Below are 511,026 nucleotides of genomic sequence, written 5' to 3' on the forward strand. Positions count from 1 at the left end.
CGTTGCTGCTTTGCCAAACGTTGGCGCCTTCACAGTTGACCGGCGCTTCGGTTTTGTTGGAGTCCCCGATGTCCTGGACCCTGGTTGCTGAAGCCTGATGAATTTTTCGGTGCATTCGCGGGAGCTGGTGAGGTTCGGACCCCCGCAAACTATGCACGTTGGGTTGCATTCGTGGGGGCCATCCCCTCAGTACCAGCGCCCACGTTTTGGAAACAAAGGCTGCATGTTTCGGTGACTGGGTTGGGACAGATATCCATCCACCTGGTGCCCCAGTGCGCCACAGCGGTAGCACGCTGGCACTGTCTTCTTGTACTCCGTGACGGGAGTCAGTTCTGCGTTATAGTGGACGAAACGCGGAACGTTCCTTCCCGCGAAAGTCAACACAGCTACGTTGGAGTTCCCCAGCTTGCGCGCATAGACTAGTTCACCACCACGCCACTGCACACTATGTTTCAAGGGCGTACTGGTTTCGAGGTTGTGTACAGAAATCACGCCGCGACACACATCACCTGTGAGCTTGAGGTGACCGCGAAGCGGCAGCAGTCCTTTGCTGGTGTTGATTTGAAAGTCCGACAGCAGTTTCTGAACCACCTCGTTATTCTGCGTGCCACAGATGATGATGTTTTGCTCCCAATTGGGAGAAATGGTGATGTCATTTATGTGCTGCCTTTCGATGAGTTGGGAAATAGCAGCGCCGAGCTCACCTTGTTGAAACGCTGTCTTGAGGGCTACTGTGATGCGTGGCTTGAGCACGATCACGTAGTCGCCAGGATTTATCCTGACCGTTGGTTTCGGCGTCCACTTGGAGACTGGTGAAGTCTTTTGTGGTGCTTTAGGCGATGGAGCACGAGCGTCTCCAGTGGTTGGACTGTTGAGAGGAGTTTTCAGTGCAGACGCTCCTTCCGCGTTTCTTCGGTGGCGACGCCGTCGCTCGACGAGTTGAAAAATGTCGGCTTGCTCTGCCGAAATGGTGGATAGGCCATCGTCTGATTGATTTGTCGGGATATATGACCAGGACAGAGTCGTAGGGTCATAGCCACGTTGTTCATGCAGCGCCATGTTGAGGAGTTGACCAAGGAGCGTGTCAGGAGCTGGGGAGCTGGGGACGAGTGAAGTCGGCTGCGGACTACGTGCCGGCCATCCGCCAATTGTCGGCAGTCAGCCAAGGTTGCTTGGGGCGTCTCTTCCTTCATCTAACCACCACCACCGTTCTCAAGCTAGCACCTTAGTTGAGCGTTCGGGAGGTAACATTCACCGTGCTTTGTCTCCGCAAATCGTGCAGCTTCGTGTAAACAACGCAGTACGTGAACCGGTGCTTCGTAACGATTTCGTCAACGTCGTGGTGACTGCGCTTGCTTGATCGACAGACAATGTAGTAAACCGGTGCCCCGTTGCGATTTCGTCAACGAATCGCGTTGACTGCTTGATCGACAGACGTCGCAGGCTGCAATGCGCTGCCTTATGAGCAGTCGTCTCAATTATTTGTAGTTGTACTCTGCCTTGTCGGTCGCTATCCCATATGTAATAGCCATTTGTAATAACTATCCCATATGTAATATATTAGACGGCGTGATAATATTGAGCTATGCTGGTGGGATTTGAGAGGAATTTCGCAGAGGCTTTTCATGTAGATAAGCACAAAAGTGGTGAATTTTTTGGCACCTGTTATAGCATCCTGAAAAGTTGTGTAACTTGCTCCGAGTCATCCTCTCATTGCGCTAATATGCTGGCATGGCGAAATTAAATTGTGTTTCAGGTTGGCCGTTTGAGATGGAGAGAGTAACACAGGTGTAATTGTAATGACCCCAAATGTTTAGGTTGAAACATGCATATGCCCGCTTTTGTGGAACTGAACTGCAATTAGTTCTTTTCGAAAAAAAATAATTGCTTCAAGCGCGTTAAGAGGTATTGCACAAACACCTTGGGTCTCCGTAGCACACGGACAAGGCGGTGAGGCCGGATTTATGAATGTCAGTTTGATAAATTCGTATTTGTTTTTACCGCGTGCTTTTTCGCAATGCCGTATACGACGGTGAAGCCAAACGTGTAAATGCCAATGTTTTTTGTGTGTGCTCCTCCGCAGCGCGCGTGCATGACGGTGAAGCACATCTTGTAAATGCCAGTTCGGTCAATTAGTGCTTGTCTTTACCGAGTGCTTCTCCGCAGCACGCTTGCATGGTAGTGAAGCTTAACCTATTTCTGCATTGCATTGTTTGCTTTATTTGCAGGCACGGATATGAGTGTTTGAAGTTCAAATCAGCACGTAGTTTCCTCTACGTTTATTCAACGACTTAATTTTAAGACCGTATTTGTCATTAACTTGCCACCCAAATGCTTAGCTTCGTATTATGAAAGAACATGTCATCATTTGGTGCTTTCTACCCACTGCTGTACCAGAGAATGAAAATGTCAGCTGTTTCTCATGCTAATACATACTGGATGACAGAAAGGCCATGGGATGAATTTTTAAGCAACTATTCAGTCGAGCTGACATCCCCAAAGCCCAGAGACGGATCATGCTTTTGCGCCACTGCAGACTAGCAAACTAACACATACCCAAATTTACCAACATACTCAAAGCTACATTCCGCAGTATACTGAGACGAGCGCCCGTGGAGCTTAGCGGTGCGAACACTGACACATATGTACGAGTATTCTTCATGTCCCTGTGAGGTGAACGCAAAACGGGGTATGCACTGCCCCTTGATCCGCGAGGTGGTGAAAGCATCGCTGGGCAGCGAGGCCATTTTGGCGGCCATTCATAAGCGCAGTACTGGGCTAGGCTACGTTCTGTGTGCGGTCTGTCTTCCCTATGTCCGAGCGTCATAAGATAAGTGTCAAAGATCTCTACTGTGCAAGCTGTCCTCTTTAGGTCACACACAGCGGTGTTTTGTGCGTGGTGCGTATTTATTACGTGGAAAGTTTTGACAAGTTTATTGGCGTTTGTGGAGGGATGGTACGTGCCGTGGATGCACGCCAGCCAGCAGCAACAGGTGTGAACTGTGCCGTATTTGGTTGTAACAGCCACGCGAAAAAGAAGCCAAGGGATAAGCATGCTTCCTCGGCATGTTTTTTTTTAACCGAAAGGGTTGCTGAATCATGCCAGAAGACCGCAGAGGTAACAGCTTGACGGAAAATGTAGTGGTTTCACCGCATGAACCGCTGAGACATCCTGTCTTCCCCTGACCATGTTTACCAGATTCACAGGGGCTTGCACGACAAATGAAACGTGATTAGAAATGAACGGAAAGTCAGCTTACCTTTCTAACAATAGTGATCGACTGTACGGCAGGACTTTCACGCCTGCACTAAACAGCTGCGATCACTCGGCTACAAAGCTCTGAAGAACGCTTCAGCAACGTAACTGTCCCTTCTAATCTTGCTTTAAGCGAACATATGCAAGCTTGTTTGGACAACTCCCTTTGCTAACATCTGTGGCGTTCCCTCCTGGCCCTTTAGCGCAAAAGCCTGCAAGAGACACTAGCAAGCTTTTGCTTATCAAGTTTTGTTTACTTGCAGCTTGAATCTGATTCTTCAATATAACCTACTCGGTAAACCTCTCGAAGTTAAGTGCTGTACCAAATTAAGAATATAGCATCTAAGTAAATTTACCAAAACTGAAACCAAGAAGCAAATGAAACAGCTACTGGAATATAGCCTTTCAATATCAAAATGGTCAGTTGGACATGCCGGTACATTATTCTGGTGCACTACAGTGCAGTTTTATGTATGGAAACATGTCTTACAGTCGCAATCATGCTTGTATAGTGTCTGAGTGGTTTACCCAGCCGCTGTCTTTTGCAAAGATACGCGGAGTGTGGCGCTCCAGTGATAGCGAAGACAATCATATGGCAAGATGCGTAAATTCCAAGGTGCCAGAGTTCCGAAAGCTCCAGTGTTTTAGTAATGCAAAATAATAATAATGATAAATGTAAAACGAATACATGAAAGAAACTTACTAGACTGCTCAGTAAGGTTGAGAGCTGAGCTAGTTTGTGACTGATAATTACACCGTATAGTGAAGTAGCGCACTTTTTACATGGGCAAAGGGAACAAAAATGCCGTGCCTTTTTTGTAACCTTAGTCTACGCCAAATGTACGCTATTTCTCGATGTGGTATAAAATAATAATTACACTGCTCAGCCTCATCATTGTGCAAATTATTCACGAAAATAATTTTGTATAGGATAAAAGGCACACACTTGACTTCAAATGGATGTTGAAACTGTTTTAAATCTTGTAAGAGTTAGGGCTACATTATCATTCAATAGGTTGCACTACTAATTAAGCCACATACTATACATCAAGGCCGCTACAAGCAATTACATCCTCCTTCTTGACACTGATTTCTTCTTCAACTTGTCAATAATGGCTGGCGACTGCAGGGCACTCAAAGGGTCAGGCTCCATTAAATGCGCCGTCGGGCGAGAGAGATCAAACACATAGAGTGATCAAGATCTGCTCCGCCACACTACCAGCACGTAGTTCTCATTGTATTCCCTTGAATGGCTATACTTTCCAAAGGAAGGCAGACAAACAAAGAGTGTTTGAGAACAATTGGCGTGAACTCGAACAAAGTAGTTGTCTCTTGAGGAGTTACGCTACAGCTGCACAAACAAGGATCTCGCAGATGTTGAGTGGAGAGCGGGAGCTCTATACTCACTGCAGCTGAGCTGAAGTGACTCTCCTCGCAAGATGCCTTACACAATGTTGAAGCGCTACAAGTCACGACTTACTTGATTTGTGGCACATAACTCAGCTAGGACAATCAGTGGTGTTAGAGAAAAGAAAATTTGGCGATGGGCACTGTCAAGCACCCCCGGTGAACATGGATCACATCGGAAAACAAACACATGACGCTTGTCCCCAATCGGAGGTTCAGCGACTACTGTTACAAGCAAATCAGTCATTCCAGGACCAGCAGCAGTCACCCATACATTATATTATAGACTGCTGCACTCAACCTCCATAAAAATTTTCATTCTGTATGTTCAGGTAGCAAACTTATTTTAGCAACTTCACCATTGTCTACCTAGCACATATTCTCCAGAGTATCACCTGACAGTCACGCAATGAATATGAAGCAGCACACTGTAGTAATCGCCTTGCATACAGACTAAAGCATCTTGAAAATATTTGACTTTGCCTTCACAGATTTCCCCCAACTAAGCCGTAATAGTAAGCGCTAATAGTGACTACATTCCATTCATGCAGCCGAGTTTCTTCAGCTGACTTAGCGAGGGAGCTTTAATGGACCTCTTACAAAGAAGTGTTAGCAACTTTCCATAATCATTATCATCATCATCATCATCATCATCATCAGCAGCAGCAGCAGCAGCAGTCTGACTACGTCCACTGCAGGACAAAGGCCTCTCCCGTGTTCCGCCAGTTCACTCGGTCCTGTGCTTGCTGCTGCCAAATTATACCCGCAAACTTCTTAATCTCACTTGCCCACCTAACCTTCTGTCTCCCCCTAACCCGCTTGCCTTCTCTGGGAATCCATTCAGTTACCCTTAGTGACCAGCCGTTATCCTGTCTACGTGCTACATGCCCGGCCCATGTCCATTTCATCTTCTTGATGTCAACTATTATATTCTTAACCCGCGTTCGTTCCCTAATCCACTCTGCTCTCTTCTTGTCTTTTAAAGTTACACCTACCATTTTTCTTTCCATTGCTCGCTGCGTCGTCCTCAATTTAAGCTGAACCCTCCTTGTAAATCTCCAGGTTACTGCTCCGTAGCTAAGTACCGGCAAGATACAGCTGTTATATACCTTCCTTTTGAGGGATAGTGGCAATCTACCTGTCATAATTTGAGAAGGCTTGCAAAATGTGCTCTATCCCATTCTTACTTTTCTAGTTACTTCAATCTCGTGGTTCGGCTTCGCGGTTGTTACCAGTCCCAAGTAGACGTAGTCTTTTAGAACTTCAAATGCACTATTACCTATCTCGAAGTTCTGTTCTCTTGCGAGGTTGTTGTATGTTACTTTCGTTTTCAGCAGATTTTTTTTAAGACCCACCTTTCTGCTCTCCTTGTCTAATTCCATAACCATGAGTTGCAATTCGTCCCCTGAGTTACTCAGCAATGCAATGTTATCAGCGAAGCGCCGGTTACTAAGGCACTCTCCATTAACTCTTATCCCTAACTGTTCCCATTTTAGGCCTCTGAAAACCTCCTGTAAGCACGCGGTAAATAGCATTGGGGAGATTGTATCCCCCTGCCTTACACCCTTCTTTATTGGTATTCTGTTGCTTTCTTTATGAAGCGCACTATGGTAGAAGTCGATCTCCTGTATATTTCTTCCAGGATGTTTATATATGCTTCATCGACGCCTTGATTCCGCAGTGTCTGCATGACTGCTGATATTTCTACTGAATCAAACGCCTTCTCGTAACCAATGAAGGCTATGTATAGTGGTTGGCTATATTCTGAGCATTTCTCTATTACCTGATTTATAGTATGAATGTGGTCAATTGATGAGTAGCCTGTTCGAAATCCTGCTTGTTCCTTTGGTTGATTGAATTTTAACGTTTTTTTTTACTCTGTTAGCAATTACCTTTGTAAATAGCTTGTATACTACAGAGAGCAAGCTCATCGGCCTGTAATTCCTCAAGCCCTTGTCATCTCCTTTCTTATGTATTTAGATGATCTTAGCATTCTTCCAAGACTCTGGTATTCTTCCCGTCAGGAGACACCTCGTAAACAGGGTGGTTAGTTTTTTCTAGCACAATCTGTCCTCCATCTTTCAGCAGATCTAATGTTATCTGATCCTGACCAGCAGCTTTACCTTTTTGCATGCTCTCCGAAGCTTTTCTGACTTCTTCTATCATTACTAATGAGGTGTCATCTGGGTTACTGCTAGTTCTTATAGTATTAAGGTCATGGTTGTCCCGGCTACTGTACACATCTCTGTAAAACTCCTCCGCTATTTTAACCATCCTATACATATTGGTAGTCATTTTGCCTTCTTTGTTCCTTAGGGCGTACATCCGATTTTCGCCTATCTCAAGTTTCCTCTTCACTGCTTTGACACTTCCTCAGTTTTTCAGAGCGTTTTCAATTTTCTCCATGTTATACCTTCTTACATCGGAAACTTTACGTCTATTAGTCAACTTCGAAAGTTCTGCCGGTTATATTTTGTCTGTTTTACTTGATACTTTCATGATTTGACGCTTCTTAATGAGATTCTTCGTTTCCTCGGAAAGCTTGCCAGTGTCCTGTTTAACTGCCCTGCCTCCAACTTCCACTGCACACTCCGTAATGATTACTCATCAGATTACCATTTATTGTATCTACGCTAAGGTTGGTTTCCTCACTAAGAGCCGAGTACCTGTTCTGAACCGAAATTCTGAATTCCTGTACTTTCCCTCTCAGGGCTAGCTCATTGATTGACTTCTTGCGCATCAGTTTCTGTCGTTCCTTCTTCAAGTCTAGGTGAATTCGAGACCGTACCATTCTATGGTCATTGCATCCTACCTTGCCAACCACTTCCACATCCTGCACGATGCCTGGGTGTTCAGTCATTATAAAGTCTATTTCGTTCTGATTTTCGCCATTAGGGCTCCTCCATGTCCACTTACGGTTTCCTCGTTTTCGGTAGAAGGTATTCAATATCCGTAAATTATTGCGTTCTGCGAATTCCACGAGTAGCTCTCCTTTGGCATTTCTATTAACGATGCCATAATCTCCTACTGTCTTCTCTCCAGCCTGCTTCTTCCTTACTTTTGCATTAAAGTCTCCCATCAGTATAGTATATTGTGTTTTTACCTTACTCATTGGCAATTCCACGTCTTCATAGAAGCTTTCTACCAATGCGCCATCATGGCTGGATGTAGGCGCGTAAGCCTGTGCCACTTTCATCTTGTATCTCCTATTCAGTTTAATTACGATACCTACTACCCTTTCACTAATGCTATAGTATTCTTCTAGGTTGCCAGCTATGTTTCTATGAATTAGGAACCCCACTCCCTGTTCTCTTCTGTCAGCCAAGCCCCGATAGCAAAGGACGTGCTGATTCTGTAGCACCGTATAGGCCTAATTTGCACTCCTAGCCTCACTGAGCCCTATTATATCCCATTTAACACCCTCTAGCTCTCCGAATAGTACAGCTAGACTTCCCTCACTAGATAAGCTTCTAGCGTTAAACGTTGCCAAGTTCAGCTTCCAATAGCGGCCTGTGCGGATCCAGAGATTCTTAGCACACTCTGCTGCGTTGCAGATCCGACCCCCGCCGTGGTCAGTTGCTTCGCAGCTGCTGGTGACTGAGGGCCGAGAGTTAATTGACCAGAGAAGGATTGCCCACCCTGATGCAATATCTGGTCACTACCTCTCACATGCATACGTCAATTAGCAACTTTTATGCCTTAATAAATGTTTGTGCGACAATTATCAAGTTAAATTGAATATGCTTCACTACAATGTATAATAACGCTAGCACCATTAGTTGAGATACATTTTTGGCATCAGTGATCGCTTCAAAACACCCACCAGAAGTTGAAGAAATCAGCACAAAAGCATGGTTGAGCACCATGTTACAGTAAATGCTCCTTAATTCGAACTGAAAGTGTACTATAAAATTGTTAGAACTAATGAGCAGGCGCTAGAATGAACAGATATTGCGTCACACGGTGCAGCGAAAATCCAGAGATTTATTTGGATTTATATGTGGGGTTTAACGTCCCGAAACCGCCATATGATTATGAGAGACGTTGTAGTGGAGGACTACGAAAACTGAGACCACCTGGAGTTCTTTATCGTCAACCAAATCTGAGCGCACGGGCCTACAACATTTTCGTCTCCATCAAAAATGCAGCCACCACAGCCGAAATGAAAATCCAGATAGGGCACTTCTGTACTCATTCCCGCTAATTAGATGGCAGTGCACATTTGTGGCAGGTCATGGCTAAAGGTAAATATTGCTGGAATGGGCTGTTCTACCCATACAACAGTAGCAGCAGACAGACTGAATTTACAACCATAATATCATACGTTGAAACCAATTACTACACTTGTTTTACACAGATTAAAGTACGGAGTAATTTGGATGATCATCTCAGGCCGATTTCTGCAAATGTGGAGGAATGCGAAAGCTCCCAGCTTGAATTAACCGTTGTTGATATCGACGTGTTCAAATTATTTGGAGTTTTCCCCCATTGAAATACATAAAGCTGTGCAAAGGGTGTTCGTTGTAGTTAAAAGAGCCCTGCAACTTTCTTTGAGCATTGTCAGAAAACGCTGTGGATTTGTAATAAAGGCTCCCGAGAACCTGTGAACCAAATATTAAAGCACAGCACACGGTCTGCAATTCACAATAAATTGCCAAAGTCTGCTAAAAGTGCTTTCTTTTCTCTCGTCAAATCAAGGAGTGAGCTCAAAAATGACTCGTAGAAGGCCATTTGTCAGCCATTGGCTGATTTGAACATGGCACAAACAGTCGTTACAGGTATGAACGTGGGAGGCCATAACTTTTCCACGAATGCAAGCAAGACCACACTGAAAAAGTTGAGTATTCGAAGAAGAAAAAAAAAAGTGCTCAAGGTCACGAGGCACACGTGGCGTATTTTCTTTGCCCCTGCCATTCCTCCCTGCTTAGCTTCCAGCGCTTTCGTCGGGATAAGAGAAGAGAGAATGCGATTGCAGCGTGCGACTAATCTTTGTAACTCCGCTCGTACTCGACAAATTCTTAAAATTTTTGCGGCGTTTAATTTCTGACGCAATACGCTATTTTAGTGAATCCACTCTACGGTTTGTTGAAAAGTGTTACAGGCCGTCTTTAGCGTTTAAATGAATGTGCGTTTACTGTACTATGTGCCAGGCCATACTTCAGTGACATAGATACCATGCTGGGAGAACTGAAATGATGTGGGTGATGCGGCATCAGGCACAGTCCTCTGCCAAACATTGTTTACAGGTACTGGACGGGCATCTGTTTCACAATATCCCTTAAAAATATTTGAAAGTTTTTGTATTTCTTGCAATGCCTAAATTGAAAGACCACTGGCGTAAGCAGCCAGCACCACCTGTAAAGCAGCCCAAGAATACAGCAAGAGAAGTGAATGATGATAGCCTTCACCATAGACCCTGCAAATTCGTCTGTGATTGATGTCTGCAATACTCGCAGAGCAGGTGAATTGTAACATTGGTTTTGAGCAGCCACTAAATAATTGTACTGGTAAGGAGTTCACGAGGTGTCATGACCCGATTGAGGCACTTGTGCTTACTTTGAAACCATATTTAAATGTGTTTGAGATTACATTAACCAGTAATAAATTGTTTGAGATACCTATGTGTAATTTTAGAAGCTAAAAGTTCAGTTTTATTATTTTTAAATAAACAACCAAAGCAAAATTTCAAATTGTAATTTTATTGGCATTTCAGGAGCAACATGGCCAGATGACTAAAGTATGTGCCACTTCTGGATTAAAATTGAATGTTCAAGAATGGTTGTGAAATGTAAAAGGAAGGTATTGACATTCTTTTTGCACCATCAACTGTCGGAAATCTGCAAGGTGCAAAGGTGAACACACTGTTATGTAAACAGGGCCATGTGCATGCACTGATGCAAGTTTGTTTGGCTGTGGTCTCGCTTGCATACTAGGTGGGACAGTGTCCGCACACTCTTCATAAATCGACCATTTGCAGAAATTCGCAAGGCGGCTTTTTTGCAAGGTTGTTTTTCATTGAAAAGGAAAAAAAAACTTTCGTGCTCAGACTGCTTTTCTTGCTCACGTGTGCAACAAGATGACTTATTCCCCCAACAATTACTAAATGGTTGTCCCACTCACGGCTGGGCTAGACTGCACCTGCGCGCTCACTTTTTACGGCCTTCGCATTGGGTGTAGTACCAACACCCACTAAATTTCAAGGCTGAAGAGCTGCCGAAGTGACGTCAGAGGGTGGAGGCCCAGTTACGCCGTGAAATCTTTCTGAGCATGCTCAGTAAGACCTTTCTCCCACATCTTTCATTCGGCCCAATCTAGCCACAGCAGCTGCGACAGCGGGACCGTTGGTTCTCCTAAAACGTGAACGAAACACTGGATTTCCACCGCATTCGCGGCTAACTGCCCCCCCCCCTCTGACGTCACTGCGGCAGCCCTTCGGCCTTAAAATTTAGTCGGTGTTGATAGTACATGCCTCTCGCCGCTGCTTTGAGGGGGGTGATGCGACCCTGACCTTCCTCCGCCACTCCGTGAAGCGCGCGCAACGCCAGCACATGAGTTCGGGCACGCTTCTCCACTCACCGCGTGCTGAAAAACAAGTTGCTTTATCGTTGAAGACGCCCAAATGGTTTATGGCATTGCTCATACCTGGTGATGCTCGGCTTGACCATATACACCTTCGTAGAGAGCACTTTGCTGGCAGTGTCAAAAGCCCCGAAGTGCGAGCATGATCGTAGCCTCTTTGTGACAGAAAGCGTCATATCACGCACCCCTTACAAGTTGAATTGAATTGTTCATCTGGGTATGGTGAACTCTTTTTTCTGTCACATTCTATTTGATGCAAAAGAAACACGGCCCCTTTCCCTCCTTTCTGTGCATCAGTTGCCATTTTCTTAACACATGCGTGGTGCTTGCTTCCGCGATAATATTGCGACGTCTTTTTCTCTTATTTCAGAAATCGCTGCATCTTCTCGCATTTTGAACGACGGTGCGATACCTGGGATCGCAATCGTCTTACCATAGTTTGGTATCGACTCGCCCGAAGAGCGTCGCTGTTTATTGTTTGCGTGCAAACACTTACTCCTTCTTGTTCAGTGAAAGCGTCTTGTAAAGTTGAAACATCCAGATCTATTTCGTTGGTCGCCACTTTTTTCTTCCTTGATGTGATGTTTGTTGGTGAGGTTCGTCGCGCCGCAGAGCGTGTGACGCGTTGCGGATGGAGGAGACGGTATCTGACGTTAACAAACCACACTACAATTGTATTTGACAGCATACACACACGAAATACATAAAGCGGCAGCGTACACTACTAGTCAATTGTCTCACGTGGCGGTGCTTGGGGACCAGGAGGCTGTGGGCTGGTTGAGTCCCTGTGATGACGTAATCGTCGTCGGGTAGATGTCCGGTGTGGCAACGACGTAGCAGCAGCAGGGGTTAAGGGCCGAGTGAACGAACCGTCGCTCGGTAGCCGGTAGCCAGACAGGGCTCGTCCGCGCCAGGCCAGGACCTTGCGACGCTCGTCTCGACGGCGGTGGACAATCTGGAACCTCGCGCGTAGGTGCGGGTTCTCCGAGAGCAGCAGGCCGCGTCCCAGGTCTTGCCAGGCGAGGACCGTGAGGCGCTCGCTGTCCCGAAGACAGGCGCCCTGTGTATGCGAACCTCGCGCGTAGATGCGGGTTCTCCAACAACCTGCCGCCCGTTCTGCCGGCGTTCCAAAAAAAAACTGTCTCGCCTGCGCGCGCCCTTCTTAATCTTCTCTGCAGCCCGAGCTCCTTCGTTTTTCTCGCCTTCCAGCGATCGGCCACTCCGTCGTCTGCTCTCGCTTTCCCTGCTTCGTCACATTACCCCCCCACTTAAGAAGGTTCTTCGCTGATACTTAAGAAGGTTCTTCGCACTTGATATTTGACGTTGTAGCGAAGCTGGTGAAGCAGGATCTTTGCGAGACTTCTAGGAACTTGAAATCAAGTAGGAAGGATAGTCCTCGAAAAGAGTAAGCGCGGAGTCAGGAACAAGTTTTCTGATGTGGAACGCAGGTACATAGTTTTCGTCGCGCAAGTGTCTGCTGCATACGACTGTCGATGCAGACTTGTCGTTGACGATGAGGTATTCTCTCTGAATATTTTTGTCACTTGGTGCACAGCTCAGTATTATTTGTAAATCGGTGAGAAAAAACACCGGATGTTTTCACCGAACGGGACTTACAATACGGAACCATGGCGATTGAACGGCCGTGACGGAAGACAGAAATACACCATCACACAGCTAATATATATATATATATATATATATATATATATATGTGTATATATATATATATATATATATATATATATATATATATATATATATATATATATATATATATATATATATATATATATATATATATATATATATATATATATATATATATATATATATATATATATATACATGTGCGTAATGCACGTACTGAAGATTGTGCGACTGCCTTCTCGACTCGAGAATTCGCAAAGCACCGAACGAAATGCAGCCGTGGTGGGTAAACCCTAGAATAAAGCAAGCCACACCAGATATAAAAGGAAAGTGACAACAACCTGCTTTTAGCGCTAAGCCACAAGTTAATTTGTACAGATGTTTTTAGAAAAAAGGCTGCTGATATATACTTGTCGAAAAGTTGTAATGTTGTCAGTTTCTATTTCTGAACATGTTCTAACTACGAACTAGAAGGATAGCGCAGAACTGATTTGCACCAGGGTTTTAGTTGCGGGGCAAGCGGCGTGCGAGCGTAAGCAGCTGCGTACTTCGCATCATGAACGTGGCTTACACTACAAAGGAATGCAAAGGGCTTGGGGTCTCCAGAACGAATATTTTCGGGTGGTGTTAACGCCTTGACTATGCGCACCACCACTCTCTGTGCGTGCCGTCCGAAGGGGTAATTCTACAGCAATTAAGGATCCTTTCTTTTTTACTTTCTTTCTCCTTATACGCAGTTTTTTAACCATTCGTTATACAACAAACGTACGTGTTTAAAAGAGTTGTCAGGCTTCAGACAGCTGCTTTTCGCCCTAAAAAGTACTCAAAATGTATTTGGAAAAATAAAGAAAATAATAGTAAATTTCCAGCAAAGGGAAGGCGCGTTCGTCATATTGTGAGCGGTCTCTCCTAATTTCGACGTTGTTGTCCAACGAGACCAAAGGCCAAAGGTATTTAGTGCTCTCCGCTTGCATAACAGGCGCAGCATTGTTCTTCTATCTCTCTGATTATTGCCAGGGCTGTATGCTTCCTGAATTATGCCTCTCAATTGCCGATTCTTCCGCATTTTACTGAGTTTCAGCTTGTATTATCCACGAGCACATACGTACCTGCGTTATGTGGAAAGCCGTCTGGTAAGATAAGTTTTTTGAGTAGATGATCCTCTCTCTATCCCTTATTTCTTTTATAATCCACCTCCCCCTCTTCGTCGAGAACCCCCATTATACTGTTTCACATCGACAAACTGCCTTGTGCCATGAGCGTGGCGCAGAAGATGCAAGGTCAGGGGCGCTGCGCCCCTACCGCCAACGGGTGGCGAAACATACTCAAAACTCTCCCATTGTGTTCGCGATGAATGAGAATACCAGAAAGAAAGAAGCGCGTGCAGGTGCAGTCTAGCCCCGCCATGTCCTACCTCGAACGAACTCTCAGATTGCATGGTGGGTGAGGCACCTGTCGTTCGTAAAGAGAGTGGGGTAAGGCAACACAATGAGAGAGAAAAACAGTCTGAGAACGAGATGTTTTGGCGGGAAAACAGCTTTGTAGGAAAGCTAGATTAGAGATTTGTGCAAATGGTCAATTTGGTTATCAGTGCTATATAAAAACATCACGCGGAAGCCGTGATGGTCATTTCTGTGAATACTTTCTAAGGAAAGGAGTTTTTACAGTCAAATTAATAATTTTGGATACAAAAAAGCACAAAGTTGCTAACAGGCACTATCTGTTTACAGAAATTGTACAGAGAGTGCACATTGCGCGCAACTGCTGCAAAAAAATACTATCCCCAAACAAGCTTCTCTCAGAAAATGCCGGAAATCCCGGCAAAGTACGCTCTTACACTGGTTCGCCTCAGTTATGGGATGGCGTGGCACAGCATAAATATTCATAATGTTACGTTTGAAAGAAACCGGTAGAGGTTGAAAGGGGCCGTTTATTAGGTCGTGAGGGGCAGCTCAGAAGCAGCCGACTGGTTAGAGATCCTCCTGATCCTCTTCTTCCTTTCTCGCTCCGGGTGACAAGTGCGTTCACCGTATACGCTTCGTTGTCTTCATGCATGTGCGCAACATTCCTCTCCACACCTATGCCGCTAGCATCCATATGAAGCTCTATCGGAGCAGAAGGACTGAAGTGCTGAAGGACGGGTCGTGACGTCAGCAAAAACTTTAGTTGACGGAATGAAGAATCGCACTCCGGAGTCCACTCAAAAAAATTATCCTTTCGTAAAAGGCATGTGAGAGGATGCGCAAGGTCGGCAAACTTCGGAATAAAGCGGTGGAAGTACGAACAAAGCCCCAGGAAACTACGAAGCTCCTTGACGGAGCACGGCGCATTGAATGCCTCAACTGCTGCTGTCTTCTAGGGGTCAGGGCAGATGCCATCCTTGTCAACGAGATGCCCGAGCACAAGCGTCTGGTGGTCTCCGAAGTGGCATTTCTTTGAGTTTAAAACTAGGCCAGCGTTTCGGATGCAGTTCAAAACAGTATCTAGACGAGAGTTGTGTTCACTGAACGTGCGGCCAAAGATGACGACGTCGTCGAGGTAGCACATGCAGATGTTCCACTTCAAGCCACGCAGAATGATGTCCGTAAAGCTCTCGAACGATGCCGGTGCATTGCATAGTCCAAATGGCATTACGTTGAATTCAAAGAGTGCATCAGAGGTTACAAAGGCAGTCTTTTTCTTGTCCTCTGGGTGCATTGGAATTTGCCAATAACCGGATCGTAAGTCTACGGAGGAAAAATAAGAGGCCGAATGTAAGCAGTCTCTTGCGTCCTCTATACGGGGCAGCGGGTATACGTCCTTTTTAGTTACGGCATTCAATCGGCGATAGTCGACGCAAAATTTCTAAGATCCGTCTTTTTTATTAAAAAGAATTACCGGTGCTGCCCACGGACAGGCTGGCTTTTGTACCAATCCCTTTTGCATCATTTCCTGCACTTGGTCGTTGATAATTTGTCTTTCTGACGGGGAAACACGATATGGTTTTTGGCGATTCGGACTTGTAGCGCCCGTGTTGATGGTATGGCGCATTCGAGACAGAGGAATAGAGATTACCTTGGCCTTCTGCGCAAAGTCAAATACCGAAACGTGCTTCAACAGCACATTCATTAATGTTCAGCGCTCCCTTGAGCTAAGCGACTTATTTATCGTTGCCATAAGCAGGCCGTGCAAATTGTGACAGCCAGTTCCGTCACTTTCTTCCAGCACGTCTGTGAGCTCGACCACTGATAAGGTCGCGTGTTCTTTGCTGACTGAAGCTAATTTCAAACCATTGGGTAGGGTCACGGGCTCAGAGGAACAGTTTACAGTCCATGCGCCAGTTTGTTCGCCATCGATAGACCCCACACAATGGGGAACCAACACATTCTTCTTCACGCAGTTTATTGGTTCTAAGCTCGCATCGAAGCTGTCAGAATCCACGCCGCGACAAACAACAGGAACACGTATAGTAGACAACGCAGGTGTGAACGTATCGCCACAGACACACAGCGTAGTTTGGTCGTCCACTGGAGTTTCCAGAAGTTCTGACGGCATCTGGCCACTCACAAAGACTTTCCCCGTGCGACAGTCTACAGTGGCACCCCATTCTCACAAGAAGTCCATGCCGAGAATGACGTCATGTGTCGACCGAGGAATAATCGCAAACTCTGTCGTTATCATAAGGCCTCCCAAAAATACTTCAGCACTACACACACCGATAGGATGCAACGGCTCTCCATGCACTCCACAGAACGTCAAAGTTTCTTCCCAGGTAAAAACAACTTTCCGCCCTAACACGTCTTTAAAGGAAGCACTCATCACGGAAATTGTTGCATCTGTGTCCACCAAGGTCATCTCAGGCACATAATCAACCAAAACACGCACTTTGTTTTTAAACATACACACAGGAGGTATTTCTGTCAGTAGCACGTTTCCAGCGACCTCACCCCCATTGGCCGCGCTGGCTAGTTTTCCGGTGGTGAAGAGGGTGCTTTGCGACGCAGCGGTAAAAAATAACGATAAGCACGAGGTCGCGGTGGGGGCATTAAACGCCTGGCAAATGCCGGGGAGTGGTTGCGGAAGTTGCTGGGCCAATAGTTACCATCAGGTGGTATGTGGGCCGGCAGCCGGACACCATGAGACTGTTCGAAGGGTCGTGAAAAGTCGGATGGTTGGTGATACCGAGGAGTCACCCGACGGTTGCAAAACTGCGATATGTGGCCTGGTACACCGCAGGAATAGCACACCGGCTGCGGTCAAAACGTTGGTCGCTTGTCGATTAACCGAGCGTCATCATTTGTTCTTGTGCAATGAATATACTGGTCTAGTACGTCGTAACGAGACGTCGGGTATCGAGGAGGCCTGCGCTGAGAGCGTCAGTCATACCGCGAGGCAAGAAATCTGGTTGTCATCCTTGACTGTGGGGCTGGGCTGTTCTCCACAGTTGCCACGCTCATCGTCGGTTGCCATGGGGTCAAAGGAGCCACATCCATAGCCTCACGTGGCTGACACAACTCGGGATGGTCAGCTGTCGAACACGACATTTCTCGGTGGGACAGTTCCTCGCGAAGAATCTGTCGAATGGTATAAAAGAGGTCGAGGCCAGGATTCGTGTCCACACTGGCAACAGTTGTAACGTTAGCCAGTCGACCAAACTTGGGCGCAATTCGACGCACCTTGAGCGTTTCAAACGTTCGACAATGCTGAATGACGTCGGACACAGAACTGAGGCTTTCTTTTCCAATTAGAAAATTATACACGTCCTCCGCAATCCCTTTGAGCAGATGACCAACTTTGTCTTCTTTTGACATAGTAGCACAGACCACCTTGCACAGCCTTAACACTTCTTCTATGTAAGTGCTGCATGTCTCACCTGGTAGCTGTGCCCGTTGCGACAGTGTTTGCTCCAGCCCGCTTTTTTCTAGCAACCGAGTCGCCGAAACACGCCCTGAGCTCTCCAACAAAAATGTCCCACGTCGTGAGTGCATCCTCGTGGTTCTCGTACCATACCAGTGCGGTGTCGGTCAGGGAGAACACTATGTTGGCTAGCATAGCGGCTGCATCCCAACCGTTGTACTTGCCCACACGTTTGTACTTGGTGAGCCAGGCGTCAACATCTTCATCGGCTTTTCCTCCGAAGGGTGGTGGAACTCGGTAGTACGGAAGCGGACCAGACGGGGCTGTCCTGGGAACGCCTGCTTCTTCGGGCATGTCGAAGCCACTCACGGCAGATGGTGGGAGACCGGCAAGTCGACAGCTTCGTGTGGCAGTGATCCTTCCGTAGTGGAAGCGCTTACCCAGCTCATCCATCACTCTGTTACGTTTGAAAGAGACCGGTATAGGTTGAAAGGGGCCGTTTATTAGGCCGTGAAGGGCAGCTCAGAAGCGGCCGACTGGTTAGATAGCCTCCTGATCCTTTTCTTCCTTTCTCGCTCGGGGCGACAAGTGCGTTCACTGTATACGCTTCGTTGTCTTCGTGCATGTGCGCAACAATATATAACTGTGTACGCACATAGCTGCTTTTGCATAGATATTATCGAAGCTTTTTGAAAATACATTTTTGGTTACAGTGCGAAAACGACGAAGACGGAAGACAGAAGGGACACAAACGAGCACTGTAGGCGTCCCTTCTTGTAGGCGTCCCCCAGCACTCGTTTGTGCCATTTCTGTCTTTCATGTTTGTCGTTTTCGCACTGTAATTAAAATGCATCCGTAGCAACTAGCTGAACTTTTATTAATATCGCAATATATATTTTAAACAAAATTTCCCCAAAAAATAAATAAATGAAACGTTCTTGTACCCGTTTCCACCAAAATTCTCTTTTAGACGGGAGTACATACGGCTCCATTGAAAGCAAATAAGGTTGTGATGGGGGCGAGCAACTTGAATTTGGAAGTAAAAATCAATCTCTAGCTTTAGGCCCGATATGGAAGTAGGCAACATATGGGCCAGCTTATGCTAGAAAGGCATCATTAGTCAGCAAGCAGTCTCTGGCAAGCGGCTAGTTGAGCGCTTTCTGCTACGCATTGAACATTGCAGCCCCGTGTGGATGCAAAAATCGTCCTCCCGGAAGCATTGACTGCAACGACGTGTTGTAGCCACAGGTTGACAAAAACTTTCGAGCTCATTGAGATTCACTGCTTGACCTGAGTCTGAGTGAGACAACTCATGAGTCCGTTGGTGTAAAACGAGCTTTTTGTTTATGGTGTCAATGTTCTCTACCGCTAATATCTCTTATATTCGGAGCTTTGCGGTATTACTTGTGGTCTTGCCCGTTTACATACAAGTTAACAGTGATTTAATTGCGTGGCTGACGACATAAATTTTTACCAAGAGCTTCTAGTGAAACAGTTTGCGGTGGAAGGTCATGATACCTTTCCTCTAACTCATGTCTCTGCTCAATAAAGATTAAGGTGATGCATCAATTCAAGTGCGTAACTTGGAGTTCTAAACAGACATCATGTCGAAGTTCACTCGATAGAACCATAGGCTGGTGACAAGTGGTGCAGCTCATTCATAGCATATTCGACTGGTGGCACCGGTGGCGTTTTCTGTGCACTCATGTGGTGCCGTACGTTTCTCTGGGCACCAGGCGTGTGGGGCCACATGTTCGGCTGGGCCGGCCATGACACAATAGTGCACGCCACTGCGGAGATCGATGGTGGAGTGTAGTGCATCAGACTGTGTGCGCTGGTAGACGACGTGGTGACATTCCATTTCAGGCGTAATTTACAGTTGGTGCGTCTAACTGTAAATTAAACTGTGAACTGTAAAGAACACGGCTGGACGGGACAGAAAAAACATGCGTGAGCGTACATCGTCCAATCTTACTCGCACAAGGCTATATTTGCTGCCCGAATTTCAAGGCGACGAAGAAACCACCGTAACTCTCGTAGAGTTGGTACAAAACTGATGCAGCACAACCGCCTGGAGAACAGACGCGCACCCACCAGACATGCAGCGCCTCGCAAGTGTCTCTCATTGTATGGTTTTCCGTCGCTCGATCTTTTATTTTTAGTACAAACAGGATGCTGGAAATTGTCATCTGCTGAATAGCATCTTTCGCAGACGGTGCTGCTGCCGTGGCATCGAGTCTTGTGGCTCACGTGTTCGTCTGACCCGTTGCGGGGCGTGAAACTCTGGTGGTGTTTAACGTAACTTCCCTTCCACTGTGACGGTGCCAGTGCACCTCAGCCCTCAAACGACTCACTCGGACTTATACTCGCCTAAATATTACTCAGACAGTCTGGTTGGATTAGTTGACTTTTGAGTCAGTTTGTCAACTTACAATTCTAGCCAGTGTCAAGTTTCACAATCCAACCTTCACTCATACCGCTGCCTTCCTCCCAAACACAGCCTTCCTCCGAAAAAAGGATTCGCCTTCAGACACAAGACTCAGAGCGATCTGTTTTCTGCAAACAACGTGCGTCACTCTCTTTCACGACCGTAAAAGAGCAGCTGCAAAATCAGTCGGTACCACTCGTTAGGACCTTAATTTATATATAATTTAGTTCATGTTTATTACTCTGTTAACTAGGCCTATAAAAATGTCATATCTCGTAAAGACGTAAAGAACCATTTAAAGGCTATCCTTGTGAACTCTCTAAGCAGGTCGAATGCACTGGGTATATTATATGAAGATGTAGAGCACATCACATGCCCGTTCTCAAGAAACGTGGCACTGCGCCTGTAACCAAAGATACCTGGATGCATGCAAAAAGCAACAGCTACAATTGTTGTAGAGGGAACAGACTATATAAGCCAAGACACGTATTTTGTCTGGCCTGGTTGTGTTTGTCAAAGCCATTCCCATGCTTTTGGTAGCTTGTTTGAAAAAAAAACTAAGTAGAGGTTCTTGTTTCCACTTGTCTATGAAACATTGCCTCCTCTTGCGACCGGGGTTTGTAGGCACCAGAGATCTGGGATGAAGATGTCGAGGCTGGAGGAAGTTAACTTATTAGAGAGGGTTTATTTACACTATGTACAGGGCGAGCTCTCATATTTCATACATGGCGAGCTCTGGAATCTGGCGCTCCTCTACATGGTGCTCTACATGGCTTTCCTTCGAATGAGTTGGGTGGCTCATTATAAAGGATATGTTCTCCCCAGATCCTAAGATCAGGGAACGCGTGCAGATGGTACCGTCTAATCACAGATCACACACAACTGATGGGGGTGACGAGCATGCACGGCCACCGTGAACGTCCAATATTGGGGCGTGATCACTGCACTTCGAGTTGGCACCAGTGGGGCTCTTCCTCGTCGTGTGTGGGCCGCTGGTCGAGGGGTCCCAAGCTCATGACAGCATACATAAGAGTCCGCCGAACTGCTAACTCAATTAGCGGGGTTATTCGCGGCGGCCGCCGTGGTCTCTTCCAAGAAAGATGCTGCATTTGTTGTCATCTCTCGAATGGCTTACGGCATCATGGCGACACGGTGCCTCCGGAGGGAAAATACCTGGCGGGCATAGGCGTCCGGCCGTTCGGCTACTCGTTTGAGGATCAAAAGAGCGCCGCTCCCTTGTCAGCTCAGGCAGCAGTCGCAACACTCCTCATTAAACAATCTTTCTTTACACTCGGTAAAAATGCTTATGTAAGAGAGTTTTGTGTGCTCTAGTAACATCTTTTCCACACCGATGGTGGCACCAGCTTCTCCAGTGGTAGGTTTTATGATCAATATTGCAGTAAAAGAGTATATACACTGTGATCACACCGGTATTGAGGGTAATATTGAAATTTGGCTGTTATATACTCAGTGACAACATACTTGATGTTGGAGCACAGGCTATGCTAAGAAAAAAAGGGGAAGGCATTCTTGCAAAGTGAGCAATAATATCATTTTGCGTATTACTTCGTGCGGCTGCTTTAGTATCATAATAATTAAAGAAGAATCTATTTCAGCAAAGCAAATGAGAAAATGATCAGTAAACTTGGTACTATTTTTGGAATGGTAGCAGGCATGCACTTTGGTTCTGTAGCTTCCACAGTGCTTTCAAGAAGAAAAGTTGTCACTTAGTACATATGTGTTACACAGTAACTACAGACAGCTCCCAGAGAGCATAATGCTGCGCCTTCAGAAATGCTCTAAATTTTTTAAAAGCATTGTTGAGCTTGGAGACACAAGAGCACATTAACCCTTTGTGTGACTGCGGAACACTTATGTCCCACTTTTCCGTCTGCAGAAAAAAATTTTCTCCCACGTCACCTGTTGCAATTACCGCAATGGTAAATCACTCATATGTTACCTAAGTCTTAGTAATCTTGAGAAAAAAAATTACCACGCTTTCGAAGGGTAAACGTAGCATTACAGTGGTATTAGATTTCGGTCATTTTTTTACAATAGCTTCTGAATTTTCCTGTTCCTGCAGACATAAGAGCACACTAACCCTTTGTGCAACTGCATGCGGAACACATACGTCAGAGTTTTCTGTCTGCAGGAAACCTATCAGTAAAAATGTTGGATGAGTTCCTCTTGTTCTAGTTTATGAGAGAGGTGATGTTAGCTTCTGGCCATTGTAAGTTTTTGTAATGTTGCGTAATAACTTGACTGATATATGCAGCGGAACGATTTCCTATGAAACTCTCCCGCTCATTCCTCAGTGCGACTGTGGGTATTGATGCTTCAAAATATATACTTGATATCGTATACCTCTTCAAAAGTAGGCATATGTTCAGGGACATCTGTACTCGACAATTTTAACACCATAAGCAAGGACAGCCAAATGGACAAAAAAGAATGGTTGATGTATGCGGTGAAGTAAGCTTTAAAGCTTGAGAAGTTATACTCTTTGCCACCTGCTTCGGGCCTTTTAATCCCGAAATCCTTGTTGACACAATTGCGAGATGGTGCCTTCATGAGACAGTGTTTTTCCACGTTTTTAAAACACTCTCACGAGTCAGTGGGACAGTTGTTACACTGGCCTGATTTTGATGAAGCTTTCTATAAAAAGATCAACGTCTTTCTGGAAGGCAGACGGTACTACTCTCGGGCAGAATAGACGACAAAGATAATTTCCTTGTAGTTTATATCAATATACCACAACCAGTTTTTATATGACTGTGTCAGAACTATAGGAGAACATATGTAAAGTTAATTGACAGGATGTAAGAATAAACTTGTTGGTTGCGATACATCAGGAAAACATGTGGCACACAAAAAAGACAATAAGAAATACGACTGGACGATGCGTGGTCCCGCGCATCGTCCTGATGTCTTTCTTAGTCCACGTCTTTGTGATGCGCCACAGGTTTTCACAATGAAAAGGTTAATTAATTTTTTATTTTTTTTGCGAGTGCAAAATTGCTTTTAAACTGGTTTTTTATCACTTCTAGAAATGAATCTGTCTCCAATCGCTTTATTTCTGTCGTCTTGAATTTTAAATATACTGTCTTGGGGAGTGAAAGTGATGCCTTAATATATGTAAGCTGGCACCAACCTTTTGGGCATTAGCGCTGTTTTTTTGCAGGCTCTTTATATAAAATATGAAAAGAAAGCGATGCGCTCGGGATTCACAATGCTTATGTTCCGCAAGGCCTTCAAGAAATGAGGCCAAAGGACGACCTGTGGAATTTGTGCACTCAATCAGCCTGTCTTCAGAGCAAATTTCGCCTTTTCTGAAGATGAAAGTGTGATAAATTGAAGCAGCAAACAGGTCCAAGACATGATTTGTGCAAGTCACCTTTAGAGGAGCTGCATATAACAAAACAAGAATAAAAAGTGTATCCCCAGTTATAAATTTATTACAATCATTTAAAACTTGGTGAATCGGTGGCACTGAAGCCAAGGAATGCTTGTCAAACTGTGAAAATACCAAAAGAATCATATGATCTTAGCATACGCATGACCACAGCATCTTTTCTTTGCCCCAAGAAAGCACGTGGTAGGCTAAGCTTACTTAGGAGCTGACTTATGAGGACGCGGACGCTCAACGTAAAAATTTTTCTTGCTTAAAACAAGTCACTCTAATAAACATTGCTAGATAAATTTTCTTTGTATGCCCCTCTAAACAAGTGCAAGCATGAAATTTTAATTTGACTACATCACTGAAGTGCCTAAATATAAATCGTTTATTGAAATTATACTCTCAATGCCAAAAATTGTAAGAAGGGAGTGGTTAATACATATGCGTTATACAATGTTATGCAAGACAGCTTGAAAAGATTAATGGTTTAATGATTTAAGCTGTTGACAACTGACCGGAAAGGTGGTTCTATAGGTGAGGTGCTGTAAACTCGCAAAGGATTATGAGATGCACGCGGTCTGCATTGGCTTCCAGTTCAATTGCTCTCCGTTCATCTGCTGCGTCACTCTTTGGGTATCGCTGTGTTCTCTTTTTTTTATGGCAACTCAACGTGTATGCTGGGAATTTCTAGAGCACGAATTTCTAGAGCCGCACCTACAACTGACCACCTAAGGAAAGCATGTCAAACGTCCGACGCAAAATAGGACGTTACGCAGGCGCATAACCAAACTTGAGAGGGAGACAGAAGAACATGCTTTTCAGGTATGCCGCACACAATGGGAAGAGACGTGCAATGGCCTAGAGAGACAGATGCGTGGTGCGAATGCTTGTTGCCTCTTCCGGCACCTTCTGAATCCGGAGCAGACCAAGAGCGCGCAGGTGCACAAGATTCGCAGGCTCGTACGTGACTTTGGGGGCATGCCAGATGACTTTTTTGAGGCCGTTTGGGAGTGCTATTTTAGAACAGGTGAAAGAACACAGCACGCAATGTACGATGTAGACAACGAGAAGCTAGACGCGGAGTTTAGCGAAGCCGAAATTAGGGCAGTCTTAAGTAAGCAACCTCAACACCAGGTATGCTCCCGGCCCGGATCGGGTGACCAACAAGACTCTATGCAACCTGGACGATGAGTCAATTACGCGACGGACGGAATACGCTAATGACTACTGGTGAGAGGGCTCCCTCCCCGATGCATGGAAAAAGGTCCGCGTGGTCATGATTCCCAAACTGGGCAAACAAGTGACGATCGATAACCTAAGGTCAATCTCACTCACGTCCTGCATGGGCGAAGTCATTAAACATGCTGTCCTGACTCGCGTTACTGATTACCTCGAAGATGCTGACATCTCCCCCCCCCCCCCATGATGCTCGGATATCGCGGCAACCTCTCCGTGGAGGACATGATGCTGCAGCTGAAACATCAGACCGTAGACAGCACTTCTAGTTCCACCAAGGCGATTCTCGGCCTTGATCTGAAAAAAAGCTTTTGAGAGCGTAGAGCATGCGGCGATTCTCGAGCGTGTCCGATCGCCGAGATTAGCCAAAGATTTTATAACTATATACGCGACTTCCTCACTGGCAGGCGTGCGAGCGTCGTCGTCGGCAACGCGGAATCACCGGAATTCGAAACGGGTCCTGGGGTACGCCGCAGGGCTCCGTCGTGTCACCCTTGTTGTTTAAACTCGTCCTACTTGGGCTACCCGACAAACTAGCTACAATAGAGGGTCTGCATCACAGCCTTTACGCGAACGACATCACCCTCTGGGTCCCCGGGAGAGGATGTGACGGCCACGTGGAGCGAACGCTGCAGATGGGCGTAGAGATGGTGCAGGAATTCTCGAGAGGTACGGGCCTCGAACGTACGGTGGCCGAGCTATCGCTATACAGACGAACGAGAAAGGGCCGCAAAACCGTCCTTCCCTGCGGAGGGAGATCAGAAATCAGAGTAATAATGGCGGACGGCGTTCCCGTACCGAGCGTAGAGAACATAAGGATATTGGGACTGTCCTTATGTTCTCTACACTGCAGGCCAACGATCACAACGGTGAGACAGTACGAAGACTTAAACGTTCGGTAGACAACACGATTAGACTCTTACGCCGCATAACGAACAGACGCAGCGGTATGCGGGAAAGCTGTGCGATCCGCCTCGTACAGGCGTATGCGATCAGTCGCATAACGTTCGTCGCCACTTATCTTGCGTGAAGGAAGTCTTGCAGCCTTAGGAAGGCTGCAAGACGTTTTTAACGTGCCGGCTCCTGGTAACCGTAAAGATCTACAAACGTTCTTGGGTATGGTGAATTTCGTCTGCTGATTTATTCAAAACATATTGTAACGGGGAGTATTTAATGAGTGAACGCCGGGTGGGCTGACACTGCACACAGTATGCAAGGATGCAGGACATGAGGGCAGTTCCGACACAGCCCCACAACAACATCGTCGTCTTCATTCCGTCTGCATCGTTTCTGCACCTGTGCCTGAGGTACCTTTCTATACCCGTGACATTACCCCGGGCGGCAAAGCACCGTCCCGGTGGCTGCTGTTGTTAGACTGACGGGTCACCGTGGTAGGGCTTCAGGCGAGACACATGCACAATGCCACTTCTGAATGTAACAGTGGGGTTCGCAGTAGGAGAAATTTCATAGGTGGCAGGTGTGACTTGGCGCAGAACTCGGTAAGGCCCAACGTATTGCAATAAAAGTTTCTCGCACAGGCCGACACGACAGGATGTCAGCCACAGTAGCACGAGAGAGCCCGGAGAAAAATCGACATCCCTATGTCGGCTGTCGTAGAGGGACGTCTGTGTTCTCTGGGACGATGAGAACCTGGTGAGGGCTACTGTACGTGCGATCATAGCACGGGAGATGACATTTTGTGCGTACGAAGTTGTGGACGGAAGGTCATGCGCAAGCGGGGTACCGAAAGGAAGTAAGAGATCACGACCAAAGAGAAGATAAAATGGTGAGTATCCAGCAGTTTTATGACGGGACGAGTTGTAGGTGAAGGTTACGGATGGAAGGGCAGTATTCCAATCGGTCTGGTTGTCAGAAACATACATAGCAAGCATGTCTATCAGTGTGCGGTTGAGGCGCTCAGTAAGTCCGTTGATCTGAGGATGGTAAGAAGTCGTAAAGTTGTGCCGCGTAGCACAAGATCTAAGGAGGTCGTCAACCACACGAGACAGGAATCAGCGGCCACGGTCCGTGAGTAGGTGAGAAGGAGCGCCATGCTGAAGGATGATGTCATAAGTAGAAAATCTGCGACGTCAGTTGCGTAGCTAGTCGGTAGCGCTCGAGTAATTGCATACTGAGTGGCATATTCTGTAGCCACTGCTATCCATTTGTTTACCGTTGCCGATGTTGGGAAGGGCCCTAAGAAATCCAAACCCACACGATAAAACGGCTCGGCTGGGACTTCAATAGGTTGAAGGTGGCCGGCAGAGAAAGACGTAGGCTTCTTCCGACGCTGGCACAGGTCACACGCTGGAACGTAGCGATGAACGGAACGATAAAGGCCCTTCCAGAATACCCGTCGGCGGACGTGATCATAGGTTCTGGAGACACCTAAATGTCCGGCAGTTGGGGCGTTGTGAAGTTCTTGCAAGATGTCCTTGCGCAGATGACGTTGGACGACGAGCAAAAGTTCCGCGCCATCGGGCTGTAAGTTGCGGTGGTACAAAACGTTGCCTTGAAAAAAAAAATAGGCTCAATGAAGGGTCTTTATGGCCGGATTGAAGACGGTCAATCATCGATAGCAGCGATGGATCTCGGCGTTGTTCGTCGACTATTTGCAGAAAATCTGTAATGGCTAGGATGTTGGCATCAGCTTCTAACTCAAAGGAGGCAGGTGGATCAACACGGTGTCGAGATAAGCAGTCGGCATCGCTTTGAAGCTTGCCAGACTTATACACTACAGAGAACGTGTACTCCTGCAATCGCAATGCTCATCGCCCGAGTATTCCTGTAGGATCCTTAAGGGTTGACAGCCAGCAGAGCGCAAGGTGGTCTGTGATGACTGCGAACGTGCGTCCATATAGGTACGGACAAAATTTCGCGATAGCCCAGATGAGAGCCAGACACTCTCACTCAGTAATTGAATAGTTCTTTTCTGACTGAGAAAGTAGGCGGCTGGCGTACGCTATGACACGGTTTGTGCCGTTCTGCATTTGTGCAAGTATTATCCTATGCCATGGCCACTTGCGTCGGTGCGTAGCTCCGTTCGAGCGGCTGAGTCAAAATGAGCCAACACAGGTGGAGATGTGAGCACAGAAATCAACGTGAAGGAATGTTCTTGGCCTTCACGCCATGAAAAAGCCACGTTCTTTTTGAGGAGATCCGTGAGGGGCTGAGCGATTTCCGCGAAGTTGCTGACAAAGCGGAAGAAATACGAACAGAGTCCCAAAAAGCTGCGGATTTCATGCGTGCACGTGGGACTGGAAACTCGCGCACCGCCCGAACTTCATCAGGGTTGGGTCATTCACCAGCAGCGTCAACAAGGTGGCCAAGTAGCTTTATCTGACGGTGCCCAAAGGTGCACTTAGACGCGTTAATCTGGAGGCAAGCACAGCGGAAAACTTCAAGGATGGCCGACAGACGTGGAAGATGGCTTTCGAAGGGTTGGCCAGAAAACTATGACATCGTCTAGATAGCACAGGCACGTCGACCATTTAAAACCGTGAAGGAGGGAGTCCATCATGCGTTCAAAAGTTGCTAGCACATTGCACAACCCAAAAGGCGTGACTTTAAATTGATAAAGCCCGTCAGGTGTTATGAATGCCGTCTTCTCGTGGTCGCGGTCATCGACTGAAATTTGCCAATATCCAGATCGTAGGTCCCGGGAAGAGAAATACTTGGCACCATGAAGGCAGTCAAGTGTATCATCGATTCGAGGTACAGGACAGACATCCTTCTTGGTTATTCGATTGAGATGGCGATAGTCAACACAGAACCACCAGGTGTTGTCCTTCTTTTTAACAAGCACATCAGGTGAAGCCCAAGGACTGGTTGAAGGCTCTATGACGTCTTTGTCGAGCATTTGCTCTACCTCCTTCTGGATAATTTGGCACTCTGAATGAGATACACGGTAAGGACGCTTATGAAGGGGACTGGCATCACCAGTGTCGATACGGTGGGCAACGATTCTCGTGCGGCTCAACGAATGGTCGTCGATATCAAAAATGTCGAGGTAAAAAATAGAAGACCACGCAGCGCTTCAACTTGGGACGGCGACCGGTCGTTTGATATTTTGTCTAGGAAAGCTCTATTCTGCGCGGTTGTGACAGGTTCGGCTATGGTCTTGATGTCAGAATGTGAGAGATGAAATTGTACATTGCTCCAGAGTGGAGAGTTCTGCTAAAGCAATACCTTGAGCAATGACCTAGGTCGACCCGGAGAAGTTGAGGGCAGGGAGAAGCGTCTTGTTGTCGCTAATCTTCACTATAGTATGAGGAAGTATGATGTTCCGGGAAAGGGTCAGGAATGAGTGGGGCTGTCAAGTAGTCGTCATCATGAACAGGTGGAAACGGTGGCATAGAAAGGTACACAGAGGCCTGAGGCTGTAATCGTAGACACTCCACGGACCGTAGCCGTGTGCGAGCTGCAGGAGGGACATCACAGTACAAAGGCAACTCTAGCTGTAAAGTGCCGGTTGGACAATCAATGAGGGCTGAATGCGCGGTCAAAAAGTCAATGCCGAAAATCACGTCGTGTGGGCAAGCGTCTAGAACAGGGGAGAGGACTGAAGTGTGAAGGCCGGAAACAGTGACGCGGGCAGTGCACATACCAAGAACTGATGTTCGGCTGCCGTCGGCTACTCGCACAGTCGAAGACATGGCAGGGGTAAGAACTTTTTTCAGGTGGGATAGAAGACGTGAACTCATAACGGGTATGTGGGTACCAGTGTCTATTAGAGCTGTAACGTTCAGGCCATCGATAATAACACCAAGTAAGTTTCGTCTGGAATTAGCAGTCGGTAGAGGTTTTGCGGTCCGAGTTGTCAATGCAGCGCCACCTCCAGGAGCTGCATCTGTCAGTTTCCCGAGAACTGCCCAGAATACGCCGGTGACGGGAGCGACGGCGTTGATAGGAGCGGGGCTGGTGACCCTGAGGCGACGGCGAGTGGCTGGACCGGGTTCCCTGGGCGACGAAGTCGGCGTAGGATGGTTCGGAGCGTTGCGTAGAATGGCTAGGTGGCAGGTCCTGAAGATGGTCATCGGAAAACGAGGTGGTGAATACTGCCCACGATTCTGTCGGTGGTCGTCTAGAAAACGTTGCCGGAAAGGCCATCTGTTGCGGCAGTGGCGGGAAATGTGGCCAACGCGATGGCAAGAGAAGGATATGGGTCGATCATCTTGTGTGCGCCACTCAGATGGATTTTGGTAGCGTGATGAGAACTGCGGAACCGACGCGGCAGCAGCAACAAGTGGGGCGGCGTGGTAGTGAGTGTTAGGATTTATGGGCTGCGCTGTGTGGCTGGAGTTTTGGGGAACTAAAACGCCCATGTTCGCAAACAACAGCCTGAATAAGAGATATTGGGGCCGAGTTGTCAGACACAGAGGGTTGATAAGCGGAAGGAGCCATGGCTTCCATCTCCTGGCGGACAATTCTTGTGATGTTTGGAGGATTCACGAATGGACGTGGTGCCACAGGATCTTCGCAGGAAGAAGTTGCAGTGGTGTTCGGGAGTCGAGAAAAGCGTTGCTGGATTCTCCTGCTTTTGGCTTGTCCGAACCGCCGACATTCACTGACAATTGAGTCAATGGTGGTACAGTTCTTGCATATCAGAATGTTGAAGGCATTGTCGGCTATGCCTTTCAACACATTGCTGGCCTTGTCTAGTTCGGTTATGTCTTTGTCGGCCTCCCGACACAAGGCGAGCACGTCTTGGATATGGGTGACGTACGACTCGGTGGAAGATTGAACTCGTGACGCGAGTTCCTGCCTGGCTGCCATTTGTCGAGCGACTGACCGGCCGAACAAGTCACGGAGCTTATGCTTGCACACGTCCCAACTCGTCAGGTCTTCCTCGTGCGTCTCGTACTAAGCGCGTGCAGTACCTTGCAGGTAAAAGATGATGTTGGCCAGCATAAGCGTCTCATCCCACTTGTATTGCTTGCTGACGTGCTCGTATAAGGTGAGCGACTCGTCAACGTCAGTTGTGTTGGTGCCACAAAATGTACCTGGATCGAGAAAATGGAAAGGGATCACAGGTGACGGAGCAGGCATAGACTGAACGGACGGCGCATTGCCTTCAGGAATCGTGGCTCGACGAAGCTGACGTCCGCTACGGAGATCCAAAGTCATATTTTTACCCAGCACCTCCACCAAAAATATGCAACGGGGAGTATTTAATAAGTGAACGCCGGGTGGGCTAACACTGCACACAGTATGCAAGGATGCAGGACAAGAGAGCAGTTCAAACACAGGCCTACAACAACATCGTCGTCTTCATTCCGTCTGCGTCGTTTCTGCACCCGTGCCTGAGGTACCTTTCTGTACCCGTGACAATATCAACACTCACAGCTTCACTCCGAGACCTCTTGAAGAAAACACTGCATGACTTTTGGAAGACCAATATTAGACCAGCTTTGAAGCCTTGTGTGATGCACAAGGAAAGGCTCCAGTATTGGCCTACTACCAGAAAGTAGACACCAGTCAAAGAGGAGTTGGTACAGTTATTATGGAAGATGGGCACCCGCTAGCTTACTCGTTCTGTTCGCTAACAGAGACACAGCAGAGATACGCTCAAATTGAGAAAGAGATACTTGCAATTCTCCATGGCTGTAAAAAGTTCCAGAATACCTCATTGGACAACTATATGTCATTGTGGAATCTGATCACAAGCCGCTCGAAATGATTTTCAAAAAGCCACTTTCTCAGTGCCCTCCCCGCCTACAGCGTATCCATTTGACCTTGCAGAAGTACCACATAACGGTGAAGTAGACACTGAGAAAACGGCTCTTCATTGCTGATGTGCTATCGAATTTTCCAAGTAAAATGCAACTTGATGAAGAGTGTGCTCATTTTCATGTTAACGCTATTGCGTGCTTTCAAACTTCAGACAGACGCCTGGATCAAGTTTTGAAAAAGATGGACCGTGATCCAAGCATGCTACAACTTCGCCAGTATGCAAGCACAGAGTGGCTGTTCGACAAGAATGGTCGAAGCATAAATAGCGATATAAAGCCAAGCATAAATAGCGATATTGAGGAAGCAGCCCTACGCTGTCAAACCTGCCAAAAATACAAACCCAGAAATGCAAGACTTCCGCTGTTAAGTCACGAAGCTCCCACTCTACCTTGGGAGTCTGTAGGAGCTGATATTTGCCATCGTGACGGCGCCGAGTACTTGGTTGTTGTGAATTTATATTCATTCTTTATTTTTTGAAATCAGACACGTGCAGGGGCCATCACAAAACAAGGTTTTGCAGCATTGAACGACATCTTTGCAACAAACGGTTTGCCTAGACGAATGTGTGCGGACAACAGGTCTCCATTCAGCAGTCAACAATTCAAGGACTATACATCGGAAAGACTAGTCTGAAACACGTCTGTTCTAGTTCACATTACCCTCGCTCGAATAAAATAGCAGAGCGAGCAGTACACGAAGCCAAGAAGTTACTTAAACGGTGTCATTTCGGCACTGCTAAACTTTGTACTACTTTGCTTGAGTTGAGAAACTCTCCTCGTGACGTCTCCTCTAAAATCTCCAGTGCAGAGGCTCATGGGCTGTCCGACAAGAACGCGCCTTCCGGTACCAACCAGTGTGGGAATCGAGAGCGCCTACCTGGCGCCTCGTTCCCCAGCTGTCGCGTGCGCGCCGACGGCGTAGCCCAGGCGCGCATAAGCACCGGCATCCGCCAAGATGGCTGCCAGGGCGCCTCTTGGTCTGGGAAAGTCAACTGTCGGCTCTTTCCCACGCTGGCATGTCCGGGCACGCTACGCGGGCCTACGTCCCAACGCAGCGCCATTTCCCTTTGGGCCGCGCGTGACATCTTCCTCTCCTATGAGCTATGTTGCGCCCGACGATTCGGTCGTCGCGTCAGATGCTCTCAGGCCTCCACGAGCGGTTGACGCGCTGCTAAGCAGGCGGCTTTTCCTTCGTGCGTTCGACTTCGGCCCTTGTGCGGGAGTCGTCACGCCCTAGGTAAGCGTACTTGCTCGGTCTTGCGGAGTACCCTATACGGCCTGCAAGCTCGTGAGTGTCGCACTGTGCCACATTTTGGGCTAATAAACTCGTTGTTCTTGTTTTCCCGCCTCGTGCGTGGTTTCTGCGCCATGTCGGAGAAAACGATGAACCCGGCCACAGCATCGTCGCACGCAGCGGCAGTGGAGGACGTCGCATCCTTACACGGTTGCGCTTAGTACGTAAGCCTAGTGCAAACCTATCTCCACACCAGTCACTTACAGCCATAAACAGTGCAGCCCTAAAGTGTGCAATAACGTCGTCAAGACATCAGGCGGAAACAACAAAAGTTCTACAACAGAGGCATGCGTCCCGTTCCAGAGCTGTGCACTGGCTTAACCACAGCAATGTACAACACGCACTCAGGAATGTGGTCCCCTGTCACGGTCATACAATGAGCTGAGACCCCCTCGAGCGTACATGGCTGCAACTGAGGACGGGCGACAGCTTCAGCATGCATGAAAGCACCCCAGGCCGACTCCTGTACACCACTGCTGTCAGTTCGAAACAACGGTACCTCCGTCCCATTCGAGTCTACAGAACTGCGCCGGTGCCAACGAAAGCGTCAACCACCACGACGATACCCAGAAACAGAATTTTGACACTTCTCCTCTGTTAAAAAAAAAGAGAAAATGAATGTTATTTGACATTGTGCACAATCATGAACACGCGCTTAGCCGGCTGGCAGCCGACTTCTTCATACCACGTCCTTCTTTGATGCACAATGCCTAGGCGCAGCCACAGTGGTACACCTCGCATTGGGCACTCATGGTTGCACTCTTCCACGATTGCCCTCTTTTTCACACATTTACTCATTGAGGAAGTACCCTGGGCGATCTTTTCAAATGAATCTGCTGTTACCTTTCGGATATAATCTAATGATTCGTACCATTCCAATTTATTCCCTCCTTCGTCTACCATATATTGTCATGGTAGATGAACACTGTGGGTGCATGGCGGCGCGATATCTAGTGCGCAGTGTTGAAAACACCGGAGAGTCGACCTCGAGTGCGACAACAGAGGTGTACAGGTAAGACTGATGTACACGCCATCTGCCGACATAGGACAAGCCTCGAGTAAATGGAGCTAGCTCCTAAAATGAGATACAAGTATGTCGTTAAAGCTGTTCGCGGCAAGATTGGGCTATAGGTGGCTGCACCATTCCGGCGAAAGTGTGGGTAGGTGGTCGGCGGCGCGTAAACAAATACGCGCAGCAGTTCTTCATTGCGTGCAGTCTGAACGAATTGTCGGCGGATAAAATGCTTTGACTATTATTTACTGTTAATATCTACGCTATTCGCTACTGAATCGGTGCACGACGCCTATGCAACGTCAACAATACACGCGAGTGAAACGCATTCTGCCTTTCATAGGGATGCTCGCCCTGGGTGACTCCTTTCACGCTTCCGCACTAAATCATGACTTTGTTGTATTGTTTGTATATGGTTAGCTTGTGCTCCACCTGCTACGCACTGCTGTAGCGTGACTGAACTACTTGTTTACATTTTGTCATTGCTATCACCAAAACTGTGACGCATCGGTACATAAACTGTACTTAGAACAGAGTTACCGAGCGCAACAGTGTGCTGAGATTTAAGAACGCTTTAAAGAGCCCAGACGCTGAAAATTATTTCTGACGACATGCCTTATATATAATGTCATATCATTTCACTGAAAAAAGTTTTTGCATCGTCTTTAGTGTTTCTGTGGCATTGTTAGTGACCGACTTAAGGCAGTGGTAATTTTTTGTCTGAAAAAAGAGACATGCTTGTCCCATTAACCAGGCCATGTGCATACACGTGGTAAACGCAGTGTAGCGCAAAGCGCCATCAGCCACTTAAGCTTTCCTGACTAGACTGATCGACTGCCCCACATTTCATGGTGAAGAGAATGAGAGAAAAAATCATATGCATATAAGGTGCAAACGGTTGTACTGAACTTAAGGCACATATATGCGGTCTTTCTACGATCTTTCTTCCTCTCTTTTTTGTAGTATGCAGCTGACAAAGATGTAAAGAAGTAGTTCAGTCTCGCTACCGCGATGCGTAACAGGCGGAACACAAGCTAACCACGTATAAACAACACAGCAAAGGCGTGATTTAGTGCGAAGGTGTGAAGAGAGTCACCAGGGCAAGCATCCCTATGAAAGGCCGAATGCCCTTTACTAGCGGGTAATAACGTTGCATAGGCGTCGTGCACCGATTCAGTAGGTAAGAGCGCAGATATTAAAGGGTTTTAGAATACCGTTTGCAAGCGCTGCAGTCGTTGCGGGCGTAGCGGGCACCATGTAAGTTTTAAAATAGCGTTTGCCTTGCTGCAAACCGCAACGCACGATTGCAGCGACACCATAGCCTCGAAATCAGCGCTTGCGGGCCACATGCGGGCCGCCATCACCACACGGAATTTTAGATTTTCTGCGTGTGGTCCGCGAACGCGAATGCCAACTCGCGTTTCGACGCATGCGCAGTGGCACGGACCGCACCACAAGGGCTCGCGGTGCGCTATTGCAGAACTCTCTCTTAACATTAAACTGTAGTTAACGCATTTTATCCGCTGACAATCGGGTCAGACCGCACTCAACGAAGAACCGCTGCGTGTATTTGTATACGCATCACCGACCGCCTATCCACACCTTAGCGGGACAATGCGGCCGCCTAAAGCCCAATCTTGCCGCGAATAGCGAAACCCTAGGAAGTGCCGCAATCGGCTATTCCTTGAAGTGAACACCATAAAGAAAACGGCCAAAACAAACGTCCCAGTTCCTTCGTTGAGGGTAGAACAATTGACAAACATTAAGAATGTTATCCCCACATATATCGCGAATAGATTTGTCGACGAAATGGAGACTTCACAATTTTTATGCAGTCATTTTATTATTTACAATGTAGCATTATCCTTGCATGGCTTCAAAGTTCATCTCTAATAGTTTCATGCTGCCAACAAGGGCGAATAAGAGCTATCGCTTTTATACTCGCTATTTCCAGGAAGGTGAGTGGTCCACATTCTGAAACAAACACACACACATGGCCACGAAACGTAAAAGACTGAACACTGCTTTTGTATACTGCATAGTCATTACTCTCTAAAAGTGAGCAAGCGTATGGGCCGTACTTGTGTACCGGCTTTAATCATACCAGTAAGCAGAGCCAAAAAAAAAAGTTTGCAATCTTTTGTTAAAAATGCGCAAAAACCAAGATTTTATGCTCATCGTCAGCGGTGCTCCACCACATTAAGAACATATTTGTCTATGATTGATGTCGTGTATAATAGCAACATAAAAGGGTGCATATATAATGAAGACGATTGTAGAATTGTGGTTGAAAATGTTCCTGGCTTGCGCTGTTTTCTACGATAACTGCAGTAATATTGTTTGCTTTATTGGCACAACCTGTAGGCTGCATTATACGGCTGATTCATTTACGGCCTTCCAAAAATACTAATTAAAAGCAAAAAAAAACAAGAAGAAGGTACATCATTGAAATAGTGACTGGCCACTACTCACAGGTTTACTAAAGCTGTACTCAAACGTGCATTCGCCACCGCATAGATATTCTGCACTCGTCATGGGTAGGCAACAGCGTGCACTTACGATAGCACCGCCGGAATAATCTATATTGTGCAAATCGCATTTATGTTTACTGTTTACCACCACTTTTATTGCACTCGACTTGCTTGTTCATCGAAATAGTTTGCTATTAGATGGCAAAACCTCTCACACATCACGCTTAGAAGAGGAATTCCCTATATGGACTCAGCTATGTAAAGAAAGGCTTTTTCTATCCACATTTTTTGACGTTATCCAGCCAACGTAGTCAACTCGCTATGCTCAGCACTCGGCAGTGACTTACTTGTTCATAGCACGCCCGATTGATGAAAGTTCTCACCCATCTTAACTTTAGGCAGGTTAAACGCAAAAGACATGAGTGGCAAACAGACTGAGACATACAAACCGCTAATGTCTAAGTTCCTTCCCCATCCACATATTTTGTGCTTCACCTACCCTAATATAATACCGAACCAACTACCGAAGCTCTACTTCAGTAGGTATCTTTATTTCTTAGTAGCGACTGTCATTTGCGGAGCTGAATCAATTTAAAACGAACGGTGAAAGCTTTTTTCCAAGCATCACTTGCAAATTTAGTGAGAGAGATGGAAACTAATAGTCCCTCATTTGGCTTGCAGGCTAATTACTATTGACTAATATATCTGGACACATAGTTTTGGTGAAGCCAAATACAGCAATGGACGAGCAAGACAGAAGCGTCGGAGTGAATGGAGGCTTAGGGTGGTGAGAAACTAGTTGAGCGGAAATTGTCGCTAGAGCCAAAACTTCGCTGAGAAGACTTGCCTTCGTCAATGCGACCACGTGTCCTTTTCTTTCAAGACGATGGCTCGAGACTTAGTTCGTGTTCAATGGTTTCTCACCGCTTGAAGGAATGACTATGTTACGTTGCTTCTATATCATGATATAAAATCCCTCTCTTGAAGCGATTGTTGCGTACGTTATACTACTGCATTTTTTAATAATCCCCGAGCAATGGTCTTCTTAAATTTTTGCGTTGCGTGACAAGATCACAAGCTACAGCAACTACGCCCGCATTTTAGCACTGACGTGTAAAAGGAGCAAGGGGCACGCGCATGCCATGTCCCCTGCTGCTGTTAGTGCTCAGCAACGTGAAGGCTTGTTGTAGCCCATGCGGAACAGCACTCAGCCTATAGTTACACGTCGCGAAAACAGGATTTTGCTTTTATTCTCAGAAGGCTAGGGCTGTGTTTTCGACATTGCGCAACGATAGTATACGAGATGCACGGACGAAGAACACATATTTTGATGACGTGCGTGGTTGTCGTATGACGTATATTTAAAAAAAAAGAAACGTGTACAAAGGATCGTTCTCACTAAAGGTTACTCGTACTTTCTAGCTCCAATACTACCTTTTCCCATAGACCTAAAATTGCCCTGAGATAGCAAGTTATGTGTCAGTCTGAATAAATTGGTCAGTGTTCTATGATTTGAGTTCATTAATGCCACAAACTCCACTAAACAAAATTTATCGTGGTAGGACCATAAGTTGTTGCATTGTCTTGTTATCTTCGTTAAAATAGGTTGAATAAATCACGATTCAGTGAAGTGGTTCTCACTGTCATCTTCCTTAAGAAAAAAAACTTCAACTACACTGAATAAAACAGTAGTTCTATATTGGCTGCGTTCATTTACAATCCAAAAAATTGTTTGCTTTCAGGCAATAAAATACTTCTAATGGGCTGAGTGAAGTACAAGTGCTAAAACGAAAGGCTCCATGTACCTACACACTATCCTAAAACATTCATTGCTTCATTGTTTTGAGTGTAGAAACTGTTTTCCTTGCGGAAAATTTGTATCACCAACAACCCAAGCTTTCCATCTTGCTGTCTACTAGGACGTTTTTTTTCTTAATCCCAGGTGGGTCCCGAACAAGCTTCAGATATTTAAAATACATGTGCAGCGTACAGATTACACTCTGGCGCTTGAATGTATATATATATATATATATATATATATATATATATATATATATATATATATATATATATATATATTGGGACAAAAACATCCCAAAAGAATTTAAATAAGAAGAAAAAGACATTGCAGGTTTGTAGATGTCCCCACATCACATCCACCCCCTTCATGAGCTGTTCCTGAAAACCCAGGAATAGGCTATGCAGCGAGAAAAAAAAAAGTCACGTCGACGCAAATGTGACGTGTGCCCTCGACGTGACGGAAATGAGATGCAGCGAAATAACATCGTTTGAGGCAAGTGGCTTCAGTAAAGCTGTACATTTTCACCTCCCAGCCTCACTTCAGATCAATTTATTGACTTCTATTTTCGCTGCCAGTGCAACAGTCTCGAAATATGCATGCGGTAAAAAGTTCGCTGGACGTACTTGGAAGATTTCCAGCATTTAAGTATAGCAAACAGGTTGCAACAAGGAAGGTGAGGAATCCTTCAAGTGCAATATGAAACGTCTTGCGAAACAATCGAGAAAAAAAATTGAGCATATTCACGAAGTATGTAGGCAGAGACGACCAGTTAACGGTCACAATCGACTTCATCAAAAGTAGAGCTCGGCAGTAGCGCACATGGCTCTTGTCTGTCGTGCTCAGTAAAATAGAGGTGTTGTACGTCGAGAAAGGTTCAGACGCAGCTTGGCAAAATATGCTTTATCAGGCAGGTCTGGCTAATGGCGAGCGGCGTGCGCGAGCTACTACTACAGCCACCGATCATCCTCGTCTTTTTCATTACCAGCAGAGCATCCGTTATTCAGATTCATTACAATTACTCCCCGCGAAATGAGCCATCCTGGCGACCTATGGACAAGTAAACATGGGAGGGTCGTAGCAGGGCTTAAGTCTCGAGACGTGGACAATTCGCTGGCCACGACGACGTTGGTCAGAAGATGGTTCTAGTGGCTCAATGAGGAAATTCACTGGTGACGTTTTTTGTAGCACACGATATGAACCGTGATACTTGGGGACCAACTTGGTAGAAAGGCCAGGTGTAGCAGAAGGGACATGCAGCCAGACGAGTGAACGTGGATCGTAGGAAGTAGTGTTATTTGATGCATCGTGGTGGTTTTTTTTTTGGCGTCCTTGGTCTTGGGTTGTGAATGATCTTGCCAGTTGGCGGCATTCTTCAGCGTATGTAGTGGCTTGAGACAAAGTCGTGGACTCTGAGGAGTCAGGTTTGTACGAAAGAATGGTGTCCATAGTGCAAGAAGGTTCGCGTCCGTAAAGGAGGAAAAAAGGAGAGAACCCAGTAGTGCTTTGAATAGCGGTAATATAGGCGAACGTGATAAACGGGAGCACTCGGTCCCAATTGGAGTGGTCTGACGAGATATACATAGACAGAATGTCACCAAGGGTGTGGTTGACGCGTTCTGTCATTACATTGGTCTGGGGATGATAGGCGCTTGTACTGCGGTGAACGACGTGGCACTCACGCACCAATGCTGTGATGACGTCTGTCAAGAATACGCGACCACGATCGCTCAGTAACTCCCGAGGTGCTCCATGACGTAATACGATGTTGTGAAGAACGAAAGTCGCAACGTCTTTTGCTGTAGACGCGGGAAGGGATGAAGTTTCGGCATACCGCGTGAGATGGTCGACGACAACTATGATCCAGCGGTTACCGTCAGCAGTGTTGGGAAGGGGATCATAGATATCAATACCGGCGCGGTCGAATGGTCGGGATGGGCATGTCTAGGGTAGCAAGGTACCACTGGCGTGATAAGGGGGAGTTTTTCGTCTCTGGCACGTCGAGCAGGCCCGAACGTATTGTATAAAACGGTACATGCCACGCCAGTAATATCGGAGACGTATGTGAGAATAAGTCTTCAGGAAACCTGCGTGGCCAAATTGGGGGTCGTCATAAAACGTGGAACAAATATCGGATCGCAGATGACATGGAATCACGAGTAGCCACTGACGTCCACCGGGTGCGCAGTTGCGTCGGTACAGCACGTCGCCGCGAGTGGCGAAGTGCTCGACTTGCCGACGCAACGTGCGAAAAGGGGGGGAAGCCATCCGCCCAGTTATGATGTCTAGAATCGAAGCAACCCGAGGGTCCTTGCGTTGCTCAGATGGCATGTCAACGATGGTGACGGCAGTGGCATCACAGGTTAGACTTTCGCAGCAGTCCGGGTCAGGGGGTAGAGGCGAACGGGATAAGGCGTCTGCGTCCGAATGTTTCCGACCGGAGCGATAGACCACGCGAATATTGTATTCTTGGAGGCGTAATGCCCATCGGGCGAGGCGACCGCTTGGATCCTTCAGTGAAGACAACCAGCAGAGGGCGTGGTGGTCAGTCACGACGTCAAACGGGCGCCCGTACACGTAAGGTCAAAATTTCTCTATCACCCAAATAATGGCGAGGCATTCCTTTTCAGTGACGGAATAGTTGATTTCGGCTTTGCTAAGAGTTCGGCTTGTGTAGGCAACCACGTACTCTGTAAGCCGTCTTTCTTCTGTGCAAGAATAGCGTCTAGCCCGACACCACTGGCGTCGGTGTGGATCTTTGTGGGTTCCGATGGGTCGTAGTGTCTAAGAATAGGCGGCGACGTGAGGAGGTGGCGCAGTTCATTGAAAGAGTCGTCACAGGTGGCAGACCAGGCTGAAAGGTCTCTAGAGCCAGCGAGAAGCTTGGTAAAAGGAGCGATGATCGTCGCGAAATTGTGGACGAAGCGCCTGAAGTAAGAGCAAAGGCCTATGAAGCTTCGGAGCTCTTTTATGGCGGTCGGTTTGGGAAACGCTGAAACGTCTGTAAGTTTAGCAGGGTCAGGAAGAATGCCGTCTTTTGAAACCACGTGGCCAAGGATCGTAAGCTTTCGAGCGGCGAAATGGCACTTCTTCAGATTGAGTTGCAGCCCCGCGGCAGAAATACACGCGAGGACTTTCTCGAGGTGGGTTAAATGAGTTGCGAAATCAGTTGAAAAGACGACGATGTCATCTAAATAACAAAGGCAAACGTTCCATTTGAGGCCTCGAAGGATAGAGTCCATCATCCGCTCGAAAGTAGCTGGCGCATTGCAAAGGCCGAAGGGCATGACTGTGAATTCGTAAAGCCCGTCGGGCGTGATGAAAGCAGTTTTTTCGCGATCGGCCTCTGCCACGGGTACCTGCCAGTATCCAGAGCGCAGATCTAAAGCAGAGAAAAATTCGGCTCCCTGTAGGCAGTCCAAGGCATCGTCAATGCGTGGCAGTGGATAGACATCCTTGCGCGTGATTCGGTTGAGACGTCGGTAGTCCACGCAAAACCTGATGGATCCGTCCTTCTTCTTCACCAACACAACTGGAGAGGCCCAGGGACTGCTTGATGATTCGATTATGCCACGTGTCAGCATGTCGTCAACCTGTTCATTGATGGCACGGCGTTCAGTAGTTGACAAACGATATGGACGCCGCTGTAATGGCGTCTCTCGACCGGTATCGATACGGTGAACAACAGATGACGCTCGACCAAAGGAAGGCTGATTGTGGTCAAACGAGGCTCGAAAACTCTGTAGGAGCTTGATCAGCTGTTCCTGCTGCCCAGGCGTGAGGTTGCAATCAATGCATTTGCGGAATACATCCATAGGTTCATTAGCGTCAGTTGCGGGTGTAATGGCACAAGTCGGTAAAAATGGCTTGTCTGGATAGATCGGGTCTTCGAAAATACAATTTAAGGTCTTGAGGCTTCCCAGACACTCGCCGCGTAGCAGGATGTACGGACAAGCAGAAACGTTGCACGCATAAAATACCGCCGAACCATTGGAAAAGTTGATGACGGCAAACGATAAGACGATGGTTCGGTGTTGCACACTAGCTATAGTTCGTTGGAACAGGAGTGTCGAGTTAGTGGCAGCAGGAGAAAACACAGGAACTAGGACGGCGGACAACGGCACGATGCGGACGTCAGCTGCGGCAAACACTTTCGAGGGACTGTGGTGGTCGATATCAAGGCACGGATTCGTCAACGTGAGTTCAGCCCGAGCGCAGTCGACGAGGGCCTGGTGGGTAGAAAGAAAATCCCATCCTAGTATGACGTCGTAAGATGAACGTGGAAGAACAAAGTTGACGGCGTACCAAACATCTTGAATAAGAACGCGTGCTGTGCTCTGAGCTGTCGGCGCGATGAAATGAGAGGTGGCTGTACGCAGAGAAAGATTCGTAAGTGGCGTTGTAACTTTTCTCAAATCGCGACACAGTTTTTCACTAATTACAGAAACAACGGCGCCTGTGTCGACAAGTGCACGTACAGCAACACCTTCTACTAGCACATCAATTTCGTTGGTCGGACAAAGAGGAGGTCTTAAAAAGTTCGACGACGACGCACTTCTTGCCTCCGGAACTGCGGCTGTCAGTTTTCCTCTCGAGCGGGGCTCGTGCGCCGAAGCATCGGGGAAACAGATCGGCGACGGGATGATAATGACCGGCGAGAATTGACAGGGCGTCGTGGGGACAATGAGTCGGTGATAGGAGAAGATGGTCGCTGGGGATTCTGGGTAGCCTGGTGATTTGCAGAATTTCCATGGTCTGGAGGCTAGAAGTTGCGACGGGGACAGTAGCATGCTATATGTCCCACGAAAGCGCATGCGAAACCGATGGATCGATTATCCAGGGTGCGCCATGGGTTAACGACAGAAGGTGCAGGGGGCGAAATGGGATGGGGTGCCGTGTATGTAGGCAGCGTCGCAGGGTAGGAGGACCCGGTGCCCCGGTATGCACCAGAGACAGGTGGGGCTGGGGGTCTAGCAACGACGGCAGCGTAGGTCAGCGGCGTAGGGACAGATGGCGATGGAGGCAGTGCCTGCGTGACCTGTGTCTCAATGACCTGGCGTAGACGTGGGTCTAACGACGTCACTGGCGCGGATGCTTTGGCCACAAGAGAAAGCTAACGCGCAACTTCTTCACGAATGAATTGTTTGATGTGGGGCAGTAAGACGGTGTGATCAGCAGCGACGTCGTGCACGAGGGCGGAAACTTCAGCCGTATCTTCAGCGGCCCTGCGCGTCGAGACACGCTGCTTACGCAACTCGTCGTACTCCTGACAGAGATGGACAACATCGGTGACTGTCTGTGGATTCCTAGCAACGAGCATCTGGAAGGTATCGTCGTCAACTCCTTTGATTATGTGCTTCATTTTGTCGCGTTTGGTTAGAAATTCATCGACGCGCTTGCAAAGAGACAAGACATCTTCAATGTAACTTGTAAAGGTCTCGTCCTTGCGCTGGACTCGACTACGGAGACGCTGTTACGCGCGAAGCCGGCGCATGGCGGGACGACCGAAGACCGTGGCGATGGTGGTCTTGAAGGCGGACCAGTTGGTGATTTCGCCTTCGTGGTTCTTGAACCAGAGGCTGTCCACACCAGGGAGGTAAAAGCGCACGTTTGTGAGCTGGTCGCAGGCGTTCCGCTTGTTGTAAGCGCTTACGATTTCGTACTCGATGAGCCAGTCCTCGACGTCTTGTTCGTCGTTGCCGCGAAAAATTGGTGGGTGGCGTTGCCGAGGCACGCCAGTACAGTAGTAGACTGTCGTTGGTAAGGCAGCTTGAGAAGGGCCAGGAGCAGTCATGGTGAACGGTGAGGGTAGCGTCTGATTGCGAAGTTCCAGGTTGATGGGAACCCCGGCTCCTCCACCACTTAAAATAGAGGTGTTGTACGTCGAGAAAGGTTCAGGCGCAGCTTGGCAAAATATGCTTTATCAGGCAGGTCTGGCTAATGGCGAGCGGGGTGCGCGAGCTACTACTACAGCCACCGATCATCCTCGTCTTGTTCATTACCAGCAGAGCGTCCGTTGTTCAGATTCATTACACAATATATATATATATATATATATATATATATATATATATATATATATATATATATATATATATATATATATATATATATATATATATATATTGGGACAAAAACATTTCAAACGAATTTAAATAAGAAGAAAAAAGACATTGCAGGTTTGTAGATGTCCCCACATCACATCCACCACCTTCATGAGCTGTTCCTGAAAACCCAGGAATAGGCTATGCAGCGAGAAAAAAAAAATTCACGTCGACGCAAATGTGACGTGTGCCCTCGACGTGACGGAAATGAGATGCAGCGAAACTACGTCGTTTGAGGCAAGTGGCTTCAGTAAAGCTATACCTTTTCACCTCCCAGCCTCATTTCAGATCAATTTATTGACTTCTATTTTCGCTGCCAGTGCAACAGTCTCGAAATATGCATGCGGTAAAAAGTTCGCCGGACGTACTTGGAAGATTTCCAGCATTTAAGTATAGCAAACAGGTTGCAACAAGGAAGGTGAGGAATCCTTCAAGTGCAATATGAAACGTCTTGCGAAACAATCGAGAAAAAAAATTGAGCATATTCACGAAGTATGTAGGCAGAGACGACCAGTTAACGGTCACAATCGACTTCATCAAAAGTAGAGCTCGGCAGTAGCGCACATGGCTCTTGTCTGTCGTGCTCAGTACCGGAAGCCAGCGCTGGGCAGCTTCACAGTGAGCGACTCCGACCCACGCTTGGGTGCGTGGTGCCGGCCATGCTCTAGTCATTGCGGGAAGACCATTCGAAGCAAGAACAAGGACCGCTGGAGTTGCTGGTTGCTTACGAAGTGCAGCACAGGGCCTAGTGTGTACTGTGAACAGAAGAGTTGATAAGAGAAACCGATTTAAGGAACGTGCATGAGTTCCCTAGTTTGCATATAATTGCCAGCACTGACATTAGCGCCGCGTTGTGAGACAAGAAATAACATATAAAAATTTTAAGAAGTCCCTCGTTGTTTCATAAGGCCACCATATAATTAAAAACATTTTTACAATTTCGCAGCAAAGCATCAGGGCCAACATCTGCACTGAAATTAAAACAGAATCTATAGTTGGTATTCTTCCATACGGGATATTGTTATAAAATATTACAATCATAGCTCAAACACACGTCGCATTCACACACGCTCACACGTGCACAATCAGGCACCAGACACGTACAGCACTCACTTTACACTGTTTATTATTGCGATAGCAAATATATAGACCCTTTCGGCTAGATTTTGCCGCCGGTGTCGGCGTCACCGTCCCTTACCATATATGCGTACGTATCTCTATATACAAAAACGCAAGAAAGAAAAATTACACAGAGAAAGACTCCGGCGCGCGGAGTGGAACGTCTGATCTCTGAATTGTGAGCGCGAGGTGATAGCCTCAGAGCCACGAAGGAGCCCCTCCTTCAACGCCGAAAGGGCAAGCTATTTATATCAACCACTTACCCCTGGCAATAGCCACCTAGGGAGAACTATCGTGTTTTCAGCCTTACCAGCGAGATGGCGCATTAAACGCACGTCGCCAGATATAAAGACGCTGTGGTGGCGCGCTCTTATCGCACACGCTACTTAATATCAGTAGATTTATTCAGAGTAAGCCAAGGAGCTTTGAGGGGAATGATCTTTTTCGGATGAAGAGATCAAGTGATGTACGCGATCTTTAGCGTTCTCAGAATAATATTGCCAACGCTTTCTCGATGGATGTCGTATATCTTTATTATTCTTTGACGTATGGCAAGCTTCTGGCTTCAGTGAAATCCTGCATCGAAGAAAATGGGAACGTTCCTTTCATGAATGTCGCCGGCGCCACGGTTGACAATTTTTTATCGGTTTTAAAATCTTATCTCAAGTGTACTTTCTATCATGTTCGACTAAAAGCCCTTCCTTCAACTGCAGGGAGTCTGCATTGGTTCTTGTGTCACACCGGTTCTCAGCGATAGTTTTTGGCTGGAGTAGACTGAGACTTGAACAATGTTAAATAAAGGGGGGGGGGGGGGGGTTAAGGTATTTAGATATGTCGATTATTTTTAATTCTTTTAAACAAGCAGAAATATCTTCATTCCCTGAATCTATTTTATCTGGTTTTTACAAACTAGGAGGAGGGCTTTCCTTCACTGTTGAAGTACTGCAAGAAGCTTGTCTGCAATTTTAAGCCTACAGCATTTTCGCCGCCATCGAAAATGCAGCCGCCGCAGAGTAGTATTTTTTTAAAATGAGCAACCAATTAGAGCAACAACATTTTCTTTTATGTGCTATTGTTTTTATGTTAACATTGGGCTTAGGTAATAGGCTACTCCGCCTGGTAGTGGTAGTTGCAGGTTGCCTAGTTTGCTTGTTTGTCTCGAGGTGCCTCCAAGCAACTTTATGTCACCTCCTAATCGGTTTGGGCGTCAGCGGGTACACTTTTCTAGCTAAACTTTAGGGCTAAGTTATTCATAAGGTAAGTAACCATGCGATTGGCAAATATTCGAGATGTGGTGTGTGCAAAAAACAAAAACAAAACGGAACCGCTGAACGTTATATGCGGTGATACAGATCAGTAGGAAACCGAATTGTCCTATCCCAACTTCTGATTCTCTGGCCAAGGTCATCGAGAGACAGAGATAATACTGTTTATTGACCGGAAATTGATCTGAGACAGCGTACATTCGTCTAGTTGTTATTATTCCGGGAGCGTGAAAAGGGACAAGAAACGCGTTAGATGAGTGTCGCGGAAAGTTACATAAAAGTAAAGAAAGGATAAAATGTACACTGTCATTCTTTATGAAACAGAACACGTGATCGCGTGACCTGCTGCTCTCTATACAACGGCTGCCTACAGTATCTTGGAGCGCTTGTCCAGCGGCCATAACTCGTTGTTTTGTTTGCCAATAGATGACGCCGAAATCCAACGTCTTTTCTTTTGCTGTCGGTTGATGATGGTCCTGTAGGCAGCCGCCGTGGAGCGCAGGCTACGCAATGATGTGTTACTTTTCATAAATGACGACGGTGTACGGCCTGTAATAATTATCATAGGCTATGAATGGACTATCTGAGGATTTATGCTGACTATAAAGAAGTATTAAAGATAAAAAAAGCGCTCATAGGAACAACGCATGCTTTCTTGATGCTGTCAGTCATAGGGAGTTCAGATGAAGCCGTTGGGTGAATTAGTGAAAGCGCACCCAACCAAGCTCGCAGAACAAGTCTAACACCGACGAGACAAGTGCGGGCTTGCGCTCTTGTTTCATTGGTTGAGGTGCAGCCTGATAGGCACAAGTATGCCGGCAATGCTTGAGCTTGAATGTTCTCCCGCGCGCAAACATCTGATATTTGAAAGTACACATATGTTGATCCGCATGTAGCCTACGAATATTGCTTGCATACAATCAAAGCAGAGGTGATTATGAGGTGACACCAGCTAATTTCCTGCGAGAAGTAGAATAGCGAGAACAAAAATTTTCATGTGTCATTTCAGGGTGACGTTACGTCTTGTTTATCAGGTTAGTGAACGATCTATGGTGTGTTACAGCAGATATTGCTGGTGCGGTAACGATGATCGTTTCCCTGCCACCTGTGCTAGCAATGTACTTGCAAAATGCGGCGCATTTCTTAACCAAAGACACATTCAGAGTATGTATGTATGTATGTATGTATGTATGTATGTATGTATGTATGTATGTATGTATGTATGTATGTATGTATGTATGTATGTATGTATGTATGTATGTATGTATGTATGTATGTATGTATGTATGTATGTATGTATGTATGTATGTATGTATGTATTTATGTATGTATGTATGTATGTATGTATGTATGTATGTATGTATGTATGTATGTATGTATGTATGTATGTATGTATGTATGTATGTATGTATGTATGTATGTGCATCTATCTATCTATCTATCTATCTATCTATCTATCTATCTATGCCAGATTGTGCCCATACCTGAAAGAGGTAGCTCTTTCGGCGGAAGGATACCAGCACGTGCATGCGGCACTGAGATTCACTGGTGGTCTCGACGCGCAGCTCGAGGCGTGGACGCAACCACGACTCACTCTGCACGGCCACCCGCCCATAGGGCTGGTACTCCACAACGTTGTACCACGTGTCCACTTCACCTGCAAATCGCGCCACAATCACCACTATTATAGGTTTGCCCCTCGTGGGGCAATCACGACATTCTAAACTGCCGTGCTCGTCTATGGAGTACGACAGTTAAAATTCAATATCATCTGGCACGCTCCAATGCCGTCAGGGGACCGATAATCAAGAGGACGCCTCGCGCTTCCGGGAGCCGCACGTGCGCTGATGTGTGTAGCTCCATGCGCGGCAAGCCCTTTGTTAGTAGTGCGATAGGTGTGGCATAAATAATAATAATAATAATAATAATAATAATAATAATAATAATAATAATAATAATAATAATAGAGTTTCTATAGGCTCCAAAACCACATTAGATTATGGGTATAGTGACTGGTAGCCACTACATAATGAGGGAGACCGCAGTGGAGGCCACCGGAAGTTAAGACCAGCTGGGGTACTTTTAACCTGCAACTTTAAAGGAACCCCACACCAATTTGGGAAACTCGAGATGCTTGTGTTGTTTGAGAGCCCTGCTTGCGGGGCCACCTCTGACCGACGGACGAGCGTTGCTGCCTATAGGATATTTTGATTTCATTTTAAAGAAAGAGCGCGTGCTCGCTGGAGTACTCAGGTGCAGTAAACATTTTCTGTGGTGTGACGTAGCGGGGACCCCCTCGAGACGTCAAGCAAGGGCGCGCACAATACCCTGACCGGCACCCAGCGAGGAGTATTGTTCGTGACCCCTGCGGCTCTATTGTCGGGCAAAGTGTGTTCGGCTGCGTGCACCAAGAATGCTTTTCTTTTTAAATGCGAAGCATTTCTTTGCGCACTCCAAGCTCTTTTGGCATCTATCTATCTATCTATCTATCTATCTATCTATCTATCTATCTATCTATCTATCTATCTATCTATCTATCTATCTATCTATCTATCTATCTATCTATCTATCTATCTATCTATCTATCTATCTATCTATCTATCTATCTATCTATCTATCTATCTATCTATCTATCTATCTATCTATCTATCTATCTATCTATCTATCTATCTATCTATCTGTCTGTCTATCTATCTATCTATCTATCTATCTATCTATCTATCTATCTATCTATCTATCTATCTATCTATCTATCTATCTATCTATCTATCTATCTATCTATCTATCTACTGACGTCTGGGTGCTCTCGTGAGAAAACCCTTAACTTGGCGTGAACCATGATTAGTATGGAAGTGTAAGATGGAGTAAAATCCAGGTTCTTTGCGATGTTGTGGAAACCAACTCTCACCACTCGGCGCCCGAGACGCACCACCCGAGGTGTTATAGCAACGCGGGCGACGAAACGTGCTGCCGCTATTCCAATAGCGGCGATTGAGTTGCTGGTCACTTAAAGAAGCAGAACGGCTGGATAAGTTCTAGTACGCCGAGAAAAACGTATACTTACTGACTGCACAAAAGTTACATAAAAACGGACATCAAAGTTACAAAAAAAAAAGAAAACACTTTGGAAACGAACCGTCTTCTGTAGGGCGACCCTATAGGACTCGACAGAACCGATGGTGTCCAGCACCTCAAGCCCGGCTCAGAACATTTGGCGGAGCTTCGGGGCCTCTTCTCATCCACTCACTGCTCCGCCCTTACACAACTCTCGGTGAATCGTCGCCTGGTTGTCCACTGAGAGGAAAGTACTTGGTCGATTAAAAACCCCGCCACGAGGACGCCACTTTCGTGCACGTGCGGGCTCATGCCCTCTCCCCAAATAAAACAACAACCAAAATGAAAATAAAAACACAACTAGCTAATGTCATTAGAGGCATGAGCCAGCTCCGCGGTGCGCCATTATCTAAACAGAACTACACGTACTGAGTATTACGGCCATAGGACGACTTCCCTGTAACATGTCAATTTCTTGACGACGAGGCAATAATCCGTTTGTCCCCTGTGCGCTGTAAGAGGAACCAGTCGCTGACCGCACGTGGCTTCACTTACGAGCTCATTTGCAAAGATTAACGCGGGAGCAGTCGAAGACATGCCGCTGTGACCATACGCACCAAATCATCATCAGGAGCCCGATTGCTGCGACGCTGCCACGCTTTCACGTGTCGCCAGCCCGCCCACTTCCGAGAGCTACCGGAGCTAAGCCGAACCCGCGTAAAAGGTTGCCAGTGACGTCCGAGTTTTCGCGACGCACGCTGTCTCGAAACGGCGTGCGTGACCACAGCATGCGGCTGGGCCGCAGCTCCACCGATGTAAGGCGGTAATGCGCTGCGCTGGGTCTCGGGAGAGGCCCATTGAAAGCTCCGTGAGACAATTAGAGGGTCTTTACAATGAAGTTTCTAATCCCACCCTTTTTGTTGCCCACGTGGGGTCGGTTCCTTTTTCCGGAGTTAACAGGAACTTGAAACGCTGAGTAGTCTCCGGTGCTGGTGAACTACGCGGGGTGAAAATTATGGTGCCGGATTCTCGTCGGCGTTCACGGCAAATCTGGTCGGGCACGCTTCGACCGAGTGCAACTAAAGCATTGCTACCTGCCAATTGGTGACATGCCTTCCCAAACTTACAACTCACAATAAATAAAAGCAAATGAAAATTGCCACGAAGCCAATTCTTACCGCGGTCCTACAGATGCTTTGACAAATATGACACCCTGTACAAGGCTTGTATAGTGTCACAATCCTGTCGCGTACGTCGTCGAGCACTTCCCGCAAAACAGCGGCACATACCCACAGGCGCGTGTCACTGCTTGGCGGGTATGTGGTTATTGACACTTAGTATTAGCTCAGAAACGACGATAACACACATTGGCAATTTTATCGCGTGAGTGTTAAAAAGCTCAGTGGTATAGCATAGAACGCGTTACTCGAAGGTCGCAGGATAGGTTCCTGCCCACAGAAAGTTATCTTTTCAGCCACTTTTCTTTCTTCACAATTACATTAGAAATTAGTCTAATGACTTCCCCTATAGCTTCCTTGGTATTATTGTCTATTAGATCTCACTAATATTGTGTGAAAACAGGGAAAAACGAGCCCGTAAGTATACACTTCTTTCCATTATTCAATAACGAGGGTCTCGTACAGGCAGACTTGGTGTCTTCAGGTTGTATACGAGAGACTATTGGTCGGCTGCCAGCTCGTAATAGGTTGACGTGCTACATGACGCCAAACAGGCTCATAAAAAGTGTGCCACACTCGCCACCATGGTTACTGGTGGCGCTTACTTACACTACCACGTTTAAATTCACATATATACCCAATAAAGTGGCTGGTAGGATAGCCATCGCGGTAGCTCAGTGGTAGAGCATCGAACGCGTTCTTTGAAAGACGCAGGTTAGGTTTTTGCCCACGGCAAGTCATCTTTTCACCCACTTTTCTTCCATCACATTTACATTTCAATTTGGTCTAATAACTTCCCCGATACTTTCCTTGGCATATGCCTGGTTAACCTCCCTGCCTTCTCTCTTGTTGTTCTGGTCCATTCTCTGTTAGATCAGATTAATATTGTGTTGAAACACGGAAAAACGAGCAATTAAATATACACTTCTCTCCACACACACACACACACACACACCCACACATATATATATATATATATATATATATATATATATATATATATATATATATATATATATATATATATATATATATATATATATATATATATATATATATATATATATATATATATATATATATATATATATATATATATATATATATATATATATATATATATATATATATATATATATTGAAGAAGAAAACGCATCGTTGGCAAACAACATCGCCACCGCTTGGGTACTGGGTGCTTGGCTTCGCTCGCTCGGCTCGTGCTGATCATCGCCGGCATCTGCTCGACCGTTGCTCTTGCTCGATCGTGTTTCATCGTAGGACTACCGTCGCAACAGTCGCCAATAAACCCTTTTTTCAATTGGCGGAGGGTGCTGACATTCCCCGTCGCCTGAACCTGGGTGCTGCCATTCGCCGTCGCCTCAACCTGGAGCTGCGCAACCGAACGCTACCTACCATCATGGCTACCAACAACGCGCAACCTGGCTCTTCCACTCCATCCCCCAGCAACCCCGGCGTTCTTCGTTTGCGAGAGCCCAAAGTCTTTAGCAGAGCTGATGAGACTGACGTGGAAGACTGGTTCGCTAACTACGAACTGGTGAGCGCAAACAACAAGTGGGATGACGCGGACAAATTGACTAACGTCATCTTTTACCTCACTGACGTGGCCGAAATGTGGTATAACAACCACAAAAACGACATTATGACGTGGTCCATCTTCAAAATGTTGTTTGCTGACGTTTTTGGCCGACCCGCTGTCCGCAAGTCCAGAGCCGAACAACGCTTGCGGACTCGCGCACAAAAACCAACGGAATCTTTCACAAGCTACATTGAAGACATCATTGGACTTTGCAACCGACTGAACACCACCATGCCCGAGTCGGAGAAGATTCAACACATCCTCAAAGGGATAAATGACGGTGCATATCAGCTGCTCCTCGCCCGTAATCCTGCCACCGTTGCGGAACTTGTTACTTTGTGTCAAAGCTTCGACGAGTTGAGCAAGCAGCGCGCCCTGACTCGGCCATTTTCCTCACACGCCGATTCGCTTTCCAGTCTCACTTCCGTTCGCGACCACGCACCAACCCTGCAAGAGATTAAAGACTTCGTGCGTGAAGAAGTAGCTCGGCAACTGTCGTTGATTCCCTTCACGCAGCAGCCGCCGTCCTCTCGTCTGCCCTCACCACTCCGCGACGTTATTGCCGAAGAGGTAGCTCAGGCTGTTCCCGTCGCTGCCCACCAGCAGCCTGTGGCCGTGACTGTTCCCCATGCGCCGGCTATGCAGCCCGTGGCCGCGCCTCTTACTTATGCCCAGGTGGTACGCAGCAGACCCCGCCAGCAGCTTTTGCCACCCATGCCTGCAGTCGCTCCCCACTCTACCCCTCTTTCGACACCTTGGGCTGCACCGCGAGTCAGCAATTCCTGGCGCACTGCTGACAATCGACCGATCTGCTACGCCTGCGGTACTCCAGGACACGTGGCACGATATTGTTGTCGTCGTTTCCAATCGCAACACAACGCTACTTGGCCGTTACCGTATGACCCGCCGCCCACGCACCTACCTGCTCCCTATCCTTCACCGCAGTATGGCTACACTAATCTTCCCGGGTCTCAGTCACCCCAGCGCCCAGCTCCGACTCACTCTTCCCTCTCGCCGTCTCCTCGCAGGCGATCTCTGTCCCCAATGCGTCCCCGACCCGCTTCCTCCAACCGGGAAAACTGAACGCCGCTGTTCCAGAGGCAAGAACTGCGCCGTCATCGAAATTCCCAAGTCCTCGCACTTCACCTGCTAACGTCGTCGCCATATCTGTCGATGGTGTTTCTACCTTTGCCCTCATCGACACAGGTGCTGCCGTTTCTGTTATAACCGCCCAGCTCTGCCGCTCCCTACGCAAAGTGACCACGCTGCTCTCTGGACTATCGCTTCGTACGGCTAGCGCACAGCCAGTCAGACCTCTCGGCACCTGTACAGCCCGCATTTTCATCCAAGGCTCTATGTACGTTGTCGAGTTCATCGTCCTTTCGGTGTGCTCGCATGACGTTATCCTCGGGTGGGACTTCCTGTCACAACATCATGCCGTCATCGACTGTGCACGCGCTGAAGTTCAATTTTCGCACCTGTGTGACGAACCTTTGCACGAAACTCTTGAGCGGTCTCCAAAACTCGTCGTACGTGAAGACACTGAAATTCCGCCAGCCTCTCTTGCCGTTGTCCCTGTTTGCTGCGATGACCATAACGATGCTACAGTAATGTTTACACCTTCCGACATTTTCATGAGCCGCAGAGCCGTTTCCTTGCCTTTCGCTACACTCGACGTCACTGCGGGCCGAAGCAATATTTTCGTCCACAACCCCCTTTCTGCACCGCTTACGCTACTTGCCGGCGAATGTCTCGGTCGAGTGGAGTACCTCGATTCCTCTTTATTCCTTAACATGCCAGACGAATCGTGCAGTAGCGCCTCGACCGAACTTCATGCCCTTTCCCCACTGGATTGCTCATCGAGTGACACCTTCTCGAGTTCCATCGCCGACACCTTAAGTGCCCATGAACGCGCCGAGCTTCTTAATCTTCTCCAGCACTTCGCGAATTCATTCGACGTTTCTCAGCCGCAATTGGGTCGGACTTCCGCAGTGCACCACTACATTGACACCGGTTCGCACCAGCCATTGTGTCAAAAACCGTACCGTGTCTCTGCTGCAGAACGTCACGTCATCAACGACCAGGTCGAAGAGATGCTACGCCATCGCGTTATACAACCATCGCACAGTCCTTGGGCATCTCCTGTCGTTCTAGTTCGAAAGAAGGATGGATCGATTCGATTTTGCGTCGACTACCGGCGATTAAACAAGGTGACGCGGAAAGACGTCTATCCATTACCGCGCATCGACGACGCCCTTGACAGCCTCCAAGGAGCCGAATTCTTCTCCTCCTTAGACTTACGATCTGGATACTGGCAGGTTCCTATGGCAGAAGCTGATCGCCAGAAAACTGCGTTCATTACACCAGATGGCCTGTACGAATTTAACGTAATGCCATTTGGGCTTTGTAATGCTCCTGCCACGTTTGAACGACTCATGGACAACACACTGCGTGGACTGAAGTGGTCTGTGTGTCTATGCTACCTCGACGACATTGTCGTTTTCTCTCCCGATTTTCCTACACATCTGCGTCGGCTCCAACTGGTGCTGACGTGTTTAACCAACGCTGGGCTCCAACTGAACCTTAAAAAGTGCCGCTTCGCCGCGCGAGAGCTGTCCATCTTAGGGCACATCGTCTCCAAGGATGGTGTTCGACCCGACCCTGCAAAACGGCGAGCAGTCGCTGAGTTCCCGAAACCTACTACACTGAAAGAATTACGCAGTTTTGTCGGACTATGCTCGTACTTCCGGCGCTTCGTGCGAAATTTTGCGTCGATCATGTCACCACTGACCAACCTCCTACGCGGTGATGCAGACCTTTCATCCTGGTCTTCTGACTGCGACGTCGCGTTTGCCACGCTCCGTAGTCTGCTAACATCTCCTCCAATTCTTCGGCATTTCGACCCAACAGCTGCAACGGAAGTTCACACAGACGCTAGTGGGGTTGGTCTAGGCGCCGTCCTCGCCCAACGCAAGCCGGGCTACTCCGAATACGTCGTCGCTTATGCGAGTCGCACACTCACTAAAGCTGAGGCCAATTACAGCGTCACTGCAAAAAAGTGCTTGGCGCTAGTGTGGGCGCTTCGCAAGTTCCGCCCTTATTTGTACGGTCGCCCATTCGACCTGGTAACGGACCACCATGCACTTTGTTGGCTCGCCACATTGAAAGATCCTTCTGGCCGCCTAGCTCGGTGGGCACTGCAAATCCAGGAGTACGACATTCGTGTCATCTATCGCAGCGGACGCAAGCATTCTGACGCCGACGCCCTGTCGCGTTCGCCTTTACCTCTCGACTCGGCCTGCGAAACCACTGGTACCAACTCCGTCGCATCTCTCGACCTCGACTCCTTTACCAGTGAACAACACAAGGACCCGTGGATCGCTTCCCTTTTTAAGTGTCTCTCTGGATCGTCAACCACTGCGGTACCACGATCTCTCCGACGTCAAGCTGCTCATTTCGCCATTCGTGATCGGCTGCTACACCGACGCAACTACGCCCCCGAAGGTCGTAAGTGGCTCTTGGTTGTCCCGCGCAGCTTGCGATCACAAATCTGCGCCTCCTTTCACGACGATCCCCAATGTGGTCATGCCGGAGTTTTCAAAACTTACGAACGCATTCGCCATCGCTTCTACTGGCGCGGAATGTATAATTTCGTTCGAAAATTCGTTATGGGCTGCCCTGACTGTCAACGCCGCAAATCACCGCCTTTCCACTCGTCCGGTGCGCTTCAACCGCTTCCGTGCCCTGCCAAACCTTTCGATCGGATCGGAATTGATCTCTATGGCCCTCTACCGACAACATCAGATGAAAATCGGTGGATCATAGTCGCTGTGGACCATTTAACACGCTACGCTGAGACCGCCGCCCTTCCAAGTGCCACTGCGCGGGACGTAGCATCCTTCATTCTTCATCGCTTCATACTACGACATGGTGCACCTCGAGAGCTACTAAGCGACCGAGGTCGAGCCTTCCTATCAGAAGTCGTCACGTCTCTGCTTTCTGAATGCCATGTTGTTCATCGCAAGACCACTGCATACCACCCGCAAACTAACGGGCTCACGGAAAGATTTAACCGCACCCTTGGCGATATGCTCGCCATGTATGTGACATCCGATCATACTAACCGGGATCGCATTCTTCCATTCATCACGTTCGCATATAACACCGCGGCACAGTCTACCACTGGATTTTCACCTGTCTTTCTTCTTTATGGACGCGAACCATCCCACACCATCGACACTCTCCTTCCATACCATCCTGACGCATCCGAATGCCCATCTGTGTCCGAAGCTGCCCGTAATGCGGAAGAGTGCCGTGAACTCGCACGCACCTTTACGTCACAAGAACAACAGCGCCAGAAAGAAAACAACGCCGACTCTTCACGAAGCCCCAGCTATTCCCCGGGATCACTTGTATGGCTGGCTGTTCCTTACCAAACCGCCGGCATATCCTCAAAACTCGTTCCAAAGTACGAGGGCCCATACCGCGTTTTGGAGCAAACCTCGCCGGTGAATTTTCTCATCGAGCCACTTTCCCCATCTGACGACATGCGCCGGCGTGGACGTGACATCGTCCACATCGCCCGCTTTAAGCCATATCACAGCCCTCTGCCTCCAGACTCTTAGGTCGCCAGGATGGCTCTTTTTCGGCGGGGGCAAATTGTGAAGAAGAACACGCATCGTTGGCAAACAACATCGCCACCGCTTGGGTACTGGGTGCTTGGCTTCGCTGATCATCGTGCTGATCATCGTGCTGATCATCGCCGGCATCTGCTCGACCGTTGCTCTTGCTCGATCGTGTTTCATCGTAGGACCACCGTCGCAACAGTCGCCAATAAACCCTTTTTCAATATATATATTATAGTTAGAGGACGGATTGTGATGTGGCCGTTTTTTTGTCTCTGTACCGTTAGCCCCGTTTAACTTTGTGATGGGGTCACCCCACCGCGGCGGTCTAGTGGCTCAGGAACTCGGTCGATGACTCTCAGGTCACGGGATGAAATCCTGGCTGTGGTGGCTGCATTTTCGATGGCTGTGAAAATTATGTAAGCCCGTGTGCTCAGCTTTTGGTGCACGTTAAAGAACCCTAGGTGGTCGAACTTTCCGGAGCCTTCCACTAAAGCGTCTCTCATAATCTTATGGTGATTTCGGTACGTTAAACTCCACATAACGATCAATCGAATTTGTTATGGTCACGCATGTCTTCATGTCTCACTAGTGCAGTGTTCATTTAGTATATTACAGGCGTAACTGGAGCCAGTATACGTGGGATATTTGTGTTCTAGAAGAGCAAAAAGTTCACGTTATATTGACCTTTTTCTTTCATGGATGTTTCTAAATATAGGCCCTTGATAAGGTATGGCAGTAACAGCGTTCGTGAACCTTCTGTATATCAGGACAAGCTGCTGCTGACGCACTATTGAACTAACCATCTACCCTATCATTCGGCGTATTCATACTATCTAAAACAACAATAATAATAGTACCCATCTCACCTATTAGGGGAAGCTCGTAGGTGGCGCGATAACGCTTTCCGATGGACATCTGCTTGCCGTCGGCTTCGACGACCGAGCTCACGAATGGCAGCCACTGCAGTATTGTGGAGAGAAAACCAAATATATCGAGTCTCCCTAAATAGACGTTGAAGCACAATTAAAATGAAAACGAATCTATTGGCACGCGGCTACGCAATCGCACAACTGGTAAAGTATGGCATGAAAGCGGCAGCTAAGAGTTATAACTACCGTAATGGTCTGTATGGAATCTATGCGGCGCAATAACAAAGGGTAGCAAATCCTACCTTGTGTTCAACATTCGGCTGCCTTGCATGGTTTGTCAGCGTTCGTGAACGTTTCTCCGATCTGTGTGCGCTACACAAGGTATCCTTCGTGCAGCGCATGTGTGAAACCTTAGCAATGATTATGCTACTGTCTTTTAGAGAGCAGCTTTCCGGTGCCAGTTCCTGAATTAGGTGTCGTTTCTGGTTGGCCCTCACTGCAGGCACCTGTCTGCCATGCGTCGATTACTGCTGGCATTGCGTAGGCCGGCTCTATGAATTACTCTGGAATGATCACCTCCGAAACATGATGTATAACGTAAAAATACCAAAATAAAAAAGAAAAGTGTGGTTTAAAAATAAGAGTAAACTTTTGTGATTTCGAATTGGGCGACCGAAGCATAAAATAAAGAAATAAAAAAAGGATGGCCAAAATAAAAACATTCATAAAAACGATCATTAGAAAAATAGGAAAGCAACGTAAATATGAAGAGGAGCCTGTAGCTGTGCACGGCTCTCTCGAAGTCTTCGCCTACGTATATCGCCACAAGAAAACGCATACAGCTGCGCCAACATTTCGAGTTGAGGAGTATTGTAGTCATCGGCAGTAGTATTCTTCCACGGAAATGCAACTTGCTGTGCATTTTACAGTAATGCAACATTGTTTAGTCATGTACAGAGACATCGAGGGTAAAAATATTCTGTCGTTTCATTGTGCAGGCGATTAGTCCTAGGTATAGCCATCATGAGCTGATAAATACAATATTCAATAATCACGCTTTCTCACAATGCAGGAACGTCCTTTCCAACGCGGGCACTCATACTCGCAGTGCCTCTGTCACCAAAAGTAAAGTGCAGCCACTTAAGACAGACTTCTCCACAGCAAGGGTATTATAGTGAAAAAGCCAGCTTCTGAAAATGTTTGTTAGATGCGTAGCATTTGCGCACTGACTTGACAAGAAAGTCGTCCGTCCGTCTTTCTGTCACGTAATACGAACATCGCCATAGAAAAAAAAACTAAAGTGAATTAAGAGAAAAGTTTAAGTCAACTGTAACGTTGGACTTCAGTGTACTATTTGGCACGAGCATGGTATAAAATTTGTATTGTTTACTTACTGTGTCTATGTTTATTGTTTGTGGTACCTTTTTCGTTTTTGTTGCTGTCTTCCTCCTTTGTTTGTTTCTTTCTTTCAGTCTCTTCTTTTCTTTCGTTCCTTCTTTCTTTCTTTTTTGATTCTTTGTTTTCTCCTTCTTTATTGTTTGCTTCCACTCTTTTCCTCTTTGTTTCTTTCTTAATTTTCCTTCTTTATTTTTCTTTCTTGCTTGCTTTTTTCGTTTCCTTTTTGTTTCTCAATTTTTCCTTTCTTTCTTTTAACATGTGGATATTGACTGCATGTTCGCAAAGTTAATTGCGGCATATCTGACGAGTTTGTCGGGGTATAAACGTTATGACCCGTCTGTCATTTGGCCCTGTTTCAATCCGGGATGCTTCACCCAATAGTACGAAAAGTTTACCTTGCTCTAGCCGACTGTGTGGGTCCGGCTGCTTTTTAGGGCTGTAATGACTGTCTGTATACAAAGAGTCTGCCAAGAAAGCGGCAACTCAAATGCACGATTCGGAACAGTAACACAAAGAAGCATACGGACGGTGACAGATCAAGACGGGACGAAGCGCTACCTAACAGGTAGTTTTTTTTTATGCACGAGATTGCACATATAAGTACGCACGATACTGCACGAAGAAAAAAGGGAGTGGCGGAAAGAGGAGGGGGCACGTTGCCTTCTGTATGCCTCTCTCTCCCCACCACTTTGTTTTTTGTTCCTTCGCACGGTGGTGTGCGTGCATATATGTGTGCAATCCCGTCGATTAAACACCGACTTGTTAGGTAGTGCTTCGTCCCCGTCTCGATCTGTAGTCGTCCGTGTGCCTCTTTGCACTACTGCTATGAATCATGCGCTACTAACTATACCATCAGGTTGTCCTTTTGAGCCTCCATTCATTCATTCATTCATTCATTCATTCATTCAATCATTCGACTTGATCGGCTATATAAATATTGCTTCAAACGATATGTTCGAGGTATTTGAGTATGGTTTAAAGTGGGTTAAACTGCATTAATATGTTGGAAGCGTGCTGGAGTAGACTGGTGTTTCAAACACTTGCCTTCTGGACGTGCGGGCCTAGCTTCAAACTATCCAGCAAACACCAAACGACTTCGAAGTCGTTGCACAGCACTTCTTCTTCGCCTGCCGATTTTCATTTTGAAAAATCTGTGAAGAATGAAACCACACAAAAAGTTCGCGACAGTGAATGTTAACAGTACGTATAATATCGAACCATAAATGTATACATTTATGGTTCGATATCATACGTACTGTTAACATTCACTGATCAAACCATAAATGTATACATTTATGGTTTGATATCATACGTACTGTTAACATTCACTGCCGCGAACTTTTTGTGTGGTTTCATTATTCGCAGTTTTTCAAACTGGAAATCGGCAGGCGAAAGAGAAGTGCTGTGCAAGGACTTCGAGTGTCGTTCGGTGTTTGCTGCATAGTTTGAAGCTAGGTCCGCACGTCCGGAAGGCAAGTGCTTGAAACACCAGTCTACTCGAGCACGCTTCTAACATAATAATGCAGTTTAACCCACTTATAACCATACTCAAATACCTCAAACATTTCATTTTATACCCAATAGTTGTTATATAGGGCTACACGAAAAAAGCGAAACAGGTGGATGTAGGCTGTTGAGAGGAAACTTTATGATCGGAGGGGATACGCAAGCAGACATCAGTGACAAGGTTGACAAAGTAACCAATGTTTAGGACATGCCTAAAATTCAGATGCTTTCACGGGAGCGCCACAAGCCCCATTAAGCCAATGTGTGACAATGTTCTTGTTCTTGTTCACCTTTTGTCCATGGCGCACACCCACTATGGAGGATTGGCCAGGAATCGAGTGGTTTAAAAGTTATTGTTCAGATTTAGAATAATGGAAATATAATAGAAAAATTACCGATGACCTAGGAAAGTGTGGTGCTTGATCTAATGCATACAATGATTTAAATAAAGAAACGATTTTTTTCTTAGAATAGAGCAACAATCTGGTTCTTATACGTATATAACTTTGTTGACACGTTAGGATAATGAAACAGAATAATTAGTCAGGCTATTAGTTTCATCAATATAGTACCAAATGGCCGCGCATACAGTCGCATTAAAGAACCTAGAGATGGAAGCTCCAAAAGACAGAATGACAGGCACAGATAGGTCCACACCAATACCACGTAAAGGTATTTCTAAAAGGGTTTTTTGGTATGTGTTAAACCACCTGCGAGTCCAAAAGAAATTATCTATTGTTTCAAGTTCTTCACAAAACGCGCACAGTGGCGAAGGTGCCTGAGCAGACCTGTGTTTATAGAAGTTTAAATTTGGTACCCGGCAACGCAGCCCTGTGACAGCTACTTGTTGTTTACGAGTGCGGCAAAGGTATCTTCGCCAGTTATATAATAAATGGCGATATTCAGTAGAGTTTCTTAGTGCTGTACCTCTAAAGACTTCCATGAGCGTACGTCTGCGTAATCGAGCAGCAGTCACATAGGCGGATGATGAACAGTGCTGTAGAATCGGTTCGCTAATTGATGACTCAGCTAAGGAATCGGCTATTTCATTTAGAAATAAGCCTTTATATCCAGGCACTCCAACTAATCAGACTTTTATAAATGCGCAGGCAGTAGTCTACGTGACGCCTTTGTTACTTGATTACCAGCACCAATAGAAAGTGCCGTCAGAAGCTTGGGACGCTGGAAGTGTTGTTGTTGTTGTTGTTGCCCCTTCGCACTGGCACATACCCACTATGGGGGATTGGCCATGAAATCTAGAAGTATCCTATATGAGATATATTAAAAGGTTTATCCTTAATGAAAAAACTAATGATGTAATAGAAAATAATAATTAACTAAAAAGGAATATTAAACTAAACAAATAATTGAAGATTGAATCAAGAAGAGAAAAGGTGAGGTAATACTACAGTGGAAGACAGAAATTTTGAGTAGACCAGACAATCGAGCTTATCTCACCCGGTCACAATCAAATGAATATGCAAATTTCATTCAAAATTAGACAAGTGTCTTCAGAAATATATTTAAGCAGGCATTATTATGACATGCGCTTTGATTCTCGAATGAAATTGCATACAGCATCGAATACGCTCCTGTGGCAATGTCCCAAGCTAAAGGCACCGAAACTTAGAACATTATCTGCAGTTAAATTTAAACCTACTGCTTGAAACGGAACAATTAAAAGTCTTTTCCTAATTAATGAATAGTTTTTACATGTTATAAAGAAATGCTCTATTGTTTCCGTTTCTTCACAGAATGGACACAGGGGGGATATCGCCAGACCAGCTCTGTGCAAGTAAAAGTTTAATGGAGGGACACGACATCGAAGTGTTTCAAGTCTCAACTTCTTCCTCAAATCGCACACTTTAACCGAAGCGCCGCCGTTCCGGCACTGTAGTGGACATCAAGAATGTCCTTGCCGCAATGCCACAACGCTGTGCCAGGAAGTATACCAAAATTCTAAGGTCCACCAGGTTTTTTTTGAAGGTGGAGGGGTTGTTCGTGCCATTCAGCAGCTTGAATTCACTGTTTTCTTCTTTCTTTCTGAAGATTTCGTGTTCTGTCACCTTTCAGCGCATACCCAACAGCCAGAATTCATTGTTATAGCCGATAATGCGGCATGCAGTCATTCCTGTGAGCCGGTTTTTTCGTCATAGAAAACATCCGTATGTTGACTGTGCAGTGGCATTGTTATAAACAATATAATGTTAAAAGTTGTATTGTTATAAGTGGGTTCGACTGCATATGCGAACCATATGAATGTGTTCTACCCGCAGTGCAAAGCAAATGTAAATATAAAACCTTTTTCACGAAGGTTTCATTTACACTTGTTGCAGTGGAAAGAAATCCATCGCTGTGACGCGACGGAAAGTTGGCATGTAGGAACGTACACATCATAGAAAATTCAAGTTTTGCGCAAATTTCATGCCATACAAAAGTTTGGTTGGTCGTGGGATGCGCTTTCCCGACTCGAACGAGCTGTAGAAGGAAGGCAAAAGACGCCATGTCGTCGATGCCCAAAACAACGTTCTGGAAAAGACGCACAATACAGGTCTAAGCTAACATATCACTCAGATAACTTGGGAGAGAGCTTCGGAGCGTGTGTGTGTGTGTGTGTGTGTGTGTGTGTGTGTGTGTGTGTGTGTGTGTGTGTGTGTGTGTGTGTGTGTGTGTGTGTGTGTGTGTGTGTGTGTGTGTGTGTGTGTGTGTGTGTGTGTGTTTAAGGGAATACATCGCACGCAGGCATTTGTGGGAATTCATCAAATCCAGGATACCGATGGCAATATTCGAACTTCCTATAATATAATAATTGCGGGGGTTTCACGATACAAAACCAAGATATGGTTATGAAGGACGTCGTGCTGGAGGGCTCTGGAAAATTTGACCATGCGCTTTGCATTGATATACGCCTAAATGTAAGCACATAGGTCTCAAGAATTTCACCTCCATCGAAATGTCGTGGCCACCAAGATTCAATCCCACGTCCTTGGAGTCACAATTTGAGCGCGATAACCGCTAGACCATCGCGGTGGATAATGTTATAACTTTCAGGAACTAAAGAATAAAACAATAACGTATTTCTATCCCCACTCTGCGGACAGTATATTGCTACCTCGGGCGCTCGGAACCTTCTTACGGTATACATGCGCGAGAAATACAAATACATGATTGAATATTCAATAAAAATACAAATTACCTTGTTAAGTAGATGCTCTGCCGCACACGCTGCCACTGACGAATGGCAGCTAGTGAATTCTTAAGGAGTGTTTTATCCAATTTTCAAGTACTAGCTCTTGCCCACCATGGTGGCCCAGTGGCTAAGGTACTCGGCTGCTGACCCGCATGTCGCAGGATCGAATCCCGGCTGCGGTGGCTGAATTTCCGATGGATGCGGAAATGTTGTAGGTCCATGTGCACGTTAATAATAGGATTTCGGTGCACGTTAAAGAACCCCAGGTGGTCGAAATTTCCGGAACCCTTCACTACGTCGTCTCTTATAATCATATGGTGGTTTTAGGACGTTCAACCACACACATCAAATAATGAAGCACTAGCTTCGAGATGTTCACCTCCAAATTTCGCGACTATTTACACTAGTGTTTGAGCTGCTTGTGTTCAACAATGCACAAAACGGCATGTTAAAAAAAGGTCAACTAGCCCAGCGGTGCATTTTAAGCTCAATAATAGTAGTTGTAGGGATTTAACGTCCCGAAACCACGATATGATTGTGAGGCATGCCGTAGTAGAAGGCTCCGGAAGTTTCGACCGTCTGGGGTTCCTTAACGTGCACCTACATATTTTAAGAGCATTTGAGGCCTCAAACATTTTTGCCACCATCAAAAATGCGGCCGCCGAGGCTGCGATTTGATCCCGCGACTTTCGGGCTAGCAGCCGAGCACCATAACCGCTAGACCACTGTGGCGGGTCCACACAGCTCGTTTGATGGCAATTATCTCAAAAGTACGTGCCCCCATCAGATTTCGTTTGTAGTGTATATGTGCCGTTTAAGCTTTATATTTGAGCTGTCAAGTAATTGACGAAAAGAGTCGTTGAGGAAATTGTAGTTATGTTGTTAATTACTTTTACTAGTTATTTTATGTCTATAATGCCTATAGGCTGCAGTAATAAAGCTAAAAAATACAATCCAGCTTCTGTCACAGCCGATATTAGTAAAAATTATAATTGTATAAATAAATAAAATCTTTACACCTCATTCAGCTTCTGTGGACATTTCCTAACCACGCGAAAACGTTTACGTGGTGTTGCTAACGAAAGCAGGGCCGTCTTAGCGTCATTCATATGCATGATCAGCACAATTCCACCTATGCTGACAAAAAAGTTTTCCAGTGTAAAAGAACTCGGATAAAGTATTCTTAATTTGATGGCATCTCCAACTTATTATAAGGACCATCAAAGTTATGCGCCTGATAATATGGGCGAGGAACTCTCAGAGCTAAGACGATGATATACTTGCAGTAACAATAGCTATTTTTTAGATGCTAAGCAGCCTATGCGGGAGTTCAATCCGGTGTAGGGCGTGACCACCGTTGCTGCGCACGCACGTTCTCCTATACCTACTCTCCTACACTCCCTCTCTCTCTCCACCCATGGCATCTGCACCCCTACAGTCCGTGCGCATCCCCCTCTTCTGTTTTTTCTCGAATGCTCCCCCTCTCTCTCTCCTCCAGGAAAAGCTGCGTTAGTAGTTGTAACCTCTCCCTGTAACCTCTCGGCAGCCAAAAGGGAAGGACGTGTTTTCGCGCGCTCCTCAGCTGTTGTTTTGTGACTCGAGCTCCGTGCTGGACGTGCGTACACCACCGAGGAATGCGGTCGCTTCACCGGTGCTTCACGCGAGTACGCTGGCCGTACTCGTGTGCATCGCAAGCACCGACGTGTCCATGGTTCATTGCGTGAGCCCTGTGCCTGTTCCCTGGACTTGGAACTTCGGCCACTGCCTTCTAGCCCACATGGAATGGTTGGTGAGTGATTCTATATTATTGTAGCACTTTCTAGTGCTCGACTAGCGAGTGCAGTGTCGTAACGACTAGCGCAGTTCAATCCTACCGCATGTGAGGACTGTGGTCTTGAACGCGCGCGGACTTTCTTTCTTTTCAGGCTTCGTTTTCAATGCAGGAACGCGAGTGATCCTTGTTTGTTTTTTCGGGAACGCGAGCATCCTTTTAGGAACGAGCTTGACTTTTATTTTCAGGCTGTTTGACATTCGCTAGCCGCTAGCTACTTTTAACCTGCGCGCCTGTTTCTTGTGTTTATAGTGAGGTAGCGTGCGCACTGCTAAGGTTTCTTTACTTTTAGCGCGTCTGTTATCGCGCTACTTATAGCACAAGTAGTGCCGGCATTTGATTACTTATCGTGAGTGTTCTCTGCGCCTATCGTTATCTTTCTTTTCAAAAACGAGTGCGATCTTTCCTTTCTGCCTGCACCCCCCCCCTTTTTTTTTCAGATGTTGCTTTGATGTCCGGTAGGTGCTAGTTTGTTAATGAAACCTGCGAGATGGTTTTTCGTGCTTACCTGTCGTAATGTAGAGTGTTCACTATAAGGCACGGATATATTTGGCACGGGTATGCTGGTAAGCATGGCAAATGCACAAAGGCTACGCGTGATGGCGTTTACGATCAGGCATGCTAGTGCCTGATCAGCACTAGCAGCTTGGTGGAGCAGCCCCATTGGGTCTGCTCCACCAAGCTGATGCTACGACTCAACCAGGCTTCAGCGTCCTCAGTCCTGCTGTACGCCTTCTCACTGGTGGCCTTGACGCCTGCCAGGAGACTCGACCTGGAGGGACATCACAGGAGGGCACTGAGGGCCATCCTGGGGCTCCCCAGGTACTTCCTTGTGGCAGCGGCTCTGGCCGAGGCTGGAGAGTGGTCCCTGTGCATCCCTGCAGATGCTGCAGACAAAGACAGCCCTGCAGAGGCTGGCCAACCATCGCCGTGCCGGTTCATGGGGAGTCTCCTGACATCCAAGCACCGGGCCCTTGCGGCAGCCGGGACGTTCGTCTCCTCCCACTGGCTGTGCTCTCACGTGGGCATAGCTGTCAACGAGGAGGCGGACACGCGGGCCAAGGCAGCACACCAGCCGGGAACCCCCATCATCCAGGCCATGGCGGCCAGAGACTACACGCAGGCTCGTATCAAGAAGCTCCTCGCCTCGGTCCACCCAGACCAGAGGGTGGCCAATGGGCGGAGACCTAGGCGTATTCCCGAGGCAGGCCTTACCAGGAGAGAACGAGACGGCCTGCGGCAGCTGCGGCCCAGATGCGTGTGGACCGCGGCCCGCCGCTAGCTCAAGGGACGCTGCGCCTCCCCAGCCTGCAGCCGCTGCGGCGACCCCGAGACCCTCGAGCACCTCCTCTGTGCCTGTCCTGCTTTGGCACTGGAACGCTCGAGGGTCACCGCGGCCTACTGGAGACATGGCCTTCCTGGCGCCACCCTGGAGCACCTGCTCTTCCCATCTCGTCCCCATCTACCAACGCTCCGGAGCCTGGTAAAGTTCCTGGACGAGACGGAAATCGCGGCCTACCGCTGAGAACGGGACCCTTTCCACTCCTACCCTTGCGGCCGGGCTGCTGTTCGTGCTGAAGACGACTGTGCCACTGCTCACTTAATCTTTTTCTCGTCTTTCCACTTTCTCCCAATACCCTTCCCCGCAGGCACTGCACCATGCTCCTTACTGAACTGCAGAAATTAGGTGCTTTTCTCCTCTCCTAACCACAACCAATCTCACACTCTCTCAGCAATGATGTGACGGTGTCGGGAAACTAGATTCTGCAGACGCACGATGAACCCACCTGCTACCGCGTGGCGTGCTCCAACAAGAGTTCGGCAACAGTAACAGCCACAAAAACTACTATGAATTCATGGTGTCCTACACTTGGAAGAACTTGGTGGTCCACTTGGAAGTTACACGTAATGAACGGAGCTTTAAGTCGGCCCGTCGCTCCTTCGCATGCTACTCATAGTTACCTTTAGTGGGAGATGGTGTTTTTTTTTTGCTAATAACGAGCTACCGCTTTGGGTTGCGGCATTATAGTGCAGTTGTACCCCTTTATAAGATGCGTGCTCTGGGCAGTAGTTCCTGTCTTTTATATAAGATGTCTCTTATAAGCAGGGTACCGTAAATGTATTTTCCCTATCGACTCTTATTTTACTCTCGGCTCACTGGTGTTTCTGATACAGAGGTCCAACTGTATACAAAAACCAAGTGTCATATGAATCGGTTCATTTAGCGTACAAAAATTCCACACGCAAAATAGCGCCGGTAGCTTGCGCGTTTATATGCGCTGTTTTCCAACAACTGCTGCTCCCTCAATCGTATGCTTGTCAGCGATCAGCCATTTATGATATGGCAATCTGATTTTTCATTCAATTCACTTGTCATTTCATGTTGCAATAATTTGCTGCTGCTTGGATGTGCAGGCATGACCTCCCGTTCCGGTGCCGGTGCCGAAACGTGTGCCATTAGGCACGATGTCGACCTTCGTAGGCGTAGCTGCCATAACCCGTACACAAAGAAAAAAAATATGAAAGGAGGAAATATAGTAGGTCAGGCAGAAGCATACTAAGCTTCGCTTGCTCACATTTTCTCGTTACAAAAAGGGTCCTGATTTATATTTTAAAGACGATATTCTTGGGATACTTGAACACGGAAATATCTATCTATCTATCTATCTATCTATCTATCTATCTATCTATCTATCTATCTATCTATCTATCTATCTATCTATCTATCTATCTATCTATCTATCTATCTATCTATCTATCTATCTATCTATCTATCTATCTATCTATCTATCTATCTATATATTACTCAATTCAGCCACCCGGTCACAGTTTAAGCACTTGCTGAACGCCCAGCCATCTTGTACTGGTGGCTGCGTTCACACCTGCAAACATTGTTAATCGAAAAGCAAATATTACGCCTATCTCAGGCACAACATCAATGCGTAATTATTAGGCGGTGTGTTCATTAAACTAGAAAATACATAGACATGTGATTCTCAATACCGTAGTCTTTCTTACATTTTGCTGAAAAATTGATGCCACGCACGAAAAAAGACGGCCGACAGAATACTATCGTCTTTCGACGACGTTTGAAGCGAAGTACGCAAATACGCAGCCAATTTTTTGTTTATAACAGAGACATTTTATGTGAGCTTATTTAGTACTGGCTTGCCTTGCTCATGTACTCGGAAGAGGCGACAAAGCGGAAGGCATCGGCCCCGCTGGCCTTCAGCGTGATGGATTGAGAAGCGACCCAACGGTCTTGGTCCACCTCGTTTTGGAACAGCACTGTGAAGCCCGCCACGCACGCCGCAAGCAAAGACACCCAGCCTTTGGCCTGCGTTGATGCACAGAAAAAAAATGCAAAGTAGGAAAAACATCTGGTACATTGTGTTTTTAGGAAAAGGGACCTAGCAGTTCTGTGTTGCTAGTTAACTGCAGAATTGACGGGACTGCTTAGCTTCTCTCAGCTTTGTTTACCTGCGTGTACAACTCGCCTAATGGTTGATGCATGTCAGATCTGTATAGTAGCGCACGCCCGAGCGTAAGCTAACCTTTCATGATTACGGGTGTCATACCGTCACTATTTATTCCGATCGGACATTATTAAAATCTAATGTCTTAGTCGTGATTGGCACCTTTGCGCATACTGCAGAAGGAGGTCAATCAACGTTGAGCAATGAAATCCCCCCGGGCGCGATAAACAGAACACCACGTGACATCAATTTAACGTGCGCAAAAAACGAATGAAATGATAAGAAGATTGCCTCCCGCGTAGAACCCAGTTTTTTTTCTCCACAGAAAGACACATTTATTCGAATAAGACGAGGAAACATCAAGCTTTTTCTTTTGAACTTGGTGGTACACAGGTCAACGCCCCGTGGTAAGAGGGACGCTCATAGCATCCATTCATGCATGCGCAAATAAGTTTGCGTCGACTTTCGTTACCTCGACAGCGCCCCCTCACCCTTTTTTTTTTGACAGTCGGTGTTTGTGTTGTCATGTTCGCTTGAGTTCGTATCCTTACCTTCATTCATGATTCATCTCCACCAACAAGGTCACACTGTCTGTCATAAACTTTAAGTTTTTATGTAATATGCTAAGACATGTTGCCGGGCTAGTTGGTTGGGGTTCATCATTTATAAGGGTATAGCGCACCACGACAAGGACACAAAAAGAGAGATGCACACACACACAGAGCTAACTTGCAACTATTGTTTTATTTGCGATCACACAAACTGTACAATAAAGAACACGGTTTTATTGTTCTTTAACGCATAATTTCAGCAATCAGATAAAACATGCTCCGTTTACGAGTATAAGAATCAGAAAGTGGGGAGACCTAATGACTTTCACATATATGGCGACAAGCATTTTCAAAATAGTTACCGACCCTCATAATTTCCCGCGTATACGTATCACATAAAACAATGGAGCTTGTCGTTTCGTCTAACATCTTTTTTTTAAAACTTGAAACTGATTCCATAAATGCTCTCTGTGTGAAAGGACACTCTTGTGTTTCATAACTTGCATATTTTCTTCTCGACGAGGTGATTCTTATGAATTTAAAGTTGCATTCTAAAGAAAAAGTGGACTGAAGGAATTTGGCACATTATGTCAAATTTCTTTTTTTTTTAAAGCCAGAAGGCTTTGGTTTATGTTGTCGAGTTCTTACCTGGCTGCAAGTAATTGGCTTGATTTGGAGACCATTCTCTGCTTGTATCTGGTGATTAAATTGATTACTCTAGTTCTGTTATCTCGGGTGTATCACAAGGGCGCATCCTCAAGCACTCATAGAGCATTTACAGGCGGCACGAAACCATGCATTGTTCCTAAACTACCACCAGGTCGCTAATGTTACAGCAATCAAAGCGACCCTTCTAATTGACTTCTACATCGCAATAAAGCTCTTAGACAATGTTTCATGTGAGTTCCTCTAACGCCACTAATACCTTAACGTAATGTTTTCGTCATGAAAGAACTTATCACGCCTTTTGAAATACTGCAGCAAACATGTTTTCAGTAAGTCCAGAGCATTCTTTCTTTTAATCATTTCTGTAGTGAATGTTATTTGTAATGTATGTTTCGTATTGACCTTGTTTTTATTGTACCTAATACCATGGCACCTACGCACCTTTTCAATGCCATAAGGCACCCCGCCATGGTGGTCTAGTGGATAAGGTACTCGGCTGCTGACCCGCAGGTCACGGGATCGAACCCGGCTGCGGCAGCTGCATTTCTGATGGAGGCGGAAATGCTGTAGGCCCGTGTGCTCAGATTTGGGTGCACGTTAATGAACCCCAGGTGGTCGAAATTTCCGGAGCGCTCCACTACGGCATCTCTCATAATCATGTGGTGGTTTCGGGACGTTAAACCTCACATATCAATCAATCAATGTCCTAAAGCCTTAGTGCATCTAAATAAGTAAATAAAAAACGAATGAATAAATAAACAATAAAAACTATATTCGCACAAAGCTCAGAATACGTTAACTCAAAACTAAAGAAAGCGAAGACCACAGTTAGACAAGGTTAGGCCCCATTAAACGCATGCAGTGATTCAATAGATAGAAAAGTACGACTTCAATAATTCCATACTTCTTTTGTTTTCGCAAGCTTCCGTAATGCACACTTTGAATGACCTACTTAGCCGAAGTACATCGGAAGTTTAATTGGGCACAGAAAACTTGTGCCCTTCTGAACACACCTTGTACACGTCACGCCGCTTTCGCCTGCAATCAAAGCAGCTTAATGTCAGAAGCCACTAAGAAAGAGCCACGTCACGAGCTGCGCGCCACAAGATGCGTAATTCTGAGCGTGCATCTACTCCATTTGTGCAGTGGCAAGTTAACGGCATGGCGGGCAAAGTGATCGCAAGGTCGGAATGTATTTACATCTTAAAGTACGGCCAACAAGCACGTGGTCTGGCGCAACGATGCACTTACCATTGCGCTGACCGAAGCACCGCCGAGAGTCTTCTGGCCAGCAATGTTTGGCTCCCGTTACCATGCTGACCGCAAAAACATGGTCTTCGGGCAGAGCAGGGACAAGTGGTCAAATGCACGCCGAACGAATGGTGTCGCGCTGATGCACTCTACGAGGTGCGTCTGTTATCGACCAGCTGCAGACCAATGCTGCTCCCGGTAATTTTTCACCCTGACGTGCACAGAAACAGGTGATTCTTTTTACAGGCCACTCTAATATGCAATAAAACGTCACTTCAAGCCATATTATTGGTATCACAACGTCTCTTCTTCAAATATTGCGCGACAAACGCACATCTAAAAATTATGATCGAAGAAAGAAGAAACTACAGCAAAAACGAACTAATTTGAGCTATCACTCTCAATTGGGAAAAAATCAGGCTATATATCTTGACGACATGTTGACAGCATTGCCAAAACGCGCCAAGTCTGTCAACGGGATCATGGTGCAAATTCTCACAGAAACCATTAGCACAGTCGTCCCGTGAAGAGCTTTTCACCGGGCTTTCACACTGAGCTGTCTATAGACTTTACATATAGTGCCAAGAGCTTGTCATTTGCTGTCACACAAGCTCTCATTTATGCGCTCGTGGTAGCTTAAAGGTTGCAAGTTTCGTCATGTGCATTTTTGTTCGCAATGTAACCGCAGCTCAAGGCCTCCGTGTATTAAGTCGAAACGCGGCTAAACCCATTCCTTATTAAGTACCACCAGCACCACTACGCACACGTTACGATACCGCTATCACCGGCAGATGGGCGACGACTGATAGTTCGTCTATCAAAATGTAGTAAACGAGTTCTGTGCTATACAACTTGCGGACCACAGCAGAATGCTCATCTCAATAGCTTCCACTATGTTTGAATTTTGTGACATTGCGCGGGCACTGCTCGAATAAAAAACCAAGCTACTGAAAGTCATATACACACTGGACGAAACCGTAATGGTGATTGATTGATTGATTGATTGATATGTGGGGTTTAACGTCCCAGAACCATCATATGATTATGAGAGACGCCGTAGTGGAGGGCTCCAGAAATTTGGACCACCTGGGGTTGTTTAACGTGCACCCAAATCTGAGCACACAGGCCTACAACATTCCCGCCTCCATCGGAGGTGCAGGAAACCATAATGGTAAAAATGTGATGATATATAGCATCCACGCAGTTCTGAAGTAGGCTTGCTGCTTACGCACGCAATTGCGCTGCTAAACAGTGCATCTTGTGCTGAGTAAACAACGCTCGCTATTACACAATTATGGATGGTGACCACGCCTTCCTGAAGGCGTCGTTATTGCTCGCGCACACCTTTTCCGCTCCTCTTGAATCACTCATTTGCGGCGTTTCGTTCTTGAAGTGCTCCGAGGGCCATCCAAAATAACTGGGCTGCGGCCAAATATAGTAACCAAAATAACAGTGTGTGATGAATTGAACAATACATATGGGTCTCAGTTGATCAACTAGACGGGTGCACCGAACCTGTTCAAAACTGCCACCTACCCCGGCCACCACGCGGTCAACGTCACTGCAACGTTGCCTGTGGCCTACACCCACAGCACCCGCAACGCAATTTACCTAAGATTGATTAGCAAAAATAATGCTGTTTATAACGGTTATCTCACCCTCTCTAACAAACAAAACAAGGAAAAACAAAGGAAAGGAAAAGTTATCTCGTTGCGCATTGCTCCTGCACCAACCGACCTGCTCCTCCACTGACCTTGCTCGGAGGGGGCCGCTCAGTTCATGCTATTTCGCGCCGTAGTCGGCAGTGACGCCTTGTTGTTGATTGTGTGTGTTCACTTTGTTTTTCGTAATGAAGACCAGTGGAGTTCGTGGGCCTTTTTTCATTTATTCATAGCCAGACAGTTGTCGGAATTAGTTGAAACCAAGCCCTCTTGCTTCGGCGACACCTAGCATCGTATCGATCTCGAAGCCAGTGCATTTGTATATCCAAGTGAAATGAATAAGTCCCCTTTTTGAAATTTCAGAGAGCACAACCCCGCAAATAGTCAGTTGCTATAGCCACCACATGCCCGACTTTTTATGGCGGTGAAGTGAAAGTCCGAAAGAGCTCTGCCCAACTTTTCGCTAACTTAGTAAAAGAGTGAGAGTGGGGTCCTTGTTTTATTTACATAGTGGGGTTTCCAAATGGCAAGCGCCACCACCGTGCTCTTGGAGTGAACGAATACAGCAGACGAGGTCGGTACAAACCAAACAACATGCATTTATTTAACAACTTTGCAATGACGATATCGTCCGCCGAATCGATACATCAATCGTTGTCATTACGCTAGAAAATCCTTACACAATAATACCAAACACTACATGACAAACACAATAACACGACAAAGACACAATAACATGACAAACACAATAACACACCCATGGTGGCGTATCCAACGCTTGACTTACCACGAGGGCCCCGACGCGCAACCCGCGGCGCCACGCACCGGGAACCCACGCTAGAGACAACCGTTCGCGGAACCGCCATGCACTCGCTCAACGCTCACCCGCCACCAAGGCTTGCCTTCCGCTAGGGGTCACTGCCGGCGCTAACACTCTACCAACCATGATGATGATAGTAGTGATCAACGCTAACACAACGCCAATTGCCACTCGGTGGTTGTAACCCAAAATGCGGCTTTAGGGCAAGACAAGTGCGCCATGCAGCACAAACAACTTTACAGGAGTTGTCAGCACCCCCCCTTACCCTTAACCTTAATTCAAACCATATTCTGAAAAACAAAGAAATCAGCTACACAATCTCTAACAAAATCATCACATGTCCCTTCATAATATTCGTGCACCACGACACCACCGCCGGTCGACACTGCTGCCCTGTCCGGCTCGACTTCACCTCAGTACCGGTCCGCAACAGCAACGTTGCCGTCGGTGCGACGAATTGTCACTAGCGCCGACACGTCTTCCGGTTGCGACCACCACTCACGAGGGCGCCGGACTGAAGGCAGTTGAGCAGGTCCTAGGCATCTCCATCGCCCGACATCACGACCGCATTCCTGGATAGTGGCGCTGACAATGAGCAGAAGACAGCCAGCCGTGGATTACGTAACTTCCGCTGCGTACATTACAAAACACTCGACAGAAACAATGAAGCAGGGGCTAAAGAAGGGAGCTTCGGGCTTTTCGCCCACGTGGTACGATGGTCAGTACTGTTAGCTAATACATCGGTGGCGGCCGAGACGCCCAGCTCAAAAATAAAAGAAAGGTCACTTTTCCTAATTCATGCATCGCAAGATAAAAAAAAGTGAGAGAAGCAGAGTGCGACACCTCGTGCCACGATCCACCGAGTTGTGCCACGTGCGACAGGCGGCTGCACAGAGCCTTAGGCCTAATGAGTCGCTCGAAAACGACCGGCATCCGCCCAGCACCCATCCTAGGCACAGAAGAGGCAGCCGCAAGGAGACATCCACTGTGTGCGGTGGCCCTATTAGTCGCCGCACACAGCAGCTTACCGAGTGATCGGAAACCACCGTCCCGGATGGTGTTACGACGCCTCGGCGTCGAGCCGCAATACTAGACAGCAACGACGCCAGGCTCCCTGAGCCCAAAAGAAATATAAGACGCTATTTACAGAAAATTGGACCACCCACGAGGCTTCCGTACTCACTCGCTTCAGGCCTGGCCTACAATTCACGTGCTCTGAGCCTTGCTTATCCCAGGATGCAGACCGCATGGCTGTCGTCCCAACTGAACAACGTTCTTGAAAAAACGAACAAAAAACGTTGCGAAAAAAAAAATAAAACCTCGAGTGCCGACAAGTTTAAACGCACCACCAATACCGAGCTCTTTGCTCTCAACAAATCACACCGCTGACGCTAGCAAAGAAGTCTCCCCTAGGCCTACTCTTCCCCAGCTCTAACAAAAGCTCGCACCAAACCGCGAAAACTGTCGTCCGATGCTCCAAGAGCCCCACGTTGGGCAGCCAGTGTGGAGTCTCGAAATGACGAGCGAGCCCCACAACGCTCTTGAGTGAAAGAACCCAGCCGACGCGGTCGATATAAACCAAACAACAGCATACTTTTGTTAAACTACTTTGAAACGACGATATCATCCGCTGAATCGATACATAAATCGTTATTAACACGCTAGGACATCCTCACACAATATTACCTTACACTTTATGACAAACACAATAACACAACAAACACACAATAACATGACAAACCCAATAACACACCCAAGGCGGCGTCGCCAACGCTTCACTTACCACGAGGGCCTCTGACGCGAAGCCCGCGGTGCCATGCACCGGGTACCCACGCTAGAGATAACCGTTTGCGGCAACCGCCACGCACCCGCTCAACTCTCGCCCGCCGCCAAGGCTTGCCTTCCGCCAGGGGTCGCCGCCTGCTATAACCCTCGACCAACCATGATGATGATAGTGGTAATCAACGCTAACACAACGCCACTTACCACCCAGTGGTTGTAACTGAAAATGCAGCTTTGGAGCAAGACATGTGCGCCACGCAGCGCGAACAACTTTACAGGGGTTGTCAGCACCCTCACATCTTCCCAACCTTAAATCAAACCATACTCTGAAAAACAAAGAAATCAGCTACACAAGCTCTAATAAAAGATCACAACACATGTCCCTTCGTAATGTCCGTGCACCACGACACCACCGCCGGTCGACACTGCTGCCCTGTCCGGCTCGACTTCACCTCAGTACCGGTCCGCAACAGCAACGTTGCCGTCGGTGTGACGAATTGTCACTAGCGCCGACACGTCTTCCGGTTGCGACCACCACTCACGAGGGCGCCGGACTGAAGGCAGTTGCGCAGGTCCCAGGCATCTCCATCACCCGACCTCACGACCGCATTCCTGGCCCGCGGTACTACGCAACGGGGACCCACTCTAGAGACAACCGTTCGTAGCAGAAGAGACTCGCTCAACTCTCGCCCGCCACCAAGGCTCGCCTTCCGCCAGGGGTCACCGCCGGTGCTACCACTTTGCCAACCATGATGATGACGGTGGTGATCAACGCTAACACAACCTGACCTACCACCCGGTGGTTGTAACCCGAAATGCCGCTTTAGGGCAAGACAAGTGCGTTACGCAGCGCAAACAACTTCACAAGGTGTGTTAGCTCCCCCCGCAACTTGTTCTTTCTTTATATATTGTATACTTTTCTGGCATGTGAATTACGCCTTTACTCTATCTCTGAAAGCTTATCGGATAGGAAGCACATGATATTATGAAAGCTTAGGCATAAGAATCTTTGTGCTTAGCTCAATTTCATCAGCAATATTGCTTCTACTGCTACTTGTCTCACTCCTATACAAAAAAGAAGAATGCATAATTACTGGAGCCTTTCTTGGTGATGACTACATTCCTGGTGTAATGGTGAGAAACAAAAAAAGCCTAATTGCAATTGGGGGTAAATATTAGCCATCCATAAAAGCCACAACTACACCTGAGATCTCAGGTATAGTTGTGGCTTCAATAGATGGAAGCACATAGCTATGTGCTTCGCACTTCTGTCGCGTAACGTAGGCGTAATTACGTGTCTCAGAAGTCTAAAAAGTATATATCAGACCAAGGCTCGATAGAATACACACCTGGGTGATTCCACGAGAGATCGACACGGGTCCAAAAGTTGATATTTTAGATTTCATTGTGTATTTTATATATCATGCACCTCTCACCAGGTAGCCCGAAAGTCAACTTGGTTTTATGATTAACGGCATAGCTTACGAGAAAAAAAAACAAACTTCATCAACGCGGAGGCACCAATTTCGTCACCTGTCATTTTCGAAAATTGATGATGCTATAAAAAAACAAATATTTTTGATTCAAGGAAGATATTTTTTACATGAAATGCATGTCTAATGAAGAATGAATTCATACGGTTTCAAGTTTGTAGACCTTAAGAAAATAGCTTTTAAAAATGTCTAATTTTGGGACAGTTTAAAATAAGGTACGTATTCCCCATTATTTTCTCCGAAAGTAATGCAAGCAGCATTTTCAAACTTGACACGTTTTAAGGATATAGTGTGTTCATCAGGTACATAAATTATTTCTGCCGTAGGGCAAATGTAAATTTTTATATACTGCCTCAAAAATCTCATATTGGCGAAAATGTACTCCACTGAAATTTGAATAATAAAAAACCCCATCTTCGATTTTTCTTGAAATCTCGTAAATAGACAACCGAAGGCCATCATACAGTAATAAAGAAAAACATGTTGCATTATTTTGTTTTTAGCAACAATATTCGTGGTACAAATCAGAGCTTTTCGAGAATGCGCTGATAAGTTGAGAAATCTAGAAATCGGAACGGAAAAGCGGCAATAAGCTTCAAACGGGAGTAAACGTGACCGCATTTGGTGAAGAAGGCAGTTTTAGCAGATAGGAGTAACTATTTTGAACACGGTATTCTACAGTATCTGAATTCACTCTTATACGTAGAGACTGAGAATTCTAATATGTGGTGCCTCTCCATTACTGACACACAGACGGAGCTGCTGTGACGGCCATGTGTTTGCAACACGTTGGGTAAGAGAATTGAATGTTGAAAGAGTTCATAAACAATTCATAAGATATTTTTACCATTTGGGGCACGAAGACTGCCGCATTAGACTAAAGAACACGCAAATAAAAACATTGAAGTAACAAATAATAAAGGATTAGCTTATTCCAGAGGTCGTATAAGTGGGGCATATGAAATAATTAAAAGTTTTTACGGGGAGTTCTACGATGCGTACGATTTTCTGCCGGATGATAACATGGTGTACGTTTTCTTCTGATGTAGTTCCGCTTCTGGCATGTCCGTTTGTTTTTTGGATTTTCTTCCGTGCTTCTGCGCCAGTATACGACACAGCTACTTGCAGCGTCACATACTGCAATGACTTTCTGGATGGTGGATTGTTTAGCCTTGGGTTCATCTTCTCGGCGTGAAAGTAGCTTTGCGCAATGGTCTCCAAACTGAAGAAGGCCTTTTAGCAATGTCAATGCGATTAAGTGTCGCCAACAGTGGCTCGTCTACCACAATTGATTGATTGATATGTAGAGTTTAACGTCCCAAAACCACCATATGAATATGAGAGACGCCGTAGTAGTGGGCTCTGAAAATATCGACTACCCAGGGTTCATTAACGTGCACCTAAATCTGAGAACACGGGCCTACAACATTTCCGGCTGCATCGGAAAAGCAACCATCGCCCCCACGATTAGATCCTACGACCTGTGGGGCAGCAGCCGAGTAGTTAAGCCACTAGACCACTGCGGTGGGGTCATCTACCATAATAACAGAAACACAGGGAAAGGAATATTGTCACGGGGTCGTGACGTGGCCGAAGACAGGAAACTTCGTGTTGGGATTTAACTGCTTATTTGGGCGAACCTGTGCCCGGTAAAGGGAAAGTCTAATTACAGCAGCAGTCTTGCACAGATAGCAGTCTCGGACTGATAGCGGCGAACGCGGCGTCGGCCTTCGATCAACAACTGACAAGCGGTGAAGTGCGTCGGCATTTATACCCTTGCCGTTGAATGTTCTAGCGTTATCGCTGGCGGTGGCGTAGGTTCCAGAACAATCTGTACCGTTCGCACAGTGGGCGTGATCTTATCGAAATGATCTACTACAGTCCGGAACCTTCTCGAAACCTGCAGGCGCGGCTTGCGTCGAGAATCGTGTGGTGTTTAAGAACGATAACAAAAACTTGGGAAATGGAACGTGGCATTGCCCCCCTCTGAAAGAAAGGCATCGTCCCGATGCTTTAACTAAAGATGAAGGTACAATATTAATGCAAGAAAGTACAATGAATAAATTACAATACAACAATAATACAAAAAAATCTGTTTCAGTTTGTTAACGTGCATGAAACGGCTTGAGGCGCGTGACATGGACGACTTCAGGTCACGATCGGCGTCGTTGAGAGTTCGTGATGCCGTCGGGGACAACCTCGTAATCAAGTGGGCCGAGACGTCGAACCACCTTGTACGGTCCGAAGTACCGTCGCAGAAGCTTTTCACTTAGTCCACGTCGGCGTATCGGCGTCCACACCCAAACACGTTCACCGGGCTGGTATTCCACGAAGCGTCGTCGAAGGTTGTAACGGTGGCTGTCGGTCGTCTGTTGATTCTTGATACGGAGACGCGCAAGTTGTCGGGCTTCTTCGGCGCGTTGAAGGTACTCGCTCACATCGAGGTTTTCTTCGTCGGTGACGTTGGGTAACATGGCATCGAGCGTCGTTACCGGGCTCCTTCCGTAGACCAATTTGTATGGAGATATCTGCGTTGTATCCTGCCCCGCCGTGTTGTATGCGAAGGTCACATACGGAAGAATGGCGTCCCACGTCTTGTGTTCGACATCGACGTACATTGACAGCATGTCGGCGATCCTCTTGTTAAGCCGCTTGGTGAGGCCTTTGGTCTGTGGGTGGTACGCTGTCGTCCGGTGGTGGTTTGTTTGGCTGTATGCCAAGATCGCTTGAGTTAAGTCGGCAGTGAATGCCGTTCCTCTGTCGGTGATAAGGACCTCAGGGGCGCCGTGACGTAGGACGATATTTTCGACGAAGAACTTAGCTACCTCGGATGCACTGCCTTTTGGCAGGGCTTTTGTCTCGGCGTAGCGGGTGAAGTAGTCGGTAGCTACCACGATCCACTTGTTTCCGAAAGCCGACGTCGGGAACGACCCCAGTAGGTCCATACCAATCTGCTGGAAAGGTCGGCTAGGTGGATCAATTGGCTGCAGAAGTCCCGCTGGCCTTGTCGGCGGCGTCTTGCGTCGCTGACAGTCCCGGCATGTCCTCACATAACGAGTGACGTCGGTGGTAAGACGTGGCCAGTAGTACCTTTCTTGTACCCTCGCGAGCGTGCGAGAAACACCGAGGTGCCCTGCCGTCGGATCGTCGTGCAGGGCCTGCAGGAGTTCTGGTCGCAGAGCTGAAGGCACCACAAGGAGGTACTTAGCTCGAAGCGGTGAAAAGTTTTTCTTTTGTAGAAGACCGTTTCGTTGAAAGAACGACGCAAGTGCGCGCTTAAATACCTTCGGGACTTCGGCGGTCCTGCCTTCGAGGTATTCTATTAGGGCTTTAAGTTCGGGGTCGGCGCGCTGTCGTTCAGCGAAGTCGTCGGTAGTTATTGTTCCCAAGAAGTAGTCGTCATCCGGGTCGTCGGGTAGTGGTTGGTCGACAGGCGCACGAGAGAGACAGTCAGCGTCGGAGTGTTTTTTGCCGGACTTGTAAATGACAGTAATGTCATATTCTTGAAGTCTCAGGCTCCATCGTGCGAGGCGACCTGAAGGGTCCTTCAAGGTGGCTAGCCAACACAAGGCGTGGTGGTCGCTCACAACTTTGAAGGGCCTGCCTTAGAGGTAGGGGCGAAATTTCGACTTAGCCCAGATGATGGCGAGGCACTCCTTTTCTGTTGTGGAATAATTTGCTTCTGCTTTGGATAGCGATCGGCTGGCGTAACTAATAACCCTTTCAAGTCCGTCAGCCCTCTGCACAAGAACGGCGCCAAGACCTACGCTGCTTGCGTCAGTATGCATTTCTGTCTCGGCGAATTCGTCGAAATGGGCAAGTAACGGAGGCGTCTGGAGGCGATGTTTAAGCTCCTGGAAAGCGTGTTCCTGTGGCGTTTCCCACTTGAATTCTACGTCGGCCTTGGTAAGGTTAGTGAGAGGATCGGCTATTCGGGCGAAGTTTTTCACGAACCGCCTATAATAGGCGCACAGGCCCAGAAATCGGCGCAGGGCCTTCTTGTCAGTGGGCGGCGGGAAGTCGGAGATGGCGGCTGTTTTCCGTGGATCGGGACGAACTCCAGACTTGCTGATAACGGGCCCCAGAAACAAGAGCTCCTCATACGCAAATCTGCACTTTTGTGGTTTCAGTGTGAGTCCGGACGTCTTGATGGCTTGAAGTACAGCTTCAAGGCGCCGAAGATGCTCGTCGAAACTCTACGAAAACACGACGACGTCGTCCAAGTACACAAGGCAAGTCTGCCACTTCAATCCTGCCAGTACTGTATTCATAACGCGTTGAAAAGTTGCAGGCGCTGAGCAAAGGCCGAAGGGCATCACCTTAAACTCGAAGAGGCCGTCCGCTGTTATAAACGCCGTCTTCTCTCGGTCTCTTTCGTCGACTTCGATTTGCCTATAGCCAGTCTTTAGGTCCATTGACGAGAAGTACTTGGCGTTATGAAGCCGATCAAGTGCGTCGTCTATTCGTGGGACAGGATACACGTCCTTTCTTGTGATTTTGTTCAGGCGGCGATAATCGACGCAGAAACGTAGGGTCCCATCCTTTTTCTTCACTAACACCACGGGGGATGCCCATGGACTCGTGGACGGCTGGATAATGTCATCTCTCGCAGCATTTCATCAACTTGTCTCTTCATGGCCTCACGTTCTCGCGTTGAAACCCTGTACGGACTCTGACGGAGTGGTCTGGCATTTTCTTCGGTTATGATGCGATGTTTCGTGATCGGGGTCTGCCGAATTTTCGATGACGACGAAAAGCAGTCTTCGTATTGCAGGAGCAGGGCCTTGAGCTGTTCTTGCTTATCGTTCGGAAGTCTGGGATTGACGTCGAAAGCTATGGGAGGGGCTTGGTTCCTCTGAGCAGGTTCCGCAGAATCGGCAAGGGCGAAAGCACTGGTGGCTTCGACAATTTCTTCGATGTATGCGACCGTTGTTCCTTTGTTCACATGTTTGTACTCATTGCTGAAATTCGTGAGCATAACCGTTGCTTTGCGTCCCCGCAGCTCTGCAATTCCTCTTGCGACGCAAATATTTCGGGTGACCAACAGATGCTGACTGCCTTCAACGACGCCTTCCAAGTCAGGTAATTTAGGAGCGCCAACTGAAATAATGACGCTTGAGCGAGGTGGAATGGTGACTTGTTCTTCCAGCACATTCAAGGCATGGTGTCCTGACGGCGTGCGCGGCGGTAGTGCTTCTTCTGTGGATAACGTTATCGACCTTGTTTTTAGGTTGATGACAGCACCATGGAGGCATAAGAAGTCCATGCCAAGGATGACATCTCTCGAGCAACGCTGCAGAACTACGAAGTCTGTAGGATAAATACGGCCGTTAATGATGACTCTCGCTGTGCGGATTCCTGCAGGCGTTACGAGATGACCTCCGGCTGTGCGGATTTCAGGGCCTTTCCAAGCTGTCTTAACTTTCTTTAACTTTGCGGCAAACGACCCACTGATGACAGAATAGTCGGCTCCAGTATCGACGAGAGCAGTCACACTGTGGCCGTCGATAAGAACGTCGAGGTCGCTAGTTCGCCGTCTCGCATTACAGTGAGGGCGTGGCGTCGGGTCACGGCTGCGTCGGCTTGTTCCGCTGCTTCCATGTTGCATCGTCCGGCCACCTTCGGTAAGTGAGCTTTTGCCTTCAGTGCTTTGCCTGGTTGGTGTTGTGTTCAAAAAGCTCCGTCGCGGCGGCGTCGTCGTCGGAGGATCTTCGGTAGTTCGTCGCACAGCAACCGCACCTCCATCGGTTGCTGCCCTTAGTTTCCCGGATACGGGCTAGGAGACCGGCCCCGCATTGGGCCAGAGTACTGCCGGAGGTGCGGTGACATGCGGCGGCTGGGCGACGGCGAACGGGAAGGACTTCGTGGTGTCCATTGAGTTCCTGCCAGGTAGTCGGCGATGTCACGTGGCTGATCTCCTGGCTGCGGACGCGGTGCATTGACGGCGAAGCCACGCAGTCCCATCTGTCGGTACTGGCAACGGCGGTATGTGTGCCCGGCCTCGCCGCAGTGGTAGCAGAGCGGTCGGTTGTCAGGTGCACGCCAAACGTCCGTTTTCCTCGGTGCACTGTGCTGGCCCGCTGGGGAACGGTAGGACGTCGGTGGGGGTGGTGGCGGCGGTGGCGTCTGGCGACGGAAGTGCGACGGGGCGGCGTTTTGGCGTGGACGGGGAGGAGCGTTGTGGCGCACTGCAGCGGCGTAGCTCATAGTTTCTGGCTCGGGCGGCGATGTTTGGGGAATTCGAAGCGATTGCCGGACTTCTTCTCGCACAATGTCGGCGATCGAATCCACTTGAGGCTGCGCCGAAGGCAACAGTTTGCGCAGCTCTTCCCGCACGATCGCTCGGATCGTTTCACGCAGGTCGTCGGAGTCACTGGCTTGAGCAGCAGCGCATTCTGGAGTCAGGCGACGATTATACTGTCTGGTGCGCATGTCCAGTGTTTTTTCAATGGTGGTCGCCTCGGATACAAATTCTTGGACGGTGTTCGGTGGATTCCTCATTAGTCCCGCGAAGAGCTCCTGTTTGACCCCTCGCATGAGGAAACGAACTTTCTTTTCCTCAGGCATGTCTGGGTCAGCGTGACGGAATAGGCGGGTCATCTCCTCTGTGAAAATTCCAACCTTTTCATTTGGTAGCTGAACCCGGGTCTCGAGTAGAGCAGCGGCCCTCTCTTTGCGAGCGACGCTCGCGAACGTTTGCAGAAATGCGCCGCAGAAGACATCCCACGTTCGGAGCGTGGACTCCCGATTCTCTAGCCAGGTCCTTGCGGTGTCTTCCAGGTAGAAGTACACACGACGGAGCTTTTCTTCGTTGTCCCAGTGGTTGAGGGCGGCCACACGGTTGTATGTTTCTAGTCAGGTTTCCGGGTCTTCAAACGATGAGCCATGGAACGTTGGTGGTTCCCTGGGTTGATGAATGACGATCGCGGGCTGGGACGCTCCGGTTGTCATTGTCGCTGCAGTCGAGGTGATGATCTTGGTCTTCCGCGCCTTGTCTTGTAGAAGGCCGTACTCCGGTGGGAGACCTTGCTGTCGGCGGCTTGTTCGCTGCTCTTGGTTGGCGTCGGTGTTTTCTCCGCGACGGGGGTTGGGTTCACGGCTTGACGGGGGCGTCCGGTACATGAACGAAGCAGCACCTCCACCAGATGTCACGGGGTCGTGACGTGGCCGAAGACAGGAAACTTCGTGTTGGGATTTCACTATTTATTTGGCTGAACCTGTGCCCGGTAAAGGGAAAGTCTAATTACACCAGCAGTCTTGCACAGATAGCAGTCTCGGACTGATAGCGGTGAACGCGGCGTCGGCCTTCGATCAACAACTGACAAGCGGCGAAGCGCGTCGGCATTTATACCCTTGCCGTCGAATGTTCTAGCGTTATCGCTGGCGGTGGCGTAGGTTCCAGAACAATCTGTACCGTTCGCACAGTGGGCGTGATCTTATCGAAATGATCTACTACAGTCCGGAACCTTCTCGAAACCTGCAGGCGCGGTTTGCGCCGAGAATCGTGTGGTGTTTCAGAACGATAACAAAAACTTGGGAAATGGAACGTGGCAATATTTAGAACTGTGTTTTCACGTTTTTGTCAAAAAAGAAGTGATCGGGTTACTTGTGTGAGGAGAAAATCTGCACCAGGAATTTCATCATAACCTGCGTGACGATAGTGACCAAAAACTCCTATCTGGACTACTGATGTCTGTCAAAAGTACCACTGTGACACTGGTATATAAGATAATGTAATTTCTTATTGGGGAATGGAAGATAATATAGTTTCTTATTGGGGAATCGAATGGTGTGATCAAAACAAATGCGTGGCCACGGTCTCTTAAAAAATGGCTCGCTCGCTATCACCGTGCTATAGCTTTTTTTCTCGTTGCGCCTCTGCATTTCTTTTTTCTTTCGATGGACCGTATCACAATCATAATTTTTGCGAGTTATTTTCCCCTAAAAGAACAAATAACAAAATAAATACCCTTATGGTAACCAGCGCTAGTTGTTGTCATCTCTATTCATCCATGATTTGGGTACACGTTAAAGAACCCCAGGTGGTCAAAATTTCCGGAGTCCTCCACTACGGCGTCTCTCATAATCATATGGTGGTTTTGGGACGTTAAACCCCACAAATCAATCAATCTGTTTATCCATTCATTTGTTTTCTCAAACAAACGTTCTCGTAAAAGAATCATAAGTCACAAAAAGCGAGATCAAGAAGCTGTGTTACCCACGTATTTGTTTCCAGCGAAAGCAGACTACAGTTGTGCTTTTTCGACGATTGCCGAGGTGCGTGAGAGGTGAAGACGTATCAACTATTTTTTAATTTTAATTAATTTATTTAGATATACTGCAGACAATCATTTAGGTGCAGGCAGTAGGGGCATAAAAACGTCAAGTGTTTCGTAACAGCCAAAAAATGTATCTATGTGCTAACAGGGGTCACACCTGTGAAACAGCCACAAAATTTATAACACACTTAAACACCATATTCACCAAGTAGATAACGCTCCACACTATAAAGCAAAACTACCCGAAAAAGGAGTAACGGAGCCCACTAGGCACGCGTGATGAACGGATAGACCGCTGAGGAGCCACCACAGAGGGAAGCATGCGGCGCGAAACTACTTACTCTCCACAAGAGACGTACCGCCCGGGCATTGCAGGCAGCGCGAAAAGCGTTGCCAAGGTGACCATCCTTCTTCTCCACAAAACACATGTCCTTCTCCTCCTCTGCTGGCTCAGTCTTTTCCCGTTTTTGCCGGCGGTGGTTGCGTAGCGTCGCGCTCGGGGTGCTCGACCACGGCCGCCTGGATTCGACGATCTAAGAATTACGATATGGTGCTTGTGTGTACGCCTGGACGAGCGTGGGCTGCTGCTTTAGCGTTTCGCCGCACTCATGAAGTCTGGAGCAGGCCTCGACAGGTCACCACGTCACACTGTATATCTCTGGCTTCAAGGTAGTCACGACAACACACGACAGCAACAGTTGAGAAGGCCAATATAGCGGCCAAGAACAACAGGCCTATCGGATATATACTTCAGTCCGACTCAGGGCAGAAAACCGCCCTAGATTCTAAGGCAGGTAGGTCATGATTCTTTATTCTACTCTACTTGTCGCGTGTGCGATACGGATCGCGCTTGCCGGCAACGGGCTCGGTTGTGTTGTATATCGCACGCACGAAATGCATCGCGAAGGTTAGCTTCGGCGTCTGCAGTTCGCCTGTGTTTTGCGACGCAATTGGCCGCCATTGCCGTTGCATGTCCTAAACGCGATGGCTTGCGCAAGATGCAGTGGCTGCACAACATCTGCCGAAAAACTTCGTTCTGATAAAGAACAGTGTACTTTGCGAGATAAGGCGCCTGTCATTTGCTCGTATAAAAGCATCACCGAATGCTGCATTTGAAATATTGTCTCGGCCTCCTCATCAACATACGGGTTTTTTTTAGATGCGCAGCTCCTAGCGCCATGGGTCGTATGTCCCGTGTCGTCGTACACTCTAAGGCAAAATTACCCGAAAAAGGAGTAACGGATCCCAATAGGCGCGCGCGATTTACGGATATACCGTTGAAGAGCAACCACAGAGAAAAGCGTGGAGAGCGAAACCAAGAGATGAACTGCCCGGGGATTACAGGCAGCGCGAAAAGGGTTGCTGAGGTGACCAGCCTTTCTTCTCTTCCTCTGCTGGCTCAGTCTTTCCCCGTATTTTGCCGGCGACGGTTCGCGTTGCGTCGCGTTCGGAGTGCTCGACCACGGCCGCCTGGATTCCACGATCTAAGAACTACGACGTGGTGCTTGTGTGTACGCTTGGATGAGCGTGGGCTGCTGCTTTTGTGTTCCGCTGCACCCATGAAGTCAGGAGCAAGTCTCAACACGTCACCACGCCACGCTGTATATCTCTGGCTTCAAGATAGTCACGACCAACACACGACAGCAATCATTGAGAAGGCCAATATGGCGGCCGAAAAGACAACAGACCTATCGGATATATACTTCAGTCGACACAGGGCAGAAAACAGTGCTGGATTCTAAGGCAAGTAGGTCATCATTCCTTATTCTACTCTACTTGTCGTGTGTGCGATACGGATCGCGCTTGCCGGCAACGGGCTCGGTCGTATTGTATATCGCACGCACAAAATGCATCACGAAGGTCAGCTTCGGTGTCTGCAGTTCGCCCGCGCTTTGCGACCGCCTGGAAATTGACCGCCATTGCTGTCGGCCTCCCGTACGCTCGCTCATCGAGTGCTCGCCTGTCTTCGCCGCCGCGATGAGCTCCGGGCTGACGATATTGGGGTGAGACCTCGTCGCTGTGTTGGTAGTCGTCGAAAACAAGTTGCGGGTTCTCATAAAGAGCTTGGTTGTAGTATGTCGCGCGCTGTAAGTGCACCAGCACGGGCTGGCGGGGCTTTCGCTAGTGTCGGAACTCACTGAACGTTGGTCGCCATTACAGTTGGCTTTCTCATCAGTCGGTCACAAGCAGCTCGTCACCATCCAATGGCTGCGGCGGCGGACTCGCGTTTGCGTGCTGCACTCGCTTGAGTTTGTGGAAAAGGGCCGCATTACCGTCGATTTCTTCGGCGCTAGCTCCAAACCAGCTCGGCACTGTTCGTGGGGGTGGCCAAGCGTACGCTCGCTCTCTCCTGTTCGAAGTTCGCTGGCAGCAGACACTCCGCGTGCAGCGCCATGTTTCGACTCGCGTTCGCTTGCTCGAGCTGAACGACATCGCTAGCTTAGGACTCGCCGACTTGTTAGCGGCACGGTGGTTTGCGGAGTTGTGACTGCGGCTGCCGCTCCTAAGCTGTTGCGCTACGGGGATCGAAATGAGTCTTTGACGATGTGTGACATCACGGTGAAATTATTAGCATGTCATATCTCACATATCTTTTCATTTCACCTTGCACGTATTTCTCATATGCATTTGTATTCATCCTCTGTCACGTGTGGCTCACTATTTTACATACTCATTGTGCACCCGTGGGCACACACCGTGCTGAAGACTGTGCGCTGGCGTCTGCGATGCCCGTCATCCATCTCTTTCGTCAGAGCAGCTTCAGAAGGACTGTGCGAGGTGTGAAGGTAAACTTATGTATGTGTTATATTTTAACGCTTGTTTTTATATTAACGTGCACGTACTTGTCATATGCATGCATCGTCATCTTCTGTGACGTGTGCCTAACTATTTTTGCTATATTATTATACGTGCTACCGTGGGAACACAACAGGGAGAAGGCTGCGTGCGCTGGCGTCTGCAATGCCTGTCATCTATCGCTTCCGTCAGAGGAGCTCCCCAAGGAGTAAACTAGATTTGACAACGAGACTGGACTTAAACACTTCACCATGAATTCACTTGAAAGAATGGGGAAACTTCATGTGTATGTAGAAAAATAAAAGATTTCAATGTCTCAATTTTGTCTGTCATGTTTGCCGTGACTGTGAAAGCAGTTACACATAGTTGGCTAACTACTTTTTCTCGTGTTCTTTTATGCGCAATTTGTTCCTCACTGCGCACAAAAACAGGCGAAAAAAGTATTAGGCCTGGCGGAAAATAAACAAAAAATTAATGTTTGAACTGGGGACAAAAAGTTCAACCGATAGGAGTATTTGAGTGGATCAACCGTTCGTCCGGCAAGGTGCAACTGCGAGGAATAAGGGTTGCCCGGTAAGGTGTAAACGTGGGGATTAACAGTTGCCCTATAAGGTGTAAATATGAGGACAGAATGTTAGTCCTTTGAGTTGAATTGTGGAAATAACGGTTAATCACTAAGGTGTATATGTGAAGACTAAATGTTAGTCCCTTGAGCTCGTCTGTGGGGACTAACTGTTAGACCCGGCACCGTAAGTCCTTAAAGAGAAGAATGGTTGTGGCAGCCCCATTAGTTCCAAAAAGACGAACCACACACGCTTTTAACACCCTTTCGCTATAGAGTGTAAGGACTAACAAAGTTTCTCATACATTCATTCATCTGACCACTATCACCAAACTCCGTTTTATGCCACCGCCTGAAGTGTGAAAGACGGCAGGTAGTCTGCGTTATTTGTAAGCATTTACTTTTAAAAGATAGCTGCTTCATCCACAAGATTTTTGCGAGGAACGTTTGCCTACGCCTCTGAAGTGTTACAAAGTATACTTTTATGGTTTATTCTTGGTGCTGAGATGCCCCTGTTTAACTTAATTTATACTAAAGACAGGGTTGTTGTTACCAACAAAGCAGTGGACTACTCGAAGCTTAGCTTTATGGAGTCAGCTGATGCAGCAAACTTTTCTTTGAGTGGCTGAGGTGCCTAAGTAACATCGTAATTTATGCCTGCTAGAGTATTATTGAATGTCTTCAATTTTTACTCGTGGTTTGGTTCACCGAACGCACAGTTTCAGTTTTTACGCTTGCCTGTGTCGGCTCAAAATAAAGGTGTCTGTTCAAAATTTATATTTGCTACGCTTTCAATGGCACAACAAGATACCATTTTGAGGCGCGCTGTAGTGTGGGTACAGGAATAATTATGACCTCTTGGGGTTCTCTAATGGTATACATGTATATCTTGGTTCACGGGTGTTCTTTGTATTTAACCCCCATCGAAGTGCGGCCGCCGTGGTCTAGAATCTAACCCGTGCCTTCAAGCATAACAGCGCGACACCGCGCGTTCTCTGCTACCGCGGTGCTTCACTTGATCAACGTTCCATGCATACATGCCGCAGACAGGAGGTACATACAATGTCACAAAACAAAAACGAAGCGGCCACCACTTTCTCTATTTTTGTTTGTTTTGTTTTACTACAGATCTTGGCTGCGGGGTATCGTCGCAGCACAGACCTGACGTAGGCATGTCAGCATGCACTAGGTTAACAAAAAACCCAGATCGCAACCAGGAAATAAGTGTGAGGAAGTTGCGATCACAGCACAGCACTGTCCCATTGATGTCATATATGAAACACACAGTCTGCTAGGTTTCTCTCCATTTCTCAGTGCTTCGTATATGAGAGTAGCTTTCAGACAAAGTTGTTTTTATAAACCGGAATGCAGTATTACCCACGTAATGGCTTTTCGAGCTGTTCGTTCCACAATGGAGTACAACAGCGGTGGACGCACATGCTCTCACGTGGTACACTGCGGCTGGTCGCCTGGGCTCAAGCTGCTTAGTTGCGTCGCGACTCTCCCCCAGGTGACCTTATTCGGCGCGACACCTACCAGCACAGGTCTCCCATATTTTCTACTAATTTTGTTAACCATCTAAAAGTTTTCCCTGTTTCTTCGCTAAACGGGTGGCAACAACTCCTGTGTTTATACTCGGCGAACAGGATGACTCTCACCTTGCTAGATCAGACTGACCCTTGCTAGACTAGATGGCCGGGCTAAAAATTGAGAAAATGAGGCGAATTATTGCGCTCACACAGTGGCCATAAGGCAGCGAAAGTGATGAGACACCTTTCGACAACAAACTAACGTATATAATCGGCTCTCTAAGTAAATAGTTTGAATAAACATCTTTTATAATATATGTAAAACCAGAGTTCACGAAGTATTGTGATTTAACCTATCTTTACCAACATTGTCTCCCTCTCGGATGGCCTGTTTGCATCCCGCCTGGCCAAACTTTTTTTACTGCCAAAAGCTTAGTTTCTATCCTTCTTCCTTTTTGTACTCGTTCCCTCGCCAATCCGGGTTTTTAGAAGCCATGCCGAAAAAAACCGGCAAACGCATTCCTAAAGCGAAGCAGGGCAAGGACGGAGGTGAAGACAGTGTATGCCGGTTCATAATGTTGGTAATTTCTTTTTCCGACCGGCGAATTAAGGCGAGTATAGACAGTTGCTAAAAATATTCAATTTAATGTTCAATTTCCCTGGCTTCGTCTAAAAGTTTTTATTCAGACTAACCGCCAGCCTGTTGGCCTAACCCCACAGTTGGTCCTTAGGAAAAAGTGAGCAAGCAAGCAAACTCTATGACCTTGCACCACCTACACACAACATCGTTATCGTCATCAACATGTTTATGTTTTAAAGACGCCATGCCACCACGTGCTCCGGCGTATCAACGATGTCGTTGGCGCCCTTTCCAAGGGAAACAAACAGCTTTCGTCACGTCGCTTCTCCTCACGTGCTGCGAAGAAATCAGTGCGCCAACTTCAATAAGACTTCGAAAAATAGAACCCTCATTTCGAAGAAATGTCCGAGGTCTAAAGTGGAGACATTTGGTAGATTTCGTGCCTGACGTTTGTCTCGGCCACGATGTCAGCTGTTTGTCAACCACTCGCCGATCGGTGCTCCATGCACGCACTTCTCTGTCTCCCAATCTTTTACTCTTCTCTCAAACTTTACTTCTATCTTGGTCTCTTTTCACTCCTGCTTACTTTTTTGTGAATATCTGCTGGGATGTCACACTCTGATGCAAACAGTTGCGGGCCTCACTTTTCATTTTTTTTATTGCAAATACTACCCCCCTCCATGTCTTTCAGCCACCACGCAGCTAGGACCTCACTTCCTCTTTTGTTCAAGCCTGGCTTTATTTTTTTTTTTGCAATAATGCGCTAACTTTTAAGACCACGCTTGCATGTGGTTGTATGACTGAAAGACAGCAAAAGCCCAGCAAAAATAAAAGGTTGTTCATTATGCCTATCAATATGTCTAAAAGCAACAGAATAGCTCTGTGGTAGTGATTTGTATCGGGAAAAAAAGACATATATACAACTCTGGGCCGCATTGATGAGTTTGTCTCGGCTGCAAGAACCAGCAGTTTCTAGAGTCGCTCTCAGTGCATGCTCAATGAGCTCGTTCAGCAACAGTGGCAGCTGAGTTGTTCTGACTGGTTGCTTTGCTTATCTCACAAAGAACGCTGTCTAAAGCGTGGCTGGCTTGTTCGATCTTATTCATCTCGAGCTTCGCTTTTCGTTCATTCACTTTCATTCAACCCTGTGCCAACAGATCTTCAAGAGACCATGAGTCACATGGATCTCGTATTCACTCTCTTTCAGCCTCGCTTGCATACCAGTAGATTTCTTACTGGAAACTCTTCCATCCGTGTTGTCGAGAAAAAGGAAAGGTGCCCACTTGAAAGCTATGCCCATAATCAGTCCTCCAAAAGAGAAACAAGCCCACTATTACACAAAACTTCAGAACGATGGCCGGATGTAACCATTGGCTTGGCACTCTGCCCGGGAAGGCTCAAACTGGTTAATGTTTGTTGTCGTTGGCGTCGTTAAGGCTAAAAAAACTCGGCAGTTCCCACGCACCTGGGAATCAACGTTATGCGAAGCATGCGGAAGGAAGGTGACCATGTTGGAACTTTTTTTTGAGCGATAAGTGAAGAAATGACGCTAAATAAATGTCGAAATGTTGCGCGCATATGCATATGTTGAAAAGTTGCACATGTTTAGATAAACAGCTCTTTGCACTTGCGCAACGATGCCAACAGGAACACGCGTATTAGCAACACCGGAAGCTGATAAGAAGCGCTGATGCTCGCGAAGATGCTGGCCCTGGACACTGCTACATATATCCACTTCAGCGCATGACATTTAACCACAATTGACACTAACCCGACGTGACGGCTGTATCAAAGGAGTACATATGTCTAATGTTTATAAAATTGGTTAAAGAGCACTGCAACCACTATTGACGTTTCACGAAGGTTAGCGTCTATTTGAGAAGTAGTTTCTAGACCTGGCGTAGCTCTGTGGTAGAATGCTTCATTGCTACGCAGAATGCTTTGTCCTATTCCAGTTGGAACCCTAACATTTATTCTATCTTTTCGTTGAGTCGATGCTACCAATATTGGGTATTGCTTAAAGTTCACGCATTAAAATTGCTCATGTGTGTTCTCGTCGTTCTTGGGTAGATACTAAGTGTCATTCACCTGTAGCACATTGGCGCATACTGGCAAAACATACCCGCCTGCGGGTATGTGCCAATGTCTGGCGGGAAGATTTTGACAACGTACGCGAGAGGGTTGTGACATTTCATTTCATGACCAGAGCGTCATATGCGTAAACCATCTTACAACCCCATGCTAGTTTAGGTTCGCGCCAAGTTAAGGGATGACCACAATTGCACAAAAAACTTGAGTGACTACATAGATAGATAGATAGATAGATAGATAGATAGATAGATAGATAGATAGATAGATAGATAGATAGATAGATAGATAGATAGATAGATAGATAGATAGATAGATAGATAGATAGATAGATAGATAGATAGATAGATAGATAGATAGATAGATAGATAGATAGATAGATAGACACGCACAGTCGCCAAAGTTTGCTAAGAAACGCTTCGCAGTTAAAACGTCGTCCTGGGCAGGCTATCTTCATGTGGTTTTGTGATATGTTCGTCACGTAGTAAATGGCTTTTCCTGTAATTATCATAAATAAACGTCCAGTTTTCTTCAGTATCTTCAAGCTGCCTCGACATCATCTTTCCTAATCTCTTGTTCTAGAACGACTGCACACAACACTTCAACAACTTCTGGAACCACTGATATATATCTACAGAGTTGAATGCGTTTTTGTAATGTGTCATAAAGAGGATTCTTTTTTGTGTTTAGCAATTCTATTTATTTTTTGATTGCTCGCATGTCAATTATCCCTGCGTAAACAATATGGAGACTTCTATTCGAATATTTTGTACAATATGGGGCAATATGAAACGGACGTCAGTAAGCTCGAGGGACAAGGAGTGCACTCGCTGAGAAGAGCGTGGTGAACGACCACCGCATCAAATTGGCCAAGTTCGGCATCATAGACTTAGAGCCCAATTCAAAAACGGGCTTTTGTGAAATCTTGGCCCATCTAGAAGACAGCCGCTAGCTTGACCGGTCTACAAATGCACTACCCATGGAGTCTGCCTGAACGTAATTCTACACAACGTAAAGAATAGACGTTACTGAAAGAAAATCTCTACGAAGAATGCAAGTGAGGCGCGAAGCGTCAAATTTTTTCGTGTGAAGAAATAAAAGCTTATTTATTTATTTTTTGTCGCTACTTTCTGTTTCAACTATACCCCATTAACACCGCTGTCACATGAAACATATGGCTAACAGTTTCTGGCAGCTACACGGCAGATATGGCCACTGTTACCACGCTTATCACATAAGTGTTTTCGGCTGACGGGGGCGACACCTCTTCGAGCTGAAGTGGGGTCCGGGCAGACAAGCATGCCATGGAAAAAAAAAAAACTCAGGGGGGATGGCATGGACCCGATTTGCCACCCCCTAGCTAGAGTGTACTAGATGCACTGTACCCTGGCTCCCCTGCTCTTATAAACGGCTAATTCCACGAGAGATCGACAGAAATCCCAAAATTGTTATTTTAAATTTGATTGAGTATGTCACAATTTATGCATATAGCACCCAGTAGCCTGAAAAGGAACTCTCTTTTCTTTTAAGGTGCCTAATTTACGAGCCAAAAAATATCGAACATATTAAACAAGGAGACATTAAGCTCATCACCAGTCGTTGTCCAAGGTTCATAATGATGTAACACTTGTAATGAGTACGCGAGTGAAATAAGTTTTTGATTTGAAAAGTGCGTGAGTGCTTCGGTGTGAGGAAGACGACGACGACGCTGACTGAATGGGCGGACGCGAGCATGTTTCGTGTATTCAGCGAGAAAGTTGAGGTGCAGACGGAGTGCGTGATGTGACGTCAGGAAATGTGACCAATGAGAGGCTCCCAGGCTGTTTGAGAAGCAGCCAAAGAGAGAAAAAAAGAGGTGGCCGAGACGTGGCGAAGGATAGCAGGCTACAACGGCTCAGGGGTGGTGGCTGTGTTCCCGTGGCAAAGCCGCTGTGCGCGACGACCTGGACGTGTTCTTGAGCGTCAACCACCGTCCGGCGTTGGCCTCGTTGCTCATCGCTTAGCGTTGGCCAGGCATTTTGTTCGGCGTTGCCACGTCCAAGCGTCGGAGGAGGAACGCTGACAGGGGGCTGACCTCGGGTCCACGTCGCTACATCAAGCTTCGCTGGATGCACGTGTGCGTCGACAGAACGGTGACCGTCATTCGTCATTTCGTCTGAACGCTCACATTTATCCGTAAGTCCTTAGCCTTACTAGTTTTAGCTCCGTGACAGTTTCTGGTTTTGTTTATTATCTTTCTGCCTTTCCTCCTTTTATTCAAGTATACCGAGTGTATCGAATATATGCACAACAAAGCGATAATGAACCTGATTTAAAACTTGTAGACCGAAGAAAACTATTTTTTAAAAATGTCTACATATGGTTGATTTTTTTATGCTTGCTACAAAATAGTCGCTACAAAGTTAATAAAACCTATAAACTTTGTTTTTAAAACAAGTTTTACTTCTTTCTTTCTGCAACGGCAGCTGCGTTTTTGGTTATACAACTCCTTAGCCAGAAAAGATGTTCTTGAGAACGCTCATACAAATGCTCGCAAATATTTTCGGTAATTATACAGGCTACAGTGAACGAAAAATGCTTAGTCATAAAATAATGTGTCCGTGGCTAAGCCTAAATCAATTGCTTAGCGCACTATCACAATAGTGCTTTTTTGTGTGGGTAGTTCACGCATGTACACCAGCGTCGCCGAGGCACACGCCAGAAGTTTTGGTGGCACAAACAGCTACATCTTCTCTTTCTGAACCTTTCCACTTCAACTTCGGAGAGCAAGCGGCAGGATGCAGTTCCCGCCCCCACGGCGCTGCAGTTCAACTTTGCGCCAAGCAATTGATGGTCGCCTGTCTCAGCTAGGCTCGATGTAGCCGTTGAGCAGCATTTTGGCAAGACTACAACTACTTGATTTAGACACGGTAAGTACACTGTCGGGCATAGATTTGTGTGTGGTGTCTTTGCGGGTCCTTGGTAAAAATAATACCTTGCGTAAGCGTGGTGTTAGGTGAGCATTTGTCGATTAAAAAGCCCTTTTGTCACCCGGTAACTTCTTCTTTTTCGATGTAGTAGAAACAAAATTTGGAACTTTAGAAATTTAGAATTACTTTGCGCAGTGATAAGCACCTTAGAGGGCCGCCCCTCAAAAGAAGCTGAAACGGAGCCATTGCTGTAAGGTATCAGCCACGTTAAAAATCCCACTGAAACGACACTTTTCTCTGTTCAGCTGGTGTAAGCTCGCGCATTTCTTTTTAAGTTTTGATATTCATAGATGTATATCAGTGGGATAAGTCTATGTCTATCAGTCTACTCGGGATCATTAAAAAATGCAAATTTTATGAAAATAGGATAACTTCCCTATCGGAAAGAAACGAATGGTGGGCATGGTGGAAACCACCACCCACCATTATAGTGGATTAATGTAGTGGGTGAATGGTGGCAAACACCCACCATGGCGCATGGTGGGTATGGTGGGTGCTGCAGTGCCGGCAACACTTGAGCGCAAAATGACGTCAAAATCACCGTGACGAGCTGCCACAAAAAATAAAAAAGAATTCTATAAAAACGGTATAAAAAAGACCCGTCCCGTAAAAAAAAAAAAAAAAAACAAGGCGCCACGGAGGATCGAACGTGCAACCTGCGGATTCCCATTCGAAGACGCTAACCACTGCGCCACACCATTTTTTTTTCTTTATTTAACCACTGCGCCACACCAACATGACTGTGGTTGCGTGTTAAATACTTAGTTGGCGTACAAACTTAAGGTTCAACTTAAGTTATGTTGGTCGTGTACACAACATAGACAAGATCTACACCTGCTACTAAAAATTGCACATTTATTAAACACAAGCAACTGCGCCCTGTAACGATTGCCCCTATGTTATTGGCACTAGTGCTATTTTTTTTTACAATTCACAACTTAAAGGAAAAAAAAAACCAAGTGGACTGGGGAGCAGCAACAGTTTACCGGCGGGGTCTGCCAAGTTTAATATCCGTTTCGCGCTCGTTCTAAAGGGCGACATCTGCTCACGCTTTATGACGCTTCTAGGCTCATTTCATAGATACGCCCGCCTAATTTATTTGATTGAGTATTGGGATGCTTTTCGCGCAATGTAGAGGGCGGTCGCGCCAGCGCAATGCTGTTGCTCTTTCGCTAAAGCAACAACTACATAACGGCTTGGCCAAAACGAATGCAGTGTACCGGAAACATTACGCTATCATAATGGTTCACCAAGCACACGAATTGCCACGTCTGAGTTCTCGTACAAAAGCTAGAGAGAGAGAGAATAAACTTTATTGGGTTCCAGCATGCGGGATTCTAGAGAAGTGCCGGCGAGTGCGACCGGCGGCTGTCGGTGAGAAGACACTAAATTACGTTCTCTGGGAGTGCTTTAATCGCGTCGCATCGATGTTTGTTGCTTCTTGAGCGAACAGCATACACAATAAAAAATGCTTCATTTAGGTTAATTGATGCCATATGGCTGCGCCGTATTGTCGTACTTAATCGTCGTAATCGTGTATTCTGAAACCCGGAAGCACGGATAACACAATTAGTCAGTAGGCCTAACCTTTGGTGGAAATCATGATGGTAGAACATGTAGTGTACAGATCCCAGCTTGGTACACTATATAATTTGCCCGCCATTATAAGCCCACCCATCATCTGCTTACTGCTTCCCAGCATTATCGTGATGGTGGGCAGAGCTTCTCAGCTTGGTACACCATGTGGCCCACCATAACAAGCAGCACCCATCATCTGCTTAGTGCTTCCCAGCATTATCGCAATGGTGGGAAGAGTTTATCAGCTTGGTACACCATGTAGCCCACCATAATAAGCACCACCCACCATATGCTTAGGGCTTCCCAGCATTATCGCAATGGTGGGCAGAGTGTCCCATTATTGCCCACTATCTAGCCTCTGCTTTCCACCATCATTTCCACTTTACCCATCATCTGTACACCATACCACCCAGTATGTCCCGGCATAACCACCATATTTTCCACTACGTCCCACCATAGCCATCATAATTTCCACCATGCCCACTATTATTTCCACCATGCCCACTATTCTTTCCACTACGCCCACCATGTTTTCCAGTATCCACCATGGCAATTTTTCCAATAGGGTTCAGTGAATTGTCACAAGAAGAATTGTCACTATCACACACTAGTCACAAGCATTCAAATTTTAAGCTAGTGCATCGCTGAATTTCTCAGACGATTCGGGTTTGTGAGCAGAAAACGAACCGTGATCAAATTTGTCGCGTACCTTTACCAATTCTATGATTTCGCTTATTGCATGATGGATGTACAATGAATGGGCACTTTAGGCGCTTCAAGTAAATATTCAACTAGATCTTTGAAAACTGCTGGAGATGTTGCTCAGCCGGCGTATTTGAAGTTTACTCCATTCCAGAGCGGTGGGGGCACAGATCAAGTTCTCCCTTTATTCGCTAGTTGCATCTGCACTTTTATCTTGACTGTTTTTGCCATTGTGTTTTTTTTCAGTGTTCTCACCAAAATGACGCAAGGCACACATACCTGTGTTAGCACATGTCATGCCCACACAGTTCTTATAATGAATATTCGTTAGCGGTCGCATTTTGTTGTTTCGCTGTGCCAGTAGATCTACTATTTCAATTATGCATTATTATAGAATACTACCGGACATTTTTCCGCTTCCTCAGGGACCGCCGAACTCTAGTTGCAAGAAAGTTGAAGCACACGTTTTTCCAATCGCTCAGAAAAAGTGAAGTCCTCTGAAGGAGTGTTTACCTGTTGCCAGGATTTTTTTTCTGGTGGATCGCAAGACAGCAGCAGTAGGTCGCTTTACAGGTACCCTATCTTTGCGGCGTCATGACAAGTACACTGCATGAGGCTCGTGAATGATCAAGGAACTGCATCACTCCTCAATGCCCATACACTATGGTTGATTTCAGCAGTACTATCTTTGATATGCTTATATATGTTCAGTATGTCGCTCTCTTGAAAGTGACCACCATCCACCTTGCTGGTCTTTCTCAATCTTTTCCATATATCTTAGATCTTTCCCAATTCTGCTGTAACAGCGAGTTGGACGGTGAAGAGAAGTGGCGTTTCTCGGGGCTTTTCTTGTACCCGATGGTGCGCCGGGGCACAAAACATCGTTATGGTGTCCGAAAGGTCTGAGCCACGGTGCACGGGATAGCAGCAACAGTATAAATAACTTCAGGAGATCGACCCACCTGTTCGGTGAGTCTACTCGTGGTCAATGCTTAGATCGTGCCGTGATGTCAATGATCGTAGAGGTTCTTGTGTCGTATATCTGAGTGTATTCGTGACTGTAGGCGTCGAATTGGCTTCAGAAGACCGTGGTAGCATGTCACGTGTACAGAAAGTGACGAGACGTAAACAGAAAAAAAATTGCCACGTATTTGCATGTAATCTGCAAATGTCGTCGAAAGACGATAGTCTTGCGTGTGGAGAGAGTGAAAAAAGATTGGTTTGATGTTCTGCGCAAGAAAGTTGATAAATGGTATTCCGGAGGCGCTGCGTTATAGTGCCTCGAGCGTGCAGCGGAGGCGAACGAGCACATCAAGTCACGTCACACGTGAAACATGAGCGCCATCTGGCAGTTTCTTTTGGAAAACAAAGCGCGTGGCCGTGCGCGCTCGTCTCAGATGTGATAAGCTGTAGAACGCGAGGCGACGGGTAGGTGCCACCACCATCTCGTCTTAGCAAAGCTTTGGAAACGCTCCCCGTTCTGTGGAAGCGTTGCGTGGTAAGCGCAGCTGATAAGTGCTACGGCAAGTCAAATTACTTATGTATGCGTTTTCTAGTAAGTGATGCATACGCAGAATATATGCGTGTTGTTATGGTGCCCCAGACATGCGTAATAATTGCTTTTTAGGTGGCAATTGCACAAGCATGAACACTCCACCTTGTACAAAATTGGTGGTCGCTGCCGATGAGGTCGGCCGTTTCAAGTACCCGATGCCGGTAAGAGTGGACAAAAAGACAAATGTACGGACAGACGAACAGACAGACAGACAGACAGACAGACAGACAGACAGACAGACAGACAGACAGACAGACAGACAGACCAAAATTTTTGCGTCGGAGGTCCCCAAGAAAGACTATCGTCTTTAAAAAAAGTGCCACCGAACACCGACGGTTACTTGGCGAAAAGTTATAGACTGTTGCGCCCATCCCTCCCTTCCACTCTGTAGGAGCAATTCACGCCCGCCTCGAAAGAAGTTCGGAAACTAAAAACGTATCTATAAACATTGGCCAAACGAGACGACAGTAGTGGATCAATGGACATCTGGTGTCACAAACGTGCCAATGCCCCCCGACCTCCCCCCTAAACAAAGGACCCAATGCAGGCCTTCGCAAGTGCCTAATAACGCGCGGCGGGCAATTTCTGATACCCCTAGTTTTGATTTAGACAATCTCCACTGCAGGGGCTGTTCAGGCTCAGAAAAAAGTGATTACTGGAAATTTCTTGAGAGCTCACTGATGCTTTCTTTGGGGCTGGCGTGGACGAGCAGCTTTAAGCCACTATAGCATTGCTAATTTCCTTTCCATTTTGTACAAATAATACTCGTTAATCGAGCATATTAATTACAATCCTCTTCGGGCTTGAAGTTTTATGGGGAATATAAGTTTGATATATAAAAGAAATTTTATTTTGAGTTCCTGTAACAAACAAAGTTGATTAAAGTTTATGAGTGTGTAGTAGCAGCAGAGGTACCGCCGGTTACATTTTTTTTCAGGAAAGGTAACATACCGCATTACCTTATTTTTCTAGGCAACGTAGGATGGTAACGCGCTCCATTCTTGTTGCAGTCACGTATTTAGTTACGTTTTTAAACACAATAGTCTTTCCTGGAGACCTTTGACGCAAAAATTTTCGTCTGTCTCTTTGCCCACTCCGAACAGTACCGGGTACTGTGAACGACATCAGCTGATACCGTAAACGGCCGACCCCATCCGCAGCACCCACCACTGTTTCTCAAGATTCAGCGTTCACGCTTGTGCGATTGTCAATTAAAAAGATATTATTGCGCATATCTGAGGCACCGTAACAACACGTTTATATTCTGGTGTGCGTCTTTTACTAGAAAAGGCATACACAAGTAATTCTAGAGACCATAACATTTATCACGCTGCGCTGACTATGCAACGATTGCATGGAACGGGGAGTGTTTCTAACGCTTTGCTCAGACGAGATGGTGGTGGCACCTACCATCGCCTTGCGTTCTACGCCTTATCGACTCTGATATGGACGCGCACACCCGTCTCAGAGCCACGTGGTTTGTTTTCTAAGAAAACGGCCAGATAGCGCTCATTTCTCACTTGTGACGTGACATGATGTGCTCGTTCACTTCCGCTGCACGCTCGAGACACTCTCACGCTGCGCCTCCAGAATGTCATTCACCAATTCCTTGCGCAGAAGATCAAAAAAATGTTTTGTTCACTCTCTCCACACGTAATACTATCGTCTTTGAACGACATTTGCAGATTAACAAGCAGCTATGGGGACAATTTTTTTTTCGGTAGCAGATACAACACTTTTGAAAAGCAATGGCAAATATTACCTAGTTTTTCTGATATTGGCTTCTACTGGACAAACGACGTCAAAAGGCATGTAGCTTATCAGCCGATTTCGAATGTCTGGTTCTTGCTAGAGTTCGCTGTCATAACAAGTAACGGTTGGAACTCGCTAATGTAGCCTAACGTCTGGTCGCATTCCCATAATTTGTTTAGGCTGACAAAATGATCGAATGACATCACATGACAAAGCCAGCCAAACCAGACTACTGCGACAAGCCAAACGAAAACTTGTTGTGACATATCCTCACTGGTCCTTTTAAGCACCTGAGGTCACCTACGTCATAAGTGCGAGCATAGTGTCACAGCAGGGATTTGTACCCCGAATTTACACTGTGTACTGATTTAACGGCTTCAGTAGTGGGGCTCCGGTTCGGCCCTTATGACGAAGCTTTTTGCAAAGACCTATGCGATAAAATCGAACCAGGTACTTAATACACCGTCCTTATTTGTTTGCGCAGGCTTGCAGTTCAAAGGCTTACGATGGGAAACATTTTTGGAAAATTGGAGCCACTTTCACAACTTTCTTCGTGGAAAGGGTGCATGCCCAAAGTTTTCATGATCGCAACGCAGCAGAACACTTCCGCCTCCCGTGCTCAGAAGACGTCCCCACAGCCACGCTTAACAATCAAAAATGCCGTATTAAGGAGCACCTCGACATCTGCAACGAGCTACTGTTTCACATCAGCCAAGAGCTTCGGGAGAAACGCGGAGGCTGGTTGTCGTTGGTGAGCTTTGACACGACCGGCGCCCGAGTGGCACCTCCTGCCAATGTGAACTTGTGCCCAACAGAAAGCTGCCTTTGTTGTCTCAACAGAACACACGTCTGCGTCACGAACCTCCGGCTCCTGGGTGAATGGCTGACGTCACACAGCGAAATCATCGTGGAAGAACTTCCAGAGAAAAGCCAACAGAAAATGGTTTTAGTGCGGTTCCCTTCAGTACATACCCCGCAGACCCACCTAGTGACATTGCTTCCAAGTTGTTTCTTTCTGGAGGAGCTGACCTTATACTACTCTCCGAACACAAACGCCGTCGCGAAAGCCTTGTCGGAATTTCTAAGAGCTACGACGTGCCTTAGGTCTCTAGTTTTGAACGCGGGTCACGGTAGCCAGCCCCAGAAGAAGCTCACGGACACACTGGCCGCGAACTCGACACTGAAGACGTTCGAGCTTTGGGTGAACTGGTATCTGCAGTTCCACCCATTGCCCTCAGAAATTACGTGATAAGTGACTGAATGCTAACAAATTTGCTGCTTATGGGTTACGTCAATCACCAAGAGCTCTACTTGAAGAGTGTTTTGTCCGTAACTCTACTGTCTCCACACTCCAGAATCGTAGTGCCTGCAGCGGCGAAAATACCGCATGATTCTTCACAAGAATTACAGTGGAATGTCCCGGCTTAATTGAGCTATAGCTCTCCGTAAAGTGCAGGACGTGTGCGCCAATATATCCGATGCGACACTGACAATCCGCGAGGAGTCACTGGCTGCAAACGAGATGTTGCAAGAACTCACGCTTCCTTTCTCGCTGTGGTATTCTAACAACTGTATCGCCTTTCTCGACTTCGTATGAAGACACACATATATTAGTTCGTGAACATTCTCGTACCAATACCCTAAATGAATCACATCCCGATTGCAGAGATCGAGGTATTGGCACGGCTGAACTCCTCACCCCGTGTTTTGTTGAATGTTGCACTAGTTCGACTCTCTCAAAAGTTCATGCACTTCAGGGCTTTTTTTTGAAATTTACGCTTATTGGACGTGACACTTGGAAGCTTCGCATTTTCAAACGGCTTCCTACTTTGAATCACATCACACTTCTCTAGATAGATGTACACGCAGTTTTAATGTGTGTTTTGCGAGCATCTGCAAGTCTAAATGTGCTACTACTTATTTAACGTAATTATGATGCAACGAGCAATGATTCATTTTTTCGGTTTAGATATTTTTCTTTAGTATTTTGCTTTACGAATGAACGCCTTGAATAACGATTACAATTGCACGATGACTTAATGTACAACGATGGTTTTGTCGCGATGTTTTGCTTTACATGAACATTTGTCAACGAGAAGTAGTGGTTTCAATTTACTACAATAATTTGTTTGCTTTATTCGAACGATTCATAACTCAGTGATCGATAAAAATAAAAAAAGGTATTTTCATTTGGAGGCTTCATTACTGAAAGAGGGACTTGTCAACCTTTCTCTCCCTGTTAGTCACGAATGCGAGAAGTGTGTTCGTGAGCTCACGATCAGCCAATTAGCAATAACAAAATGTTTATGCTCTCTTTTGAACAAAAGAGCGTATTTTAGTAACAGTAATACCAACATAACATCTCATTGACTGAGTACACTGAAAGAGTCTCCAATTTAAGAGCTTTGTGCACGAGGCGTGCACGATGAAACTAAAAAGATTTACGTGAGCGGAAAAATTAGCGCACGAGAAAGAATGTCTGCGAGGAGTATTTAACAAATAAGTGCCCCCACCTTATTGCGGGTACATAAGTTGACGCATCGTTCGAATTTTTCTGAAACGCGTCTTGTAAACAAACACCCTGGTGTCCGAAAAAAAAATGTCAGCTGGAAAGACTGTTTAGGATTGCGTTTAACATATACTCTGCCTCTTGCTTTTATAGTGATAGTGACGTATTTCCCACTGACAAACTCAAGTACAATTGCCGAATGCTGGGTTTTTGTCGCGTTGTCAAAACAAGTTCGAGGTCCAGAAATATGTTCGAGCGTAAGGTGCCGCAGTGGTAGTTTCATAGGTCGTGGCATACTGGTGATAGGATACATAACACCAGCTTGAAGCTAAGGTACTGCCTAACCACAAACTATGTTTATTACTCATACTACGTATGAAGAGCTCGGTGAATCTGCCGCCATAATTTTCACGTTTCCAAGCAAGTACAAACAAACGCTTCAACGCACCGCACGCAGGCCGGGCATGCAAGATGGTAGAAAGAATAAACTTTCCTTCCTCCATGCCGGGCGCACTTTGTGATTCTCGCCCGATGATTGCAGCCGACATTGACGGGTGAGAAGGAAAGTGCGTTGAGAGAAGAATACGCTACAATATAAATATACAGACCTTAAGTACAACGACCAGCTCGCGCGCTACATCTGGCACAGCAGGAGCATCACGCAGGTGGCATTTCGTTTGAATTCGCCAGGGAATGCAGACGAATTCTCGTTCTTTTTATCAGCGATGCCTGGAAACAACTAGGCACAATTTTTCATTGCGCCTATCTTATTAATAGAGGCCGCCTTATAAGAATTTCATAGCTCGGATTAGTTTTTCTCATAAATCACTTAAAATCTCCCGATATATATAACCACTTAACTGCACTAAATAAAAATTTGCGTATTTTACTTCATCTTTATGTCTTTAACCATATTAAGATGCATACGGTTGCAGAAAACGTGACTCACTCATTCTCCACATCTCAGAAGAGTACGGCAGGTAGGCTTTATATAGCGCATCTTTGTTAAGAACGTACCATCGAGTTCGGTTGAAGTTTATTTTGTATTTGTTACTATTTTCCCCTTTTTCGAAATATGAAAGCTGGGATGGGTCCATCTCATGAACTTTCGTTTTCCACTTGAATAACCGCCTTACTCCACTGAATGACAAATAGGAAAATTTAACTTCCTTTCTTAATGTACCCAGTGACATGTATATATTAAGTTAGGAAACAAGTGTGCAGGTAGTGGGCCATTATCATTTTTTATGATTTTTGACGCATCCTTTAAACATCCCGTGTTAGCCTGACGTAGTAATCTTGTTGAAGATGATGAAAAAACTTTTTTTTACTTAAAAAGTTTGAGGACTAGTTCGTCTGGTCCTCGGTCCTGGGTTCCACTGGCCTTTGAGGCTCACGGGGCTTAGTCGAGCAAGCTGCAGGTGGCCTTCCCGATCCTGGCTAGGAAGTCAGGTATCTCACTGCCTCGGTCTAAATGATGCCTCCAATTGGGAAGCATGGAAGGTTTGGGGCTGCGATTCGCGATCTACGTGATGTGGACGATGTTCGGTCATTCGCCACACCACGGACAGCTGCGCACGTATAATGTGTGATACTTGTGGTGGTTTCTTGGAAAGTGAGGGTACATGTTGGCCTGTATACTCGACGCAAACCTCGCTCCTGTTCTCTGGTAAGACGGATGAGGATGACTGTATTTTTGTCGTTATTATTTTCGGTTTTTGAGGAAGTAGCGTAGATTTTTGGAGTGGTTCTTCGGTGGTTGAGGCTGGTGCTCGGATGCTTCTTTCGCGAGAAAGCCAGTCTCCACTCTAATTAACCTGTCCCGCATGCGCAGGGCACCAATTGCATGCGGATATTGTAGTTGCTTCCCTAAAACTATCATTGGTTCCCTTGAAATCGCCCCAGCATGAAACATACGCCCAGTTCATTGAGAGTCGATAATCAGAAGCGCCGAGTCTCTTTACGGCTCTACGCAAGTGATTGCCATATAGCAGCCAGAGCCGTTTCGGCCGTGCTGACTGAAAGAAATCAAAGCGACTGAAATATCTGCCGACATCACGGCAGCGTCAGCAAGTGCCGACGTTGAGCCACACAATAAAAGCTATAACTGTCGTATCTGTTTTGTTTGGCCTTTACTACATCTCCTGGTAATACCACATTCAAGGTATATTCGCTAGCAAATCAGATAGATATAAGACTAAGGTTAAATAGTTGAGGAGGAAAACCCTACACGGAATAACATTTTATGGAACTGATCAATATTTTGTGAATGTTGTGTGCGATAGAAGACTTGCAGGCTGAGTTGCTAGACGAAGAAGGGATGCGTATTAGCGCAAACATTTAAATGACTCGACAATTTAGTTGCACGTAACAGAAGTCGTACCTGGCTGTTGAAACTTTGTTCTAGCTGCTTCTGTTTTACAGTTTAGTTTCATATTTTTCACATGTAACCGTTTCTGTCGGAGATGAATCCGCATGGTTTACGGCACAATTACACGTGAGCATAATTCAACTGTTAGGTACCTTACACAACTTAGCGTAACATCTTATACGTCCTTCGGAAATACAGTGACAGCTGCTGTGATTTTATGGTCAAGTCGCATTCTTCGGACACTCGATCCTTATCTCGATAATAAAGACTGCAGCAATCATCTGGCTGAAAACTTCAGATGCCTAATCAAACGCGAAAGCTTAGTCGGTGTCAGTCGCCTTCTATTGCTGCATATTCGGCGAGCGCCGTCACGTAGTGCAAAACGACGTGTAATGTTTTATGTAGATGCAATTCATCTTTATGCAGCGTTTTGCTTACAATACTTGCGAGATGCAATATTAAGAGCAAAAACCTTTTTTATGAAATATATAAACCCACAGTTGACAAAATATTGTTATTTAACCTATTTTTAACAACATTGTCTCCCTTTCGGATTACCTGTTTGCATCACGCCTGGCGAAATTTTTTACTGCGAAAAGCTTAGTTTCTATCCTCCTTTTTTGTGCTCGTTCCCTCACCAATCAGGGTTTTTAGAGGCCATGCAAAAAAAAAACGGCAAACGCATTCCTAAAGCGAAGCAGGGCAAGGACGAAGGTGAAGACAGTGCATGCCGGTTCATAGCGATGGTAATTCCTTTTTCCGGCAGGCAAATTAGGGCAAGTATAAACAGTTGCTTAAAAATAATCAATCGAATGTTCAATTTCTCTTGCTTCGTCTAAAAGTTTTTATTCGTACTAACCGCCGGCTTGTTGCCAAACCTCGCAGTTGGTCCTTGGGAAAAAGTGGTGAGCAAGCAAGCAAACTCTATGACCTTGCACCACCTACACACAGCATCGTTATCGTCTTCAACATCTTTAGGTTTTAAAGACGCCATGCCACCACGTGCTCCGGCGCATCAACGATGTCGTTGGCGCCCTTTCGAAGGGAAACAAACAGCTTTCGTCACGTCGCTTCTCCTCACGTGCTGCGAAGAAATCAGTGCGCCAACTTCAATAAGACTTCGAAAAATAGAACCCTCATTTCGAACATGTCTGAGAAATCTCCGAGGTGTAAAGTGGAGACATTTGGTAGATTTCGTGCCTGACGCTTGTCTCGTCCACGATGTCAGCTGTTTGTCAACCACTCGCCGATCGGTGCTCCATGCACGCACTTCTCTGTATCCCAATCTTTTACTCTTCTCTGAAATTTTCCTTCTCTGTTTGTCTCTTTTGATTCCTGCTTATTTCTTTTTGTGAATATCTGCTGGGGCGTCACACTCTGATGCAAACACTTGCGGGCGTCACTTTTCATTTTTTATTGCGAATACTACCCCCCTCCATGTCTTTCAGCTACCACGCAGCTAGGACCTCACTTCCTCTTTTGTTCGAGCCTGGCTTTATTTTATTTTTTTTCACTAATGCGCTAACTTTTAAGACCACCCTTGCATGTGGTTGTATGACTGTAAGACAGCAAAAGCCCGCAAAAATAAAAGGTCGTTCATTATGCCTATTAGTATGTCTAAAAGCAACAGAATAGCTCTGTGGTAGTGATTTGTATCTGGAAAAAAGACATATATTCAATTCTAGGCCGCGTCGTTGAGTTTGTCTCGGCTGCAAGAAACAGCGGTTTCTGGAGTCGCTCTCAGTGCATGCTCAATGAACTCGTTCATCAACAGTGGCAGCTGAGTTGTTCTCACTGGTTGCCTTGCTCGTCTCAAAAAGACCGCTAGCGAAAGCGTGGCTGGCTTGTTCGATCTTATTCATCCCCAGCTTCGCTTTTCATTCATTCACTTTCATTCACCCCTGTGCCAACAGATCTTGCAAGAGACCATGAGTCACATGGATCTCACACTCACTCTCTTTCAGCCTCGCTTGCATACCAATAGATTTCTTACTGGAAACTCTTCCATCCGTGTTGTCGAGAAAAAGGAAAGGTGCCCACTTGAGAGCTATGCCCACAATCAGTCCTCCAAAAGAGAAAGAAGCCCACTATTACACAAAACTTCGGAACGATGGCCGGATGTAAACATTGGCTTGGCACTCTGCCCGGGAAGGCTCAAACTGGTTAATGTTTGTTGTCGTTGGCATCATTAAGGCCAAAAAAATTCGGCAGTTCCCACGTACCTGGGAATCGACGTTATGCGAAGCATGTGGAGAGAAGGTGACCGTGTTGCAACTTTTTATTGAGTGATAAGTGAAGAAATGACGCTAAATAAATGTCCAAATGTGGCACGCATAGGCATATGCTGAAGAGCTGCACATGTTTGCATAAACAGCTCTTTGCACTTGCACAACGATGCCAACTGGAACATGCGTATTAGCAACACCAGAAGCTGATATTGTCACGGGCTAAGTAGATGCTTGAGGACGACGACGACGAAGTGCTGAACGTGAACGTGCTCGGACTGCAGCAGCGTTGTACGCATTAGCTCGCCAGTATATTCGCCAGTACGCATTTGCTCGCCAGTGTATACTTTATTCCCCGTAACATCATTGGTGGAAGGTGCGGGGTACCACTCGCTATACAGCCCAACGAGCTGGATCTTCGCAGCGGACGGCGCATTGCAGCTACCACGATGACTGGCCAGGCTACTCAATGTCAACAAGATCCGTCAGCCCCGCAGCCGATCGTTGTGGTGCAACCTCATGACCCAGGCCCATTCAACGGCACAAGTGGAATAGACGTCGATGACTGGCTGGTTCAATATGAGCGCGTCAGCTGCAGCAACCATTGGGATCCGATGCTTATGGTGGTGAACATCATCTTCTATTTGCATGGCACGGCAAAACTCTGGTACGAGACACATCAAGAAGAGTTGACTATGTGGGACGTCTGTAAGCAGAAATTGCGCTATCTATTTAGGAAACCCATCGGACGTCAAGTGGCCGCAAAGAAAGTGCTTGCGACTCGTGTCCAGACATCCACAGAGCCGTACATCGCGTACATCCAGGACGTGTTGGCTTTGTGCCGCAAGGTCGACAAGGACATGCTCGACGAGGACAAAGTCGGACACATCCTGAAAGGAATTGCGGATGACGCCTTTAATTTTCTCCTGTGCAAGGACTGCTCGATGGTGGAGTCGGTCATCGAAGCATGTCGTCGCTTCGAACAGGCAAAAAGTAGGCGCATAATTCACCGATTCAACCGCCTTCCCAACACGGCGGCTACGTCCTCTTGCGAAGATTTGCGCACACTACACAACCACCAGCGCCAGAAAACGTCACCAGAATAGTCCGTCGGGAACTCGAGGCTAAGGCTCCCGCTATGTCTAGCGTCAGCGCGCCAGGACACAACTTCGATGCTGTTTCAGTGATACAGGCCGTGGTTCGCCAAGAGATCGCGAATATGGGCATTTCGCCACCTCATCAAAACGCCCCTGCTACTTCCAGCTCGGCTCCAGTCGTTGCGGCTGCCACTCCGAACCGCACGTTCGTGCCACGACAAAACCAAGCTGAATAGCGCACTCATGATGATCGGCCCATATGTTTCACGTGCCATCGGATAGGACACATCGCTCGCCATCGCCGCAGCCGTTGGACCTCATCACCTCGACCGAGCTTCTATGATTGGCGGCCTCGCTCTGAATGTGCACCTTATGCCCCGTCCTACCGTGCTGATACAGGTGCAGAGCATAATCCAGAACGTCGGACCAGCCGCTCGCCATCGCCCGTGCGTCGTCAGTCCCGCTCGCCCCAACCCCGCCGTTCTCGGTCTCCCTACGACCGTCGCTCGGAAAACTAGCCGGTGCAGCCCCCGGAGGTGACGCTGCATACACGACTCGGACTGCAAATCCTCTGATTACTCCCGACCAGCGGTGCAACCTTCTTACAATTCTCGTTGATGGTTTACCTATAACTGGTCTTATTGATACCGGTGCTCAAATATCTGTGATGAGCTCAGACCTCCGCCGCCGCCTCCAAAAAGTTCTGACGCCTGCGATTGCACCTACCGTTCGTACAGTAGATGGGAGTACTCCTGGTGTGCTTGGAATGTGCACTGCGCGATTAACAATTTCTGAGCATCAAACTTCAGTTCTGTTCGCTGTACTGGAAAATTGCCCTCATGACCTCATCCTTAGACTCGACTTTCTGACTTCACACGCTGCACTCATTGACTGTTCCAAAGGTCTTCTTCAGCTCGAACTACCATCCTTTTCGGAGACCGTCTCTACCAGCCCACCTCGTCTACGCTCTGTCGATTTCCTCAGACTTCCGCCGCAAGCCGCAGTCCAAGTCCAACTCTCGCCATATTCTGCAGTACCCCATGGTGATTATGTTGCTGCCCCAATTTCTGACGTCGCCATGACACGCAATGTTGCACTCTCCAACACGGTGGTTACCGTTAAGGACAACCGAACTTCATTTCCCGTCCTCAATTTCGGCCTCTCAGCGCAAGTTATTCCTCGCGGCATGTCACTTGCGCATCTGACACCACTGGTCGACCACACAGTTTCCTCCCTAACCACCGATTTGCCACCCGATTTTTCATCAACGTCGTTCTCGTCACGTTCCTGTTCCGACCTTTTCAAGCCAATGCTATCTGACAAGATCACCTCTGAACAAGTCTCTGCTTTCTGCCGTGTGCTTGCTTCTTATCAGGACATCTTTGACTTCGGCGACCGTAATTCGGGCCAGACATCTGTGGTAACCCATCGTACAACACCGGTGACGCTCGACCCATTCGCGGACGACCCTACCGTGTGTCAGCCCCGGAGCGTGCTATTATACAGCGAGAAGTCGATAAAATGCTTGATAAGGGCATAATCGAACCCTCATCAAGTACCTGGTCCTCACCCGTTGTAATTGTTAAAAAGAAGGACAATAGCTGGAGATTCTGTGTTGATTACCGGCATCTCAACCATATTACCAAAAAAGATGTCTATCCCCTACCGCGCATAGATGATGCACTCGATTGCTTGCACGGTGCCAAATATTTCTCTTCAATAGACCTTCGCTCAGGCTACTGGTAGATCGCTGTGGACGACAAAGACAGAGAGAAGACGGCCTTCGTGACTCCTGATGGACTTTATCAGTTCAAGATGATGCCTTTTGGATTATGCAATGCCCCCACGACATTTGAGCGCATGATGGACTCTCGCCTTCGAGGCATGAAGTGGACCATCTGCCTCTGCTATCTTGACGACGTTATTGTTTTTTCGACTACTTTCGACGACCATCTTACCCGTCTGTCCACAGTGCTTGATGTTTTTCGACGTGCCAACTTGCAACTTAACTCGTCCAAATGCCGCTTTGACAACGCCAAATCTGCATACTCGGCCATCTTGTTAACGCTGCGGGCGTTCAACCAGACCTTGCGAAAGTCCGAGCAGTTTGCGACTTCCCCACACCCCGCTCAGCCAAGGACGTCTGAAGTTTTCTGGGACTGTGCTCCTATTTCCGTCGTTTTGTCGAGAAGTTTGCTGAAGTAGCCCGTCCTCTAACCTGCCTCCTCAAAACGGATGTCCTGGGGCCAACAGCAAGCAAACGCCTTCTCGTCACTCGTTGACATTCTCACTAATCCACCAGTCCTAGCACACTTCGACCCATCTGCCGCCACGGAGCTTCGTACTAACGCCAGTGGATACGGCATAGGCGCAGTGCTGGCGCAGCGGCAACAAGGCATGCACCGCGTCGTCGCCTATGCAAGCCGACTGTTGTCGCGCTCGGAACAAAATTATTCCATCACAGAACGCGAGTGCTTAGCTCCCGTCTGGGCCATTGTGAAATTCCGACCGTACCTGTATGGCCGACCATTCTCAGTTATTACGGACCACCATGCGCTTTGCTGGTTCTCCTCACTCAAGGACCCTACGGGACGCCTTGGTCGCTGGGCGCTGTGCTTGCAAGAGTACACTTTTTCCGTATTTTATAAATCCGGACAACTTCACAAGGACGCCGACTACTTGTCCCGTTACCCAGTCGATCCCGCTGACACGAAGGAGGATGAGCAAGAGGCCCTCGTTCTTTCAATTACCGGCTTCACCGACATAGCTGCTGAACAACGCCGCGACCCCTCTTTGCGTGCTATTATCAATGGTCTGCACTCTCCCCACCCTGACCACTCCTTACAACTGTTCGTTCTTCACAACGACATCTTGCACCACTAAAACACCCGCCCTGATGGTGCTGAGCTTTTACTCGTTGTTCCTGTGCATCTTTGCTCAGACGTTTTGGCCCAGCTGCATGATGCCCCCTCCGCTGGACACCTAGGGGTGTCACGCACGTATGACCGCCTTCACCGCCGATTTTTTTGGCCTGGCCTCTACCGTTCTGTGCGACAGTACGTTGCGGCATGTGACCTCTGCCAGCGCCGCAAGACACCTGCTCTGAGACCTGCTGGTACCCTCCAGGCCAATGAAGTACCAGATGAGCCATTTTTCCGAGTCGGCCTCGATCTTCTAGGACCCTTTCCCGTGTCGGCCACCGGTAATAAGTGGATTGCTATTGCTACCTACTACGCAAAGCGGTATGCCGTTACACGCGCCCTCCCCACCAGCTGCGCTACTGATGTAGCCGATTTCCTTCTTCATGACATCATTCTGCGTCATGGTGCTCCTCGTCAGTTGATCACCGACCGCAGCAGCTGTTTTCTATCTAAAGTAGTCGACGAGCTCCTGCGATCCTGCTCTACCCACCACAAGTTCACTACAGCGTACCATCCGCAAACCAACGGCCTCACGGAACGCCTCAACCGTACCCTGACGAATATGTTAGCGATGTACGTCTCCAAGGATCACAAAGATTGGGACATCCACTTACCTTTCGTTACCTTCGCATACAACAGCTCACGTCATGATACAGCTGGATTTTCCCCTCTTTACCTACTGTTTGGTTATGACCCGCCTTTGCCCATGGACACCATGCTCTAATCTGCCCCCTCATCAACTGCTTATGCTCGTGATGCCCTGGCCTGAGCTGACATCGCCCGCCAAGTCGCCCGGGATCGTTTATGTGCCTCGCAGCTTAACCAAAAGAGTCCTTACGATCGCCGGCACCGCGACGTACAGTACTCTCCAGGGTCACTCGTCTTGCTGTGGTTACCATGACGTCGTATTGGTCTCTGCGAAAAACTAATGTCCCGTTACGTTGGCCCCTATCGCGTCATACGCAAGGTCACCAGCGTGACCTATGAGATAGCTCCACTTCATACCACGTCAGTACCAGCTTCAGTCCCGACCGATATAGTGAATGTCTCACGGCTTAAGCCATACCGCTCACGCCTCGAGAATTGATCTCACCGGGACGGTGCTTCTGCCGCCAGCGGGTAATGTCATGGGCTAAGTAGATGCCTGAGGATGACGACGACGAAGTGCTGAACGTGAACGTGCTCGGACTGCAGCAGCGTTGTACGCATTAGCTCGCCAGTATATTCGCCAGTACGCATTTGCTCGCCAGTGAATACTTTATTCCCCGTAACAATATGAAGCGCTGACGATCGCGAAGATGCTGGCCCTAGACACTGCTACATAAATCCACTTCAGCGCATAGCACTTAACCACAATTGACACTAACCCGACGTGACAGCTGTATAAAAAGAGTACATATATGTAATGTTTATAAAATTGTGCAAGGAGCACTGCAACCACTATTGACGTTTCACGCAGATTAGCGTCTATTTGAGAAGTAGTTTCGAGAGCTGGCGTAGCTCTGTGGTAGAATGCTTTATTGCTACACAGAATGTTTTGTCCTATTCCAGCGGGAACCCTCACATTTATTAATGTTTCCGTTGAGTCGATGCTACCGATATTGGGTATTGCTTAACGTTCACGCGTTAAAATTGCACATGTGTGTTGTCGTCGTTCGTGGGTAGATACCAAGTGTCAATCACCTGTGGCACATACCCGCATATCAGCAGAACATACCCGCCTGTGGGTATGTGTCAATGTCTGGCGGGAAGTGTTTGACAACGTACGCGAGAGGATTGTGACATTATTCATTTCATGACCAGCGCGTCATATTTGTCAAACCGTCTTGCAACACCACGCTAGGTTTGGTTAACGCCAAGTTAAAGGGGGGACCACAATTGCACAAAAACTAAAGTGACTAGATAGATAGATAGATAGATAGATAGATAGATAGATAGATAGATAGATAGATAGATAGATAGATAGATAGATAGATAGATAGATAGATAGATAGATAGATAGATAGATAGATAGATAGATAGATAGATAGATAGATAGATAGATAGATAGATAGATAGATAGATAGATAGATAGATAGATAGATAGATAGATAGATAGATAGATAGATACGCTAGGTCACCAACGTTCACCTTGAAACGCTTCGCAGTTAAAACATTGACCTGGACAGACTATCTCCCTGTGGTTTCATGATATGTTCGTCACGTAGTAAAATGCTTTTCCTGTAATTATCATAAATAAACGTCCAGTTTCCTTCAGTATCTTCAAGCTGCCTCGACACCATCTTTCCTGATTTCTTGTTCTAGAACGACTGCACACAACACTTCAACAACTTCTAGAATCACTGATATATATCTACAGAGTTGAACACCGTTAAGTAATCTGTCATAAAGAGGATTTTTTTTTGTGTTGGGCCATTTTATCAATTATTTGTATTTTCGAATAACGATTATCCATGGTTAAACACTAACTATACATCTATTTGAATATTTTGTACATTATGCGGCAATATAAAACAGACGTCAGCACGATCGAGGGACAAGGGGTGCACTCGCTGAGAACGGCGTGGTGAACAACCACCTCATCGAATTGGCCAATTTCGGCATCGTATACTTTAAGGCCAATTCAAAAACGGGCTTTTGTGAAATCCTGGCCCATCTAGAAGACAGCCGCTCGCCTCTTGGGTCTACAAATGCACTACCGATGGAGTCTGCCTGAACGTAAATCTACTCAACATGGACAATAGACGTGACAGAAATAAAACCTCTACGAAGAATGCAAGTGAGGCATGAAACGTCGAATTTTTTCCTTGTGAAGAAATAACAGCTTTTTATTTATTTTTTGTCGCTACTTTCTGTATCAACTAAACCCCAATAACACCGCTGTCACACGAAACATATGGCTAACAGTTTCAGGCAGCTACACGGCAGATATGGTCACTGTTACCACGCTTATCACGTAAGTGTTTTCGGCTGACGGGGGCGACACCTCTTCGAGCTGAAGTGGGGTCCGGGCAGAGAAGCATGCCATAGCAAAAAAAAAAAAAAACTCAGGAGGATGGCATGGGCCCGATTTGCCACCCCTTATATAGAGTGTACTAGATGCACTGTACCCTGGCTCCCCTGCTCTTATAAACGGCTAATTCCACGAGAGACCGACACAAATCCCAAAATTGTTATTTTAAATTTGATTGAGTACGTCACATTTTATGCATATAGCACCCAGTAGCCTGAAAAGGAATTCTCTTTTCTTTTAGGGTGCTTAATTTAGGAGCCAAAAAATATCGAAAATATTAAACACGGAGACATTAAGCTCATCCCCAGTCGTTGTCCAAAGTTCATAATGATGTAACACTTGTGATAAGTGCGCGAATGAAATAAGTTTTTGATTTGAAAAGTGCGTAAGCGCTTCGGTGGGAGAAAGACGACGACGACGATGACTGCTTGGGCGGACGCGAGCGTGTTTCGTGTATTCAGCGAGAAAGATGAGGTGCAGATGGAGTGCATGATGTGACGTCAGGAAATGTGACCAATGGGAGGCTCCCAGGCTGTTTGAGAAGCAGCCAAAGAAAGAAAAAAAGAAGTGGCCGAGACGTGGCGAAGGCGAGCAGGGTACCTCGGCGCGAGGGTGGTGGCTGTGTTCCTGTGGCAAGGCCGCTGTGCGCGATGACCTGGACGTGTTCTTGTGCGTCAACCAGCGTCCGGCGTTGGCCCTGCTCCTCGTCGCCTGGCGTTGACTAGGCATTTCGTTCGGCGCTGCCACGTCCAAGCGTCGAAGCAGGAACACCACCAGGACGCTGACCTCGGGTCCCCGTCGCTACATCAAGCTTCACTGGATGCACTTGTGCGTCGACAGAACGGTGACCGTCATTCGTCATTTCGTCTGAACGCTCAGATTTATCCATCAGTCTTTAGCCTTACTAGTTTTAGCTCCGTCACAGTTTCTGGTTTTGTTTATCATTTTTTTCTTTTCCTCCTTTTATTTAAGTATAACGAGTGTATAGAATATATGCACAACAAAGAGTTAATGAACCTGGTTTAAAACTCTTACAGCGAAGAAAACCAATCTTGAAAAGTGTACATATGGTTGATTTTATTATACTTAATTGCTACAAAATAGTCGCTACAAAGGTGATAAAAACTATGAACTTCGTTTTTAAAACAAGTTTTACCAGTTTCTATCTGCGATGCCAGCTGCGTTTTCGGTTGTACAACTCCTTAGCCAGCAAAGATATTCTTGAGCACGCGTATACAAATGCTCGCAAATATTTGCGGTAATTTTACAGGCTACCGTGAACGAAAAATGCTTAGTGATAAAATTATGTGCCCGTGGCTAAGCCTAAATCATTTGCTTAGCGCACCATCACAATAGTGCTTTTTTGTGTAGGTAGTTCACGCATGTGCATGAGCGTCGCCGAGACACGCGCCAGTAGTTCGGGTGGCCAAACAGCTACAACTTCTCTTTCTGAACCTTTCCACTTCAACTTGGGAGAGAAAGCGTCAGGCTGCAGTTCCCAACACCAAGGCGCTGCAGTTCAGCTTTGCGCCAAGCAATTGATGGTCACCTGCCTCAGCTAGGCTCGATGTAGCCGTTGAGCAGCATTTAGGCAAGACTACAACTACTTGATTTAAACACGGGAAGTACACTGTCAGGCATAGATTCGTGTGTGGTGTCTTTGCGGGTCCTTGGTAAAAATAATACCTTGCGTAAGCATTGTGTTAGGGGGCATTTGTCGATTAAAAAGCCCTTTTGTCACCCGGTAATTTCTTGTTTTTCGATATAGTAGCAACAAATTTGTAAATTTAGAAATTTAGAATTTCATTGCGCAGCAATAAGCACCTAAGCGGGCCGCACCCTAAAAGAAGCTGAAACCAATCGATTGCTGTAAGGTATCAGCCACGTTTAATATCCCACAGAATCGACACTATTTCCCTGTGCAGCTGGTGTAAGCCAGCGCATTTCTTTTTAAGTATTGATATTCATAGATGTGTATCAGTGGGATAAGTCTATGTCTATCAGTATACTCGGGATCATTCAAAAATGAAATTTTATGAAAATAGGATAACATCAGTGAATTTTTACAAGAAGAATTGTCACTGTCACACACTAGTCACGAGCATTCAAATTTTAAGCAAGTGCATCGCTGAATTCCTCAAACGATTTGGGTTTATGACCAGCAAACAAACCGTGATCAAATTTGTTGCGTACCTTTACCAATTCTGTGATTTCGCTGGTTACATGATGGATGTACATTGAATGGGCACTTTAGGCACTTCAAGTAAATCTTCAACTAGATCTTTGAAAACTGCTGGACATGTTGCTCAGCCGGCGTATTTGAAGTTTACTCCATTCCAGAGTGGCGGGGGCACAGATCAAGCGCTCCCTTTATTCGCTGGTTGCATCTGCACTTTTATCTTGACAGTTTTTGCCATTGTGTTTTTTTTTCAGTGTTCTCACCAAAATGACGCAAGGCACACATACCTGTGTTAGCACATGTCATGCCCACAAAGTTCTGATAATGAATATTTGTTAGCGGCCGCACTTTGTTCTTTCCCTCTGTCAGCAGATCTATAATTTCAATTATGTATTATTATAGAATACTACCGGACATTTTTTCGCCTCCTCAGGGACCACCGAATTCTAGTTGCAAGAAATTTGAAGCACTCGTTTTTCAAATCGCTCAGAGAAAGTGAAATCCTCCGAAGGAATGTGTAGCTGTTGCCAGGATTTTTTTTTTTTTGTGTGGATCACAAGGCAGCAGCAGTAGGTCGCTTTACAGGTACCCTATCTTTGCGGCGTCATGACAAGTACAATGCATGAGGCTCGTGAATGAGCGAGGAACTGCATCACTCCTCAATGCCCAGACACGGTGGTCAATTTCAACATTACTATGTTTGAGATGCTTATATGTGTTCAGTATGTCGCTTTCTTGAAAGTGACCACCGTCCACCTTGCTTGTCTTTCTCAAACTTTCACATGGATTTTTACCAATTCTGCAGTAACAGCAAGTCGGACAGTGAACAGAAGTGGCGTTTCTCGGGGCTTTTCCTTCACCCGATGGTGCGCCCGGGCACAAAACATCGTTATGATGTCCGAAAGGTCTGAGCTACGGTGCACGGGATAGCAGCAACAGTATAAATAACCTCAGGAGATCGAAACACCTGTTCGGTGAGTCTACACTTGGTGAATGCTTAGATCGTGCCGTGATGTCAATGATTGTAGAGGTTCCTGTGTCGTATATCTGTGTGTATTCGTGATTGTAGGCGTCGAATTGGCTTCAGAAGACCGTGGAAGCATGTCACATGTACGGAAAGTGACGAGACGTAAACAGAGAAAAAGATTGGCTGCGTATTTGCATGTAATCTGCGAATGTCATCGAAAGACGATAGTCTTGCCGTAGCGCTTATCACGCTGCGCTTACCATGCAACGCTTCTACGGAACGGGGAGTGTTTCCAAAGCTTTGCTAAGACGAGATGGTGGTTCCACCTACCGTAGCGCTTATCACGCTGCGCTTACCATGCAACGCTTCTACGGAACGGGCAGTGTTTCCAAAGCTTTGCTAAGATGAAATGGTGGTGGAACCTACCCATCGCCTTGCGTTCGACAGCTTATCACCTCTGATACGGGGGCGCACGGCCACGCGCTTTGTTTTCCAAAAGAAACTGCCACAAGGTGCTCATGTCTCACGTGTGACGTTACTTGATGTGCTCGTTCGCTTCCGCTGCACGCTCGAGACACTCCGACGCTGCGTTTCCACAATACTCTTCACCAGTTGCTTCCGCAGAACATCAAAGAAATGTTTTGTTCACGCTCTCCACACGTCATACTATCGTCTTTGGACGATATTTGCAGATTAACAAGCAGATAAGGGTCAATTTTTTTTGTAGCAGATACAACACTTTTGAAAGCAATGGCAAACATTACCTATTTTTTTCTGATATTGGCTTCCACTGGATAAACGATGGCGAAAGGCATGTGGCTTAATACCTCTGATTTCGAATGTCTGGTTCTTGCCGGAGTTCGCTTTCATGACGAGTAACGGTTGGCGCTCTCTATAGTAGCCTGACTTCTGGTCGCATTTCCGTAATTTGTTTAGGCTAGCTGGCAGAATGACCGAATAACATCACATGACAAATCCAGCCAAGCCAGACAACTGTGACAAGCCAAACGAAAACTCGTCATGACATATCCTCACGGGTCCTTTTAAGCCCCTGTGGTCACCTACGTAATAAGTGTGAGCATAGTGTTACAGCAGGGATTTGTACCTCGTCTTTACACTGTGTACTGATTTAACAGCCTCAGTAGTGGGGCCCCACTTCGGCCCCTATGACGGAGCTTCTTGCAAAGGCTCATGCAGTGAAATCCAACGAGGTACTTATACACCGTCCTTTTTCGTTTACGCAGGCTCGCAGTTCGAAAGCCTACGATGGGAAACATTTTTGGAAGATTGGAGCCGCCTTTCACAACTTTCTTCGAGGAAAGGGTGCATGCCCAAAGTTTTCATGATCGCAACGCAGCAGAACACTTCCACCTCCCGTGCTCAGCAGACGTCCCCACAGCCACGCTTAACAATAAAAAATGCCTAATTAAGGAGCACCTCGACATCTGCAACCAGCTACTGTTCGACGTCGGCCAAGAGCTTCGGCCGCAACGCGGAGGCTGGTTGTCGTTGGTGAGCTTTGACACAACCGGCGCCCGAGTGGCACCTCCTGCTCATTTGAACTTGTGCCCAACAGAAAGCTGCCTTTGTAGTCTCAACAGAACACACGTCTGCGTCACGAACCTCCGGCTCCTGGGTGAATGGGTGATGTCGCACAGCGAGATCATCGTGGAAGAACTTCCAGACAAAAGCCAACAGAAAATGGTTTTAGTGCGGTTCCCTTCAGTAGATACCCCGCAGACCCACCTAGTGACATTCCTTTCAACTTGTTTCTTTCTGGAAGAGCTGACCTTATACTACTCTCCGAACACAAACGCCGTCGTGGAAGCCTTGTCGGAATTCCTGAGAGCTACGACGTGCCTTAGGTCTCTAGTTTTGCACGCGTGTCACAGTGGCCAGCCCCAGAAGAAGCTCACGGAAGCACTGGCCGCGAACTCGACACTGAAGACGTTCGAACTGTGGGTGAACTGGTATCTGCAGTTCCACCCATTGCCCTCAGAAATTACGTGATAAGTGACTGAATCCTGACAAATTTGCTGCTTATGGGTTACGTCAATCAGCAAGAGCTCCTACTTGAAGAGCGTTTTGTCCGCAAGTGTACTGTCTCTACAGTCCAGATTAGTAGTGCCTGCAACGGCGAAAATACCGCATGATTCTTCACAAGAATTACAGCGGAATGTCCCGGCTTAAACGAGCTATAGCTCTCCGTAAAGTACAGGACGTGTGCTCCAATATATCCGATGCGACACTGACACCACGCGAGGAGTCACTGGCTGCAAACGAGATGTTGCAAGAACTCACGCTTCCTTTCTCGCTGGGGTATTCTAACAACTGTATCGCCTTCCTCGACTTCGTATGAGGATACAAACATCTTGGTTCGCGGACATTCTCGTACCGATACCGTATAAATCACGTCTCGATTGCAGCCATCGAGGTGTTGGCACGGGTGAATTCCTCACCCCGTTGAATGCTGCACTAGTTCGAATCTTTCAAAAGCTCATGCACTTCAGGGCTTTTCGGAAATTTTCGCTTTTCGGAAGTGACAGTTGGAAACTTCGCGTTTTCAAACGGCTTCCTACTTTGGATCACGTCACACTTCTCTAGATAGATGTACACGCAGTTTTAATGTGTGTTTTGCGAGCATCTGCAACTCTGAATGTGCTACTACTTATTTAACGTAATTATGATGCAACGAGCAATGATTAATTTTTTCGGTTTAGATATTTTTCTTTAGTATTTTGCTTTACGAATGAACGCCTTGAATAACGATTACAATTGCACGATGACTTAATGTACAACGATGGTTTTGTCGCGATGTTTTGCTTTACATGAACATTTGTCAACGAGAAGTAGTGGTTTCAATTTACTACAATAATTTGTTTGCTTTATTCGAACGATTCATAACTGAGTGATCGATGAAAATAAAAAAAGGTATTTTCATTTGGAGGCTCCATTACTGAAAGAGGGACTTGTCAACCTTTCTCTCCCTGTTAGTCACGAATGCGAGAAGTGTGTTCGTGAGCTCACTATCAGCCAATTAGCAATAACAAAATGTTTATGCTCTCTTTTGAACAAAAGAGCGTATTTTAGTAACAGTAATACCAACATAAAATCTCATTGACTGAGTACACTGAAAGAGTCTCCCATTTAAGAGCTTTGTGCATGAGGCGTGCGCGATAAAACTAAAAAGATTTACCAGTGGGGAAAAATTAGCGCGCGAAAAAGAATGTCTGCGAGGAGTATTTAACAAATAAATGCCCCCACCTTATTGCGGGTACATAAGTTGATGCATCCTTCGAATTTTTCTGAAACGCGTGTTGTAACCACACACCCCGGTATCCGAAAATAAAAATGGCAGCTGTAAAGACTGCTTAGGATTGTGTTTAACATATACTCTGTCTCTTGCTTTTGTAGTGAGAGTGACGTATTTCCCACTGACAAACTCAGGATGAATTCCCGAAAGCTAGGTTTTTGTCGCGTTGTAAAAACAAGTTCGAGGTCCAGAAATATGTTCGAGCGTAAGGTGCCGCAGTGGTATTTTCATAGGTCGTGGCATACTGGTGATAGGATACATAACACCAGCTTGGAGCTAAGGTACTGCCTAACCACAAACTATGTTTATTACTCATACTACGTATGAAGAGCTCGGTGAATCTGCCGCCATAATTTTCACGTTTCCAAGCAAGTACAAACAAACGCTTCAACGCACCGCACGCAGGCCGGGCATGCAAGATGGTAGAAAGAATAAACTTTCCTTCCTCCATGCCGGGCGCACTTTGTGATTCTCGCCCGATGATTGCAGCCGACATTGACGGGTGAGAAGGAAAGTGCGTTGAGAGAAGAATACGCTACAATATAAATATACAGACCTTAAGTACAACGACCAGCTCGCGCGCTACATCTGGCACAGCAGGAGCATCACGCAGGTGGCATTTCGTTTGAATTCGCCAGGGAATGCAGATGAATTCTCGTTGTTTTTATCAGCGGTGCCTGGAAACAACTAGGCACAACTTTTCATTGCGCCTATCTTAATAATAGAGGCCGCCTTATAAAGATTTTAAAGCTAGGATGGGTTTTTCGAATAAATCACTTAAACTCTCCCAATTTATATAACCACCTAACTCCACTAAATAAAAAAGTTGCGTATTTTACTTCCTTTGGTTGAACTCATTTGCAAAAAGTTCAACCGCTACAAATACTGCTAATACAAACGAAAATTTTAAATTTTAGGGGCGGAAAACAGTGTGAATCTGTGAAAACGACAACAGTCGGACCACGTGTTTTTTTACGATCGCTTGCAGCTTCGTTATTATTCTACCGGGAAACTTCTTACTTATAAAGTTGAAAGTCCTTAGGGTAGACCTGACGCTATTGAAGTTTGATCAGGCTAGGTTTAATAGTTCCAGAGTTGTTGCGCAATCAAAATTAAGCCTAATCACTAAAGAGTATAAATTGATAATATCACCTCGCAAACGCATTTAAATTTTGTCCGCTTAATATAATAATAAACCGCACCTCATAGGCTACCAGGAGGCCCAATTCCATACACTCTTGGCCCCTAATTAAGGTGGTAATCAGCAAAAAGCTCATTTCAATAAAACATATTTTCAAAAGGAGCTACGAACGCCACCGAAAAATAGCTAATATCTTCTTTTAGAACACAACAGTCCAGTTTTTTTCCGTGTAAAAATAATTTTGATAGCTTAAGGTAACCGGAAGATACAGAGTTAGAAAGAATATAACGAGAACCGCTAACAAACGTGTGGCGCCCGCGTCTTCCCTCGCTCAGAGGAGGAGGGTGGCTCACTGCTCGGGAGAAAGGTACGCCCGTCAGATCAAAGTCTTGAACCACGTGTTTTTTTTTTTACAATCGCTTTTAACTTTGCTAATAACATACCGGGAAACTTCTAACTCATACAGTGCAAAGCCCTAGTTGTAGACCTGTCGCCGCTCAGGTTTCATCAGGACAGGAGTAATAGTACCGGAACTATTTCGTGACCAAATTTAAGCCTAATCACCAAAAAGATTAGTTTGGTAACATCACCTCACAAACGAATTTAAATTTTGTCCGCTTAATATATTAATAAACAGCACCCCATAGGCTAATCGGAGGCCCAACTCCGTACTCTCTAGACCCTTAATAAGGGGGTAATCAGCAGAAATCTCATTTCATTAAAACATTTTTATAAAAATAACCACAAACTTGACCTATATACCGCTGAAACCTACATTTAGAACATAAATATCCGGGTGCGGCGATGGCGTAGTGGTTAGAGCATCCGCCTCGCATGCAAGAGGTCCGTGGTTCAAATCCCGTTGTCGCGCAGTTCGCAACCGGAAAAGAAAAATCCGCGTGTTGATGGAACTGCATTGAGAGGCCTGGGGTGTGGCCTCACCGGTAACCACCACCGGGAACGCACTCCCTCACCAGAGAAGTATTGGCCACCTTGGTGCAGTATCTGGCCACTACCTCCCACATGTATACGTCAAATAACTCATGGCCCTCAGTCCCCAGCAGCTGTGAAGTAAGTGACCACGGCGGCGGTCAGTTCTGCAACGCAGCAGAGGGTGCTAAGAATCTCTGAACTACAGGCCGCCATTGGAACCTGAACTTAACAACGTTTAACGCTAGAACCTTATCTAGTGAGGGAAATCTAGCTGTACTATTCGAGGAGCTAGAGGGTGTTTAATGGGATATAATAAGGCTCAGTGAGGTTAGGAGGACAGATGAGGCCTATACTGTGCTACAGAATAGGCACGTCCTTTGTTATCGGGGCTTGGCAGACAGAAGAGAACTCGGAGTGGGGTTCCTAATTCACAGAAACATAGCTGGCAACATAGAAGAATACTATAGCATTAATGAAAGGGTGGTAGGTATTGTAATTAAACTGAATAAAAGATACGAAATGAAGATAGTACACGCTTACGCGCCTACATCCAGCCATGATGACGCTTTAGTTGAAAGCTTCTATGAAGACGTGGAATCGGCAATGAGTAAGGTAAAAACACAGTATACTATAGTGATGGGCGACTTTAATGCGAAGGTAGGGAAGCAGCAGGCTGGAGACCAGGCAGTAGGAGATTATGGCATCGGCACTAGAAACGCCAGAGAAGAGCTACTAGTAGAATTTGCAGAACGCGATAATTTGCGGATTTTGAATGCCTTCTACCGAAAACGAGAAAACCGCAAGTGGACATAAAAGAGCCCTAATGGCGAAAATAAGAACGAAATAGACTTTATAATGACTGCATACCCAGGAATCGTGCAGGATGTGGAAGTGGTTGGCAAGGTACGGTGCAGTGAAAATAGAATGGTACGGTCTCGAATTCGCCTAGACTTGAAAAAGGAACGACAGAAACTCATACGCAAGAAGCCGATCAATGAGCTAGCACTGAGAGGGAAAGTACAGGAATTCAGAGTGTCGCTGCAGAACAGGTACTCGGCTCTTAGTGAGGAAATCAACCTCAGCATAGATACAATGAACGACGAGTATCATTACGGAGTGTGCAGTGGAAGTTGGAGGCAGGGTAGTTAGACAGGACACTGGCAAGCTTTCCCAGGAAACGAAGAACCTAATTAAGAAGCGTCAAATCATGAAAGTGTCAAGTACAACAGACAAAAGAGAACTGGCAGAGCTTTCAAAGTTGATTAATAGACGTAAAGTATGCGATGTAAGAAGGTATAACATGGAGTGAATTGAACACGCTCTGAAAAACGGAGGAAGCGTCAAAGCAGTGAAGAGAAAACTTGGGATAGGCAAAAGTCGGATGTATGCACTAAGGGACAAAGAAGGCAAAATAACTACCAATATGGATAGGATAGTTAAAATAGCGGAGGAGTTTTACAGAAATCTGTACAGTAGCCGAGACAACCACGACCTTAATACTATAAGAACTAGCAGTAACCCAGATGACACCCCACCAGTAATGATAGAAGAAGTCAGAAAAGCTTTGGAGAGCATCCAAAGAGGCAAAGCTGCTGGTGAGGATCAGGTAACATCAGATCTGCTGAAAGATGGAGGACAGATTGTGTTAGAAAAACTAGCCACCCTGTTTACGAGGTGTCTCCTGACGCGAAGGGTACCAGAGTTTTGGAAGAACGCTAACATCATCTTAATACATAAGAAAGGAGATGACAAGGACTTGAAGAATTACAGGCCCATCAGCTTGCTCCCTGTAGTATACAAGCTATTTACAAAGGTAATTGCTAACAGAGTAAAGAAAACATTAGAATTCAATCAGCCAAAGGAACAAGCAGGATTTCGAACAGGCTACTCAACAATTGACCACATTCATACTATCAATCAGGTAATAGAGAAATGCTCAGAGTATAACCAACCACTATACATAGCCTTCATAGATTACGAGAAGGCGTTTGATTCAGTAGAATTATCAGCCGTCATGCAGACACTGCGGAATCAGGACGTAGATGAAGTATAAAGAAACATTCTGGAAGAAATCTGCAGGGGATCAACTGCTACCATAGTGCTTCATAAAGAAAGCAATAGAGTACCAATCAAGAAGGGTGTAAGGCAGGGGGACACAATCTCCCCAATGTTATTTACCGCGTGCTTACAGGAGGTTTTCAGAAGCGTAGAATGGGAACAGTTCGGGATAAGAGTTAATGGAGAATACCTTAGTAACCTGCGCTTCGCCGATGACATTGCATTGCTGAGTAACTCAGGGGACGAATTGCAACTCATGGTTACGGAGTTAGACAAGGAGAGCAGAAAGGTGGGTCTTAAAATTAATTTGCTGAAAACGAAAGTAACATACGACAACCTCGCAAGAGAACAGAACTTCGAGATAGGTAATAGTGCATTTGAAGTTCTAAAAGACTACGTCTACTTGGGACTGGTAATAACCGCGAAGCCGAACCACGAGATTGAAGTAACTAGAAGAATAAAAATGGGGTGGAGCACATTTGGCAAGCACTCTCAACTTATGTCAGGTGGATTGTTACTATCGCTCAAGAGGAAGGTATATAACAGCTGTATCTTGCCGGTGCTTAGCTACGGAGCAGAAACCTGGAGGCTTACAAAGAGGGTTGAGCTTAAATTGAGGACGACACAGCGAGCAATGGAAAGCAAAATGGTAGGTGTAACCTTAAGAGACAAGAAGAGAGCAGAGTGGATTAGGGGACAAACGGGGGTTAATGATATCATAGTTGAAGTAAAGAAGAGGAAATGGACATGGGCCAGGCATGTAGCGCGTAGACAGGATAACCGCTGGTCATTAAGGGTAACTAACTGGATTCCCAGAGAAAGGAAGCGGGTTAGGGGGAGACAGAAGGTTAGGTGGGCAGATGAGATTAAGAAGTTCGCGGGTATAAATTGGCAGCAGAGCACAGGACCGGGTTAACTGGCGGAACATGGGAGAGGCCTTTGTCCTGCAGTGGACGTAGTCAGGCTGATGATGATGATTATGATGATGATTTTACTTCATTTTTATGTCTTTAACCATCTTCAGATGCATTCGGGTGCAGAAAACGTGACTCATTCATGCTCCACATCTCAGAAGAGTACGGCAGGTCGGCTTTATATAGCGCATCTTTGTTGAGAACGCACCATCGAGTCCGGTTGAAGTTTATTTTGTACTTGTTACTATTTTGCCCTTTTTCGAAATACAAAAGCTGGGATGGGTCCTTCTCATGAACTCTTGTTTTCCCACTTGAATAACTGCTTTACTCCACTCAATTACGAATTGAAAATTTAACTTCTTTGTTATTGTAGCCAGTGACATGTATACATTCGGTGAGGAAACAAACGTGAAGGTAGTGGTCAATTATCATATTTTTTACAATTTTTGACGCCTTATTTTAAACATGCCATGTTAGCCTGACGTAGTACTCTTGTTGAAGATGATAAAACAACTTTTTTTTCCTTAAAAGGTTTGTGGACAAGTGGGCCGGGTCCTCAGTCCTGGGATCCACTGGCCTAGGAGGCTCACGAGGCTTCGTCGAGCAAGCTGCAGCTGGCTTTTCCAATCCTGGCTAGCAAGCCAGGTATCTCACTGCCTCGGTCGATATGATGCCTCCAAATGGAAAGCATGGAGGGTTTGGGGCTGCGATTCGCGATCTACGTGATGTGGATGACAGTCGGTCATTTTCCACACCACGGACAGCTACGCACGTGTAATGTGTGATTCTTGTGGTGGTTTCTTTGTAAGTGGGGGTGCATGTTGGCCTGTATACTCGACGCAAACCTCGCTCCTGGTCTCTGGTAAGACGGATGGGGATGACTGTATTTTTGTCGTTTTCCTTTTCGGTTTTGGAGGAAGTCACGTAGAGTTTTGGAGTGGTTCTTCGGTGGTTGAGGCTGGTGCTCGGATGCTTATTTCGCGAGAAAGCCGGTCTCCACTCTAATTAACCGGTCTCGCATGCGCAGGGCACCAATTGCATGCGGATATTGTAGTTTCTTCCCTAAAACTATCATTGGTTTTTTTGGAATCACCTCAGTATGAAACATTCACCCAGTTCATTGAGAGTCGATAATCAGAAGCGCCGAGTCTCTTTACGGTTCTACGCATGTGATCGCCATATAGCAGCCAGAGCCGTTTCGGCCGTGCTGACTGAAAGAAATCAAAGCGACTAAAATATCTGGCGACATCACGGTGGTGTTAGCAAGTGCCAACGTGGAGCCACACAATAAAAGCTATAACTGTAGTATGTGTTGTGTTTGGTCTTTACTAAATCGCGTGGTAATACCACATTGAAAGCATATTTGCTAGCAAATCAGATATAAGACTAAGGTATAATATTTGAGGAGGAAAACCCTACTCGGAATAACATATTATGGAACTGATCAATATTTTGTTAATGTCGTGTGCGATAGAAGACTTGCAGGATGAGTTGCTCGACGTGGAAGGGATGCGTATTTGCGCAAACACTGAAATGACTCGACAAATTAGTAGCACGTACCAGGAGTAACACTCGGCTGTTGAAACCTTGTTCCAGCTGCTTCTGTTTTACAGTTTTGTTTCATATTTTGTGACATGTATCCGTTTCTGTTAGAGATGAATCCGCATGGTTTATGGCAGAATTACACTTGAGCGTAATTCAACTTTTACGTATACCTTACACAACTTAGCGTATGATATTATACCTCCTTTGGAAATACCGCGACAACTGCTGTGATTCTATAGTCAAGTCACAGTCTTCGGACACTCGATCCTTATATCGACACTAGAGACTGCCGCGATCATCAGACTGAAAACTTCAGATGCCTAATCAAACACGAAAGCTGAGTCGGTGCCGGTCGCCTTCTATCACTGCATATTCGGCGAGCGCCGTCACGTAGTGCAAAGCGACGTGTAAGGTTTTATGTAGATGCAATTCATCTTTATCCAGCGTTTTGCTTATAATACTTGTGAGATGCGAGATTAAGAGCAAAAACCTTTTTTATGAAATATGTAAACCCACAGTTGACAAAATATTGTTATTTAACCTATTTTTAGGAACATTGTCTCCCTTGCGGATTACCTGTTTGCATCCCGCCTGACGAAATTTTTTTACTGCGAAAAGCTTAGTTTCTATCCTCCTTTTTTGTGCTCGTTCCCTCACCAATCAGGGTTTTTAGAGACCATGCCAAAAAAAAAAAAACGGCAAACGCATTGCTAAAGCGAAGCAGGGCAAGGACGAAGGTGAAGACAGTGCATGCCGGTTCATAGCGATGGTAATTCTTTTTTCCGGCAGGCAAATTAGGGCAAGTATAAACAGCTGCTTAAAAATAATTAATCGAATGTTCAATTTCCCTGGCGTCGTCTAAAAAATTTTCTTCAGACTAACCGCCGGCCTTTAGCCAAACCCTCCAATGGGTCCTTAAAAAAAAATTGAGCAAGCAAGCAATCTCAATGACCTTGCACCACCTACACACAGCATCGTTATCGTCATCAACATCTTTATGTTTTAAAGACGCCATGCCACCACGTGCTCCGGCGCATCAACGATGTCGTTGGTGCCCTTTCCCAGGGAAACAAACAGCTTTCGTCACGTAGCTTCTCCTCACGTGCTGCGAAGAAATCGGTGCGCCAACTTCAATAAGACTTCGAAAAATAGAACCCTTATTTTGAAGAAATGTCCGAGGTCTAAAGTGGAGACATTTGGCAGATTTCGTGTCTAACGTTTGTCTCGTCCACGATGTCAGCTCTTCGTCAACGACTCGCCGATTGGTGCTCCGTTCACGCACTTCTCTGTATCCCAATCTTTTACTCTTCTCTCAAACTTTACATCTCTGTTTGTCTCTTTTGATTCTTGCTTATTTCTTTTTTTGTGAATATCTGCTGAGGGCCTCACTTTTCATTATTTATTGAAAATACTACCCCCCCTCCATGTCTTACAGCTACCACGCCGCGAGGACCTCGCCTCGTCTATTGTTGGGGCCTGGCTTTATTTATTTATTTTTTTGCAATAATGTGCTAAGTTTTAAGACTACCCATGTGTGTGGTTGTGTGACTGTAAGAGAGCAAAAGCTCAACAAAAATAAAAGGCTGTTCATTATGCGTAGTAGTATGTCTAAAAGCAACAAAATAGCTCTGTGGTAGTGATTTGTATCTGGAAAAAAGACATATATTCAATTCTAGGCTGCATCGTTGAGTTTGTCTCGGCTGCAAGAAAAAGCGGTTTCTAGAGTCGCTCTCAGTGCATGCTCAATGAGCTCGTTCATCAACAGTCGCAGCTGAGTTGTTCTCGCTGGTTTCCTTGCTCATCTCAAAAAGACCGCTATCGAAAGCGTGGCTGGCTTGTTCGATCTTATTCATCCCCAGCTTCGCTTTTCGTTCATTCACTTTCATTCACCCCTGTGCCAACAGACCTTGCAAGAGACCATGAGTCACATGGATCTCACACTCGCTCTCTTTCAGCCTCGCTTGCATACCAATAGATTTCTTACTGGAAACTCTTCCATCCGTGTTGTCGAGAAAAAGGAAAGGTGCCCACTTGAGAGCAATGCCCATAATCAGTCCTCCAAGAGAGAAAGAAGCCCACTATTACACAAAACTTCAGAACGATAGCCGCATTTAACCATTGGCTTGGCACTCTAACCGGGAAGGCTCAAACTGGTTAATGCTTGTTGTCGTTGGCGTCATTAAGGCTAAAAAAATTCGGCAGTTCCCACGTACCTGGGAATCGACGTTATGCGAAGCATGTGGAGAGAAGGTGACCGTGTTGCAATTTTTTATTGAGCGATAAGTGTAGAATAGACGCTAAATAAATGTCCACATGTTTCACGCATAGGCATATGCTAAAGAGTTGCATATGTTCACATAAACAGCTCTTTGCACTAGCGCAACGATGCCAACTGGAACACGCGTATTAGCAACACCAGAAGCTGATATGAAGCGCTGACGCTCGCGAAGATACTGGCCCTGGACACTGCTACATAAATCCACTTCAGCGCATAGCACTTAACCACAATTGACACTAACCCGACGTGACAGCTGTATCAAAAGAGTACATATATGTAATGTTTATAGAATTGTGTGAGGAGCACTGCAACCACTATTGACGTTTCACGAAGATTAGCGTCTATTTGAGAAGTAGTTTCGAGACCTGGCGTAGCTCTGTGGTAGATTGCTTCATTGCTACACAGAATGCTATGTCCTATTCCAGCGGGAACCCTCACATTTATTAATGTTTCCGTTGAGTCGATGCTACCGATATTGGGTATTGCTTAACGTTCACGCGTTAAAATTGCACATGTGTGTTGTCGTCGTTCGTCGGTAGATACCAAGCGTCAATCACCTGTGGCACATACCCGCATATCAGCGAAACATACCCGCCTGTGGGTATGTGCCAATGTCTGGCGGGAAGTGTTTGACAACGTACGTGAGAGTATTGTGAAATTATTCATTTCATGACCAGCGCGTCTTATTCGTCAAACCGTCTTACAACACCATGCTTGTTTTGGTTCACCCCAAGTTAAAGGGAGGACCACAATTGCACAAGAACTAAAGTGACTAGATAGATAGATAGATAGATAGATAGATAGATAGATAGATAGATAGATAGATAGATAGATAGATAGATAGATAGATAGATAGATAGATAGATAGATAGATAGATAGATAGATAGATAGATAGATAGATAGATAGATAGATAGATAGATAGATAGATAGATAGATAGATAGATAGATAGATAGATAGATAGATAGATAGATAGATAGATAGATAGATAGATAGATAGATAGATAGATAGATGGATGGATGGATGGATGGATGGATGGATGGATGGATGGATGGATGGATGGATGGATGGATGGATGGATGGATGGATGGATGGATGGATGGATGGATGGATGGATGGATGGATGGATGGATGGATGGATGGATGGATAGATAGATAGATAGATAGATAGATAGATAGATAGATAGATAGATAGATAGATAGATAGATAGATAGATAGATAGATAGATAGATAGATAGATACGCTCAGTCACCGAAGTTCACCTTGAAACGCTTCGCAGTTAAAACGTTGACCTGGACAGGCTATCTCCCTGTGGTTTCATGATATGTTCGTCACGTAGTAAGCGGCTTTTCCTGTAATTATCATAAATAAACGTCAAGTTTCCTTCAGTATCTTCAAGCTGCCTCGACACCATCTTTCCTGATCTCTTGTTCTAGAACGACTGCACACAACACTTTAACAACTTCTAGAATCACTGATATATATCTACAGAGTTGAACGCCGTTAAGTAATCTGTCATAAAGAGGATTTTTTTTGTGTTGGGCCATTTTATCGATTATTTGTATTTTCGCATGACGATTATTCATGGTAAACACTAACTATACTTCTATTTGAATATTTTGTACATTATGCGGCAATATAAAACAGACGTCAGCACGATCGAGACCCAAGGGGTGAACTCGCTGAGAACGGCGTGGTGAACAACCACCGCATCAAATTGGCCAATTTCGGCATCGCATACTTTGAGGCCAATTCAAAAACGGGCTTTTTTGAAATCCTGGCCCATCTCGAAGACAGCCGCTGGCCTCTTGGGTCTACAAATGCACTACCGATGGAGTCTGCCTGAATGTAAATCTACTCAACATGGACAATAGACGTGACAGAAATAAAACCTCTACGAAGAATGCAAGTGAGGCATGAAACGTCGAATTTTTTCCTTGTGAAGAAATAAAAGCTTTTTATTTATTATTGTCGCTACTTTCTGTTTCAACTAAACCCCATTAACACCGCTGTCACACGAAACATATGGCTAACAGTTTCAGGCAGCTACACGGCAGATATGGCCACTGTTACCACGCTTATCACGTAAGTGTTTTCGGCTGACGGGGGCGACACCTCTTCGAGCTGAAGTGGGGTTCGGGCAGACAAGCTTGCCATGGCGAAAAAAAAAAAACTCAGGGGGGGATGGCATGGGCCCGATTTGCCACCCCTTAGCTAGAGTGTACTAGATGCACTGTACCCTGGCTCTCCTGCTCTTATAAACGGCTAATTCCACGAGAGATTGACACAAATCCTAAAATTGTTATTTTAAATTTGATTGAGTATGTCACATTTTATGCATATAGCCACCAGTAGCCTGAAAAGGAATTCTCTTTTCTTTTACGGTGCTTAATTTAGGAGCCAAAATATATCGAAAATATTAAACACGGAGACATTAAGCTCATCACCAGTCGTTGTCCAAGGTTCGTAATGATGTAACACTTGTGATAAGTGCGCGAGTGAAATAAGTTTTTGATTTGAAAAGTGCGTGAGTGCTTCGGTGTGAGAAAGACGACGACGACGATGACTGAATGGGCGGACGCGAGCGTGCTTCGTGTATTCAGCGAGAAAGATGAGGTACAGACGGAGTGCGTGATGTGACGTCAGCAAATGTGACCATTGAGAGGCTCCCAGGCTGTTTGAGAAGCAGCCGAAGAAAGAAAAAAAAAGAAGTGGCCGAGACGTGGCGAAGGCGAGTAGGGTACCTCGGCGCGAGGGTGGTGGCTGTGTTCCTGTGGCAAGGCTGCCGTTCGCAACGACCTGGACGTGTTCTTGTGCGTCAACCACCGTCCGGCGTTGGCCCTGCTCCTCGTCGCCTGGCGTTGACTAGGCATTTTCTTCGGCGTTGCCACGTCCAAGCGACGAAGCAGGAACGCCACCAGGGCGCTGACCTCGGGTCCCCGTCGCTACATCAAGCTTCGCTGGATGCACGTGTGCGTCGACAGAACGGTGACCGTCATTCGTCATTTCGTCTGAACGCTCAGATTTATCCGTCAGTCTTTAGCCTTACTAGTTTTAGCTCCGTGACAGTTTCTGGTTTTGTTTATCATTTTTTTCTTTTCCTCCTTTTATTTAAGTATATCGAGTGTATAGAATACATGCACAACAAAGAGGTAATGAACCTGATTTAAAACTCGTAGAGCGTAGAAAACCAATCTTAAAAAGTGTCTACATATGGGTGATTTTATTATACTTAATTGCTACAAAATAGTCACTACAAAGGTGATAAAACCTATGAACTTTGTTTTTAAAACAAGTTTTACCAGATTCTCTCTGCAATGGCAGCTGCGTTTTCGGTTGTACAACTCCTTAGCCAGCAAAGATGTTCTTGAGCACGCGCATACAAATGCTCGCAAATATTTGCGGTAATTATACAGGCTACCGTGAACGAAAAATGCTTAGTGATAAAATTATGTGTCCGTGGCTAAGCCTAAATCATTTGCTTAGCGCACCATCACAATAGTTCTTTTTTGTGTAGGTAGTTCACGCATGTGCATGAGCGTCGCCGAGACACGCGCCAGTAGTTCAGGTGGCCTAAACAGCTACATCTTCTCTTTCTGAACCTTTCCACTTGGGAGAGCAAGCGGCAGGCTGCAGTTCCAAACACCAAGGCGCTGCAGTTCAACTTTGCGCCAAGCAATTGATGGTCGCCTGCCTCAGCTAGGCTCGATGTAGCCGTTTAGCAACATTTAGGCAAGACTACAACTACTGGATTTAGACATTGGAAGTACACTGTCAGGCATAGATTCGTGTGTGGTGTCTTTGCGGGTCCTTGGTAAAAACAATACCTTGCGTAAGCATTGTGTTAGGGGAGCATTTGTCAATTGAAAAGCCCTTTTGTCACCCGGTAACATCTTGGTTTTCGATATAGTAGAAACAAAATTTGTAACTTTAGAAATTTAGAATTTCATTGCGCAGCAATAAGCACCTAAGCGGGCCGCACCCTAAAAGAAGCTGAAACCAATCGATTGCTGTAAGGTATCAACCACGTTTAATATCCCACAGAATCGACACTATTTCCCTGTACAGCTGGTGTAAGCCAGAGCATTTTTTTTAAGTATTGATATTCATAGATGTCTATCAGTGGGATAAGTCTACGTCTATCAGTATACTCGTGATCATTCAAAAATCAAAATTTTATGAAAATAGGATAACATCAGTGAATTGTCACAAGAAGAATTGTCACTGTCACACACTAGTCATGAGCATTCAAATTTTAAGCAAGTGCATCGCTGAATTCCTCAAACGATTCGTGTTTATGAGCAGCAAACGAACCGTGATCAAATTTGCTGCGTACCTTTACCAATTCTGTGATTTCGCTTGTTGCATGATGGATGTACAATGAATGGGCACTTTAGGCACTTCAAGTAAATCTTCAACTAGATCTTTGAAAACTGCTGGAGATGTTGCTCAGCCGGCGTATTTGAAGTTTACTCCACTCCAGAGTGGTGGGGGCACAGATCAAGTGCTCCCTTTATTCGCTAGTTGCATCTGAACTTTTATCTTGACTGTTTTTGACATTGTGTTTTTTTCAGTGTTCTCACCAAAATGACACAAAGCACACATACCTGTGTTAGCACATGTCATGCCCACACAGTTCTGATAATGAATATTTGTTAGCGGTCGCACTTTGTTCTTTCACTCTGCCAGTAGATCTATAATTTCAACTATGTATTATAGAATACTACCGGACATTTTTCCGCCTCCTCAGGGACCACCGAATTCTAGTTGCAAGAAATTTGAAGCACTCGTTTTTCAAATCGCTCAGAAAAAGTGAAGTCCTCCGAAGGAGTGTGTAGCTGTTGCCAGGATTTTTTTTGTTGGATCACAAGGCAGCAGCAGTAGGTCGATTTACAGGTACCCTATCTTTGCGGCGTCATGACAAGTACAATGCATGAGGCTCATGAATGAGCAACGAACTGCATCACACCTCAATGCCCATACACGATGGTCAATTTCAACATTACTATATTTGAGATGCTTATATGTGTTCAGTATGTCGCTTTCTTGAAAGTGACCACCGTCCACCTTGCTTGTCTTTCTCAAACTTTCACATTGATTTTTACATATTCTGCAGTAACAGCAAGTCGGACAGTGAAGAGAAGTGGTGTTTCTCGGGGCTTTTCCTGTACCCGATGGTGCGCCCGGGCACAAAACATCGTTATGATGTCCGAAAGGTCTGAGCTACGGTACACGGGATAGCAGCAACAGTATCAATAACCTCGGGAGGTCGACACACCTGTTCAGTGAGTCTACAAGTGGTGAATGCTTAGATCGTGCCGTGATGTCAATGATTGTAGAGGTTCCTGTGTCGTATATTTGTGTGTATTCGTGATTGTAGGTGTCGAATTGGCTTCAGAAGATTGTGGAAGCTTGTCACGTGTACAGAAAGTGACGAAACGTAAACAGAGAAAAAAATTGGCCGCGTATTTGCATGTAATCTGCAATGTCGTCAAAAGACGATAGTCTTGTCGTAGCGCTTATCACGCTGCGCTTACCGTGCAACGCTTCTACGGAACGGGGAGTGTTTCCAAAGCTTTGCTAAGACTAAGGCCCCTGTATTTTTCAAAGGTAGCGCAAACTCCCTTCCCCGCGCCGTTTTCTCCTCGCCCACCACTCTCAGCCGCCATGAAGGAGCGACTCACGGGTAGCGCGCCGCCGGACGGTTTCGTTTTGCTGCGCGGCGCGTTGAAGTAAGGCCCCTAGGGGCCTTACGTTGAAAAGTTAATATGAGTGCTCTTAGAGCTCAAGTTTGTACAGGAACAACAGAGCCCTACTGAAATTTGGGACATGCATGCCTGCTTCCATAATGGGACGTGTGTAAACGATTTATCCATAAAATACCACAAACGTTTAGTGGGATGAAGGTAGATTTTATTGAGTGCGCAAATAAAATGCGGAAAGCATCAAATCATCACGAACGCTGCAAAACATTCCAGTAGAGCGACGACAGGGCGAAACAATTTCGCTATCAAATCAGATAGCCTCTGATTTGATGCTTCTGATCAGAGATAGCCTCTGATTTGATGCATGAATTGTGAATACAGAGGCTAGAGGCGTGAACATTTGCCATCACAGTGCAGTTAACTCACAAAATGGGCTGCCCACTAGTTCAGGGTCGCGGTCTATTGACGTTGCTGTGTTGTCCGAGGAGGCAGCTGTAAGCAAGAATTGCGTAAGTACACAGTCTAAAGGCGCGAACATTTGTCATCACAGCGCAGTCAACTCACAAAATAAACTGCCCACTGGTTCAGCGTCCGGCGCCCTCCCCACTGACGTTTCTAGCTCATCCAAGGATACGGCTGTAAGCAAAAGTTGATGAGCAAGTACAGTGTAGGGGTGGGGATGTTTGCTGCCACAGTAAGACAGAATTGGATGCCGAATTATTCAGGTTCACAGGTCATAAAGATAAATGCAGCAACTATGCTATCTGCCAGCGATCCAAACACACTGCATTGTGATATAAACCCCTAAACATAATCGCATTCACAACACAAGAGAGGAATAGAAACTACAAAGGGGCCTCACCAGGAACCGTTTCATTCCCCCTTTTGCGGGGTGGCTTGCGCTCTTTCGGAAGAGGCCGATGCGCAAATATAGAAGGAACCGCATTTGGCTTGAGTTTCTTGATCCCAGTTTGTGCCAGAATTGCTGGCTCATACTGATCCATCGTGAAGTGTTTCTGAAAAATACCGACATCCTCTATCGCATTTTTGTAGTTTGGCTGATGTGATATTGCCGAAGCAAAATATTTTGCTTCTTACGTTAAAAATGCAAACAGCCACAAAAGCCAGATGATTTTCCTGCATTTAGTAGGTGCCTTTCTCTTTGTTAATCGAAAGTGTACAACTTCGCAAGTATGTTCGAAATTTGAACGAAACTATCTACGCATTTCAAAAATAAACAACTATACAACATTATATTTACCATACACTCTCTTATATTAGCTGTACACGCATGCACAAAATTCGGTCATGGAAGTGCGCAAAAGTGAGATAAATATGAAAGAATACAAACTGAGAACACAGTAAACCACAATAAAACAATAAACGCCGAAATTTTGCCTACAGGTAATCAAAGTTCGAGCGAAAAAAAAAAGGAAAAACGATCAAAGACGTGGTTGATCTCTGGAGAAGCATAATTGCTTCCGCTGCAAATGGTTCCATTTAGAAAGCAAATCGCGAACGCCAAACATTCAACAGTAATTATGTAGTGGCCGTATTCAAATATTCGAGCAAGCTAAAAACGATCAAGCTGTAATCGTGGTTGAAATCGTGCGAGAAAACGTCGACGGAAACTTCAAGCTGCTTTTGTTTAAAATGAACCTGAACCAAGAATAAGCTTTATCTAAAAGCCTTCCGGAGGCATGTCTACGCGAAGAAGTTCTGTAGTGAGTGCTTACCTCGCAAAGCCTCCCTCGGTGACAATCAAAGTTTTTCCTGCTAATGCGATGCAGCCATACCGCTCTCCGCTTCCATTATTTTTCCCTCGTGGAACCACAAAAAGCTTGTCGCCTTTTGCAATGCTGCTGGAGCAGCCAATGGCACAGCAGGTCGGCATTGCGCTGCATCCGAGGCCGCCTTGCTAAAGGCAACACACGTGGGAGCGAGATGCAGTGCGCTCACTCATTGCGTCGCTGCCCGGCGGAGCCGAGGGGTCAACAAGGTTCATTGGTCACATTTCGCGCCTGGTCCTATAGGGTTGCAGAAACGCGCGCCGGAGTGAGGAGAGACGTAGAGGGCGGGGAGGAAATTTTCCTCCGCTTTTTGTACAATGGTTTGCGCTACCTTTGAAAGATACAGGGGCCTTAGCTAAGACGAGATGGTGGTGCCACCTACCGTAGCGCTTATCACGCTGCGCTTACCATGCAACGCTTCTACCGAACGGGCAGTGTTTCCAAAGCTTTGCTAAGACGAAATGGTGGTGGCACCTACCCGTCGCCTTGCGTTCGACAGCTTATCACTTCTGATACGGGCGCGCACGGCCACGCGCTTTGTTTTCCAAAAGAAACTGCCACAAGGTGCTCATGTCTCACGTGTGACGTTACTTGATGTGCTCGTTCGCTTCCGCTGCACGCTCGAGACACTCCGACGCTGCGTTTCCACAATACCACTCACCAGTTTCTTGCGCAGAACATCAAAGAAATGTTTTGTTCACGCTCTCCACACGTAATACTATCGTCTTTGGACGATATTTGCAGATTAACAAGCAGATAAGGGTCAATTTTTTTGTAGCAGATACAACACTTTTAAAAGCAATGGCAAACATTACCTATTTTTTTCTGATATTGGCTTCCACTGGATAAACGATGACGAAAGGCATGTAGCTTAATACAGCTGATTTAGAATGTCTGGTTCTTGCCGGAGTTCGCTTTCATGACGAGTAACGGTTGGCGCTCCCTATAGTAGCCTGACTTCTGGTCGGATTTCCATAATTTGTTTAGGCTAGCTGGCAGAATGATCGAATGACATCACATGACAAAGCCAGCCAAGCCAGACAACTGTGACAAGCCAAACGAAAACTCGTTGTGACATATCCTCACGGGTCCATTTAAGCCCCTGTGGTCACCTACGTAATAAGTGTGAGCATAGTGTTACAGCAGGGATTTGTACCTCGTCTTTACACTGTGTACTGATTTAACAGCCTCAGTAGTAGGGCCCCACTTCGGCCCCTATTACGGAGCTTCTTGCAAAGGCTCATGCAGTGAAATCCAACGAGGTACTTATACACCGTCCTTTTTCGTTTGCGCAGGCTTGCAGTTCGAAAGCCTACGATGGGAAACATCTTTGGAAGATTGGAGCCGCCTTTCACAACTTTCTTCGCGGAAAGGGTGCATGCCCAAAGTTTTCGTGATCGCAACGTAGTGGAACGCTTCCGCCTCCCGTGCTCAGCAGACGTCCCTACAGCAACGCTGAACAACCAAGGATGCCCAATCAAGGAGCACCTCGATATCTGCAACGAGCTACTGTTCCACGTCGGCCTAGAGTTTCGGTAACAACGCGGACGCTGGTTGTCTTTGGTTTGCTTTGACACAACAGGCGCCCGAGTGGCACATCCTGCCAATGTGGACTTGTACCCAACAGACAGCTGCCTTCTTTGTCTCAACAGAACACATGTCTGCGTCACGACCCTCCTGCTCCGAGGTGAATGGGTGACGGCGCACAGCGAGATCATCGTGGAAGAACTTCCAGACAAAAGCCGACAGAAAATGCTTTTAGTGCGGTTCCCTCAGTATATACCCCACAGACCCACATAGGGACATTGCTCCCAAGTTGTTTCGTTGTTTCTTTCTGAAGGAACTGACCTTATACTATTCTCCGAACACAAACAATGTCGTGGAAGCCTTGTCGGAATTTCTGAAACTACGACGTGCCTTAGGTCACTAGTTTTGCACGCGTGTCACGGTGGCCAGCCCCAGAAGTCGCTCACGGAAGCACTGGCCGCGAACTCGACACTGAAGACGGTCGAGCTGTGGGTGAACTGGTATCTGCAGCTCCACCCATTGCCCTCAGAAATTACGTGATAAGTGACTGAATTCTAACAAATTTACTGCTTATGGCTTACGTAAGTCACCAAAAGCTCCCACTTTAAGAGTGTTTCCTCCGTAACTCTACTGTCTCCACACTCCAGATTCGTAGTGCCTGCGGCGGTGAAAATACCGCACGATTCTCGACATGAATTCCAGCGGAATGTTCCGGCTTAAACGTGCTGTAGCTCTCCGTAAAGTGCAGGACGTGTGCGCCAATATATCCGATGCGACACTGACAATCCGTGAGGAGGCACTTGCCGCGAACGAGATGTTGCAAGAGCTCACGCTTCCTTTCTCGCTGTGGCATCCGAAGAAGTGTATCGCCTTCCTCGACTACCTATGACGGTGCACACATCTTGGTTCGCGAACATTATCGTACCAATACCCTATGAGTCACGTACCGATTGCAGCCATCGAGGTGTTGGCACGGGTGAACTCCTAACCCCGTGTTTCGTTGAATGCTGCCCTAGTTCGACTCTTTCAAAAGCTCATGCACTTCAGGGCTTTTTCGAAATTTACGCTTATTGGACGTGACACTTCGAAGCTTCGCATTTTCAAACGGCTTCCTACTTTGGATCACATCCAACTTCTCTAGATAGATGTACACGCAGTTTTATTGTGTGTTTTGCGAGCATCTGCAACTCTGGATGTGCTACTACTTATTTAACGTAATTATGATGCAACGAGCAATGAATAATTTTTTTGGTTTAGATATTTTTCTTTAGTATCTTGCTTTACGAAAGAACGCTTTTAATAACGATTACAAACGCACGATGACGTAATGTACAACGAGGGTTTTGTCGCTATGTTTTTTTTACATGAACATTTGTCAATGAGAAAAAGTGGTTTCAATTTACTAGAATAATTTGTTTGCTTTATGCCAACTATTCTTAACTGTGAGATCGATGAAAATAAAAAAAGGTATTTGGGTTTGGAGGCTCCATTACTGAAGGAGGGACTTGTCCACTGTTCTCTCCCTGTTAGTCACGAATGCGGGAAGTGTGTTCGTGAGCTCACGATCAGCCAATTAGCAATAACAAAATGTCTATGCTCTCTTTTGAACAAAAGAGCGCATTTTAGTAACAGTAATACCAACATATTATCTCATTGACTGAGTACACTGAAAGAGTCTCCAATTCAAGAGCTTTGTGCACGAGGCGTGCGCGATGAAACTAAAAAGATTTACCAGTGGGGAAAAATTAGCGCGCGAGAAAGAATGTCTGCCAGGAGTATTTAACAAATAAATGCCCCCACCTTATTGCGGGTACATAAGTTGACGCATCGTTCGAATTTTTCTGAAACGCGTTTTGTAAAGAAACACCACGCTTGATATCCGAAAAGAAAAATGGCAGCTGTAAAGACTGCTTAGGATTGCGTTTAACATATACTCTGTCTCTTGCTTTTGTAGTGAGAGTGACGTAATTCCCACTGACAAACTCAGGTTGAATTCCCGAAAGCTAGGTTTTTGTCGCGTTGTCAAAACAAGTTCAAGGTCCAGAAAAATGCTGGTGCGTAAGGTGCCGCAATAGAATTTTTATAAGTCGTGGCATACTGGTGATAGGATATATAACACTAGCTGGGAGCTAAGCTATTACCTAACCACAAACTATGCTTCTTACTCATAATACTAAATGAACAGCTCGGTGAATCTGTCGCCACAATTGTCACGTCTCCAAGCAAGTACAAACAAACGCTGCGACGCACCGCACGCAGGCAGGGCACCATGGAAGAAGGAATAAACTTTCCTTCCTCCATGCCGGGCGCACATTGTGATTCTCGCCCGATAATTGCTGCCGACAATGACGGGTGAGAAGGAAAGTGCGTTGAGAGAAGATCACGCTACAATATAAATATACAGACATTAAGTACAACGACCAGCTCGCGCGCTACATCTGGCACAGCAGGAGCATCACGCAGGTGGCATTTCGTTTGAATTCGCCAGAAAATGCAGACGAATTCTCGTTCTCCTTATCAGCGGTTCCTGGAAACAACTAGGCACAATTTTTCATTGCGCCTATGTTATTAATAGAAGCCGCCTTCTAAATATTTCAATGCTCGGATGGGTTTTTCGCATAAATCACTTAAACTCTCCCAATTTATATAACCACCTAACTCCACTAAATAGAAAAATTTGCGTATTTTACTTCATTTTTATGTCTTTAACCATCTTAAGATGCATACGGTTGCAGAAAACGTGACTCATTCATTCTCCACATTTCAGAAGAGTACGGCAGGTAGGCTTTATACAGCGCATCTTTGTTAAGAACGTACCATCGAGTTCGGTTGAAGTTTATTTTGTATATGTTACTATTTTCCCCTTTTTCGAAATATGAAAGCTGGGATGGGTCCTTCTCATGAACTCTCGTTTTCCCACTTGAATAACCGCCTTACTCCACTGAATGACAAATAGGAAAATTTAACTTACTTTGTTAATGTACCCAGTGACATGTATATATTAAGGTAGGAAACAAGTGTGTAGGCCATTATCATATTTTGTTATGATTTTTGACGCATCTTTTAAAACATCCCGTGTTATCCTGACGTAGTACTCTTCTTGAAGATGATTAAAAAACTTTTTGTTCCTTCAAAAAGTTTGAGGACTAGTTGATCGGGTCCTCAGTCCTGGGTTCCACTGGCCTACGAGGCTCACGGGGCTTCGTCGAGCAAGCTGCAGCTGGCCTTCCCGTTCCTGGCTAGGAAGTGGGGTATCTCACTGCCTCGGTCTAAATGATGCCCCCAAATGGAAAGCATGGATGGTTTGGGGCAGCTATTCGCAGTCTACGTAATATGGGCGACAGTAGGTCATTCGCCACACCACGGAGAGCTGTGCACGTATAGTGTGTGATTCTTGTAATGGTTTCTTTGTAAGTGAGCGTACTTGTTGGTCTGTATAATCGACGCAAACCTCGCTCCTGTTCTCCAGTAAGACGGATGGGGATGAGTGTATTTTTGTCGTTCTCGTTTTCAGTTTTTGAAGATGTCGCGTAGACTTTTGGAGTGCTTCTACGGAGGTTGAAGCTGGTTCTCAGATGCTTATTTCGTGACAAGAAAGCCAGTCATATCCCGCATGCAATGTATTGCATGCGAATATTGTAGTTGCTTCCCTAAAACTATCATTAGTTCTCTTGGAATCACCCCAGCATGAAACATTCGCCCAGTTCATTGAGAGTCGATAATCAGAAGCGCCGAGTCTCTTTACGGCTCTACGCATGTGATCGCCACATAGCAGCCAGAGCCGTTTCGGCCGTGCTGACTGAAAGAAATCAAAGCGACTGAAATATCTACCGACATCACGGTGGCATTAGCAAGTGCCAACGTGAATCCGCACAATAAAAGCTATAGCTATTGTGTCTGTTTTCTTTAGCCTTTACTAAATCGCGTGGCAATACCACATTGAAAGCATATTTGCTAGCAAATCAGATTGTTATAAAACTAAGGTATATTAGCTTAAGATGAAAACTCCACACAGCATGATATTTTATGCAAGCGATCAATATTTGGTGAATGTTGTGTGCGATATAAGAGTCGCAGGCTAAGTTGCTCGACGTGTAAGGGATGCGTATTAGTGCAAACACTGAAATGACTCGACAAATTAGTAGCACGTAACAGAAGTCGCACTCGGCTGTTGAAACTTTATTCCAGCTGCTTCTGGTTAACAGTTTTGTTTCATATTTTGTGACATGTATCAGTTTCTTTTGGTGTGCTCACCTGTTTCGATGCATCATAAGTTCATCGGATATATTTGCTCTGCATTTTTTCAGCAGTGGAAGCAGGTATACGAGAAGTTCTTCGCAGAAATTTTTACTTGTTTAAATATAATTCTAATATATCTCCAGTTAACATGCAGAAAGTATAGCTGAACCCACACATTGGTTAAAAAAATATTAAGTACACCATACTATAATTCGAACTGCGCTCGAGCTTATTATATATTTGACTCAAATGACCTAATAATATTACATTGCGTTAAAGAGACAAGCACATTTTTCCTTAACTTGGCTGCTTAAGCCTGTCTATTGTTCCCCGCACAAATACTTTATAAAAAAGTTATTTCCTCGTTGCCTTGACGCAAAATCACCGGTGAAGTATGGCGCACCACAGGAGCTCAATCAAGCCTCAATCAATGCTTTCAAACATTTGCCAGAATTACACCATCAAATCAACAATACCATTCACAAGAGCACGTGCGTCCTGTCCAACACCAAAAAGGCATGTGAGCTTTGAGAGAAAAACAATAAGTGACGCAAGCCGCAGTACTTCCACCCCGATCGCGAGCGGCAATTAGGCCTTCGGTTCATTATTTTATATTCCGCGTGACAAGCACACGAAAATTACCCAGCTGGCTCCTTTAATACACGTGCAAGCGATCATGTGCTGTACAGCCACACCACAAAAGATGATAATAATGTACTAGAATTGCATTTCCTAACAACTACCAACCGATTAAAGCATGGGTCACTCACCTTTATCGTTCAGGAACGTGCGCTGCGCGTACTCGGCGACGAATTCGTGCGTTGCGATATAGTGTCTCACATACCCTTCAAGTGAAGAGAGGCCAACGCCACAAACGTCCCATTTCACGCGCTTGTTGACTTCTGGGGCTATTTTATGGACATCCCTGACATGCCGAAGCATGTTTTTTTCTCTTGGTGAACAACATACTGCAAATCTCGCAACAACGGCTTTCGTCATCAGTGACAGCTCGATCACAGTTGACCTGCGCCATTCCAAAGCGGAGCGAACAAGAATGGACATAGTTGCGAGGACCTGTATTTGTAGATTTTCGTGCGGCATTGTAATCCAATTACCCACGGCATGCCATCGTTGCCCCGTGATTAATGAAGATGACACTAGGCACGAAATTCATCAAGCACGGGACATACTAGGCACTCCGTGGTGACACGGGGAAAAGTCAAAACTAACTTAAGGAAAAAAGTCTTCAAGTGACGTAGCAGTGACGTCATTTATTGTTCGCGACAGAGTGCACACTCTGGCGAAAAGCATGTCTTCTGTGTGGGGTAGGATTAGGTGTGGGCCGAGGCGGTTCCGATCGGCGACGGCGTGGGGCTCGTTTTGAGTCGGTGGCGGCGACGTTGTCGGCGCACGCCGGGTAGCGAAGGGTAAAATCATCGGCGGCGGCGCCGGCACGTGAAAGCCGAAACCACAAGTTCTAAAAGCTCTTTACTGCGTCTTTTTTTTTGCCTAATTGGCTGAAATTCAGAGCGTTTAGTACTAACTGCAAAATACGACATACGAGATTACTAAAAGAGAATTGGCAAGCGTTTCGTAAATGCTTTGTTTTTGAGCATGCACACTGAAAATAGGGTAGAAAAGTGGGACGAGGGAGGGGGGGGGGGTACTTAACTCAAGTCGTGTACAGCACATTATTAATTTTTGGGGACATTTTGATCACCAATTTAGCGTTCGTCAAATTGCGATTACCGCGGCTGGGATCGAACGCGTATCAGAACACCGCGCCACCACGGTACGTATGTTGAATGTATGTTTATTGCTTCCACAAATGTGCAGCATTCTTTTTTTAGGGGCGAAACTCCTTAGTGTGTGGGTCTGCCCATCCTCTGATGGTGTATGTAGCCACCGGTGCCACATACCCGAAGGAGTGGCCCTTAACATGTCCGCTGGATGGCGGCCCTTCTCTATGATGAATACACGATGAAAAGATGTGAGATGGCTGTACTTGGGAGTGTTCAGTAGATAGACGGACGGACGTACAGATAGATGGGCGGACTGACGGACGCACAGACAGACAAAGGGATGGCCACATGAACAGACGTACAGAACAACGGACGTACGGACTGATGCATGGAGGGACGCGTGGATGGACGGATGATGCACCGACGGTCACGTGGATGGACGGACGCACGAACGGATGCATGGAAGCAAGAACGAATGGGCGGACGAAAGCACGATCGGACTGACGAACGCTTCGCCTCACCAATCATCATTCACTCCGTCGATATGCTGTTTTTTTACTGTATTTGCATATGTCTCACAAAATTCATGGCGGTAACCTGTTGGCGTATCATTTGAATGAACGAGGAACCCAGCCTTGAAGGACGCGTGAACACAACAAGATTCAACACGCAAGCTTGGACGTCAGTATTTTTAATGAAGCAACACGGTTCGAAAAGGAAACCAAGACGAACATGTGCTACAGGTGATGCAGCTAGTACAGATGAAAACACTGCGCATAAGACACACATAATAAATAACCAACACGTGCCCGTGCGCAATAAAAACAATGAAGATTTAACCTAGGGCACGATACATTCTAAATTACATTTCTCTAAAAAGATGATCAGTGTCTTTTAGTGATAATGCTGTGGGACGTACACAATCAGGACAGTGTGTTTTTCTGTGAATTTTATATACTTCAGTCAGTTCCTTATCGCATATTGTGGCATTTGATATATTCTTTGATCAGTTCCCTCTCGCGTTTAGTTCATTGCTAGGTATTGATATGTGGGGTTTAACGCCCCAAAACCACTATATGATTATGAGAGACGCCGTAGTGGAGGGCTCCGGAAATTTCGACCACCTGGATATTGCTAGGTATCGTTAAAAACTGTCAAGCAACTGCACTCTCTGCAGTCGAGCAGGCGAGTCTCCCCCTGATGATGTGATGGACATTTCAGGTTCTTTGGGCGACCCGCCTGGTTTACGTACACTCTACCACAAAACAAGGAATTACTAAAATACCTGTCCCTTTCTTCTTCCTCATACAACAAGAAAACGGTATACGGTGTACATAAGACATCTAACAAAATAATGAGCCATTAATTGTACACTTCTTTTCTCACGTTTGCGAGTAATTCGGTTAATTTATTACGTGGCCAGTTCTACCTGCTCCTTGATTTCCAGATTTGATTATCTTACAAAATCGCGACAGCATTGCATGGCGCTGTGAATTCGGCAATTTTTTAACGGTATGAGAAATCGTGTGCTACCACTCGGCTACTGTACACACTTTCACGCGTACCTGAAGTTCCATCTGTTTTTTTTTTCTAACTTCTTTTTCGTTTCAACTGAACCTTGCGTCCTTACAACGGCTGACTGAAACGCTGCAGCTTTTCAACGAAGGCTGTCCAAGTGCCGCTTAATTCCCTTCGCGATTGTAGGTATGCGTGACCCCCTAAAAATGCACGTTCTTACTATTAAGAGTCCCTCCGAAGAAACAAAAAAGTGGGGGATGCGGCGGGGGGGGGGGGGCAGTGGTTACAAAACAGTAACATTGCCAGTGTCAGGAGAAATTTTCCTACTTTTGTTTCTTAAAGTGGAGTAGCTATGGAATTGCACACATGTACTTGTCTACGGAACACGTTGTTGGGTCGGTCCGGCACAGTCGCGGAGAAAGCGGTGACCCCTTTCCTCTTCCTCCTAATACAAGAAACAGGTCGCCCGAGGGTCGGGCCTGCTGATGGCCGTCCAAATATGTGCTCCCGACACGGGAAGTGGGGCGCTATGCAGCGTGACGAGGCAAGGAGTTCGACGAAAACTACTGCAATGGTTCCCAGCCACACCACCCTGTTTGAGGAGAGCGATGTCACGGCGGATGACAACTAGCCTCGATAATTGAGCGTGGCGAGCGTCGGTCCTTTTCTTGCTCCCATTGCACGAGCGTGAAACCAATGCCCCAGCCCGTCTCACATCAAAAAAGGGACACGTTAAACTGTGGCGGCAATGCCTAGTAAAAAACGCCGACCTGCTGGCGGCCGTGGACTCTGTGGAGACATCTTCGTCTGGTTTAACGATATGTCCATCACGTGGCAAAATACCTGTCCTGTAATTATTGTGAATAAACGTCAAGTTTCCTTCAACTGAAGGAAATTTAATATCTTCAAGCTGCCTCGATCCCGTCTTTGCGAATCTCCTGTGCCAGAACGACTGTACACAACACTTTTAGAACCGCTGATATATCTTTTGAGAGTTTAATGCCATTTCGTGATCCGTCACATAGAGCGTTCTTTTTTTGTTTGGAAGCTAGTTTTTATCAATTATTCGTTTACTCGCATGACGATAATCTATGGTAAAACACTATGAACAATTCAGATTATCTTTCTGAATATCTCGTAGAACATGCTAAAAGGAGGTCGATCGGTCTATAGCTTGTGCATGAATGGTGAAGCAGATCACATCGTACGTTGATGAAGTCGATTTGTATATGCGCATGATGGGAAGTTACCGGGAGCAGAGGAAGCTGTTACGACACTGGCATGACGATAAAAGTGATGATAATTAGCGAACTACACTTAATAAAAAACCATCCAAAAGCACGAAAACAGCGGCGGAACCAGATAGAACAAGGGCTGGACTAATAACTAAATATCTATTAAAGAAAGCCCCCACACGCATGAACCATCAGCGCATGCGTAAATGGGCCATCAGAGCTTACTAGGTTGCGCATTTAACAATACAAAGTCAAGAATTAAGCATGTCAAGGTGTCGCAAACAGCGCAGTTCCACAGAGCCAGAATATCAACGCCACGAGCGCCCGTTGACTAAAAAGTGAGGGTTCGCATCGCATATGTCACGTTGCCTTTATTATTATTTACAAATTCCGTCACGTTTACCAACAAAACGTTACCGCTTCATTTCACATATTTCATAGGAAATGCTGCAATCACGAGAGCTGATCGGGTTAAATAACTGGGAGTTACACTTACCAGTAACCTCAGTTGGGAAACGCACGTTGAAAATGTGTGTTTGGGTGCACTGAAGAAATTATCCTTTATGAAAAGAAAACTGCGTAACACTCCTCCCACGTTAAAACTAAAAGCGTATAAAGCACCCGTGCGACCAAAATTGGAGTATGCTGACATTATTTGGAGCCCTTGGCAACAATATTTGATTAAGAAAATAGAAAGGGTCCAAAATTTAGCTCTGCGCTTTATATATTCCGCTTACTCCCGACAACATAGTGTAACTAATCTGCGTAATAGGGCAAGCCTACAAATACTAGAAAAGCGCAGGATAATATCCAGAATAAAATTCGTCTACCAACTTGATCACGGGGACTTTAAACTATCACGGGAACGATACCTTCAGCAGCCTTCTAAACTTTCAGCTAGGACAAACCACAACAAAACGTTTAGGCAGCCACCCAGCCACATTAATGCCCACAAGTTCGCTCTCTTTCCTCGCGCAATTTTTCATTGGAACGCATTACCTGCGGAAGTAGTGAATGCTGCCTCGACGGCTTCATTCACTCAACAGATAGAAAAGATTAATTTCACCATACAAGTGATGTATGCTGAAAATAGTGTCATTTGAGTGCAATTCATCCGGCTACTAATGTTCAAAATATTCTTAGTTGTGCGCAGTTCTGTTGAACAGCGAGAAAATATATTTGACTTTTCTGTACTTGATAGTTCTGTATTCTTTCATTTATGCCCTGTACTCCAGTGTATTACTAGTTATTGCTTGAATGTATTGTTTGTATCCCTTTCCTGCATGGGCCCGGGTAGGGCCTGCAGTATCTGTAAATAAATAAAAAATTATATTGATAGGCTTCCCAACTTTAATATTATTAACCCATTAATTCCGAGAATGAGAAATATTTTCTTCAAACTTCAAAATATTTCTTGACATTGCTCTTAGAGTCACTAGGAGCACAAGTGTTCAATAAAAACTTGAAGATATATAGTCTGCGAATTATTAATGTGATGTTGCATATGTGCAACAATGGGCAGTAGTGTATAAAATGAAGGTCAAGCCAAGTGAAAAAAAAAACTTTTTATTACTACCAATAATTTTGGCGAATTTTCAAATTGAAGAAAGCACAAAACTCAAGCATAGCTGTTTGCCGCGTACTGGTGGAAACTTACAATACAGTTACGGTCTTTGTTGAAACACAACATCACCTTACACTTGGCACACGAAATATAGGTGTACCCTCCTGGGCATGCCTTGCATCGGTTCCGTTTTGCATTACATGTGGGCCATTGCTCCTTTCTGTCTCTTCTGACATCACGGGGGACATTTAGGCACACTTTCTTGAATGGCGTGACATTCTGAATAGAAGGGCGCCCTGGTGGTCGTTTGTTGAGCAAGATCAGACTCGTTGCGAGCTCAGAGAGGAATTCTCTCAAGGGTGTAGGTGGCAATTTGTGCTGCTGAAGAATTATCTTGTGCATGAACCATGCATTAACAGCTATTTTGAGCATGTGCCAAAACAAATACATATACCAGCATTTAGACCTGATAGAAAAACGATAGAAGCACATTTTTTCAAGAAGATCCACGCCGCCCATTGATCGATTGTAGGAATTAATCATCACTGGACAATCGACAAAAATGTGCTTTTTCTCCTTGCTGTCCCACCTTTTGACTGATGTAAGCGGGTCAACACCAATACAGTTCGAAAGAAGAGTAACAGTGCGGTTGTCATGCCACTTCACTGCCATCATTGTCTTTTGGTCACACGAAGTGGCTGAAGTATCACAGATGCTCGACCTCGCTTCTTCATCGATTTTTCATCCATCAACTTGCTGCAGCTGAGTCTGTTTTCACGAACCGTACCAATATAGGAAATTCCCATTTTTGAAAGCTCCTCTACAAGCTAAGGGCCTGTGAAGAAGTTATCAGCGACGACTAGGTTGCCGTCTCACTTGGGTATAGGCTGGAACACAGCTAGAGCGCGACACCAGCTCCCAACCGAAGCTGGTAGCCACCCTGGCTGTCATAAAAACCTTTGTTGCAGCGCTGGTAGACATCGAAATCATAACACAGACCTGATTCCCCAGAACGTGCCCAAAGTTTTAGACACCATTTACTGTTTGGTTTATTAGGCATGTACTGACGAAAGTAACACCGCCCACGGAAAAGGATCAAGATTTCGTCCACTGCAGATTTTTTTTCTTAGGGCAAGACAACCATATTGCTGCGCAAGGAACATGGGCGCACTTTCCAGCATTTGTCTTCTTTTACTTTGTCATTGGTCGCTTCATTATCGAAAAAAATGCAGGTGGCTATCCTGGGCTACTAATTCATATCTATTTCCATTTTCCCAGTAACCACGAACCCTCTGCATGTTTACGAGTCCCATCCTGAAAAACATGCCCAGCACAGATGTAAGTTCTTCCACAGCGAGGTTTAGAGTGGTTCCATGTTTTTGGAAGTAGTACTTATTGCTTTCATCGACGACAGCCTTTAGCATAGATCGAGAAACTAACATGTCAAAGTATTCCAGGGCACTCAGCGGCTCTGCAGGTGGCAGCGGAAAGTTGTTCTCGAAACTACCTGCCTCGATATCGAAATCTTTCTTCACCCATGTGTACCGCCTTTTCATGTTCCGCGGTTTCCGATCTACCGGAGGCGCATCTGTCGAGGTAGCAACCTCTTCCTCAGCTTCTTCTACCTCAGTTTGAATGGCATCTCCTTCATCACTGTTGTCTCCAGACACTTCCTGGTCACTTTTTTCATCAGCGGAAAAATCGTTCTCACTAGAGTCGATAACATCCAGCAGGTTCGCATGAACAAAACGTTTCGGCCTCTCTTCTGGAACAGAATAGAATGTTGAGGTTGAAATTGCAGTATGTCCCTGAAAAATTGTTAAAACAGCAAAGTTATCAAACAAAGTTCCGCTCACACACTCCACATGAATGCGGGTCACGATATGTAAGACGCGTTTTGAGCAGAAAAGCAATGTTGCATATCTGCAAGAATGAAAATTGTGGCATTCAGTGCCCACTGTTGCATATGTGCAACACACCATGTGTAAAAAATATTTTCTCGAACAGAGCAAGCAAAAAACAAACTTTTGGATTCTAGATTTCTGTCAAGAGTGTTTTGAAGACACATTCAGTGAAAAAAGCAGCGCAGGTTGACTTGAGGGCTCATAAAAATATTTAAAATACCTTGTTGGCAGAGCTCCACAACGACATGGTTGCAAACTGCATGAATGAATGGATTTATATGGCTGTACCCTTTAGATCGGTTGGTGGCTCGCGCCACCAAGCCGTAATACTTCATGAAACAAAAACTAGATTTATTTTTTCCCTTATATAGTGAGGTTGAGGATCCATACTTTGCAGCGAAGGGTTCAATTTTCACTCGTGCCTTGACTCTAGCCACCAATCAGATAACCTCCTTCTAGTTAATTCTACCCGCTTAAAGCCTATTTCACCCTCACTGTCCCTAAAGCTCAGTGCTTTGAAAAACTCTGCGCCATCAACCTGAACTACAGGGTGAAGCCCTTTACAGAACATTATCAAGAGTTCGGCAGTTTCTTCTTCCTCTCCACACGCACTGCATACCGTGTCTACCCCTTCGTATTTGGCCCGATATGTCTTTGTCGGCAATACTCCTGTCCTGGCCTCAAACAGTAGACAACTACCCCGAGTATTATCATAGATCCTTTCCTTGGCTATTTCCTGCTTAAAAGTTCGATAGATCTCTAGTGCGGACTTCTTAATCATGCCGATTCTCCACATATCGGTCTCAGCTTCTTTCATCTTTCTTATTAACCGATAATTATTTTTGGTTTGGCCCCCTGCTGTTTTCCAAGTATTTACCAGTCAATTTTCTGGTTCGCTTCTGCCATTTTGTATCGACATTCTTCATGTACAAGCAGCTGAATACCTTCCTAGCCCAACGCTCCTCCCCCATTTCTCTCAATCGCTTCTCAAATTTTATCTTGCTGCTAGCTTCCCTGCCCTCAAATGATGTCCATCCCATATCACCTTGTACTCCCTGATTTGGTGTATTCCCATGAGCTCCTAAGGCAAGCCTACCTATTCCACGTTGCTTAATTTCTAATCTTGCTTGAACTTCTGATCTCATGCACAAGACCGCATTGCCGAACGTCAGACCAGGAACCATGACCCCTTTCCATATTCCTCTCACAACATCATACCTATTGTATTTCCACAGTGCCCTGTTTTTCATTACCGCTGCATTCCTGTTACCTTTAGTCGTCACGTATATTTCGTCTTCTCTTAGGTACTCGGCCCCATTGTTTATCCATACACCCAGATATTTGTATTTATCTGTTATCTCTAGCGTGACCTCCTGTATTCTAAGCTCACTACCTTCATTGTCATTAAAAATTATGACTGCTGATTTTTCTTTACTGAATCTGAAATCTAACCTATTTCCCTCATTACCGCAGATGTCCACCAATCTCTGCAAATCTTCCTTGTTGTCGGCCATTAGCTCTATATCATCTGCGTACATCAATGCTGATAGTGCCTGTTAATGAGTTTTCCTTGTTTTACTAAAGAGAGGTTGAAGCCCAATCCACTTCCCTTTGATATTGCCTCTAATCCTTGTAGGTAAATCATGAATAACAAGGGTGACAGAGGACACCCCTGCCTGAGCCCCCGTTTCACCTATGCAGGCTATACCTGTTTTTCCCACTTTATAACTACCTTGTTACCTTTTTAGATATCCTTTAAAAGATTAGTGACTACATCTTCCACGCCTAGTGTGTCCAGTATTCCCTACAATTCTTCTTGAACCAAGCTATCGTACGCTCCCTTGATATCAAAAATGCTTGCCACAGGGGCCTGTGTTCCTTTTCTGCTATTTCTATGCACTGCGTCAGTGAGAACAGATTGTCTTCCTGCCTCCTGTATTTCCGAAACCCATTCTGCAGTTCTCCCAGCACCCCCTCATCCTCTATCCATGCCTGCAGTCTTTCCTTTATAATCTGCATCGCCAGCCTGTAGACCACTGATGTCACTGTTATAGGACGGTGGTTGTTTATGTCAGCTTTGTCCCCCTTTCCTTCATAGATCATGCTCATCCTGCTAAGTTTCGATCCATCGGGAACTTCTCCATGGATTATTATTTTGCTCACTGCCTCTCTCAAAGCCTGCTTAGACTTCGGACCTAATGCCTTCATCAGCATAATTGGAATGCCATCTGTGCCTGTTAAGGTACTACTAAGAACCCTTTTCTCAGTCTTTTCCCACTCTTGTTGTGAAAATGGAGCCATTGCGCCACTTGATTCATCCTTGTCTATTGTGGTGCCTAAAGCACTTCTGTGTGAAAATTTTTCTGTCACCCTTATTCTTATATATTCAATAGCTTCGTCCCCTTCTAGCCTAGCACCTTGAGCTGTAGTTATAAACCTCTGCTTTAGGCTCGTCTCATTTCTTAGGGAGTTTAGATGGTTCCAAAATTTCGCAGCTGCCTTTCTATCTTTTTTTATGTACTTCTGCCAGCCACTGGGCTCCCTTTCTTCTAATCTTTTCATTGATCAGAAGGGATGCATCCCTTCTACAGCTTAGAAAAATTTCCCATTTTCTTTCAACATCATCTGTCGGTTCACCCCACTGCTTAGCATGTCTGTGTTCCCTAGAGGCTTCTTGACGTTTTGCTGTGGCACTCTTAACTTCCTCATCCCACCAACTTTTGGGTTTGTGTCTTCTTTTCCGGGGTGACTTGTCACGTGCCTTAGCAAGCTCTAGCTCAACCAGTCTAATTAGATTCGTGTATGTCCACACTGTTTTATTATCCTCAGTGATTACTTTCTCAATTTGTTTAGTGGCTATTTCAATTTGCCTTCCTGAATAAAAAATTTCCAGTAGTTGCACATCTTGTCTCCTTCCCACTTTCACTGCTCTTCCAACACTTAGCTTGATACGTTTGTGATCACTACCCAGACTTCTGGTGCCACCTTCATCTATTTGCATTCCCCTGAGCTTAGCATACATCCTATGTGACATCAGTGCGTAATCTATCGTCGACTACAGCCTTCCTACCTCCCATGTTATTACGACGAATGTGGCCGCCAGCGGCTGAAAGTGATACTGCGTGGAACGAAGAACCCTTAAAATAGCATAGTATGGAAAACTTTTACCGGTGCATTAGGATCCTTGCAATCGGCAGGGCACGGAACTGGGTGTTGTAGATATGCAACTAGGGGCAATAATGGGTTAATGTCATTTCTCAATTCGTTTTTCATGGCACCCTGATTTGAAGATTTGAAATCAGGGGCGCGCATTGCAGCGCAGACTTACGTCAGTTTCGAAATGTCCTTCTCATGTGGCGATGTCTACAAAGGTCAGAAGAACCGATCAGCTTCAATGAAAGACTGCATGAACACCGCATTCTACTCCCTACAGGTACAGGTAGAAACACCGCTGCACTGCAATGGCTCTACATCCCTGAATTCAAATCAATAAGTGTCATTGGCAAAGTAATTAAAACTAAACTCTAACGTAAAGTATTTAAAGCCTTCAAAACAAAACAAAACATGGCAAAGCGTCATGTTAAATCATCCATCAGTTTTCCTTACAGATAAAGAATTGGCGTTGCTACATAGTGATTGCACGGTAGCATCGACTCTATATAGTGTTTCATGAAATGTGCTGTTTATAACACCTTAACACCAGCAGTGTGCACTATTAGGTGTGCAATCGTCGAATGACTGAAATAGCATAATTTATGCACGCGTTGCTGAGTCGTGTGTGGCTCGGCTTTCTGCATTAAACATTGTAATTGAAGTCCAATGCTTGCTTTCTGCGGTTGTTCTCCTTTGTTGTCTTCGTGTCTTTCGTTGGATTCCTCTTCCGAATATTATGAAGCAACTCGCACAGCAAGCTGCATTAGTGATGTACTGTTTCAAACACCGCTGAGAAAAATTGGCATCTAGATTTAGTTAGTTGAATTTAGTCGATGATGGAACACGGGAGAAGTAAGGCACAGATTACTCGGTTTGATTATTAACAAGTGCATGACAAAGTGGAGGAAACACAAGACATTACGAACTTAGTGTTTTATCCGCACTAATGACACAGTGGGCTTAAACCCGGGTCCGCTGGGTGCCTGCCCAGTATTCTACCACTGAGCCACACCAGTACTTAGGACTTGTTGGCAAACTTGCCTTGGACAACATTGATGTCGGGAAAGGAATCGTGCTAATACAACTTTTAAACCGTTTTAAAACAGCGAAAGAACAACTAACCAGTCGTCGCACAATGCGAATAGCGTATACCGTGTGGGTCGTTCAATGCTACAACCCATTACAAAAGATTGTTCTTGATCAGCCATCAACTGGGGCGCATTCACACTTCGGGCATAATTCCTCATCGTCGTCAGTCACTGCATGAACAATTGGCACAAAATTCCTTGCAAGTGTTTAGCCGATACCACGCTTCTCAGAAAAATAACGAAAATATCAGAGCGAATACCAGCCTACTACCCTCAAAAGTTTGATATTAATGCCGTAGTGGGTTTCAAGTAAGTGTGCTTGCAGCAGTTACGCAATGGTCGTTTAGAAAAGGCTCTGAAAGGCCACTCTTGTACCTCTCACTGTGACGGTGGTGTGCCTTCCGCGCAAGCCTGGTGTTTTTTCTGATACAGTTAACTGTAACTGGCAGGGAAATTAATTGCGATGCGTTTACTAGAGGGCAGAATCAAGGGAGGACCGGTAATTTACTGGTGACCGTAAACTGCCAAAGAAAGCCAGCTTTATTTAAAAATTAATCGGCATGCTCAAAAAACACACCAACGGCGTGCCGATTAGCTGGCGGCGGCGGCGGCGCGCCGACGTCTCGGCGCACCCCTCTATGTAGAATGCCTGAATGGTTTTCTTTCGCCCGCCCCTCTGTAGCGGCGGGCAAGAGAAACCGTTCAGGCACCCTATAGTGTGGGGCTGGCTGCTGCGCCACGCGGCACAGGAGACGCTGCCAAAAAAATATCAAAAATGGTTTTTTTTATTCGTCGTCAAAGTTTCCCTTGCATGCCCTTTTCTTGAAGTTAGCACAATTACACCTTTTTATTGAAATATGATATTATTATAGGGTTTGGCCGTTTTATAAATCAGCATGCTATGAAAATGATGCTGAATTTTCACCCCTCTGCTATGCGCCCTTTGTGAAATAAAGGCCTGCAAACTAGGCAGAAAACTTTTTATGTTAAGTTTGATATTTTTCATAACAAAATCCACATGACGCAAACAATCGAAATATAATTGAGCGTGAGTACCAGTACGCCTATATGAAGCCAAACAAATTTGAGATACGCAGTAATAATATAATTTGTGTAATTAATTCATCGACAAATTCGAAAAAAGCAGCAGAGCGATAAGCGTGGCACTCCACATCTCCGTCATTATTGATTTACTGTGCTTCGAAGAAATTTTTTACGGCAAAACAAATGGCGGATCTCTTCTTTACACAGATCAGGCAGCAATATATAAAATTTTAAATGAAATTTAAGAGGTCGGCCAACCATGCTGTGTTCGATCTTACGTGGAATAACCCAGCTGACGCCAGCTGCGTCGAGCCGACGAATGTATAGACGAAAAATATCGGAGTCTGCAGGAATCGAACTTCATCGTTCTTCGTTGCAACCAAGTATTCTGCCGCAGAGCCACCGTCCGCGCCGGCAAAGGCGCTACATATCAGCTTCTCGCTTCTGGTGTTGATATTATCCATGTCGCTGTTGGAATCGTTACGCAACAGTAACCGTTTGACTGTTGTCTGCGTACATTTTGTACATATCTTTAGCGAGACAAAAAATGCATTACCACTACCTTTCATTAACACCGATACCTAAGGCACGTGTGACCATCCGAAGTTGTTTGGCAATCGGGGCGGTACGACACGAGGTCTATACCACACATGATCGCAACATACATCACCCTCCTGTGCGCAAGTACGTTCGATAAGAGCAACATAGCACGTACAATACCCCACAACAGACACGGGATCACATTACCGTGCCTTGAGGATTGCATAACGCCGTTCTAATTCTATCAATAATGCGTCATCCATCAGGCCAGGGACAACACGCCGAAAATATTCAAACTTTATGGCAGAATGCGGCGCGCGTACGAAGCGGGCCCACAGACCCGTTACGTCACGGCAGGAGGGTACTGCTGCACAGTCAACAAGTTCAGCTCGAATCGAAAGGGTCACCGTCCAAGTCAACAAATGTAGTGCTGGTTAATCTTGTAAAACAAGGAAGTGTGGACAAATTTTGTTTGCTACTGTGAGATCCATTCTCGGTGCGCAGTGATACCTTAGTTATAGAATGTAAACCTTTATTTACAAATTTACCTGACATTTGTAATCAGCGTGAAACAAGTTATTTAACTGCCTGCGATTTGCACCCCTGATGAGCACAGCCCCTTCTTTTCCCACAGAATCTATTCGGGTAATTTGGATCTGGGGAAGCTGTGGGGGTGGTGTGGTAAAGAAATGGTCCCGTATCTGCAAGTAATCTGCAAATGTACGCTAACATTGCACGCTAACAATGTTAGAAACAGAAAAGATGGTTTTCTTGTTCGGCACTGCACTGAGTGCAATTGTGTTCCCCTCTTCAAGGACACAGCGACGCTGTACAAGCACAGAGATGAGCGCACCCGAGTCTGTCGAGGCCGCGCAGATGGCACGCGAACAGGTGCCTTGTATTAGCAAGCCCTCCGTGGCTCTGTCCGAGAAGGAACTCAGGTTCCTCGAAGGCTTCGGTGCGCGCAGGTAGTTATATTATCTTTACTTTTCTGTTTCGTTTTCTTATAGATTTTTTTTTCTGTTTTTCAATGCGTTTGTTTTTGTGTTTTTCTGGTGTTTTTTGTTTTTGTTTTCTCTTACTCGTGTTCTGCTCTTTGTGCCTAATGGTTTTTATCACATGGTTACTGTCTCCTCTATATATTTTCGTGCTCTGTGCAATAAACTCAGTTGGAAGTTAGTGTTCGTGTTTTTCGTGTCCTTCTTGTCTCTGTGTCGTCGTTTTGTTCTCGCGCTATAACTATCATCTTGAGTGAGAAGCTAGGCTGATCCGTGCAAATTTCGATTGTTTTTTTTTTTGTTGATCGGCACGTTTTTGAAACAAAGAATGTATCAAAGCGATTCGGCATGCCTGCATATTCACTCGTGCACCATGGCGAGTAGCCGGTGCGTCCACTGATAAAGGCTCAGGAACACAATAAACACGCTTAAAACAAGCAATTACACACTTTCGCATTCTACGGCGCACGTGCGCGCTTTCAATGCAGACGCTCCTGAGATCTTCAGTACCGTGGGACTACAACGCCGCCGCTACCCGCCGAAGAATCAGCCGAGATGTGGCGCGGCCGCCTCAATTATTCCACTGTCCCTATCTAGGACACTATAACGAAGGTACGACGGAAGCGCACCTCGAATTATTCCCACGACGTGATCTGGGAACTCCTTGAGTGGTACCATGCAGTATTTGGCAGTTCCTACCAATTGGGCCTTGGCTGTTTCCAGCGTGCACGCGGCTGGCCACTCGTGAATTAAGGTTAGACGTGCGACGACTATTTTCGATTCACTTGCGTGCCGATGAAGCGTCCTCGGAGCCGTCGAAGGCACTGGTGTTGTGGCTTAGAACGTTGGCGCTGTTTGAGGTTAATTTGCGCCGCACCGGCCATAGACAGTCGTTCCAGCATGCTTGATAATAGTCTACCCTTTTCTTGGAGAGCTTCGAATAGGTCACGAGCCGAGATAGTGTCATTATGGCCAATGTAGGTACCTCCTGCACAGATCGGGTTGTCTCTTCGTTCCATTTAGTGTTACGGACCGAACTCACATTTTTCTCTCCGTGACGATAAGATGGACATCCCACTTCTGAAGTATTAGCTTCGCGGCGTCCTTGAAGAACACGAGACCTCGTAATAAAAAGAATAATTAACTCACACGTGCCACACAGGTTATTCTCAAACGCCACACAGGCCACAACTGCACGAGCATCTCTCAGTCAAGTCGACGCCTTCTTTCAACAGCTCACAAAAAGCGCACGTGCATTTATAACGTGCACAGGGTAGTAAGCGGTATACCTTTACTTACTGCAGCGAAGGTTTCGTGGAATGCCATGGATTTATCGGCCCTGTACAGCTTCTGTGTTCCGGGCATCTGCGTTGGGGCTATACGTATAGTACGCACCTTGTTTTCACATGAACGCGGATGCTTGCATACTGTGCACTGCTGTACGTGCTAAAATGTTACTTACGGGGGCTTTATTTTATGTAACTACATCGATCGAATGACTTGCAATAAAACAATTTGCGATATACTTATGAGCTTACAGTAAGCAGTTTACTGAAACAAAACGAGGTAAATTGAGAAAGGGGGCTGCTACAACGAGCGGGGGTCAGCCATGACGCAGAAGCAGACGACGTCAATGGCGTCTGCTAAGCGCAAGAGAGAGAGGAAAGTCTTTATTCACAGGATTCTGCGTGGGGTAGGTGCTGGCCTCGCAGGGCGCCGTCTATACCCTTCTAATGTTCTAGTCTGTGCAGTCCTAGAAACACTGGGCCAAGATCTCGAGCGTTGAACCTGACCCGACAGTGGATACTAGGGTTCCTGCGCCCCGTACTTGCGGGTCATGATTTCCCGTTCTCCTCTGCCTGGCCAGGGCCCCCTAGAGCCACTGGATCGCCCATTTCTGAGATTGGCAGTCCACCGAGCGGATCCACCGCTCCATCTGCACTGGCAGTTTTTGGCGGGCGATGCTGTCGTCGCTGACGTCGGCACCTGTTACTCCGCCATGAGATTCCCCAGCCCTGCCACACACATCACTGTCGGCACAATCACACGAACAGCTGCCCGGTATCGCTGCACTGTCACACCTCACTATGTGTCCTAGTGTCGCCAGTTCTTGTTCGCATATACTGCACACCGGATTTGCGATCATCTCGGGACATATGTGGCACGCCATCGCCGGGGTGAACGCACATGCAGGACAGCCACCCTATCCAAACACCCTGGTGCTTTTGAAACCTATTTCGTTTTACACGCAGTTATAAATTACAGAAACAATATTCTTAAATATACTTGGTTTAAAAAATAATTGTGCGTAGAAGATAATAAAAATTTTCACTGATCAGTAAATTAGTGATTTTTTTATATTTTTACTATATATTTACAGAACCCCGACAGCGCTACTATCGCTTCCAAATTGCTATCCCCATTGGTTTTATGGGCATGTCACTGCAACGCCGCCTAGATTTCCCGTGCCTGCCAGATGAACGCGAAACGCCGGTCATCTATGGCGGTGCTGACTACGTAGGAATAAGGGTCTTTTATTAATATGTGGAGTTTAACGTCCAAAAACCACCATTTGATTATGAGAGACGCCGTAGTGGAGGGCTCCGGAAATTTCGACCACCTGGGGTTCGTTAACGTGCACTCAAATCTGAGCACACGGGCCTACAACATTTCCGCCTCCATTGGAAATGCTGCCGCCACAGCCGGGATACGAACCCGCGACCTGCGAGTCAGCCGCCGAGAACCTTAGCCACTAGGCCACCGCGGCGGGGCGAATAAGCGTCTTTGTACTTGGCCTTTGAGATTGGCAATTTTGGCGTTTGCTACTAATTTTAAAGGATGCTTTGTATTAAAAAATTTTTGCTAAATACTGGCGCCACTTACGTATGGTTAATTTTAATTACGTTTACGCCTTTTTAAATTCTATACGTAAAAAAACGCAAAACTTATTTTTGTACGTAAAAACGTAAAATTGCTGCGCCACGCGGTGCACAAGCCACCCCAACATAAGGTCCCTAGATGAAACAAGGTAGCGTTACTCATTGTTCTCGAGCCGTCCTCCTCACTCTCTCGATTACTCCTCTTTTTCTCTGCCATCCGCGTCTGTAATTGGTGCATTACTTGCACGTGATCTTGCAAATGGCTGGTGGTGTTATTTATTATTATGCAAAAGGTTCAAAACGAGTACGCATGCGCATGTGGCTCCAGCCGGATTCTCGCCGTGACCAAAGACAAAATCGTAGCCAGAACATAAACTGAAGAGGAAGAGCGTTTCGGTGTGCGCTAAGTCGACCAAGATTGTTTCGCCATGCTCGTTCAATGCAACATCTGCGTTTTTCAGCAATGCTGCGTTGCCGTAAACAACAGAAAATGGTTTCGCTCTCTTCAACTTACCTCTTGCTTTCCGACATGAAGCGCACCATGAAGTGCAACTATGAACCATTTCACGCGAATGCTTTCGTGCAACTCCGTCAACGTATGTCGACGCGGATCTGCGAAGCGAGTTCACTTGTCGGTTTTTATTGAAACGCCAGGCGCGCGTCTAATGCGTGTCTAGTGCATGCCAGTTGGTACAAATACATGTGGGTATGCACGTATACAGAGCAGCTGTAGGTTGTAATCAACGCACCTAAAGAAACATTTCACTCTTGACCAGTTCCCGCTTGAGCCGAAACGCGCTGCTTCGAGACACCTCACCAGTAGAACTCTCAGTTTTCAGGAAGTTCCCAGCACCGCATCAGAATCACTTGGCATCACGATTGACCAAATGGGCACATTTTAAAAAAAACGCCATCGCAGTGCTGCTGGACGAGTGTTCGTACCAGTCTGGTCGTAGTTTTTTTTCTTGCGTGTGCACAAGCCGGTTGTAATCAATCGCCACAACGTCACGCCCTGTAGCCACTTACAGGATCCAGCAAGAAGCACGTTCATTGTGTCACAGCACGAACAAAACACAATCGGAGAAGTGGACTAGTTAGAACTGGACGAAATACCGCGGCCGTGGAACTAAAATGTACTACGCGAGACGCCATGGCTAGTGGTGTAAAGTATAGAACTGCACAACGTTGCCGGTTGAGTAACGCACATCCCGCTTGCTCTTGTGTTGTGCCGTTTATGTTCATAAAGGTAACTGTTTATTCTACGTCTTATTTCGTTCCATTTTGTTTCATTTACATCTATTCAACGTAGCAACAGAACCCAAACATTCGCTTTTGGATGAAAGGTTTAAACCTTCTAGGGGACGCTTCAGGCAAATAAGCGAGGAGGAAAAGGGAGGGTGTCGCTACCTTGGAAACTTGTTTCGTCTAGGGACCTTACCCCCACACAAAAACGGCTGCTGCGGCGCACGGAAATGACGTCATGCATTTTTTGGTTAGGCGCTTTGTTTGAATAGTCGGGAGTGTCTAGCGGTACGTCTAGACATAACGATAAAAGCAGTTGAAATTCCGTCCAAACAGATAAGTGAACAAAAATGTCAGTTAGGTTTAGCGTGACAACAATGCAAAACTGGCTTGTTTGCCATCTCAAACTGATCGGCAGCTGTGGCGTAGTTAGTTAAAGCAACACATCCACTGGTGAGGTCGGTTGTTTAAGTCCCATTGCAGTTATCGGTACTTTCTCTTTTTTTTTTGTTCACGCATGTAATGTTTTAACATTTGCACCTCTTCATCAGCCCGACTTGCTGCTGGTGGTGGTCCCGTCCACAGGCCCTTTAATATTGGATCTTCGATGACTCTTGCAGTATTGACTATATTTATTATGATAAAGTGTTTTGCGAATTAATGCTCTTAATCGGCGAGACGCAAAAAGACACAAAAAAACTCAAATGCAGCTGGCTGCATTGGTTTCTTCGGCACAGGTGTCAGGAATGTTGATTTCCACGGTTTATCAAAGTTTTAATGACAGAAAGGTGCACTGCAACGTAGTCTCGGGCAACTTTTTTTATGTCGCTCAGTGTACCATCACCTGACGAAGTAACCGGCAGGCCGCTTTCTTTAAAAATACTGACGTGTCACTGCAATGTTCTAGGCGATCAGCACTTGATAAACAATGCCCAAGGGCAAGTGCCGACGGCGTTAGCCCATCTAACTACAAAACAGCTCGTCTGCCTTGCTCAATAACACGCGCGGCCTGTGACAGCACGGGAGCATTCACGTAGCAACGGATGAGAACGGCCGTACGTGTTCGCACTTGACAAAACAGACGGCAATGCAGTAGCTCTGGCCTTCGTAGATCACAGGCTTCGTAAGAACATTACAATAAAGTTGTTTCCATCCACCGTATGAACACTTCGCCGACGCACTGGGGTTTCATGCCTGTGCGTCCGGTCAGTCACACGTGAACTGTGCGAAAGTATTTATTTCATCGTCGACCTTGTCCTTCGCGACAAGCAAAACTCGGCAGCAAGAACACTTTCACCTTTGACAACACCACGCTTGGCATTGCAATCTAGAAAATGCAGTACGTCCAACAACTGTAATCCGCACATCATACTGAGAAACTTTATGGCGCACACACTCAGATGAAGCTGCGGCGCGGTCGACGGCCGCGCTAGCTCCAACCACTAGGTTCAACTAAGTATCCAGCAATCACATGAAGCAGCGACGACACTCCAGTCCTCCTTGGGAGTGGCCTAGGCCATGGCCACGATTTCATCGGAGTTTTCACCACCTAACACATCGCAGGCGGCTACCATCTCGCAGTGTTTATATAGAGGCTATAAGGTTTTACTAGTGTCCGGAGCGGGCGTCTCTTACGGTCCCCGGCGCCGCTGAAAGCAGTTTGGATGAGTGGAACGGCGGCCGGGTGGTGGCGCTGGGTGTCGGTGGCGCGCTGTCAGCAGCGGCTCACGCAGCAGTCGAGGGCGCGTAAACGTATACCTTTCTTCGGTGTGGTTAGCACGTGCGTCGTTGGCGTGCTCCTTGTTTCTTCCCAGTGTGCTCAAGACACGATGTGAGGCAGCGTTTTGAACTGTTGTGTGCGCCATAATGCCATCTAAAAAGGCAAGAACGTGTTTCGTGCCGCTTTGTAAAGGCGGATACAAGTCGTCAACACAAAAGGTATCGTTGTTCCGTGCTCCAACCGACCCTGCTCGCTTGAAGGAATTGGCAAGAAATATCAAGCGGGAGGACAAAGTTTTGGATAACACCTGTGTTCTCTGTTCGCACCACTTCGATGAACGATTTATCTGGAAAAAGTTTACGCACGTATTCAATGGAGAAACTGTGCAACTTGACTGTAAACGTCCAGCGCTTACAGAGGACGCCGTCCCTACTATATTTCCTGATGCTCCTTCGTATTTCACGAAGCAGGTGCCGAAGAAAAGGAAAGCTAGAGACTTCGGTAACACCGAAGCCGCACCGGCGAAACGAAGTGCTTCCAACACCGACGTTGATGTAGTCGTTGAGATGGATGTCTGCCCGGAGGAAACGCCGCAGCCACCCAAGCTGCTTGGGGGCATCATTTTGCCGTCCCCATTGTGCAGCAAGGTTGTCTTGCCTACAGCCCTCTGTTTCGCCTGGCACACAAGCTCAGAACCCGGCGACTTGCGTGTTATGAAACACGTTACGATTTCAGCGTGTACAGAAGCCACTGCGGCGCAGGAAAACTCATTTCTTTGCACCGTGTTCTGCCGCGGCATTAAGACAGATGAACTGCCTGTAAATAACGAGTGTGACTCTGCGGAGGCACTGAAGAAGGCCGATGGACTGAAACTTGGACTGCCCAGGATGTGGCATTGAGCCAGTAGCAAGTGGCCAGTATTGAAGTTTGGTGCAGCCCACTTCGCAAAGAACTGCCTGGTGACCAGCCCCGACGGGAAACCCTGTTTGCGCTGTAAATACAGTCGGAAGCTTGTGCAGAATCACATGTACAGGCTGAAGAGGAAACGCAGCACAAGCTTCAAACAGTGGTTGGCCAGAAAGTCGCTCGAGTTGTTCCGAACGAAAAGAAAGCTGACAAAGGCACGCAGAAGCCTGGAAGATCTTAAAATAATGAACCAGAATATCGCTAGTTCAACCTTGGATGAGAGGATCGAAAGTCTGCCTCCCAAACAACGCCTTGCTGTGAAAACATGCTTTGATATGCTGCCTCCAGAAACTCAACCAGGGGCATGGTGTACGACCAACTCTGGGTTTTGGAGTGTATACTCATGCGCATAAAGAGCCCCAAGCTTTATGAGCACGTGCGGAGGCATGAGATACTGGCTCTGCCCAGCAAGTCCTGTTTAGACCGACACATGGCCGGTTTTAAGAGTTCGTTTGGCTTTAATGCCAGCGTTTTCGAGGCACTGAAGAAGAAGACTGTAGGCATGGGTGCACACAGCTGCCATGGTGGTCTTGTGTTCGACGAAATAAAACTCTCAGAGAACATCAGTGTCAGGACCTCTGGAGAACTGAGCGGCTTTGTGGACCTCGGCCCATTTACTGAAAGCAACGAGACTACAGTGAGTGACCACGGCCTTGCCATCATGTTTCAGCCTTTCCAGGGTGAGTTCTCTGTAGAGCATATGATGATAGTATAATCTTTTTAACGTTTTGATACTTTATACTTTGGAACTAAATTGTACTGCACAAGCATTTCTCTTTGCAAAATTGTTGCACTTAACAAAGCCCTTTTATTTCCTTTTCCAGGGAACTGGACCCAGATCCTAGGGGTTTTCTCTTCCAAGGGAAACGTGAAGGCGAACATTCTTTCGAAAATTCTTCTGGAGGCCACAATTCTGGCTGAGAAGTCTGGCCTTTTCGTCGACTACTGGACCAGTGATGGGGCTCCTTGGAATCGCAGTTTATGGAAACTGTTTGGGATCAAAGGTAGGCCAATTTTTATCACGACCCTTGTATTTAATCCCGTTGAGCCTGTTCAGTTGCCCTATGTAACAAAATTTTCTTACCTATGCAGCATCTATCAAAGAAATAAAGTGCAAAGTTCCCCATCCAGTGGACGCAACAAGAAGCCCGCATTTTATCTCCGACTTTCCTCATTTGGTCAAATGTGTGCGAAATGCTTTCGTGTCAAAGGGTCTCCCAATTCCAACTGGTCATGCCCATGCCGATGTAATTAAGGAAGCCTGGAAAGAGGACCAGAATTCTCTAACACTGAAAGTTATGCCACGCATTACCAAGTCTCACGTTCCGCCAAATTCTTTTGAGAAAATGCGGGTGAACTTAGATTTTCAGTTGTTCAGTGAAGAAGTCCTTAAGGAGCTTTTTTTCTATAAAGAACACTTAATTGGACAAAACATTCCGAGCAGTCCAACCTACAGAAGAGCTTGTAAAGCTCATGGAGAAGCTGATTTTTGCCATGACATCTAGAACACCATCGAAAGGCCTCGGACCAAACTCGCTGAGTGCGCAGTTTCACGACAATTTCATTGAATTCCTGGCTGAGTGGGAACATCATGCTGCTGAGCATGGTGGCGGGTTTTTGAGTCCAGGAACTGCCTGTAGGCTGCGTGTGACTTTGAAAAGCACGCTGTCACTTCTTTGCTACTTGAGTAGCTCTCTTGGTTTTAAATATCTCTTAACGGCAAATTTAAGCCAAGACAAAACAGAAAATGTGTTCGGAATTGTAAGGCAGTCTTTCGGATGCAATGACCACCCATCACCGGAGCAGTTCTTGATAATAATCAACAGTCTGTCATTCTACAGCCTAGCACGGTCCCCTAAGAATGGGAACTCTCCCGAAGAAGTTGTCACAGCACTTTTGGGACCATCTGACCTTGGTAGAGAAAAGTCAGCCCACATATCAGCAGTAATTGACGAGATTTTGGATGATGGCAACTTGGAGCGTACAGAATATGTGTTGCGAACACAAGGGCTGCTTGATCACAAAAGCTGCATTGAAAAGCACAGTGACAGCCGCCTTGTATTTTACATAGCAGGCTATGTTGTGAGAAAATCTCTCAAAAGGTCTTCATGCCTTGAATGCGCTAGCTTCTTCTCTTTGTATTTTGCCTGTGCAAGCAGAGTGCAATGATAATGCTTCTTTTACACGAGAATTTGATCATGCTGGGTTAATTTAATTTTACAAGCCGGTCGAGGAGCTCGTTGGGAATCTTGAAAACACCTTTACTGTGTTCTTCAGCAGAAATGAGCTTCATGCTGGAAGCATGATGGACTTTTTGCAGTTTTTGCATGGAGCTCAGCTGAAAGAAGTTGGGTGCAGCGAACACGGAAGGGATGTTACGAGGAACATAATTAAGTTCTATGCCCTGACCCGATTACACTTTTTTGCAAAAGCAAAGAACCTGGAGAGGAGCATTCAGAGGCAAAAACAAAAACTTCTGAAAATGAGGTGATGTCAATAAAAACGTCTGCAGTTCAGCAAAGTGACCTAGCCTTGTACACGCACCGTCGTGCATACTTTTTTGGAGTGTAAAATGTTCTGTGCTCGTGTGTATTTTTTTGTTTTTCGCACGAAAATGTGACTGTTTGTTAAATTATGTATCTATTTCTTGCTTTGCTCCCAAAGATGGGAGTGTGTATTAATTTTCAAAATGTGTGATTTTTGAAGTTTCATTTTGTAACGCTGCAATAAATGCTCATTGACAATCTTGAATTCTGTTATGTTTGGGGTTGTTGTGTGGTAGTTTTTGTATTGGAAACTTCAGCTGTATTTCATAACTCGTTGCTTCCGCTATGCTCTTAATAGTAGTAATATTTTAATTACTACTCAGGGTGGCTGTAACCACGCGTACAGGGCCGATAAAGGAAAAACTGCCCCTTTCACTTGCTGCAGTGGCTTAGTGCATGGCTAAAGCGTTGTGCTGCTGAGCACAAGGACGCGGGTTTAATTTCTGGCCGCGGCGGCCGCTTTTCTGAGGGAGTTGAAAAGGAAGAACCCCCATGTGTTCCAGATTTCGGCACACGTTAAAGATCCCCAGGTGGTCGAAATTAATCGGGAGCGCTCCACGAAGGCGCAGTTTCGGCACGTTAATCTCCGCAATCAAACTACCCCTTCCGATGAGGTTTGCGCACCCAAGCCGTGGTCGCGTAATGTGCGCTTGTCAAGCTCACAAGATCGCCATCGTGAGTGTATGTAATCGCATGTTTGATTATTTTTCGTGTGTCTGCGGAGGACTTGTAGTGAGCGGCCAAAAAATTATGCTCGCACTCGAACAGCCGCACAAAAGCGCGCAGACGCCCACGAAAGCCGCGCGCCAGCGAGCTGTGGTGCTATATACTGTGGATCATTGCAGACTATTTCGCTTCGGCGCGCTCCTTCCCGACACTAGGAAAACCGTGAGGAAAACTTTTCTAGCCTCTATAATGTTTACCTTTCGCAGCCGCAGCGCCCATGGCGCCCCCTGTATTTAAAATACTTGTAATATGTATTTAAATAACAAACTTAGTCTAATTGACTCGTTAAACACCTGCTTAGTAAAATTGTTGTAGGTTTAACGCATTACACACGAATAATTTACACGTTTACTTAGCTTTAGGTAGTAATTTTTAAAGTGACGTCACTTTTGTGCGGCGCAGAAGCCACTTCTGTGTGGAGATGGCTGCTGCTACGCGCGGCGCAGAAGACGCTGCCAAAACTTATTTGAAGACATGACCTACTACACTCCTGACCTGTTCAGATAGCGGGGTTCCTATGGGAGCGCGTGTCCCCGCTCTCGTTCAATCGCTCGCCGTAGGTGGCGCTACCTATAACCTGTTCGTCTGCTACTGTGCGGCCGGCAGGAGGGCGACGGACTGATACCATGCGTCTGCTTCTGTGACAAACTGCCTATACGTGTGATTGTTTTTTGCTGAAAAGGCTAACGTGTGCTATGTGTTACATTTTAGTAGTTAGGCTATACTGGTTGATTGACTTCTAAAGCTGTATATTTGCGTAGAAATGTCTTGCTGCATGGTTGTTTTTGCCATTCCAGCCTAAAAAAACTTCAATTTAGTATTCATAAAGCTTTTGACTAATAATGTACTCATTGGTAATAGAATATCAAACTGATTTTAGGTTGTTTAGGACGCGTCAGGTGAAACGCAGTGCCCCTGTTGAGCACTTACCTTGGACACTCGCCCTGGACAGGTGTTACACTTGTAGTCAATTGATAGAAGAGAATAATGCACATACGCCCACGGACGCATATCAAGGAGAGACACAGGAATTGAAGCTTTAACTCTTACTGTGACCTACACAACAAAAATTGTGCGTCAAATTTCGCTACGGGAGTTTGTCTGCTGGAACGGGGAGCGCTGGCCGATGCGCGTTTCTATGATTTTATATGTCCGTGCGATGAGACGATATGGTAAAGGCAGTGATGTGCCTATCGAGGGCAACACATTGCGACCCCAATAAAGTTTTTATCGTCATCATTATCATCATCTTGTCGAGCATAGTTAATAATAATAATAATAATAATAATAATAATAATAATAATAATAATAATAATAATAATAATAATAATAATAATAATAATAATAATAATAATAATAATAATAATAATAATAATAATGTTTTATTTTTCATCAATAGTTTGATGAAGGACAGCGGCAGGTAAAAGCTGCTCTTCGAAAGAGGCAGCTTGACATAGGCCCACAGACGCCTTTAGCACGACAGCACTGGCAAACAGTTAGCAATGTTATCTAAGCAACAATTACAAAAATATCAAGTTCAAATTCTAAAAATAAAAATAGCAACCATGATAACAATGTAGCAACTGCAAAGAAATCTTGAAAACTATACATGTGTATATCGTGCAATTGAGTTCGGGTACAGAGTAAGAAATCTATGCCAGCTTTCACATATTTATCAATTAACGTAGAAACTGTGTAGAACAACCTATCTGTGGAGTAGTTTGTTCTCGAAGTTTTTATTTTCCATGTTTCTTTATGTCATGTTTCGAACAAATTATTTGGCTGCAGTTTCGAGAGGTCGTACAAATAATGTCGACTTTCTTGAAATTGACGCCTGACCACCAATGCTAACTTAAAATCGTAGAGACGATGTAGGGGTGGTATTCCAGCCTGTTGAAACAATTCACTTCTGCGAGCATCATACGACCAGTAAAAAATTATTCTAATATACGTCTTTTGCATCAGGTACAGTTTTTGTAAGCGCGTGTTAGTCGTAGTCCTTCATACCAAGAAACAATAAGCAAGATGCCAACAGAACAGTCATTTATAAAGTAAGAATTTTACCTTGTATAGTAGAACAGTTTTGCCACTGTACACCGTGCCCTCTACGCGAGATAACTGACCCAGCACACTGTAAATGCGATCGTTTCAAAGCATATTGCTCGAAAATGTAACTCCAAGAATTTTTATACAATTTACTAACTCAATAATAGTATCGCCATACTTGAAATGTATGTTTTCATTAACAGACTTATTTTTAGGGCGGAATAGTACCGCCTTTGTTGTACTAGTGGTTATGTTTGATTGATAGCGCCCAAGGGCGACACCCGCAGTTGGGGCGCGTACACATGCTGAAAATGTGCCATTATACTCGTTTGTCAATGAAAAGCAGATCCCTCAAAGTGATATCAAGGTTTCTGCTAAAAGAATTTGGCGAGTGTATGCGTGTGATTCGAGCAATGTTACAGCACTTCAAAATGAAACAAAACACATTTGTCGCTTTACTTATGCGTGCCACAATATGCCAGTTAAAGCTGATGTTTCAAACAAAGTTTCTGCACTTTCGAAGAATATCCTACTTGCTGGCACACAGTGACGGCTTGTGTCTGCAATAAAGAAAAACATATGTACGCGTACAGAGCTGCGTGCATTTGGGTCATAGTTCAATAAAATGTGCTAGCAAGGTTCTGGGCGCGTACATGATACAATGGAGGCATGCAACTAAACTTTTAAAATCTTGCGAGATTTTGGCTTTTCGGCTATTCTCTTTCTCTTTCCTTCTTTGGCTGTTTTGTCCCGCACGTAGTTTGAGAAGAAAGGACGGCTAAATTTTTGCAACACTAGCCGCGCCATGGCTTCTCGGTGCTCGCTAGTAGCGCCTTTATGGCTGAAAAGAGGGTTCAAGGCCACTGCAGGTAGCACAGTTTGCACAAAAAGTGCCATCGGCCTCTTTTTGGAAATGGCCAATGGCGCAAATGCTTCCGCGGCCCTTTCTAGAGTGCTCACAAAGGAAAGAAATGAGATCGTTGGGTATGAAAGCCCTCCCCTGTCTAAATTAAATATCACAGCAGTAGCTGGTCCAGATGAGCTGGGAGCCTTGATTTTGCCGATGCAGTCGTCGCAAGTAATGCAATCCTCAGCTGCTTTCACCAGGAAGCCCGCTATAAGGCCAAGCGTGCTGGCCCTTATGCCTGGCTGTGGGGCACCTGTGGGAAGGTAGAAATGAAAAGTGTGCAAGAATTTTATCAGTATATAGATAAGCATGCATGATTAAACCGACACGTGTCCGTATACAAAATATGAGAAATATATATATATATATATATATATATATATATATATATATATATATATATATATATATATATATATATATATATATATATATATATATATATATATATATATATATATATATATATGGATGTTAATGCGCTTTCAGATAACAACTGTTGCCCCACCGCGGTGGTCTAGTGGCTAAGGTACTCGGCTGCTGACCCGCAGGTCGCGGGACCGAATCCCGGCTTCGGCGGCTGCACTTTCGATGGAGGTGAAAATGCCGTAGGCCCGCGTTCTCAGATTTGGGCGCACGTTAAAGAACCCCAGGTGGTCGAAATTTCTGGAGCCCTTCACTACGGTGTCTCTCATAATAATATGGTGGTTTTGGAACGTTAAACCCCACATATCATCAAGATAACTGTTCATTCAGCCGACGTTTGCGTCGGGAGAGCCCCGTCTTTTTCAAGGTATAATAATATTTACACATTTTCCGCGTCGATTTATAGCTTGTCACGACAGGAGGGAAGAAGTCCGGAGAATAGTATAAACAACAACATAAAAAAAACTGAGGGAGAAACGTTTAAAAATAAAAAAAAATCTAGGAGAAGAAGCAAGAGAAAGACGACGGGATTAGGAAGGGACAGCATCTCAAGAGAGTAAGGCGAACGCAAACGAGCCATGCCATCATCTGTGTGCCAGTTATGACAGCGATTCAAAACCGCCGAAAATTTCTTCCCCGATTGCGGGAAAGGGACGTCGGTTAGTCGAGTTGTGTGGGCGCCTGGTGAAAGCATGTTATATTTTTAAATGTAAGCCATAGTACCTGCTTGTACCATGGACTTATCGTTACATACATACACAGTATAACTGATTGAGAAGCATGTTTTCATCTACATCGTGCACTGACGCAAACGCTGCCTCACGCGGCTTGCATGTAACACAGTAAGCAGCGCAGAGTTTATAATATATGCATAATATCGTATAGTGGGGAATTGTTGGACGGTGTGTAATAATTTTTAAATAATGTAAATCATTCCATTACACGGAATCAACGAGATATGAAAAGCGCACCACGGCAAGTCTGCAGGGCTTCTAGATGTGGCCGCATCGTCTGGGTTATAGTAGCAGATGTCGATGCCGCGCACTCGCCTGACGACCCTTGATTCTGGTTTACTAGCGAGTGCATTTCCAGAGGTTGTCCGGCTTGCTTTACTGCTGTGGAGCACGACGCCTGCCTTGCACTGGGCGATCCAAGAGGAGACGTTGTTTGCTCTGTACTGCCGCTTGGTGATGAGTGCATCATTCCCATCACGAGGACTTTCTGCAGTGATGAAAGCGCAGCACGGGCGTCTGTCTGATCGTTGCTTCCTTGAAGCTGTCTGATGGTGGAAAAAAGTGCTTCGACAGGGTCACTGGAGAATTTGGCAGTCAACACGTATAGGAAACCTGAACGGATGAGAAATTGTGTGCACTGTACTGTGGACATTGTGGTCAGTTGGAGAGCTTCGTATGTTTCAAGAGATATGAATGCCCTCTTATGTGGTGCCGCGGCTTTCCATGCTGCGAAAAAGGGCAGAAATTCCTGCTCCAGCCATATCAACCTGAAAATAAAGCAGTTTATTGTAGAAAATATGAAACCTAGCGGGATAAATGGAATGTACCTGTCATCATCTGGGGAACTGAACGGCATCCTGTTTTGGTCCCGGCTTACTACGTGGAAGGTTGTATTTCTTATGTTGTGTATGGTGAACCATTTAAATATCATTTCCATCAGCTCGATGGTTGGCAGGCAGTCTTCAAACCCGAAAATGCCAAATCTGCGGCCGTATTGTAAGAGGTATCGTAAGGCCGATGTCACCTAGAAACCAAGGAGACGCGACATATTAAAAATGATCGGAATTATTTAGAGAGAGGTTTCTAAGCTTGGACGTTCGTATACAGCAAGTGAGACGAGTTACAAGTGGCACTGCAGTCATCAATAACGTGCACTTTTAAGTGAGTTTGTGTTAGTGAACATATATTTATAGAAGCTCTAATGATACGTAATTATTGTGTGGTAAGCAATACGCGCAGGTACATTCGTTAAGAAAGGGAAATTGTATGTTCAGATAACCATGCGCTGTTAGCAGCAGCAGTAGCAGCAGCTCATGTGCATGTTTTTATGTGACCATACTGATAAATATGTTAGCAGTTATATACGTATTGAATTACATTTTCACCATTTGCTTCCGTTTGGGTTCTACAAACAAATAAACCAGAAACTAACATGAATATTCACGTATCGTTTGCGGTGAATTACTATTAAAAGGCAGTTTTTGTACTGCTTCATTTGAACGAAAAGCTGCAAAATTTTTTCTGCTTCTGCATGAACATTCACTTGACGTAATATGATGTAAAATGAGTTGTGGCGTAATATTAGCGCATAAAAGTTTGCCCGAGCGCGCCAAAGAATTTGAGAAGTATAAACGTCACTACTGATAGAAAACTGCGAGCATGATTCTAGCTCAATTAGATGTATTTTTTTGTGTAATACAGGTTGCTACATAATTTACAGCTAACGAAAAGGCATTTCCTGCATGACCTGTGTGCGTCACGCATTGTGATGTCTACAAGGAATACAGAGAATCTGGGAGTGTGTGACACTAACGCTAAATGGGTTTACACCTTTTCTTATACATGCCTGTGGAGAGAACACTTCAACGGCCCTCTTCACGCTTAATTTCTCGAAGTTCGTCGGGTAAACGTGCTTCTGCGTAAGGTTCCGAACAAGCTTGAACGACGACTGTTTTTCTGTTATGTCCAGCAACTTTCTCAAATACGTGGGGCTGTAGTAATGCCCATTGTTGAACAGAACGCGTTTGGTGGACAACATCTGGTTGCGGAGATTTTTCAGGATGTGGCAGTGGTCAAAAGAAAGGAAGAGCCTCCGATTCATATCCATTGGATGTCTGCAACAACAACAAAAAAAAATGAATAAATAAATTGGAGAAAGGCGGCGTTTGCGGTGTGAATAATTAGTTGCATATACGGTTTTCTGTTTTTTACCAAAGTAATGTAAATGTTAGCCATTCGAAGGACGTGTGCGTTGTTAATTATTACCTTATTATAAAATTTCTCCACTCATGCCATGATCCTGCAGGTCTGTGTGTGTGTTTTATTGAGATTACCTACACCTTAAATCTTCCGAAACTTTAAGTATACTCACCCATTCATACAGTCGCATGCAGGTGCGCATACATTACGCAAACGCGTAACGTCAATTGATTTGTAAAGACGGGCTATTTACAGCGATTGTACTGTTGATAGCAATCTTGTTATGGACACGGCTTTCTTATATGGCAGCGCTGATTAAAAAAAAAGAAGGGGGGGGGGGGGCTCTGATGCTGATACAGGCTTTTTTTTTTGTGCGACCAAGTCTTTTGTTTTTTTTTTCACTCAAACACGGCATGCATGCGCGTGCATACATTGATTGATAGATATGTGGGGTTTAACGTCCCAAAACCACCATATGATTTTGAGAGACGCCGTAGTGGAGGGCTCCGGAAATTTCGACCACCTGGGGTTCTTTAACGTGCACCCAAATCTGAGAACGCGGGCCTACAACATTTCCGCCTCCATCGGAAAAGCAGCAGCCGCAGCTGGGATTCGATCCATGCATACATTGAGGGCACACTGCGAATACATATAAAAAAATATTTACACTAGGCATTGCGCACAGCTTAATGCGAGCTGAGAGCAAAAATATATACTTAGCAACTTACGGCACAACTGGCATCATACGACCATTCCCTAACATGGTGAACATCTTTTTGTTCGAAGCGTGGTTGTCAGCTACAAGTCGGACCACTTGGAATCCTGCTTCTTCGATGGACTTAATTACTTCAAGTGTTAGTTGATGCATGCAGGTGGTCTCCTTTTACTGACTGCGTGAAATAATATCCCACGGGTAGCCTGAAAAAGATAAAAATTAGCAGTATTCTGTAGCGTCGGTGTCAGCTGGGCTTAAAATCTCACTCCGTTGGAGAGAGGAGGAGAGCCAATTGCTCATCTCGAGTGCTTGTCAAATAAGTGCACAATGCTAAAGTTGACTTGCCGGGGGAAAGGGGGGGGGGAGCCCTCCTTAAAAAATAGAAGACGACTCCCCCTGCCCCTCCCCAGACTTTCAGCCCTGGTCGCGGAATAGCACATCATTGGTTAATTAAAGACAACGTTTTCTTTTTATATCTATAGGTGGGGTTAGTCTTTCAGTCACAGCGAAACGTATAGTGATAGACAAAGTGATGATTCACTTACGTGTAGTGCGTTGATAAGCCTACAAATACAAAGGCGAGAAGGTGTGTGGCCAGCTCGTTCTGAATGCCCACTTCTTTTTCTAGGCCTCCCATTTCGACTAGGCCATGGACTTTGTCTCCTTTTTTTTCGTACGTCAGTGCTTGCTTTAAAGACATTTCATCCACAATCAAAGAGCCCATTTTTTCCTAACAAAAAAAATGGGGGGGGGGGGAATTCACTGTTAACAGACATGCGTTATATATCGGCGGAGACAGTTAATTATATAAATAACCTTCTTTGTTGTTCCGTACATGACCCATAATTTAACAGAAATGATTAGGGTTTAGAGCAAACATAGCGCACTGCCGTATACTCTTAAACAATACATCTTACGTTCGAGTAATCCTTGCCACAGGTCTGGTCCCTGTTTATTCACTTTAAATCACTTTTCATTCGGCTATACTAGCATGTATTTTGATCAGTCAAACACTGCCGCGTGCGCTGCTTCCTTCGTTATTCGCGTGCATATTGTAAATAATTCTGATCGAAGTAACGTACCCGTTCGGACAAGTGTGTGCTTTCCGTGTGCAGCCTTTGCTTCATTAGCGACGAAACAACTGCTCCAGTACAGTAGCCAATGTAACGCTTCAGTGTCATGCGACTTGGAAGGGTGAGGCACCCAGACCTCCGCAACATTTCGTACCCGCAGGGTGATTTAGCTTGCCACATTATGGCCTGCCTGATGGTCACCTCTTTCCAACGGTGATTTTTCTCACGCAGGCATTGCAATTGCTCCTTCAAAAATTCAGCCTTCTTGTCGTTCTCGTCCAGCATTTCCTGATGATGAAAGGGCAGTTGAAATGCGTAAATCACGCGCAAGATAACATACTGGAAGAAAGCGGAAGTGCAGGGGAGAATGGAAGCTTGACCCGCTGAAACATCGTAGAGCAGGGAATGCCGGCGCATCCAACAATTCGACATTTACGTACTGGACTTGCCCTTGTCAAGACAAGTTTAGATGTTGTGGGAGAGTGAGCAAACGTTCACACACACGCTACTAAAGGAGGCTGTTGCTGTCCTGACAAAGAATAGTGCACCTGATTGTCGAAACCTTGCATTTGGCATCATTCCTTATTCAACAATTCATAATCGCGAGAAAAGATATGCGTTTACTCTTAAGACAATAATAGATGTTTCATGTCACCACGTGGACATTCAATTGCAGCTATGCTACATTAATGAATTGCGCAACTTCAGACTTGCGTCATGTTCAGTAACCGGCCACCGACTCACACATACGGACTAGCGGAAACTGTTCACTTACACTTTCCAAACCATTCCTTCCTTTTTGAATGCAATGCTGCTCGCTCAAGTTTATAAGGCAGACATCACATGTGCGTCAAGCGTGGCTTCCTGTACGAGCATAAACCGATCGGCCCATAGCACCAACACAACACAGCTTGCAAATTACTGTCTTTCCAGTTGTCAGTCCAATGTCCCTAATTGTTTGCGACGACAGAAATTTGAACTCGTTGTTCGCAGGATAAAGGAATAAACTCGGGGTGCGCCAATCACGCAAGGGGGTACACACCGACCTTCGTATCTTAAACACTTGCTCATGTGCGCGCTTACCCACCAACCTTCTTTTATTCCGTGTCCTTATGTCAGGCCTACACCTTCGTATGACCAGAAAGATTGCCAGCATCGGCGTACACTAAAATGTCACGTAAATTTATATGAAGAAGAAAATCTATAAACAGAGTTTCTCTCGAGCAGACATCATGACAGCGGACTTGTCATCCTTAAGGCTATAATTGTATTTCAGTCTTTCAGAAAACAAGCCTGCTTGTCGAAACGCCGCCTCGAAACAACTTTGCTAAAACTACTGATTAAGCGAGTTGGTTCATGATTATTTTCAGTGTTTGTGTGTGTGTAAACAGCGATTAAAGAATGGGAACAACCCCTGTTCACAGGTTTTTTACTGCAAGCTTCCATCCTCCCCTTTCTGACGTTTCTTACAAAAAAGTATAGGGACACTAAGTTAATAGACTGATAAATGAGTACCTGATAATTCTCTATCGTTCCTGTTCCGATCATACGACTATTAGAACAGAAAAAATTAAGACTAGGTTTAATGTTCTGAGTTTGGCGAACAATCTTCGACACGTGCACGTCGCTTTATGTTGCGTCGCTCCTTGTGTACTTGGCCGCATTGGCTGAGAACATTTCTTTGAAACTTGCTACTTCAGACCTTGCATCTACTAACACAGCAGTCTTAGACATTACCTGAGGCCGTCAAAGTATGACGTCACTGCTAGCCGATGCGCGAGAACTTAAGGGTAGCATCGCCACCTTTACAATCTCTTATAGTTTCGAGAATTCCTTCGCTCACCGGACGTCCTCTCGTAGTACGGGTGATGTTGATAGAATTGACTTACTCCTAAATTGTTATTATGTTCAGAGTCATTTAAAATTAAGTGCGAATATAAAAGGATTAATATAACATTCGTCCACTGACGTAACTGCGTACCTGCAGCGTTAGAGCGCCATTCGCCTCGGCGAGGGCTTTCATCTCGAAAAAATCTTTCTTTAGCTTCTCTAGCTGTGAATGCAAATTACTGTTCATTTCTTTCAGCCTGCTGCACTTCCGCCGCAACGTCTTAGTTGCCGCGACCAGGGAGCGCATCTTCTTCAAACCGATCGACGTTTGCGACGTCATGGAGCGCCGCACTGGCCTCTTCTGGTGTTCCCCTTGTATAACTGAACTACAGTCCTCCATGTTGTCCTGACTTGATGGAAAATGCAACCACTCGGCCTCTTGTGCAGTTTCAATTGGGTTTTCAGAACTATATACTTCCCCAGGCTCCGCTGATGCTCGCTCTTCTTGAGAAGAATCTGCGTTGGACGTTCCCCTGTTAAGCCGAAAAAATAGCGAAGCATGACAGATATATTGTCCCGCTAAACGCATAAGGGAATACTGCTAACATTATTCTTATCCGTTGTTGTGTTAGACTTCAAGTTTTACTTACAGTATTTTTACTTGTATGGGTGCCAGCGTTGTTTCCCCCTGCGTTCGTTTTAGCCGCTTTTTCCGCGGCATTGGATCTTGCCCACGTGGATCAGGAGAAGCGGGAAATAAGGAAGGCACGGCTGTGGGCTTCAACATCTTCCTTTTCGTCACTGTTCTGTAATCTTCAGCGGTAAAATGCAGGCTGCATACCTTCGACCGGTCGCTGGGCTCCCAGCGATGCTTTCCTGAACCTTCATCAAAGGTAAAGGCGTATACGCATGGCTAGCAAGATTGCAAAATAACAGTCCATAACACCTTTTTTGTAATTAATTTTTCCAAAATGTAACAAGCCAAATGGGGAGGTTAAGAAAAAGCATAGCCACGATTTTATTCTGGGGAAGTACCTGTATACCCATTTAGTGCATTTTCATATTTTCTCGCAGCCTTTGTAAATGTCTTTTTAGATGACTACATTCGTCGATTGATGTTTAGTGATGGTACGTGGTCGAGTCCAGTGGCATACTTGAAGCCCTTTATTCGAAGAGCTCATTGGCTATACAAGGTTTCATAACAAAGCTGAATTTCCTAATGGCTGCTCAGTAACGAAGCGCGACCCAATACGACAGAGCCGAAACCGAGGCGCACTTGAGCGCCTTGGTCTTGGTTTAGAGCGCAAACCTCTAACCTGTACAATGACTCCGCCGTTGACGACGATGACTTCAGTGGTTTTTGTTCTTTTGCATTCTCCAAAACGAATCTTTGTCATGCATGATGTAATCTCAGATGCAGCACGCACATAAATAGAGTATCTGTCGCTGATTATTCCAGGTTCCTCATTTATTTCGGTTTCACCGGCTGGGTCTCTTAACCCTCACAGAGCCGATGGGCTCATTGCACGAAGGACTTCAATTATGTCATTATACCCGACCGCCTGCCAGCCCTATATAGAGTGAACAGTTAATCGCCACATTTCGTTACCGGCGTAACGTTTCTAATTACCTTAAGTAAGCTTATACAGAAACGAACAAAGCTGTATGGGAAGATAGAGGTTTGAGATGAGAAATACATTTGACCAAATTCGGTCGCTAACTTCAGTGACACCCAGTGTTCAAGAGTTGTCCATCGCTAAACACACACACACACACACACACACACACACACACACACACACACACACACACACACACACACACACACAGAGACAAACTGTGGAGGCAGCACGTAAATATTTCATATCATTAATTTTTTTATGGATTTCGGCGGCATTTGTTGAGGCAGCCTTCGGGAAGGGTGCTCGAACCCCTCGCAACCCACCGCTACGCATTTTTACATAATTTACAGATTTCGTATATTTACTTTTTTCTTGTGTGCTATATTTAAATTTCTTGGCACTATTTGTGGAGCCTGCCATATTAGCCGCGGTACTTTAAAAAAGCTTTCATGTTTTTTAGCTCAGTGAATTAGCATAACACACGGAAATAAAGTTTACTAAAGCACCCTGGTGCTTCTTGCTAGCTTGCAACTCGTTCTGAATTGAAACGACTCTCAAAAACACAAGACTCACCTTTTCTTCCAATTGCCTCGATCCATTCTTCCCGTATGTCTGTGGCAGGAAACTCGTGAAAACTTACTTTACTTTGTTTGCCTTGTTCCGATTTGCAATATGGCACGCAGCAATACACCATACTTACATTTGAGGTGTCAGCTCATCTAAAAAAAAAAAACTGCACGCGGCCACTATTAGAGCTGACTACTGCAGCTATCTGCCGTCTGCAAGTTTCTGCACACGACCTACTGTGTTTCTGCGTATCTTCTGCAATTTGTGTATGCGTATCGTCTGGAACCATCGTGATTCAGTGTGAACAATGAATGCCTAACAATAGTTTTTTTATCTCGTTGGACTACGTTTTCATTCAAGAAATATTTTCATAATAAATTTTCCTTCATTTGTAGAAAAGTTCCCGTCTGCTTGCCACTGTGACCCTTTGTGTGCTTTTTTTACGGTTCTATTTCTGCTTCAAACGTCCACACGAATGCAGCCAACTCTGACGAGGAATCATATCGCTTTATTTGCCATATTTTACACATTCATACACAATTCATGCACAATAAGAACGATTTGCACTGCCACAGCGATGGCTGAAGCAGACGACAGCGAACAGGTGCTGCCTAGCGCCACGCCGCTCGTAGGTGACGGCCCTAGCGGCAGAAGGTATGAACTAGAACGTGGGCGCTGGAAGAGGTGCTCTCTGGGCAGGTCAGGAGTGTAGTAGGTCATGTTTGAAGACACCCCTACTTGAGTAGCGCCACCACCGTAGTTCCGACGGCCGACGCTTCCCAAGTGACCGCCGATAATCCGGCAGGCACAAGAATTCTAGGAGGCGTTGGTCTTTGCCTTCACGGCGGCCGCTTGTTGACAGTCAGTTCGATACTACAACGGAGGGGTGGTTACCTACGAGGAGCTCGACGATTGTTCGAAGTTGTTACACTGCCGAGTTGCATGCGTTGTGAATAATAGCCATGCACTTTACTAACGACGACGATGATGCCGATTTCGCAGTACAACCGGGAAGGTGCGTTGTTTCTATCGAATTTTTATGTCTAATTTTATTAGTAGTATTAACATCACGTTATGTAATAATTGTATTGTCACTGTTAATTCAGCTCATTAGTAATTGCTGACAAATTGGCACTTTTTGCTGCACTTTTTTTGTAATTACCCCATTCATGTCGCCACAGGAGGTCCCCCCGTCAGTTTCTATGAAACTTTGGGACCTCCTCCTGTACTATTCCAACCATGTAACCGAATGTGAAATATGTAATAAACTTGACTTCACTTGAAAAAAAATCTAAAAAACAGTACAGAACGAGCTACTTCGGGTTACGCCCGTGTGTAAACTACAACACTCTCACTGTAGGAAAAGTGACTCGCTGAAGGTGTCCCGATAGCAATAAAAAGCTTGTTCTGTTTTCTTGCAGCTCGAAACTTGCAAATTTATTTTCTGAGAATGACACTGCGAAAACTGGTAACAGTTCACTGACGTATACACCTCCGAGGCAACCATCCGTCGGCAAAAGTGCTGGTGAGTCGAATTTTGCCTTATTTCGTGTAATACTCACCACACGCCATCTGCATTGACCGCGTCATTGTATCTGCTTCTGTTCGCCTTGCAGATAAACAATCGGCCTCGTCCGGCGTCTTATCGCTACTATGTGCTGCTGCTGTACAGGCATTCAAGTAGTAAGTCGATTATGTTTTGGGTGACGTTTTGACTGACGCTGCTTTCACTGTTGCAATGTACGGTGTGTATAGACATCATCGAACGTAACTGTTAATTATGCTCGCACCAATGCACGCACATACTTAGTGAACTGGATGAAGCTAGGGCGTTTTTGAAATTCACTGGGTAATTATTTTAGATTTTGGTGTGAGTGCCGAGCGTATGGCACCATCGTTAACTACCGTGTTGATTCGATTATCAGTTATTTACGCCAGTGTAAGGACATGTTTTTATGGTACTAATAATTATTACGACCCATTCATTGCCTTGTTCGCTTATGGTGCTGTCTACGACCTTTCACTCACTTGTTCTTGCTTTCGTTTGAGGCGTATGTTACACTACAATGTATGAGGGCGTTGCCCGCTTGTTTTCGTTGTGACTGTATAACTCTGTTGGAAATAAATATATAACGCATGTCAGTCACACCCCTACAACATTTTCGTGCAGGGTAAATGCTGGAGGCTTGTGTATGCTGTGTGATGTCAGTGCACGTTAAGTAACACCAGATGGTCAAAATTTCTGGAGCCCTCCACTACCTAGATTTTCATCAACATATCATGGTTTTGACTCTTGAGACTTTAGATAATGGCTATTTGCCAGTAATAATGCAGCCGTCACAGCCGGGATTCGATCCCGCGATCTGCGGGTCAGCAGCCGAGTGCCTTAGCCACCAGACCATCGCGGCAGGGCTCTTTACTGCCTGTACATACTGCGCATTAAACTCACTGTTTTTATCAAGAAAAAAGGACAGCACTCATCTTGTGTCCTTTTTCTCTGTCTGTTTTTTATGCTGTTTACTTCTCAATTTTTGGCAGTTGGGCACAGTGGTCTGCCAAAATGCAACTGCCACAGGATGTGCAGCTGCTTCTCTGCATTGTTTACATGATTACAGACCATCAGTGAATCAATTTGCATGCCTACACTTTTATTGCAAGCTACTCTGGCTCCAACACATGGTATGATACTGTGCTTCATTATGTGTTAAACTGCATTATGCGGTCACTTTCCAAGGTCAGGGAATGAAGAATATCGGGCATGACATATACAGACTTGCGGTTGAGTACATTTTTCTGACCTCAGAATGTCTATGTAAATTTGTAATACTTTTTTCACTCTGGAAATTTTCAGTGGTGTAACAAAAATGGTAGCATTTTTGTTGCATCAGGCATCACGCCATTGTTATCTTGGCTCCAAATGTTTTTCAACCAAAGTGCACGGATGTTGAATTTTTAATCATACTTTGAGCAAAGCAGCATTAAACTTATGTGATGACTAAGCAACGACATGGTGTCCTTGGGATGTTATTCCACTGTGCTCATGGAGCCGGTGTCTTTTTTTTATAAATGCCTTTTGCTTGAACTTTGTGTGAGGAGGTCTGTTAGCTTACGTGCAGGTGATGCACGGCAGGCAAGTTTGAATGTCATCTTTACAGTGTGGTCGTATGAAGGGGAAAATACACGAGCATGTGACCTGGGCTCTGATCTTGCCGATTACTTCACCAGCAAGCAGAAGCACATATCTGCCTTTGGCATTATCTATTGACAACCAGGAAAACGATCTTGCTGTGTGATGAAACGTAGCAGATGCTTGCTAAGTGACCATGCCTGCTTATTCTACTTGCCAACAAATACTCTAGGACGTGCTCTCTTTTACTATTACTTTCCGGCACCCTCAGCAGCCACAACAGAACACAGGCTGTGTGTGTGTGCGTTCCCTTCCATGAAGGACCACGCTAGCGAAAAATATGGTTCTACAATCACCACTATGGCCATGAGTTACACTGGCTAACACTCCTAGGATCGCACTTGAAGAAATACTCAGTAAAGTTGTTGGGGAAATGGCTGCCAGCGTAGTTCAATTGGTAGAGCGTCAGATGTGTAGTTTGAAGTTGTCTGCTTGGCCCCTACCGGCTACAAAATTGCTTGTTTTTCCCTCTTTAATTTTTTGTTCATTTATGTCATTATTGCAGTACAGTTAAAAATTACAAATAATGTCCCCTACACGTTCCTTGGCTTCATTGTCTGTTGTCTTCATTAGAGTTTGTCTAACAAAGAAACATGCCCTCATTCTGTTTTTCTTTCTTCGTTCTCACATAGTACACAGTACGTTAGCTTATTCTAAAATTTTGGCATGTTCACCGAATTTGTGCATTTAAGGGTTAAAATTGTATTTCCTCTTTGAAAACTTCTCATGGCAATGTAATCGTGCTATTGGAATTTTCCAGAACTTGCATTTTCATTGCTTACTTCACATTAAGTTGCTTTCAATTTTCAGCTCTTTCGTAGCAGTGTACTAAGCAGTTTGATTGAGAGGTGCAGCATTGACTAGCATCGTAGTTGCCATGTACTGGTTGCGGGCAAAAGGACAGCACTTATTCTTTTGGTAGTAAAACGATGCTGCTTCTGCCTTTCAGCTGTCTCTGACAGGTGCTACAACTACAGGTTACATTCTCACACACCAAGCAGTGCTGTCACTTCACAACTTTTTTATGAATTGTCAAATTCTAGGCAGTTTCATATTTCATTAAACTCTTTAGATTTTGCCAACACCTTGTTAAAGGAACAAGCATGCTGCAGTGGTGGTTCAATTGAGCCATTTGTGCCATTTCGCTACAATCCCACTTATTTGAACCCTCTGTTCAGAGTCCAATATAAGTCGTGCCAACTGTGCTGAAGTTCAGTGTTGTCCTTTCATACAGCAACTAAGCATTTTTCATCCAAAATGTCTTTAGCCTAGCTAGAAGCACTATGCGAGCTTTTTAAAATTGTGTTAGAATGCCTCCCTCTCCCACTTTTGACCATTGCACTTTTTATGATTAAAACATACATATACAGACTCTAGAAAAACTAGTTGCTTAGAAAGTTGGTGCCTCTGTTACCTTAACATGTTATTTGTGGCACAATGCTTGAAACAAAGGAAAGGCCTACAAAAGAGCTTCCCTGTCTCTTTTCTTAATTCTTTCTAAATTTTCCAACCATCGAGCTGGAAATGAAATGTTCAAAAAGTTGTATATACAGAGTTTTGTTAAATGTAGAATCTGTACATGCCATGTTAGCCTTTGTTGCTAATTCCTCCCCAAAATACACTTGTTGTAATAGCTGTGAGATCAACTCATGGCATTCTATGCTGTTATCTATCTGTTCGCACTCTTTCTCGGTGTACATTGGAAGTAGCATTTCTTTTTCGCACAGGGAGGATAATCTGCACAACATAGTTGTGCACTTACTGTTGCAGTGCTGCAAGTGATGTCGAACACAGTTTGTATGCTCGAAAACTGTTCCAAATTCCTATTATTTCTGCTTCAAAATATGCTCCTAAATAGCATTTTTTCTGCCCTGAAGATCGCTCTGAAACCCAAATTGGTAGAACTGCCACTGGAATTTGCATAGGCATAGGGGACACTAGAATGTGGCGGCATACCCGTGCCTCACAACGATCGCAGAAAAAGGCTACAGTGTATGTCCTAGGGGCTGCATTCACGGCTGCACACACAACAATGCATCCTCCTTGTGTATGTTAGCCCCGCCGCTGTGGTCTAGTGGCCAAGGTACCCGGCTGCTGACCCGCAGGTTGCGGGATCGAATCCCGGCTGCGGCAGCTGCATTTCCGATGGAGGCGGAAATGTTGTAGACCCGTTTGCTCAGATTTGGGTTGACGTTAAAGAACCCCAGGTGGTCGAAATTTCCGGAGCCCTCCACTACGGCATCTCTCATAATCATATGGTGGTTTTGGGACGTTAACCCCCATATATCAATCAATCGATGGATCTTAAAAATTTTGAAGCCCATTCATGAACCAGTAAGCTCTTTTAATTGAGCCATTCAACGATTAGAAAAGTGCACCATCAAGAAACTTCTAACGCAGAAAAAATAATGTGACTTTTATGCTATAATTGGTAGCTTTGTGGCAGATAACCCCCAAAATTGAACTTAAAATGCCTTAGCATATCGTAAAGAAAAGCAGGAATGGGGACTTGAAAGACGAAAAATTTGTAAACATTGGGTGGGTGCTGGAGGCAACGTTTCTTCATCAAGGCAGCAGCTTTATTGTGTATGCTTAGTGCCCTCTCCTCCAATCCAAAATTAACGAGGAGGAGAGAGCAACTGCGAAAGGGGTGGGGGGACAGCGAGAAGCTGTTGTGGCGAATTGGGTGAGTCTGCATTGGATGTGTCGCATGTACTCAAGAACCCCTTTTGAAATGTTTATACCTGCTGGCTGCAGTGTATTAAACTTGCGAATAAGTTATGACTCTATATCTATATATTTTCGGTCTTTTGGGGACCGTAAGTGTGACTGAAGGATGTAAAGTTTCAGGTTGTCAAAGTTGTGACCTGCTACATTAAAATTCTGCGCCTCTGCTTGTAGTAATTTCTGCACAGTGGCCGCGCGATGCCAGTTTAACGTTAACTGGCTGTCCTGTTTTGCCAATGTATTGTTTGTTACAATATGAACATTTGATCATGTAGACAACATTTGAACTAGCACAGGCAAAGCTGGATTTTATGCGATGTACATAATCATTTCTGGCACTTGTCTTCTAGTTTATACAAGTGTTGTTAATTATGACAAAGTTTGGTGTCACTAAGAACACATTTGGGTGCACATCAAAGAACCTGGGGTGTTCGAAAATAATTCAGAGACACCCACTGCAGTGCGCCTCATAATCCATGTGGTTATGGCACGTGAAACCGTTGCAATTATTTCCTCTTTCATGTTTTTGAATGGACCGCTACACACCTGTTTTTGTATGTATTAGCTGTCTGGTATCGTGGTTATGATGTGTGACGGCTGAGCCAAAGATTTCAGCATCGAATTATGGCGGTCACGGTTGGCATTTCAATAGAGGTGAAATGCTAGAGAGGCCCGCCTGCTTAGGTTTAGGTCCACATTAAAGAGCCCCAGTTGGTCAAAATTACCGCTCCCTCCACTATGGCATCTCTCGTAATCATATTGTTCTTTTGGGACATAGAAGCACTACAGTATTATTACATTGCTGTTTACACATACTCATGCATTTTCTGTGCATCTTATATGCACTTTCACATTGTTCAATTAAGGTCATGTTGTGTAGTATCATTAATGTTGTCTTTAAACTTCTGTAATGGTAGTTCAGTATTGCTTTTGCCGCAATTCAAAGGCTGCTGTCATGTACATTTTAGCTGAATTAATTTGAACATGGGTATATGTTTAGTCCACTGATGAACATGTTTAGGCCAAGTTGTGTATGACACTGTATGGTTTTGTTTGTATTTTCAGTGAAGGAAAAAAGCCAAGCAACCAAGGAAAATTAGGTATTGCAGTGCTAGGAAACCATGACACAACAGATGTAAGTTGTATAAGCTCAAGTATGTGGTGCAAATGCCATTTACAATGCAATACAAACTCGCCCAATGCCCTGACCTTCAAAAGTATGTTGCCATTGTATTAAAGTGTTTGCTTCTCCACTTCTCGAGCATCGTAGATTTGATCCTGGCCGCTACAATTTCTTACAGTGGAGGCAAATCGGTAGAGGCCAGTGTGCTGTGCGACGTTAGTGTGCGTGAATGACGGCAGATGTTCGAAGCTTCCGGAGCCCTCAAATATGATGTTCCTAATTATATCACCCCACATGCTTAGGTTTACGTCCTTGTTCTGCCGCAACACTGTTTTACTGCTAATTTAGGCCTTCACTGATACAGTACAGAGCCCTTACAAAATCTTGTGTTGCAAGTTAACATTTGATAATACGAAACCCCGTGTGTTCAGAAAACATCTTGTCACCTGAAAACAAAGGCAGAATATTTCGTCTAGGAAACCTGCTTTAATTTGCTTTATGCAGTAGCATGACATGTGTTTAAAATTGACACTGCTATTCCACAGAATCAGTTTCTTTATCAAAGTTTGATAAAGGAGTCTTGCAGAGATTTGACCTTTCTGACCGATTGCTGTGCCTGAATGAGGTCCCATGCATTCTTATCTCTTTACTGTGATAAAACTGTACAATCATTATAGGAGCACTGCTGCATTCTTAGCAGCAGACAATGACCATCAGATTTATTTTTAGATTTAATTTATGCTCTATCAGATGATCATCAATAAATTATTCTGTATGCCATACATCAGTACCCCTTTCTGCGAGACTACCGAAACTTGTACGCGGCTGCCTCTCTACAATTTTCGTCTCTTGGAACAACCTGTAGATGCCTTTCAGCATCAGTTCATTATTGGACACTCATTGCTAAGTAATGGCTTTTATTTGCTCAATTAGCATTTTTTAAAAGCAGTGTGCCACCCTGCGTAGATGGAGCACAACTGCTATCTGTTATTTGATGCCTATTCCTTTGTCATTGTAGAAGTGCTGCATCTTACATACCGTCTTTTCAGGAAACTCTCTGCCACTGAAAGCTGCATGCTTTTTATCGCCTTGCTTTAGACGTGTTCAGATCGACGCTTTCAGCTTGTGCAGATTTTTTGATGGCAGCATATTTTTAAGGTATTGCGTAGGCATAAGGAGGCAGTGCTAACCAGTTTTTAATGAAGTGTTTTAAAGTAATGAAGGCTAATGAAAGCATTAACTTTATGTATAGGATGCATGGGTTGGTCTAGAAACTGAGGCTGGGTATCTAAAAGCTGCAGTGCTCCTTCAGTGGACAATCCATGCCAAACATGAAGCAGTGCTATTTGTAAATTTGACAGCTGTCACTTTTTTCTTGTGTAGGCCTATATTTGGTTCCACTTCTTTTTCTTCTTATTGATGTCCTAACATTCAGTGTTCTACAGAACATTTGGGCACTCCTTGGCAACTGCTATTGCTTTGTCGGTCTTTTTTTCTTTGATTTGAATTTCATCAGCATTTTAGTTTGAGATACGTAGGAGTTGCCACTGCCCAGCGTATTTTATTGTTGCTGCCACGCGAGACTCACTCAGCATGCTCGTCTCGATGAAGCACATTGTTGTACTGTTATTAGAGAAATGAAAAAGAGCGGACAAGCAGTTGACCTGTGAATGTCAGCCAGTTATTTTCTTGAAAACGGTATTCAGAGGCACAAGTTATGCCTCGATTACATGTGGTGGCACTGCTTTGCTGCCTAGCTTTGCAAATTCTTCATTAGGTCTTCCTTTTATGCACAAATCCTCTGGCATCAACATCTGCATTATTTTATTTGAAGATCATGCTTATGCAGCAATTGCTTCCAAGCTAATTCTTGCTCCTTTGTTCGATTTTTCATTTCAGTATAGGCTTATTTTATACAGAGAGAAGCAGCAACAGGTGGCTCTTGCTGCGATTAATGCACAGTTTGTCATTAAGGTAAGTTGAGTTAAGCTTTTCTTTTCAGCGGACTATTGCCCTGCTGTATACCTGGTTATTCGGTCTTCATAGAGTCGAGCAGGGCTCCAGTGTACTTTTTGGCTCTGGGCCGCATTTCAAGTGTGTGGTTAGTAAATTCTTATAAATTCCTATGGAGGCTCAGTAGTTGTGGCAGAATTTTTTTTTGTGTGAAAGAGTCAAAAAGAATTCATACTTGCTTGGAACTTTGTGTTCGGGAAATGGGAAAAACAAGAGGTTATTTCCTGCCATGATGTGGAATTTGTAGCTTTGTCATGAGAACTGACAGCAGACATTTGGTACTAGAAATGCATACATTGTAAAGGAAGTTCTGGCACATGCAAATAAATTTCTGAACCTGTGTTCGATAAAATAAAAAAAACATTTTATATGAAAGCGTGGCTGCTTGTTTAAAAAAAAAAAAAATGAGGATTACTATTTGCTTCGGCTTATGGATTCCAACCTATTGCCAATACACTACGACTAATATATGTGATTGCTAATGTTAATTAGAAGCGTGACTGAGCAGGAGAATTGGAGATTGGTAATGCTGGATCGAGAGCTTGAAAGTCAATATGGATGACAATAAAAAAAATGGCGACAAGTGCATTTTACCACCTGGAGGTTTGTTAGCAACGTTCCCAATGTACACAGGCTGAGGATTGGAAGTTTTATTGTCATTCGTGTTTGACTCTCGCTCTGGGTAAGATTAAGCTAATGTAGGGCAACACATGGCTAAATAAGAATTCTTAAATTTTCCATGCAAATTTAGGTAGTAAAGAATTGACATAGAAAGAATGCCTTATGTAGTTGATGTGAAATCACAACATAGCATTCTTGATCCAACTCGGCAGATACTGTTATACAACCATTTTTTTAAAATGAATCTGCTATCTCTACAAGAATGAACCAAGACATTTTTTTTTTGTTATGGTTCCAAAGTTTACCTAATGCGTTATTAGATTACAATAAAAACGTATGAGAAGTAGTGTTTAGGTAGTGAGCTGTCTTTGTGTAAGAGTGAATGACTATATATTTCTTGATGGCATGTAACCTGCCACGGTGGTCTAGTGGCTAAGGCACTCGGCTGCTGACCCGCAGGCTGCGGGATCAAATCTCAGCCGTGGTGGCCGCATTCTTGGTGGAGGTGAAAATGCTTGAGGCCCATGTGCTTATATTTAAGTGCACGTTTAATAACCCCTAGTGGTCGAAATTTCCAGAGCCCTCCTCTGCGGCTTCTCTCATAATCATATGTTGGTTTTGGGACGTTAAACCACAAGAATTTATTTTCATCATGGCATGTAATTTTCACTTCATAGCTTGCTGTTTTATCCTTTGGGAAGCTTTCATGCATTTGTTGCTTTTATGTTTTTTCGTGTGCCACACTGATTTCAAGTTTTTTTTTTCTGCTAACAGGTACAGGGTGACAACTTCTTGAGTTTTGTGGATGAGAAGCGCTTCAACTGGTCTGTGAAGTTTGACAGCGAAGCAGGATTTATCAATTTTGTGAAGCAGGTTGGATACACATTTTGCAAATGCTGGAGGAGCTGCATGATTGAATTTGGGCATACAGAACATTTAAATCCAGTTTGATGTGAGAATTGACCATTGTCCTAGAAAATCTAGCAATGTTAATTTCCTAAATATGTTCGCCCATGCTGGGGCCATGTGTCAGTGTTGATGAAAGAGGCCTTGCCACAGTTTTCTATGTAGCCATAGAGTGGATTTGCTAAAGGAGCTTATTACCTCAAAATGGACTGCCACAAAAATTTTTAGAATCCGTCTAAAGTGGAGTCACTAAGAGTTATCGCTCGCTGCGATTGCATTCTTTCTTCACTCGTCTTGACAAAAGCATTTGAAAGCTAAACACGGAGGGATTGCATGGGGGGAAAAAGTACGTCATGAGCGCCTCATGACCTTGAGCACTTTTTTTCAAACATGCAACTTTTTTGTGCGATGGCACATGCGCGGTGCCCGCAGTAACTACCGAGTACACCATGCCCAAATCAGCCAATGGCGTGATACTCGGGCCTATGGCAAAATGATTTTTCCGTATATAGAACCATTTTTCGAGAGAAGAGAAAGTGATTTCAAGCTGGCTTTGGGAATTTATTGTAAGCTGTAGGCCTCGTGCTGCACTTTAATATTAGGCTCTCATGTTCTCGTTATCCCAAACTACTGATCAGCAGCGTTTTCTGGCCATGCTTGAAAAGTGTTGCAGGGTCGCTTTAATGTTGAAGTCAATTGCCTTGAGTCAATTGCCTTGGGGGTATTCATTTGCCTTGAGGGTATTCAAAATAAAATAGTATACACAGTCTGGAAATGTAGATTTTTACTCATTTTCTTGTATTGTCTCAATTTAAAGGTGTTTTTTCTCATAAGAGTATTGCTTAATTTTCAGGGAGAAGAAGAAGAATGGCACTTAATAAAAGGAGATAATGGAAAACACACAGCATAGCCAGCTGCTCTTGTGTTTTCATTTATTCAGGGCCATTTTTATTCTTCAGTGTAAACCACCAAGCTGAAATTTCAAGTGTTCAGTAAGAAAGATATAGATTGGGGGACTTTCTGCATAGCAATTTAAGACCTTGTTAGATACGTTCACAAGCTTATACTACTATGTTCAAAGCCAGCTTGCAGAGGCTTTTTGAGGGTAGCATAAGCGACAATTCTAAAGGTTGGGGGGAAAGTGCGAGGGGATTTGAATTTATTGCAGGGGTTTTTGATGATTTAAATGAATATTTGTGTCCCAATTCACATAACCGCAGGTAATAATCATATGCGTTGCTTATTCTAGGCTGTCAATTAACATAAACATCTTTTACTACCTACAAAGCTGGAAAGTAGCATGCCTGTTTACCTGCTTTATCACTATGGTTAGCCTTCTGTCCTGAGTGAAAGTTAGCTGCGCATTTTCGATGGCGACGGAAATGATGGAGGCCTGCATGCTCAGATTTGGGTACACGTTAAAGGGGGACCATCAGATACCAACTATCTTGTTTATTGAGATATCTCAGTAAAATTTTTAAGATAGACTAATATCAAAAGCATTAGAACTGCTACAAAATTTCGTGAAGTTATGTTCACTGGTTCTCTAGTTACAACAGTATGTCAGAACAGTGCACATGGTTCTCTTATTCTAGACCTGGAGAACTTTCAAAAGATCTGAAACTGTTAAATTAATAATGATCAAGGGGTAACAGAGCTTTTTTTAAAATTTCTTACTGAAAAGTTTTAGCAGATCATCAAATTTGGTGTTGGTGATTGGGATAATATTAATGAAGTTTTGATTAGGTAATGTAAATAGCAGATGCAATATGTTGATAAAATAAACTTGTCTCTCCCTCGGAAATTGATTCACCTACATGATGAAAAAGACATGAAAATAGGATGAGTGGTTCCTTAGATATGGCTGGAACAAGCATGCTCACTAACCAAAATAGTCATTTTGAGAAAACTACATTTGAAAATTTTGGCCACATGCAAATTTAAAATAACCCTGCAGCATAACTGGAGGTGTTCTTTGGCATTCTTCCTTCGCCGCCTTTCCGTCTTCTCCAAGGATCTCTTCTTAGCCTTTTTAAAGCGCAGTGAATCTTTCTCGGCTGCTCAGTCAATGACCTGAAATTTCTGCTTCGTCGCTGGCATAGCGCCAAGTTCTCTTTGAACAGCAGCGCGTTGTTGATCCGCCACCTCTTTCTCTTCATACGTCAGAAAATGTGTTCGCAAGTGCACAGTTGACGACGCGTTCGCACTCTTAGAGGCTGATGAAAGAGGGGATGTGGAAGTCAAATTTTTGCACCGGCTGAGCAGGAGTCTCGTGTCTATGTGCCTTGATGCAACCACACTCTTGTGTAGATGAAGAAGCTGCTCTACGTGATCTGTCGGCGCGATCACCGTCTGTGCACGTGCGAGCGGAGAGCCTCGCCATGTGGACAACCTTCATAGATCGCTTCCTTGCACCAAACACTTCTTGTGTCCTCCTTTTCGTTGGATTCATCGCGAGCGAATGCAAACAACAGTACCGTAAAGACGGTTGAAAATCTTCTTGGATGACATTTGAAAATCGTTTTGTAAAAACAGTTGAAACGCGGAGAGAATGCCAAAGGCTGCAACGATAGACGAAACCGAGCGGAACACCTAGAAAACGCCAGGAACGGAAGAGCAGCAGATGACTGAGAGCCACATTATGTGCAAGAGTACTACGTCATCGCGCGCAGCAGCCCATCGCAGTTGCAGGGTCCCTCTCGTCCTTGAGCACGCGCATCGCCCAATCCTGGCGGCACATCTCTGCCGCGGGAAACTTCAAAGCTCTCGTGAGCACTCCAATCATGAGCAGCTTTCTCCTCTCCTGTCCTGCCGCTGTCGGCGCTGGTGGCAGGCAAAGAAAGTGCAAGAATTCACAAACAAAACAACACCAGAATGGCTGAGCTCCGTCAAGCAGTCCAGAAACTGCGATCGCACCAAGTTGGGGCTATTTTGAGCGCTCCCGTGTCTCTCGAAGGCTGTGGCGGCTTTAGCGGTTGCTTGTTGTAAACTTTATTTCAAACAGTTTCGCAAAGAGTTAGACATTGATATTTATAGGAAAAGTGGTTTATGACCCGTACGGCTTGAATATGTTGTTTCCCAAAAATCGATTTTTTTCGCGATTTTTTTCATTTTCAAAGGCAGTGTCCCCCCATAAAGAATTCTTCTAGCATGTCAGGGTTCCAAGATATCCTGTGGCAAAGTTTAATTGGGCAGTGCATGATTACGCATGCAAGGTGGTGAATATCGGCGCAATGTTTCTCCCAAATGTGACGGACAGCCATAGCTTGCTATCGTCAGCCGGTAGTAAAGGGTAACTACAATCATCTTTGCCTATGTCTTCGACTCGTCAAATTAAACGGCACACGCAACTGCTGCAGCCCATCAGGGAGGTAATTTGTCGCCAGTTTTACAGTGTAAGACTGTCCAGTCAGGTTTAGTGTGCACCTCTAGAGTACATTCTCAAGTGTATACAAGCACGAATGCTTGTTTCAGAATGCACTGCTAGACAGAGTACGTATAAATAGGAGATTTATTTGAACACTGAAGATCATACTTGCTGATGTCATTTTAGTTGAACATTACTTGTCCTTTTGGGCAAGTGTTCATCCAGTGTAGGTTTGTTTTTCAACTTCTAGTAAAGTTTATTTCTTACTATATATGACCATATGAAGGGGAGATGTGACTCAAGAAATGCAAGTTTTTTCTGAAATTACATATCTTTTGTTTTTATTTGCTTTTACAAGATTAGTTTCTCCTCTTTCAATGACAAAAAAAAAACTGAACATAGTAATTTAACTCGAAGTACGTTGAAATTGCTTCTAAAAAGCACTAGGTGTCTATTAAGAACTAAAAATAGCTCATTGTCTAGAGTTTGCTGGAAACTGTCACATGGCTGTGACATTGCATTTCGCCTAAGGAGTTCACTAAAGCCACATGCTCAAAGGAACCATGCTTGTCAAGCTTTTATGATGGAAAAAAATCATCTTAAAAAACATATTTTTTCTGTATAGATGAGCTTCCACCTATATCTTTGAAGTGCATTTTTCTCAAGATGCATATTTGGGCAATTTCTTGAGTTTAGACATCATGTTTTTAGTACTTTAGATAACTCAAATGCAATGAAATTTTGCCCACATATTCCTTAATATGTGAAAGGGGCAAGTGTCTCCTCGAAGACTTGATATCGGCTGTGTAATTATTAGAAACCTAAAACCTAAATAGTATGGGCTGAGGATTCTAAGAATTCTCATATCACAATTTTGCTTGTCTATTAAATTTTCTTATAAGCACTTCTTTGACACTTATTTGCATTCTACAGTTAAAGTGGAGCAATGTGAGCCATTAATGGCTCAGAACGAAGAAGGTTTAGTGAACAAAAAAAGTTCGCCAACAACGAACTGTACTTTACACGTTGTCATGGAAGAAAAGGAAAACTGTGCGACTTACTATAAAACCAATTACATATTTGAAATTAGCATGAAAGCCTGTATATACCATTAAAATATCAATCGCTTAGTCAACACATTATGCAACTTTTTTTTTCGAATTGCATCTCCTCTTAAACTGACCTTCGTGCACCTTGTCTTTCATTATGAGCATGCAAGATTGAACTAAACTGCTTTAGTTTCTTTACTGTACTTGCCTCTGAAGAGACTCTGCACATGCGCACTTTGCATTCCTCACCTTCAGACTTATTTGCGGTGTGCTGCTTTTCCAGATTGTCATAGCAAAAGCTGAAAGTCATGGCGCTGGCCTTGTCGACCTTGAAAACACCATAAGCCAGGACCTAATCCTTGGTGATGGAGAGAGTGAGGCTCTAAAAATTGGCAGTACCGCAGTAATTAAGTACACTGCTTGGGTGCTGCGTGACCACATCCTCAAAAAGGTGAGCCCAGTGCAACGTCTGTCGTTCAATAAGAGATTGCTTGAACCAATGGCAGAGTTTGAACACTGTAACTTCGCAGTGTATGTGCTATGCTAACTTCGATACCCTGGAATTCTGATTCAAAAGGGTTCTGAAGCAAACTTTCTTGAAACATTAAGAATGCTTTGAAATAAGAATTGCCTCTCAGAAATGTATTGCCAGAAGAATTAGTTAATAAGACTTAGGTTGAGCAGATCTGTCACTAGCGGAACATTTAGCTTTCCCATCTGTGCTCATCGTGCTTGTTCAAAAGGAGTTGGGCAGTGCAGGGCAGGTAAAAAGGGTGCTTCCCCCACTGCCTACAGCATTCTCTAAAATGTGTGCAATTCTTATCAAAATGGCGAAACCTGATATTTGACTACTAAAGCCTGTTTAGCTAGCTGTATAAATTTATGTGCAGTACACAGTAACAGTTGGAATGAGTGCACTGTTTCAGACATCCTGTCTGCTTCCTGACCACAAATGGCCACAAAAAGCTTTTTATGGGAATGATGTAGGCAGCGGATAGCTGCTCAGATCTTGCCTACTGCCTTTGTTTGAAAAAATTATGTTTAGAGAGAAATCAACTTTGCACCGCGCTTTTGTAGTTGTCGTGCATGCAACTACAAATTTCAAGATGTTCGCATATCATTTTTACTTCATGGAATTCATTTTCTCGTCAAGCTTGAGCTTTGGTCCAGGGCCCCTTCAAGCATGGAAAAAACTTAGCACATAATCTATTCTTAGCACTTTAAAACTCTGGACTGCCTTTTCAGTTTTGGGTAGTTCAGCATATCAATGCTTATTAATTGCTGTTCTGGCATTTTGGATGGAGGCAAAAATGCTGTAGGCCCCTGTGCTCATATTTAGGTGCACGTTAAAGAACCCCAGTGGGCCGAAATATCTGGAGCTCTCCGTTACGGCGTCTCTCGTAAGCATATTGTGGTGTTTGGACGTTAAACCCCACATATCAGTCAATAAATTGCTATTTAATGTAAGTATTATTAGATTTCTTTAGTACACCCTTTGTGGCTAGAAGTCAAACTGAGCAAGGTTTTCTGATTTCCGGGATGTAGAACTGTGCTTGGACATTAAAAAGTTCATTTATTCAAGCTTTTTAGCACTGTAGGAATTTCTGGCATGTTATCCCGAGTCATGACACAATTTCAGCTCTTCCACAAGCTTTGAAGTGACTACAGCTCGTAATTATATACCGTAGCAGGCTGAATTAATTTTTTTGTTTGAATATTTTTATTTAGGAAGTTGTAAATATTTTTCATCTTACCAAAATCTTTGCTGCAAAAAAGAGCTTTTTTTATTTGAATGAAAAACTACTTTTTATGTGGTGCAGCTGTTACTTATTACTTCATTATGCTGTGTCCAACATTATGTTTCATTACGGCTTTATTATAATGTGTCTAACAAAGAACTGTGCCTTTTGAACGATTCGTTTGCTTTCACCGCTGATATTGTGATTTAACCATTTCAGCAGTCTGTGTTTGTATATGGTTTATTGAATTTGGGCTGTAAAATATTGGTAGGTGCTACTTTATGATCTCTGTAGTATACAGTTTACTTCACAACCGGGCAATACAAGGCTTATATTTGTCAATTGTGTGAAAGTTGTTTTGATCATTTGCTTTGGTCAGCTCACTTGGCTCGCTGGCGAAATAGAAAATGGCTGTTTGACCCACTGCTTGTCGAGCTTGGAAAACATTCCCAGTGAAAAGAAAGCAGGGTATTAAATAATCTGTAGGATTATGAAAGATGACAATGAGCATAAAAAAGATGTGCAGCTTTTACAATGAGCTGCATGAATGCTTTCTCGGAGAGGAAAAGGAATGCCGAAAATGCCTAACGCTATAACCAATAATGTGGCATAGGGTATTGTAAACGGATCATTTTGTCTTAGAAAGGTGCCAAAGTAGTCAGTGCAGCTGATTCTGTGTTATAACCGATGTATTGTTAAAATTGGTCTGTAGTCATAAATGGGTAACTGTATCAATACTGTTGTACTGAAAGTTCGGCGAATTGGTACTGATTCATGGCTATTACTTGTGCAACAAATTCACGGCGTTTGTCCCTTCTCATCCGTATGCTTGTTGCGCAAGTAATAGCCATGAACACTGTTGTAATGTTGACATAGTAGAGCAACTGCTGGCATTGTGTAGCAGTCAGGCTCAAGACAGGCACGTTACATGTGAAGCATAGCTGTTTGATCAAGTTTGACATAATCACTAAAGTCTGCTAGCCGCTTATCCACTGTCACAGAGCTTCGCGTGGGGCAAAGTTCGACCAGGCTTACTTATTCAGCAGGATGTTGCTCTGAACAAATGCTATGAATACAAACATTGTCCAGGAAGCCATCCCATACCATATGAGCTGGTTTGCCAAGGTAGGGTAATGCGACTAATTTAAAAAGATAACTTGGCAAGAAAGAGGGCTTTGGAGGCCTCTTCCTTTTATATGAACATTCGGCAGCTTCTGCAATGTCAAGAATAGAATAAGACAGTGTTTCAGTATTTCGTGACACATGCATGGCCTAAGCAGCAAGTGGCTCATAAAAATATTAGTGAATTATTTAAAGCAATCACACTTGCAAACACATTTTCATGCATAAAAAAATGATTGTTAATACTTCTTTCTTGAGGGAGACTAAACAGTTGTTGAACACTCAGGGCTCCAATTAAATTTGTGCCATCACTTTGCTTGTGGCACAGGTCTAAGCTGTCACCTTCAAGCAGTGGTAGCAAGGAACTTTGCCAGAGCTGAAGGAAGCATTTAGATGCCTTTGTTCAGGGCATTGATTCTTGACATAGAAATCGTAGAAACAGTGCCACCATTATTTAGAGTTGCAGCATACCTTTATATAAATGCTGCAGATGCCAGACACACATGGCCAGTATGAGTTTGCCTTGCACTTCTTGTAACTCTGGTTAGTTTGAACCAGTCTTGTATTTGTAGCTTGTGGGACAATGTGGTTGTGTAGTTAGGTGTAGTATGTCTAAAAAAAAGGCACATGCAGAGTGCTAGTGGAGGTATGGAGAAGCACATCATTTTTATTATGGCTTATTCACAAATTCTGTTGCATTTCATTCCTACTTTGACAAAGCCTGTTTCTAAAGCCTAGGGTGATTTTTTATGATAGTTTATTCACATAAAAACCTAGTTTTTGTTATCACTAGCTATGCTTTTTCACGAAATTGTCTTGGCACAGAGCGCTTCTTATCTCTGCAAATTGCCCCGCCGCGATGGTCTAGTGGCTGAAGTACTCGGCTGCTGGCCCACAGGTCGTGGGATCAAATCCTGGCTGCGGCAGCTGCATTTTCGATGGAGGCGAAAAGGCTGCAGGCCCGTCTGCTCAGATTTGGGTGCACGTTGAAAGAACCTCAGGTGGTCGAAAATTCCAGAGCCCTCCACTATGGCATCTCTCATAATCATATAGTGACTTTGGGATGCTAACCCCACATATCAATCTCTGCACATGCGTGCGTGTGTTTGACTAAGGGGCTGAGTCGATAAGGGGCTGCGTGGGATGATATAGGAGTTTGTGTCGCATTTTGACCATTGAGCTATCAGTTGCCTTTGTCTCTTTTGTTCAAGTGCCTTTCAGTGGAACGTGCTGCACAAGTGACCACCTTGAGTTATCAGTGAACTTGCCTTTGTTTCCAGGTTCTTGACACTACTGACATTGATGAGCCACAGAAGCTCAAGCTTGGCAGGGGAAAACAAGTCAAGGTAAAATAGCTTCTTTGTTTTTCTACTTCATGGGCTATTTCTTTTTTCCGGCACAGTTTGCGTATTTCAGCTTACATCAACCTAGTGCTTTGGCAAATGTGACGAACAGGTGGCAAATTTACGAGGTACTAGTGTGTTAGTAATCATGCTGGAAATGTGAAGTATTGGCTCTACAATTTTTTATTCAATTTTTTTTCTTGCAACGTGCCATTGTCAGTGCCTAAACATTAGAAGCAAATGGTGGTGTGCACAAGAAAGTGCCCTCAAGGAGATGCCTTTAATGTTAGAAAAAAAACACTACGATAAATTTATAGAGTTACTCAGTGAAAACTCTATTCTTTGCAATTTCACTGTAAATATGTTGACTACCGTAATTACTCGAATCTAACGTGCACCTTTTTTCCGGTTAAGCGAGTTCATAAATTGCATGCGCGTTAAAATCGAGTACGAAAAAAAAAATGAATACGGTCATTCTATTGCCATCGGCATTTCCAAAATGGCCGCCCCTACGTGCGTCGGCATGGCGCGTCAGCCATTTCTGCCTACGTGTTTCCCATGTGCGGCACTTCGTACGTGTGCTGAGGAGTTCGTCATCTTGTAGTGCATTAGCATCGACGGCATGGAAGTGCAGACTCCAAAAACTCGAGTGCACCACGATGCCGCTGTTAAAAGAAAAGTCATCACGTGTGCAGAAACGGACGGCAATCAGGCCGCATCGTGGTTGTTTGGAGTTCTCGAAACGTGCGTGTGGGACTGGCAGAAACAAAAGCAGAAGATTGTCGACAGAAAAGATTCCCGCAAAGGCTTCAGTGGACCACAGCAGGGTCGGTTTCTGCAAATTGAAGAGCTGCTCGTCGAGTATGTGCTTGAGCAGCGAGCGGCGCAGCGGCCCGTGACGACAGAACTGCTCCAAGTGCGGGCTATGCAGTTAGCCTTAGAAAAAGGGCTAACGCGGAGCCAGTTCAAAGCGAGCAGGTGCTGGCTAATTAACTTTATGAAGAGGAAAGGCTTTTCCCTCCGAAGGTGAACGGGCATATGCGAAAAGTTTTGCGGAAGAGTACGATGAAAAGTTTCACAGTTTTCAGAGGTTTGTCCTAAACTTGTGGCTCAACAACGGCTACCTGCTTGGGCAAATCGGGAATGCCGATTAAACGCCTGTTTACTTCGACTTGCCTGGCACCACAACCATCGAGAAGGAGGGGGCGAAGCAAGTTTGCGTGCTGACATCGGTCCACGGTAAAACTACAGTGACGGCAATGCTCTGTTACACGTCAATGTGGGCACAAGCTTCCCCCGTACCTCATATTTAAATGGAAGACGCTCCCGAAAGGAGTCCTTTTTTCGAGTGGTATGATCGTGCGGGCCAGCGAGAAAAATGGGTGCGCGTTGCAATAGATGTTATACTTTTTTTTTTTTCATCGTGGAAATCGGGTGCGCATTACAATCGAGGGCACGGTAGAATCGAGTAAATACGGTACCACCTGAGGAACATTTTAAGCTGCATGGTTATGCTAAGACCTGTGTAATGGTTGGTATCACAGTCTGATGTCACAGATTTTGAAGTATAGCCTGTATAAGGGTCGTTGTGCTCCAATAAAAGATTTTAGAACTTGCCAGGCTTTGTCTTGGCCCTTTTAGAATACAATATTAGAATAGAAGTTGGGAGACACTGTGGATGAGCATGCCGCCAGAGATAATCTTACAATGAAAGAAGAAAGAGGGCATACCACACAAGATAATGTCAACAATTCTGTGCCACAGAGCATTGTAAATAAATACAGTAGACTCTCATTAAACGGAACTGGAAGGGACAAAGAAAATATGTTCATTTTAAGGGGAGACATTGGTATTGAATTTTTTTTAAATTTTGAGTATTTAGAGCTGAAAACTTTATGTGATATGCATTTCTCACAGCTGAAAACAAACTTTCAATTAGTTTTCAGCTGTCACTTCCAGATTTTAGAATATTACCTGTTCGATAAACTCACATTCTGCCCACTGTTTAGACAGCTTTCTCATAAAATAATTCTGCAAATTAGACATGGCAGTGTTTTGTAAAGAACAGGGAGTGCAAGGAAACCATAGTTTTATTTTTAGCTTCGTTGGTACGAGAGTTATGGCCTTAAAAAGTAGACTAATCAGAAATCTGAAACTCTTGCTTAATTATCACTAATCAAATCACTGTTCTTAATAAACTTATAATTTTTTTGGTCTTGTTGCACTCATCAATGTATAAGCTTTCAAATGCTGCAAACATTATCAAAATCCAACCTCTTGATCAAAAGATACTGTGGGCAATGGCCTTGGACGTGATAAAAAATGTTTTGAGAAAACGAGAAAAAGTTTACCAACACTATCATCACGGCGTCGCGCGGGACCCCACCGCATCGGCTGCTGCTAACGTTCAGGCACGCGCTGTGCTCTGCACGATTTTATGGGCGCGTTTTTTAAAGGTTGCTTAAATGTCTCTGGAAAAGCAATAGCATACAGTGAGCAGCAAGCACTTGGTAGTGGTGAAATAGTACGTGTAGCGACAGTCAATGCAACTTCCAAAAACGCACTGAAATATTCTTGCAGAACAGGGCGACCGCGTTGGTATTTTCAGCATCACTGACAAAAGGTTTCCTTTTGAAATGCCTGCACATGTTGCTTTGAGATTAACATTGACGTGATTGTATTTGTGCCTTTTTTTTTTTTTTCAGTTGTTACACTGGGTAGATTCAATAAACACCTTCAAGAACGAAAACAATGATTTTTATATGAATGTTTAGAAATATGGCTCATGAACACAAACAGCAACATAAATTAACACGCACAGGTAATGAGTCAAGCCGTGTAACAACTTCAGCACTTTTCTGCGCACCCATCTTCTTGCGCACCAACTAGCACTCGCGCTGCAATGCAATGTACGTCTGCTAGCTGTCATGATTTCTCGCACGAAACGACAAAAACAGTTTGAAAGACGATGTAAGATACTTCCCACAATCTTAAAACTTATTATTTATCATTCTTGCATCCAATTTTGCCATAATACGAGTTATTTGCTTGTTTGTCTACAGTAATTATCAAATGAAACTGCACACTGTGCGCTTTTTCTCTGCGCGCTGCGCGAGTGTCGTCTGCTAAGCGTTTTCACCTGCGGCCCATAGGGGCGCGTCAGTCGAGAGTTGTTTGAGACCTGCAACTGTACACCACTATTTCGGAGGCTATGCAAAGTGTTGTGTTGTTGCACTGTCCGCCACAGGTGACGCTAGCGATAGACAACATTCTAAAATGAAGGAGGGAAAGGGTGTGGCAGCTGTTTTCCTTCTCATGGGGCAGGCATCTAAATAGAGGAGGCATTGCTTTGACATACAATAGGGAACCGCGAACTGCCACACGTGATAGAAACGCACTAATGATGTGCGAGTATTTGGTTATTTGGTTTTTCTTTATTTCCGATAGCTGCGTTGTTCCTGGACCAAAAGCGTTCTTCGGCTAGGAACAGACTAAAGAAGAATACGGCTTTCAAATGAGACCAAAATGACTGCGCTATTTGGTGCGATTCTCAGGCGCCGCGTCGTCAAATATGACCGTTTTTGAGGTGATTTCGCGAGGAGAAATGGTCACGAAACTGGCTTTGAGACCGAATTACTCGACAAATACGCGTTACATGGCAATAGCATGTTAGGAACACCTTCTTCAGGCCCTATATATTTTTTAAAAAATACTTCGAAAAATTGATTTTTCGGCAATTTTTTGTCCTTCGAGACCCGTGTCTCCCCTTAACAAGAGTTCTGTTTACTGAGAGGTGACCAGGGGTGTGAAATGTGAGAACGAAACCAATCTTGTCAGAAGTACTTGTTCCATTTAAGCAACAGTTCTGTTCAACAGATTTCTGTTTACTGAGAGTCTACTGTATATGGTACTCGTTTTTGGCCTTCACCATTCACTCGCAATGCCTGTAGCAATATACACATCCTTAATATCAAAAGTTGCCTAGGCCCGTATAGACTGACTATTGATGGCATTATTTGAATAGAAGGTCGCATTGCCACTTGTGCATTGTTTTTGCCTACAAAGCCTCCTCTCATAGCAAAAAAGGCTGTTTTAATTTTGTGTGAGACATGCACGAATGCTCACTTCTGTCGCCATTCATGAAAATTTTCTGTGCTAAAAACTCTGAGAATGTGTTGCCCCAACAAGGGTCAATCCCTGCCAAGTTATTTTTTTGCTTCAGTGTTTCCCTAAAGGGAGGCACACTGCATTAACTGTGCACAATGAGCAGTGCAGACTGGAGCTTATGCCAAAGTTATTCACATAGGCATTTGGGTGGAGTCACTCAGCAGGGGCAGGAAGGACCACTAGGGAGATAAGAGATACAGAAAAAGGTGACCACATCACCACATTTTCATGTACATAAGTACTTTACTACTCGAGGTAATCAAGAGCTGTGCGATGTATGCTTCCACACTTTCCTGTTGCATCTGTCCCCTTCGACTGTAAAAAAGTTTTTTTTTTTTTTCAAACTAGGGTACTCATTCACAAATCGCAGTAGGGCTGGCCTGGCTTTAACCTCATTTATTCGAACTCGGTTATTATGAAATCCCACCTCAATTGAAATATTTCAGAGGTCCCGTATTTTGCAATGTAAGTCTGAGCGGATAATTTGAGCGGTCAGCATTAGTCCAACTAATTCGAAAACTTTGGGTGCCATGTGCTGATTCCCAATCCCGATTTTGCTGCAGATCCGTGGAACAACTGCTCTTAAGACCCACAAGGCAATGCAACGTAGCTATACTAATCAGTAGCAGCTGAGCAAAACAAAAAAAATTTTGTGGTCAACCAAAGCGTGTGCCTGAAGAAAACAAGATGTGCTACACTGCAATACAGAAGTGGCACGCAGGCAGCACATTGCACGTTTCTCGCTACGTCAGCGCATTATGATTAACCAATATTTTCTAGGATTGTAAAAAAAATGTACACTGTCATCCTTTATGAAACGGAACATGCGAACGCATGGCCTGCGCTCTGCAGCGGCTGCCTACAGCAGCATCAACCAAGAGCAAAAGGAAACACTTTCGCTTTCTGCATCATCCGTTGCCGAAAAAAATAACGAGTTATGGCCGGTGTACAAGCGCTGCTAGATTGCACTCTCTCTTTCTGCTCGGGCCTGCAGTGCGTAGTCTACTGCCAACATAGCAAACCTTGTTGACGACCATGGTGCAAGCTGCAGTAATCGCTCGATATCACTCGCCGCGCCAGCGATCAGGGAACGTAATCTAGCAGTGCTTGTCTACCGGCCATAACTCGTTATGTTGCTTGGTCATAGATGAGGCAAAAATGGAATGTGCTTTCTTCACTTATCGGTTGATGGTGCTGTAGGCAGCTGCGGCAGAGCACAGCCCACGCGTTCGCATGTTTCCTTTCATAAAAAACGACAGGGTACTTTACTGTGCTGCAGTGAAGAATGTCTTGTTTTCTGCAGGGGCGCAATTTAGTTGATCGCGACGATGTTTCCTTTACCCTCTCTCCCCCTTTTTTTGTGGCAGCAGCGAGGCCCATCGTTTCTTCATGTTAGTTTCGGCCAACTTAAGACCAGGTATTGCAGGAAAACATAACCTTTGGAGCTGCAAACTAGCTGGCACAGTAAATGGTCATCCCTATCTCTGATCACTTCGAATAATTGCAAGTTGCTTGCATCCCACTTTCGGTATGTTCTGTTAATGCAAAAACTTATTTCTCGTGGTCCCAGTGACTTTGAATTGACGAGGTTTTACTGTACTTTTTGCAAAGTGAGAAAAATAGCAAAACCTTGCTAACTGCGTGAACATGCAATGCAAGTACGGCCTAGTGGGCGAGTTGGTGCATGATAAAATGATATTGCTATAGCACAGCTCGGTTTAAGCGTGAAGATGCTATACAGTAAAGAAGGGGAAAAAACAGATGACAGTGTCACGCTGTCGTCTGTTTTTTCCCCTTCTTGACTGCACAGCATTTTTTTTTCACGCTCAAACTGAAGCAAAATCGTTTCATTATGCAACCCAAAACATCTGACCCGAGAAGCATTCACCATGAAACACAGTCATTGTTTCACCAGTGAAAACATTAGGCTAAAAAAATATGCTTCAGCTTTTCAAGTTTTATATTGAACTGGCAAGATTATTAAACATATCTGACCTACCGCTATTGTGGAACTAATGGTAACATTTGTGTAACTGTATTAACAGTGTTGTCATATTTTCTATAAATTTTTCATCATTTGCTGGGACTAAATGCGTTGCTTTGGTAGTTGGTGATTGATGAGTTAGTGCAAAGTAGCATACTTTTGTTTAAAAAAATTTCGTTTGTGTGTTTTTTTCCTCGCCACAATAGGGTTTGGAGGAGGGCCTTGTTGGATGTAGAAACAATTCTCGCCGGTTTCTGGTGGTGCCTCCTTCACAAGGTTATGGCTCCAAGGGCTTGGGGACCACTGTACCACCAAATGCTATTTTGGTGTTTGACGTATCTGTTGGACCTATTAGCAAGGTGATGACATTTTGCTTTGGACAGCAATTCATGGAGATTGTTCTATTGCTTGTAGTACACAACAAAAAGGCTTTGTATTTCCCATGGTCATGGACGATTCAATGAAATTTTACAAAGCACAGGTAGTGGTGTCAGTGGCAGCTGTTCCCTTCGTTTGCCTCGTCTATTTCGGTGCTGGCAATAAGCAGAAGCACTCGGTCAAAAAAATGTGTGAAAATGACCCTTCTCAAATTGGCACTTTTGCCTTTATTTTAGTCAGTGTGTCCAAGTTTGAATGGATAATGTTTCTGTTCTAAATCTTCCCACCAAGAAGGCAGAAATAGGAGGATTAGGTCAGTGCAAAATTATGCCTTGACGGCCATTTTTGCTCTTTTCATTTAAGTTGTCTATATATATATAAAGAAGGGTGAAATTTTAATTTACACTTGAACCTCATTCATTATAACGTTGCCAGAAATAATGTAGTGGATATAACAAAGTAATTGCGATTCCTCTTGAAATCCCCATATAGATTTGTGTATTTAAAACTGCATTTTAACTCTTTCGCTACCGCGGGAAAAGGGGCCGTTTTTACTAGGTGTAAAAAATAATTTCTTTACGGCTAGATACTAATGCCTTATTTAAATTGTTTGGTACCAAAATGTAGCTAAAAGAACGTTCTGTCCAATAACATAGTTGTTGTACATATATTTATTACATAATGAAAAAAAATTATATAGAAAAGTTTATACAGTTTTTATACATTTAACACTTTAAAAAGGGGTATAACTTAAAAAATAATGAGGTTAAAAAAAACTGAATATATATAATTTGTAGCTTGTTATGTTGCAAAAAGGTTGTTCAAGTTTCAAAAATTATTGCGGAAAACTGTTTTTCCCACAAAAAAGAAAGTTAGTGAGAGTGCGTCTCGTGCCATTCTCGAAAGCAGTCCCTCCTCGGGATGAAACAAAGATAGACCCGCATGGCTGACACAAAACTGCTGTTTTCATCTGTGTCTTTCGTTTGTCGTAGCAGAGCTTGCAATTTCGGCGTTTTTCTTGCACCTGGGGCTTGTGTTCCGACTTTTTTGGAGGTGGAGGAGGGGGAGCATGTCTTTGGTCCGTGCCCAGAATCTGGTTGATCGGCTCAATTCTAAATGCGAGCTGATCAAAGCCAGTTTTTCTTGACAGCTCATCTATTTCAGGGTGATCCCTCCGGTGTGTCTCAAAAAGAATAGAACTATTCACGATGGCAATGTCGATGCAGTGAAAGAACAGCGTCTTCCACCATCTCACGCATTTCATCAACACGTTGTAGGAAGCAATGAGTTGATCCGACTTGTCAACACCAAGCATGCCCTTGTTGTACTCTTCTATCAAGAGCGGCTTCCTAACGGGAATCTTGGTCCATCTGTCTGCCCTCTTCACTTTTCGCGTTGCTATGACGTGTTTGTTTGCTGTGTGTGCTGTGCTCATCAAGTTTACTATGCGCTTGTCTTTCCACTGCAAGTACAGCACGTCACTGCATCGCATCCAGCGAACGTCTCCTCGAGCTGCTCTTTTCTCCCATGTGGTATCTTTCAGCTGGGAGGGGAATCAGCGGCGATCTTTGCGTGTTGTTCCGCAAGACAGAGTTTTCCGCTCAAGTAGGTGTACAAACAGAGACGTGGATGTGTAAAAGTTATCGAAGTAGATGATGTATCCTTGATCTAAGTAATACTCGCAGAGGCTCGTTACAACGTGCGAGTCCCTTTGAGCTGGGTGCCTCTCTTCCCGGTGTAAACACTGAATTGGACAGTGTAGCCTGTCCTTGAGTCTGCGAGGACCCAGAGTTTGTACCCCCATTTGACCCCCTTGTCCCGCATATACTGACGGATTTCCGATCTTTCTTTCGACTTTACCATTCTCTCGTCTACACACACGTTGCGGTACGGCTGAAAAAGCTGCGAAGAGACGTCATTGATGTGCTTCAGTAGGTTTGATATCCTGTGCAGCCTGCCATCACGGACGGGGTCTATCTGCTCCGGGTCCATGACACTGAGAAAGGCAAGGAACGCAAAGAAACGGCTCCTCGGCATAATCCTCGGAGGAATGAGACCAGAAAATAATTTGGAGGTGTTCCAATACAGATGAAGGCGAGGCAACTTAACAATTCCCATGTAAATGAGCATTTCAATGCACTTCATCACTTCATCGGGACTGAAGTTCCTCCACGAGCCGTCTCTTTCCGCGTACGTCTGCCTCTCTAAAATATGCATCCACGCATATTTGTTCGTGTAGTTGCAGACCATGCTTATCACCTGCGTGGTGAAAAACAACTGGAAGAAATCGACCGCCCGGACGAAGCGCCATGCATTACTCCGGAGCGTGCCGCCGACTTCGACCCCCGGGTTTCAGAAACTGTACATGCTTGACAGATGCAGGCAAGGAATCATGTCCGTAAAACATTGAGACCCTGAAAATAAGTAAAATTGCTATGAGTACACGCTCCGCCACTTGTAACCACTGATTAGTCAACAAAGTGTGCGGCACGCATACAGGAAACACTCGCCTGTCGGACGTTGTGGTGTGACTTGACGCATCCTCATCATCGGTGCCAAAATCTGATGAGTCAACATCTTCTCTAGACTCACTGCTGTTGATTACATCCTCAAAATCGACTGTTGATTAGCTGGATTCGCGAGAAACGTGTCGTCTTTTGGGAGCGTCTATGCGCGATGACGACGCCATGATCGTTACGCGCACGCCGCAACCGGAAACTTATCGCAGCGAGAGAAAACTTCTCCGTAGCAAAAAACAAGCAAAACATCGCAGGTCCCTTTGTGTGTTTCCCACTTTCTAACCTAGATGGCGTTAGGCGTCCGTAAACTGCACAGCGGCGCGAGAATTCAGATTTGAAATGCATCGTTCAAATTGAATGATTTGAATAGGCGCAGTTGCGAAAGAGTTAACCAAGCAAGGTTATACGATTAATAGTACTTCTCATTACTAATTTTCAACATAGAGGGCTTTTCTATCAACATTGACATACCCAGCTGTCGTTTAAACTTATATTTTTGACCCTGTTAGAAGAGCAGTGGAAATTGTGCATTAGCTGAGTCTGCCTGGTGGTTCCTACAGCTTTACTTTGCACCCCATTTATTTTGTACAAGTAACATGAATAAAGAATCTAGCGATGTTGGGAGTGTTTGCATGTTGGGAGATAAGCCAAATGTTATTGTTGCAATAGTCAGGGGTGCTACAGCTGTGCCAATCGCACCAATTTGATTCAGTTTCCTATTGTGCGTCGAGCTGTGCCAAAACCATGAAATTTGCTGAAATTGCACTGCGCTGCGCCAAAATTCCAGACCAATATCAAAATTATCTCAGGCGCGCTAATTCCCGCGAGAAATGGAGGCCACATTGACCACTTGTATTTTGCGTCGACAATCAAACGAAATCAAACGAAGCGCGCAGGCCTTAATCCTAAGCCATGGTGTAATGCTGCACCGCGATGGTCTAGTGGCTAAGGTACTCGGCTGCTGACCCGCAGGTCGTGGGATCGAATCCCAGCTTCGGTGACTGTATTTTCGATAGAGGTTAAAATGCTGTAAGCCTGTGTGCTCAGATTTGGGCGCAGGTTAAAGAATACCAGGTGGTTGAAACTTCCCGAGCCCTTCACTACGATGTCTCTCATAATGAAATGGTGGTTTTGGGACATTGAGCCCCACATATCAATCAATGAGTTCACGGTGTAAGTTATGCACTCGCTAGGTGAGGATGCTCGTGCGATGCGATTGCCCAGCTAAATTATAAGATGAAGTTATGCTGCTGACTACAACGGATTTTTATAGGCGTGACTGCGGAAGTTCAGGCCAAAAAAAAAAAAGCGTTGCTATAGCGATCAACGCTTCGTGGAAATACGAATTTACTAGTCAGCAAACGAGGTTATGGCGTGCTAGGAGCGTATGCCCCATTTTCTGTGCGCGAAAAAGGTAGATGTGCTGTGAACATCGTCATTGCCAGCCACCACTTTGGCTATCATAGCAACGGCACAAAAAACATTTTTCCAGCTTGAAGTTGCGACGTGGGGGCGATAGATATCCAGTGCCGTCATCGGGCCAATGGGCGTGTGCTGTTGTTTCTTTATCTGGTCGAACACGCCTTGTCGGCGTAAGCGAGCCTAGAAGTTATGCCCTAAACAATTAAAGAAAACAAGAGGGGGGGCAGCATTCGGGAACGGGAGGGTGTAGCGGTTCGAAAATTGGCTGACCATGTTCAAAACGGTGCAAAACACTGCTAAGCCACCTTCCCCGCTGTACAGCGGTGTTTAGCAAAAAAGTGTATTATGATTTGGAAGTGGCTATTTGCACCAGTAACGGGACACTGCAGATTTTGTTCACTTACTTCTGTGTATGTGCCACATAATTGAGTGCTAGTATGATCACTGACATCTAAAAAAGTTACTGGCAATTATTTGGAGCAGCAAAGCGAATGACATTACAGCTGCCCTAAAGAAGAAACACGTAAACACCTGTGCGCCACTTGTTGCCACCCCTACTCCTTGATTTTACGAATCTCCTGAATGTCAAGGGCGCCAGTTTGGCAGAGCTACATTTGAATTTTCAGAGTCGATCAAAGGGTTCGACAGACTCGGGAAATACTCATGTGGACTTCTTTGTTTGCTTTCAGAAGACTACTCCAGAATACTTTTATTTAAATTGCAGTGCCCATATTCACTCTGCATGATTTAGGTGGTTGAATGTTTTGTACACGCCTCGCCACGGTGGTCTAGTGGCTAAGGTACTCGGCTGCTGATCCGCCGGTTGCGGGATCAAATTCCAGCTGCAGCGGCTGCATTTCCGATGAAGGCGGAAATGCTGTAGACCCGTGTACTCAGATTTGGGTTCACGTTAAAAAACCCCAGGTGGTCGAAATTTCCAGAGCCCTCCACTACGGCATCTCTCATAATCATATGGTGGTTTTGGGACGTTAAACCCCACAAATCAATCAAGCAATGTTTTGTACATGTATTTTTTTTCTAAATGTAAGCCTTTTTTATACTGCTCCAAATTGGGTCTTTCATGATTAAACAATTGTTATTTTTCCCGTAACCTGCTCCAAATTTGAATTTTAATGCTCCAAAAGTAACACTTGCTGCTCCGAAAATTGCTCCAAATTCTATTTTGGCTGTTGCACCCCTGATTAGTGGAACGAGAGATCATAACAGGGTTTTCACGAACATGCATATACTTATTACTTTTATGACAATGCCATACATTTACACTGTTTTTTGTTTAAAATGGTAGGAAAAGTTGTTCAATTTGATGGTCCGTCACAATGAATTTTTGTAACCTTGCATGTAAAAACCACGAGTACTGAACTCACCGTGGTAGCTTTCAGTGCAGCATCCATGCACTCTTTAAGTGCTTGTGCTGAGGAGTATTTGCAGTGTTGAAGCACCACAACCTTCTAAGCAAGTCTAAGCACACGAGCTTCAAGCATTTTCACCTCCATCGAAAATGTGACCTGTATTCGATCCCGGGACCTTCAAGTCGGCAGTCGAGCACGATTGTGTGAAAATGCAGTTGACGACAGATTTTTCGGACGCCCAATTTTTCGGACATGCTTGATAATTCGGACATTTACCCGGAACCAGGACATACCCTATAAGTTTAATGTATTTCGCAGCTCAAAATTTCGGACACTTGAGGACGGGCTGTTCGATATTACGAACTTTCAGCGCGCCAGTCGAGCCGACTGCCAGCATTTTTTCGTGCCGCTGCCATCCTGTTTGTTTACTTTTTTTCTCCAGTAGCCTCGAACCGGTGCTGGCCGTGCGCGTGGCCGCTAGCTCTGCTAGGGTGGCTACCTCGAACTGCTCGATCAAGGCTATTTTTGCATCAGAGTCGCTGCTGAAAAAAATTTTTTTTCTTCTCTGCTGTGATCGTTGGATTGACAGGAATGCATTGACTGATGGTTCGTCTGTGCGTGTGCCATGTGTTCAGCGTGTGTTGGCTAGCTAACTGCGCTTATTCACAATGGATTAGGGATCGTCAGCCTCGAGAGCTCCGATGAAACACGGCAAGTATGTCACCATGTCACCAAGAAGCTGCCATCGTCAAGCTTGTTGAAAGTGGCCGATCGCGGGCAGACGTTGCGAAAGGGTTCCATATTTCCAAACAGACTCTTTCGGACTACATCAAGAACAAGTGGAAGATTTTGGAGGCGGCGGAAAAGTCCACTGGATGTCGTCTGAAAAATGTCGGCCAAGGTACCTACCCTAAGCTCGAGGAGGCCCTACTCGTATGGCTGAAATCGACAGTGGCCAGCAAGGTTCCCGTCTCCGGGGGCCTCCCCAAACAGAAAGCTGAGATAATAGCGCTTCAAATAAACGTTGAAAAATTTAAGGTCAGTGACGGCTGGCTCAGAAACTTAAAGAAGCGCTCTGACCTCAGTTTGAAAAAACTGTGCGGTGAAATTGAAGCTGTTGACTTCAGGGATGTTGCAAACTACCGCTCTGAAAAGCTGCAGTCTCATTCACAGCAGTACTCGCCAGACGATACTTTCAACTGCGACAAGACCGGACTTTTTTTCAAGCTGATGCCAGAAAAGACTCTTGCCTTTTCTGGCGACCCTTGTCATGGTGTCAAACGCAGTAAGGAGCGAGTTACTGTACTGACCGGTAGCAAGATGTCGGGCACAGAAAAACTGCCGATGCTCGTCATTCGCAAGTCGAAAGCTCCAGGGTGCTTTAAAGGTGTAAAGTCCTGGCCTGTTTCGTACGAGGCCAACAAAAAGGCCTGGGTAACACAGAAGATTTTAGAAAGCTATGTGAGAAGACTAGATCGCGAAGACTAGATCGCAAATTTGATCTACAAGGCTGCAAAATTGTGTTGTTTGTCGACAACTGCGCTGCGCACGAACACATAAACAACTTGAAGGCTGTGCGTGTCGAGTTCTTACCACCGAACACAAGTGTCCTACAACTGATTGACCAGGGTGTCATACGCACTCTCAGTGAACTATCAGGCACGCTTGCTTTCGCGTGCGGTGGTGTGCCTTGACAGCGGAAAAGCATACTCTGTCGATTTGCTTGGGGCACTCAGCATGCTCGCTGATGCGTGGAAGACGATGACATCGACAACGCTGTGCAACTGTTTCTGCCACGGGGATTTGTGTTAAATGGCGGGTCGGCTGCCTTGGATGAGGACAGTGTCGTCGACTAGGTGTCTGAAAGCGAGCAGTTTATCGACGACCTTCGCACTGCGGGCGTCGGAGTCTCGTTTTCAGAGTTTGCGAGTCTGGACAGCGAGTTAGAAATTTGCACTGGCCTACTTTAAAAAAAAAAAAAAGGTGGAAAGGTAAGAAAGAGGGGTCTGGAGTGCACTCATGGGAGAACGGGGAACAAAGGGACAGTTAGAGTGAAGAAAAAGAAAGTAGGCTAAAAAAGAAAAAGAAAGGGGAGAGGGTGCGTAAGAAGCGACAGACGCCGGTTTGGCACGGGCAGTTTGGTTACCTTTGCTGGCTGTGTGCTTATCAGCTGCGATGTTTCTACACTCGATGTCTCTACACTCGCACAGCTTGCGTGAACCCTGCTGTGGCACACAGATGAGACTTGGAGGTAGTGCACACAGATAGGAAGAAAAGCAATAGGCACGCGGCAACGGGTGAAGGGGGGGGGGGGGGGAGGGGAGAGCGAGCAGAAGTGGTTGAGAGGGGTCGGCAAAGTAATAAAAAATGGAAAAGATCCAATGAGTGAGAAGGCGCCAGGTGCCGGTTAGCGGGACTGCAGCGGATGAGTGTAGGGGGTGCGTTTATTACGTGGGGGGGGGGGGAATCTAAATTTTGATGACTGAAGTTGGAGGTGCGTGTATTATGCGAGTGCATTCATTACGTGCGTAAATACAGTAAATGGCCAATAAACTTGTGGACCTTACACCTGTGCTTTTTGTTTATTCTGTGCAGTTAGTGTTTAAAACGCCTAAAAAATTTTGTAAAGCAATAAAATCAATGCCTAATAATATGTCTTGTGACCTCACACATAGTCATATATTTGAGAACTCCTGATAATTCAAACTTCTTCATAATTCAAGGAAAATTCAGAGGTTCCTTTGAGTTTGAATTAATGGGAGTGGACTGCAATTTATCAAATATATTGGGCCAGAGTCAAAAAAGTTTACTCCACCCATCTCGACCAGCCAAGTTGAAGGCAGCATTAACACTCATGTTTCCCATCGCTTGTCTTACTTGCCATGCCTTTTGTGTCATGTAGACATAGCAGTAGCATAGTTTATGTCTACAGCTTGACAGTGAATTGTACTGCATTTTTAACTGGCGCTAGATGTAAGTGCTTTTATGCCCAAAATCTCTTTGCAATTATTGATGTTCAAGCTCCTTATTGCTGTGCAGATTATGCTGTGACAGAGACCTGTATTATTTTTGTTTAATACTGTGGAGTACTTACTTTGATTTGTCAACAATCTTTTGTTCAAATGCAGTCAAAGTCCACTACGAAGGACAGCACACCACGATTGTCCACTCCTGTTTCTGTTGTAGCTGAGGATGCTGACAGGAAAGATGGAAGGAGTTATTCGCATGGGTTTGTGGCACTCTTTTTTTGTGTGGGATTATTTACAATTTGTGTTTCGATATTATGAAATATTTTCAGTTAAACTGAGAATTGCAAGATTTGTGTGTTAGAGCAGCTAAAAGAGTTTGTAAGCCTCCTGAGCACTTGGGGTAGGTAAATTTCAGTAAGCATCTGTGCATAGAATGCCGCAAGGAGTGAAAATCAATCATTCATAATCAAGCACACTATCATGTCACGTGCTATCGGCATAATTCACAATGGCATGGAAATGTGCAGTACCAACCAGCCTTGTTGTCTAGGCAACACTGAGTGCTCAACGTGCCATTGAATGAAACCTGTACGCTTCATTCATATTTTGCAGCCAGTGATAGCCATTGAAGTACTTTGTTTTACCAGATAAACCTATTGTCAGGGCCAGCAATTAAATTCCAAGGGTGTTTAGAAGAGTCTCATTTGTAAAGGTCTGCTGCATTTTCCTGCTTTTCTCTCCCACACTTAAAAAAAGAAGTTTCTGAGTTGTATTGCAGTCTAACAGGCAGGTTTAATAATGAAGGGGCAGCTGCCCCCCCCAACCCTTTTTGTTGCAGCCCCTAGAATGCTGAGGGGCTTAGTAAGCCAACTAAAAGAGATGATGGCAGGTTGAAGTTACGACAGGCGTTAATTCCTGCAACTCTTGAAAGGTTGTGGCACAGGGTCATGGGAATGAGCGTGAAGGGGAGTGAAAGGTCAAAGAAGCAAGGAAGTCCACCTTAAAGAAGTGTACTCGAACTTCCGAGCGCCAGGTCAGGGTACCACTTTCCCTTTTAGAACAATCAGTGGTTGCCTGGCAGCACTGGGAATCAAACCCTGTACCTTTCTCCCTGGAGGCCGACGCTCTACTTAAAGCAGTTTTTTGGGCTGGTTCAAACTTTGATGAATTTCCAGTACTTAAGCGAAGTGAGGGAACAAAACATGCAGACATGGAAAGAAAAAGAGACATGTTGTGGCATCTGTTGGAGCACGCTGACTGCATATAAAAGCCTATTCGTTTTGTATAATGAACTTGATTGAAGAACAGCGTTCAAATTGTCCCTGTCTGCTTCCCCTTTTTTTTTATTTCACACGAGAGGAGATGCGCGTCAAAAAAAGATGTTTTCAAAAAAATTACTGATTTTTTTATTTTTACCTGTTTTGTTAAGATTAGTACCTCTAATGTTCTGAAAAAATAGAAATAAAATGAAAATATCTGTTGAGACTCGACTGCAAACGCTTTAAAATTGCATCTAGAGCACAAGGTGGCTGTGAAAAATCCAAAATGTGCAGTCTTCGAGCACCTTGCCACCGATAATGTGCTGCTGCTCGCCATTGTCGATCGCATGCTGTGCAGAGCCAAGCCTCACACCTCACATAATGATGGTTTCCTGCATCACTGCTGTGAAAGAAATGATAAAAAACGTGGCCAGAGCGTGCTTCTTTTTAAGCGTCGCGACTGGCTTTTAGATCACATGGTACGAATCGAGGACCGCCATTGGTTGCTGCGCACCGGTGTGTGCTGTGAAGCCTGCTTGAAGGGCCCATGTCTCGTCAAGCAGTGCAGCTGAACAGCGCTTTTCTAGTGTGTCTATCACCATTATGGATGAAAAAAAAGCCGTAGCTCACGCAATAGGAACGCTTTCAACGGGGAAGCTGTTGTGGCAGTGCGCTCTGTAGGAATGGGCTACGAGCAGCTGGTCCGAATTGCAGCAATTCTTGGCTTGCAAAAGCCAATGCATCATAAGTCATTCACAGACATCAGCCAGAAAGTCTGTGATGCGGCAATTAATGCTACCTGCACCAATCATGCGAGGTGGAGGAAGCTCGCAGTGAGGAAAGTTAGCGGGGACGACATTGCCGCTATGTACGACAGTATGTGGCACAAACGCGGCCACATGAGCCACAATGGCATCAGCGCTGTTGTGTCCTTTGACATTGGACTTAGTTTGGATTTCGAAGTCCTGTTGAGCTTCTGCCTAGCTTGCAGTTGGCACAAGGCTCTGCCAGATGGAGCAGAAGTTTGGCAAGTGTTTCATGGCCCTGTCTGTGATGAAATGTCTGTGGGGAGTCAGCTCAAAACAGCCATGAAGGACAAACTTATGGTGTTGGCACATTTTAGTGGCAGGGGCCACTACAAGAAGGATTGTTTTTTTTGTGTGCGAATTTCATTGAATTTATTGACATATTTCTTAAACATTCAATTTTAACTTTAAGACTTGTTTTTCTTTATACACAATCTATGCGTTTTTTTTTTTCAATGTGCCTTCCTTTTTTTGGGTACTTCTGCTGCTAAGATCTGCATGAAATTTCGCCCAAATTTTTCCAAAGTATGAGAAATGCTATTGTTTTGTTTGTTTCAATATATTTAATATATAATCGAAAAATTCTCTGTTAGCCTTTACTATGGTAGGAGAAATATGGATTTTCCACGTTAGAATTTTTCACGGCTATTACATATTCTGTATGCACTTCTTAATTAGTTTTCTGCATTCTAAACTTTATTTGAAACGTTATCAACTATCAATAGTAAAAAATTATGGGAGTTTAGGGATAGAAAGAGGGGGGCAAAAGGCTTAAGGTTTTCACTTTGCGATGTTCCGGAACTAAAAGTATGCAACTTGCAAGACAATGAAATATATATTTGAAATCTGCCTACAAAGTTCTATACGCAGCTCTAGTTTCATTTCTCTAGGGTGAATATTAAAGAAAGTGTCTTCGAGTAGCATCTCCCCTTAAGCACTGCAAGTACATTCAAGTGCAGATGCTTTGCCACATCGCCATCTTCATTGTAACTAAAAGACCCAGACATGATACATAGAAATCGTTTATCATTTGGAACGCTTCCTTGCTGACGTGTAACATGCAGCTACCTAATCGTGACTTGAGAAACAAATAATGAATTAGTGGCTCGGGTAAACATGCAATGAAGCTGTATATTCAAGTGATGTGTATGTAAGGCATCTTGTCCATGCAACTTTTCTATAAAAGCTCCATGGGTGCCGCCATAATCTCCTCTCGAGGGTTTTAAATATGCATGGAATTAAAATAAAATGCTGTGAAGGCTGTGATGTCAGCCTTTCTGCTCCTGTGCAACAGTCCAGAAAGGGTGCTTTCTCTCCCTCTCACTGCATTGAAGATGCATGTAACTAAGCGAAATCTGTGCTCTGGTGCCAGCCAGATGTGTTGCTGCTTCCTCTTTGATGCCAAGCATTCTGCCACATGTCGTACGAAAGTTCTTGTAGCCCTCTTAACAGCTTCGCTGTAAGTAAAGCAGTCTAAAAGTTATATTGTTTCTTGAATGAATGCCGACTGAAAGCACTTAGATTCCTGAACTCTAACAGCAAGTGCACTTGTCAGAATCTTAGATGTCAAGAAAACTTTGCCAGATTGTACACGAGCTTACATTCAGCAGCAGCAAGCGGAGCCACCAAAGAACGGGTGTCTGCCAGGACGTGCCACTGGGACGCTGTTACTCTCAGATCTGAGCAGGCTATGGGCGGACTCACTTCAGCCATAGCTTTCCTGTCTGGAAAGTGGCAGTCTCATGATGCAAAAGCACATTTCTAATGTGTAAGCTGGTATAGCAGAACATTCACTCGGCAACACTTGTTCGTGCACATACTCTCAGACTACGCAAGGACAAATAAGCAGCGATGCTTGGCTGGGCCAAAAGTGGGCACAGATGAAGAAACAGTGCTTGGGCATTTTTTATTTTTACGGCGTGCATAAGAAATGCATACTACTGTGAATTAGCTTTAACAGTGTGCTTTATTGGGCTGGTTGGTGCTGCATGGTAGACGAAGAATGAAAATTGGGGGACCCTTAAGCTTCGCCTTTAAGAGTTGAATGCGATAGCGAAATACGGCCCCTAGTGCACCCTGCAACCGCTAAGTGCATACTTATTAATATGTTTTGTTACATGCACACGCATGCACACAAACACGCACGCAGTAGATTGGACCAGCGTGCACTGTTATAGCTGAATGGGCTCGTTTTCATCGTGACATGTGTCGAACAAAATGCGTTGAGGGGGCCCTGAAACACTTTTTCAAGTAACCCTGGAATAAATTCATTAGAAGAGCTTATTGGCGAGTGCGTTCAATACGTGCGTAAGTACAGTAAATGGCCAATAAACTTGTGGACCTTACACCTGTGCTTTTTGTTTATTCCATGCAGTTAGTGTTTAAAACGCCTAAAAAATTTTGTAAAGCAATAAAATCAATGCCTAATAATGTGTCTTGTGATCTCACACATAGTCATATATTTGAGAACTCCTGATAATTAAAACTTCTTGGTAATTCAAGCAAAATTCAGAGGTCCCTTTGAGTTCGAAGTAATGAGAGTCGACTTTGAATTCATTAGAAGAGCTTATTGGCTCACGAATTCAATGCCGCAAAAATTTTAAGAATCTGTCCAGTATGAGCGGAGTTGCAAAGTTTTGTTGCACGCTGTAATTGCATTCTCTCTTCTCGTCCCGAGGAAAGCGCTAGAAGTTAAGCAGGAAGAAATGGCACAGAGGAAAAAAATCAAATCATGGGCACCTCATGACCTTGAGAACTTTTTCCCCTTAAGATGCGCGACTTTTCAGTGCGATTTGGCACGTATGCGTGGACAAGTGGCGGCCTCCCGCGGCGGTCCCAGTAACGACCAAGTGCGCTATGCTCAAATCGCCCCATGGCTGACAGCGGGCCTTGCAAGAGTGGTTTTTGAGCATGTGGCGCCATTTGCAGAGAGAAGACAGCAATTTTCAGCTGACTTCCAGAATTTATTGTGAATTGCAGGCCACGTACTGCGCTATAATATATGGCTCACGTGTTCTCGATAGACTACCTATCGGCAGCGTTGTCTGACTATGCCCAATAAATGTTGCAGTGCCTCTATAAGTTTGAAGGGGGGCTTCGCGGCAGAGCCAATTCTCTTAGGTGCTTTCACAGCTTAGCACTCCTACACTGCAGTTAAACCACCTTTACAGGTGGTTAAATGCCGAATAATGTACTTTCATTCGTTCATTGCGAATACTTTGAAATTTCTAATAATTTAAATTTGAATCAAAGCGAATTCAAATACCCTACTATTCGTTTGAATATTTTAAAAATTTGAATATTCGCACAAGGCTATAAATGCACATACTTGTGATAAAGACAAACATAACTAAGGCAAACATTATTAACACCCAGTTACATCAGTGGACCCGAGATATCTAAATTCGCAGCCATGAAGCGAAATTGAGGGTACACTAACATAAAAAACATTGTGTCGTTCAATGAGGAATGCTTTCCTAATCTTGGGTTCACGCTGCTCGTTATAGCACCCCATGATCACACAATTATCAACAATTGTCCCACGACCACAATTTTCACAGTGAAAGGCCCTGCCTCTAGCCTAGTGGCTGGAGGCAGGGCCTTTCAGAAAGTAAGCGTGCTCTCTGAACCTATCATTCCTGCATCGGCCTGTTTGGCCAATGTAACACCGCTTACAGGTGTCCACAAATATAGCAGCGCCCACAGTGTTTCGCCCGTGTGTTTGAGCGATTATTTAAAAGATACTATTCACTTGCGGGTGCTATTACATCAGCCAAACAGACCGATGCATAAGTGATTGGTTGAAAGGCACGCTTACTCTCCGAGAGACTCTGTCCCCAGCAATTTGGCTGACCACTGTGAAAACTGGTGGTCAGCCAATTCATGATAATTGTGTGGTCATGGGGCACTATAGCGAGCAGCACAAGCACTATATTAGCAAAGCATTGTACATTGAACAGCACAATGTTTCTTGTGTTAGTGTACCCTCAATTTTGCTTCATGGCTAGGAATTTAGATATCTGGGGTCTACTGATGTGACAGTTTCTTGATAATGTTTGCTGTATGGCCTTTATCACGTGTATGTGCATTTCCGCTTATGTTTTGTGTTTTCCGCACAGATACCTGTGTCCTATATATAGCACTTGTTTTTGCAATGAACATTTGTTGTTAGTTAAGCGCCGCACGTGCCCTCTTCTCATCCAGTCTTTCACGCTGTTTTATTCTTAGCCTACCATACTGTAAATTAAACTTACTCAGTTGCCCATGCAAGAGGGACTGAACTTAAATGATCCTTCTCTGTGTAGCCCGTAGTAGTAACAAAGGGAAAAAAGTATTCAGACCAATTCTGTGCTAAGATATTTTTGCTTTGTGCTCCTATTCACTTTTCTGTCAATTACAGTAGAACCCCGCTGATACGTTTTTCACGGGACCATAAAAAAAAACAACGTAGGAGCCGGGAAACGTGAAAAATTGAGAAATAAGAGTAGTGGTGAACTGCACATAGTTTTATTTTAATTCTTTTATATGAAAAAATCATGCAGCGTTGCCTGGCGCATCTTCTCACGCCCGACAAGCATAAGGCGTTTTTCAAGTACCTGTAGTGCCATGTGGCTCTCGCCATCGTCACTGGTGCGCACATATCTTCGCAATAAATCCAGTGCCGCTACAGCCGATGAGAACGTTGGCTCTGGTATCCGCTCCACCTCCTCCTCAACTTCCTCGTCACTGGTGCACGGATCGACGCACTCGGCCACGATGTCGTCGGCGGATAACATCGTGGAGGTGACAACGGCGTCGTCAACAGAAGCGTAGTCACTGTACGCGATTCCACTGGTACCAAAAGTCTCCATGGCAGTATTCAGTTTGTCGCAGTCTGTGAACGCACCATCTCCAACAGCTATAACCTACGCAACGACCGACACGAAACAAAGGCAATGTAAGAAGACCGCAGCAAGCACGGGTAGCACTGGCACACATGGGCTATGGTGATGGCGATCGGGCTATACCCTTTGAATCAGGCCGCCTGCGTGACCGGTGGCGATAAGTTTAAGCCAGCGTGACATCCCAAAAAAACAAAAACAGGTCTCGGAGACCTTACTTTTACAGATGGCAAAACCAATTTTAGGGCCCCAACGCATCATAGACACAATCTTTCTTAGAGTGCAAATACGGGTCTCAAAGGTCATGCTTTTGATGGCATGAACCGAAAATACGTCATAGGTGTTGCCCCCGGCACTTTGAGCGGCCAATCCCACCGTCAAGCTGCCAAGCCAAGCTACATGAAAGACAACATGGTCGCTCAGGCCGGCGCGTCTTGGCACTTCGCAACGTATGATGCGGGAACGGTCCCACAGTTGCGACGCAGCAGCGGGGTCAATGCATTGGATCCTATGGGAGCTGTGCCGGGACCGGCCGAAAACGACGTAACAGCCAGGAAAACACAGCACATGGGAACACAACAGCGGGGTTCTACTGTACTAGGTATTTGACATAACAAAGGGAGCATTTGTGACATGGCTTCTCATTTTTCATGCCGTTGCTTTGCTATTTGGCAGCTTTTATTAACAGAATTTGAGGCTAGTGATCCTTTTGCCAGTCTTTTCTTTTCTTTCTTTAAAGCAGCAGTGTGGATGAACCGGCCCGTTCTAGAGCACCTTCTGCTCCCCTGGAATGGCCACCGCAGCAGCAGCCAGCCACAACTTCAGCCACAGCTCTAGCAGCAGTCGGCAGTGGTGAGAGCGACAAAGCACGGCTACTTTCGCGCATGGCCAAAATAGGAGCCCAAATGCTGCCCATGGCCGGACCAGTGCCAGCCCAGCCCAGCAGTGACTCTGAAGCGGAGGTGACTGACGTACCTATCTGTAACAAGTCAGTGATGCGAGGCAGTTCAGGGAAAGATAGAAGCTTCAAGAGATGAAAAATTTTGAACATCCCTAGAGCAATTGTTTTAACAAGTGGTCTTTTCTTCAAAGCAGCAACTGCATCCCTTAGTGCATTTTTGTGTATGCTTCATACACTCTCTCCCAAAACAGAATGGGAGGTGAGGGCAAGTGCTAAAATTATGATCGGTTAAGGGGGGGAGAAAGCAGGGGAAAAAATATAACACAGTATATTGAGGTAAGCTGGCGTGCGGAATCAAGCGAGTGAAAGTAAAAAGAGAGCTCATTTGTAAACAAAACTGCAGATACTATATTTGTACCTTTAAGTAGCAGAGTTGTGCATCTGTTTTCTAAATTCTGCTAGCAGCCGTGCAGTGTGGAAAAGCTGATCCATTGGCCACGCCCCAAAAAACATGGCCGCACCGCCAAAAGTAGTTGTCATCAACCTAGAATCTATCAAGTCGCCTTCATGCACTCTGTAGCTCGTTAGTTATGAATTGGCACATTTATTAGCTTTAGATTCATGTCCTCAAGAGCACCGGGTAGGCCCCATACATCCCATGCATCTTCGGTCATTATGAGGTCTGTTTTCTTGTTGAATGGAAGGGACATAATTTATGCATCATTTTCTTCCAAAGTTTCTGCTATTTAAACTGAAGCAGATGTATTAGTTTCTGTGAGTTTTTTATCACTAGGACTTAACTTTTGAGTTGATTGGCATTTATGAAAATATGAAAATTTGCAACACTGTCACAATGTTGATAGCACCCGGCGCGTCTCGCTGGAGTCCGCGGGATTGACACAAGAAGGAAACACAGTGTGACACAAACACACACTTCAATTCACACAACAAAACATATTACACACTCATAGGATAATAGTGTTGCGGTTCAACGTGAGCAGATCACCGAGACGTTAAGTCCGAGAACCGGCGGCGTGTGTTTTTTTGCAGGAGCCAAAAGCAAGAGACCTAAACAAAAGCACATCGTCTTCTTCAGTGTCTCTTTTCACGAGACTGTTGGCGCGCACATAGTCTTCGTTCTCTGTTTCGAGCGGGGAATTTGCCTCCCCTTAAAAGAGCATCACCCCGATGCCATAACTGAGCCAGTGATTCGCGCATAAAGTCACTTTGTACAAGCGACGGTGCCTCGCAGATGTATGGCTTAATGCGCACTACGTACACAAGTTGAGGTCAGTGCTGGCGACGCCTTGTTCAGTTTTGGGCTATTCGGGACGACTTCGTAGGAAACGTCACTTAGTCGTTGCAGCACTCGATAAGGTCCGAAGTATCTTCTGGGCAACTTTTCGGATAGTTCCCATCATCGTACAGGCGTCCACACCTATACCCTGACCCTGGTTTCGTTCGTTACAGGTGTATGACGTAGGCTATAGCAACCTGTGTCGTACTCTTGCTGTTGGTATATTTGCAGACAAGCGTGCTGCCTGGCTTCCTCTGCGCATTGAGTAAACGCGTCGGCACTCGTTTCATTGTCATCGCGTTCGTTTGGCAGCATCGCGTCCAACATCGTCCTTACTTCTCGTCCGTGAACAAGGCTGAATGGGGTCATCCGTGTGGTTTCTTGTTTAGCAGTATTGTATGCAAACGTTATGTAAGAGAGAATCTCGTCACAGTTTTTGTGTTCGATGTCCACATACATTGAAAGCATGTCTTCCAGAGTTTTCTTGAGTCGCTCGCTCAACCCGTTAGTTTGTGGATGGTAATCTGCTGTCGACTTACGATGAATAGTACCGCTGAGCACTAACACATGATCTAAAAGCACGGCTGTGAATGCGGTTCCGCGATCTGTTTTAACGATCGATGGCGCACAGTGTTTCAGCACAATGTTCTCTATGAAGAACAGGGCCACCTCTTCTGCTGTGCCTCTCTAGATGGCTTTTGTCTCGGCATAGCGAGTAAGGTAGTCGGTCGCCACTATAACCCTGTGGTTACCAACACTAGAGGTGGGAAGTGGGCCCGAAAGGTCCATTCCGATCTGGTCAAATGGCATTGTTGGGATCTGGACAGGGTGTAGCAAACCGGCTGGTTTCGTCGGAGGTGACTTCCGCCGTTGGCAGTCGAGGCAGGTCCGAACGTGATGCTTGACGGCAGCGGGGAGTCTAGGCCAGTAATACAGTGAAACCTCATTAAACCGCACCCACGTAAACAGTAGTTTTGTTTTAAAAGTAGTGTGGGGCACGGCGAAACGGCTGCGACCATGCCGCTAACCAAGAAGTTTGTTCTCGCTGTGCAGGTTTTCCTGTTAGCGATAGCCGGCGTACCAACTTCGTGCAACGTATGCCTTGGACCCAGTGCGACCAACGCAAGCTCAGACACACGGCAGCGATCAAGATCAACATTCACGCCAGGCATGTTGGACACCCCTCTTCAGGATCTGCGCATGTCAGTGACGTCATGCACCATGGACAGTATAGAAGCACTACCACAGAACTACTTCACCAGTGGGCACGGCGAAACGGCTGCGACCATGCCGCTAACCAAGAAGTTTGTTCTCGCTGTGCAGGTTTTCCTGTTAGCGATCGCTGGCGTACCAACTTCGTGCAACGTGTGCCTTGGACCCAGTGCGAACAACGCAAGCTCAGACACATGGCAGCAATCAAGATCAACATTCACGCCAGGCATGTTGGACACCCCTCTTCAGGATCTGCGCATGTCAGTGACGTCATGCACCATGGACAGTATAAAAGCACTACCACAGAACTACTTCACCAGTGGGCACGGGGAAACGGCTGCGACCATGCCGCTAACCAAGAAGTTTGTTCTCGCTGTGCAGGTTAGTTGTTCATTCTCTACAATTAGGAGTGGAGATGAGTTGTTTTTTTGGTTTTGCCGTGCCCAGGTGCTTGTTTAAGTATTGCCTATGACTGTTACGTAGCTCTTGGAATTTTGATTTGTGGTGACGATGTTGAAAGCAACCCGGGTCCCTCCACAGCTGATATTTTACAGAATGTACGGAAGGGACAGGCCGATATTCACGTTGAGGTTACTGAAATGAAAAATAGGTTTAGCGAGTGTGTACAGCTCATTCGGGATCTTGACTCACGTTTAAAATCACTCGAGCAATATGAAAGAATCAAAGGAAAGCTTGCCGCTAATTACAGCGCTTCAATCATCGTCATTATCCCTTCAAAATTCAGTGACCTTGCAAAGCAGAAAACTTGTTGACCTTGAAGATCGCAGTCGAAGGTCAAACGTAATCGTTTATGGCATTTTGGAAAATAGCGGGGAAAACGAGGCATCATTAAGAAAAAGTGTTGTTGGAGACATTTTTGAGAAAAAACTTGGGGTTAAATGCGAGTCTATCCCCGCAGGGGCGCCTGCGCAAGTAGGCGTTTGGTGTGTAGCGACACCACGGACCCGAGCTAACGGGGGAGTTTCGGCTCCCTCCCACGCCTAGCCGTGCGTGGCTTTGCCGTGTCCGGGGAAAAGGGGATCCTGGGGGTTGAGCTGACGCTAGGTGATTGGACCTTTAAGGCCCCCCGGAAGAGGCAACACACCCCTTTGGCCCCGGCTTCACGTAGACGGCACCCCTGGGCTGACCCACCCAAGGGAAATCGGCAGTCGCCTTTTCCTATCTCTCTCTCCCTACATCTTTGTCTTTATCTCTTACTATTTATCTGTCCTGTCTTCTACTCTCTTCCGTTTACTTCCAAACTTCCTGGCGGCTAGGGTTAACCCTGTGCAAATAGCCTACCTTGGTCTAGGCGCATTGGGTTATAGTGGCGTTGTACGGCTGTCGTCTGCAGGTTTCAGCATCCGTTAACTTGCAGCGTCCTCTCGTTGGGCTCCGTGGTGGGTGGCCGCCAACGCTACTGAACAACATACAATTAGCATGCACAAAGCATTCCCTTCACTAAGTGATCGTGCCTCCTCAAAGCGGGTACGCACCGAAGATATCAATTTTTTCATCCGGCCAAGACAAACCTTTCCTCATTTCCACATTATACACTGCGAAAAAACTAACACGCAAGCCAGAACAGTATCCCCCTTCGTAGTGGCTAGGTCCTTAACCGAAACTCTCGGTGCCGGGTACAAGGTTACCAAAATGGCCAGTGGAGATCTACTCCTTGAAATACGTGACAAAGACCAATTCGATAAACTGAACACCCTCACAACGTTTGGAGACACACCCATCAGTATTACGCCACACAGGTCCATGAACTCATCTCGCGGGGTCGTATCGGACGCAGATTTGCTTGACCTGACCGAAGCCGAACTTCTTGAAGGATGGAAGAGCCAGAACGTGACAAACGTACAGCGTATTAAGATAAGAAGAGATCAAAAGGAAATACCAACAAAACACTTAGTACTGACCTTTGCTTCGAGTGATTTGCCGGAAACAATTCAGACTGGGTATACAAAGACATCTGTGAGGCCATATGTTCCCAACCCCCGCCGTTGCTTCCAATGTCAGAGATATGGCCACGGCTCGCAAAGCTGTCGTGGCCAGAAAACTTGTGCTCTGTGTGGAGTCGTGGGCCATGCGTCCGACAACTGCGAAGCACCTGCACACTGTGTGAATTGTGGCGGTAGTCATGCCGCGTACTCACGTTCCTGTTCTTTCTGGAAAAAAGAAAAAGAGATCATAACTTTAAAAATAAAAGAAAACATTACATTTAAAGAAGCAAGAAAAAGAGTCTCGCCATTTTATGGCCCCACATATGCTGATGCGGCGCGCCAGGGGGCAGTGTCGCACCAGCCCTCGCCACTCCTTCGGCCTGCGCAGAGCGAGCCATTGGCTGTGGCGCCTGCCCCCAAGGCGGCAGTAGTTGAGTCTACTCCGCCTACTATCGAACAGAGACCAGGGACTCCAGGGTCCTCGGGTCTCAAGGCCCCACCTCGCCAGGCGAGGCCCGAGCTTCGAAAAACCAGCTCGCATGAGCGGGCATCCAGTGCCTCCGAGGAGGCAATAGATACGGCGGCACCCCTGGGGCCAAAAGAGCGGCGCGGCTCTCTGGAGCGCGCCAAGAAAACTAAAAAGCTCATAACAGGGCCTGATAATAGCCCTGCTACTTGAGCTCGACCTTTCAGTTTAAACAAGTCACTCCCCCTTAACGTACACACAGCACTACTTTACTTCCAATATGGAAACACAAATTATACATTGGAACGTCAGAGGCCTGCTTAAAAACCTCGACGACGTCTAAGAGCTTTTATACAAACACTCACCTCAAGTGCTGTGTGTACAGGAAACACATCTGAAATCCTCCAATACAAATTTTTTACGTGCTTACGTCATATACCGAAAGGACCGAGATGATGCTGTGGCGTCATCCGGTGGCGTAGCCATTATTATTAACCAAGGAGTAGCGTGTACACATTTACCACTCCAGACATCCCTTGAGGCAGTGGCTGTTCGAGCGGTACTTTTAAACAAACTCGTCATCATCTGCTCTTTGTATGTACTTCCCCACCACCGTCTTAAAAGACGTGAATTTCAGTCTTTAATAGACGAACTGCCTGAACCCTATTTGCTTCTTGGGGACCTAAATGCACATAGTGGACTGTGGGGCGATTCTCGCTCTGATGCACGAGGTCGTCTCATTGAACAATTTCTTTTCTCTTCCGGTGCCTGTTTGTTGAATAGGAAAGAGCCAACATACTATAACGTTGCCAACAAAACTTACTCGTCTATAGACCTCAGCATCGTATCACCTTCACTCCTACCCCTACTGAAATGGAAAATCATAAATAATCTATATGGAAGTGACCATTTTCCTGTAGTGTTGAGTTCACAAACAACATATGAATGTTCTCTACATGTTCCGAAATGGCTGATAAACAAAGCAGACTGGGAACAGTTCCACAACACTACACGTTTGAGTTGGACAAACATATGTAGGTTAAACATAGATGAAGCTGTGCAGTTCTTCACAGCTTTTCTAACTGACGCAGCAGCCAAGTGCATACCGCAAACATCTGAAATGCCCGGTAAACGACACGTCCCATGGTGGAACACGGAGTGTCGTAATGCGCGAAAGGAACAGAACATGGCATGGAGATTGCTGCGCAACTCGCCAACAGCGGAAAATCTTGACACCTTCAAGAAAATAGTCTCAAGGAAGGAGAACGCGTCGGCAGGCCAGAAGAGAAAGCTGGCAGAAGTTTTTGTCAGGGATCAATTCATACACACAGGAGGCAAAAGTCTGGAACATGGTCGGTAGGATAGCAGGGAAACAAGTACACACACTTCCACTCGTAAACACTCAAGGTGATACCTTGGAAGATCAGGCAAACTTCCTCGGGGCACATTTTGAACGGGTATCCAGCTCGTCCCACTATACTGACACTTTCCAAAAATACAGAACAAAAATAGAAAAGCAGAAACTCGAACACAAATCCACTAGATACGAGGCATATAACCAAGCTTTCAGTCTAGCGGAGCTCCGAACATCTCTAAACTCCTGCAGTACTTCTGCCCCAGGTTCTGATCGTGTGGTGTATGAAATGATAAAAAACCTACCAGCCGAAACACGAAAAACCCTACTTTGTTTGTACAATGCTATCTGTTTTTCTGGCACTATCCCTACCTCCTGGAAAGAGGCTATTATTATTCCCATTTTGAAAGAGGGCAAGGACCCTTCTTTAGCTTCAAGTTATAGGCCTATTGCACTTACAAGCTGCTTGTGCAAAGTATTCGAAAAAATGATGAACTGCCGACTTGTACATATCCTTGAAACAAACAATTTGCTCGACCCATTTCAGTGCGGGTTTCGAGAAAGTAGATCCACCACAGACCACCTTGTTCGTATCGAGGCACAGATCAGAGACGCCTTCGTCCATAAACAATATTTTCTCTCTGTGTTCCTCGATATCGAAAAGGCGTATGATACAACATGGCGTTTCGGAATTCTAAGAGACCTGTCCCACCTTGGTGTGCGCGGAAGAATGTTTCATATAATCGAAAGTTACCTGTCAAACCGGACATTCCGTGTCCGTCTGGGCAGTGTGCTCTCCCAAACATTTGTCCAGGAAACAGGTGTGCCACAAGGTGGCGTGCTTAGTTGCACACTTTTTATTATCAAAATGAATTCTTTGCACTTGTCCATTCCCCGCAATATGTTCTATTGTACATATGTCGACGACGTTCAGCTTGGCTTCAAGTCATGCAACTTGGCCATGTGTGAGCGGCAGGTTCAGCTGGGTTTAAATAAGGTCTCCAAATGGGCAGATGAAAACGGATTTCGACCTAACCCACAAAAAAGCACGTGTGTCTTGTTCTCTCGAAAGAGAGGCATGCACTCGGAACCTGACATTCGACTGAACGGGCAACGTCTGTCCGTCAAAGGCGAGCATAAATTCTTAGGCTTAGTCTTGGACAACAAGTTGACCTTCGTACCGTACATCAAGTATTTAAAAACAAAATGTTTAAAAGCCATGAATGTTATAATAGTGTTGTCACATACTACGTGGGGTAGTGATAGGCAATGCCTCATGAACCTCTATAGAAGCCTCATTCGTACCCGCTTAGATTATGGGGCCGTTGTCTATCAGTCTGCTACTCAAAGTGCCTTGAAGATGCTGGACCTCGTGCACCATTTGGGCATCCGCCTTTCTACGGGTGCTTTTCGCACCAGCCCCGTAGAAAGCCTTTATGTTGAGTCAAATGAGTGGTCGCTTCATCTGCAGAGAACTTACATGTCCTTTGTTTATTTCCTTAAGGTAAAAGCAGACAAGAAGCACCCCTCATACTCTACAATTAATGATTTGTCGAGCTCAACTCTGTTTCAAAACAGGCCTTCGATGAGGCAGCCCTTCTCAGTTCGCCTGAAGTGTCTAGCTGAAAAAACTGCAGTGTCACTTGAACACAGTTTAATGGCTCCTGTAGCATACCCGCCACCGTGGCAGTGGCAGACTATAGACTGCGATGTGTCTTTCCTAGAAGTGACAAAACATGCACCTATTGCCCATATCCGAACATACTTTTTGGAACTTCAACACAAATACACACGTCCTGAGTTCTTCACCGATGCCTCCAAGACTAACTCCTCTTTGTCCTACGCTGCTGTCGGCCCATCCTTTTCGGATGCTGGCCCTCTACACCCACGCACAAGTATCTTCACAGCGGAAGCTTACGCGATACTCATGGCAGCTAAACACATCAATTACAAATACAAAAAGCAGTAATTTATACAGACTCCCTCAGTGTGATAACGGCTCTGCACAGTCTTAAAAAACAAAAAACCGGTCCTTGTCTCACTTTACTCCATTTTGTGCACACTACACACTCAAACAACATGTTGTAGTGTGCTGGGTGCCAGGGCACTGTGAGATCCAAGGCAACATGAGGGCGGATCAGCTCGCTGCATCCGTCCATGAGAGCACCGCCATTACATCCATATCAATCCCGACCCTTGATCTTAAGCCGTCTCTCAAACGAAACCTCAGGGACTACTGGCAGAGCAAGTGGAATACACACACACAAAACAAACTACACGTTATCAAGCCACACCTTGGCCATTGGCCACCAGTATCAAAATCACGTCTAACAGAGGGAACACTAACAAGACTCAGGATATAGGACACACATACACGACACACACACATCTTTTGTCCGGTGGTGATCCACCATTGTGTGATAAATGTGGTGAGGCATTAACAGTTCTTCACATTTTAATTCAATGTAAACAGTTAGACACTCTAAGAAGACAACACTTTCCATTATCCTACCGACAACATATACCTCCACACCCTGCAATGTTCGTTGGCAGGGAGCCGCTTTTTAGTAATAAATCATTGTTAGCGTTTTTAAAAGAAATTCATAATTTTCATATCATATACTCGGGCATCCCGTAGCACAACCTCTCCAGAGAGGTTTTTGCTGCGGTGGCTACACAGGAAAGCACTTGCCTCACGGCCCTTGGACGCAAGGGTACTAACGTGTGAGGTACTTGTGCTATTGCCATACATGTCCACCAATGTTTTTCATTATCACCAACTTTTGTCACCTATTCACACCACACACACCTTTCACGGCATGGTCATGATTTTATTACTTGTATGTTTTTACCCGCCTTACTGCGAGGAATTTTATGGCCCTTATACAGCCGCTAATCACAATCATTGTACACATTCCTTGTCCCATGAACTGGCACTCTTTGGCCATCAAATGGCCCTTGCGCCAAAAACACCATATATCATCAAATGCGAGTCTATAGCCCGTATTCACCGCCTTGGCCGCCGCGCCGGCCGACGCCCAGTAATAGCCTATCTTCAAGATTTTAATGAAAAGCAGGCTGTCATTCAAAATACAAACTTAAAGGGACAAACATTTTCATTCAAAATGACTACAGTAATGAAACACTGCGCGTGCGCAAGCTTCTTTGGGATAGCGCCAAAGTTGACCGAGTGAATAAGAAGCGCGTATCTCTTTTGCATGATAAGTTGAAAATTGGTGACACCATCTTTGTATGGGACGATACCAGAAATGAACGTGTAGCACTTCGAAAGCAGCTGGATGCCACTCATTGACGTACAACGCGTGCAGAGGCAAAATATATAAGGATACTAAATTTTAATGCTTGGAGCCTTGTAAATAAAATTGGCGAACTTGAACTGTTGCTTCTTGAACATGATCCACACATAACAGTAATCACGGAAACCTGGTTAAATGACAACGTTTGTGATTCCGTTTTAATACCGCCAAACTATAGCATTTTTCGTTGTGATGGGCCAAGTAGGGGCGGCGGCGTAGCCATTGTTTTACGGCATCTGATGACAGGTGTTATTATGAACCAAATCGATGGTCATGAAAGTTTGTTCCTCAGAGTAAACTTCTGGGGCCATGTCTTTATCGTGTGTGCTGTGTATAGGCCTCCATCGGCTTCCCCTGAATACATTTCCAAACTGTGCGATCATATGGCTCAGTTTTCGAACAACAGGGTGATACTTGCCGGTGATTTTAATGTTCCGTGCACTGATTGGCGTGACCCCGTTTCCTTTTTCGATGTGGACATAAACCATCTTGTGGATATTATGAGTATGTGTGATCTAAAACAAACTGTTACAGAGTTCACCAGAGAAGCGGGAAGTGCCCGTTTGGTAATAGATTTATTTTTATTAGTAATGATATTTCTACATATCGTAATTACTCGAATCTAACGCACACCTTTTTTCCGGTTAAGCGAGTTCATAAATCGCATGCGCGTTAGAATCGAGTACGAACAAAAAAAATTACGGTCAATCTATTGCCATCGGCAAATCCAAAATGGCCGCCCCTACGTGCGTCGGCATGGCGCGTCGGCCATTTCAGCCTATGTGTTTCCCATGTGCGGCACTTCGTACGTGTGCTGAGGAGTTCGTCATCTAGTAGTGCACTAGCATCGACGGCGTGGAAAGGCAGACTCCAAAAACTCGAGCGCACCACGATGCCGCTTTTAAAAGAAAAATCCTCGCGTGTGCAGAAACGGACGGAAATCGGGCCGCATCGCGGTCGTTCGGAGTTCCTGAAACGTGCGTGCGGGACCGGCGGAAACAAAAGCAGAAGATCGTCGACAGCAAAGCTTCACGCAAAGGCTTCAGTGGACCACAGCAGGGTCGGTTTCCGCAAATTAAAGAGCTGCTCGGCGAGTATGTGCTTGAGCAGCGAGCGGCTCAGCGGCCCGTGATGACAGAACTGCTCCAAGTGCGGGCTATGCAATTAGTCTCAGAAAAAGGTCTAATGCGGAGCCAGTTTAAAGCGAGCAGGTGCTGGCTAACTAACTTTATGAAGAGGAAAGGCTTTTCTCTCCGAAGGGGAACATGCATATGCGAATAGTTTTGCGGTGGAGTACGATGAAAAGCTTCACAGTTTTCAGAGGTTCTTCCTAAACTTGCGGCGCAACAACGGCTACCTGCTTGGGCAACTCGGGAATTCCGATCAGACGCCTCTTTACTTCGACATGCCTGGCACCACAACCGTCGAGAAGGGGGTGAAGCAAGTTCGCGTGCGGACATCGGTCCACGGTAAAACTACAGTGACGGCAATGCTCTGTTACACGTCAGATGAGCTCAAGCTTCGCCCGTACCTCAATATTTAAATGGAAGACGCTCCCGAAAGGAGTCGTTTTTTCGAGTGGTGTGATCGTGCGGGCCAGCGAGAAAAATGGGTGTGCATTGCAATCGATGTTTTATGTTTGTTTGTTTTTTTTTCGCGGTGGAAATCGGGTGCGCGTTACAATCGAGGGCGCGGTAGAATCGAGTAAATACGGTACTCTGTGGATGTGGTTGACGGTGTGTCGGACCACAAGGCGGTGTACCTTTTCTTTCCGCTTGGTGATGCGAAGTTGCACAAAAAACAAGGAAAAAAGTTAATAAAAGATTTTGCTAAAGTTGATGACCATGCAATACTTGACTATTTGTGGGAATTTTGTGATAACATGCCGGGCTGGGTCACAACACTCTGGGATGCTCTGAAAGAAACTATTCATTATTGCATTGAAAACGTTGTCCCCTCCAAATATGTTCGCACTAACAAAAATAACCCGTGGATGACAAGAGAAATCATTCATTTACACTGTAGGCTATGGTGACTCCCGCTATTAACTGCAGCGGACGTTCACCGCGGGTTCACGCTTAGCGAGCCACAGGGCCGCTACTCTGTTTACTCGCGTGTAGGGCACCGCTCCGCGCGCGCTCAACTAATAAGGCGTTTAGCGCGGCGCGGCAAATAGACAGTGTTCTAATGCAAAAGTACACACCACTTTATTGCCTCTGGCGGCACCCCGAACAACAGTACAACGTCATCCGGGACGCGGGTAGCAAAGGCACCCGCACGCGGACGTTCACAATAAGGGGAAAACCGCGAGCACGTCACAGCTGGCAATGGCGAGCTTTGACACGCCGGTCGGGAAAAAGTCCCTCGCGGCTATGCTGCACACTCTCACGATGGCCAATGGGCCTGGTCGCGAGTGTTAGGGCAAACCTCGTACGCATAGGCCTAACGCAAGTGCGGCTCGTGGTACGACCACTTCAAGCACTAGGCACCGCTCTGGGCATAGCGTACGCTACCGAAGCCAGCACTCAAGTAAACACGCCTGCCGGGGTGCCCAAGGCCACCCCGGGCAGGCTACCGTCCGCGATTCCCAAAGGGGACGCGGACGAAGGAAAACACGTGCTTACCCGGCGCTGTCCACGGAGAAAGAGAGCGCTCCCTCGGCGCGCGTGTACCGCGTGCCGTGCCCGCACGTGGCGCCATCTATCGCCACGTGGTGTTAACAGAGCGGGAAGGCAAAAGGGTGTGGCTGTGTGGCGGAATGCCCGCGAAATGGTCGCGGGCGCGCCTCAGATCCCCACAAGGCTAAAACGAGCCAAAAAACATAAAAACCAGTTAGTGAGATATCTAAATTAAAAGTCAGCCTTGCTTCCAAACTCTCCGACGCAAAAACTAGGTATTTCACTCATTCATTACCTGAATTTTTGACAAAAAGCCCTGAAAAATTTTGGCGATATTTAGAACAAACGGATGCTATGCCTAGTCAAATAACTGTTGATGGTTCCATTGTAAATGATGCGTCGGTTGTCGCTGATCAGTTTAACAGATACTTCTGCTTCGTATTTTCTGCTCCCCAACATGAATCGCCACATGACAACCTTCTTCCAGTAATGTCTTCCTAGTTTATAACTTATGAGGGCATATTTTCTTTGCTGCTTAACCTAAAAAATAAATCTTCAGCTGGTCCTGATAATATCCCTAACACATTTTTGCGTAAATATGCCGAACCAGTTGGGCACACTTTAACAAACGTTTTTCGCCTCTCCTTCGAAAATTCCTTCATTTCTTATGACTGGCGCATGGCACGTGTAGTACCGGTGTTTAAGAAAGGGGATTGTTTAAACATTGCAAACTACAGGCCTATTTCCTTAACGTGTACGTCATGTAAGCTATTAGAACACATAGTCGCACATTGCATCACAACATTTCTTGAAGAAAACTGCCTGCTGTCGCCTATACAGCACGGATTTAGGAAAAAATTATCGACCACAACGCAGCTAGTTACAACAATTCATGAGTTTACGTCGTCGCTGGATACGGGGAATCAAATCGATACTATTTTTTTTAGATTTTAGTAAAGCCTTTGATCTTGTCACGCATAGCAAACTCATTTCTAAATTATATATCCTAGATCTACCTGTTAACCTCATTGACTGGATCCGTTTTTACCTTCACAATCGCAACCAGTATGTTAAAGTAAATGACTTTATGTCTGGTATTCTACCAGTATCATCAGGAGTTCCTCAAGGTAGTGTCTTGGGACCTATTCTCTTTCTAGTGTATATAAATGACATTGTTAAACCAATAGACACATCACAAGTCCACATAAAGCTTTTTGCAAATGACTGCATACTTTATAAAACGATTACTGCTCCGAATGACCAGAAATGCCTGCAATCCAACCTTTGTGCCATTTCTAAGTGGTGTGAAGATTGGTCAATGAAATTAAATAGCGATAAATCAGTTGTCATGCATATAACAAATAAGAAATGCCGTTTTAATTATACGTATTCTCTCAACAACTCTCTATTGACTGAGGTTAACGAATATAAATATTTGGGCGTCACAATTACAAGCCACCTAACATGGTCAGGCCACATTAATAAAACATGCTCATCTGCTTCTAAAAAACTCAGTTTTTCGAGACACAAATTAAAAACAGCACCCTCAGAAATCAAAATGTTGGCCTACAATGCTTTTATAAGACCAAAGTTCGATTATGCTAGTGTCGTTTGGGACCCACATACAAAGAAAGATGTTAAGAAGCTTGAGATGGTGCAGTGAAAGGCGGTTCGCTTTGTCTTTAATGCCTACCACAGAAATGGCTCGCCAACAACGATCATGGCCATTAATGATATCCCTACTTTACAATACCGAAGAGCTGTTGCCCGGCTGAAATTTCTACACTCACTTTATTTCCGTAAATTTAACATTTGTCCAGAAACTTGTATAAGAAATCGAATCTCAAGACAAACTCGACCTACTCACAGCTACACTCTTGAACCTTACTTCGCACGTACTAATCTTTTCATGAACTCGTTCTTTCTTCGGAAGATCAATGATTGGAACGCGTTACCTTTTGAAGCATTCTGTGATAATGAAAATCCTGACTTCGATAACTATGTATCTTTCTGTTTTTAACCGTATAACTCAAGATCTCGGACTGTCTCACGTTGTATTTGATTTGCATTCTCCGGTTGCAATTTGCAATTTCTTGCTGCCATTTAACTTTGTTCAAATGTTATCCTGCGTTCTACTGCCTTAACATGTTTTTATTGCTTGAACTTTCTTTTATTTAAGTTACATTGTGAATCACTTTTTATTATGCCCCCCTGCTTGGTCTTTTGACCTCAGTATTCTGTAAATAAAATAAAATAAAATAAAAATAAGTCAAATCCCCGACTCGGCGGCCATTGAACATAATGCATTTTGTATCCGCATAAGCCGTACCAGCTTATCGCGTACGTATCGGTTAATAAGTAGTTTTTCCGATTTTAGTTCCGCACTCGCCGCGGCATGTCGTCTCCCACTGGGCGTCCGGACAGAACAGCAAGCCCCAGAGATCGAAACAACGCCTCTCTTGTTTGTGTTGAGGATGATAGCGGCTGTGTTGGTGAGCGCCATCTCTTGGATTTTTCTGTAACAAGAAGCACTCGGCCGGCTAGGCTTCTGGTGTTGTCCACGCGATGGCGCTTTGCACATACACGCAAACACGGTGTGCGCTTGCTGTAAAACAGCTGAATGATGCTGTAAAACATCGAATGATGCTGTAAAACAGCATCATTCGAGCTGTAAAACAGCTCTACAAGAAGAATCTGCTGCGCAGATTTCTTCTCGCCATTAAATGTGGCTAATTATTTTCCATCGACCTGATGGGCGCGATTCACCTGTTCGAATACTCGTGGCGGCAGTTTGAAGCAACCACAGTTCAAAATTGCTTCGAGCGTGCTGGCTTCAGTGTGTGTGCGGGCGACGCAGATGACGCCAGTGACACCATTGACCAGACTTCGGACATTGTAGACAAAGCTTGCAAAGCTCTGCTAGCTGAAATGCTGGAGCGGCAGGGCGTTATGGAAGTCATTTCCTTCCCCGACTTCAGAGACGCAGACGGCGATGTGCAGACATCTCCGGACATCTCCGACGAAGCCATTGTTGCCTCAGTTGTCGACTAGTCGCCAAATGATAGTGATGAGGACGACATGGAAAGTGACAACACGGGTGATCCAGGTCCGACAGTGGCCGAAGCTGCGCATTGCATCAGCGTCATGCGGGTATTTGCCGAGAAGAGGGAGCTGGTGGAAAAGCTGGCTCACAGCATAAGTGAGTTTGAGGCCGCTGTCGTTGCTGCTAGGCCGCCGCGTCGTCAAATGAAGATTACAGACTTTGTCACGTGAAGTTAATAAATTACTGCACTTTTTTTGTTCTTTCATCGCACTCCCTGAAGGTTTATTTTTTTGACAGATAAGTGAGCTACCCGACGCTACTTCGGTTAAGCAGTACTACCGTTTAGTACGTACTTTTTCCGAGTTCCGGCCAACTACGGTTTAACGAGGTTTCACTTTACCTCTCTCGCACTCTGCCCAGTGTGTGCGTGTAGCCTAAATGTCCAGATATGACCTCGTTATGGAACGCTTGCAATACCTCAGAACGAAGAGTGGAAAGGATGACAAGCAGGTAGGTGGACCCGTCTGACGAGAAGTTCATTTTGTAAAGGACATTGTTTTGCAGACAGAACGACGATAGTCATCTTGCAAAGGCTTTGGGTGCATTCTGGCTTCGTCCTTCTAAATAATTATTCAAGCCAAGTAGCTCAGGATCGTCATGCTGGTGATATGCGATGGTCGAAGTGTCGAGGATTCAGAGGAATGCTGTCTCTTCATCAAAAGAAGCAGCCGACTCTTGGTGATCGAGACAGGCATTCGGCGTCTGTGTGTCGTTTTCCCGACTTATACACCATCGTTATATCCAATTCCTGTAGTCTAAGGCTCCAGCATGCCAATCGCCCAGAAAGATTTTTCAGACTTGTTAACCTACACAACTAATGGTGGTCACTGATAACCTTGAATGGGGGGCCGTACAAGTATGGCCAAAATTTTATAATTGCCCACACCACGGCGAGGCATTCCTTTTCAGTGGTCGAGTAATTTGCTTCAGTGCGTGACAGAGTTCTGCTTGCGTAAGCGATCACTCTTTTCTCGTCGTCCTGGCGCTGTACAAGCACAGCTCCGAGGCCAACATTGCTAGCGTCAGTATGGAGCACTGTAGGGGCTGTATCATCAAAATGGGCAAACACGGGGGTCGTGTGTAGGCGTTGCCGCAAGTGATTGAAAGCAGCTTCCTGTTCATCGTCCCAAATGAATGCAACGTCATCCCTCGTGAGACTAGTCAAAGGCGACGCAATGCGCGCAAAGTCTGGAATAAACCGCCGATAATATGCACAGAAACCCAGAAAACGCCTGACTGCCTTTTTATCTGATGGTGTTGTAAACTGTGCGACGGTGGCAACTTTCTCGGGATCTGGACGAACTCCTCCGTAACTGACGACATGGCCAAGAAACTGTAGTTCCTCAAAGCAGAAGCGACATTTCTCCTGCTTCAGCATCAGACCTGGGGCCCGTGTGGCCTGCAAGACCACCTGCAATCGTTCAAGGTGTTTGCCAAACGTAGAAAACACAATGACGCCGTCAAGGTATATTAGGCAGGTTCTCTATTTAAGCCCAGAGAGAACCATGAGACGCTGGAAAGTAGCAGGCGTGGAGCACAAGCCAAATGATAAAACCTTAAATTCATACAGTTCATCTGGCGCCACGAAAGCGTTTTTTTCACATTCTCTGTGGTTGACTTTATGGTGACTCCCGCTATTAACTGCAGCGGACATTCACCGCGGGTTCACGCTTAGCGAGCCACAGGGCCGCTACTCCGTTTACTCGCGTGTAGGGCACCGCTCCGCGCGCGCTCAACTAATAAGGCGTTTAGCGCGGCGCGGCAAATAGACAGTGTTCTAATGCAAAAGTACACACCACTTTATTGCCTCTGGCGGCACCCCGAACAACAGTACAACGTCCGCTCCCGGGACGCGGGTAGCAAAGGCACTCGCACGCGGACGTTCACAATAAGGGGAAAACCGCGAGCACGTCGCAGCTGGCAATGGTGAGCTTTGACACGCCGGTCGGGAAAAGGTCCCTCACGGCTATGCTGCGCACTCTCACGATGGCCACTTGGCCTGGTCGCGAGTGTTAGGGCAAACCTCGTACGCGTAGGCCTACAGCAAGTGCGGCTCGTTGTGGTACGACCACTTCAAGCACTAGGCACCGCTGTGGGCTTAGCGTACGCTACCGAAGCTAGCACTCAAGTAAACACGCCTGCCGAGGTAGGTGCCCAAGGCCACCCCAGGCAGGCTACAGTCTGGCGATTTCCAAAAGGGACGCGGACGAAGGAAAACACGTGCTTACCCGGCGCCGACCACGGAGAAGAGAGCTCAGCTCCCTCGGCGCGCACGTAACCCGTGCCGCCCGCACGTGGCGCCATCTATCGCCACGTGGTGTTAACTGAGCAGAAAAGCAAAAGGATGTGGCCGTGTGGCGGAATGCCCCGCGAAATGGTCGCAGGCGCTGAGCATAAAAGCAAAAGGATGTGGCCGTGTGGCGGAATGCCCCGCGAAATGGTCGCAGGCGCGTCTCGGATTCCCGCATCCTCCTCTCCTTAATTCACCCTATATACCGGTCTGCAAAGGCAGCCGGTGGTCGCCCATTCATGCAAAGGCGTCATGCAATGGGCAACAGGTAGCCTCAGCCTCGCTCTGCAACTGCTGCTGAAGGAAAAAAAAGAACAACACAACAATACACTTGAGAAATACAATGGCGCCGCAGGAGAGGGGTAACGGGAGTTCATGATGCTCACGCAATAGTGCGTCCACGGCTCGGAGGGGAAGCGTCACGTAATGTTTGATTTGGGTGACTGCGTGGATGCGAGAGTGCAAGGTGAAAGTTCTGGTTGAGGCCCTCATGCAAGGAAAGGGCTCACCTTCATCTCGTCGATCTTAGCGACAGGCCCGTGAGTCCGACGAACGCCGCCTCGGTGGAGGTTTGATGGGCCTTGCTGCGACAGCCGGCCCTCCTGCTGGAATCATGGTCGCCAAATTCACTGGCTGCGAAGTGTCCTGTGGCGTCGGTTGAGTCGTGCACAGCGTCTGCGACAGCTGGCCTTGTGCAGGAGCCGTGATAGAAAGCGCAGCAGAGCTTATCAGCGACGGTCGGGAGCAGGGCACAACCAGGCTGCCTAACAACCGCAGGTTTCCGAACACCTCCAGAGTACAAAGTGGTGTAGGGGTCGCAGACTTCTTAAGTTGTCGCCACACGCACGCACACACACCTCCGATGGTCGGGTCTCTCCAAACGCGCACCGCAAAGGAAGGCGCAGAGTGTCCTTTGTCTCTCTCCCCACGCTAAAGCACCAATTCACAATCCCCTCCTCCAGCGAGAAGAAAAAAAGGAAACACGAAAAAACATCAAGTAAACAAGAACGCTCAAATGACAATCAGCAGCAGTAACTGGGCGGAGCCGACTTCTTTGCAAGCACTGGCTGTAAAGAAGTTAGCTAACTGAGACTATACAGTAAAATTGAGGGCCTTCGGTTGCGGAAATAAGCCCGCCGTTCGGCGCGAAATCACTCAGGTGACCGCTTCCTCAGATCATACCGGTGCGTGGTCCGAATGCGGTCCGCGGCGCTGGGTGTGCGCCGTTGCTTGCGCCAAGAGCCACTGGGCGCTGGCGCAGGCTCGTCGGACCTCAACGTAAAGGCTTTCAGGTCTGCGATGTGGGCACGGCTGAGTTTTCCCGAAAGCGGGTCTTTCAGCAAGTACGCAAGTGGAGTCCAAGCTTTCTCCACTCGGTACGAACCTAGCCACTTTGGAGCGAGCGAAGTTGAGAAACCCTTGCTCGCATCGCTAAGAGCGTGGTTGCGCTTCAGGACGAGGTCACCTACCTTAAATGAAAGGTGGCGACGTTTTCGGTCGTACTGGGCCTTTTGCTCGGCCCAGGCCGATGCCAAACTCTGCCTCGCTCTACTGAGAACTCGACAACGCCTGTCCCGAAGTGTTGAAGCGTAAGCAGAACAGTCTGCCGGTTCTTCCTCGTCTCCGAGCTGGCATTGCATGACACTGGTCACCGGATTTGCCAACTCGCTTCCGAAATTGAGGAAGGCGGGAGAGAAACCAGTAGAGCGACTCTCGGAGGTTCGGATTGCAAACGCGAGTTCACTCAAATGGTCTGCCCAATCCTTTAGTCTTTCGGCAAAGGCCGCCAACATCAGTTTGAGCGTACGATTGGTTCCCTCCGTCAAGTTGGACTGGGGATGGTAGGGCGATGTGGTGCAGTGATCTATTCCTAGGGGACAGCACGTATCGCCAAACACCCGCGTGGTGAAATAGGACGCATTGTCCGTGACCAATCTTTTGGGAAAGCCGAACCGACAAAACACTTCCTGTAGCCTCTCTAGCACTGCTCGCGCTGTCACTTTCCGCAGCAGAAACAGCTCCACCCATTTGGAAAAATGATCAACGATTACCATCAGATGTATGAACCCCTGCTTACTTCTGGAGAACGGCCCCAGAACGGCCCCATTAGATCGCAGGTGGCTACTTGCCACGGACGCTCACTGACAATCGGTTTCATCAAGCCGGGCGGCTTGCCACCCCTTGATTTCACCGCTTGACAGACATGGCAGGAACGGCAATAGCGAAAAATGTCACGCGTCATGCCAAGCCAAGTCACAACCTTGCTCAGTTTCGCAAAAACTTTAGAGCCACTCAGGTGACCGGCCATGGGCTCGTCGTGAGAGGCTCGCAACAGTGCGCCTCTCAGACTTTTGGGCACAACCACCTTAAACGGGTTCACTGACTGCTCATCGGTGGCTGTGTATTTCAGCAGGAGTCCATCATGGTCCAGCAAGTACGTATCCGCGGGGGACCCAGCGACACACGCCGGTTCCCGTCCCCCTGCACCCGCCGCACTATCAGCAGCATCTCGGCGCTCCGTCTCCCTGAGACCGTCGCTCAACTCGCGACAAAACGGATCATCTTGCTGGGCCTTCAGTAACTCTTGTCTGCTGAAAGCGATTCCCATTCTCCCAAAGGGGAGCCTGGTATTGTTCCCCTTCAGGGCTGCAGCCATCGCCTCCGCTCGCATTGGCGTCATGGGTTCGCTTCCCTTTTGCTCCCCCTCTCGCCCGCTTCGCGGCTCACTGCTTGCCTGGCCCGTGGAAAGGGTTTGCTCGTCGGTGCACTCACTCTTTTCTCCACTCGGCGGCTCCGCCGCTGTTTCACCCGCGCCCCTCACTTGCGCAAAGGCACCGCTAGCGGTTGTCGCACCGGGATCCAGGCTCCTGGTAGACACTGGGGCACGAGATAGCGCGTCAACTACCACGTTAGTGCTCCCCTTCCGATACTGCACTGAAAAGTCATAATGCTGTATTAGGAGAGCCCAGCGCGCTAGCCTGCCTGCAGGCTCACGGAGCCGCATCAGCCAGCTAAGCGCGCTGTGATCTGTTTGCACCGCAAATTTTGTCCCATAAAGGTAGACATCAAACTTCCGCAGTGCAAACACGATGGCGAGACACTCCCTCTCGGTCACGGAATAATTCCTTTCCGCGGGTATCAACAAGCGGCTGGCAGAGGCCAGCGGCTGCAACACACCATCGTATTCCTGTAGGAGAACTGCTCCTAATCACAGATCGCTTGCGTCATTCTGGACAACAAACGGTCTGGTCAGGTCGGGGAGCTTGAGCTGCGCCGTCTCCGCAATGGCGTTATACAGAAGGAAAAATGCCTCTTGCTGCTCAGGTCCCCATCGCCACTCAGCTGACTTACCCAAGAGCTTGTTCAAGGGCGCCTGCACTCGGGCACAGGACGGAATGAACGACCGGTAAAAATCTGCCATTCCGAACAGGCGGCGCAGGCCGCGTACGTCCTTGGGCGCGGGGAAATCGAGGATTGCTCGAAGTTTCTTCCGATCTGGCTCAATGGAGCCTTCGCTCAGCGTGAAGCCAAGTAACTGAACTCTGGTTTGCGCTAGTTGGGCCTTTGCGATATTTAACGTCATCCCGGCGGCTCTCACCCTTTCGAGCACATCGGCAATGTAGGCCAAGTGCTCTTCGAAGGTTCGTGAATAAATCACGATGTCGTCGAAGTAGCACATGCAGTAAGACCACTTTGCTTCCCCGAAGACGCGGTCCATGAGTCTCTGAAAAGTCGCAGGAGCATTGCAAAGACCAAAGGGCATACGAGTGAACTCAAATAACCCTCTGTGGGACGTGAACGCAGTCTTCCACTGGTCACGCTCATTCATCCGGACCTGTAGGTAACCTTTGGAGGCATCTAATGTGGTAAAATACCGCGCAGTGCCGAGGTTTCTTACGATGGAGCTAATCGTGGGCAGCGGATAGGCATCCTTACGAGTCACTTCGTTCATACGGCGGTAGTCTACGCACAGGTGATGACTGCCATCTTTCTTATGCACCAACACAATTGGAGACGCCCAGGCGCTGGAAGAACGGCGAACAATGCCAGCTGGGAGCATCTCGTCCAGCAAGCCGTGAATTACCTGCCTCTTGGCCTGACTGACGGGCCTGGGGTTACACTTCAAAGGTAGCGCGTCGCCAGTTTCGATCGAATGGCTCACCAAATCGGTATAGCCGGGTTGATCGGTGAAGAGCTCATCGTATTCATGTAACAATGCCGACAGACGAGCCTTCTGTTCATCATTCAATTGAGTCGCACAGGCGATCAAAGGATGCAGAGCCTCTTCGTGTCGTGCTGCTCGATCCCGTTGGGGATTTTGAGCCGACAAGTGCATAGCGCAGGGGCCTGCCCCCGAAGTTTGCACGTGACACGGTTTCAACGCTTCAACTGCACAAGCAACAAAAAGCGCCGGTAGGCTGATGAACGGCTTTAGCTCGGAAAAAGGTCCGTCGCGATAGCCTCCATTCGCAATGTCCACTACGATACCGGTTTTTAGGAGAAAGTCCCGACCGAGAATCATAGAAACACTGAGCCCTGGAAGATGAACAAAACGCGCGCGTCTCATTCGGCCTCCCCATCTGACGGTCAACCTCGCGGCGCCCGCCGACTGGGCCACGCCTTTTGCGAGGGTGAATGTCGTTCGGCTGTCCCACAAGCGCACCGAGCGCTTCTGCAAGTGGGACAACACCTGTTGGCCAAACAACGAAGCCCTTGTGCCCGTGTCCAGCAACGCCGAGAATTTCCGACCGACAATGGTGACCGAAATAAATGGCGCGTGCGCACCAGAAAAACTGCTTGCCCGGTACGCAGAGGGGAGGAGCAAGGGTTCGGCCGCTTGTGCCTTCACGAACGGCCCGCGCTCCCGTTTCCCTGCCTCACAGGATTCACAAACGCGGAGCACTCCCTCGCTATGTGCCCTCGTTGACGGCAGCGGAAGCAGCGCACTCCATCGCGGTTCCTTTCCCAAGACGGAGCAGCTTCGAGCTGCAGGGGTTGGTTCGCCGCGTGATCAAAGGAACCGCTCTGACGACCGTTACCACCAGTGATGCGCTGGGTCGGATTTCGTCCCTGCTCGTGCGCGTCGAGTTGCGATGCAGCACCGGCTGCACGCCTCCCGTACGTGTAGGGATCTAAAGCTCGATCGCTTATCTCCCACGTGCGCCCACCTGTAGCGGTAGTCGCAAAGGCAGTTCCGGCGGGCTGTTGCCGCTGAAGAAGGGTCATGGCTACTCCCCACGCGCAGCGCGGTTCGAGGGCCTCGCTGGCTGGCGGTGGCGGGCGATAGGAACGCGCGGCGAGAATGTCGCCTTGGATGCGCTTTGCCTCGACAACCAATTCCTCCAGATCACGGAAGCGACTGCCGCGCAGGTACGCTGAAAAAGTCGGGTGTGCCTGCCTAATCACCCGTTCGATGCGCTCCTCGTTTGAGGCTCTGGGCTCAGCGATAGAAAAAAGGTCTTCCATCGCGCGTACGTACTCCTGAAGCGACTCATCAGGAGCTTGTGTGCGGAGCTCGAGCTCGCGCCGCATTCTACTCGTAGTCAGCGGGTAAAAATTCGCGCAGGAAGGCCGCGTGGAACTCATCGAGGGTTGCTGCTCGGTGGCTGGAAAGCCGATGCCACCTGGCCGCCGTGTCTGTCAGTGCAGCCGGGACGACGCGTCCGAGCACTTCCTGGTCACCTAGACCCATGGCTCTCTTGTCACGTGTGAGGGAGTCCAGGTAATCACTTGCACTTTGCAGATCACCATAACCGCTGTAGGTCGGAACGGCCAACATGACAGTGGGATGAGGGCGTTTCGGAACGGCCGAAAGCGTTTGGACTGTCCCCGTGAGTGTCTGAATCATTTGGGCGGCATTTTGTAGCAGCGTCTGTGCGCCCGCTTCGAAGGAAGCTGGCGGTGCATTAGCGGCGCGGGCGAGCGGTGGGGAACTGTCTCCAAGCTCGATAAGCGGCGCGGTTTCAAATGGATACCGCCCGTCGCGACATTGGGGAGCGCCTGTTGTTCACAGCTGACTCTCGGGGCAGCTTCACGTGAAATTGCTGGGCCACTTGCGGCTAGCGGTGCAGGTGCGTGCTCGAAATGAGCTTGGCTTCTAGGTTGCGTAGCAGCCAGCGGGCAAAATTTGGCAACGGCTGAGGCCGCGGTGCCGATCTGCGCCCCGGAAGCTCCACTAAGAGCCGTTTCGGAGCGCTGTGACATGGAACTGCCATGCATTCCAAAGGGAGCAGTAGTAGTCCAATTTGCCCTTGTGCACTGTTCGGGTTGGGCTATGGCCCCGGACCCAAAACACGCTACCTCACCAGTGGGAGCTGATACGTAGCGCCTCGTGTCATCCCGACTGGGGCTTGTGACAAGTGAGGGTGTGCGATTGTGATGCTCAAAGGGGGCACTGGCCCTGTTCTCGAGCAATGCGGTATCTGCTTAAAGTGTCAGCGGACAAAACTCGTGCGGTGCAGACATAACAGGGGTAAACACGGCGAGCCTGATTCGCAAAGGTGGGCTGACTCGGCTAAGACTAATCAAAGGCTTAATGAGCTTTTGATACCGCGTTGGGCGGGGTATTAGTGAGTAGCGGGGGTGACCCCGCTACTCACTGCAGCGGATGATCACCGCGGGGTTCATGCTTAGCGAGCCACAGGGCCGCGACTCCGTTTACTCGCGTGTAGCGCACCGCTTTGCGCGCGCTCAAATAATAATGCGTTTAGCGCGGTGCGGCAAACAAACAGTGTTCTAATGCAAAATACACAACACTTTATTGCCTCTGGCGGCACCCCGAACAACAGTACAACGTCCGCTCCCGGGACGCGGGTAGCAAAAGCACCCGCACGCGGATGTTCACAATAAGGGGAACAGACCTGCCAAGTCTTCCGGATTACCCGTACAATGTACGAATTTTGACCCTTTTGTACGGTTGACGCAAAAATCTTCCGGGAAGCGTGCAAAAACATAGTTATGCGGAAATTTTTAGCCGTTTTAGCAGAAAATTTACATGTCCCAACTCGATGGCTATCTCTTGGGAAATGCTTGACCAGGCTCCTGGATCAGTGGAAGCCTCTGTTGAGCTTCTTGCACGAAGTGAAGGACAAAAAGAGTCCCAGCTTTCTGGACTCATACCAGATCCCAAAGGCAGCAGCAAAGCAAGCAACAGCTCCAGCAGAAAAGCCTGATCAGTGCGAAACGAAAAGAAAGAACTTGACACAGGCTCCTTCAGTGCCAGCGAAGAAAGCCAAGGTTTCCTGCACACAGAAGACTGACCAGCACTGCCCAACACGTGAAGAACGGCTTTTTGTTTTCCTCAGCCTGGAAATCAACCGAGCATATTGTCTCTTCTTGCAGAATATTATTCCCATTTTCAAGAAAGTGAACCTCTCCTTGCAAGCACAAGCTCCCCAGATCCAGGTGCTACGGGCGCTTCTCTTGGAACTTCTTCGAGACATTTTCTCAAGATTTGTAAACCCATCGTGGCTGAAACGAAGCCCAGAGCTGCTCAACTTAGACTACCATAGCAGGGAGGCACAGAAAGGGGACGAGGACCTCATCATTGGACAGGAAACTAGGACTGTGGTAGACAAGCTAAAGCCCAGTGAGCAACAGGAGTTCTTCGAGGCAGTTCGGCACTACTTTGTGACAGTGTGCGACTACATGCGACACAAGTTTCCCCTGACAGACCCTGCTTTGCTTAATGCAGAGGTAGTTCAGCTGAAAACCCTGGACACCATGTCCTTCCGAAAGGTTCGCTTTTTTGCGGACTCTTTTCCAGCGATGCTACCTCTATAACCGGGAGAGTCGAAAATGGAAGTGGTCGACGCACTGGAGGTAGAGTTTTCCAAGTTGCAGGCTCAGGATCTTCCTCCCCATATTTTATAAGAACGAGTGGATGCCCAGTGGAGAATGGTGTCGCGGCTGAGAACTGCAGATGGAAGGTTGAAGTTCACCTGAATTGCTGAGGTGATGCTTGGAATTTTGTCAATTCCACACAGCAATGCAGAGTGTGAGCGTCTCTTCAGCCTTGTGAGGAAAACAAGAACTGAATTTCGGTCGTCCATCTCTGACGAAACTCTCGGACATGTTCTCCTTGCGAAGTGTGACCAGGCTGGACATTGCTACAACCAGACCTACACTGAAGACTTCTTGAGGAGGGCCAAGTCGGCGACCACCACCTTTGTTCAAAAATAAGACAAGCTAAAGCCCAAGGAACAACAGGAACTCTTCGAGGCAGTTCGGCACTACTTTGTGACAGTGTGCGACTACTTGCGACACAAGTTTTCCCCGACAGACCCTGCTCTGCCTAATGCAGAGGTAGTTCAGTTGAAAAGCCTGGAGAACGTGTCCTTCCGAAAGGTGCGCTTTTTTGTTCAAAAAAAAAAATGCCCCCCCCCCCCCTCGGGCAGGGTCTTCCTAATTCTGTGTCCCAGTACTTGGCAGGTCTGGGGGAAAACCGCGAGCACGTCGCAGCTGGCAATGGCGAGCTTTGACACGCCGGTCGGGAAAAGGTCCCTCGCGGCTATGCTGCGCGCTCTCACGATGGCCACTGGGCCTGGTCGCGAGTGTTAGGGCAAACCTCGTACGCATAGGCCTACGGCAAGTGCGGCTCGTTGTGGTACAACCACTTCAAGCACTAGGCACCGCTGTGGGCTTAGCGTACGCTACCGAAGCTAGCACTCAAGTAAACACGCCTGCCGAGGTGCCCAAGGCCACCCCAGGCAGGCTACAGTCCGGCGATTCCCAAAGGGGACGCGGACGAAGGAAAACATGTGCTTACCCGGCGCCGACCACGGAGGAGAGAGCTCAGCTCTCTCGGCGCGCACGTAACCCGTGGCGCCATCTATCGCCACGTGGTGTTAGCAGAGCAGAAAAGCAAAAGGGTGTGGCCGTGTGGCGGAATGCTCGCGAAATGGTCGCGGGCGCGCCTCAGATCCCCACAACTTCAATTTGCCAATATCGAAACGTGCGTTTCGAAGCCTGTCAATGGAATCATCTATGTGGGGAAGCGGGTACACGTCTTTTTTTGTTACGTTATTTAGCTTCCGATAGTCCACACAGAAATGCAGGCTACCATTCTTCTTGACTATAACAGGTGATGCCCAAGGCCTTTTCGACGATTGAATGACGTCGCCTTCAAGCATTTTTGTTACCTGCTGTTCTATCGCTTCTCGTTTTGAAGCCACACGGTACGGATTTTGATGGATTGGTCTAGCCGTGTCCTCTGTGATGATTCAGTGCTTGGTCAAGGACGTGCGGCCAACTTTCGAGGTCGAAGCAAAACAGTCGTGGAACTCGGCGAGCAGCACAAGCAGGCGTTCTCGCTGTTGCTGAGTTGAAGTAGGGCTGATGTCAAGGTTAGGTGCTAGGTCATGTGGGTCTTGTGTAGGTTTTGCTTCGAGTGCTGAAAAGCAGTCACAAACATCTGCTATCTCGTCAAAATATGCCAAAGTTGTGCCTTTTGGAAGGTGCCGTCGCTCGGAGGTGAAATTGGTCAACAGCAAGTTCGTTCGGCTGTCGGTGACATTGACTATTCCTCGTGCTACTGAAATCCCGTGAGTGAAAAGCAGCGAGGTTAGTTGGTCGGCGACTCCTTCACCGTCGAACGGTACGTCACATGCTACTGAAACGAGGATACATGATCGAGGCGGCACGACTATATTGTGGCCTTTAAGACGAAAGGATTTGTGCTCTAGTTATTAAGAATCAGGCAGACGAGCACTCGTAAAACGAAACCACGTGGTCCGGGATGTTGATTATTGCGCCATGCTTCCTGAAAAAGTCTATTCCTATAATTAAATCTTTGCAGCACTCTGGGAGAACGATGAAAGTCACGACGAAAGAATCTTCTATGCTGATTCTTGCTGTTCATTTAGTAGAGAGCAGCAATTGACAACCCGCTGTTCTTATATGTGGTACTGTCCATGTCGTGTTTACTTTTCAAAGATGGTCCGCCAGCTTGCGAATTATTTTGGAAAAATCAGCATCCGTATCGACTAAGGCTGTCACTTGCTCTCCATCAATAATTACATTGATGTCGACGCTCACCATTTCATCGTTGTTAATATTCGTCGGCGTCGAGTCGTTCTGTAGCAACAGTACTGGGGACTTTTTATCGTCTTGTGGTCGGGCTGCGACCTTACCCTGAGAGGTCGCCGCCTTTGGTTTCCCTGGTAAGGGCTGGGCGACCTTGTTCTCCGAAGTTCAGCAAAAGTATGTCGATTCGGTGACGATGTCTGAGCAGGGGATGGAGAGCGTGACCTGTGGGCGGAATCGGGCTGGCGATTAGGAAGCGACTCGTGATAGGAAGACCACATTGTTGGAGGTCCTCGAAAACCAGGGTCGTCATGGCAAACAATGTAGTCGGCGTTGGCATGGTGACTGCCGTACCCGCCAAATTCTTGCGATAATGCGCGGGAGAGACGCCACGAGGTCAAAAGAAAAAAAAAGAAAACAAACATCCAAGGCTCCCCGGGCGCGCGCTCTCCCCTCGGAAGCGTGGCTTCGCCGACGAACCTCCTCACCCCACATCGGCGGCCGAGCAAGCCCTCGAAATTTCTAGAAGGAGAGAGGCGTGGTCATGCCGAGCTGAGTCATCCGACGCGGAGGGCAGTCGAACCGTCTCGCCCTCTCCCCAGCCTTCGCTGCGTATCGCGCCGACGAAAAGACGAGAACCTTCTGGAATCTCGCGCGGAAGGTATTTAATCGAGCGACCGAGACGAGAGAGCAGGAGAAGACGGAAGTTAGCGCCAGAGCGCGTAGGGTATCCCGCCGTGTAGTCGGCGAAGGTTTTGTCCATAGGGACAAAGCAGGAGAAGACGTGAGGTTTCCTGGAAGAGAAACTTCGAAGGAGAAGACGGAAATTAGCGCCAGAGCGCGTAGGGATTCCGCCGTGTAGTCGGCGAAGGTTTTGTCCGTAGCGACAAAGCAGGAGAAGAAGAGGATTTCCACCTGAGGGGTGAAGGCTCGAGCTACAGGCAAGAGCGTGTGTCTACCGCTATCTTGCGAAGACGCGTGGCAACAGCTGCGTGTGTGAAGCCGACGTGTTTCCGGCGAAGAAGTTTGAAGCTTGGAGAGTGGCCGATTGAAGACGCGAGGTTTCCTGGAAGAGAAACTTCGGCGAGGTTTCCTGGAAGAGAAACTTCAAGGGGCTGCGGAACGACAACAACGCTGGACTTTGAGTGAGTGATTCTCGGAAGAGTATCATCCAGACTTTTGTTCCAAGAACTTTGGACTGAATAGGTTTCCTATCTCTTTAGTCTTTAAGTGTCTTGGTTGTTCGATGCATGCGACTGCATTGTAGTGCGTATTGTTGTCTGTGTCCGTTGTTTCGAGTGTGGCTGATTGTACTGTGTAGTACGTTGTTTGATTGGTGACATATTGTCCTCATCTATTGTGGAGTGTGCATTCTTGTGTATGGTTTTTGATCTGCCATTATTGAGAATATAATTGTGTTTTGTTTATCAACTCTCGGCTCTGACTTGTTCTTTGGGCCACAGCCGGCGTCTGCTGGCGCGCCAAAAAGGACCACATCTAGATTGTCCACGCTTTCGTGGTGCGGTTTGGGGGGCCGATACTTCGGCCCTTGGAATTAGCCCGGCGATCGCCTCCCTAATTAACGGGACCTGTGTGACAACATTGCAGACATGGGCCGACGTCTGAAAGCCTCCTGCAAAGGTTGCGACGAAGGTGCGGCTGTAGGTGGTTGGTAGTATGATGTAATAGGAGGGACGGGTGGTGGATGGCGGACAGCGTCGGCGTAACTCATTTGACGCTGCTCGCGACAGAGTTCAGCTGCTAAAAAAGCGTGCCCAAGTTCGTCACGAACGACTGCGGCAACGGCGGTCACTGGTGTATCCACTGGAGGAGTCCAAAGCTTCTGAATTTCTTATCGGACAATATCTCTGATCAGGTCACGTAGGGAGCCCTAATTGTCCAGAGTCACTGAGGCGGCGTTGATAGGGGTGGTAGTGGACGAGCGATCATACTGCCTCGATTTTTGGTGCAGAGCACGCTCAATGGCAGTGGCTTCTCTTATAAAATCGGCCACGGTAGTTGGGGCATTGCGCACAAGTCCGGCAAACAGTTGTTCTTTCACGCCGCGCATAAAGTAGCGCAACTTCTTTTCCTCGGACATATTGGGATCAGCCCAACGACATAGGCTCGTCACGTCTTCAGCAAACATTGTCACAGTTTCGTTAGGTTTTTGAACCTTAACTTGAGCAACTTCTGAGCCTGCTCTCGAAGGTCGACGCTAGCAAAGGTGTCAATCAGCTGCTGACGAAACTCATCCCGTGTCGATATACGGCCTTCTCGATTCTCAAGCCACGTGTGAGCGCTGTCATCGAGAGTGAAGTACATGCGGGCGAGCTTCTGTTGAGCATTCCACTGGTTGATGTCGGCAACACGTTCGTAATGCTCAAGTCAATCTTCAACATCATCTTCATGTGGGGCACCACTGAAGCGATCAGGTACAAGCAGCTGAAGAAGTGTTACCTGGGCAGGATTGGAAACGGGGCTGCCTTGTATCCCTTGGACCACCTGTGGCTGGCTTGCGGAGGCCATTGGCAGAGGTACGTAATGCCTGGTAGAATGTTCGTCCAAGGAGGTAAGCTCAGGAGAGAGGCCTAGCAACCGCCGACTGAAGCGGTGCACTGGTGTAACAGGTGGCTGCGTGTCGGGACTTGATGAACGGCTCCCAGATGGGGTGTTGAGCATCAGCAGGCTTGCAGTCCAGCACCTCCACCATTGTCGCAGTTCAACGTAAGCAGATCACAGAGACGTTGAGTCCGAGAATCAACGGCGTGTGTTTTTATGCAGGAGCCAAGAGAAAGAGACCTGAACAAAACACGTCTTCTTCAGTGTCCTTTTTCACAAGGCATTTGGCACGCACATTGTCTTCGTTCTCTGTTTCGAGCGCGGCAATATAAACAACTAGCGATCCGAACAAACTAATGGACACATTCTGTGTATTACGGCCATGTTCTACTCGCGTTCCTTGTCACAAGTCTGCACGCATCTGTACGACAAGCTGGATCGAGGATGTCTGTCTCTTAACGACGAATGCCGGTCGCGCCAACACACTATTGTCGCTCATCCCGTCCGTCCATCCTATCATTGCTGCTAGCGCGGAACGCTGTTTCGTGCATGATGCGAAGTGGTCACAAGTCGTTCCCATTGGCAAAACCACTGCATGCAGGCACTCCTGGCACGCCCCAGAACACCTTGGTTCATGCGCCGTTGGGGGGCAGACGGGCGGCTGCCAGCGCGGGCTTATTGAAGGTCATCATCGCACGTGTTGACCAGCCTCTGCAGCTCACCGCACAGCTGGACAGCTGGACGATGTAGATGGACGACAGCTCACCAAGGCTGGAACTTGGGTGACTTCCGAGGTTTGGCAGTACTGGGGCAGGATCCAGGCTGCTCGGACCATCCACCCTCTTCTCGTCTGTCGCTGCAGCTGTTCTCTAATACACGCGACCATTCACGATGGGGTGCCCGCGTGCACTGCTTCTTTTTGGTCTTCTCCTACCCTTCTTTTCTTGTTCGCATTCTGCGAAATTATTTTTGGTTCTTCTTCTTCATCTTTACCTGCTCTTGTCATTCCTGACAAACACAAAAACTGTGAAGCGCATAACTTAAATTCTACTTTAGCAGCTGTATGTATTTATGCAGAATACAACAAAGAGATCATCAACTGGTTATCTGGGAATACACAGTAAATTATGGCACCTAAGTAATAAAAAAACGTGGCTTTGAGATAATTGAGTTTAAAGTTGAAAAGCAGCCAAAAAAAGCAAACACACTTTATCACAAACACCAATAAACTATTTCATTTACTAGCTAAGAGCTTGCTAGTCTTTTCTAAAGTCGATTTTTCACTTTGGAGCCTCTCGTAATTCTTGCCTGGCTTCTATTGTGAGCTCTCATGCAGCTCTATTGACAGTGTATCATCAAGTGTAGTCAAGGTTTTGCAGCAGATTGATTGTAGTTTGGCCAATCCTAACTTATGCACAATTTTGGCTCATGTGATACAGTCGAGCCCGCTTATAATGAACCTGAGCGTGACGTGGCATCCGTTCGTTGTATCCCGAAGTTTGTTATCAATTAAACACAGCTTTAAAAAAAAGTTGCGGGTGAAAACACACTTTTTTCCGCCCAAGAAGTTCGTGAAGCACGTGTTTCTAAGAGCAGAAGCGATAAGAGTGGTCTCGAGTTATTTAAAATGGCAGGGCGCTCGTTCGCCGAGGCCCTTGGCATAAGCTGCATGAGGCACTGGCTCCAGTTTTTGTCTTTCTCGCAATCAGAGTCCTCCATATCGCTCTCGCCATGTACTTCATTCACAATGCCCCAATCAGTGCACGGTTCTGCGGTGTCTGCATCATCATTGGCCGCAATTAAACCATCGCATCGGATGTTTCACCCACTCTCCCAAGTCAGAGCCGACGACGTGCTGCCACAAATCACAGCTGCAGTGGTCCTGTTTGGAAGCCTCAGGCTTGGCACCGGGCCCGACGTCGACGAAGTCTGCCTCGCGAAAACAGTTTCGCGCGCATGTAGCCGTCACCGCCGCCCATGAAATATTCATCTCAACAGCTGAATACCAGGACGCCCGAAGTGACAAGTTGGCTGCCAGGTGGTCAACAGCTATGAGCAAGCGCTCCGCAACGCGACACCTAACGCGCGGATTACGCTAAAGCCAAGCGGTCACACTTTCAATGTTTTGTTGAGCGGCAGAAAAAAGCTTGCTAGTGCTCCCGTCCGCCATCATGACCACACACGCACACCAAGAGCGAGCAAGACGTGCACACGCGACACGCATGCCAGAACGCGTGGAACAGCTCTGGGCCTGTTCCCAGTTAGAAAACGAAACTAATTCGAGCCACCGTGGCAGGCGTCGCGGCGAGATGGAGATGGCGAAAGGGTTGTGATCAAGAGAGAACAGACTTGCGAGAGAAGGGCAAGGAGTTGTGATAAAGAGAGGGGAGGATGCGGCGGGAGGGCGACCTTGAAAACCAAAACACTCGAGAAGGAGGGAGGTTGGGTAGCTTGCTTGAAAGGTCCGCGAAACTCTCGTGTAGAAAAAGTTGGAAAGAGTGCCTGCACGCGCAGAAGTCAAAGCATGTCCACCTGGATCGGTGCGCGCGGCAGTGTTCGAAGAATCGGCGGCTGTGGTCAAAAAATCGTTTTGTTGCGCTGGCAGGTTTTCGTGACCTTGCGAACTTCTATATTTCGCGATTCGTTCCGTGCAAATTAACAGCCATTTTCGCACTTTCACACGCACGCGAAAGGCATGCTGAGTTGAGTACGAAGTGAGCGAGAATAAGTCCTAAACACGGAACGAATCTCAAATTATCAAAGTCGGTGGGGTAGCGTACGCACGTGCACTAGACGCAGACGATCCAATACAGTCTGTGACTGACGATGTTAGCAAATGGTCTGGTCACTCCAGGCCGGCGAGGCCAACAACAGTAACAGCTATAAAAAACGGGGTAGGTGGCCGACCGGTCTTCGAAAGATCGGTAGCAGTGTGAAAACACGGACCTCGTCTGGCGAGCCCCGCCGCGGGGGTCTAGTGGCTAAGGTACTCGGCTGCTGACCCGCAGGGCGCGGGTTCGAATCCCGGCTGCGGCGGCTGCATTTCCGATGGTGGCGGAAATGTTGTAGGCCCGTGTGCTCAGATTTGGGTGCACGTTAAAGAACCCCAGGTAGTCTAAATTTCCGGAGCCCTCTACTACGGCGTCTCTCATAATCATATAGTGGTTTTGGGACGTTAAACCCCACATATCAATCAATCAAATCAACCTCGTCTGGCGATGCGGGGTGGTCAGAGTAGCGGGGGGGACACAGGACGGAGGGGTGCGTAACAAAAAGTAGTTGGAGCATGGAGGAAGGAAACAGCTTTCCTTGCTCCATGGGTTGGGGACAGTGGCAACTATAGGGTCACGGAGGCAAAGGCGGCGTTTAACAATAAGAATGTATGGGCAGCTTGCCGATGCCTGATCGATGGTCAAAATTGGTTTCCCGGGAAGTCGGCAGACCGCTGACTCCGTTCGCTCTAACCGATCAGCGGCGCTCGGAGACATTTGTTGTAAGTTGGATTTTGTGCTATTGAACCAATGTATATTTTCACGGTCATGCGGATATTGTTCGTTTTAAGTGGGGCTGTTATATGTGGGCTCGACTGTACTACCATCATTAAACGCAAGAACAATGTCGCAATCCCTTAGGCTCTGAACCTAAACAGACCCTGCGACTCAATTCCCATTATTACACAAGGTTATTTTTATGTGCTTTTCAGTCTAATTTTATCACAACTAATAGTCGTGTTCATTTAGAGCATACCTGTTGTCACTATGCATGCGATTAGCCATGAAGAATACTGAAAAGGATGAGAGGTTCTACGGTGAAGAGCTTGCTGGTTCAGCCTTCAGCACCTCAGTATGTCACTAGCACATGCGAGAGGGTTGCACTAGGGTGTGTTTTCACTCACTACTTGCTTTTGAATAAACTGGATTTGAGCCACAAGAAATACAGTTTAAGAAAATATTCCCAAGCTGCAAAGAAACCAAAATGTGATTTTTTTTTCATATTTTGCCTTACTCTGTGCCCTTAATTGACAGCAAGGTATTTGTGTCAATTTGGCACCAGTTTCAAAAAACAATATCGAGTAATCGATGCTCTAGGCCTAGCAAATGGCGAAGGGCACTCCCGGAATCTTGGAGGCCATATATGTTTGTCAGTTTTTTACCCTCCGTAACTGCCGCCACTTGATGTGGCAGCAGCGGTGGCACATTCGGCTCTACATTACACCTTTGCGTTACTGAAGTGACGCTTTTATGGCCGAGTCCTAAAAGCAGGTGTTTCTTGATTCATCGTCAGTCGACACACCATACATGTCGAGTGGTGATCAGGGAGACGTTTTGTCAATCAGCGACAGGCATAAGCAAGTCGCCTGCAAAAACAGTGTAGCTTTGCTGCATAGCTATAGTTGCTAGCTGTACCTATGTGCAACCATGCTTCCGTAGAGAGCATGTACAGTAACTCTAAACAATATGAGAAAACAAAAAGTAAGGATAGGGGTAGAAGTAATTTCCCCAGCATCTAAGTGTGTCAGAAGTAAGCATTACCTTAAGATAATTTGACAGTGATACTTTTGACTAGCGTAAGTCGGCGAAATACATATGCCTCTGTCTACCCATTAACTTGAACCATCACCACCCCTTCACTTTTTTGTTGTCTTGTTTACTGATGTGCTTTCTCTTTCCTATAACTGATCCTGTTGGGCATGTCAGTTTATCTCAATAACAAGTGTTTCTGATACTCAACTGCTGACCCAAAACTCCTGGGAACGAATCCTTGCTATTGCAGCTGCATTTATATGAAGACAAAATGGTAGAGGCCGGTGTGTTTAGACTAGGTGCACGTTAAAGAACCTCAAGTTACAAAATTTCTGGTGCCGTTCACTACGTGGTATCTCGTAATAATATCATGTTTTTGGAACACAAAGCCCAACAATTACTAGTATTTTTGATTGGTGGAGATTGAAGCACACACATACCCATGCTACTGTAGGCAGTTGCTGCCTTAAGGGGGGACACGATTCTTAAAAGGCCAAAAATCACGAAAAAATCGAGTTTTTAAAGCTGACGTTTTCGGAATCTGTACCTATTTTTGCACCTGAGAAGTTTCTAGCTTCTCGTGTCATTATTTCTGGCGCAAAATCAATTTATAACATCTCTGTAAGATGAATGTGAGTGCAAATTGACGCTAAAAAACGCTTTTTCCATGCCGAACTGTTGTCGTTACACACGAGCTATCGCGTTCATCTTAGTCTCGTTTGGAAGGGTCATTCTTTATCTTCAATTTCCCGCCACCACCGGCTCACCTTGCTCATTGGTTTTTCAACAAAACGCGTCATCGAGAAGCACTAGCGCGCAATTCTATTGGCTTCTTGGAGCATGTGACAAAACCTAGGCATCCGATTGGCCAAGTGGCGTTTCCGTCGTCTGCTTAACCATCGTGACACGCACAACGAACATGCGCCATTTTGTCATGGTGCTACTGACTGCCTGCGACAGTAAAGAAGTTCCGTACTACAGTAATTTGTGAAGCGGTTGTTGCGATCGTTCGTTCACTGTGAACTTCAGAATGAGCCCCACTAGGGCTCAGGACAACAAGAATAACGAACTCGCCGCGGTCAACAGCGGTTGCCGAGTCACCAGTGTAGGCCTAACTTACGTACGAGCCCGTTAGTTGCCGACAACGTTACTGTTTTGCAGCTTCATCAGTTAGAGGATGGCAAGTAAAAAGCAGAAGTGAAGCTACAAGAGATATCAATCTTTGTAGTGACGGAACGGAAGCGCAGTCTTATCGCTAAATGTGTTGATGCTGCGGTTCCCCCTGGCCTGACGAAAGGACCTTGAACTGCGCAACGGGTTGTCAGCGTGGAGTACGCTACGCGTCGACGAACAACAGAAAGTCAATTCGTTCGCGATGAACATGCCCGCGCAATGGAGGCTACTGGCAACAGGTAGACTGCTTTTAACGACGTATTCGCAATGTTGTCGTGGTCTCCGCTCGAAAGGCCCTCGTGTAGCCTTGAAATTGATGAGCGAGGGAGCAAGTTTGGTTCGCGACATTCACGGGTAGCTCATTCTGGACAAGCCGGAAAACATCGCAACATCGCCATGTTATTTCACGGATTGCGGAAGATGCGCACACATTCGTCGCACATTGCCGTCAGTACAGTCACCGAACTGATAAGCGGCCTTGCGGCAGACGAGCACAAGGCGACAACTTGCTAAAGGACTAGAAGAAACGACACGCTCGTGTAAACAATCAGTCCTATTACATTCCTGGTGCATATTAACTGATTAAAGTACATGTGCCATGATATTTTTCACTCGGAACGGCAAAATAAAGTTTTAAACAGCATTATTATTCTCGAAGCACAGATTTTGACTGCTTTCTTTTGCTTGTTCGGTAAAAATGGACCTAGGATAACTAGAGCTGTAATTGTTATTGCACATTGTAGCTGAATGTGCACAAAAAAATTATGCTGACAGCCTATTTTAATGATTTTAGCCATTTTTTAATTTTACTATAAAAATATTTGTTTTTGGGTACAAGCATTGAACTTTATTGTGCTGTAATTCGAGAAGTACTCGTTCATTTATTGATCAGCTTGCAGCGTTGCACTCCTTAGGCTTTCTAGTATCCATATATATGTTAATAACTATTTGATTCTAAGTACATACATTTTTACGAATAAAAATGTTAGAATTCTTCATTTTCTTGATTTTCTCAAAATAGCTATTTCGTACACCCTGTATGAAAATTCCTGCAGTATATCGGAAACTATTACAGATAGCAGAATAATTTTTTTTGCAGCATGAAGCTTTAGGTTTGGAGCAGACAACATAGAAAGCAGATTTTGATTTCTCTTAATGCAAGTTTTTAAAATTAGTCTTTTGTGTGACCACACCATGGCCATCTTCAGAGCTATCAAGTGTAGTGTACTGTAAAGTGAAAAATAATGACCGAATCAAAAAAGTGCTTCCTAAGTTGTGTAGCTTGTGCTTTCTAGTGTTGATCCCTATGCTATTTGTAAATTTGGTACTGGTGGTTATTTGTCTATTGTGGTAGGAACAATCAATATTGTTATCCTAAATAAATAATTAACTAATGAACCTATAGAAAAAATAACTACATGTTTAGAGTCTGGAGAACAAACTGAGTAAGCGTGCGAACTTTTGTCACATTTGGTTCAAAAATAAATTAAACAGCCCTAAGACCCATGTCCCCTCTTAAAGAGGGGACCACTTGTCAAAGCGTTGGCTCCAATGCCACCACGTCTTCAAGCATTTTTTGTCTCTTCTATGCAGTGATGTGAAGTTCACAAGCTAAAAGCCCACTGAAAGGGATATTATTAAATTGTGCTTGATATTACTGTTGCGTGCGTGCTTGACGAGCTAACAAGCAAGAATGTCGAGGGTGCATACATGCCAACTCTGCCAATTTGCTTGGATAACTCCCAAGATTCCAACCGGGCTTGTAAGTGTTAGAAAATATAGGTAACAGATTACAGTATTCAATTATAGCCCCATAAATATAACTGAGCAGTTTTAGAAATGTAATCAATTACTTTTGTCTTACTTCCCATTAAAATTTTATTTCTGTTACACAATGACACAAGTTTATTCAAACTGCAACAAAGCACTGTGGCTTGTATGGTAGAGAGGAGACTGGTGGCTTTGGTGAAGGCTGAGAGGCTTACTGTGGAGTCTGTAGCTTCCATGGTATAGTGTTACATGTTCACTTTCAGCAGTTGTTTTTCAAAGTTGTCGTAGCTGATTTCTCCACGTTATCTCGTTAAAAAAAGTTAGGTGCTCTATCTTAAGGCATGCTGTGGAAGAAAAGCGATATCATAACGTAGGAATACCTTGCTCACCAGCTCGTAGTTGTGCAGTGCTTTGATGCTAGTGTTCACGTAGCTTTACTGCTGCTTGCGCTCATGTATGACGTTGCAGGTAAGGCATTGCAGGTAAGGCTAAGAAAAGGTGAAAAAAATAAGCTCTTTAGGGACCCTCCATATGACAGGACGGGTCACATATTTAATCTGAACGAGAACTGCCATTTAAGACCAGTTACATCTTAATGTTAGAAAAAAAAGGTGATTTATTACTGGTAATAAATTACAAGAAAAATGGGATTGAATTACCCAGTTCGTTACAGTATCGCAGAAGTAAGCGGTGATATTATAAAGTTACAAGAAATTGTAATTCATTACTAGTAAGTAATTGCTTTTAACGCATTATGTAAAACTATGGTTTTAATTGATTCTTCCTGGTGTATGGCTGAGGCCAAAAATTTCTTGAGAAACCGCACCATCATCATCATAAAAAAAAAAGTGATCGAAGTCATGAGTTATAAAATTCTCTGATCGCATGCGAAACGTTTAAGTCACTTTCGCCACAATAAACTAATGCATCAAAAACGCCAATGATCATACACTGTGGACCTACGACGGAATAATGGGGGAGTACTAGAATGTCTTGTTGATGGCACTGACTGCATCCTACATTTACTTTCTCCATGACTGAAGTGCTGCTGTTCATAGCATCTATATTTTAAACATCTTGTCAGCTTGTGCAAATATTTAAACGATTAACACAGTATTCGAATTTGCTTCGTATTGAAATTATTGAAAATTTCAAAGTACTATTCAAAATGAACGAATAAGTGTACGCTAGTTCACATGTAACCTCTTGTAAAGGTGGTTTCGCTGCATTAAATGTGTGCTGAGTTGTGAAAGCACCTAAGTGTACTGTATTTACGCGTGTAATCAACCCACCTTTTTTTTCGGAAAATTTCACGCCAATTTGGGGGAAGGGTTCATTACGCAGGAGAAAAAAGTCACGGGAGTTGCAACAGTGAAATTCGCGTGATGGTTTTGCTTTGCCCGTGAAATGCGTGACAAATCTTTTTTGTAGCCCCAAGCTCTTTTTGTTTTCTTCCGTAACGAAAGCACACGGATCAACGCGTAAATGTCGTCCAGCCACTCGGTTCCAATGCTCCAGCGCATGCTCTTGGTAACCAGCCATGTAGTTAGCGTACCGGCCAAAGGCACCCTGCATAGCACGAGTCCCAACTAAGTTCACAACGACAAACCCGACAACAAAAAAAGTCAGTTTTGCCGCAAGGGCGAAGAAATGAATGCGATAGCAATAACTTGGAATGTAATGCTGAGAACTGCTAGCAGATCGAAACGTGCAGCGCCTGTTCACGCACACATTACGCACGAAAACAATACACAGGGCGAGAGCGAACTAACGTTTACTGCTCAACATGTAACACGCTGTTCAAACGAAAACGACGCACTAATAGTAATCACAGATAAAGATGAGCGCAAACAAGTGTTCCAGTTAATACTTCGCTGTGTTTAAAAACCACGCTCTTTTCGCAAACAGGGCCTCTCCAGTGAGCAAAGTGATCATTGTGCGCCCGGCAACTAAACACAATCGCTCCAGTCAAAGCCGAAGCTTCTACCCCCCCCCCCCCCCTATTCGCGGGGCAAAGTACGCGTGACAGATAAATGTGCGTCAGGCGCATCCGGACGAGCTGGCCGCCGAGCACGGGCGGCTTTTTTTCTTTCTTGAGTTTTCATACATGTAGATACGTATACATATACGGTGAGTGACGCTGACGTCGGCGGCAAAATCCAGCCGAAAGTGTCCATGTAATTGCTATCGCAATAAAACGCAGTGTCAGATGGGAGAGCACAAACGTTGCAGCTGCACAATGCATCGTTGGCGCGGTGAGTACGGTTGCGCTTTGCATGGCCTTCGAGATGGCGAGTGCGCGTGCGCCAGTTTGAAGGCCACGCGCTTTGTTTTTGTGCTGCTGTGCTTGCGTGGCGCTATCCGCAAAGAGTGTTCTCTTGCGTTCGACAGATGGCGCTTTGTGGTAAAATGCCAGCATTGATGTACGCAGATGATATAGTGCTAATGGCCGACAACAAGGAAGATTTGCAGAGATTGATGGACATATGCGGTAATGAGGGAGATAGGCTATATTTCAGATTCAGTAAGAAAAAATCAGCAGTCATGATATTTAATGACAACGAAGGTAGTGAGCTTAGAATACAGGAGGTCATGCTAGAGATTACAGATAAATACAAATGTCTGGGCATATGGATAAGCAATGGGGCCGAGTACCTAAGGGAACAGGGAACACGAAATATACGTGACGACTAAAGATAACAGGAATGCAGCGGTGATGAAAAGCAGGGCACTGTGGAATTACAATTGGTACGATGTTATGAGAGGAATATGGAAAGGGGTTATGGTTCCTGGTCTGACGTTCGGCAATGTGGTCTTGTGCATGATTTCAGAAGTTCAAGCAAGATTAGAAATTAAGCAACTTGGAATAGGTAGGCTTGCCTTAGGAGCTCATGGGAATACACCAAATCAGAGAGTACAAGGTGATATGGGATGGACATCATTTGAGGGCAGGGAAGCTAGCAGCAAGATAGAATTTGAGAAGCGATTGAGAGAAATGGGGGAGGAGCGTTGGGCTAGGAAGGTATTCAGCTACTTGTACATGAAAAATGTCGATACAAAATGGAGGAAGCGAACCAGAAAATTGACTGGTAAATACTTAGAAAACAGCAGGGGGCCAAACCAAAAAGAATTATCGGTTAAGAAGAAGGTGAAGGAAGATGAGACCGATATGTGAAGAATTGGCACGATTAAGAAGTCCGCCCTAGAGATCTATCGAACTTTTAAGCAGGAAATTGCCAAGGAAAGGATCTATGATATTACTCGGGGTAGTTCTCAACTGTTTGAGGCCAGGACGGGAGTATTGCGAACTAAGACATATTGGGCCAAAAACAAAGGGGTAGACACGTGTCACACCGGTCCCGTTAATTAGGGAGGGGATCCCCGCGCTAATTCCAAGGGCCGAAGTGTTGGCCCCCCGAACCGCACCACGAAAGTGTGGACAATTTAGAAGTGGTCCTTTTTGGCGCGCCAGCGGACGCCGGCTGTGGCCCAAAGAACAAGTCAGAGCCGAGAGTTGATAAACAAAACAAATATTATATTCTCAAAAATGGCAGATCGAAAACAATACACAAGAATGCACACTCCACAATAGTTACATACAATACGTCACAAATCAAACAACGTACTACACAGTACAATCAGCCACACTCAAAACAACAGACACAGACAACAATACGCACTACAATGCAGTCTCATGCATTGAACGACCGAGACACTTAAAGACTAAAGAGATAGAAAACCGATCCAGTCCAAAGTTCTTGGAACCAAAGTCTAGATGATACTCTTCCGAGAATCACTCACTCAAAGTCCAGCGTTGTTGTCGTTCCGCAGCTTTCGAAGTTTCTCTTCCAGGAAACCTCACATCTTCAATAGGCCACTCTCCAAGCTTCAAACTTCTTCGCCGGAAACACGTCGGCTTCCCACACGCAGCTGTTGCCACGCGTCTTCGCTCGATAGCCGTAAACACACACTCTTGCCTGTAGCTCGAGTCGTCACCCCTCAGGTGCAAATCATCTTCTTCTCCCGCTTTGTCTCTACGGACAAAACCTTCGCCGACTACACGGCGGTATACCCTACGCGCTCTGGCGCCAACTTCCGTCTTCTCCTGATCTCTCATCTCGGCTGCTCGGTTAAATACCTTGCGCGCGACATTCCAGAAAGTTCTCGTCCTTTCGTCGGCGCGATACGCAGCGAAGGCTGGGAAGAGGGCGAGACGGTTGGAATGCCCTCCGCGGCCGATGACTCAACTCGGTATGACCACGCCTCTTTCGTTCTAGAACTTTCGCGGGCTATTTCGGCCGCCGATGTGGGGTGAGGAGGTTCGTCGGCGAAGCCACGCTTCCAAGGGGAGAGCGCGCGCCCGGGAGCCTTGGATGTTTTTTTTTTTTTTGCTTTTGCCCTCCTGACGTCTGTTCCGCGCGTTACCGCAAGAATTTGGCGGCGCGCCCATTTTTAGCGCTCGTTCTGTGACAACACGATGTGCAGTGCGTGTGGAGAGGAAGAGGAAACTGCCGAACACTTGATAATGTTCTGTAAAGGGCTTCACCCTATAGTTCAGGAGGATGTTACAGAGATTTTCAAAGCACTGGGGTTTAGGGACAGGGAGGGCAAAATAGACTTTAAGGGGGTACGCGGGTCTTAGAATGATGAAAAATGGCCAAAAACTTGATTTTGAGAAAATGCGATATTTGAAATTTTTAGACCTATAAGCACGTGTCCTGAAATTGTGAACGCTGAATTCGATTAATAAATGGATTAAAATTGATTATGAAGTCGTCACGGGAGCCGCAAAACAACCCACGGCAGGTCAAATTCGTTCAAAATTCCCGCGCGCGCCGCCGGCGAGGCAGTTGGCCGATCGCCGCCATCTTCGGCTTGTTTTGAAGCTGATTCCTTTGTGCGCATTTTGCCACCCTTCAAAGTGGGGTCGCCTAAATAGAACGGCTGCCCTTACCCCTTTTCCGGAGCCCCCTTTCGGGCCGCTGATTGGCCGGAGCGCGTGCGCACCTGGCGAGCCCCCTGTTCATTGTTTCTTATTGGCTGATGCGGCCAAAGTTGCCCGCACTTTTTTTTTTGTATATGGTTCGTCTGCCGCCTGTTCCCGTTCGTGCACGTTGTTCGTCTGCTTCCCGCACGTGCCTGCTTGTGCTACGCGACCGACGCACAGTTTCCGTTTTTTGCCGGCATGATTGGAGACGCTTGTCTAAAGAAGATGACGCGCCAAGTGTACGGCAAGAAACAGAGGCGCCCGTGGAACGCCCGCCAGAAAAAAGCAGCCAACAACGTGCAGCCGATTTCGCCAGTTGCCGCTGAAGTGGCGCATTCCGACGACAGCGCGCAGCCACGGCCGCTTGTGTCTGAAGTGGTGCACTCTCTTGTGCCTTGCAGCAGCACCTCATCGGATTGTGTCGTCGTCGGATCGTCATGTTGCACTTCCAGCAGCATCCTAGACCGCATTGACACGGCGTTTTATTCGGCAGAAAAGTTAGCCGAGTGCGCGAGAAATGCAGCGGGCTTGAAGGCATCACTCGCATCGCAGTGCGCGACAGAACGTGAGTTCGAGTTACTAGATATTGATATGGAGGATGGTGGCAAAGAAAACAAGACAGAATTTGTTATTGTTGATCTGGCGGCAATACACTCGTTATTTGGACTTGTCGCGTGCCCAGAATGCGGTGAAAGAAGCGTCACTATTTCAAAGGCCAAGAAAGAGTACGGGCTGTGTTCGAAGCTCATAGTCACGTGTGGCAGTTGTGACTTTCGCGAAGAGCGTTTTTCGTCCCCACGTATAGCCGACGAGACCGACGCCAAAATAAGGCCGTTTGAAGTTAATATGCGTGCCATGAAGCCATCAACAGTATCGGCAAGGGGGCAACGGCTCTGTCGGACTTTTTCTCCGGGATGAATATTTCGCATAGAGAGCTTTACCAAAGCCACATGAATATAATGAAAGAAGTCTGCTGTGCGACTTGCTGCCAAATGCGAAGCGGCGAGCATTGCTCACGTCAAGGAGCTCTATGTGGAGTTCGGCAACACGCCCGGAAACGTCGTAATTTATGACGGCACCTGGCTTACGCGTGGACATAGCTCGCATATATGTGTTGGCTGCATTGTTTAGATGTATAGTGGCCTCGTGATAGACCATATTGTCACGGGGTCGTGACGTGGCCGAAGACAGGGGACTTCGTGTTAGGATTTAACTGTTTATTTGGGCGAACCTGTGCCCGGTAAACTGAAAGTCCAATTACAGCAGCAGTCTCGCAGAGATAGCAGTCTCGGACTGATAGCGGCGAACGGAGCGTCAGCCTTCGATCAACAACTGACAAGCGGCGAAGCGCGTCGGCATTTATACCCTTGCCGTCGAATGTTCTAGCGCTATCGCTGGCGGCGGCGTGCGTTCCAGAACAATCTGTACCATTCGCACAGTGGGCGTGATCTTATCGAAATGATCTACTACAGTCCGGAACCCTCTAGAAAACTACAGGCGCGGTTTGCGCTGAGAATCGTGTGGTGTTTTGGGACGATAACAAAAACTTGGGAAATGGAACGTGGCATTGCCCCCCTCTGAAAAAGGCATCGTCTCGATGCTTTAACTAAAGATGAAGGTACAATAATAATGCAAGAAAGTACAATGAATAAATTACGATACAACAATAATACAAAAAAGCACTGGTTCAGTTTGTTAACGCGCATGAAACGGCTTGAGGCGCGCGACATGGACGACTTCAGGTCGCGATCGGCGTCGTTGAGAGTTCGTAATGCCGTCGGGGACAACCTCGTAATCAAGTGGGCCGAGACGTCGAACCACCCTGTACGGTCCGAAGTACCGTCGCAGAAGCTTTTCACTTAGTCCACATCGGCGTATCGGCGTCCACACCCAAACACGTTCACCGGGCTGGTATTCCACAAAGCGTCGTCGAAGGTTGTAGCGGTGGCTGTCGGTCGTCTGTTGATTCTTGATACGGAGCCGCGCAAGTTGTCGGGCTTCTTCGGCGCGATGAAGGTACTCGCTCACATCGATGTTTTCTTCGTCGGTGACGTTGGGTAACATGGCATCGAGCGTCGTTGCCGGGCTCCTTCCGTAGACCAATTTGTATGGAGATATCTGCGTCGTCTCCTGCACCGCCGTGTTGTATGCGAAGGTCACATACGGAAGAATGGCATCCCACGTCTTGTGTTCGACATCGACGTACATTGACAGCATGTCGGCGATCGTCTTGTTAAGCCGCTCGGTGAGGCCGTTGGTCTGTGGGTGGTACGCTGTCGTCCGGCGGTGGTTTGTTTGGCTGTATGCCAAGATCGCTTGAGTTAAGTCGGCAGTGAATGCCGTTCCTCTGTCGGTGATAAGGACCTCCGGGGCGCCGTGACGTAGGACGATATTTTCGACGAAGAACTTAGCTACCTCGGATGCACTGCCTTTTGGCAGGGCTTTTGTCTCGGCGTAGCGGGTGAGATAGTCGGTAGCTACCACGATCCACTTTTTTCCGAAAGCCGACGTCGGGAACGGCCCCAGTAGGTCCATACCAATCTGCTGGAAAGGTCGGCAAGGTGGATCAATTGGCTGCAGAAGTCCCGCTGGCCTTGTCGGCGGTGTCTTGCGTCGCTGACAGTCCCGGCATGTCCTCACATAACGAGTGACGTCGGTGGTAAGACGCGGCCAGTAGTACCTTTCTTGTATCCTCGCGAGCGTGCGAGAAACACCGAGGTGCCCTGCCGTCGGATCGTCGTGAAGGGCTTGCAGGAGTTCTGGTCGCAGAGCTGAAGGCACCACAAGGAGATACTTAGCCCGAAGCGGTGAAAAATTTTTCTTTTGTAGAAGACCGTTTCGTAGAAAAAACGACGCAAGTGCGCGCTTGAATACCTTCGGGACTTCGGCGGTCCTGCCTTCGAGGTATTCTATTAGGGCCTTAAGTTCCGGGTCGGCCTGCTGTCGTTCAGCGAAGTCGTCGGTACTTATCGTTCCCAAGAAGTAGTCGTCATCCGGGTCGTCGGGTAGCGGTTGGTCGACAGGCGCACGAGAGAGACAGTCGGCGTCGGAGTGTTTTTTTGCCGGACTTGTAAATGACAGTAATGTCATATTCTTGAAGTCTCAGGCTCCATCGTGCGAGGCGACCTGAAGGGTCCTTCAAAGTGGCTAGCCAACACAAGGCGTGGTGGTCGCTTACAACTTTGAAGGGCCTGCCGTAAAGGTATGGGCGAAATTTCGACGTAGCCCAGATGATGGCGAGGCACTCCTTTTCTGTTGTGGAATAATTTGCTTCTGCTTTGGATAGCGATCGGCTGGCGTAACTAATAACCCTTTCCAGTCCGTCGGCCCTCTGCACAAGAACGGCGCCAAGACCTACGCTGCTTGCGTCAGTATGTATTTCTGTCTCGGCGAATTCGTCGAAATGGGCAAGTAACGGAGGCGTCTGGAGGCGATGTTTAAGCTCCTGGAAAGCGTGTTCCTGTGGCGTTTCCCACTTGAACTCCACGTCGGCCTTCGTAAGGTTAGTGAGAGGATCGGCGATGCGGGCGAAGTTTTTCACGAACCGCCTATAATAGGCGCACAGGCCCAGAAATCGGCGCACGGCTTTCTTGTCAGTGGGCGGCGGGAATTCGGCGATGGCGGCTGTTTTCCGTGGATCAGGGCGAACTCCAGACTTGCTGATAACGTGCCCCAGAAACAAGAGCTCTTCATACGCAAATCTGCACTTTTCTGGCTTCAGTGTAAGTCCGGAAGTCTTGATGGCTTGAAGTACAGCTTCAAGGCGCCGAAGATGCTCGTCGAAACTCGAGGAAAACACGACGACGTCGTCCAAGTACACAAGGCAAGTCTGCCACTTCAATCCTGCCAGTACTGTATCCATAACGCGTTGAAAAGTTGCAGGCGCTGAGCAAAGGCCGAAGGGCATCACCTTAAACTCGAAGAGGCCGTCCGGTGTTATAAACGCCGTCTTTTCTCGGTCTCTTTCGTCGACTTCGATTTGCCAATAGCCAGTCTTGAGGTCCATTGACGAAAAGTACTTGGCGTTATGGAGCCGATCAAGTGCGTCGTCTATTCGTGGGAGAGGATACACGTCCTTTCTTGTGATTTTGTTCAGGCGGCGATAATCGACGCAGAAACGTAGAGTCCCATCCTTTTTCTTCACTAACACCACGGGGGATGCCCATGGGCTCTTGGACGGCTGGATAATGTCATCCCGCAGCATTTCATCAACTTGTCTCTTCATGGCCTCACGTTCTCGCGTCGAAACCCTGTACGGACTCTGACGGAGTGGTCTGGCATTTTCTTCGGTTATGATGCGATGCTTCGTGATTGGGGTCTGCCGAATTTTCGATGACGACGAAAAGCAATCTTCGTATTGCAGAAGCAGGGCCTTGAGCTGCTCTTGCTTATCGTTCGGAAGTCTGGGATTGACGTCGAAAGCTATGGGAGGGGCTTGGTTCCTCTGAGCAGGTTCCGCAGAATCGGCGAGGGCGAAAGCACTGGTGGCTTCGACAATTTCTTCGATGTATGCGACCGTTGTTCCTTTGTTCACATGTTTATACTCATTGCTGAAATTTGTGAGCATAACTGTTGCTTTGCCTCCCCGCAACTCTGCAATTCCTCTTGCGACGCAAATATTTCGGGTGACCAACAGATGCTGATTGCCTTCAACGACGCCTTCGAAGTCAGGTGATTCAGGAGCGCCGACTGAAATAATGACGCTTGAGCGAGGCGGAATGGTGACTTGTTCTTCCAGCATATTCAAGGCATGGTGTCCAGACGGCGTGCGCGGCGGTAGTGCTTCTTCTGTGGATAACGTTATCGACTTTGTTTTTAGGTTGATGACAGCACCATGGAGGCATAAGAAGTCCATGCCAAGGATGACATCTCTCGAGCAACGCTGTAGGACTACGAAGTCTGTTGGATAAATACGGCCGTTAATGGTGACTCTCGCTGTGCAGATTCCTGCAGGCGTTACGAGATGACCTCCGGCTGTGCGGATTTCAGGGCCTTTCCAAGCTGTCCTAACTTTCCTTAACTTCGCGGCGAACGACCCACTGATGACAGAATAGTCGGCTCCAGTATCGACGAGAGCGGTCACACTGTGGCCGTCGATAAAAACGTCGAGGTCGCTAGTTCGCCGTCTCGCATTACAGTTAGGGCGTGGCGTCGGGTCACGGCTGCGTCGGCTTGTTCCGCTGCTTGCATGTTTCGTCGTCAGGCCACCTTCGGTAAGTGAGCTTTCGCCATCAGGGCTTTGCCTGGTTGGCCTTGTGTTCGGAAAGCTCCGTCGCGGCGTCGTCGTCGTCGGAGGATCTTCGGTAGTTCGTCGCACAGCAACCGCACCTCCACCGGTTGCTGCCCTTAGTTTCCCGGATACGGGCTAGGAGACCGGCCCCGCATTGGGCCAGAGTACTGTCGGTGGTGCGGTGACGTGCGGCGGCTGGGCGACGGCGAACGCGAAGGGCTTCGTGGTGTCCACCGAGATCCTGTCAGGTAGTCGGCGATGTCACGTGGTCGTTCTCCTGGCTGTGGGCGCGGTGCATTGACGGCGAAGCCACGCAATCCCATCTGTCGGTACTGGCAACGGCGGTATGTGTGTCCGGCCTCGCCGCAGTGGTAGCAGAGCGGGCGATGGTCAGGGGTGCGCCAGACGTCAGTCTTCCTCGGTGCACTGCGCTGGGCCGCTGGCGAACGGTATGACGTCGGTGGGGGTGGTGGCGGCGGTGGCGTCTGTCGACGGAAGTGCGATGGGGCGGCGGTTTGGCGTGGACGGGGAGGAGCGTTGTGGCGCAGTGCAGCGGCGTAGCTCATAGCTTCCGGCTCGGGCAGCGGTGCGTGGGGAATTTGAAGCGATTGCCGAACTTCTTCTCGCACAATGTCGGCGATCGAATCCACTTGAGGTTGCGCCGAAGGCAACAGTTTTCGCAGCTCTTCCCGCACGATCGCTCGGATCATTTCACGCAGGTTGTCGGAGTCACTGGCTTGAGCAGCAGCGCACTCTGGAGTCAGGCAACGATTATACTGTCTGGTGCGCATGTCCAGGGTTTTTTCGATGGTGGTTGCCTCGGATACAAATTCTTGGACGGTGTTCGGTGGATTCCTCATTAGTCCCGCGAAGAGCTCCTGTTTGACTCCTCGCATGAGGAAACGAACTTTCTTCTCCTCAGGCATGTCTGGGTCAGCGTGACGAAATAGGCGGGTCATCTCCTCTGTAAAAATTCCAACCTTTTCGTTTGGTAGCTGTACCCGGGTCTCTAGTAGAGCAGCGGCCCTCTCTTTGCGAGCGACGCTCGCGAACGTTTGAAGGAATGCGCCGCAGAAAACATCCCACGTTCGGAGCGTGGACTCCCGATTTTCGAACCAGGTCCTTGCGGTGTCTTCCAAATAGAAGAACACACGACGCAGCTTTTCTTCATGGTCCCAGTGGTTGAGGGCGGCCACACGGTCTTATGTCTCCAGCCAGGACTCCGGGTCTTCGAACGATGACCCATGGAAAATTGGTGGTTCCCTGGGTTGATGCATGACCATCGTGGGCTGGGACGCTGCGGTTGTCATTGTCGCTGCAGTCGCGGTCATGGCCTTCGTCTTCCGCGCCTTGTCTGGTAGAAGCCCGTACTCCGGTGGTAGCCCTTGCTGTCGGCGGCTTGTTCGCTGCTCCTGGTTGGTGTCGGTGTCTTCTCCGCGACGTGGGCTGGGTTCACGGCTTGACGGGGGCGTCCGGTACATGAACGAAGCAGCACCTCCACCAGATGTCACGGGGTCGTGACGTGGCCGAAGACAGGGGACTTCGTGTTAGGATTTAACTGTTTATTTGGGCGAACCTGTGCCCGGTAAACTGAAAGTCCAATTACAGCAGCAGTCTCGCAGAGATAGCAGTCTCGGACTGATAGCGGCGAACGGAGCGTCAGCCTTCGATCAACAACTGACAAGCGGCGAAGCGCGTCGGCATTTATACCCTTGCCGTCGAATGTTCTAGCGCTATCGCTGGCGGCGGCGTGCGTTCCAGAACAATCTGTACCATTCGCACAGTGGGCGTGATCTTATCGAAATGATCTACTACAGTCCGGAACCCTCTAGAAAACTACAGGCGCGGTTTGCGCTGAGAATCGTGTGGTGTTTTGGGACGATAACAAAAACTTGGGAAATGGAACGTGGCAATATCGTGCTATCGAACTTTTGCCTGGCTTGCACCACAGGACCCAAGGAAGGAGAAGCAGGACATTCTGCCTGGCTCATTCAGCATGCCTCTCTGTGCCAGAAGAATGTTGATTGTAATGCTGGCCAGATGGAAGTGGAGGCAGCACTACGCTTGTTTGAGTGGTCACTTGAAAAGCACAAGCTTCGTTATACGACAATGCTGTCGGACGGCAACAGCAGGACATTCCATGCACTCACAGAAAAAGAGGTGTACGGCTCAAGGTGGCCAAAAAGGACTGCATAAATCATGTACACAAGCGTATGGGAGCTGTCTTACGTACCCTTGTAGAGAAAAAAGTAAAGCTCAAGGTGGCTCACTTGGTGGAAAGGGCAGACTTACGCAACAAAAGATAAAAAATATCACCTCATACTATGACTACGAATTGAGAAGCCACAGGAACGATGTTCCAGGTATGCAGAAGGCTGTTCTAGCAACTTTGAACCACATGTCTTCAACTGACGAGGCACCAAAACATGACCTTTGCCCTGAAGGCCCTGAATCCTGGTGCAAATTTCAGAGAGCTCTTGCGAAAAATGAGAAGCCGCCACCACATAAGGACAGCCTGCCTGATTTCGTAACCGAGGCATTGGAGCCTGTGTTTAGGCGGCTGAGCGACAATGCCCTCTGGGAAAGATGCAGCGATGGGATCACCCAGAACCCAAGTGAGAGCCTGCACGCTATGATTTGGCAGCAGGCTCCCAAAACTCAGCATGCATCCTTGCGGAGCATTGAAAGGGCAGTTGCCGAAGCCATCAGCCGCTTCAACCAAGGCGCAACCAAGAGCAACGTGGAAACTGCCGAGAAGCTGGGCTGCAGTGCTGGCAATAACTTGGTGCGTCGCAGCCTTGAGAAGTACAAGGGCAGGCTGCAAAAATCGCGAACAGAGCATCTCGACAGCAGTTCAATAAAGGAAAGACTTTCAAAGCGTCACAAGCCAGCAGGGGACTCTGCTTACAGCCCTGGTCTGCTGTAAACAGTCATGATGGCATAGTGAGAATTTTTGCAAAAATAAATATTCTTGGTTTTAGGCCTAAACATTGTGTAAATCTATTGTCTATCCAAGGACAACATTATTACATGATTTTTTTGTGTTCCTTTCACTTGCAAGACACTGGAACGACCACAAAGTAGACAAATAATTCCCATGCTGAGTCAATGACTATTTTTTAGTTCTAGAACAAGCTGTGAGCAGTATTCTGGGTGGGTACAGTGAAATTTAGCATGGCCATTTATCCTATAATATAGAGCCACAGAATGATGTCATTAATATCGCTGTAGCTTCACTTTAGCAAAAGTTAAAGTTGCTAGAAACTTCAAACGAGTTTTTCTCAGTTCGATGTTTTTGCACATTGCACTCAGCCTTACGGGGGTTTTTCCTATGTTAAACTTGAGTGAATGTGACAAAGTTGGTATAATTTTATTCGTCTTGACATGATCTAGGGGTTGATGCTATTTCTATTTCTCTAGTATCACTTCAAAAGTTACCATTGAAGATTTTAGTGAGAGAAATTTATTGTAGTATAGTGACCATAAGTGTTCGTCTGTTTTCTTGCTTATAAAATGCCTTCAAATGGATAAAAATAGCATCACCCCCTACAGCAAATCTCCAGCATTGGTATTATGCATTCACTTTTTGGATTTAGCAAGAATGAATTGCCAAGAAGTCCCGTAAGAAGTACGCAATTAAGATTCAGATCTTCATATTTTCTAAACGACTGGAAATATTAAGACTCAAATTAGAGATTTGAAATCAGCATGAAAAACTAGCTTAGGTGGTGAAGTTTGGTTAAGATTAAGCAAAAAATGAAAAAAAAAATTTTAGAATTAACTAGAAGGAAGTTATCTGATTGGTGGTAAAGTCAAGGCACGAGTGAAAATTAAACCCTTCACTGCAAAGTACGAATCCTCAACCGCCCTATTTAAAGGAAAAAATAAATAAATCTAGTTTTTGATTCAATAAGTATTATGGCTTGGTGGCGCTAGCCACCGCTCGATCTAAAGGGTACAGTCATATCCATCCATCCAGACTTTCAAATTTTGACTGACGTCGTTCGCGCTTGCACTGCTCACAATTGTTTAGCCTAGTTGCAAAACTATGTTTTGGCTTTTGTTGCGTTGTTACTTTGTGATATAATGGCTTGATTCAACGTTGTTTCGATCGTCAACAGCACTGGCTATCATTCTGAAATAAGATGAACAGAGACATTACGAAAAAGTTCTTTTTTTTTGCAAGGCCAAGGTGGGGGGGGGGGGGGGGGTTATTGCGTGAGTAAATACGTATACAGTAGACTTTCAATAATTCAAACTCTGATAATTCATACTTTCGGTTAATTCAAATAAAATTCAATTTTTTGGTTGGCCCTCTATTCTTTCAATGTATTTTAAAGCCTCTTAATTCAAACTCCATCATTCGGGTAATTTATACTGTTTGCTATTCCATACCAAAAAATATCTGCTGCTTTCCCACTACTGTTCAAAATTTGCAAGCTTATATAATCCTAACAGTCTAAAAATGAAAAATAAGCACCTCGGGTCTTCAAGGAAAAAGGCTTTGCTAGTAAACAAATGTTTAAAACAAAGCACACGCATGGTAAACCGTGATGCTTCTCAACAGGTATAGAAAGCTTTGTGGTAAATGCACATACCTATAATAAACTCAAACTCAAACCTGTAGCATAGAAGCAGTTGGCAATTCACGATTTCTTTAAAAGGTCTGATCAGCAGTAAATGGCTAACAAACTTGAGGACCTTACACCTCTACTTTTTCATTGAGTGCAGTTAAGGTTTGAAAAACACTTTAAATATTTTTAAGTGTGATAAAATTATTACCTATTCACAATTTGAGATGTCACCTCACCCAGAGTGGTCTATCTGAGAACTTCTGATAATTCAAACTTCTTGATAATTCTAACAAAATTCGGAGGTCCCTTCGAGTTTGAATTAATGAGAGTAAGTTGAATGTATTAGTGTGCATGGAACTCTTTGTAAAAGTGGTTTCGCTGCAGTGAAGGAATGCCAAGTCATGAAAGCACCTATTCAAAGAAAATTCGCACTGCCGCGAAGCCTCACTTCAAGCTTAAATGAACATATTACTCTCACATCGTTTCATCATTTTTTTAAAGTTAAAAGCCTCATCATATACCGACTTACATGCTCCAAGTATAGTAAATACACATTCTACAGGTTATCACTTGCGTTCTACCGAAAGTTAAATCCAGCCACTATTCATAGTTGTTTTCATTTCCTGTGAACCAAAGGCCTTGTTTAAGGAGAAGGGTCTCTGTGTGCAGAGACAGAAAAAGGGGAAGCGTCGAACAGGCGAGTCGCAGATTGGCATACGAAAGAGAGCAAACAATCAGTCACAGTCTTTCCTTTCCTTTTCTTCTTTTCCTTCTTCGCTCGCAGTGTTAAGAGGTCCCTCCGCGGGATTGGGCATGGTGCTGAGAGCATTTCCGAGCGCGGTATGTTCGAATTAACCGCCGCAAGTGCTTGCGCATTCGAATGGCTGGGCGTTTTTGCCCATTGGAAAATACATAGCTTTGACGGGACCTCAGCGAGAGTTTGAATTACCCGAAAGTTCGAATTAATGAGATTCGACTGAGTTCATTTTTCGTGGCACGCGTGGTTGCGTAGCGGTACATTGGGCCGCAAGGTGGTTTCCTTGTTTGTATGCTGATAGGTGTGTGCCCATAACATAACAAATTGTTATAGTTGATATAACGAAATAATGGATATAACGAAATAATTGTGGCTCCCATTCAACTTCGTTATAACGAGGATTGAGTGTATTATAAGTGTAGGTCATTAAGTGTCAAAAGAAAAGTGTAGGCAGGCCTTGGTGCATTTTGTTTTGGGTAACATAATTTGTATATGTACACAGCACACACACACACACACACACACACACACACACACACACACACACACACACACACACACACACACACACACACACACACACACACACACACACACACACACACACACACACACACACACACACACACACACACACACACACTCTCACACTCACACTCACACTCACTCTCTCTCTCTCTCTCTCTCTCTCTCTTAATGAGATCTAACAGACAATAATGCCAAAAAAGGTATAGGGGAAGTTATTAGGCTAATTGTAATGTAAATGAGAAGAAAGAAAAGTGGGTGAAAGGATAACTTGCCGTGGGCAGGATTCGAACCTGCGACCTTCGAATAACGCGTTCGATGCTCTACCACTGAGCTACCATGACAGCTATCCCCCCAACCACTTTATCGGGTATCTATGTCAATTTGAACGTGGTAGTGTCACTTTTCTTTCTTCTCATTTACATTACAATTGGCCTAATAACTTCCCCTATACCTTCCTTGGCATTATTGTCTGTTAGATCTCATTAATATTGTGTAAACACGAAAAACGAGCCCTTAAGTATACACTTGTATCCCTTATTCATTAACGAGGGTCTCGTACTGGCAGACTTGGTGCCTTTAAGTTGTATACGAGGGACTATTTGGTCAGCTGCCAGTTAGTAATAAGTTCACATTCTACGTGACGCCAAACAGGCTCATAAAGAGTGTGCCACACTCGCCGTCATGGCTACTAGTGGCGCTGACTGACACTCCCATGTTTAAATTGACATAGATACCCAATAAAGTGGCTGGGGGGATAGCTGTCGTGGTAGCTCAGTGGTAGAGCATCAAACGCGTTATTCGAAGGTCGCAGGTTCGAATCTTGCCCATGGCAAGATATCTTTTCACCCAATTTTCTTTCTTCTCATTTACATTACAATTGGCCTAATAACTTCCCCTATACCTTCCTTGGCATTATTGTCTGTTAGATCTCATTAATATTGTGTAAACACGAAGAACGAGCCCTTAAGTACACACCTGTTTTCCTTATATATATATATATACAAAACAGCCGCTAAACACGGCTGCATGAAAGAGGAGGACGAATGGGGTTTTTCCGTTGGATGCTGGTCTGACGCCATCTTGCTCGTCGGGTTCTCTGCGCTGTAAATAGCTCATTAAACAAGTTACTCGTAACATTATTGGTGGAGGTGGACGACCCCCATACCTCGATGGAGACGCGCAGCGGTCGCATCATCGGCGACCTTTCGACTGCTTCGACTGCTGGTACTTCCTCTACGCCGCCCTCATCAGTCCAAGCCACCACCTACGTCACACTACCGCGCCTCCGGGATCCCGGCACTTTCTCCGGTGATGGTACGATCGATCTCGACACTTGGCTGAAGCGGTACGAGCGCTTCAGTGCTACTCACCGATGGGATCCCACGCTCATGCTCGCCAACGTGCTTTTCTACCTGGACGGCACTCCCCGAACATGGTTTGAAAGCCACGAAGCCGACATAACGAGCTGGGATCTCTTCAAAGAAAAGATACGTGATCTGTTTGGCGATTCATCTGGTCGTCAGCTCGCTGCGAAGAAGACTCTTGCCACACGGGCCCAGTCTTCTACCGAATCGTACGTCTCTTACATCCTTGACGTCTTGGCCCTTCGTTCCAAGGCCGACCAGTCCATGTCGGAAGACGAAAAGGTTAACCACGTCTTGAAAGGCATTGCTGACGATGCTTTCAACCTTCTGGTTTTTAACAACGTCTCGAGCATCGACACAATCCTTAAAGAATGCCGACGTCTCGAACAAGCTAAAGCCCGCCGCGTAGCCCAAAGCATCGTGCGCCTTCCGAACACAGCGGCCACTTCTTCGTGTGACGACGCCTTCCACCAGGCCCCTCGATGTGACAACCTTACACGCATCATTCGTCGAGAGGTCGAGGCAGCACAACCGGTAGCCACGCCTTTACCCACGCCTGCGCCTTCCCCGACCACGATCTCTTTAATACAAGTGGTCGTTCTTCAAGAGCTGTCGAATGTCGGCCTACATCCTGTTCCTACCGTATACATTGCTGAGCCTTCTTATCGTACCCCTTCTGCACCTCGCATACAACGCAATCCATCCGAATGGCGTACTCTTGATGACAGGCCCATATGTTTTAACTGTCGACGCGTTGGTCATATCGCTCGTCACTGCCGCAGCCGCTGGGCTCCACCATCCCATTATGCACCTCAGTATCGCACCACTTTCTCCATCAACGCCGACCACATTTTCCGCTCCTACAGCACCTCTGAGCAGACCTCGCTACGACCGGTCACTGTCCCCTGTTCGTCGTCAGTCCCGGTCGCCCCCACAATGCCGTGCTGCCTCCCCGACCTATTCGCAGCATCTCCGACCGGAAAACTAGGTCGTGCAGCTTCTGGAGGTGGAGCTGCGTTGACGACCTTTGTAAGAAATCCTCGATTAACATTAACAACGAACCGGAACCTTTTGGACGTTACTGTCGACAATGTTCGTGTCAGTGCATTGATAGATACTGGTGCGCATGTGTCCATTATGAGTGCTAACCTTCGCCGCCGACTTAGAAAAGTTGTCACGCCCGCCCTCAACCGAGCTGTACGAGTCGCCGATGGAGGAACTGCCGCAATTCTTGGCATGTGCTCTGCGCGAGTGTCTATTGGGGAGAGAAGCACTGTCGTTCTTTTCGCCGTTATCGAACATTGCCCTCATGACCTCATACTCGGTATGGAATTTCTAGCCATGCACTCTGCCCTCATAGGCTGTTCAGCTGGCTCTCTCCATCTCGATTTACCCCTCTTTTCCGACCCGACCAGCCCGCCGCAAACCAGCCTCTGCTGCATTGATTTCACGCGCCTCCCTCCTAACTCTGTCACACATGTCGACTTATCCTCCACGCCGCCAGTACCTGATGGTGATTACATGGTGGCCCCGATTCCTGCAGTGATGCTTACGCATGGGGTTGCTGTGCCGCATATGATTCTGACGATTAAGAGAAACCGCACCTTCCTTCCACTGGTCAACTTTTCACTCACCACCCAAGTTCTGCCACAGGGTATTTCCCTGGCCAAAATTACTGCTCTCCAAGATGACCATGTCGAGCCCTTCAGAGCTGACGATTGCTGCAGCTCAGTCAGTGGTTCCACTCCATCACGTTCTTGGGGCGCCGACATCGAGCGAATGGTGTCATCGGACCTCACGTCTAAGCAAACTGCAGCGCTTTGCCACGTTCTTGAGGGCTATCGTAGCATTTTCGACTTTGCCAGCAACTCTTTGGGCCAAACGACCATTGTCACCCATCGCATAAATACTGGCCATGCAACCCCCATTCACCGACTCCCCTACCGTGTGTCGGCGTCGGAGCGTGCAATATTACAACATGAAGTCGACAAAATGCTTGCGAAAAACATTATCGAGCCTTCATGCAGCCCCTGGGCTTCTCCAGTCGTCCTTGTTAAAAAGAAAGATGGAACATGGCGCTTTTGTATCGATTACCGTCACCTTAACAAAATTACCAAAAAAGACGTTTATCCTTTACCTCGCATCGACGACGCCCTCGACTGCCTGTACGGTGCCACTTATTTTTCAACTATTGACCTCAGATCAGGGTACTGGCAGATAGCAGTCGACGAGATGGACCGCGAGAAGACCGCATTCATCACTCCTGATGGTCTTTATCAGTTTCAGGTGATGCCCTTTGGACTCTGCAATGCACCAGCCACGTTTGAAAGAATGATGGACTCATTGCTCCAAGGGCTGAAATGGTCCACCTGCTTGTGTTACCTTGACGATGTTATTGTCTTTTCGCCCACATTCGACTCGCATCTTGATCGTTTGTCAGTCATTCTGGACGTTTTTCGTCGAGCCGGACTCCAGCTTAACGCCTCCCAAGTGCTGCTTCGCTCGTCGTCAAATTTCCGTGCTCGGTCACCTTGTCGATGCTCAAGGCGTGCGTCTAGACCCAGAGAAAATTCGTGCAGTCACGAACTTTCCCGTTCCGAAGACCACGAAGGATGTCTGCAGTTTTGTGGGGTTGTGCTCATATTTCAGACGCTTTGTTAAGGACTTTGCGACCATTGCACGCCCACTCACAGACCTCTTGAAGAAAGACGCCTCGTTTACCTGGGGCCATGGCCAAGCGTCATCGTTTTCGCAACTTACGACATTGCTTACAACGCCACCAATCTTGGCTCACTTTGATCCATTAGCCCCAACCGAGGTTCACACGGACGCCAGTGGACACGGCATAGGAGCTGTGCTATTGCAGCAACAACGCGGACACGACCGTGTTATAGCCTACGCAAGTCGACTGCTATCTCCAGCCGAGCGAGTGCCTCGCCCTTGTATGGGCAGTCGCCAAGTTTCGCCCATACCTGTACGGGCGCTCATTCCGTGTTGTCACGGATCATCACGCGCTCTGCTGGCTAGCCTCCCTGAAGGACCTCACAGGACGTCTCGCTTGTTGGGCCCTACGCTTTCAAGAATGCACGTTCTCTGTAACACATAAAACAGGGCGATTACATCAAGATGCGGATTGTTTATCCCGCTACCCTGTTGACGAAGCAACCAATACTGACGCTATCATGGACGTTTTTTCAGTGTCACAGCTGTTGAACATTGGTGAAGAGCAACGTCAAGATGCTTCTTTACGAGTCATGATTGACAAACTGGAGTCAACGCCTCGCAACCCGTCCCTACGAATGTTTTTGGTGAAAGACGGGATCCTATGTCGCAGTAACTTTGATTTCTTCGGATCAAACTTACTTCCTGTCATTCCAGCGCACCTGCATTCCACTGTTCTGTATCAACTTTATGATGCTCCCATGACGGTCCATTTGGGCGTTTCTCGCACATACGATCGGGTACGACGTCGGTTTTTTTGGCCTGGACTTGCCCGCTCTGTTCGACGCTATGTCGCCGCTTGTGAGCCCTGTCAGCGTCGCAAAACGCCGTTTGCCCTCCCAGACGGCTACCTTCAGCCGATCGACGTTCCCAACGAGCCTTTCTTTCGAGTGGGTCTCGACCTGTTGGGCCCTTTTCCACTCTCCACAGCCGGAAATAAATGGATTGCTGTTGCCACGGACTATGCGACGCGGTACGCAATCACACGAGCACTCCCGACCAGCTGCACTACCGATGTTGCGGACTTTCTGCTGTACGACATAATATTAGTGCACGGTGCTCTCCGTCAACTTCTCACCGACCGTGGTCGCGAGTTCTTATCAGCTGTCGTTCATGAAATCCTGAGGTCTTGCCATACCAAGCAAAAATTTACTACTTCGTACCATCCCCAGTCAAATCGCCTCACGGAGCGCCTTAACAGGACCCTAACCGATATGCTTGCCAAATACGTTGCGCCAGACCACCATGATTGGGACGTTCATTTGCCGTATGTGACGTTCGCCTACAACTCATCTCGTCACAACACTGCCGGATATTCGCCCTTCTATCTACTATATGGCCGGGACCCAACTCTACCTTTAGACATGTTACTACCTGCGGCAACTGAATATGCTGGTGAAGCCATTGCCCGCGCCGACCACGCGCGCCAAGTCGCCCGTAAGCGTCTACAGGCTTCACAGGCGTGCCAACAACAGCTCTACAATTCTCACCATAGGGACGTGCACTTTTCTCCGGGTTCTCTCGTGCTCCTCTGGTCACCTACTCGGCGTGTGAGCTTGTCGGAAAAACTGTTGTCGCCCTACACTGGACCATTCCGTATCGTTCGCCAAGTGACAGACGTCACGTACGAGATTGTTCCAACCGATCCAACAAAGTCATCGTCAGCTCCAAGCGACTCCGTTCACGTGGCTCTGCTAAAGCTCTATTACCCCCCTTCGACATCATCTGCGTAAATTTAGCACCGGGACGGTGCTTCTACCGCTGGGGGTTATGATACAAAACAGCTGCTAAACACGGCTGCATGAAAGAGGAGGACGAAGTGGGTTTTTCTGTTGGATGCTGGTCTGACGCCATCTTGCTCGTCGGGTTCTCTGCGCTGTAAATAGCACATTAAACAAGTTACTCGTAAAAATATATATATATCATCATCAGCCTGACTATGTCCACTGGAGGACAAATGCCTCTCCCATGTTCCGTCAGTTAACCCTGTCCTGTGCTTGCTGCTGCCAATTTATACCCGCAAACTTCTTAATCTCACCTGCCCACCTAACCTTCTGTCTCCCCCTAACCCGCTTGCCTTCTCTGGGAATTCAGTTAGTTACCCTTAACGACCAGCGGTTATCCTGTCTACGCGCTACATGCCCGGCCCATGTCCATTTCTTCTTCTTGATTTCAGCTATGATATCCTTATCCCCCATTTGTTCCCTAATCTACTCTGCTCTCTTCTTGTCTCTTAAGGTTACACCTACCATTTTTCTTTCCATTGCTCGCTGCGTCGTCCTCAATTTAAGCTGAACCCTCTTTGTAAGTCTCCAGGTTTCTGCTGCGTAGCTAAGTACCGGCAAGATACAACTGTTATATACCTTTCTCTTCAGGGATAGTGGCAATCTACCTGTCATAATTTGAGAGTGCTTGCCAAATGTGCTCCACCCCATTCTTATTCTTCTAGTTACTTCAATCTCGTGGTTCGGCTCCGCGGTTATTACCTGCCCTAAGTAGACATTGTCTTTAACAACTTGAAGTGCACTATTACCTATCTCGAAGCGCTGCTCTTTTCCGAGGTTGTTGTACGTTACTTTCGTTTTCTGCAGATTCATTTTAAGACCTACCTTTCTGCTCTCCTTGTCTAACTCTGTAATCATGAGTTGCAATTCGTCCCCTGAGTTACTCAGCAATGAAATGTCATCGGCGAAGCGCAGGTTACTAAGGTACTCTCCATTAACTCTTATCCCTAACTGTTCCCATTCTAGGCTTCTGAAAACCTTCTGTAAGCACGCGGTAAATAGCATTGGGGAGATTGTGTCCCCCTGCCTTACACCCTTCTTGATTGGTATTCTGTTGCTTTCTTTATGAAGCACTATGGTAGCAGTTGAACCCCTGTAGATTTCTTCCAGGATGTTTATAAATACTTCATCGACGCCCTGATTCCACAGTGTCTGCATGACGGCTGATATTTCTACTGAATCAAACGCCTTCTCGTAATCTATGAAGGCTATGTATAGTGGTTGGTTATATTCTGAGCATTTCTCTATTACTTGATTGATAGTATGAATGTGGTCGATTGTTGAGTAGCCTGTTCGAAATCCTGCTTGTTCCTTTGGTTGATTGAATTCTAATGTTTTCTTTACTCTGTTAGCAATTACTTTTGTAAATAGCTTGTATACTACAGACAGCAAGCTAATCGGCCTATATTTCTACTGAATCAAACGCCTTCTCGTAATCTATGAAGGCTATGTATAGTGATTGGTTATATTCTGAGCATTTCTCTATTACCTTATTGGTAGTATGAATGTGGTCGATTGTTGAGTAGCCTGTTCGAAATCCTGCTTGTTCCTTTGGTTGATTGAATTCTAATGTTTTCTTTACTCTGTTAGCAATTACTTTTGTCAATAGCTTGTATACTACAGAGAGCAAGCTAATCGGCCTGTAATTCTTCAAGTCCTTGTCATCTCCTTTCTTATGTATTAAGGTGATGTTGGCGTTCTTCCAAGAGACTGGTACTCTTCCCGTCAGGAGACGCCTCGTAAACAGGGTGGCTAGTTTTTCTAACACAATCTGTCCTCTATCTTTCAGCAGATCTGATGTTACCTGATTCTCACCAGCAGCTTTTCCTCTTTGCATGCTCTCCAAAGCTTTTCTGACTTATTCTATCATTACTGGTGAGTTTTCATCTGGGTTACTGCTAGTTCTTATAGTATTAAAGTCGTGGTTGTCCCGGCTACTGTACCGATCTCTGTAAAACTCCTCCGCTATTTTAACTATCCTATCCATATTGGTAGTTATTTTGTCTTCTTTGTCCCTTAGTGCATACATCCGATTTTTGCCTATCCCAAGTTTCCTCTTCACTGCTTTGACGCTTCCTCCGTTTTTCAGAGCGTGTTCAATTCTCTCCATGTTATACCTTCTTACGTGAGATACCTTACGCCTATGAATCAACTTCGAAAGCTCTGCTAGTTCTATTTTGTCTGTTGTACTTGAGGCTTTCATGATTTGACGCTTCTTAATGAGATTCTTCGTTTCCTGGGAAAGCTTGCCAGCGTCCTGTCTAACTACCCTTCCTCCAAATTCCACTGCACACTCCATAATGATACTCGTCAGATTATCATTCATTGTATCTATGCTAAGGTTGGTTTCCTCACTAATAGCAGAGTACCTGTTCTGAAGCGAGACTCTGAATTCCTGTACTTTCCCTCTCGGTGCTAGCTCATTGATTGGCTTCTTGCGTATCAGTTTCTGTCGTCCCTTTCTCAAGTCTAGGCGAATTCGAGACCGTATTATTGTATGGTCACTGCATCGTACCTTGCCAACCATTTCCACATCCTGCACGATGCCTGGGTGTGCACTCATTATAAAGTCTATTTCGTTCTTATTTTCGCCATTAGGGCTTCTCCATGTCCACTTGCAGTTTCCTTGTTTTCGGTAGAAGGTATTCAAAATCCCTAAATTATTGCGTTCTGCGAATTCTACTAGTAGCTCTCCTCTGCCGTTTCTAGTACCGATGCAATAATCTCCTACTGTCTGGTCTACAGCCTGCTTCTTCCCTACCTTTGCATTAAAGTCTCCCATCAGTATTGTATACTGTGGTTTTACCTTACTCATTGTCGATTCCACGTCTTCATAGGAGCTTTCAACTGAAGCGTCATCATGGCTGGATGAAGTGCATAAGCCTGTACCACCTTCATCTTGTATCTGTTATTCAGTTTAATTATGATACCTACCACCCTTTCATTAATGCTATAGTATTCCTCTATGTTGCCAGCTATGTTTCTGTGAATCAGGAGCCCCACTCCCAGTTCTCTTCTGTCAGCCAAGCCCCGATAGCAAAGGACGTGCCCATTCTGTAGCACCGTATAGGCCTTATCTGTCCTCCTAACCTCACTGAGCCCTATTATATCCAATTTAACACCCTCTAGCTCCTCGAATAGTACAGCTAGACTTCCCTCACTAGATAAGGTTCTAGCGTTAAACGTTGCCAAGTTCAGGTTCCAATGGCGGCCGTCCGGATCCAGAGATTCTTAGCACCCTCTGCTGCGTTGCAGATCTGACCGCCGCCGTGGTCAGTTGCTTCGCAGCTGCTGGGGACTGAGGGCCGTGAGTTATTTGACGTATGCATGTGGGAGGTAGTGGGCAGATACTGCACCAGGGTGGCCAATCCTTCTCTGGTGAGGGAGTGCGTTCCCGGCGGTGGTTACCGGTGAGGCCGCACGCCAGGCCTCGTAATGCAGTTCTATCACCACGCAGGATTTTTTTTTATCCGGTTGGGAATTGCGCGGCACCGGGATTTGAACCACAGACCTTTTGCATGTGAGGCGGATGCTCTAACCACTACGCCATCGCTGCTTCTGGAGTGGGTATGCCTCACAGTTAATAGGTGACTCTAGACAATAAAAGAAAACAGGACAAGATTTTCAGTGGGTTGGAGCATTGGACGACCTAGTCGTTATGAAATTCACATTGTGCGATGCCTGGCTGTTCCTTTGATGTTCTAAAACGCTTTATTACTCATTTTAACGCGATTTCTTTCCCGATGTGAAGCCTGCCTAAGGCCAGTTTAGAAACGAGTGCCAAGCAGTGCATGAAGCACTGCAGTCATTCGGAAAGATTTACAGTGGAAACTTGGAGTATGTCAGAGATGGAACAGATGCGTACCCTTAATCGAGATGTTGTATTGACACTCGCGGACGGATTCGGTGTGTCCGACATCCCGCATCTACTCTCAGTTTGCGGTCTACTGAGCCTCCTGCTCATTCCTTGCAGACCACCGTTAAGCCTGTGCTGCAACAGAGTAGGACACTTTTGTTGTAACTGCTGGACACTGCGTTGTGAGGATTGTCAACGGTTCGAACACACGGCTCATGAATGTGTAGCGACGTATGCCAACAAACTACACCATCGCATACGACCACGTGATGACGCTTTCCAAGAACACATTATGGATGCTACAGAAATTCTTGAAGCAACTGGTGACCTTCCACGTGCTGTAGTTGCTGAACCCTGTACTGCTGACAAAGACGAGGTTGATTACTGTGCTGTAGCGGAGACATCCAAACAAGCATCGTAACAAGATTGCACGAAAAACAGCGGCGAAAAGCAGGCAGTCCCTGCATCTGGGAGGGCAGACACTCGCAAAGGAAGCCTTGGAAGCAGTGCTGATAATGCAGCACTAGATACGGAGATGACTGCTAAGGATGTGTGAGGATGCACCGACGCTTTCATAAGTAAAGGCCAAGCATTCCCAAACTCCGCGACAAGCGAGAAAACGGACTCGATTTCCTGTCATCAGTCACGCCATCGCAAGTCATCACAGCTTGCAGGAAAGTGTAGACGCTCAAGATAAAGGAGGCCGGGTACTGATGATGGTCGAATGCTGGCAAACTGCACAAAAATTATGAATATTTATGGCATGGTGGGTATTCAGCAGTGTGCTTGTAGCATTTACCCAAAGAGTGTTTGGAAAAGGTTCTGAAAGGCCGCTTTTCAAGCTTTCCCTGCGACTGTGCTCTGCTGACCTGGCATTTTTTTGTAAATGCGATTGATGACGTCACGGGCAATGCTGGGGATACAGTGAAAGACCCAGTGCAGACAAAATTGTTCTTTTTATTTTGTGGTGCACACACTGCTCATAGCGCTTCCACGTTTGGCATTGTTGATCGTGACTGCGTTCTGAACTGCGCACTTGGTGGAAAAGCTATAAACTATTGAAGGTTGTTTAGAGATCCCTTTAGAAATTAAAAAGTTTAGAAACCTTTTGCCCCACTTTCCTACAAGCACTTTAAACACTTTGTGTGCATTTTAACAAATAAAGAAACAGAAGCAGCAGAGAAGCTTATTATATATATATATATATATATATATATATATATATATATATATATATATATATATATGGTTAAGGGGGCAGGGACGTGTGTGTGCATGCATGAGTGCATGTGCGTGCGTGCATGTATGTGTTGCGTATGTACAGGTCACCGCCTCCTTAACAATATCCACGCCATGCATTTTTGTCCGACTACGTTAGACTTGAACTAGTTTTGAGACCTCATATTGTTGAAAAGGTAAAATTTACAGTGGGCATATTAGTACAGCGGCATGCTATATTCAGCTTCTTCAACTGTAAACGTTCGGCGCAGGGCTACCCAGGATTTTTTCTTCTTGAGGAGGGAGGGAGGTGCAGGAGAACGACTAACTTTGGTAATTGTGGGTCGATGTGATTACGGTGAATACGTGCAAGTATACCCTAAAAAGTTAATTACGAAAACATTTCGTGGTGTAGGGGGTTCGGATTCCCTTCTTTTCCCTTCTGTACTTATGATCTCCCGATTCTGCGTGTGTCTGACACGGTATTTTTTTTTTTTCATCTCGCAGCTTTCTGAGCGCAGCTAATTTCCAATAAATCGACTCTGTTATTCTTAATATTGTAGACGCCTGCTCAATGAAGAAAGAGTTGAGAGAAGAAATGAGAATAAGACACACCTTTTATAAATAATTTTCGATCTCTCACAAGGACTTTTATAAACCTCAAATTCAGTAGATCGGCGTGCCATACATCAAGGGTTATGACATCATGTGCAAAACATGAATGATGGGCAGGTACAAAGAAATCATCAAAAAAGCGCACTGGAGAAGCTGAAGCGCATAGCAGTTTCTGTGCGCGGCTGTTTCAGTACTATTCGACTGCAGTGCTGCTTCTATGGGCTACGCGGAAGGCATCAGGCGGCTAGGCGCGGTCACGCCACTCAACACTTCTAGTACACTCTAACAACAGCAACGACTGCATCTCCGCTTCTACCCTCTGCATCGAGAAAAGAGGACTCTCCGCGACAGCTTTTTTTTTTTCCTCTCCATGCGCGACCTTGAAAGAAGGGTCTCTACGTGCAGAGACTGAAAAGGGGGAAGCGTGGCACAAGCACGTCGCAGATCGGCGTTTGAGAAAGAGCAAACAATCTGCCACAGTCTTTTTCTTTCCTTTTCTTCTTTTCCTTCTTCGCACGCAGCATTGAGAGGTGCCGCGGCGGGATTGGGCGTGGTGCTGAGAGCATTTTCGGGGTGCAGTATGTTCGAATTACCCGTTGCAAGTGCTTGCGCGTTCGAATTACAGGGCGTTTTCGCCCATTGGAATACACATAGCTTTGACGGGACCTCAGCGTGAGTTCGAATCAACCGGAAATTTGAATCAAGTGTGTTCAAATTATTGAGGTTCGACTGTGTATTTTCTGTTGCACGCGTGGTCGCGTAGTGGTACATCGGGTCGCGAGGCAGTTTCCTTCTTTGCATGCTTATAGAAATGCACCCATCTGAGCATACATTGCCACAAACTGTTATAATCGATATAACGAAAAAATGGATATAACAAATAAATTGTGGGTCCCCTTCAACTTCGTTATAATGAGATTTGAGTGTACCATATATATTCGAATTCGAATAAAAATTATTCAACCAAAATCGCTATTCGATTTGAATTTGCTTTAAACCTGGAATTTGCAATTCGCACAAGCCTTGTTCTTGGCTATTAATCTCTTACTGTATCGCTAATGGTCTGCCTTTCTTGTCTTTGTAAAGGGGCCCTGCAACACTCCTCTAGTATGGTCAGAAAACACTGCACATCAGTAGTCAAGGCTTCTGAGAGCATGCAAGTCAAACGTTATAGCGCAATATGTGGCCTCGAATGAACGAATAATTCTCGAAGTCTGCTAGAAATTGCTCCCTCTTCTCTCTACAAATGATACTGTATATCCAAAGTCCACGGCCGTTGATTCATTTGAGCATTGTGACCTGCATAGTTACTGTGACCGCTGCTGGATGCTGCCAAATGCCTGCACGTGCTCTCATCATAATACTGAAAGTAAGTCGCGCGTTTGAAGAAAACAGGAAAAGGAAGTGCTCAAGTTCATCACAAGCACCGATGAAAGGTCGCATCTTCTTTTCCCTTGTTGTCCCCCTCCTTGCGTAGCTTTTAGTGCACTTGCTCGTACGAAAGGAGACAGAAAACACTTGTAGCATGCGGCGAATCCCCGTAACTCCATTGGTATTTGAAGGATTCTAAAAATTTTTATGGAAGTTGGTTCCTGGGGCAATAAGCTTTTTTAATGAAGAATTTGGGCGATCACTTGGAAATGTCTTGAGGGGCCCCTGTAACCATGATGTGTGGGTTTGCGGAATTGCGGATTTCTACTGAATAGGTAGTTTCACAGTGTTCCAATGCCTAGAAGTTGCATTGAAACAATCTTTTCAAGCAGGTTACAGGTTGTAAAATACTTCTATTCATTTTTTATGGGTACTTAAAAATCTAGAAAATTTTCAATTATTGAATGGAATTCAAATACTGTAATATTTGTTTGAATAATTGAAGCGCTTGAATATTTTAACAGGCCTAGGCGGGGCTCTCTACAAGAGGAAAGCTTTTTGTAGTTCCTTATATGGAAAATTGAACCAGAGTTTAAAGTAACAGCGGAAACACACAAGATGCCACATCAAGAAAAGACACAATACAAAGTGCTTGTGCGTGTCATGCCTTTTCTTTGTGGGCGAGGGAGGAGCGTCTCGAGTGCGTTTGCTGTAACCTCGAGATTATGTACCAACTTGGCGCTAATAAAGTTTTAAGTGTTACTGAAAGAGCAGCGATGACAATAATGCAAGATTCCATGCAGATGCCATGCAAGTGCCACATATACAATGAAATTATATCAATGTCTACATTATTGATGTGATTGAGGGCCCCTGTTTGAGCACCCACTGAAGTGGCCTCACCATGAGCCAAAACTTTCAGGAGGAACGGCCACTAGTGACTCAGCAGGTTCCTGTGGCAGTGCCTTTGCCACAACCCAGTTCTAGAGGAGGCTCTCCCAAGCCAATGGTAAAACCACGCACCTTCTCACAGCACTCTGTAGGAGATGCAGTGGCTCACCCTACTCTGATTCCACCTACGCTGCAGCCCACGGTCAGCTCCTATGCCCCAGGTCTGTGTAGTTTTTCTTCTTTCTTTTCATTTCAAGAGATTTCAGTGTTTCATGTATCTTTTGCTGCTCCTCACATTTGGTATTTAGCTAGAGAGCTCAGCCAACTTTCCTTGGCTTCATGCACGTATAAGTGTAACCAGAAGCAATAGTTTACTATTTTTTCTGTAGTAGCCGCTGGTGTGCTATTGTACCACTGCAGCTAATCAGAATAGGAAGGGTTCAGTTTCACTGCCTTTGAAAGAATATTCAAGATTGATCTCTGTAATGGCTGAAATATTTGTCCGTTTGCCAGTCCGCTAAATTCTCAAAACTCCATGGGATCACCATAGCTCAGAATAATCTAACTAGCTTTTCTTTTCTTTTTTTATTTGTACAAGGTTCGTAGCTCACAACCAAACACTGCCATGGGAAAGACCAGGGTGTTTAAGAAGCGAATTTCAGTTTTGAGGCAGACTTGTCTTTTGTAACCTTCAAAATGGCACTCATTGTTCTTTCTTTGCTAATGCTACCCCTCAGTGTTATATTTCTTTCATAGGGTTCTGCAACATGTATTACATACTTCATTGTTTATGTTAGTGTTCTTAGCTTTACGTGCTGTCATAGCTTTAGTACAGCAAAACTTCGTTAACCTGGATCTCACTCGACCGGAGAAAATATCAGAGATAACCAAATTCCAAAATTCTGGATTATCGAATGAACCATCAAAACAAAAGAAAAATGTACTCGGCACAGACAAACCTTTGCTTCATGAAAAATTGCATCAACTTTTTCTGCCTCATCATCAGAATCAGTGCTAGAATGACCTCCAACCCCATGTGGTGGTGGTGTGCATGCTCGCTGTCGCAAAAGCTGATGCAGGACTCCGCGAGGACAGCGAGGGCTTCGGCGGCCTCCTGCACGGTGGGATGTGTCGGCTTATCTTGAATGTCATCATCGGAACAGTGATTTTAATCCTCTTCTAGCACTTCTGATAATGTCATCTGTCAGCAAACCAGCAACGGCCACACCATCATCAGTGCGCATCAACACAGCTGGACAGCCCTGCCGCGGTGGTCTAGTGGCTAAGGTACTCGGCTGCTGACCCGCAGGTCGCGGGTTCGAACCCCGGCTGCAGGGGTTGCATTTCCGATGGAGGCGGAAATGTTGTAGGCCCGTGTGCTCAGATTTGGGTGCACGTTAAAGAACCCCAGGTGGTCGAAATTTCCGGAGCCCTCCACTACGGCGTCTCTCATAATCATATGGTGGTTTCGGGACGTTAAACCCCACATATCAATCAAACACATCTCGACAACGTAATGACGGTTTCAATGTCAAAGCGCCAACTCGCCCAACAGTCAACTCTTTTGATCTACCCGAGCTGCACACGCTATGCACGAAATCACAACGCAAAGAAATCAGCAGCGTAGGTGTGACGGGCAACTGGGGTAGCAGCGGCTGCGCAAATTGTCTCGTCGGCCGCGCATGCGGCGCCATTTGCGGCGCATTTCGCAGACACTGGATGTACCAGCAGCCCAAGTGCTTCTGCCAGGTCCACCTTGCCACTTCCTTCTTCATTCGCTATCATCATGATCATAGTATACTGCTGTTCATTCGGTTTTGGTTTCTCCAAAACTTCGTTTCTGCCGTCGATTACGGTGGCGAAGCCGGGACTGCATGCTTTGAGTAACCGGAATCGGTTACTGGAAACATGGAGCCTGATAGCCCTCTCTGGAATCGTCTGGGTTAACTGGTGCGCATCTAAATCCCTCTGAATTAACGAGCATTTGACACCATTGATATATACACAGTTTTGCTGGGACCGCGCCGCGTGTCCGAGTCAACCGAATTTTCAAGTTAACGAGATCCAGATTATGAACATGATAGTATTGAAGAGCTCGTTTTGCAGAAATTGGGATATGGAGGGGGGGGGGGGGGGGTTGGGCTGTAGCCTTTGATTGTTAGGGCAAAAGCAGTGTTAGCCGTGAGTGAAAATTCAAGGTAGATGCAAATAAATATATGAGCCTGAGGGTGTTTGCTCTTAGGCTCTCTTGGCGGTACAGTTAAGGTCTCCATTGAGAAGGCAGGCTAGTGATTGAGGAGGTGATAGTGTGTGTGTTTGTGTGAGTGCATGCAGATGTGGCTATCACATTCAACTGTTAAAGGTAAGCTTAAGGGTACCCTATTTTTTTTCCCTATGTTTGGAAAGAGACCAAACAGTCTTCCCTCTTCTTCCTTTTATCTTTACAATCAGTTTTTCAGTCTGGTATGATTTCTGCTGCTAGTGTTGTGTTGTCTGCATATCATAAATTGGTTAAGTTTGGGTTAAGTTTGTTTCAACAGTTTATACTGCAATATCTCAGATTTCAAAATAGCAGTATCTGAGTAAATGTTTGTATGATAAATTAGTGTGGCAAAAAATAATAGCCCTACCTGACTCATATTTAAACCTTAAAACCAATCGGTGTTACTAACATTAATCTCAATGAGAACTTGTCCTGTTTATGGCTTCTTCAGTTTAAATATAAGGTGTTCAGGAATATGTACCCAATTTTCCTTCATACACCCAAAGCCCGTCGCGATAAATGGAGTCAAAAGCTTTGCTGTAAGTGATAAGACAAAAATACATACGCTTTTGTACTCTTTACGTATGTCTATCAGCCATCCCATATTTGCAGTGTGGCCAGTGGTATTGAGCACTTTTCTCAAACCTGCTTGCTCAGTCACCATCTTTTTCTCTATTAATGTATGGTTTTAGCCTATTCTGTAATATACTTTGTTTAGTACTTTACTAATATGAGAGATTATGGTCACTGCTAAACATTTTAAGTATTTTTTTTCATGTCACCTTTATTTGCTATCTTTCATAGTTTTTTAAACAGTTTAGCAATGACCTTCACTAATTCTGGTCTGAATGCCTTGACAAGCGGTCCACTTGTTCTAATAGGGGTTTTCTGTGTAGCCCATGTTAATTCATCTCCTGTGACTGACATCTTATTCATACTCGGATGTCTACTCTAGGCCTTCTCTCGGCATCATTTTTCTTGAATAGATCTGTCAATTCCTTTCGTCTTTCTGTTAGTGATTACATTAGGTTTGTGTTGTAAAGTTCCTTTCATTTCTTTACATTCCAGGGTTTTCCATACCCTGCCTCGTAATAAAGTTGTGGTTCTGGGATGTTTAATTTAATTTTCCTCTGAAGTAACCAAGTGCTGGCTGTTGTACACAACAGTGCATAGAAACTGAGAAGCTGCAGCCAGCTTTATCCGTACAGTGTTGAAGATTCATACTATCTTTCTGCATACACAGACAAGCAGCTGTTATCAGTGTGTGTTGTTGTTCATGTACTTGCCTTCTGAGCCTGATAAGTGTCTTTTTTGTCGCATGTGAACCGGCTCCTTGGGCCAGCAGCCCCCACCATGCCTGCAGCCCCACACATGGCCTTGTACCAAGCGCAGAGTCAGCTTGCAGTGAGTTCATAGTGTTGCACAAATATCATGTGTTGTATTACACCATAATCACAATGACTCAAGTAATTCAGATGATTTATAATTGTTGTTAGTTCAAACAGAAAATAGGTATTTTGTTTGTCTCTGTTGATGGAGCAAAAGTACAGCATACGTTTCAAGACGACCCATTACTTGAATGTAACTTGACGAATGTAACGCAAAAAATGACTTGCAGTCATGTAGAGTTTTCAATAAAGCAGCAATGGGATGGGAAATGAGCGAAAAAATAACTGCTTTTATACAAGGAACCACAGTTCGAAAATAATCGTTTATCATTGCCATCCAAGCTTTTCTTGTGAGGTATCGTCCTGCACTTGCTCGTGAAGATACTTCCACCTTAAAGGGGCCCTGAAACACATTTTTGAGTAACCACGGAATTATTCACTGGAAAAATGTATTATCCCACAAATTCAACGCCGCAAAAATTTTAAGAATCCGCCCAGTACGAGCGGAGTTGCTAAGATTTGTCACAATCTGCAATCGCATTCTCTCTTCTCTTGTCCAGACGAAAGCGCTGGAAGCTAAGTAGGGAGGGATGGCAGGGCCACAGAAAAACTCCACATGCACCTCGTGGCCTTGAGCACTTTTTTTTTCTTCGAATGCGCCGTCTTTTCCATGTGATCGCGCGTGCACGCATGGACAAGTCGCGGCCTCTCGCGACGATCTCTGTAACGAGCGAGCGCGTCATGTTCAAGTCAGCCAATGGCTGATAGATGGGTAATTCACTCGTGATTTTTGGGCATATTTGCCATTTGTCGAGAGAAGAAAAAGCTATTTTTAGCTGGCTTTGATGATTTATTGTGAATTCCAGTCCATGTGCTGCGCTCTAATATTTGGCTCGCTTGTTGTCGGGAGCCTCTACTATCGATCGGCAGCATTTTCTGACCATGCACAAAAAGTGTTGCAGGGCCCCTTTAATGAAATCTTGCACGACTCTGGAGTAAATGCGTCTGTGACAGTGTTTTTAGTGCTGTGCCAGGCTCACTTCCTTTACACAGTTCCGAGAGCACTGTCAGCCAAATTCCATGATGGACTGAGTCTCACAGCAGCTAAACTACATAGGAAATTGATCAGCTGGCAGTGAAGTGACGCTCAGTGCTGCAAGAACTCATTTTAAATTGGGCACTCTTGAAAACCTCGCCATCATTTCATTGAGAGTTGTGTTACGCTTTCATTATCGTATTTTCTCGCATATAACCCCCACCAAAAATTGAAAAAAATCTCCTGGAAAGTGGGGGTGCAGGTTATCTGCGATTAATCCGGATACACAGGTCGGCTTCACGGCAACCTTTGGCCTCCCATGCAGTCCGCATCCCCATCGGCATCATCTGGTGCAAAGCCAATAAAAGCCAACACAGGCCATAGACAGATTCCCTCCGTAGCGTGTTTATTCCCTTTTTGCATGCTTTGTTTGATTTAATCAACAGTGCCACATTAGCGATTTGACAGCATCTTTTTTTGAGTCAGATGTGGCCAGTTTGCACCGTTGGTTAGCCTTGTCTGGTGAGGCATTATTGGTGGGTCTCGGCGGCAATCTTTCACTGTGAAAGAATAACTCAAGAATATAGATGCTGCAGAAGAAATTGGCAACAGAGCTGGTGCGAGGAGTCACAACGGCGACGAGTCCTGCATTCGCGACTCGTGGAAAAAAAAGGCCTCTATTTAAAGTGCACACAAAGAGAAAGAAGCATTTCGTGGCCCGAAGACTGGTGCGTACCCTCTTCTTGAGACGCAGCTTGTCAAATTTATTGAGGAGCGGAGGAGTCGCGGTCACACTTTGTCAATGAGATGAATATCTCACGCGAGTTTCGTGTGAGCCGTTGATGGCTCCAGCGATTCGTGGCCAGGCACGGATTTTCGATGCGGCGGCGAACGACTATGTGCCAGCGACTTCCCAACGCCTACAAGGATAAGCTGTTGAGATATGAACGTTACGTCATCGGGCTACAGAAGGAGCACAACTACTTGCTCTTCCAGGTTGAAAATGCTGATCAAAGACCCGTGTACTTCCAGATGCCCATGGACATCACTCTGTAGGAAAAAGGCTCGATATCTGTAAGCGTAGTGACAGGCAAAAACGCCAGACTACACTGCACAGTTATGTTGTGCGCTTTGGCAGACGGTACCAAACTGCACCCGTACATAATCTTCAAGCACAAAACGCTACCCAGCACTCCACTGCCACCAAGGATTGTTGTGCGAATCGAAGATAACGCATGGATGAATGGTGACTTAGTCTGTGACTGGCTTCGCACAATCTGGGAGAAGAGACTGGGCGCCATGTTAGCACAGCGATCGATGCTGGTGTTGGACTCGTTTCGAGGCCACTGCACTGACGCAGTGAAAGCACGCCTCACCCACCACCACACTGACCTCGTGATCATACCCGGTGGCATGACTTCCATGCTACAGCCACTGTACGTCTGCCTCAATGAGCCGTTCAAGGCACATGTGAAGCGACTGTATGCCGAATGAATTGCCGAGGACCGTTGCGCCCTGACACCGACTGGGCGCTTGCGGAGGTCAGACATTGCGCTGCTGTGCCAGCGGATCATGGATGCGTGGGGGACGATTCCGGCCGACATGGTGCGCAAGCGATTCAAAAAGTGCGGCATCAGCATTTGCTTGGATGGCACCGAACACGGTTGCGTCTTCGAGAGCGGTGATGAAGCCTCGGTTGGCAGCAGCTACAGCGGCGAGTCGTGCAATAATTGACGGGACAGGAATAGGCGCCGTCAACGTTGCAGCGATGGCTTCGAAATAAAGTTGTTTTGTAAAGGAGATTTTGATGTGCTGGGCAGTTCTGACTTCTCAAAACAGTTTTTTTTTAAGCTAAGCATGCGGGTTATATGCTAGATTTTTTTTTTTTCGTTTTTTCGGGGAGTTCAAAGTTAGGGGTACAGGTTATTTGCGAGGACGGGTTATGTGCGAGAAAATGCGGTATTTTAGTAAGCTTGTCTCATTAGCTTTCTCTTTAAACTGGTCATGCCCCATGCAATTCATTACTATTTGATATTTTCATTGCCCTGCAGTTAGAATGAAACCATGCATCCTGCAATCAAAATCTGTGCTTGCACAGCTAGTAATAATGCCTTACGCAAAAGCACTAGGTAGCTAAGACTACTAAACAATGCTCCTCTCCTCGGCCACTGCATTTGTAGCTCAATTGCTATTCAGAAGGATAAGTTGATGGAAATTCCATCATTAGTAGGATACGAGATATCATTGGCTATTAGTAGGTCACGGAAATTAAGTGGCACAGGGACATTGCCTAAAAAATATCAAAGGCTTACTATTATGATCTTGAGGCTTTACATGCAGGTAACCACACAATTCTTTGTGAGGCATGTTTTTAATTTTTTTTTTTTTTTAAGCGAGAAAAGGGTTTTTATACTAGTTAATGGGGTATTCCCAGTTCCTGCCAGGCCCTGGTTATCTTGCCTGAACGCAGAAGTACATGTTAGTATGTGCCTCATTCTGTACAGAGAAGCCTCAATGTGGTAGACTGAAGTAGAATTAACGATTCACTCTGTTATATCATAACTTGCTTTTTGTATATGAATAAAGCAAAAGTTTTATTGAAATTGTAATTACAGAGGTGACACATAAATGCTCTTGATTAAAATCAATGGGGCAGTAAGAAAAAAAAACTTAACCATCTCTCTGTCATAGGAATCGGTATAATGCTAAAGTAAAACGTGTCTTCATAAAAGTAGTGCTTATTGTGTAAGGATATATGCAATCTTGGATGACTTCTCTCGTTGTTTGGCAGCTGTAGCTTTTTGATGTGCCTGCACCTATGTTGATGCCTAGTGGCACATATCCATCACAATGACTAACGATCATGATCTAACCGCTATGGTAGCTGATGTTAAGATATACCTGGATGCACCGTGTCATGAGCACCGCGTAGAGATGACATCAACAAGCAAGTAAACACTGGTATCAATATGCACTTCTTTAAAGCGTTGGGAAGTGAGGGGAAAAACGGCACAATGTTCGTTCTTGAGTAATAGGGTAACCTACGCCTGTGCTCATGGATGAACTACCACACTGCGTTTCAGCAACACGGGAGGCGGAGGTCCATAGCTTGAGCATCAAACGCACGCAGGCGTTTGATGCTCAAGCTATGGACCTCGTATGTTCCATTGGCCTCTGTCTCACTGCACCAAAGTATGACATTAGCCTATTGACATTTTTGTCTTTCTGCAGCACCTATTGCAGAAGTTTTATCAGCCAGTGCTGTCATACACGATGTGGTTTGTGTCGGAAAAAGACGATTGCAAGTGGAAGCTGCTTCACTGTAACAGTGAGCCGTCACACGCTTACACGAAGTGAAAAACAGAATATGTAACTGCATCTACAGTAACTTCCCAGTGCAATGGCCAATGTTCCTCACTGGTATCGAGATGCTTTAGCTACATCCTTCAAGGTTGTGGGCAATCTCATAGGCCATGCTTTATCTTTGTTGTCGCCGCATTGTTTCATATCGGTGCTAGTAAGTGTCGTGACACATTACTTCAGTGCACTCTTCACAGACTGTGGCACCGTGCCGCTTAGGCCTGCCAACACAGAGAACTGGGCAACAGAGAGCACCATGCAAGAGAGAATGCATGAGGCATAAGGCGCGTTTGTGGAGTGTCAGACACGTGCCTCGATAACTTTGTGAGGAGAGTGCCGGGTGCTTATTGTCTTGGACCAAGAGGTCACAGGTTCAATTCCCAGCAGCGGAACTTTTCTCTCTAGTTCTTTTTTCTTTCTGATTCGTTAGTTTTCATTTTATCAACGTCATATTCGTGATGGAAATACATCACTGAAGTCTTCGTGGATCCTGGCATAAAACACTTTCATGTTAAAAAAAGTAATTTCAGTGGCTTAAAAAAATTGTTTCACTTGAGGTTTAGCAATCGCAACTTAATGTCACACCACCAAGGTCCTCATGTGATGACGGCCATTTGTAATGCATAAAGCGGACAGATACAGGCCCAGCGCACTGTGGAAGTGAAACTAGAGCGAAATGTGCTCATTCTGCTAGTGAGACTTGCAAATCAAAACATCAAGTGCTGCTTATAGTGGTGGGATGCCTTCATTATCATGTTCACCGAACTGAACCACTTGCTTTCACTGATCAGTCTGATAAATGCACTACATCCAGAACTATCCCATGCTATAAAGACAAAAGAACTTAGGTCTATAATCACATCTTTGCAGAGTCGCAATTTTAATTGTAAATAACGCAGAGGTTCAGGGGAAGATGGAAGCCTGAAGCGATAAAAAATTCTTGAACTCTGTTTCAGCCTTTAAGAAGACAAGACCGCTTGTCAAAACGTTGGCTCCAGCGACTCCACGTGTGCACGAATAAACCTCATGTGGCACCTTTGTTTATTTATATCTGAGCCTGGCGAAGCACCCGTGCATCTGGAAGTGAATCGGACAGTTTTGCCAGGCATAATTTGTAGTTTTATTCCAGTCTTGGGAATACACTCAAACCTGATTATAACAAAGTGGCATCTTACATGAAAATAAGTGTGTTATATCTGAAAATTCGTTTTAAAGGTATATTTTCAATATTATATTTATTGAAAGTCGATTTTTTTCACATACTTCATTATAACTGATATTTCGTTATATCTGGGTACATTATATCGAGGTTCGATTGTATGTAGGAAATGGGGAGGAGGAATAGAAGAAAGAGTACACAGTGTGTTGGTGGCTGCTGCATACCATTCAGATGACATAACAGTGATAGCATTTCTTTACCTTTAACCATAGTGCTCTACCAGTTTCTTTGTACGACCGCCCCAGCTAGGGAGGGGGCCGGGCTTCTGCACCTTCCGACATTTTAGAGGACTCCGGCGCGCTCTCCTCTGTGGGCATCGAGTCTGCCTGTGGTTCGGCTGACGGGGTCGCGAATGTGTCAGCGCAATTCTTGCGTACTTGATCAATGTCTGTGAGCCACGCCTTCTTTTGTCTGAACAGCCACCAGCCGAACACTCGTGGTAGACTCATTTTACCAGCTGTCCACTTGTCCCAGACTCTGTAGTTTAGAATGTAGACGGTGTTACCTAGGGCGAAATTTCAGGTAGTGTCGTCCGTGGATTTATCGTGATGGGCTGTCTGGGTCTTGGGTGCAAAACACATGCCTAGTCTTGTCTGCAACTTGTACCCCAAAAGTACTTTTGATGAAGACAACCCCTAAGGCTGTAGGGCGTTCCTACACTTGCATGAAATTCTAGACAGGGCGTTGTTACTAGCATCAATTTTACTATCAAATGAATTTTTTTATTCAACACATACACACACACAGATGGTCACATGATGCAACATATGCATGTCAAGGCTACACATGAGTGTTCATGTGTGTGTGCTGTTTCATGAGTATCTACCAACTTTCTCAAACTTTACCAAATCTACCAACTTGCCCAAAACTATTTTTTATTTTGCTCTTTCTAAATATTTGACTTCTGGAAACATTAGACACTCTCTTGCACTCTCAAAACATTCAGCTTTCAGGCAGAACAAAAATGATCAGAATTAGATGTTCCAAGGCTGAGAAAAGGTTGTCAGTAGATTGTGAGGTTATGAAAAAAAAAAACAGCGAAAGAAAACCAAGCTCTGTTGGTAAATGAATAAAGATAAAAGACTGTTACGGCTAAAATAATGATCCAGGTGGCATGAAGATTGTTCTGGTTTTGAATCGATAGTTGCAGAATCCAAAAATGGAATTGTTTTTTTTTTACACTTAGTCTCAAGAAAAAAGCCTAATTGGCAGAACCTCGTGACATTGTCATCAATATGATGTGATCAGGGGCTTTTGGGATCTTTCTGATGTTTTGCGTCTTTGACAGCTTTGATTGGCATCACAGCCAGAGAGGTTTGTGGTTTGCACTCTGCTAGACTGGTGCACCATGAAGGCTATCATGTCTCTGCTCCCTCACTCTGTTGTTGGATAGCTGTCTATGTAATTCTGGCCGCTTACACCAACAATGTTTTAGGGGACACATTCTTGACCTTGAAATGGGGGCTGGGTGGTATGTGCCCTATAATAGACAAATTTTATCAGGGGAACATTCGTGATGTTTCACACCTTGGCTGGCATCACAACATCTGTCATGTCATTCCTTGCCACACTTGGGCCCCATTTAAGAAAGTGCTCTATGTCACAAAAATTTAAAAGCTTACGGGACCTCATAGCACTCTATGACTTTAGCACTGGTTTGCTAAGATATTTTAAGTGCTTTTAAAACTGACACCAAAATCGATATGTTAAGACGTTTATTGGCGAACACTCGGCGATGTTTCACGACAGCGACAGTCAATGCAGAGACCGACTCTGCACGAGCTGCTCTTCTTCTTATGAAAAGGGTGATCCACTAGAAGGTGCTAGAGAGGACTACCCACTGTTCGAAGGCTTTGCTACAACTACCCCGGGTATGAAAAGGGAGCCGCCTGGCTACCGAACAGCTGGTTACTATGAGCGGGTCATGGTAGGCCTTGAGGCGCTCCACGTTAAGAATGTCGCGCCCTCGACGGCGCATGTCCGAAGATGGTTCGATGGGTTCAATAAAGTAGTTTATAGGGGAAGTGCGTTCGATGACACGGTAGGGGCCTTCGTATTTGGGCAATAGTTTTAAAGATAGGCCAGTTGCAGTGGTAGAGATCGAGAGCCAGACGAGCGCTCTAGGGAGGAACATGTGCGCAGTAGTGCTGGCGTCGACGCGAATGCTTTTTTGCCGCTCTTGATATTGCGCAGTAAAGGTCTTTGCAAGCTTTCGACACTCTTCAGCAACCTTGGCTGTAGCAGAAATAGGCACCCACTCGGACGAATATGGCTTGTGTGGAAGTATTGTGTCGATGGTGTGAGACGGGTGCCTTCCATATAATAAAAAGAAGGGTGAAAAGCCAGTAGTGCTCTGAGGGGCGGTATTATATGCGTAGGTGATGAAGGGTAGAATGGAATCCCAATTTGTGTGATTGGCGGCGACGTACTTGGAGAGCATGTCGCCGAGCGTACGGTTGAAGCGTTCGAAGAGGCCATTCGTCTGCGGGTGGTAAGCAGCAGTTTTGCGTTGAACAACGTTGCACTCTTTGAGAATGGCTTCAAAGACTTCAGACAGGAAGACGCGGCCTCGATCACTGAGCAGTTCCTGGGGTAGAGCATGTCGCAGAATGAATCGTTGGAGCAGGAAAGAGGCCACATCGCTCGCTGTAGTCGCGGGGAGAGTGGCCGTTTCGGCGTATCGCGTGAGGTGGTCCACAGCGACAATAGCCCAGCGGTTACCTGCCGACGTTAGTGGAAGTGGCCCATACAAATCAATGCCAACGCGCCCAAACGGCCTGGCAGGGCAAGGTAGAGGTTGCAGACCTACCGGCGACAGGTGCGTTGAAGCTTTGCGGCGCTGACAATCTACGTAGGAGCGAACGAATTTCTGCACGTAGCGCCAAAAGTACCGTTGGCGAATGTGGTGGTAAGTCTTCGATACCCCAGAGTGCGCACATTCGGATCAGAATGAAACAATTCGCATACGTCAGAGCGCAGACTGCGAGGTATGACTAGTAGCCACTGGTGGCCGTCACCGTTGTAATTACGTCAGTGGAGGAGGTCGTCGCGAACGGCGAAACGGTGGGCGTAACGACGCAACGCGTGAGTGAATGGCGTGTATGGATCAGTCAGCAAGTCTATCAGTGAGGCAATCCATTAATCCTTGCGTTTTTCAGTAGCAATGGTATGAATGCTAATCGAAGAAATGGCAAGGTGAGACGCGGAGTTGTGGGCATTGTCGTCAGGCAAGGGAGAGCAGGACAGGGCGTTGGCGTCAGCATGTTGCCTTCCGTTGCGGTACAGCACGCGGATGTCTTGCAGGCGAAGTGCCCACCGGGGGAGACGGCCTTAGGGATCTTTCAATGACGACAACCAGCATAGTGCGTGATGGTCGGTGACGACATCAAATGGGCGACTTCGTAAGGGCCCAGACGATTGCCAAACATTCTTTCTCAGTGACGGTTTAATTCGTCTCGGCTTTAGTAAGCATACGCCAAGACATATTCCGAGAACCCTGGCTTGCGCTGCGCAAGGACAGCGCCGAGGCCGACACCACTGGCATCTGTGTGTACCTCTGTAGGGGCCGTTGGGTCGTAGTGGCGGAGTATGGGAGGCGACGTCAACAAACGACGGAGTGTTGTGAAAGTGGCATCGCACTGTGATGACCACGAAGGGTGAGGCCCGTTACTTCCGAGGAGTTTCGTCTGCGGCGATATGATAGTCGCGAAGTTTCGAATGAAGCGCCTAAAGTAGGAACACAGTCCTACGAAACTGCGCAGTTCCTTGGCGGATGTCTGCTTGGGGAACTCGGTCACGGCCCGAAGCTTGGCTGAATTGGAGAGAATTTCGTCCTTGGACACGGCGTAGCCGAGTATTGTCAGCTGCCGAGCTGCAAATCGGCACTTCTTTAGGTTCAGTTGCAGACTGGCATCACTCAGACGCGTTAAAACATGCCGTAGGCGTTGAAGATGCGTCGAGAAGTCCGGAGCGAAAACGACGTCTTTGAGGTAGCTCAGGCACGTGTGCCATTTCAGGTCACGCAGAACCGTATCCATCATGCGCTCAAAAGTGGCGGGTGCATTGCACAGCCCAAACGCTATGACATTGAATTCGAACAAGCCGTCGGGGGTGACAAAAGTGGTCTTCGATCGAGCGTCCTCAGCCATAGGTACTTTCCAGTACCCTAAGCGCAAATCGAGGAATGAAAAGAATTCTGCTCCTTGCAGGCTGTCAATCGCGTCATCTACCCACGGTAGTGGGTACACGTCCTTACGAGTGATCTTGTTGAGGCGTTGGTAGTCCACACAGAACCGTACAGAACCGTTCTTCTTCGCGACGAGACCGACAGGAGATGCCCAAGGGCTGCTAGAGGGTCGAATAACATCGCGGCAAAGCATGTCGTGGACTTGCTTGTTGATCACATGGCATTCTGTGGGACATACACGACATGAACGTTGCCGTAGTGGTGGCTGTGCGCCTGTGTCGATGCGGTGCGTAATGGTGGATGTGCGGCCGAGAGAAGGTTGAGCGACATTCAAAGAAGAGCGGAATTCTTTCAACAGGCCCAAAAGCTGGGAACGCTGGCCCGGCGTAAGGTTGTCGGGAATGGAAGGGCCAAATACATCATCAGATTATGAAGCAGATGTAGAAACAGCACTAAGCATACTGGAACTTGAGCAGTGCATGTCATCGGGTTGACCCATAACTTGTGCGTCTTCGATGGGTTCCACGCTGCCGAGACATTTCCCTCGCACCAACGCAAAGCTGTACGAGCATGAGTTCAGAACAAAAATAGTGGTGCTGCCGTGAGTGACTTACACGGTCGTGAAAGGAACCAGCAAGCCTTTTCTGATGAAAACATGATGAGATGGCGAGAGGAGTGGAGCGGTGTCAGAAAGACTTGGTCAGTAGACCGACACCGCCGCGGACAAGTTTGCAGGCACTTTCGTGTCGTCTCTGAAGAGTAACTTGCTCACAGCAGATGGACTGTCGGCCGGCGTCAAAGAAGAGAATTGTGTGAGCTCTATTTCTGCTGGTGCGCAATGAATGACGGCGTCGTGGCGGGAGAGAAAATCCCATCATAGGATGACATCGTGAGAGCATGAAGGAATTATGATGAATTCGATGGCATACATCACATCCTGAATCATGAGGCGGGCTGTGCACATCGCTGTAGGGTGAATGCTTTGGGCGCTGGCTGTACGGAGGGAGAGCCCGGAAAGTGGCGTAGTCACTTTGCGCAGTAATAGGCTAAGTTTTGCGTCCATGACGGACACGGCGGCTCCAGTATCTACAAGGGCAGATGCACGGACACCATTCACAAGCACGTCTATCACGTTCGATGGGCTTTCCTGAGGGCTACCGCAGTTTGACAGCATCGCAGCCCTTGCCTCGTGGACTGTGAGTAGTTTTCCTGGTCGCCCTCGAGTAGACGTGTCCGCATCGGCGACTCTGAGCGACGTCGTGGAGATGGTGAACGGCGAGTAGACGGAGCGGGGCGAGACGACGGTGACATAGGCGGCGGTTGGTCATAAGAGTGGCTCGATTGGCTGGGAAAGTTGGAGGCGACCTGCAGTTGCTGCACACAATTGCAATAGCATGCTACGTGACCGACGCAACCACAGCAAAGCAGATGGGGCGATTGTCAGAAGTGCGTCATCGGTTCGCGGGTCTCATTCATGTCGTAGAACGCGATGGGCGAGCCGGCTGCTGATATGAGTGCATGGTGGGCAACACTCGGGGCATATGTATGACGTCGGCGTATATAGGCGACACAGTTTATTTGAAGGCCTGGGGTCTGGCGATGGTTTCGGTGTAACTTAGGGGGCCAGGAAATTGGGGCGGGGGGGGGGCAGCCTGGCGACAACTTGGGCGTAGCTGAGTGGCGCAGGTACAAGAGGCGGCTGGTGGTATTCAGGAACGACCTCCGCGATTTTCTGCTGAATGGCTCGGCCGAGGGGAGGTAGAAGTGTACTTGATGGCTGTTGAGCATGTTGCGGGGAAGCAAAAGCCAGTAAAGAGACCTGGCGGGCAACTTCCTCACGCACGAACGACTTGATTTCTACAAGCAAGGTTGTGTGGTCAGGAACTGCTGACAAGGCCGACAGATCAGCGTCACGTGGTGGCGGTCGATGGGTCATCAAGCGCTGCCGCCGCAGCTCTTCGCAACTTTGGCATAATGGAATGACTTCTGCCACAGTGCGGGGGTTCTTGGCCAGTAGCATGGTGAAGGCATCGTCGGGGATGCCTTTTAGAACACCCGTGGTTTTGTCAGCCTCTGACATGTTCGAGTCGACTTTCTTGCACAAGTCAAGGATGTCTTCGATGTAACTTGTGAAGGATTTGCCGGTATTCTGTGCTCGTTCACGTAAACGCTGGTCGGCTTGCAGCTTACGAACGGCAGGACAGCCGAACACGCCGTCGACAGTGGTTTTAAAAGCGGACCAAGTCGGGAAATCGGATGTGTGGTTGCTGTACCACATGCCGGCCTCACTCGCGAGATAGAAAAACAGGTTGCCGAGTTTACCTGCCTCGTCCCAATGATTGGGGAGGCTCACGCGTTCGTACATGGCGAGCCAGTCCTCGACGTCGGTGCCATCTGCACCTGTGAAGACAGGAGGGTCGCGGATGCGGGGCACACTGGGACATGGCGTCAGCATAAGAGAAAGCGTTTGCTGAGCGGCGCCTTGGTGCATGGTAGAAGGCACGGTATGGGATCGCAGCTCCAAGGGCATCGAATGCGGACCGAAGTTGTTTGAAGGGCACAGCACTCTCCACCAAACTGTTAAGACGTTTATTGGCGGACACTAGGCGATTATTCATAACAGCAACAGTCAATGCGGAGACCGACTCTCTGCACGAGCTGCTCTTCTTCTCATGAAAAAGACGACCCACTAGAAGGTGCTGGAGAGGACGACCCACTGTTCGAAGGCTTTGCCACAGATAATAATTATTGGTGTTATCTATAATTACTAGGCACCAACTTATGCTTTATGGCATAAAAAATCACTGACAAAAGTTTGGCTGTCAGTGCTACTTTAAAACTTGTTGCTGCAGTACACCCACATGTACAAACCTACACACACATATTCATTTGCAATGCAAGTGCCTCTGAATTTTAATGACTTTTGCTGGGAATTAATCTTATTCTTCAGAAGGTCCAGGATAGCTTTGTTTGACTAGTAGTCAAGAGTTCGACAAAAGTTCCTCTGGTCAGAATGGGTTGAAACACGGTCACTGACCAAGTCTGATGATGATCTTACGTTTCGAAACCGAATGTGGGTTTCTTGTTCACTGAGCTGGACCAGACGTCTTCGTCAATTATGGAGCCAGTAGGTGATGCAATGAGCGTGTGTAGATAACAGGCATAGTCCCTGTTGTCCTATTCATTATAGCTGGCATTGACTAGATGATTATAGATTCTAGGAGCCAGCGGGATAATGTGTTTTCTTTTGCTTGGCGATGACAGCGACACTGTCCCAGTCAGTGGCATGATTATGTTCATGCGCATGCTCAGAAATGGTATATATTATGTGACTGTTATTAGTGATGTCATGTTTCTGCTCCTTGAGGCATCGGGAGAATTTTTCTGTTCCAGTACACTTGATGGTAATCACTGCACGGTATCTTGTACATGACTCCAACCAAGCTCAAAGAGCTCAACGATAACCAACCTGTACATGTGCGGCCATACCTTATGTTGAAGGAATCAGTGAGGCTCTTTCACGCGTATTTTCAAAATATGATTTGCGCACATCCCTACCAACAAGCTCCAAAACCAGCTTGTTAATCTAAATGATAGGCTGTCTAGTGAGTCATTCTCAGGAGTCATGTGTAAGGTACCGTGCACTGATTTTCGTCAAGTGTACCTTAGCGAAACGTGAAAGTTCTCCCGACACCTCAAAACGCACGAACGTGACATCACTAATGACAATCGCACGACAAAGGCCATTACTGAGCGTGCACATGAGCATAATCACGCCATTGACTAGAACAATCAAGGCTGCTGTCATCCCCACAGGAAAAGAACACGTCATCCCGCCGGCTTCTAAAATATCTAATCACCCAGTCAGCACAAGCTACAATGAGTAGGACAACAAGGACTACGCTTGCTATCTACGCACGCTTGTTGCATCACCTACTGGCTTCATAATTGACGAAGACGTCTGGTCGATCTCGGTGAACAAGGAACCAGCATGCGGTTCCTAAACATCAGATGATCATCAGACTTGGTAGTGACAGTGTTGCATCTCTTTGTTTGATTTCAATGAATACATGGAAGGTAAAACTATTTTGTCAGAAGACAACTGTGGATGATTTTATGTTAGATGGCCATCAACCCAAAGTTGATGGCAACCTGTGTGGCCCACTCCTCAACCCTTGTTTCGATGATTGGGTCTGAGCTGATCAACATGACTTCCCAGTGCTCGAGAGAGGGAAGGGAAAGCTGTTATATTGAAGTTTGTTACATCAACGTTTAAGTGTACAGCCTTTCTTCTCTTCCTTTCTTGCTTGTGCATCGCAGAGTACACTGGCTGCCTATCCTTACCAGCAACAGGGCCTCCTCCTGCCACCAGGAGCCCACTCCTACCCTGCTGCTCCGGTGCCAACAGCCACAAGTGTAGCAGTTGACATGCAGTTACCTTTGCTGCTATCGGAGACACGCTCACAGAACACAGAAGTCCGACTGGATATTTCCAAGCTATCTGACAAGGTGGACACAATCCTTGGAAAGGTTAGACTGCAAGGACATGCTCTTTTTTGTCATATAGGAAAAAAAAAAACCTCTTTGTGTGACCTGTTGCTTGAAACTATACTTGTTACCTTTATTGAAAACCAAGTTCTAACTTGTCAGTAATCCAACAGCTTGAGTACTTGGATCATCCTAATGTAATAATTAGCAATCATGACAAAAAATGGCCTGAAAAGTAAAGTACTATGCGGTATGCTATACATCTTTTGGCCTTCACTCGTGTGGCAGACTAACATGGAAATAACTGTGCACTTCGAAAGCGCATGATGAAATGAGTGAGATCAGTTTCAGCAGACTAGTAAGAACTTTTTTTGTCGGGAGGAAGGTGTTATTTTTTAATATATAGTTGGACATATGAGAAGGGTATGTAGACAATGTACAGACAGTTGGGCTTATATACGCAAGGTGTATGAATTTATGCTTTTAAAACAATTGAAAATTGAAATGACTGCCTATTCGTTGTTGTACTTTTTTCAAATAGCCTGCCTCCTAGCTGAGATAGGCACACCTGAGGAACATTCACACAATGCCAAATGCTTATGATATCATTGATTGTGACATGACGCTGGAGTGATTCATTCAGTTATATGCCCGTCCGGAACAAAAAAAAAAAGGGGGAACAGAAAAAAAAGAAAGGCAGGCCTCATGTCCTGAACAGGACACAGTTCCTGAGCTATGGTATGGGAGAATGCATGGAAGAAATGTCAGTGGACACATGGTGAGGCGAAAGCAGAGAATGCCACTTTTCTGTTGCCAACAAATCTTTTCTTCTTATGGCTTTTCTTATAGGTTTCGCTAAGGGTCCTTTGACTCGTTCGTTACCACGCCTATTCAAATTGACATCCGGTGATCAACGCTTTTCAGTCCTTGATTTTGGCATGTTAAATTTTTTTCTCGTGCACCCAGCACTTTCTAGTAGTTAGTTCAGCCACTCAACTTTCAGAATTTTTTTGAATTCGCCGCATTGGGCAACATAGCAACTTTTTTAGACTTTTGCACGTACCAATGTGCGTGTAGTTGGGAAAACGCATTAGGTTGTGCGAACTTGACATAAGTGTGTGCCCCTCGTGATTATGCTACAGTAACATCAAGTTCTGTTATGAAAAGAAACTTTGCAAGCCAGACATCGAATTGATGTGATAGCTTCGCGATTCGACTGAGTTGAGCTGTAATAATTGTTGGAAATTTATGCCAGCTAATCAATAGAGTGTTGCTAGAAGTCAAGGAAAATTAATTCTGCAAAAAAATTTATTTCCCAAAGTCCGCTGCATATATGAAGTGTGCAAATGGCTCTCACAGCCAGTTTCCAGCCGTTTTGGTTTTGCTTGTATCAATATATCAGACACAGGCCCACATCTAGTGTCACTAGTCGCTCCTATTACGCGGTTCTCACATGTGCATGGGTGTGCATCAGCGCTGCAAAACACATGCGCTGCTTGAAACTGTCTTGCGAGCCTACCTGAATTGAGTGAGAACGAGCTGAGATGTCATGGATGACAGCACCTCAGCTTCAAGTTTTATGGCGACTATGTTTTGTGTCAGCCTGGGATATCCGTAGCCGTTCATTGGTTTGTTTTGTTTACATCTTCAAGTTATCTCCTCCGCCGCAAGTGCATATAGCTTCTGACCTTTGTGCATAATCATGTAGTTACTCAGGTTACGTGCATGGTCCACGCTTCGCTCGGTCGCAGTGTGGTGGTGCTGGCTGCAGATCTTCTCCTAACGGCAAGGATCGGCTGCTGACCCGCAGGTCCCGGGTTCGAATCCCGGCTGCGGCGGCTGCATTTCCGATGGAGGCGGAAATGTTGTAGGCCCGTCTGCTCAGATTTGGGTGCACGTTAAAGAACCCCAGGTGGTCGAAATTTCCGGAGCCCTCCACTACGGCGTCTCTCATAATCATATGGTGGTTTTGGGACGTTAAACCCCACATATCAATCCTAACGGCAAGGAGGCCCACGGAGCACATCGTGGCTCTGACTACAGAGCAGTGCGAAACATTTTAGAACTGCGCGGGATATTCTTTTTTTATTACGATATGCACAAAGATGTAAAGAAATGTGCTTGGATGCATATATTGGAACGCCAACCTATGCGGAGTAAGGTGGCTCATTGAAAACGGTGACCCTAGATGAAATAGTGAAGTTCGTTGGACATCTCATTTACAGAGGGATGATTCACGTCATGGGTATCCAACTGTATTGGAATACTTAGAGACTCTTATTGCAAGGCAACGAAAATTTACTGAGAAGAGTGTACGAGCACACTCGTGTCTCGCTAAAAACCATGCAATGCTTCATTGCATGGCATGAGCAATGAAGCAGCACCTCGGTTCTGATTTCTTTGTTTATGTGAAGAGAAACATTTTGTACAACTTCAATTATTTTTATACTGTTTCTGGGTCATTTATCTACAAAATGTATATTCTGAAATTTTTGTTTTGAATATTTTTGCATATACAGTGAAATCTCGGTATAATGAACTTCAGAGGGCCGCGGCAATTCATTCGTTATTTTGAAAAGTCGTTATATTGAAAGCCCATGAATTAACCATAAATACTTAATTTTCACCGACCAAAACGACTTACCTTTACAACTGTAGGTCCTTAAACTAATTTTTCACGAGAAAAAACAAATGCACAAGTGAATACCAAAAAATGCACATTTAGTTTAAAGAAGTCTGTTTTTTTTTTTTTTTACTCGTACTGCACAAATTTTGCATCGCGAAGGCCTCCAGCTCATCCACATTTCTGTGGTGAAATTTGGTTCATTGGTCGCAACAGCCTGCTTTTTGCCTTCCAGTGTCTGAAGAATATCCACTTTACTTTCTCGCTTAGTGAAAACTGCTTCCGCTTCTTCGTCACAAGCAGCGATGAACTCATTTGTAGTAGTACCGCAGTGCGAACGCCGACTTGCTTTACAGACAAGATAAGTAATCACCGAAAAGACATGACCACGACTGACAAACAAGGAAACAAGGCCTCCTAGAGCACTTAGAAGTGCGGCAGTTTGGGCTAGTTGGTATGACATGGCGATAGTTAAGCGCGAGAACAGTACGACGACAAAGCGCTTATCTCCTTCTTGTCTCCTTGTCGTTCTTTTCTCGCGCTATAACTATCGTCATCTCTTGGAGCACATGTAGAAGCGACAAAAAAAAAAAAAAAAAAAAAAAACGAAGGGTCGCTGCTGTAACCGCCTCTTCCGAAAAAAAAAGTGCTAAAAAAGAAAACTCCTTGTGTTTTGTTTTTTGCTCCCTCGCTGTCTCGGGTTTTTCGCACCCATGCTTCTTGCTCCGCAACTCTTACTCTGCCTCGCTGACCTTGCTCTCCCTTGTTGCCCACACCTCTGCCTTTGTAAACCTGCAGCGACGCGTTTCAATAAAAAGAAAGAAAGAAAAAAAAGCCGCCCTTTCATTTTTTTTTTTTCTTCGCACCGTCGAGAGTCTTTCGAGAAGCAAGGCGTCCGTGCGCTGTCATCTGTTTGCGTACCGCTCCAGTGGTCGCAACGAATTTCAGAACATGAGTTCGTAGTACTGAGGCATTGTTAATATAATGCACAACTAAATTAACGCTCATTATTTTGAAAAGTTCGGTATACAGAGATATATGTCCATGGTGTGGGGCCACACCAACTCTGTTTCACATCACGTGGGAGTGTACACATCACAATAAAGAACACCACGACATGAACAACACGGAGGAACAATAAGAGGCACTGCAGTCTAGCTCGTCCATTGCTTAGCAGCGTTGGCTGATCTAACGGGTAGAGATGATGGCTAGGGCCAGCGGAGCCCTGGAATAGGGCCCGACCATTTGGAATGCTCCGCGTTACGCGCAAATAAAGTTTTCTCTCTCTCTCTCTTTCGGTATTCTTAAGTACGTAGTAGTGAAATAATTTTACATTGAAACTATTAGCAGTCCGTGCGGGATTTTCTAAAAGTTCGTTAATCTGAAAAGTTCGTTAATGTTGGGTTCGTTCTTCTGAGATTTCACTGTATAGTGTTTTTTATAACACTATTTACCAGCTGGTGATGAAAGAGTTTACACTTTTCACATTTTCATTCATTCTAAAATATTTTTGTTGCTTTACTACCTATACTTTTTGAAAAAAGCATTTCATTCTGCAATGTTTGATATGCTGCAATGCGTGCTAGACTTTTTAAACTGGCAAAGATGATCTTCCTGAGACATATGAAAAACAACCATTCTCGTGTGGTAACAAAAGAGTTAAAAAGACCATTTCTCATTAGGTGGCTAAAGTATTCATTGTTTTTTGTTTATGCTGTACGCCATAGTGTGCTTAACTGCAGTACATGATCCCTTCCACTTTCGTGTGGCTTCTTTGGAAAGTGTTCGTTTATATTTTTCCTGCTGTAATTAGATCATTCTTTTTTCTTTCAACTCAACCAAACTTCGCAGCTCGATGCAGTGAAGTCCCAGCTGCCTTCAGCTCCACAGTTGGGCTCTCACATGGATAGTGATGTACTTCTTTACAACATTCAAAGGATAGTCCAGGCAAGGCTTGTACTCTTTTCTTCAGTGTACTCACTCTGACACTGCTTCCGAAAATTGTTGCATGTTTTGTGCTTACTTAAAGAGATGTTAGAGAGCATTGTGATTTGACTTATAAATTGTGTAAAGCTGCACTGTCATCGACTCTGTTGTAAAAAGTTGATTACTTGTAAGAAGTAAAAGAGACTAAATGTGTACTTTAAAAAAAAAAATTGCATCACAGCTTGAGGGCTATCACTGTAGTGTTGGAGATTTCAGTGTGATTTCTCATATACTTAGGCCATTGCGGCAAAAGAAATTCTAAAAACTTGCCATGCTCAATCATCACCTGTCTCTGAAAATAAAATGCAATTTGTCTTGTTACTGAACATACAGTCAAGCCCGACTACATCTAACTCGTTTATATCAAATTATCTCGTATATCTAACAATTTCTAAACACGGTAAATTTACATTGCGAATAATAGCAAAACTTACTGTTACATTGCCTCAAAAGTGCCCCAGCAAGTTGGCTTTTCCTTGCAGTGGTGGGGAAACTCGACTACGCGTCTAGTATTATTTGGAACCCAAACCAGGCATACTTAACAGACTGGAGGCCTTGCAAAATAAAGCACCACGTCTTATTACTAAGAACTATTCCCGCACATCTAGCATAACTGCCATTAAAGAATCTCTACAGCTGCCCTCCCTGGAAAAACGAAGAATACTAGCATTACTATGTCACTTCCACCGGCTCTATCATAGTGGGTCATTTGCTGCATCGCATATCAAATTTGCCCATCGCATTTTTCCGCGTTTAGATCACCCTTTCAAAGTCCTCCCCTTGTTTGCCCGTACTAATCTTCTTCGTCGATCCCCGTTGTTCTTGGCCATCTTTCATTGGAATCGATTACCAGAAGATATTGCCACAATTCATAATCACGATTTGTTTGTAAGCCACTTGAAGCGATTTTTATTATCAGAGCCATGAACCATGTACTATGTGCGCTTGCCTTGTATTTCTTTTCCATTTATTTTTGTTTGTTTGTTTGCTTTTCTACCGTTTTTTGTTACATGCCCGCTCTTGACTGTGTTTGCTCTTGAATTGAAATGTACTCAACACATTGTTCTCCCCCCCACCCCCTATGTAATGCCCTTCGGGGCCTTTAGGGTATCTGAATAAAAAAAAAAAAAAACTGCCGGCGCCACCCTAAAAAAAGTGGTTTAGACTTGGTTGTGCATGGGCGAACACCCCCCTGCTAGAAATGATCCTGGCCCACTCCTGGCGCGCTTAGTCAAAGGCCATCGTGCTTTTTCCGAGGCGCAGAGGCTGTAGAAGATGAGCGCCATTTTTTTTTCTTTTTTATGCTAGTGTGCCTGCTGCTGCTTGTTTTCCTCGAGTTCTCATTTAGCATGGTCCGTGCTGGCGGTGTTGCCTGTTGGTGCTCTGTGAGCTTTATTCGTGCGCTGTTGTCATGGCATGCGCAAAGAGGCAGAATTTGCCGTTCGCCGCGAAACTCGAGATCGCAAATTGGGTCGAGCGCGGTGAAAATAAGTCCGACGTCACCGCCGCCAACAAAATTCCAAGGAGCACCTTGAGTACTATCTTGAAGAACAAGGCAGACGTCGGGGCCAAGTCGGACAAAAGGCCAGGTGCCCGTGGTGCCCAACGTGTGCGCACTGATGTGTACGAAAATGCTGAAGCGGCCATTTACAAATTGTTTGTGGACGTTTGGTCGCGAAACATCCTGGTGTCCGGCCCTATTATCGAGCAGAAAGCCAAGGGCCTTGCTTTCCTGCTTGGCAGGAACAATTTCTAAGGCGGTTCAGGCTGGCTCCCACGGTTCAAAGAATGGCACGACATCGTTGGCAAAGCAGTTAGGTAAAAGCAGAGCAGCGTACCTGGACAGCATGGACAAATGGCTTGAGGTAAAAGTGGCGAGATACTGCAGCAAGATATCAAGCCCAAAATATCTTCAATGTGGATGAAACTGCTCTATTTTGGCAAATGTTGCCAAACAAGACAGTGTCGTGGCAACAAGACTTGTGGCAGCAAGGCAAACAAAGCTTGTGTGTTCATGCTGTTGGCACCTAATTTAGACGGATTGAAAAAACTTCGACCTCTGGTTATTGGAAAAAGCACGATGTGGAATCCGCCGCCATGCCCTGCCGAGCTACCTCGGGGAGCCGCAGGGTGGCGAAGTAACCACACCGACCCAGTACCTCAAACAACTCTGTTTATTTTTAGTCCGTGATGGTTAATATACCCAGATGTTAGCTAACATGATAAGGCGCGTGCGAGTGCATCTGCGCATGCCTAGGGCTATCAGATGATAACACACCTGCTGAATACAACATTCTCCCTCCCCTCAAAAACTTGAACAATCACTTAGAAAGAGTAACAATAAGTAGACACTACGTAGCACTCAATGTCGTTCATAGTCTTTTAACCACGACGGTGGTCTTCTCAGCCTCGTTGACCGCCTCAGTTCTGGAAGGTCCCTTGAAACTGAGGCTCCAAGGTTTAACGGCTGGGGTGCATCATCGGAATCGTTTGGAGAGTCACAACAGGAAGATTCTACAAGAGTAGCAGGCCGAGGGCAAGGTACTAGCCAATTTCGATTCCAGGTGCGACCATCACTTAGTTTGTGTCTTGGCCACATTGATCAGTGATTATGAACAGGCTTGAGTAACTCACAGCCCCCTTAGACTCATGATCTGGCAGCCTGATTCGTATTGGTTGACCTGTTGTTAACGGAGACTGCTTTGCAGCTTGTCGACGGTCGGTGTAGGTCTTACTTGCTTGTTGCTTTTGCTTTACCCTGCTGCGGACGGCCTCCATTGCTGCATGTGGTTCTTGAAAAAACTGTTTACCTGGCGCTGCTAGTAGATCCAGTTTAATTCTGGGATAGCGGCCGTGCAGGAGAACGGAAGGCTTCAGTCCTGTAGTGGCGTGCGGCGTGAAACGGTAAACTTCTAGATATTTGGTGATGGCTTTTTTGAAAGACTGACGTTCACGCGTGCAGACCTGAACATACTCTTTGAGCACCCGGTTAAATCTTTCCACTTGGCCGTTCGCTTGCGGGTGGTAGACTGCCGAATACGTATGGGTGATGCTGCATTCCTTGAGAAAACTGTCGAACTCGCAGGCTGTAAACTGAGGACCATGGTCACTCACAATCTCCTCTGGGTATCCTTCTGTCACAGAACGAGCGCTAAAAATGGGCGCGCGGCCAAATTGTTGCGACGAAACGCCGGAGTGGCGCCGCGAGGTCAAAAGAAAAAGAAAACAAACATCTAAAGGCTCCCCGAGGCGCGCGCTCTCCCCTCGGAAGCGTGGCTTCGCCAACGAACCTCCTCGCCCCACATCGGCGGCGGAGATAGCCCGCGAAAGTTCTAGAACGAAAGGGGCGTGGTCATACCGAGTTGAGTCATCGGCCGCGGAGGGCATTCCAACCGTCTTGCCCTCTTCCCAGCCTTCGCTGCGTATCGCGCCGACGAAATGACGGGAACCTTCTGGAATGTCGCTCGCAAGGTATTTAACCGAGCAGCCGAGATGAGAGATCAGGAGAAGACGGAAGTTAACGCCAGAGTGCGAAGGGATTCCGCCGTGTAGTCGGCGAAGGTTTTGTCCGTAGGGACGAAGCAGGAGATGAAGAGGATTTCCACCTGAGGGGTGAAGGCCCGAGCTACAGGCAAGAGCGTGCGTTTACCGCTATCGAGCGAAGACGCGCGGCAACAGCTGCGTGTGGGAAGCCGACGTGTTTCCGGCGGAGAAGTTAGAAGCTTGGAGAGTGGCCGATTGAAGACGCGAGGTTTTCTGGAAGAGAAACTTCGGCGAGGTTTCCTGGAAGAGAAACTTCAGGGGGCAGCGGAACGGCAACAACGCTGGACTTTGAGTGAGTGATTCTCGGAAGAGTATCATTCAGACTTTTGTTCCAAGGACTTTGAACTGAATAAGTTTTCTATCTCTTTAGTCTTTAAGTGTCTTGGTTGTTCAATGCATGCGACTGCATTGTAGTGTGTACTGTTGTCTGTGTCCGTTGTTCGAGTGTGGCTAATTGTACTGTGTAGTACGTTGTTTGATCGGTGGCATATTGTACTCAGCTATTGTGGAGTGAGCATATTTGTGTATTGTTTTTCTGATCTGCCATTATTGAGAATATAGTTTTGTTTGTTTATCAACTCTCTGCTCTGACTTGTTCTTTGGGCCACAGCCGGCGTCCGCTGGTGCGCCAAAAAGGACCACTTCTAAATTGTCCACGCTTTTGTGGTGCGGTTTGGGGGGCCGATACTTCGGCCCTTGGAATTAGCCCGGCGATCCCCTCCCTAATTATCGGGACCGGTGTGACAATTAATCTGGCGTCCGCGACAGGACCTTTTGGTGCACATTGTGTCCAAAGTAGTGAGAAAGAGCCTCTAGTGTTGATAGTGCTATCGGAACGATTTTGTGTGTTGTGCAGTGTTCTCGTTAACGAGTGCAGTGGAGTGTTCCGATAGACTGATTTAGGCAGATACTTTTTACACGCGGCAAGACTTTATTTGCGAGACACCATGGATCTCGAAAAGTTAGTAGCTCTTGGTGAGAAGATGGGTCTTTCTGGCGCCGAACTACGGAAGTGGGTCACCCAGAAGGAAAAAAGAAGAAAAAGAGAGAGCCAAGGAAGAAAAAGCAACTGAGTTGGAGAGAGAGAGGTTGGCAGCTGAGAGGGCCAAGGAAGAAAAAGCAGCTGAGTTGGAGCGAGAGAGGTTGGCAGCTGAGAGAGCGAAAAAAGAAAGAGAGCAGCAATTGAAATTGGAGCTGGAGAGAGAAAAGTTGGCCGCTGAGAGGGCGAGAGAAGAAAGAGAGGCAAAGGAGCGACAGCTGAAAGAAGAAAGAGAGCAGCAGTTGAAGTTGGAGCTGGAGAGAGAAAAGCTGGCTGCTGAGAGGGCGAGAGAAGAAAGAGAAGCAAGGGAGCGACAGCTGAAAGAAGAAAGAGAAGCGGAGATGGCCGAAAGGGAACGGCAGCGGCAGCACGAGATGGAACTCGAGCGGCTCCGTTTGCAACAGGGAAGTGAAACTCCAGCCCAAGCTAGAGTTGAAAGCAGCGAACGGGAAGATCATGGTTTCCGCTTGAACCCAAGCAAGCTTCTTGTAGCGTTTGATGAAAGGAAGGACGACCTTGACGCGTATCTTCACCAGTTTGAGATGATTGCGAGGAGCCAGAATTGGCCGGAACATCAATGGGCAACTGCTTTGAGTACTTACTTGAGTGGTGAAGCGCTCAGTGTGTACGGTAGGCTGACGCCGACCGATGCAGCCAACTATGCCAAGGGGAAAGCTGCTTTGCTGAAGCGATTTAGATTTACTGTATAAGGATTCCGGGACAGATTTCGGACAGGAAAGCCAGCTGATGGTGAGACGGCTACACAGTACGCCACCCGACTTAGCGATTATTTCGACAGATGGATTGAACTTTCAGGGACAGCGCAGGAGTACGATGAACTTAGAGAACTCCTAATTAGAGAACAATTTCTTACTAGTTGCCACCCAAGCCTGTCGCTGTATTTGAAAGAGAGGAAGGCTGAGTCACTTGAAGAAATGCTTGAATTGGCTGATCAATTCTTGGAAATGCAAGGTGGAACTAATTTGGCCAAGGTCAAGAAGGATTGTCCCGATGATTCGAAGAAATTGGCTCCCGAAGAAAAGAAGCGTACACCAGAGAGCATTCCGCGATGTTTTCTGTGCAACCGAGTGGGTCATTGCGCGAAAAACTGTCGAACGATCTTTACGAGCCCTACGGCAGTAAAATGTTTTAAGTGTGGTCAGACTGGGCACAAAGCAGACGCATGTCGAAACGGAGTGAGTCAAACTCACCAGTTATCCTGTGTGCAAGCGGCACCGAAATCTGATAATAATGCCGTCACCGATGGATTCGTAGAGTTGAAGAATGGGGAGAAAATTCCTATTGTGGGTGCGGTAATGTCAAAACAGCCAACCGGTGTTACGAAGGGAATGCCAACGCTGCCTGGTAAGGTTGCAGGCAAGAAGATTACGGTTCTAAGAGACACCGGTAGCTCCACGGTTATCGTGCGGAGAAATTTGGTACGGGAAAGTGAGTTGACAGGCAGAACGAAACCGGTTTGCCTAAGTGACCGTACGGTACGGATGCTTCCCGAAGCAGAGATTGAGGTGGAAACCCCGTACTTCAGCGGGAAGGTTACTGCTTTATGCATGACGACCCCCCTGTACGACCTTGTCATCGGAAACATCGACGGGGCGCTAGGACCGAATGATCCGGAATGTTTGGAAGAAGACCCTAAGATAGAGCCCTCGACAACCCAGCGACCGCGACATACAGTGGAGGAGCATCCCGTGACGGATCTCACTAGAGACCAAGGTGAAGCTGCGGCGCAAGAGACAGCGAATGAGAAGATGATCGGGTGGAACGAGTTTACGCGCCGGGCAGCTGGACGTACGTCGGCACGACCCCAACAGACCGACAGTGTAAAGGAGTAGGAGTCGGCCAGCCAGGCCAAATGTAGAGACATTAACAAGCTGGTAAATAAACAGACCGGACCCGTCGAACGTCATGACCTGTTAGCAGGGTCGGAAGTGACAACGATGGCTGAGACGCTGCCTCAGATACCGTCGTTGGAAAAGGCTCGCCGAAAAAGAACAAGGAAAAACAATAAGAGATCGAGATGAGAGATCAGGAGAAGACGGAAGTTAACGCCAGAGTGCGAAGGGATTCCGCCGTGTAGTCGGCAAAGGTTTTGTCCGTAGGGATGAAGCAGGAGATGAAGAGGATTTCCACCTGAGGGGTGAAGGCCTGAGCTACAGGCAAGAGCGTGTATTTACCGCTATCGAGCGAAGACGCGCGGCAACAGCTGCGTGTGGGAAGCCGACGTGTTTCCGGCGGAGAAGTTAGAAGCTTGGAGAGTGGCCGATTGAAGACGCGAGGTTTCCTGGAAGAGAAACTTCGGCGAGGTTTCCTGGAAGAGAAACTTCAGGGGGCAGCGGAACGGCAACAACGCTGGACTTTGAGTGAGTGATTCTCGGAAGAGTATCATTCAGACTTTTGTTCCAAGGACTTTGGACTGAATAAGTTTTCTATCTCTTTAGTCTTTAAGTGTCTTGGTTGTTCAATGCATGCGACTGCATTGTAGTGTGTACTGTTGTCTGTGTCCGTTGTTCGAGTGTGGCTAATTGTACTGTGTAGTACGTTGTTTGATCGGTGGCATATTGTACTCAGCTATTGTGGAGTGAGCATATTTGTGTATTGTTTTTCTGATCTGCCATTATTGAGAATATAGTTTTGTTTGTTTATCAACTCTCGGCTCTGACTTGTTCTTTGGGCCACAGCCGGCGTCCGCTGGCGCGCCAAAAAGGACCACCTCTAAATTGTCCACGCTTTCGTGGTGCGGTTCGGGGGGCCGATACTTCGGCCCTTGGAATTAGCCCGGCGATCGCCTCCCTAATTAACGGGACCGGTGTGACACCTTCCCTGCTAAAAATACTTCGTAGGAAGAAAATAACTGTTGTAGCAGTCACCCTCGCAGCAAAGCAAACTTCTGGCCACTTGCTGAAGTAATCAATGCCATAATCGCGAAACGACAATCTGCAGACACGTTTGCAAAAGGACCCACAATATCAATTCCTAGTTTCTGCCACGGTGTCGACGGAATGCAGCTGGTTGCAATGGTGGTGTCGCTGGTTTTGCAGTCTTGTCAACTGATTGGCATACACCACAAGATGCAATCAACTGTTCTACTTGTTTGCACATAGCAGGCCACTAGTATTGCTCTTGTAGTCGCTGTTTTGTCCTTGTTATGATTGGGTGAGACTCGTGGGCTGCGTCAAGTAGCTGTCCTACGAGAGATGAAGGTGCGACGAACTTGTCTCCATGAAGTAGGAGGTCTCCAACGACTGAGAGCTCAGTCCGCACCCTGTAGAATGGAACTGCATTGGCAGGCAACGTCTTCACTGCAGGCCATGTCGAAGTCACCCACTTCATGACCTGTTGCAGCAGCTGGTCTTGCATTGTTTCAGCGACAAATTCCCCATGGGTAACGCATGGTGAGACCACACAAATGGTCTCCCCAGCCTCTTCCTCCTCCACTTGAACTGGGAGAGGCATTCTTAAAAGAGCATTAGCAACTGTTTTCTTGTCACCCTTTTGGAATTCAATTGTGAAGTTGTATGCGAGTAGTCTTGCGTGCCACCTTGCTATTCGGAACGGACGGCGACCTACTCCCTTTGTACTTAGGAGTGTAGTCAGAGCCTGCTGGTCGGTGCGCAGAGTGAATGGACGGCCCCAAAGGTAGACTCTCCAGTGTTCGCATGCCCACAAGCATGCAAGGGCTTCCAGTTCCCCAACGGAGTACTTCTGTTCCTGTGGAGTAAGCCTGCGAGAAGCAAATGAAATCGTTACTAGCTCATCATTTCTTGTCTGTTGCAGCACTGCTCCTAGCCCGATGGATGAGGCGTCTGTGGTAACAATAATGTCACCCACAAGGTCAAAAAGCTGTAAACATCTCGTGGACAAGGTACTTTTCAGCTGCTCTAAACAAGCTTGTCTGGCAGGATTCCAAGTGAACGTGGAATTCTGGCGCAAGAGCTCACGAAGAGGCTCAACAAGCACTGCATAGTCAAGTACGAACTTTGTGTAATAGCCAATCATTCCTAAGAATGAGCGCAGGGTACTGATATCCATTGGTGCTGGTGCAGCCTTGATGGCGTCAATGCTGCTTTGTAGCGGCCTTATACCCTGGTGACTTATCATGTGCCCAAGGAATTCTATTTCTTGAACATTGAAAATGCATTTGTCATTCAGCTTCAATCCTGACTTTGCAGTCAGGTGCTTCAGGTTCTTGAAATGCTCCTCAGGTGTGCTACCAAACACAATCACGTCATCTATGTAGCACAAAGTATTTTTGCACTTCCGCAGGATAGTGACCATCATTTTCTGAAAAGCAGACAGTGCTAAGGCAAGTCCAAAGCAGACGCGTTTGAATCGGTACAATCCACTATCGGTTATGAAGGTAGTCAATTCTCTACTTTCAGGACTCAGCAGGACTTGGTGGTATGCGGCTGCTAAATCAATCTTGGAAAAATACTTTGCACCATAAAGTTTGCGCAGCAGTTCTTCCGTGTGAGGCAACGGAAATTTGTCAATGACAACCGCTTTGTTCGGTTCGCGTAGGTCGACACAAATTCTTATCTTGCCATTTTTCTTTGCCACTACTACGATTGGTGATACCCATTCTGAGGCATCCACTTTTCTATCACATCTTTCTGCTCGAGGCGCTGCAACTCTTCACGCCCCGCGTCTCGCACTGAAAATGGCAAACGGCGTAACTTAGCAGCGACAGGCGTGACCCCTTGTCTTAACTTGACCTTGTGAATGAAATTTGCTGCTAGCCCTAACTTTCCATCGAACAAGGTTGAAAATTCGGAGAAAAGCTCGGGATCAAGGCCTTGTGGCGCTTGCGTAATGTTAGTGCATTGAAGTGACATACCATTGATGTGCAGCCGCAGGGCTTCGATAGCGTCGATGCCGAGGATGTCAGTACCACCTTTGACGACGTAGAAAAGTATCTCGGCGTGCCGACCTTGGAAGAAGACTGGCGCTGTAAGACACCCCTCAGTGCCTATTCTGCGGCGAGAAAAATCGTACAGTGCCGCTGAGGTCGGCTGCACCGGAGGGCACTTCTACCTCGAATACGGGACGGCCGACAGAATTGAGACAGCGGAGCCTGTGTCTACGAGGAGACGTACTGGCACGTCCTGCACGAGGGTGTCCACATTTATTGCTGCTTTTTTCTGCCGGGCAAGAAGCAACACATTGAGGTCTTCGGATATATTGCAGGTATCGACCTCTCGGACAGCTAGTGCCCTCTCGTCTGGCATGCCGCTCCGACATGCATGCTGGAAACGTCCCCGTTTGCCGCATTTACTGCAGGTTTTATCCCGCGCCTTGCATGTTTTGGAATCTGCAAGATGCCGAGAAGACCCGCAACGAAAACATGCTTTGTGCTGCGAAGACGGCATTCGTGCTTCTGTACGGGCTGGCATCTGATGTTTATCCACCTTTTGGATGCTCGCGGCTGATGACTAGCTCAAGTGAGTATTTCGTGGCCTCTTCAATGTTGTTCGAGATAGTCAGCGCATGTTCAAGCATAAGCGAAGTTCTTTCCAGAAGTAGGCGTTCCCGAAGGGCATGGTTGCTCGTTTTCGCTGCAAGCTGGTCACGAATGAAGTCGTCAGTTTGCTCCCCGAAGTTGCAGGACAATGCCAGCTCGCGCAGTGCCGTAACGAATGCTGCTGCGGTCTCCCCAGGCAGTTGGGTGCGCTATCCGAACCGGTGCCGTTCCACGATGATGTTCGTTTTAGAAGTAAAGTAGGCGTCCAACGTAGCCACCGCTACATTGTACTCGTCGCTCGAGCCGCTTTCTTCTTTTCCCGCTGTATGCGGTAATGCGTAGTACAATCGCTGGCCTTCCACCCCCAAGCAGTGAAACAGCAAAGCTTTACGGCGAGCAGATGAGTGGGCGTCGCTCCCCGATGCCAGGAGATAATTCTTGAAAAGGTGGTGCCACTGCATCCACGGAAGGGTAGGCTTCCCGGGCGTCGGCAGAAACTCGGGCGGTTGGTGCAGACTCATTGCTTTAGCTTTCGGTCACTTCACCCTCGTCGCCAACTGTGGTATCCGCCGCCATGCCCTGCCGAACTACGTCGGGGAGCCGCAGTGTCGCGAAGTAACCACACCGACCCAGTACCTCAAACAACTCTGTTTATTCTTAGTTTGTGATGGTTAATATACCCAGATGTTAGCTGACTTGATAAGGTGCGTGCACGTGCATCTGCACATGCCTAGGGCTATCATATGATAACGTACCTGCTGAATACAACACACGGCACTGCCATGTTTTCGAAATGCACTGTCACTTCCAGTTACCTACCAAGCAAACTCAAAAGCGTGGATAACTGGGGAATTTTTCGACAGGTGGCTAATGTCGTGATATGATGATTTGGCAGGCAAAAATCGCAAGGTGTGCCTGCTCGTGGACAATTGTTCATCGCACAGCTGCAGTACGACCTTTAGCAACATCAAGCTGCGTTTTTTGCCCCAAAACACTACGTCTGTACTGCAACCACTGGATCAAGGCGTTATACGCGCACTGAAAGCCAGCTGTAGGAAACGCCTGGTGGAGAGGGTTAAGAACCTTCATGTCGGTAGTGAGGTTAAAATCGACTTGCTCGGAGCTCTTTCTATGTTGAGTAGGCCATGGGCAGATGTCACGAAAGAGACGATCCAGAACTGCTTCAGGCATGCCGGCTTCCGCATGCCTGGAGACGACGCCCCAAATTTCGATGACAGCACTGAAGACACTGCAGGTGTTTCCGCTGAAGTTTAGAGCGAGCTGGCAGAGTTCTTGGGAGCAATCGACAGCAATAAAGAAATTGACGATGGCCCATTGCCTACATCCTCCGAAGTGATTAGTGCACTTGCGTTGGTCCGGCACTATTGCGTGATTGTGGAAGGTTGCGGGGTCAGCTGCTCTGACTCGTTGGACAAGGTGGAGGCGTGCGTGCTGGCACAGGCAGCGAAGTCGTTGACACAGAAGAAAATCCAGGACTATTTTGTTCCAAAGTAGGGCAGGCAAGTAAGCCACCATATTAATAAAGTACCTTCCTTATTGTTGGGCCTTTGTGTCAAGCGTGCCTATATCAAATAATGCCATATATCGAACGGTTTTTGGCGAGTTCGATATACCCGGGCTCGGCTGTATTAATTAGGCCTCACCAGACATCTTCAAAGTTTATGATGTCACAGCGAGCCAGTGTCAGAATGTTGAACTTTGATTTCCAGTATTTCAAAGTTGGGTATTCTGAGGGCCGGGGTCGTAAAGGTTCTACATGGGCTTGACTGAAATCACAACACTGTGCACATTGTAGGGAAGGGCAACATACAGCACAATAAAACAAAATGAACAAAGAGAAACTGTCTTGGTGATATAATTAAAAAGCTATTGCCACTCATCCTGCCGTTTTATAAAAGTTGCTTTTTTGGCTCGTAAAGAAAAGGTTTAATAACTTAAGGTTTTTCTTGTGCTGTGTACGTCTTAGTGCAACTTCATCAAGCTAATTCAGGTTGAATGATAGCCTGTTCTGCGTTCTAAGCTTCCATGCACCCTCGTCATACGAGAAAAAAGCTTTTTGCTTTATTGGGCTGTCTTGCATTTTCTTAGCTAACCTGAGTTACCAAAAGTATAAATGCAGGCGTTTGAGAGGAAGCACTTGTGTGCAAGAGCTCCATGCACAACCCTTTCCTTTTACTATAGGTTTTCTCCAGGGAAAGATGGAATCAAAAGGGGAGTCTTTTTTAACACGGAACGAGTATGCCGGCTCGTGGACGATTCTTTTCGCTTCAGTGCTCTCAAGTGATCCGCGTCTTGTATATGCTGTCATGTTTCAGGTTTCCCTCCCTAAGGGCAGAATTGCAGCATTGAATGTTCAGGTTGTAAACTGCAACTTACTGAAACAGCCCTACTGAAACGGCCCTACTGAAACGGCCTTACTGAAACGGCCTTACTGAAACGGCCTTACTGAAACGGCCTTACTGAAACGGCCTTACTGAAAAAGAGATTAAACAGCCTCCAACGTGTAGCTGTTGAACAGTGGGCCATGTAAGAGGTTGGGTAGTATGCTCTAGCACACTCGCGTACAATACAATGGCCTGTGTGCTTAGATTTAGGTGCATGTTAAAGAACCCCAGAGATTCAAATTTTCCGGAACCCTCTACTATGGCATCTCTCATAATTATATGGTGGTTTTGGGACCCCAACAACACGTACAGTACAAGCAAGTTGTGCCTATAAATGGCTTTTGATGAAGGTTGGCAGGAGTAGGCCTTGGTACAGGGGTAGTCAAAATTTGAGAGTGCAGGAACGTGTGCCACACAGCATCGCAATCTTCTAATGGCTACTTGCAAAGCTTGAGAGTGAGCACTGCGCACGTGCATCCTTACCTGCCATCCTGTTATTTCACTTCCTTCAAGTGCAGTCACACCGAAACGCCATAAAAAGTGCAATGTGCCACTACTGCAGCAACCACAGAAGCAGTAAGTGCTGAAATCGTGACAAAAATGTGTAACTTGTACAGTGCTCAGTGCACATCGCTTCTATGTTTAGGTTGCGGACGTTCCATGGCAACAAAAACATGTATATGGCATTTTTAGCCAATATAAAGCACAAGAGACATTGCTGTTTGGCAATCTTATCACGTATGTCGATTGACACCATTTGTGTGTGCAATTTCAAAAGCGACAGGCACTTTTTCTGGCGTTCTGGTGTGCAGGCACTTGAAAAGAGCGAAAGAGCAGGTTGGCAAACGAAAAAGAATGCGCATGCACACAGTGCACTCGCCAGCGTTGCAGGTCAGAAGGCACAGTGGTGCTGTTTGCCGTGCGCACTTGTGGTCGCTGAAATTATGATCGCCACTGTGCATGCTGATTCTTGAAGAAAGCTGTGCTAAATCCAGCGAAGAAGGAGAGGAAAAAATGATAAATTATGTCCACAAAAGCATTGCTAATGATTTCAGTGAGTATAACAGATCAGCTAATAATTTTTCATATGTATTAGAGTAATTTCTTTCTTTTTTTTTTTCAACTGCAAAAGCAGTTAGCTCTACTCATATAACTGTAAATGAGCTCATTTTTGGTGCTTTTACGATATAACAGCTTTATTTGAAGATGTATTAGTCTCGAAATATAACACAGATTGATCACTGTGTAACCTGATAATTGATGGTCTCATTAGAAATAAAGCAGAAATTATTTGCTCAAACAGTTCTAGACAATTATGTGAACGGTCGAAGCAGCTTCATGAAAAACAATCATGAAAATAATTTACAATTAACATATGAAAATGCTGCTAGGAATATATATGAAAGTTACAAAATATATGCCTTGTTGCAAGTTTGATTTCTCATTTTAGAAGGCAGAAATATATCCTTATATTTATGTGGTGGTGTGGTGTATCAGTCAGTGTTCACATGTAATGTCTGGAAGCCGTGGCTTGGCAACTATAAAAGCAGGTATACTTGCATATAGTGCAGGGAGATGTTTTTTTTTTGTAGTTTTTCTTCCTGCAAGCACCTGGTTCCTTTTTTTTTTCTCCATTAGCACGGCCAAACTCAATGGTCCTAAAAATTGAAACTCAAAAATTATAAGTAATGAAAGTATGGGCACAACTGTTCATTTTTTCATGTTGGGGAGTATCTGCAAGCATCCTTGTATATAATTATCATGCTCAAGCAGCTTGGACCTGTGAACAAGCTGGTCTAATTGTGCACACTGAAGCCTTTAAATATTTGGACAGTATTTGTTAAGCACTTTGAAGTAACCTAAAGCTGTGTGGGGTATTTTGTAGTAGGAAATGCAGTAATACCTCGTTAACTCAAAGTTGTAAAAACCAAGGAAAATTTCAGGAAGTGGATTTTCGAGATAAGCTAAATTGCTGAAATGTCCGAGAAAAATCTAGTGCTTTACAGAAAAATCTGTACTACTTACCGGCTCTTCAGCAGCAGATTCTAAGCTTCTTCTCGCCAAGGTTTAAAAATGAGAAAAAAAAAACATAAAAAAAGAACATTAATTCGCTGGATTTTTTGGCACTGTAATGTTATGTAGCAGAGAAAAACTGCCTAATGCTCGTGTGCTTTGCGGTTTTACTTGGCCCAGGAAGACATCTTCCAGCTGCTCAACACATCGCATGAGCCAATCTTTCTCGCTGCAGTACTCCACTTTATTTCGAAGCAGGCTCATCAAATTTCTCATTTCGGCAGATGTCGGCCCCTATCAAGGAGGTTCGTCATCACCGTAGCCTGCGTTAGTGGTTATTTAAATGATTTCGGCATTCTAAATCATTCAATTGAATGATTTTAGCGCGAATGATCATTGCTCATTCTGCTTGGACAGCTCGTACTCAAGAAAAGCCAAGTCACTTTTAGCTGCACTGTCACCAGCAAGCTTGATGACCTCTTGACAAAGTTCCTCACAGTCTGTGAAGTGATCTGTTTTCACTTCTGGCAAACTGGGGGCACATGAAATCCCAGCATGTGCAAAGAAGTTGGCAATAGCCGCCGTGCTAACTTGCTGCCAAGTGCTGCTGAGAAGATGCACTGCTTCCAGCAGTCAATTTCGTAGCCTATGCCATCTTCATTCGACAACAATATTCTGTGGAGCAGGCTCTTGCGGTCTATTTTTCAGGCAACTTCGGTGACACTTTGGTCCGTTGGTTGCAGCACAGACGTCATGTTTGCCGGCAGAAACTTGACTGTTACTGCTTCCGAGTTCTTTATTTTATTATAACCTGGGCAAGTGTGCACAATGAACAGGACTTTCCTGTTTTTCTTGGCCATCTTGTTATCTGTAGAGTGAATGTGCTGTTTTAAAAAAGTTGCTGTCATCGACGCTGCTCTGTTGGCACGATAGATAACGCCATTCAGAAGTTGTGCATTTCTAAAGCACCTAGGCGTCAGAGCTTTGCTGACTGCAACAGCAGTTTTTGTTCACTTGTGGCATTTGCCCCGAAAAGAACTGTTAGTGTCCTTCCGTTGTTTCACTCCTGAGCACGCTCTGCCCTTCAGTGTGAAGGTGTGGCTCGACAACCTTTTATAAAAGGGAACTGCCTCGTCAAGGTTGAAAATTTCTCTGTTGGCGTAACTCTTTTGCTGCTCTGTAAGCCGGCTCCCTGTGCCAGTTGTCTGCAGTGGTTGCATTGACAGTGCCACTCTCGCCAGGCACAGACTTTGATTCCCCCACTGTTCTTTTTTGAAGCAGTCAAACCAGTGGCTGATCAGTTGAAGTCTGTGTGACCCATTTGCAAGACCAGAGTGTCTGCCTTCTCCATCATTAACTCTATGGTGATTGGAAGGTTGGCTGCTCTGGCATTTCGCAGCCACATCATCTTCTGGGAATTTGGGGTCTCAAACCCGTTTCCGCTGGCTGAAGAAGCTTTGCTGAAATTCATCCAACACCTTCTGCTTGTTTTTCAGCACTGTCGAAAGTGCAGACAAAGGGATTCCGAATTCCTGTGCAATGCTAGATTTTGTTAGGCCTCCTTTCTCCACTTCCTTGATCAGGGCAACCTTCCTTTCTAGGGTTAACTACCTGCACTGCTTTAGTTATGCCATGCTCGCCGCGCTCATGCTAAGTTGCTGCTTCTCACAGTTGGAAGAAAATCTGTACACCTCTGATAGAAAATCACGTGCACTGCAAAACACTAATGAGACCAACTGTGCCAAGCATGGGTAGAGGGCCTGCCCTGCACATGTGCTGCTGATAATGATGGCTGCCACATGACATGCCACAGGCTTGCTCAACAAAGTTGATATAGCGCTCCGCTCGGACTTCACATCCGTGAAGAGCATCGATGCAGTGGCAAGCGTGGCTAAATAATAATAATAAAAAAAATCAACAGCCTTCAGGCATGGCAGCATCGTGCAAATCTTGTGAGATCGTTCAGCGGCGAAATTTTCATTCCACTCTCAGTGAAGATTTCGAGATACCGGCAATCTGATCCCAAAATACTTTGAAATAAAGGGCAGCATATACACGGTATGTACAGAAAATAGTTCGGTGCCGCAAAAATTTTAAACTTGCCGATTTTTCAAGATATGCAAGTTCGAGTTAATGAGGTATTATTGTGCAAACATTTTTGCTGGTAGACTTGCAAAATAGGAGGTTGAACTGCTAGACATGCTTTCGCAGAAGGTCTGTCTGAGAGTGACTGTGCACACTTGCGGAAGTGAGAACTCCACACCTAATTGGACATTCCTCAGAGTAAGCAGTGCATATAATATTGAAACAATAATGGTTAAAAAAAACCCACTATCAGAAGAAAACAGTTACAGTCAACATTCAACAAACTGCGTAATCGAAACAACGAAAAGTGGAAACTTGTGCATGCTGGGGGGAACATTGTGCCGCAAAGAAGGACTACTGAAGAGCACACACACAGTACTGTGTGTGTTTTCTCTTCACTACTCTTTTTTTTTTTGTTGCACTTTTCTTACATTCCTTAAATTGAAGCTAGGCACGTGCTTTTTTGAATAGGTATCCATGCTTGAAACATAATTAAAACATTTGTAGAGCAGCATATACACTGCTTGTCAAAAGCTTCTGATTGAAAGGTCTAACAAGGGAAAAAGCTGTCGAATCAAATTGATCTATTTTTCTTGTTTTAAGTAAGGGAAGAGAATCATAAGCTGAAGAAAAATGCTAAGTCAATTTAGAGAGATAGAACATTAAAAAAAAAAGTCTGTTTCAATTAATTTTGTGGAAACGAATTTATTTTTTGTTTGTTGTAAAACCCTGTGCCACCATGTAACATGTTACACGTCTATATATTTTGTGTTTGTGCAGGAAAATCAGAAGCTTAAAAACGATAATGGCGTGAAAGACCACAAGATCCAAGGACTTAATGAGAAGATCTGTGACCTGCTGCAGAAAAACCAGAGGTGCGCAGTAGTGGTGTTCATAGACTTGCCTTGCGAGCAGCACATGGACTAACCATGTCATGTAAGGTCAGGTTCACAGTACAAAGAGGAGTTTTTTATAGAGCTGTATGAATAACGAAATCTTGGGTGCGAAAGGAATGCAATTATTAAAGTGTGAGTGTAAATTGATTAAAATATTTTTCAAATACTTCTCAAATATTTCGAGAATACTATTGTTTGAATACTGCAAAGTGAAATTGCATGACAAAAAAAAAAAAACTAGAAGATTTGTAAGCATATTCTCGGAGAGAGCAATGTGCAAGTGTTTCTTTGGTTAAGTTTTATCAAACACTGGTGGGGTGGCGTTTCATAGTTGTCTTAATAAGAAGGGGGGGGGGGGGGGGGAGTGATTTTAAATGAAAAGAAGAGAAAAGTGAGCCCCGTAACTGTATCTCAGGGGGAGGACACCTCAACAGTAGCTCACAAGGGGTGGGGGTAAAGGAGGGACTAAAGGATAGGATTAAAAGGTAAAGAGATAGAGGAAGGAGAGAGTGGGGCGCAGGGACAGCGAACGACGGTAAGGAGAAGATAGGAAAGATGGACACGGTCGTAGGAGTCGGAGGACAGGGCACCACTCTGCGAGAGCCCTTGTCGGCGTCAGGAGATGGCGTAGGACGAGCCCAGTTGGCTAGAGCTGCGCCTTCGTCGGCGATCGCGGGGGCACAACCGGTCGGCACAAAATCCAGCGAGCGAGCGAGTCCTTATTAAAAAGGAGGCTGTGCAGACACCAAATGGTATTGATGTACAGGCTCTTTCACACTTAGGGGAAATCTCAAAGCTCGCACCATTGTGATGAGGAGGCTGTGCAGAGGCAACATGGTATTGATGTACAGGCTCTTTCACACTCAGGGGAAATCTCTAAGCTCGCGGCATTGTGATTCACCAATGCCACGGGCATTGATACATATATACATACATATTCAACCATTAACATATTCAACCATTCACCATCAGCTACTCGTGCGTGCGCAGATAATGCAGGAGTGTAGTTTTGAACCCCGTTGTCTGCTATGGCCAGCCCACGAATATTATTGTTAGTATAGGAACTGGGTCGATAATCTGCATGAATCATTGTGCGACGCCAACCTCTCTGCCTTTACTTGTGGTAATGGGTGCTACAAGCAGAATTTGGCAGCATACCTTGTATGCCCTCTCGAAACGCCGTGGTGCTGTGTGCTTTCATGAATATTTCTTCACTGTGTGTGCACCGCAGTACACTTAAATGAGGAAAACACGACAATTAGCATGCAATGTTTCTTTTCTTGATCTTACTACGAATAAAAATAGCACTCAACAGTAAGAGTCGTACTGATGCAGTGGCTTAGCACGATAAAATGAATGGGAACTAATTCGGGAATGCTTCAGGTGAGGACAAAGCCTGAACAGGTCTCTTTACGACATTTCATTGGCACAAGACTCATTAGCCAGCTCCGAAATGTATAGTTTTTACAGCATGGCTCAATAATCTTGAGTCGCTCTTTTTCTGGCATACAGGACAAGGTAAAGCTGGCAAACAAAGCAGTAAAAAAAAAAAAAAATACCCACTGGGGCATCTGCACAAGCAGGCGTTTGGTGTGTGGCAACACCACGGACCCCAGCCAAAGAGGGGGTTTTAACCTCCTCCCATGCTTCGCCGTGCGTGGCTTAACCCTGTCCGGAAAAAAGGGGATCCTGGAGGTTGAGTCGACGCCTGGTGATTGGACCTTTAAAGCCCCCTGGCAGAGGCAATACACCCCTTTGGCCCCGGCTTCACATAGACGGCACCCCTCGGCTGACCCACCCAGGGGAAATCGGCAGTCGCTTTTTCCTATCTCTCTCCCCTACAACTTTGTCTTTAACTCTCCCTGTTTTATTTTTCCTGTCTACTTCTCCCTTCTGTTTACTTCCGATTTTTCCTGGTGGCAAGGGTTAACCTTGTGTATGTGCTCTGTCTGGGCACAATATATTTGGTTATAGCTGCTGTGTGCAGCTGACGTTGACATGCCTCGTATAATTTTAGGACCTGTCATGTTCCCGTGTTGGGCTCCATGGTGGGCGGCTGGCATGGCTGCTGAACTTGCACCTATTTTATGGCTTTTACTTCTCTCTCTTCACTCCACAATTGTCCTCTCTTGAAGAGAAGGCGCATCGAAGACATTTGCAATTATTTTAGAAAACCCAAAGCAACTTTTCCCCGCTACCATGTAATTCACTGTGGAACTGCTGAAAAGAACGCCAGAACAATCTCGCCTTTTTTTGTCTCCAAATGCCTCACCACTGCACTTGGTCCAGGTTACCAGGCTACAAGAATGGCCAGTGGGGATCTCCTCATCGAGGTAAAAAGTCGGGCCCAGTATGAAAACCTCTCGAAACTAGAACGTTTGGAAACATCCCTATCTTAATTACACCACACCGTTCCTTCAACATTTCCCAAGGCTTTGTGATCGATCAAGTCTTGCTTGGCCTGACTGAAGGTGAGCTCCTCGAAGGCTGGAAGGACCAGCGGGTGACACAAGTACAAAGAATCAAAATTAGGCGTGATAAGATGGAAGTACCAACCAAACATATAATTGTGACATTTTGCACCAGTACCCTGCCTGAACATCTCGAAACAGGATACTTGAAGTTAAATGTGGGACCCTACATCCCCAACCCACGACGTATTCTAGCGTTTTGGTCACGGCTCTGAGTTGCTGCGGCCAACTCACCTGTGCAAAGTGCGCCACTACAGGACAGGCCACAGACCATTGTAAGGTGGAAAAGGGGGCCCACTTTGCAAACTGCGATGGAACCCACCCCACATACTCCCAAACAAGTTCAACATGGAAAAAGGAATTATAATCACAATCAAAGTCACACAAAACATAACTTTTTGAGAATCCCAACAACAGGTATCTGGTTTTTTCACAAATAAACCATCGTTTGCCGATGTAGTGCAACAAAAGACAGCACTACAACGGCCTGCGGCAGCTGCCCCTGTCAAGCAGTGTGCCCAGGCTGCTGCCAATGCCTCCCCCTACGGTGGGGACAGCCAAGGCTGCCCTGCCACTCGTTCCCACGGCCACACCAGTGGCCGCTGCAAGCCCTTGCAGCAGCCAGGGTAGCCCGGCAGCTAAGGAGGCCCCCTCGACCTCTGGCCCGACGGGACCAATGGTTTTGCCTCCCAAGGTGAAGGCGACCCCAGGGTCGACAGATATAAAGGCCTCGTCTCACCAAGCGAGGCCCCAAGCTCAAAACACCAGCTCGCAAATGCAGGCATGCAGTGCCTCTAAGGAGGCAATTGACACTACGGTACCCCTGGTGCCAAAAGATCGGCGTAGCTCCCTGGAGCATGCTAGGTGAAATAAAAAGCCGATAACAGGGCTTGATCATGGCTCTGTTACCCGAGTCTTAATGTCCAGTTTAAAGAGCAGACATACCCATTTTGTACACGCAGCACTACATTACATTGGAACGTCAGAGGACTGCTTGGAAACCTCGATGATGTCCAAGAGCTGTTATACAATCACCAAAACTGCTGTGTGTACAGGAAACACATTAAAAATCCAAAAACACCAATTTTTTGCATCAGTACGTTCTATTTTGAAAGGACAGATGATGCTGCGGTGTCATTTAGCGATGTAGCCATTATTGTTGAAGAGTAACATGCATACATTTACTACTTTCAACAAACCTAGAGCCAGTAGCTGTTCGAGCAGTTCTTTTCAACAAACTCGTCACCATCTCCTATCTGTACATACCTCCACACCGCAGTCTTGAAAAACGAGCATTCCAGTCCTTAATAGATGAACTACCTGAACCCTATCTGGTCCTTGGGGACCTGAATGCTCATAGTGGTCTGTGGGGTGAGTCTTGCTGCGACGCACGAGGTCGTCTCATTGAACAGTTCCTTTTCTCTTCCGGTGTCTGTCTGTTGGATAGGAAAGAGGCAACATATTATAACCTTGCCAACAAAACTTACTCTTCCATAGACCTCAGCATCGCATCTCCTTCACTTGTACCATTACTCCAACAGAAAATTATAAATAATCCCTACGGAAGTGACTACTTTCCTGTGGTTTTGAGTACACCAATATCATATAATGTCCTTCACGTGTTCCCAAACGGCTGAAAAGCCGACTGGGAACAGTTTCATAACATTACTCATTTAAGTTGTGCTGACATATGTGGGTTAAGCATAGATTAAGGATCGCAGTAGTTCACGGCTTTCCTTATTGATTCAGCTGCAGCCAAGTGTATCCCGCAAACATCTGGACTGCCTGGCAAGCGACACGTCCCATGGTGGAACACTTAGTGTCGTAATGCATGAAAGAAGCAGAACAAGGCATGGAGGTTGCTTCGAAACTCATTGATAGCCAAAAATCTTGACAGCTTTAAGAAAATAAAGTCTCAAGGCAGAAGAACGCGTCGGCAGGCCAGAAGAGAAAGCTGGCACAAGTTTTTATCGGGGATTAATTCATATACTCAAGAAGCTAAAGTCTGGAACATGGTTGGTAGGGTAGCAGGAAGACAAGTACACAAGCTCCCACTCGTAAACGCACAGGGTGACAGCCTGGAAGATGAGACGAACTTCCTCGGTGCGCACTACGAGCAGGTGTCTAGCTCGTCACACTATGCTGAAGCTTTCCAAAGATATAAAGCAAGAATAGAAAAGCAGAAACTAGAACACAAGTATACAAAATACGAGGCATACAACCAACTTTTCAACTTAGCTTAGCTGCAAACATCACTGAACTCCTACAGTAATTTTGCCTCAGGTTATGACTGCGTCACATATGAAATGTTGAAAAACATGCCGCTCAAAACGCGAAAAACTTCACTTTCCCTATACAATGCTATTTGGCTTTCTGGCACCATCCCTACTTCCTAGAAAGAGGCTATTGTTATCCCTATTTTGAAACAGGGCAAGGACCCTTCCTCAGTTTCGAGTTATAGGCCCATTGCACTTACAAGCTGCCTTTGTAAACTTTTTGAAAAGATGATAAACCGCCGATTTTTACATTTCCTTGAAACACACAATCTGCTCGACCGATTCCAGTGTGGGTTTCGAGAGGGTAGATCTACCACTGACCATTTGGTGGGTATCGAGGCAAACATCTGATATGCTTTCGTTCACAAACAATACTTCCTTTCTGGGTTCCTCGATGTCGAGAAGGGCTACGACACAACATGGTGTTTTGGCATATTAAGAGACTTGTCTCACCTGGGTGTGCACGGTAGAATGCTTTCCATAATCGAGAGTTACTTGTCCATTAGGACATTTTGTGTCTGTGTGGGCAATGTTCTCTCCCAAACATTTGTCTAAGAAACGGGAGTACCGCAAGGCAGTGTACTTAGTTATACACTTTTTATTATCAAAATGAATTCCGTTCACCTGTCCATCCCCCGTAATATGTTCTATTGTACATATGTCGATGACATCCAGCTTGGCTTTAAGTCATGCAACCTGGCAGTGTGTGAGCTGCAGCTGCAGCTAGGTTTAAACAAGGTCTCAAAATGGGCAGAGGAAAATGGATTCCGTCTCAGTGGTTAGAGCATCGAACGCGTTATTCGAAAATGGATTCCGACTGAACCCACAAAAAAGCACATGTCTTGTTCTTCGGAAAGAGAGGCATGCACTTACAACCTCATATTCAACTGAATGGTCAACGTGTGTCTGTTAATGCCGAGCATAAATTCTTAGGCCGAATCTTGGACAACAAGCTAACCTTCATACCGCACATCAAGTATTTAAAAACGAAATGTGTAAAAGTCGCGAATGTTTTAAAAGTGTAGTCGGGTACTACATGGGGTAGTGACAGGCAATGTCTCATGAATTTGTATAGAAGCATCATTCGCACCCGCTTAGACTATGGGGCAGTAGTTTATCAGTCTGCGACTCAAAGTGCTTTGAAGTTGCTGGACCCCATGCACCATTTGGGCATCCGCCTTTCTATGGGTGCTTTACGCACCAGCCCTGTAGAAAGCCTCTACGTTGAGTCAAATGAGTGGTCGCTTCATCTGCAGAGAACTTCGATGAGGGAGCCTTCGATGGAGAGAGTGAGGGAGCCTTCGATGAGAGTGCCCTACTCAGTTGGCTTGAAGGGTCTAGCTGAGGAAACTGGTGTGTCACTCGAACACAGTTTAATGGCTCCTGCAAAATAGCCGCCACCGTGGCAGTGGCAGACTATAGACTGCGATGCGTCTTTCCTAGAAGTTACAAAACACGCGCCCATTGCCCATATCTGAACATACTTCCTGGAGCTTCAACACAAATTCACTCAAACCTCGTTAAAACGAAGTTGAAGGGGAGCCACAATTATTTCGTTATAATTCGTTACATCCATTATTTGGTTACATCAATTATAACAGTTTGTGGCAATGTATGCTCGAATGGGCGCACACCTATAAGCATACAAAGAAGGAAACCGCCTTGCGGCCTGATGTACCGCTACACGACCCCGCGTGCCACAGAAAATAAACTCAGTCTAATCTCAATAATTAGAACTTTCGGGTAATTCGAACTCGCGCTGAGGTCCTGTCAAAGCTATGTGTATTTCAATGGGCGAAAACGCCCTGTGATTCGAACGTGCAAGCACTTGGGACGGTTAATTCGAACATACCACGCTCCAAAAATACTCTCAGCACCATGCGCAATCCCGCGGCGGCACCTCTCAATGCTGCGCGCGAAGAAGGAAAAGAAGAAAAGGAACGAAAAGACTGTGGCGGATTGTTTGACTTTCTCAAATGCTGGTCTGCGATGCGCCTATTTCACGCTTTTTCTTTTTCTGTCTCTGCACGTAGAGACCTTTCTCCTTTCAAGGACACGCACGGAGAGAGAGAGGAAAAAAAAAAAGAAAGCTGCCGTGGAGAGTCCTCCTTTCTCGGTGCAGAGGTTAGCAGCCATGGTAGCAGCAGAGACGCAGTCGTTGCTGTTTTGAGAGGGAAACCACTTTGCACCGCGGCGCCACTTCTCGGTCATGTGACCCGCTAAGCGCTTTTCAATCTTCTCCGCTGGCTGTGTGAGGAGGACGGCTCTCTCGGCTGCGCGGGGCGTGGCTGTAGTGTTTGTGCGAGAGTTTTGAAAGAGCCGTGCCAAGCGAGCGTCAAACTCTGCAGAAAACGATATACTTAACACACTACGGTTGGTTTTTTTATAGACTATGTGATAGACTAATTGATTTCTTTATATTCATTTACTGGTCAATTTTACTTCGTTACAACGAGGTTTGAAATCCATGGATCTCAATGGAGTTTTTAAGGGGAATTTCATTTACTTCGTTGTATCCATTATTTCGTTATATCCCATTACGTTATAACGAGGTCTGAATGTACACACATCCCGAGTTTTTTACAGATGCCTCTAAGTTCAACTCCTTTGTGTTCTAAACTGCTGTCGGCCCATCCTTTTCAGATGCTGGCCTTCTACATCCAGACACAAGCATCTTCACAGCGGAAGCTTACGCGATACTTGTGGCCACTGAACACATCAAACAATTACAACTGCAAAAAGCAATAATTTATGTGGAATACCTCAGTGTGGTAACAGCTCTGCAAACTCTTGGAAAACAAAACAAAACAAAAACCTGTTCTCATCTCATTTTACTCTATTTTATGCACATTTTACACACTCAAACACCATGTTGTAGTGTGCTGGGTGCCAGGGCACCGTGAGATCCAAGGCAATGTGATGGTGGATCAGCTTGCTGCATCCGTCCACGAAAGCTTTGCCGCTAAACCCATATCGATCCTGGTCTTTGACCTTAAACAGTCTCTCAAACGTAAGCTCGGGGACTACTGGCAGAGCAAGTGGGATAGACTCACAGAAAACAAACTACACGTTATTAAGCCACACCTTGGTCATTGGCCACCAGTATTGAAATCGGGTCGTTCAGAGGTAACACTAACAAGGCTCAGGATAGGACACACATACACGACACACTCATATCTTTTGTCTGGTGGCGATCCACCATTGTGTGACAGATGTGGTGAAGTGCTAACAGTTCACGTTTTAATCCAGTGTGAACAATTACACTATAAGAAGACAATACTTTCCATTAACCTACCGACAACATATACCATTACGCTCTGCAATGCTCATTGGTACGCAACCACTTTTCACTCGTAAATCTGTGCTAGCTTTTTTAAGAGATGTTCGCTTCTATCATGTAATATAACCAGGCATTGTGTAGCGCGACCTCTCAAGAGAGGTTGCTGCTGCGGTGGCTACATTGAAAAGCACTTGCCTCGCCGCCCTTGGACACAAGAGCGCTGATGAGTTACTTCTGCTAGTGCCAAATATCTTCACACATGCTTTTATTATTAGAACGTTTTGCCATCTATTTTTACTAAACATTTCACGTCACTGTCAATATTTTATTACTTCTATGTTTTACCCACTTGAGCACAAGGAATTTTAAGGCCCTTCTACAGCCACCAAACTTATTCATTGTTCACATCTCGTTTTATGACTTGGCACCCTTTGGCCATCAAATGGCCCTTGCATCATAAAACACCACACATCATCAAAAAAAAATTGAAAAAAACGTACGGCAGACGAGCACCTGTTTAATTCAGCTCAATCTGGATCTTCTGATGCCACGGACCATCATCAATAAATGGGGCATGCTGCAGCGACACACGTCGCTGACACCATGAATTCGCTGCTGTCTAGAAGGAGCGCATTCATCACTACCGCTGGGGACATAAACTTAAAAATGTCACGTGTGCATTTTAGAAACTTAGAAATGTCACGTGTGCAATGTCACGTGTGCACATGAAATGTCACGTGTGCATTTGTCACATGCACACGTGACATTAGAAATGTCACGTGTGCATGTCTCGTGTGCATCACGGTGCCTGAAGCTGTTATCAAATATGGTCGAGAATAAGCTTGTTCTGGTGGTTCTATTCTAAAACATTCCTGAATTTATTCTCATTAGTTTTGTTGTGTTAAACCCACCCAGCTGCTCAGCAGTCACCCCTGAGTTCTTTGCTTTATTTAAAGTCAAATAGAGACCACGCATGGTGCATGCTCATTATCTTGTCTTCCTCATCCAACCTTACTGGGGTGCGCACACAATGAAGAAACATTTATGAACGCATACAGTGCCACGATGTTTCGATAGAGCAGAAAAGGTATGCTGTCAAACACTGTTTCTAGTGTCATATTATCACAAATAAAGGCAGAGAGGTTGGCATTGCACAAGGTTTAGTGCAGGCAAAAGTTCCAAATTCGGCAAGTTAATACAGGAACATTTGAAAAAAAAAAAAAAGAGCGAAGCAAGAGTAGCACGAAGAAAAAAGCACGTGCGAGTTTGTCGTTCTTTGTTTCTTCATATCTCATTCTGCGGCGCAGATATTTATGAAAACTATTATTGTGAAGTAACAACCAAGTTCCCGCATTAACAATGATATCCGTGCGCTGGCCGAGAATGTGACAGGCGCCTTGCCGTAGCAGACAACGCAGTTCAACTCTACACCCTTGAAGCGTTTGCGCACACGTGAGCTGCTGCCGGTGCACAATTGCAGAAACATCGCGATGCCAGGCGCTCCGTAATCACATTATCAGTTTTGCCCTAATTTCAGGTTCCAAACAGCATTGAGTCTCCACCTCTGCCGCATCTATCATCTTCTTGATAGAACCAACATTTTCCCGAGTCAATACATTTGCTACCGTAAAGTGATTTGAAAGGCAACTTTGCCACAATACAAGTGTGTGGTGGGGTGAAGCACGTTCAAAATTTGAAGGGGCCTGCTGAGAAGAGAACAAGCCGCCGTCCCCATCGCGAAGCCCACCACCAACCTCCTCTTTATTCAAACAGTAATCTAATCTCCAATGATGATAATGTTGCTCCTTGTTTTCTACACAATTTTCAACATCTTCCACGTCCCCACAGTGGCGCTTGACGACAAAGAAAACTCAATGCTCACATTAGTTTCGAGTGCAAATTGTTCGTCAGTATTAGTAAGAGTTCCACATCAGTCCTAGTAGAGTGCCATCCGCGTCTACATTTGCACTTGTCTTCCAGCGGTGTTTTTGGTGCTTCTGCCACATGCGTGCTATTGAGTGCATTGACATCGATGCGCCTGTGTTCTCGCTGAGCAGGTTTCTTTGGTATGAAAATTCCCGTTGAAGGTGCTTCCGGAAAAATATTGTGCAGCTCTTTCTCGGGCACCTTTTTCTTGGCTTTCTTTTCCTGGCTTCTATTTCCTTGCAAGCATCATCCTTCTGCCTCCGTCCTCGTCTCATCTTTTCTCTTATTCGCTGCGAAACTGTCTCAGCATTTCGCAGCTTTGTGGTGATCAGCCGTCCCGCGCATATTCTCTTCAACCTTGATTTGTGCCCCTATCAGTGCAGGTTTGGGCTTCTGTCAGTTGGCTATTCGCTGTGAAACTGTCTGAGCATTTCGCAGCTTTGGGGTGATCAGCCGTCCCGCGCATATTCTCTTCAACCTTGATTTTTGCACCTATCAGTGCAGATTTGGGCTTCTGTCAGTTGGCTGTCGACTGTATTTGTATGCGTGATGATTGAATTGTTCAAATACAAAAAGTCGAGCGCGAATTTAATTGAATAGCAAACACTACTCCAACAATATTCCAAGTTTTGAGTTTTTGCACACCCCTAATTTTCTCGTGTGTCGGCAAAGGCTTTAAAGTAACAGTAGTAATGTATGTTGAGTTACACATATTGCCTTGTGTACCGTGCAGCAAGGGCAATAATGACATACAAACAGTAGAATCTCGATTATACATACACCTCAAGGGTATTCAAATTATTCGCATAATGTTGAGTTCATATTATTCAGAATAAGCCAACTTGCATGTGAACAGTGAACCTGCTTTATTAGAGTTAACTTCTATGCAAAATGTCTAGATAAGCCATCTCAGAAAAAGAAAAAAAAAACTGCTTAATGATTTTGCTGCTCACACTACAGATGCTTTTAAGAGATCAGTTCACAAAAAATGCTAAATAAATTATTTGAGAGAAACATGTACAGTAGACGTCAGATTTCCCGGACCCGCAAGGGACCGCGAAAACGTCGGGAAAATCGGGCTGTTCGTAAAAACGAATGCACGTAAAAATGCACCTTTTTTTGTAGGTATTTTTCGCTGACTGAGAGGGTAACAGCCGAAGTACAAGATTCCCATTGCAATTCAGCCAATGCATCATTTAGGTAGCTCTGAAAAGAGCGGTTTATATAAAAGAAAAATCTGACGTGGCCGGCGCTGCCTCATAGGTCAGCACTTGGGTGCAAACAAGTCGCCTATTTTCTTTTGCACGGCGTTCTGCTTGCCTGCTATCGTATCTGCCTCAATTTTAGTCAACGTCATGTTGCCGCTGTACACCAATGACAGTGTAGGAGATTGTTCTCAGTGTCTGAGTAACTTCGTGACTTGACAAATCCTTTTGTTACTTGACGAATTATTTTCTCATCGGTCAAGTCCACACATAGCTCGAGGTCTTTGTCAACGTCGGGGAAGCCCTCAAAAGTTATCCCGGCTGGAATCGACATGCCGGCAGCGCGCAGATTGTCGAAGGCAACATCCGCGGACGGCAGTTCGTCATACACGCTGTTCACTTAAGGTGAGACGGCAGTCTCAGCATCGAGTGTGAAGCTCGCGTGGCGAAAACAGTTCCGCAGAGTCTCTTGCATAACCGCCTTTCATGATTCCGCTAGAATACTGACGGCAGACCTGAGGTCAACAGCAAAGTTTTCCCATCGTGAGCGTACGAGGGGGCTTTGTGCGTTTTGAAGGCGGGGACGAAGACGAAGAAGCAGTCGGTGCCATCGCTGTAAATGGCCAATTCGCTCGACGAAAAGTGCAGCACGAAACTGCTTGGAACTTGGTGGATGCTGAAGCACGGGAAACGTGATCACTGAAGATAGCGCACAGCAGCAAAGGATCAACCGCAGACACATTCGCAGAGCTGACAAAACAACACGTGAATGAACAACATTGAGGTTTGGCTTGGCTAAGTCGCCAAGCTACGGCTGGCAACGGATTGACACGTGCGGTATCAAGGTTACGGCAGCCGCAGCACGGTTGGCGGTGCGAGGATATGAAAACAAGCAAAATGGCAGCGCCGGTGGTGGCTTTGGGTCGGCGGTTAACAGTAAAAAGTCGGGGAAATCAGATGCCAAAGGCTATAACCATCTGGATTTTCGGACATTTTAATACATTGACTTTACAGGGGATTTGTTAGTGTCACAGAAGAGTCCGGGAAATCGGGCATGTCCAGAATTTTGGGCGTCCAGGAAATTAGACGTCAACTGTATTTCTGCATCTGCAATGTCTAAGCTACGCTGTCTCAAAATCATTTTACTCAAGGTGCACTCACATACCCAAAAGAAATGGTATTATCTGACTGACTGTAAAAAAAAAGTGCTTAAGGTAAAAGTATCATGAACAACCCTCAGGTTTTAATGAGAAACACGTCCCACAGTAAGCAGACACTGCTATAAACAGCTCAGAAAAATCTTGCAGTCATATGCACTAGGAAAATTTAGAAGCAGTGCATGGGATTGCTATTTTTTTAAGCACCTTATTTTGATACAGAGGCTTGTGCTCACTCTTTGGAAGCTGCTACTGTTAAATCCCACTATAATGAATTTTGCTACAACGATATTTCTGCCACAATGAACGATTTTCCATTCCCCGCCAGCCACCCATGAAGAACAAGGTAAAAAAATGTCTCGTCACAACGAATACTTTCCTGGATATTTCCGCTTTAACGAAGTTTTCACAAGTACTAACCCACAAGAAAAAGTAACTTGCTTCAGAATGCAGCGAAATTCTGATACCAACTTGGCCATTTCTCGATGTCTCGTGACATCCAGAGCGTACGGCCATATCGCAGCAACAGTGTTTTCATGAGATACACGCTTTCTGCCACCACTCGCTCATCACGCTAAATTTATCGCCATTGAGATGCTCGGTGACAGCGTGCCCAATTTTCTATGATGCTTCCGGTGAATTTGATGCGCATGTGGGCCGAGGCAGCATCTCCATCTTCAAGAACTCCGGCCATATGTTTTTGACGTCGTGCTCATAAGAAAACTACCACTTGTCGTCACTAGTCCTGTGATTGGGAACAACAACCACGCATCGTGAAGGCGCACACGCGAGTAGCGTGCACCTAATCTTAGCGTAATTACATTCTGCTGCAACCGCTGTGAACACAAATCCGGTCATGTTGAACGTAATCATGGGTGACTCTGAAAGTATGCGCGCAGTCAACGTGCACCGACTCAACCCAATATTTCTTGCCGTAACGATGTGAATAAAGATAGTAACAACGCAATTCTCAAGTCACGCGCATGGCCAGCGCAGTGTGCACAGATTAAAAACGGAACTTGCGTTTGCCGCAACCGCTGCGCAGGAAACAATGGTCGCTATCATGTTCGTCATCAATAGCCAATACGATCCGAAGGTGCGCAGCTAACACAGCCGTAGAACAAAGGCAATAAATCCATAAAACGACATGAAACGTTGCAGCTTTCCCGTCGTTCACCTATGGCCACGGTAGTGCGGAGCTTCGTCCTTTCAGTTACAGTTATCAGTAGGCTTCCAGCGAAGCTTTGGCACACTCGTTTGCATTGCTGTGCCCTCGGCATGCCCCAAGGGTCGTCTGAATATTGTATTTTCTTCTGTATAACCCATCCCTGCATATAAGCGGCACCCCGGCCGCAAACCGCGGGAAGAAAAAAGCGTATTGATGCAAAGCCGCCTTTTCTGCATTCCCGTGAAGCCATGCTATGAAGCCAACTTGCGTGCCAAAATTATTCTACAACCCGCACCCAGACTTCAGCTCTAAATTTTCTGTATATTTTGATCGCGTTATACGCAAGAAAATATGTTCACTTAGTGTTCGGCCAGGTACGTATGAGTTAGCGAGAGTTCAATTCATGCGCTTGCAGGGACCAAAGAACGAGTCGTAATCATCAGATCTTGCCAAATTTTGTGGTCTATAGATGAAATTGTGCTACAATGAAATTCTAGGACAAGGAATTTTTTCATGCATTCCGTCAATTTTATTGTAGGGGTATTTGACTGTAGTGCCATAGTTTCCTACAGTAATTACTAGAGGAAACTGTGGCACTGCAATCGTTCAGTCTTTTGGCAAAGTGGATTCAGGCCACACCGAGCCAAACAAAGTTTCGACGAATCTTTGAGCTACCCATCATTCCCATGCTCACTGAGGCGCTGTGCGTTTCAGCTTTCATAGACACGAGCGCCAGTTTTTCCTCTAGTGTATTATAGGAAACTCAATAGCTGGCGTCTTCTGTTTGATGCCTAACAGCAGACAGCATGAATAGCAGACATAAATCAAGAATGGCATTTGGATCAGATGCACTTGCCATGGGGTGTGCTTACATGCCAGCGCCACACTCCATAGTCTGCTAGCATTATACAGTAGTTTGACAGTTGCTTACAGGAATCGCAATAGGAGAGAGTAATTTCGTTTCATCAGGTACATTCAACATAGTTTCCTAAATATACTAGAGAGAACTCTGGCACTAGTGTCAACTCTGGCACTAGCCTTTTTCTCACATGTTCCAGCAATTGCAGTCATGCTTTTCTTAACTTGTTGTAAATGATTACGTGTTATTGTGGTCAAAGAACGCTTTCAACTGCATGTACTCGCTCGTGGGCAATTCTGCATATTTATACCCGCATGTTCCTTCAAAATAGATTTCAGTTGTTAGTCGGCGCTTGTCTTCGTGCATCCCATCTTTGTTCATGTCTCAGAGTGTGCTGTTAGCTATTATGTATCTTCACCAACTAGCCCAGTCAAAAACCTTGTTACTTTTCACAAAAACTTTGTCAATCCTCCATTTTTTGGTAGTCATACTGTGTTTGTAAATGGTGAATCAATGCTCGTTTTAGAAAATAAGCACTTGAAAACTGACATGTACATAAAATCAAAATGCAAGGCACCTCTGCTTCATGCTCTGAAAGATGGCAGATAGTTGTATAATGGTAAGACAAGCCAGTAATTAGATTGCATTGTACTGAACAAATCTTTAACACCTTGTGTAATTCCTTGCTTTAAATTGAGGCACAAATTTACATTTTACACACATATCTTCTTTATTTTTTTACATCTGCTTTTTCTGTGTACTAATACAAAAAATTTACTTCTTTTCTTCTGTATATAAATGACATAGCCTCAGTTGTCGAAATGCCTATAAAAATCAATCTTTTTTTCAGTTTATTGCCAAGTTACATACATAGATGGCCAGCTTAAAATTAATGGGTATCTTCAGTCGCTACATTCATGATGCAGAAAAGGGGCGGATGGAAATTGATTGCTTACACTCGGTTAACGAAAAGAAAATTTCACTTTCGTTTGAACATAAGATTGAGGAGAATTCTGATTAATGTGACTAGCTAAGTGTGTGGGTGTAACAACGCCAGATAAATTAAATTGGACTCATCATGTGGACAATATCTGTTCATCAGCTTATCAAAAATTGTTTTTTGAGGAAAAATACTGAAAGTGACAAAAAAGGTGATATTAGTGGCATATAAAACTTATTTATATTGAGCTTTAGAATATGCAAGTGCCTTCATCAAAAGGTTATCAGGAGATTCTTGAGCAAAAAAATTGGAGCATATTTGGGGAATTTCTGCATGCTTTATTTGTTTGAAATGCAGGCAAACAGAGTCAGTAATGAACATGTTAAAGGCATGTGATTTGGAACTGTTAGAAGAAAAAAACAGAAGTGTCGATTGAAACTATTTTTTTCAGATATACATATATAAAACAGCATCTTGAAAAATGGTCTCTGCAAACAATCTCCTCACTATGCAACCAATATATAGTGAACTCTCAACTGAGTGAACTTCAATGGACCCAAGGAAATAGTTCACTTAACTAAATATTCACTAGTATATGGAGCAGCATTGGGCACAGCAGACATTAGTCAAAAGTGTGAAATGCAATTTACTTTCAAAAGAAATCTGTGATTGTCATTTGCACTGGTGCCCTTAAAGCACAAGAAAAGACAAAGCTTTCCAGAGAGTCTAGGTTTCTGTGCAGTGCCTCTGGCACAGCTGGTTGCTGAGACACGAAATCTTGCAACTTTCTAACATACTGTACTGCCTCTGCTAAAGTTACAGGATTTGAACCTATCTCAGTCGTTGCGACTTCCTCGTGGCACTCTTCTTCTGGTTCCGCACAAACACTCGAAACAATTTCTAAATCAGATACTTCTGCACAACTGAAAAGATCCCTGTCACACTGCACATAGTCCTCAAATGAAGCACCACTGTAAACGTCCAGCTGTTGACAGACCTCTGTCCACCTTTCAGAGTCAATGACCACGCCTTTTTCTTCCTCCTTCTCACTGACCTTGTCATGCTCTTGCTCATTTGCATCCTGCATGAGAGAAAAGCATGATTTCTGCCAGTAGTTTTTAATTATAGCCTGTGAGACTGACCACGAGGAGCCTGTCACCATCTCCGCCGCCTGCCTGACATTGATGGGCTCATTGTTCCCAATCCTTATATTAAATAAAATTTGCTGCACGAGTTGCCGTCGGTACTTGACCTTCAAGTTCTGTATGGTGCCCAAGTCGAGCGGTTGAAGCACGGCAGTACGATTTGGCAGGACGTATTTGACACGCACATTGCTCAAATGGAGATCGGCAAGATGTGCAGAGCAATTCTCTATAATCAGAAGAATCTTTCTTTTTGCCTTTTTCATTTCTTCGTTGATGCTCAGCAGCAACTCACTGAAGAGATTCCTGGTCATCCATGCTTTTTGGTTGCTTTTATACGTGCATAGAAGTGAACTCTAAGTGGGCGTGGAGGCAGCACAACTGTGGCAATGGCTTAGGAGCTTCACTTTCAGGTTATACAGGTCGTCTTGGTCTGGCTGCCGCTCGTGATTCACTCCAGAAGGCCGGTTGACACCCCTGCCAAACAGCTGCAGTTTCCAGAAGACTGCGGCTTTTCTACGGATCCGAGTGCCTGCGCTGACACACCTGAGCTTTCCAGGCCATTCGGGAAATCGTCATCGTCAGAGACATCGTTCTTATCAAGCAACAAAAGCGGCAACAGCGAACGTCAGTGGTTTAGTGGGCGTGGAGGCAGCACAACTGTGGCAATGGCTTACGAGCTTCGCTTTCACGTTATACAGGTCATCTTGGTCTGGCTGCCGCTCGTGGTTCACTCCAGAAGGCCGGTTGACACCCCTGCCAAACAGCTGCAGTTTCCAGAAGACTGCGGCTTTTCTACGGATCCGAGTGCCTGCGCTGACACACCTGAGCTTTCCAGGCCATTCGGGAAATCGTCATCGTCAGAGACATCGTTCTTATCAAGCAACAAAAGCGGCAGCAGCGCACGTCAGTGGTTTAGTGGGCGTGGAGGCAGCACAACTGTGGCAATGGCTTACGAGCTTCGCTTTCATGTTATACAGGTTGGTGAAATCGATTCATTATATGCTAAGAAGACTAGTAACCGTTGTTTACTGCTGCTTCCACGCCCACAGGTGTTATACGTCTTGTCGCGAGAGTGTACTAACGCCCTTTGCTCACTACTCTTGTGTTGCGGTGACGTTGAAGCAAACCCAGGGCCTCCAAAAAAGACCCCTGGGCCACTAGATGATGTCGAGAACAACACAGCTTCTTCTGATGCGCGTCATAAAGAAGTTATGGCAATGCTTTCTAAGATAAGCGCCCGCTGTGATTCATCTGCCGTTGAGCAGTCCAATTTGGCAAAGGCGATCGACGAGGTGAAAGCCAACCAGCAACTTGTGGCGAGCAAATTATGCGAGATTGAAAGGCGGCTTTCGACGGTTGAACTGCGGACTAACTCGGTTGCGGACATTGAGAAGGAATTGCAGGTCGCGAATGAAGCTATCGGCAGCATCACTCAAACAAATGACGCATTGGTGTCCCGTCTAAACGACCTCGAGGACAGAGCCCAAAGGTGCAACTTAGTGTTTTTCGGTATGCCCGATAAAAATGAGACCTGGCAAGCTACTGAAGAGGCACTTACCAACTTGCTCTCTAGTAGCCTAGGCGCCGAGTTCGACCCGAATGCAGTAGAAAAGGCCCATCGTTTAGGTGGTCCATATATACGCGAGAAAACTCGATCAGTGATAGTAAAATTTGCAAGCCTTAAAGCAAAAGAACTTTTGCTGGCACGTCGATCGAAGTTGAGAAGTCATAAAGTCTCTGTATCGGAAGACTACTGTCAGGCTACAAGAACAGCGCGCAAGATGCTGCACAATTATGCAAAATCATTGCCTGGCCGACCCGCTTTTCAGCTTCGTTACGACAAGCTCGTTGTTAACCACAGAAACTATTGTTATGATGCTTCCGCGGGCATTGTTCGCGAGACTACTGCGCATTCTCGCAGTAATGGCAGCGAATCCCACATCGAAAATGAGGCGCACTCAACTTCTGATCACAGCCATGACCTTCACGCACGTTTATTGCCTGATGCCGCACTTTTGTCCCGTGCGCGGACATCTAATGCCTCCTCATAACAATCAGCAAGGAGAAGTGGCAGTATCGTATCACGTCCTATTTCGGTGCTCTACACGAACATCCGTAGTATAATGGGAAAGCGGGACGCTTTTGACGCTTTTATCGATTCTTGTGAAGCCGACGTGATTGCCGTGACCGAGACTTGGTTGAATGCTCATGTTTGCGATAACGAAATTTTTACTACTTCCAAATCGTTGAACATTTACCGCCGCGATAGAGATGGACGACAAGGTGGTGGCACTTTGCTTGCCATTTCGAAGTGTTTCAAGTCCTTTCTTATAAACGTGACGTCTACATTGGAAGTGATATGGTGCGGGTTGGTTGTGAATAATAAAACGCTTGTTCTTGGCGTCTGTTACCGCCCTCCAGATACAGACATCAGCTTTGTTCAGGAGTTTCACGATAACATTAATGAAATTACAATGCGGTACCCATCTTCTTCGATAACTATTCTCGGTGACTTCAACTATCCTACCATAATGTGGGCGTCATCGTTACCAGAAGTCGTACCATTTTCTTCAAATGGCCAATGTTTTCTCGATACTTGCAACCTGTTTAATTTTACGCAGATGGTGAATAACCCAACTCGCGTCACCAATTCTTCATCGCACATTCTTGACTTGATTCTTACAACAATGCCCGACAACATTCATGCACTAAACTCACTTCCTGGTCTCAGCGATCACTGTCTGCTACATTTTTACATACGCAACAGCATGCCAACTGCTACTAAGAAATGCAAGGTTATCTATAACTACAATGCTGCAAACTTTGAGGCAATCAACAACGAACTCTCTCTATTTTACGACACTTATTTACATGACTTTGATAATAGAACCGTGCAGGAAAACTGGGATCTGTTTGTTAACAAAATCTACGAACTTACTCGTACCTTCGTTCCCTTAAAGTCTATACCTGTGAGCTCTTGCTCACCCTGGTACAATACATACCTAAAGCGACTTTCTAACAAAAAGAAACGCTTGTTTTGTGCTGCGAAACTCCAGAGTACGGAGAAACGCTGGTGCTCCTACGAGAGTGCTGCGCGAGTTTACTCGTCAGCAGTTTCGGATGCTAAGGCTAACTTTCTATCTAACACTCTGCCATCAATGCTTGTAAGCAACCCTAGAAAGTTTTGGAAAACTATTACAAATACCAACGACAGTGAAATCGTACTTGTTGACTCGGACGGCCTTCCCGTATCTTCCGAGATGTGTGCAGCACGCCTGAACGAAAATTTTGTCCGGAACTTTTCAGGGTCGTCCACTTCTGCTACCGTCTCTTTACCAGCACGCAACTATCCATCAACGTCTGTTATAGTGACTGAGGCCCATGGAATTGTAAAACTAATTGAATCGCTCAGAATATCCTCTGCTTGTGGTGTTGACAACATAAACGCAAGAATCCTTAAAGAAACTAAGCATGCCTCATCTATGTTCCTGTGTAAAATATTCCAACAGTCTTTGAATGAAGGTGTGGTGCCACGCGTTTGGAAAGAGGCAAAGGTGGTTTCGCTACACAAATCAGGAAACAAGCATTCTGTTACTAATTACCGACCTATTTCACTTACTTCTATACCATGCAAACTTTTGGAGCACATAATTTTCTCTTACTTGGTCAACTTTCTAGAATCAAAATCGTTCTTTAGCACGTCACAGCATGGATTTAGGAAGACATTCTCATGTGAAACACAGTTGCTTTGTTTTACCCATTCGTTACATATCATTCTAGATCGGAGTTCACTGGTCGACTCCATTTTTTTTTTACTTTTCGAAGGCTTTTGACAAGATTAATCATCACCTACTACTATATAAGCTTAGGACCCTTAATATTGATGGCGGCATTCTTGCTTGGATCGAGTTTTTCTTAATTAATCGCTCACAATTCGTTGTTGCTAACAACTACAGCTCACCCTCTTCTCCCGTTACTTCTGGTGTGCCCCAGGGTTTTGTGTTGGGCCCTTTACTATTCCTTATTTATATCAACGATTTACCCGATGTTGTAACTTCTTCGATTCACCTTTTCGCCGATGACTGCGTTGTTTACCGAGAAATCTCATCTAACTCTGACGCTAGTTCTTTGCAAAGTGACATTAATAATATTGCCAGCTGGTGTAGAACTTGGCACATGGACCTCAACACTAACAAATGTAAAGTTTTACGTATCTCACGAACTGCCGGACCCCCTGTTAACTACATCTTAAATGACGTTGATCTAGAGTCTGTAACTTCGTATAAATACTTGGGGATTCATATAACATCTGACTTGAACTGGAAACATCATATTACCTATGTTATTAACAATAGCAACCGTATGCTAGGGTACCTACGACGCAACTTTAGCCGTGCCCCTCAAGCCGTGAAACTAACCATGTATAAAACACTAGTTCATCCAAAACTTGAATATGCATGCTCCATTTGGGATCCTTTTCAACTGAACTTGACTCTCTCGCTTGAAATGGTACAGAATAACGCAGCACGCTTCATTCTATCTAACTACCATCGCACTAGCAGTATTACGTCAATGAAACAGAGCCTTTCACTACAGTCACTTGAATCACGTCGCAAAGCATCTCGTCTCATACTTTTTCACAAGATAATCAATCATCCACTTTTGAAAGCTCAGTTCATTACCACTCCTGCCTATTGCTCAGCTCGTTTAGATCATCAACATAAGGTACACGTCATTAGCTGCAGCACTAACACTTTTCATCATTCCTTCGTCCCACGCACATCCAACGACTGGAACCACCTTCCCTCAGACATGGTTTCCATTTCAAGTCACGACTTGTTCTCATCTACAGTACAGAATTACTTACGTGATGACACGTGAAGTGTATATTGTACATATATATTTTTGTACTCTGTATGCTCCATTCTGATGATACTTACACGTACATTCATTGTACTGCCTAACATCGAATTTCCATGTTTTGTAATTTTTATTATTTTGATGTTACTATGTTTGCTCTTGGTTATAGTTTTTTTTTTTTCTGTACCCCACTCCCCTTTGTAAAGCTATGTGCGATTGAGGGTAAAATAAATGAAATGAAATGAAAAAAAGGAAAACCTTTAAAACATCGCGGTTTTGCGTATTTTTCTCTCATTAGGGGCTTGAGCTTGTGGCTGCCACTAGCGTTGCAGAACAACAGTGCAGTGATCCTTGCTTTCAATCGCTTCCCGCTTTTGCAACTGTCATTCTTGAATGCCATTGTCTTGTTTGGAAGAACCTGATAAAACATGCCAGTTTCGTCGGCATTGTAAATGTCATCAGATGAATATGCACTAATGATATCCCGTAGTTTTTTATCCCTCCAGGTTCTCGCCGCTTCATGGTTAGCATCCTTGCTTTCACCACAAATCGTTTTCCACGCGATCCCATGCCTACCCCGAAATCTTGTAAGCCAACCCTTGCTTACTTCGAAGCCACGAACGTCCAGAAACAGAGCGAATTTCTTCGCTTTGCACTGTATTATCGGGCCGAACATGGGTATGTTTTGAGATTGCAGGTCGCAAAGCCATACCGCAACGGCACCATCCACTGCCTTGAAATGTCCTGTGCAGAGTTGTTTGAACGAAGTTTCTCCTTCGAGCTTAGATTTTTGCTTGACTATGGTTGACATCGTTGACGATGCAATTCCGTATGTCTTCGCATCGTTCACTTGCCTTTGTCCGCTGTCAAGACAGTGAAGGATATTGAGCTTGTCTGACAGTCAACCACTTGCGTTTCATCGACATCATTACGAAAGTGGGCACACGGCGCGTGAAATGCGCTGTTGTTTCTTGAAATGAAGATGGCGCCGACGGATGCCGATGAGAGAGACAAAAAAAAGAAGGGGCGCCGGTGAGCTGATGCGCACGTGACTCGTTTTCATCTCCCGCATAGCCGCTTTGCCTCGGCGGGGCTGCATGCACAAGCGATGTCGCGCTGCTGCCAATGGATGGGCGATTTAGGGGCGGCTCGCATCGGCTATGCCAGTGCTGCAGTGCACAAAAATTGGTTCAATTGATTTTAAAAATGAGCCTGTGTTCGTGGAGCATGTTTGTTCAACTGAAAGATTCCCTATTCTGAAATTCATTTAACTGAAAGATTTTTACATAGAATGCATAAGAAAATCGTCGGGCATTTTCTAAAAAGTTCGTTCTGAAGTATCTGTTAAACTGACATTTGTACAAGTGAGAATTTACTGTAAACCCGTACCGATTTGTTTTCTTTTCTTTTTTTTCCCGGTGCCTGTAACTTGTGGCACAGTTTGCCAGTGGAAGCTATGCAAAAAAAAAAATGATTTATCAAATTTTCAAGTATTTTTAGATGAATATTTGTGATAACTATGACATTACTTGTTAGTTGGCTGATGTTAAATGTGCAGGTGTGAAGCGTTATTCATTGGGCCCTTTCTTTAACAATGCTCAACAGAGGGTTAACAGCATCACTAAATAATAGCATCTGTTGAAATTGGTTTTTTTTTCCCAGTAGCTCTTTCTTATATTTAATTTGCATCCACTCCACTTTTGCCCTTAATTTATTTAAATGTTTTTTACCTATTGTAGTGGCTAAGTTGCTTTGGCGTTTCTGTTGAATCATGAGGTGGTGGGTTTGGGGTTTGATATCTAGTTGCCACTGTGTTTTGATATTTTGATTGGGTGCCTCTTCAGGACTCATGGTGGCTAAATTGAGACCAGAATTCCTCACTATGGCTTGCCTCATAATCCTGTTGCAGTTTCGGCATCTAAAACACCAGACTGTTAACATAATAGCCTGATTTTCTTGAATGTTCAAAATGTGTCTTCCTAGACAAAGGGTTGAACTTAAGCATGTGCTTGCATTTGTACTGTTTCTACAGGCTCATGGAGGTGAGTAACAGCATGTTTGAGCAGAGGAGTGATGCTTTGCACAGCTCTGCAGCCAATTCCCAGGCGCGCCTCTTGGCTTTGGAAACTGAGAAGGTAAAATCTTTGTTTAGCAGCATGTTAGGAAGGATCAGTGTTTAATTAAGATGTGCTCTCTTACGTTTAAGTTTGCTGCATCGATTACATAAGAGACCATTTATGAGGTTCAATATCTGGTGTGTTGATTTTCAACGTTTTGCAAAACTTTGACTCTTGTGCCAGAAAGGGAAGCATCTGGCGTTGTGCACAGAATGATCTGTGCCACCTACGTTTTATTTTTCAATTAGCCAAGTGGTGGTCTCTCAGTGTAAGATAGCCGGCCCTTTTTGCTGGGTATGTTTTTGGCTATTGGAATCGTACCCTGAAAATAGATGCTGCTCAGACCCCCCCCCCCCCTTCCTTTTTCAGATATATAATCTGTAATAATGAAACTCTATGACCATTTAGGTTTTTTTGTAGCATGATCTTGAATATACAGTAGACTTTCTTTAAGACAAACTCCAAGGGAGATATATAATCTGTAATAATGAAACTCCGACCATTTAGTTTTTTTTTTTTTTTGTTGCATGGTCTTGAATATACAGTAGACTTCCTTTAAGACAAACTCCAAGGGAGATATATAATCTGTAATAATGAAACTCTATGACCATTTAGTTTTTTTTTTTTTTTGTAGCATGGTCTTGAATATACAGTAGACTATAAGACAAACTCCAAGGGAGATATATAATCTGTAATAATGAAACTCTATGACCATTTATCGTAATTACTCGAATCTGACGCACACCTTTCTTCCGGTTAAGTGAGTTCATAAATCGCATGCGCGTTAGAATCGAGTACGAAAAAAAATTAATACAGACATTCTATTGCCATCGGCATTCCAAAATGGCCGCCCCCTACGTGCGTCGGCATGGCGCGTCGGCCATTTCTGCCTATGTGTTTCTCATGTGCGGTACTTCGTAAGTGTGCTGAGGAGTTCGTCATCTTGGTGTGCATTAGCATCGACGGCATAGAAGGGCCGACTCCAAAAACTCGACGAGTGCACCACGATGCCGCTTTTAAAAGAAAAGTCATCGCGTGTGCCGAAACGGACGTAAATCGGGCTGCATCGCGGTCGTTCAAAGTTCCCGAAACGTGCGTGCGGGACTGGCGGAAACAAAAGCAGAATATTGTCGACAGCAAAGATTCACGCAAAGGCTTCAGCAGACCACAGCAGTGTCGGTTTTCGCAAATTGAAGAGCTGCTCGGCGAGTATGTGATTAAGCAGTGAGCGGCACAGCGGCCCGTGACGACAGAACTGCTCCAAGTGCAGGCTGTGCAGTTAGCATTAAAAAAAAGGTCTAATGTGGAGCCAGTTTAAAGCCAGCAGGTGCTGGCTAACTAACTTTATGAAGAGGAAAGGCTTTTCCCTCTGAAGGCGAACGGGCATATATCAAAAGTTGCCGGAGGAGTACGAAGAAAAGCTTCAGTTTTCAGAGGTTCGTCCTAAACTTGCGGCACAACAACTGCTCCCTGCTTGGGCAAATCCGGAATGCCGATCAGATGCCTCTATACTTCGACATGCGTGGCACCATAACCGTCGAGAAGGGGGCGAAGCAAGTTCGCGTGCTGACATCGGGCCACGGTAAAACTAGAGTGACGGCAATGCTCCATTGCACGTTAGGTAGGCACAAGCTTCCCCCGTACCTCATATTTAAAGGGAAGACGCTCCCGAAAGGAGTCTTTTTCCCGAGTGGTGTGATCGTGTGGGCGAATGAGAAAAATGGGTGCGCGTTGCAATCGTTGTCTTACTTTTTTTTTTCGTCGTGGAAACCGGGTGCGCGTTACAATCGAGAGCGCGGTAGAATCGAGTAAATACGGTAGGTTTTTTTTTGTAGCATGATTTTGAATATACAGTAGATTTCCTTTAAGACAAACTCCAAGGGAGATATATAATCTGTAATAATGAAACTCTATGACCATTTAGCTTTTTTTTTGTAGCATGATCTTGAATATACAGTAGACTTTCTTTAAGACAAACTCCAAGGGAGATATATAATCTGTAATAATGAAACTCTATGACCATTTAGGTTTTTTTTTTTTTTTTGTGGCATGATATTGAATATACAGTAGACTTCCTTTAAGACAAACTCCAAGGGACCACAATTATTTGTTCGTCTTATTAGGAGTTTGTCTTATCAGACATGCCCCCCAAAACCAGATGCTAACATGCCAAGTGCACCCAAATATGTTGCTTGAAAACACTGAATGAAGTATGCTTAGAATGTGGAGGAAAGAAACAAGAAAATGCATTTATTTAGCTCAGCTTGATAAAAACTATGCTTTCAAGTAGAGTATGCCGTGTAGAACACTTATAGTGCAGAAACGCTTTTAATGTGGTCTTTTTCTACTCTTGTTTACCCTCCCATAGAATCCCATGTATACACATACCGCTTATTGTGCAGTTCCCCAAGATGAAAGACCGGTTATAATGCGGTCGCCAGAAATTGTTTGTGATAAATGCGTTAGCAAGTAGCACTAAGTGCGCTGCTGATAAGCAGACGACGAGGTAGTTATGGAGGAGAAGGGGGACACGGAGTGAACGAACGAAGGGCGGAGGGAAGGAAAAGAAAATGAAAAAAAAAAAAGACCGCGGGGCACTGTGCGGGTTTGTTGAGTAAAGGACAGTTGCCTCGATGACCGAAAAACCTTTGCACCGGCGCTGACGTGGCTACAACGTACTACGTCGCTAGCGTGACTTCGGCCGCGCGCCTCTGCGTGGCATGTGCGATCTCGTCTGTATCAACTACATGCGCTTAAGTTTCCTGTCGGAAAAGACTTCTTTCACTAGGGAGTTTTAGAATAGCGCATCGCGAGCCCTTGTGGTGCGGTCGCTCCCACTCCGCATGCGACATAACGCAAGTCGGCATTCGCATTCGTGGCCCGCGCGCAGAAAATCCGAAATAGCGTGCGGCAATCGCGACCTGCATGTGTCCCGCGAATGCTGGTTTCGAAGCTACGGTGTCACTGCGATCATGCGTTGCGCTTTGCAGCAGAGCGAACACTATTCTAAAACTCATATGGTGCCTGCAGCGCTTGCAAACGGTATTCTAAAACTCCCTACCTTTGCTATCCATTGTGCTTTCGTACTTAAGCGTGGTGAGTTGTCGACCGTTGTTGATCTACCATCCCCAAACGCTAACTTCGTATCACGCAGGCGGTTCTCGGTTCAATGTGCGATCTTTTTGATGACTAATCCTCATGTTTTGAACAAGCTTTCCACGACAACATACCAAACGGCAAGCTAGGTCTAATCAGCATTGGTTGCGCTTCGATCAGTAGCAGTCGCGTGAATCTAAGTTGCGGTTTGGTACTGAATCAAGGAAACTCTTTGCGGTGGCCGCAGTTGATGAAAAGGGATACATATCCTTACATGAAAACTAGGGCGGGACGTGTAGCGCTTAAGTAGTGGTTCACGATTTGATTGCGATGTCTTGAAAATATAGTGTGCGCGTCCAGGTAATCGAATGGTCGTCGTCTTTCAACGCATCAAATTCTGAACGTGATTCGACATGGGTTTCTGTGTAATGCGCATAATCGAGGCGGTCTGATAGTCGGCGAATTTCCGCGATGGTGCTTTCATTTGTTAGACAATCCTCCTCCCCATTTCGCTATAATTCCATTGGCAATGTGTGTCTTTAGACGTTAAATTCTTTTAACATTCAGAAATTTAAATGTTAGCAAACGCGTATTGCATGTTTCCGATCTCGGACACGCGAAGCTGCATACTCAACACGTTTTGAGCAAGTGCGGCCCTTTAAAAAGGTCGTTTTGGTGCGGATATTTGCGACTCCTGCAACTTACGTTATAAGCGGTCTATACTGTATGTAGACTAATCTTAACGAGTACTCGATTTTGCGAGTTCATTATAAATATGCTCATGAATAAACTGCCACTACATCTGAACTGCATGGCCCTATTTCGATAATTATAAAAAGATAAAAAAAAGGATGCAAGTACATTTCTTATTCAATGAATGGAAAATTTATTCTTCTACCTGCTCACCTTCCATGAGGCTGTTTTACTGGCTTTGCTATCCCTTTAGGATATGCCTTCGTTGCATACCGTCATCTTGACAAAGCCAATATGCGCCAAGTTGCTTATGAAAGTCTGCAAGCTTTTCTTTGAGGCTCGAATATTTTCTTACTTTCAGCCTGCAGTAACATTTCCTGAATGACATGCAGCTGAAGATCTTTGTTTATGCTACTCACAATTGCAAGCTCAGGCACACAAAAAAAAGGCATGACGCAGCTATATTTAGTGCGCAAAATGACCTTCGTTTCTTGTGCACTTTTATAATGCAAATGTTGCATCACAATTCGCAGCGTTTCACTGGGAATAGATACAACGTGCACAGTCCCGAAGAAAAACAATGCAAACTGACCACAATATGTGCCCAGGTGCCATAGTGTGTTGATGATGACAATGCATCTTACTTCTCTGATGGGAGTGCTAGTGCCGCATATGTGGTTTCGGTTTCATGTGATTATAATGCGCAGATAATATTTGTTCCAGTTTCTACTTTCATTTGGCTCACTTTCCACCCTTTCCTTGCATTTTGCTACTCTAGCCAAGCTCTTGTGTTTTGTTCCCCGCTGTACTCCAGTGGGGAACTGAAGAACACGAGGAAAACACAAAAGGACGCACACTGTTTGTTGCTTTCTTTGCTAATAAAGCTGGCCCTTTCTCCGTTTACAGACTAGGTGTGAGAGAGATACCAGCTTTATGTGCTGACCTTTCTTTTTCATTTATCTTGCTTTTTCCCTCCATGAGCAATTTGCTTTTGATTTGCTTTGAGTCGTTGCACCGGGAAGTTTTTTTTTCTCTCTCGTTCGCCTGAATGCCCCAATTAAGACTATGATATTTGTTGTGCAGAATCTTTGTCTTTGTCGATTGCTGCAATACTTAGTCTTAACAGAAGAGGCCCGTTATGCGGTTCGCCTTAAGCAGACTTTTCTTGTATTGAGTCTATGGAAATTCAAACACTCCCATGTTGTTCGTCTTAAGCAACAATTCATCTTGATAGAGTTCGTCTTGACTAGCGTTTATTGTATAATCGGTTTTACAGTGCGTTGCATAGTTCGCACTTTAACAATGTCTAAAATTTAGGTTTTGTTACCCCTTCTTCCGTCTCTAATTGCAAATTATCAATTGTTGATGTTTCTCCACATCGACCATATGCAAAAAACTTACAAGGAAAAGCGTACAAATTCTTCTGGTTGTGGCTAGAAATTGTAACCTGATAAATCTCGAGACGATCAGGCCTTAGTACATCGTCACTTGAAGTTCCCCTCAAATATATATCAATATCGACGCAAAACTACTAGCTGGTCTAGTTGGAACGAATTCATCTTTTAGCATCTTTGTGCAAAACAAATAACGAGGAAGCAGAGAGCGCGCACAAATATTAGATAGCGTTGTTCCGTGTGGGCTTGTTCCTTCATTCATGTTTATTATGCACAAAGGTGCTAAAAGGTCAACATCGAAGCTTAAAGGTAATCATGGGTCCTTGCATCTTGAGAAGAATATTGAAAAAAAAATTTCTTTAGCGCATTCAGAGTATCAAAAACAACATAGGAAAACTTGAAAGGTCATCGACCATTGCATCTCAAAAATGTTAGTTAGCCAGGCTTAGTTAACAAACTCATGGTGGCATATTGGGACTGAAGCGAGTGGAGCACACCTTTGTTAAATGTTGTTTTTGTCTCAGTACTGTTAGTGTGCTGGTTAGATCAGCATCTGTGTTAATCTACGATGCATTAGCATGAAGTTGGCGCAATCTGTCATGGTCATTTAGTGGCTATGAGGTGGCATTTATGAGCATGAGGTCATGGTTTTCTTGGCATTTTGTTGAGGCTGTAAGGGCAAAATATTCATGCACTGTGCATAGCAAGCCTGTTGACCCTTTTCCTACAAAAGACAGCTCAGCTCCTCCTCACAGTTTGTATCACTTCTACAGAAGACGAACTGAGCTCGTCCAAGCTGAAATAAGCTTTTGGGGGCACCGCAGTTAATCTACCCTGACTTCTTTTACCGAGTTCTCTTTGGCTTAAAAAGATAATGCAGTAAAATATTTAGAAATGCACTCAAAGCATGCATTTTGGTGAAGAAAGGACTCTATTCTGATCATTCGAATTTTAAAATGGCACCCCTTTTGTGCACACGCTGCCAACAGCTCTATCGAGAGAAAAAAAAAAAAAAAACACGCTTGTTTACCAATGTTTTGTTGAATGAAGAAGTATTTCAGTTTATCTACAAGTGTGGTAGCAACTACACCGAGCAGCATATTATTTCTAAATCATCTTATTCATACGACTGCGCCTCAATGTATCAACAGTTGATGCCCATTCATGTAAAGTTCGTAAACAAACCTTCGCTGGCCTGTGCAAGAGCTTTTGTTTTTTTCATAGCTTTGTTAGTCTCTGTGCTTTATTTTCTTTATTTTAAAAAGGTATTTTCTGCACACGAGCATTCAAAAAGTTAAGGCACTTCTTTTTATACGCGAAGCATCTCTTGCTCTGCTCTATGTCCCGCAGCGTCTGCACTCGCACTACGCATGCGCAACTCTCCTCCTTCCCTCTCTCCAACAGCTGGGCATTACTCTTTCCACTTCTACCACCTGCTTGTGCGGGCTCCCCCCTCATTCTCCTCTAGATATCCCTCCCAGCAGCGTTAACACCCCCCTTGTGCATGTGTGCCCCTCCACTCTCTCTCCTCTCCTCCACTCCCCCCTCTCTCGCCTCGCAATGACATGACAACGCTGGGAGTATCTGCTAACATACACTCGCTCCCCCTCTCCTCTAGGTATTCCTCTAGGCATTCATCTCCGCGGCATTTACACCGCCATTGCATATGCACTTCCCCTCCCCCTCTCTCGCCTTGCAGTGCCAGTGCAGGCAGCATTTGCTTGCGAGTTTCCTGATTGAAAAAAAAAACAAAAAAAACTGACTGACTGCACTGCACAACCGTTTGTTGACTACTCCGTATATATGGGCACTGGATTTTGACTGCAAAGGTAGTGTCGGTAGGCAATTTCTCCAGTGCATTGTTGAAGGATAAAATCTCGCAGGGGTGTCTGCGTAAGTAGGCGTTTCGGGCGTAGCGACACCACTGACCCGAGAGTTTTGACTCCCTCCCACTTTTAGCCGTGCGTGGCATTGCCGTGTCTGGGGAAAAGAGGATCCTGGGGGTTGAGCTGACGCCGAGTGATTGGACTTTCAAGGCAGAGGCAACACACCCCTTTGGCCCTGGCTTCACGGAGACGGCACCCCTGAGCTGACCCAACCAGGGGAAATCGGCAGTCACCTTTTTCTACCCCTCTCTCCCTACATCTTGGTTTTTATCCCTCACTTTTTATCTATCCTGTCATCTTCTCTTTTCTGTTTACTTCCAAATTTCCTGGCGACAAGGTTTAATCCTGTGTAGTTACCCAACCTTGGGTAGTTATATTCGGTTATAGCGGCAATGCATGGCTGGCATCTCCAAGTGTTTACTATTCAACCTTGTAGCGTCTCCTTGTTGGGCTCGGTGGTAGGTGGCCATCATCACCGCCGAACTTTACACAATCTTGTATGGCCAACTTTTTCCCCCCTCTCCCTGATCCCCACCCAAAAAGGTGGCGCACCGAAGAACAGTTTCTCTTATTAAAACCAAAGCAGTCTTTCCCCAAGTTTCACATTGTGCATAGCCAGAAAGAAAACAAAATAATCTGAGGAATCTCGTCTTTTCTTGTCTCGAAAACACTCATCAAAGCAATCGGCCCAGGATATCGTGTAACCAAGTTGGGAAGCGGCGAACTCCTTTTGGAGGTTCGCGGCAAGCTGTAATATGACAACTTACCTAAACTGGTAGCGTTTGGGGACTACCCAGTTTCCGTAGGCCCCCACACATCCTTGAACAAAGTCCGCGGTGTCATCTCTGACGACGACCTTCTTGGATTATCAGAGAATGAATTATTGGAAGGCTGGCAAGACCAGAATGTAGGGAAGGTTGAAAGAATAGTAATACGACAAGACTAAAAAGAAACATCAACGAAACATATATTTATCACCTTTGGTACTACCGATTTACCTGATTCAATCAAAACTGGCTACTGCAAGCTTCGAGTCAGGCCCTACATACCAAATCCTCGTAGGTATTTAAAACGTCAACGCTTTGGACATGGATCGCAAAGCTGCAGAAGGCGCGTGACTTGCACAAACTGTAGCTCCAATGAACACCCATCAGACAATTGTACTGCCGCAGCCCGCTGTGCGAATTGCAGAGACTATCCTGCCTACTTGCGATCGTGCTCATCTTGGAAAAAGGAAAAACAAATTGTTCAACTTGAAGTTAAATTCAATCTGTCTTTTCAAGAGGCACGCCAGCGCCAGGGCGCCGCGCCACATCTTTCTGCGTGTGCGAGTGTCACACGAAGTTTGACCGCAATCGCGTCATCTGCACCCAAGGCTGGAGTAGCCTGTGCTGCTCCGCCTCCTGCCAAACAGGTTCAGCAGACTTCAGAGTCTGCCGGACCCCAGACCACTGCACCTGCAGTTGCGCATGAAACTTCTATGAATGTGCCTGCTCATCAGGCACCATCTGCCACCTCGCAGGAGGTGATGGATACAAGTCCCACTCCTCCAGTGCCTTAGACGATGAAGGATAGGCGCAACTCTTTCGTGCATGCCCAGAAAGAAAAACATCAAATTACGGGGCCACAACAAATTGGCAACAATTTGCAGTATTTACATACCTCCACACCATCAACTGAATAAACACGGATTTCAGCTGCTGATAGATGAACTTCCAGAACCATATCTTGTCCTAGGGGACTTTATTGCTCATAGTAGCCAATAGGGCGACTCTCGCTGCGATGCGCGAGGCCCCCTTATTTAACAGTTCCTTTTCTCTTCTGGTGCGTGTCTCTTCATTTGAAAAGTCAATATACTTTAGCCTAGCTAATAATACCTACTCATCGATAGACCTCAGCATTGTCTCTCCATCGCTGAAACAAATTGCCTACTTGACCCATACTAGTGCAGGTTTCGGGAGGCTAAATTCACTACTGACCACCTTGGCCGTATCGAGGCACAAATTCGTGATGCTTTCATTCACAATTTTTTCTTCCTGTGTTCCTAGATATGGAGAAGCCCTATGACACAACTTGGCGCTATGGCATACCCAGAGACCGGTCACACCTAGGTGTGCGGGGCAGAATGTTGGCTATAATTGAAAACTACCTGTCTAATCGGACATTCCGTGTACGAGTAGGCACTGTATTGTCCCGTATATTTGTTGAAGAAACTGGAGTGCCGCAAGGAGGTGTATTGAGTTGTACACTATTTATAGTCAAAATGAACTCCTTGCGCCTCGCTATATCACGAAGTATGTTTTACTGTACATATGTTGACGATGTGCAGGTTGCTTTTCAGTCCTGTAATCTCTCAGTGTGTGAACGTCAAGTTCAATTGGGTTTGAACAAGGTCTCTCAATGGGCAGATGAGAATGGCTTTAAACTGAACGTGCAAAAGAGTGCCTGCATCCTGTTCTGCCAGAAGAGAGGCGTTCATCCCGATCCTGAGATTGACCTGCATGGTCAAGGTCTTGCTGTAAAGTCTGATCACAAGTTTCTGGGCCTAATATTGTACGCAAAACTAACGTTCATTCCATGTATCAAGTATTTAAAGAACAGGTGCTTAAAGGCAATGAATATTCTGGAAGTTGTCATGCACTACGTGGGGTAGTGACAGGAAATGCCTGATGGATTTGTATAGAAACCTCGTACGCATGCGCCTAGAATACGGTGCTATAACCTATCAGTCTGCGAGCCCATCAGCCTTAAAGATGCTCGACCCTATCCACTATCTAGGCATTCGCCTTTCTACGGGTGTCTTTTGAACTAGCCCCGTAGAAAGCATTTATGTAGAATCAAATGAATGTTCCCTGCATCTGCAGAGATGTTACATGTCCTTTACATACTACCACAAGGTTAACGCAGACAATGAACATCCCGCTCACACCATAATTAATGATGTGTCCAATGCTGCCTTCTTTAACAACCATCCTTCACTGAGACAACCCTACTCGCTCGTGTGAGGAGCCTCACTGAGGAAACAGGCGTGCCACTTCTAGAGCACTGGTGTATGGCTCCCGCAGCATATACATCGCCATGGCAGTGGCAGATTATTGACTGGGACGTATCCTTCGTGGATATTACTGAATGCGCACGTACTGCACACATCCGCACACACTTCCTCGAACTACAACATAAATACACTTGCCCGGAATTCTTTACAGATGCGTCAGTCTCGTACTGGTGTGTCCTATGCAGCTGTTGGCCCATCTTTTCAAAATCCGGTATTCTGCACCCGCAAACAAGTATCTTCACTGCAGAAGCCCATGCGATATCTGTGGCCGTCAAGCATATCTAGGGATTACAACTGCAACATGCGGTTGTGTACACAGATTCGCTGAGTGTCGTAACAGCTTAGAAAACGCTGAAAAAAAAAAAACCATAAAAATCTTGTCCTTATATCACTTTACTCTCTTTTATGCACAATCTACGCCTACATACGACAGGTTGTGGTGTGCTGGGTGCCAGGCCACCGCGAGATTGCTGGAAACGTAGTGGCGGCCTAGTTGGCTAGGTCTGCACATGACCATGCGCCCGCCAATACATCCCTGGCCATCCCTGAAGTTGACATGAAACCCTTCCTACGATGGGAGCTCATGGTGTTCTGGCAGCGCCTGTGGGATAGACAAACGAATAATAAATTGCACGTTATAAAACCGAGACTTGAAAATTGGCCGACAGTATCCAGATCCCGCTACACACAAGTCACACTTACAAGGTTACAAATATGACACGCTCACTCAACACATTTCACACCTTTTGTCTGGTGGTGATCCGCCATTGTGTGAGAGATGTGGAGAACAACTTACGGTTCTCCACACCCTTGTGCATTGCAATGAGCTAGATGCGCTGAGAAACAAGCACTTTTTGCTTCCCTACCAATAGCAGCTGCCGCTACATCCGGCCATGCTCGTCAGTAGGGATCCGCTTTTTTATGTAAATCACTGTAGGCATTTTAAAATGATATTGCCACCTGGTGTTCTGTGGCAGTGAACAGTGAGCCAGTTCTGTGCCAGTCAACGAAGAAGACGAAGACGAGCAACCAGTGCCAGTGGAGATGTCCTTCTTTGTGTCTCAGATTTTGACAGTCGCTTCTCCTTGTACGTTTCTTCATGCTCCTAGCGCGTGACAACTGGTGGAGGTGCTGGGTACCCTATGCACCGAACCCCTCCCAGTACAAGAAGCTCCAGCCCCATACCGGTGGTAACGCCTGTTCACCGTGCTAGCCGAAGGATCCGTGGACTGGTCCCCGAGTTCGGACTTCTCTCAGAGAGGATGACGGCCCCAACTATCCCAGGTAGCACTGTCCGAAGTGGCTCCAACCCAGCCGTTATGGAAGGCGCAATGCCAATGCACTATGCGCTGTTCAAACCACGAATGCCGAATCCCTTTCATGGTGCTGTCCATGAGGATGTTGAGGATTGGCTGGTCCACTATGACTTCATTGCCGCTCATAACATGTGGAATGACACAGAAAAAGCTCCGACATGTCTACTTCAGTTTAGTACGAAAACCGGGCGTGTGTGGTATGAAATCCGGGCAGGTCTGTTCACGTCATGGGTGGACTTCAAATGCTGGCTTCTCGAAACGTATGCAAGTCCCGATCGCCAAGAGCGAGCTGAACATGAACTCCAGTGCCGTATGCAAATGCCAAATGAAGGTGTAGCAATGTACGTTGCGGACATGACGCATCTTTTTCGACGAGCGGACCCACACATGCCGGGAGAGAAGAAGGTGCGATACCTGATGCATGGAGAGTGGAGAGAAGAAGCAGTTGTTCGGTGGTCTTATACGCAGTCCCCCCAAGACTACGTCAGAGTTTCTTGCTGAAGCCGTCCTAATTGAAAGTACGCTTCGGCAACGGACACAGACGTACGAGCGACAAGTGAACTTTGCCTCTGCTACGGACTACATGGGCGGTCTTGGGGGCCACGTCGACTTCTTCTGAGAGCTCATACGCTCTGTAATCCGGGAAGAACTGCAGAAGTTTTCAGTACCATTGGCCCCCACTGTCAGTTCTTTGTACAGCATCGTCCGAGATGAAGCTCAGCACGCACTACGAGAACCGTCCTGTCAGACAGAGCCGCGGCCCCTAAATGACTTCCCTCGCATGTCGTATGTGCAAACTTTACTCCAGCCAGCACCACCTTTGGCTCCGCCTCCCATTTTGGCCCCTGCCATGCTTCCGGCAGACGAAATTCTGCGCCAACCTGCACCGCATTTCACTCCTACTCATACTACGGCCGCAGCCTTGCTTCAGGCATGTCAAAGCGGACCCATACCTCAGCGACCGCCGACTGATTCTACGAAAATCAGACCTGTGACGGACCCCTGATCGACGTCCTCTTTGCTATTACTGTGGCGAACCTGGGCAGATCTACCGACAGTGCACATATAGAGAGCTGGGACTTCGTGGTTTTTCGGCCAACTCCCCACCTCCTAGGTTCGGCCAGCGGCCTCCGGAAATTGCGGACTACGTTGCCCAGCAGCACGGATCGACATCTCAGCACCACTCACGTTCTTCATCATCGCAGCGGTTCTTGCCGAATTATCGCACCTATTCGGGCGTGGTGCAGGGCCGGTCACATAGCCCGCGTCGGGAAAACTAGCCACAGCGACCTTCGGGGGCAAGGCCGCTCAGACTGGTCATTGCATTAAGGCCCCCTATCGACGCGGTCTGAAGGTACCGACAATACATCGACAACGACATCACCGGCTGATTGCGGAAGAGTTTCCTTAGACGTTCCTGTTTTGCTAGATGGTCGCGAAGTCAGCGCTTTAGTGGACACTGGTGTGGACTATTCCATAATTAGCGAAAAACTGGCCGCCCTTCTGAAAAAAGTAACGACTCCTTGGAACCGCACACCAATTCTTACAGCTGGCGGGCATATCGTCACGCGACTTTGTATGTGCACGGCAAGATTGCAAGTCCGTGGTTGTACGTTTTTGCCAGTTTTAGCATTCTCCAACAGTGCTCTCGAGACCTGATCATTGGCATGGATTTTCTCATGGAGCATGGTGCTATAATTGACATTCGACGACGTCTACACAAACGCCACAACAGCTTACTCCGACCCCACCCACTCCCGACTGTCTCTTCGCGTTATCGATGACGCTGTCACGTTACCACCCTGTACAACTGTCGTGGTTCACGTAGCGTGGGACGCAGTGATGCACGGTGAAGCAGTCGTAAAAAGCAATCACTCGCTTTTGCTGTCTCAGGGTGTCTGCGTAGCGAGAAGCCTTGTTGACCTTTGTGATGATCACTGCAACGTTTTTGTCACAAACTTCAGCTACGAGCACCGGCACCTTTTTCCTGGAACTGTCATCGCCTACGCTGACCCAGTCGCCAATGTCACAGAGTGTTTTGCTTCCGAGACCATCGGCACTGCTGAAGCGCCTTTCCGCAGCATCGACATCAATCCAAAGCTTTCTGAAGCGAACAAGCAGCGTTTGAGCGAGCTGTTGCTGGAATTCCACACATGCTTTGCACGTTCTTCGAAGATACGTCAAACACCGATTACGAAACACCGTATTATCACCTACGATGACGCGGATCCCATACAGCAGCAGCCTTATCGTGTTTCGCCAACCGAACGGCACGGGATTCAAACGCAGGTTAAGGAAATGCTTCACGATGGCGTGATACAGCCTTCAAGCCGCCCTTCGTCATCACCAGTCGTTCTTGTGAAAAAGAAAGATGGCACGTTTCGCTTTTGTGTCGACTACAGGAAGTTGAACAATGTCAAAGAAAGACGTGTACCCGTTGCCCAGAGTGGATGATTCTCTGGACAGGCTGCGCCGCGTTAAGTATTTTTCGTCCAGCGACTTGAAGAGTGGCCACTATTGGCAAATAGAGGTCGATGAACGTGACCGGGAAAAGACCGCTTTTGTCCCGCCGGATGGCCTCTATGAATTCAATGTGCTCCCTTTCAGCCTCTGTTCCGCTCCAGCCACATTCCAGCGAATGATGGACACTGTCCTGGCAGACCTGAAGTGGACAAGCTGTCTCGTCTACCTCGATGACGTGGTAGTGTTTTCAGAAACGTCTGACGAGCATCTTTGTCGTCTTCGGAATGTGCTCAAAGCCATTAGATCGGCCAATCTCGCACTCAAGCCTGAGAAATGTCATTTCGGCTATGAAGAATTAAAGTTTCTTGGTCACGTCGTCAGCGTCGTTGGTGTTCGGCCTGATCCTAACAAAACTGCTGCCGTCGCCGCTTTTCCAACTCCAACTGACAAGAAAAGTCTTAGACGATTTCTGGGTCTGTGCGCGTATTACCGGCGCTTTATTGAAAATTTCTCCAACATCGCGAAGCCACTATTACGCCTCACGCGTCATGACACACCATTTGTCTGGGCTGACGAACAGCAGACTGCCTTTGCAGAACTACAGCACCGGCTCTCTTCCCCTCCCGTATTAGGCCACTTCGATCAAGATGCAGACACAGAAGTACGCACTGATGCCAGCAATATCGGTCTTGGAGCTATTTTGGTACAACAACAAGACTGCATTTAACGGGTAATAGCCTACGCAAGTCGCACACTGTCTCACGCAGAATCTAACTATTCTACGTCAGAGAAAGAATGTCTTGCGGTCATTTGGGCAATTACAAAGTTTAGGCCATATCTCTATGGAAGACCATTTAAAGTGGTGACTGATCGTCATGCTTTGTGCTGGTTTACCAATCTACGAGACTCTTCAGGACGATTAGCACAATGGAGTCTGTGCCTACAGGAATTTGATGTCACCATCGTGTACAAGTCAGACATAAAGCACGAAGATGCCAACACGCTATTACGAGCACCTCTTCAATCCGCCAGTATAAGCACAGAAGAGGACGGCGCCTTCGTGGCAACGCTGAGTGGGCCGGATCTGATGTCTCAGCAACGAAATGACGCCGATCTAAGAATGATTATAGATCACTTAGAAGGTGGCACCGCGCCCATTCCTCGTCCAATGTCGTGAACGTTGTCATCGTTTGGCCTACGAAATGGCGTCTTATACAAAAAGAACACTGGTGCTGGTGACAGATCGCATCTTCTCGTCGTGCCTGAAGCCCTCCGTGATGACGTCTTATTAGCTTGCCATGACGAGCCCACGTCCGGCCATCTGGGCTACTCGAGAACTATGGATCGGGTGCGACAACACTACTACTGGCCTAAAATGTCTGCCTGTGTCAAACACTACGTGTAGGGATGCCGTGAATGCCAGCGTCGCAAGACACCATCCTTAAAGCCTGCAGGCCATTTACAACCGATCGGTCCACTCCCTACACCGTTTGATTAAGTGGGAATGGACCTTCTTGACGCGTTTCCTTTGTCTTCTTCCGGCAACAAATGGATTATTGTCGCAACAGATTGACACGTTACGCTGAGACGAAGGCATTGCCCCGAGGAACCACAGCTGAAGTTGAACAGCAGCTGAAGTTGCCAGTTTTTTTTATGCATCAAATTGTGCTATGCCATGGCGCCCCGTCATATGTCATCACTAATCGAGGGTCATCATTCACAGCGAAGCTCTTGGATGATATTTTCAGATTGAGTTATACAACCCATTGAAAGACCACTGCGTATCATCCTCGGAGTAATGGTTCAACGGAAAGGCTAAACAAAACGCTAGCCGACATGATCTTTATGTACATGGATGTGAAGCACAAAACGTGGGACGACATCCTGCCATACGTAACATTTGTGTACAACACTGCAATGCAGGAAACTGCACGCTTCATGCCATTTCGGCTCGTTTATGGTCGAGATGTCGGAACTATGCTAGACGCCGTGATCTCGTATGAGGACATCGATGAGCTCGACCAATTAGCCCCCGACATCAATGAGTACATTCGCACGCTGAGGAAGCACGTCAAGTGGCCCGTGTGCACATAAGAACTCAACAGTGTGCAGATGCACAGCGGTACAACATCCGTCATCGAGAAGTTAATTATGAACCTGGTGACCAAGTTTGGGTTTGGACACCCATTAGGCGGCAAGGTCTCAGTGAGAAACTTTTGAGGAAGTACTTTGGACCTTACAAAGTACTCAGACGTGTGAGCGATGTCAACTACGAAATGGTTTCAGACGGAGGCTCATCATCATCCCAGCGCAGGTTACCAGGCCCAGAGACTACACGTCGTCCGCCTAAAAGCATACTTTACGCTTTGATGCGAATTTTTTCGTTTGCCATTGAACTCTTTATGTGAACAGTGAATGCCATTTATTTCCAATTGCCGGGCCTAGGACGCATTTTCCATCGTGCCCTACTTTGTTTAATGTTTGTTTATGTTGCCTACTTTGACCCACTACTGTGCACACTTTTCTTGAGCATCGGGTCGATGCTCTCTTGGGGGGAGGAGTAATGCCACCTGATGTTCTGTGCCAGCGAACAGTGAGCCAGTTCTGTGCCAGTGAACGAAGAAGACGAAGACGAGCAACCCGTGCCAGTGGAGACGTCCTTCTTTGTGTCTCAGATTTTGACAGTCGCGTCTCCTTGTACGTACGTTTCTTCTTGCTCCTAGCGCGTGACAATATACATAGCTTTCAACCCGAGCTGATTCATAGCACGACCTCACTACTGAGGTCGCGGCTGCGGTGGCTACACCTTCAGCATAGTTTTATTGTCACGACATTTGTCCTTTAAGTTTCACTATACATATTTCACGTCACTGTCATGCTTTTAATATTTCTATGCTTTTACCCGTGTAAGCGTGAGGAGTTTTAAGGCCCCTATACAGCCACATACCATATCATTGTTCACATCTCCTGTCTACTGAAATGGCACTCTTTGGCAGTCAATTGGCCCTTGCGCCATTAAGCACCACACTTCATAATCATCGTTGAACGATAAAAATTCGCAGCATGTGCGTTAATTAAATGTGGACTGCGTGTCTCTGTGTCCATTCGGAGTCTTCTGTCTGTCATTGCAAATTAGCAGCGATTGGCCTATTCCATTAGAAAACACCGGTCCATCACTGCATGCTTTGCTCCGCCTCAGGTTTCTGTGCTGCGCAACGTCGCGATGAGCGCCAGTGTCAACGTAGCTACCAGTGTAAGCATTAACGCCCGCCGCTTCGCATCTACACATGGTTCCCTTTAGTGGAAGATGGTGTAATTTTTGTGTGTGGTGCATTGCAGTGAAGCTAATCTTTTGCATATTTCCAGAAAAATTTTTTATGTATGTACTGAATGAAGTGCCTGAAATTATTTTGTCAAGTTGCTTCAATACTCATAGAATCAAATGAGTAATTTCAAAAATTGCTATTCTTGTATCATTTTTGGCAAAGAAACTAGGTGGGGATAGGGTAAACCCCAGGTGGGTAATAATGATCTGGAGTGTTTCTCTGCAGTGTCCTTCATAACTGATTTCACAGATTTAAAATTTTAGAACAAACAGTTAAAATTTAGCAGTGCAGAGACATCGTTGTTCATCAAAATATTTCGTCGCAGGCATCAGCAGCCAGTGCTATGTTCTTTGTATGGAACATTTCTACCATCGGGGATAAATTCTGATGTTCTATGTTGGACTGGGACATAGCATTCTAATCTTAAATGCTGCTTAAAATCACAACTTCGCAACCAGAGTGCCTTTGTGATTTTGGCTAGCTGCATTTATGCTGTCATGAATGAAGCAAGGAAATTTTGAAAGTTTGTTTCTTTTTTTTTTTTGACTCAGGCCTAATGAGAACCAGCAAATAATGAAGCCAAGGAAGGTATAGAGGATGTCTGTTGTACTGTCTGAAGTATATTGTACTAACCTTGATTTCAATGTAAAGAAATTAAGTGTGTGAAAAGACAACACTGGCAGAGATTGAACCTGCTTCCTTCGAAGGCTGTCTTGTCAGATTAGTTCTAGCTGCTTTTCAATTACACTTGAGCTTTCAGAAAACAGATGGAAGGTTTCAATTGTGCAGTGACAGTTCACATTGTCTTTGCCCCATTTTGTGCAGATGGAGGCTACCGAGCGCCTTGCCCGCGCGCTCTCTGAGCTGGCTACACTAAGAGCTCAGCTGACCGAAAGGCAGCAGAAAGAAGGCCAGGCTCAAAAGGAGCTTGAGGAGCTACGAAGTACATCTGAAGGTGACTCACAGTTATGTCGTCTTATGGTCTAGGGCTTTTCAAACTGGAAGCTGCAACATTTAATTTTTGCTGCGATACATAAGGGGCTCTGACCAGCAGGGCTAGACCTGGGTGTTGTATTTGTACTCAAATATACCCTCACAAGTTTAGTTCAGTAGGGTGCAGGTTTGTGCTTGCCTAGTTGGGTGAACACATTTAGACAACCTATAACTGAGGCACCTTGAACTTGAGCTTGATCATAAAAATTATCTGATGTCTAATATGAAGCAAAGAAGACAAATTGCTTGGCATTCAAGTGAGTCCTAAAGGTGCCAAGGTAAAGTGTGTGTAAAGTGAATGTAGTAAAACAGTGCGTGGGCGCCAGTGGAGGCGAAGCTGACAATATCCTTTCTGTCCATACGTTCCCATATCCTCAATGTTGAGTATTTATTGTTTATGCTCATTATAATCACTGCAGGGCAGTGTCGACGGAACAAGTCAAATGCGATCTTCGATGCTCTTTGACTATCTTGTATCTCTGTCATGCTAAGCCTGGCGAAACTCGTATTGAAGGCAATAGGTAACCAGCAATGGTTAGGTGGCGCAGCGATTTGCCCTGTTGTCAGCGCCATGGTGCCGATTCCGCGAAGTGTTGAGGCAGCCAACGAGTCATTACTACCGTGCATGGCGTGAGTTTGTCATGCTGTTTCAAGCATGTTGGTGGTTTTGTATTGCGGTTTTAAGGCAATTGAAAACATCGATGCCCATTTTCGACCACCGACGCTTGAAAAGGGATGTACACTGTACGACGACTATGTGTATGGTGTTAATGTGTATGGTGTTAAAGAAGTGAACACCGACGTTACAGCGAAGTGCTTCTCACAGCAAAGCAAACATGCTTACGACGTTTAATTCCACTTAAGCGCACAAATACGACCGTATACGTTTTTCGATCAGCTGTCACTTGTAGCTTTATTGCTCGGAAACCTCGAAAGCTGTTGAGCAGGTGCTCTCGACCGCCTCTTGTATACAAGAGAAAGTATTGTTGGAAGGTAACCAGGATTATGCTCTATAGTGCTTTTTGGCTGTTGTCGAAATGCCTCGAGCATATCCTGGTATTCTCGTTAGGTTTCCAAGATTTAGAGTTCCATCGGCGCTCAAACAGTGAATTGAGAGCAATCAGCTGACACTTAATAACGCGAAAACAAAACGTGTGCGCGAGAGAAGCAATAATTTGCGAATACTCCACGTGTTACGCGGTGCACTCCAGCCTTATTTCTGTCATATTAAGCGCAAAAAATCATCGGCATTAATGAGCCCATTCCACCAGTCTAGTCATCGTTCTGGTGCACAAAGGAGCGGCAAAGCATGTTTACAAATTAATGCATGCAAAAAAGCGCCGTGTGTCCAAGCTCTTATGATGTTAGGTTTCATGAGTGACATCCACTGTGCATGTTTTAACACATGCTTGTGAGCAGTTGTAACGTTGCTGTTCGTTGCACGAATGCTTCCCGTTATTGTTTTTGCTCTGATGTCGTTTAACGAAAATTCACAAGGGTGATACTTACTTGACGCGCCGAACAGCGGTGATCCACTTCTGCCGTCAAGTTGCTTCCGACGGTCTCGTTGGGAAGCGATACATTATGACGCCGACAACCCCTTCTTTGTTGTGGCAATCCTTACGCAGCAGTACCGTATTTTTGCGCTTATAACCCGCACCTGCATATAATCCACACCCCCACTTTCAGCTCACCGAGAAAAAAAAAAAAAAACCCTCGCGTATTGCCCGCACATTTTATATACAGGAAAGGCCGTACAAAAGCTACTGCTCAAGCAACATAGCACATATGTAGACAGAAAAAGCTTTATTTAGCAAGCAGAATACGCTGTCTGCAAGGCCAGTTACAATTCACTCACTGTCGCTGCTCTCGCTAGAGCTATCACTTGAGCCGCAGTCCTCACTATTATGCACAAGGTAATCTTCGGTTCCATCCATGTTGTTTGTGATGCAGCATTTCTTGAAACTTTTTCGCACCATCTCACCTGGAATGGCCTTCCATGCCTCGACAATCCACTTGCAGAATAGGGCAATATCAGGCCTTCGGACTCGTCCTGTCGGCGTCAAGTCATAGCAGCCTTCGGCCATCCACTTGGCATAATAGCGCTTGACATGCGCTTTGAAGGGCTTGTCAAGCGACACATCTAGGGGCTGCAACATATACGTCATTCCACCGGGTATAACAACTAAGTCGGTGCCGTTGCATGAAAGGCGGTCCTTCACTTCCTCAGTTGTGTGGCTGCGGAATGAGTCAAGAACGAGCATGGACCTGTTTGCGAGTATCGCACCGGGCCTCTTCTCTCATACCGTCTTGATCTAGTCTACGAACAAGTCACTGTTCATCCACGCGTTCTCGTGTGCGCGCACCACCACACCGGCAGGCAAATGAACCTTTGGTAGAGTTTTCCTTTTTAAGATGACGTACGGTCACAGTTGCGGCCCAACGGCGAGGGCACAAAGCAAGACTGTGATGCGCAGTTTCGTGTTCCCACCGGTCAGCACTCTCACCGAACTGCTGCCAGTCTTTTCAATCGTTGTGTCCAACGGCATTTCAAAATAAACAGGAGTTTCATCCGCATTGCCGATTTGCGAGAAAATTTAATTGTGCTGCTTTCGCAGGCCAATTACATATCTCTGGTACTTGAGCAGCTTCTCCTCATAAGCAGCCGGCAAGCGTTGACATATTGTAGTCCGCCGTCTGATTGAGAGCCCTTGCCGCTTCATAAAGCGGTGCAGCCATCCGCGGCTCGCACGGAACTCGTGAGGTAGGCCTAGCTCCCTCGAAAGTCGCCGCGCTTTCACTTGGGCCATCTTGGTCGATACGGTGTGACCCCTGCTTCTCACATCTTCGATTAACTTTACTAGCTCCACCTCCAGTTCAGGGTAGGCACCGGTCTTGGGGCCACGAAATGACCTACGGTCGCGGCGCGCGGCTTGTAGGCTCTCTTTCTTCTTCCTCCACAGTCGCACGTAGGACTCGTCCACATCGTGCAGTCTTCCCACTTCACGATTTCCGAATTCCTCGGTGACGGCAATGATCTTAAGCTTTTGCTGTGCCGTGAAGGCCTGCCGCCGTACGCTACTCATGTTGACAGAACAGATCGACTTAGGTTTTGCGAACGGGTCGAGATGTGGAGAACTAGCGGTATCAGCGAGGTAAAGAGCGCTCACACTCGGCGACAACTGGACAGCACTACCCCTTCTAGTACACTGTAACAGCACCCTGGAAACAACAGAACCAAAATGCATGCCTGCTACCGCGTCAAAAAGTAGTACGTTAATTTACTGATATCTCTATAGGCACAATAATATCTCATTTGCCTTGCTGAAATAAATACTGCTTTATTTATTATGGAATTTACTTTATTTATTATGGAACTTTCTTGGACAGCACCACCTTTTCGGCAAGCGCTTTCCAAAAGTAAACATGGCGTCAATGACGTAGGGACATGTGGAGGGTCACTGAGCGGCCGCGAACGTCCCAAAAATATACTTGTGGTGTGACAGTGAGATTTTACACTGAACAATCGAATTGTCTCTCCCCAAATGTTTTTCTAAACACTTCAACGATGCAAGCATGCGAAACCAAAATCAACCGCAAGCTGCCGTGCTACGTGCGAAGCAACATGAATTTGCGGAAACGCCTCCGTAGCCTTCGCTACACTGTTAAGGGGCTTCACAGCACAACACGCATTGCTGTGAAGCAGCACTATAGGAAAAACCCCGCGTATTATCCGCATCTCCACTTTGCCGCTGAAATTTTTGGGTTTTTGGTACGGGTTATACGCACGAAATTACGGTATCTGCGTTTGTTCTTTCTTTTCCACTTCTGACAACGAAGTTGTCAACAGGCTGCGGTAAGTAGATTGAACAACGATGCACTGCTATGTTGTTCCGCCTGTTCGCAATGCGCACAACGGTGAAATGGCACGAAGGGTTGCCCCATGGGTTTTAATCATCGCTGCTAGGCGGCGTGACATATACAAGCAAACTGCATTGTCGTGTGCTTATGTACTGGTAGATCAGCTTGCCACATCTGTTGGCACAAAAGCTGTTAATGCAGGGCTGTACCTTTTCAGTTTATAAATCCTTACATTCTCAAGAGATCCTGAAACTACTGGCAGCACTCGTGGGACGTTAAGACTCGTAATGTGCTGCACGTAATTAAATTACCCAACAAGTGGTCAAAATGTTGAATTATATCTTGATGGTCTTGAAAAGACTACGAATTATAGTGACAGATTCAAGAATCCCTTTCGTAATCTGAGTCATTATTTATAATCTAAATTGAATTTTAAAGTCGTAAAAACCTCTGTCACACAGCCTCGCAGAAAATTCTTGAGGCTGGATTATGGAGTCGTTGACATTGCTGTATGTAATCTACGCTGTCATGTGCACTATGCTTAATGCCTAAAGTTACAGCATGTGTAATAGACCTGTGCGAATATTCAAACATTCTGAATATTTGAGCATATACAGTTGAGCCCATATATAACGGCCCCACTTAAAACAAACTTTCGCATAAAAAGAACAATATCCGCGTGACTGTGAAAGTATAAGTGGTTCAATGGCACAAAATCGCACCTACAACGAACGTCTCCGAGCGCAGCTGATTGGTTACAGTGAACGGAGTCGGCGCTCTGCCAACTTCCCTAGAAAGCACTTTAGACCACTGATCAGGCATCGGCAAGCTGCCCATGCCCATACATTCTTATTGTTAAACGCCGCCCCTGCCTCCGTGACCCTATAGTTGCCACTGTCCCCAACCCATGGAGCAAGGAAAGCTGTTTCCTTCCTCCATGCTCCGACTGCTTTTTGTTACGCACCCCTCCGTCCTTTGTCCCCCCCCGCTACTCTGACCACCCCACATCGCCAGACGAGGTCCGTGTTTTCACACTGCTACCGATCTTTCGAAGACCGGTCGGCCATCTACCCTGTTTTTGATCACTGGTACTGTCGTTGGCATCGCCGGCCTGGAGGGACCAGACCATTTGCCAACATCGTCGGCCACCGCCTGTATCCGATAGTCTGCGTCTAATGCACGCGCGTACGTTACTCAACCAACTCTGATAATTTGCGATTCATTTCCTGCTTAGGACTTGTTCTCGCTCACTTCGCACTCAGCTCAGCATGCCTTCCGCACGCGTGCGGAAGCGTGAAAACGGCTGTTAATTTGCACGGAACGAATCGCGAAATGTCGAAGTTCGTGAGGTCACGAAAACCTGCCGGTGCAACAAAACGATTTGTTCACCACGGCCGCCAATTCTTCAAACACCGCCACGTGCATCGATCCAGGTGTCCATGCTTTGACTTCTTTGAAAGAGTGCCGCGCGCAGGCACTCTTTCCAAGTTTTTGTATGCGCGAGTTTCGCGGACCTTTCAAGCAAGCTACCCGACCTGCCTCCTTCTCGTGTGTTTTGGTTTTCAAGGTCCCCTTCTCGCCGCATCCTCTCCTCTCTTTATCGCAACACCTTGCCCTTCTCTCGCAAGTCTGCTCTCCTCTCTTGATCACAACCCCTTCGCCCGTCTACACCGCTCTGCGACGCCCGCCACGCTGGTGCGAATTAGTTTTGTTTTCTGACTGGAAACGGGCCCAGAGCTGTTCCATGCGTTCTAACACCTACCCAGGAGAAATCTACACTACCGTCAAGAATAAATGAATTTATTACCCTCACAGTGATTCATCTTTTTTTTTTTTTCAAGTTTAAAAGTTTATGCCAGCTTCTATGCTCTAAGTATCGTAAATTTTAATACATAACATGTCTTGCAGGTTATCACTTGCATTCTATCATAAGTCAAATCCTGCTACTATGAAAAGTTGCTTCTATCTCCTTTCAACCAAAAAGAATGCTATTTTTGCAGGTTAATTAGGTCAGGACAAATATGGCCTTTCTTTTATATGTGATATGTATACACTGCAGTCGACTCCTCTTAAACGGAACTCGAAGGGGATCCATAAAACTGTTCCATTCATCAGAAGTTTCATTTAAAGCAACGTACACTTATTTAGTGAACCAAGACCTTTATTCAAATTGCACAAGCTTCACCTTACTCATGAGGATGAGTAGGAGAAAAAAAAAAAAAGGAGTGAAGAGTGGTGTGTTTAGTAAGCTTGAGTTGTTTTTTCACAAGGTACGCACCCATGCCTGACAAACTAGCTAGAAATTCTGGACAAGCCTCATGCTCAAAATAGCACTGCAAAAGTTCAACAGCCTCTTTAGCTGATCGGTCTGGTGGCACCACTGCACTGGCAGTATTGTCATCACATTCATCACTGAAAGGTTGACCCTCATCTTGCACTTCGGCAATCATTTCCTCGACAGTTTCTTCACGACAGGTACATACATTTTCATTGATTGATTCATAGTCCTGCAGCGTGAAAGGGGCAGAGGGTTCAACCTGACTGAATACTGTCTCAATGTCGGCATCAGCAGGGCTTCCTTCTTCATCAGGTACTGCTTTCTTGCACTTTAAAGCCAGCATGGTGAAAGCATCTGTGTATTGTTGTTGCCTTCACTTGCTCCCAGGCACAAGCCAAAATGTGGATGGCTGCCAATAAATCTATGCTGTAGCATTTCCCGCTGCCTGCTCTACGCAGTATTTGATGGAGCAATTGTCTGCAGTAATGAACTTTAATGTTCTGAATAACTACTTGATCTATTGGCTAGATCACTACCGCTGCATTGGCTGGCAAGAACTCAAGAGTCATGGCTTGGAGTACTTGAACCTGACCGTGGGCTGAGCAATTATCCACGATGAAGACAACCTTCCTGTCTTGTCTCGTAAATCTTGCGTCTTCCTCCCGAAGCCAGTTTTCGAAAATGGCCATGGTCATCCACGCTCTTCCGTTCCCATGGTACGCAACGGGAAAGTGTTGAACGTCTTTGAAACAATGTGGGTGCCTTGATTTTCCTATTACCAACAGCTTCAATTTCTCATCTCCTGTCATGTTTGCACCCACCAGCACAGTGATGCGATCTTTACTGCGCTTTCCTCCACTACAGGCTTCCCCTTTGAAGGTGAGAGTCTTTGATGGAAGCGCCTTATAAAAAAGACCCATCTCGTCGACGGTAAAGACGTCTTGTGGCTCAAAGCTCATCAAAATTTTCTTAAGCTGCCCCTGTTGACAGTTGGTGTAAATAACCCTGTTGACTGCACCACTCTCACCTAAGATTTCATTGAAGACTAGGCCATGGCGTGTTTTGAAGCGGCCGAGTCATCTGTCGCTTCAGACAAAGTTCTTAACACCCATTTGCATAATGATCTCTCGAGCTTTCTGCTCGAGAATCGGTCCCCCTTATAGGCAAATTAGAACTTCGTGCACGCTTGAACCACGGAAAAATAACTTTTTTAGTTGTTCATAAGGTGTCTTCTGCATCCATTTCGATGTAAAAGTCCCATTCTTAACAGTGCCTTCAATCTTTACTCCATCTTTTCAGATCCGCGAAAGCGTCGATTTCGGGATGTATTTTTTCGCCACCTCCATCTTGGGCAGGCCGCTTTGATTGAGCTCCTGAAAAAAGTGCAGCTTTTTTTCAAGCGAGATTGTATGGTGCGGCCGCTTCCTTTCCATCAGGCTGAAACAACACCGTGATCCACCGCATTTCGCCGCAAAAATAGGCCTAACGCACAATACACACGGCCGCAATAAAGATCAACATCCACGCCAGGCATGTTGGACACCCCTCTTCAGGATCTGCGCATGTCAGTGACGTCATGCACCATGGACAGTATAAAAGCACTACCACAGAACTACTTCACCAGTGGGCACGGCGAAACGGCTGCGACCATGCCGCTAACCAAGAAGTTTGTTCTCGCTGTGCAGGTTTTCCTGTTAGCGATCGCCGGCGTACCAACTTCGTGAAACGTGTGCCTTGGACCCAGTGCGACCAACGCAAGCTCAGACACACGGCAGCAATCAAGATCAACATTCACGCCAGGCATGTTGGACACCCCTCTTCAGAATCTGTGCATGTCAGTGACGTCATGCACCATGGACAGTATAAAAGCACTACCACAGAACTACTTCACCAGTGGGCACGGGGAAACGGCTGCGACCATGCCGCTAACCAAGAAGTTTGTTCTCGCTGTGCAGGTTTTCCTGTTAGCGATCGCCGGCGTACTAACTTCGTGCAACGTGTGCCTTGGACCCAGTGCGACCAACGCAAGCTCAGACACACGGCAGCAATCAAGATCAACATTCACGCCAGGCATGTTGGACACCCCTCTTCAGGATCTGCGCAGGTCAGTGACGTCATGCACCATGGACAGTATAAAAGCACTACCACAGAACTACTTCACCAGTGGGCAAGGCGAAACGGCTGCGACCATGCCGCTAACCAAGAAGTTTGTTCTCGCTGTGCAGGTTAGTTGTTCATTCTCTACAATTAGGAGTGGAGATGAGTTGTTTTTTTGGTTTTGCCGTGCCCAGGCGCTTGTTTAAGTATTGCCTATGACTGTTACGTAGCTCTTGGAATTTTGATTTGTGGTGACGATGTTGAAAGCAATCCGGGTCCCTCCACAGCTGACATTTTATAGAATGTACTGATGGGACAGGCCGATATTCACGCCGAGGTTACTGAAATGAAAAATAGGTTTAGCGAGTGTGTACAGCTCATTCGGGATCTTGACTCACGTTTAAAATCACTAGAGCAATATGAAAGAATCAAAGGAAAGCTTGCCGCTAATTACAGCGCTTCAATCATCGTCATTATCCCTTCAAAATTCAGTGACCTTGCAAAGCAGAAAACTTGTTGTCCTTGAAGATCGCAGTCGAAGGTCAAACATAATCGTTTATGGCATTTTGGAAAATAGCGGGGAAAACAAGGCATCATTAAGAAAAAGTGTTGTTGGAGACATTTTTGAGAAAAAACTTGGAGTTAAATGCGAGTCTATAGCCCGTATTCACCGCCTTGGCCGCCGCGCCGGCCGACGCCCATTAATAGCCTATTTTCAAGATTTTAATGAAAAGCAGGCTGTCGTTCAAAATACAAACAAACTTGAAGGGACAAACATTTTCATTCAGAATGGCTACAGTCATGAAACACTGCGCGTGCACAAGCTTCTTTGGGATAGCGCCAAAGTTGACCGAGTGAATAAGAAGCGCGTATCTCTTTTGCATGATAAGTTGAAAATTGATGATACCATCTTTGTATGGGACGATACCAGAAATGAACGTGTAGCACTTTGAAAGCAGCTGGACGCCACTCGTTGACGTACAATGCGTGCAGAGGCAAAATATATAAGGATACTAAATTTTAATGCTCGGAGCCTTGTAAATAAAATTGGCGAACTTGAACTGTTGCTTCTTGAACATGATCCACACATAACAGTAATCACGGAAACCTGGTTAAATGACAACGTTTGTGATTCCGTTTTAATACCGCCAAACTATAGCATTTTTCGTTGTGATCGGCCAAGTAGGGGAGGCGGCGTAGCCATTGTTTTACGGCATCCGATGACAGGTGTTGTTATAAACCAAATCGATGGTCATGAAAGTTTGTTCCTCAGAGTAAACTGCTGGGGCCATGTCTTTATCGTGTGTGCTGTGTATAGGCCTCCATCGGCTTCCCCTGAATACATTTCCAAACTGTGCGATCATATGGCTCAGTTTTCGAACAACAGGGTGATACTCGCTGGTGATATTAATATTCCGTGCATTGATTGACGTGACTCCGTTTCCTTTTTCGACGTGGACATAAACTCTCTTGTGGGTATTATGATTATGTGTGATCTAAAACAAACTGTTACAGAGTACACCAGAGAAGCTGGAAGTGCCCGTTCGGTAATAGATTTAATTTTTATTAGTAATGATATTTCTACATACTCTGTGGATGTGGTTGATGGTGTGTCAGACCACAAGGCGGTGTACCTTTCCTTTCCGCTTGGTGATGCGAAGTTGCACAAAAAAACAAGAAAAAAAGTTAATAAAAGATTTCGCTAAAGCCGATGACCGTGCAATACTTGACTGTTTGTGGGAATTTTGTGATAACATGCCGGGCTGCGTCGCAACACTCTGGCATGCTCTGAAAGAAACTATTCATTATTGCATTGAAAAATTTGTCGCCTCCAAATATGTTCGCACTAACAAAAATAACCCGTGGATGACAAGAGAAATCATTCATTTACACCGTAGGCTAAAACGAGCCAAAAAACATAAAAAACCAGTTAGTGAGATATATAAATTAAAAGTCAGCCTTGCTTCCAAACTCTCCGACGCAAAAACTAGATATTTCACTCATTCATTATCTGAATTTTTGACAGAAAGCCCTGAAAAATTCTGACGATATTTAGAACAAAGGGATGCTATGCCCAGTCAAATAACTGTTGATGGTTCCATTGTAAATGATGCGTCGGTTGTCGCTGATCAGTTTAACAGATACTTCTGCCCCGTATTTTCTGCTCCCCAACATGAATCACCACATGACGACCTTCTTCCTGTAATGTCTTCCGAGTTCATAACTTATGAGGGCATATTTTCTTTGCTGCTTAACCTGAAAAATAAATCTTCAGCTGGTCCAGATAATATCCCTAACACATTCTTGCGTAAATATGCCGAACCCCTTGCGCACATTTTCAAAAGCATTTTTCGCTTCTCCTTCGAAAATTCCTTCATTCCTGATGACTGGCGCATGGCACGTGTAGTACCGGTGTTTAAGAAAGGGGATCGTTTAAACATTGCAAACTACAGGCCTATTTCCTTAACGTGTACGTCATGTAAGCTATTAGAACACATAGTCGCACATTACATCACAACATTCCTTGAAGAAAACCACCTTCTTTCGCCATTACAGCACAGATTATCGACCACAACGCAGCTAGTTACAACAATTCATGAGTTTACGTCGTCGCTGGATATGGGGAATCAAATTGATGCTATTTTTTTAGATTTTAGTAAAGCCTTTGATCTTATCACGCATAGCAATCTCATTTCTAAATTATATATCCTAGGTCTACCTGTTAACCTCATTGACTGGATCCGTTCTTACCTTGACAATCGCAAGCAGTATGTTAAAGTAAATGACTGTATGTCTGGTATTCTACCAGTATCATTCAGAGTTCCTCAAGGTAGTGTTTTGAGACCTATTCTCTTTCTAGTGTATATAAATGACATTGTAAATCAATAGACACATCACAAGTCCACATAAAGCTTTTTGCAGATGACTGCATACTTTATAGAACGATTACTGCTCTGAATGACCAGAAATGCCTGCAATCCAACTTTTGTGCCATTTCTAAGTGGTTTGAAGATTGGTCAATAAAATTAAATAGCGATAAATCAGTTGTCATGCATATAACAAATAAGAAACATCGTTTTAATTATACGTATTCTCTCAACAACTGTCCATTGACTGAGGTTAACGAATATAAATATTTGGGCGTCACAATTACAAGCCACCTAACATGGTCAAGCCACATTAATAAAACATGCTCATCTGCTTCTAGAAAACTCGGTTTTTTGAGACACAAATTAAAAACGATGCCCTCAGAAATCAAAATGTTGGCCTACAATGCTTTTATAAGACCAAAGTTAGATTATGCTAGTGTCGTTTGGGACCCACATATAAAGAAAGATGTTAAGAAGCTTGAGATGGTGCAGCAAAAGGCAGTTCACTTTATCTTTAATGCCTACCACAGAAATGACTCGCCAACAACGATCATGGCCATTAATGATATACCTACTTTACAATACCGAAGAGCTGTTGCCCGGCTGAAATTTCTACACTCACTTTATTTCCGTAAATTTAACATTTGTCCAGAAACTTATATAAGAAATCGAATCTCAAGACAAACTCGACCTACTCACAGCTACACTCTAAACCTTACTTCGCACGTACTAATCTTTTCATGAACTCGTTCTTCCTTCGGACGATCAATGATTGGAACGCGTTACCTTTTGAAGCATTCTGTGATAATGAAAATCCTGACTCTGATAACTATGTATCTTTCCGTTTTTAACCGTACAACTCAAGATCTCGGACTGTCTCACGTTGTATTTGATTTGCATTCTCCGGTTGCAATTTGCAATTTCTTGCTGTTATTTAACTTTGTTCAAATGTTATCCTGTGTTCTACTGCCTTAACATGTTTTTTATTGCTTGAACTTTCTTTTTATTTAAGTTACATTGTGAATCACTTTTTATTATGCCCTCCTGCTAGGTCTTTCGACCGCAGTATTCTGTAAATGAAATAAATAAATTGGTTCCCTCAGCCACAAGGGAAAATGGCTACTGGATTGCCTTGTCTCGATCTCAAGGTGTTGCCGTGGTTGTGAGACTACCGTTGGCATGAGCGAGTCTATGCTGTGTTTAGAATTTGTGCCGTAAAACCGTAGGTGACCAATAAGCACTATTTCGATTAACTGATGAATTTTACTGCGCAACACATGAAAATCCAGCCATATGAGCCCGTTTAGTTCCATTAATGAGGCCCGTTCATGAGGGATTTTCGTTCAAATGAGTATCGTTTATTGAGAGTCCAGTGTATTTGAATTTGATTCAAAATTATTCAACCAAAATTACTATTTTTTTCTAATCAGCTTCAAACCTAAATTTCACTATTCGCACAAGCCAAATATATAGTATTACGATGAATCCCCACTCTATTCTGTGCTGCTTACGAGGTAAAGGAAGTTGCACGCTCAGAAGCAGCACCGCCTTTGCAGCAACTAGGGGAACGTAACGAGCTGCAGTGCATGCGCATTGAGTAAACCGTTGTGCACAAACACGAGCCACGCTCCTACTCACCTTCCACTGTTTGCAGTGTGTGTTTTGTGTTCATAGTTGGTGCAGATAGAAAAATTCTGATTATATGGTTAATGTTTCATGGCGTTTCGCACGTTACCGTGCCATCAGAGACATTCTGATTTGTGAGCTTTTCATTTGTGCTAAAGAAAACAGACACGATGAAGATTGGTTGTCTGTTCCCTCAAGCAGTGCACATTGAGCCGACAGTAAACTAACAAATCGGTACAAAATGATGTCCTATTCTGGAAAGTTGGAATAAGACAGAATAGAGCACAGTTGTAGCGTGCAGATTAAAGTTCTGGCTGGGAGTTACTCACTTATAGTAGATGTGCGACTGAACCATATTGCTGGGTCAAGAGATAGAGCCTTAAAAAAAAGAAAAAGGCAGATTACACCTCTTCAAAGCTTACCGAAACATACTATTCTGATAATCTGGCAATGTTTTTAGGCAGTGACCTATCATTTTAGCATAAATAAGTCGTAACATTTTTAGAAGTCGTCAGAACGTTGCAAGATATTTTAATTTAAATGCACTCATTTCCAGGCCCTTGCTCTTGGAGATACTTGTGAGGCAGTAGTGCCTAGCATTGCTCACGACTCTGCACATATTTCTTCTGTGAAACATTTTTTATCTTCATTGTGCATCTTTCCCATCACATCGGGATTTTAATAATTATGTAATTATGTGTATTTTACACACTCCTAGGACTCAAGATTTTCGGTCCCTATGTATCGCACCATTAGTCACACAGTAAAACATGTCTTGGAACACTTTGGCTACAACTGCTCAGTGCTTCATAAAACCGGATTTGTCACCATCATCATAATCATATTTGGGCCACTATGGCGTTATAAAAGCTCTTGAAATATCGATCAGTATTCTGCTTCTTTTAAATAATTTGTAGTTCATTTCTACTAGTCAAAAATTAATGTGGGCACAATAGACTCACAGACAGATGGACAATGAACTTTAGACACTGTTGAAATATTTGTCTTAACAGCACCAGTCACCCACTTTGCTTTTCTGTCTTTTTTTGCTTCATTATACTTCTTCTTGTGCCAAAAGACTTTTTGTAATTGTAGAAGCCTAACAACTATCACTGATCTATTTTGTTCTGCTCAATGTACTTTTAGTTTGAGGAATGCCAGGTGGTGAAAATAATTTTAGGGAACTCCACTGTAGCTCTGTCACACCCCAAAAGGTAACATGGACGTGGTGCGTCTCAAGGTATACGATTGGTACAGTTTATTTTGAACTTGATAGCTACCAGTCAGCCCAAGTTTATGGTACTCTATATATTTGTAACACATCTAAAGTTAAGCATCGTTTGAAATAGCTGTAGTACATTGGACGTATAGTGCTTGCATCATCTTTACTTTCAGATATGTTGCTATTTATAGTAACTAGTATTTTTGGTTTGTTTTCCGCATCTTTTTTTTTTCTATTATTGATAGCTGTTGCCCATTCACGATGCTTTTCTAGCTTCTGAGCTTTTTATTTTTTGTTATGTTCTCTTGTAAAAATTTAAAAAAATCTTTGTTTTTATCACTGCTCCTGAGCAAATTTATGGCTGGAAGGGTCCAACTTGGGCAAGGTTGTTGTGGCTTTAGATCTTTCAACCCTGACTGTTTGGGTCTGAATAAACTGAAATTGAATGAAAGTTGAATTGCAGTGTGCCCCTGCAATTTGAAAGAGATAAAACTCCTTTGAGTAGTAAGCTGCAAATAGTTGGCAGCTTGCACGCAATACTTTGGAGAGGGTTAGTTTAGATACAATTTTTAAGCATTCTGTGAGTTATTTTTCACTGCACCACAATGAAGTTGTTCTTCAACTGCAGGTAAAGTAGGCACGTTGAAGTCATTGGAGGACAGCCTGAAAGAGAAGGAAGAACAGAGAAAACATCTGGAAGAGGAGGTGCAGCGACAAAAAAAAGAACTGTACAACGCAACATATATTCATGAGAAGAAAGTGGCAGCAGTGAACGAAGTATGTCTTGAGAAGTGTCACGTTGTTGAGGTTTATTACCCGATTCCTTTGATAGAGGGGCAACCTCATAGAACCTCATAGGCATTTTCGTCGACATTGCAGTAATTTCAGTCAGCAACCACTTTGTAGGTTTGAAGTATACAATTGAAAGCAATATTTGATCGCATGAAAATACCTGCATAATTCATTTCTGCAGCATTGCACATTAGCTTCAGTTAGCCATAGTGTGCCAGCATGCTTTGGGATTCATTCAAGGGGTAGGCCAGAATTTTTTAGCTAGCACTTCTTTTTGGCACTTGGGGTACACTCACTGCGGTCTGTACAACGTGTTACTTACAGTATTCTTTAAATGAAATTCAGTCTGCCAAACAGAACCTAGCGCCCCTTAAAGTTCGTGGATTACTGGAATGCTACAGTTAGTGGTTTTGCCATTCGGTGGCTTAAAATGTCACTTATATGCTTCTGACAGCACTGGTGCCTCTTTTGTCTTTTAAGTTATGCTAGCTGAATTTGCATGGCTAGTTTGCATAGTATATTGTAGAAAAAACTCTAGCTTGAAAGATTGGATACCAAAACCAGGAAACGCAGGTTGAAGAAGAGATGAGCTTCGACAATAAGATGTGTCTGCACTATAGAGGCACAAAGGCAAGGGGAGGATCCAACCTTGCATTGTATTGCAAAGATTGTGGATGTCATCTTCCCATAGAAAATACTCAGGTTGTAGGGCATGAATGAACAAAGAGCTTGAGATGCTGAAAACAAGGCTCTTTGAGAGCTGTACACCCTTTATGTGAGTAATTGCGACGCCAGTGGCACTTCTAAAGAGCGAAGTGTTTTAAATGGATAAATGTGAATAGAAAAACTCTTTATTTGCCAAACAGTTTAAGCACAAATCAGGTGCTTTAAACAATTTTCACTTTTGCATATTTAGGTGCGAAATGCCTGGGAGGCACTTCGCACCTCGCATGCAAGTTCTGTGTTAGTCCGAGGGGTTTGAACTTGTGAACTGATCGTTTGTTCCTTTCGCAAATTAGGCCCTCAGTTGGGTTGTGGCTGTGATCAACATTCATGCACATATCCATACCTGCCAAGTCTCCCGGATTGGCCGGGAGACCCCCGGATTAGGACCATGTCGTCTGTTTGTATGGTTGTCATGAAAATTTCCCAGAAATCAAAACTTCTGTGCGTGATCTGGCCGCCTTGACAGAAAAGTGGCTTAATCCGCTCCAGGCTTTTCGAACCTACCCCATTTTGTTATGAATGAGTATAAAAGGCATTCATCTAAATGTACAGTATAATCTCAGTGATGAGAAACCGCAGCAGATAGAAATTCGTGAAACTCCCCAGTGGAATTCCACTATGTCTGTGGGGCCTAAATTCTAATGTTTCGAACGCAATTCCTAATCACGGTGGGTGATACGAACTTTAGTACAGAAATCGTCGAACGAAGGCAAAGAGCAGCGCACTCGAAGCTTCAGAATTACGGGTGCGACCGGCGCACGCACTGTCTTCTACAGTGTGCCTAATTGTCGTTGCCGCAACCGCTGTGGACAAAACCGCAATCGCTCTTGAGGCGATCATGTATGGCGAGAACATAACTGACAGAGCCCCAGAAGTGTGCGTGCGTCCAACACTCAACCAGTCAAAGCAACACTGCTTTCTGCAAACCCTCCGGACAAAACCGCGGCAGATGCGATCATAGATGGCATAAAACGACTGTTTTTTGAAGGGGCGTGCGCAGTGAAGCGCACGGAGCTTGAAAAAAGAACTACCGTTTGCCACAATCCCCGCGCACAACATCGCGGTTGCGGCGACGCGATAGCAATCTACGAGCTCCGAGGGCACGCAGCAGTAAATTAAAGGCTGTAAATACATTTAAAAAAAACCACAGTTTCGCCCCAAGGGCAAAGCATTGAATGCGACAGCAATAACTTGGAGCGTCACACTGAGAACGGCAAGCAGATTAAAACGCGCAGCGTGCTGCTCACGCACAAATGACGCATGAAAACGATACACACAAGACGAGAGCGAACTAACGTTTACTGCTGGACACGTAACGCAGTGTTTCAACAAAAAAAAAAACTATGCACGATACATAATCACAGGTACAGATAAGTACAAACTAACAAGTGTCCCAGTTATACCTCGCTGTGTATGAAAAGCACGTTCTGTTCGCAAATGGGGCCTGCGCTGAAACTGAAGTGACCTTTGTGGGCCCGGAAACTAATGCAATCGTTCTAGTGAAAGCTGAAGGCACACGATTCTCCCAACCAAAGGATAAGCGTGCGCACACAAGCATCTAAACGCCCTTCCCCTATCCGCGGAGCAAAGTACGCATGAGAGAAAAGCTTGCGTCGCCGTATCATGACGAGCTGGGCGCCGAGCATGGTCGGCTTTTTTTTTTTTTTTTTGAGTGTTCATATATATATAGATACGCATACATATACGGTGAATGACGGTGGTGGTGACTATGGCAAAAAACCAGCCTAGACTGTCAATAAAAAAGGAGCCAGCCACGTTTTCGCATTCCTGTCAGAAAATTTTAGTTAAGAGCAAAGCTTTGACCCGTGCTTTTGCGGAAGCCAGCTGCGCCATCTCGTCCGTTCACATGTGTCCCAGTAGGACATACACGAGTTGTTGTGAAGGAAATAAATTTTCCTAGCTGTGTTGATCCTTTGAGACTCTCAAGTTAGTGGGAAACTCTACCCTCGGATGTTCGGCCACTCCAAGCCACTACAAGACCGCAACGCTGATGTTGACACTTACGATTGACACTCCCCCACTCCCTTTTCTTTCTCGCGATGTTTTTTTGTATGTTTATTCTTGTTTCTTTTTTTTGGTTTGTTAATTTACTTTGTGTTAGTTTAGTTTAGTTATTTAGAGTGCTTAGTTTGTTGGGCCGGCATGGGGAATGGCAATGCTGCTTTTGTTTCTGTAGACAACATCCACTTGAAGCAGTCCCACACAAGCAGCAGTGAATAGCAGTGCAGCATGATGAATGCCAGTGCAGTATGTAACCCAACAAGCTATACGTGCCACCCTCGTCTGAGGCCAGGATGGCCTGGAATGATGTGGGCATAAAAAAAAAAAGATCGGTTGCATTCATCACTCCCTGAAAACATACCAAGGACAGCTTGAAGGCTTAGTAAAACAAGCACTCGAATGACATTGTAGGACTGGAGCTTCTTGGCAGTAGATAATACATCGCCAGTAGCTACAAGCACAGATTTAAGAAACCTTGGAAAGTAAGTCTGTATATTGCCCACTCTGCTGCTGCTCTTCTTTCTATTCTTAATATGGGCGCTTACTATGCTCAATATGTCCTCTGCTGTAATGCTAGGTTTGCAAAAAAGTTAGAATTGTTTTTCACCACTTTGCTAAACAAAAAAAAAGCTTCTTTATGCATATTTTAAATGACATTTACTTATCACTCAGTACTATTTAATGTGTGGTATTTTCAGCGCCTTGCCAAGCGGTTATCAACAAGACCTCAATACAGTTTAAACCTTCTTTGAGTGGCTAACTCGTGCAGAACCTGAACTGGCCATATGATGCTCAATGTATTTTTTTGCCACTTGTTCTAACATGTATGCTTGCCTTTTTCTTTCTCATGGCAGGCACTTTCCTTATGTCAGAAAGAGTGCGACAATCTTCGATCGCAAATTAATCAGCTGAGAGATTTACACCAGGTGCGTTATTCTTTTTTTTTAATTACAACATTAGCTTGTCATTGCTTATCTTGACTTTGTCAGGTGTGCAAAGTTCTTCAATTCTTCGAGACAAGAATAATAATAATATTGTTTATTAGAATTCAGATTCTGAAACTGTTGAATAACCTATGTTCGAGTACAAGGGATAGCACCTATTGGAGTCATAAAGGCCAACTTCGTCAATTTTTTACTCTGTCAGGGTAATGGTGCTTTTATGTTCCTGACACACTCTAGTCACGCGCTCAATAGCTGAAATCCTCAACAAGTTTGAAAATAATTTTTAATTAGCAAAAAACCGCAATACTGAAACTGGAACCCAACCGATTATGCTTGTATGTGTGACGTAATCCTTTGCCCGAACCTGCCTGATTACTAGAGACCGGATTATAGGAAAATGCCTATTTTCTTCCTTGTGTTTTTATCGTGCCGTTTTGATATATGAGCATGAATTAGAGGTTAAGAAGGGCTTTTATGGTGTTTTTATAGTTCCTATAAATGCCTATTTTGGGTGTTTGTGCCTAAAAGCCTATAAGTGCCTATAAATGCCTATTTTCCAAATGAGTGTGTATATGAGCGCTGTTCAAGCCCAAATTTTGTTTTCGAGCGTGGTGTGAAACCATAATTCATATAAAAAAGGCAGATTTGATATTTCTAAACACTATAAGGCTCAACAAAGACAAAGCTGACATGCTGCGAGTGATTGGAAGAGGAGCATAAGGAATGCAAAAGACACTATTTCAGCAGCCCTAAGTGGAAGCCTCAGCGTCTGCAGGGGAAGCAGGAGAGAGAAATAAAGATGGGGTAAGAAAATAAAAGTGACGTCTATAGCCGAGGACGTGGCGACCACCTTCTACAAATAGCTGTCCAGTGCCCTGAAGGAACTGAAGAACCTCCCTGAAAACCTGGGTGTAACGGTGGGAAAGAAAGAGCAGGTTTTTCTTGGCAGCGGCGGGTTGCTGGAGAAGGAATGAAAAACCATGAAGGACCACTCATGGAATGCTCTTGTTGACTCAGTGGTGGCGAAGGTCGCCAAATCGTTATACTTTGTACAGCGAAGCCTGAGACAGGCGCCGCCATGTTTATAATTAACGGTGTACTTAGCATATATTCATCGTATGCTTGAATATGTGTGTTCCGTATGAGATCCCTTGTCATATGTTTTTAAGTGACAAACATTAAAAAATACAGTACACCACTTCAAGGTTTGTCCTGAGCCATTACCCAAAATTAACAGATGTAACAATATAAAAAATTAACTAGGATGGGAATTACTATCGTCGCATTGAATTGAACTGCAGTTAAAGCTCCTATGTCAAGCATTTCATGCTAAACTCTCATTTGAAAATGAATGTACCTAAACAGTCTTCTTCGCTCAATGGTAATTAAGATTTTAGAATGTCATATCAGATATAATTTTTCCAATAATTCGTTTTCGTTAGTTTCATGACAGAATAAAATGGAATGAAATGAAACGCCACAAATCAATCAATTCTTCCCTTTTTTCTTCGGTATCGGGGCTGGAGAATCACATGACGCATACGCACCAAGAACAACATGCGTAAGCATGGTCACGCGCACATGACATGCCCCAGCCTACTCGTGCGCGTACGCCATTGATGTTGTGTCGATTCGGCGCTCGCTGTTGTGTATTACCAGTTTCTGTGGGATGGATCAGTCAGTGTGTGTACTTTAGGAGAGGCTGGCAAGGATCATGTATTGTGACCCTGACACAACACGTCTCTCCACTGAAACTGCGGTCAGAGACGACGCACCAAACACAAGCTAAGCGTTGTCAGGGCTAGCGAAGGCAGGGTGCAGGAACGAGAAAACTAACTCAAGCGAAATGGGGTGGTAGAAGTAGTAGTAGCAGTAGTAGTAGTAGTAGTAGTAGCAGTAGCAGTAGCAGTAGTAGTAGCAGCAGCAGCAGCGGCAGCGGCAGCGTGTGTGGTTTTTTACAACCACGATATGAATATTAGGGACGCCGTAGTGGAAGTTTTTGCAAATTTTGACCAACTGGTGTTATTTAACGTACACTGACATTGCACAGTACACGGGCATCTACTTTTTCGCATCCATCTAGATGTGACCGCCACTGCCACAATCGAACCCGCGGCATTCGGGTCAGCAGCGGAGCACCCTATAGCGACTGGTCCACCGAGGTAGACGCTAAACAAGGTCCAATTAGTGAATAGCATATCGAGGCTATTCAAAACAAAAATAATTAGCTCATATTTCGTTTGCATGTTTAATTATTTTTCTCAGCGTTTATTCATTATACTGATTTTTAAAGGGCAGTGAAAAGACACAGAGATAAGAAAGACATAGAGACAAAGAGTGCTGTTTTTCTTTTCCCTTTATTTGTGCACTTCCCTTTCAAATTGATTGAAGCAGCTAGCCCAAATCAAAGTACTCCTCATATCGAGGCTATTCAAAACAAAAATAATAATCTCATATTTCGTTTGCATGTTTAATTATTTTTCTCAGCGTTTATTCATTATACTGATTTTTAAAGGGCAGTGAAAAGACACAGGGATAAGAAAGACATTGAGACAAAGAGTGCTGTTTTTCTTTTCCCTTTATTTGTGCACTTCCCTTTCAAATTGATTGAAGCAGCTAGCCCAAATCAAAGTACTCCTCATTCATGCTACACAACAGAACACACAAATTGCACATGCCAAGTAGAATAATTTCACGTGCAACACTCTTAATGAGGTACCATTTAAAATGCAGGATATAATCAAGAGAGGGAACATTTTTCATCTGTTTTTGTAGATACAGTTAGCATTCAACGAAGTTCTGATAAAGAGCATGCAGTATGCAATGTTAGCTCACCAATGTCAACGTAAAGGAGTGACATAAAAAACTGTACGTCACTCCCTAGATCTTGGGGTGCACGCCTGTGAGAAGGGCAAGTGGTATTCATTAGAAATTGAGCGTTTTTTTTCCGGCATGTAATTTTGTAAATCTTAACAGGAGTGATCCGAAGTGCCCAGTGCATTATTACGCTTGTCAGCTCGAAATGCTCAAACCTAATGAGGGGCCCTTTAAGGTGTTCACCGATAGGGGAGAAATTGGTCCTACAAAATTACACCTAGCATGCCTCTCTTCTGGGGTATCAGTGGTCTGGTTATTTGCTCCTGTGCTGCCCTTACCAGCCACAATGAAACGAAAAAGACCCATGAGAGTGTAAATTGAATGGTGGACACTTGACGCACAGTCCAAGACAATAAAACGAAAGACCACATACTGCGAATCGCGTGGGAAATGCATGCCTATGTTCAATCGTTGGTATTTTTCTGCTATCTTAAACATCATTTTTTTGCTTCTTGCCGTAGATACAAGTCACCGTCGTAGTTGTTTTGGGATATTTCAATTTTTGTAGAAATTTATTGTGCCTATAATTATGATTTTGAAGGCCTAAAGGGGTGTTTTAGCTGGTTGTCTTTGACGACTAAAACTCACTTTTTTAGTGCCTAAAAATCCGGCCTCTACTGATGCCTTATAATGCCCGCCAGATGGCACTATCTATCCTCACCATTTGCGGTGATCGGTTAAAATGCTTACACTGTTATGGTGAACATATGGCAAATCATGTGCGGCCCAAAATGCAACACCACTTGCCGTGTAACACACCCCCACCAACAAAGAAAAGAGAATCTGACGCTCAACCAAAGAAGTGCTGGCCGAACCCACACAACCCATACCAGACAAGCGGACACTGCAGGGGCACATCAGATCCGTCACTTCTGCCTGGGAAAAATCGATGTCACACACAATGTTGCCATTAATTCTGGCAAGCGAGGTGAACATTTGGAGGCAAGCTATAAAATTCATTTGAAAAGAATCTGCGAAACTCTCAAGCCTGCAATTTGGCATGAATGGCACAAACGTGCCAATGAACGTGCCCAGTGAATTTTATTGAGATCCACCGACCTCGAAAAATTGCCGGAGTTGGCCTTTAAACCCCACATATCCATCAAATCAACGTGGTATGTGAAATGCTAATTATGCAATTTTTTTTTGCAAGCTGCCGAAATTGCATGAGAAATTTCATTTGTAAAATGGTTACGTTGTCATGCTGGTTTCCTTAACTTGTGTTTACTAACAGAGAGCTGCATTTACCATACCCTTACTCAGAATCTTATCAGCCCATTGTTCATGTTGAAAGGAAACAAGCAGCTCAAGGATTTAAGAACAGGAACACTGAGCAAGAGAATGCATGCATACCCATACTTCCCGTCTGTGTTTATGTGTTGACTTTTTGTGCCACATTTCCCTTCACTATATACTTCGGTTAAATATGAATTGCCCTTTGTGGCAGGGGAACTGAATATTCCATCTATTATCCATCTATTTGGATAAAGGTGTCACGGTTTATCTCTTGGGCATTTTTCTATTATGTTTCTTAGTCTTTGTCTGCTCATTCATTGTCAAGCTTTCTCATGTTTCTTTTCCCCTCTGTACTTCTTGCACTGCTTCTGCATATTTACAGGAAGAAGTCAATTCACTCGCATCAAGGATTTCTGAGCTTGTTGCTAAAGGAGAATCAAAAGCAAGTATTCTTACTTTTCTGTTCTCATGTTTCAAAAGTTTTGGCAAGTTTTTGTATGTTCAGTGGCTATACGAACCAGCTTGTCTTGTTATACTCTTCCCACCTGGCATGATTAGCAACATGGTGAGAGACTAGTGACAAGAGTTAAATGTTTTTTTTTTCTCAGAGAGCACTTACAAACTTGCAGTATTTAAAAAAAAAGTCAAACTCTGATGTATAACTTCTGGTGAGAATTGCAAAAGAGTTTGAGCTAATTCTAATGCAGTGTCATAGGTACAAGGTACATTGAATATCAGTATTGTAAATGTAACTACAGTAAAACCTCGTTGATTCAAAGTCACCGGGACTGTGAAAAATTTGCGAACACAGCGGGTTCTCGAATTAATGAAACATACAAAAAGTGGATTGCAAAGAACTTATAATGAACAGTTTACAATAATCTGTAACGTGGCTTTCCTGTAAGCTTTGTTTTCTAACCAAAAACTCTTTTTCACAGACTGCTTTTTTCGCTCATTGTGTTTTTGCCTTACCCCTTTTCCTCATGATCAACGGGTTCTATGTCGTCCACCATGCGAAGGCTGAGGCTAAGTACGAAGCGGGACAACCCCATAGTAGTTGTTGGGTAAAAAGATGTTTTGTTGTACTCGCATGCCTTCACTAGAATTCAGAGAGGTAAAACCACAATGAGTGAGAAAAGCAGTCTGTGAACGAGAGTTTTTGGTTAGAAAACAAACCTTACACAAAAGCCACCTTAGAAATATTTGCAAACTGTCAAATTTGTAATCACGGCTGGTCGTTTACCATGTTGGCTAGTTTCCGGCTCCAAGAGTTATGTTTTCGAGCGGTACTTGGTCTCAAATTTTTTCGCAAACAGAGGAAAATGGTGGGCCTCGCTGCTGCCAGTGCAAGAAAAAAAAAACTGTCTTGTAAATCAGCTAAAACGTGCTCCTGCTGAAAAGATATGCTTCTTTGCAAGACAGTGATGACACGCCGGCAGCATATCGCCTGCTTCTCGAAGCGTCAGCACGTCATGATGCGGCCATTCGCCATTCTTTCTGGTAAAATAAAGAATTCAGTAATGACCAGCATAACGAAATTAGCTATATATGTTTTGGCTGGAAAGCATGATCATTGAAATTTTCTGAGTTTTCAAAGTAGGCATTGCAAACAGGAACTCTGCCAGTAGTACAAGTGCGGGAATTGCTGGGGCAAACCACCACTCGAAGGTTCGCATACATTGCGAATTGTATCAGACTGACCTTTAATAATTTTTTTATTATTACAAGAAGGAATGGGTAAATCATGACGCGCTGACATTGCAAGAGGCATGCGGTGTGCTGCCCACGGGTCACCATTGTGATGCAGGGAAGCACATCTTTTCCACAGGCGCACATGTCGATCACAAGACCACTATTTTTTTTTTCCACTGGTAGAAGCGAGGTTGTGGGGCTTTACCTGTCACTCACTATTATTGCTGCACTGCATTGCCTTGTGGCTCGTAAGGACTGTCATGTTAGTGAAATTGTGGCGAAATCTGGTTCGGGAATAGCCACAGGGCACCCAGAGTTTTCAAATTAATCGGCCTTGTGCCAAAAACCACTTCAAATTATCCACTCAAACTTGCATTGTGAAATACGGGACTGCTGAAGTCCTTCGAATTAAGCATTATTTTGAAATAAGAGTTCGAAATAATGAGGTTTTAGTGTAGTAGTACGCCCCACTACATGACTGTTCCTAATGCTATTTGTGTGCTTCACTGCACTACATACTTGTGTTTCAGTGTTGTTTGATGAAGTAAATAAAGCCCTTGCTTTATGTTTTGATACACGCATAGTACAAATTCAACTTCATGGGCTGTAATTTCCCTCAGATTCAATTCCTTCTTTGATGCGGAAATAGTCCCATTGTGTTGGCACGACTGCTTGTAATGACATGAGAAGTAACTGTGCTTTTATTTGGAGCTTATTTGCACAGTATTAATGTCTAAAGTGGCAATGAATCTTTTCAGTGCATGCATTGTACAATGCTGTATTCCAAATGGGGTTTCTAATGGGCTTTTCTACATCGACAGTAGTCCCTATGCTTGTATTTAGTATATCTGGGCTTGAGGTCAAGAGCATGCCGAAAGTTGTCTGGTCGAGAATAAGCATATCGAAAGAAATTCATACACCAGTCAGATTATTTCAATATGAATATATTATTAAAGTGTCAGATTTTTTATGGGAATAATAAGTTCATGATTAATAAAAGCAACACAGATATTGAACATTTTAAGTGCAGCTCATAAAATCGATTGAGCACTTGGAATACATAGGTGGCAGATTGCCTTTGTTGAGCTCAAAAGTGTGCAGCATTGTTTAGATGAACATTGGCTCGAGATTAAGACAGGAAAAATGATTTTCCTCCTTAGTAATGGCACGGCATTTTTCTCAGTTTGTAGTTGCGCATTTTTCGTCAATGGCATTCAATGTAGCATTTTGTTTCTTGGTATTGTTCCTGCTCTGTCGAAGCTTTGTCCTGAAATTTCTGGTTTCTCTGGCACAGACATTAGGAGAGTTCACATACGGCATCCCAAGTGTTGTGTATGAATGCACGCACCACCTGGGAAATTGTCTTTTTCCAGAGAGTACTTTACATGCATAAGCTCATGTTTCTGGGATGGAATGTCCACAACTTGCGCGTCCTAATTCCGCGGACTGTGAACAAGTCTCAGTTATAGCTAGGAAATACAGTACTGCAAACTATTTTTTGTATTGGTCATGGCTAGTTCAAGTAGAGATGCGTGTCGAAAAACTAGCTTTTTTTTTTTTTCAAAATTACTCATTTTTCGTTTTTATTTGCTTTGACGAGTTTAGTTTCTCTACTTTCAAGACAAAAGAACTGAACATTGTAATTAAACTCAAAGTAGGGGAAAGTCGCTTTTAAAGAGCACAAGGTGGCTACTAAAAACTAAAAAGAGCTCATTGTCTACAGTCTCCGGGAAATTGTCACCAGGCTGCTTGCCATCGCGTTTCATGTGAGGAGTTCACTAAAAGCCACACACTCAAAATAACCATGATTGCCAAGCTACCATGACGAAAGAAATCATCTCAAAAACATATCTTTTCCGAATACATGAGCCTTCACTTATACCTTTAAAATGCATTTTTTCAAGATCCATTTTCGGGCAACTTTTTTAGTTTGGACATCATGACATCATGATTGTCGTACTTCTGATAGCCCGATCGGGATGAAATTTGGCCCACGTATTCATTGACATGGAAAGGGTGAAAGTATCTTCTTTAAAACTTTATATTGCTTGCGTAATTATTATTAGCCTAAAGCAGACAATTAGTATTGGCTGAGGATTCTAAGAATTTTCACATCATAATTTTTCTTGATCATTAAGATGTCTTATATACATTTTTCTTAGTTATTTGCATTCCACAGGTAATGTAGAGCAATATAAGTTGAGTGGCATAAAAAGTTTGTCCAAAACAAACTATATGGAACGCATTGTCGTTGCATAAAATGAAAGCTGTGCAACTTACTGTAAAACTAGTTACATATTTGAAATCAGCATAAAAGCCTATATATACTGCGAAATTTGATTGCCCTAGGCTACAATTTGACACAACTTTTTTTCAAATCGCATCTTTCTTTAAGTGGTGTTTACTAAAGTGGTAGATAGCTACATCTATATGTCAACATTGTGTATGTAGAGTCAGTGAAACTAAATTTTTGTCCTTTTGGGTCTGCCGTTTGTGTATGCAATATTTCTGTGCAGAGTATACAGGTATATTTATGTAACTTTAGCCAAAACTTTAAAATTGAAAGGCACGTTGGAAGCAAATTGAATTGAATGTATACTATTTGCACTGGCCTATAGTTACTGTTGGTGTTCTTCATGAACTTATGTAGTTCATGTAACTTAAGCGAAGAATTCAAAATTGAAAGGCACGTTGGAAGTGAATTGAATGCATACTACTTGCACTAGCCTATAGTTACTGTGGCTATTTTTTTATCAACTTCAGTAGTTGTGTACAATATTATGGGATGTGTAACCCCAGATAATATCATGTTCAGTTAACATTCTTTTGAATTTTAAGGGTGAAGACACAAAATGAATGCAGAGTTATAAAGCAGCTGTAAAAACCACTCATTGAATTTTCTTTAATGAGGCTTCTTGTAAAGTCCTTTATTACATGTTGCAAAGAAAGAAAAGTACACTATGTGAAAAAAAAGCATGCGAATGAATGCTTGTGCACTGCAATCGAGCAGCTCTCAGGAGTGAAATCAATGAACCAGGTCACCTGCAGCGTTTTACATTTTATGGGTTCTTGTATCACTGCAGCAGCACTTAACAAGCAGTGTTCACTTGCGCTGTCATCTGACAAAGCCCAGTGTAGGAAAAGTAAAGGCCGGCTACGATTAAAAGAGTTCCACTTCCCCGTGACCACAGTCACCCTGCTGGCTACCTTGTTCACCGACTGCACATTTTCAAGCAGCACGGTGCACAAGTCACAATGCTTTTTATGGGCAAAGAACCTTGGGGTCTCAGCTTGTCGGCACGTATTGTTTGTTGTCTGCTGTTTTTGTGATGGTCGATTTGCTCAAGCGCAAGAGAGAGACCACTTTCTCTCGCCAAGGGCAAGTTTGCTTTCACTTGCCACAGCTGATAAGCGACAGCGTGTGATAGGGCCAAGCCAAGCAAGAAGGGTTTTTTTTTTACATTGCCAGCTGTCCTTGCAATGTGTAAAAAAGGACTACAGGAAACATATTGTGCAGGAAACAGCTCACTTGGTGGTTTCTGAAGGTGTTATACAACTCTGCATTCATACTTTTGCTTTTTAGCGAATATTAAAAAGTTGGGTAATTAAACACAATAAATGAAGTTAAGGCGAAAATTTTAAAAATTGCCTGAATAACTACGGGCTGGTGTTAGTATAGTAGATGCATGGTTAAATTCACTTTTTGACACTGCGGCAGAGTAGCCTCCTTTTTTTCTTTTTTTTAAAGCGGGGTTACCCCACTGCGATGGTCTAGTCTAGTGGTCTAGTGGCTAATGTACTGAGCTACCGACTCGCAGGTCGCGAGATGGAACCCCAGCTGTGGCAGCTGCTTTTTAGATAGAAGCGAAGGAAATGCTTTAGGCCCATGTGCTCAAATTTGGGTTTACGTTAAAGAATCCCAGGTGGTCAAAATTTCCGGAGCCCTCTACCACGGCGCCTCTCATAATCATATGGTGGTTTTGGAATGTTAAACCTCACATATTAATTAGGCCGTTGTGGTAGCTCAGTGGTTAGAGCATCGAACGAACCTCACATATTAATCTTCAAATCAATTTTTTTCGTGGCCGGCAGAAGGGAAACTACAGTGGCATTATGACTTTCCACTTATGCTAATAAACACTAGAATGAAACAGCCATCAATCTTCATTTCCAGTAGCATTTTGATTGACAAGGTAATCGCCTTTCGAGTCGTAAACTGTGAATAACCTCCCGAGTACCAGATTGATTTTAGTGCAACGGATTTTTGTGAAACTTTCAAAATTAGTTTATGAGGGCCTCTGGATATAATAACAACTTATTATTGCCTGCAAACTTTTGGACGTGTGGGCCGCATTGTCCTTTATATTGGACATTGGGACTCTATGCGGTCTTTTCTAATGCAGTGGTATTGTTACATGCAAGATGTTTTTTTGTGATAAATAATTTGATCAGGTAAACGTAGGAACATTTTATTTACAAACTGCTTTGTTCACTTTGTGTGAGCTCCTTCATTCACTTGGTGCGAGCATTTTTGAAGCATCTCCCGTCTTTGGTGATGCAAAAGAACAAATGACTGTTTGTGCAGAAGTACTTCGTCTTCTTGTTGCATCTTTCGAAGCCTGCAGCGGGCCGCTTTCGGAGCATCTGTCAGTCTTGGGAAATGGCTTAGCGTCTTTGCTCTTGCTTCGACTGGAGGCAATGGAGCCCTTTTTGGTGGTGGGCACCACTCTTCGTCGGAGTCACTCTCCGCTTCATTTTGACTCTCAGCTTGCGCGATTTGTTCCTCACCAACATACAGACGAAACTCCAGGAATTTCATGATCTCTTTCTGGCGCTTTTGTTGCGGCCGCATGTCTTGCACGTACTGCATCCATGCTTAACGCAATGTCGAATAGATGGAAGATGCTTCTGATGGTCCACTTGTTCACTCGAGCTTTGATTCTGTAATAGCTGATCATACGATCTGCGAGATTAACTCCTCCCATGTTGACATTGTACAACCGTACAACATCTGGCCGGGGCACATCAATGTGTTTTTTTTCTTTCCTGGACCACCTACAGCATGTGTCTTGTGGGTGCTGGCCATGGATAGAGGACATCAACGTAATGGGCTTATTGTCGTACCAACGTGCAACTGCCTGTTTTTTGCCGTTTCTCGCACACATCTCTGACGTCCCTCTTCCTTTTTCTTTTAGCTCTTTCTCGCTGGATAGTTTCACCCCTTTTGGGATCCGGTTGTTCATAATTGTTCCCATGCCAGCGATTCCGTTTTCTGCTAGCTTATCCAGCAGCGGCCCTGATGTGAAGTATCTGTCGAAGTAGACCTTCGTTCCGGGAGGGAGCGTCTCAGTGAGCCTCAGCACTGCGGTTTCTCCTATTTCAGAGCTGCCTGGATACAATGCTGCCTTTTTTCCTTGATAGATCTCAAAATCGAGGATTAATCCACCTGGCGTTCCGAGCACAAAGTTTTTAAGCCCCTCTGGGTTTGGCTTGCGTGGTACGAACTGCTTCAGCTGCGTTCGTCCACTGAACGGGATCATTTCTTCGTCGATGCTGACATTCTCTTCCCGAGGAAGCTTGTGACACCCTTCCAGTAGAAATGACACCAGTGGTCTGATGTGCCAAAGCCTGTCTTTCTCTTTTTCTTGCTCACTTACATCAAGTTTGTTAACTAGCTTCAGCCGGCGCCGAAGTTGAAAGTACTGGTTCTATCTCATGTTATCCGCAACAAGAAGCACCTTGTCTTTTTCATCCAGTACATGCGAATCTGCGGGTAGCACAGGCAGGACATTGTCAGTGAAATCCCAAAAAACATTTTGAGTTCTTCTACTGAGGTCTCCAGACTTTTTCCAATCTCCTGGACATGTGTCGTGTTCATGGCAAAAGCCATCATCTCGAAGACTTCATGTGGCACATACTGAACGAGGTAGTCACTTGGACTCCAGGAAACCCGTTGTTGACTGTCATCAGGGTTGGATGTGAAGTCAAGAATCCAAGACGGAAGCGGCCTGTATGAAGAAAAACAGCGTAAAAGAGCAGAGTTGCTTTTGATCCGTTCACATGGCAATGACCGACCGTCACAATGCACACTCCTGCAGTACATTAGCCCCCCCCCCCCCCCCTTCCCAAAACGCATACTACTACTATTCCTTACCCATCATGGCGGTTCCATGACTGCCCCTTTGTCGTCTTCGAGGTGGACGGGCGTTCATCGTCGCTATTTTTGTCCTCTTCAGAGCTCAGGGTGTCAAGTGGAGCCGAAAATGTAGTGTCTATCAAAGTGTCGTCGTCACTGTCCGAAAGATCAATGTTGGACGTGGCCGTTCCAGCGATTCGTTCAAGGATTCTTTCGGTCGTCTCATCACTGACGCGTGGCCTTTTTCCTAAATGAAAAAGAACTTCATATCATACCGCAACCTAGTAGCAATCGGAAGCAAGCACGTTCTGTTCACACTGCAGCGCGCCACGTAATTCACACAAAGCAACTTAGTTCAGTCCCGACGTCCAATCTTTTGGACATGTCAAAGCTCACACCACGTAGGCAAAAGAAAGGACGTTAAGAGCTGAAATATTTAGCTGTGTGTGCTCTCTGCAACATTATCTTTGACGTTTAACCGATGAAATGACAATAAGTAAGCTCGAAGTGCGAAAAAAAGTACTTACGATTGCGGTTGACACCGTATAACGCCGCACCACTGAACGCCGCCATTATAAATACTCCTAGTGGCGCTTCGAGACCTCTAATTTCAAAACCACGGTGCAGATGGCAGCACCAGTTGTCCAAGGTATTAGACAACCGGTTTTACGGGGATAGGAGCTTTGGAAAAGCTGTAATCGCTCGGTCTTCGATGTCCAATATTTTGGACAAATTTCCCATTGCTGGTACTCAGGAGGATAAACATTAATCATCTAGCATTGTGGAGAAGTAGCGTGCTTTCTCTTCGGCTTTCTTTTTAACTTGTGGGAATGAGATGTGAAAAGGTCTACATTATAGGAAGCGAGTTGAATGCACATTTAGAAAAGGAATGCTAAGTACCAGACTTCGTTGACCACCAATGATAAAGCAGCCATATGGAGGTGGAATGTGATGGCCTTGAAAGAAAAAGTGAGCGTGTTGCGTGGTGCAGCTGTTCGGAACAGTAATGCTGTGTTTAGCCATGTTCTGCCATTGTGTGCAAGTGAAGGCCATTTGGCAGTGTGTGCTTTTACATAGCAAATCAAGTGAATGAACAGGAAGTTGGCTGACAAAACTGTGTGGCAGAGGGGATGTTGGAATATAATGCCCTGAAAATAATTGCTTCACTTGCCCAGGCCTCACACTGTGATATTTAAATAAAAACAGTAACCCTTTGCGAGACAGCGAGACATGTACGTCCCATTTTTTCGATGGTGGAAAAATTTTTTCTCACATCACCACTTTCAATTATATCCATGCTAAGTCACTGATTGGTTACCCAAGTCTTCATAATCTTTAAAAAAAAATTTGTTTACCGTGCTTTCGAAAGGTGGAAATTGTGTTACAATAGCATCGAACTTCAACCAATTTTTTATCATAGCTTCCGAATTTATCTCTTCTTCAGGTAGGAAGAATTTCTCAATCAAAATGCTGGATGATTTTCTCTTTTTCTTGTTGTTCAAAGAGCCCATTTTAGGTTCCAGTTATCATGTGTTTGTAAATTTGCAAGATAACGTGACCGATAAATGAATCAAAATGCAATCCCCTGTGAAATTGCAACACTCATCTTTCAGTATAATTTCAGATATTGGTGCTTGGGAATATTTTTCTTTATTATATGCCCTTCTCGAAAAGGAGGCACACACTCAGGGAAGACAGCTGTATTCAACGATTCGGACAGCCAAAGTAAGGACAGGCAAATGGAAAAAAAAAAAATGTTTTGTGCATGCGGCAAAGTAATCTTTACAGGAACAGACCTCAGTGGTGTAAAGGCTCGCAAGAGGCACAAGCGCAGGTAGTTTTCTACTGTGAGGAATGAAATCCACACAACTTTCGTCAGCATAACTTGAGAAGCGATACTCTGTCACTTGCTTTTGCTTCTTCATTCCAAATACCCATTGATGCAGTTGCGAGACGATGCCTTCACAATGTCAGTGGGGCATTGTTTGCCCACTTTTTGATAAACACTCTAATGAGTCAGTAGGACATACATGTCCCTCTTTTTTTTTTTATACAAGTATTGGTTTGATTTCGATGAAATTTGTTTTATACTATTTTTTGTAGCTTCTATCAATGTACCACAGCCAGTTTTATAGCATTGTGTCAAAACTATAGGCAAACCTACAAAGGGGTTAAGCAGTTTAGTTCAATGGAACACATAAAGTGAACATCCTGTCATGAGGCTTACGAACTTAGGCACTATAATGATAGTATAGCTCAATGTCATGTTAATCTTGAGATAGAACAGGACACCAATCTTTCTGGCTTTATGTTTGTACTCAGCTCCATGACATCGTACTCCTCTGCACCAAGCATTGAACTATTCGGACAACTTGTTTTTTTTTGTGTGTATGTGTGTGGACGAAATCGACCTGGTGGCCTTTGGCTTTGCCTAAGAATTGCACAATGAAAGCCTAGCATATGGCTACTGCAGTGCACTCTCTCCCAAATCTCTATTAGAAGAGGCGCACAATTAACTGGAGCTAACTAATACTGTTACACTGGATGTTTTAAATGTGTACAGAGTGATCGATCACTGTGCTTGACAAATGACTGTGAGCCAGTACAGTGATCTCTAGCTTGTATAAATAATGAGTACTATAACTAGCTGCAAACATGGTGGCAAGCATGAGGCAGGCTCCAAATGCCACTTGACACGCCAGCACACAGTGTTTTTTTTTTTTAGGTAAACCTTGTGTAACTGGCATGTCAGTTTAGCTTTATCCTGGGGCTTTACTAAACCAGGCAAGGATAGTAAAGATAAATAATATTCACATGCATTATGGCATCGGCCCTTTCAGAATACTGAGACTATACCACTGTTACTACGGGCAGCAAGGAAAGCCAGACGGCGACGCCACATCCAAACTCCTGCATCAGTGCACTGCAAAAAGTGTCTGCCAAGGCATACCTAAATATTCATCTGTAAAACTAAACTGTAAGTGTTCTAATAAAGTCAGATAGAACATACCAAGTTTAGGCAACATTTGCTGAGACAACACGGCTCAGGTGGGGTAATATGCATCACGACCTGGCACATCCTAATGATGTACAAGCAGTGGGGCTATAGTGCGAAATTTGAAAATATTGACTATCGCCTTCATTTTTCACTTCTAATAGCCAACTTATCATTATGAAATCAGCTGCAATACAATTGTTCAATTACTAGTAACATAAACTAGCATGGTGTCTCTTTCGTTGTTTTCCGAGGTTTTAGAATTTTAGGAACTCTCATTCAATTGGCATTACACAGAACAATTCTCATTGCTTTTTACAGTTGAAAAAAGTTATGAATGTGCTATTTAAGCTGCTTCAACTAGAGTTTGCCAGTCAAGAAACCTACTCAAAAGACGAAGCCCTGGAGATCATCCTCACCACCATCAGAGTAAGTTTGCAGAAATTGATTTGTTTGTTGTCATTAAAAAATTTTTTTAATGGGACCACTATGCTTGCATGCACTGACATGCATGCTTGTAACATATTAGCGGCAGCAGTAGTCTACGAGTTTGGCTATGTCAAACTGTGATAAGTGCATGCACAGGGCCATCTACCTACTCTTAGGGTGACATGGCTTAGCGTGGCTATGCTCCATGTAGTGCCCATGAATCGCGCGCCACCAGGCTTCGAAGTAAAGCAATGCTGGCAAGGGGATCCATGATGGTTGCTTCGCGTTGTTCGCTGCAGCACTGCAACACGCCACAGGTCCTTTGCTGTGATGTACAGCAAGAGTAGCATGTCCCTGTGTGCAGGTGTCAGGTTCACTGGCACTGGCACTCTGCAGAGGCAGCTGCACTGAGAAGTGTTCACGCCAAGAGTAGATGACCCTGTACATGCACGCATACAGTGTGTTTTCATTGTGTGGCATAAACAAATTTTTTTTTTTCATTACTTTTCTGTACAAAGATTTGAAGGGGTCAGGCTAAGAAAATCGAACTGCCTGGTTGTAATTTTTCTTGCTTCAATAAAAATTAGACATGCCAATTTCAAAATGTTTCAGTGGTGTATTCAATCTATAATTAATGACTCCTGTTTGAAATCGTGGTTTTTTGGGGGGGCTCCAAAGCGACCATGTGGCACTACCGGCTGTCATAGGCAGTAACATGTGACGTCAGTGAAACGTCATGCTAAAAAAGTTATAAACACAGCATTAGTTTTTTTGCTCGAAGATGATCGGTTTTTAAAAAGTTGTAAAAAAACAACAACACGGTAATTTTAGCACTCTCAGTTGTATACTGTTAAATACAGCAAGTACCTATTCTATTTGGTTCGACCCAGCATGGTAGTCACGTGGCTAAGGCACTCGGCTGTTGACCCACAGGTCGTGGAATCAAATCTCGGCCGTGGTGGCCACATTTTTAATGGAGGCAAAAATGCTTGAGGCATGTGTGCTTATACTCTGTTTCAGAAGTTCCCTTCAGCACTGTGGAGGCCACAGGCCCCTCAGCCAATAGGAAGGGCACTTAGCTTCTGCACATGCATTCATTCGCGCTGTGTCGTCTCCTCACCATATTCACGGCGTCTGCTCACCGAACTTTAGTTATTATGGCTAGTTTACTAACTTAAAAATGCAGTAAAGTTATTGAACAAGCAACTACACCGGGAACTTGAAGAAGCGTGAATTTTCGCTCTGCTGAAGTTTGGTAGAATCTCATGCCGGCGGAAAACTTCACTTTGTGGCTGTTTCTTTCCGACACTGTTTGTCGCTCTTGTAAGTCTTGTTCTTCGTCGATGCGTTCCTTCGCATCTCCCACTGCATCGTTCCTTTTCTCTCTTTATTGTTTCCACCGAATGAGGATCCGATGCAAACGGAATGCGGTGTGAGGTGGCATGTTCGATATTTGAAGATGCGGCGTTCTTGGTTTGACGATGCAGTTCACACACTGCCTCGCGATGTTAGGCTTAGAAGGTGCGGCTAAGCAAGCAGCATATCTCACTAATATCGACAAAACGTACCTGATGCTTTAGTCCCAGAGTGAGATGAAACAAATCGATGGCTGATTTTATCATTTGTTTACTGCTGTCAGCGCAGTGAACGTGTAGCAAGAGCAAGTCCGGATCGAAGCGGGCAGTCACTTCTGCATGGGTGCTGCCATGTTGATTTGTAAACAGAGTTATCGCCGGTAACCGACAGAAATAATTGAATGCGTAAGAAATGAATGCGAAGAAGAATAAGGATATCCTGTATTGAGGTGGCATAAAACGCCAAAGAAACGCCAATTCTAGTGAACTGTGTCAATTTTAAGGCACTTGTATGGGGGACTACGTTTCGCTGCGCAAGCATGTGGCTTTCTTACACCCCATTGCTATATGGTAGGGCTGAACCAAAGTGGTGAAACAGAGTATAGATTTAGATGCACGAAAAAACCCCAGGTGGTCGAAATTTCCGGAGCCTACCACTACAGTGTCCCTCATAATCGTATGGTAGTTTTGTGACCTTAAACCTCAACAATTATTAGTATTCTGTTTGGTTCCACTTTAAAATACATCCAGGCACAGTCTCATGCTTGCTTTTGCTCGCTCGGTGCAGCGTATCTCTCTCTCTCTTTTTTTTTTGTGCTGGTTGTGTTCGTGCATTGCTGTATGTTTTGGGTGGCCTAGTCCTCACCAGATCATCTGATATCATTAATAGCGGCAAATAAAGCCAATGGTCTGCCTAAAAAGTGGTTGAACTAGACAAATCATGTGCACGGACAATTGCATCTTGAACGAGGAAGAAAGGAACAAATGGTCTGGCCTTGATCTATCGGGTGCTAAACTCCTGTCAAGTTTCTTTCACTGCAGTCCACTATTGCCATGCAAAAAAAAGGTAATGAGATTTTAAAGAAGCCACCACATGTCACAGGACACAGCAGATGGTGTCTCACAATTGTAATGCATGCGTGCATCATATAAGTGGCAGTATAATTGCTCAGTTCTACCCCGCAGGGGCGCCTGCGCAAGTAGGCGTTTGGTGTGTAGCGACACCACGGACCCGAGCTAACGGGGGAGTTTCTACTCCCTCCCACGCCTAGCCGTGCGTGGCTTTGCCGTGTCCGGGGAAAAGGGGATCCTGGGGGTTGAGCCGACGCTGGGTGATTGGACCGTTAAGGCCCCCCGGCAGAGGCAACACACCCCTTTGGCCCCGGCTTCACGTAGACGGCACCCCTGGGCTGACCCACCCAGGGGAAATCGGCAGTCGCCTTTTCCTATCTCTCTCTCCCTACATCTTCGTCTTTATCTCTTACTGTTTATCTGTCCTGTCTTCTACTCTCTTCTGTTTACTTCCAAACTTCTTGGCGGCGAGGGTTAACCCTGTGCAAATAGCCTACCTTGGTCTAGGCGCATTAGGTTATAGTTGCGTTGTACGGCTGGCGTCTGCAGGTTTTAGCATCCACAAACTTGTAGCGTCCCCTTGTTGGGCTCCGTGGTGGGTGGCCGCCAACGCTTCTGAAGAAAATTAAACTGGCATGCATAAAGCATTTCCCCTGTTAAGTGATCGTGCCTCCTCAAAGCGGGTACGCACCGAAGATATCAATTTTTTCCTCCGGCCAAGACAAACCTTTCCTCATTTCCACGTTATACACTGCGAAAAAACTAACAAGCAAGCCAGAACAGTATCCCCCTTCGTAGTGGCTAGGTCCTTAACCGAAACTCTCGGTGCCGGGTACAAGGTTACCAAAATGGCCAGTGGAGATCTACTCCTCGAAGTACGTGACAAAGACCAATTTGATAAACTGAACACCCTCACAACGTTTGGAGATACACCCATCAGTATTACGCCACACAGGTCTATGAACTCATCTCGCGGGGTCGTTTCGGACGCAGATTTGCTTGACCTGACCGAAGCTGAACTTCTTGAAGGATGGAAGAGCGAGAACGTGACAAACGTACAGCGCATTAAGATAAGAAGAGATCAAAAGGAAATACCAACAAAACACTTAGTACTGACCTTTGCTTCGAGCGATTTGCCGGAAACAATTCAGACTGGGTACACAAAAACATCTGTGAGGCCATATATTCCCAACCCCCGCCGTTGCTTCCATTGTCAGAGATATGGCCACGGCTCGCAAAGCTGTCGTGGCCAGAAAACTTGTGCTATGTGTGGAGTCGTGGGCCATGCGTCCGACAACTGCGAAGCACCTGCACACTGTGTAAACTGTGGCGGTAATCATGCCACGTACTCACGTTCTTGTTCTTTCTGGAAAAAAGAAAAAGAAATCATCACTTTAAAGATAAAAGAAAACATTACATTTAAAGAAGCAAGAAAAAGAGTCTCGCCATTTTATGGCCCTACATATGCTGATGCGGCGCGCCAGGGGGCAGTGTCGCACCAGCCCTCGCCACTCCTTCGGCCTGCGCAGAGCGAGCCATTGGCTGTGGCGCCTGCCCCCAAGGCGGCAGTAGTTGAGTCTACTCCGCCTACTATTGAACAGAGACCAGGGACTCCAGGGTCCTCGGGTCTCAAGGCCTCACCTCGCCAGGCGAGGCCCAAGCTTCGAAAAACCACCTCGCATGAGCGGGCATCCAGTGCCTCCGAGGAGGCAATGGATACGGCGGCACCTCTGGTGCCAAAAGAGCGGCGCGGCTCTCTGGAGCGCGCCAAGAAAACTAAAAAGCTCATAACAGGGCCTGATAATAGCCCTGCTACTTGAGCTCGACCTTTCAGTTTAAACAAGTCACTCCCTTAACGTACACACAGCACTACTTTACTTCCAATATGGAAACACAAATTATACATTGGAACGTCAGAGGCCTGCTTAAAAACCTCGACGACGTCCAAGAGCTTTTATACAAACACTCACCTCAAGTGCTGTGTGTACAGGAAACACATCTTAAATCCTCCAATACAAATTTTTTACGTGCTTACGTCATATACCGAAAGGACCGAGATGATGCTGTGGCGTCATCCGGTGGCGTAGCCATTATTATTAACCAAGGAGTAGCGTGTACACATTTACCACTCCAGACATCCCTTGAGGCGGTGGCTGTTCGAGCGGTACTCTTAAACAAACTCGTCACCATCTGCTCTTTGTATGTACCTCCCCACCAACGTCTTGAAAAACGTGAATTTCAGTCCCTAATAGACGAACTACCGGAACCTTATTTGCTTCTTGGGGACCTAAATGCACATAGTGGACTGTGGGGCGATTCTCGCTGTGATGCACGAGGTCGTCTCATTGAACAATTTCTCTTCTCTTCCGGCGCCTGTTTGTTGAATAGGAAAGAGCCAACCTACTATAACGTTGCCAACAAAACTTACTCGTCTATAGACCTCAGTATCGTATCACCTTCACTTCTACCCCTATTGAAATGGAAAATCATAAACAATCCATATGGAAGTGACCATTTTCCTGTAGTGTTGAGTTCACAAACAACATATGAATGTCCTCTACATGTTCCCAAATGGCTGATAAACAAAGCAGACTGGGAACAGTTCCACAACACTACACGTTTGAGTTGGACAGACATATGTAGGTTAAACATAGATGAAGCTGTGAAGTACTTCACAGCTTTTCTAACTGACGCAGCAGCCAGGTGCATACCGCAAACATCTGGAATGCCCGGCAAACGACACGTCCCATGGTGGAACACGGAGTGTCGTAATGCGCGAAAGGAACAGAACAGGGCATGGAGATTGCTGCGCAACTCGCCAACAGCGGAAAATCTTGACACGTTCAAGAAAATAAAGTCTCAAGGAAGGAGAACGCGTCGGCAGGCCAGAAGAGAAAGCTGGCAGAAGTTTTTGTCAGAGATTAATTCATACACACAGGAGGCAAAAGTCTGGAACATGGTCGGTAGGATAGCAGGGAAACAAGTACACACACTTCCACTCGTAAACACTCAAGGTGATACCTTGGAAGATCAGGCAAACTTCCTCGGGGCACACTTTGAACGGGTATCCAGCTCGTCCCACTATACTGACACTTTCCAAAAATACAGAACAAGAATAGAAAAGCAGAAACTCGAACACAAATGCACTAGATCCGAGGCATATAACCAAGCTTTCAGTCTAGCTGAGCTGCAAATGTCTCTAAACTCCTGCAGTACTTCTGCCCCAGGTTCTGACCGTGTGATGTATGAAATGTTAAAAAACCTACCAAACGAAACCCGTAAAACCTTACTTTGTTTGTACAATGCTATTTGGTCTTCTGGCACTATTCCTACCTCCTGGAAAGAGGCTATTGTTATTCCCATTTTGAAAGAGGGCAAGGACCCTTCTTTACCCTCGAGTTATAGGCCTATAGCACTTACAAGCTGCTTGTGCAAAGTCTTCGAAAAAATGATAAACTGCCGACTTGTACATCTCCTTGAAACAAATAATTTGCTCGACCCATTTCAGTGCGGGTTTCGAGAAGGTAGATCCACCACAGACCACCTTGTTCGTATCGAGGCACAGATCAGAGACGCCTTCGTCCATAAACAATATTTTTTCTCTGTGTTCCTAGATATCGAAAAGGCGTATGATACAACATGGCGATTCGGCATTCTAAGAGACCTGTCTCACCTTGGTGTGCGCGGAAGAATGTTTCATATAATCGAAAGTTACCTGTCAAAGCGGACTTTCCGTGTCCGTCTGGGCAGTGTGCTTTCCCAAACATTTGTCCAGGAAACAGGCGTGCCACAAGGTGGCGTGCTTAGTTGCACACTTTTTATTATCAAAATGAACTCTTTGCACTTGTCCATTCCCCGCAATATGTTCTATTGTACATATGTCGACGACGTTCAGCTTGGCTTCAAGTCATGCAACTTGGCCATATGTGAGCGGCAGGTTCAGCTGGGTTTAAATAAGATCTCCAAATGGGCAGATGAAAACGGATTTCGACTTAACCCACAAAAAAGCACGTGTGTTTTGTTCTCTCGAAAGAGAGGCATGCACTCGGAACCTGACATTCGACTGAACGGGCAACGTCTGTCCGTCAAAGCCGAGCATAAATTCTTAGGCCTAATCTTGGACAACAAGTTGACCTTCGTGCCATACATCAAGTATCTAAAAACAAAATGTTTAAAAGCCATGAATCTTTTAAAAGTGTTGTCACGTACTACTTGGGGTAGTGATAGGCAATGCCTCATGAACCTCTGTAGAAGCCTCATTCGCACCCGCTTAGATTATGGGGCCGTTGTCTATCAGTCTGCTACTCAAAGTGCCTTGAAGATGCTGGACCCCGTGCACCATTTGGGCATCCGCCTTTCTACGGGTGCTTTTCGCACCAGCCCCGTAGAAAGCCTTTACGTTGAGTCAAATGAGTGGTCGCTTCACCTGCAAAGAACCTACATGTCCCTTGTTTATTTCCTTAAGGTGAAAGCAGACAAGAGGCACCCCTCATACTCTACTATAAATGACTTGTCGAGCTCCATTCTTTTTCAAAACAGGCCTTCAATGAGGCAGCCCTTCTCAGTTCGCCTGAAGGGTCTAGCCGAGGACACTGGAGTGTCACTCGAACACAATTTAATGGCTCCTGTAGCATACCCGCCACCGTGGCAGTGGCAGACTATAGATTGCGATGTGTCTTTTTTAGAAGTTACTAAACATGCGCCTATTGCCCATATTCGAACATACTTCTTGGAACTTCAACACAAATACACACGTCCTGAGTTTTTTACAGATGCCTCTAAGTCTAACTCCTCTGTGTCCTACGCTGCTGTTGGCCCTTCCTTTTCGGATGCTGGCCCTCTACATCCAGACACAAGTATCTTCACGGCGGAAGCTTACGCGATACTAGTGGCAGCTAAACACATCAAACAATTACAAATACAAAAAGCAGTAATTTATACAGACTCCCTTAGTGTGGTAACGGCTCTGCACAGTCTTAAAAAACAAAAAAACCCTGTCCTCATCTCACTTTACTCTATTTTGTGCACACTTTACACACTCAACCAACATGTTGTAGTGTGCTGGGTGCCAGGGCATCGTGAAATTCAAGGCAACGTGATGGCGGATCAGCTTGCTGCATCCGTCCACGAGGGCACCGCCACTACACCCATATTAATCCCGGCCCTTGATCTTAAGCCGTCTCTCAAACGAAACATCAGAGACTTCTGGCAGAGCAAGTGGAATACACACACACAAAACAAACTACACATTATTAAGCCACACCTTGGTCATTGGCTGCCAGTATCAAAATCGCGTTATACAGAGGTAATACTAACGAGACTCAGGATAGGACACACATACGCAACACACACACATCTTTTGTCTAGTGACGATCCACCATTGTGCGACAAATGTGGTGAAACATTAACAGTCCTTCACATACTAATCCAGTGTAAACATTTAGAAACTCTAAGAAAACAACATTTTCCATTACTCTACCGACAACATATACCTTCACACCCTGCAATGTTTGTCGGTAGGGAACCACTTTTTAGTCATAAATCATTGTTAGCGTTTTTAAAAGAAATTCACAGCTTTCATGTCATATACCCGGGCATACCGTAGCATGACCTCTCCAGAGAGGTTTTTGCTGCGGTGGCTACACAAGAAAGCACATGCCTCACGGCCCTTGGACGCAAGGGTTTGAACGAGTGAGGCACTTGTGCTAATGCCATACATATCCACCATCGTCTTTTATTATCACCAACTTTTGTCATCTATTCACACCACACACACCTTTCACGGCATGGTCATCATTTTATTACTTGTATGTTTTTACCCGCCTTACTGCGAGGAATTTTATGGCCCTTATACAGCCACTTATCACAATCATTGTCCATATTTTTAGTAAGATGAACTGGCGCTCTTTGGCCGTGAATCGGCCCTTGCGCCATAAAACATCAAACATCATCATCATCATCATCATCAATTGCTCAGTTCTAGACACTTTACTAGCAATGCAATCATTGAGAGCTGTCTTTACAACTGTTGGAGGCCTGAGAAATGAACAAACAGCAGTTTTCTTTGCTTCCTTCTCCCCCAGCACTATACAAATCTTCCAAATTTCAGGGTGCCAGGTTAGCATGTATGTTCCATATGTGAACCATTGTTTATTTACAATGTAAGTTATGTTGCCCAGACTCATATTAATGAGAACTCCTCATAACTCAAAGAAAATCTGGGTTTGCCCAAGAGTTTTAACTATGAAGAGCCTACTGCATTACCAATTTAGAGGGAGGGCGCTGGTCTCAGATAAAAGAAAATCACTGAAAAGTCAATGTTTTTTGAAGTGGTACCTTGGTAACATATAGGCATTGCTTCGAATGACTGACAGTTTCCTACGTCCTGAGTTAATATTTTGGCCACAGTATCAGTTTTTCACCATCGCAAATTGTATTTTACAAAAAAAAAATGGCAAAACAATGGCTCTTTTTATGTGCTGCTGTTGAATGGCATATGCTGTAGCAGACTGCAGTGGGCGTACAGGTTGGGTCTCTGGTGACTATGAATCATCTAGCAAACACATTCAGTATATCTTCTTCCTCATTTTACTTTTCAGGAGTACACAGAAGAATTCCTCCGGCAGGAGAGACAAGCACCTTCTGCAAGTAGCAATAGCACTAGCAAAAGTTTCTCTGCATCCACTGCCAGCAATAGCAGCACTGGAAGCCCACCAGCCAGTGGCCCTATTAATGCCACTGCTAGCGCCCCAGCTATTAAGGCTGCTGCACCACAACTGCAAAAAAACCTTGGAGGTAAGCATCAACCCCTAGAGATGGGCCTTTTAATGAACGCTAGGGGCAAATACTGGGTCGATTTTGGTGGCTGAACAGAATAGTGATTCAGAAACCTCATAGTGCTACTTTCTTGCCAAGGAAATGCTTATTTTTAAATAAAATCGTGTTTTAGTGGTTCGCACAGCGTTAGCACACTTCAAAACGGACACCTAAAAAGAGTCCTCGGTAGCCGTTTTCTTGCCCAACGTTGCCCGCCTTTACTGCTCTGCCGCTGACATACACAAACGGTTGTAGGAATGCAGGGTTACTGAGCAATGGTGTTGACATCTTATGACGCTTCGTGCAAGCACAGTCATAGTCATGCTTGTATTTGCCTAGTTTTTTTGCAGGAAAAAAATTATTCAGAAGGCAACTAATTCGTAATTATGCTGTTGCAACGCATTCCAACCAGAAGTAGAATGCACAATGTTCTTGCTATAAATGTTTTGTGCTTGCCTATTGAAGAGGGCCCTGCTGAATGGAACCACCTATTCAATCTAACCAGGTGAAAATATAAATTTTTAACCAAACCTGTTTTTCCCCATGGTAACACCAAATGAGTTTTTCTATGAACCAAACATGAACAGACAAGCAGCATTTTATTGCTAATTGTTATTCATGAATGGTTCTCTTTTTTCTTATAACTGGCTTGATTACTTGTTAATTTCAGTCGGGTTCTTTGACGTCATTGGGATCATTTCAAAATGTGCCACTCGTGGCACATATGGTGTTGTATAGTTACCTTAATTTCTCTAAGTAGCGCACTACTGTTGATGATAATCACATTGATATTTAACTCTGACATAAGTTGTTATTTGCCTCTAGTGGTCCCTTTAATAAATTCCATTTATGCACCCTCTTGGTTTACATGTTGAACACCTGTATTCAGAAATGCACCTTGACTTGAAGCTGTATTTTGACTTGATCAAGTTCATATTAAGGAATTTTTTTCATTCAACATGCTCTAAACTCTCAATGTGTTTCCTTGAGCTCATTAGCAATAGTCGCCACAATGATGTTAGGAATTCAAGCCAACTGATTAGAGCTAAACACCTGTTGAAAAGAAATGCTGCGCAAACTGCAGGAATCCAAAGTTCGCAATGAAACATATGGCACACAAGCATTTGCCAGTATCTGTTGCTTCGATAAGAACTGAGGGGTTGTGCAAAATATTTGACGTATCGACATTTTATAGACACATAATGGCCAACAAATCGAAAAGCTAGAAGGTTTTCAAAAAATTCTGGAGCAGAAGCACTCACAACTTCTTAGCAGCAAATGTGAAGCCAACATTTGCCTTTGCTTTAACTCAAAACAGAGCCTTCTCATCTGATGGCCAGTTAGAGATAAGTGCCTTTTCTCTGCTGAAGTAAGTGATACATTAACCACATAATCAAACTGCTGTTTTTGACTGAAATAATACATCCAGATAAGTGTTACTCACATGATCTCTGATAAATCTTGCCAAGACGTTAGGGGGGCCCTCCAACACTTTTCGGACATGGCCATAAAATACTGCCAATCCAGTTGTCTAGGCTCCTGAGAGCATGTGTGCCAAGCATTATAGCACAGCACACACCCTTGAAGGGCCCCTAAAGCACCTATTATATTTTTTTAAACATTTCAAGTGAACAAGGGCATCATGTGCAGCGCATTCGTGCTGCAATTGGTCAAGCAACCGGTTAGTCTGCAAGCAGCTGTCCACATTTCTTGTTGTCCGGCGTGCTGCCCACGTGCGCCACTATCCTGCAGCACACGTTCTTCTAGGCAAGCAAAGACCGCACGTGCACCTGCATGCCACACAAGAGTGGAAGGAGGGGGGAGGACTGATTTTTTGGGAAGGAAATGTAAGAAAATAGGATGTGGAATGCACGATAACTGTCTGTGATGCGAGGACACCTCAACCGATACATTCGCTGGGGAGCGGCGACTGCAGGCACCGAAGGGATAGTGAGAGTGAAGAAAAAGAAGTAAGGTAAGAGAGGAGAGGTAATGGGAGGAGAGTGAAAAATTGCAAAGTAAACAAAAAGTGTGTAATTGGGGGGGGGGGGGGTAAGTCAAGAAGGCATCTGTTGTGATTGGCGGAGAAACACCCGGATGGGCAGTCGGCGAGAAGACAAAGCAGCTTTGAGAGAGAATACAAGCGGAGGGTAGCGAAGGAAAAAAGCAAAAGCAGTGATTGCAGTGTTTTGATAATCAAACAGGTCTAACTCGGCTATTGCAGCACCGTTTCGAAAAATTCTCATGGCTCTGTGTTCGTCGGCCGCATTGTCGGCCAGTGCACGGATATCATGGTTAATGCGGGAACTAGGCCTATACTTCGCACTAATAATTTTTTTAAAATCTGTGCCGTAAGATAAGATATGAAGAAATTGATTGATTTGTGGGGTTTAGCATCTCAAAACCACCATATGATTATGAGAGCCTTAGTGGAGGGCTCCGGAAATTTTGACCACCTGGGGTTCTTTCGAGATACGAAGAAACAAGGAACAACAAACTCGCATGCGCTTTCTTCCTTTGTGTGCCTTCTTGCTGCGCAGTTTTTTTTTTTTTTTTTTCAGATGTTCCCATACCAACTTTCCAAACTTTCAACGCTTGTCTGCACTAAACTTTGTGCGATGCCAACCTCTCTGCCTTTATTCGTGATAATGGGACACTAGAAACAATATTTGACCGCAAGCCTTCTTTGCTCTATTGAAACATTGTGGCACCGAATGCGTTCACAAATTTTTGTTCATCATGTGTGGGTGCCACAGTAAGCTTCTATGAGGAAGATGCGAAAATGAGCATGCACCATGTGTGGTCTCTATTTGACTTTAAATAAAACAAAGCACTCAGTTGTGACTACTGAGCAGTTGATGGGGTTAACTATAAAAAAACAAATGGGAGTGATTGCAGGAATTATTTAAAATAGAACAATCACTTGAACGTGCTTATTCTCGACGATATTTGATTGCAACAGAAAGGACTATAGCTTCCGGCGCCAAAATGTACTTGTGACGCCTCCAAGTTCATGTCCCCAGCGGTAGCGATGCTCATTCTAGACGGCAGTGAATGCATCGTGTCAGCGATGTGTTTCGCCGCAGCATGTCCGATTTATTGACGAAGGGGGGCCTGGCATCACTAGATCCAGATTGAGCTGAATTAAACAAGTGCTCGTCTGCCGTAACTTTTTCCTTTTTTTTTTTCTTGTCTGAAAAGAGCAGTACTGCGTTGTTTGCCAGGTTTACCATGTCCTGTATACTAGAAAAAGAGCGACTTATGATTATTGAACTATGGTGCAAAAACTACATTACATTTCGGAGCCGGCTAGCGAGTCTTGTGGTAATGAAATGTCATCGTAAAGAGATCCGTTCAGGCTTTGTCCTCACCTAAAGCATTCCCGAACTTTTTCCCATTTGTTTTATCGTGCTAAGCCAGTGCATCAGCACGACTCTAACTGTTGAGTGCTTTTTTTTATTCAGTCAGATCAAGACAACACACATTGCATACTAATTGTCGTGTCTTTCTCATCCAAGTGTACTGCAGTGCACACACAATGAAGAAATATTCATGAAAGCACACAGCACCACGGCGTTTCGAGAGAGCAAACAAGGTATGCTGTCAAATTCTGATTGTAGCACCCCATTATCACAAGCAAAGGCTGAGAGATTGGTGTCACGCAACGTTTAGAGCAGATTATCGACCCAGTCCCTGCACTAACAATGATATCCGCGCGCTGGCCAGCAATGCAGCAAGCAAGAGCCGCCTTATGAGACGACGTGGTTTAAAACTACTCCTGAATTATCTGCACACACACGTGCTGCTGACAGTGCGTCATTGCAGGGCTGGCCGCATCACTATGCCACATGCTTTGAGATTTCCCCCAAGTGTGAAACAGCCTGTACATCAGTTAAGGTGTATGTTATGAACACTGACGGTGGGTTTGAATTTTCGGCACCCTCCTATACGGCATCCCTCAGAATCACGTTGTGGTTTTGCGATGTTAAACCCCAGCATATTATTATATGCCATTGATGAACCTGCTTTCTCGCTTTTACTTAACTCCTTTTTTACCTTGCGAAAATGGCACTGTTACAACACCAAATTTCTTCTCTGTATGTGCTGTTACAGGTTGCAAAGAGCCTGTTTTTATACTTTCTGGTCCAATACATTTTACGCCTACTGTACTGAAAAAGCTCTATGTCGTAGCTTTATTGTCTCGTGAATGCACAAAAATTTCTCAAATCTATTAAAAATGAATAAAGCTAGAGGGGCTTGTCAAGCACAACAAGCTCCTCATATGGAGGAATGGCATTGCATAAAAAAGAAAAGCTTAAGTCAACAGGCATCATGATGTTAAGCGCACATGATGAAATGAAAACACTTTTCCTTATGACTCCCCTGCATGCTGATGTGGCTACTGTGCAATGTTACCAGACTATGGAGTGTGGCACTGACACGTGGTAGCACCTTGTGACAAGAGACGCGTGTGATCCATGTGCCACTCAATTTTTTTCAGTTTTTCAGTTTATTTCAGTTATTAGTACAGAAAAAGGAACAGTATACAAAGTATATATACAGGAGGAGGTCCGAAAGCACAAGGCTGCAGGGGGACCTCCTGTTCAAAATGGGATTACAAAATTTACTCAATTAGCAGTAGCAGTGAAAACAGAGAGATGAGTAAATTGATAAAACCAACACTAACTAAGAAACAAGTAAAAATAAGAGTGGAATAAACAATATAACAAGATAAAAACATCTAGTAGTTTATCAAGTACGAATACAATTGTTTTTTAAATGTGCCAATAGTCGAGCATTGCTTGATGTGAGATGGCAATGAATTCCATAATGATAATGCTGAGAAATATGCAGTGTGGCGACCAAAATTAGTGCAGATAGTAGGTAGTAGAAAATTTCCATTTGAAGCGAATCCAGTACGGTTTAAGTTAGACAAAGCATTAGGATAAAAGACGCTTGATGAGACAAGATGGTGCAAGGACTTGAACAGCATGATAATGAGGTGATATTTAAATAAACTAACAGTAGAAAGTATTTCGAAGTTACGAAGTAATGATGATGTACTAGAACAATATGAACTGAAAGTCATTAGTCTGATGGCTTGGTTTTGAATGTGCTGAATGGGAGATAAGTGGGCGAGGTATGTATTTCCCCAAGTGGTGATGCACTAATTAATATGGCTATGAATAAAAAAGCATAATATAACTTGATTAGAGTTGAAATGTTAAAGTAGTAACGTGCTCTGATTAGAATCCTGACACCAAATGCTAGTTTTTTGCGCAAATGAATAACATGATTAGAGTATTTTAGGTTGCTGTCGAGAACGATTCCTAAGAAAGAGCATTCATTGTCAGGATTAATGAGTGAGCCATTTAGTTTAATAGAAATTTGGGAGGGAAGAACTTTGTTAGCTGAGTGGAATATCATGAACTTAGTTTTCTTAGGGTTAATACTGAGGGAATTCGTGAGACACCAGCTTAAGATGTTATTTAGATCTTTTTGTAATTTTAGCGCTAAAGAGTCAATTGATTTACCAGTGGCAAGTATTGTAGTGTCATCGGCATAAAGAAAATGCAGAGAGTTAGTAACTGAGAGGGGAAGGTCATTCATGTAAATTAAAAATAAAAGCGGGCCAAGAATGGACCCTTGAGGAACACCCTGATTACTAGTAAGAAAATCTGATAAAGTAGAGCGAACATAAACAGCCTGCTGTCTATTACAGAGGTAACTTTTAATGAGTGTAAGGGCAGGTTCAACAATACCAATGGCCGTGAGTTTGGTTTCCAGGATGCTGTGATTAAGTGAGTCGAAAGCTTTGGTTAGGTCAATGAACAATGCTCCAGCTAATTCACCAGAATCAATAGCTTTTTTAATCTTATCAGTGAAAGTTAACAATGCAAGATTAGTCGAGAAAGCAGGTCGAAAACCAAACAGACTAGGAGTTAAAATGGAAAACTTAGACAAGTAATTAGTTATACGTTTCTCAATACACTTTTCTATTATTTTACTAAAAGATGATAGGATAGCTATGGGGCGATAATTAGATATGAAAGTTCTCTCGCCTTTTTTGAACACTGGTATTATTTTGGCCTGTTTTAGTTGTGATGGGAATGTACCTGTCTTGAATATTAGATTGATAATGCGGGATAGAGGGACGGCAATATGGTTGGCAATTAGCTTAATGTAGGACGAGTGAATTTTGTCCAGTCCAGGAGAACTTACTTTAAGATTATGAATAATGCTGATTATTTCGTTAGGGTCTGTTGGGAAGAGGTAGAAAGATTGTGAAGAGCGGACCCGAGATTTATTGGACGATGGGGGTGTACTAGAAGCTTGTTTACAGTAAAATGAGTTGAATTCATTCGCAATGTCAATTGGCTGATCTAAGACACGGTCAGCAATTTGAAGCTCAGTGATAGTTAATTCGGACGTGTTCTTGTTTAGAAAGGAGTTAATAATTTTCCATTGTTCTTTAGAGTTGTTGCCAGCACGTGCTATTTTTTCTTCGTAATAACTTTTTCTAGCTGCTTTTAAGAGTCTATTGAGAGTATTAGAATAGAGGGTGTAACGATGTTTTAGATTCATATTGAAAGGACGGCGTTTGACTTTTTTGTAGAGGTTTTCTTTTTTACGCATGCATGTCAATAGACTGTTCGTTATCAGGGATTAGGGGGTGCTGAGTATATTCTTTTACATTTTACTACCGTGACGCTATCACGAATGCATTTGCATATGCGAGACGAAAGAAAATCAAAAGCTAAGTTGGCATCAGTGCATGTTTCAGTGAAAGACCAGTCGACATTTGTTACGCGGTTCACATACTCTTCTTTGTTTAGAATTGATTTAGAAAATCTTAAATCGCGATTATGCTTGAAGTTTTTACATGAGAAGAAAACAGGGTAATGGTCAGTAATATTTACTTTAAGAACACCACTGTGTTCAGGTGAAAGAAAGTTAGACAGAACATGGTCAATGAGTGTGCTACTGCGGCGAGGAATGCATCTAGTTGGAAGTGTGATTAAAGACTCGTAACCAAAACGTTGGTAACAATTTGCATATTCAATGCGATTGGAAGTATCTTCAAGTAAATCAATGTTTAAGTCACCCACAATAACAACATTTTTACGTTCACATGATAATGTTTCAAGGACAGCATAGAGACTTGAAAAGAACTCAGAAATTGACGACGAAGGCGACCGATAGATAGTTCCGATGATAAGTTTACCAGTGGATGAAGGCTTGTCTAGTTCTATCCAAACATATTCGCAGCTATCGACGACAATATGAAGGTCAGATCTGCGTTTATAGGGCAAAGTAGGGGAGATAAAGATGGCTGCGCCACCATGGCTACTTGATGTGCGATTGCAGTATTCTGACAAGTAACCTTGTAAGCCAAACAAGTTTTGATCCTCTAGTGTAAGCCATGTTTCCGAGATGCAGACGAGGAAAAAGTAACTTTTGAAAGAGTGTAAAAGAGTGTTTATTTCATCATGATTTTTTCTTAGACTACGCGCGCTAATGTGAATTCCTGAAATGGCAGAGTTAGTCAAGAAGGAATCTGAGTTATTGATACTAAAATAAGACGACATGATGTCGCGCAGAGTTTCCTAGATAGATAAGTGACCAGATCTATCGAAAGATAGAAAGGTCAGCTTCAGTGCGAATCCGATACACCCTACTTTCGTTTGATTGCCTCGCCTTAATATGGCAATTATCCGTCCAAAGGAACGCCCAACCCTTCTCTCTCTTGAGGGAAAGAGCTTTCGCAAACAACCTTTTGTTTTCTACGGTGAGATGGTCATTGGTCATTTATATACAGAGGATAATGATGAGGGCCTGGGAATCCGAGATCATTCGTGTGCAGTTTGGCCTTGCGAGCCTTGCTTAAAAATTCTTGCTTCTTATCGCGAGAACAGAAGCGCGCGATAATGTTTTTTTTTTTTTTTTGAGTCATTCTTAGTGGGGACGTGGTGAATGACGTCGATGTCAGAATCAAGAATAGTGCAGTTCATTTTAGTAGCCACAGCTTTTACTATGGCTGTGCAATCTTCCGCTTGAGAGCACGGAATTCCCTTTAGTTCTACGTTGTTAAGTCTCGAGTATTGTTCCAGTTCTGACACACGGTTGGTTAAAATTTCATTTTGTTTCTTTAGAGACTTATTAGAGGCAACTAACGTGGCGTTCTCGGAGCGTAGCTCCTCAACAAGCGCATTGAGATCACTGACGCCTGACACGAGGCTCTGTACTTCAGCCTTCAACTTTGACGTCTCTGGTATTAGTGCCAGAAGTTTGGGTTTGCATTCTTCAATTAGTTTAGAGGCTATTTCTCCCAGTTTATTCTCAGTCCAGGCCTCAAGCTGTTCAATGCGCTTCGCCAACTCGACATTTGAGGGCATGTTTGTAGGCAATCAAAACAATGAGCAAGGTTGTACAGTGCGGTAGTAATTGCAGAACTAAATCACTCACAGCACTAAATCACTCACAGCAGCAGTCACGGCAATGCACGATGCCCAAAACAACAAGAAGGCCACTGACCTGCGGAAGCGTTGAAAAACCTTTAGAATAGATGCCGATACGTAGAGCCGTAACTGCTGCTGCAAAGTGATGCTGGGTGAGACGGGCCTCCGCTTTATGCCGGAACACGAGCAGGTGATCAGTGCAGTAGATCCACGCAGATGATCCCTTATCCACCAAGGATAGCCGACGCTGATATTCGTGTAGAATGCACGAACACAGACAGATGGCTCAGTCAGGTGGTGAAGCAGGCGTCGAAAAGCTGAAATGGTCGGTAGCACAGGACCACCGAATCCGTGGCAACCGTCGTCCAACAGCACACTTGATTTCTTCAGAATCGTCCAAAAGCCTGTGGAAGCGTTGAAAAACCTTTAGAATAGATGCTGATACGTAGAGCCGTAACTGCTGTTGCAAAGTGACGCTGGGTGAGACGGGCCTCCGCTTTATGCCGGAATACGAGCAGGTGATCAGCGCAGTAGATCCACGCAGATGATCTCTTATCCACCAAGGATAGCCGACGCTGATATTCGTGTAGAATGCACGAACACAGATGGCTCAGTCAGGTGGTGAAGCAGGCGTCGAAAAGCTGAAATGGTCGGTAGCACAGGACCACCGAATCCGTGGCAACCGTCGTCCAACAGCACACTTGATTTCTTCGGAATCGTCCAAAAGCCTGCGGAAGCGTTGAAAAACCTTTAGAATAGATGCCGATACGTAGAGCCGTAACTGCTGCTGCAAAGACTCTTAATATAGGTTGGCCTGTGGCCAATAGAATGCTGTTGGTTGTGTGGAGCTAAGCAGCAGGCACTGGTGTGTCTCACAAAAAGGAGCCTTTGTTTAAAAAAGCTGCACCTGAGAGGATGGGAATTTCTAAACTCTCGTTGTTATACACAACTGCTAGATTCGGCTGAGCAATTCGTACAAGCGTCTACTTTTTATTGGATGTACTTTTTCACCACCCTCAAGGGGTGATTCATGATACTTTCAGGCAGGCCCCTGGTTCCATAAAATGGCTTTTCCACCAATGATTACTGTTATAGCTGAGTACCCATTCTCTTTAGTCCTATCAGGGACAGTGAATTGGTAAACATGCCTCATGAAATTAGGTGGGGGAAAAATGACAGCATATCCACGGGGTGAATGATGAAGAGTGGGGCGAAGCTGGGTCTGCACGCCGCTTCGGCCTCCTGTTGTCGTACTGCAAGGTCCTCGCAGAAGCGTGCACGAGGCGCGCTTCTGCCTCGTGCGCCCGCGCATCAAAGTCCCTTCTTCGAGCACGAGCTGCCGCCGCCCTGCGCGCATGCCGCTCAGCTGCCTTGTCCATCCTCTGTCTCCGAGTCTCTGAATGAATACGCACGCCAAAACGGCGCTTCTGTTGTACTATAGAGCGCCCCCTATCGTACGGCACTGTGGAAGAACACGCGATCGTCTCTCTCTCCTTCCGTATGTGTGCCGTCAATCTTTCTTTTCTACATGTAACACCCTCTAGTGTCGTACCATTTGCATTTTTCAGCGTGCTCCATAGCGGTGGTCTAGTGGCTAAGGTACTCGGCTGCTAACCCGCAGGTTGCGGGATCAAATCCCGGCTGCGGCGGCTGCATTTCCGATGAAGGGGGAAATGTTGTAGGCCCGTGTGCTAAGATTTGAGTGCACGTTAAAGAACCCAAGGTGGTCAAAACTTCCCGAGCTCTCCCCTACGGCGTCTCTCATAATCGTATGGTGGTTTTGGGATGTTAAACTTCAGATATCATTTTTCAGCGTATAGTACAAGTACTGCCCACTATGGCCGGTTCAAGAACTAACAAGGGGCAGTTACCCACAACAAGGACGTACAAGCCACGCCATAAGGAGCTTCGCCCCTAAAAAGTTGCAGCTTTGCTGCAAAGGCGCAGCAATGAATGCGATAGCTACAAATTGGAACATCGCACGAAGAATGGCAAGAAGATCGAAACGTGCCCCACTTTGCTGACGCACAAATGACGCAAATAAGTGTCTCGGTTATTACTTCACTGTGTCTGACAAGCGCGCCCTTTTCGCAAACGGAGACTGTGCAGTGAGAGCAGTAACCTGTGTGCGCCCAGGAACAACAGAATCATGATCTGGCGACGCGCGCTCATTGCACCATCTCCCTGGTAATGACGAAAACATGATAGTTTCTCGGAGATGGGCATTGCCAGCGGTTTATGGTAGGTATAAATAGCTTGCCGTTTTGACGTTGAAAAAGGCGCTCCTTCGTGGCTCACGCCACGCACTCGCAAGTAAGAGGTTGCACGTTTGATTCGTGCGCCGGAGTCTTTTTTGGTTTTTTTTCCTGCATTTTTATATATATAGATATGTATACATATACGGTGAATGACTGCGGTTGTCGTTGTCGACGCTGGGTGAAGTACAGCCGAGTCTCCACATCATTGCTATCGCGATAAAACTACAAAGAAAAAAACTGCTAGCACTGCACAGAACGTGCAGCACAGTCACAGTGAAAGCTGGAAGAGTAAACTTTCTAGAGCCTTTTTTAAACACTCTTCGGGTAACTGCTACAAGCACACCTGCAGGGTACCCACTATGCCATAAAACATAATTTTTTTTTAGTAGAGAGGCATTCACTATGTTAATATTCATCATTTTTTTGGAGAAATGTGGTACCCTCTGTATTGTAGCGAAGAATTTTCTGCAATTTCTTTATTCTGAATTTTGATTTTGAATTTTTGATTCTGCAGCTGATGCTGCAAAGAATTTTTCCTGGGGCTTTAGTAATGGCTTGGAGTGTTTGACGACCCGCTCGTTATGTAATTCACATTCTGTGATGCTTGGTTGTTCCTTTGCTGTTCTAAAATGCTTTATTACTCTTACTAATGCGATTCCTGTTTTATCATAAAGCCTTCCTATGGTCACTTCGTAACAGTTTCAAGCACCAGCGTGGCTCAGGGGTAGAATGCTGGGCTGGCATGCAGGGGACACGGGTTTGAATCTCATTTTGTCATTGTTTCTTTTTATCCATGCGATAGTGGTTACAAACACCGGCAGCGGTGGACAACTAAGGCGCCAAAAACGACTCTTGTTGTGGTGTCATAGCAGCTGTAAAAAGAAACATGTTGTGCTGTGCTCAATTCTTCTTTGATATTATTCCTGCTCTTTATGTCATGACACATGCTTAGTCCTGTCATATATGCCTGTAATGATAATGGAAATGTCTTTTTTTTTTTTTTTTCAACACTGTATTGGGATGATCGCTTTTGGAAGTAGGATGGGATAGCAGGGTTCTCTTACACTAGACATGTTTCTTCGTGGTATTTTCAGGTAATAATCATGTTTCGAAGTGCTTTTATTAACTATACTGTTTCAGGATAGGGCATCATTCTAGGGACCCAATGTATGTAATGGTCACCTCACATTTGTGAGTCCTTCAGCTTTAAGGTGAAATTTTTTTCGTTAATCAGGAAAGGCTTTGTTTCACTATGCAGAAACTGAAAAATTGGAAAACAAGAACCATGGGAGCTCTGAGACACCACTGGCGACAGAAGAGCCTTTGTCAACACCGCTGACGATGGGCCTTGCTGGTGATGAAAGGTCTGCCCATAGCAGTGACGCCATGGAGGTTGCACCTGAAGATTCCGGCTTGAAGCTCTCTGTAGCCAAGGTGCCTGAAACAGCTGAAGAACCTGTGCACCTTGATGTGCCAGTCGCCCAAGCTTGTGAAGAGAAGGATGCAACCGACGGTACCAAAGAAAAGGGATCGGGTGATGCAGGGTTATGTAAGCTCTTTTCATTCACCTGATCTTGCAAATTACAGTAGACTCTAAGTAAACGGAAATCTGTTAAATGGAACTATTGCCTCTGCAATGATTGGCTTCAGGCTTGTATTCTGCACCCTTGTTCACCTCTCAGTAAACGGAACTCCTGTTAAATGGAACATATTTTCCCGGTCCCTTCAAGCTTCGTTTACTGAGAGTCTACTGTACTTGCAGTGTGAGGGCGATGCTGATGCAAAAGTTGTTCTGAACCTTCGTTTAGCACTAAGTATCAAGTTATGGTAGCTCGTTTCGTTCTGTATTTTTAAAAATAATTTGGCAAATACGTTTCTTACTGTTGGGTGTCTTTCTTTCTTGATATAGCAAGTTCGGCTGGCGGTAAGACTGGACCCATGCCTCCAGCTGACAGCAAGAGTGTTCAGCCTCAGGACTGGGTAACACGAAGTTTTTTTTTTCTTTACATTTTGTTGTGCATAATTGAAATGCATGCACTGCCATAATACTTGCACAACCTGGAATGCCTGCATAGACTTACTAAATTCAGAATAATTAATTTCCAGCATATAAGTTGGGCTTTTTGTTTATACTCTCACTCGTTTATCCTCCAGTGAACAGGTTCTTGAGTAAAAAAAAGGTATTAATATAGCCACACCTTTGTACTTACATATACCTATGCTAATTCAGTAAAAGCAGTCAACACCGACAATACAAGCTTGCATTATATGTTGCAGAGTGCTGCACTAGTAGAGGTTAGCTTAGCACTATCCATGGCCCTGAGAGCTGTGAAGGAGTTGTGTGCATGTGCTGATGGGACGTGCTCTGGTAGAACATTGCCAACACTCTGCGCACTATAAAACACTTCTTAAGTGTGCTGTCATTTTCTGTACAAGTACACACAATTTTCACAGCCTCTTTTTCTAACCGTGAAGAAACTTCACTTGCGCAGGTTAGAGTGTGGGCCATCAAAGGCTTTTGTCTTCCAATTTACTGCGAAAACTCCGACCATCCAGTGACTAGATTCCTACATTTGACGCAAAAATTAAGAGGGCGCTTGAGCTTTGCCTTCAAGAGTGGACCGCAATAGCATAATTAGGCCCCAAACACATTGCCCACTTAAATGCTAGCCTAGCTTCGTTTTTAGGTAGACATCTCAACACTGCCGCAAGAAAAACAATGTGTGTCCATTTCAAGCTATCCTAGAAGGCATATACAGTGAAATCTCGATAGAACGAACACCACATTAACGAACTTTTCAGGTTAACAAACTTTTGAAAAATCCTGCACCAACTGCTAATGGTTTTATAGCAAAATTATTTCACTACTACGAACTTTAGAATACCGAACTTTTCAGAATAACGAATGCTATTTTAGTTCCGCGTTATGTTAACAGCGCCTCAGTACTACGAACTCATGTTTTGGCTTTCGTCACGATCGCCGTAGTGGTACGCAAGCAGACAACACAGCGAACAGACGTCCCGCTTCTCGGAAGAAAACGCGCGATGGTGCAGAGGGGAAAAAAAAAAGACTTTCCTTTTTTTTTTTGTTCAAACGCCGCTGCTGCAGGTTTACAAGCGCAGAAGCGAGGGGCAAAGGCAACACAGGAGGGCAAGGTCAGCAAGGCAGAGTGGGAGTTGCGTAGTAGGAAGCATGGGCGCCGAAAACCTGAGACAGGGAGGGAGCAGAAAGCTAAACGGGAGGAATTTTCTTTTTTAGCTCTTTCTTTTCTTCGGAAGAGGCGATGACAGCGGCGACGCTTCGGGTTTTTCTTATCTTTGTCACTTTAGTCCATGGAGGAAGAAAAAACTATGCTTTAGTCGGTCATGTTCATCTTTTTTCAGAGATTACTTCGCGTTCGTAATGCAAGTCAGCGTTCGTGCTGCGGTGCTACTGAATTCATCACTGCTTGTGACGAAGAAGCAAAGACAGTTTTCGCTAAGCGAGAAGGTTGATATTCTTCCGCGACTGCAAGGCAAAAATCAGGCTGTTGTGACCTAAGAACAGAATCGCACCACAAAAATGAGAATGAGCTGGAGGCCTTCGCGCTGCAATGTTTGTGCTGCACGCATCAAAAAAAAAAAAAAAAATCATAGACTTCTTTAAGTAAACATGCATTTTTTCGTGTTCACTTGTGCATTTGTTTTTTCTCGTAAAAAACGAGTTCAAGGACCCACCATTGTAAAGGTAAATCGTTTTAGTCAGTGGAAAATATGGTTAATTTTTGGGCTTACACTATAACGACCTTTCAAAATAATGAACAAATTTCTGCGGCCTACTGAAGTGTGTTATACCGAGATTTCACTGTAGTACAAATACAGTTGTGAAGTGCCTTCTATGCCATACCGTATACACTTGACTAAAGGTGGCGCTCCTGCCCCCTCACAGTTGGACATCTGTGGTAATGAGGGAGATAGGTTAGATTTTAGATTCAGTAAGGAAAAATCAGCAGTCATGATTTTCAATGACAACGAAGGTAGTGAGCTTAGAATACAGGAGGTCACGCTAGAGATAACAGATAAGTACAAATATCTGGGCGTATGGATAAGCAGTGGGACTGAGTACCTGAGGTAACACGAAATATACGTGACAACTAAAGGTAACAGGAATGCAGCAGTGATGAAAAATAGGGCACTGTGGAATTACAATAGGTATGATGTTGTGAGAGGAATATGGAAAGGGGTCATGGTTCCTGGGCTGACGTTCGGCAATGCGGTCTTGTGCATGAGATCAGAAGTTCAAGCAAGATTAGAAATTAAGCAACGTGAATTAGGTAGGCTTGCTTTAGGAGCTCACGGGAATACACCAAATCAGGGAGTACAAGGTGATATGGGATGGACATCATTTGAGGGCAGGGAAGCTAGCAGCAAGATAATATTTGAGAAGCGATTCAGAGAAATGGGGGAGGAGCGTTGGGCTAGGAAGGTTTTCAGCTACTTGTACATGAAGAATGTCGATACAAAATGGAGGAAGCGAACCAGGAAATTGACTGGTAAATACTTAGAAAACAGCAGGTGTCCAAACCCAAAAGAACTATTGGTTAAGAAGAAAGTGAAGGAAACGAAGACTGACATGTGGAGAATGGGCATGATTAAGAAGTCCGCACTAGAGATCTATCGAACTTTTAAGCAGGAAATCGCCAAGGAAAGGATCTATGATAATACTCGGGGTAGTTCTCTACTGTTTGAGGCCAGGACGGGAGTACTCCGAACCAAGACATATCGCGCCAAATACGAAGGGGTAGACACAGTATGCAGTGCGTGTGGAGAGGAAGAAGAAACTGTCGAACACTTGCTAATGTTCTGTAAAGGGCTTCACCGTATAGTTCAGGATGATGGTGCAGAGTTTTTCAAAGCACTGGGGTTTAGGGACCGAGAGGGCAAAATAGACTTTAAGTGGGTAGACTTAACTAGAAACTAGAAGGAGGTTATCTGATTGGTGGCTAAAGCCAAGGCACGAGTGAAAATTAAACTCTTCACTGCAAAGTACGAATCCTCAAACTCACTTCTTAAAGAAAAAAAAATAAATCTAGTTTTTTGTTCATTGAGTGGTGGCACTAGCCACCGCCCGATCTAAAGGGTACAGCCATATCCATCCATCCATCCATCCAGTTGGCAGTGCAAATTTTGGAAGAAAAAAAAATCTCTCCAGCAACTGGCAGCGTTGGACAGCTTTCGGGACCACCTGACAGTGCATAAAGGAATGTCTTATAGAAGCTTGTACGCATTTGGCAGTCATCCCCGGCAGTTTAACAGGCATGTTGCAACCACTGGATGTGTCTATAATAGGCCATTTAAGGCAGAATTAAAACGTTAGTATTCTGAATGGATGGCAGTAGGCCAGCACGAGAAAATGCCAACTGTACGATTTAGGAGAACATCACGTCAGCTGCTGCCCTTGGATTTTAAAAGCCTGTCGTGTGGTGTCCGTGGACATCATTGTAAAGCCTTTCAAGGTCCCCAGGATTTCCATTGCTGTGGAGGGCACTGAGGACGATTGGATACATGAACGTACGAATGGCGTGAGCAGTGGCGACAAGCAGAGTCCAAGCAGCGATGCCAATAAAAACATCTAGCGAGGGTGTTCGTAGCTAGATGCCAGATATATCATGTGGCACCGATTAAATAGGTTTTTATATACATACTTTGAAGAAAAATTTACACTTTTGTGGTTGGGCCACACCCCATCAACATTGTGGAAAACAAGTGTGGCCCTTACACAAGTGCATACGATAAGATTCCTTTTCTGAATTGGAAGTACTACCTACTACGCTTTCGTAAGGCAGCACACATTACCTCACAGCTGCACACTTTGCTCATTCTGTTGCTAATAATGATGATTAATGATAACTGTGCACTTTGTAATTAGTGGGCTTTTAAACTACTGATTGTGCAGTTCACATGTCTTGACACCTGGTGCAATTTTATTCTGCCACGCTAAGGGCACTCCTTCCACTACATAACTCATATAGTGGGTCTTTCCTTCCCCTCCCCCCTCCTAAACAGTTTCAAAGATAGGCATGGCTCTGTGGTAGAACACCTGCTTTCCACACAGAAGTCCTGGGTTCGATTCCCACACAAACCGAAGTTTTCTTTTTTATGGTTCATTAATTAGTTTGCATCTGTCCCGAGTTTTTGATCAGTCACTGCTGATGTGCTCACAACCAATAATGCGGACACTGGAATTTTTGCAAAACGAGTTTTTTAAAGCTCTCACACTAATACATGACAGGGTACTACCTAAAGTTTGTGGTATATTATGCAAGTACATAGGTGTGGCTTATAGAGCTTTGTGTTGTAGAATTTCTAATCAGAGTTGTTGCCCCAGTGAAGCAAGAACCCACTGGTTCCAGAATGAGGCTTCTCCTGTTTATTGCCCACTGTTCAACCCTTCAAGTCTGCATCGTCATGTGGATTAAGAATGAGACTACATAGAATGCTGTTTGGATGTTTTATTAGACAAACCATTTCATAAGGTACACAAACCAAAAGCTTAGAAAGACCAAAACTTGCATGCTGAGAAAGAGTACGCATGGTACGAGGTAGATGAGACGAAGGAGTAGATGCACCCAAGGCTGCTCCTGCATGCCTCATCTTCCTTGCACTGTACCTGTAGTCATGCACCATCAACAAGTCTAACTTTCTATTCTTTTAAAAATGCAATATGTAGTGTTTGACAGATGGAACGCTGCGGCGGCTGCATTTCCGATGGAGGCAGAAATGTTGTAGGCCCGTGTGCTCAGATTTGGGTGCACGTTAAAGAACCCCAGGTGGTCTAAATTTCCGGAGCCCTCCACTATGGCGTCTCTCATAATCATATAGTGGTTTTGGGACGTTAAACCCCACATATCAATCAATCAGATGAAACGCTAATTTCTAGTGCTGGCTTTGAAACCTAAGAAAACCAAACTTTTGGGCTATCATTCTAACTGTTGCTCATTTAGAGCTGGCATATCTGTGTCTATCCCCATGTGAAAATCTTTTTTTGTCTGCATGGCTAGTTGTATTGGAAGTGATGTAAATGTTTAGTGTGCAATTCTAAAGGAGTATTGATTTATATTGTAAAATTTTTTGAAACTCTAGAATGTTTTTCAGACATGATAGTGCACTCAGCAAGTGTTATAATTAACTGAGGAAGTTGCGATAGGGTATTTTAAGTTGACACTGAAATTTGCCTCTAAAATTTCAAGCTGTTGTCATTGACATTATCGTGACATAAAAAGTAAATTTTGTAGCATTATTTTACAATAGGTCTAGGTGCAATGATGTTCATAATTAAGGTGCTGTGCACTTTACCTCTGGCCGCACTTGCGTGTGGCTGCTGAATGGAATGCAGGTACGAAGCTAGTGAGTGTTTCAGAATTTCATGACACATCCAACTCTTGGGAACTGAAACTGCTTCATATGAACAAGTGTTATAGCAAATTATTTAGGGTGCTCTCATATGTTCCAGTACTTTAGAGTTTTGGGGAGGGGTTGCCTTCTGCTCTTTAACCAGTTTTTTTTTTTTTGTCAGTTCAGTGCGTCTAAACTTAAATGTTTCCAAGCTCCATAGTGTATTTTAAGTAAGTGACTGACTTTCCATGTAAAGGCACTTTCATTGTGCCTGGCCTTTCGTGTACAAAGGCGTCCACTTCCACCTTGAACACCGCACCATGCAACTAGCGATCTGTGAAGCACCAATCGCGGACGCTTGCCGAGCTGATGCACAAGTGCATTGACAGCTGTAGGTGGGGCGGCATTCGCCGCACCGTCTGCTGAAGCGCGTCGGCTTCGCTGCATCGTTCTTGCTTTGCTGTGAAGGTAATGCTCATACATATTGCCAATGCGGCATGCTTCTTGAGAAGTGCAACAAATGCTCCTTGTCCTGCCCAACTTTTATGCCTAGCACTTTTTTTTTCGCTTGCGATTTCACAAGTAAGAAACCTTAGCCCATCCATGAATAAAATATCCAAACTGGGCTGTAGCTTGCACAGCAAAGCTACTCATCTGCAGGCGCAAAGGCATAAATGCTTTAGGGTGGGGAGGAGGAGGTCGCCGCCTTGATTTGAAGTTTGGGCTGAGCAGGCAAATAGTTATATTGCACTTTGAATGTCGAGCAAAAAAATCAAAAGGGGGAGGGGGGAGGACACGACTCCCGTTCGCAACCCTCTGGCTACACTACTGCTTAGTTGCTTTGTTAGTAGTCGCCAGAATGTTGCTGCTGCGCATGCGATTTTGATCAGCCTTAAGATTGTGTGCCCCAAGATTGGCGATAAATGTATGGTAGTGTCTTGGATGACAGCTGTGAATGTGGGAAAGTTTCCGTTCGTGAGTCACTAGAAAACAAAAGGATGTGAGAATTGCATTCATTTCACATTAGTGGCATATCGCTCGGGTGTTACCAGCATGGCTGCCTCCACTTGCTAGGCTGTATAAGTTGCCAACACGCCGCCCTAATTTTTCCTCATTTGCTAACCAGCTTCTTCGATTCATTCTTGCAGGCAAACTAAAAAGCGCAGCAACAGAGTTTTCAGCCATCAGTGCACCAAAGAACCACTACTGTCAAATATTTACTTTCGCAGGCATTGAATTAAGCTTCATTCCCTTTTTATCGCTACGTGACTCAAGGCCCCCTCGCATAGCTTTTTATCTTTTTTGGCTCAACATTACAGCATGGTGTGGAAAGTTTTCTTTCTGTCTTTAATTTGCAGCATATTCAAACTCATCTTTATTTTATTCTCAACTATACTGCACAAACTTTCAGCTGATAAAAACAATCGTGTCAGTCACGGGAATGTTCTGGTTAGACCAAAACAGCTAAGTAGACTAGTCGAGGGAACGCCAGTGGGCCTTTGAGATTTTACCCATGCAAGGGGCAAGGTTTCTCGCTTGTGAGATCGCATGCTGGATATAAAGAAAACATGAGGAGCAAAAGTTGGATAGTACCAAGCGCTGTCGCCGCCCGTATCGTAAATCGTGCACGATTCTTAGTTTGCTTGCGCATAGAGAGAGTGAAGTTAGCTCCACCGCTAAGCAAGTACGAGCGGCGGAGTCGCCGCGCTTTAGCAGACGACACAGCAAAGGCCCCACAGGCAGCTGTCACTGCTTGTGCGCTAGTTCCGCAAGCGCCCATGAAAGGCACCCTGCAGAGCGCTGGCTGCACAGTGCGGTGTTCATGGGAGAAGTGGACACCTTAGTACATTGGTAGAGCTCATTCTACTTAGTTTATTTGTTGCAGCACTAGCATCTGTACAGTTTAATTCTTAAGAGGTTAGTGTCATATCACAATGCTGTCTGGATATTTTTGAAATGTTTAGAGAGACACTGAAAAAGCAGCACTTATTCAATTTGGGCCAGTCAACAGTTTTTTTGCCAACTCTGTATTAATAATAATTTGGAGTAAAATAGGCTATTATTGCTATAGAAAATGAATGGAGATCTATCTCTCAATTTTCGAGCACCAGTATATCAGCGTTGCATCACATACTAAACGGTATTTTTATGTGTAAAATCATTGTAGTGCAGGAAAAGTTCTCTAAGCTTGTTGGCCTGGGTCTTGGGTTTCTTTTAAATGCAGTCTACTTCTTCTCCTCTTTCTTTATGGGTAAAAAATTGACTAGACTTCAGGAGACAATGTCAAAACCCGTGACACCATGAAGAACTGGTGTCTGTTACTACAGGTTGGTGTTGGCTATTATCTTCTATTTTTGTATTTCTTGGCTTGCAAGCATTATAAGAAAAGCTCTTTTGCTATGGATGAAAGGTAACTTAGCAATACAGCTTTACTAGACTCTTGTTAAACAGCAGTTCAGAAACAGCTACCTAATGTGTTGTGTTTGAGTGTGGTGTTGCATTATCATTATTATTGTGTTTACATACACTGGCATGCAGACAATTACAATATTGGCAGGAGATTACAAGACCTTTGGATTTCTACGTTCCTTTACAGGATTCTCTACAACAGTTCCTTCAGAGAAAAAGACATCAATAATTAACAAGGAACTAATAATTATTACCATGTATCAGCAGCATTTGAGCAAACTCCTTTTGTTTTTGTTTTTCTTTTTGCCTGTGGTTATATTGCAATTATAACTGTGCTAGTCTTTAAAGTCAATCAAGCTTTTCAGGGTATTAGCTTGCATATTTATGAGAAAAAGGGGATTTGGCAGCATTCATTTAGTTTTGCAAGAGCACCTATTTACTCTTTTTGATGTATCTTTTTAATTATTTCATGCTTGACAAATGTTTGCAAGAATGCAGGATGCTCTTAATGATATCCCATAATGGCACATTATCTCATAAATGTAGTCACTTGCACTACTGCAAGCGCAGTACCCAACTGAAAGTACTTGTCCTGCATACCATTTTGCTTAGTGTAAATGGAGTGCTTATAACTGGTGTGCTGCATTTGGTCATGCAATGCATTTTTCAACATCAGGACTACAGTCAAACCTGGTTATAATGAACACACACAAAAAATCTAGTGTATCTAACTGTGAAAATGCACGCATAGTATATTCCTCCTAATGAAATACACACCTGATGTATCAGACTGTGCTCAAGTATGAGTACAGTCAAAACATGCTCGAGGCTAGCTCCACCTGCCATGCATGTTGGCGGAGCAACAGCAACTCAACCTGAACTATTGTAAAAAGGAGTTTCAAATGGAATGGTTGGCGGTGTGCTGGGCTGATGAGGCTTGTCTGCAATGGTGTGCCAATTGCAGTCAGCTCGCCAAAGCACTCACAGGCAGCTTCGGCGCACTTGCCCTGACAATTTTATGCACAGCGTTTGTCCTGTGCTCAAGTCTTTGACGAAGCATACTACCCACATCTATGGTTGCATAGCAAACAGTGTGATTGCAGTGGGATGAAGCACTGACATGCTTCTTTCAATATTGATATGGATGAAGCATTGTATGCTTCATCCATAATACGTAGAGTCGAATCTCACTAATTCGAACACGCTTAATTCGAACTTCCGGTTTACTTGAACTCTCGATGAAGTCTTATCAAAGCTATGTGTATTCCAATGGGCGAAAATGCTCTTAGCACCACGCCTAATCCCGCGGAGGCACCTCCGACAGCTCAACGCTGCGGGCGAAGGAAAAGAAAAGGAAAGAAAAGGCTGCAGTGGAATGCTCTCTCTCTCTCGAATGCGGAACTGCGACATGCCTGTGCCACGCTTCTCCCTTTTCTGTCGGAGTTGCTCGGAGAATTTCAAGCTGAACGGTTGTGCCGCCCGCGATCTCGCGACGCCAGCGTAGCTCTCGCCGACTAGTCCGCCCTCCGCGACCTCGGGCTTCTTCGACCGGCTCTCAACTTTTCTATCTCCTTCTTTTTCTGTTGCTTGCCTGTCCTATTTTTTTATCTATATCTTTTCACTATTCTTTTTATCCCTCCTTCGCCCTCCCCTACAAGGCACTGCGCCGTGTCGCCCAAGAGGCAGACAGAAATTAGGTGCCTTTTTCCTCTTCTCAAGAACTACTCACCACCACCATCTTTTCTGTCCCTGCCACGTAAAGACCCTTCTTCTTTGAACGCCGCACCCGAAAAGAGAGAGGAAAAAAAACTGTCGTGGAATGTTGGCTCTCAGCTCTCTCTCATGCACCAGTGCCACGCTTTCCCCTCTCTGCCACATAGACCTCTCTCTGTTTGACGCGCGCGAAAAGAGCAAAAAAAAAAAAAGAGCTGCCATTGAGTGTTGGTTCTTTCTCAAGTGCCAATCTGCTTCTCTCCGCGTGGAGATGCTGCTCCTTTCTAGTAATAAGCTTTTGTGTAAGGCGCAACTTTGCTTAATGAGCTTTGAGTTTGTGTCGTTGTCTTCATTGTCTTTAGAGAGTGTCGGAACTGGACATTGCCGGGCGCAACTTCTTTTGCCAGGACAATGCTGAAGCAGAGATAGAAATGCTTTGCAAGTTCACTAGGTTTCACTGTACCAATTTACACTTGTCACTATAAATTTTTATGAAAAATGCTTACATTGCCTGGCAGTGATTTTTGTTTTCTTGTTATTACAATATTCAAAACAGAGTACAAATTGAGTTTTAATGTTTTCATGCCTAGGAATCCTTTCTTGCATCGCTTCAGCAAGCTAGTCATGTGTATGGACAAAACATTCCTCCTGTGTGGATGACCTTGCTTAGTTTGGCTGCCCTCATAGTAAGCCTGCTAGCTGTGAGGTATGGCTTATACTACTAAGCAAGGTAAGGAAACTTAGCTCTTGAAGTTATAGTTAGAGCAGCCTTTGCTCTTCACCATTTCCCTGTCTGGCACAGTGGACTCTTTTTTTTTTTTTTGTCCTGTTCCAGTTGCTCTTGCACTAGCAATTTGAAAGAATGGTGGAATCTAAGGTGCCAAGTTGGGTGCTGACTTCTTCATTTGGTGAAGACTTTACGGGTAGAAAAACTGTGGTTGAAACAATCTGAAAATCATTAGGATATGGAGCCGTATCTGTCATATTGAAGTGAACAACAGGCCTGGCACCAACTCATATTTTGTGAATTGGCTTTAAAAAAAAAAAAAAGTTATTTTTAGGTCTACTCACCAGCTATGAGCTGAGCCATTTTGTCACATGCCCACCTTGCTGACATTTTTGCTCAAAATTGCTATTGTTTTCTTTCTTTTTCTTGAACAATATAACCAAAAACATCAACCAATTAAGTGAAGTTGTATATTCAGTTTGAGCTACAACCACAGCGATTCTCAAAGCAGCACACAAGAGCTTTCATGCACTGTAGCAGTTGCCAACCTTGTGAAGAACTGGCAGGCATAGTAGTATTAATCACTCATTCATTGTTAGAATACAGCTGAATGTTATCCTAATTTGTTCTAATGTAATGTTCATGCTGTATGACTTGCTCGTTTTTTGCCATTTCTACCTTTTCAAAACAGTTAAGATATCACTGTTGAATGGTATCCAGAATTTTTTCACTCATGCAATAAACAGTAGAGGCAAACCATCGAGGTGCTCATTAAAAAAAAATCTCTCCGGTTTCTCAACTTACTATAGGCAACAACTCTAGGCACCCACTGAAATTTATTTGTCGGCATTGTTTTCAAAATTTTTGTTCACATCGCCACTTTTTCTCTATGCTATGATGAATCTGGAAATCTTGGAATATATTAAGACCCATATGCGAGTTCACAGATGAAAATAAGAGCTGAACTAGTTGGTATGTATTCATAATATAATCAATATTCCAATTCCACTGCTTTTCTTGAAAGCGCCCTGGTGCTTCTTCTATATCACCTCAGCTTCACTCTTTTGTAAAGATGATGCGAGTGTGCAGCTCAAGTCCCTCTGACCGCATTTTTATGAACTTTATCTTTTAACATTTTGTGTTTGTGCCAACTTTGTAGATTTTTCAACTCTCTATAGATACAAGGCTTTTGCCTTAAAACAAAACATGGTGACCATAGCATTTTCTAAATCTTGCAATTACATCCCATTTTTGCATTATACAAAGACATGGACTTCGAGATTTTTTTCTTCCTTAAGAGAGTCAGTTTAAGGAGTGCAAATCCTTTTTATTGCTACCTATTGTTGTCACCCTGCTGCAAGGCTCAAGCGCAACATAAAAAATTGAAGCACAAATTTTTTACTGTACCAAATGCACTCAAAACTAGACGGCCTCTTGCAGACAAGCGCTGGTTAGTATTTATGATATAATTAGTTTTGAATGGATATGACAATAATGTAAACCAGCCGCGGTCCGTCAATGGTAATATGTGCTGTAAAGTAATTATCTGAAGATTATCAGTAAAGTTTCATTAGTTACTACAGTGTTCATTCAGATTTCTTATCCAAATAATGTCTTCTTTTGAAAGTAGTCTGCAATTAAGATAGAACGGTGTTACATATCAGAGATTACTTTTAAATTCTGTCAGCATCTTTAGGCACATGCTGCTTGATTTGTTGACAAAAATATTAGATACAGTTGCTGAGAAATTTTTTAGTCCTGTGCAAGTTTACAGACTTTCTCATGGCACCTTCAACTGCACCTGGAAACAATGTATATATTGTCTACCTAAATTTCAGGCATGATCAGCATGCAGTGCTGCAAACATGGAGACTGTGAACGATGTTTTAGCCATGCCATCTGAGAACTGAAATTGGTTTTTCAGTTGCAGATTCTCAGTTCTAGTTATACCTTAAAGACTTTTTATGACCAGTCTCTCATAATCATATATTGGTTTTGGGACATTAAACCCCACATATCAATCAGACTTCCTATGACCACCGCCATGTCTATAGACTTTTCTTGGCTTGATTGTCGGTTGGTTCCTAGTAAGGTAGCTTCTAATGAAGACAAATGAGCTCTTGAATTTCCCCTCCTTCATTTATTTTATATAAGTCTTCTTAGTTTAGGAGCTACTCCACAAATTGTGTGGAGTGAAAGTTCTACAATCGTACAATGAGGAGGTACCTCAAAGTAACCAGAATAGCGCTTTGCTCAGTGCAGCAAACATAATAGTATGCAATTTTTTCGCCAGATGAGTGTTTTGCCACTTTTTTTTTTTTAGTAAATTTGTAAGGCTAGACACTTCTCTGTAAAGTTGTTTGCGCTGCGTGGCGCACGTGTCTCGCCCAAAAGCTGCATCAGGTTACAACCATTGGGCGGTAGGTGGCGTCGTGTTCGCGAGAGTTGACCACCACTATCGTCATCATCATGGGGTAGCGCCGGCAGTGACCGCTGGCGGAAGCAAGCCTTGGTGGCGGGCGAGAGTTGAGCGAGGCTTTTCTTTGCGTGGCGGTTGCGGCGAACAGTTGGGTCTAGCGTGAGTCCTCGGCGCGTGGCACCGCGGGCCGCACGTCGGGGCCCCTTGTGGTAAGTCAAGCGTTGGCGCCGCCGCCTTGGGTGTGTTATTGTGTTTGTCATGTTATTGTATGTTTGTCGTGTTATTATGTTTGTCATGGAGTGTATGGTAACAGTGTGTACAAATGTCCTAGTTGTTAATTACGATTGATGTATCGATTCGGCGGACGATATCGTCGTTCAAAAGTAGTTAAATAAATGTATGCGTGTGTTTGGTTTGTACCGATCGTGTCTGCTGTGTTCGTTCACTCCAAGTGCGTGGCGTGGTGCTCGTTCGCCATTTCGAGACCTATAAGTTGTATCCGGTAGATTTTTTTAGGGGGGTTTTCTCTGGGTACAGTGATTTTTTTGTGTGTATGTGAAAAAAGTGTGTGAGCAGCTGTGAATTTGTTTCTTGCTCTGGATAAAGCACTCTGTTACTATAGCAATAATGAACACTGTTTACAAGGGTGCTGCTCAGGAAAGTAGCTATGAGGGAAAAAAAAGGTATGAGTGGTTTTTTTTTTTTTAACAAAAAAAAGTAGAAAATGTTGATTCATGAGACCTCATTGTGAGCATTCATCAGCTTTGCAAACGGATAAAAATAGTGAAAAATTTTGTGCATTGGTGCTTGAAGATTGACATGCGATATACCGTAGAGCTCAGTTCACTAAAATTTTATTCAAGATTTGTGGATGACAAGTGTTGTGATCAATTTCTACCTCTGGTTTTAACAAATGAGCAAAGTGATCGTTGAGTGTAAAGGAGTCCGTGCTTTGTAAATAATAACAGCACCAAAACAACTTTTGTTGTCACTTGGGACCAGTCATATCGCTATGCTTACAACCCTGATACAAAATTTTGATCCTGCACACAGTTCACTCAAAATAGCTATCACACACGCAAAAAAAGAACTTACTAGCAAAACTGAATTCATGAAAAAAAAAAGCTCTACCCAGAGAAAAGCTTCGTGAGAGAATTCACCAGATGCAATGGATTTGAAAGGTGCAACGCGAGGCTCGCCTAGTAGGAGGGTTGCAAACTTCAGTAGCTGTAACCAGTGCAGCGCTATTATGGTTACCTTGGGGTGTCTTCTTGGATACTTTTATATCTTTATTGTTGTGTACCATGTATAAAGCCGAGCATAGCAGTTAAGTCTGACCAAGATTTGCTGGGAGTAAGTGTAAAGGAAATCGAACAGAAAAATCAGCTACTTGTCTGTTTAGAGTGCTTACCTCAAAAAGTGTTTGAAAGATAATGCCCTTAGACTTTTTTTATGTTTTTACATGTAATCAGGCTATGTATCACTTCTGCTACTTATGGCATCTTGCTAATACACGAGCCTTGATACACAATAAGTATAAACAGTGCAAAGAAACTGAGACACATAAATGACAATGACTGGGGCCTTTTTTTCGTTTCATCACTGGGAAACCAAACAGAAGCCACATTTTTTTGTCATTGATTCACTTTCCTACTTGATACTGGATCGAACTACCTCTATTGTTTCTCTTCCTTTTGGCTTATTTGATTAAACCTGCCTGACCGAAGTGTGGTGCGCATTTCAATTCTGTATCCCCCTTGTGTCTCCGTTTCTCTGTGCTGCACATGCAGTAGACCCGCATCAAACAGAACCTGAATAGACCAGAAAATTCAACAGAAGTTTCGTTTACTGAGAGATGAACAGTGCTGTTGAATCCATGCACGAAACTAATCACAGGCCAGGAATTTGTGTCATTTAAACAGCTATACTTAAGAGATTTCTGTATACTGTGAATCTACTGTACTTTGTATCAAAAAATGTACCAACTTGCTCATGAGTGGATTCATTTAAAATGTTGCACACTGAACTTGCACTTTTTCTTTTAAACAAGTTTAATAATGTTTTCAGAGTGTGATAGTAGTTATAAGGGTGGCACAACAGTTTTATTACCTGAGACACTGTCCTACAATTCAATCTGTTTTATTATGTGAACAATGTTTTATTAGGTGCATAGTTGCATGCCCATTCACGAGCATCATGATCTTGTTATATTGGTGTTTGTTCAAATGCTGCTGCTACTGTTTGTTTATCGGGCCCAATTTTCATAGGGGAGAAAATGTCAAATATTATGCCAGCACTGCCATTCTTCAGCTGCATGTCATCCTTTGTCTTGTATTAACATACTTGTTAGGAAGCGTGGAAACTTGGGCAAGTAGATAAGACATAACTGTATGTACGAACAGCACAATCTAAAAGTAGTTAAAACGCAACCACGAAAGCGAAAAAGCAAGGATACAAAAAAGCACTGGACCAAAAGCAGCGCTCTTTTCTATCCTTGTTTTTTTTTTTGCTTGCTTCATTTTTCACAACCGTAACTACTTCTAGGTAGCGCTGTTCGTACATTCAGTTATACCTGTTAATATTTGTGCATGTGTTTGCTGCACTTACAACAAACACTAATAATACATTTGTTGCTAAAAATTGGGTGTTTGGGAGCATTACGAAAAGCTTTTGTACATGTTGATATTTTAGTCTATTGGCCTTGCTTTGTTTTTATTTTTCCTGCGACAGCAAGTTGTTTTAATTGACAATGCAAAAGTATTCTCGATCTTTTATTACATCAAGGTGAGAACCTAACTTGCCACCGTATTCTAGTGGCTAAGGCACACAGCTGCTGACCTTCAGATCACGGGATCGAATCCTGCCGGATTTTCGATGGAGATGAAAATTCTCGAGGCCCATGTGCTTTCATTTAGGTGCATGTTATGGAATCTCAGGTGGTTGAAAATATTCGGTGCTTTCCACTACAGAGTCTTTCATAATCATGTGGTGGTTTGGGGACGTTAAACCTAAACTATTATTTTGAGGGTGAGCAACCAAAGCAGAGATATCTTTCCATTGAAGCTATGTCGCCAGAAAGTTCGAAGTTCTTTTTTTCCAATACCTTAGTGAAGTCAATGTGTACAAAGCAGAGAGTATTAGCTGCCGGCTGAACAAATGTGTATTAGATACAGATGTGTGAATAGAAAATTTTAGGTTCAAAGCAATTTTAGGTTCAAATCGGAAACATCCGATTTTCTCGGATGTTTTTAAAGCAATAGTTGTAGTGGGGAAGAGGGACAGAGGCAGTATCTAGTCGGAGCAGGTAGAAGACGACTACGACAAAGAGCTGAGCTCGTCACAGTGACCGACGCCCCTGAAACCAGGCAGTTGGTTTTAGTCAATAAATCTTTCTTATAATTTAGTGCAAGTGGTGGGGTAGTTTTCGAAGCTGGAACTATGAAGTCGCGCCTTACCTTCAGTGCCAGCAATGCTGGAAGAACCCTCCACCTAGGGTACCTCCCAAGTTCCCGCCTCCGCATGTCTCGGCATGTTGTCACTGCGTCACCCACCGATCTTCAGCGGCACTGACGGCCAAGACATTGAAAAGTGGCTGGCTACTTACCACAAAGTTAGCGCTGCGAACAAGTGGGACGATGCGGCTAAGCTGACCTATGTAAGCTTTTACTTGTCCGGCATCCCTAGTCTCTGGTTGTGCAATCACGAAGCCGACATTTCCAGTTGCCAGCTGGGATTCGTTCAAGACCTCCTTTTTGCAAGTCTTCGACCGCCTTGCTGTGTGAAAACTTCGCACAGAAGGACTTCGTGAGCGTGCTCAACAGCCAGGAGAGACCTGTACCAGCTACATTGAAGACGTTGTTGACTTGTGCAAGCGGGTAAACCCAGCGATGCTCGAAACCGACAAAATCAAACGAATCCTCAAGGGTATATCCGATGACGCATTTGAAATGTTGTTAGCCAAGGACCCACAAACCGTAGTTGATTTCGTCAGCTTGTGCTAGAGTTTTAGCCAATCTCGTCAGCTTGTGCTAGAGTTTTGACGAATTACGCAAGCAACGTGCCCAAACACGACGCTCTCTGGAACAGCGTAACTCGATTGCGGCCTTGACTCTCGGAGACCAGAATGACATGTTCGCTCGCATAAAGCAGTTGGTGCATGAGAAGGTCGCTCGGCAGCTCTTCATTTTATCGAGCTCGCCCGAACCAGCACAAACGCATCCTCTGGCCTCTGCCATGAGGCACGTCATACAAGATGAGGCAGCTGACGCTTTGCCTTTCGCTCGTTCACCACCTCTGGAGGCCACACCCTTGACGTATGCGCAAGTCGTTGCAGCCAGAGCATCTTGACAGCCCACTTATGCTACCTCACTGGTCCCTGTTCGGTCATATCCGGCTTCGTTTAGGCGGCCAATCACGGCGTTTCCGAGTCCGTGGCGCACCGCAGAAAACCGCCATATTTGCTATTTTTGCGGTTACGCAGGACATGTGACTCGCTTGTGCCTCCGCCGCCCTCTCGTTTATAGTGACAACATGCAAAGATCGTTGCACTACTCTCGGCGCTTTAATAACACACTAGGTCAACAAAGATCTCGTTCACCCGACCGCCCCCCCCCCCCCTCAGTAAGTCACTGATCTCCATTTCCCCAACGTCGTTCCCTGTCACTTATGCGCCGTTGACCCTGCCCTTCAGATGCGGAAAACTAGATGCCACAGTACCCGAGGCACAAACTGCGTTGTCGATGAAAAAATCAAGTCCTCGCATTTCTCCGACAAACCTCATCGACATTTTTGTGGATGGTTACCGTACTCTTGCGCTTGTGGACACTGGTGCTGCGGTTTCAGTAATTGTGTACCAGTGCACATCGGCGCTAGCTCTGTGCCAGTGAAAGAGAAGACGACGACGTTTGTGTGTCATGCTCTCAGCCTCTTGTCTTCTGTGCTGCAGCTGTCTTGCTTGCCCTGGCGAGTTTCTTGCTGAAACTCCTCCGAAGAACACGCTTGTTACATTTAGTGGAGGGCTGCTGGGTCATTCCCCTCTTCGTCCTGGAGCTCCGCAACCGGGCTTTATCATCTGCCCCCGAAATGGTCGAGGACGCCGCTTCTTCGCAAGCACCACCTATGGTAATGTGTGCTGGGACGCTACATAACCCTCGGATGTTCAGCGGCACCGAGGAACTTGACGTCGAAGGCTGGCTGGTAGAGTTTGAGCTTGTTTGAGCGTGTTTGAGAGTTTGAACAAATGGGATGACCCTGCTAAGTTGACACGCGTCAGCTTTTATCTGACCGATGTGTCGAAGCTATGGTACTACAACCATGAAGCAGAGTTCACCACCTGGGCGGCACTCAAGCAAATCATCGCTTCGCTCTTCGGTCGGCCTGGATTGCGCAAGTTTCGCACCGAACATCACCTCCGTGCCAGAACCCAAAGGAGTGACGAGACGTTTACGAGTTATATTGAGCGCGTTGTCGATCTGTGTAAGTGCGTGAATGCATCTATGGCGGAGTCTGACAAAGTAAGGCACATACTAAAAGGCATAGGTGACTATGCATTTCATATGCTGGTAGCCCAAGTGACCTCAGACAGTAGCGCAAGTCGTTGAACTGCGCCAAAGCTTTGACGAGCTGGGTAAAGAGCGCCTTTCTACCCGTCGCGCCGAAATTCCCCCAGTGGAACTCTCATCTTTTGAAGCTAAGAGCACTGGCGCTGAATGTTCCATCTTACTGCTGCAAATTAAGCAATACATCCGTGAGGAAGTAGCTCGTCAGCTTTCCATTGTCACATCTGTCACCGAGAGTCCCACGGCACTGGATCCCTCGCTTCGTCCTATCATTCAGGCTCAAGTTGCTGAGGCGATTCCACCTCCTGTACCATCAACGCAGCCTGCAGTAGCGCCTCTCACCTATGCTGAGGCCGTTACCCGTTCCTATGCTCGACCGACACCAACACCGTCTGCCCCAGTCACCAACTTCTACTCGCCCTGTTCACCCAATATGCCCTGTTCTCTCGCAACCCCTCTCACCTCCTGGACCACCTCACAACCCTTGGTGCACTCCAGACAACAGGCCCATCTGCTACGCCTGCAACATTCCTGGCCGTGTTGCGCGTCACTGTCATCAGCGCAGTCTATGCAAATGATTACATCCCCAACCTCGACTAAGTGCCACAGCAGCTAGCACACCCCGTTTCTGCAGACTCATCGGCGCTTATTCGCGCCGTGCCAGTTCTCCCTCACGTCAATCTCCTCCTCCTCGGTGCCGCTCCATTTCATCTATGCTCCGCCGTTCCAACCCCACGCAAGAGGAAAACTAAGAGCCGCAGTTCCTGAGGCACGAACTGCGCCCTCATCGAAAATTTCAAGGCCTTACCTTTTGCCTCCTAACGAGATCGCGGTTATCATTGATGGTGTCGGGATGAATGCTCTTGTCGACACAGGAGCTGCCATTTCTGTTTTAAGTGAACTTTTGCGTTTCAAACTGCAGAAAGTGACGATACCCGTTCCTGATCTTTTATTACAGACGGCGAGCTCGCAGCACATTAAGCCTGTGATGGCGTGCCCGGCACATCTTTTTATCAATTGCGCATTCTACATTGTGGAATTCATTGTCCTACCACATGTGTCCCATGACGTACGTCATTCTCGGTTGGGACTTCCTTTCTACACATGATGAGGTTGTTGACTGTGCTGGAGCTCGACTCGCTTTGTCCCCTTTCAGTACCACAGTCGTCGACGTCCCGAGCCCGGTGCCTAAATATGTTGTCACTGCTGACGCTATCATTTCTCTGTTCTCTGCCACCCTGGTGTCTGTTTCCGCCGACTCTGTTTGCAATTTGACCACCCTGTTTACACAGTCTGAAGACTGTGCATGCTGACGGAACCTCATACTCCCATTTGCCGTCGTTACCCTTGTGAATGATGCCGGTGTGGTCTACGCATGCAATCCCTTTCCTTGCTCGGCAACTCTGTTACTCAGCAAATGTGTTGGGCATTTAGACAGTTTTGACGCCACCTTCCCTTTGGATGCAAAATGTGATAAAACACCGTTGACGATTAATGCTGTCACTTCCGTCGCGGCTAACACCTCCCCTGTCCAAGACATCCTCCTGCGTAGCATCGATAACGTGCTTACCCCAGTCCAGCAAACAAAGTTTGTTCAACTGCTTGAACGCTTTCGTGCCTCTTTCGATGTTGGCCAGCCATTCGGCGCACGTCTGCAGTGGTTCATCGTATTGACACTGGTCATCATGCTCCTCTGCGACAACGTCCCTTTCGAGTATCACAGGCCGAACGCCGCCTTATTAGCAACGACGTCGATAACATGCTGAAACGTGGTGTGGTTCAGGAATCGAACAGTCCCTGGGCTTCTCCTGTCATGATGGTGCGGAAAAAAGACAGTTCAATAAGATTTTGCATTACTGCCGCCGCCTAAACAAGATTATGCAAAAGGATGTTTATCGCCTACCCCGCATCGACGACGCCCTGGACTGCCTTCAAGGAGCCGAATATTTCTCATGACTGGATCTGCGCTCAGGCTACTGGCGAGTGCCCACGACTGAAGCCGACCGTCCGAAAACAGCGTTTGTCACCCCTGACGGTTTATACGAATTTAGCGTAATGCCTTCCGGCCTTTGCAACGCGCCTGCTACCTTCGTAAGGATGATGGACACCATTCTCAGAGGCCTCAAATGGCAGACCTGTTCATGCTACTTAGACATAGTGGTTTTTTCTGCAGATTTCTCGTCTCATATCACTCGCCTTGAACAAGTTCTCGAGTGCTTCACTAACGCCGGCTTGCAGTTAAACCTAAAAAAATGTCATTTTGGCGCCCGTCAGCTTACCATCCTAGGCCATGTTGTCTCCAAAGCAAGAATTTTGCCAGATCCTGCCAAATTTCATGCAGTTGCCGAATATCCCAAGCCCAGCACTCTAAAGGAACTCCGAAGCTATATTGGGCTGTGTTCATATTTTTGGTGCTTCAGCCGCAATTTCGCCTCCATTATATCCCCCTTGACACAGATTCTCGCCGGCAGCAACGACCTCTCAGCTTGGAATGCCGATTCTGATGAGTCATTTACAACGCTTTGCCTACTCCTCACGTCTCCTCCAATTCTACGCATCTATGATCTTAAAGCACCTACAGAAATACACATAAACGCTAGCAGTGTCGGCCTTGGCGCGTTACTCGCTCAGCGAACACCAGACTTTGGTGAGTACGTTATAGCATATGCCAGTCGTACCCTCACAAAGGCGGAGTCAAATTACTCCGTGACAGAAAAGGAGTGTTTGGCAATTGTTTGGGCAATCGGTAAATCTCGCACCTATCTCTATGGGCGGCAGTTTGATGTTGTTACCAACCTCCACACACTATGCTGGCTGTCGTCCTTGAAAGACCCGACTAGATACCTGGCTCGCTAAGCTTTACGACTACAGAAGTATAATATACGTGTGATTCATTACTCTGGACGAAAACACTCAAACGCTGACACCCTATATGGATCGCCACTGCCTTCAGGCTCTGCTGGCTCACCAGCTTCCACTTGGTATTCATCATCTCTGACCCTCGTCGACATGCCGAAAGAACAGCGCAAAGATTCTTGGATCGTTTCCCTGCTTCACATTTTGTCTCAACGGGCCCCAAACTTCGCCTCACACAGCCTACGTCGCCAAGTCCAACACTTCGCACTTCGTTAAGGCTTGCTGTACCGTTGCAATTACATCACCGACGGCCGCAGGTAACTCCTCGTGATCCCCCGTCATTTGCACGCGGACATTTGCAGTGCCTTCCACGATGACGCTCAATGCGGTCACGCTGGCTCGTTCAAGATCTATTCTCGCCTTCGCCTGAGGTACTACTGGCGAGGCATGTATCGATACGTTCGCCAGTGCGTTCAGTCGTGCCCTGAGTGCCAACGTCGCAATGTTCCTACTCACAGCACCGCTGGTCCTCTACAGCCATTGCCCTGCTCTGCCCGACCATTCGACCGCGTCGGAGTCGGTGTCTTTGGTCACTCTAGACCACTATAGACGACAACCGCTGGATAATAGTCGCCATCGACCACCTCACGCGGTATGCAGAAACATCTGCGCTACCAGCCGCCACCACGAAAGACGTCGCGTGGTTTCTTCTTCGTCATCTCATTCTGCGCCATGGGGCCCCACGTGAATTACTTAGTGACCGTGGCCACGTCTTCCTCTCAAATGCCATCCAGGTTCTGTTCAAAGAATGCCGCATTGTACACAGCACCGCATCTGCATACCATCCCCAGACTAACGGCATGACGGAACACTTCAATCGTACCCTTGCCGACATGCTGGCGATGTACATGTCGGAAGACCACCCAAACTGGGACCGTGTACTCCCTTTCGTCACCTACGCTTACAACTCTGCATGTCAAACTACCACTGTCTTCTCTCTCTTCTTTTTTCCTGTATGGACGTCAACCGTCATGTTCTACGGACACCATTCTGCCGTACCAACTGGAAGTTTCTGAGGTCAAACCTATCACTCAAGCTGCTGCTTACGCTCAAGAATGCCGTAAACTGGCTCGCTCGTACACCACGCAAGATCAGTCGCGCCAAAAATTCAGTGATGACACCTCTGCGTCTCATGTCCATAACTTCCTGGGAAAGCTGGTTTGGCTTTTAGTCCCGTCCACAATCTTCGGACTTTCCACCAAGCTTTTATCACGGTACCACGGTCCTTACCGCATACTGGAGCGGACATTTCCCGTAAACTACGTCGTCTAGCCGGTCGATCCATCTCCCGATTATCGCTGCCGAGGCCGCAAACAGTTCACGTCACGCGACCTAAACCCTGCTACGACCCAACTATAGCGTCTTTTCCTTGAGTCGCCATCGCCAGAATGGTTCCTCTTTGTGCCGGGAGGAAATTGTACCGGTGCACATCGGCGCTAGCTTTGTGCCAGTGAAAGAGAAGACGACGACGTTTGTGTGTCCCGCTCTCAGCCTCCTGTCTTCTGTGCTGCAGCTGTCTTGCTTGCCCTGGCGAGTTTTTTGCTGAAACTCCGCCGAAGAACACGCTTGTTACAATTGATTTAAAACTTTACCACCTGCTTTGGAAGGTTACCACATCGCCAAAGGGATTCTCCCTCCGTACTGCCAGTGCTCACCATATTCGACCATCAGCTGCCTGTGCTGCCCGCGTTCTCATCCAAGATGTTTTGTATACCGTTGAATTTCTTGTGCTACAGGCATATTCTCATGATGTCATCCTCGGCTGGGACTTTCTTAATCATGCGGTTATTGACTGTGCTCGTACTGAAGTGGCCTTCTCAGCGTTGTGTGCCTCGTCTCCGGAACTTGCGTTGAACAAGGTGTTTGTCACCGGCGACATTGACATACCACCGACTAGCGTAGCCTTTGTTGCCGTGTATTGTGCCTGCAGTGTTGTTTACGCCATCCCAAACATTCCAACGTCGCAGGAGCCTTGCGTTGCTGTTTGCTGTCGTAGATATTTCGGCGAGCGCTACGAATTTGTTTGTCACAAATCCCTTGCCATTGCAGAGATTGTATTAGAACATTCCAAGACAGATGTTTTCTCCATCTTCGGCTTTGATGGTGAGAGTGATTTGCAGCCCAATGCACTGACGCCATCGGCCCGTTCACCTGTTCATGCAAATATTAATTTGTTTGGCCCCTCAATGGATAGTGAACTTGAAGAATCACACCGTGAGAAGCTTCTAGAACTTCTTCACCAGTTTTGTGGCTCATTCGATTGCCAGCAGATGTCCTTAGGCCGAACACACACTGTTGTCTATCACATTAACACCGGCTCCCAAGCGCCTCTGCGACAGCGCCCCTACCATGTATCTCCTGTTGAGCGTCATGTGATCACCGAGCAAGTGGCCGACATGCTTCAACATGGTGTCATTCGGCCGTCCAGCAGTCCATGGTTTTCACCTGCAGTACTTGTGAAGCAAAGGCGGCTCGATTCGCTTCTGTGTCGATTACCGCCGTTTAAACTAAGTTACGCTTAAAGACGTATACCCTTTTTCGCGCATCGATGATGCCCTGGACGGCTTGAAAGGCGCTGAATTATTCTCATCACTACACCTACGGTCTTGTTATTGCCAGGTCCCCATGGCACCATCAGATCGCCCAAAAACTGCTTTTGTGACGCCCGATGGGCTATACGAATTCAATGTAATGCCCTTCGGCCTTCGTAATGCGCCAGCAACATTCAAAAGGATGATGGATAGCGTCTTGCAAGGGCTAAAATCGAAGACATGCCTATTTTGCTTGGATGATGTTGTTGTTTTCTCCCCTGATTTCGACAGCCACCTCCAATGTCTCAGCGAAGTCTTGACCTGCCGCACGAGTGCAGGCCTTCAACTAAACATGAAGAAGTGCCACTTTGGAGCTCCAAAGCTCACAATACTTGGCCACGTTGTCTCAAAACATGGCGTTCTCCCAGACCCAGAGAAACTTCCTGCTATCGCTGAGTTCCCGAAGCCTACGACCATGAGAGTGCTTCGCAGCTTCGTTGGACTGTGCTCATACTTTCGCCGCTTTGTGAAGAACTTTGCTTCGATAATTGCACCATTGACATAGCTGATCACTGGTGATGGACACCTCTGTGATTGGTCGCCAGCATGCGATGATACTTTCGCAACATTATGCCATCTTCTTACTTCACCACCTATTTTACGCCACTTCAACCCTACTGCTCCTACCGAGGTGCACACGGATGCCGGTGGCATAGGACTTTGTGCTGTTCTTGCTCAGCGCAAGCCTGGCTTCTCGGGGTATGTATTAGCGTATGAGAGTCGCACTCTGACCAAGGCAGAGCACACATACTCGGTTTTCGAAAAGGAATGTTTGGCCATTGTTTCGGCATTAAAAAAATTTCGTCCTTACTTATACGAATGCCCATTTGATGTCATTACAGATAATCATTCACTCAGTTGGCTCGCTTCATTGAAGGACTTTTCAGGCCAGCTTGGACATTGGGCGCTACGTTTACAGGAATTTGATATTCACGTCATTTACCGCTCAGGCCACAAGCATACCGACGCACACGCTCTTTCTCGTTCATCCCTTCCTTCAGCCGTTGCAAGTTTCCTTTGCCGGAGCTACTATCGACAGCATCGATACCGATGACATGCCTTCGGAACAACGCAAGGACACTTGGATAGCCTCGCTTATCGACGTTCTCTACTTGTCTTCGGCGACACCACGTCAGCGTCTACATCGTGCACTACGTCGTCAAATTCCCTATTCGATACGGGATGCCATGTTGTACCGTCGCAACTATCAGCCGAATGGTAGAAAATGGCTTCTTGTTATACCTCGTCATTTGCGCTCCAACATGTGTGCGTACTACTATGCAGACCCGCGGTCGCGGGATCGAATCCCGGTTGCAGCGGCTGCATTTCCAATGGAGGCGATAATGTTGTAGGCCTGTGTGCTCAGATTTGGGTGTACATTAAAGAACCCCAGGTGGTCGAAATTTTCGGAGCCTTCTACTACGGTGCCTCTTATAATCATATGGTGGTTTTAGGACGTTAAACCTCACATATCAATCAATCAATCATGCAGACCCTCAAAACACCCACGCTGACATTTTGAAAACATACAACCGGCTTCGCCAGCGATTATTCTGGTGAGAAAGTACTCGTAGGTTGGCAAGTACATACATTCCTGCTCTGAGTGTCAGCGACGGAACACTTGTCATGCCTCTGGCCAATTACAACCATTGACGTGTCCAGCTTGGCCATTTGATAGAATCGGCATCAACCTCTATGCCCACTACCTTGTACTCCTGCTGGAAATCGCTGGTTTATTGTGGCCGTCTACCATCTAACCCGCTACGCTGAAACCGCCACTTTGCCAGCCACTGCTGCTCGTGATGTCGCCTTGTTCATCTTGCGTAGCTTTGTACTTCGCCATGGCACGCCACGTGAGCTGCTTAGCAACCGTGGGCTATCGTTTTTATTGCAAGTGAGTGCAATATTTCTATCGTTCTCGCGTGCAGTATTTCTATCGGTATAACAACCGTTTCTATCCCAAGTCGTTCAGGAGCTTCTCAGTGAGTGCAATATTATTCATTGCACCACTACGAGCTATCACCCACAGACAAACAGTTTGACGCAGCACTTTAACCGCACGCTCGGCAATATGCTCTCTATGTACATATCCTCCAATCATTCTAATTGGGACTTATTGCTCCCTTTTGTGACGTATGCATATAATACGGCCGCGCAAGCAACTACTGGGTTTTCACCTTTTTTTCTACAGTACGGATGCGAGCCCTTTTCTACGCTTGACACGATACTTACTTACCGCCCAGATGCTTCAGAATACCGCCAGCCTCCGAACTTGTACAGTGTGCCGAAGAGTGCTGCCAATTAGCACGTTCATTTACGTCCGTCGCACAAGGTCTCCAAAAAGAACGGCTTTACCAAGACAAGCCTGCTCACAGCTTCTCCGTAGGCTCATTTGTATGGCTGTCAGTTTCATTCCAGTCCCCTGGCCATTCTCGAAAGTTTGCACCCAAGTACAATGGTCTCTACCGCATCGTTTAATGCACATCACTGGTCAACTACGTCGTCGAAACAGTGACACCTGCTGATGACAGACGATGCCATGGTCTTGAGACAGTGCACATCAGCCACTTAAAACGTTACTATGATCCCCTTGTGCTTGCTTCGCCGTGAGTCGCCAGGATGGCTCCTCTTCACCATCGAGGCAAATGTAGTGGGGAAGAGGGAGAGAGACAGTATCTAGTCGGAGCAGCTAGAAGACGACTATGACGAAGAGCTGAGCTCGTGACAGTGACTGACGCCCCTAAAACCAGGCAGTTGGTTTTAGTCCATAAACCCCCTTATACAGTATATATCTCAGATCATAAAGAAAAATTATATAATCGTCATGGCCGAACTAACCTGCATAAATTTTTTTAAATTATAACAAAGCGTGTGCAAATGTCATTTTTTTGGTTTGAAGTGATGTGGAATTTGGTCTGAATAGTAAAAAGATTTGAATTTCTGTAGGGTGCAAGCGATAACCAGTAAGATGCACTGTTTTCTAATATACTATAAAACTCAAGCTATAAGGTTTTTAAACTTCAGAAATGACGAGTCAGTGTTAGGGGAATATGCTCATGTAATCTTGGACGTGGGGCTTCACAGTAATGTGCTTTTGGGGGGGGGGGGGAGATGGGGGGTAGGTGGTTTCATGGGCATAGCACTGCTATAAACGCAGTGAAACCACCTTTGCAGGGGGCTATTTGCAGGTATAATACTTCTATTTGTTGATTTCGAATAGTTTGAAATTTTGAATTACTTAATGTCGTGTGAAAGTGAATTCAAGTACTTTGATATTCGTTGGAATATTCATACAGCTCGAATATTCGCACATGCTCAGCATTTTAAATATTCCGCATGAAAATTCTTTTAGCATCTAATTTTACTGTTGTGTTTAAATATTCCGCATGAAAATTCTTTTAGCATCTAATTTTACTGTTGTGCTGATGCTTTGGTCCACAATCGTAGCCAATGTATCAGGGGACATTGTGTGAGGTGTACAGGTTTTTTGCATCCCGCAGAATGTACCTCTCACTTATTCTTTGAATAGTAATGATAATATCTGGGGTTTTGCAACCCAAAACCCGATATAATGATAGACGCCATAGTAGAGGCCTCCAGATCTTTTGACCATCTAATGTTCTTTAATGTGCACTGTGCGATTTGTTCTTTAATGTACACTGAAATCGCACAGTACACTGGCCTTTACCATTTCGCCTTTGTTGAAATGCGACCGCTGCGGGCAGTATCGAAACTGCGGTTTTCGAGTCAGTATCCGAGCACTGCGATTACTGTTTCACTGAAGTGGACACTCTCTTTCTTTATTGACTTCTGTTGACTGCAGGATGTTATAATAGAACTGAATGTCAGTACATGTGTGCTTTTTACCAGAACTGCTTATTTTCTTTTGGCACGAGAATGGCACAACCATTTCATACGATAGGTACTCAAATTCACAAAATTTACTGGCGAGGTTCTGCACAAATGAATTATGATGCTCTCAATAATCAAAGTGAAGATGCAGCATTTATTTACAGCTGCCATTGCTTTGTGTAGCATGTCGACACACCATATCTGGTGAACCGCTGTATATATTTATTGAGAAGTATGTCCTACATGTGAACATGCTGTTATTGAAAGATTGTGAAATAGTCATATATCTCTGCACAGTACACGAGCCTCTAGCAATGTGACTGCCACGGCCAAGATCACCAGCAGGTATTGGGTCGGCAGCCAAGCACCGTAATCATTGAGCCACCATAGCAGTTTCTCTATCAAATTGTGTCAAGCTGTGGTCGCTTAGTGGCTAAGGTATCATGCTTGTAACCTTAAGGTAACAGGTTTGATTCCTAGCTACAGCAGCTGCATTTTTAGGTAGCTCATATGTAAAAAGCATTCGTCTTAGATTTATGTGCTCAATAAAGAACCCTAGGTGGTTGAAATGATCTAGGATCCAAAACTACAGTATGCCTCATATTATTTGGTTTTGGCATGTAAAACTGAAATTTGGTTGTTAAGATCACATTGGGGGCAAAAATTGTTCCTTGACAGGTCGTGCTAGTTAAATGGCTAGAGTGAAGTTCCTACAAGATAGACATGTCCTAGTAATCTTGTGTTACTATTCTTGTTTTTTTTTATTGTCTAGCTTTCCATTTTATGTTAGGTTTAATTACCTTGTTTAGAGTATAGCAACAGACGACCATTTTTGTTCATAGCTTGGTTGTTCTGAAAACTTTACAGTATTTTGTCTTTGCATTCATAAGTGTAATTTAGTAAGCAGCTCAGGAAAACAGAGATCATTATAGGATGGGGTTCTGTGTTAGTTTTTAACATGACATTGTGGGCTCAAATTTTCCTTTGACAGCTTGTGCTAGTTAAACGGCCAGAGTGAAGTTCCTACAAAATAGGCATGTCTTAGTCATCTTGTGTTACTGTTATTTTTTTTTTTGTATTGTCTAGCTTTCCATTTTATGTTAAGTTTAATTACCTCATTTAGAGTACAGCAACAGACTACCATTTTTGTTCATAGCTTGGTTGTTCTGAAAACTTTGCAGTATCTTGTCTTTGCATTCCCAAGTGTATTTTCGTTAGCAGCTCAGATCATTATAGGATGATCATTATAGGATGGGGTTCAGTGTTAATAAATTTATTTTCTTGCTATTGCAGTCATGGAAACCACAACCGCCACCACCCCCACTCTTTGACGAATATGATGAAGATGATTGGTTGAACTGAGCCTGGGCCATTGAAAACATCTTGCATTACTGGGTTCTACTACTTGCTGACCCTTGTGATTTGACCACTTCCTTGACTACTTTTTCACTAAAGCAGTTATTTAAAAAAAAGCTTTTTCTGGACAGTTTAGATGGCGCAAGTCAGTGCTAGCTATAGACAGTAATTTATTGGCAGCAACATAAAAGCTTGTCTAAACTGTAGTCTTTTCATGACATATTGTGCCAAGGTACGTATCAGATATATACATGGATTGCAGATTAAGGTGTGTATGCAGCAAATTCTATGTCAGTTGATATATTTAAATGTACAAACACATTTCAGATAAACTCTTAAAATGAAACTTTGGTGTGTCATTTTCTGTAAGAGATGAGACAGAAGCACGTCTCTGAAGATTGTCACAGTTGTGACAGCAGTCCTGTGTATTGTAAACATGCATGTCATTTTTTTGCTACCAGAGGCAGCTTTCGATTTGTAAAAATTGGCATTTATAATTCATAGATCAAAATGCATTTATTGAAAAATTGGTTTATTTGAAAAGCATGATGATAGTATATTTTTGGTAGCTTTTCTTTAATAATTGTGTGGTGTGATTTTTATATGGAGTCATTAACCAGCCTATTTGTTGTGGTTGCACAGACACGTGTACTATGTCTATGTTTCCATCAGGACATGAACGATCATAAAAGGTGCCTGTCTCTCCCTTACAGCCACCACAGGGAGCGAGGGCAGCGGGAAAATGGGAAGGGCTTTTTTTTTTTTTTTTTAGTATTATGGGCAGCACCGCTTGCATTGTTGTGCGCACTTTTTATCGATGGACTTGACATTTATGGGGAGCTCTTGAGTTCTTCCTCACCTGGCAAGCAAGTAGTGAGGCGGATATCGATACACACTGTGGTTCAAAATGTAATGTACAGTTTCTATTTGCACGACAAGATTACGCAAAATAAGAATGTTGGGTTTTTTAAGCATTCTAAATATTGTACTGCCACTGCAGCTGTTGATGGAAGGGTTGGAAGTGCTGTGCTAATTGCTCCAATCTGTGCCAACCTGATCTGCGCCACCAAGATGTGCTTAAATGGCAATTTACATGTGCAATGCCAAGTTTAGTCGAGTTTTGTCATCGACCGAGCAACACTCAACACGCGTGGGCTACACAAAGGACACAACCGCGTTCATATCAAATTAAATCGGTCATGTCGTATTTCAGTTGATGCATGAATCTTGCGCCACGTGAATAGAATGCATGAATCTTGTTAAGGTGGCATTTGTGTTCATACGTCATTATGAGACTCTGAGAGCAAAGCTGATAATAAAGACTGCAGTGGAGTTGCAAAACGTTCGCTGCACCATTGCTGAGCAACCACCTAACATTGCACGTGCACGGTGATGAAGACCTTCGGACCATATAAGCAGAAAAAAAAAATCAGTTTCACCGGTAAAGCTCCACAAAATAACATACCATCTGACAAAGGTGTGGCTAAAAGCAATAAGGTATGCCCTCGTGAAAGGTATGCCCTATGACACATGCTCATGTGTGGGAAGCTGACTTGGTGAGTGCCTGCGTGCAGATTTATTATCACTGGCATCGTGTGCTAGTGATATGCCTTCCTGAAAGCGCTCTTTTGAGTGGGGCAGTAGAGTAGGCTGCGACGACCCCTGCAATGAAAGCAGTGTGATTGTTTTTAATTGCCGAGCCGAAAGAGATGTCATCATAGAGAAAGCCTGAAGAACTTGAATCACATCTCACAAGCGGAGATTAACAATTAGTCTGTTGCCATGAAACAGAAACATCTCATGCAGTTCAAATCAAATGTGGAAGACTAGGCAAAAGATCCGCACAGCTGTTTGTAGCAGCCTCGAGGGTATCTATCATACCTTAGCGCAGGGGTGGAACCACTGCGCTAATTGCTCCATTCTGCGCCAATCTGACCTTCGAGAGAGGACGATGGTCGCTTCGCATGCTGTGATGGCCACGTTTACGAAATGAGTGCGCTGCTGACACACGAGAAAGTAAGAATTGTTACAGTTGTTTGTGCTTGTCGTGTGCATACTTGCGCACTCATTTCATGCATTTTTCTTCCTGTTGAACAGCGCGCTTTAAGGGTTGAGCTTTGACAGTTGTTAGCCGTGGGCGTGATGCGTGTGCTAATTTCATGCATGCTTTCTGCTAGAGGTGTGCGCTGCAAGTTTCGAACTGGTTACCATTCTTAATGCAACTTTGCAATTTGTTGCTGTTTCTGAAACAATGCGCAGTAAATGCTCAAATACCTCTGTAAATACACATGCATTTCACTTTCGCATTTTACAGATTCCTATATAGGAAGACCAGGCACGGTTTTTTTTCTTTGAGTTGCTGTGCTTTCAGCTTTAATGTTGTAAGGTTTTATATATATCAATTTGGCGTAAGTGTGGTCGCTTGATCAGCATTGCATGCTTAGTCAAAACCACCTATTTTTTTTTATTTACCAGAAAGCAAAAAATTCTAATTAACAGTTTGTGACTAAGAAATTGCTCTAAAACCAAGTTTTGATGTTCCAAAACACACCTTTTGGTGCTCCAGAGCTGCTCCAAAACTCCCTTTTTACTACTGCAAAGCTGCTCCAAAACCGCATTATTCCTGCTCCCAAAGCTGCTGCAAAAAAATGAAGCCCGCTTCCTACGCTGTGATGGTAACGATTCATCAACATGTCAAGCTCCTTCAGTTTTGAGTGTACAGAAGATAGAAACTGCAAAATAGCACAGACACATTGCCAGGCTGGAATTCAGCTCGTCTGTTATGTAGAATGTGGGTGTTTTGAAAGTTGTTGGTTTAGTTTGTAGATAATCCACGATCAAGCTTATCACAGAAACAACTCTCCACATCAACAGAAAATGTAATTTCTCTTTTGTTCACATGTTTGGCAGGCATGTCAGTTCTCATCTATTGTTTCGAAGCTAAGTAGTTTGATCATGTTTACAAAACAAACCGGGCACAAACTTCGCAGTTCGGGAAGCACTGCTTGTGATGTGTACAGAACATTGATACTTTATTGCTATACATTACACATAACTAGAGCTGTATGAATAGCGAAAGTCTGAGTATTTAAGTGTGAGTGCTAATCGAATCAAATATTTCTAAAATATTTTTCCTATAATTCGAAGCAAAAAGAAAGAGAGAATTGTTCAGCATGTTCTTATGAGATATAAACATGGTGTTTCTTTGGGCTAGGTTTTGCAATACCCAAAACACTTCTCTTACCGTGAGAGGTTGCTTGGAAACTAAGAAAATACACGACGAAAAGCGCTGGAAGTAATATGCCACCTTAAAATTGCCGCACCGAATGCCATGACCAATCGATATAGTTCCACAGCGCATACTCGTTCATACATATATCTTAAAGGTAAAAGTGACGTACATTGTCCTCTGAATAGGCTGTGGAGTTGCCGTGTCAAGTTTTATGAAATTTCATTGAGCCAATGTTGGCGAAATGTGAGAAATACACTAAGAAACTTGTGATGTCATGCATGGAAAAATGTCGGTACAAAATCTAAAAATAAAACTTTGACCTAGATTTTCCCTTCTCTTGGTAACAGCTTGGATGTCCTTTTCAAAAACAGATTCCAAGTTCCTTTCCAAATGTCTTGACTCTTTTGGTGATCATCACCAAGAAATCATGCTAACTTAATGCATTAAAAACAGCTTACTGCTAAACACGTTTAAGAGAAAAAAAAATTCTTGGTCACGTGGAAGTTTTCAACGGAAAGTCATCAGGGTGTTGTATGTCAGAAATTTTATCCAGAGAGCATTCTTTCTTGTTTCAACAAGAAAATTGGTTTACATAAAGCAAAGGCATTTGTGAATGCTGTTCGAACCTCAATGACTTTATTGCAATTTTACTACATTGTACGTTTAGAAGAATTTCACTGGAACGTTGCATGTTAGCATTCTTTTTTGCAGTATTGCACTATGCATAAATATCGAAGTAATAGTTACTTACTTCACGAGAGGTATTTTTTACATTCAAAACCACTGAAATTTTTATATTGTTCAAGAAAAATTTATTTTATAAAAGCATTTTGGCCCTGATTGACTCATTTTGCACAATGTGGTGCCCCAATTAAAAATCAGTGTTCACCTAAATTGAAATCAAACAATTCTTATAATGCAAGTTCTATCATAAAATTTTGTTTTAAGTGATAAAAAATTCTGGTTTTCTCCATTCACAGCAGTAGGCAACTTAATGAAGAAGCTACCGAATGGGAAAACAGCAGTTAGGTGCGAGACCAGTTCTTCCAATTAAGGAACAAGCATTTCAGTATTATCCATTTCAATGCTGTACTTCAAATATTCTTCACTATAATGACCTTTATAATTTTTCACAGATTTACTAGGAAGTCTGTAAACACCTGCTGCATTTTTTGAAGACTGAAGCACTCGCAAAAAGGTGACATCACCCCGAAAGGTCTTCGTACTTGAACCGACGAAGTACGTGAATTGCAATATCGGCCTACTCCAGCAGACTTCCGGGGGGCACTTCTGTTAATGCTTTTTCAGTGGTCCCGGCTACAGTGTACCAGAAGGCGACAGTGGGCTCACTTTCCGGTAAAGGGTATGCAGAGGGGCGACTCCACAAACGTCGTACCACGGCCGGGCTAGATGCACCTGCGCGCACTTGTGTACTCTAGCCCGCGGCGGGTTTCTCTCTGGCCGTCCCAATCGCCACGCTCCCCAGCACAACCAGCGAGTATCGCCTCACGCACCCGGCTACTGGGAGAGGGAGCTTTTAATCTGGGTTCCAGAAAGAAACCCAAAATATGGTGGGATGAAGAAGAGAGCCATAGCAAAACGTCGGGAAGCCTCTAGGGAACACAGACGTGCCTAGCAGTGAGGTGAACTGATAGATGCTGTTGAAAGAAATGGGATATCTTTCTAAGTTGAAGGGGTCCAAGCATCCCTCCTGATCAATGAAAAGATTAGAAGAAAGGGTGCTCAGTGGCTGGCAGAAGTACATAAAAAGGAAAGAAAGGCAGCTGCAAAGTTTTGGAACCATCTAAACTCCCTAAGAAAGGAGACAAGCCTAGAGCAGAGGTATAACTACAGCTCAAGGTATTAGGCTAGAAGGGGACGAAGCTTTTGAATATAAAAGCAAGGGTGACAGAAAATTTTCAACAAGGAAGTTCCTTATGCACCTTAATAGACAAGGATGGATCAAGTTGTGCAGTGGCTCCATTTTTACAACGAGGGTGGGAAAGGGATGAGAAGAGGGTTCCTAGTATTACATCAACAGGCCCTGACGGCATCCCAATTATGCTGATAAAGACGTTGGGTCCCAATTCTAAGCAGACTGAGCGAGGCAGCGGGCAGAACAATAATCGATGGTGAAGTTACCGATGGATGGAAACTTAGCTGGATGAGCATGATCTAATAAGGAAAGGGGGACAAAGCTGACATAAACAACTACCGTCCTATAACAGTGACATGTCAGTGGTCTACAGGCAGGCGATGCAGATTATAAAGGAAAGACGTACATAGATAAAAGATGAGGGGGTGCTGGGGAAACTGCAAAATGGGTTTCGTAAACAAAGCATGTTAGAAGGCAATCTGTTCTCTCTGACGCTGTGCATCGAAATAGCAGTAAACGAACTCAGGCCCCTAGCTGTGGCTAGCATTTTTGGATATCAGGGGAGCTTACGATTATACCGTGGTTTAAGAGGACTTGTGGGGAGTACTGGACACACTAGGTGTGAAAAACGGAGTCGCTAATCTTTTAAAAGACATCTTTAAAAGTAACAAGGTAGTTATAAAATGGGAAAAACAGGCATCCGAGCCCACAAAAATAAAATGGGGGCTTAGGCAAGGGTGTCCTCTGTCACCCTTGTTATTCATGATGTACGTACCTACAAGGAGTAGAGGCTAAATCAGAGCGGAGTAAACTTGGCTTCAGCCTCTTTTTCGTCAAACAAGAAAAACTCATTGTACAGACACTACCAGCATTGATGTACGAAGATGTTGTAGTGCTGATGGCCGACAACACGGAAGATTTGCAGAGATTAATCTGTGGTAATAAGGGAGATAGGTTAGATTTCTGATTCAGTAAGGAAAAAGCAGACATTATTTTTGATAATGAAGGTAGTGAGCTTAGGATGCACGGTACGCTAGAGATAACAAATACATATATTTGGGCATATAGTTAAGCAATAATGCAATTGGCGCCTCCGTCGATGGGCCCTACGGCTACAAGAGTATAGCTACTCAGTGTCCTACAAATCTGGCCATTTACACTATGACGCTGACTGCTAATCTCTTAATCCAATGGACCCACCTGAGGTGTTCGATAAGCGCCATGTGTGTGCTCTCCGCTTTAAGCAGCATCCGTGTGGAACAGCGCTGAGATCCTTTCTTAAGTAACATCATCGAAAAGCTTCAATCTGCGGCACCCGATCAGTCTACTCGATTGTTCGTGCTTAAGGTTGGCACATTGTACTGTTACATCTGCCCTGATGGACACAAACTGCTCCTTGTGGTACCTTCCCACTTACGTGCGAGCGAGATTGGCCAGCTCTATGACGCTCCCACTGCCGGTCACCTAGGACTGTCTCGGACGTATGACCGTGTACAGCGTCGATTTTACTGGCCCAGTCTTTATCGCTCGGTCTGCAGCTACGTCGCCTCATGCGACCATGCAGTGTCAGTGCTGGAAAAAACTGAGTCCTGCCGGGTTCCTCCAACCACTTTTTCGCTCCAGCGAGACAAAACGTAAATTTACAACAGCCTACCACCTGCAAACTGACTGACTGAACTATTCAACCGGACTTCAGCTGATATGATCGCTATTAACATATCATCCGACCACCAGGAGTGTGACGTCGCATTGCTCTTCGTTAGGTTTGCCTATAATTCCTCACGCCACGATGAAGCTGGTTTTTCACCTTTCTATCTCATGTTTGGCCGTGATCTAACTTTACCTTTTGACCCCATCTTTCTGACGGCTGTCAACTTGAAGACTGAATACGCCTGTGATGCTATCACCAGAGCTCGCAATTAAAGCATGAGAAGTTGCTCATCAGTGCATTTTAGCATCGCAAGATTACTATCGGCAGCGTTACAACTCACATCATCGCCAAGTTTCCTTTACTCCAGGTTCTCTTGTGTTATTGTGGACTCCAACTAGGCGCACAGGACTTTCTACAAAAACTGCTTTCTCTGCTTACTCTTGGTACTGATTTTATTATGGTGTTTATAGTGCTTTAAAATCTGACAGTGCGCATGGCCGCTATGGATCTTAATTTAGCGGTAGAGAGAGAGAAATAAACGTTTATTTAGAAAACAGTGTTCCGACCGAGGTCCATGGTGTCACCCTAAGGTGGGAGGGTTCCCTAGTCCAGGAACCCTCTGGCTTCGACTGCCCTCTTGACCCTGGCAACGAGTTGTCGCTGGTCTTCCAGGTCCTCGAGGACGAGCTTGGCCTCCCGAGTTTCCATTAGGTAGTTGTCGTTTATTCTTGAGGCTTGGTACCGCTCCAGTTGCACGTCGTGGTTAGCATAGCACTGGCATTTCAGGAGCAAGTGTGCCAGGGTGTCTGATACGCTGCAGAGCGGGCACATGTAACCATGTGTTGTTGGGTAGAGGCGGTGCATTAATATGCCATGTATGTAAGTATTGATTTGTAGGCGTCTGAAAATCACGCCCTCTTTTTTGGTTAGTCTTGGATGGTGGAGTGTACACCCGTCGCTCCAGTTTGTAGTGTTGAAATAGCGACGAGTAGGTGTTTTCTACTACCTCCATCTCTGCAGCCACGGATCGGGTATCCTTTGGTCCCAGGGCAGCCCGGCTGACGTGCTCGTGGGCAGCAGCGTGAACCGCTTCATTTCCCTGTAGACCCTCGTGTCCAGGAACCTATATATAGAAGTGGAGAGCTTTGCCGCTGCAGGATGTTAACTGCGTCGGCTGAGACGTGGCCCTTCACATAATTCCGGCAAGCGGCTAATTGCGAGTCAGTGAAGATCACCCCGGCGTCTTTACATGTGGCGGTGGCGAGAGCGATTGCCGCTTCTTCCGCTGCGTCTGAGTTGCGTGCCTCGACTGTGGCCGACGCTAACTCTCGGCCTTGAGAGTTGACGACGCTGATAGGATACGCGTTTCTACGGGGGTACTTGGCCGCGTCGGTAGGTAGGTAGTAAACTTTATTCACTCAGATGACAGGAGAGAGTTGGGGACGGCTTTAAGGGCCGGCCCCTTACAAAATCTAGGAGGAGTCCCTAGTCCGGGACCCCTGTGGCTTCTGCTGCAGCACGCGCTCGGGCCACTAGGGCACGCTGGTCCTCTAGGGTCGAGCGTCGGTACAGCGGGCGTTTGGGTCTTGTCTGAACTTCTGTTGAAAATGTTCGGCTCTAGCCTTTCGTCTACCTTTGTGGAATGTGGCGTGTATGTTGCGTGGGATAGGCACGATGGACAAGGACTCTCGAACGTCCACCGGGATGCGCATTTTCTGGTCTACACATTGTGGTTATAAGAGGGAAAAGAAGAAAAAAATTGGCAGATCTCACGTACTGTGGGAAACGATGATATGCGCAGCACGAATGAGGAAGGTGGATATATGTCACTTCAAAAAGAGCACAACGTTACGAGGTGTAGGTAAATTATGCCGTACATGACTTCCGTGTCTAATTATGATGTTTGTATGTGTCGTTTACCTTCATCTATTCACGTCACATGATACTAAATTTGTTGAGCTACTTCGTCAACCATTGACGTCATGTAACATCAAATTTAGTATATGTAGAGCTAGCGAAACGGCCGTGAACGCATCATGAAGGGCCCAATATATTACAACGTAACGTTGACGCGTGCGCACGCTGGGCACAGCGACGCTACGTTAGCACAACGTGAGCATTCTATAGTCTGGCGCCAGGCGCGACCGGTGCGATCAGCGTCCGTCGGTAAGGCATCACTATAGCCCAGCATGACGGCAACCGGCGCGAAATGCACCATGCTGCATTTTGTGCCGGTGTGCTACCCAGATAGCACTGCGTCTGCATATTTTTTTGACAGAGGGACGCCGGACGTGCTGAAACGCGCATGCGTCGAATCAACTCAGTGCGGCGCACGCCTGCGAGTATACAGGACCGGCGCCTCCATGGCGTGGCAACGCCGGTGTGACGAGACGCAACGAATGCTGGTGCGCACGCGCGCCGGGTCATGTCGAAATGTATTGGTGCCTTGACTGTGGCATGTAGTCATGTACACACATCTCATGATACCATGTTTGCACCACTCCCATACCTTCGTCATCCATTCATGTACCCTAATACCAAATTTGGTATATATGTGACGCTAGCGAAACCGCGGCCAGCGCATCATGAGCGTGACGTGTAGCCACGTTATTACATGACACGCATCTCATGATTATCATGTTTGCCCCACTCGCATACCTTCGTGTCCCATTCATGTATCCTAAATGAGTGACGCTAGTGAAACGGTCGTGAGCGCATCATGAGCGTGGCATGTAGTCATGTTGTTAAATGACACACGTGTCATAATTTTCACGTCAGGGTCTGTCGCTTGTGTTCGTCATGAAATCATTTTCTATTATATCAGTTCCGGAACATGTCAGGTGAACGAAACCGCCGCAAGAACAGCAGGACCATGAAATGTAAATCATGGCGTTCATGACATACATGTCATGATTTTCATGTGATGACTAGCCAAATATGCTCGTCATGCAGTCATGGTATGCGATACCAAGTTTGGTATCGATACCATAATCGAAACGGCCAGGAGAGCTAAAAGTCGTATGCGGCTAGATAGATAGATAGATAGATAGATAGATAGATAGATAGATAGATAGATAGATAGATAGATAGATAGATAGATAGATAGATAGATAGATACGCTCGAAGTCGCCGAAGTTCGCTTAGAAATGCTTCGCATTTAAGTGAGCCCCGTAACTGTCTGCATCAGCGTGCGACACCTCAACAGTAGCTCACAAGGGATGGGGGTGAGGAGGGATTAAAAGGATAGGATTAAAGGTGTAGATCGAGTTAGAGAGATGCGCTAGGACAGCGAGCGACGACATAAGAGAGTTAAGAAAGATGGAAAAACGCTCACAGGAGTCCGAGGACGGGGCACCACTTGCGAGAGCTCTTGTCGGTGACAGGAGATGGCGTAAGGCTAATCCAGTCGGCCAGAGCTGCTCTGACGTCGTCGTAGAGGACCGGCTGCAGGAGATGGCGTAAGACCAACCCAGTCGGCCAGAGCTTCGCTGTCATCGGAGATCGCGAGGGCACAACAGGTTGGCACGGAATCTAGCGAGCGAGTACCTTTTTTTTTTTCAGTCTGCATCCGATTCGCTGTAGTTGAGATACCGGAGTACCGACCTCACCGTGGGCGTTATCTTGAGTCGTTTCAGTTGGCTGTTCTAGTGTGCCTCCGCGAGCTCTTGCCACGTGTTGTTGACACCCATATTAAGAAGTTGTGAAGTAGAAGCCATGGGTGGTAATCCCATGGCGGCTTTGGTTGCCTTTCTTATCATAATATTAAGTTTTTCTATTTCCGAAGTTTTTAAACAGAAGTATGGCGTGCCGTACGTGATGCGGCTGGTGAGCAGAGCTTCCATTATTCGTAGGGTGTCGTGTTCTTTAAGCCCATTGCGTTGGTTTGCGATCCTCTTGACGAGGTGCGTGAGCTGCGAGAGAGTTCTCTGGAGTCTCGGTATGGTGGCCGCTCCCGATCCATCTTTGTGTATGTGAAGTCCGTACACCCGTAGCGTATCAACTTTCGGAATAATTGTCCCGTTGAAGGTGACGCAAGGGTCAGGATCTTCGTATATGGGAGGCCTGCCTCTCGTTCTTGCTTTGAGTACAAGGTGCTCAGACTTCTCGGGGGCACAGTTGATGCCGCAGTGTCGGAGATACCTTTCGATGGTGTTTACGGCATCTTGTAAGCAGCTCGGTTGTCTCCCGATGCTCGAAGCCTTGGTCCAGAGCTGCCGTACATCTGGTATTTTATCGAGAACCTTAGGCAGATTGATCAAGGCCACGTTGAACAGTAGCGGTGACATGACCGAACCCTCTGGCGTACCTCTTTTAGGTAGTTGGAAGCTTTTGCTGCGGATGTTCCAGATGCCCACAGTTGCTGTACGTTCCACCAGAAAGTTTCGGACATACGTGTAGGTCTTAACGCCGCAGTAAAAGATTAAAAAAAATATTCAAGAACTGTGTGAACTAGTGTGTAAGGTCGCGTCTCATGCCATGGGGGTGAGTCTTCTTTGTCGCAAAAGGGCGCGCTTCCCAAAGAGCTGATTCTCGGGAGACGATAATCCCCGCGTTAGGAAGCCTATTCTGGCAAGAAGACCGCGGTCGGTCGCCACGTTTGACAACCAGCTAGATGGTCCCCGGCCAGCGGATTGCCGGCGAGCGACGTGAGGACAGTGTACCCATCCATCAGGATTAGAGTCCGTGCGACGGCTGTCATGCTGGACAGCGTAGTCATCTCGCAGTAATGGCAGGAACCCCGCAGCCGAACGGCGCCACCATTGTGTGCGTTCGCAAAGTTCGCGGAACGTAGTGTGCAGGCCGGTCCTTTCGTCTTTCTCTCTCCGACCGAGCGGTCGAGTGCTGGAAGAAGAGAGCGAGAGGAGAGGACGGCAACAAGTGTTTAGTATGTCCAATAAATGGACTGAATTGCTTTGGTTGGCCGTGAGGAGAATCGGGAGGGGCAACCGAGGGGTTAAAACTTGGCTCCCGAGTCCTCACGGTCGTTCTGGTCGCAGCGAAGAGTGCTCTGCACTATCGGCTCTGCTGAGGCAACATGCGACGGTTCCAACGGTGAAAGTGTCTTGTAAATATGTACATAAGTTTCTGTACATAAAGTGGAGTTGTTGAACGTATCGAAAGGCGCCGGTCTCCATCCTTTACAAGCAGCAGTAGCCAAGACAAGACAATACGGACACCGAGCAACCAACCTTCCACTCCCTTCTACAGCAACAGCCGCTACGCAGTTGAGAGAGCTCTGCTCAAGGGGACACAGGGAGTGGGCAAAGGTTTGAGTTTTGCTTAGTGGTTGCAATGAACTTCAAAAACGGGCTAAGTGAACAAAAGAGATGCATGACTAACTAAAGTGACAACTATTATACTGCATCAATCAAGAACCCTGCAATGCAAGAACCCTGTCAATTTCTCACAGTCCCATGTTTCTAAATACACAAGTAAAAAAGTTAATTTAACAGAGTCCCGACCAGTGTATGCACACACACAACTATATATATACACACACACACACAATATCTACACACAACTCCGTAACAAAAGACAGTCGAAAAAATGTGACATGGTGGTCTTTAGGTTGGAAAGGCACGCGTTTTTCTGCTACCTGTGTGAGTGGGGGGGGGGGGGGCATGGCTCAGAGCCTGTACTCCAAAATTAGCAAACAGACACGCACTAGCACTGCGGGTGATGCTATGGATGCGACAACACATGGCGAAAGCTAACCATCGCGCTTTTACACCAAGTATACCTATCTTTTTTACACTGTCAGAAGGAAACAGAAAGGAGACCTTTATATTTCGCTCTGATCATATACACTCAAAATACCAGAATGAACGATGAAATCCAAGTTGTGAGAAACTGCACTTCTACAGCCGATAGCAAAACACGTACAAAAAACTTTTTGTTGTAGCAAGGCAACGTAGGCAGAGCATATACACACATTTTGTCCCAGTGTATCTCGCATGTATACTTAGCCCACTGGACATCTGGTGCATTTTCTTTTCTTTTCAGCATGCGGTATTGGCGTGCCCCAACCACTGGAAAAACAATTAAGGAATATGCTAGGTAAAGTTGTAGCACAAAGCTTGGAGGATCAGTGAAGTCTAGCGGACTAGGAACAGGCTATGTGCAGTCAAACTCCTTCGAAATCCCCTTCTAAAATCCTCTTCACAAGAGCTTTTCGAAAATTCTTCTCCAAATGTCCATTGGTCAATTGCGACAATATTTCACTGCTAAGAATTTCAGAATACCGAATATCACAGAATCTCTACAGCACTTCAAAATAACAAACAGGTATTTTAAAAAGTTACTTGTGTCTGTAAAAATAATGCTTGGCTTCATACCTACCACTATCACCATCATCAGAACGCCGGCATTTTTTTCTTTATTTGCCCGCCCTATTCAAATATGCGATAACCTTATCGCCATCGCCTGGTACTTGTTTTTGCGTCAGTCATGCGGCGTCAGGCTGCACCTCGTTAGCGCTGTTACGTTTTCATCAGGAAGCTTTAACTGCGCGCCATGGCTGTTTTCTAGCTTTTTTCCTGGTGGTTGAACGAAAGGAACGCTACAACAGTGAAAAATGCGACGCGAGTGAGCTGTGGGATGAACTCGCCGATGATTACCCGAACATTCTTCAATAACGCTAAACACTTCAGACAGTGCGACGACGAAGCATGCACATGAGCATAGCTGACGACCGATATGATCCATACTGGGTGTCTACCAATTTGATATTTCTAATTTCCCTGACTTTTCCAGGTTTTCTATGATGACTAAAAGCGAATTCCATGACCACCACGTCTCCTTAGAAAACTCTGTGCCCTGGAAACAAGCCCTCGAGTGGTAAAAAAAAAACGGGTGCTCCAAATAAAATAAGTAAACATATTTACCAGACGCACTCAGAATTTCCTGAACGCGTGCCGTAAATGTGAAAAAAATATATATATATATGTATATCTGGCCAAAATAAAACCCCTGAGCCAGGCAGTGAGCAAGTCAGCTGTTTGATGTTCGGAAGAACCACGAAACAAACACACCCCTTAAAAGTAACCACGGATGAAAGTTTGAAGGAGCCTGAAATAGTCCAACGTCACAGTCAAAGCTGCTTGAAAACCTAGAAGCGGTGCCATCTTGCAGCATCTGTGCAAAATGAGGACATAGGAGCCTGGCCGGTTCTGCCACTGGAGTATAATTTAGTTTCCTATAATAGCCATAGCCCACGCCACTTAGGATGTGGATTGGATAGAATTAAATTAGATCAACCTGAACTGCTGTATTATTGACTCAACTATTTATGATGTGGATTGAAATAGATCTAAGTTGACCTAGATTGCTGTATTTACTATTGATTTGCATCCCCGCCTAACTTTTGCACTTCTAAAATATACTTTTCTGCAAAAGAACATGAATAACTACTACTCGCATATTTTGTATACCTTGCCTTGGCAACGAGTAATGACAACGTTGCATTTGTATAATTTTCCATCAGAATAGTCCTTTGTGACTGCAGTATGCTGTAAATAAATAAAGAACAGAGCCGCACTGCAAAATTTTCCTTCTTTCTTTTTCCGATGAGCACATGAATGTTTCTATTTTCTGTCTCCGGGCTCCGAGACTTGAAGTGCAATGGAAGCCCTCGGATGGCTGCAACGAAAGCTGTTGGCGGTGTTTAAAATGCCAATGTTTGATTGATTGATTTGTAGGGTTTAACGTCCCAAAACCACCATATGATTATGAGAGACGCCGTAGTGGAGGGCTCCGGAAATTTCGACCACCTGGGGTTCTTTAACGTGCACCCAAATCTGAGCACACGGGCCTACGACATTTCCGCCTCCATCGGAAATGCAGCCGCCGCAGCCGGGATTTGAACCCGCGACCTGCGGGGCAGCAGCCGAGTACTTTAGCCACTAGACCACTGCGGCGGGGCATGGCAATGTTTGAATATGTGGTGTCAAGAAGGAATCTGTCAAGGTGCAACAGCTACCTTGATTAGACAGATGAATTACGGATGTCGGCACGTTACCTTGATTTACGTACTATTCTGTGGACGTCACGCTAAAACATAATTGCAGATATATTTACACAATCTCACAAAACCTTAATGAGAAATTTACCTGAGGGTACACATGTAAAAACACGAGCTACAGCAATAAGTGTGTAGCTGAGGCCGTTTGCTGTTGTATTACTAATAATAATAATTAATAATAATAATAATAATAATAATAATAATAATAATAATAATAATAATAATAATAATAATAATAATATTGATAATAATAATAATAATATTACAAGGGCTGAGTAGCCCGGCAAGCTTCTCCTGATGGCAGTTCTAGTCTAGACGAATCAGACGGCCTTCAAGCCGAGCTGAAATCGCAGCCTAAAAAACATGCATAAATTTACAGACGTGAGTAATGGTGTGGTTCAAAAGTCGGATGTTGATTGATTGATATGTGGGGTTTAACGTCCCAAAAGCACTATATGATTATGAGAGACGCCGTAGTGGAGGGCTCCGGAAATTTAGACCACCTGGGGTTCTTTAACGTGCACCCAAATCTGAGTACACGGGCCTACAACATTTCCGCCTCCATCGGAAATGCAGCCGCCGCAGCCGGGATTTGAACCCGCGACCTGCGGGTCAGCAGCCGAGTACCTTAGCCACTAGACCACCGCGGCGGGGCAAAAGTCGGACATGCCGTGCAGTATGTAGAAGCAACACACATCAAAATAGTGCACGTACCAACGTGGAACCTAAGGAATGCTTTAGTCAATGCGAACGACAAGTTGCCGAGCAGGGATTTCCTTGGTCTTGTTTATGGGCTGCCACAATTGTGATAATTAGTACATCAATGAAACTGGTGATTTCAAGGAAAGAGTTAAACAACATAAATGTGATGCCACGAAACAACGCGTGGCCTTGACCACCCTCGCTAAACACACGGGATCCACAGACCACCAAAGAGACTGGTCAAACACGTGTATTTTGGACAAATAAAAAACCCGCATGTTCCCATGAGGGGACTCGAATAAATGCGTCACAGAGGGGGGGGGGGGTACCACGTGAATGTTGCATAACTGGGTGTAGTTTCGGAATGCATAATTGTTATTTCACCCTTGATATTCCTTTTTATTCAATGAAGGAAAAGCATTGTCTTCAACGACTGGTGGGACACTGATGTTGCGTTGTGCCCCACCACTGGTTGAAGGTACTGCTCCTTCCATCGCATCTACTCGAGTCAAGCAAAGTGTCAAGTCAAGCGAAAGCCTTGTAATGACGCCCTTGACTGAATTCTGAACGCCCAATCCAGTGCCTACATATACGGGGTGGTCATTGAACGGTTGTGCAATGCGAGCAGTCAGATTTTCCAGCAGACGCTGCCTGCATCAGCCTTGCAAGGTGAGAGAGGAGGGGGGAGCAGCAGTTGGCACGAGGCGCGAGCATGCGGCACGAGACGCGAGACGCAAGCATGCGCAGTAAGGTGCAGACAACACCACCAACGCCGGATTTGCAAGTAGGTGTGACTATAAAATTCTCCGCATTTAAAATAAGCTTGCATCATGAATGTACCTAGAATACAGATTCAGACGACTGAACATGCGCTGAACTGGTGTGATGGGACACTTCTGACATTGCACTCTCGCTGCTTACGTCACGTATTTAGGCGTACTTAGATACCCTGTGCCTTCTTTATGGTTTTTATTGTGAACAAGGCTCTCTCCCATATCTGGTGCCAAAACATCAGTAAACTTAGTGTTCCATGTGTGGGTGTATCATTTCACTTTTACACTAAGAAGCAACAGTGTCTTTTTTTCACACCTTTTCTAGCAGCTCACTGTAGTTGAAGTTTAAAGAGAGGCATTGTAAGCATTGATCAATGCTAATGCTTATTTTTGTGACGGCCGTACAGAACTGCTGTCAGTTTCCATGAACTGGCCAGGTCTTTAAGAAATTCCCTGACTTTTCCATGAGTTTTCGAGAGGGGTTCCGATTCCCTGAATTTCCCAGGTTTTCCAGGTTGGTAGACACCCCGTCCACATAATTTGTCGTCATAAGAAGACGCCAACTAGTGCAGATACAACATTTAAACAACCAGCACGAACCAACGTGAAGGATCTGTATTTAACGCCGATGCTTCGCAATTCGCGAGAAGGATACGCACACTTCAGTTCGTTTTTCAGCAGACGAGCTGGCCACCTCGAGATAGATCGGCCTCTTCCTCAAATAACTCTACACTGGTTCCATAATATCTCGCTCTTCTTTTTTCTCGGAGGAAAACGAAGTGATTTTTTGTAGAACACATCTCGCTCGTCTCAGTGCTTTTCTGGATTTTTCGCTGCAGTTGTGGAGCGTATTGCCCCGTACGTTGTGGTAATAGATGTACAACCTCACGAGGTGACGTCCGACTCCGGATCAACCGCGGCCACTGCCTCGAGGAAGCGAGGTAACATACAGCGAGAGCGATGACACTGAGCTGTACTCCGCATCTTGCGACGAGTCCTCAGATGACGGCTTTCAACCTGTCCTGCACCGCAAGGCCAAGCGACGGACCGTCAATCCATCGTCGGTGTCAAGTACGGCCACCGTGAAAACGGCGCCCCAGCGATGGCCCCATTCGATCCTGTTCGTGCCAAGAAACGCTACCTAAAGTCTGCGTGTTCTGAACAGGCAAGCGCTTTCGCTCAATTTTGAGAACACTGTGCCGAACGAGATCAAATACGTACGGCTTAATACAAGAAGAAACATCCTGGCTGTCGATGTGCTGCACCCGAGTGCGCTGAGCACGCTGCAACAAGTAACACAACTCGGAAACATTGCAGTTAGGTCCATTATACCAGCCGATGGTGTGACCACATCAGGAGTCATTTACGATATCAACACGGAAATCCCAAACGCAGACCTTCAAATACTTATAAAACCAGCGAGTCAAGACAACGTCATTGTCAGCGTTGGACGCCTTGGTACTTCACGCTGTGTGCGAGTAACGTTTAAAGGTGACTGTCTTCCCGCATACGTGAAGGTTGGCCACTTTCGTCAACAAGTTCGACCGTTCATTCCTAAACCCGTGCAATGCTTCAACTGTCAGAAGATCGGCCATGTAAAGGGTGTTTGCAGGAGCTCCGCAGCGTGCCCCCGGTGCGCCGAACCACACGTGGAAGGCAACTGTAGCGCAACCACACTGAAGTGTCCTAACAGTCAGAATGCTCACAAGGCTTCTTTCAAAGAATGTCCGCACATAAAGATTTTTTCTATTCTGAAGCAAATGGTACGGGACAGCTCAACCCACAAAGAAGCTGCTGATAAAATCCGGCGAAGACGACGTCGCCGTCAAAGGTCTTCACGTCGGACAGCGCCAACTTCAGGCAATAGGTCGACGCATCAGGAAAGATCGCCAGCTGCAGTTTCCAGCGCGGCAAAGAGAGACGTTGGAAAAGAGCAAAAGGGCAGATCAGTCTCTACAGAGGAGTGGCCGCCACTTACGCGTACACAACGCGCAGAAGAGCCGCAACAGAAGCCGTATTCTTCAGAGCAAGCTGCAGCAATGGAGGACTTGCGGAACACAGATTAGCTAGTGATAGCTCTTCTGCGACCCTAAATAACGCCATTGGCTTGTTGTTAAGCAACATGCACACAACGTCAGCAATAAGTGCATTACAGCTACTGGACGCTTTGAGTCCAGTACTCGCAGCGCTTGAGTAAATAATGGCTCAACAGCCACTGTCTTTCAGAGAAGAGGTCTGAAAGGCAGCTCTTCTTCAATGGAATGCCCGGGGACTGAGATCACGCAACGCCGACTTCCGTCGGTTCGTGTACACCAATAAGTTCGCCATCATTGTCATCTGTGAGCCAAATTTGCAGAACGAAATCAGACCTGCTGGTTATGAGTCATTCATGTCGTCTACAACTGCGGACAATAGCAAAGTTCTGATGTTTATTCGCCGTGACCTCACCTACATTCATCATCTGGTGTCACCCCACGACGACAATCAATATATAAGTATAACAGTGAAGAAGAGAATGACCGTCACGGTTGTGGGTGTCTACCTCTCTCCATCAAGCCGTTTCGACCATACAAGGCTACAAGGTATCCTGTCAGCAACTCGTCACCCATGCATTATAATCGGTGACTTCAACACTCATCATACAATCTGGGGAAGTTCGAAGACCAATGTTAAAGGGAAAAGGTTGGTGTCCTTCGCCTCCGACAAAAAACTTTCCTTGCTAAATGACGATAGTCCAACGTTCCTGCGTGATTCAAGGTATAGCAGCTGCCTTGACCTGGCCTTTGTTTTACGAGGCCTCGTCAGGCATGCTAAGTGGTTTCCAGACATAGAAACGCATGGAAGTGACCACTTTCTCACTTACGTCAAAATCGAAGGATTGTCCCATGCTAAGATACGCGATAGTGTTCAGAGAGTGGACTGGTTGAAATTTCAATATCGCATGAAAGAGCAATGTGAATCCCTCGACATAGAGGAGATAATTAAAAGCACATTGCATGATACTACGTGTACCCTCGCATGCTCTCCCAAAGTAACGGAATTTGACATCGAGTTAGAACGACTTCGAGCAATCCGATGGCATGCTGAACGAAGATACCGACGCACGAAGGCTATAGAAGACTTACGGATTGCTCGACGTATACAAAAGATTCAGCACCGTATAAATAAATTCGAGTCACAACGTTGGACTGCTTTTTGTGAGTCGTTTGACCCACAAAAACCTTTATCCCAATTGTGGAAGATGGTACGAGGTCTCCGCACAAAACCCACTCAGTGGTCACCATTCAGGGCTCTCGCACTTTCTGAACAGAGACGCGGCATTGACATGGCCGAAGACTTTTGCGCCAGGGTATCTGGACCACTCGCAGTACCCAATAGCCTATTGCCCTCAAACAACTGTCCACAAACACTGGATTCCCCCATGGATATGCCTTTTTCCATCGTTGAACTCAGAGCAGCACTAGGTTTGTGTGGACGCACGTCGGCACCAGGGCCCGATATAATTTCTTATAGGGCCCTGTGTCATCAGGGTGAACGCGCGAGAATCGTGCTCCTGGAGTTGTAAAATAAATCCTGGCAAGATGAAACGCTCCCGACAAGCTGGAAGACAAGTCACCTAGTTCCACTTCTGAAGCCAGGCAAGTCACCGTTGGAGCTCTCATCTTATCGCCCGATCGCATTGGCCGGTTGTGTAGGCAAAGTTATGGAGAGGATGATCTTGGGACGCCTGGAGTGGTACTTGGAGTGCAACAACATCTACCCAGATGTCATGGCAGAGTTTCGGCGTGGTTGGTCATCGGTTGACAACATAGTCGACCTAATCACTTACGTCCAACACGACAAAGGTCGTAAGCGTCTCTGCGCATCTTTGTTCCTAGACGTCAAAGGGGCGTATGACAACATTACGCATGAAGCTGTTCTCACCGCTCTCAAAGATGTAGGAGTAGGTGGTCGGATGTATCGCTGGATACGTAGTTATTTGTCAATGTGACCCTTCTTTGTGAGCACCGAAGATGGTCAAATTTCTCCACATTACATCCACCGTGGCGTTCCCCAGGGTTGCGCACTCAGCCATGTGCTGTTCAATCTTACGCTGATTGCTCTCACTGAGCATATGCCAAGCACAGTCAGGCTATCAATGTGCGCCGATGATATCTGCATTTGGGCATCGGCTGCGTTTGGGCATTGGCCTGCAGTGACGAGGAAGAATTCAAAAAGCTGCCACTGAAACATTACGTTATCTTCGAAATCGAGGCTTGGAAATTTCTTCCGAGAAATGCACCCTCGTAGATTTTACACGAAATCCTATGGATAAGTACACCATAATCGTCAATGGTCAAACTGTACCATACGTTCGATCGCACAAGTTTTTGGGCGTCATAATTGACATGAATCTATTACGGAGCAATCACATTTCGTACATGAAGAAACGGTTAATAGACATCTGTAATATACTGAAGTTCTTTGCAGGGAAGACTTGGGGAATGTCTCCCAGTGCAATGCTACAGCTGTGGTACTTTTTCTCGCTTTCCTGCGGTACAGCTTACCGGCATTGACCAATGTAAGCAAGACAAGCCTTCGAACGCTACAGAGTGTTCAGTCCCAGGCACTCCGGATACGCCTTGGCTTGCCCAACACCACCTAAGGGTGTTGGCTTGCCTCGTAGTGCGTCGACAATGGCTACTATAGCAATCGCCGGCGACAACCTCATCACGACACATATCAACGTTGAGGCACTCAGGACACATATAAGGCGTATTGCTCAGACACCCTGCCACCACCTAGCCTCTTTACCAGAAGACAGACCACGTTCGTCATTTTGCCAAACGGCCACCACATACCACGATTCTTCGCCAACATGCTTCACACCCGCCGCCAGGCCTTCGACTCCTCGTTGGTGCCTGACTCGGCCTAACATCAGGCTAACTATACCTGGCATCCAAAAAAAAAAAGCATATATGTCGTCACCTGCTTAGGCAGCTTGCTCTGCTCTTGTTATACGAGAGGTATCAAGGCTGTATACACGTATACACCGAGCACCCTGTTTTACAGAAGAGTTCAACGGCATCATTTGTTATACCGATAAAAGACACGACAAGAAAATTCAAGACCTCCCACCTTACGACATCAACGGGAGCAGAGCTCACAGCTCTTCGTGTCACATTGCAATTCATCAGCGATCAACAGCCACAAAAATGGACAATTTTCAGTGGCTGAAAGGCAGCACTGCAATTCCTTCTATCACCTTTACGCCACGGCCCGTACGAACACTTGGTATTCGAGATTGCAGACCCACCAATTCATTGAGAAAGGTCATGAAATGGCCTTTCAATGGCTTCCAAGTCATTCTGGAATAATTGGCAATGAACGGGCTGATCGAGCTGCCCGTTCTGCCCATACTGAAAGCGATCATATATCAATTCCGCTCTCCAGAACTGACGCTGCACGGAAACTCCGCACGCTTGCTCGAAAGCGCACCACTTCACAATGGAACGAGTCACATTTCATTCACGCACGGTTATGCACCTTAGACCCAACTCTCAGTCTCTGAATTCCTCCGGAATTACGCCGACGAGACGCTACAGTATGCTGTGCAGATTATAATCGGGCATCGCATTTACCAATGCGTACGCGTTCCGCATAGGAATGGCTGACACTGCTGCATGCGACCATTGCAGCAGTGACGAAACAACTTGGCATATCCTGTGTGAATGCCCACAATACTCCTCGCAGAGACAGTCACTCTGCAATGCACTAGATGAACTGGACAACCAGATTCATTCAGAAGGAAGAATCCTGCGCCACCGACAGGACTTTATGTCGCAGAGGAAGGCTGTGAAGGCGCTCTTGCGCTTCTCGAGTTCAACCATCCTGTCCAAATGACTGTGATCGGAACTCCCTGAATGTGTGCGCATGTGAATTTTTTTCTAATTTATTTTATGTATCTCTATATCTATCCTCTTTTCGACCCTTTTCTCCACCCCCGTACAGGGTAGCAAACCAGTTATTCTTCGTTAACCTCCCTGTCCCTTCCATTTATTTATTTTTCTGTCTCTCTCTCTCTCTTCTTGCTTATTAGAGCACAATGCAGTCGCGAATGTGTACACAGCACAGGTAAGAGACTCTCCTGTTTCCGCTTACGATTTTTGTGCAAAGTTTTAATGCTTTCATTGCGGCTTTTCAAAATAACGAATAATTTTTAGCAGTCCCTTGAGAATCATTGTACCAAGATTTCACTGGCTTAATGTACTACAAAAGCCGCCTGCCTCAGACAAGAAAAAGTCTTTCATGCATCTGCACTCTATTCAATATGTTTCGCGTGCAACACATACAACAAAATTCTTTGGCAAGTGAGATAATGCCTTGTATAGCAAAGAAGCGTAGGAAGCACCTTTACTAAAGCAATTTTATTTAGAAAATTACAAACCTCCAAGAGAAATTCAGTCAGCAATTCTACACAAAGGAAACCGGGCATTTCACAATCGAAGCGTACACAAACTCTAACCCCCTTATTCAAAAACACTTCTTGACTTAAACTTGACTTGAAACTACCTTAAATGCGGTGCGTTTGAAATGCGTCTGCGCATCTGTGCTGCCTTGGCACTGCCTAAAAATAGCGCGATCGAAATGCGTTTGGGCTGCATTGAAGTCGATGGCCAGTCAAGTTTAAGTCAAGTAGCGTTTCTGAATACGGGGGCAAGTTCTTAATTTTCAGGGACTTGATGCCCTTTCCCATGCACAAACATGGGTGCTTTAAAGGGACACTAAAGGCAAATGACAATTGATGTCAGAGTGGAGTGAAAGCTCAATGTATGCATCTAATACGGTAATATTATAAATAGCAGTGCCTTACTTACCAAGAAATTAAACTACACGCATACGTGCCAACCTAGCAGCAGGAAAATTCAGGAGATCGCAAAGGGTGGGAAGAGGGAAGGCAGGGCAAGTTTTTATGAGTGAAGCTCCTTAGCGTATGGGTCATTCCCTTCTCTGTAGCAGCAGTAGCAGCCACTTCCAGTTAGTTTTACAATTGATCACTAGATGGAAGTGCGTGTATATATCCTTGATAAATACAAATATCTGGGCGTATGGATAAGCAATGGGACCGAGTACCTGAGGGAACACGAAATATACGTGACGACTAAAGGTAACAGGAATGCAGCAGTGATGAAAAATAGGGCACTGTGTAATTACAATAGGTATGATGTTGTGAGAGGAATATGGAAAGGGGTCATGGTTCCTGGGCTGACGTTCGGCAATGCGGTCTTGTGCATGAGATCAGAAGTTCAAGCAAGATTAGAAATCAAGCAACGTGAAATAGGTAGGCTTGCTTTAGGAGCTCACGGGAATACACCAAATCAGGGAGTACAAGGTGATATGGGATGGACATCATTTGAGGGCAGGGAAGCTAGCAGCAAGATAAAATTTGAGAAGCGATTGAGAGAAATGAAGGAGGAGCATTGGGTTAGGAAGGTTTTCAGCTACTTGTACATGAAGAATGTCGATACAAAATGGAGGAAGCGAACCAGGAAGTTGACTGGTAAATACTTAGAAAACAGCAGGTGGCCAAACCAAAAAGAACTATCGGTTAAGAAGAAAGTGAAGGAAACGGAGACTGACATTTGGAAAATGGGCATGAATAAAAAGTCCGCACTAGAGATCTATCGAACTTTTAAGCAGGAAATTGCCAAGGAAAGGATCTATGGTAATACTCGGGGTAGTTCTCTACTGTTTGAGGCCAGAACGGGAGTACTGCGAACCAAGACATATCGGGCCAAATACGAAGGGGTAGACACAGTATGCAGTGCGTGTGGAGAGGAAAAAGAAACTGCGGAACACTTGATAATGTTCTGTAAAGGGCTTTACCCTATAGTTCTGGATGATGGCGCAGAGTTTTTCAAAGCACTGGGGTTTAGGGACCGGGAGGGCAAAATAGACTTTAAGCAAGTAGACTTAACTAGAAGGAGGTTATCTGATTGGTGGCTAAAGTCAAGGCACGAGTGAAAATTAAACTCTTCACTGCAAAGTACGAATCCTCAAACTCACTTTTTAAGAAAGAAAAAATAAATATAGTTTTGGGTTCTATAAATATCACGGCTTGGTGGCGCTAGCCACCGCCCGATCTAAAGAGTACAGCCACATTCATCCATCCATCCATCCATCCATCCATCCTTGGGTAATAATATCATTGGATGGCATTAGTTTTTCTCTTATAGTTGACAATTTCGTATCGTTGACGAATGGACTAACAAACAGAGAGACACACGCTTCACTCCACTCATCATCATTCATTCCATGAATATGTTGTGATTTTTTTCTCGTATCAGAAATTACAGGGACAGACATTTGCAACAGGCTATCACTGCTTCTATCCACTGTGACTGCAAAAAACACGGCGTTTTAGAGCCCCTCGACGATAGCAGTTTTTTTTTGTACGGTTCGCATCCTCGCCCTTCGGTAACATTTTACAAAGCAACGCTCCTGCATGATCCCTAACTTTTAGTGGCAAGTTTTGTTCCACAAAAAATCCCATAAATAGGCATTCTGCGCGCACGAACTTTCTCGCACCTATTTTGAAAAAAAAAACTTCCAATACTGTCCTGCCCTTCCCGCGACAGAAACATAGTTTCGATGCGTCTGTGAACCAATGTGCACCTCTATGACGGCCTTGCCATCGTGCAAAACGCCTACATGACAGGCGTACATGGATACAGAATCAGTACGTGCCACCTTCCCACAAATCACAGAAACTCAGCTGTGAACCAGTTCAAAAACACTTGCAAGTACTTTGCTTTTCACATCGCCCTCCACCTTCCACCTGAACTCGAGGAAATACACACCCAACTCTCCCTCACATCCCCACAATGTAGCAGGTGACGTAGGCCCAGCAATAACGTACAAATTGTGGGCATCAGGACAGAAAGATACAAAAGTTGTGGTACCTTTTTCCTCGCCTTCTTTTGGTATGGTGGCAAGCGCTTCTCTGCATACCTTCACCCAGAGGAGCATTGCTACAGTGCCTGGAACATTCGCTACCAAGATCGACCTATGAGTGGCAGCACCGTCGCCACAATAGCATTGATAGGCGGCGCACTAGAAATGTACACATAACAGCTTTTTTTTTGTAAGTGATTTGAGCAGATGTTCGCTAATAAAATGCGTTTACTGCAGCCTACTCGTAACACATATGTTGTTCATTGCCTAATGAATGCACGAAGCTCGCAGAACGTTACTATCACTTTTGAGAGCAACAAGATCAGCCATTAAAAAGGATTGTTCACACTTGGCGACTGTCGTCATTTTCGTATAGTATGCCAATTTTCTTGTATTTTTATTTTTAAGGGTTAAGCTTGTGTCCCCCTACTACGCGCTGTTGTAGTGCGATTGCATTCATTCTTTGCTTCATGCATGCAGGTCTTGCATGCCAGAAAAAATATCCCACATTCTTGCGTGATGGGCTAAAATACCGCGAATACACATCCACATTTTTCTCATTCAATTCTCAATGAAATGAATATGCTTATTCAGGAAAGCTACGTGGCCAACAGCGCTTTAGCACGATTATTCTTTTTCCAATAACAGTATAAAAAGGTACCAGTTCAGTACACAGCTTTCTTCGTTTGATTACCTGCATTGCAGTGATGCAGGTTCAGTTATTCGATAGGTCAAAAGTATATCACTTTCAAGCGGAGAATGTCTGCTCTTTCTGTCAGTCTAAAAAACAACACCACGAAAAAGTGCAGGGTAATTTAAAGAAGATGGCGTTTTGCGTGGAATTACTCGACATGCGGTCTACATCAATTTTGCTCATCTAGATCCCATAAGGCGAACTGAAGCACTACATGGGTGTGTCTGTATGAACTAATCACCTTCATGTCATTCCATTTCTTTATTTTTAAGGAACAATGTAGGTACCAAAAGGTCAGAATTCACTTAGCAGAAATATTTCGCTGTAATAAGACGAGGACCGTACTATAAAAGGGTATCTCGAGCCCAACCTCATTGCATAACCGATAATGCTCATTGCATAACCAATAAGCAAGAGCGCTGTAGTTAGATGGCCTAACAACAAACAAAATTTCATTGATAACTAAGTCATTAAATCGCTGCATTCACACGACATCTAATCCTCCTCATATTTGGGATGACGCCAAGGGCACTTTATGATGTGCTTCAGCTATGAAGCGGCACCTGCACCGAAATGATGCTGGCGAATGAACGGTATGACGACCATACACCGCGCTCTCGGCATGTGCATGAACTGGCGTTATTGCATTGCACATTCAGCCAAGCAAGGCCAAATGCATCTCTAGATAGTGCCACGTAAACGTACACGCATTTACACTTGCGCTAGCAGAGCGAGACAACCACCCAGTGAGGATGAGCATGACGTACGCGAACAACGCAGGGAGCAATTCACACTACGCATGCTTCCGTCGGTGGCCACCAGGCAGTGACTCTGCTTGATCTCAGGGTGAATGCTTAGCGGTACTCTGTAATATGGTTACAATGAACTACAAAACTGTGTTGTCAAGTGCTCTTCCGCAGTGCCACAACTGTCGCAGAAGGAAAGGCTGACACACGTGCGTAATAAAAAAAAAGGCTCTGCTGTGGCAGTCCTTTTTTGGGAGATTCGAGATAGCATTCGTACAATCTGGCGATTAGGTAAGAAGTTATGGAGTCTCCTGGATAATTCAAGAGAGTGGGCATGTATGTATCGCATGACATGCGCCACGAGTGGGACATTTGCGAAACAATCCCAATGCCGTGAAAACGTCCGACTACAAATCACTAGTAATCAAACAAGCTGCAATGAAAAAAAAACTTTCAGTGCATGAAGAGGCGTAATAAAATGCTTCTTGTTCATTTCTGTTTAATTTATAGAAAAAAGAACAGCCAGGCACTACTACGAAAAATGACGCGAGTGGTTCAAAAGTTCACTTTTCAGGTGGTTAGGCTGAATAGGTAATGACATCAAGTGAGGCTCAGTTGAACCAAGCAAGCAGAAGATTGTTCAATGGCCATTGTTGCTGCCGATACTCTGTCACAGAACGAGCGCTAAACAAGAGCGCGCCGCCAAATCCTTGCGACAACGGGCGGCAGAAACACCGCGAGGTAAAAAGAAAAAAAAAAGAAAGCCAACATCCAGGGCTCCCGGGCGCGCGCTCTCCCCGCAGAAGCACGGCTTCGCAGACGATCCTCCTCACCCCACATCGGCGGCCCAGCAAGACCGCGATTTTTCTAGAACGAAGGAGGCGGGGTCAGACCGAGTGAATCATCCTCCGGAGAGGGCAGTCGAACCGTCTCGCACCTCTCCCCAGCCTTCGTTACGTATCGCGCCGACGAAATGACGAGAAATTTCTGGAAGGTGGCGGGGAACGTATTTAATCGAGCAGCCGAGACGAGAAAGCAGGAGGAGACGGGAGTTAACGCCAGAGCGCGTAGGGATTCCGCCGTGTAGTCGGCGAAGGTTCTGCCCGTAGTGACAGAACAGGAGGAGACGGAAGTGAGCGCCAGAGTGCGTAGAGATTCCGCCGTGTAGTCGGCGAAGTTTTTGGTCCGTAGGGACGGCTCGAGCTACAGGCAAGAGCGTGGGTTTACCGCTATCGAGCGAAGACGCGGGCAACAGCTGCGTGTGGGAAGCCGACGGATTTCCGGCGAAGAAGCTTGAAGCTTGGAGAGTGGCCATTTGAGGACGCGAGGTTTCCTGGAAGAGAAACTTCGAGAGCTACAGAACGACAACAACGCTGGACTTTGAGTGAGTGATTCTCGGAAGAGTATCATTCAGACTTTTGTTCCAAGGACTTTGGACTGAATAGGTTTTCTATCGCTTTAGTCCTTATGTGTCTTGGTTGTTCAATGCATGCGACTGCATTGTAGGGCGTATTGTTGTCCGTGTCCGTTGTTTCAAGTGTGGCGGATTGTATTGTGTAGTACGTTGATTGATTGGTTTGATTGGTGACATATTGTATGTAACTAGTGTGGAGTGTGCATTTTTGTGTATTATTTTCGATCTGCCATTATTGAGAATATAATTTGTTTGTTTATCAACTCTCGGCTCTGTCTTGTTCTTTGGGCCACAGCCGGCGTCCGCTGGCGCACCAATAAGGACCACTTCTAAATTGTCCACGCTTTCGTGGTGCGGTTCGGGGGGCCGATACTTCGGCTCTTGGAATTAGCCCGGCGATCGCCTCCCTAATAAACGGGACATGTGTGACATACTCCCACTTTCGTTCTGCTGCTACTGGTGTCGGCGACCACGCAGTAATGCCGGGCAACATGCGTACGACAACAAATATTCGAGCATGACTGCTTTCAGAATGGGATATTTGCAGTGCGATAATGCAAGGCGGACCATCCAAACACAACTTTATTTGACAATGAGCACTTCATTGGCACAAAGCTAGCACTACAATGTTTCTGGACCGCTATTTCAAGAATCAACATTGGCTTAATATTTACCTTTAGTGCCCCTTAGTGACTACAGACCACTTCAATTTCGATAGCAATCATGCGTGCTGCTGTCACACAAGAAAAGAAACACTGTCAGCTGCATAACATGTATTTATACATTTGGCGTCCGAAACAAAGCTTTGCAAAACTGGGTGTACCACTGAAGAGGAATGCTGTCACCACAAAGCACCAGGAATGCTTTACACACAAACATCAACATGTAATCAAACAAGCTGCAATGAAAAAAAAAGCTTTCTGTGCATCTAAACAAAAATCTGTTGCCGAGCATACTAACCATGTCTGTGATGTACAGTACACTCTCAATAAACGGAACCTGAAGGGAGCGGGAAAATATGTTCTATTTAACAAGAGTTCCGTTTACTGAGACGTGAACATGGGTGCAGAATACAAGCCCGAAACCAAACATTGCAGCGGCAATAGTTTCGTTTAAGCCGTAGCTCCATTTAACTGATTTCTGTTTACTGAGAGTCCACTTTATTTTATGAAAATGGTCCTTTCTTTTATGTGTTATTTCTAATTGCAATCGTATTTGAAACTTGCCGGACTCAAAAACAGCTAGGCTGCCAACAAACGGACATGTCTTTCTGCTGGTGGTAGCATTGACACAAAACTCAGCTCCCTTTCACCAGATCGGAGTGCATGCAGCCAGCATAATATTTCGCAACACGCTGCTGTATTCACTTGCTCCCGTTCAATGAACTCAAATAAGCTTACCAATACTCATTCACACTCGCTTACACGCTTGCCAGAGCCACAGCCGCTGGATAAAAATCAAAGTGGGGCCTGCTGCGCGGCGTCGCCGTCAATGGGCGAGCGTGTCTGGGCACAGTTGACAGTTTAGGCCGATTTTTTGAGGAGGGTGCTAACACTCCACCCATTAAAGCGAACCGCACTTCGTGTTTCAATGTGGGTGCATGAGGATTTATGCATGACCATGTGCTCTTTCATGTGCTTTCTCTTTTTTTTTCATTTGATCGTGTGTGCGGGGCAGTTTGAGTCATGTTTACTGTGTTTGAGGACATTTTTATTGTGGGTGCGTGTGCAGGTGTTTTTTTTTTCTTAGTGATATATGCAACAAGTCTCTTGTATTACTGTGTGAGCCGCTGTGCAAGTCGAATGCGAGAAAAGGCGCTAGCTTGCAGTACCCCGCATTCCCCCGAAATCTACATAATCGTGAAGCCTGGCTGAAGAATAATTCTGGCCAAGGACCAACAGGGAGCGGGAGAACGTCATTGCTCCCGTACGCGAAGTAGACGCTGGTGCATGCAGCATTGGGGTTGCCGCAGGATTTATGAGCGTTTGTGTGCTTTGTCGTGTGGTTTTTTTGTACACGGCCACTGCTTTGTGTGACCATGTGTGTGGGCAGCTAGACACATGTTTTCTGTGCGAGGGTGCGGTGTTTATTGTGCATAGCAGGTGTTTTCTAGCGGTGTGATGCCACGAAGCTGTTGTGTGCCACTGTGCAAGTCGAACGTGGGAAGAGACGTTACCATGCAGTACCATAAATTACCATGCGATCTAGAGTGTCGGGATGCTCGGCTGAAGAATAATTCTTGGCAAGGGCCGTCAAGGAGAGGAAGCAAGTGAAAGCCGAGTGAGTGGGTCGTGTGCTCTTTATATTCTGCCTGCAAAAGAACAACACCCAGACCAGGAAACGCCGGCAAATGGATCCAGCTGATGACGCAATAAATAATTTACATGCAACTGATTTTCAACTGAGTCATATTTACTAACCTACTGAACCGGCCGTAGTTGCCTAATTGCCTGTGACAGAGACACAGAGGCATATCTAATTTTGGAATAGAGGGTGTCCGGGCCCTTTGGCCACTCTCCTCAGTGCTTGCATAACTGACTGCTTCGTCTCGAAGGAAGACGTAAAGCTACTAACAATTATTTTCATATTAGAACACGTAATTACAGGTGAGGTAATGCAAACGGGCAGCATTCATTGAGGCCTATATTCTACTAATTATTGGCCCTTCTAGGGCAAACTTCTCACAGATGTGGTGCAATAGGTACTCTTACTAACGATAAAAAATCGAACCTGTGATGTGCAGCTACTAAACGCGTTATTTACGGCCTACTATCCTACATAGAAATGCGTGTGAAAGCGTTTCTTCTAGGAGGAGCAGTGCAGCCACAGCGGGCGCGAGGTGAACTAGGCCCATCTCGCAGATTCCGCGGCACGCAGCAGGCCGCACTTTGTTTTTTATCCAGCGGCAGTGCCACAACAATGCACGGTCATATTTGTTTAGAGAACATCTATAGAGCTTCCTATAAATACACTAGAGGGAACTCTGGCGCTAGTGTCTATGGGATCTCCCACGCATGGTGGTTCAGTGAGCATAGAAATGATTGATGGGTAGCAAATGAATCTGTCTAATTTTCATACTTTTGGCTTTGGTTGGCTTCACTTCGTTGGCTCTGGAAGCTTCTTTTTTGACAAAACAAAAATTAGCAAATGTTAAGCAATTGAACTTCACCACCCTGGCTGACCGTTTCAAATCGGGTCTCACAGTTCAAAGGCTTTATTTTTTTCCTTCAAAGCGAAACAGAAACAAAGCAATAAATGAAGCCACAACTGTGATTAAAGCCCCGCAAGTACGAAGACTAGACAAATCTGTGTACTACCCATCAATCTCATCGTCGCTAAACGATCGCAGTGCCAGAGTTACCTCTAGTTAATTTTAGAAAACTGTATGGGAAAACCAACATTCTTCAATCGGTAAGATGGTTTTTTCTTACGTTTTTACTTATATCATCCTGACAAGCAGCAACAGACAAATTCACAATAGTCTCACAACGCCTCTCATAGTGATTGGCTCCTTCTTGGAAAAAAAAGTACTGAAACACTGCTTTCTTTCTCTTGAAAGAAAACCCTGCTTATTCTTGGACTGCCTGAAGACACGTGCATGCAGACACAACCGTATCACACACAAAGGCAAGTGCTATTGAAAATGCCCTACCCTTAGACGATGCAGGTGGTGACAGAATAAGTCTTGTAAACAGGTTACTTGGCTTGTAGCCGACATCATAGGACTTTTACTGAAAGACAAAGAAATGTCAAGAAAGTGAATCGACACACTTCCAGCTATTCTATCTCAAGGTACAACACAAGCAAGTGCAGGATGTCTTTGTTTAAATGTGCTGCCCTCATCAGGTTTGCAAATATTGTGAAATCAATAAATTGTTCTTCATTATATCTTAACTATTTTATTAACTATTAACCAACCTCTAGCACACTACTTCCGACAGTTGCGATCGGAACAGCAATGGGCAACTGCTTTGAGTACTTGCTTGAGTGGTGAAGCGCTCAGTGTGTACGGCAGGCTGACGCCGACCGATGCAGCCAACTATGCAAAGGTGAAAGCTGCTTTGCTGAAGCGATTTAGATTTACTGTAGAAGGATTCCGGGACAGATTTCGGACAGGAAAGCCAGCTGATGGTGAGACGGCTACGCAGTATGCCACCCGACTTTGCCATTATTTCGACAGATGGATTGAACTTTCAGGGACAGCGCAGGAGTACGATGAGCTTAGAGAGCTCCTAATTAGAGAACAATTTCTTACTAGTTGCCACCCAAGCCTGTCGCTGTACTTGAAAGAGAGGAAGGCCGAGTCACTTGAAGGAATGCTTGAATTGGCTGATCAATTCTTGGAAGCGCAAGGTGGCACTAATTTGGCCAGGGTCAAGAAGGATTGTCCCGATGATTCGAAGAAATTGGCTCCCGAAGAAAAGAAGCGTACACCAGAGAGCATTCCGCGATGTTTTCTGTGCAACCGAGTGGGTCATCGCGCGAAAAACTGTCGAACGATCTATACGAGCCCTGCGGCAGTAAAATGTTTCAAGTGTGGTCAGACTGGGCACAAAGCAGATGCATGTCGGAACGGAGTGAGTCAAACTCACCAGGTATCCTGTGTGCAAGCAGCACCGAAATCTGATAATAATGCCGTCACTGATGGATTCGTAGAGTTGAAGAATGGGGAGAAAATTCCTATTGTGGGGGCTGTAATGTCAAAACAGCCAACCAGTGTTACGAAGGGAATGCCAACGCTTCCTGGAAAGATTTCAGGCAAGAAGATTACGGTTCTAAGAGACACCGGTAGCTCCACGGTTATCGTGAGGAGAAATTTGGTACGGGAAAGAGAGTTGACAGGCAGAACGAAACCGGTTTGCCTAATTGACCGTACGGTCCGGATACTTCCCGAAGCAGAAATTGAGGTTGAAACCCCGTACTTCAGCGGGAAGGTTACTGCTTTATGCATGACGACCCCCCTGTATGACCTTGTCATCGGAAACATCGTCGGGGCGCGAGGGCCGAATGATCCAGAATGTTTGGGAGAAGACCCGAAGATAGAGCCCTCGCCTACACGGCGGCCGCGAGATACAAGGGAGGAGCATCCCGTGACGGATCTCACTAGAGCCCAAGGTGAAGCTGCGGCGCAAGAGACAGCGAAGGAGAAGACGATCGTGTCGAATAAGTTCACGGGCCGAGCAACCGGACTTACGGCGGCACGACCTCAACCGACCGACAGTGTAAAGGAGACGGAGTTGGCCAGCCGGGCAAGATGTAGAGGCATGATCAAGCGGGTAAATAAACAGACAGGACCCGTCGAATGTAATGACGCATTAACGGTGTCGGAAGAGACAACGATGGCTGAGACGACGCCTCAGATATCGTCGTTGGAAAGGGCTCGCCGAAAAAGAACAAGGAAACACAAGAAGAGATCGAGCGAGCACCGCAAGAAAGGGCGCAAGCGCCGCGCAAGGTACACAGGATAAGTGCTGAAGTTGAATCAGAATGTGTTGGGCAGTGCTGAGTGACATATGATGTGTTAATGTTGTGTTATCCTGAGTCACAAGTGTCGAAGTGTTGTGCTGTGATGTGATGTATAGTATTGTACCATTGTTGTAATGAGAGAACTTTGTACCTTTGTATTATTGGGAATGTGTGGTGCAGTGTTGTACTCATGTGCTTGTGGTCGTGTTTTCACGTGTTGTGTAATTGAATTACAATGTACAATTGTATTAAGTGATCTATTGTGAATGTGAAGTGTCATGAGCGACTGATTGTGTTACAGTCTGTGAGAATGTGTGGTGACTGTTCGCGCTCGTTTGTGTGGTTTTGAATATTATGAGATAATATTCTTAAAGTGGGGGGCAGTGTCACAGAACGAGCGCTAAACAAGAGCGCGCCGCCAAATCCTTGCGACAACGGGCGGCAGAAACGCCGCGAGGTAAAAAGAAAAAAAAAAGAAAGCCAACATCCAGGGCTCCCGGGCGCGCGCTCTCCCCGCAGAAGCACGGCTTCGCAGACGATCCTCCTCACCCCACATCGGCGGCCCAGCAAGACCGCGATTTTTCTAGAACGAAGGAGGCGGGGTCAGACCGAGTGAATCATCCTCCGGAGAGGGCAGTCGAACCGTCTCGCACCTCTCCCCAGCCTTCGTTACGTATCGCGCCGACGAAATGACGAGAAATTTCTGGAAGGTGGCGGGGAACGTATTTAATCGAGCAGCCGAGACGAGAAAGCAGGAGGAGACGGGAGTTAACGCCAGAGCGCGTAGGGATTCCGCCGTGTAGTCGGCGAAGGTTCTGCCCGTAGTGACAGAACAGGAGGAGACGGAAGTGAGCGCCAGAGTGCGTAGAGATTCCGCCGTGTAGTCGGCGAAGTTTTTGGTCCGTAGGGACGGCTCGAGCTACAGGCAAGAGCGTGGGTTTACCGCTATCGAGCGAAGACGCGGGCAACAGCTGCGTGTGGGAAGCCGACGGATTTCCGGCGAAGAAGCTTGAAGCTTGGAGAGTGGCCATTTGAGGACGCGAGGTTTCCTGGAAGAGAAACTTCGAGAGCTACAGAACGACAACAACGCTGGACTTTGAGTGAGTGATTCTCGGAAGAGTATCATTCAGACTTTTGTTCCAAGGACTTTGGACTGAATAGGTTTTCTATCGCTTTAGTCCTTATGTGTCTTGGTTGTTCAATGCATGCGACTGCATTGTAGGGCGTATTGTTGTCCGTGTCCGTTGTTTCAAGTGTGGCGGATTGTATTGTGTAGTACGTTGATTGATTGGTTTGATTGGTGACATATTGTATGTAACTAGTGTGGAGTGTGCATTTTTGTGTATTATTTTCGATCTGCCATTATTGAGAATATAATTTGTTTGTTTATCAACTCTCGGCTCTGTCTTGTTCTTTGGGCCACAGCCGGCGTCCGCTGGCGCACCAATAAGGACCACTTCTAAATTGTCCACGCTTTCGTGGTGCGGTTCGGGGGGCCGATACTTCGGCTCTTGGAATTAGCCCGGCGATCGCCTCCCTAATAAACGGGACATGTGTGACATACTCCCACTTTCGTTCTGCTGCTACTGGTGTCGGCGACCACGCAGTAATGCCGGGCAACATGCGTACGACAACAAATATTCGAGCATGACTGCTTTCAGAATGGGATATTTGCAGTGCGATAATGCAAGGCGGACCATCCAAACACAACTTTATTTGACAATGAGCACTTCATTGGCACAAAGCTGGCACTACAATGTTTCTGGACCGCTATTTCAAGAATCAACATTGGCTTAATATTTACCTTTAGTGCCCCTTAGTGACTACAGACCACTTCAATTTCGATAGCAATCATGCGTGCTGCTGTCACACAAGAAAAGAAACACTGTCAGCTGCATAACATGTATTTATACATTTGGCGTCCGAAACAAAGCTTTGCAAAACTGGGTGTACCACTGAAGAGGAATGCTGTCACCACAAAGCACCAGGAATGCTTTACACACAAACATCAACATGTAATCAAACAAGCTGCAATGAAAAAAAAAGCTTTCTGTGCATCTAAACAAAAATCTGTTGCCGAGCATACTAACCATGTCTGTGATGTACAGTACACTCTCAATAAACGGAACCTGAAGGGAGCGGGAAAATATGTTCTATTTAACAAGAGTTCCGTTTACTGAGACGTGAACATGGGTGCAGAATACAAGCCCGAAACCAAACATTGCAGCGGCAATAGTTTCGTTTAAGCCGTAGCTCCATTTAACTGATTTCTGTTTACTGAGAGTCCACTTTATTTTATGAAAATGGTCCTTTCTTTTATGTGTTATTTCTAATTGCAATCGTATTTGAAACTTGCCGGACTCAAAAACAGCTAGGCTGCCAACAAACGGACATGTCTTTCTGCTGGTGGTAGCATTGACACAAAACTCAGCTCCCTTTCACCAGATCGGAGTGCATGCAGCCAGCATAATATTTCGCAACACGCTGCTGTATTCACTTGCTCCCGTTCAATGAACTCAAATAAGCTTACCAATACTCATTCACACTCGCTTACACGCTTGCCAGAGCCACAGCCGCTGGATAAAAATCAAAGTGGGGCCTGCTGCGCGGCGTCGCCGTCAATGGGCGAGCGTGTCTGGGCACAGTTGACAGTTTAGGCCGATTTTTTGAGGAGGGTGCTAACACTCCACCCATTAAAGCGAACCGCACTTCGTGTTTCAATGTGGGTGCATGAGGATTTATGCATGACCATGTGCTCTTTCATGTGCTTTCTCTTTTTTTTTCATTTGATCGTGTGTGCGGGGCAGTTTGAGTCATGTTTACTGTGTTTGAGGACATTTTTATTGTGGGTGCGTGTGCAGGTGTTTTTTTTTTTCTTAGTGATATATGCAACAAGTCTCTTGTATTACTGTGTGAGCCGCTGTGCAAGTCGAATGCGAGAAAAGGCGCTAGCTTGCAGTACCCCGCATTCCCCCGAAATCTACATAATCGTGAAGCCTGGCTGAAGAATAATTCTGGCCAAGGACCAACAGGGAGCGGGAGAACGTCATTGCTCCCGTACGCGAAGTAGACGCTGGTGCATGCAGCATTGGGGTTGCCGCAGGATTTATGAGCGTTTGTGTGCTTTGTCGTGTGGTTTTTTTGTACACGGCCACTGCTTTGTGTGACCATGTGTGTGGGCAGCTAGACACATGTTTTCTGTGCGAGGGTGCGGTGTTTATTGTGCATAGCAGGTGTTTTCTAGCGGTGTGATGCCACGAAGCTGTTGTGTGCCACTGTGCAAGTCGAACGTGGGAAGAGACGTTACCATGCAGTACCATAAATTACCATGCGATCTAGAGTGTCGGGATGCTCGGCTGAAGAATAATTCTTGGCAAGGGCCGTCAAGGAGAGGAAGCAAGTGAAAGCCGAGTGAGTGGGTCGTGTGCTCTTTATATTCTGCCTGCAAAAGAACAACACCCAGAGCAGGAAACGCCGGCAAATGGATCCAGCTGATGACGCAATAAATAATTTACATGCAACTGATTTTCAACTGAGTCATATTTACTAACCTACCGAACCGGCCGTAGTTGCCAAATTGCCTGTGACAGAGACACAGAGGCCAATCTAATTTTGGAATAAAGGGTGTCCGGGCCCTTTGGCCACTCTCCTCAGTGCTTGCATAACTGACTGCTTCGTCTCGAAGGAAGACGTAAAGCTACTAACAATTATTTTCATATTAGAACACTTAATTACAGGTGAGGTAATGCAAACGGGCAGCATTCATTGAGGCCTATATTCTACTAATTATTGGCCCTTCTAGGGCAAACTTCTCACAGATGTGGTGCAATAGGTACTCTTACTAACGATAAAAAATCGAACCTGTGATGTGCAGCTACTAAACGCGTTATTTACGGCCTACTATCCTACATAGAAATGCGTGTGAAAGCGTTTCTTCTAGGAGGAGCAGTGCAGCCACAGCGGGCGCGAGGTGAACTAGGCCCATCTCGCAGATTCCGCGGCACGCAGCAGGCCGCACTTTGTTTTTTATCCAGCGGCAGTGCCACAACAATGCACGGTCATATTTGTTTAGAGAACATCTATAGAGCTTCCTATAAATACACTAGAGGGAACTCTGGCGCTAGTGTCTATGGGATCTCCCACGCATGGTGGTTCAGTGAGCATAGAAATGATTGATGGGTAGCAAATGAATCTGTCTAATTTTCATACTTTTGGCTTTGGTTGGCTTCACTTCGTTGGCTCTGGAAGCTTCTTTTTTGACAAAACAAAAATTAGCAAATGTTAAGCAATTGAACTTCACCACCCTGGCTGACCGTTTCAAATCGGGTCTCACAGTTCAAAGGCTTTATTTTTTTCCTTCAAAGCGAAACAGAAACAAAGCAATAAATGAAGCCACAACTGTGATTAAAGCCCCGCAAGTACGAAGACTAGACAAATCTGTGTACTACCCATCAATCTCATCGTCGCTAAACGATCGCAGTGCCAGAGTTACCTCTAGTTAATTTTAGAAAACTGTATGGGAAAACCAACATTCTTCAATCGGTAAGATGGTTTTTTCTTACGTTTTTACTTATATCATCCTGACAAGCAGCAACAGACAAATTCACAATAGTCTCACAACGCCTCTCATAGTGATTGGCTCCTTCTTGGAAAAAAAAGTACTGAAACACTGCTTTCTTTCTCTTGAAAGAAAACCCTGCTTATTCTTGGACTGCCTGAAGACACGTGCATGCAGACACAACCGTATCACACACAAAGGCAAGTGCTATTGAAAATGCCCTACCGTTAGACGATGCAGGTGGTGACCGAATAAGTCTTGTAAACAGGTTACTTGGCTTGTAGCCGACATCATAGGACTTTTACTGAAAGACAAAGAAATGTCAAGAAAGTGAATCGACACACTTCCAGCTATTCTATCTCAAGGTAGAACACAAGCAAGTGCAGGATGTCTTTGTTTAAATGTGCTGCCCTCATCAGGTTTGCAAATACTGTGAAATCAATAAATTGTTCTTCATTATATCTTAACTATTTTATTAACTATTAACCAGCCTCTAGCACACTACTTCCGACAGTTGCGATTGCTTGGAAGTTTCTGCATAAGGTAATTAGTTATCTCCTTCATCCCTCCCGCCACACCTAACAGCAGTCCCTAAAACAGGCTTACTTGACACTTCCGAAGGCTTTTACGCTCTTTCAGGGAGACATCTCCAACCACTTTTTAGTTTTAATAAAATCATAACTTTTATTAAGTATAACGGTGAAACGAGAGACAGTGCTACAACGTGCCACGGGCCTTCGTTTGGAGCACTTGTAACATCTGACCATCTCTGCGACATGAGCCGTAGATTTGGTGACAACCACTGGCACTGCTGTGTTTCCTTCTACATGCCTGTAATGACAACAGATCACTTGAAATGTAGCAAAAGTGCACCTATCATCATCATCAGCCTAACTACGACCCTTCCAGGGCAAAATATTCTCCCCACTTGAAGAGAGGCGCACATTATGCTGTAAAAGCTTGTTAATTTGAATCTGTGGCACAGTTAGGCCAGGTTGGGTCCACCACTCTCGGCTTTCCAATTAGTGATCCCTTTCCATGCAACACCTACGGCCAACGAAACTTGACCCGTCACGATAATTTTCATGCCTTAACTAGCATCATTTATTGACACGTCAGCGACAGATCAGTATAGAATTTCGAAGGCTATGCTTTCTGGTCAAAGCATGCCACAACTGCCTTGCACACGTACATTTTTGGAGCTGAATGACCACGTCAGCAGTCCACTGCGACATGCGGGGAGACACGTACATTTACGAGTTCATGCCCTACACTCAACAACTCGCTAGCACTTCTCATCTGAAGTGGTCGAGCAAGTGTCAGAAGATGGGCAGTGAGTACTGCAAATCTCTCTAAGCTACATTCGTAATTTGCTACAAGCCATCGTTGTGGTAGTCTTTTGTAAACAGCGAAGGCTGCAAACGTTCGAAACATGTTGCCCCAGCATGACCACATCAAATCACAGTTAAACACGGTTCGCTAATTCCACTTGTTTCAAACTGCAAGTGTCAGTACCACTGTACGTCGCAATCGAAACAGAAGACTGCATGTTCTATCACAAGCTGCATAGCCATTCATGTCATAAAGAAAGTGCTCGTGAAACATTAATTTTTGTACAGACCACTAGCTACATGCGTAAACACACAAGCTAACCCAAAAGCTTAAAAACCGACACACAGTTATCATAAAATTGCGGTGTTCGCTGATGTTTTAAAGTGCAGTTTTTCTCTGCCGATCAACACTTCGATGCTAGCACACGGGCACGAAATGAAGCGCCTTTCACTTTGTGAATGACTGCTGCAGCTGCCTTGCATCCAATAAACAAGATGGAATAAGAATAAAGATGGTAATTCTGACTACCATATCGCTATTTTGCCAAGTCATTTTTTTCTCCTAAATATGTGGAGTGGGCTGGATGTCACATGTGCTTTCGAGTTGCTTGCATCACAGTAATATACTCAGCAGTAGCGTTGAAGGATTTATCACAATCACTTTTTGTGAATATATATATATATATATATATATATATATATATATATATATATATATATATATATATATCATCAATTTTTTAAATTAAGTAAAGATGATGGTTCCACAGGCGCTACCATTTCATCATATGCAGCCTTTCATTCACTACTTTTGCTACATAATCTGTAAACATTACAGCTTATAACAAGTCAAGAGAACAAAAGTTGAACCGCTTTAAAGAGCAGACTCAGCCGAGAGTAGTTTTTATCTCTTATAAAGGATGACTGTAACAAGCAGAGGCACCTCGTTCTCATTTCTTGATCAACCCCTATTCAGGTGTGCAACAGCCAAAATAGAATTTGTAGCAGATTTTGTGAAGCAGCAAAATGCTACTTTTAAAACACTTAAATCCGAATTCGGAGCAGGTTACGGAAAAAAAACTTTTTTATCATTAAACACTCAGTTTCGAGCAGTATAAGAAAGAACACTTATATTTAGTAAAAAAAAGTATATGTACAAAATATTCAACCCGCCTGAATAATGCACAGTGGACATTAGCACTCCTATTTCAATAAAAGTACTATTCTGAATCGCCCCACTGAGCAAACACTGCAGTCTAGATTAGCATTTGCTGTGCCTGTCTAATCGTTTGACAGACTCTGCGAATGTGACTCTGCCAAGCTGGTGAGCTTGAAATTCGAGAGAGTCACAGAACCGAGAAGTAGAGGTGGCAAAAAACAAACAAACAAACAAAACAAAAATGACGCACAGGGCAGCAGAAATGTCATTTGCTGCTCCAAATGATTTCCAGTAACTTTTTTAGGCGTCACCTATCGTGCTAATACTCACAATTTATGAGTCGCAAACACACACGAGTACAGTATAAACCGCTTATAACACAAGTCGCTGGAGTCTCGAATATCCGCACTATAACCAAAGCAACCTTTTTCAAAGGGCGCAACTTTGAGTATGCAGCCTCGCGTATCCGAAAATCGAAGCATGTGATACGTGGTGCTTACAACCATTCAAGTTTTCAAACGTTAAAAAAAACAAAAATTAGTGACAAAGAAACTGCGTTGCCAATGAAATTAACGCAAAAGGGTAGAGGGAAGAGGAATATTTACCAATAGGAGCAAACATCATGGAAATTCACTGACTATTTCTCAGACCGCCTTGATTATGCGCATTACACAGAAACTAGTATGTCGAAACACGTTGAAAATTTTACGTGCTTAAAGATGCCAATTGCTTGATTTCATGGGTGTGCACCTTATTTCAAGACATCGCAATCGAATCACGAGCCAGTATCTCAATGCTACACGTGCCACCATCGCTATAATTAAAAAAAAATTACCCTTCCCTTCAAGAGCAGACACCCAAAAAGAGTTCTATTGATTCCTTCCCAAAGCGCAACTTAGATCGCATGTGACCTCTACCCGAAATGCAACCAACACTGTTTGGGCCTAGCCTGCTGTTCGGTATCTGTCGCGGGAAGTTTGTCCAAGACATGAGAATCAGGCGTCGAAAAGATAGCACTCACGTACTAAACTAAGAACAGCGTGATCAACGACGAAAACCTGCCAAGCTGATGCAATAGCGCGCACCAGCCGCAAAAGCGAAAGTTCGCGTGATAAAAGTCGTAAAGGCTTTCGAATTCACGGACCAGGTAAAAACGCAACACCTGAAGCAAGCTCTAAATGACAACGTTTTTCTTTACAGTCAACTTTTAAGCGCAGTTAATAAGGAAGGGGTCACACGTGGAAGTTTGAACTGTGCGCAGCCAACAGCAAGCGGCCGGAGACACGCGACGCCAGTGCCACATCGGTGCCGCTGCAAAGGCTTCCTGGGTAACCGCCCACGTCCCTTGCTCGTTGCTCTGGGAACGCGTGCAGCGTCCAGTAATTTTTTTGTTGTTTTCTTTCTCTTCCTTCAACCCTTTGGTCGCTCACTCCGCGTCCCCTTCTCCTCCATAACGACCTTCTCACTCACACCCCAGCAGCGCACTTAGCACGCCTCTTTCCATACGTGCACTTATTACCGCAACTGTCCCAAATATTTTCCAGCAACCGCATCATAACCCGACAATCATCTTGGAGGGCTGCATAATAAGCGGTATGCCTATACATGAGGATTCATGAGAGCGTAAACGGGAGTTCATTTTCACCACATTATAACTGGTTCTGGACTATGAGCGTTTAACTTTTAAGTAGTCTACAGTGAAATTGAACAAAATCTGTTTTGTCCCGTGCCTGGCGCCAACAGCCCTTTCGAAATCATAACACACTTCTCTGCGGGACACCGTGTACAACGGTCGCTTAAGGCTCATCCACACGACGGACGGTGTCCTAGGGGAAAACAGCCGGATTACCCTCGACAGCAGATTCGGCGCTCACCTGCGCCCGCTGGCAGCAGACCGGTTTGAGAGTATTCAACATGGATGCCCGCAAGAAGCGAAGCTTGGCTGCGATGTCTGTCGTGTTGTGACAAATGAACGAGTAGTGTTATTCTTTCAGGAGAAAAGGGAGTTGCTAGCAGGATATTCTTTCAACTACATTATTCCCCACTTGTAGAACTTCTAAACGTGTCTCCCGCCTTTTTTTTTAGAAGCGGCACGTCGCCGGTTGCAGAAGTTCGAATATTTCATCACCATGACGGCTAAGAATCTCGCGTGTTAAGCGACGGCGGCGACATTTCCCGAACCACCAGAAGTGATTTCTGCATATTTATTCACCTGAGAACAAAGTCTCCGGAAACTAAGTAAACAATGCTCAAGCGTAGATGATGCCGACCAGTCATGCAGCTGACCGCGAGCCATGGAGGACATGCCGCGAGCAGACGAAAAGTGTACTGGTTGCCACCGACCCCAAGCTATTCCGCTGAAGTACCGGCTCTCCCCCGCCAGAATCTCGATGTGAGAAACAGGTTGGGTTCATCCGTCCGCGAGCCGCGCGGACGAGTCGCGAACGAGGGAAATCACTGATGTGAGGTCACGTGACGCGCCGTCCGTCCCGCCACATCCGGATTCGATCCGTCGTCTGAATACACCATTAACAAAGATTCAGTGCAGGTTAGATCAAGGCCAAGCAATTTTTGAACTGCTACATCCCCCTTCAACCTAGCGCCCGCTCTTTTTTTTTCACGGTAGGGTTAAGTTTAGTAAGAAACTTCTCAGCTGGCTTGTAAGGCTCGTTCAACCACATACAAATAAAGTAACAACGGCGCGTGCCCGTTAGCCTGGCGACGGTGCCGAATATTCCTCGCTGGGACAATGCAACTTCAAGCCAGAAAAGCGTGGTGGCTAGCAACGACGACGTTTGCAGCACATTGACCTTGTTGGCACACGGAAGACATACCATACGCTCCTAACATGCCATAACCGCGTTAACCGACTAGGAAATTTATGTTTACCGCGAAGCGTTGGGGCTTATAGCAACATTTTTTTTTACTTGAGGTGCTTTCGTCCCACCAATATAGGTATCCGCTATGGTCAGCGAACCAATCGGTACGTGGCATTATTCCTTCATCTTATCGAGTGTCTTCACCTAACGAGTATATAACTTACACCATGCATGGTTTAGGGTTAGGGCCTGTGTTTGATTTGATTGATGAAGCAGGTGGTCAATGTGGCTGCCATTTCTCGCTGAAATTAGTGCACCAAAGATAACTTTAAGGCTTGTCGCGCATTTTGGCGCAGCGCGAAGCAATTTCAGCAATTTTAATGGTTTTGGCACAGCTAGGCGCAACAATGGGAAATTGTACCCAATCGGCGCAATTGGCACAAATGTTGCACCCCTGCCTAATTCAATGCAAGTACACATCCACGCATTGTTGTCTCTTATACCCAAATGTCTCTTATATCATGTCTCTTGCAAACATGTTTAACTTCAATAAACAGCCCCCATGAAGACTGGACGATTTCAAGCAACATGAGTATGTGTAAAAAAAATGGACCACCCAGGCACTTTGATGCACATTGTAGAGATTAGAAACAAAAGGCAGTGTTTGCTATCATCATTGATATCAATATATCATTACATAACTTCAAGTAATACTAGTGTCATTACAACATGATAACAGTATACTGTATATACTTAGCAACACTTTTTTCCCAACATCGACAATGCGAGGAGCCAAAGTGCCATATTCGCGGTGAAAAACTGCGAAACTATGCAGCATTGCTTAAAACATAAGTCACGCAGAGAGCACTTACCTTCTTAACCGGACCACATCAGGGATACTGTGTAAATATTCCTTGAATGCGTTAAATCCAAATTGTCTATAATGCAACTTGGATTCTTCTGAAAAGAAGCAGTGAAATGCTGCGTTAGGTTTTGTAGCTATGCCCACACAGCAAAATGTCAAACTATAAGGAGAGGAAAAAAGGAATGCACCGGACTGATTCTGCTCACGCACATTCTTTAAGTCTTTCTGCTACGTTACAATGCTGGTAGGATATCTAACCAATCACATCGCTTTGTGCCAAGCTTCCTATGACCTGTCCAGGAATTCCAAAAGAAACAGGCAATTAACACTGTATATACTGTATATGTACACCGCACTTTTCATGATGATACAAGTACAAAGAACTACTGCTTATTTGTCACCCTCACTTATTTTACTGCTAACCTCCCCAGGAAATGTTTTACCAAGTCCCATTAAGCCGCAGAACTGTACAAATGCAATGACGGCAACAGTACACAAGCTGACTGCTGAATGCAGTAAATTGCATGACAACTAATTTTAGCATGACACACTGCTATTCTTTCAATAGCTGAACAGTTGACAAGTTTTGTACAACTGAAGTTGCTAAATTTGGCTATATTACGACTGCCTGGTCTCAATTTTTTTCCTTCTAAGTTTGACCAGAGAGCTCTGGAAAAGAAACGTTCAAAGGTCTCACAGCATTCTAAAAAATCTGAAGATGTGAAGTAATAACATAAAATAGCTTTGCTATTGTTTCCTATAAAGTGTATGCATCATCACAATCAAAAAGGTCATTATGTAGGAGCAGGTCACTTTTACTTGAATGTCTGCTGCAGAACATCTGGCCACATAAAATGTAGCACATTAGAAGACAATCAAGCGAGCGGATGGTGGTGGTGGTAACATATTTATTGATTTAATTACATGAAATTTTCTGCGGAGAAGCTCCGAGTAGTCGGACATGCTTGGCTTGCGGTGGGGGGGGGGGGGGCCTTAGTCCAGGGCTCCGCTTACAGCAGCCGCTCTGCGGGCCCGGTTGATCAGACTCAATTGATCTTCCAGGTTCTCGCTGGCCAGCAGCTCCTCCCATCGCTCCGCTGTTGGATTTTGTACTGCTTGTGAGGCTGTAATGGCCTGGCACTCCCACGTGACGTGGTACAGAGTGGCTTTAGCTGAACACCATGGGCAGAGAAGAGAGTATGCCGAGGGGTGCATTTTACTCAGGATGTGCAAATTTGGAAACGTGCCGGTTTGAATTTGCCTCCAGCTGACCGATTCCTCTTTATTTAGTGTTCGGTGTGGTAGCGAATAAGCTTTCCTAAGTCCTCTGTAATGGTTTAGGATGGCCGAATAGTCGCAAGGGACCGGAACGAGTTCCTCAGGGGCGGAGTTGGAAGGTGCTCGGCTCGCATACCCTCGAGCTACCCTATCCGCTGCCTGATTCCCCTCCAGTCCCATGTGGCCCGGAGTCCATATAATCCGATGCCAAATTCTGAGTGGATGTGTAATGGAATGCTCGCCAGTGTCTGTAACGCTCATGATGATGCTGAGAGCGGGTTGGCTGATGCGCCCCTGTAGGTAGTTGCGGCAAGCTGCTTGAGAGTCCGTGAGAACTGTCAGCGACCTTCGTTGTCTGTAGCCGAGGGCGACAGCGAGCGCGATGGCAGTTTCTTCAGCATCGGTGATGTTGCGACACCGCACGGAAGCGCTGGTAAGTTCTGTGAGTGTGTGGTCCACGACTGTGGCTACAGCCTTATTGTTTGCATGGTCGTAGTTGGCGGCGTCAACATAGTACGTAGTGTTTTTGTGTGCATAAGTTCGCTCGAGGGCTTCCACTCTGGCTTCCCTCCGGCCCTGATGTAGTCGGGGATTCATATTGCGGGGGATGGGAGCGACCTTATAAGTGGCACGAAGTTGGTCCGGAATGGGCTTGCGACGAGCTGCGTCGTGAAACTGGCTGATGTAGCCGAGGCGTAGGAGCAGGTCACGGCCTGTAGGTGTTTGCTTGAGCCGTTGCAGTTGTGTGGCGAGTTGCGCTTCACAAAGTTCTTCAAAGGTGTTGTGTAGGCCCAATGCGAGGAGCTTGCTAGAAGGAGTACCCGGTGGTAGCTTGAGTGCCGATTTGTAGGCCTTGCGGAGCATTGCGTCTACTTGGCCCTGTTCGCTCTTGGTGAGGCGTTGGTAGGGCAAACTGTATGTCACCCTACTGACCACGAGGCTACGTATGAGTTTCAGGGTGTCTTCCTCGCGCATGCCATGGCGACGAGTGGCTACCCGAGATATCATTCGGGCCACTTGCAGTGTAGTGGTGCGGAGAAGGGAAAGTGTGTGATTCACATGGCGGTTCGACTGTACCCACATGCCTAATATTCGAATGGTGGATTTCTCTGGGATTTGTTTGCCAGCAAGGACAACCTGGAGGCGGGAGCCTTGGTTGTTCTGCGTCGATGGTGGGAGCTTGCTTCGATAAATTCGTAGAAGCTCAGATTTTTCTGTTGCACAGGCCAGGCCTCGTGCCTGCGCGTATTGTTCAACGCATGTGGCTACCTGCTGCAGGTTATATTCTTTTTCTCCAAGGGACCCCCGCGTGGCCCAGACGGTGATATCGTCCGCATACATTGCGTGATGGATGCCATCGATGCGGTGGAGTTCATGTGCCAGGCCAACCATAGCTACATTAAAGAGTAGCGGGGAAATCACTGAGCCCTGCGGGGTGCCCTTGTTCGGAACCTTGATAACATCTGATCGGATGGAGCCGAGACCGACTGTGGCAGTGCGGTCCGACAAGAAGGCGTGAACATAACTGTAGACGCGCTGCCCACAATGAAGGGCCTCGAGGCCCTCAAGTATGGCCTGGTGGCTAACGTTATCAAATGCGCCCTTAATGTCTAAAGTCAAGATAATGTTTTCTCCTTGCTGGGGGGAGTTATCAATGACTTCTTTTAATTGTAGCAGTACATCTTGCGTTGAAAGATGTGCCCGGAACCCGTACATTGAGTGCGGGAAAAGGTCATTGTCTTCGAGGTAATCTTGCACGCGATTAGTGATGACGCGCTCGAAGAGTTTACCAAGGCAGGAAGTGAGGGATATTGGTCGGAGGTTTTCGATGTGAAGTTTTTTGCCCGGCTTCGGTATCATTATGACCTCCGCGTGCTTCCATTCAGGAGGAAGCGTGCCACGTTGCCAATGATCATTGAAAAACGCCGTGATTTTTTGTACGGCGCTGTCGTTGAGGTTCCTGATAAGGGAGTACGTGATTCCGTCTGCCCCAGCAGCTGTGTTGCGATTGCTGCTGCGAATGGCTGCGTAAACTTCGTCTACCGTTATTGGTCGGTCGAGAGGGTCATTGGCACGTCCACGATACGCAGCTTGAGATGCGGGTGGGTAGAAATCGCCAAAGCATTTTCGCTGGACTTGATCCAGCAGCTCATCGTCAGTACCCTCAAAGGCGTGTATGAGGCGCATGACTGATTTATTCGTCTCATTTTTGTGCGAGTGGGGTCCATCAAAGCGCGCAAAATGTGCCACGTGCGGGCCGTGCCCAATGAGCCTCGAAGAGAGTCGCTAAACTGGGCCCAATTGAGTCGCGCCAGTTCTGTAGCGTACTGCTCTGCCTGAGTGGTGAGTGTGGCGATCCTTAGCTTGAGGCGTCGGTTATGTTTTTGCGTCCTCCATCTGCGGATGAGGCTCCTTCGGGCTTCCCACAGATGTAGCAGATCGCCGTCCACTTCCGGCAGTGCAGGTGTTCTGTTAATGGTGGTGGTCCAACGCTCTCGAATTTCTTTAAGTTGGGTGCACCAGTCGGTGAGGCTTGTGAGGCTGTCGAGTGAATATTCGCTTTCACGACGAAAGGCGTCCCAGTTTGTGATGCGTGCTTCTCCAATAGACCGACGCGCTGCGCTCTCTGTAACTTTTGTGCGGAGAATAAAGTGGTCACTGCCCAAGGATTCCTGCAGGTTGTCCCAGTTATAGTTTGCACGGCCACGGGCGAAGGTGAGATCGGGGCAAGTGTCCCTGCACAGACTGTTGCCGATCCGGGTAGGGAACGCGGGATCCGTAAGCAGTTCAAGCTGAAATTTTTCAGTGGCAGCCGCAAGCTGTTTGCCTTTGACATCCGAACGGTTGTAACCCCAGCGTTCGTCGAGAGCGTTGAAGTCGCCGAGCAGTAAGAGTTCTTTTTCCTGGGCCAATCGGCAGGCACCTTGGACGAGGGCATGGAAATCAGTGTTTTTTTGCTTTGGGGCGCTATATACGTTGACAATGATGATACTTCGCTTTTCTCCTTTCTTTTTTTGCCTGAGAACTAGCTCCACAATCACATGTTCTATGTTGGTGTCTGGGATATTGTCTAAGCCAACTGCGGTTAGCGCTTTGTCAATCAGGATGGCCGCTTTGCCCTTTGTTTGACTATTATAGGACTCATAACCTGAAAATATGGGTGGCGTTCCGGGCTCCTGAAGCGCTATGAGATCTGGCCGAGCAAGGTGTGTGTTAATGTACTGTTGGAGGAGGCTCCGCTTTCTGCGGAAGCCGCGGCAGTTCCATTGCCAGACTTCTAAATGTTCGCCAATGAGTGGGGCTGTGCTGCCCATGGTTAATTCGTTGAGTGGAAAGGCGTGGGTATCGGAATCTCGGCTTGCGACGCCGATGTAGGAGTGAGGGTGAGGGCGCTGGGTGTCAATGCGGGGGTAGCGAGGATTTCGGATGCATGTGATTCCAATCCTAGTCTATGGTAACCTTGATCTGTCGTGGCGTGCGAGCTACGAGTGGCCCTCTTCCTGCGTATGTTTTCGCCTGTTTCAGCAATTTGCGCCTCGAAGCGTGTCTCGAGAGAGTCGAGGCGTTCTCCGAACTGCGTGAATACGGCACTGAATTGTTGCGATAGCTGCTGCGCGAGCGTTGAGAGCATTTCGCGTAACTCTTCGCGTGTGACTGTGGTGCCCGACGCAGCAGGAATTGATAGCGCCGTTTTAGGGGTCTTCTGTCTCTTGGGGGAGGTTGGGGGGTTTTTTTCGGGGGAGTCGGGCGGTGATCCAAGACGTGCCATTAGGGCATGAAGTTGAGAACTGTCCTTTGCTTGACGTGCCCTGACGGCCGCCAGCTCCTGTTTGAGTTTTATGTTTTCCGCGAGAAGGTGTTCGTATGCGGTGGACAGGGTATTGAGTGGAGCGATGGGAGGATCTACATTTGCTGACCAGCTCACCTTATTGTCGGCACCGGCTGATGGAGTGGGATTGGGCTTCTCATTATGCTTGCTGGAGGCGTGCTGGGACTGTTGACAGGTGGGTTGCTGCTGCTGCTGCTGCTGCCCCTTGGTCATCGGTTCTTCGGATGTTGTCGCTGCTGTGGTTGCTGCTGTTGGCCAGGTTCCACAGAAGGGAGGGGCGGGAAGGACTGTGACCTCGAGCGTGAGCGGGAGTGGCTGCATGAGGTCTCGTTTTCCTTGCTGAACCACCTACGTTTGGGAGTGGGTGGGTTACGATGGGGGTTGCGACCCCTGGCTGGTGCTGCTGGTCGAGGAGGTGGCCGTGGGCGCGGGGCCTTCAGTCTCTGAGAGCACTCTTTCGCGCCCGTTAAATGGGCATCTCCACACAAGTGACATTTGGGAGCACAGGGGTGACCGTCAACGGGGTTGAGGATACCACACTGCCGACACACGGGAGTGTTTGGCGTGGGGCATACGTCTGAGTGGTGCCCCGGTTGTAAGCAGACTTGGAAGGCTTGTCGCGTCGGCTTGTACGGATGGCAGGCCACCTCCCCACCGTAATACAGTACATATCGGGGCAGAAGGGGGCCTTCAAAAGTGATCACGGCAGATTTGGTAGCACCAAGCATTCGTGCACTGTGCACTGTCACTCCCTGCGTGCGCACGCGGAGGTTGGCGGTGAGTTCTTCCAGAGTTGTGCCAGGGTCTATCCCATGAATAACTCCCCGCAAGGTGCCCTCAGGGGCCGCCACATAGGTATTGAATTCGTAGGTCTTCCTCTCAAGCGTGAGGGTGGTGATCCGACGAAGAATTTCGGCCGTCTCAACATGTGGCGTGCTGGCAATGATGATGTTCGACCCGGGGCGAGTACGTATAATGAAATGATCACCAGTACAATGTTGTCGTGAATTGCCCGCCAGTGCTACGGCTCGGGAGATTTGATGCGTAGTGAAGTTCCGAATGGCCAGGCCCTTTTTCGGGCGCATGATGATCTTTATGTCCGTGCGTGGAAGCGGCGGCAGCTTCCGTCGTAGCTGGTGCGGTTTCGTTACGGGTGGTGGTGTTCGCGCCGGTGCGACGCCGGCCGCGTCTGCCTGCGCAGCAGGAGCGCTCGCACCCGCAGCTGCCCCGGCGTTGACGTGGCTGGGCGGAGTGCTTGCAGGACCGGCCGGCTGCATCAATTCCGCTCGAGCTTTGTCGAATTTTTTCTGGCGTTGACGCTGGCGACGGGAAATCGCCAGTTTCCAGTTGGCGTCGGTGTCGCTCACCGGTCCCAGCGATGCTGACGATGTAGGATGGTGCACGGCAACTTCATCTTCGCTTGCCGAGGTGAGCTCGTCGAGGTCGAGAGATTCCGTGTTAACATGGGTGTCGTTGGGGCTGAATGCAGGTTGAACGCATCCGGTAGTAGTCACGTCAGCAGTTGGCGTAGTGCTAGCGTCCATATTGTTGTGGAAGGGGTCCCGCCGTTAGGCCTAGTCACCCGTACTCGCACAGGCGAGCTGGGTCGACGCTTAGGCCCAGCGGCCCAGCACTCACATGGGTTCTTCTGAAGGCGATAGAGCAAAATGGAGATGCTCTACAGCCCCGGGAAGGGTGTGCGGTTCCCAGGACAGTTAAAACTTGATGATCCGACACAGTGCCGGCGACGATATCGAAGTAATCCGGTCAACGAGAGCACACGTTCGGCGGAGCGCATGCGACGCGCGTCCGCTCGCTCCGGCGTCCAAGCGCGTCTCGCCTCAAGTGAGCGGAATCGGCACAATGTCATAATGACCTGTGGCTGCACAACCAGAATAAACTACTTAATGGGGCTCTGCAACACTTTTTCAGCATGGTCAGAAAACGCGGCTGATTGGTAGTCCTGACAACATGCGAGTCAATCGCGCAGCATGCAGCCGGGAATTCACTTCCTCTCGACAATGATGCTATATACGCAAGAACACTGCATCATATATTCAAGTTCTAAGCCATTGGTTAATTGGAGCATGGCGAGCTCCGTAGCTTCCGCAGCCGCCGCAAGTGGCCTCCACTAGCTCACACGCATTGTGATACCACTGAAAGACGACTGTTCAGAGAAGAAAAAAAGAAGTGGTCCAGGTTACGAGTCGCACGTGACATACCATTACAGTATGCGACAAATCTCCGCTTGTATACTTCGCAGATTCTCTAAATTTTGTGCCAGTTGATTTACGAGGCAATAAGCTTCTTTAAGTAAAGACATTCTATGGCTACTTAGGACAGTATTTCAGGGCTCCCTAATGGTGCCATGAGGATTGATATGCAACATCTGTCTTTTGATAATTAAAGGGACCACCAAACTCAAATAACAATTTACATGAGAGTGTAAGCTCAATGTACGAACACCTCAAAAACGACAATATTATCAACACCAGTGCCCTACTTACCGAGAAATTAAGGTGAATGCACGTGAACAAATGCGGTATGACAGGACATTCTCAAATTGATTCCGATGACGTCGGACGAACCGCCTACAATAAATCAGTAGTAATCGAACTAGCTGCTCTAAATAAAGAACCTTCCGTGCATCAAGAGACGTAATAAAAGGCTGCTTGTTCATTTCTGTTTCAATCATGGAAAAAAGAACCGCCGGACGTTACTATGGGGAATGGCGTGAGTGGTTCAAATATTAAATTTACGCCTGGTTAAACTGGACTAGAGATACTGTATCTACTACCTTTAGGTAGCGAAATTACGCATACCCTTTTCCTTCCACCTCTCGCGCGGCTATTCGACGAGCGCTGTCAAGTGGCGCAAAGTGACGTCGAATGTTCAAATCCACGCGGCGAAGCCAACTTTACGTGCACGAGGGCGCGGTGCCCGCGCGTTCTTTGCCCGCACAGATTTCAGCCTCATTGTGACTGCCATTAGGGGTTTTACCTTGTACGTGCATGATTTCTGCAGTAGATTTGCATTACTTTGTTACCGGATAGAGTCTGCGCATGCGCGGGTCTTTACAAAACGTAAACCTTTACATAACGTAAATTACACGCTGGGTAGGCTTTACGTTTACGGCACTGTTTCGCAAAACCACCTTCGTTCGTAAAAACTCGCGATATCGCATTGTGGAGACTCCAGGCATCATGTCACAATAAGCCGAAGTGTGAGCTCCAATAGTGATTGTTTCAGCCGGGTTACCAAAGCTAAAATGGCTTTAACATGAAAGCCGCAAACGTGTGAGCCCCGACTACAGTGTACTAGTAGGGTGCAGTGGAGTGAATGAGGCAGCCACACCGCATATCGGCTGATTCTCTGGCGCGTGACAGTAGCAGTGGCGCTGTAGTTCCATGGTATTGAAGGTCACAGGAGCATATGCATTGGGAGCGCGCGTGCCCGAGCCTGCGAAAGTGTGTAATTGCTCATATTTAGCGTGTTTAAATGCGTTTTTGAGCCTTTATCAGTGGACGCACCTGCTACGCGCCATGGTGCACGAGTGAATATGCAGGCACGCCGAAATTGCGTCGACACATTCACTGTTCGAAGAGCCTGCAGACCCAGAAAAAAAAAAGTCAATCAGAATTTTCACGGATCCGCCTAGCTTCTCACTCAATCAGCGCTTTGAGCTGCGTTAAATCATAATTAAGTGGCAACTGTCGAACTACAAAGAGAGACGTATCAAAACTGCGATTAAATCATACGCTCGTTTTGTCGGCAGTGTCCACGATATCCAGAGCACAGAGCTCCTCATATCAACCTACATGCGCTCGATTGTTTCACAAGAAACCGAAGTATAAGTAACGTTATAATACACAGACATATTAAAAAGTGCTAATAGTATATATATCCCTTGTGTTAATCTGCTTAAATTCATTGTAAGCAGTTCTCATTTTGTATCTACAGCTTAAACTGTGCTGCTTTCCCTACATGCAGCTAGAAAGGTCTCGGGCGTCTCATATGAGGCGTCTGCAGACCGACACATTTGAGAATCCCCGACACCTGCATAGACTGCGTCCCTCGCTCCACCCGTCACCCGGCTGTCCGTGGTGCGGGCGTGAGACAGCCGACATGGCGCGTATACTTTGGGAGCATGGAGGAAGGAAAGGTAAGGAGCGGCCCTGACGTCACTCGTTGTGAAGCCGCGATGAAGCCGGAAGTCGGCCATATTGACTAGGCAAATTCTCCTCTCTTGTTTACATATGAATGCGAAGCAGAAGGCGCGACTCCCTCTCCGGCTCGGAAAGCACGTGGGCTGCGCAGCGCGTGTGTCATG

At 45.7% G+C, this 511,026-nt stretch overlaps 2 protein-coding genes and 1 pseudogene across 7 annotated transcripts; 1 reads left to right on the forward strand and 2 right to left on the reverse strand.

Moving 5' to 3' along the window:
• Nucleotides 1–44,423: 44,423 nt before the first annotated feature.
• Nucleotides 44,424–72,057, reverse strand: LOC142776478 (uncharacterized). The gene is made up of 5 exons (XM_075880248.1): nucleotides 71,779–72,057; nucleotides 69,007–69,171; nucleotides 57,907–58,000; nucleotides 48,068–48,240; nucleotides 44,424–44,954 (listed from the first exon to the last, which is right to left on the reverse strand). Exons 1-5 carry the CDS (start codon nucleotides 71,779–71,781, stop codon nucleotides 44,868–44,870), a joined length of 522 nt encoding a protein of 173 aa, XP_075736363.1. The 5' UTR covers nucleotides 71,782–72,057; the 3' UTR covers nucleotides 44,424–44,867.
• A 95,062-nt stretch (nucleotides 72,058–167,119) lies between these two features.
• On the forward strand, nucleotides 167,120–457,501 carry LOC119160964 (FK506-binding protein 15). Of its 6 annotated transcripts, none has more exons than XM_075880249.1 (28): nucleotides 167,120–167,248; nucleotides 183,057–183,160; nucleotides 183,252–183,318; nucleotides 188,615–188,684; nucleotides 190,572–190,646; nucleotides 192,081–192,179; nucleotides 196,912–197,079; nucleotides 200,770–200,835; nucleotides 207,190–207,342; nucleotides 215,801–215,901; nucleotides 223,329–223,548; nucleotides 291,069–291,258; nucleotides 294,643–294,704; nucleotides 308,810–309,019; nucleotides 313,452–313,547; nucleotides 330,931–331,025; nucleotides 354,366–354,468; nucleotides 372,505–372,634; nucleotides 387,255–387,403; nucleotides 391,021–391,092; nucleotides 395,606–395,665; nucleotides 406,368–406,475; nucleotides 415,501–415,696; nucleotides 427,693–427,983; nucleotides 428,344–428,414; nucleotides 436,076–436,135; nucleotides 438,521–438,660; nucleotides 457,287–457,424. In XM_075880249.1, the coding sequence occupies exons 1-27, from the start codon at nucleotides 167,226–167,228 to the stop codon at nucleotides 438,653–438,655; spliced, it is 3,174 nt and encodes a 1,057-aa protein (XP_075736364.1). In that variant the 5' UTR covers nucleotides 167,120–167,225; the 3' UTR covers nucleotides 438,656–438,660; nucleotides 457,287–457,424. The 6 variants fall into 6 exon arrangements, with proteins under 6 accessions (XP_075736364.1, XP_037269147.2, XP_037269149.2 ...); XM_037413250.2 differs by lacking the exon at nucleotides 167,120–167,248 and adding an exon at nucleotides 182,450–182,650; XM_037413252.2 differs by lacking the exon at nucleotides 167,120–167,248 and adding an exon at nucleotides 182,450–182,650 and having other exon boundaries at nucleotides 294,646–294,704.
• Nucleotides 322,809–325,586, reverse strand: LOC142776479 (uncharacterized; annotated as a pseudogene).
• Nucleotides 457,502–511,026: the final 53,525 nt, after the last annotated feature.

Source organism: Rhipicephalus microplus, chromosome X (assembly GCF_043290135.1).
Source record: "Rhipicephalus microplus isolate Deutch F79 chromosome X, USDA_Rmic, whole genome shotgun sequence".
Taxonomy (NCBI): Eukaryota; Metazoa; Arthropoda; class Arachnida; order Ixodida; family Ixodidae; genus Rhipicephalus; species Rhipicephalus microplus.

Bases quoted from the DNA above. Each gene is read 5' to 3' on its own strand.
- LOC142776478 (XM_075880248.1), bottom strand. The intron at 48,241-57,906 runs GTGAGATGGGTA...CGCGATTTGCAG, and splicing joins CTACGAGCTTCCCCTAATAG to GTGAAGTGGACACGTGGTAC. The intron at 44,955-48,067 runs GTATGGGCACAA...TTCTGTTCACAG, and splicing joins GAAAGAGCTACCTCTTTCAG to TACACACTAGGCCCTGTGCT.
- LOC119160964 (XM_037413250.2), top strand. From the start codon at position 182,598: ATGCACTTTACTAACGACGACGATGATGCCGATTTCGCAGTACAACCG. The intron at 183,161-183,251 runs GTGAGTCGAATT...TTCGCCTTGCAG, and splicing joins ATCCGTCGGCAAAAGTGCTG to ATAAACAATCGGCCTCGTCC. The intron at 192,180-196,911 runs GTTGGATACACA...CTGCTTTTCCAG, and splicing joins TTATCAATTTTGTGAAGCAG to ATTGTCATAGCAAAAGCTGA.